The sequence below is a fragment of the Podarcis pityusensis genome (assembly GCF_964106645.2).
Source record: "Podarcis pityusensis genome assembly, chromosome: 1".
Lineage (NCBI taxonomy): Eukaryota > Metazoa > Chordata > Lepidosauria > Squamata > Lacertidae > Podarcis > Podarcis pityusensis.
In genome coordinates, this window is record NC_138028.1 from 99,064,396 (window position 1) to 99,610,093 (window position 545,698).

At 41.8% G+C, this 545,698-nt stretch overlaps 5 protein-coding genes and 2 long non-coding RNA genes across 8 annotated transcripts; 3 read left to right on the top strand and 4 right to left on the bottom strand.

Annotated features, from left to right (window-relative positions):
- Positions 1 to 61,713: 61,713 nt before the first annotated feature.
- Positions 61,714 to 101,561, top strand: SPOPL (speckle type BTB/POZ protein like). Its single transcript, XM_081008644.1, has 11 exons — positions 61,714 to 62,137; positions 84,187 to 84,324; positions 85,414 to 85,535; positions 86,477 to 86,628; positions 88,938 to 89,065; positions 93,402 to 93,579; positions 93,666 to 93,721; positions 94,565 to 94,687; positions 95,391 to 95,533; positions 95,629 to 95,682; positions 96,927 to 101,561. The coding sequence occupies exons 2-11, from the start codon at positions 84,247 to 84,249 to the stop codon at positions 97,069 to 97,071; spliced, it is 1,179 nt and encodes a 392-aa protein (XP_080864770.1). The 5' UTR covers positions 61,714 to 62,137; positions 84,187 to 84,246; the 3' UTR covers positions 97,072 to 101,561.
- A 17,650-nt stretch (positions 101,562 to 119,211) lies between these two features.
- Positions 119,212 to 145,301, bottom strand: NXPH2 (neurexophilin 2). The gene is made up of 2 exons (XM_080976159.1): positions 144,706 to 145,301; positions 119,212 to 121,134 (listed from the first exon to the last, which is right to left on the bottom strand). The coding sequence occupies exons 1-2, from the start codon at positions 144,763 to 144,765 to the stop codon at positions 120,391 to 120,393; spliced, it is 804 nt and encodes a 267-aa protein (XP_080832285.1). The 5' UTR covers positions 144,766 to 145,301; the 3' UTR covers positions 119,212 to 120,390.
- Positions 145,302 to 151,498: 6,197 nt separating this feature from the next.
- On the bottom strand, positions 151,499 to 158,775 carry LOC308460155 (uncharacterized protein). Its single transcript, XM_080976176.1, has 4 exons — positions 158,411 to 158,775; positions 158,113 to 158,199; positions 152,383 to 152,490; positions 151,499 to 151,713 (listed from the first exon to the last, which is right to left on the bottom strand). Exons 1-4 carry the CDS (start codon positions 158,693 to 158,695, stop codon positions 151,549 to 151,551), a joined length of 645 nt encoding a protein of 214 aa, XP_080832302.1. The 5' UTR covers positions 158,696 to 158,775; the 3' UTR covers positions 151,499 to 151,548.
- A 10,127-nt stretch (positions 158,776 to 168,902) lies between these two features.
- On the top strand, positions 168,903 to 284,964 carry LOC308479480. Its single transcript, XR_013987701.1, has 5 exons — positions 168,903 to 169,341; positions 176,558 to 176,763; positions 280,245 to 280,310; positions 281,496 to 281,597; positions 284,536 to 284,964. It is a non-coding gene; the product is annotated as an uncharacterized lncRNA (long non-coding RNA).
- LOC308479061 (basic helix-loop-helix transcription factor scleraxis-like) lies at positions 179,473 to 186,573 on the bottom strand. Of its 2 annotated transcripts, none has more exons than XM_081009434.1 (3): positions 185,957 to 186,573; positions 184,965 to 185,062; positions 179,473 to 183,925 (listed from the first exon to the last, which is right to left on the bottom strand). In XM_081009434.1, exons 1-2 carry the CDS (start codon positions 186,440 to 186,442, stop codon positions 185,030 to 185,032), a joined length of 519 nt encoding a protein of 172 aa, XP_080865560.1. In that variant the 5' UTR covers positions 186,443 to 186,573; the 3' UTR covers positions 179,473 to 183,925; positions 184,965 to 185,029. The 2 variants fall into 2 exon arrangements, with proteins under 2 accessions (XP_080865560.1, XP_080865561.1); XM_081009435.1 differs by having other exon boundaries at positions 184,961 to 185,062.
- Positions 186,305 to 191,733, top strand: LOC308479360. Its single transcript, XR_013987643.1, has 3 exons — positions 186,305 to 186,443; positions 188,878 to 188,977; positions 190,813 to 191,733. It is a non-coding gene; the product is annotated as an uncharacterized lncRNA (long non-coding RNA).
- On the bottom strand, positions 273,113 to 482,825 carry LOC308477018 (von Willebrand factor D and EGF domain-containing protein-like). Its single transcript, XM_081005140.1, has 30 exons — positions 482,602 to 482,825; positions 446,472 to 446,656; positions 432,983 to 433,211; positions 430,701 to 430,766; positions 430,151 to 430,383; positions 421,985 to 422,074; positions 417,415 to 417,550; positions 413,391 to 413,608; positions 410,164 to 410,237; positions 407,738 to 408,014; positions 399,445 to 399,659; positions 392,768 to 393,720; positions 371,860 to 371,996; positions 368,279 to 368,440; positions 362,685 to 362,789; positions 359,260 to 359,374; positions 356,757 to 357,007; positions 354,984 to 355,203; positions 350,831 to 350,968; positions 347,328 to 347,480; positions 340,314 to 340,478; positions 319,976 to 320,845; positions 311,608 to 311,703; positions 310,135 to 310,230; positions 307,858 to 307,953; positions 306,413 to 306,508; positions 293,471 to 293,566; positions 290,546 to 290,641; positions 281,483 to 281,580; positions 273,113 to 275,592 (listed from the first exon to the last, which is right to left on the bottom strand). Exons 1-30 carry the CDS (start codon positions 482,699 to 482,701, stop codon positions 275,578 to 275,580), a joined length of 5,781 nt encoding a protein of 1,926 aa, XP_080861266.1. The 5' UTR covers positions 482,702 to 482,825; the 3' UTR covers positions 273,113 to 275,577.
- Between the last annotated feature and the right edge of the window lie 62,873 nt (positions 482,826 to 545,698).

A 545,698-nucleotide genomic window follows, 5' to 3' on the forward strand; every position in this document is an offset into this window, starting at 1 on the left:
TATGTGTGTGTTTCATTGTTTTTATTTTGTAATTAAGGTGGGGGTTGTGGCAGAGTGAGGAGCCCTCAGATTATTCACCCATCACTCTACACTATAACCCCCCAAGTTTATAAATGTTTGACATGTTAATTATATTGCCTGTGATAATTAAAAAGCCCCAAACAGGGTTGGTATCTTTTGCAATTAGCGTGACATCAAACCATATTATGGCTGGACTAATGGTCTGAACTATACCCTATGATTAGTTTTTAATAATTTTTATTTGTCAGCTGTAGCCCTAAATCCTTCACGTGAGGAGGGACAGCGAGGACATACAGCTTACCAGATCCCCACCACTTCATTGTCCTCCATGAGCTGAAGGGATAATAACTTCAGCAGCAGGAAGAATCTACTCATGCGGATTCCCTGAAATTATTTAGAACCCAAATTTCCTAGGATTCAAAAATGTGCACACATAAATACAGCAGGCTGCCTGCTTCAAAAGTTACTCCTCCAATGCAAGGGGAATGATGGCATGAGGACAGTAGAGCAGAGCTAATATTCTTGTCTCAGCTCTCCTGCATCCCATGAGAAAAGCAGAATGCCTGAATAGTCTGGAGAAATTTTTGAATAACCAGTGTTACCTCTTTTTTAATTTAATGGAGTGCAGCAGGGAAGTGGCCTTTTTTTTTTGGTAAACCTGAAAGTATCTGCCCATTAAAAGATACGCTGTTCTGTTCAAAGACAGCAGCACAGCATAGATCAATGGTCACTTGATCTAATGGGAGGCAGCTCAGCTTGTTATTTACTCAGAATCCAATGCATAGTTAACAAATGCAGAGGGTAAAAAGCTACAGTGTTTTGACTCAGCAGTCTAACAGAAAACCTTGAGTTTTGAGTTCTCCCTTGCACATAGTAAATCTATTTTTCCCCCTCTCTTTCTTCCCCAAGTTTATTAGTTTGGCAAGTTTTCATTGTGGATGGCCTCTCATCGGCCATTTTTTATTTGCTGAAGTTTTAGATCGCTGTCAACTACTTTTTAATAGGCTCCAGTGTTTGTATTTTACCCTCTGATATTATAGATACAACAAATTGCATCTGACAACCAATAAAACTTCCCACAGACTTACAGTCTCACCTCAGTGCTATCTACAGTAGATGTCATTCAGCACCACTGGCAGGCAGCATTAAGAGAGATTGATAACACAAGGGTGCCTATCTGCTGTACATAGGGGCTAAGTTCCAGAACATACTGTCAGGAGCAAGTATCCATCAAGCAACTATCTGGAGTGGAGACGCACATCCTGTCTGTCACTTAGAGTTGACCTGAAACGTCATTTGGAAGTTCTCTGTTCTGCATATTTTGATTTACAGAACAACTACATAGTAAAATAAGTTGAAAGGTACTAACAATAGATGCTGCTGGCTTTGTTCAGAGAGTCAAGCGTAGATGGCCTTTTGATCTTTTCAGCTCCCTGGTTCTTTACATTATCTTTGGGAAGGCTCTAGTTTTAGTTATCATTAAAATAATAAATATTATAACCAGGAAAGTTACACAACACATTTTAGATGCAATTCTTCCTTGTTCCTGAAAGCCGAGAACCGATAAAAAATAAACCCCCAATGAGTGTGTGAAGTAAAAAGAGGAAGGCTAAAGGAAAAGGGACTCTGTTAATTAAGAGATAAGGAGTTTTATCATTCCTTACCAAGATGGAGCTCATTTCTTTTACAGTGGTGCCTCGCAAGACGAAATTAATTCGTTCCGCGAGTTTTTTCGTCTAGCGAATTTTTCGTCTTGCGAAGCACGAAATCCCATAGGAATGCATTGAAATTCAATTAATGCGTTCCTATGGTCAAAAAAAGTCCAAACAAAGCCAAATTTGGTACAACAAGAGTTTATTAAGTGCTCTTTAAAGTCACACATACTGTAAAGAGCATTTCAAAAATTGAAGGAACAATAAATTAAGTTTCTAAACATGACAGAAAAACATTTAAAAATCAACAAAGTGTACAGTACATTTTCTAAGACTCTGGGGGACAACTCGAAGAAGGTTCCTCTTCCACTCTTTGCTTCTTGTTGAAGAACCCCCTCCTCAACTGTTCCCCCAGCCACCCACCACACAGAAATTCAAATCCAGAATTTTTTTAAAAAAACAGCAGAGTGGCCCAATGGTCACAGAAAATCATAAAAATGCAGAAAAAAACCACACAAGCTTCCAGATTCTTGCAAACCCCTCCCCAACACCAAGTCCTTGAATTCCAAACACGCCAACCCAAAATCCAAAACCCCCCCAAAAAGTTTTAAAAGTTTAACTTACCAAATGGCTGCAAAAGAAGTTTTGGAAAAGCTTCAAAAATCACCAGTCTTCAAAAACCTCAAAAAAGGCTACCACACCGCGTTCTATGAGTTGCTCCTCGAAGTCAAGTCGCAACTGTATTAACGGTGTTAAGAAAAAGGACACAAACTTGCAAGACGTTTTCGTTTTTCGTCTTGCGAAGCAAGCCCAGAGGGAAATTCGTCTTGCGAAGCAGCTCAAAAAACGCAAAACCCTTTCGTCTAGCGAGTTTTTTGTCTTGCGAGGCATTCGTCTTGCGGGGCACCACTGTATTTAAAAGTAGAAATCCTTTGTAGCACACTTTGTGAGCCTCTCCAACCACACAACCCCAACTGAAACAAGTTTAAAGTTACCTGTGTCCCACACTGGACTCAGCTGTGCACAACTTTATCAAGTGGAAGGTTTTATCATCAATAGTGTTGATTATTTTGCTCTTCAGTAATAGTAACAAAGTACAGTGATTATCGTGAATTTTACTAGGGGCACATTTTCTCGTATTGAACAGAAAGGAAAAATATCGATGAAAATAGATGTGCCCTTCTTCAAGAAAAGTCTGATAATCAATAATTATTTGGTATCAATACTGTGATATCAGTAGTACCATGCTTTACAATTCCAAATACCCTTTCCTGAAAGTTAAATGTAGCTGGAATCCTTAGCCCACTTACCTAGGAGTAAGCACCACTGTATTCAATGATAAAGGTAAAGGGACCCTTGACCATTAGGTCCAGTCGTGGCCGACTCTGGGGTTGCGGCGCTCATCTCACTTTACTGGCCGAGGGAGCTGGCGTACAGCTTCCGGGTCATGTGGCCAGCATGACTAAGCCGCTTCTGGCGAACCAGAGGAGCACACGGAAACACCGTTTACCTTCCTGCCAGAGCGGTACCTATTTATCTACTTGCACTTTGCGGTGCTTTCGAACTGCTAGGTTGGCAGGAGCAGGGACCGAGCAACGGGAGCTCACCCCGTTGCGGGGATTCGAACACCAACCTTTTGATTGGCAAGTCCTAGGCTCTATGGTTTAACCCACAGCGCCACCCGCTTCCCGTATTCAATGATATTTCTGAATAAATATGGTTAGGGCTGTGCTATAAAATGGTGGCAGGGGGACATTTCAAACTCGTGGAAATAAAATAAAATAAAAAGATTGGGTTTAGGGAATCATTAAGCAAAGTAAAAATGAAATAAAGTATGTGGTTCATAAAACCCATATGAAAAGTCAAGTCATATAGCATAGTCTTTGCCACTGCTGACAAGAGCAAATTCATAATTGCAGAGAGAGGGTGGGGGAAGTGAGGACATTAAAAGAAATGATGAACACCAGAGGTGATTTAGCAGACTATCAAAGCCCACAGCTAGGAACTTCACAGACTTCTTTTCTTCCATGCTGCACCATGTCATAATAATATTTACAGCGCTTACTGTAGCTGGCCAACATGTCTTGATATGCTATAAGGCTTTTTTATTTTTTTACAAAGACTTCCTCTCCATTTACAAGTTCAATTCATAGCGTTTGTGCACTGCTCTTGTGCTCAGATCCTGCTTTCTGGTTTCCCACAGTCAACTGTTCAGCCACTATGAGAACAGGATGCTGGACTAGATGGTCCACTCCATCTATGTTCTTATGTTGGAATGCCAAACTATACTTTCACCTGCTCCATCAGTACACCAGAATTATCCCAAACTTTCCAACCTAAATTATCCTATAGCAGCTTTTGTGGCACTTCCACCTCCCCCCCCCCCCCCATAACAATGTTAGGCTTAACCATCCATAACATGTTAATTGCAAAGAATTTTGTCACATACACAATGTTGGAGCATTATCATGAACTGTTGGAGGCGATGAATTCAAATCGACATGATGTTCCACATGTGGTGGCTGTGTTAATCAAATTGTTATGGGTCCAGGACTGGCCCTTGTATTCCTTTTTCCAGAGTCAGTGAATGGCTTCATATATACGGACCTGATCATTTGTCTCATCACAACAGATGGAAGTTGTCCATCAATGGAAATACTAAATGCACTTAAATATTCAAGGACGGTGGTCTATTGCCCTTACAGAAAAAAAGCTGACCTCAAAATAACATGTTTTGAGGGGTGAAAGTAAATGTGACAAATCTGCAGGTATTTACAATACATATCTGTCCAGGGAGGCATTATAATTCCCCGCAACTACTTTAAAAAAGCCTTTTGGCTGGACATATTACCTATACATCTTCATGATTAAATTATTCTCATGGGCTTTATGTATGGATGTGACCCCGTGGGTGCGATTCCTTACACTTCTTTGAACAATTGATGTGAATCTGGTGTTTCTGTTGTTTTTGTATCCTATATTGTGTACTATGCAACACATTTTAAATTTTTTTGAAAGAAAATCTGAAATCAATTAAAAAAACATATCCCAATAAAAGAAAATTTTTTTAAAGGTATGGATGTTTAAAAATGACCTTTCTCAGCTGGCTGACATGCTATGCTTCTTCAGACGTGTATTTCCTGACTCTCTTCAAGCAAGTACAATGTTTTCAAATAATAATTAGCATTAATATAATACAATTGGAGCGAGCATTTAATTGAGGGACGATATTACAGTACCAACTATCTGAATTAGTTCAATGTTCTTCACTTATATTTAATATAGTCTCCTTCTTCCATATTGAATTTACAATCTTTTACTAAAAGCCTATTATAATAAATATACACAGCTGCTCATTACTTGTTATGCTTAAACTTCAGAATTCCCATAATGAATGGTTGGTACAATATTGCATGACATTTCTAGTAACATGGAAACCAACTTAATTAAGTCATATGAAAGTCAAATTGAAGTGCCTAACACCCTTGATGTTGGGGTGTATAATTTGGTTTAGATTAGCGAAACACACACTGAAATAATATTGCTTGCTAGCTTCCTAACCTGCCTGTTGCGTCCAGGAAACATATTACAAAAATGTTATCACTAGCAGATGTCTGCATGTGTAAAAAATTGTTCCTGCCTAGTCTTAATCCACACCATGTTTCCATCACATAGACAAAAAATATTTGGGCAACTATCTTTCACCAATAAGTACTGGAAATGCCAGATGTAAAAATATTTCATTTTAAGAATTTTCATTACTTCTTGTGGGAGCAAATTCCATAGTTTAACTACTTGCTTTGTGGGAAAGGACATTCCCCCCCCCCCCATCTTTAACCTTCCAACATTGAGCTTCATTAGATGGCCCCAACTTACTTGCTTTTTCTCAAAATTAAAAAGCTCCAAATGTTATAAAAACGCCCCAAATGTTTCCTCATAGGTAAGCTGCTCAATTCCCTTGATCATTTTAGTCACCCTTTTCTAGAGTTACAATATTGTTTTTGAAGTGAGGTGACCAGAACTGTACCCAGTATTCCAATTGTGATTGTATCATGGTCTTTGCTTTTTTAAATAATGGCAATATGATCGCAACAGTTTTATTTTCTATCGCTTTCCTAATGATCCCTAGTAGGGAATTGGCTTTTTTCATAGAGGCCACACAGTGGGTTGACATATTAACCAAGCTTACTTCATTAAGCTTGTTTACTAAAAAAGGAAAAATAAAAAATTACTATTAATATTAATAACTGGACCTTCACTTTCAGCTTGATTCCACATAGAGAAGAAACAGCAGGATCCGCACAGCCCAACATACTGGAATATGGGCCTGTACTGTGAGGTGAACTTCATGTCCCGAGTTCAACATCAAAATGTTCCAGTTTAAAAAGTCTTGAATTTTAAAGTATCAGCATTTAATATCCCACCGCTTTTTGAGGAAGTAATTTCAAGTGTTTTATTTCCAGACATACCTAAATAAGGAAGTCAGTTCCAAGTAGCTCACATATATACACCTAACAAAGCCCTTATAAAATGGTATTGTGAATTGTAGGGCATTAGACTGTATGATGCACAAGTCTCTTCTAATCCCCTGGATCCAGCAAGGGTTAGAATCTAATGGAGGATTCAGTTGTTGAAAGGGCCTTTGTTATACCCTAAGACTGGTAGTGAGAAGGACAATAGGCAGAGTAGTGTGAGAGAGATGCTCTAGGATGAGGCAGAAGCCTGAGCGAGAGTCATGCCTGATTTCTGCTGGAATCTCAGGCTGTGACCATGGGAGAAGCAAGCTGTGAGACCTTCCACTATAGGCTCAGGTTCTATATGTGTGTGTAAATAAACCATAGATCAGAAAGACACCCCAGTCTCCTCTGTCCTTCATTCCAAGGAAACTGAACCTGAGTATGCACCTAGAACTTCTGGAATCTCACACCACTTGGAGATTGGGGTGGCATACAACACTATATTGTTTCCTCCCACCCCTTGTCACTAGGTAATGTTTAGCAGCATTATTCAATGATATTCATAAACTAACGTTCTACACAAGAGATTTAAAGAGCAAGTAGGCGATATCAAATTATTTTATACTCCATGCTAATAGTGTCAGTGGGCTTAATGAGTATGACTAACATTGGACATCAGCCGTTGTTTGTGATACCCCCACAAGCTGTACTTTGAGGGGGAAAGCCTTATCTTACACAACAAATGAGTCATAACTTTGCATTTATTATGTGAGGGGGAAATCATGTGGAAAGGTCCTTAGAAGCCCTTGGTTTCAGGAAGCTTTCTGCTGTTAATGTTGTTTGGCAGAATTCCTGCGAAAATTGCTCTGAGTCTCACACAGGTAAAATACATTTCCCCTCTGTATCAGTGCAGCTGATTAGGAAACATTTGATTCAATACACAAAAGCACTCAAGAAATTGCAATGCACAGCTGCATTTAACAGCAGGCCAGGCCGATTTTATTTATGTTCCAGTGACATATGTTATTTAAATTACATATTCTTCTGATATGTGTAATTTAAATTATGTATTTCCTGGCCACTAAGGCTGTCAATGCAGTTCACAACGCAAACCCATAAAAATGTAACTTAAAAATAGCAAATGTGTGCATGTGTGTTCTCTCTCTCGCATTATAAAACCCATAAAAACAGCAAACAAAAAGAAGTGGACAGCAATGGAGCTGTGAAAAGTCAACTGCTACATCAGCCCCCAAAGACTTAGCAAGCAGGGAAAGTTTTTTACAAGATTTCTAAGTTGTTATACTGATACTGTCCTGGTAAGGATTCTAAAGAGGGAATTTCAAGAGACCCATGATAAATGTCCTACCCCAACATTCTATCCACCAGTCTTAAGATATTTCACTTTCTTTACTCTGTAAGGTAGCCTTAATATTTGATATATAGGCATGGCTTGGAATTACAGATTTGCATGGCAAAGTCTTCGACGCCAATATACTTGAGATTTGTGATCTACAACAAAATGGTGTCATGTATTCCCAGCCCCAAAGAAATCCATACTCCTGTCCAGCCAACCTCGAACAGGAGGCTTGTGGTTCTTATCAGGCCTCATGGAGTTATACCCACCAAGTGTCCCAGTAAAAAAGGGACATCTGGTGCTGTGCTTCCGCCCTGGAAAAAAACACCTTTTCTCGGGCAAGAGAACTTGCCCGAGAGCACGTCCTGGAAGATGCACATCCTGGTTTGGATTTTATTCTGATCCTGATCTGATTTGAGGATGTATTTTAATTGATTGTCTGATTTTATGTTAATGTGTTATACATTTGATGTTAGCCGCTCTAAGCCCGGCTTCAGCTGGGGAGGGCGGGATATAAATAAATAAAAAATTATTATTATTATTATTATTATTATTATTTTGGATCTGCAAAAGTTAGATGATGTGTGGGCTGGGCTGTGGATATCAGGAGAAAGAATAGGAAAATGATACTTCGCCCACCCACTTCCCTTACCCTGAGGCCATCTCCTTCTGTGCTAAAAGGATCATGTACCAGGTGATGTGAATGACGCTTATATGCCTGATATCCTGCAAAGCTGCTGCCAGCGGGCGCAGACAATGCTGTCCTAGATGGACAATTAGTCTGGTGTGGTATAAGGCAGCTTTCAGTGCTCCTGTGCTGGTAAGGCTCAGGATTGGTGTTACTAGCCTTGGATGTGGTCGTTTTATAGATGTAGCCCAGCCTAGAAAGTGGATGGGTGGGCTTGGTCTGATGAGGAAAAGGTGCCATGTTACCTTTTTGTCCTCCTGAAACATCCATGCACAATGAGGGAAATTTCATAACCTCATGGCACATACTCTCCCAACCCTAATCCACTCATGCATAAGCTTTTAGCGGCACTAGAAGCCAATTCTTCATCTTTTCCAGCCTCTGATTGTTGTCCCCACCACCACTTAACTGGCACCACAATATTCTCTACAGCTGGAACGCTAACAGTTATAGGAAAACAAATATTTCTGTATATTTAGAAAGATCCCTCAGTAGAAACCACTGCCTTTGTTTTGTGCTACCAAAGTGATCAGTACCCAACCATCTTGAGTTCACTGTTAGAGGAGGAAACTCTATATATTTCTTAGTACAGAGAGTTACACTTGCTATTATTTAGTGTGGCCTTCAACATGGTGCCCACAGGTGCCAATGTGCTTTCCAGTGCCTTCAGTGGTGCCTCCAAAATGTATTAATAGATATTCTTTCAAAAATCCACAGTGCACAAGTGACAGTTTGCTCTTCCTGCTCAGTTCCTTTTCAAATTGGGGCAGCCTTAATTGGATTGGAAAAGACCCCTTAAACATGCCCACATTTCTTTGAATGCCAGTATTGGACACCCACCCTCCCTCTCTTCCATTCTGAAGAGAAAAGTGTGAGAAGCTTCTCTCTGAGCGAGACTGCCAGTGACTGATGGGGTAGGTGGGCCACATGATTTTGTGGTCCGTTACCTTTTTACACATTTTTAGAAGTTGCAGCCATTTTGTATTATGTCATTAACTCACTGCCTGGCAACCATTTTGTACTACGCCACACTCCCATGGCAGCCATTTTGTGACTTGAACCCATGACACTTTCTCAAAATTCTAAATTTGCCCAGAGGCAAAAAACATGTTCAGCCCCTCACAGCTTTAGATTCATTAATCAGAGAAATCATTGATCCAAGACCTTATAGTCTTAACATTTCTCACCCTTTAAGGCATTTTTTCAAGCTGCCAAGAACAGATGCAGTCTCTCAGGAAATTTTCATGTTTTACAGAAATGCAATTATAGCCTCAGTCAATGACAACCCTAAATAGCTCCTTAGTGTTATACAGGACTTGTCACCGTAGCTCTTCTTCTCAGTATAGTAATCATAGAATCATAATTTTAAGGTAAGGGGGAGGGAATGCACTGAAAATTGTGCAGTAACAATTGCTTGATGAAGAATAATAGAATATTAAAATCATAGAATTGGAAGGGACCCCAAGGGCCAACCCCCTGCAATGCAGAAATCTCAGCTAAAGCATTCATGACAGATGACCATCCAACCTCTACTTAAAAAACCTCCAAGAAAGGAGAGTCCACCACCTTTTGATGGAGTCTGTTCACCTGTTCAACAGCTCTTATCAGAAAGCGCTCCCTGAGGTTTAGCTGGAATCTCCTTTCTTGTAACTTGAAACCATTAGTTCAGGTCCTACCCTCCAGAGCAGGAAGAAACAAGCTTGCTCCATTGCATGGTTTTGTATGTATTGTGGTATTTTACGCACTGTGACTTGCAGTTACTTTTTTATTTATCCTAGTTTAGTAATTATGTATTGTAATTGCTAAGAGTGAATTTCTCTTTAATTATTATTTGCTGATGTTTTAAGAGTTTATTGTGTACTACCCTCTGTGGTGCCACCTATTGTTATAAACTTAAGTTCCCAACCAATAAAATAGTGGATAAACTTCAGGACATAACAATGTTTATTTGGGCACTGCTCACAATTTCATTCATTAAATGCAAGGTGTGCACCTATGAAAAGAAAAAACAGGGCCACAGACACAAAATCAAACAGACATGACTGCAAAAAGACAAAAGGAGTGGGGTAAGAAATGAAAAGAAACTCTGGAGCAGCTGCACATGGGTAGAGGGATATGGCCAGTTTTTAAACTTTAAAGGCACAGTTATTCCAGAACAAGTAGACTAATCTCCATAGTTACAACTTAATGTTCAAGAGACAGAATGCATTTACAACAAAAACTTTGGAACTTAAATTAAACCAAAGGCCTTATATCACTTGGCCAAAAAGATAATTTTGTTTGCATAAGACATCAGTCTGTAGACTCCTTTGCATTTGATTTTTTTTTTAAAAAGTTGTGTATTGCTAATTAGTAATGGAAAATATGGATGCTTTGAAATGAAGAAAATAAGAAAACATGGACATCTGCAGAGGCATGGTTTAATGAACAAAGGCAACTGGAGGCATCTCTCTCCCTAATTCCCATTAAGTTGACAGACAAGGCCTTGAAATCACATTTCTGACAATGCGTCAACAAGAGCTAATCATACCACAGCCCACCCCCCATCCCATTTTTGTGTTAGAAGTATAGAGGTAGATGCCTTTGACATGCAGTTTGTACTTTTTAAACAAGCAGATCATTACCTTGCCTCAAAATGAATATCGTGTCCTCCATCACAGAGAGCACGTGTTGCGGTGAGGTCACCCAAACTGCCCTGCTGTTGCTGGGGCAGGTACGATTGGATGGCCTCAACTCCCGATTGGTCGCCCCTTGGTTGCTGCGGAAGGAATTTGGCTCAGGAAGCTCGTGATTGGCAACCGAGGGACTATTTATATCCCTGCACATGTTCTTGAGCTTCCTCTTTTCGCTGCGTGCACAGGATCACCCATCCTCCCTCCCTATATTTAGGGGCTTATTGACCTTGCTATGTCTGTCATGGGGTTGTCAGCTTTGGAGCAGGGGCCTGGTAGGAATTTTGCCATAGGCTGATTGGCTGGTGCCTTTTGGTTTTTGCCTACTGCGTAGCAAATTGCCACAACTTTGTAAGGTTGGCGGTTAGGCATTGGTTCAGTTGGTTGGTGGAGTGTATGTGGTTGGCTGTGCCTGCCCCTCCAAGTTGCTGCTGCAAGGGTATTCCATTAAAGGAATCCAGGGTCTCGCTTTGCTCTTGTCTGAACCCCTGTCAAGGGGCTAGGGCCACGCCAGAGCCCCGGGAGCAATTGGGATGAGGTTAGAGGTTAGAGACATGTTCAGCTCAGACTTCCCCCAGATTGTTTTCCCTTACTGATGTCTGCCAGAGTCAGGTGCAGCTACTCTGGAACCAATGCCTAAGCAACCACTCACATGCTGTACTCAATAAAGTTGTAGCCAAAATTATGCCCAAAACCTTAAACCATAATTTTGTGTCTATTGTGAATTATTTCAAGGACAGTTTGGGAACTTTAACACACAAACTATAATAGAATTGAAACAAAATGGTAATGTTCTACAGTAACTGAGGTTAAATAGTGTTTACAGTTGTGTCACTCCTCAATTATGGCCACTTCAATCTGTCAATCTTCAGTTTTGGCTATATATTTCTATCATTAAGATTTATACCCAATCTTCAAGCTGGGTAGTTTACAATAAAATATTTGAACCTAATATTAGCACTGCGTCAGTGCCACTGCCTCAATTACTATTTGAATTAACCAAGAGCACTGAAAGTCCCTGATTATTTAGAGTTGGAGCCAGACCAGCAGAACAATCCTATCTATTCAGAAATAATTTCTACAGAATTTGATGAGACTTATTCCCAAATAAGTGGGTTGGGATTGCAGTTTAAATCATTTGAATTAGGTTCCACTGAAATCAGTGAACAAATTAGTTAAGACTTAAGTCTCACTGATTTCAATAGGAAGAAAGTTAAACTTAGTTTGGATTCAACTCATAGATGTTGTTCAGTCTCAATACACACATTAGTCTGAAGATGATAAATGCTTTCTAAAACGATACAATCACTCTAAACACAGTAGAAAAGCTTCACAATGCTTTGATAATACTGAGAGAAGGCAGGTTACCACCAACATGTTAAAGCCAACATGGCTGACACCCAGGAAACCAACTTCAAAACTAAGCTGCAACAGTGTGCACAATGGCCTTTGTCATGTGACTACAGGTAAAAAGCACCACATGATTCCAGACAAGAAAAGATAAATCACCCTCATGGAATGAACGCTAAATAAACTCAACCCATGTATTGCGATAACCTACTGCAGAAATATCCATAGTCTACAAGGGCCGACTACATACTGCAAGTGGTCTATCTTCCTGTGAAGCTAGTTTGGATAGACTACATATTAGTATGAGTCCTGACATTTTGTTGATCTGAGACAGAAAGCATTCAACATAATGCATTGTAACCAGCCTGCATCTAAAATGAACATAGTGTGCATCAGAACCAATAACTTGTTTCTTTAAAATGACAGTCCCCACAACAATGACTTAGACCACTGGATTCCTTTAATTAAGGGAATACCTTTTGCCATTTGACCCACATTTCTAATAAGATTTCAAGGTACCTTGATGCTTTCAAATGTGTACTTCGGTGTGAAGTACACAAATAAATAAAAGCAACACAAATGCAGATGAGGAGACTAAGAAATGAGATTCATGCTATGATTTCCTCATCCCATCTCTCATCAACAGCGAGAATCTAATCTCTGTTCACACATACCATAACACTTTAACTTCAGGGAATTGTTCCTTGAGTCCTTGCAGCGTTCAGCAGGAAGCAAAAGACCTATAACGTGACTTTATCATGCATCGTGCCATCATAAATTTGTTCGCCTTTCAGGTGCAACAATACTCTTTTTTTGTTATTGTGACTTGAATATTTTGAACACGACCTTAGTTCAAAAGGCAACCTACATGTCTTCTCCTGGTGATATTTAGATATTTTCAAAAGAAGAAAAAAGATCCTTGTGTAAACAGAAATGGCACACAGTAACCCTAATTTTGGAAGTCCAAACAGGAACAAGCCAAATGTATAATGTATTGGCACTAGATACAGTTCTAGAAATAACATTGTACACTTGTGCCCCCATAATTCAATGGATTTCCATTTGCTCAAACAAAATGTCCCCTTCTCTCTGAAGCTCCCTATGCACCCCCTCAAGGGTGCTGCCTGGAGCAAATGGGGTGAGAGGAGGGGAGAGAGGAGGCAAGGAAGGGGAAGCCCTATCATGTCCACTGCTACAACTTGTATCTTGCTCCTAAAGTATAGAACCCTTTCTTAGTAGCATGTTCATAATTGTTTTTTCCACAGTTGCTTCAATCATGGATTTGCTTACACTGCTGAGGCGTAAATCTGAAGTGAGAGAAATGAACACTGTCCTGATTAATCAAGAGTTCTTTCCTTGCCTCTGTTTTCACCTCAATGAATTAGTAAGAAAAGAAACAAAACAAAAGCACCTTAAGTAGGCAGAGAGGAAAAGAGGCCACAGAAAACATCTAGCGGTGACCTGCTCGCAAACGAAATAATAACCAGGAGAGGATGGCTAAAACATCATTCCATCCCTGCTCAATTGAACAAAACAGCACGCAATCAGTGACTTCGTAATAGAAACCCACATTAACAACTTTGGAAACAACCTTTGTGTGCCCTTATCCTGTAAAATACAAGGTTGTCTTCTTCAGTTGCTGTTTTTGAATGTTCTGTGATTTGTTTTTGTTGCAGCAGTGAAATTATCACATTCATCAGACCATTCAAAGCCAAAATCATTACAACAGCCTGAATAAAGTTACTATCATGAAATATATATTGCCATTTCTCACCCTGAACATAGGTTTGGAGTAATCATAAAAGATAGACCCATCTAGCATCCAACAGAGCAACACAATAATCTGTATTCCCTGGGATCAAATGGAGGTAGGGGGAAAATCCAATTATTGAAATCCTACAGTGTTGGAGCAGCACATGAGGCATTAAAAATAAAAATGGGAAAAGTAAACTAATGCATTCAGCATGAATGATGGCGAGATAATTAATGACACATAGAAATAGTATGGAGTAATCCTATTTATGCAAAAGTAGGCATAAAAACAATAAATAGGCGTGTTTGATCCATTTGAAATGACATGCTTTTTAAGCTTCTCTTTTTTAAACAAAACAAAACAAAAAAACCACACCAAATTAGTAGCTTCTAATTAAAATAGCCCTCTTATCTTTCTAGATGCCAAATGAACTCTTGGCCTATCATACAAGATCAGCAACAGGGGATGTATAATCCTATTCTTTATTAGCTCTGAAAGAGTCTACTTTACACTTCAAATAAAACAACAAATAGGGATTAAAAAATGGAGCTCAGCTGGCCGTTCTAGGCAAATCAAGCATTTGTGAATTCTAGTGGAGTTCAGAATCAGCATTCAGAATCTATATTTGCACTGCTGTTGTGAGTGCCGGATACAAAGTTCTTATGGCAGTTACAAAACAAGTTTTGTTGGGTTTTTTAAAAATCAGATTAAATGAAAAAGTTAAACAAACAAAACAGAAAACTTTGATCCATTAGGAATGGTTTACTTTTAGAACCTTTTTTAAAACGAGGAGGAGCAATCATTACTTTCTAATTAGCATGACTTCCTTAGAAGCCATTCAGCTTTATTTCAAAATAAAACTGAATGTAATATTGACTGATATTGCCATGTGCTGGGGTGATTTGAAGCAACTTTAGAAGTCCGGGTAAATCAGGAATTGGGAACCTGTGGTGCTCCAGCTATTGTGGGACTCCAACTTCCAACGCTCACCGGTGTGATAGGACTTCAGCCCTGGGACCCAAAGCACAGTGTGGAAGAACTCTCTCTCACTCACCCCCTTCCAGACAAGTGAGGGTTTTCCTTTTACAGCAGCAGTTGCCTCTGCCAGAGACTAATGTTCACTCCTGCTTTTTTCAGAATATCTGATCAGAAATTAGATAAAGGAATAAAGAAAACAATGCTTTCTGCAATGTTTTATGCTCCCAGTGCCATTATCTGCATGCTTTTATTTGCGTTATAATTATTTTATTTCTATGCTCTATTTGGATGCCAGTCATCCTACAAGGTCATGCCGCATGTGTTTTCACCCTTCATCTGGGTATGTCCAAAGGTTGAATTTCATGAATGAACTTAAGAACCCTCCTGCTGGAACAGAACAAATGCCTACCTAGTTCAGCATCCTGTGCCCCACATATGGCCGACTGGATGCCTATGGGAAGCCCACAAATAAGGCATGAGTGCAACAGCATTCCTCTTCCCCATCTCATGTTCCTCAGCAATTGGTATTCAGAGGCATACTACCTCTGATACAGGAGCCGATATAGAGCAATTTCGACTAGTAAAAAGGTAAAGGGACCCCTAACCATTAGGTCCAGTCGCAAACGACTCTGGGGTTGTGGTGCTCATCTCGCTTTATTGGCCGACATACAGCTTCTGGGTCATGTGGCCAGCATGACTAAGCCGCTTCTGGCGAACCAGAGCAGTGTACGGAAACACCGTTTACCTTCCCGCCAGAGCGGTACCTATTTATCTACTTGCACTTTTGGCATGCTTTCGAACTGCTAGGTTGGCAGGAGCTGGGACCGAGCAACAGGAACTCACCCCGTCGCGGAGATTCGAACCGCCAACCTTCTTATCAGCAAGTCCTAGGCACTGTGGTTTAGACCACAGTGCCACCTGTGTCTAGCCACAGTCTTATCCTCCATGAATCATCTACCTTTAAATGTGGTTTAAGATGGTGGCCATCAGCACATCTTGTTGTAGCAAATTCTACAATGTTGTGTGAAAAATGCTTGTATAATAATAATAATTTATTATTTATACCCCGCCCATCTGACTGGGTTTCCCCAGCCACTCTGGGCGGCTTCCAACAAAACAATAACATATTGAACATTAAAAGCTTTCCTAAACAGGGCTGCTCCACATTAACCTTAATTGGAGGACCCCAGGCTCCAGTGTTTTGAGGGAGGAAAACCTCTATGTACTTTCCCCATGCCATGCATAATATTGCCCAGCCCTCGCCCTTTACTTACCTTGAGCTCTTCCACAAATGGAAAGATCCCTTCTGTTCAGAGAAGGGCAAGTCTTGATCCAACATCATGAGATTCTGAACTCCATAACCCTGGGAGAAATTTGGATGAATGGAATTGAAGCAGCATCTTTAACTTCATTGCTTTGTGCTTTGCTACCCCTTTTCACATGGAGTCTAGTTGATTTCCATGAAATAAATGGAGTTATAGATAAAATGCATCCTGACGGGGGAAGGGAGATTTTATGTATTATGCGCTCTTTTTTTTTTTGCTTTTTTTTTTGAGTCTGTGTACTAGAGTAACAACATGCAAGAACCGAAAAGGAAAGGTTTGAAGTATGACATACTTTTTGAAGCGCAGGGGGGGGGGAGAGCCCCCACTGAGGAAATGCCTCAGCTGTACTGACAGCTAAGGAGATTGGTGAGTGAAGCACCTGTGAGATGAAAAGGTTAGTCCTCCCTGTTTATTTATAGTTCATATGTAGTTCTTTGACACCAAAAGGATAAACTTATTTCTCATCCCCTTCCCCTGCACATCTTAATACATATGCATAAAATGTCTTATTAATATTTTGAACCAATGGTTTTTGGAATATATTTTGCCTGAAAGAGATTTCTAAATACCAAATTTTTGGCATTTTTTGTTGTTGAAGAACAAGATTTTGTAATCAAATCCTTGAAACTTTGCTTGAATGCGTGGCAATTAACAAACATTTGTTCTGTAACTAGATGTTTATCTGATACATCATGGCTAATAAGTTCCATGAATACCATTGAATTTAACAGCTTCAAAAATCCAGTCTTTTCAATAAACTAAAACTGACACGGGGACAAATAGAAGAAGACCCCTTCACCCCCGTATGGCTCCCCTTTATCACACACACAGCCCAACAAGACAATGACAAAAATACACCAACAGCATACAAATCAATATGGCTCACCTGATCCAAAACACCCACCCACCCCCACTCACTCATGAAAACAAAGACCACCACAGCCAACCACAAATGAACAACCACACCCTAGGCCAACCCCAACCTCTCTCACCACCAAAGGAACACAAGTGAACAGCAGAGAACCTGCACAAGCAATGCTGACACCAAACCCTACATATATTAAGTAAAATAGAAACATCGCCCTCCGACCCCACCCCCACCATCTCCCCCCCTTCCCCCCTTTTCCTCCTAAAGTCTCAGCAAATGAAACTGATTTGTAAAAATGTTACATGGGGGGGAAATACGAGAGAGACACATTGCACACACTTTTGTAAATCAAGAAACTCTTTAATAAAAATAAATAAATCCAGTCTTTTATTTCAGCATCTTATTCAGAATATATATATATATAGAGAGAGAGAGAGAGGCATAAAATGTACTAGAAATGTTAGCTATTTTTAGTGGCATGAGATTTCCACAACCTCTGACTCAGAACCTCCCACTAAAAGCCTCCTTTCAAAAGGATGAAGAACTCTAAGGTCTGTCTATATTATTTAAACCAGCAATTAGAACCAGATGTTACCGCACTTTATATTTAGATACCAAATTTCAACATCTTAAATGAAGAGAACGGTCTTAAGGAAGGAAGGAATAATTTCAAAAATGCAATTACTGCATATTGTTTTTATCCTCTCTCATTAATTTACCTGATTGCAAAGAAAATTAAGCTAATTTATATTTAAATTTGAAATTGGACCAGTGAGCAATTTAATGTCTTCCTCCATGAATCATGTGTGAAAGAAAACATAGCTTTGACATTCATTTAATATTATATTAATTCAGCCACTTCCCATCAAGCAGAGAAATGCTGCAAACATACATACATTCATATGTCCATTTCATTTCTCATGACATGAAATACAACATCAGCACTAAAAATAACTACTTTGATATTTAGATGCCTATAAGGCACTCATTATACAAACCAGATTAAAATAAGCTTCTTTAAAAGTAATCCTCAAATATTCACGAAATAAGCTTTAAGTGAAATTGGACATGTGAAGTGGGAAGTCATCATTCATCATCATACTAAAATGCAAGATGCACGTACCACACACATCACTGAGCTAGAACTGAAAGCCACTCAGAGGTCTTGGACCAAGGACATTACCAATTCTCAAAAAAATATATAGTTTGCCCAAAAATCTGCCTGCCCCTGTACAGAGCTATAACATCACTTAGATCATCTGGGTAAATTTTACTTGTAGAATCAGACCCTACAGAATATCACAGGGATAACCTGAAAATTGGCATTTTCTGCCATTGCCCTGCGCAGTGGAATGCCCTTCCCACTGCCATACAAAAAACATATTAATAACTTCAGATGTCTTGAGTTGCACACGCTATTTTGTCCAGGTTTTTTTAACCCAGAAGATTGGATTCTGTTATTTCTGAATTCTGTTCAGGTGGGTTCCCCACCCCCATACCCCTTATACATATCTATACTGGTTTTATTATACTCTTGTTGGGTTATGCTGTTTTTCTATATTGCTTAGACATTATTTTAACAAGCATATTAAGCACCTTACAAATGCTTTAAAATAAATAATCAAAATAAATTTATACAGCACCTTTCATCCAAAGATCACAGGGCGGTTCACAACATACGAATACTAAATTAAAGTATAAAATACATAACTAAAACAAACCATGCTGGACTACAACTCCCATCATGCTGGGTGGGGTTGATGGGAGTTGTAGTCCAGCAACAATTGGGCAAAACTGCTGTTTTAAAGTATAAACTTTTTTTAAAGACAATTTTAAAAATAAAAACTTTTCTAGAACAAACATTTGTAATTTAAGTCCATTTATTTTTACAGCTAATTTGGGGATAGGTTTCTTGTTATTTCTATAGTTGCCCTTCATTTGATGCATTCATAGAGAATGAAAATGTGTCTGGATTTGGCACAGGTTTGCCTGTTCCTTAACACTAATCCAGGATATTGCAACTACATATTGGAATTACTGTATTTCATTTCCATTTATTTGGGATTTTCAGTAGCTTAATAAGAACACTAGTTTCATATCTAATTCTGCTGCTATATATGCCAGATAGGAATCAAAGACTGATCATTTTATTTCCGTTTCCTTCTTGGTACACCCTATAGCAAGGGATCTAGAACCAGACTCAGAAATTTCAAGCAGTCCAAAGGCACTTTCTTTTTACAAAGTTGAGAAAATTATGTGCTTGCTCATAATTATTGCTAGGGAATTTCACCACTATTGACTTGGAAATCCTCATTCGCCTAAAATTCTAGACTGTGATCCAAGTACCTGTCTGTTTTACTGCTTATCCTCCTGGTAATTCTCCACCTTGCTTTATATTGTGCTGCACTGAAATTTTATGAATGGTTTCCCAACCCAAATGCCAACATTCCCCCCCTTTCTCATAAATATTACATGTATAGCTATTTCCTCTGGTTTTTAAAAAGCCACTATGATCTGTGCCTAAATCATTAATCTCCTTCACCTGCCAAAACATCTTGTAGATACAGATCAATGAACCAGTGCCCACTACTTTAAAAAAACAAAAACCTGGAAAAGGGCAGACTTTCAAAGTCAAGTTTAAAAAGCCATAGTTGTTCAACATTAATAAATTACAATATTTGTATCTAAACACACACACACAGAGAAAATTATCCTGTAGTTTGATACCAAACCAAAAGAAGCAAGGGAACAATATATCTGCAACTTTTCATATGCGGTTTGCAGCAGAGAACTTTAAAGAACAGAAAGAAAACAATTTGCCCCATTTAACCTCTATCACTGTGCATTGTTTTAAAAGTATGATCCAGTCCCGAGCAGGAATAGGTGTTATGGTGACATTCTGCTTGATTTGCAAAAGATGTCTGATATCTGCAAGGCACTATCCCTTTTCCAGTGTCTAATAGCAACTAGTGTGCTGCCAGTTGTTAAGCATCCTCTAGCAGCTAGAGTCTGTTGTTGTTGTTTAGTCATTTAGTCATGTCCGACTCTTTGTGACCCCATGGACCAGAGCATGCCAGGCACTTCTGTCCTCCACTGCCTCCCGCAGTTTGGTCAAACTCATGCTCGTAGCTTCGAGAACACCATCCAACCATCTTGTCCTCTGTCGTCCCCTTCTCCTTGAGCCCTCCATCTTTCCCAACATCAGGGTCTTTTCCAGGGAGTCTTCTCATGAGGTGGCCAAAGTATTGGAGCCTCAGCTTCACAATCTGTCCTTCCAGTGAGCACTCAGGGCTGATTTCCTTAAGAATGGATAGGTTTGATCTTCTTGCAGTCCATGGGACTCTCAAGAGTCTAGCTTCTCCTTATTCCACAGTGAACACCACTGTAGCACATGTCACAATGCAGGTCACCAAGGTAAGGGTGGAGGAGAAATCTAATTCACTTCATATGTAAAGATGAACTTACCTAATCCATACTTTCTGAAGCAATAATAGAACAAAAACACAGCCATTCTTCAAAACACACATTGCTATTAATTTTGAGGTGCTCTTTTCCAGCCAAGTAATGGGTAGAAAAATGCATGTATTAGGATCAAGTGTGCATATTAAACACATATGTTGCTGGAAAAATGCATGCAAAGTGAACTGTATTAGGGAAACTTGCTTGCAAAAATGTGTATATTTGTCCACACTGCGTTTAGTGTACAAATATTTAATTGAGTGGCAATAGAGGGGGGTAGAGGGGGATGTCACTTGGAAATGGTAAATCTGGGTTAAAGGGGAAGGATACAGACCAGCATGTTAATATCAATGACATCATGTAGGTACTGCAAGAAACATGCATTGATCCCACAATGAACACCTATCTTGAAGCACCTGCCTAGGGTTGATCAACAGCACTATTCCATGTTCAGCTTAATGCAGATCTGCAATGACTTTGTACTGTTAAATCAATCACATCTGGAAGACCCTATTAAGTCACTCTTTTATAACTCTGGTCTTTCTTACATAACAATCCCTCAGTACTTTCAGTTTGCAATGCTCCCTGTTTTATGAGTCAATGTGGAATTCCCAGAATGCTATCTGCTCACCTTCTTTCCTTTCTCACTTCCATTTGTTCTCACAGAGACTGCTATCCAACAGGCAGCACTTATATTCAGTCATCCTGCCTAATTTATATTGCTTGTGAGATCAACGGAAAACAAGACTTGGACATGCTAAGGTTCTTGTAGGAAACATTAATGTTATGATTATCGACAGGTCTGGGATTTTTTTAAAGTTATGGGTGCAAATAAATCTGACAAGCAGATAGCATTCTCTGTCTCTTGATTTTTGTCTTCAGTTTTTGTGCTTCTGCTATACCTGTGAGAAGATACTGTTACCGTTTCCAGACCCGTATATTTGAACTGATACAAAACTGAAATGTAATCTTTTGAAGTGTAATCAAGTGAGAATATGTGTTGTTGTTGTTGTTGTTGTTGTTGTTGTTATCCATTCAAATGAACTCATACATAATCAGATGCTTAGGTAGTCTGTCAATTCCTGATACTACAGAGTTCTTATTCCTCAACAAATAATCCTAATCTGTGGACCAATTGGAAACTTGAATTAGAGAGATCTGTGGCACCTTTTTCTTTTCCCTAGCTAAAATAGACAAGGAATGGTCAGCAGAAATTTTTACATTTTCATATAGGAAACTGTGTTGCATCTTATAGTAGCTTCCAAGAGTATCCCCCCCCCTCCGTGAACATCCCACCCAAAGGACCGCAACAGGAGCACAGCAGAAACTACCTTGTCACTGGTATGACTCACTGAGCTGTCACTTAGAAAACAGGAGAAAAGAGAGAACAAAACATGGATATTTAAGCCCTGCTTTATATAATATCATAGGCACTGTTTAATGGATGCATGCCTAGGGATTAGGGTGGGTAATAATAATAATAATAATTTATTATTTATACCCCGCCCATCTGGCTGGGTTTCCCCAGCCACTCTGGGCTGCTTCCAATAAAATATTAAAATACAATAGTCTGTTAAATATTAAAAGCTTCCCTAAACAGGGCTGCCTTCAGATGTCTTCTAAAAGTCGGGTAGTTTTTCTCTTTGACATCTGGTGGGAGGGCGTTCCACAGGGAGGGTGCCACTACCGAGAAGGCCCTCTGCCAGGTTCCCTGTAACTTGGCTTCTCGCAGTGAGGGAACTGCCAGAAGGCCCTTGGAGCTGGACCTCAGCGTCCGGGCAGAACGATGCTCCTTCAGGTATACTGGACCGAGGCCATTTAGGGCTTTAAAGGTCAGCACCAGCACTTTGAATTGTGCTCGGAAACGTACTGGGAGCCAATGTAGGTCTTTCAAGACCGGTGTTATGTGGTCTCTGCGGCTGCTCCCAGTCACCAGTCTGGTGCTATGCTAATTATTTCAATATTTAGTTATTACATTTATTTGCTGCACTTATATCCCAACTTTTTTCTCCAAGAAGCTCAAGATGCATACATGGTTCTCCCATCTTCATTTAATCCCTACAACAACCCTGTGATGTAGGTTAGGTTGCAAAAAGGAGATTAGACAAATTCATGGAGGATACAGGCATCTGGTTGAACACTGTGGGAAACAGGTTGTTGGACTGGACATACCTTTGGCCTGAACACATGGGGACATTCCTATTTTATAAATGAGAGGAGAGAGACTATTCTTGTTAAAGAAAAAAGAGGGAGGGAGGAAGGGGACATAGGAGCTCAGGCATATCAGGAGTGCTCTGATGGTGTTTCCTGCTTGGCAGGGGGTTAGACTCGATGGTCCTTGTGGTCTCTTCCAACTCTATGATTCTATGATATCAACAGCATCTTGGTTGCCAATTTTGGTAGCCCACACACCCTTTTTTTTTAAAAAAAATGTTTATTAAGACTTCCCATATCAAAGGGGGGGGGGAGTAAAGAAACAATTACTTGGAGCATATAATACACCTATATGTTTGTCAAGAGCAAAACTAGTATACAGCTGAAAAATCTCCCACAAATATCAATCCATAACACACAAACAAATAAAAACCAAGTGAAGCAATCAGGGAACCATCATATAAGTAATGAACTAGTCAAGCATAAAGAGAAGAAGAAATTAACTCAGTCAGCCTAGAATATCACTCCATAAAGCCACAGGAGTTGGAGGAAGGCAATCAGGCTCATTGACCAAAACATATTTAATAAAACAAAACCATTTCACATTAAACATATTTACTCTCTCTCCTTGGGTTCTTCCTTTCCCTCAATTGACACGCAGGCCTTTCCATAAGGCCCACCAACTAAATCTGAGAATACCACTCCTCAGGGTTGGCCCAGGAAATACGCTTACCTTATACATTTTTCTCCTGTGAAATGGTTTAAGGAACGAATTTAACTATGCTATGAAATCTCTTCCCTGTCAGTCTATAGAAGAGTGCTCTCACTTAGATGCCAATTATACTAAACTCATTTTCTGAAATCTTTCAACAAAATAGGTTTTCTGCAAAGAATGGAGGGTACATACAGGGTTGCATGAAACACCTCTTGAGATTCTCTAGGTTCTTCAGTATTGTGGTTTTATAATTTGAGTTATTTTAATACTTCATTACACCAGTGATGCACAGAGATATATTCCTATGGTCCTTATTTCAGGCTTTAGCATATGGGAGTGGACAATGAGCATTATAATGAGAACAAAGTTACAGCAACCATGTTCAGAGCAAGCCTACTCAGCCCCATCTAGTGCCCAGTCGCTGCCATTGATTCAAGACACTGCTTTTTGAACCACTGGATCATAACCATAAAAGTTTTTGCTTTTCTGTCTAATGTCCATGGTTAATTTCTCTGCCTTCAACATTTTTTAAAAGAAAAGAAAAACCCATTATTTGTGGTAAATTTGCAATTCAATTAAATCTGATAGATTTAGATAAACCTAGTTTTTGTAGCTCATTAAAACTAAAGCATTAAACGATGACACTGAAAGGATATGAGCAGGCTGCAATTTTATTTTGCTGCAAAAAAATGTCAAGAGCAGCAGTTTTTTTATGTTTCAAAAATCATATGTTTGCCTCAGTGCCACAAGAGTAATTGTTGATCCTGTGAAAATGATGACTTATCTAGCAATAGACTACTGTTTTAAAAATCCAAAGCCACATTTTGAGCTATACACAGCTGTCCAATACGTACACAGAACCACCCTACACATGTCTACTCAGAAGTAAGCCCCTCTGCATTTAATGGGAACTTGCTTCCAGATTCCTGAACAGGCTTGCATTCTAAGGCAGGCTTATGCTGGCAGGGCAGAAATAAGCTCTACATTCCTTCATCCATTTCAGGGCTGTTGTGTCCTCCCCCCCCCCCCCCGCTTTTTAGCATTTTCAAAAATATGAGAAAAATATGCCCAACAAATGTTCATACTGTAAAGTTGTATAGTATTTGGAATAAAATTTCAACAAGCAGGAAGATTTTAAATGAGACTATGGCCACATTCGGGATGTGGGTGGCGCTGTGGGTTAAACCACAGAGCCTAGGACTTGCCGATCAGAAGGTTGGCGGTTCGAATCCCCTGGACGGGGTGAGCTCCCGTTGCTCGGTCCCTGCTCCTGCCAACCTAGCAGTTCGAAAGCATGTCAAGTGCAAGTAGATCAATAGGTAAGGTAAGATAAACAGCGTTTTCCGTGCGCTGCTCTAGTTCGCCAGAAGCGGCTTAGTCATGCTGGCCACATGACCCAGCAGCTGTACACCGGCTCCCTCGGCCAATAAAGCAAGATGAGCGCCGCAACCCCAGAGTCGGTCACGACTAGGCCTAATAGTCAGGGGTCCCTTTATCTTTACCTATGGCCACATTCACATCATATATTTAAAGCAGCATGATGCCATTTTAATCATGCATTTCTGCCCACAAAGAATCCTGGAACTATAGAGTTTTCAGAAGATTCCCTAACTTCCAGCCTGAGCAGCAATTCCCAGAGTTCCCAGGGAGGGGTTGATTGCTAAACCACTCTGAGAATTGCAGTTCTTGGATGGGAATAGAGGGTCTCCAGTGCCGGATTTACATATAAGCTAAACAAGCTATAACTTAGGGCCCCCCTCTCTTGGGGGCCCCCCAAAAAAATTAAAGGAAAAAACCAACTGGATGTACACTTCCAAAATATAAGATAAAAAACAAATAAAAAAACCTACATACAGCAACAGTGTTTTGTGTTGTGTAGGCTCCTATGATGTAAGTAATGGGCCCCGCCTGCTAGCCTGCTCCCTAAAATATCACTGGTTTGCTCATTTCTATATCCAGTGGTACCTTGGTTCTCAAACTTAATCTGTTCCGGAAGTCTGTTCCAAAACCAAAGATTTCCAAAACCAAGGCGTGCTTTCCCATAGAAAGTAATTCAAAATGGATTAATCCTTTCCAGACTTTTAAAAACAACCCCTAAAACATTGCATTTCACTATTAATATACTTCTTAATTGTATTTCAGTTCAACAATTACTTTGATAAAACACATATTTTGTTATGTGCAAATGGCTTTAGATACCCATTAGGTACATAAATTACCATATAGCATATTTTCAACACAAAAAAAGCGAGAATTTGTTGTTGACAAAGGACAGCTGGACATATAAAGGGCCCCATTACCTTTAGTAGCTTAGGGCCTCACCAAATCCAAATCCGGCCCTAAGGGTCTCCAAATAACTATCAGCACTCTTAAAGTGTAGTATCCGGGATCTTTTGGAGGAAGCCTTGAGTGTTTAAAGTGGTATCATAGTGCTTTAAATGTACCATGCGAATGTGGCCTGTGTTAAATATGACTCTGCTAAAAAAAGGTAGTGGGAAATTAACAATTAGCAGAAAGGGGAATCAGCTTTGAAATATAAAACTAAATGACTAGACATTTTTCTATCTTCTAAATAATGAGATACCAAAGTCATGGCTTCACTTACTCGTTGCTTTTTATTCTGTAGGGCAAAGAAAGCTATCAAGGTTTGTGTATACATGGAGAGTATTTTAAATTACTCAGCTTAATAGTTGTCACAATGTGGTATTGTACCATTAAACACTACACAGAAAAAAAGGTTTTCTCCACACTAACTCAGCCTGAATCAAAGAAGCAATTCAGTTAAACGCGTTGCAAACTCAAAGGGAAAGACGGGACTCCACACCGCCATCTGGTGTCCCAGTGTTATATCGCATATACAACGTATATAAACACTTTTTCTTTACCAATCTAGCTGAGTCCTCAGTCTCTTTTCAGTCATTTGCAGTAGATGCTTCACGATTTACATGAACCACCATCGCACACAAATGAAACTCTGACTGCAGTGGTATAAAGTAAATGTTGAAGTACAGGAGCTCATCATGACGAGGTCAAAAAGTGAGCCCAAAGAATAGCAACCCATAGCATAATAGCCATTTAGGAATGGGGGGGGGGGGGATTCAATTTTGATTTCTTTCAATTTCTCATTTCTCCAATCTCAAATTCAGTTCTCCATATTTCTGCATCAGTTTGATTTTTTAAAAAAAATCAGCATTTTTGTGTGAACTCCCCAATAAATACATTTTTGTATGCAATGTTTTCTGGTACACACAATTTTGCAAAGCAGCTTCCCCTAATATAATGCATTTTTGTGACATCCACTAATATAGGCCTTTTTTTTTTTTTACATGGTATTGCAAAATTTGGAGAAGCACAAATTTCAAAAGATGGTTGTGCTTCAGTTCGCGTATTTTCCCATCGCCCCCTCTGCAGAGACAAAAAGGATGTTAAGGACCAATATTATGAGGTAGAACAATTTTGTTCTGCAATTATATATGTGACTGAAAGCTTGGGAAGCAAATGGAATAGCAGGAAATACTTGGAGGGAGCTCCTGCTAACTCCTTGCTCGCCTTTCTACAAGTGAAACATTGAAAAATCGCTTCCATGAGGCAGCCACAATATGTGCACTGGATCTTCGTTAATCCTTTTTGCTACACTGTATTTCAACACTCCCCCCCCCCAAAAAAAAAACCTCTCTAAAAAAAAATCACTATCTTTTCAAAATGCATCAAAAAATATATTTTCTTTTTTCTTTCGAGGACCCATCAGTCAGAGGGTAGTTAAGGGATTTTCTAAACCTTCCCTTGAATGCTGCTGATTGGGGTTGGCTTTTCCGATACCTTTTCTCATCAATGGCAGGTATTTACATCAAAGGTGAAAGCATAATGATTTTACGGTATTTCAGCTTTGTGATCAGCCTGGAGGCTTCAGGCGCCAGATACATTACAAGATCAGAAGAGCTTGAATATTAATGATTCAGATGCCACTATGCATATAAACAAGTAACACTAACTCAAATCACCCAGTAAATTTGTAGATATTCTCAACAGTTTCTTCCCAGTCCCCTTTCCATGATAAACATTATGCTATGTTCTATCTCCACTGTCAAGGGACGCGAGTGGTGCAGTGGGTTAAACCACAGAGCCTAGGACTTGCCGATCAGATGGTCGGCGGTTCTAATCCCCGCGACAGGGTGAGCTCCCATTGTTCGGTCCCTGTTCCTGCCAACCTAGCAGTTCGAAAGCACTTCAAAGTACAAGTAGATAAATAGGTACCGGTCTGGCGGGAAGGTAAATGGCGTTTCCATGCGCTGCTCTGGTTCACCAGAAGCGGCTTAGTTATGCTGGCCACATGACCCGGAAGCTGTCTGCGGACAAACGCCGGCTCCCTCGGCCAATAAATCGAGATGAGCGCCGCAACCCCAGAGTCGGTCACGACTGGACCTAATGGTCAGGGGTCCCTTTACCTTTTTACCTCCACTGTCAAAGGCCATATGCCTCTGAATACCAGTTGCTGGGAATTGCAAATGGGGTGAGTGCTTCTGTGCTCAGCTTCTGTTTGTGAGCTTCAGATCACTGCTTTGTTTTTGTTTTGTTTTTCATTCATCCAATTCAACTCAGCTGCAAGTCTTTGAGTGATTACATAAAACATACATATACAGCTTGGGGTGATGATACTTGAAGGAGCACCTTATGAACATTTGGTTTTTTATCTCTTGTTAAAGTTATATCCCACCTTTCCTCAATGGAGCTCAAGGTGGCAACCAGGGTTCTCCCCCTCCCTATTTTATCCTTGCAACAGCCCTGTGAGGTAGGTTAGGCTAAGAGATAGTGACTGGCCCAATGAATATGAAATTTTGTGCAGGAGGCTAGTTTCTGCACATGCTCCAACACCCCTCTCTACACAGGCAGGCAAGATACATGGTCAAGAACAGTCAAGGAGGGTATGAAGCAAGGCCAGTGAGGGGAGTGGCCTGGGAGAAAGGGGTGTGGCCTGGTTGAGGAGAGTCCAAGGGCCAGGCACAGAGGCCTGCGGGCTGCATTTGACCTCTCTTACAAATGAGGCTGGCACTTTTATTTTCTGTCACTTTGCATGGAATTCACTTCTTGGGGGACAACGGCACACTGTTTTTAAAGTGGTTTGAGCTGAGGACCTAAAGTGTTGAATACAGACACTATTAATATTAATAAAAAGAACAGTGAAATAAGTAATGACTGGATTTCCTGCCCAATTAATGTCACTCATGAATTGTTGTCTTCTACCTGTTTATAATTTCCGCAATACTACTGTGTGCTACACTTAAAATTCAGCTGCATTTCTCTATGCAAATGTCTAGAGTCACTCAACTCAGTCACAGATTCATCTGGGAACTTATTTTTACTATATGTTTGACACCCGAAATAAGGTAATAACTGGGTTCCCCCCACCCCACCCCACCCCACCAGAGTTATGAACTGTTTTTATAGAGGGAAAGGAAGGAGCAGAATGGGGGATACTCACTGAAATTAGCACTTCTACATCAAAGTGAAGCCTATACTGGTCTGTAAAAATCCTTTTTTTTTAATGATATTTATTAAGGTTTCAAAGAAAAGAATTACATAAATTTAAAAAAGAAGAAAAAGAAAGACAAAAGTAAAAATAAAATACAAAATACAAAATACAAAAAAAGATAAGAAACACTTAAAAAAAATACATCAGTCTTTCCATACCTTACATTCATTTCCTTGTTTCCCTGACCTCCTCACGCCTCCCTTTTTTGTATTCCAATTCAGTTAGTTAATTCAGCAATTTCTTTCCCTCTTTGTTTTTATCTTAGTCCTTTAACATATGGTCTGTAAAAATCCTGCACCATTTTATGTACAATAAACTATCTCAGCAGCAGCTGAGTTTTCAAAACAATAGTACTGGCTTCTGCACATGAGCTAATATGAAACCCATAACACGCAGTTTATCTGCCCTTCATTTTACCTGACCTCTCTTTACCTCCATCTTAATCATCTTAGGTCCATTGTGCCACCATGCAAACCTTTCTCCTTTATTTCCCTTTCTGCACTTTCTTCCAGGTGTAAGACAGCTCCACATTACCTGTTCAACATGCCATTTACCACATCACCTGAAATGGTGGTTCTTAAGCATAGCTTCTCTCACACCACCCTAGCCTTGCTTTCATTCTTATTGAGAGCCACTCAGTGTTGATCTCTTAGATCTGGGGTCACCAACACAATGACCTCCAGATGTTTTTAGACTCCCACCAACCTCAAACAGCATAGCCCGTTGTCAGAAATTATGGAGATTGCTGTCCAAGAGCATCTAGAGAGTCAGTTGTTCACCATCCTTGTACTAAAGGAAGGTTGATAGGTCTAGGCCAGAGGTAGCCAACCCACTTTCCTCCACATGTTGTGGATTACAGCTACCATCATCCCTTACCATTGGCCATGCTGACTGGGGCTGATGGGAGTTGGAGTCCAACAGCATCTGGAGGGCAGCAGGTTGGCTATCTCTGGCCTTGGACAGTTTTCAGACTAGGATGTAGAGATGCATTTAGTAACAGCAAAGTCATCCAGCAAGGAGATGCAGCAGTAGAATACAGCACCATCATCGAGCTGCAGAGAATCTATCTCAAGCACAGTTAGCAGGATAGACCAGATAGCCGGCCCCAGTTAATTATTGCTCTATTTTTAATCTATGGCCAAGACCAAGCATTAGTCCATTAATCACACAGTTTAATTGATCAATGCTTTCAGCACTGATTTTTGCAGCTCAATTTAAATTGAAACACTTATTTGCTCTCCCCTCCCACTCCCCTGGCTAGTTTGCTCTCTCCCTATCAGTTATTTTGCAGAACGCACATCTTTTTGTAACCAGGTGCTTGCAGATATGTAGCGACACCTTTTCCTGCAGCAGTGGGACACGAGATCCTTGAATTAGGCAGAGCATTTGCACACTTCGTTACCTCCAGACAGAAGGACACAATTCTGAACAGATTAATTATAGACTTCAAGATGATTGACTCTCCACCTTATAAAAGTGCAGAGAATGAGCCCCTATTCATTCTCCAGTGTTGCTAAGCATGAAATCAAAGGACTCCTCCCTCTCTCTCTCTCTCTCTCTCTCTCTCTATAGATATATAGTGTATGTGCACACAAGCACACCCACACCCCTATATCTAGCTGGAGTGTAAATAATACCCTATTTTCAAAGCTCATCCTGAATGAATGGTATCATGGAATTCTGAAAATTTCATATGCTTAGGGAGTACTTTTTCTGAGCAGTGCAGCTGTTTCTGCTGCTGCACAAGAATCCAGCTGGTCACAAAAAGTAAAAGCAATTACATTTAAAGTTGTACATGAGTTATACCATAACCAGATAAATGTGGGTTTGGTTGCTTATCTCAACTGCGGCATGTGGAACTTATTCATCCTTTTCATAGCCAGTTTGTTTGTGGACTGAAGTGACTAATATAATTTGTTTTCAGCTTCTAGATTAAAAGGTCTGCATTTTTACCCACCAAAAAAGAGAGCAATTGAAGTACAGAAACATACTTTGAAACTTTTTGCTGCCTCTCTGTCAAATACACATGTAAACATGAACCCGACTATATCCATTTTACTTTGAATGGTTTAAGAGAAGACATACACTAAAGCAGCTTACTTTCCTTGGTGTTGATTTCACATACCAAGGTACCTGACACTGGTGTGTTTGCCTGAACTTCCAAACAAAATTATTTTAGAATGGTATGATCAGTGCAGCAAATGTTTATGTCTTGAACCCATGGCCTACCTGGTGGCAAGTCAGTATGTCCAGTGGCGTAGCGTGGGTTGTCAGCACCCGGGGCAAGGCAAGTAATTTGCGCCCCCTAACCTGTGGATTTGCGCCCCCTAACCCGTGGATTTGCGCCCCCTAACCCTAACCCCCAGAAGTTGCGCCAGGTGCGGCCGGCCCCCCCTGCACCCCCCACGCTACGCCACTGAGTATGTCAAGTCCCCAGTGCAGGGTCACTCCACGTGTCCAAAGTCCAAACCGAAGCACAGTCTTGCAGAGATCCTGGAGCATCGAAGCTGAGGTCCATCAACATGGACAGCTGAGCAGTCATAACATATCAGCTCTGCTTCCCTTTTCTACCTTGCCTGCTGATTGCAGCATCTGGGCTTGATGAGGCATGTGACCCTCACCTGCTCCAAGCCTACTCCAGCTGAGGAATCACACACCTCCTCCCAGAGCGAGCGAGCCCCACCTGGCCAGCTAGGAAGCTGGGCTATGGGCCCTTACTTTCCTCAGCCTTTGGGAGCACCACTCCCACTGCTCCCTACACCTCAGAGTCTGCTATGATCGTGGAGATAGGGGCCCCTCTGGTGGTGATGGGTCCTGCTGCTCTGGTTCCTGTGCCCTGACCCTTAACTCCTTGTCATTCTCAGTCATCCCGTGAGTACTTCCTACATTAACCTCTCCTTCCCCACCCCCAGCTTACCTCAGTGTGTCCCAGTCCCGGCTACACCTCTTCCCAGGATCCTCTTCCCCTCCCCATTGTCCTGCCAGGTCATGACAGTATATTACTGAATAATGTAGTTCTCTAGGGAAATCTGCCACCTTAAGCAATCTCTTCACCTTGCCTCATGGGTGGGCTCTCCCAATCAGAATCACCGTCAAAATGATCAGATCTTTCTGCAAGCTGGCTAAACACTGTCAGCAAAGTTTCCTCTCAACTCACTAGTTCTTTGAAGGTTTCCAGTATTATCACAGAAAGAAAGAAGGAAGTTATCCTGCTCGTACGTTTCAGCTGAGAATAGAATATTTCAAACACAACATGTGGCATCAGTTGCCTATTGTTTCATTCTGGAGGTGCTGGCAAAAAAAGAGTATTTCTTCATATGATTCCAAGAAATATTGTGAACGATTACGCAAAGGCTCCACAGCAGAGCCAATTGACCTACCCTGCCTTAATAACTCCAGAACAAGGCAGATCATGGAAAAGAGAGGCAACAGTAAGCAAGCTACAAAGCCCCCAAGAAATAATATTGGAGAACACAGCCTTGGAAGACCCATTAAACAACATCCAGCTGTCAGCTTTGCTGGATGACATTGAACTCATCTTTGGTCACACTGCAATTGGCAGAAACTTAGAAACTTCTGGAAGAAGCTTGGAAGAGAGCAGAAAAGGGAAGGGGGGGAATGACTCAGTGTAGCTTCTACTACATGCACACACAAATCTGGAGTTAAATGGGATTTATGGAGACATTTGTTCTGAAAAGCTATGTCTTGCAATATTTGCTCTTAATTCTTCTGTTATATTGTGTACCTTTTCCATGTTGTCCACAAGTTGTGTTGATACCCTATGCATTTTGGGGCAAGATAGAATAATTGTACCACTTGACCAATTTGTGGTTATAGCTGTATCAGTAATATGACAGATGTTGAAATTGTTATGATACAACAATAATCACCCAAAATTTCCCATCGTGGGCCACGTTCATCACTCTTTCTTCTTAAAAAATGCCAACCAATCCCCTTGCAGACACAACAGGATATAAATGCCATTTCCCTGCTATTTATCCCTAGCATATTATAGCTGGAGCTGTGCTGTCTGAGCATAGAAGCTATTTTGCAGCTATCGTGTATCGATGGCTAGCAGCCACAGCTACAAATAGATATATTGCCTGTGAATTTACACTGACTTGGACTGAGAGTTGCATGAGCAGAAGTCTGCTTGCTTACCAGACAACTTTCCATTCCCTTCCTCCCCACTCCCTTAGGGAGAAGAGGAGAAATAAGCTTGAAGAACTGTCACCATCTGGCTCCCGACTTCCTCCATACCCTGCAACTGCCACCACAGGGGCATCTGAGGAAACATTTTGCCCTGAGAGGAGAAGAGAAGAAGAATTAGACCCACTGCTGTGCAGTATTGGACAATTTGGCAGGTCTTCAGTACTGCTGGCATGCAGTGACTTTTCAGTGTGATACCAAGTTCAGAACAATTATGGTGGTTTATATGTTGCTTTTATTGAATTTAGCAGCTAAATGAACAAGGTACAGAGTCAAAAAAATTATATCCATGTTAATGTCTGGTTTATGAGGCTCTTCTCCCCTGATCCCTCCTATCCAGACATTGTTTCTCAATGAATTAGAATCAGTTTTGAAAAGAATACAAATAATTTTATTATTTTACTACTAATATTAAGAGGGTGGTGGTGAGAAATGAAAAAATTCTAAAAGATGGAGAGGGGATTTGGGGAGAGATGGGAAAATTCCAGGAGAAGATTAACATACACTTATATTGTTCCCTAAATCCATTCAGCTCTAGTCCATATTAGCTAGGCCTGATATCATCTAAAATTACTATTGCTGGTCAGATGAGACAGTGAAATATCTTAATAGAGTATTTTTTGAGGTTCAGAGGCAGCTAGCATCATTAAGAAGGGCCAGCCTTCTGGAATATACACACTTGCTTCTCATCGTACTAAAATTCTGCTTAATGAAGTGTACCTACCTAGATCCACTGCAAATCTGCAGACGAGTAAAGCTCATCCTTAGGGCTAATGTGTTACACTTTGCCTCAGGTTAACCTAAGCACCTCCTCATCAATACTGCTAGCATCTAATCCACTGCTTTAATGCAGATGTTTGCTGTCTTTTTTTTTTAAGTATCCTTATTTCTAGAGATGACAACCTCTTTTCTTCAGTGTGGGCTGCTGTTAGTAATTCAAAAACTAGTTCCGCTAGCAATGATATTGTTCCCTTGTAAGTTTTTGTGTTGAGTATCTGCTGAGAAGATTGTCATTTTTTAATTTTTTTTTTAAACTACCTTCATTTTTAATTGCAACAGCTACCCCATTCCCTTACTGCTCTTCTTGAGTGGCTTGCGGCTGTGAAGATGCGTCGTATCAATTACAGCTCCCTTATTAGCTAAAATCTGTTAGAAGCATCCTGCAGCACAAGCCATTAAAAACTAAAAAGCACAAAGGAAGTAAATTATTCAGAGATTTGGGCAAGTATGAATAATGATTGTTTATTCACAATAGATGCCAATTATTTTAGTACCTTTGCATCCTATCTTTCTCTACATGCAGGGCCAGCTCTAGAGGGTGGTAAGATGGGGCATTTGCAAAGGTCCCTAGACCTGCTGAGGACCTACTGCTCAATAGCACTACTATTTCCATTCTGTACTAGAGACCAGCTGCAGCCTAGCAGAATTCTCAATTGGCGTGTCCTGATTCTTCCAGGCTATAGGGGCTCACTGAGGGGGCCACGTTTGAGGTCTCCCCAAATCCATGACCCCTAGGGTGCTATGTTGGAGGGGCCCCCCCCCTCTCTCTCTATTCATTCATGCTAGAGATAAACAATCACTATCTATGCAAGAGAATCAGGGGTTGACACTGTCATTGTGAAGGTCCCCTGAAAACCCCCGGAGGGCTCTGACCTTGTTTGTCCTCTCCCTTGCTGCCTATTCATCTAGGAAGTTCTCCTGGTGCCACTATTGTCATCCTTTTGGATGCTTTTATTCTTCCAGTCGTTTGGGCATTAATATCAGGGCTTTTTCCCCCAGCTGGAACTCCCTGGAACTCAGTTCCGGCACCTCTCAGGTGGGCACAATTGCCATTGTAAGAGAACAAGGGAAGCGTTCGTGGTGAGTCCAGGCATCTCTTTTTCTAGAAAAATAGCACTGAATATTATGCTTTTTGTGGCTATTCTGATAGGATCTAGGTTTCATCCTGTTATTAGAAAGGGGAATATATTTTTGTAATTGATTGTGGATGAACATTTTTACAGTGTTGGACTCTCTCATGTCCAGTGAAAGGCTAAGTAACTATCCCATCTGTGCAAGGATTTTCATGTGCGCAGCGAGACTTCCCACCCTCCTCCCCTAAATCTGTTCTGTGGGTCCCCACAACCCTCCAGAGCAGATTTAGAGAGGGTGCTGGGTACATTGTCTAATTATAAATTACTGTGCAGAGGAAGCAGTTGCTTAGCACTACAGTGGATGCAAGTAATTATTTTAAATTGATATGTTTGCTATATATTGAATTTTCTTTTTGTGTTTTATTACTGTTACAAGTAGTAGTAATAATAATAATTTTCTTCAGAGGTAGAGAAGGACAAATAGAATTAATAAAAATAGACACAAGGAGAAGGAACATCAGTCTCAGTGCATCTTGCCTTCTCTCATAGGGAGCAATGCATATTGGGCTCAGAACAACAGGGCAGCAGCAGGAATGCTCCTTTCCCTGACACTTTTAAATATATTTGATCACCAAAATTCAGATGCACCATCTAATGAGATGTTAGCAATGCTATAGTAGCAGGCAGGCAGGTTATAGGAAGAAACAAGGAAGTGGTACACGTTCATTCTGTGGTGAAGAACAAGTGAAACTGGTTCTTTTCAGTCTCAGTTTTCGGTATAAGTGAAATAAAGGCTTCTTTCCACGACTCCGGTGCCTTTTTCCCCTCCAAAATTTCATTACATACTTCCTTCAGTGGTTGTACTAACCATTCCTTCAACGCTTTATAATATCTGGCGGTCAAACCATCTGGTCCTGGAGATTTTCCCAATTGCATCTTCTGAATGGCACCCTCTATTTCTTGTCCTGTTATTTTCTCATTCAAAATCCTTCTGCTTTGCTCTGAAATTTTTGGTAATCCATGTTTCTTAACAAATTCTTCTATTTCCTGTTCGTTAACTGGCCCTTGTGCATATAATTTCCTGAAGTAACTTTGAAAACAATTACTTATCTCGTTTGGTTTGTGGATAATCTTTCCGTCCACTTCTAAACTTGTCACAGTGTTCAGTTTTTGCCTCTTTTTCAATTGCCATGACAGAAGTTTCCCACATTTATCTGCTGATTCAAATGTCTTTTGTCTCATTTGCTTTATTCTCCATTCTATCTCTTGATTCATCAATTCCATATATTGCACCTGATAGTGTTTTATTTCTCTCAGAATCTCATGGGACTTTGGTTTAGACCTCAATTTCTTTTCACCTTCTTTTATTTTTTCCAGAATTTTTTCTTTCTTTTCATTTTGCTTTTTCCTCTTTATGGAGTTCTGTTGTATTAGGAAACCTCGCATCACGGCCTTACTTGCGTCCCAGATTATTCTTTTTTCCACTTCTGTTCTCAAATTTATCTCAAAGTAATCTTTCAGTGTTTTTTGGGCCTTCTTATAAATCTCTTCATCTCTAAATAGGGTGTCATTCATTCTCCATCTAAAGGATCCAGTTGATGTTAGTTTCATCTCCATCTTTACAGCATTATGGTCGGAGCAAGTCTTTGAGCAGATTTCTACCTTTTTAATCCTTGGCGCCATACTGCTAGTTACCCAAATTTGGTCAATTCTTGTCCATGTCATTTTTGCTTCAGAGAAAAAAGTTCCCTCTCTCTCAAGAGGGTTCCTTGTTCTCCAAATGTCAATCAAGTCCATAGTTTCAGTCATTTCAAAAAAAGTCTCTGGTAGTCTCGCTTCCTTGGAAATTACTTGTCTCTGTGCTTTGTCCATATTTGTGGAAACTACACCATTCATGTCTCCCATCATTACTACTCTATAGTCTAGATAGTCCATTAAAGTCTCATGCAACTTCTTGAAGAATTCCGCCTTCCCGTCATTTGCTGCATAAATTCCGACTATCAAGATTTTTTCTCCTTGAACTTGTATTTCAATTGCCAGGTATCTTCCTTGTTCGTCTTTAAATATCATCTTTGGAGCCAATTTTTCTTTTGCATAAATCACCACGCCTCTTTTCTTAACTTTGTCTGATGAAATAAATTCTTGTCCAAGTCTCTTGTTTACCAATAATTTCCTATGTGTCCTGGTCACATGGGTCTCTTGTAGACATATTAGGTCTAATTGTTCTCTTTTCAAAATATGAAAAACTTGGCGTCTTCTTCGGGGAAGGTTCAAACCATTACAATTCCAGCTAAGAAGTTGCAGAGACATTTTGTTATTAAGTACCTGTTCCTCCGACTGCTCCTAACTTTTGTTCGTCTTCAGATGGTGGTATGAGTCCAAATGACAAGTTTGCAATGTCTGTCACTCCTTTTTCTTGTATTGTTGTTTCTACTGTTCCTTTCTGCAAGTCCTCCTGATATCTCTCCAAAAACTGTTCTTTATCTTGAACTGTTCTTATTTTGACCTTCCTTCCTTTGAAGTTAAAAGACAATCCTTGTGGAAACTCCCACCTGAAGGGTATGATGTTTTTCTTCAGCAGGTAGACCAAATCTTTATAGAAGGATCTCACCTCCAAGATGTATTTAGGGATATCTTTAAAAATTTGTACTTGACTATTTTCAATCTCCAATGCCTTTTGGTAATGCAAGTTCAATATTTTATCTCTTTCTCCTTTGGATCTCAATGTGATCAAACAATCCCTTGGCTTCTTACCTTGCCTCCTGCCCAGCCGAAAAGCTGTTGTTATTTCAAGTTCTTCTTCCTGCAGCTCCTCTTGCCAAAATTCCGTAAAGTTCTGTGTGAGGAAGTCCACAAGGCTGTCTCCCTCACTCTCGGGAACCAGTCTCAATTTCAAATTTCTCTCTTTTCTCTGTAATTCCAGCAAAGATAGGGCTGCATCATGTTCATTCACTTTTTTTGTAATCGGCACAAGCTCCTCCCTTGTCTCCTCTGCAGTATTTTTTGCACTTTCAGCAATCTTTCGTGTTTCAGAGCTTTCTTGAATTAATTTATTAATAGATTCTGTATTAGATGTTACACTTGCAGTATTCAAGTCCAATCTTGCTGTCAGTTCTGTCAATTTTTTTGAATTTTCCGTAGATAGCTTTGTCAGTGCTTCTAAAGATTGGTTTATTTTGAGCAGTGCCTGTGTCATTGAATCCATAGATGCTGTTGCCACTTTTTCCTGTGCAGCTGGTGGTATGCCGGGTATTGAGCCCCTTTTCTTTTGTGTCTGTTTTGCTTTGGATCTAGTTGTTATCTCTTCTGCTGGACCACTCATATCCTCAAGGTCGTTCTCACAGGAAAGACTTGCAAGTGGAAAATCCCACTGTTTCTTTTTCACTGTAACAGTTTCTCTTTATACCCTCTAGAGGGAGCATTTAATTGTATCCAAGTGAAAAGAGAAAGAACAAGGAAACATAGAGCAATCAACAAAAAATCCAAGAGTCCACAGTAAAAGTTTCTGTCGCACTTTCTCAGTATTGTCACAAGTTCAACAAAGTAATTCCATTAAAGTCCCGTAACTTTGTCTCAGACAAAACCCCAACTTTGTGTCCAGTCTAAACTGACAGTTCACTTTCCCGGTGCCTTACTCAGGCAGTCCGTCCTGGGGATTTGGCAGTGGAAGATTTTTTTTTCCTCAGTTAATTTCAGGCAGATTAACAGTGTCCAGTTTTCTTCCCCCCTTCTCCTGCTTACTGGGGGGAAGTTTAAGTCAAATGTCAGGTTTGACAGCTCAAAGATAATTTTCTTTCAAATGCAGCTTTACTCTTTCGTTGCTTTAATTGCCATGCAGATCGGGGAGGCAGACTTCCTTAATTTATGCCTTTCCCGTTTTCAGCCAAATTTCAGGATTTAAATTTAAATGTCCCATTCAATCCCTCCGTCTTACTCACGGGGTTTACAGTCAAATTTCTGGTTCAGGAAGGAATCAGCGCTCTCCGTTCATGGCGACGCGGCTTCACTCCACGGGCTGGGTTGCGACTCTCAGCACCGCGCTCACCCCCGATGCCGCTCCGTAGCCTTTAAAAAGGCTCTTTCACAGTACCGGGGGGCGCAAAAGGTGCCCACCGAGTCTCCTTGTTCACAGGCTTCAGCGCCTGTGATTTTAGGGGTCCCCCGCTCGCCGTAGCGGGTCAGACCCAAACTCGCGGAGCAGTCCTCCTCCGGAACTCGAAGCGAGGACCGCCATTAAACGCTGGCGCCGACCGGAAGTCCTCAATCGCCCTATATCATTACTCAATGTGGATTACAAAATTTTTGCAGACATTATGGCAAAAAGACTGAAGAGAGTGTTGGTAGGGGAGATTCATAAGGACCAAACTGGCTTTCTTCCAGGGAGACATATGTCGGACAATGTGAGGAACATTATAGACATTTTGGAACTGTTAGAAGTGGACATCAATAGGAAGGCTGTTTTAATTTTTGTGGACGCGGAGAAAGCCTTTGATAATATTGGTTGGAGCTTTATGAAGAAGAATCTCCAAGGGATGGGGGTAGGTCAAGGGTTTGAAAACGGTATAGGTGCAATATATTCTAAACAAAAAGCGAAGTTAATTGTAAACAATGTGGTTACGGAAGAAATATCTATAGAAAAAGGTACACGACAGGGGTGCCCAATATCCCCTTTACTTTTTATATTAGTCCTGGAGGTTTTGTTAAACATGATTAGAGGAGACCAGTTGGTTAAAGGAGTACAAGTCGGAGCTAGACATTACAAGTTAAGGGCATTTGCAGATGACCTAGTACTGACTTTGCAACAGCCAGATACTAGTACTAAAAGAGTATTAGAACTAATTGAGATATTTGGTCAAGTAGCAGGATTTAAACTGAAGAAACAGAAAACGAAAGTGTTGGACAAAAATTTAACATTGGCTGAAAAAGAGAAGTTTCAGAATGAAACAGGTTTAGTGATAACGAAAAAAGTAAAGTACCTGGGGGTAAACTTAACATCTAAGAATGTGAATTTATTTAAGGACAATTATGACAAATGTTGGACAGAGGTAAAGAAAGATCTAGAAATATGGTCAAGATTGAAACTCTCTTTGTTAGGTCGAATTGCTGTTATCAAGATGAATGTATTGCCTAGAATGTTGTTTTTATTTCAGACATTGCAGATTTTGGACAAGATGGACTGTTTCAAGAAGTGGCAGAAAGATATATCTAAATTTGTCTGGCAGGGCAAAAAGCCCAGAATAAAATTTAAGATTCTAACTGATGCAAAAGATAGAGGGGGGTTTGCCCTGCCGGACTTAAGACTCTACTATGAATCGGCGGCTTTCTGCTGGTTGAAACATTGGCTACTTCTTGAGAATACAGACATTTTGGATCTAGAAGGGTTTGACAATAGATTTGGCTGGCATGCATACATATGGTATGATAAGGTAAAACTGCATAAAGGTTTCAAAAACCATATTGTTAGGAAAGCATTATATAATGTTTGGATGCGGTATAAAGATTTATTGGAAAGTAAAACTCCCAGGTGGTTGTCACCAATGGAAGCTAAGGAGGTGAAAAAACTTAATATGGAGTCTAAATGGCCAAAATATTGTGAAATTTTAGAACAAGATGGGGAAAAAGTTAAATTACAGAGTTATGAGAAATTAAAGTCCAAAGTGCGAGATTGGTTGCACTATCTTCAGATAAACGAGACATTTAAACAGGACAGGAAAATAGGTTTCCAGATGGAGAGGTCAAAATTAGAAACAGAACTGTTAGAACCCAATACTAAGAATCTGTCGAGAATGTATAATCTGCTGTTGAAATGGAACACACAGGACGAAACGGTGAAATCAGCTATGATAAAATGGGCACAAGATATTGGTCATAACATTATGTTTGCTGACTGGGAACAGTTGTGGACCACCGGTATTAAATTTACGGCATGTAATGCCTTAAGAGAAAACATTATGAAAATGATGTATAGGTGGTACATGACCCCAGTCAAGCTTGCAAAAATTTATCATTTGCCCAATAACAAATGTTGGAAATGTAACGAGTCTGAAGGTACTTTTTATCACCTTTGGTGGACCTGCCCGAGGATAAAAGCTTTTTGGGAAATGATCTATAATGAAATTAAGAAGGTTCTTAAATGGACCTTCCCTAAAAAACCTGAGGCTTTTCTCCTGGGCATCGTCGGCCAATTGGTGAGAAGGAAGGACAGGACGTTTTTTATGTATGCGACCACAGCAGCAAGGATTCTTCTAGCAAAGTATTGGAAGACACAACAACTACCCACACTGGAAGAATGGCAGACGAAGGTGATCGACTACATGGGACTGGCGGAGTTGACTGGCAGAATCCGTGACCAGGGGAAAGAGACAGTGGAAGAAGATTGGAAGAAATTCAAAGTTTATCTTAGAATTTGTTGTAAAATTCAGGAATGTTAAAATGTCAAGGGGTTGGGAAACAGAGAATTGCAGCTGTAATTAACAATATTAGAAGAACTTAAAAGAAATTGAATTGAATATTTAGTTGTGAGGAGTTGCTGAAGAAATATAAAACAAGGATGCAGAAAAGGGGAGGTATGGGGAAGTCCGGAAAGTAAGGTTTATGAAAAAATGGCTATGAAATTATACATGTTTATATGTTTGTATGTTGGTGTATTGTGTATTGTTTGTTTGTTTTTTTATTTTGTGTTTGGAAAATTAATAAAAATTTATTTAAATAAAAAAAAAAGAAGAACAAGTGAAACTGGGGGCTCAACATCCGCTTCGCTACAGCTTTCCTGGAAAGACTTCATAGGCTGAGCTGAAACAACGCATTGCTCTCCACATTCTCTTTATGTAGTGTGAAAATAAGAATAACAATACAAAAGGTAGTATTGTATACCAAACCAACCAAACTAAATATGACTTCTATATACTGTGGTACCTTGGAAGTTGAACAGAATCCATTCGACTTCCAAAATGTTTGAAAACCAAGGCGTGGCTTCTGATTGGCTGCAGGAAGCTCCTGCAGCCAATCAGAAGCCACAGAAGTCGTGTTGGACATTTGGGTTCCAAAGAACTTTTGAAAACTGGAACAATCATTTTCGGTTTTCAATCGTTCAGGAGCCAAAACATTCGACTCCCAAGGCGTTTGAATACCATGTTACAACTGTAGAGTATTTTTTACATGTTTCTGTTATATATGGACATTGCTGGGGTTGAACTAGATGACCCTTGGGGTCCCTCCCAACTGTACAATTAAAAAAAAGGATTGAAGAAAGCTTAAAATGAGCACACTGCTACACTACATGCTGAAACTGCAATGTGGGCCATGTGTAGGCTCATTCATTTGTGGTTTCTGAACCATTAAATATGTTATTGACCAGTTTAGTTGAGTTGTATAAGGATCTCTGTACATTCTCCCTCTTCGGTGAAATTATAAACCAGAAGCAATTTTGTGCTGCCATGTTAATAATGTTTCTGCAATTATTGTCAGCACATGAGTATATATAGCACACAAAAAGGCAATTGATCGCTGGATAAAGGTGAATAAGGGGTCTCTTAAGCCTCCAGGATATGACAGGAAAGGAAGGAGCCGACCAGCAGCCAGGCTGAGCCTCTATGTGGCAACATACACCAGAGAGGAGAGGTTTCCTTCCGATCCTCACCTAAACCCCACTCCAATAGCCTTTTGGCTCAGCCAACTGGCTGGGGAAGGGTACATGCATCCCGGCACAACCACCATTGCACAAGTGAAGCATCATCACTCAGTGGTGCTGTGCACAGCAGCCAGGAGTGCATCGATTGGGGGGGTGAAAGTGTGAGCAGATCCTGCAATCGGGCAGCACACTGCACACATGCATTACTAAATTATATAAAGTGAGTCAAATCAGAGGTGGAAGTAAGCCAAGGGAAGTCCATGAAATATAGTTAGGGGTGCCAGAACATGATCATATCACTTTTGGGAGAAAAAGATTTGAGTAGGCATGGCTTCTCCTTGGGCCTATCCTTTGCCACCGAACCCACCTGTTGTGATTTGCAAATGGCCTCGCATCAGAGGAAGGGGGGGAGGGAGAGGCAGGAACACACCTGAGAAAGGAGCACAGCAGAATAGCAATGGTAGGGGACCACATCAAAAAAGTGCAAACCAATGGTTAATTTGTTCTTAGAGTTCGAAAACTGCTAGTAGGTGCAGGAGCAAGGGTCACTCAGGGTGACCTAAGCAGCCTTGGTCCTGTCCAGAGAGACCTGGTTGCAAACTGGGCTCACAAAGGAAGGGATTGCTTGGCAAGTGGGTGGAGCCAATGACGTTTCCTTCAGCCTGCGGCTTTTAGCAAGGCTAGCATGTTCAGTATATGCTAACCTGCAGTACTATTTTCATTCTGTTAGATACATAGGCACCGTCTCCTTGGGGCCGAGGCAGTTTCAGCCCTCCCCCAATGTTCTTTTTGTGAGGGCCAGGCCGCCTCAATGCTCAGAGGGTGTTCGGCTCTGCCCCTTGGCTCCTCACGTCTTCACATGCACACCATCTGGACATTCATGTCAGGCACCCTCACCTAGAAAAGATGGCACCTCTGGTTAGAAGCCTTGCTCAGCTCGCTGTCTGACTAGCTAACTATGCTTGGCACACTTATTTGCAGCAGCTTCACTGCTCCAGTTTTGTTCTGCCTACCTGTTTATAACTCAAGTAAAGTTTGCCAAGCTCCTTCCTTTCTGGAATCAGCCTGCTTTATTTAGCCACTTCTGCTCCCAAGAGAAAGCAGTGACTATCATGTCTCCTATGATGGAAGTAAAAGATATCTAAATATTCCCCAGATTGTGTCCTGGCAACCCTAAAGGAAACCTTTCATATAGGAAGATTTGGTCCAATGGATAAAACAAAGGGGAGCGCTTACCTCCCCCCCCCCAAAAAAGTAGCAAAATATATTTGAAAGTAAATTGCTAATGCCATTATGAGGTAAGCACTGTATGTGATTTGCCAAATGGTAACAGCAGAGATAGGTACTCAAGGCCTTCTCCAGTGCAATTTAGGAGGTCAGAAATAAGCCACAATGCTGTATTAGGCATGTGTATTATTTGGGCGGGTTTTGCTGGCAGCCTAGATTTTTGCATTTTCCAGGTGAGTTATGCAGAGACTGAACTGAGTATGTTCAGAAAATGAGCTGGGCATCATTTCTGCATTAGTCTGATAACTATACAAACAGATCCAGATGCCCACTTTTCATCTCATGCTGGAGGCATGCCTCATTGGTTGATCATTGCATGAAAAACAAAGATAAGCATTAACTATAATTGCAGAGAGGTGTTTACTCTGCTACAATTAAGGGGCTGTCACTGTTTCTATTAACCTTTATGTTGTTTGCATTTTCCATTTGCTCCATCTGTATGGAATAGATGAGAAAGTAGATGAGAAAAATATCCACCACCTAAGGCTGCAATCTGAAATATACTTACTAAGGAGGAAACCTTACTGAACATGGGGCAGGAAAGTTACTTCCAAGTAAGCAAGCAAGTGTATCCCAGAGGGTCTCTTGTCTTGTTGAACCAGAACGAAATACAAGCTGCAAGTAGTTATTTTATAATATTGTGTTTTAACAGTATTTTATAATTTTATGTTTGCGAGCCACCCAGAGAGCAATATTATTGGGTGACTTTATATTAACAAATTAAATATCATTGTATTGATTATTATTTATTTATTTCATTCATTATCCGCTTTCCATACAGCATCCCGAAGCAACTGACAATAGCAATTACATATATAAAAGTGGCTAAAACAACTGCACATATAAAAACAATTGAATGAAATAAAACAATTATTAAAAACAGTTTTAAAAAGCAGCACATACATAAATTAAATTCAGACCCAGGACAGTTTCCAACTGGGATAAAGACTATAGTTGCTGAAAGAGGAATGACTTCAGTAGATGCTGAAAAGACAATGGAGAACACACCAGTCTGATATACAATGAGAGGGAGTTTCAAAAGGGAGGTGCCACCACAGTAAAGGCCTGATTCCAGCACTGTGTGGAATGGACCTCCTGATATCTGCAAGATTCCCTCTCTTGCAGAATGCAGTGATTGGTTAGATAAGTAAGAGATAATGACATTGATAAGTAGAAGATGAAGCAGTCTTTTAGCTATCCTGGCAAGCCATATAGGGTGTTGCGTTCCAATACTAGCACTTACACTTACAGTAAGCTACACTTACTGGTAGCTAATTATTACTGTACATATTGTAGTATGGACATAGGAGCCAACTCCTAGGGGCCAAAGTCCCTTCACCGCCACCCCATAAAACATTAGAGGGGGCTAGGGCCCTAAAGCTGATGAGCATTGCCATTCAAACTGCGTGCGCACACTGTATCATGTGACTGATTGTGCGGGGCAGAGCTTACCTCCCCGCTCCCCCCCCCCCATATTTTATTCAAGTTGGCACCCCTGAGTATGAATGAGGAGAAGATGAATGGAACAAGTCCTTGGCTCGATCCCTGGGATCTCCAGTTGAAAATATCACATAACTGTTGATGGAAACAAACTCTGCCTAAATACCTTGAAATACAGTACTGGACAGTGCTGGTCTGAATAGATGACTAACCTGACCTGGGTTAAGGTAGCTGTTGTATTCTATTAAGCAGAGCCTTCTCTGCTCTTCACTTTCACACTTAAAAGGCTGCCTTCATTTTTTACTTACCTACTTTTAACCCGTCAAATCTCATGCAAGCATTCTATTCAATTACTACCCATCTCTCATTTTCTCTGCCACCACCACCAGCAACCAGAGATAATCAAGAGATGGGGCATTTCTATCAGAGAGCAATATTGTGGAAGGCAAAACAAAGGTAAGCACCAAAAAATGATGTTTGCACATACAGTACTGCCTGCATTTACGGTAATCGTTATAATATTGTTGTGCATTGATGATTTCTGAACACCTACAAACTGAAATGCGTATTTCAGAAGCGGTTAGTGGAAAGTTCCCCACAGAAGTAGAATATCCTATCCCAAGAGAGAATTTCTCACTCTCTCTTAAAAATGAGAGGAGGTGGGGAACTGCCTGTTGTTTCTGCCTCCTATACATATTGCTACTTAGGTGCAATGACAAGAATGAACTCCTGCAGCGATGTAATCAAAAATTCTATTTACTGTGGTGAAATGAGAGACTGACGCTACTATATCCAATGACACAATAAATCCCATCACCTCCAACTGCTTGAAAGAAAAGAAATAAGGGACGATTTATTAAGTAAAGAAAACATTTATTTTATTTTAAAAAATTATAATAGAGTACTGTTGAAACACCACCAAGTCTCGCCGCTCTTCTTGTTACACGATATTAAACATTCAGGGTTGAGTTCTTTTAAAACTTGGAATTGGGGATCAAGTGTCTGATAAGCTGAATGATGCGTTTCCAAACCAATCACATCTCATGTGAAAGACAGTAATGGAGGGTGGGGTGAACAGCGTATGGGGAGGTCATTGTGCCGTTCTAAATGCTGGTGGGGGAAGGAGCAGGTGGGGTTTCAGATGCTCACATGGATGGAAAGTCTAACTAGCACAGTCATGAGCCTATGTGGCGGTGATCAGCTACTTGCAGGGGCTGGAACTCAACAAGGCACTTTTGCCCATCTGAATTATCTTTTCTGTTATTGCATTGATTACATATTTCCCCCACCCTTCCTCCAAGAAGCTCAGGACAGTATACCTGGTTCTCCCCACTCCCACCAATTTCATCCTCACAACAACTGGATGAGCGTGGTCATCCAAGGGTAAGTTTTGTGATGGAGCAAGGATTTGAACCTGGTCCCTGACTGGTCCTAGTCCAACACTCCAACCCTGACACCAGAGCAGAAGCTCTTTCCTTTTTTACAGTATACAGAGAGCCAGTGTGGTGTAGTGGTTAAGAGCGGTAGTCTCGTAGTCTCGTAATCTGGGGAACCGGGTTCGCGTCTCCACTCCTCCACATGCAGCTGCTGGGTGACCTTGGGCCAGTCACACTTCTTTGAAGTCTCTCAGCCCAACTCACCTCACAGAGTGTTTGTTGTGGGGGAGGAAGGGAAAGGAGAATGTTAGCCGCTTTGAGACTCCTTAAAGGGAGTGAAAGGCGGGATATCAAATCCAAACTCTTCTTCTTCTTCTTCTCTTCTTACGTGTGCAGCTTCTTTGCTTGTACTCTAGTTGCCCATTTCTGAGCAACTTCTATATGACATCTAGATCATGCTTTCCTGGACATTAACCAGCCAAAGTTCGGCACTTGTCCCTCTGACGTCAGTGAACAAATGGTGCGTCTGTTAACTCGCTTATGTTGAAATAAAGGGGATTCCACAGTGTTGAACTTTGGCTAGACAATCCTTGTGGTTTTTAGGGCAATCCAACAAGAGGTTCCTTCCAGCGCATGGCTAATACACCATTTCCTTTGAACTGCCTTCCATAGCCTTTTCCAAGCCAACACCCAACACTGTCCCTCCCCCCAGAACCCATATGTGCTATTCCACTTGCTTTCAAATTGATTTTTTTTGTGAGTGTGCAGTACCAGATTGAGGGAATACACATCACACGGCTTGAAATTAATTGAAAATGAAAGGCTTCCAGTTAAAGGCAAATTGTTTAATGAAACAAATTGTTTTAAAAAAGCATAGCTTCTGGGCTGAGACTTTAGATAACAAGTTTCAGCCCAGGGTGAAATTTTATGCCTGAGTTGTAAACCTCTGGAAGGTTTAATGGAGATTCAAACAGACTATTAATTGTAACGGTGCCAATATATTACGGAGAACAAGAAGTGTGGTTTTTTGTTTTTGTTTTTTTAAAAAAGCATTTAAGAGAAGCAACTTCAATTCTTCATGGCTATTTTATAGGGGCTGATACCTTCCCCTGGTGCTTCTGTGTATGCATAAATGAGATAAAATGTACTAATATTAGCATAATCATTATTAGCCCATTTCTGCCATATGTACTTATGCAAAACTAAGTGGCTACACACCCATCCTGGCCCGCCATTTATAAGTCTTTCCCCCTCCATCTTAAGCACATTTTAACTGCATGGGAAAAGCGAGTGTGTGTATCTAGCAGCATACTGTCTCATCAGTCTTACAGATACAGGGTGCGTTTAATGACTGGAGGCATTCAAACAGAGGCGGGACTGCCATCTGTCAAGGATTGTGTCCTGCACTGAGCCGGGGGGGCGGGTTGGACTGGCGTTTCTTTCAAATCCTTTTCAACTCTTAACACATCCACACCATGCATTAAAAGCATATGGTTTTCCCCCAAAGAATTTTGGGAACTGTAGTTTGCAGCTCACAAAGCTACATTTCCCACCACCCATTACAAGCTGCAGCTCTCAGGATTCTTTGGGGAAGCCACTTGCCTTAAATATACGGTACAGATGCAATTCCATGTTGGTAGAGCAGAACTTATTGTAGGGCTCAATTATGGAGCACACTAAATAAGAGTGCTCCTGAGGAGATGCAGAGTGCATTTTCATTATCATTTACTAACTACCAAGTCCCCACACTCCAATGATTGCGGGGAGAAGAGCATTCAGACTGGATGGGTGCTGGTCTTTTCGGATAAATGTTTTGCTGCATGTATTAATATCCTACTTTGAAAGCATGAGAAGTGATGCTACTTCAGGTTTGATGGCGTGCTTAGAAAGTTTGAAAACAAATACTTCTTCCTGTTTGAGCAATGTGTTTCCATTACTGTGTGGAGAAGATTCTATTAGCAGGGTTATAAATTCTCAGATCATACAATCCATTCAAAAGCTTCTCTTTAAGGTATTGGGATCTATTCTTTTTCTATGACATATTGAAAATCTCATGTGCAATTTGTCTTATGAATGTGACCCTGAAAGATGCTGCTTACATTTTTCAAACAAAGCGAATAACACGGCCTTAGCTTTTCCTTTTTACCCCCACTGTGAAGCTAAGAGCATTTTCTTCATATAGTTTTAATGTTTGCCAAGCTACGATTATAATTGCCCGTTCTGTTACATAGCTGTGAGCTATGTCATAACAGAACAGCAACGCAATACTAAAGCCCGCATAACTTTAATACTCCTGTAATCAATTCAGTGCTACTGTAGATAACCCTTATTTTAGTCAGGCACATAGTTACCTAGGGTTGGGCCAAACCACACCATGCTTCCAGGATATCAGCAATCATGGCATCTTGTGAATGGGCAGATTTGCCATTTGGCTAGTCATGTAAAATGGCTAGCAAGATCTGCCACCAAGTTTAATTTCCACATGGATTAGTTCACTTTCTCTACAAGAATGAGTGAAGAGCTGGTTGCGACAAGCCTTTCCGAAGAAGAAGAAGAAGAAGAGTTTGGATTTGATATCCCGCTTTATCACTATCCGAAGGAGTCTCAAAGCGGCTAACATTCTCCTTTCCTTTCCTCCCCCACAACAAACACTCTGTGAGGTGAGTGGGGCTGAGAGACTTCAAAGAAGTGTCACTAGCCCAAGGTCACCCAGCAGCTGCATGTGGAGGAGTGGAGACGCGAACCCGGTTCACCAGTCTACGAGCTGCACCAGTCTACTGCTCTTAACCACTAAACCACACTGGCTCTGCATTAGACAGATAAACCTAATGCGGTATATTGTATGGCTACTGTCAGATCAAGTGGTTTTTAGCACTGGCCAGCAATGAATGGCTTCTTGGGTCTTATGTCTCAGTGAGCCTGGACATGCAAAGATGTTGCTGCTTATCTAGATGCGATTGTGTCTGACATCAGCGTAAACCTGGCAGGGACCAAACCTTGGAGGAAGATTACATTGCCTGTGTAGAAATTGTTTGAATGGTTCCAGATCTATTGAAATGATAGCCAGCCATAGTTTTAGTCCCTTTGAATTCAAGAGTTGTCACTCCAAACAACCCTTATGGATGCACTCTCACAACCAGCCCATGTGTAATGAACACAATTAATGAGGAGTCATACCGAAGGAATATTTTAACTTTTTAAGAGAGAGAAAAATATTAATTTCAGAAGCGCACTCAGCTACTACTTTTAAAAGCTTTAAAACTAGTTCTCCTAATTTGTTTTCCAGGATGGAGGTATTTCTTCTTTTGATCACTGCTTGGATGAAACCTACATAAATCAGAAGTTTTCTATCAAGCACAGTTTGGATTAACAAAACATTTTCTTTCTTTCATGTTAACAGTTTTTAGTTTCATTTCTGTAAGTGTCACTGGCAGTTATGTTTCTCAAAATACATTGCAATTGAAGTGTTTGTAATTGCAGCAGCACTGTAAAGACAGGCCTGTCATCAGCACCTCGCATCCTTGGAGAACTTAGAATCATGGAATTGTAGAGTTGGAAGGGACCCAGAGGGTCATCTAGTCCAACCCCTTGCAATACAGGAATTCTGCCCACAGCTGACCCTGGTTGGGCTCGAACCACCAACCTTCAGGTTAACAGCCAGATGCACTGACCCACTGCGCTCCTGAACCCTTAAAAATGCTTTCCCCCAGCCTTGTATTCTGAGCAGCATCTGGAAGTTGGGTCTGGGCTCCACATTAACTTCCCATAATGCCCCAAACAATGCTACATAAGAGGTATTGGGCTAAATGAAAATAGTGTCCAGGCCCAGCTGACTGGCAGTAAGCCTCCAGGGAACAAGGGTTGTTCACCAGAGACCACTTTGCCCATGACCCCTCTTAAACCTGTATATGGATCCTTCAAACCACCTTATCCACATACCTCCCTTTAAACTATCACTATTCTCTTAGACCTATTCCTGAAATTTGTCTGTGGTGATGGAGTTTGCACATTTTTTAAATGAATCTTGCCTGAATGAACGTATGCGCATAGTTCACACCTAACTGCTGTGAGGGCTAGGCTATGGGCAACAGTTTCAGATGCACTAGGATAAAGCCAGGACTTGAGGACAAAGCATAAATCAAGAGATACTGAGAAGCAAGCTGGGAACAAAGGATACAGGAATACCCAGGAGCTAAGGAAGGGCTTGTTGATCAAGGCAGGCTTCACTGGAACAGGAAGCTCTCTTATCCTTCTTCTCCAGAAGGATATAAAGACCATTGTGGGTAGGTGGGCTCAGCCCAGGCCCTGAAGCTACTAAACGGCCTTTACAGCTGCTGCAATACACAGTACGGTGGGTCACCTCATTGGGCAGGTATAGGTGTAATAGTTTCCAGTTTGAGCCACAGAGGCTCTGGATGGTTGTGCATACAGTTGTATGTGTGAAGAGCCTATTCTCACTTTGTCTGGAGGTTCAGCGATCTGGTTTCCAGGCAGTGGGAATGCAGAGAGTGAAGCAGGTCCTGCCAGCATAATCTTACTACTCCAGTCAGTCAGTGAGAACAGGGCTGTATGTGCTTGTTGTGGCTGCATATCTGTGTACAACTTTGTTAGCCAGAGCACAAAGACAGCAGTGTAGTGTTGAACACATTTTGCCGATCTTTGGTGGTTTGGTAGCATTTCCTGCCTGGCTATTTACACCTGCTCCTACCAGGCTAGAGCTGCATTACAGGTGCAATTTTCATATATTCAGAATATGAATGAGGCAGTTCTGTTGAGTCAATAGGAGAATTATCAAGTACTGCTGCCTCAAGAGCTCCTCAAGAGCCCAGCTGTGAGTCCAACTTTAGAAGGTGGCCAAAACTATAGTTTTTATTGACATCTGGTGAAGGACATAGAAACCTGGGAAAAGTCACTGGAATGGGTCCGCATTCTAAGGTCCTGTAAAAACATCATACAACATCATATTTATACAACATCATATTTTTCAACATTGTAATATCCTTGTTAGGTAAAGGTAAAGGTAAAGGGACCCCTGACCATTAGGTCCAGTCGTGACCGACTCTGAGGTTGCGGCGCTCATCTCGCTTTATTGGCCGAGGGAGCCGGCACACAGCTTCCAGGTCATGTGGCCAGCATGACTAAGCCGCTTCTGGCGAACCAGAGCAGCGCATGGAAACACCGTTTACCTTCCCGCCAGAGCGGTACCTATTTATCTACTTACACTTTGACGTGCTTTCGAACTGCTAGGTTGGCAGGAGCAGGGACCGAGGAACAGGAGCTCACCCCGTCGCAGGGATTCGAACTGCTGACCTTCTGATCGGCAAGTCCTAGGCTCTGTGGTTTAACCCACAGAGCCACCCGCGTCCCTTAACATCCTTGTTAATTCCACTGTAATTTGTTTGGGGGCTTTTTCATTCAGTTTCACTTATTAAATACCCAATCCTTCAAGTGGGTGGGTGGGTGGGTGGGTGGGTGGGTGTGTGGGTGTTTAACAGAACAACAATGCATGTGTGTGCAAACCAGTTTTCAGCTGGTAGAGTCAGAAGGGATCGTAAGGGTCATCTAGTCCAACCACCTGAAATGCAGGAATCGCAACAAAAGAATCCATACCTGATGGCTGGATATGCAATCCTGATTGTCCTATATTATTATTATTATTATTATTATTATTATTATTATTATTATTTTATAAAAGTTTACACATCTTCCAATTCACATCTTAGGCTCAAATTATGCTTCACATTTTTAAGTTCTGACAAACTGAAGCCCGAAAGTGCAGATGGCATAATTTTTTTTATTGCTTTTAGGCAGATGTTACTCTTTCTCCCAAAAAGAAGGATATATACTGTATATGTTAGGGTTGTGTGTGGCCCCCTCTGATCTGGGGCCCAGACCAGGACTTTCAGCCACTTTTGCCCTCTCATTTTTGGTGAGTAGCAGCAATGCATGGCTTTGAGAAGCCAGGTAAGCAATGTTGCCCTCTACAACCACCCTGCCAGCTGCTACTGCACATGCAAGATAAAGTGGGCTTACTTGTTAAAAAGAATACATACAAACCGTACCTACTCCCCCCCACCCCCGACTCGCATTCAAGAAGATCTAGTGCTTTATTATTGCAGGTTTCTTCCCTTCCTCCACATCAGCACTGTTCATGGAAGCTTTCAAAACATTATATTCTCATTATTTATGCCTGTGATTAAAACGCACTTGACATTACTGGAGCACTACAAGATTGAAAGCATGCTGTATAAATTTTCCCCAACTAATTAGCATTAGGAGCATTCAGGAGGTTTGGTGACACACTTGAGAGAAAAATAACTAAAATGAAATCTTCATCTAGTTACACTCTTGCAGAGCTGTCTTGTGGTGGTGGTGGTGAATCTGTGATGGAGCTAACATCACTTCTGAAGCTCTGCCAGCTCACTATGGCCAGGATGGAAGAGAGCTGAGTTCAGTTCTTCCTTCTTTCTTTCCCCGCCTCCTTCCATTGTAGTTAAAGGGAGAGATTGAACTATGCCAAATACACGTGTTTGTCACTATTACTTCTTACTGTATGTTTGTCTTTCATACAGAATGAAACAGAATAAAACTGAATAAAAATAAAGTGCTTTTCTTAAATGTGTATAAGGACTCAGCTATACAGCTGCAAATAAAACGTTTTAAGTGTGTTTTAAGTGCAATATCCAATGTGACACTAGATGTGATGGTGAGCCTTATGGAAAATTCAATGTATTTTTAAAAACGCTTTTTTAAAAAAGCATTTTCAGAACATTTATACATATGTAGATTCCACCCAAGTCTGCCTAATGAAATTATTTCCTTCCCATTAGGGAAGCTATTCTAAAAATGCCTACCTCAGGATTTCACAGATGACCAATGAAAGTGGATTTATGAAACCTTCAATGTTTTTGTAGAAGAAATATGCTCTAGTAATTCCAGATTCAAAACCAGCATGCAGAGAGCCCCTCTGGAGCTCAGTAAAACCCTGTGAGAAATTCTTTGGTGAATATTCTTTATGTCACATCATTTCAAGGAAGCTTTCCTTATAAGTTTCCAGCTCATCCCAACTTTATTGTTAGTCATGGAAATTACACTATTCAGTTTTATATTGAATAATCAATACTTTAAATTACTCCTTCCTCCTCTTGAGCTTTGAATAGTTTCAAATTATGATGATTATTATTTTTTTTAAAAAAAAAACCTCTCTCACAGGAAATAGCATCGACTCTTAGTGGGAACCGAAGGAATTGGAATCTGAAGGGATACTTTCCTAAAAGTTATGCTCATTAGCAGACACAGCTTATACAAAAGTCTGCTGAATCAGATGTGGAAAGTGCCACAATGGAAACGGGATGTCAGCAGTTACAAATGAAAGTCTGTACAGGCACTGAACCTATGAAGCTCCTTCACGTTTAGTGTGGTTTATATGTATTCCTTATCCATTTGACAGGGTTCCTCCCTCCCCCCACCTCCCATAGCTCAGATATGATAATTTATTGCATCTGTTCCTTGCCAAAAGAAAACCAGTCCAGTCCATACAAGTCCACATGGCAAGTGGCCTGTGTAACAGTCCCTTCCTCTCCCAATTTGCAGGCCCTGCCTCTTAGGGCTGAAATTTTCAGCGGTTCAGGGAATCAATGGTGTCGAATGTGCCCCGGAACCTCTTTGTCTTATAATTGCACCCCATAAACTGCATACTGTGAGTTTGCTGTTCAGCAATCCCATGTTTCTCATTGGTTTTGAGATAGTAGATGAAGGTAGTGTCTTCATGGTCACCACAATAAAATAAAGGTGATTCCAGATAACCTGTTTATTGAACATTTGTCCTGATTTGTTTGCTGGGAGGTTAAATGGCATTGTGTTAAAGCGAATGTTATCATGCAACTTTCCAATGCATCTCCCCATCACTTTCCTTATTGCAATAATAATAATAATAATAATAATAATAATCCAATATTTTGGCAAAGTGGGCATGTTTTGCAAGACATCCCAATCAACTAGGATTGTGCAATATGAATTTGCCAGCATGTCACTGAATTCCACTCCGAAACAGCAACAGCCTGGAAGTGTCCTAAATGCCTCCTCTAATAACGGCAAACTGCTTATGTTGATAAGGGCTACAAATCTGTTATTTGAAAGCTGGTGGAGCTGTTGAAATTATGAGTCTTTGCTTCAGCTTTATTTTGATGAGGAAAGGAATCTAGAAATTGGTTAAAGAATCCTCAAGGATTAGAAATTAAAAGAACAGTGTTAAACCATGTTACTGATTTGAGGAAGGAAGCAGAGGGAAACAGTCAAAAAAACTGTGTGGTTTCCCAAAAGTGCGAAAAACAAGAAGCCATAAATGAAAGGAAGAATGAGTCATACGTTAATCACTGAAGATAGAATTCCTAAAGTAAGTGTGTAACAACAGTAATGAAGAAGTGTTTCAAGAGTAGCTTGCAACCTGAGAAAGATACATGCAGCAAATAGCATTCAAAACAGTCTATTTCAGTGCAGTTTTTAGGGTTTATACATACTACACCATAAAAGCACATTCAAAGCACATTCTGTCCCTCAAATAATTCTGGGCACACCAGTTTGTGAAGGGTTGCTGGGAATTCTAACTCTGTGAGGGATAAACTACAGTGCCCAGAATTCTTTGAGGAGACAATTGTGCTTCAAATATGTTTTAAAGGTATACTGTGCATGGGCACCTGCTTTCAACAGTCCAAAAGTACAATATTTTCTTCAGAGCCTGAAAGTGTGATTACAGTGGTACCTCGTGTTATGGACCGGATCTGTTCCGGATCCACAACTTGAAGTGCTGCATCTGCGCAGGTGCGAGTGACAAAACCTGGAAGTAACCCATAATGCAAAAAGACGCAACAAGAAGTGGATGCAACACAAGGTATGACTTTATAAGCCTGCTGAACTTTCCAAATGATGATTTGGCCCCTGGGTCTGGTTCAGAAGCTCCAGCTGGTGCAGAATGCTGCAGTCAGATTGCTGATGGAAGCTTCTGGTCAAGAACATGTGACATCACTGTCAAAGCATCTCCATGGGCTGCCCATCTACTACCAAGCCAGGTTCAATGTTCTTTCATTAATTTACAAGAGCCTTGAGTAACTTAGGTCCAGGAAAACTCAGGGATTGCCTGAACCTTTCTATGTCATCTCTATCACCCTTGAGATAACCTGTAGGAGCGTCTCTGGTTCTTTCTCCAGTTGGGGTGACTCCTTTGATGACTAGGAGAAACAGAGCTTTTAGTGTTCTCGACCCAGTCCTGTGGAGCATCCTGCCAAGAGAGATTCAGCAGGCCCCTTCTGTGCCAACTTTTAAACACCACCTCACACCTTTTCTATTCTGGGCAGGGAGTTAGAGTATACCACACACAATGGCCTAATGGTGTTTGTTTTCAATTCTTTTGCTTTTAATTTGCTTTTAACTTTTTATTATTTTACTGAATGTTTTTACGTTTATATATTGCTGTGGACCGCTGTGATATATTTTTAATGATACAGGTGCATGTAAATATTTTTATAATTAATGTGAAATACTTCTACTTCTAGAAAATAAGCTACCCCACCCTGAAAACTCACGTTAGACACCCTTCGCTCTAATAGAGAGCCAGTGTAGTGTAGGGGTTAGAGTCCTGGACTAGAGCTTGGGAGGAGCAGGAATAAATCTCCTCAGCCAGAAAGCTCACTGGGTGACCTTGGGCCAGTCGCTGTCTCTCAGCCTACCCTACAAGGTTGTGATTAGGATGGGGAAAGGGGAGAATTATATATGCCACTGTGAGCTTCTTGGAAGAAAGGTGGAATGGAAATGTGGACCTAAGTTGCTCAGGGCTCTTGTAAATGTGATTATTATTATTTAAAATGCATCCTCTTGATGTTAAGTACAACTTCTTTCAGCATAAATCTGTCTTGAGATTTCAGACTGAAGGGGGTCCCTTTCACAGAAATATGCACCTGAATGTACATTGGACAGTTTGTGAGATCTGTTCCTCACCCCAGGCCCTATCACAATTAAGTTTTTGTGCTGCAGTCCTTGTATGTTTCTCTCAGGTTATCCTACAGCGCCCTTCACCCTAGTCATTTCTATGGGATTCCTCCTCCACCATCACTTCTCCCAGACCTCCCCACCAACGATTCACTCGTTCTTTCCACCCTATCTCTTGGTCATTTCCTCCTAACTCTGCACAGTCCTAACTTCATTCGAATCTCACGCATATGGTGTTTTCTTCCTTCTTCTGTTTAGCATTTGTTATGGGGTAATGGAGTGTGAAGGTGCGCAGGTGTCTATGCGATACAGCTCAAAAAGAAAAAAGAAGAAGAAATAAAGCTCATAGTCCTGAGAGGAGGAAGCACCTGCGGAGAGGAAATACATCAAGAGGAAACTGACAGTCAAACCAAAGCAAAAGAAAATGGGAAGAAGGAAAGCTCAAGGGTGTTACTGCAGACATAAACAAAGTGCCAGGGAAATTCCCCCAACCCACCCTCCTCGCCTTCTTTTTGCTGGTCTCATATTGTGGTTGGAGTAGCAGCCAGAGCAGCCTTAACTGAAGTCATATGAACACTTATTGGGTAAGTAATGTGTCTTAAGTGATTACTTTGAATTGCCTCTCTTTAACTGGTGTTGCTTCCTTACTTGGTGGGCCATTGTTTAGATAATTATGTGGCTGTAAGTAATAAGTAACTCTCACTGTTTGCAATGGGGCTTACTCCCTAGTTTGTTTTTAAAATTACAGCCTTCAGAGTTTGTGCCATATTTTCAGAGAGCCCAGACGTGGTGAACAGCGAGCACTTAGAGAACCCCTGAAATTGACCAGGGAAGCTGAGATCCCTGCCTCCCAGGGATGCTCACATGAAAGGACTGATGCTTCAATAGCCAAGCCTTGACTACAGCAGCAGTAGAGGAAGAGTTGCACCACGATCTATTTAACCAGCAGAAAAGGCAGCTGCAGAGAGTGCCTGTGGCAGATGACCCTTCCTCCGAAAAGCAAAGTGTGGTCAAAATTAAAAGGTTCAGGAACCCAGACCAGACCAAATTTCATAAAATCATACACAGACTTTACTAAAACAAAACTCTACAAAAGTGAAAAACTCCAAATAATTACACAGATTAAAATAACCCAGAAGGTAAGAAAGCAACAAACACTAACTAATCCAGCTAAATAACACAAAAACTTACACTTAAATCTGAGTAGGCTGAGCAACGGAACAAGATGCTGGCAAAAGAGCTCCTACCAATCCAGGCTATATGGGAACTTAGACCACAGGTGGTTCACCCCTTCCACCCAATTACCTTGAAGTCTTAACAGGAGACTGTTGTATGTGAGCTCATTATTTCTGAGGTTCTAACCTATTCCCATAAACCAGTCTTAAAGGGGTGATATCAGCTAGGTAGTGTCTGTGGTATCACTTGAATCCTGAAATCCTTGCCTTGCCTCATCTTTGACTTACTTTGTCCTGCCTTCCTCTGCCTGCCCAAACGTGAACTCTTACCTTGGGTCAGAACCCCTTTGCTGCAGAAGCAGTGGTTCAAAGCAGAAGAACCCCATGCTGCTGCCCATGAAGGTCAGGCCTAAGATGGGCTACAATTCTCTTGCTTACATGACAAGTTAGGAACCCAGACGGAACTTATTCGCTGCTGTTTTCTTTCTACAAAGTTTACATTTCTCTTTTATAAATTATGCATTTTACAGCTAACTCCTTCTCTGGCTCCCCATTTCCACACAGTATTCAGCTCCACAACCCAGCGTTTCATGTCCCATGCAAACAAATACCCTTAAACTCATGTAAATGCAGGGGAAGGAGAAAATATCATTAACTTACGAAAGCATGGAAAATTGTTTGTGCTTGCAAGACAAAATAGTAATGCCTGTATAAAGCTTGGAAGCTCTTGAGTCCTGTATCCTATCATTTTGAATGACTCCAAGGGAAGAACACGGCAAGGATGTTTCTGCAACCCCCACCCCAGAAGTGATCAGACACGGCATTCAGTTAGGAAAGTTGAAAGCTCATCTATAACTCTGGAAGGATATTGTTGCATGCCACTCCAATCTCCAAGCGGTGTTCCAGGCACTTACCCAGGGTTCGTGTTTCCTTTGAGAATGTAATATATGGTTTATTTACACACACATATATAACTTGAGCCTGCAGTGGAGGGGTTCACAGCATCAGCACCCCCAAAGGGTCTTGTTTCTCCAATAGCCACAGCCTTGGGTTAAAAAAGAAATCAGTCATTGCTCTCTCTCTTTGCCTGGCCAGCCTGCAGCTTTTCTTCCAGCTTCTGGCTCACATAACTCAACTCTCCACTCTGGTCTTTTGTCTTTCTAGCTGAGAGACATTTGAGGGAGGGAGGTCCACACATTTGACATCTGGCACAGAGCCACTTCCTTTGTTACCTTAAAGACCCATACATAGCAGGCTGGCCTGGCTATTCCAGAAATTGATCTAGGAATTAGAATAGGGATGGGGGGGTAGGCTGTATGCCCCAAATTCATAACAATGTCTTCAAAAAGCATATTTAGATATTCAACTAAAATAAAACAACTTTTTAGTTGTTTCTATAAACTGCATTTTCCCCCCTGGAGATGAAAGGAGGGGAAAGGAATGAGAAGGTCTACTTTGGATTTTCACTGCCTTTGATACCATATTTCATCTTACCCCCTAATACAACTGCCATTATAAAGATACTCCACCCCCCATTAAAAAAAACCTATTATGCAGACACTTATGACAGATATGAAAATAATTTGTTCAAGGAAAAAGGATTCTAACCTTCTATTTCTAGGTAGCTTCTTTGGCGATCACTCATACCCGAGTAAAATCGTCTTCCATGAAGACGGTCTTAACAGTGAGTCTGTACGTGACTGTGGAGGCCAATTCTGGAGCCACGCATCCTTCCACAGTGGGGACATAGGTTTCCGGGCAGGAGTTGATCAAGGTGAAGGTTTGCTAAACGTGCCTTCCTCTTAGCGTGTTTCTTCCTTGCGTCCTGAGTTCAAGCATCTTCAAAGTCCTTCAGTAAAGGTTTTTCTTCAGTTGGAGAACTGCAGGCCAATGTTTCCCAATTGTTGGTCTTTATCCTACTTTTTTTAGATTTACCTTGAGAGAGTCTTTAAACCTCTTTTGTTGACCACCAGCATTACGCTTTCCATTTTTAAGTTCGGAATAGAGTAGTTGCTTTGGAAGATGATAATCAGCCATCTGAACAACATGAATAGTCCAAAATAGATGTTGAAGAATCAATGCTTTGACACTGGTGATCTTTGCTTCTTCCAGTACACTGGAATTAGTTTGCCTGTCTTCCCAAGTGATGTGTAAAATTCTTCAGAGACACCGTTGATGGAACCCTTTGACCTTACCACCTTGGGTGACCCTGCTGGGAGTATGAGATTCCTGACAGCTTCGTTCACAAGGGTCATAGGAACGTGCAAGCCCACTCACCATGACAAGGTGATGATCCAGCAAGTGCGTCTCCAGGTAGCATGGTAGATAGGGCTGGACCAGTGAGTTGCAAGGAGCAACCACTATTCTGCCTTTTGCTACCTCCCTCTGCTGGCTGCTGCTAATGGGAGTTGAACTCCCAAACATTTGAAGGGCACCAGGTTGTCAAAGGCTGCTCTACCTGTTCTCTTTGGGTCCAGCAGGCCAGCCAGAATGAGCAGAAGCTGCTACTGCCTGTACTTGGCTGGCCTCTGCCAATCTCTGTGCAGTGCAGAACTGGGCTTGTCTAGGCTTGTATTTAACAAGGGATGGGAACAATTCTGAAAGGCTTGTCGCCAAGTAAAAACATACCTGTTCTATAGGGCCTTTGGAGGAAATGAAGTCATGCAGCCTGCCTAACATTTTTAGGTTTTATTTCTGCACAGCTGTATTTTACTAATGACTTGTTTTAAGTTTCGTATTTCAATGTAATTCTATGTTGAATGTAATTTATCTCGGAAATTGCTCCAAGATCACTATGGGTAATCATGAAGAGTGGTCTACAAATACACCCGTTGCCTGGTAGCAATAGGAATTATATTTAGGTGGGTGGGCTGTTGGTAGACGAAGCATGTTTGATTTCCATGTTGGCTGTGGAGGAAGAAACCCTGTCCCCTCTGCTCAGCCCCTCCCCTACCTGCCAGTTGGTAATGGATTTTACAAGTCTGTGCTTGCCACTATGCTCAGTGTCCATTATTGTGCCAAAAAAAGAGAGTCAGAGATGGCGTTGCACACACTTGCATTGTATACCCTCCTTCCCTCTGCCGGCTGAGCGCTCATGGACAGCTGAGCAACGTGGGACCAAATCTGCCCTTCATGTTGCCCAGGGCAGGATAATTCTGTGATCAGCCACAGTAAAGGTTTGTGAAGCCTAAAAGACTAAATTTTATCATGGCCTAAAAGCATTTGTCAACTAGAGCCCAGTTCATCAGATGAACTATAACTCTCACTTGGTGGTTTGCATATAATAATAATAATAATAATAATATACATATATTCTCTCTGTGTGTATGTGTAAACGTGTAATTTGCGCGTGTTTGTATGTATGTATGTGTATATATATATATATATCTCTAAACACACACATATATGTATGTATATATAGTATGTGATACACACACAGGGCTGTATTTGCTCCCAAAGGCAAGTTCCTATACGGTAATATGGAATTGGGCACGGACTCATACAGGCACCTACGTTCTTCCCTCATAAGAACCGGAGCTTCCCTTGCAAGTACCCGGATGGAGGCGTTCGGGTCATTTTTTAAAAAATTAAAAATATTATAGTACTTTTCTTTTTCTTCAATTAAGCCCTCCTACAGAACAGCGCAGCTCTTTTTGGGGGGAGGGGGGAACCACACACCCCACACACGCGCCAGTGCCCCGGCTGCGTCATGACGTCACACACACGCCGCGTCGCTCCCGGAAGTGAGGAAGCGGCGGCGGCAGCAGTAATAGCAACAAGCAGCTGCCTACGGCCGCCGCCGCCGCCTCTGTGAGGGTTTCTCTCTCTCGCTTGCTCTCTCCCCCCACCCCCGTTTCCCTCCCCCCCCTTTTTCTTCCCTGTGTACGGGAGCCGAGAGGGGCCCCGCGCCCGTGCGCGAAGGTGGGCCGACCGGGCTCCTCGCTTTCGCTTCCCCACCTGAGGGGTGGCCGAGGAGGCTTGTGACGGGAGGAGAGAGAGAGGGGGAAATGCGGCTCCGCCGCCAGCAGCTCTGCCCGGACGCGACGCTTCCGCCACAGCCCCCTCCTCCGCCGTCTCCTCCTCCTCCTCCCTCCTCGCCCTCTTCCCCTCACGCCATCGTCAGCGGGGGCCACGGACTAGCGGAGCCCCCTCTTCCAGTCCCGTCAGTATGAGGCCGGCCGAGACCCCCCGCCAGCGCCGAACTCCGGTAAAAGGATCCAGGGGGGTGATGATTCAGTCTGGGTCGGTTATGGGGCAGCCCTTCTCTCTCCTCTCTGTGGGCCGGGGCTGCATTGGCACTCGGGTAACACACTTCACACACTTAGCGCGCGCTCTCTCTCACACACATACACACAATATGCACACACGCACTTCTCACGGGAGGCTCCTCTTACTTCCTCCCCATGAAATTGTTACTTATGATTCTGCCCCCCCACCCAAAAAAAGAGAGGTTGGTGCCCAAGAGAGGTGGGTGGGTGGGGGGGAGCCCTCTTCTAAGCAGGGCCTCTCGCCTTGCCAACCCCAGGGGCAGCCTGGGATGTTTCTGCACCTTTTCCGGATACTTTTTTTTTGGGGGGGGGGGAATCCCAGATGCCTTTGCATATTTATACACTTTTCTTTTATCGTATGCTTTCTGGTAAACACACACACATATATATCAAAGCTTCCTTCTGATGCAGTGCTGTCATTTTATGTCTAATTCAAACCTCTTTGGAATGTGATTCGTTGGACAAGGGCTTTCTCTACTTGCTACTCTATGAGTCTTCCTCTCAATTTCTGCCTCTGTTTATCTCTCTTTCTCTCACCCGCCAACCTTCTTCCTGTGGTGTTTTGCTCTCCTCTTCATGTTTGTTCAGAAACTAAATATCAGCAGGACTTACTCCCCCTGTAAGATTGCAGCCTTAGAGGCAGGGTCAAGATGTCATTGTAGGTGTTTCGTGGCCGACTTCCGCAGGGTTTTAATTATAGGACAGTCCTAATCATTCTGTTGGAGAAGAGTAGTTGTGAAAAATACCCGGTGATCTTGTGACACCTTAAAGGCTAACAAATGTGCCTTAGCATAATCTTTTGTGGTCTGAGAACATGTGTCAGAAAAATCTAGACCCCAGGTCCTGCAAGAGTCTCATTGGTTAAGGAGTTGAGGCCTACAGATCTCACAGATGACTCCCCCCAAAATCCACACTTTGGCAATGCCTTTATTGGGACCAACCATAATGTTACAAAAGTGTGACAAGTTTTTGAGTTCTCCGGAGCTTGTCATCAGGCAGGATGTTCTGTAGAACTCAAAAACGTGTCATGCTTCTATGAAATTTTGGTTCGTCTCAAAAAAGGTACTGCCCAAATGTGGATTTTGAAGGGTTTTTTTATATTATTTGAAGACATATGCTACAGTATATTTGTCAATCATGAAGGTGCTTTAGGATTATTTGTTCTTTTATATCTTGCCACTCTCCATTCTTGGTACAATATTGGCAGGTATTCTTGGATTTACCAAGGTATTTTGCTGTGAATTTTTACTTGCACTTTATTTCAAATCCTGACTTGTTATAAATTAAAATTCACATTGGTCTCTGGTGTTAATTTTTCGCATTTGTTTCTTTTGAGGTCCAGCCTTCACTTGACCACCCTGTATTTCAGATGGACATGTTTAACTAGTCACTGTGTTTTGACTATTGTGTTTATAAAAGGGAAGTCCCTTAGAATATTGCCTGATACAGTTTTCTTATCATAATTTGAGCACATGCATTAGTCATGCTGGCCACATGACCCGGAAGCTGTACGCCGGCTCCCTCGGCCAATAAAGCGAGATGAGCGGCGCAACCTCAGGGTCAGGTACGACTGGACCTAATGGTCAGGGGTCCCTTTACCTTTATCCATTTTTTGAAGGAAGCTCACCTTGAAAACGTGTGCAGGCAAAGAAGACTTTTTTCCCCATTTGAGGCCTTGGAGAAATCTCCAGTCCCAAAGTACAGTACTAAACACATCAGCCTAGTTTATTCTTCCATAAAGTACTATTGATGTTCTTCTCAATGAGATGGTAGATACACTGATGCTCTGGATGGGTCTCTCTCTCTCTCCCTCTCTTCCACCCTCTCTCCCGCTTTCCCCTCCAGTGTGGTATTGACATTTTTCTGGTAAGTAAGTGGTTAGTTGAACAGGTCTTCTTTTGAACATGTAGGGGGAAAACTGAAAGACCAGTTCCTCACCCATTCCTGCCTTCTGTGTGTGTACTAGTAATTTTACAGTTAGCCAGCTGACAATCTGTATATGTTTTAGTTTCAGGGCCCAGTTGTTTAAAGTACTTAAATAAAAAATTGGCTGCGGTAGTTCAGCTCATAATTCTTTGTTGTGCATATCTCAGGAATATGGGTTTTCTGTACAATGTTCTGATGGCCTCTATTGGTTAGAATCTAATTTAGAATATATGACTTGTAATTTAGTAAACAAAACCCATGCTTTGTTTACACATGCTATACAAATGTCTTGAGGTTTTTCCCCTCGGTAACTAAAATTAAATCAATTAAAATATTTGATTAGAAATAATATATTTCCCTTATTCTGTCCTTGTTTGCATGCAGTGCTTAACCATAGTGTATGAAATAAAAAAATTCCTTCCTGTAGCACCTTAAAGACCAACTAAGTTAGTTCTTGGTATAAGCTTTCGTGTGCATGCACACTTCTTCAGATACCAGGTATCTGAAGATACAGGTATCTGAAGAAGTGTGCATGCACACGAAAGCTTATACCAAGAACTAACTTAGTTGGTCTTTAAGGTGCTACAGGAAGGAATTTTTTTATTTCAACTATGGCAGACCAACACGGCTACCCATCTGTAACTGGAACCATAGTGTATGAACACTTGGCTCTTCCCTTTCTGCTGACTGTCCCCATGTAAGGGATGAAACAAGCCTCATTCTGGCTTGTCATAATGGGCAAAGCTGGCATTTCTACCTTTGTGTTTGTTTGGAGAGAAATAGCCATGAGTACTCATTTGCACAAGCAAACCCTGCTCAAGACAAGCTTGACTCTTTCTTATTTCTCTCCCTTTGCACAACAAAGACAGGAGTAGGGAAGCAAAAGCACTCATACATGTTAACCTATAGTTTATTTGTATTTGAAGTTGTGGTTTCACGGTGTTTACAAATCTGGGAATTATTTACATTTTATGGAAAGTTTTGAAGACTTAAACAGATGGTGTAATACTATTAGCATGCTTAAAGAATGGTACATTATATCTGTTTCTTGAGGGACAGTCAACAAAAAAATGTTAATGGCAACTTTTGAACTTCCTAAATTGTTGTAATAATTTAGTTACTATAAAACTGTTTTTATAATAAATTCCCCAACCCCCATAGATACCTCTCCACCTTACTGGCATTCCTTGCCTTTTCTCATTATCGTTCTTTTAAAAATGCTTGAATTTTTACAGCAGTCTTTTACTCTAGCAAACATTTTAAGCAGTGATCAGGAGACCTTCTCTGACATTAGGCCTGCGTTGAGTTCTGTAGCTCATGCATTTAAGAATAAATAAGAGACTGAGAACAACATTTGAAATAGCCTTTTATTTCGGGGGACTGTTGACTAAATCCGTCAGAATTAAAATGATGCATAAAATAGTTAAGATGAATGCTTGACTTTAAATCAGTTTGGTTCCAGTGATTTCAACAGAATTAAAGGCATGAGGCTGAAACTGCAGCTTTCTATCTGTAAAACTGGTGCACCTTCACTCCCCTACCACTGTGGTGCTACTAATGAAAGTGGGATATTACAGTGCTCCAAGTAAATACAATAATTTTGAAGATAATTTGATCCCAGAATAACACAGGAATACAAAACTGACCTGCTTTTAAAAAATGTGTATCTTCTAGTTATATTAAAATTCAGCTCTAGCTGGTACAAAAATGAAGGGTGATATCTAACTAAGCTTTTCTTAGAGTACACCTATTGAAATTGGTATAAGTCTATTGAAATTGGTAGTCTAGTGAATTCAGTGAGCACAATTTGAGTATGACTAACACCAGATATCAACCAAACAATTTTAGTTATTTTGCACTATTAAAGAGACTTGGTTTGTATGTGAGAGATGCTGTATGTCAGGAATCCCAAACTTCATTTGCAGAGTCTATGTTTAACAGTACAAAATTGTACAGTGCTCAGATACACAGTACTCACACAATACATGGATTGCATTTTGTTAAAAATATTTTCAGACCCTTTTCCTTTTTCATTGCTTTGAAGTGGACTGCTGTGTTTGCTATGTAACTCCTTGAGAGTGGAGTGGGTAGGGCTGTCCCAAGACATTTTGGCACCTGAGGCAAACCACACAATAGTAACCTCCTCCCCACCAGGGAAGAAGTGGTGAATGAAGATCTACATCATGAGCAGGGGGTGGGGTGGGGATAAAGATCTATATTGGGATCTGCTGCCCCTATGGGTCCTGCTGTCAGAGGCAGTTGCTCACCTTGCCTCATGGATGGGCCAGCTTTGACTGTGGGTATGGATTTGGAATGTATTTAACCAGACATTGGGATATGCAGACATTATGTTACTGAGTAGTTTGAAGTAGTCTAATGTCAGTTTTAGCAATTATCTTTAAGCACCCCCAGTCCTAAATGTATTTTTCAGGAAACCAGTTACATTGTTCAGCTGGAACTTCAGTGCAGTTTGTTTGGAACTTGAAACATTATTATTTATTAAATTTATATCTTGCCCTTCCTGTAGTGGAATCCAGCCCAAAGGAAAATGTGTGGCTCAAATTAATCTGCTTTGACCTTCCTCTCCTACACGGGAAATGAATTCCTATTGCTATTGGCTGCTTACACCGCTGTAGTCATGCTGTAGTAAATGAATCACTCTTGTTTACTACAAATTATATGTCTCCACCTTTCTGGCATGGAGGCCTGGATCTCTCAGTGGATTATTCTAATAAATGCTTTTTATATCCACTAAGTATTTCAGATTGCATTGCATTGCTTTGTACTCTCAACATAAAGGGAGTTTGTGTCATTTTGGAAATAAAATTCTCCCTCCAAAATTGGTATGTAAGTATGTAAATACTTAGTGCATCTGCATCTGGCTTTATGTTTGTGAAGGGATTGCCAATTGCCACCTCCTAATGTAGATTGCTTAACAGGTTTCCTTTATTAACAATGTTAACCTTGAAGATGGTTTGGAAGCTGCAACTGACATAGAAAGCCACTACCTGTGTGTTGTCAGGGACAATGTCAGAGAGATATGCCAAGCCGAATTCAAGGGGTTGGTACTAATATATAAAGCCCTAAACAGCTCAAGCTCTAAGTATATAAAGGGTCAATGCCTCCCAGTACCAGCCAACCAGAGTTTAAGATTTGAAGTGGGGAGAGGCTTTGGTACTAGTGCTGTTGATGTGTTCCTGGGGCAACCACATGAAGCAGTGCATTCTCAGTGATTGTACCCTGCTTATGGAAATTTGTCCATTTAGAAATCAGGTTGGTACCTACACTAGTTTTGTTTAGGTATCAGGTAAAAACTTGTTTATTCCTACAGGTCTCCAGCCTTATGATTGAAGACACTTGAAGTTAACACAAAAAAACCCTGAGTAAAGTATTAATCTAGGGACGCGGGTGGCGCTGTGGGTAAAAGCCTCAGCGCCTAGGGCTTGCCAATCGAAAGGTCGGCGGTTTGAATCCCCGCGGCGGGGTGCGCTCCCGTTGCTCGGTCCCAGCGCCTGCCAACCTAGCAGTTCGAAAGCACCCCCGGGTGCAAGTAGATAAATAGGGACCGCTTACTAGCGGGACGGTAAACGGCGTTTCCGTGTGCTGCGCTGGCTCGCCAGATGCAGCTTGTCACGCTGGCCACGTGACCCAGAAGTGTCTCCGGACAGCGCTGGCCCCCGGCCTCTTGAGTGAGATGGGCACACAACCCTAGAGTCTGTCAAGACTGGCCCGTACGGGCAGGGGTACCTTTACCTTTTTAAAGTATTAATCTATAAGCGAAATGGATGTTACCAGCATCACCTGCCTAAATTGCTGTGTTATACCTGTTGCAATATATTCATTGTGTATTTGTAGTTTTAAATGTAATTTTTAAGACATTTTGTTAGCATGGTTTTATTAGAAATGTTAGCCACCCTGGGAACTTTCAGAAGGAAGAACGGCATGTAAGAAAACAACAACAACAATAATAATAAATATGAATGTCTTCATTTAATAAGACATAGCAGCTTAGAGATAAATTTACAGGACTAAAATAAAACCCAAAATTTGGTCAAAAAGGCATAGACATGTATTTCTCTAAAATTTTAGACTAAAACCGTTTACAGCTCATATATTTATTGAAAGGTTTTTGCTATCCAGTCATACCTTGGTTCTCAAACAGAATCTGTTCTGGAAATCTGTTTGACTTCCGAAAACATTCGAAAACCAAGGTGCAGCTTCCGATTGGCTGCAGGAGCTTCCTGCACTCAATTGTAAGCTGCGTTGGAGGTTCAGCTTCCAAAAAACATTTGCAAACAGAAACACTCACTTCCAGGTTTGTGGCATTTGGGAGCCAAAATGTTCAAGTCATAAGGCGTTTGAGAACCAAGGTACAACTGTATACCGCAAAACCTGGAAAGATCGAGCATAGCAGGCGTCATTTGAAGGGAATTTATTACATGAAGGGTGGGGACTGGATCTGGCCAGCGGGCTTGATCCTTATCTATCTTATCCCCCAAATTTGACAGATAGACAAGGCCATCCACCTGTCAGTCACCTGATGTACCAATGGAATTGGGTGACAGTGCTTTGAAGTCCCAAAAATCAGCTGATGGTTTGGAATTCAAAGGAAGGTGCAAAGAAAGCTCATCAAAGGAGAGACCTGCTGCTGATAAAAACTGAGCTCCCTTGAAGACAGCAGCATTCAAAGCAAGGTTTCTCTTGTCCTCAGACTAAGTGGTGGTTCTCATGCTTGATCTGTCTGAATTACCCGTATTTTTCGCTCTATAACATGCACCCGACCATAACACGCACCCGACCATAACACGCACGTAGTTTTAGAGGAGGAAAATCCGTAGGCATGCCACCTGTAGGCATTTCCTCCATAACATGCACAGACATTTCCCCTTACTTTCTAGGAGGAAAAAAGTGAGTGTTATGGTGCAAAAAATACGGTAATTCTGTACTCAGGATTACTTTTTGGTAAACTTCAAGCGTCTTCAGTCATATAATTTTGGGAAGTGCACCTGTATATGCTGCACACACAGGTTTGTCCTATTCATACTTGACATAATCTAAAAGTTATAAGAAGGAAGATAATTAAGTGAATTAGCTGCTACTATGAAAATAAAACTTGATTTGCTTCTCCGTCTCATGGAGTTGGTATAAGGGTCAGATGACAGAAACCCATATAAGCTGCCTTCAGTGTCTGGGAGATACACACACACACACACATATATATATATATATAAAACCTATCTCACCTGAGAATGATATACAAAATCCAGTTTAAAAAAATCTTGTCTAATTTGGTAGCTTGGTACTCTTATCTGCTCAGTTGCTTTGGCACTGTAGCATTTCTCTTTGTTCTGAACACAAACCGAACTGTGGTTTGACTGCCTTGAAGAAACACTCAGGACAATGTATTCTGCACACAGCTGTTTGTTGTACACTCATTAAAGAGAGGAGTAGGCATTGTATTGTAACCCTCAACTCTTTGTAGGAGGTCTCCAGGGCAGCATTTCTGTGAAAGAGGTAGACATTTAGAAGTGCAGTAATCCACTTGTTCTCCCTTTCCTGTATGTGTATTATGATTGCATGGATAAAAAAAGGGAATGCAAACTGCTGAGGTGAGTTTTCTGTTTGTTACATGCAGCACTAGGAGTTCTGTGTAGTTCGGTGATAATCTCAACAGTTTTTATTGGGTTAGATCTAGACATCACCATCCACAAATGGAAGGACTTCTTCCATTCATGGAAGAGGCTGAGATCCAGCAGAGGCTGTTGCTAGAGCAGGGGATGATTTTAACTGATGCCCCTGGCTCTACTTCCTGTAATGTTTTGGAAGCCCCACAGACCCTCACAGAACTGCTTTTATGGAAATGCAGAGGGAATGAGAAGTTGGTATGAATATACCCTTCCTCTCCCCTGCAGGTAGTTTGGTTCCAAGTAATTGTGTGATATGCTCTTATGTGGCATTGAATATAGACCTTTAACCATTGGACGAGGGGGAAAGTACTGTCATGTGACTAAAACAGTATGGCGGTGTCACTTCATTGATCTCAGGGCTCAGTGATATAAATGTTTTCTCAAGGTAATTTTTTTTTAGAGTTTTTTGCTTGCAAGGTTATTCCTTTGTAGTTTGGTGAGGGAATCTGCTTATTAGTACTTCATGTGTGTTGTGTAGTCCTAGTTTACTCCTACAGTTATGAGGAGTTGGAAAAGCACAGCAAACTCCACTACCCAAAAAAGGCCCCTGAGTTAAGTCTGTAAGAAGCTGTGTATGTTAATTCCTAAGCATCTGTAATTTAGCAAGTGCTAAGTCGGGTGAAGCTTTTTCTAGATACTGGTATACCATGGAAGCGCACCATATTATTTTTGTCTTTGGATGATGGATGGCAAAACGCAAATTTGCAATTAAGGTGCATGATGATATCATATTCATCTGGCTAATGCAGCAGCCTTTCTTATTTTGCCTTCCTGGATCCTAAGTTCTTGATGATGCTACAGAGTTATTTCTTACATTGACACCACTCCATAAATTCTTATTGGCCAGCTAAAATTCATTGCCAAAATGTAACTGCATAAAAGCAGTTGCTTTTCAATACTGGATCCGTTCACCTGCAGTGGGGAACTATGGTTTGAATATTCATGTGCAACCTTGGGCTCCTGTGCTTCTTCTCCCTGCCCTGGATGCACCTGTTCCAGCTCTCATTTCCTGGTTTGATCAAAACATAGTTGGCTGTTGTGTCCAAATTAGGCAAAATGTGGCCTCATCAAGTCGGAAAGTGAAAAAGGGAATTTGCCCAGAGAAGGGACAGGGAAGTGCATAAGTTCAAGGCTCTGACATGAATATTTAAATTTTAAAGTGAGAGAATTGAAGGATATGAGGAGGGTGCAAAGTGTAAGCTCAATATTCCAGCACAAACAGCCAAACAATTGTTTTGCATTATGTGTAAAAGGGGGTGTAAAGCCTGCTTGGTTTGATTGTCTAGGGCCAAGGTGCTCTGCCCCCCTTTACAGTGCCATGACCAAATAACCCTTAGAGCTGGGAAAGAGGCAGGGATTGCTCTGCAGCTTCCAGGCTACTTCCCAACCACTGCTGTAGCTTCCAGGTGAGACAGCTGGGGCTCATCACACCTGCCAGAGGTGGCAGTACACTCACCAAGGCAATAAGAATTATGGAAGACAGTTGCTAATGCTGTTTGGTTTTGGTAACTGTGTAAACTTGTGTAATGATGTTTGGTGGCAGTAAACCACTGTCTGGGGGAAAATGGTTTCAGAAAGCAAGATGAACTCTGATTATCAATTTATTTTGTGGTATGTTGATGATGATGATGATGATGACGCAAAAGCAAAAATCCTAAGAAAATAAATATGACTCAAATGTGTAGACCCATTCTTTGACAGATGACTTGAATTTGTACTAACTTCATTTGTCAGTTAGCACCTTTGTGTTTTTTACACCAAGAGATATGTCTGTGTCTCTAGAGTTCATAACCTAGCACAAATCTGAACTTGACTTACTAAAAGCAATCCAACTATGATCCTCTTGGCTTTGGTAAAATCCTAAAGCTAATAAAGTAGAGCTGTTTGTGATTAATACATCTTTTGCTCATACATTTCTGAAACAGACTAAATATTTTAGTTTGATATGCAATTCATAATGCCTTTAAATTGGATTTCATGATCTGTATAATTATGTGCAGTAACTTGCTGTAGTGTTCGTGGAGTTAACTGTGTAAGATGAGGCTTGTAGACTTGGCTAGATCTCTTTATCTGTATTTAAAAGATTGATCTATTGAAGTAGAACGTAAATAAGGTTCAGAAGTTTGTACTGCTCACTCTTTCAATTAAAATAAACATGCCTGTTCCATTTTGCATGTATAAACTTGCAGTTAACCTGTTGGAACAGCTAACCATTAGAAGCGGGTATCATATTTCTCAAGGTATGCACATAAAAGGGTGCAGGTGGAGATCAGTGATCAATATTTAGGACTTTTAAATGATATTTCTTTTAAATGATAACATTTATTATTATTTCTATTTGTAGTGTGCTAGCCTAACAGTTAACCAGTGCCTCCCACCAAATCCAAGAATAAGTACTTGATCATCTGGTTTAGCAGAATGGGAGCGTTAAGTGGCTGCACCATCAGTATTACTCTTACATGTTGCTACTTGTGGTTATTAGATTAGTTCTGGAAATGTGCCCTTGTGATAGGTCTGGGGTGGGAGCAGATGCCCTTGGACTCTTCTCTCCCTTCTTGGAAATTTGGAAGGGTTCTTCTGACAGCTGCTACAAGGCACAGTGATACAGCCAAGTGCTTCCCTCCCAATTCTGTGCATGCAGAAGACTCTACTACTGTATATCTATACCTACAGTTTCCTAATTTTAGAAGTGTGCTAGGGGTTAATGCATTTGTTCCTAGGTTTCAGAAATAGGATAGAATATGGATGAATATCTTATAGACAGATGTTTGGCTAAAGCTGACATTTTGTAAACCAAGTTTAAGATTGTGCTATTGCTTTTATTCTTCCTTGAACCCCTCAAATTGTTCCTTGTGGGCATGAGATGCCTGGAGAAAATGTTGAGTTGAGTATATTAGAAAGGTTTGTTTTTAAGGAAGGTAGCATAATACAATATTAGTGCAAAGGTAAGAAGGAACTAATTTTAGTAGAAGTCCTGGTGATTAATATCATATGAGAAATCTGTGTGCACGCACCCCCTCAGTTTTCCAGCTACAGCTGGTCATCTTGAGCAAACTATTTTCTTGCTAACGAGACTAGATCACTTCATTGCTGAGTGACTGTATCCCAGTTTGGTTTTGCTTGTAGAACAAAGGTTTGGCCTTAATACTAAGGAGTCTTCTTTATTATACAACTAATTACATAATTTAGCAAATGCTGCATCTTTAGCCAGAGCTCTAAAACAATAAAGCTGATTCTTAATTTGTTATTCTTTTTAAATATATTTTAAATAAAGCATTATAATTTTTTTAATCATTAAATGTGTTAAAAGAAGAGCACAATATTTTATATTGGTGTTTAGCAAAATTTAGGAAACAGGATCTGGTGGTAAGATGCTAGCTGCTGTCCTAATGATACTGTTGAGTTTTATGTGCATTTCTGCATCTTTCCACCTGCATTTGTCTGCTTTATCTTGAGCACTGAGATGTTTGCAGCTGTGGGCTTCCAGGGATGCCCATTTGATCAAACTTTACAACAAGTTCCTTCCTGTTCCCAGGGCACCAAATGCATTGAAGTACTTCATTGTAAACATATAAAAAGCGGATGTTATGTACCTCCTCAGATCAGATCTATCTTTAACAGCTTCCCTGTGCTGTCCTGTGAACCATGAAAGAAAGCTTGACAGTAGACAATTGTGAAGTGCTCTGACAGTTATTCATCTTAATCTTACTGTTACCTTGTCTATGTGTTTTGCGCTTCTGGTGTATATTGTCTTTGATCTTGAGTGGAGAAGACGTCAGTCATGTACAACACATAGCACAATGGGACTGCTAAGCATTAATAATGCTAGCACAAATTTAAGAATTAAGGTAAGAGACCACTTGAGGACAATTCAGCTTCATCTTTGAGGCTCTGGGCTGTTTGCTGCAAACAGAAGTGGCTAGATTTATTTTTGTTTTGTGAAATGAGCAAGCCATACTGAACCTATGCTTTAGGAGTTCCACTGATTACATATCTACAATTACTTTTTGATAACTTCTGCAAGCAGAACATTAAAAAGCATAGCCTGTAACTACCAACAGAATTTCCATAGTGATTTTAGATTTCATACACATATTGCCAAAGCTTCAGTTTAAAGCTGTACTCTCTCATTCTTTCTGATAATCCACACTGTCATAAATCCACACTGGGCACAATCCAGCCAAAGTTAAACACTTTTAGATCCCATTTATTTAAATGGAAGATGCTCAATGTGTACTTGAATGCTCCATAGAAATCAGTGAGATTTAAGCTGCAATCATTTATTAGGAGCGAGATCCATGGAATGCAGTGGAACTTTCTGTTGAGTAGACATGTTTAAGAGGATGTTATAAATTGTTTAACTTGGCTGGGTTGTGCCTATTGTATTAAGCTTAAAAAAAATATATTTCTGAAGTAGATGGCACTATTGTTTCTTCATGGGCAAGGATAGAGTAGAAATTATTTTAAAACTAAAATTATTAATGCAAAGGTTATGGTATCTATTTTGCTTGTAACACAATGTAGTGGTTCTAGGGGTTGCTCGTGCGTAAGCCGGTGCAAACACCTGGCTGGGTTGCCTGAGTGAACCTTTTCTGTCCGGACAGCCACTCACCCGTGGCTATCTCAATCACTGGCAGAATCCGTCACTGGGCGTTTCTTAAACTTCTTCCAGCAAAGAAGCTCTTTGACGCCTAGTCTCCTCCTACTCTCTCTGCGCGAAAGCCTTCTGCGCAAGGAGGGCATAGGCAGCGGAGGACCTCTACTCTCCCCGCTGGTCCCCAGCAAGGAGTCATGGGACCGCCTCGCCGCTTCCCCCATCTGCCCCCCTTCTCCACTGGTGCTACGCTGATTCTCTTCCCCAGAAGATGGGCTGCCTCTCCCAATCCCGGGACGCTCTTTGGAATCCCTCTGGATTTTGCTCTCTCCCTCCGGCACTGATGGCAGTTCCCTGACATCCACCTCCTCCTCAGGACCCCCACCCCACCCCTGGCGCAATTTTCCGGTACAACCTCCTCTCTCTCCTCCGTCGACGATGCGGGGAATCCTCTCAAGGAACTGTCATCATCTTCTGAGGATTCAAAACCAGCCTCCCATCCACTCGGATTTCTTCCCGCTGGTTGAACCTCCCAGACTGATCCTTCTCCCTCGGACACCTTCCCTCCCTCCTCTTCAGAGGCAGGAAAACCCACAAAGTCCCCTTCATCGTCTGTGGGTCCAAATTCTTCCTCTCAGAATCTAGCTAATGGTTTGGGCTTATCCGGGAACAAACCGTGGAATTCTTCCACCAGATACCCGTCAGTGATTGATTCAGCAGGGACCCACGTGTTTTTAGACCTAGGTTCCCCCTCCCAGGCTACCAAGTACTCGACCTGGCGACCTCGCCACCTTGAATGGAGTATTTCCGTGGCTTCGTTACAGTGTTCCCTCTCCTCTACCCGCGGGTGGGTGGTAACCCCTCCCGTCCTGGGAATTCCCGCACCTCCCTGTAAGGTGAAAGTAGGGACCTATGGAACACCGGATGTATCTTCATGCTGTCAGGCAACTTGAGTTTAAATGCCACTGGGTTAACCTGCTGTATCACCTCAAAAGGCCCCAGCCGCCTAGGCTGCAACTTCTTGCACCCTCCCTTTAGGGGCAACCCTTGGGATGACAACCACACCCGGTCTCCCACCCGTATGGCCTCCCCCTCCCGACGGTGCCTGTCCGCCTGCCTCTTGTAAACTTCCTTGGCCCGCTCCAAGTTCAGCCTGAGTTGCTGGTGTAAGGCCTCCATTTCCTCCACAAATTGCTCAGCCGCAGGTACACTCCTTTTTTTTTTTTTTTTTTAAATGATATTTATTAGAATTTCCAATAAAAAGAACACATCAATAAAAAAGAATTAAAAAGAAAAAAAGAAAAATACACAGTTCCAAAATACACAATACATAATCCAAAAAACAAAAAAACAAAAAACAAAAGACAAAAAAGAAAACAGTTAAAAACAATGCCACCTTTCCATCACCACTTTTAAATTTACTTGTTTTCTGGACCTCCTCATACCTCCCTCTTTTGTATTCCAGTTCAATTTGTTTGTCCAGCAATTTCTTTCCCTCTTTTTTAATCCCAATCCTTAATCTTAATATAATATAACATTAATTTTTACCTCTTAAAAGCCAAATTTCCATTTCCTTTAACTTTTTTAATCCTATTCCTTAATCTTGATCTATATATAACTTTAAAGCCTGTATAGCTGGAAGCCACTTATTTTCAATCCAACATCACTCTAACATTCTTTAATTTTGCAATGTTTCTGCAAATAATCTTTGAATTTCTTCCAATCTTCTTCCACCGACTCTTCTCCCTGGTCACGGATTCTACCAGTCATTTCCGCCAGTTCCATATAGTCCATCAGTTTCATCTGCCATTCCTCCAGTGTGGGAAGCTCTTGTGTCTTCCAATACTTTGCAATGAGTATTCTTGCTGCTGTTGTTGCGTACATAAAGAAAGTTCTATCCTTTTTTAACACCGTTTGGCCGACTATGCCCAGGAGAAAGGCCTCTGGTTTCTTCAGGAAGGTATATTTAAATACCTTTTTTAATTCATTATATATCATTTCCCAGAAAGCCTTAATCTTTGGGCACATCCACCAAAGGTGAAAAAATGTACCTTTAGTTTCTTTACATTTCCAACATTTATTATCGGGCAAATGATAGATTTTTGCAAGCTTGACTGGGGTTATGTACCACCTGTATATCATTTTCATAATATTCTCTCTTAGGGCATTACATGCCGTAAATTTCAAACCTGTGGTCCATAACTGCTCCCAGTCAGCGAACATAATGTTGTGTCCAACGTCTTGTGCCCATTTAATCATAGCAGATTTCACCGTTTCATCCTGAGTGTTCCATTTCAACAGCAAGTTATACATTTTTGACAAATTCTTAGTTTTGGGTTCTAACAATTCAGTTTCTAATTTTGATTTTTCCACCTGGAAGCCAATTTTCTTGTCCGAATTAAATGTCTCCATTATCTGAAAATAATGGAGCCAGTCTCGCACTTTGTTTTTTAATTTTTCAAAACTCTGCAACAGCCGCAGGTACACTCCATCCTTCCTCCCCCCGCCCCGGGAAGGCCCTGGGGTGACACCCGTAATTGGCCATGAACGGGCTCATTCCTGTGGACACGTGTTCAGCGTTATTGTACGCAAATTCAGCCAAAGCTAATTTCTCTACCCAATCGTTCTGTCTCTCGCTGACATAGCAGCGTAGGTACTGCTGGAGTATACCGTTCACTCTTTCGGCTTGTCCGTTGGTTTCTGGGTGCCTCGCCGTCGAGAAGCTCACCTTGACCTGTAGCAAGCTCATGAGTCTCCGCCAGAACCGGGAAGTGAATTGTTTCCCGCGATCCGAGATTACCCTCAATGGAGACCCATGCAGTCTAAAAATGTGATCCACAAACAGCCTGGCTGTCTCCTCTGCCGTTGCTGCATGTGAGCAAGCTACGAAATGGCACATTTTAGTCAGTAGATCGACCACTACCATGACCGCTGTCTTTCCCCTTGACTTGGGCAGATCTGTCATAAAATCAATGGACACCACCTCCCAGGGCCTTTCCGGTGTAGGTAAGGGTTCCAGTAGCCCCGCGGGGGCAGCCCTTTCCCCCTTTGCCCTCTGGCATCGGTCGCAGCCTCGTACATATTCTCGTACGTCTTCCCTCACCTTTGGCCACCAGAACTGCCTGGTGACAAGTAGCATGGTCTTGTGCTGTCCAAAGTGCCCAGCTGTTGGGTTGTCATGGAGTTGTCTAAGTACCTTCCCCCTCAAAGTCTCCCCTGGTACATACAGCACCCCCTTATAGTACAGTAGCCCTTCCTTTTCCTCAAACCCTCCATTGACTTCCTTTCCATCCCTGAGTTCCCTGATTTTTGTCTGAGCAAACTCATCGTCTCTGGTGAGCCCTGCCAGTTCTCGTTTCCCAACCAACGCTCCCCCACACACCCACCGGTCCTCGGGGAACACGTGCCTGGTCTCTGGTGGCCCCTCTCCTTCCATGTACTCCGGTTTCCCTTACTCTGCCCTTACGTTTTCCTCTCCCGGCACGTATCGGATCTTGAAGAAAAACTTGGCGAACTCCTGGGACCATCTGATCTGTCTCTGGTTGAGCACTCGCGCGGTCCGCCAGTATTCCAAGTTCTTGTGGTCAGTTTGGAGCTGGATCTTGTGCCGCGCCCCTATTAATAGATGTCTCCATTGCCGAAATGCCGCATAGATCGCAAGCAGTTCTCGGTCATACACCGTGTAGTTTTGCTCTGACTTGCTCAGCTTCCTAGAGAAAAAGGCACACGGCCTCCTGTTCTGCTTGGCCCCGGGCTGCAAAAGGACCACTCCAGTCGCACGGTCGGACGCGTCCGTCTCCAGTCTCATGGGCTTCTCCGGATCCACGTGCAGGAGCTGCTCTTCCGAGGTGAATGCCTTCTTCAGTGTTTCAAAGGATTGCTGCGCATCCTCTGTCCACGCGAACTTCTTTTTGCTACTAAGACAATCCGTTATGGGCGCTGTCAAGTGAGCGAAGTTCTTTATGAACTTCCTGTAGAAGTTGCTGAAGCCTAGGAACCTCTGCACATCCTTTCTGTTTTGGGGGGCTTTCCATTCCAGCACTGCCTTCACTTTGCCCGGGTCCATGGCTAGTCCTTTGTCTGACAACCTGTACCCCGGGAACTCGACCTCCCTGGCGTGGAATTGGCATTTTTCCAGCTTGACCCACAACTGATGCTTCTTCAATCTCTGTAGCATCTCCCTGATGTCTCTGACGTGTTGCTTTTCATTGTCCGAATAGATTAAGACGTCATCCAAAAAAGCTACGCAATTCTTGTACAGCAGGGGCCCCAACACATGGTGCATGAAGGCTTGAAAGCAGGCGGACCCCGATTGTAATCCAAATGGCATGACTAAGTACTCAGAAGCCCCCGGGGGGTGAACATGGTCGTTTTCCATTCGTCCCCCTCCCTTATCCTAATCAGATTTTATGCTCCCCTGAGGTCCAGCTTGGTAAAAATCTTCCCCTGCCTCACACGTGTCAAAATATCGTCAATCCTGGGCATTGGGAAAGTCACGGATTCTGACACCAGGTTTAGGGCCCAGTAATCCACGACTAATCTGGGCTGATTTGTCTCTTTTTTGTCCACAAAGAACACTGGACTGCCCCCCACCACCTTTGATTCCCTTATGAAACCTCTCTTCAGGTTCTTGTCAATAGACTGCCGCAACTCCTACATCTCCCAGTCGGCCATGGTATACAGCTTACCCACCGGTAACTGAGCCCCTGGAAGCAGGTTGATTTGGCAGTCAAATGGCCTGTGGGGGGGGGGCAGTCTGTCTGCCTCCCTCTCGCTGAAGACCTCCTTCAAATCAGCATATTGTGTTGGCACCTCCCTTTTTTGCTCCAGGGCCACCCCAGCCACCCTGGCCACAGTCCTTGGTTCCTTCCCTCCCAGACAGTGTTCTAAGCAGTAAGCTGACCCAAAGGTGATCGACCGCTGATGCCATGACACCACTGGGTCATGTATTGCCAGCCAGCTCATTCCCAGTATTATTGGGGGTCCTGCCAGCGTGGCCACGTGAAAGGCAATGTTTTCCGTGTGCCTGGAGACACTCATTCGCATTGGCGGTGTCTGGTGTGTCACTTCCCCTCCCAGGAGTTCCCTGCCATCAATGGTGGTCACCTGCAAAGGAAAATCTAGTGGCAACAGGTGGAGCTGTTGCTGGTGCTCCAGAGCGAAGTCTCTGTTGAAGAAATTACACGAGCTGCCAGAATCTAGCAGCCCCTCCACTTTGACGGGGTGCCCATTTGGGAGTTCTAGCACCACCTCTATGGCTATAGCTGCCTTGGGAGGGTCAGGCTGGGGCACTTCTATTGGTTGCTGGCCTGGCTGCTGCCCCTGCTGGTTGGCAGCCAGGTGTTGTCATTTCCCTGCACCAGCTCTTCCTCCCCCTTATCGTCGTGGCCTGCAGCCCCCATCATGCCTTGTCAGGCTTTTCGTTGAGGGCAGACCTTTGCAAAATGTCCCGGTCGCTGACAGGAAACACTTCTTGGTAGTTTTCCACTCTTTTTTCCGACCTTCACCAGCGTTTGAAACTTCGCGCGCATTCCATCAATTTTCATCGGCTCCACCGCCCGGGAAGGCTCCCTCGGCATCTCCGGAATGCGGTTGTCATGGAAACGTTCCGCCCTTATCTCCCGCTTCTCCTGAGCCCGCGCTTCCTGGCGTACACTGATCGCAAGCACAGTCTTTGTGAGTTCATCCATCGACCGCGGGCGGGGCGCTCGGGACAACTCGTCTTTCACTTCGGGGGCCAAACCCACTTCAAACAACCTTTATACTGGTTCAGAGTCCAGATCCCACCCGCGCTTGTGAACTAACATCGCAAAACGCGACCAGTAGTTTCTGACGGACAGGCTCCCCTGCTTGCACCCCATCAGCTCCCTCCGTGTCACGCTTTGCTCAATCTCGCTGGAGAACATCGCGTCCATTCCCTGGTAGAATTTCTTAAGATCTTTCAAAGCGTCATTCCCCGTTGCCATCAAGGGCCTGATCCATTCGCGCGCCCCATCCTGCAGATGTCCAACAATGTAAGCCACCCTCTCCCCATCATCAGCAAAGTCATTTTTCTGCAGTTCCAAAGCATACTGAATTTCCGTTCGGAAGGCATTGTAGTCTTGGGGCTTTCCACCAAACTTGTGTACCAGCCCCGGGACCTTCCTCCCTATCGGGGTGGCTCAGACCTGTGCATCCTGAGCCCGTCTCTCCTCCAGCCGCGCAGATGGGGTAGTGTCATGCGCCTCCAGGTCTCGGTTCCTCTCGACCAGACCTCGCACCATGGCTTCTTGCTCTGTCTCTCCGGCCGGCCCTGTTTGGCTCATTGTGCTGCCTCTCCGGTGCTGCACACAAGCAACGTCAGAGAAGTTCTTAAACTTCTTCCAGCAAAGAAGCTCTTTGACGCCTAGTCTCCTCCTACTCTCTCTGCGCGAAAGCCTTCTGTGCAAGGAGGGCGTAGGCAGCGGAGGACCTCTACTCTCCCCGCTGGTCCCTGGCAAGGAGTCATGGGACTGCCTTGCCGCTTCCCCCATCTGCCCCCCTTCTCCACTGGTGCTACGCTGATTCTCTTTCCCAGAAGATGGGCTGCCTCTCCCAATCCCGGGACGCTCTCTGGAATCCCTCTGGATTTTGCTCTCTCCCTCCGGCACTGATGGCAGTTCCCTGACACACAAGCTATATGGTTTGCAGCATCATTGGTTTCCAAAATATATAAACAACTAGGAGCCGATGGGCTCAGATTCTCAAAGCACAGATATTTGTATTACTACCAAATTGAATGGCCAAAATTTTGATAATATTTGACACTTAAAAGTTGTCAAAATATGTGCTGCTGTGTATTGTTATAAGTATTGTAGACCTTCCTTAAAAGAGATGGTGACTGGCCCAAAGTTACCCATTGAGCTTCATGGCTGAATGGGGATTTGAACCCTGGTCTCCTAGGTCCTAGTCCTAAACACTACACTACACTACACTACACTACAGACACTTTCTTCCAATGTATTTTGCAGTAGGGTATCCCAAGCAAAGCTATGTGTTGAATCAGGAAAATTACACTTTTTTTCCTAAGCTTCTCTGGATTGATTTTCACTTGAGAAATCACATGTCCATCTTTTTTTAGCCAAGATGTTAATTCATAAACAAAAATTAAGAAACTTGACTGTTTTAAGGAGTATTTTTATATCCCAAGGTGATTGTGAAAAAATGTCCCAAAATAACACTACATTTGGGTTGAGTTTTGTAAGTTTTATTTGCTCTTCTTGGGATGTGTTTTGCTTCAGCTGCTTTTTATTTACAGAAAGAAAACTGTAAATGATAACTGGCTGAAACTTCCATGTAGTTGACAATAAATTAAACTACTTTGTGGGTCTACTTCTATACTCAAAAGTCACCCTGAGTGGGCTACAACCCCATTTTCCACATGGAATATTCATTTATAGGAACAGTAATGATCACAAGGCAGCATGCAGAAATATGGCAAAGACATAGTAAGCAGAGGATAGTGTTTGAAGAAGCAATTATAGGGCTGAGATGCTGTTCATTTCATTTCTGCCTTATTTGATTGATCAACTAACAGTTTCCACTAGATGAAGTCTAGAACACACTTGTATAAATGCCACCAAATCTTTTTATGTGGTTATCTGATAGTAATAGCAGGAGTGGAAGCTTCTTGCTCCCCAGCCCTAGAGGAGTCATGACCTCTTCAGGGAAATTTTATCCTTTCTTCGCATTTAGCTTGGCTTTTAATGAGCATGTGCAGGCGTCTTTGAACAGTAACACAATTTAGGACAACTTGTAAATATGCCCTCAAAAGTTACCAGCCTTTTTTTACTAGTTTGGAAACAAGCTAGTATTTTGTGTTTTCATCCTGGCCACAGAGGAGGCCAACCCCTCTCCTCCAAGCTACTAGCCTCTTAGAAGGCTGTTAAAAAGATCTTCTACTAAGCACATTGGCAGAAAAGGGTTGAGGCAATTTTTCCTTCCTCTGGCAGTCTGCTCACTTGTCTTCATGGAATTTCATATCCTTATATCCATGGAATTCTGGTCTCTTATGACTACCAGGCAAGTTGTTAAATACAAGACTGGTTTAGCAGAATGGAGGAATAAATAACACTGTTGAACATCACAGTAGCCAGGTTACGAGTGCCCAGGAGCCTGAACTAACCAATCATTTGCATTTAATAAGAGGTAGACTCTCCATATTATGTAGTGTGATGTTCTGTAAAGCTTCTTGGAAGGTGTGAAGTCCTAGGAGGCAGCTTTTAAATAATCAAAACAACTGGCTCTTACTATTATTGTAAATTGGGACAGGAAGAATTGTTTTTTTTTTAAAAAAATAATATTTATTAATTTTTAAAGGGTTACAAAAAGAAAAAATTAAAAGACAGCATATTAAAGAGCTACAAAACATCACATCACAATAATAAAAAAAGAAAAAAGAAAAGAAAGAAAAAAAGAAAAGAAAAAAATACAATGAATCTTCCCATAACTTATCTTTCATTTGCTTATTTCCTTGACCTCCTCACACCTCCCTTTTTTGTATTCTAGTTCAATTAGCTATTTCAGCAAGTCCTTTCCATCTTTTCCAATTTTTGTCCTTTATTTTATCTTAATATAATGTAACTTTACTTTCCCTCCTTCACCATTTAGCAATCTATTTTTTCTTAATCCTTTATAGCATTTCTGCTAAAACCACATTACTTCATTCCAACATCCTTCTAACATTCCTTAATTTTACAATGTTTCTGTAAATAAACTTTAAATTTCTTTCAATCTTCTTCCACCGACTCTTCTCCCTGGTCTCGGATTCTGCCAGTCATTTCCGCCAGTTCCATGTAGTCCATCACCTTCATCTGCCATTCTTCCTGGGTGGGTAGATCTTGTGTCTTCCAATACTTCGCGATGAGTATTCTTGCTGCTGTTGTGGCATACATAAAGTTAGTTCTATCCTTTTTTGGCACCAATTGGCCGACCATGCCCAGGAGAAAGGCCTCTGGTTTCTTCAGGAAGGTATATTTAAATACCTTTTTCATTTCATTATAAATCATCTCCCAGAATGTCTTAATCCTTGGGCATGTCCATCAAAGGTGAAAAAATGTACCTTCAGGTTATTCATGAGGAATTGGTAGTACTGGTTGGAGTGTATAGATTTTGCTTTTTTGCTTTAAGACAATAGCAAATTACCTTGCTTTCAATTTGGGATTGTGCCATGTATGGACATGGCAGCCATCCTATAATAAAAAGTAAAGTCAATTTCACATACCAGAGCCTGTGAACTGAAGGGTACTTTTCAGTCAAGGACAGAGTAGAGAAGAACTTTTGGATAGACATAATGCATGAATGACTTCAGGTAGAAATATCTACTCTGATTCAGCTGCTGTAAAAGCCACCTGCTTTTCAAAAGATAGTCTTCACAGAATTTCTAGTTGAGAAGAATAAATTTATTCTTCTATAGCACACATATAACTTAATCAGCCTCCCACTGATTTCACACCCCACCCCCCGAGTAATACAGGTTTACTAATGTTTAGACAATCTCACTTTGACTGTGTCCCATCTGAAAATTGAGGGATGTCCTCCCTGGGGTACTAAAGCACAAAAATCTTTCATTTACATGGGTGAAACACAAACTTTTGTTGGTCTTTGATATCTGGTCAATAGACTTGTCTTAAAATTGCCCTTGATATTTTTTCAGTAATTTATCTAACGTCTACCGTAAGTAGTTAAAGTAATACCTTAATAGTGAGTACTTTGCTGTACTTTTTCTAAATACTAATGCATTGTTTCATCTTAATTTGTGTAGGAAGAATACTGACAATTGAATTGCTGCCTTTATACTGTAAAAAATTGCAATAAAGTGGGGATGTCAAGAGTCTCCACTCCTCCACCACCTGGAGAGATGTCCAGTGGTCCTATAGCTGAAAGCTGGTGTTACACACAGGTAAGCCACATACCTGTATGCATGTGTGTGTCCAGGTATTGTTAATGGCATGTTTAATAGTAGGACACTTTCAGATGTAGCTTCCAACAGTAATGCAATGTGATACCCAGACTTATGGTTCCAAGTAAAAGGAATAAGAAGGCAAAAAAGGTAATATAATAAAGAGAACCAATCAGAAAATGTAAAAAATAAGGTGACGGGTGAGATCAGCAATATAATAGGCAAAAATCAAATACTGAAGGTTGTATCCAGTGAGTGGGAGGATTTGCAAGGGTAAGGACATCCATTGAGAAACATTCATTGTGCAAGCTTCCTTCTATTTGTGCAGCTATTGAATACAACCGAAGGTTGCTGAGATGTAGGACAAATGAATTAACCACCTAAAGTCTACAATAATTCAACCTGTGGCTCTGAAAAAGCCTGCAGTTGCTGGTGGATAACTGATCAAATAAGGGGCCCCTAAGGAATGAATAAGGGGACACGGGTGGCGCTGTGGGTTAAACCACAGAGCCTAGGACTTGCCGATCAGAAGGTCGGCGGTTCGAATCCCCGCTACGGGGTGAGCTCCCGTTGCTTGGTCCCTGCTCCTGCCAACCTAGCAGTTTGAAAGCACGTCAAAGTGCAAGTAGATAAATAGGTACCGCTCTAGCGGGAAGGAAAACGGCGTTTCTGTGCGCTGCTCTGGTTCGCCAGAAGTGGCTTAGTCATGCTGGCCACATGACCCAGAAGCTGTACGCCGGCTCTCTTGGCCAATAAAGCAAGATGAGCGCCGCAACCCCAGAGTCGGCCATGACTGGACCTAATGGTCAGGGTTCCCTTTACCTTTACCTTAAGGAATGAATCTTCCTCAAATGTCATACGTTGGTAGCTTATGGAATTCTACTCTGAAACTGGCTTATGGAATCCTATTCTGAAACAAGTGCACAATATAAGCTGCAGTGACTCCTTAATTCTATGAGATATCCCTCCCCCCAAAAAACCAGTTTAAACTAGTTGAGGTTATTTCTTCAATAACTGCTTAAAAAAAAAATTAAGATGAAGAAAAGTGAATCTGGTGAATTTACGTGATTATCTGCATCTCTTATTCAGGTTAAAGTTGTAAAATTTTCTTATATGTGGACCATTAATAACTTCAGCTTCTGCCGAGAAGAAATGGGGGAAGTTTTAAAGAGTTCTACTTTTTCATCAGGGCCAAATGACAAAATGAAATGGTAGGTATTAGTCACTTGTCAGTGGCTTCTCACTTTCTTTTCTTTAAGCATACGGTCTCTTGAGAATCTGTGAATATGTCATAAATAAAATGACATGTATGGTGGTTTATCCTCCAGTCTTAAAACTGTTTTTATTGTTGAAAGTGGGGCAAACTATCACTGATTTTCTGCTACATTACAGAGATCTGAACAGCTAATGGTTTGAAATACTATATAGTTTGTGGCAAAATAAGGCAAGATGATGTAATGTGTTGGATTAGGGCCAGAGAGACATTGGGTTCAAATCTCCATTTGTGAGGTTACTGAGAGCAATTTGGGCAATTCAGGGGCCCAGTTTGCATGTAATACTAAGCCAAGCCAAGTTCACGGAAGAAAGATTGCTGCAGCTTTGCTGCTCTTTCATTGTGGCTCCTGCCACAGTGCTGTGAGCAAAGCCATCGTAGCCAAGGTTAGCTGAATGACGTGCTGCCTTGTGACTTGTCTGGAGCAAGAAAATTATGGCTCAGCTCACATCCATGTGGCACTAGCAGGGTTCCCTATTTGTAAACTGCCCTGTGATCCTTGGATGAAGGGTGGTCTAGAAATGTAATAAATAATAATAACAATAATCTCATTTTGTTCAAGAGGGCCCCACCCTTCTGGAGAAGCATTTCAGGAGAACACCACTGTATATATGGTCGCTCCTTGGAGTATTAAAAGGTGTGACAGCAGGAGAAGAGCAATAGGGATATATAGATATGAGCAACTGGAGGTCATGGGTGTTGAATACATATGTAAGTTTAAAAAACTGATCTCCGGAACCCAGGGGACTTATTGTGTATGTGTAAAAAATCATATCACAACAGTACTCCAATTTTTAAATATCTTAGCAAGTTAGGCCTTTATGGATTGGAGAACAAGTTGATGTTTTTAAGACTTGCTTCTTATGTTCTTGATTTCAGGTGCCTGAGAGTAAACCCCAAAGGACTGGATGATGAAAGCAAAGATTACCTTTCACTATATTTACTTCTAGTTAGTTGTCCAAAAAGTGAAGTGAGAGCAAAATTTAAATTTTCTCTTTTAAATGCAAAAAGAGAAGAAACGAAAGCAATGGGTAAGTGGATTTTAAAATGCTTCAAGAACAATAGGTAGTTTTCAGTTTAAGGAGTAAAAGGTCTGTCAAATCAGATATTTATTTATTTATTTATTTATTTATTTATTTAAAAGCTTGTAAACTCAGATTTATTATTTTGTGTCTGTACAAGTTCAGTCACAGTGTAATCGCTTCCTCTGGTTTTGGTCAATGGTATAGTTTGGAGAATGGTATAGTTAGCAATTCAGAGGCAATTCAGTTATTTAAATCTAAATGAGATTTGACTGTCTTTTTGTATGCATTTCCTATTCAAATATGATTACATAAGCTTTCCTAATGTTTTGTGGTATATTTATTTATGATATAATTTTTCAAGTTGCCATGACAAATATCCAGCTGTTGCCTGGGGAAAACAGAACAAAGAGGGACTATTCACTGTTTGACAAGTTCTTTAAAAATAAAATCTGCTCCATAGGGTTGGGGGGGGGGCCTGGAGCACATGGAGTGGGGACAAAGGGGAGGAGGAATAATCCAGAATGCTTCCCTCCCCTGTTCTGCTGGTGGATACTTTCTTTCAGAAGGGGGGAATGTCGGATATTACCTTTTATCTACAAATCATGTTTGCATTTTAGCCAGCAGGGGTTAATGAGACTACCAAGTGTGTTTTGTCGTTAAAAATCAGTTGTTCTGTTTTACATATCCTGAATGAAACTGACTTCAGTTTTTCAAATCCCACTTTCTGAAGTTTAATTTTGTCCTAAATTATATCTTGCTAACTTGAACTATTATCACAAGCAAGAGAACAGAACCTGCTGTGCAATTTGGACATTGTGTGTCCGTGTGTGCGTCTTTTCAGCCATACTGAAAAAGAGTATGTATTGGAGCTGGTCTTGCGTGTGTCACCACATCCGGAATGAAACATGTGTCCTCTAGTATATGATGCGGCCTTGAGTATATGATTCCATAATAGACTGGTTCAGATCCTTTTCATTATAAACTTACTGAAGAAAGTGAGGAAATTGGCTGTTGCTTAACTCTGTATCATTCAATTATGGAAAAATATATTCTGCCCTTAATGGGATAAGGTTTGTAAATTGTTCAAAGCACTAAAATGTAACATCAGCAGCTAATTGCAGGAAAAATCCATTGTCTTTAATGGTCCAATTGCTGCTAACATTTGTTTTTAAAAGGTAATACTGCATTAACTTAGAACCAGAATAATGGGGGGTACCCTGTGCTGCCTTAGTGCTATGGGAATTTCACATCCCCACTGTAGCTCCCAGAAAATTTGTGGTAAGTGGGCATAGATGTGAAGTTGGAGGTTGGAATCATGTGGGGAAGGGGGAGAGGGAGGAATAAATGGAATTATATGAACTTAGCCATCTGCAGTGTCTCTGACATCAGTGGTTCCTCTGCTTCATCTGGGCTTATGAGAGATTTTGGGGGTGATTTTTGTACTTCCAGCTGAAACGTGTGGCTAGAATTCTACTCTTGCACTAATCTCCTGTACTAAAAGGCATCTCAGAAAAGAAAGTGGTAATTCCACGAAACTGAACACAGTAGTCAGAATTATTATTATTATTATTATTATTATTATTATTATTATTAATATCCCACCCATTTGGCTGGTTTCCCCAGCCATTCTGGGTGGCTTACAGCATATATAAAACAGTAACATATCAAACATTAAAAAGAATCCCATGAGTTAAATGCATGGGCTCTTGCCCACATGAAGTCCTTGTGCTGTGTCTCAAACCTCTTTTGACTTTCTGAAGTTATGTCTACAGTGCTTTGGGTTCTGAATGTGAACATCATATGCTTAATTTTAAAATATAGAGTTGAATCCAGATGTGCATTCAGTGACATTCCATTTGCACTTAGGAGGTGATTTGTACTGATCCTTCCTACTGCAGTCCCTGAAAACTGCACTGGAGGGTTGGAGGACCCTACAGAATGACATGGGGTGTGCTACCTGGGGATGTGGGGAAAACCTGTACTGGAACTAATTCCATCTCCAAACATAGTGGTGGGGAACCCGTGGCTGTCTAGCTGGTGGTGTGTTCCAATTCCCATCAGCACCAGTCAGCATGGCCAGGGATGATGGAAGCTGCAGTCCATTAACACCTGGAGGACCACCGCTTCCACGCCCAGGTGTAAACAAAATGAGTCTTTCTCTTAATGAAGGTGCTAATCTGGATACAGCTCATATTTTGCATTAGTCTTTAGTGCAATTGTTATCTTATTAGGTTTGATTTGGCTCTTGGATTTCACTTATTGTGTATGTATATTAAAACTGTTTTAATTGAATGTACTTAATCTATTTTACTTAGAAAGCCAAAGAGCATATCGATTTGTTCAAGGCAAAGATTGGGGTTTTAAAAAATTCATTCGAAGAGACTTCTTACTTGATGAAGCTAATGGTCTTTTACCAGATGATAAGCTTACGTTATTTTGTGAGGTAGGTAATTAACCAGTGCTTTTTAAAATAGAATATTGGTTTCCATGGCTATGAATGAAGAATATTTTCAAATGTTATGTTTATCCCTCTGTGTTACAGAAATGCCCTGATAAAATGTTTTAGCATAATGGTTGTTGTTTTGATGCAAGATTTTACTAAAAATAATGTCATCCATTGGGAGAGTTCCTGTTTGGCATGTAGTGAAAGGAAAGCTGTAGAAGGATAAAAACTGCAGTAGTCTTGTTGGGGTGGAAGAAGGTGTAACATATAAGGCAGGGTTGTGGGATCGGTTTCCTAGGTTGGTACTCTATGATGGTCATTGTGGAGCTACAGAGAAGCCACAGTTGGTTTGTATTTGAGAGGAAGTGAACTCCCTCTTCCTATGATTTAAATTAATATTATGTCTGTATTTAAATTGGCCAGTGACAACTGAAGAACAGGATTTTTATGCCCCTGACTGTCAGATGTAGGGCTGAATTTAACATACAAGTGTTAGTAAAATCTGTCATCTGGACATTATTATTATTATTATCAGTAGTAGTAGGAGTAGTAGTAGTATACCACTCTTCATCCAAAGATCGCAAGGAAGTTCACAACATAGAAATATAAAATGAGAACACAAAATGCATAATAAAAATAAAACAAACCAATAACACCCCCCACCTCCTACCACAAACACATTTAAAATGGTATAGGGTGTTAATCAGCCAAAGGCGTTTTTGAAGAGGAACATTTTCACCTTGTTCCTAAAGCTGTATACTGAAGGTGCCAGCCAAAGCTCCCTAGGGAAAGCATTCCTCAAACAGGGAATCACTGCAGAAAAGGCCCGTTCTCATGTTGCTGCCCTTCAGACCTCCCATTGAGAAGGCACATGAAGAACAGCCTCAGATGATGACCTCAGGATCCAGGTTGGTTCATATGGAAAGAGGGGCTCCTTGAGGTATTCCGGTCCTAAGCCATTTAAGGTTTTATAGGTCAAAACCAGCACTTTGAATTAGGCCCAAAAAGTAAATGGCAGCCTCTGCAGTTGAGCCAGGTTTGGTGTAGTATGCTCAAACCATCTTGCCCTGGTGAGGACCCTGGCTGCTGAATTCTGCACCAGCTGAAGTTTCTGAACCATCTTCAGTGGCAGCCCTATGTCTAACCTCGAGGTTACCAGAGCATAGACAACAGTAGTTAGATTCAGGTAGGTAGCCGTGTGGCTCTGATACAGTCAGAATAAATAGAATTTTTTTAAAAAATGTCCAGTAGCACCTTAGAGACCAACTAAGTGTGTTCTGGGTATAAGCTTTCATGTGCATGCACACTTCTTCAGATACAAGTGTGCATGCACACGAAAGCTTCTACCCAGAACAAACTTAGTTGGTCTCTAAGGTGCTACTGGACATCTATCTATCTATCTATCTATCTATCTATCTATCTATCTATCTCTCTATCTCTCTATCTATTTTTATTTCAACAGTAGTTAGGCTATCCCTGTCTGGATAGGGGTGCAGCTGGGCCACCAGCTGAAGCTGATGGAAGGCACTCTGGGCCACTGAGGCCACCTGAGCATCAAGCAACAGTAAAGGATCCAGAAGTACCCCATCAAGTAACTCCATCAAGGGCAGGCAACCTCCCAGCCTTCCAGTCTAGGGAACTGCCCACTAATAGTGCCTCAGTCTTATCTGGATTGAGCTTCAGTTTGTTAGCACTCATCCAGTCTATGACTGAGGTAAGACAATGGTCCATCACATTCACTGCCTCACCTGCAGATGTAAAGGAGAAGTAGAGCTGTGTGCCATCAGCAGATTATTACAATGTATTCCAAACCTCTGGATAACCCCACTCAGTGGTGTCATGTAGATATTAAATAGCATACATAGGGGATAAAATCGAACACGGAAGAACCCCACATTGAAGGTTCCATGGGGCTGAAGAGCACTCTCCAAGCATCCCCCTCTGGAAACGTCCATCCAAGGAGGACGGGAACTACCAGAAAGCAATGTCACCCACCTCTGATTCAGACAGTTGCTCCAGAAGGATACCATGGTTGATGGTATCAAAAGCCACTGAGAGGTTGAGGAGAATTAACAGAGACACATTTCCCCTTTCTTTCTCCCGACAGAGGTCATCATACAGGGCGACCAAAGCAGTTTCTGTGCCAAAACCGGGCCTAAACCCCGATTAAAATGGATCTGGAAAGTCAGTTTCCTCCAAGAGCGCCTGGATTTAGTCTGTGACTACTTGCTCAAGAACCTTGCCCAAGAAGGGGAGACTAGCAACTGCTGGTAGTTACTTAGATTTTCTGAATTCAGGGAGAGTTTTTTGAGGGACCACCTCGCAGGGAGGCATTGATCAAGTCCCTGCCCCAAACAGCTGTCTCCTCCCTGCTAGTTGGGTGTTTTTTTACAGTCAAGAGGGGCAGGGCTCCAGAGTACAAGTGGTTACCCTGAATGATCCAAGCATCTTGTCCACATCCTTGAGCCTTCCTGATTGAAACACATCCAACACAACAGGACTGGGGATTCTTAAAAGCGATTGTAACTTTCCATATAGTGATAAGGTTTCTACAGCAACGATCCCTTGATAGCATTAGATATTTAGAAGCAAATTTATTATGGTACCCTTCAGACTTAAGCCTGTTAAGACAACATTACAAAATATTGGCAACCCCTACTACACATGAGTGTTTAAGCAAGCGCATTTTACTTAGATTAATTGAAAAATCCAGTGGATATAGATTCTCTGGTGGAATAGATCTTTAGCCTCAGGGAGGAATATATGTAAATAGCTATAAATTATGCCGGAAACCTAAACAGTCTTAGTAAAATCCAGTAAGACTGCTTATGATACTTAAAAATGGAAGGTTATGATCCCAGTGCACTGAATGTTAAATATACATTGGCAGGTTATCACTGCTGCCCTGGACTGATTAGTGGCTTAGGAGGATGATAGATGCTCTAACTGCTAATAAGTTTGCTTTGATCTGTGTATTTACAAGAAATGTGTACAAAAAAAACTTGGCAAGATTACAACTTAATTATGTGTCATTATGCTGTGTAGGAAGAATAATTGAAATGTGGCCCCTGAGACTAAATAGTGCAAATATACTGCATCTTATTTTATTTAGATAGACAGGCTAAATTAGCTGTGTGATGAATTTGTTATGAATACAATTATTCAGTTGGTAAGTGGATGTAACACATGTCTAGGTCTGAAAAGGATCCTTACTCCATAAAATATTTCTGGTTCAAATAGTTTTTGCTGTAGATCAAAGTAGTTTTATAAGTGAATATTGACTAAGAGGTCGGGTTTCTGTAAAAGATGAAATATTTTGCATTGCAGTGGTTTGACTTGGGGGGAATCAAACCTTGCCCTTTGTTTTCACAACTTCTTTCAGGGAGTGCTCAGTTACTGCTTTGTAGAGCAAAGCAAGTCTTGAAGCATTAGCTCTGCATATTGGCTTTGAACGCTACCCATCCATGAATTTGCTAAGGCTGATCTTGCTTGCTGGTCAAGAGTTATTACAGGAACACAGGATGTGATCCAATAGTTTCACCTTGTGAAGCCATCATTTTGTTCCCAGCGCAAGAAGGTTGGATACTATCCATATGACGCAGTCTTATTCCAGATCAGGCTATTTGTTGGGCATGTGTTTCACATTCTCTTCTACCTGATTTTTTAAAAAAATGTTAAAAATAAAAGCAAATAAATTGGAATTTCCACGGATTGAACCCTGGCCCTTTTGCAGTCCTTCTCCAATGTGAACTTCAGCCAGGAGAGGTCATTTTCTACATCAGTGCCACTTCCTTCTGACCTTGGTTGGGCCACCTGCATTCTGTGTTGTTTTATTGTTTGTTTGTTTTAAAAAACTTGCTCTATCTCTAAATGGTACTATAAAATGTTAGCTAGCAGAACCTTTTCTGACCTATGAAAGCATTCCTGAGTGTTACAAAATTAATATTCTTCTGCTTAGTTTCTAAAGATATTAGCAGTGCAAACTTTCAAGTCTGCTGTATTCGCCTTCAGGGTAGGAACTATTCGGGGTGCAAGTTGGAACAGTAGTACTGCGTGTTGCTGATTTTGTTGGTGGTGGATTTCAAAGAAATGTCCACCCCTGATTTTTTATTTCTTCTGTGCTGGTTGTATAAAGAACTGTTCCAGTTGAGTGTGAGGTTTTAGGGATAGCTGCTTTTGTGCTTCATTTTCTTCTTCCAGCTTATATTGGGATATCGGAATATCTGAACTGAAATGAACTGTCACTGCTTGAGGACTGAAGAACTATCTATTTGTTTGTATTCTTAAATCTAGGTTGTAACATTATGAAATGCATAAAATTACTGTTTTTTGCTAGGTGAGCGTGGTCCAAGACTCAGTGAATATATCAGGACAGTCCAGTACAAACACACTAAAGGTACCTGAATGCCGGCTAGCAGAAGATCTAGGAAATCTCTGGGAAACAACAAGATTTACAGATTGTAGCTTTTATGTAGGTGGAGAAGAGTTCAAAGCTCATAAATCTGTTCTTGCAGGTACCTCCTCCTTCTGTATTTATAATTTGTTTGATAAAATTATTTCGACCTTGGTATGGTACTAATGCTTTTGTCTCTTGCGACAGCTCGTTCACCTGTTTTTAATGCAATGTTTGAACACGAAATGGAGGAAAGCAAAAAGGTGAGTGAATGTTATCGTCATATGATTTGTAAAGGAGGGTTTGTTTGTTTTTACAGAAAACTGTAAGCTTTTGGTGTAGATCAAGAATGCAGTAGCTGGGTAACTGGGTTAGGTTAACTGATTTTAAAAAAACACCTTACAATTAGCTTAAAAGGTGATTGAGATTTTAATTGAACATTGTTTAAAATGGCAATTATTTATAGTGCAGAAAAACTATGGGCAATAGTTCCACATTAGATGGGGCATTTTGCCTTCATGCTCTCCCGGGGGCATGGGGTGGGCTGCATTTTTAACAAGACTAATGCATGGCACAAGATGGCCTAGCTGCTCCTGATACGGTCATTGTTACCAAACAAATTGAGGGGCAAAGGATATAGTTATGAGGATTTCATATTGAGAAGCATTTAAATAAAACTGGCATTGCATTCAAATTGGACCTTACCCTCAGAAATGGAAATGGAGGGAGTAATTGTATGAGAAGCATAGAATTAACATGCCTGACCCTTAAGATTAGAACAGCTAGACAGATTCCATCCATTTCAGCAAGTGCAGTCTTATGGTTCAGCATGCTCTAGAAACCTGTCTGAAATGTATGTAGAGACCCATGGAACTAAGATGTTAAGAGCTAGAGTCTCCGATTTTTAACTTTCGAGTAGGATTTGAATGTGCCCACCACTTAGAATAGGATTCTAAGCAACTACAGCAGGAGCTAAATATCTCTTGTCACGTTACATCAGGACACTTTGGATATGAAATAGTAAGCTATTAGGAATTACACAGTGTAGATGGATTGTAATATTTTAAGTCGGAACCGTGACAAGTTTTTTCTGTTTCACCTAACAGAATCGTGTAGAAATAAATGATGTAGACCCTGACGTTTTTAAAGAGATGATGAGGTTCATTTATACCGGGAAAGCTCCAAACCTTGACAAAATGGCCGACAGCTTGTTGGCAGCAGCAGACAAAGTAAGTAATTGCCTATACAAGGGCTTTATAGGTCATTTGAATGAAACCCAAAAAGTGTTTCTTTTGGGATATTTTTATATAGTTAAGAAAAGCACAGTAAGGAACTGGATTATTAGCAGTAGAAATGTATTAGAAGACATAAGATCCTATGTAGTTTAGCTAAGTGCTTCCTCTCAGGTGTTCTGGGTGTCTTTAGAAAGAACTTGAGGAACAGCTGCCTTTGTATGCTGTTGTGTGAATTGAATGGATTTGTTTACGAAGAGTAAATATGCAAAGACAAGTGATAGAGGACTAATTCAGGCCTGTTTCCCCTTACGCTGTGTCCAGACATTATCACAGTGTCACTGATACAGAGGGGGAGCTTCAGATGTTGTTTAAAGCTTAAGATGACAGCAGCAGGCTTTTTATAGCTAATAGTGGGCAAATTGTATTTAAGCTGTATATATACATAGGTCCTCTTCAGATACAGCCGCTGGGTAACATAACCAGCCAGCACAGTCCCATTCCACCTCACACAGCCACTGAATGTGTGTTTGAAGGGAGTCTGTGTATTTCCTTACATTAACACAGTTGGCAATTCTTTGAGGGGCCAATTACTTCACAGTTACTAGAAAGTATATACCTATTAGAAATGTCTGCTTTTTAGATTAAGGTAGGAAAGAACAAATGTGAACAACAACGGGCTTTCCCCCTCTTCCTTTAGTATGCACTGGAACGGCTAAAGATCATGTGTGAAGAAGCTCTGTGTAGTAACCTCTCAGTAGAAAATGTTGCAGACATCCTCATCCTCGCAGATTTGCACAGTGCAGAGCAGTTGAAAGCACAAGCAATAGAGTTTATTAACAGGTATGTAATTGACTTCCTTTCTTTAAAAAGAATTTGCATCCCGTGAAGTGAAATCTCCTGAAAAATTAATATCTGGATATTCTCTCATGCCACAGGTGCAGTGTTCTTAGGCAACTTGGTTGTAAAGATGCGAAAAACTGGAACAGCAAGTACGTACTGGCTACGCTTCAAAGCCGTCTGTAAACAGTGTGTGGTATTTGGCACAAGTCCTGTAATCAGAGTAGACCTATCAAAGCTAATAGATGTGACTAAGGGTCATTAATTGGCTATACTCTGAGTAAAACGTGGTTGAATACAACCCAATCAGTTTTTGTTGTCTCGATCTTAAATTCTATCATAGCAGAATAAACAATGTATACCAAAAACAAATAATTAGAATACCAGTGTCCATATAGATTTGTCCCCAACTTCCTCTTGCGAAAGAAATGAAGCCACTTTCTGTTACCAATTTTTTCCTGTATCTCCATTTTCTGTAGACTTAAGCAGAGTTGAAACTGAGACTATGGGTGGAATTCCAGGTCACACTCTTCTGATTGTTCCATCAGCGCAAGCATTTCTGCTTGCCAGATGGAGCAGTCCCTCTTCTCCCCCCCCCCACCCCAAATGTGTTCTTCTGGGGGGTTTTCCTCATTCCCTAGAGCAAATTTGGGGGAGGGGGGGAACCATGTTTCAATAATGGGAGCCCTTCCCCCTGGCTTCTGCTAGCACACTTGAGCTGGTTGAATCCGGGCCAGCAATTCTTTCCTTGTGCATAGGGCACTGAAATTGACAGAGAATATCTTCCACTGTTCTCATACCACAAGTGCAGCATCTTAAGTAACAGAAGATATTCTTGTAATGTCCATCTGGAACAGTATAGGGCCTGTGCTGAAACCTTAAACAAGCTTCCAATGTTGATCCAGGACTTGAAGATCTGAAAGACAGCTTTTGTAGTCATGGTCAAACGTAATCATGTGATTCAGAGAAGGCAATGTTGGACTGACTACAAATTTTTAAATTCTGCTTTGGTAGCAGGGTGGCTGGGGTGACCCAACAGGATGGGTGGGGTACAAATAACAAAAATTTGGCTTAAAATTGAAAAACAAGTTTGCTGCAGATTCTCCAAAAGCTGGATTGTCCTTTGCAGCCAAGTGCACAGCTGAAAAAATTATCCTTAATAATACAATGCTATGCATGTTTACTCAGAAGCAACTCCCATTGAGTTAATGGGGCTTGCTTCCAGAAAAGTATGCACAGTATCACAGGTACTCTTCTAATCCATGGCTTAGATATACCAGCAAGCTGATTTACCTGGGAGCATGTCCCATTGAACTTACTGTAGTAACTTCAAAGTGGACATACATAGGATTGCATTGTCTCCTGAACCTGATTCTTGTAATTCTTTTATTGACAGCCAAGCCACGGACATCATGGAAACGGCCGGCTGGAAGTCAATGATCCACTCCCACCCCCACTTAGTAGCTGAGGCCTTTCGAGCGTTAGCATCTGCACAGTGTCCACAGTTTGGCATTCCACGCAAACGACTAAAACAGTCATGAAATCTTCCATGAACTATAGAGAATATAAGACTCCTCATCCCTGTCCAGAGGGGTTTCCACAGACCATCTGCCAGAATTTGCTACCCCCTGTCCACAGAACAGAAAGCTTTTAAGAGTGGATAGTAATATATGGTTTAATAATCAGCTTTAATTTAGACTGATAACTCTCCAGTTCACTGAAAGGCCTTAACGTCAGTTACTCTAGTTCATTTGTGGTTTTCTTTTTCCTTTTTCTTTTTAAATTGTGCCTCGTCTTTTTGACTCGGCTATGTAGGATTGCACTAGCTCCATAATGCAGTAATGCTGATAAATGAAGACCGTTCTTGAAAGGGATCTTCCTTTTTTTAAAAAAAAACAAAACAGAACCCAAAATGAAGAGTATAATTTGGTCTTGTGGTAACTGGAAGGTTTCAACTAGCCTCTTATTAAAAGCGCTTGAGTTGAGGGGCAGCAAGCACTCCAGTCAAAGTACTGTATTTAGGGTGCATCTGTCTACCTTCACAGGGTGCTGCCAGGCATGCTGTGGCAATATACTACTCTGAATATAATTTATTTTTCATTGGTTCAGGTGAGTGAGAGAAATATGCAATGTCTTGGCCCAGAAATGTATTTTGCTAGAATTTCTAAATGCTTACTCCGTGAGTGTCTCCATCAGATGTTAAAAGAAACACACAGTAACCCTTTTTGGCCTGTGTTCCTTTACGATTCGTTGCTATTTAACATTTACATTGTACTGAACCAGAGCGAAAGCTAGTATGGAGAGAGAACAAGTGATATATGCTGGGGAAGAAGTGGTTATTTCTCACATGGGATACATGGAAGGTCAAGGATGCATAAGAATGACCAAATGTAAATTTCAGAAATGGGCCAAATTATGGATTCTCAGTATGCACTTTTAATGTGTAACTTTTGTATGTTGTGTGGTACATATATATTTTGGTTTTGATAAATATGGTACAGCAATTGTGGCCTAACTTTTGAAATACATTAAGATGCCCACAGCCACATGGGATTTAGTTTTGTTACTGCAAACAAGGAAAGCATGACTTTAGAGATGTTGATTCAAAGTGACTATCTCAAGTGTTCATGTTAGAATCCATTCTATTTTCACACTTTGGGCAGGCTTAGCTATGTTCCTTTAGTGTGTGTATGCACAAGCCTGTTCACACTAGTGGAAGTTGCACAGACACACACTTAACAGGAAGAATAGGAGTCTGAAACGTCAGTATTTATAAGCACTGACTTGCTGTTTTTAGCATTTGCTATTGTACTAGCATTGTGGATGGTATTGAAATTCTGCATAATGTGAAAAGGATATAACAACCTGTAAACTGCTTGTAAAGGGCCAGTTTTTCTATACAAACCTTCGCTTTAATGCCACCACTTCCAGTGTTTTTGCTAGCTTTGTTTACAGTTGGGAAGATTTGTCTGCAGCAGTGCACATTTGTAAACGCTTCTTGAATGATTGACAGTGAATTTTACTTTAAACCTGGTGATGTGCTAGATCTGTTGCGTGGTAAAAGTTGTATTTAACCATAGGAAAAGGGAATTGCTCTGAATTTTTAACTAAATATTTTAATTGACCCGTTTGATTCACATGTGTACTCTATTAAGGTTTGTTTACCTTCTCAAAAAGTGCCTCCTTTCTGTTTTCAGTGAGGAGCATTGACATGTTTAAAGTTCTCGAGCATGTTTATTAATTTGAGTAAACATTTATTAAAGAACAGTTGGGGGCAAGCAGAGTGCTCCCAAGCCAGCACAGTGCTAAAATGTGAAACTTACCCACCTTCTGGCTAAACTCACTCTTTAGGGTGACTTGAATGCAGTATTTGAATTATCATCCGTCAGGCACAGTTAAAGGCCATTTTAATTGCACTCCTGGTGGTTTCAGTGGGCCTCAATATTACTCAGTGAACCAAACCGATAGAGAGATGCATCATAGATTTTAACATTTATTGGCAGTTTCTCCTAATCCAAACTAAGGTCTTGTAGGTGTTTTATCAGGTAAGCTGTGTCCCTCCATTGCAGAGAAACTTCTGCTGCAGTGTAAGAAATTATCATAATGAGCAGCCTCGCAATGTGAAAGTTGCAGCTATAATATACAGAGTGACTTGACTATTTAATACCATAATTGTCCATTTCAGCTTATTCAGAAGCTGCTAGATAGAGCAATCAGATGGAAGATCTTAAGCATTTTGTTTACAAGTTTTTAAAAAGCAGAATAGCACACTTTGTACCAAAAAATAATAATTAAAACACTGTGCTGTAAGAATTTCTACAACTCTATGAAAAGTCCACTTGTCAAATTAACAAATTTATGTCACATGGTACACTTAGCAGCCAATCATGATAACTGATATACACGCAGGTCCCACTATGGAACACTGTTTATCTGGAATTTCAGTTATCTGTACACAAAGAATTATACCCAAACCTCACTACACAAATGGCTGATTCAGATATCGGAACAGCCAGCGTTTACCCACTTCCTTACTTGTTTGTGGTTTGCTGGTCTGCAGCAGCCATTTCAGGCAGACAGGGAGATCAGACAAATCATGGATTAGAAATGTTCCCATAGGAAACATTGGAAACCATCAGCTTGTTATGTGAACACTTGCCTATCAAACGATTTCCTGGAAATGCATTGTGTTCTGAAAGTAGGAGCTGTGTGTATATTGTTCCATACATTTGCTATTAAAAATACACAAAAAGGGTTAAACAAATCCTCATCCTGCCCCCTGCCCCCCTTTAGTGAACCACATGCAGTGTTTTCACTCTTCCGATAGTGCTGGCAAGAACAATTTTCTCTGTCTTGCTGCAGTCTGATTACATTTCCTCTTGTTCCATATGAAAAAATCCTGATTGGAACTAGACTTCTCTTTCCAGAGAAGAGATCTAAAGTCCATTAGAGGTTCTCAGTGGGAAAAGGTGAGAAAGGTGATTTTCACTTCCTTCCTCCTTAAGCCCCAGCGCTCCATCTTCCAGCTGTCCTGCAGGGTCACCTGACCCCATAGAGCAGCTTTGGGGGGGATGCATGGGGCTAGGACCAGGGGAAAATTGGTAGCAATCACCCCTTCCTCCACTGGAGGGCCCTGTTGATTTGGTTCAGCTCATTGATAGCCTTGATCCTCCCCCTAGTGCTGCAGGAGAAAAGGTCTGTTTGCACATGCTTTTTATGGCTGAATACTTGACATTTGGTGAGAATAGTAACAGTCTACTCATTGGGATTTTCAGCACAGTTACCCAAGTGCCATGTTTGGCTTGCCAACTCTGTCCCTTCAATACCCACCAGCCATCACCATCAACCCCCGCCCCCCAAGGGAGCACCCTGCATGTGTTGTGTAATGGTATGTGAGTTTTTAACAAAGATTTATTTTTCAGAAAAACAGGACTCTGTTGCTGTTAAAAGTGGCAGAGGTTTCACTTAATTGAAGTATGAGACAATGTACTTCAGTGAAGGAAACTTCAGTAACCCATCCAGATTTCGACAGTCCATTTACTGCATGCTGAAGTATGAATGCATAGTGCCTTTTTGAAATATAATGGGATGAATTTGTTTTTGAAAATTCTTGGAAAAGGTATAGAGGAGTACTGATGTATGAGGAATACATGAATGCAGAATAGAGTGGGTATATGTACGACAGTTTGTCTATCTTCAGAAGCTACAGATGCAAAATATTTTTCAGACGTCTATTTTCTCTGTGCTCAGTAAACTCTGAATTCTAAAATGAGGTTATTGATAGAAGAAAGGCTTAAGATGATTTGTGTTGGGGTTGTGTGTGTTTTTTGTTGGCATGGTTTCATTATTTAAGTATGGAATTTCAATGAGTTTTTGATGACATCTGCCTTCTAAGAGTAACACAGAGTACAGTATCTGTGTTTGTCCCCTTATGAAGAGGCTGTTCCTTCAAGGTCAAGTCTAAATAATTGTGCTAGTAAAGTTCCTATAGAAATTGCGAGGTTAAACAGTGGGAGATGCTTTGTTTTTAGGCTATAACATATGATTTTTTAAACCAATTGATGTTTGTCCCAAGTTTTAATTCTTATTGGCTGGGTTGATTGGATTTTCTTACCACTTCCTACAAACTGTTAGGTACTGGTTTGTTTTACAACACAAGTACCTTGAATTGCTTGCTTCCTGCTTGCAGCAAATGGACTTCCCCTGAAATGGACACTCATTATTTTTGTCAGTGTTTGCTGTGGTTTGCGTTAATCATACTCTGTAATCTAGTTAATCCTGGATTTTGATATGTCAGAATGAAGGTTTCTCTTTAGTTCTGTTTTAGAATCTAAACATTGGAAGGACTTTAAACCTGGGTCTTAGCTGGGAGTTATTCACATTACCTATCATGTTAAACACTTGCATCAAACCATCCAGCCTTTTATATCCGCCTGATGTTAACAGTGAAATACTTTTTGTACCTTGTTGCTGAAAATATTTTTGCATTTCAGGACATCAAGTTACAATAAAGTTGTTACTTATACAGAAATCTTCTGTGTACCTTGTTGTCTTTGAGACACTGACTTTGCTACGTTTCCCTTGACATATAGCAACGTCAACGATGATCACAACGTTGTTCACTGTCTTGACAATTTTTTTATTCAGAAATCAATAGAAAACAGATCACTTTGTATACACTGGTTTACAACTTCACACACACACACTATATTAATGCTGATTTTAGAGAAGGACATAGGCTGCCACATTGTAGGAAGTGTCATAAAGAATCATATTCAAAATTTGGAGTGGCATCTATGGGTACATCTGCACTGAGAGCTAGGGCACTTACTGCTTCCTACTGAATTTTCACTTGAAGAAACCTTTCATAGCCAATAGAAGGTTATTTCAGATCTCATTTTGGGGGTTACAGTTGGGAAGGGGAGAGTTGTGGCATGTGCGCTGCCCACAGTAATATCTCTGGTCTGTCTGCAATACCTTTTACTAACTAATTTGCCAGTTTGCAAATGTTGGAAGATAAAAACAGGTATTTGTCATCCGTGACGTCCAGATCAGACTACTGTAATGAGCTCCAAAGCACATCCCATTGAAGATGACTTGGAAACTTTAGGTGGTAGAAAATGTTGCTGTCCATCTATGGAATGAAATGAGCTGGTGAGAATATATTACTATGTTTTCAAGCCACCAGCATAGGTTGCCAGTTTGGGGACTGATTTCAAATCCCGACTTTTGATCTACCTAGAGCAGGGCTTTCTCTGTTGTGGCACCTGAGCTACAGAATTCTCTCCCTAGAAAATCATGTTTTGCCTTCTTTTCCTGGCCTCTTTTTAAATACTTTGGCAGGTCTTTGGCGGAAATCACATTTGTTAACTTTGACCATTTTTACACTTGTTGGCAATGAGTTGGAGCCAGACCTGTTATCCTACAAATAGAAGGACTCTTTCTGCTAGCAGAAATGTCTTGAATCTAGCAGAAGCTCCCATGAACTGGGTGCCCCCTCAGGCAGACAAGGAAGTAATATATGCCACACCCCACAACCCATTGAAGCATATTTTTCTTTTTGGGAAGGGAAACAAGGTATTTGCAAGAGTTATTGGAATTCTGTTCTGTGCCACTCTGGATATTAGTCCTTGTATTACTAAGACTTTTTCAGTATTCTTGTTTTAGTTTCACAAAAATGCAAAACGTTTAGTGAGGATTTATAAGTATTGTTTATATCATACTCTGCAGGATCTCTAGGTATTTTCACCACACAAGTACTTTGATTGCTTACTTCCAATTTAAGAGATGCCTTGGCTGTTTAATTGCTTCGTTATTAAAAGCGTCTGCTCCAAACCAATAGTTTAAGAGGCAGATATTCATAACAGAACTATCTGCATTTCAAACTATTGGTTTGAAGCAGATGGTTAGCAATTTGAATTCCAGTCAGCATATTAGCACAAAACTTTTCAGCGACGGTCATCCTGGGGTAGATGGCTTCACCCAGAGTGTAGGCAAAGGACTGAAGAGGGAAGGGAGTATTGTGAAATAATGGCTTGAAAAATAAAACTGCTCCCTTTCCAAAGCAGGCTGGGTTGTGAGGTACTGCAAAGATTGATGCCCAGTTTGGGACTAAGTCCCTCTGCTTCCCAGCAGCACTTCACCCCATATTGTTTAGGAGGCCATATTGTTTAGAAGGTGAGTTTTTGAAAATGTATTTTTATATAACTCTGGATTTCTAGCCATAGTTCACCAAAGGCTTATGTCATGAATCAAGTTATGTATCCAGTTTAAGGGTAATAAGTAATGTCAGTCATGCTGAATAGACATACTGAAATCTGAACTTCAATAAATGGGATAACCCCCAAAGTTTTTCGTAAAACTTCTTTGTCAATAACCTTCAACGCGGGGGGGCGGGAGGGAACACTCTGGTCAGGTCTGGTTAATTTGAAAGCAAAACATTTAAGAGGCCGTAAACTGTACTATTTGTTGGAGGGTGAGGTGGGAAGTGGGTGTGGATAGAAAAAATGCTCTCCAGTCATTTAGATATTAATAGCAGACTCCTACTTTTGACAAGCTGACAGAATTAGAGAATTGAAACTTGATGAATCTTAATGTTTTCTGTCATGTAGCTCAATTTCCCCAAATTATTTCTCCAATTAGTTCTAGTCTTTTGTGAAGAAATGTCTAATGATAATTAATACATTCTTTTCTATTTGCATATTCAAGCTCGAGCATGTCTGAAACATGCAGATTTGTTGTGAGGGCAAGTCAGAATTTCTGCAGAGGTAAAGAAATGTCGTAAATGCACACTACACGGATGAGCCCCCCAGATTTTAAAGTACAACCTTTTCCCCTTCCTAAAGCACAGAATCTTAATTAGCATACTTTAACTAGATCCTGTTAAGTGAGCTAGACATCAGTCTCCATTTCTCTATACAGGCATCCCCCCACTTATGCGGGTTTATGTTCCGGGTGCTGCACACATAAGTGAAATTGTGTAAAAAAAACCCCCACTAAATGCCTATTTTCCCCTGCTCTCCATCTCTCTCCCGCTCTCCAATCCAGACCAAAATATCTAGAGTTGAAGCTCTGGGACCATCTAGAAGCTAACAGAAAGCACCTGCTGCTGCTGTGCTGTCCAGCACGTCAGCTGTTAGGCGGGGAAGCTGAGCAGCCTAAATAAAGTCCCGATGCAGCTCAGATTTCTTTGAGACTTCCTCTGCCCACACTGACATCCTCTTCGGGCTCCGGAGAAGGTCTCCTCACAAACCACAAGGACTCTCCAGCTCTCTTCCACCATTTCCTGGTATGATTCTATTTGTTTCTCGGCACCATGCATAAATGTTGTTTAGTTGTTTAGTCGTGTCCGACTCTTTGTGACCCCATGGACCAGAGCATGCCAGGCACTCGTGTCTTCCACTGCCTCCCGCAGTTTGGTCAAACTCATGCTGGTAGCTTCGAGAACACTGTCCAACCATCTCGTCCTCTGTTGTCTCCTTCTCCTTGTGCCCTCAAGTGATCATGGAGCCCAAGAAAGTAAAATCTCTCACTGCCTCCCCCTATGCACATCAGGGGAACCCGCATAAGCCTGCCCAGCCCCCATTCCTCTAAGTCGAAAAGGACCCATACGTTGGCAGTCACTTATCAATTGGACATGCCTGAAATGGTCGCTGCCTGTAGCAGAATTTGTAGGATCCCTAAAGGGAGCAGTGTTTCTTGACAAGAAGCAGAGCCAAACTTCCTCAGCCAGGCTGAGGTGACGTTCAAGCACTTTTAGAGGTATGATTAAAAGGCAACAGATTGTCAATTACAGAGTTATGTTGTTGTCACTATTAAGGGGTGTTCTTTGGATGGATGGATGGATGGATGGATTATTTATTTATTTATTTATTTTCCTTGGGTGTTTATGATACATATTGCTACCTGGTCCCACCAGCTTCAACAATAGAAGTCTGAAACTTATCACGATGGTAGCATTTTGCCAGTATATACATAATACTTATTTAATTATTTAAATAATTCCTTTATTTATTTATTTATTTATTTATTTATTTATTTATTTATTTCTAAACTCGCAAGCGGTTCACAACCTAATTTAAAGCATTAAATAAAGCTTTACAAAATAAATATTGCATACAAAGGTCAAATATAAATGACATATTTAAAGCAGCACAGTTAACAGTAAAACAAAAATATTATCTTAAATTTAAAAGCATTGCGGGTACAATAAACTCCCCTCAAAACAGCCTCGTTCATGATAAAATAAAATAACAGTGACACAAGCTTCACCCACACTTTCCACATATAGTAGGCTTAAAATCTGCATCCCTTGTTTGCGGCTTTCACAAAGCAATTTACTCCACATCACTGTGAAAAGCTGTTTACTTGTGTGTGTGTGTCATCATTCTAGATGTGCAGCTGCAGGATGTGAAAAGTCCATCACATGGTGATAGTCACTGTATGGGGTGAATTGACACGTGACTATATCACGCAAAACAAGCCCCAGCTTAGCAGGGCCTAGAGTGGGGAACTCCTTTCAACCTTGACCATTGGCTAAGGTGACTGAGGTTGATGGGAATTGAGAATCCAACATCTGGAGGGCTTCAGGTTCTCCTCCTCATTGCACCCTTGACACCTTTTCACTCTGGGCTGTATTGAAATATTCTCAAGTGTTTGAAACACAGTTTGAGAGAGTTCCTTCTTGCCACAGATATCTAATCGGCCCGTGGTACTTTGACTAGGTCTTTTGAACGGAGAAAAAACTTCTCACGCCAGATGTTGGCTTGAAGATGGATAGGCAGCTAATTTTAAAAATAAAAACTTATTCTAGACAAATATTGGAGAGACCTTTATACTCTTGCACTGCATTTATAACACATCCTATTTAATATAGATTTATTACATTTTCTTTTTTATATGGAAGACCAAAAAAAAAGAGAGGATATGGCTTGTGAGGGGACAGGGAAAGTAATAACTTCCATCTGCCCGAAGTGGCCTTTGATTCAGGAATCTGTGCCAACAATAGGAGTGTTATCAGCTTTATTTGGACAGACTTTGCCATTACCTGACAAAGGGAGCAATTATGAGAGCCAATGTGAGCAATTTTGCTAATGCTACCTGACTTCATGCTTCTAAACAGAGCAATAATCAAATTTATTTGTGATGTGTGTTGGGGAGAATGCAAATGGAACACTCCACTGAACACTTGTGAACTGTAAATAGAGCATGAAATCACTTTTGCACAGTAATTCTAAAAAATCAACACTCTACCCCCCCAATCCCTCCCCCCACTTTTTGCAATATGAGTTTTGCTGTGAGAATGTAAAATTAGGTACAGTACAATCTGTGACTGGACTAGGCATTAGGAAATGGGGTGTAAGTTTAACAAGGAGAAAAGATCAAGTAGAAAGTCCTTTTTGCACAAAAATGCCCCAGCTGTGTTCAGCATAGAAAGTTTATTGACCTTAAGTCCTATTGAAACAATGGACTAATAATGCACAAAATAATGGACTAAATAATGACTGAGTTATCTCACTGGTTTCAGTGGGATATACGGTGACCACCTTTTCTATGGAGTGAGGTCCATGGTTTACAGACTGCAGGTTGATGGACATGCATTTTTATTTTGGTGGGAGGGATCATGCTGTGGAAGGTTGCATGTACGCACACACATAATTTTGTATCCCAAAGCTGACCTATAGCAGGCACCCCCAAACTCAGCCCTCTAGATGTTTTGGGACTACAATTCCCATCATCCCTGGCCACTGGTCCTGTTAGCTAGGGATGATGGGAGTTTTAGTCCCAAAACAGCTGAAGGGCCGATTTTGGGGGTGCCTGGTCTACAGCTATTTGTGTTTACAATTATGTGGCTGAAAGCCATGTTGTGTTACAAACCTTGTTATTTGGCATTGTAAATGCAGTAGGGAGACCTCAAACTTCTGAGTTGCCTCATTCTCCCCCCCCCCGCAAATGCCTCTCTCCTCTCCTCACAAGCCTCCCCCCTCTATTTTTTTCTTTTCTAATAAACTAAATCAAACTAAAGGAATTCCCAGCACTCAAGAGGGGATGGGGGTAGAGAGATGGGGGGGGGGAAATCTTTGCAATTTCCCCAGCACTCTCCATTCACAGTGATTTGGGGGGAGGGATGTTGAAGTAAAATAAACAGAGGTGCTCTTTGTATGAGTTGTCATTCTCTTCTGAGTTTTGGTTGTGAAAGCAGTGTGTAAGCAGTGCAATTAGACTCTTGGGGTGGCCTGCTTCTTTCCCAATCTATTCTTTGTCCTAATACACAATTTAAAAACATTGCCCTCTTCCCCTACCTCACAGAGGGTACTTCCATGAAGGTGGAGGGTGGTGGTGAGAAAAAACGTTTTTTGTAACTAAGTTATCTTTTTAATAGGGAAGGTACCCAGGGGCATCTCACTCATGTTCCCATTTTTCAAACTGATAGCCCCTAAAAAGAGGGATTCTGATTTCTATTTTCCAAGAGACCAGTTGTATCTGTCTTTTGGGAAATTGTCACACTTTGCCCCCTCAGAAGAGGCAACCATGCTAGCAACTTGCATCCAATTCTGACAGAAAATAAAAAAGTTAAGGATTTCTTATTGGAAAATTTAGCCTGAAAATTAGTGGGCTTAATCCACTTGAGGGGTTCCTTTGCCTGAAAATTTCATCCACTTGTGAAAAAAGTTGGCCATTTTTAGACTTCACATTATTATCAATGGGTACGAAGCAGAACTTCAGATTTAACACAGATCATATCTGGACCTCAATGTCAATTTAATTGGGATAACGGAGTGGCTCTAAAACAGATTGCTCTGCTTCCAATGGATACAAGGTTAAGATTTTTGTCATTACATACCCCTAGTATATGTCTAAGCCCACCTCTCTCTCTGCCCATTGCTTTTATGAACTCCAGTCAAACAATATTCTCCCATCCCACTTTGTGTGATACCTTTTCTACCATGGAAAATTTTGCTGCTCTTCCGGCAGCCACCATTAAAGCTGAATTTGGCTGAATTTGGTCCCTTTTATTGATTGCAGTGCCTATCAAGTGTCTTTATCTCACAATTTGCTAAGTTATCCAAACCTGTATAAATAATCAGTAGTTTGAATAGCTAATCAAGCATGATAATCACAAAGGTGCAAATGTGTGCTTGGAGGATATTTCTTTCATTTAGTGTGTTCCTTCTGTCGTGAAACGGAATGTATTTTTCCAGTACTCCGTACATTGTGCTTTCATATTCTGCAGCAGATTAAAATGTCAATCATCTTTTCCCTAGTTCATATAGTGTGTCCTCTAAGCCTCAGGGAAGGGGCGCGCATGTCTAGGTTTGCTTCTGCCCCACCAATAAAAAGAGCCGTGTGGAATGAAATATGTGTGAGGCGGCACAGCGAGATGTCAAATTTGTCCCGAAATAATGAGTTAGCGCCAAATGCTAATTAAATATTGATGAAAGTCATACTTTCAATTATCTTCATTATGGCCTGATGTTTTATGTAGACATTAAGGGCTTGGAGTAGGAGCTCATATTGTAATTAGTTGTGCTGTACAGAAGCACAAGGTATTTTTCTTCTGGGACGAACTGAGGGCTGGGCTGAAAGCGAAGAGGCACATTTTGCAATAATGCTCAGCGCTGTCAGATTTCAGCATTTGGTGGCATTTTTAAAAGTTAGTCATAGTCAGATCATTTGTATACCCCATTTTCCACAGATTTGTGCTCAAAGCAGATTACAACACCTAACAATTAAAACTGTTGCAGCACTAACAGTTCAACAATGAACAATTTTCATATATATGTATATGAAAATTAAGGGAGTATGAAGCTTACCAACAGGTCTTTTAATATCCCAATGGAGCCCTAAATCTAGTGAGAGCTTTTTCTCCGTTCAGAAGGAAGACCTAGCCTAACTACCTACCTGATTAGATATCTGTGGCAAGAAGGAACTCTCTCAAACTGTATTTCAAACACTTGATGATATTTCAATACAGCCCATAATCGGGGCGCTTCCAGATGACCTGTTTGTTGAGCATTCCTCCTGATTTGTTTGTAGAGCCATTTGATGATGTTGCGCCAAAGCAAGTATTAACCTACACAGCATTTCTCCATCAAAAATTCCAGTTTGTTGCTCAAGATCTCCCAGTGAACTATAATTGTGCAACCTGAAATTGCTAGCCCATGAGTGAATACCACCCCAAAACCAGCCACAGTCTGGAAGCACCCCTTAGACTCAAAAGTCTGGAACGCATTTCACAGGCATTCTTGCGATTGTTCCCTTATGACAGTTCCTACAGCAAGAGGGAGCCGCCATTTCTCTCACTTTCTCAACCCTGACGAAAGGAGACAAAGGTACTTACCCATTTATAATGAGGCAAACCGAATCCAGGGACACTTTTCTACTCATTCTTGAGCTTGGGAATGTAGCGTAGTGATGTCCGCACATTCAGCACATGGCCTCCAATGGGCTGGGATAAGTATTCCCAGGAAGAACCTCCCACAGTAGTTGCCAAAGCAAGATTGCGGAGATAATGATGACAAACAAGTACTACAGTTATCTTTAAAAATGAAACGGGCAAGCATTTGTCACACGTAACTCTGTTACAAAGACAATGAGACATGTGTTTAAATAGTATGCCCTACTTTGATAGATGAGATCAAGGAGAGTTTGAAAGAAGCCACTCTAGGCTCCAGGGAATCCCATCCTTGGCAGAGGTGAGGAGGCAGGAGACACAAAAGCAAGCATTTTCTGTGGCAGCACCCCATTTTCAGGGAACATGTGGATTTGCCCCCACAGCTGAGTCATTGAAATGACATTGAAGACTTCGTTTTAAACTCAAGCCCTTAAGTTGACAATAGAACCAGCGCTGTGGTCTAAACCACTGAGCCTCTTGGGCTTGCCGATCATAAGGTCAGCAGTTCGAATCCCCGCGATGGAGTGAGCTCCTGTTGCTCTGTCCCAGCTCCTGCCAACCTAGCAGTTCGAAAGCACACCGGTGAAAGTAGATAAATAGGTACCGCTGCGGCTGGAAGGTAAATGGCGTTTCTGTGCACTCTGGTTTCCATCACGGTGATCTGTTGCGCCAGAAGCGGTTTAGTCATGCTGGCCACATAACCCGGAAAGCTGTCTGTGGACAAATGCCAGCTCCCTTGGCTTGAAAGCAAGATGAGCGCAGCAACCCCATAGTCACCTTTGACTGGACTTAACTGACCAGGGGTCCTTTACCTTTACTTTTACCTTTGTTCTATTAAATAATTGTTATGATCTGAACTATTTTAAAGGTTGTACACAATCACATCGTTGCAAGGCATCCTGTGTCCTTAAGGGGGGATGAGTGGGGTAAAAAACTTACAAATAAAGAAAAATAAAACCACTTACAGAAATGGTTCAAAAATATTTTAGGTCCATCCCAGGCTAAGAAGGATTTTTTAGTATGTGAAGATGCCCTGCCTGAATCAGTCCATTATGCCCAGTATCAGTAATAGTGACTCTCTGTGGTTGTGACATTCTTAAGTGGAGCTGCTTTATATCACTTGGAGAATTGCGATAATTATTAGTACTACTTTTTATGCAGAACAATGAAATGTTTGAAGTGACCCTAAGAATAGATACAGTATGGTGCTTGTGGTTAGGTGAAAGAGAAAACGGGATTACAGAATACTACCAGCAATTGTTAGACTCTCAACAGTGGAAGCTCTGAATAGGTTGAGTGAGCGCATCTCATGATGAGTTTGGGTTTCATCCTGCCTCACGGGAGACAAACCTCTGAAGCCCTGATCCCAAAGATTCAATGATCCTAAAAATTAAGGCAAATCAGCTGAAGGGTAATAATACAAAGTAAAAGGGAGGAGGGACTTGAGTGCCAGCTGCTGTGAGGGCAATTTCAACACTCATAATGGTTCCCTGCCCCCTCTTCGCTGTTAAAACTCCAACTTCGGAATTCTGCCATCCCACCAGGGGGAAAGAAAGCCTCAGACTATGAGAAAGGGATCTGAATATCCAGAGGCGAAAGCAGGCGGAATTAATGATAGAATAATATTCCAAGGGCTGTTTAATTAAACCACTTTTGTTAATAATGCAGTGCAGAGGATCTGTGTTATGTAATTAAAGATAGTACATTGGTAAATGATAACTATGCAAATCCAAGTCATAAAATTTAAATGTGATTGGTGTTAAACTTAATGCAAGAGGGAACAGAAAGCCAAGTGAAATGAGATTCTGAGTTATTTCTTCCAACTATAAATATTAATCAAAATTTAGCAACAGGATGTGATGAGTGTTGGTTAAATATCAAGTGTTTTAACTATAATTTAAAATATGAACTTAGTATTAGTTTGCTTTGGTCACCATTTTCTTACACAGAGTCATTGGCTTGCATGTTTCCTGACAGTTGTCAACATTTTGCTGGCTACCACATTTCACGGTAATTCACTGGCAATGAATAGTCTCACCTATCTATATGAGGTTCTTCACTGTGTCTTAATATGCTCCTTTTTAAAGCAGTGTGGAAAGACATTGACAAACCGCATCAGGAGCAACTTTAAAAATAAAAAATAAAGGCTCCCATCTGCACTATGCACTTAAAGCAGTACACCAGCACTTTAAAAAGTCGTTACTTCTCCCCAGGATTTATGGGAATCGTAGTTTATTAAGGCTGCTGAGAATAATTAGGAGACCCCTACTCCCCTAACAGACCTACAATTCTCAGAGTTCCCTGCGAAAAGGGATTGACTGTTAAACCATTCGGATTGTTCTTACTAAAAACATGCCAATGCTGCTTTTGAGTGTGAGGTTCAATGGGGGGAAAATGCATACACAAAATGCATTGAAAATTCTGCGCTGGTGCATAGAGGGTGGAGCAAGCTTATTTTCTCCTGCTCTAGAGACCCAAAGTAATGAATTCAAGTTGTAAGAAAGGAGAGTTCAACCACCAGGAAGAGCTTTCTCACAGTAGTAGCTGTTGGACAGTGGAACGGGCTCCCTTGGAAGGTTTTACTCTCTCCTTCTTTGGAGATTTTTAAGCAGATGTTGGATGGCCATCTGTCACGGATGCTTTAGTTGAGATTCCTGGATTGAAGGGGGTTGGACTAATGACCTTCGGGACCCTTCCAACCTTACAATTCTATGATTCTGTAATTCTATGTTTGCCCTCCTCCTTTCACAATCAGGGGTCTTCCAATGAAGCTGAATGCTGGAAGGTTCAGGACTAACAGAAGGGAGTAGTTCATGCAGGGTATGCTCATGAGATGTTGGCCACCAACTTGGAGAATTTGAGGATTAGGCAAATTCAGGGAGGACAATGCTATCAATTGCTATCAGGATATTGCCTCCAGTATCAAGAGGCAGTATAGAGATCATGAGTGGCAGACTTACTGCTTGTGTGCTTCCCATATGGATGCTGTGAGCAAGGGAGGACTTTGGCAATCTTTTGTAATATGGCGCCCTGTGCGAGGTCAAAATTTGATAACCCAAAATGGATTTCTCGGTCATGAATCTTCTCAATTTTGGGTCCCCTCGGCTCAGCACCTTGTGCAGGGAACTGCTGAACTAGATAGGCCTCCAGTCCGATGTCAAAAAGGGGCAGGGTGGGGGCAGAATGTGGCAAAGGCAGAATGAGGGAATCCTCACTTGTGTGCGTCTTGGTGGTGTGCACAGTGGCCCGGAACAGAACCTCTGTGTAAGTGGGAACTCCCCTGTGTGTACCAGCAGGACTTGTCTTATGTTATGACATATTCTTAGCTGGCCATGAACTCTGAAGCATCTTTTCTTCCAAGACCAGTCAAAACCCAAGTCTGAGAATCTTCTGGAGGAAGAAATGAAATGCAGAAATGTGCTTTCCCTGAAGGTGGCTGTGAAAGTTTTAAATCCAGCAGTGAAAGCGATAAAGAAAGTGCTTGCTGTGTAAACACTCGAATGTACCCTGGTTCTGCAGATCATAATCGCTGACAACTATAGCAAACATAGTCTCAAAGAGGGTTTTCCCTGAGTGCTCGCTAAGCAACTAAGCCAAGGATGGGGATTCTCTCATTCGCTAAGTGTTGTGAGACTCCCGCTCCCATCAGCCCCAGCCAGCATGGCCAATGAATAGGTATGATGGGAATTGTAGTCCAACATTATCAGGAAGGCCACAGGCTACCAATTTTTGTGCTAAATTGTTCTCATTTTAGCATGCTGTCGGTTAATTTCTTTACATGTTTCTCTTCCTCCACACTTCCTGCTTCAAATAAAATCTCAGAGGAACTACAAATAGCCCCCCCCCCCCATCTCTTCTGTTCTAAATACCTGATTTCCAATCTGAAACCAATTACAACATATCACCTTTCAGGGAGATCACCGACTTATGTGGAATTGCTAAGATAAGGTAACCAAAGCTTAATTGCCTTTACTTATGATGAAAGAACGAGTGCTGTCTTGTGGCTAGGAGCGAAGCAAGAGAATGTGTGTGCAGTATAAATTGGATTTGCATCTAAGGTTATCAAATTGGGAGTAAAAACCACAAGGACAAATGAGGAGACTTGAATTGAGGACACAACCATAAATTGATTTGGAGCTTCTGGTGCTACCAACCTGGTTCAGAATGGAGATATGGCAATGTTTTTATTCTGACATAAAAGGAAAGGTATTCATGAGAAAATTTGAAAAACATCAAAGTGCCAAAAGATGTAACTACCTTGCCAGGTCAGATTAAGGTCAGTTTGGACCATGAGTGGCTGATCTGTGGCTCTCCAAGTTACTGTTGCTGGACCAGTGGTGGATTTATGATCTGTGGGATCCTGTGTGCAGCTTTGTGGGGGGGAGGGTGGGTGTTGGCAGTTCACCTAAATAAATGCGGCTGTGTCCAAAAATATAACAGAGCATAAGAATGAGTTAGTTAATAACATGGGTTATCTTTTTCCAACCAGCATATTATTAAACAGTGTACTTTTTGTTTCTAATTACAGTGGTACTGTTATGTACTGAAGTTCTCACCCTGGGCCAGCAGGGGGATACTGTAGATAGTTATGCAAATGAAGGATCGAAAGTGACGTTCAGTGATTGGATAGTTTGTATGCAAATGAAGGGTCAAAAGTGACTTTCAGTGATTGGATAGTTTTAGAAAGTTGCAACAGTTACATTGTTCTGGAGCTCTATATAAGCAGGCTGACTGAGCTCCTCAGTTCAGTTCTGTTCCAGCTTACAAATAAAGAGCTGCTTTGGAAGAATCGCTGTGTCGTCTGATATGTTCGCCCACAACTTAACAGGTACCTCAGGTTACATATGTTTCAGGTTACATACGCTTCAGGTTACAGACTCCGCTAACCCAGAAATAGTGCTTCAGGTTAAGAACTTTGCTTCAGGATGAGAACAGAAATTGCACAGCCGCGCGGCGGCAGCGGGAGGCCCCATTAGCTAAAGTGGTGCTTCAAGTTAAGGACAGTTTCAGGTTAAGTACGGACCTCCGGAACAAATTAAGAACTTAACCCAAGGTACCACTGTAATGATAGAATTGGGGCTAGATGTAATGGAGCACCTCCTCCCAGACTGACATGCATGTGAGTTCAGATCTGTTTCACAGCTGAATGTGATCTACTATGCAGTGCCTCCCTTCTGAAAGGAAGGGGCCCATCTGTAGCATGCCCTTGTTGGTACTGACTCTTTTACCACTAGCTGAAAACATGCCAGTTTGCTCCAGGCATTTGGTGATTAAATGGTGGATTAGCTGTTGATTGCTTTCTTGCTGTATTATCATTGCTGGGATGTTATTATGTTTTTATACTGCTTCACTGTATACACCCTGAGCTTGCAGAAAGGTGGACAAAATATATCCCTTAAAAAAGTTAAATGTTGCCAGCTTTTCAACTCCTGTTAAAAATGGATGCTAAGCTGAGTACAGTAGCACCTCGGCTTACGTTACCCTCGGGTAACATAAACTTTGGGTTGCCAAAGCGGCAAACACGGAAGTATTTTACCGGGTTTTGCCGTGCGCACATACACAGAAGTGGTCCTCCGGTTGTGAAAACCTTGGGATCTGGCCGGACCTCCGGAATGGATCCTGTCCGCAACCAGAGGTACCATCGTACTAAAGGCTGCATCTTAATGTTTTAATGTTGTATTTTAATCTTGTTTTTTAAGTTGTGTTTTAATCAACTTATTTTTATTATTGGTTGTTAGCCGCCCTGAGCCTGGTCTTGGCTGGGGAGGGCGGGGTATAAATAAAATTTATTTATTTATTTAGTCTCTAGAGTGTTATTGAAGGCAGGCGGTATTTCTCAAGCACAGTTTACAGAAAGCAAATAGCAGCTTACAGATTTTAGAGGCCTGGATCTAGCGATTCTTTGCAGATATTTTCATCCTTCTCTTTGCAGCCCCTTTGCAGGTTTGGAGGACTCTCTGGAATAGTGTGGCAGTGGAAGCCTACACTGGATCGATGGGACTTTTTCATGAGCAGCTGGAGCCCTTCGCTTTGCAGAATACCATTTCTGAATGCCAGCCAATTCATAGATAGGATTGTTAACAGTTTAGCACACATATAAACAGTGGTATTCAGTGGCTACCTGGTGAGAAGCTGGGGATGTTGCTGGTAACTCCCCAAACCCCAACCCCAAGATAAAGCATCTCAAAGTCAGTGCTAGGACTTACGTACTGATGACCTTGACAAATTAAGACCATATATTATTAGTATATAAGATGCAACATTTTTGTAAAAATCAATACAGTGCTAAATAGATAGAATGAATCTCCAATAGTAAAGGCAATAATAGGAGTGTCATGCACTAAGGAACTCTGCAGGTTATTTGCACATGGATATGGCTATTGGACAACCAGGTTTCTCGCTGACTGCGTATGTGCTGTAAGCTGCTTTTTGTGCAACCTAAACTCTAGCTAAGGAGGAAATATTTACAAAGTATCTTTATTACAAAAAATAATTAGACAATTATATAGAAGCATTCCAGTAGTAAATGTTTAATAGGTCAAAGATTATATTAAAATAGCCTGGGAAAGTTTTTGATGGTCATTTAAATGAATAATTATTTAGTAAGCCCTGAAGTTAATTTTGAAACTTGGGATTTGTCAGCATAGATTTTTATATGATTGGAATTGGGGATCATGGCAAATGGGTCGTTTATCCAGGACAGTAGTTCACAATGGAAGTTTTAAATGAATTGTTTGGCCCTCTTCCTCTGAAGCTTTGCGTCAAAGCCTATCGTCGAGTCCCACCTGTTTACTTGTGGCTATTTTATTATTATTCTAGAAGCGCTGGACCTCTTAACAGTTATTTTTTTTCACAGTTTTCATCTTATATTAGGATACCGATTAAGACCCTTGGGCTGAAATATGTTTGGCATATATGGAGATGCACTGCACACCATTTGGCCTACTAACGATGCATTATTGCAACATTTGTATACACATTTAACTTGTGTGTATTCAACTTTATGTCCTTGGCAATTTAAAAATAAAAAGGGGTGGAAATGGGACGAGAGTCCAGGAAAAAAACTTTGGCATGCCCACCCACCATTGCACCCAATGTGTTTTGATCATACATAATTTGGGCTTTAGGCGCTATCCCTGGAAAGTAACCCCAGTGTAAGTTGCAGGGTTACTGTATATGAAAATGGTTTTATTGCAATAAATAATTTTCTAACATTTAAGGGCTGGATTCAACCAAGTCCCACTAGAAGAAGCCTGTGCAAGAACTTCTACTAGTGCAACAGGGTTTCCCCCCTTTCCCTCAAATTGGCTAAGGGTGTCAGGTTTGGGAGAACTGCCAGAGCAGTGCATAGGTAGAAGAGAGGAAGGAGAAATCTTTCTGGTAAGCGCAAATGCTTTCAATGACGGACTGATTGATGTCAGAGTGCTATGTTGAATTCCTCCCAAGATATTTTCTTTAACCCTGATCTTCATCACGAGGCTTGTTGTTGTGGAACATTTGCAACTTAGATTACCTAGCTGTGATTTGGACACTGTACACATGTCGCATGTAAGATGCTGTATGTTATGTTTATGTGAATTTCCACACAACTTCATACACTGGAGTGTGTTCCATGAAGGAGCATGGTAACATGAAGATGTCGCAGTGTTGAAATTTCCCTTTCTTGTATCCGCTGCCATTCCTGTTCCAAGTTGGAAATTCCAGTGTGAAAACAAGACTTCCCTGTTATCACTTTTGATGTGCTTCACAGATATAACAATATTGAATGAATTAGTGGACTCACCAGTTAACAGCAGGATAAACCTAACAGACAAAGGCTGTGGATACTATGCTGTTTTGTCTGCGAGTAAGTCCCATTTAACTTAATAGGATTTACTTTAGAGTAGGCATGCATAGTATTGCACTGTGCCAGTAAAATGCCTTATTGAGTTTAATGGGGCATTATTCCAGCTAGGTGGATGTAAGTTGGAGTCCTGATGAATTTTGATAAAGCGTCATCATAAAACATGACATTTCGCTGTTGCGCTGAGAAAAATAAATTTCAAAAGGAAATCTGACCTAACAAATGACAGATTTAACAAACTCTCTTTATTTACATAGAAAGATGTGTACACATGTGTTCTGTACTTGTACACATACATTTCTAAGTATATATACATGTATAATTTCCACGTACTCTACAATAAATAACTTTTAGCTTGTATTTTAAACCGCCTAGACTTGGGTAAAAATACATGTTCAAAAAATAATGGCTTACGACTAAATTACAAAAGCACCCGAAATTGAACTCATAAATCTCAGCAACAAAACCTAGCTTATATACAGCTAAATCTAGGACACACAACACAAATGTGAACTAGAATTTTAGTGGTTCATTATCTTGGTAGAAAGGAACAACTGAAAGGGAACTTAATGCAAGAAACTAGTTTTCAACCGGGGGGGGGGGGCAGTAGCAGGGAACTGCTCAGGTTTATGACCAGCCAAATAAAACCCACATTTCTAAGCTGCTACCTTCTAATAAGTTCTCTTTAATAAAAAGGATTTGGGGGTGGAGATTTTACTACAAGGGAGAAGAGAACGGACAATATGATTTAGATGTATGAGCAGATGTATAGATGACTGGGAGATCCAGTGTATGTGCTGCCTGCCCATTATTTAATCTAAATTGGAGTTTCTCACTGAAAGTCACGGGGGGGGGGTTCTCCACTAGACTAGAACCTCTGTGTGATCATATCTTACATCACAAGATAGGGCTCAGAACCACACTTTGCTCTTTGACCATGGAGCCCCAGTTCATCCCAGGGCAGGGTTGAGGACTATCTATTGCTTCTTCTGACAAATCAATGAATTGCTCCTGGAATTTTCCTTCTGTTGTGCTTTTGCAGCTACTTGTCTTCCCAACAACCTTCCACTTTCCTGTAACTCTCTCTTACAAAGCAGAGACAGCCCCTCCTGCTCAGTCCTTATCTCTGCTTATCCCCTCCTGCCTGCTTTCCAGACAAGAAGTAAGAATGCATTGCTGTCTCCCAAATTCATGAAAATTAGGCAATACACCAGCAGGGCTCATCTCTGCTAACAGCCCCCAGATCATATTCCGGTCAGACGGTAGTCTGATACTGAGGGTTTCATGCCATTTTTGGGTGGGGCCATAAGAAAAGTTGGTGGAGCAGCAAATGTACATTTGACCTTTGTACAGTAGGCTACTTTCTACACACACCTTTTTATCCTTTACCCAGGTAAGCAGGAAGCATTATCTGAGTTCAGGGATACATTCCAATAGGGCAGAACAGTGAATGATGAGTGTGGCCTGGGGAGGGGTGTGTGGCCTCTGAAGAGTCCTGAGGGCTAGATAGAGTGGCCAAAGGGGTCACATTTGCCCTGCCCTGAGGCCCCCCACCCCTGCCCTAGAAGGAGTGTGATTGCATTGTGCTAATGACAGACTGTATGTGTTCGCCTGCTTAAGCACAGCAACCATATTTTAAATATTTTTTGTATTATGTGGCTCTATCGATATACTTCTGTATGTTCTGACCACTGACATGGGAGGCAAGCTCCCTCCATTTCCTGTACTTGGCTGATTTTATTCATTTGTCAAAAGCACTTTTAAACAGCTTCGTCTATACACATGTTGGAGTGGGGGGGGGGGTCTCACATTTTTAATGAACAAAAACGAAACAAGCAGTACAGTACAATGAAATAAACCCATAAAATACGTCAACAGGTAACAGGAGCAGATAAAGCAAGGGCAGACTGAACTAAAACCAATGAACTCACTACACCCTTAAAATGCCTGGGCTAAAAGATAAATTTTAATCTGGCACCAAAAAGATACTAGCCACACATCTGAAGAGGGAGGACACAGCCTAGAGCTGGGCAGTAAACCCAGAACACACTTTTTTTTTTTTTTTTGCTCATTAGTGGGTCTCAGTCACTAACAACTATGAAAATGGAAGGTGTCATTCTAAAACATGGCTTTTAAGCATGGCTTCAGAGGTGAGCAACTGACCCACCCTCACTTGCATTAACTGGGCTCAGTTCTGCTGTATTCAAGCTCAATGGCAAGTCAGTGACAGCTCTTGTGAATGATTCATTCATGAAGACAGTTTATACAAATCTCATAGAAATTCTTTAAAATATTCAATTCCTACAGAACATTTGCCAAAGCTTTAGGCAAAATTCATAGGAACTCTAGTGTTGGACAAGCCCCTCCCTATAATAGTTCTCCCATCCAAATCTTTTGGAAATGTCTGATATCCCTCAAAATTTCTATAGATGCTCATCTTAATGACATCTCTACTTGAACCTAAATGTTTACCCTGACGTGCTTATTGGCAGTTGTGTTATGACTTTCCTCTAACACCAATGAAGTGTGCTCCCTCCATTCTAAATATTAATCTGCTATTGCAGCAACTCCTAGAGAAGACAGATAATGTGTACATTGCTTGCATGGGGTCTGTTGTTTCTGCTTGTACGTATAGTGGCAGTGTCTGGTGTTTCCTCTACAACTGATGGGAACAGACACAATAACAAATGATTATTCATTTTTTGAAATGACATTTTGGTATCTGAATGCCTAAATATGTATGGCAACAGCTTAAACTTAGGGCCAGTTCACATACTCATGAACATCACTTGCTTAGACATTATGTTGAACTTGCAGCAGAAATGTTGAATTGATTTCACTGAAAGACTTCCAAGTGCTATGAAAGTGCCATTTATGGTGTTTGATCTTTGAGGGTGTTCACTGACACATGCAAATTGCCACTTGATGTTGTAGCCATCAAGTGAAGAACATGTACAGGTGAACCAGCCCACCGAGAGAGGATTATTTTCTCTTGGGAGAGAGATTTTTGTTGCTATAACCTGATTAGGAATCCCTGTCCAAAAGAAGCTTAAAGTGGAATTTTAGACAGCTTATCAATACAATGATTTATCAGTCATGGGGGTGGGGAGAGAATGGATTATATCATCCAGATGACAAATACGGTGTTTCACTGTGGTAGTTGTAATCAGGACAGACTTTTTGCACCAGTTTGTAATCAACGCTGTAAAAAGCAATGTAAATACAGATGACTTTAAATGGTTTAGAACACAGCCAGGACACATGGCTTTGTGTCTGCTCTTGGTAGCAGATCTTCGAAGGGTCAAAATTACACAATGCAGTTTTCTTAGCCCTATCCGTTTTCTCGTATTCAATTCGACAGTTGAAAGACTTGGACTCCTTGGTCTCTAGCGTTGACTGTGGTGAGGATTCAAACTCCACCACCTTGGAAGGTGGCACCAAGCTCACAGAAACATTTCCAAGGCCTGTGGAATTGTGCCGGAAATAAACACTGAAGGTTCCATTGCCATGGTCAACAATTTTCCCTGTTATGAGAAGATTCAGCTTCACAGTTTTGATGTTAGAATGGAAGTCACCCCACCCAAACATTTTCTTGAATTTCCCAGTTTTTACAATTGGTCTGCGTTTAGTTCGTGCAAGAGATTCCTGAACCTCAGTGATGTTGGATAACCAATCCCAAAAGTTGTCTATGCTGTCTGAATATGACATCTGTCCATGTTTCAGTGCTGGGGATGGCTTAACAAAGAGGCGTAAAGGGTTGATGATCCTCGAATTGACTACATTATCAACTAGTGTGTCTGCAGGATCTTTGTCTTCCCAGTTTAGTAAGTCTGTGGCATGGATGATCTGCTTAGCATCACAAAAGATCTGTTTCAAGAGAAAGAGAGAGAGAGAGAGAGAAGATGATAAATATTAAAAACTAACATGTGATATTAAATTAAAAGATTCTTGCCCTGACTTTACTGTGAAAACACTCAAGACAGCTTATATCTGTATTGTAATATTGGTAATATTGAGTGACTCTTTTGTTAACTGGGCTCAGTTCTGCTAGGTTCTAGATACATGCTCTGCCCTTTTAGATGTGCCTGAATGAGTGGTGATCACACCTGACTGCATCTGAAGAGAGAGTGGAGACTCCTCTGTAGGGCAAGATTCTGAACCTCCTAAAATCTCCAGTGCCGTAGCCCTGCCATCCTCAGTTACTATTAATGAGAGGCTTCCCAGATGCTTCTGCCCATCTCTCTGATCCTCAAAATAATCACTACCAGCAGGTCCCATCCTTTTCTCTCACAGAAATAGTTTCAGTAGGGCAATGGATTCTTTTGGTCATTCCCCTCCCTTTTTATCTGTAAGGAGCCACAGAGAAATGTGTATTTTTAAAACAACAACAACAACACACTACATTCTAAGTACTTAAAAGAATGGTAAAATAAAATTAGTTAATAACTAGGTTGCAAGTACTTAATGAGCAATAACCTTTTTGAATTATTCACACATGAATATAAAAAGATTAAAATCTTATTCTTAAATACCAGTTTTATGCGGAAAGTGCATTGCAGTTCTTTGCTAATCTTCCTCTTAATATAAATCACTTTGAAAAATCATCTTTAATTATTTCTCTTTTTTTAAAGAAGATTGTATTTGCTTAAAATAGAACTGATACATACTGGACCTTGGGCAGAAAACTCATTCTGTGATAATGGTTTAGCGTTATAAGATATTTATTTCTGTATTTTAGAAAATCTACTTTTTATACAAATCAAATGTGACCTATGAAGTCTATATCCTTCTACTTAACCCCCTGCCAGCAAATGTACCCCAACAAAGCAATCCAAATAAAATACCTGGTAGAAGTTAGTAAGCATGACACCATTTGCATGTAAAACAAAACATGTCTTTACTTAGACCTCCTCCTTTCCAGTATAACAAAATAGTTGCCCGTAAGTTATTGGGGTCAAAAAAATCCCACAATGTAAAGTACAAACATCTTCTCAAATGGTGTGTGAAATCTAAGCCTTTACAAAAAGCATTTAAAACGTTCAGCTACATACATAAAACATAATTATAACAGTTGCACAAATACAACAGTGCAACAATCATGAGTAACAACAACAACAAATATTGCATTTTCTTAATACTAAATTATTGGTGCAGGGAGAGATTAACCCTAATGTTATCCAAGATATGGGGCAGAAGCTTTCACAGAACATTCGTTGCTTTCTCTGTTATGTGGATATCGGGGATATATATCCTAGTTCAAGGTTTTCATCTGCCTTATACTAAGGCAATCACCTGTTCATCTAGCTTGGTATTGTCTACAATGAAAGGCAGTGGCTCTCCAGGGTTTCTGACACAGGTTTTCCCCAATCCTACATGAAGAATCCAGGGCTTGAACATGTCCCCACCCTCAGCTCTGGCTAATGGTCTCCACAGACCCTGGTGCACCCCTGGAATCTCGCACCACTCATGGAGATTGTGGTGGTGAGTAACAATATATTCCCTGGAAATTGCTATTGATTAGTGGCAGGGCACATGCCTTCACATGCAGAAGGGCCCAGGTAATAGTTTAACTAGGATCTCAGGCATTAATGTTAAGAAAGAGAAGTAAAGAAACCATTTAAATCACAACAAAAGGAAAATCTCTTATGCCGCCTCAAATTGGTTAACTACTCCATGGTCTAGACTTCTTTCCTTTTCCTTTTCTTTTTGCTCATATATTGCTTTAACAATACAAACTAACTTGAATGCTAGAACAAAGTAAACGTTTACATAATTCATGACTTGACAAAGCTTACTAATTCTGCAAGTGCATGCACATTAGAGTCATGCAATATCATACAAGTTTTCAGCATCTAACACTCAAGGCTGGCAAGAATAATGAAGTCTCCAACTGTCGTCAATTACTCGAAAAAAATGCAATCCTAAACTGATCACTTTATATTCCATTACAATTCTCTTATTGTAAGAAAATTATAACAGACACTAATAATTCAACATAATAAGCAGGGCCTGGACCTTACTGATAATTAAATGTGCTTTTCCTAAAGGCAAAGGCTGTGATAGGTTTTGTAGCAGCATATGTGATTGCTGTAAGGCGTTAAGGATTTAAGTAGCATGTACTTATTAGCTACACTATACTGAAAATCCATACCATATTCATTTTCTGGAATGTATTTTGTACCTACGCTTGTGGTACTAACCTACAGTTCTAATACCCCCCTAATTCCCCCACCCCCTGTTGCTAAAGCATTTTGCTCATGTTACATTTGCATTGATGCTATGAGGAAGGAGGAAATGGGCTGCTGCACAAGGAGCTGTGAGTGGCAGCTCCAAAACTGCCCTTCATGTGGAACTCTTGTGGTGCTAATCCTTTATCCCTGTCTTGAAACTGCAGTACAGTGGTACCTCCGTTTAAGAACTTCATCTGTTCCAGAAGTCCCATTCTTAAACCAAAACCGTTCTTAAACAGAGGTGCGCTTTCCCTAATGAGGCCTCCCACAGCCAGTGCCATTCCACCATTTGGATTCCATTCCTAGACCAAGGTAAAGTTCTCAAAGCAGGACACTGTTTCCAGTTTTGTGGAGCTTGTAAACTGAATCGTTCTTAAACCGAGGCACCACTGTATTCAACCTTATGCAGCAGAACAGTTCATATGTTTTACAGAATAGGAACAGAGTTAAGTCCTGGTGAAACTATGCCCTTCTGCTAGAAGGACTCATTAGCTGGATCCTGCCCTTGGTTTGCATATTGTTTCAGAAGGGGTGAATGAGATAGGTTTGCCATTAAATGCAAACTAAAACAAATCCCCCCCCCCCATCGCCATCTTCCACTGCAGAATGGTTCCTCCCACACTGTATTTGGAGACTTGTTTGGGGTTTTTTAAGTATCCACATTGTAGTCCAATGTTAACTGTGGATTTCATCTTTACACTTGGATCTTTTTAAATAGCCATCACACAATATGTGACTGTACCTATCCCACCCCCTGCCCTGTCATAGAAGTAATAATTGAAGAGTGAAAAATTTGCAGTTTTAAAATATCATTTGCGTAGCCATCCATTGAGTCAAATCAGCAAAGACGCAGCTTTCAAAGAAAGCTATTGAAGGCCGAACAATGTCTGATCCCCTCTCCGTCCCAATCCCCAGTAGTATATCATAGGGTTAAGTGGAAAACAGGCTTTCACAAACAGTTCTGGGGTGGGACTGGAGATCAGGTTGAGTCGCTATCACATTAGGAATGTACAAATTCTGCTTCCCACCCAAGCAACTGGTAAAGCACCTTCTGTTATTACAGTTTTACTATGTTAATGAAAAGTGGCCAGAATTCCCTTGTTCAATAACATATATAATTGGATTGCTTTAACAATTCTGTCCTGTCTCCTGTAGTTAACTAAAATGACAAGCTGCTTCAGCAGGAAATAATGATTTTATTTTTTAAAAAACCCCTCTCATGATCAAATCTTGCAGCCCATTAAATTTTCTGCTTGTAAATGAATCTTATAAAGAAATGTCCTCCCTATAGAGGTACAAGCACACCAACGTCTCTGCTGACAAAACTGGAAAGCAGATCCAGCTGCACAAAACACGGCTATCCATGATTAGTAGTGCAACTTCCCCCAAAGCCATATCTCTTCTGAATCTTTAGGGAATTGTCAGAGAAGCATAATAGGAAAATGACAGAAAGTAGATGAGGAATGACAGAAGTGAACTATATATCAGAATACTAATTGAAGATATTAATATTTTCCCGTGTAATATATCATTTTCTGAAAAGCTGCTAGTGCTGATAAATACTAATAGAAGCCTGGAACAAAACTCGACAAAGGAAGAAGGGAGATAATTGCAAACTTTTCTTGGCTTGCCCAAAGCTTTAACTTTTTTCTTTTTAAAAAACTTTTTAGAAAATACCACCCAAAACTTGTTCAATTGACAAGAGGGAAAAAACTTGCCACATTCAGCAAGGAAACTCTTTGCCTTGCAAAGAGCGATATCCAACTAAATCATACTTAAGAGTAGAACCTTTGAAACTAATTGGTCTTGCCTGAGCATGGTTTATATTCAACTGCATCCACTTTAACTTAGTTGTAGTTTTGTCCCTGTTATCTAGCACTGCTTGAATAATCTTATTTTGTTGTTGTTATTATATTTATTCATTTATATCCCACCTACTCCCCAGACTGAGACTCAAGGTGGCTAACAGATAAAATGGAAAAAGCTGAAAACATAGGGGAAATATTAAGTTCACACCTCCACATTCTAAATAGTGATGAACTAGCAACTCATGCTAGAGTAATATGTTGGGTAAGAAAGCAGCAGTAACTGCTGCCATCTTGTTTTTGGAGCAGACAGTTTATCATTATCAGAAATCAGTATGTACAGGTTAAAGCTCCTCTGATCTTAACATCTGTTGATTATACAACAGTACAACAGTATTGTTGTACTGTGTATTTTGGGTTTATGCACTGCAATAAAGCTGTGTGTGTGTGTGTTTATCATGAGATGGAGGCGGAATGCCACTGCATGGAATCAACTGTGTGGCACAAAGAGCCTCACTTAGGAGGGAAATTCAAGTACAGTACAGTAGTCTGAAACTGTCTAGGCTCCTGAAGGGATGCTGGACCCTGATTAGTTGCTTTACATGTCTTCCCAGCAGCAATCGTCCACCAGCTTGCTGTCTGCACATTCTAGATTCTGCTACTTAATACTGCAACCACCTGGCTAAATAGTGTCATAACGCTACCTGTGTATGCATGACGAGCAAAAGCACAATTGAAAGTTTTAGTTTGGGAATCTATTTTCAGTTTGTTTGGGGTTTTTTTTTTTTTTTAAAAAAAAAAAAACTTAAATCAAGGGGTAGCTAACTCCCATCAGCCCTAGCCAGCATGGCAAATGATCAGCAATAATGTGAGCTGTAGAACCACTTTGAGGTTTGTTTGTTTGTTTGCAATCGAGGGGTATATAAATTTTATGAAATAAATAAATAGTCCAGCCAAAGATTAGTCACTTTTAAGTTAAATACAGGCAAATATACTAATACATAGTAGAGTCATGTGTACGGAAACTGGGGGAGAGCTTGCTCTTATACAGGGGTCAGCAAACTTTTTCAGCAGGGGACCGGTCCACTGTCCCTCAGACCATGTGGGGGGCCGGACTATATTGGGGGGGGGGAATGAATGAATTCCTATGCCCCACAAATAACCCAGAGATGCGTTTTAAATAAAAGCATACATTCTACTCATGTAAAAACACCAGGCAGGCCCCACAAATAACCCAGAGATGCATTTTAAATAAAAGCACACATTCTACTCATGCAAAAACACGCCGATTCCTGGACTGTCCGCGGGCTGGACTGAGAAGGCAATTGGGCCGGATGTGGCCCCCGGGCCTTAGTTTGCCTACCCATGCTCTCATATGTTGCCCTGAACTCCTAGGATGGCAGATGCGATAAAAATGCAATGCAATTCAGGAAAGGGGCTCCCCAGCTGCTGCTTCCTATCTTTACATTACTGGGGCATCTGCTTCATTCTTCTACAGCAGGGTTGGAGAACCTGTGCCCTCCAGCTGTTACGGCTTCCATCAGCCCTAATCAACACAGCCAATTGTCAGGGATTATGGGAACTGTAGTTCTGCAATATCTGGAGGGCCAGAGGTTCCTCAGCTCTACTCTATAGGTAAAAATGGTGATCGAGGATGGTTATACCTGTGTTCCCCAAAAATGGGAACATAATTTTTGATGTGCATCAACCCTTAGTTAACTGCATGTTAGAGGACATTTTCAATTTACCATTTAAATACTTGCTCCCCAAGAAGTATAAATGATTCCCATTTCCCCAAGAAATTACAATGCACATGCAGATGCTCCAACACCTCTCTGGACAGCACCCAAATTAGTTTTTTGTGGGTTGCTGATTGAAACAAGCACAGTTAGCACTCATTTTCAACAAGCACCTGCTGACCACCCATCTGCTGAACTTTAGAGTTTAATGATTCTCCCCTCCTGCATACTTTTTTTTAATGCCTGGGAGATTTCATTTTACCTTTGCTAAAATCAGTTCATTAAAATACTAATTTCAAACTGTAATTATCTGTTGGTTAGCTCTGCTGGTTGAACAAGCTATAGTGCTGATATACTCCCAACTGCAGAAAAGTTCACAGATGTTCCAGTCCCCAGGAGGCTCCACTGTGCTCAGAGACAGTCTTGAAAGAGATTTAGGAAATGTGCTTTTAAGAGTCAAGCATTTGCACCCCAAGTGAATATATCAGGAAGAGTCAGGGGGGTAGGCAGTGGGAGAGACACAGTAACAAAAGTCAGTGCAATCTTAATAAACTGACCTCTTATGAAAATGCCACCTGGTTTTCCTTTATGCACAACAAACCCTTTACATTTTTTTAAAAAAGCAAGAAGTCTGAACAAACTGTCCTTGCAACTATTCCTTCAAGACTTTTAGAGGTTCATAAATCCTGACCATCTGGCTAAACAACAGGTAACATTACTGATCAAAAAGGACCCTGTTGATAACTTAAACACTTTGGTCAATGTGTTGCTACAGAGAGTTAAAATAGAACATTTATGAGTTTCAAATAAGGTATCAGCACCCCTCTATCCTACCAGCTCCCACCAGCTCCATCTGCTTAAAGAAACTCAAACCTAAGACATTATAGTTGGTGTTGTTGGCTCCTTAGAAACAATCCAAAGGTTACAATAGGGTATATATTTATTAGGATAGAATATTACTAATTGGTGAGCAGGATTTTAGTTTTCCAGAAGGCTTCTTCAAGTTGGACATTAAACCAAATGGGGGAAAGGAGGGAGAGCCAGGCAAGATACTCCAACCCCAAAATATGAAGTTTGCAATAGTACTAACAGAGTCAAGGAGATGCTATTTAGAGTTAGTTGGATTTGCCTCTGCTATGAGCAAAACAGGTTTCATGGTCCATTTCCTTCCAGTATGCACAGCTGGCTGTGATTTTGTTCCTCTCTGCTTTCTCCGAAGTTTGCAAACCAAACTGATCCACAGCAAGTCAATAGGGAAGAGCACAGTTGTAATGACACAATATATTTTTGCAAACGAACACTTGATTTAAGCAAGGCAATGTATTGTTTTGATAAGCCTACAAAGCCTGTAATAAGTATTTAAGATTGATTCTGCATTGTTGCTGTTCATTTTGGATAAGTCATTTTAATACTAATTTGAAATATATTACATATATATTTATATAAGGCTGTGTGATGCTAATTGTAGCATGCAGCTTCTCCTCTTGGCTGTCTACAAAGTTCTGCAGATATACTTCATTTGGGAGACAAGTTCCTTTGCAGAAAAAGGTAATAACTCACCTGTTCAAAATACTGCTTAATACCTGTTCAAAATACTGGGATGGGTGCTTTGCATTTGTATGTCTAAGTTTAGGACAGATTTTTTTAAAAATCCCAAAACTTCTTCACTCAGTGCATAACTAAATTAAAGAATTAACTTCCACAAAAGGCAGCAAGGGGCGACTAGTTTGGGTGGCTATAAAAGATAGCTATACAAAATCATGGAGGACAAGGGTCTTCCTGATTCACCTCCACCACTGAAGGCAGTTGCTGGGAATCGCAAACAGGAAGTATGCTATTGTGCTCAGGTTCTGCTTTGCAGGCTTTTCATGGGAATCTGGCTGGCAACTGCAAGAACAGAGCGCAGGATGAGATGGGCCCTTGTTCTGATCCAGCAGTGGTCTGTTCTTGTGTTTTCAAGGTAAGGTCCAGAAGAGACTCCAACCCCTATCTTTTTTTTTCAAGGGGCGTGCTGCCACATCCAATACTGACTGATAAGAAAAGTCAGTAACAGAGTACATTTTTTCTTAGATCCAAACAATATGTGACAGTCCCTTTTTTTTATATTTTTTTGCATGTGCAGGGGAAGTCAAATTCTTTGCCTTGCTGTGTGTCAGTGTTTGTTTGTTTGAAAAAAATTCCCTGTCTGGCTTGGTTCCAGGATGGGAGGAAATTGGTTGAAGCTATAGGGCAAAGGCAGAGAAGAGGTGAAGATTTCACTCATGTGAGGCACGGGATCCAGGGCTAGGGCCAGTTGGGTCCAAAGGGAGAGAGAGGTAGATGGCATGGTCTAAGATGGGCTGGTGGTTCCAGGGCAAGCACACAATGAGGGTCAAAGTGTGGCATGGCCAGAGGAGTCAGTGAACCTTAAGCTGTTGCCTAGCCAAAGGAGGCTCAGGTATTATAGGACCTAGGGAGTCCTGATTGGCCTGTGGGAGACAGCTGACAGTATAGTACTGAAGTCCAGAGGGAGCCCTTTATGCACAGAGCCTACAGGGTTTGCCAGAGTTCTGCTGGAATAGGCATTTAAAATATCAGTGACTCTAGTCGGAGACCACTTCTTCACTGGAGATTTACATCTCCCATCTCCTGTGCCCTCATGTAAAATAATAATAATTTCAATCTTTGTTTTATATGTGTACAGAACAAGTGTGTGAATAAATAAATAAATGGGGTTGTCTGATATCTGCTCTGCTCCTTCTTCACTGAATACTTCCAATAATTTGAGACAACTCCAGTATAATAATTAATGTCCTGGCTAAGACATGATCTTACTACCACAAATTTGTCACAAAACTACTTTCCATAGCGGGCACAAAGTTCTTACAGCAAATGTTCTTTTTTGTTTCCTACTTTTTTTGTCTGCCTCTCATCTTTTAAGCTAGGGAATAAGAGTTTAGAACTATTTAATTAAAGCTAAAGGTATACCTTATAGCTCTGGTAGACAGGAAGCTGAGTGAATTCCAGAACCTCTATTATTGTAACACATAAGAGATAATTAACAAAGGAAAATATTACAGTTATCTGCACCCTTTGAGAGTGTAACTAATGAACCTCTAACAGCTGCTCCTGAAAAATCAGCAACACTATCACTATCAATTTCTAGACAAAGCGCAGCTGACAGATGCTTGAAGTGATAAATCAGTCTACACTAGGATTAAAATAACAAGCCCCAGAAGACCTCTAAAAGACAAAGGTGTTGTACCAGTCTACTTCTAGGTTCCCTGGATTCTGTTAGAATGCAGATCAAATTGGTTTGCAAAGCACAAACGGTAGTGGGAAAGAAATCCAGCAATCAGTGCACTTGCATCAAACTTGGCAGTTCAAAAAAACCAAACAAAACCCAGTAAAACTATTTTACACACACACACACACACACACACACACACACACACAGAGGAAACAGACTGAATTTCATTTCTGGTGCTATGGATACATGAAGAAAGTGCACTTCATTTCCCATACACATTTTAATTAAGCCTGTTTTAAGTTGGGCAGTTGTTTTAAAATGCAATGAATATCATTACTGAAACAGGGTATATGTTATTTCATTTTCTTTGTAAAAAAAATAAAATAAAAATGGGTGGGGGGCAATCTCATAACACACTGCTAAAAATGACTGATGTGCTGAGAACCCATTCACTCCAATGCTCTATGTGCCAAGTGAGATGGGTGAGAGAGTCAAAAAGTAGCAGAAGTGGCACCTAGGGAACCTTTCGGTCAGGCATGTCAATGACAATGTCAGATATGACAGGCGGGCTGACAATGCTGACACCATGCAGAGTACTGGGTCCATGACATCATGACATCCCAGTGGATACTGAAATACCGTCCTGACTGGGTGCAACGTGGGCCTGCTTTAGCTGTTGCGATTTTTGCTTCTGTATTTATATTGTCCAACGTATTTCTTTTAGCAATAAAATTCTTTTAAAAGCAAAATTATATTGGAAGCTTTGGCCTCATGTAAATTAGTTAAGATATCTTTCCCCTTCAAACTTTCCAACATTTCTTTTATTTATTATTTATAAAAGTATTTGTATACTTGCCACTTCAAATAAAATACTGAGGTGGGGTACAATATAATATGCAGTAAAACAATATGCTGTATATGCTGTAATCTCCTCAGAAATTGACATCACTCAGGGTCAACTAGAAGTGACATTAATACTGAAATAGAGACTTAATGTTGTCTCTGCTGCCATGTTTCTTCTCAGCTTTTTATGTAGATGTATGATCTAGTGTGTTTATATGCATCTATGGGCGGCCTCAAATAAAATATTAAAAATACATTAAAACATCAGTCATTATAAACTTCTCTAAACAGCGCTGCCTTCAGATGTCTTCAAAAAGTCAGATAGTTGTTTATTTCCTTGACATCTGACAGGAGGGTGTTCCACAGGGCAGGTGCCACTACCGAGAAGGCCCTCTGTCTGGTTCCCTGTAACTTTGCTGCTCGCAGTGAGGGAACCACCAGAAGGCCCTCGGTACTGGACCCTCAGTGTCCAAGCTGAAGGATGGGGGTGGAGACGCTTCTTCGCTAACTTTTGATGAATATGATTCTGCCCAAAGATACTCTGGTTCCAGTGGGGAATTTCCTCCCAATGCAAATGCTGTATGAGACAATGGATTTTTCCCAGGACTGCAGCAAGAAAGGAAAGCGTTAATTCCCCTTTCTACCTGCTGTTCATTATTTTAAAAACCTCAAACCATGCATATTAAGGGCTAGATTCAGCTAATCTGGTGGACAAGCAGGACTCTGTGCTTCCCCCAAATCCACTCCAGAGGGTCAGGAGAACCCCCAGAACAGCATACAGGGGAATGAAATAGGAGATCCTTCTATCTGAAAAGCAAAAACGCTTGCATTGACAGAACAACTATAATAGCACCAAGCTGAATCCCGCCCCTCATGCCCAGTTTAGTCCTTCTGAACTCTTGTTCAGAAATACAAACTCAAGGGCCCACGATCTATGGGGGGTAACCAACAGAGGTTATAGAGAAGAAAAACCTGTTTGATGGAAGCAGTTGTTGCCCTGGACATGATACAGAAGGTAAACGCTTGCAATACTGGAGTCCTATGACTAGAATCACAGAAAACACACAATAAACATATACTGAATAAGAAACAATTTGACAAAACTGAAAAGAGTTTGGAAGTGAAGATGATAACACTGTTAACTTGACAGAAATACAACTGAGATTTATTTTTTTAGAAAGCTGTTATACAAACAGGCACTCAATTCAGATCAAAGCTGCAGTGACAGCAAAGGATTAAAGCCCCTTTCAGGCCACAGTCCCAATCCAGATAACCTACACCCCATGCGTGCTATTTGATTAAAATTGTGAATTTCGGGAATGACATGACACCTAGTTTTGTCCTAGAGTCACCATGAACTGGCTTCTCTGTAGATTGGATCAGCAAGTCAGCAATGCTTGTCAGAGCTCCAATATTATAATATTCGCAATGTTCCAGCTACAGAAAGATCAAGATTCAACATTGCTTTACAAAGTTCTTCATCCCGATGCACTCTGGGATGTTTACAAATAGACGGATCAGGATATTTCCCATCCATGTGTACCTCCATAACCAAAAGTACACTCCATTTTATTCCTGCATTATTCTGCAATTCTCTACCCTCACCAGAAAATGTATGGGAATCCAATATTAAATATTTACTTAAATACATAAAGGTAAAGGGACCCCTGACCATTAGGTCCAGTCGTGGCTGACTCTGGGGTTGCGGCACTCATCTCGCCTTGTTGGCCGAGGGAGCCGTTGTACAGCTTCCGGGTCATGTGGCCAGCATGACTAAGCCGCTTTTGGCAAAGCAGAGCAGCGCACGCAAACGCCGTTTACCTTCCTGCCGGAGTGGTACCTATTTATCTACTTGCACTTTGACATGTTTTCGAACTGCTAGGTTGGCAGGAGCTGGGACCGAGCAACAGGAGCTCACCCCCTCGCGGGGATTCAAACTGCCAACCTTCTGATCGGCAAGTCCTAGGCTCTGGTTTAACCCACAGCACCACCCGTGTCCCTGCTTAAATACATATTTTAGTGCAAAATGTTTATTTTAAAAATATGTCTTTTGCCCACATGTTAAAATGTGTTTTGATGTGTGTGTGTTTTGAGCTGAGACCTATTTCATAAGATTCAGAGAAGTGCAAAAAAAAAAATCCTGATCTGTTTATGAATCCAGGAAGTGTGAATTAGGTTGATTCACTTAAAAAGGTGGATTTTAAATAGGTCACTAGGTGGGGTGGAGCTGCTATGCTAGCTTTCCAGCAGGTAGGTCACTGTTGCTTAATGGCAGGGAGATGTGAGGTCAGGGGTGTGCGCAAACATACCAGTGGAGCCAATCCAACACTCCTGCTTGTGTATTTGAACCACCACACCACTCTCCCTTCCAGGAACCTAGAATAGCAGCTCTACCTCACCTGGGAAGCCATGTCTCCCTCCATTCCGATTGCAACTCAAGGTGTGGATACTTTGCGGCAGAGTTTGAAACAATGTGATGAACAAGCCATTAATGGAACAACAATTGAGATATGAGTGCCCTCTTTTAAAGATAGCTTCTTTCTTCTATGGAAGTAAAGGTACTGTTAACCCTATTTGATTCACTTACTAATTCCACTGATAAATATATTTTTCTCCATTTAACTCTAACATGGTTTACAATGTGCAGTTGTACATTGGTTCTTGAACAGAATGTGTTCCAGGAGTCTGTTTGACTCCCAGAACCGTTCGAAAACCAAGAAGCGTCCTGCAGCCAATCAGAAGCCGCAGAAGTCGTGCCGGACGTTTGGCTTCTGAAAATCATTCGAAAACCAGAACACTTACTTCCGGGTTTCAATCGTTCGGGAGCCAAGGTGTTTTAGATCCAAGGTACGCCTGTACTGCTATACAAATATGGTCAGAAATGAGTTCCATTAAGTCTGAAGTAAGTATGTATAGTATTGCAACCTTAGCTGTTTATTCCTAGGTTTCCATTTCATCTGGTGTTGGCGGTTCCCCAAATCTGGTGATTTCAGTGTGAATTCGCATAGCAGAACCCTGCAATTGTACACCTTCAGTGAAGTGAAGCATAACACAGAGGGCTTGTAGTCATCCTCAAATGAATCTGCTAATTAATTTTTTTCTAGTTTGCTCTGGTTTGTTGTATAGCCCAATTAAGTTGCTAAGCCAGTCACATCAGAGTAAATCAACCATACAGTTACATAATTTTTTTCCTAATAAACAGTAGTAATTACATGTACTAGGTTCTAAGGCCGCCAGATGCTCTAAAGCAAAAGCTTTAATTTATTTCATCTAAAAAAATTCAAAGAAACAACCCATTCATGTGTGATAGTTTTTTTAATAAAACCAAATAAGTTAATTCTTATTTCAATGTAATGTAACTCAGGTGCATAAAAGAAAAGTAGAGAGAATAAAGTAGCTATATCCCACTCTCGCTCAGTTCCCTGCCGATTTATTATCACTATATATATATAATTATGCACACACAATGTTAACAACTCAGTCCTGTAAATGTCTCATCAGAAGTCAGGCCCATTTAGCTCAGTGGAACTTACTCCCAGGAACGTATGCACATGATTGCATCCTAAAGACTTCTTATGCTATAAAACTATTATAGCAAACACTGCCTGAGCGCTAAGAGAAACCTGACACAATAAATTCCACTCCAAAAAACACAGCAGTAAAAACTAGAATTCAAAAGTATTCTGAAGAAGTTGGTCTTGCAAGCTGAACAGGGTTCACTTCTGAGCTTGCAGTTGTTAGGCTTGGAATATCACAGCACAAATAGTAATTGCACTTTGGTTTAGAGGGAGGGCAACGTTCTCTGTCAGCTGTGACTCCTCTGCCTGAATAAGCACCAGAATGTCAAGACTGGGGAAGAACTACCATCTGTCAAAACATGGGTCCTTAAAAACTAGCAAGAAGTCACACAGTAAGTAGGAAAATGTAATATAACCTAGATAGTTGTGTAACCAACTTAACGGGGATGCACAAGCACTTCAGATGATTTCAGAAGTCAGCCAGAATGTTTTGGAGCACATAGATGTGCATATATCTGGGGCTTTCAGTATTATGGCAAATAACTCTTGCACCCAAAAGACTGACAGCACAGGACTGTTCTTTTAGAGTTAAATTTTATGGATCAAGCAACATTATTTTTAGAAGTAAAAGGACACAAATGTAGTGAGGCTTCTGCAGCATGCTCTGGGCAAGATGCAGTTAGATCTTGCAGTAAGTTCACAGAGAAGCATAAATTGGAATCTCTTACACTTCTGGGCCTTGGGACTTTTCAGTCCTCCAAAACAGAGGCCAACACAGTCCTCTCCAGAAGTTTCTCGACTACAACTCCCATCATCCCTGAACATTGGCCATGGTGATTTGGTCTGATGGGAATTGTAGTCCAACAATGTGGAGGGTATCACATTGCTTATCCCAGCTCTAAAAGGATCTAGAGGTTGCATAATGCTAGTATTTATATAATTCCACAATATTTACATTCATCTAGGTGGTTCTTACTGCAGAAGAGCCTACCTGCTCTTCACCTGCCTTCACCAAATGTTGTGTGTAGTATGGTTTGCTGTCTGGCTGGGGGCAATGAAGGAAATGAAAAAATATATATATTTGTATGCTAAAATGCTAATAAGCCACAGCAGTGAACATCTAGGTTTTAAAGAAACCTGTTCTGATGGCAAAAGTGAGATTCTGACACACCAACTCTAGGGAGCTGAGGCATTTTTGCCCCCCTAAATGTTGAGGGGGCTGAGGAAGCCGAGCATGGTGCAGTTTCAGTGGCCAGCTCCTCCAGAATGCTTGGCCTCCTTCAGACAACACGATGTTGCATCATGTGTTACGTCTCTCTCACACAATGAAAGCCGGGCCCCCTCAATCTTAGGGGCAACTTGGAGGCTCTGCCTCATGACATATGTAACTCCATCTATAAAATAAGTGCAACCTGAAATAAAATGTTGCAGTACGGAGTGCTCCTGGTCAGGGTTCTAGCCAGTCATAACCATTTCCAGGATACTCTATTCCACTTCCCCTTCCTTATTTTCCTCCTCCTCCAACAGTCAGTCATGCCTACTGAGCATGCTCAGTCCTCAATGAGTGGGGTTGGGTTTTTTTGGGGGGTCCCCCTAAACAATTTTCATACTTATGCAAACCTTGGAGTCATCCCAAACCTGCTGACACGTTTTGCATGTGGGTGGTGCCATATTATTTACTTACTTATTTTAAAGATTTATACCCTACCTGAATTAATCTCAAGGCGGCAAACAACACAATAGGTTATAATAACACATACACACATACCCAAAATAGCTCATGTATGCACACACAGCTTCAAGCTGTTGACTGGTGGGTGGAGCCAGAACATGCTTTGCTTTAGTTCTACAGCCCCAGGGTAGCAAACTGTTGAACCAGAAGATTCTTTATGAAGTTTTTCCTAATGTTTAGCTAAAATGAGTTTCTTTACCATCTCTACACATCAGTTCTAGTCTTGTCCTCTGAAGCAATAGAGAACAGGTCCACCCTATCTTCTTTGTGACAGCCTTTCAGGTATATGAAAGCAGCTCCCATGCTTCCCTATAATCTTCTCCAGGCACAGGACTTGGGTAGCCAACACTTCAGCCTTTCTGGTAGCTCTTGTCTGAACACCATCTAGGTGTAGCGTCCCTAGAGCTACACTCACCTATGGACCTGTAAAATTCTAAGCCTTTTAAGAGTGAGGGGAGATTCATATACAGTGGTACCTTGAGTTACAAACACTGCAGGTTACAAACGCTTCAGGTACCAAACTCCGCTAACCTAGAAGAGTTACCTCAAGTTGAGAACTTTGCCCCAGGATGAGAACAGAAATCGTGTGCTGGCGGCACAGTGGCAGCAAAAGGCCCCATTAGCAAAAGCACGCCTCTAGTTAAGAACAGTTTCAGGTTAAGAACAGAGCTCCGGAATGAATTAAGTTCATAACTAGAGGTACCACTGTATGTTAATTCAGTTATAAATTCTGCATATCAATTCTCGTTTGTGTTCTGGACTGTCTTCCAGTGATACGAGCTTAGACATTTATCACTGTTATACCCAGATATAAAAATTCCTGTCACCACTAGAGCCTTACCAGTAGCTATTTTACCAGTATTATTATTTCCTGTGACACTAGCTATACTTTGTCAATATACAGAGAGAGAGCTTATATCACACCTCAAAAGTCTAGTTAAGTTTTATGCTGTATTACAAATGATCTCCTTCAACAAAGAAACTGAACGCTATAGCTACATTCAAATTTGTGGACACTGGTTACGTGTTTAAAAATGGCATGAGCGTTTATCAGCTTTATTAACTCCAATTAAAAATTAAGTCCCTTTGCTGAATTATAGACAACTCAATCCATCCCACCTCAATTAACATAGCAATCCTGATACACATACAATTTAGCATATTCCTCTTGTTATACAATCACATATTTTATTAAAAACCCCCAAAACCCCAGTCTTATGCTAAAATTACAGTAAAAGTACATCAGTACAACTGACTATAAATTTATCATAAGGGAAAATATAAAGTTTTAAAACAAGCATTTTATATAGAACCTGAGATTCCTCCTTTCAATAATAAAATAAGCCAATAAAATGAGTAATAACTTCTGTAGGAGGAAAATGTTCAATAACAATTCTACTTCTGCTTAAATAAACTATATACAAATTGCAAACTGCCTAAAGTCTTTAAAGAGTAGGCAATGGCTGATATAAATAACTGAAGCACTTATGAACTAAAATGTACTTCTCACAACTAACTATTGCACAAGATTCAAAGGATTAATCTCTCTCCAAATCCTGAAATTATTTATAGAATCAGCGATGCTTGCCAAGTGTCCTAAAACACTGCATACATTGCAGCAATCTAACCTAGAAGTTACGCGAGAATAAATAACAGAAGTTAGGCTATCCCTGTCCAGATAGGGGTGCAGCTGGGCACTCTGCACCACTGAGGCTACTGAGCCTCAAACGATAGCCAGGATAGCCAGGATCCAGCAGTATCACCAAACTATGTACCTGCTCCTTCCATCAAGAGCAGACCGTCTCCCATCCATTCAGTCTAGGGAGCTAACAATGCTTCAGTCTTATCCAGACTGAGCTTCAGTTTGTTGGCTCTCATCCAGTCCGCTACCAAGGCAAGACAATGGCCCAGCACATCCACTGCCATACCTGCAGATGTAAAGGAGAAGAGGAGCTGTGTGTCATCAGCATATTGCTGACAATGGACTCCAAAATTCCAGAGAACCCCACTGAACGGTTTCATGTAGATGTTAAACAGCCCAGGGTTGCTTGAATACCGGAGGGGAGAATGCTTTTGTGCTCAAATTCTGCTTGTAGTTTTCTCACTGGCATCTTGTTGGCCACTGAGAGAACAGGATGTTGGCCTGGATGGGCCAGTAGCCTGATTCAGCCGGCTCTTATTATGTCCTTATGTACACACCATACATTTAAAGTGTATGACTCTCCTCATACTGTAGGCTTCTAGCATCACTTTAACTCACTACTTCATCTTGGAAATCATAGGAATGTTTTTGCTGTATCTACTTCCACATTTTTAAACCAGACTCGCAGTGATTCACTTGTTCATAAGTGGCAATGGCAATAAAAATAGTCCATTGTGCAGGGTTGTGACATCGGTCAATTGGCTGCCTATTATGTGCCTGTGCTAAAATACGGCCCAAACTTCCACAAAGAATGACATCATGTCATAAACGGCAAGGCAAAAATGCAGCTAATTTTTTTTTATTGCCTCAAGGTGTTGATCCCATGGGAGAAAGGGCTCCTTGATTGCCACCTTCCACATAGTTCATTATTAGTAATAAATAATACAGCTGACCTGAATTTAATGTCACTGCCCTCACTTATTGCCATTCGTTTATTTTTGTAATATCTCCCTCTTTTTTGTTCGGGTACTAATCAATTCATGCTTTAAATAATGGAACATTATTTGATAAGAATTGCCTAGTCCAATGTCCAACTCTAGTTGGTTTTTTTTTTAAGGGGGATCTCTGTCTTTCTAGAGCTCCTGTCTCCTTGCTTAGGGAAGACACAAAGGCAGCCCTAGGTGATGCCTCCAGAAAGCAACCCTGTTTTAACATGAGACTGTGTTTTGAACAATGTATTCTCTTTCCTTCCTTCAGATTCCAGAACCTGAAGGAAGAATGACAGAAAAAAGCTCCGTGTGGAGTATCTAGAATGCAGCCTGCTTAAATGTTTCAGTGTTTGCATACAAGATGGAGAACCACGTTTGCTAGCACTGCGGGAAAAGCACTGTGCAATGCTGATGGCTTCTGCCCTCCTGGTTTCCTTCTTGTTATCTGGGAGACCAGGGTAGAATGATATTGAAAGGTGAATCGTGAGGAGAGGAGCAGTGTGTTGTAACAGGGAGATGGGCGTGGGCTCAGAAGGGAGGAGCTGGAGGTAGATAACCACAGTCTGGGTTTTATGTAGAAATCTGGTCAATTTTCACTTTAAACACAGTCACATCCCGTACCTTCAACATTTTACCAAAAATGGTACATCACAAAGATGCCTAGCATTGTGACATAATTTTGCACATATTTAAAGTAGGCTATCCCAGGATGGAGGGGAGCATTATGAATCTCACACTTAAAAAAACCCCACAACTTTGGTTGGAAATAGGAAAAAACTCTTTTATGCAAGACACTTAATTTACTTTAAAAAAATAATAATACTTGTTTTACTGTATAGTCCATGCTTGTATGAGAAGCACCTCACAATCATCAAGAAGTTTATTCTTAATCTATACTGAAAAATAATTCTATTTTAAAAAAGAAAACATCAAGGCAGCTAACTCTGTAATACACACCCACACCCACCCAAAAGCTAAAACACAGATAAGTTTTAACCAAAAGATATCAAATTAAATATAAATAATAGAGGGAAACAAACTGAATACTTAACAAGTTAAAAAAGAAAACTTTATTGCCAGACAATATTGCAAGAGGTTTTTTGTTTTTGTTTTATCTCACCATTTGAATTTAAGGAAAAACCCTTCCCTCATACTATGGAAAAGACTTTTTAACAAAATAGCAGCACATTTGATCAAGTTACAAATAAGCATTAAAGATACATCAGCACTTCTGTTAGCTATAAACATCATCGAGTGCTTTTGAAACCCTTTTCTGTATCCATAGGCAATGCAAAGCTTAATGCACCATTTGCAGAACCAGTTCATAGTCTGAGGACTTCCCTTTATTATAAGCCAGCGCTGTGATTCATTTATTGTATGGATTTAAAATGTGGAGTATAAAACAGCAAAGCACTGCAGCTAGGTTTTGACAACAACACCATACAATTTTTTATTTAAATTTCAGTTGGGTTTTTTTTAACCTTAAATTTTGTTCATTTGAGAGCTGATTCTTAAAAGACTGTTTTGAAATATATATTTGGCATCTTTGGCTTAGTTTTATTTTTCATTTGCAAGCACCACCAATGAAAATTGTAATAGATATCACAAAAATAATATACCAGGATTTGTTTGCTGGAATCTGTTAAATAGGCTTGATTCAGTGTTAACACCAGTGCCTTAGGGAATGGGCTGTAAAATCCTCTTATACAAGGCACTTTTCTACTGCTAGTGCCTAAGATTGCATGGCTCCTCTAACCTAATTATTAACATGACACTGAATAATTTGTAGCAACAAAACAGCTGAATGGCCATTAACATTAGATTTAAAGAAATGGTATGCTGTGACCTTAATACGTACTGGACAAAGCATTTTTTTCCTTTTTACTATTTAGCCAATAACTACCCAGATTATTATTGACTGGAAACAGCAATATTGTTTTACATATATTGACTACCATAATGCTAAACGAATGGTGAATTATGGTGAGTTTAATTATCTTTGATTAGCTACTATCTAGTTTGCAGGGGAAACGGATGGTGTGCAATTTTTCTTACCACCAACAGCACTTTTTACTGTCTACACAACCTGTATTTACTAAAAACACAGTCTTATAAATGTGTGTATAAATAAACAAAATAAATAAATAAACAATGGAAGGAAGCCCCATTGAACACAGTGTAGCTTACCTTTGTGTAGGTATGTCTACAATTAAACATTTAGTTATTAAGTTTTGCCTACACTAAGGCTGCAGTCGTATATACACTTACCTGAGAGTGAGCCCAGTTAAATACAGTGGGACTTACTTTTAAGTAAGTGTTTGCGGGGGCTGCAGCTTGGGGGCGGGGAAATAAGTACAACCTACAAGGTGGTATACCAAGGACATCCTATAAGTTGTAGTAAATGTTTTTCAACAACAGAGAGACTAATTTATTTGTAGTGAAGGAAAACTCATTGAATCATTAGCAAGAGGATGATTTTGTAAAACTTCAACTTAAAATAGCATCTATACAAGGAATCAAAATGAGTACAGCAAAATTAAATAGGCCTTTTGAATTTCTCTGTGCAGAGAGACTTGCCAATTCATTCTAGTTGCCATAAGATACTGCCCCCAATGTTTGTGTTTTTAAAGTTTTGTACTATGCAGTAAATTTCACCACATAAAAAAAGAAGTTCTGGTTATTTTATTTTTTAAAAATGTTTCTTTCTCTCATTGGCAAAAATGCTTGTTACTGTTTATGGATATTGTCCATGTCTATCTTTGATTGTCCATGTCATCTGGCTCTGACTCTACAAATTGTATACCTGGAAGGTACTGGTCATTTAAAAGTACATGTGCACAACTAACTAGTAGACAACATGGTAATACTGTGTGATATGCAACAAAATGTTAAGCACAGCTTTGTATTTGTAATTAGCATATGTTATTGAGTCCCATAGGGCTTACTCCCATCCCAAGGGTTCTATGGGAAGGGGGAGCATGATAGAAATCTAAATAAATAAAATAATAGGGTTGCAGAGTTACTTGGATTATTTTTTTTAACTTTAGGACTACTTCCCTCTTAAGAATTATATGATAAAAGTGTTTCATTACACCACTGATGGAGATTTCTCTAACAGCACAGAAAATGAGCTACTCCCCATGGAATTGTTAGGCTATCAGCTGCGAACAGGTACTCCCTTGTGTGCATTTCCCTCCCCTTACAAGAAAACAGCTTTTGATCCTTTAAAGTAATCAACACAAAGTAATTGTTGTAAAGCCACAGCAAAGAAGTTGACATCATCCAATAAAATGTGGAATAAAACCAATGTCCGTCAGAAGTTTTAATCGGTTCCTTTGATTATCTGGTTGATTTAAAATAACAAAAAATAAAAATGGGTCGGGGTATTTCAATTTACCTCTTTCCTGACCAGCAACTTTGTAATCCATTAACTGCTTTCCATTCACATCCCTAACCCCTGTGTGGTGTTTAGCTGGAAACTCTGCTCTAAGAATATAAACAGCCTTTTATTGTTCAAAAAAGCAAAGCAGTGTGAAAGCAAATATGAGTGTCTTATCGCAGAGCTGCAGCTCCGCACTTCACTGCTATGATAAAGTGCCACAGGAAAAAAAAAGGAAAAAGGAAAAAGGAAAACAGCCCCACAACATTACAAGACAAGCACAATCCAAAACCGGATTAGAATTTGACATAAGCTTCCTCAAAAACTAATCAATCAACTCATGCTGTAATATTAGAATCCAGCTCTTAAGGAGGCTGTCTAATCCCTTCAAGGTTTATTACACATCCCCTTATTGACTGTAGTCACACACACACACAAACTTTCAGCCAGAATGCAGCCATGAGGAGAAAAACAAAACTTTGTATCCTGTTGTGTGCAAACAATTAACATCTTCCTGAAATGGAGTATGATGAAATACGATTGCAATGCTATTTTTGTTTGATTTAGCTCCTTTTGCTGCCTTACTCCATATATTTAATGCCCCAAGTTAGTTATTCAAGTAAGTTTGTTACAACTATTTACAACTGTATTCTCTACACTCTGATTAGTAACAGTGTCTCGCTTGGAGTTCTCCACAACTTCAGCAAACCAGCTTTTGCCATTTGCTTCTGACTGCAATCTTCAGTTTACTCCCATTATATTCTGCAGGGTTTACTGCTAAGTACAGTAAAGGTATTTACAACTGAGCTGTAGTCCACCCCAAAGCCACAAGATACCACAAGAGAATAGACAGCAGTACTGTACTTTTACATCATCTATAGGAGATGTAAAACTAATTTTGAAACTACGAAAAGCAAAGAAATTTAATTTAAGCTGCAACCCTATGCAGTTACATGAAAATCAAGTACCACTGAAAACATTTGCTCCAGAGTAGTAAACATGCACAGGGTCCAGCTGCATGAGCACCAGATAATTGCATAAGTAGTTTATTGTTTGAGTGGCCGTAAACAGTACAAGATTCTTATTTACAGGTAAATATTATCAGATAAAACAAAATAAAATATTAATAAATTAAAATAAACTTATTTGCAAATTGCTTAGGATCAACCAAAGTGGACTCTAGTCCATGAACGCTTGTGCCATAACACATCTGTTAGTCTTCAACATACCACAAGGCTACACAAGGTGATGGTGATGTATCGATGTATTAAATAAGTATGTAAGACTTTTAAGTAAAAAGTTGCTTCACAGTTGCACCACACAACATCCTGTTTAATAACATTGCTTCAGATTCGTACTATTGAGGAAACAAAGCCTGCAAATATATGAGCCACCAAAAAACAAATCTGCTCAACAGACACATGATTTCTTGTAAATTAGAAAACTGTAAGAAGCAACGATGTAACTAAGTTTCTCTAGAGGCACCAGATATGGAGATGATTGTAAAAAGCCAGTTCTTTATTATCCAAGATTTCCAAAGGGCTTATTGCAGTGCAACCCTAGCCATGTCTACTCAGAGGAAAGTCCCTCTGAATTCATGGGACCTACTCCTGCATAGCTGTGTTTAGAGTTGCAGCCTTACTTTGGTTACACTAAGAGCACATAAATGGAAGATCCGAAAACCTTAGTCCAAAGCCGACAATATTCAACATGTTGGACACAGGCCTTTCGGGAATCCCAGTTGAAAACTGAAAAAAAACAAGATGATATTGTTAAGCAATCCCGCCTTGGGCTTTACTGGGCTGTTCTAACTCAATCGAATTCTTCCCCTCCGAAAGCGAACAGTGTTCCCCGTCGAAACGACAGCAGTCGGAAGAGACGCAAGGTGCGCCCAAGAGCTCGTTAGGTTTGTTTGGCTGCTTAAAAAAGGGAAAAGTTTCCACCAAGCATCCGAGCCCAAGCGATCGAATTGAAACGCTCACCCTCGTCCTTCGCAAACCAAAGACTCACTAGCTAGCCGCGCCTGGTGTGAGATCTCGCCATCGAGCCGCGCGAAATGTTGGCGGCAGAGGCAGGTGCGCGCCCCATTCATTCCCTGGCATAGCTGAGATGGATGGTCCACTCCCCCCCCCCCCAAAAAAGAGAGCAAGGGTGGGAGAAGAGATGGAGAAGGGGAGCAAACCCGAAAAAGAGCAAGGCAAGGAAAGACCTCATGCTAAAGCCACCCCGGTTCGTTACGAACTTCTCCAGCGTTTCTAAAGCTTGCAGAGAAATAGGGAGGCAAAGCCTAAGAGCGCACTCCGTTTGCGCCCAGGCAAAGCGGGAGACTTACAAGAGGGAGGAAGCTGTGCATCACCACCAGGAGAGGCAGGGGCTGCCGCAGGTGCGCCATCCTGGCTCGGGAGTCTTAAGAGATGCTCTCCTTTCCTCGGGTCTGGCTCATCTCCACTTTAGGGGGCAGGACTGAGTCCAGGGACATAGCACGGCGAGGCGGCGGCGGCTTCGTCGCCGTCTTCTTCTGCCTCCAGAAACTGCCACACGACAGACATACACGCGCTCGCCGAGAGGCGCGCGCCCGTCACAGCGGACGGGCAGAGAAGAAGAAGAAGAAGAGCCCCCGCGAAGACCCCGAGGCGAATCCTCCGGCGCTCACTCGCGCAGGCGCCGCTTGGGGTCCCCTTTCGCGCAGGGGGCGCCGCTCATGGCTGGCGGCGAGGCGGGAAAGAGCCGCGCAAATGGCCAGAATCAACGGCGGAACGTCGAGGGGTCCCTGGGAGAGGTGGGAGGGGCGGGCGAGAGTGAGGGCATTTTCACACACGCCCCGTGAAGAGATGCGGCGGCGGCGCAGCGCTATGCCAGCCGCGCGCGTCAAGCAACTCGGCGGCGCCTCCTCGGCTGCCTGGAGCGGGCGAGGGAAGAGGAGGAGGGCGCTTTGTTCGCGCTTGGCGGGAAAGCGCTCTGAGGCGATAGAGCGGGGAGGGGCGTGGCTCAGCTCGGGGCGGATTAATGAACGAGGTTGGGAGCGGGGTGGGAAGTGTGTGAGGCGGCGGCGGTTCTTGGTCCGTATGGGGACCCCTTGTGGTAACATGCCTTTGGGCAAGCTCCCTTGCAGAGGGAAGAAAACCTTCCCAGCAAGGGGCAGAGGGATGCCTGAGGTGTGCCAGGTGGGTGGTCCCACCTCGTCTCCACCCAGGAAGGAAAAGAAGGGGGCAGCCAACTCTGCCCGTTTGCCAGCCCAGGGAGGGAGAGAGCGCGGGAGTCAGCTGAAGTGGGCAAGGCAGCAGTTCAGTGGAAGAGTTCCTGCCTGAAACCCTGCAGAGCTTCCGGTCAGTAGGCAATAATGAACCAATGGTGCTGACTCAGCATGAGGCAGCTTCCGGTATTCAGGTGTCGCTTCTTCTCATCACCAGCCTCTTTGGCTCTGGGATGGTCTGCCTGCTGGCTCTCTCTGGGCAACAAAGTTAGGGAGAATTAGATGCAGTTCTCACCACTGCGCCTTCTATGCAGAGGCAGCACTAGTGAGCAAGAGGATGTATCAAGCTTCCCTTTATACGCCTCCTTTTTTCCCTTTGGGCACTGTGCTGGTGGTAGTTGAATGTTACCATCTTGAGAAGGGGTGGATGACCACCAAGGGAACAGAGGCATCTTTCAACCTCTGTCTCTCTGCCTATCCAGGCAATGCCATGGTACCCAGTTCTCCACATGTGGACCCCAGAGGGCGAGAGGAAGAGCAAGCTGATGGAAGTAGCAGTGCTTCTGTAGAGCAACTTTGCTGGCTCCACTTCTCCCCATTATGCCAACCAATGAGGCAGAGGAAGGCGGAAAGAGGTGTGTCTGCCTCTGATGCTGAACTTGCCAGTGAGAAAGCGGAGACATGTCTGACTGCTGTTGCTCTGCAGAAGAAGCTAAGTTCCTCTGTGGAGCTTGAGACATTACTTAGAGTAAACCCACTGGAATAAATGGGCATGACTAACTTCAATCTATTGATTTCAATGGGTCTACTCTGAGAATGAATGAGTTGGGTGCAGTCCAGAATCTGCATAGATTTTCTAGAAAAGTTTCATGAACAGCATATTTGCCAACTCCTATCTAAGCTCAGCATCCTTGTGGATTTTCAATTAGAATCTAACCTTTTCTACATCTGTTTCTCAGAGGAATCATTTTAAATATATATATATCTGTATAGGGCAAGTGAATTGGACCAGTATCTTATCATGTGCTTTCACAGATACCTTATTTATTTTAAGTCTGTTATGTAGAATGAAAAATGTTCCTAGACCAGGGCAGTTCACAAGTTGCCCTGCTTCAATTAGACTCTGGAGATATTCTAAACAAAAAATAGCTGTCACCTAAGGTAAATTATTTGTGTTCTCTCTAATCAAGAATGTATTTTTGGTCTCTAAAGCATTTTTTTCAAGAACACGCAATACCTTTCCAGTGTTGGCACAGACAAGGAGAAAATCAGAGGGAACCATATACACAAATTGTTTCTGCAAGGAAACGTATTACCTCAGTAGAAGACAAGTGAATTAATATGGGACTAGATTAAGCAGGAGTTAGTTTTGCCTTAAGAAGTATGTGCAAGTACATTAATAAAACAAGAAGGCAAGACAACCCTGAACAGAATCTTTAAAGAAAAACGGGATCTGTAAGTTTGCATTGTGATGTGCAGCCACCTGTCAGCACATCAGAGACAAGAAATGATGGGCAAAGAATATGAGTGAGTCTGGTGTAACTGTGCAGAACGTTCATTTGGACAGGACCTTCTTTAAATAGATCAATGTTACGTCTTGCCAACTTAATTACTTGCATCTAGTCTGGTGGCTGCATTGCCTAAAACCAATTGTACATATTTATTCCTCCTAAGTCCTAGTTTACTTGCTTTACCATGTAACCATTAATGCATTTATTAAGTACTAGTAATAAAAGCATCAATGAGTTTTTCCTCATTTAGAATGTTTATGGAGCGTAGGAATCCTTATATAACAGGGGGATATATATATATATATATAATTTTAGATTGTTCAAAAGAATACATATTACTGATGTTGCACTGGTGCAGAAAATAAAGCTTCACACTTAAAATTTAATACCCTTCCCAGATTGCACCATAATCCATCTAGGGCAGCATTCCCCCCCAACTTTGGACAGCCAGCTGCTTCTGGGAAACTTATTTATCTAGAGGAATGTTTAATCCACCATTCAAATAATTTCCATTACTGCTTATAATGCAAGACCAACATTTTTAAAAGCAGCAATCAAAACATAAAAGGCATCTGATTCTAAAAGTAACAGAAAAGCATAACATCATCACCAGAGCTAAAATTAATTCACATTGCAATCGTATGTTTAGGATTGTTCAGTTAGAAGAAATGCCCATTCTGATCAATGGTGCTTACTCCCAAGTAAGTATACATTGGATTGCAGCCTAAATTTAAAGTTAAAATGCATGAGGGGGGAAATTATTTCTTTGCTTGGCAAAAGAAATGACATCAAGGTAGGCACTAGGCAAGTCTCTGTATATGTTTTCTGCAGTACAGCCCTGCTAAGAAGATCACCTTCTTAATAGTCAGCCATTGTATTTCAAATCCCAGAGGATGACCTCTGTTGAATACTTTAGCTGTATATGAGATACATGTAGACAGAGGGGCTGCTTCAGGTAACCTGGCCACGAGCTGTGAAGAGCTTTAAAGGTCAAACTAGCATTTTAATAATAATAATTTATTCATACCCCACCCATCTGGCTAGGTTTCCCCAGCCACTCTGGGCAGTTCCGAACAGATAATAATAATAATAATAATAATAATAATAATAATTAATAAAGTGATAAAACATCAAACATTAAAAACTTCCCTGGATAGGGAATTGAGCTTAGAAATTAACAAGGAGCAAGTGCAGTCAACAAAACACCAATGCAATATGATCATAACTCCTGGTCTCAGTTATCTATTTAACCAATATGGTTTGAATTAAATTGTTTCTAAATCATCTTCAAAAGTATGCACACTTATAACCTGGGCTTTTTTTCAGTGGGAAGTCACCAGAACTAAGCTCCAGAACCTCTCAGGTGGGCGCCATTGCCATTCTAAGAGAATAAATCTGAATACTCATGAGAAGTATTATTATATTATTTTCAGAAGTCATACTTTTTATACATTATTATTTGTAGGATTTATTTCTAAGCTAAAGAGCTTTAGAAAGTGGCTGTAGAGAATGTGTAATGTGGGTGCCAAATATATACAGTGGTACTTCAGGTTACATATGCTTCAGGTTACAGACTCTGCTAATCCGGAAATAGTACCTTGGGTTAAGAACTTTGCTTCAGGATGAGAACAGAAATCATGCAGCAGCAGGAGGCCCCATTAGCTAAAGTGGTACCTCAGGTCAAGAACAGTTTCAGGTTAAGAACAGACCTCCGGAACGAATTAAGTACTTAACCCAAGGTAGCACTGTATATAAGCTAATTATTGGATTAAGGAGAGGCTGCTCTCCACCAGTGGAAAAACCAGTAAGAGTTAATTCACTATGGCAAAATAGATCCTGGTCCAGTGCTGTCACAAAGAGTGTCCCCACTTCTTGCTGTGTATAAGGAGGAAAGTAAACAATATGCACCCCTTTCTTATTACCCTGTCTTTGGCAACATATGCATGCGTCCACATGTGCCTGGAAAACAGTTAAGTCAAAACCAGCAACATATAACTATCTACCACAGTTTAGCAAATCCTCGGAGTACATTATTGGTTTTGTTCATTGGAAAGTGCCTCTGACCAAAGAAACTGTGTACCTGAGTGCTGGCTCAGTGATAAATCATAATTGCCACCGTTGTAGCTCCATAATTAGTGCCAACTCTTATAGCTTCAAATGGCAATCTCGTCAAGTCTGAAAAAAAGTTTGCAAGAATAGAGAAATGGCAACATCTACAATTCTCTTACAATTGATGATCTTAGATTATGTGCATAATCCCTGTGCTTCCAGGGGAAAGAGATCCTAGTCAATGTGTACTGATTTAGGGTAGGATAGCTGTAAATAGACACAGTTGGAAAAAAACAGCATTGATAGTACATATATTTAGGCATGTGGCAAGTAGAAGAAGAAGAAGAGTTTGGATTTGATATCCCGCCTTTCACTCCCTTTAAGGAGTCTCAAAGCGGCTAACATTCTCCTTTCCCTTCCTCCCCCACAACAAACACTCTGTGAGGTGATTGAGGCTGAGAGACTTCAGAGAAGTGTGACTGGCCCAAGGTCACCCAGCAGCTGCATGTGGAGGAGCGGAGACTCAAACCCGGTTCCCCAGATTACGAGACTACCGCTCTTAACCACTACAGAACCTTGACTATGGGTAGTCAAGAGCAGCTGCCCCTTTCCTGTGATCTGAATCATATTATTAATAATTCTTTAGAATAACTATCTGTAGCTGTCTTACTAATTCTGTTTAGTGGGTAGCTATTGTTATAAACAGCTAGGCCTCTGTGTTGGCATGCCTAGGCATTCCAAAGGATATTTCATCTTTCATTTTTTTTAAAAAGTTATTAATTGTACATATTCATTATGGATTTTTTTAATGTTTTGATGGAATTATTTCATTGCATACATATCTTATGTGTTGATATATTTTTAGAATTTATTTCACATTTGTAAACTGCTTAGGAGTCATTTCAGCAAGTAAACAGTATATCAATTAATATAACAAGAACAACAGTATTTGTTTGACCTAAGATGCTGTAATTGTTATGACACATGCAAAAGAAGGCCATAACAAATTATTGTTAAAATACAGCATTGTCTTTCACTTTATTCTTGAATATAGCCAGGAGCAAGGCTTCAAAGCATGCCCAGGATCTTTCCTATACCCAGTGATGTCAGAAATGGCATCCTTAGATCCTTTCTTCTATATTGGTATGTCCCCCTGTTCATGTGCCTCCTTCACTGCTATTATGTCAGGCATTAAAAGAGATATACCTATAGCCCGACACAATACATTCTTTCAGGGCACATTATTTTCACAGAACTCCACTGAACAAATATCATAGGTCCAGCATGAACCTTATATTTGAAATTTTGATCTGCCATTTTTAGTAGCAATTTCCAATGGTTTTGGAAACCACTCACCTTTCATCCTGAAGCTACAAAACACTCCTTAGGGAGTCGGAATCTGTATGTTTGGAACATGGGGAGAGGAATCTAATTCACTTTGGGCCAACCTATGTGCATACAGGCCTTGACTGCATGATTGATTTTTGACTTTTACCTGAGCTATTAATAGCAATGTGAAATTCAAGTTCCCTGATGTATTTTATACATGTAGACCCTAATCAAATGTGGAGGGTTGGGGATGTTGAAGTCTGCTCAAGTGTACTGAAAGCACAGGTTGGGAAGGCATGCTCATGGTCTCCATATATATGGGATAGATGCGATACAGGCATTTATCAACTTGACCTAATGTAGAATAATTTCCCCCCTTTCATTTCCCAGCAAACTTCCAAATTCAAGAAGACAGGGATCCTGTTTGAAACTAATTTAAATGTAGTTCCTCGTTTTATTTTTATTTTATTTGTTTGAGATACCAGTGAATTCTTGAGAGCTACAACTGTCTTGCAAATACCATAAATTGCAGGACTGCAATAAGAATGTCCATCTCCAACAGGAAACTTATGGTAGTTACTCCACAGGCTTCATGTAACTAAGCTGAGGAACACACCATACATGTACTGTTTTCTTTCTTAAACAGAGAAAACACTAAGACTGAATTTCATTTTCATATTCAACTGGTATTTCCCTACATTGTTGTTTTCATTGCAAAGGAAAATAGTAATAATGTGATACATATACATCATGAGATACCTATACCCTTTTACGTAACTCCATTTCTCTTAAGAGCATTGAAGGTTTTTTGTTTTGTTTTTATAAAATAAGAATAAAAATTTGCACAAGGAGGTGGGAAATAATGGAACAGGACAATATGTCATTTCAGCTTTCCCATAGCAGAAGGGATCACTATTTTATGGGCCATTTCATCAAGGTTGAAGCAGAATATGAAGAGATTCAAGTACTGAACCAAGTATGACCATGTTGCTGGGCTACAGCTCCAATCATGCCTGACCATTGACCACACTGGTGATGATGGGAGTTGGGAGTCCAACAACAGGTAGAGCATCACAGATTCCCCACCCCTGTACTAACCATGCCCATTTCTTCCTTGGATGGTGCCAACTGCTTCTTCCCTCCAAATGGATTCCAGCCCTGTTGTCATTCTGGGATATCGGAACCCGTAAGGGGATTCCAATGCATAGTAAAGTATGTCCCTCTTTATGCCTCTGACGTGTTGAAAAATGTTTCTGAACTGAAAATAAAGTGACAGGATATGCAAGACATTTAAAGTATTTCTTATGTTTTGTTCCCACACTTCAGCCCAAAAGGCTCCTAGAGTGGCTTACAAGTGTTAGCATTAAGATAGTCCCTACCCTCAGGCTTACTTACTCAGGAAGCCTGAACTAGATAAAACTTCATGGTGTAATTTCTTTTCCTGTGTTTCAATGCACTGTAGGACAGGAGTACTGACCAGACAGTACTTTAGGGTCATTTCAATAGCGTAACTGAAATGGTTAAATTTATAAATGTGCAATACTACCAAAATCACCCTTTTTTCTTCCCCATAATTCTAGAGGGAGAACAGTTTTATTGCATGTATACATTTAACCTGTTTCCCTTTTTCTTTTAAATAGCTCGCTGATATATTACATGATGTAATACAGTGTGGGAGTATTAATGTACTTATTTGAAATAGATTGTTACAGAACTTATGCATTCTTTTGTCTTTTTTTTTTTTTTTTGTATTTTCAACAGGTGAATAATAAATTGACCAAATTGACCCACTAAGCCTAAATAGGCTTTGTGGTTAGGATTCACACTGTGCAAGCATCATCACACCAAGTGGAGTGAATGTTTACTTGGTTAAAAATGATGCTATCCGAGGAAAGGCTGGCTTCATCCCCTTCAATGTGCTGCCCACCTGACAGTCCAAGACTCTGTGATTCTGCTGATCCTTAGGATGGAGAAATCTGAAGACAGGTGGCATCACCAGCTGTTTCATCACATGGTGGGTAACATCACCATAACCCTGGAACATAGATGCATTTCTCCATAAACTGGAGTCCACAAAACACTATTAATCAATTTCTGAGTTGTAAGAGGGAGGGAAGTTTTGGTTCGGGGGAGATGTTATGGAGTCTTGGATCGTTGGGAAGACATGAGGAGAATTGCTCATGTTGTAGGAGAGAGAGAACAAATACTTAACCGACGGGCAGGTAAATGGGTGCAAGAGTAAATGGTTGATCACCTGACACAGCGGCACAGCTAGAGAGCTAGAAAGAAGATAAATGTGTTTAAAACTGAGATACAGTAATTTCCCTAGCAACCACAAATGAGGAACAACTATAACAAACTTTTCTCCGATCGTTTGGGAGGCAGTGCTTTTTCTTTTGTATTTCTTTTGAAACCTGCACTGGTGTTTTTCAAGTAGGTGATTACAGCAATAGTTTTGGTATATCACCATTGACTTCAAGAATGCTGCATTTAAATCAGGAATTTACAAAAATTCCATATTTGAGAAAGAGAAGTAAGAATGTTGAGAAGCTGTGCATGTACTCACTGGAAGTTTTGTTCACTGAAAGTCTGAGCGTGCATCCAGGACAGAATATAGCCATTTCATCATTTGCATTAACATACACTTTTCATACAACACGGGTGGTGCTGTGGGTTAAACCACAGAGCCTAGGACTTGCTGATCAGAAGGTCGGCGGTTCGAATCCCCGCGACGGGGCGAGCTCCCGTTGCTCGGTCCCTGCTCCTGCCAACCTAGCAATTCGAAACCAGACCTGCAAGAATAATAATCTCTCATGCCAATTTTTATATATTTTTTAAAAAAATAATTTTACATTTTCCGAAAGCTCTACAGTTTGCATAAACTTGTTGCTAGTTACTAGCATATTGAGACTCATAATAGTATGAGACCTTATTGAAATATAGGAATATTTAATTAAATAAAGACTTGGTTCAAAGCTAAAATATAAAAAGATTGCACCAAAATGCTGTTACAAAACAGAGTAACTTTCTAGTGATAAAAACCCTAGTGAGGGTTGAAGGTCTTTGCAAAACTGGAAACAATTATGCTTAACCCAGAAGAAGAAGGAGGAGGAGGAGGAATCTCTCTTTTTTGATACTGAAATAAATTAGTATATAATCTAAAAAAGAAATATATTAGCAGCATGTGATGAATCAGGAACAATAGTTAACACTAGTAAAATGACCAGGTTCGGATAATAGAATCATAGAATTGGGAGGGACCACAAGAGTCATCTAGTCCAACCTCTTGCAATGCAGGAATCTTTTGCCCAATGTGGGGCTCAAACCCACAAACCCGAGATTAAGAGTCTCATGGTCTACCGCCTGAGCTATCACTTCAAAGAACAACAACCCTGGCTTTGTGAGATCAATAAATATTTGTTTTTACACCACCAGAAACAGCAGCTGACGCAAGGGTCAGTGTGGTGTAGTGGTTAGAGCATAGGACTAGAGAGATCCAGGTTCAAATCCCCATCAAACAATGAAACTCAGTAGATGACTTTGAACCAGTCACTATTTCTCAGCCTGATCTACCCCACAGAGTTGTTGTCATAAGAAAAAGTGGGGCAGGAAACATGTATGGCCACTGTTGATGGAGAAAGAGGTGTTGGATTCAGTTGTTTGGATTAAAGGTGGGATAAAAATGTAATAAGAGGGATTGGTATTTAAAATGTAACTCTCCCCACCTTCCCCGTAAAATAGGTAAACTATTTTTGAAACAAAGGGAGGTTACTGAAGCAGTTTGTTTTACTGGAAGAATAAAACTTCCTTCCTAAGCTACATCTCTTTGGATTCCAGACTGCATCTGTTAACTTCATATAGGGAATTTGCAATAACTTTCCTATGTATTTCAAGCATACATGATTCTTGATTTTGCTGTAGCAAAATAATACTTGAATACATGAAAATGATTTGTAACAAAGCAGTTTGGTGATGTACTGCATCCTTGGATCATTGCTAAGTACAAATAGAGATGAATGTGTCTGGTGACATTCATCACAACAGCAGTGATACTGTTCCTTTCCCTGTTTGATAAATACAAACATCTTGAGCGCTCTCTGCTGCACAAAGGCGGTATTACCTAGGAAGACAGAGGGAAAGAAAGCACTAGCCTACTGTAGAGCAGGTTTTATTTCCAAGTAACAGATAAGACAGGAAGCAGGCTGAAACGCATATTATACAATTAGAAAGTGGGTAGGGAGGGGAGAGAGATTACAAAAGCTGCGTTCAGATGATGCATTAAGAGAGAGTTTTTAAAAATTCTAGTCTCAGATGCCATAATTTAAAGGAAAAATGAATTCCCTCCATTGCCTTTTAGAGGAACAATAGGGTTTAAACTAGTTATATCCTATTAAACATGATCATACCCAATTTAAATAGCATTAGATTTGTCACACAGTAGTGATCAAAATTTGGCCTAAAATCATACTTTCTGAGATTAACTAAAATATAATGTTCGTATAAACCCTTTGGAAATATAAGGGGAAAGCATTATGCGCAGACAGTATTCTTGCTATTTCTATTGACCCTAAACAGTGTATTAATAAAAGATGTGCAGTGTAACCCAATACATAACTACTTAGAAGTAAGCCTCACTGAATGCAACAGGACTTGCTCTCAGGTATGTGGGTATAGGAATGCAGACTTAAATTACATTTAAACATAGTAATTCCCTACTATGTTCACCCTTCACCCACAAAAGCCACATAAATAATACCATGCAAATCATGCCAGTCCTAACACCTCTTTCTCCATCAACAGTGGGCATAAATCACATAGTATAATGCATGGATCTCAATTTACTACATTTGAAGTGCAGTGCTTTCCCATTTCCTATGCAAAAGTTATATGGCTATACTGCCCTTGTGGTTTTCCATAAGGAAGAATGCAGGAGCAGAAGTCTGTGTGGTATTGTATAGCATGGAAGTGGATTCAAGTGTGGAGAAAGGCACAGGCAGGTGAAGGAAGGGCATAGAACTGGTTACACCATTATAACCAATAGCCCCAAGTCATAGAGAGCATTGATACTCCAGTGCACTCAGGGAGCTAGTCGTATGAGGAAGGTGCAAAGGAGGCGTATGAGGATGAAGGTGCAAAGGAGGATCAGGGCCATGGTATTTCAACTGTACTTTATATTTCCTCATTCTGTTGACCGAATAAATAATTGCATATGCAATACTTAAAATGGCTCTCTTCCATTGTCTCCCATTGTTTATCCCATGTGAATAACATCTGTGTGCCCAAGAAGTGGAGCCACATCAAGCCAAGGTCAAGTCCCAGCAAGACAAGGGCAGATGAAACAGAGAGGCAATACAGGTGAGGCAAAGCAGAGGTCAAAGATCAAATGGAGCTTAGGCTGTAAGTCAAGTGAGGTTGGCAGGAAGCCACACCAAGTCTCACTTATTCTAAACTGAGTTCATTTTTCCTTTTAGTGTTGTAGACATCTGTTACACATAGAAACATGTTTGCTTTAAAACATCAAAAGCATCCAATTAAAACAGTGCAGAATTCTGTTTCCAAGGGGGAACTGCTTTCCCCTGGTAACAACACCCAGTGGCACATTGCCTGTGTAGTAGCTGGTATTTTAACAATTGATGCAACTTTATAGTGCTGCTAAGAAGACCTTGGGACGCTGATAGTGCTGTGGTCTAAACCACAGAGCCTAGGTCAGCAGAAGGTCAGCGGTTCGAATCCCCGTGACAGGGTGAGCTCCTGTTGCTCGGTCCCAGCTCCTGCCAACCTAGCAGTTCGAAAGCACACCAAAAAGTGCAAATAGATAAATAGGTACTGCTCTGGCAGGAAGGTAAACGGCGTTTCCGTGCGCTGCTCTGGTTTTGCCAGAAGCGGCTTAGTCATGCTGGCCACATGACCTGGAAAAAACTGTGGACAAATGTCAGCTCCCTCGGCCAGTAAAGCGAAATGAGTGCTGCAACCCCAGAGTCATTCGTGACTGGACTTAACTGTCAGGGGTCCTTTACCCTTTTTTTTTAAAAAAAGAAGACTTTTAGGTGAGGTTAGCCCAGGGTGCTGGGAAGTGAACTGCCTGCGAGATGAGAGACTTGGAGGCAAATCAAAGATGTGAGCAGACAAAACTTTATTAGCAAATAAAACCCTTTGAAAACACAGGCTTCCTAACCAGATATGCTGACCAAGCTTTGAACAGAGTGCTTAGAATACGCTCCTAATTAAAAGTGAAATGGATGCAATAATGGTAATCAATGCATTCAAAGCCTTTCTATGAGCATGAAAGGAGAATAAAAAGGGAAATATAGGAAAGGTAATGACCAGTCAGCTGAAGCTTAGTATTGGGGAAACTACTTGAGCAAATAATAAAGAAATTGATTGATCTTGGAGTATTTTAGGACCATCTGATGACCAACATGCAGACTTAGTTTCAAAGGAATAGAATACATCAGTAAGAACTATTACCCTCCTTTAAGACTAATTAACAGGGTCAGAGAGCCTAGCTCAACAGGGTAACATTGTTCATGTTATTTAGGCATATTCCACAGATCCCATGTAGAATCAGAGGTTGACAAAGGAGAGTGTTGCACTGTCTGTATTTGTAGTTTTTCAGGGTCTATCTGATCCTTATTTGGTTATATTCTGTTACGTTTATTTGTTGGTTTTAAAATGCATTGATGTGTTGTGAATTAGTTTTAGTCACAATTTTGTATACTGCTCCAGAATTGGAGAGAAGGCTAATCTTGCCTAATCCAGTGTCAGGGAACTGCCATCAGTACTGGAGGGAGAGCGCGAAAGCCAGAGGGATTCCAGAAGGCGTCCAGGGATCGGGAGAAGCAGCCCATCTTCTGGGGAAGAGAATCAGCGTAGCACCAGTGGAGAAGGGGGACAAGTGGGGAAGTGGCGAGGCGGTCCCATGACTCATTGCCTGGGACCAGCGGGGAGACTAGGGGTCCTCCGTTGTCCACGCCCTCACTGCGCAGAAGGCTTCCGCGCAGAGAGGGTAGGCGGAGACTAGGCGTCAAAGAACTTCTTTGCTGGAAGAAGTTTAAGAAATGCCCACTCACGGATTCTGCCAGCGATTGAGTCAGCCACGGGCGAGTGGCTGTCCGTACAGAGGAGGTTCACTTTGGCAGCCCAGCCAGGTGTTTGCACCCAGCCAGGAAGATAGGCACCTGCTTACGCACGAGCAACCCCCTTAGGAACTATTACATCCAGTGTTGCAAACCTCAACTGGCAAAACAGACTTTGCATGGTTTCAGACAGAAGTGTTCCTCAGTACAGCAAGATGGATGTTCATAGATCCCTATGCTTGCAGAGCATGAGCTGAACCACTGAACAATAATCTTTCAAAAACCAAAGGGCTGTATTGAACTGAATAGTCACACAACTATAGGAGAAAGCACAAGGAATCCTGCTAGCATAACGGGGCTTTCTCTCCTACCCCATGCACCAGGGGGCAATCAGGAGAACACCCAGATCAGTGCATGGGGGGAGAAGAAAGGAGATTGTTGCACCAGACAAGCAGAAATTATTGTGCTGACAGAGGAATCATATTAGTGTGACATTGATTTCCTCCTGAAATGTTGAGACTCAGCCAGGGTTACTGTGGGATTGCATGTGCAGATTTTGCTACATTTAAGATGCAAAGTACCACCATAGTCTTCTTCCTCCATGTATTGCTTCCATAGGCCCAAAGGAAGTTCTGGGATGACTTCTGGCAGAAGTAAACCCTCATCTCCTGTGGAATATTGAAATTGAAATTGAAATACTTTATTGTCACTTGTACAACTTGTATATAGTGAGATTACACGAGCACCCCCCACTCAGTTCTCGTAGTCTTAGTTCCCCTCGTTTACTGACACACACACACCAAACCCGAAAGTCAGTTGCCCTGTTGTTATCTTTTCATTCAGCAGCGTAACAGCCCATGGATAGAAGCTGTTCTTTACCCTGCTGGTGCGACTAATCATGCATCTGTATCTTCTGCCCAAGGGCAGGAGATCAAGAAAGTGCCGGCCAGGATGTGAATCATCCCTGAGAATTTTCCTCACTCTCCTGAGGCAACATTCTTCCGTGATGTCATCCAGTGGATTCACGGGACAGCCCATAATATCTTGTGCTGTATTCACCACCCTCTGTAGGCACTTCCTATCAGTTGATGTCAAACCAGCGTACCACACTGTGATGCAGTATGAAAGGACACTTTCTATTGTGGACCGGTAGAAGGAGATCATCAAATGTTGATTGACATCGTTCTTTCGCAATACTCAGAGGAGATGCAGTCTCTGTTGGGCTTTCTTAACCACCTGGGTTGTATTGATTTCCCAAGTAAGGTCTTCACTGAGATAAACTCCTAGGAATTTAAAGGAAGATACTCTCTCCACACAGTCCTCCCCGATGTACAGCGGGGCTAGTTTTCCTCTCTTCCCCCGAAAGTCCAACACCATCTCCTTTGTCTTGCTGATATTAAGGTGCAAAAATATGCCTATTTTTGTTTCACTCACCATCTTAGGTCCTCCGTATGTTCTCTTTTTTGCACACAAAAATAAGAAGACATTCTTCTCTCCTTATAAAAGACAAAGCCTTCATCCTACTCCTCCTTCTGCTGCAATACTGGAGCCAATTAAGTTTTCATTCACACTAGGAGCAGACAAGCTTGTGAGTTGCAGTTTATCAGCAGGGAAGTAACAAATTACCAGTTTGGCTTGACTATAGAAATGCAGGAGATATCCTAAACTGGCATGCTCTTTACTGGTCCCTGCTGGGCTTACATTTTCCCCTCTCTACATCATTCATCAAAACTAAATCTAAGTGCTTTGATACTATTAAATGGAGAAAATTAATTTATAGAAAAGGTAACAGGCAAACTGGCTTAATTAAAGTACTTGAAAGGTACACTGATACCCTACCGCTAACTCACATCACTGCTTATGCAGCTGCATGAGTTATATATATATATAAGTTTTCTTCAAATTATGTCAATGTAAGAGAAACTTCTTTTAAAAATTTACTGAGTCTTAGCACTTTGGGGAAATTCTTCATTACAAAGGATCCTTTACAGAAACAACCTGGTGAGAAAACCCAGCACAGAACACATTCTGTTCACACATTCTGCCTCTTTCTTTATTTTTAAAGAGAAGCTTAGGTTGTGGTTATCGGGGCAGCTCACCACAAATCAGACCAGTGTGCTCTACTTTTTATGAATTTAATCGTGAATTTATTTATTAAATGAATTTTAAGGCACACATATTTTCCTACCCTGATGCTTTCTTGACTTTTTTTTAAAAAATGTGCCGTATGAAGTGGCTGTAGAAAAAGATAATGTGCATAAACTTATAATAGGAATTTATATGGAAAATAATGTTTGCATGTGTTTGTAAATGGGTACAAGAGAGGAATGGGCATAAACTGATATAAGATAGGGATGGGCAAATGTCAGTTTTGGTTTCTCTCAGTTACACATCTTTCCAGTCTTAAGTTAAGCCCCTCCACATTTCCACATCAAACTGCATATTTTTTTAAGCTAAAAAGAAAAATAATCACATTTTTAATGTGATTTTCTCCTAATATTCATACGTTTGTAAACAATTTTGCCTAATATAATCATTTCCCCCCTTTTTTGTCTTTTTGCAAATGTTTTTGTCGGTTGTTCAAATAGTACCAAAGTGATAGTTCTATTAGTTGAAGCTCTATATGGATTTCTGGCACAGAGTTATTAGAAAACTATATACCAAGTCAGACTATTGGTTCATCTAGCTCAGTAATGTCTACATTGACAGGCAGTGGCCTTCCAGGTTTCAGACACATTTCTGAACCTGGGACCTTCTGTACGCAAAGCATAGGAACACAGGGAGCTGATATGCAGTGGTACCTCGGGTTAAGTACTTAATTCGTTCTGGAGGTCCGTTCTTAACCTGAAACTGTTCTCAACCTGAAGCACCACTTTAGTTAATGGGGCCTCCCGCTGCTGCCCTGCCGCTGGAGCATGATTTCTGTTCTCATCCTGAAGCAAAGTTCTTAACCCGAGGTACTATTTCTGGGTTAGCGGAGTCTGTAACCTGAAGCATATGTAACCTGAAGCGTATGTAACCCGAGGTACCACTGTACACATTAATCCAGCTAGCCAGTATTCTCGACATGGACAGGGACTTCTCTGGAGCTTCAGATGAGAAATTCCCAGCCCCACCTGGAGATACCAGTGATTAGGCCGGGGACATTTTCCATGCAAAGCAGATGCTTTACCACTGAGCTGTACAGCCCTTATTTTACTAGCTGTGTGTGCCTGTTTTCAGCTTTATAACAATTCCTTTTCCTTTCTTCTGCTGCCGTTCTGCTGAACTACAGCAATGGCTTATCCTAGCACGAAAAGAGCAGCAAAGCTTCACTGCAAAATCGTAGCTGACTGCGAGGACAACACAGGAACTGGCTTGTTACTCCTGTGAGCTCTTAGTGGCAACTTGAGCTACAATAAAAAAAAGAAGAAGATCTTTGTTGGGCAGCTCTTATCTGTTGGATAGTCACTAGAACACTGTGATATAGTTGGTGCAATGTGTTCTAGTGATTTCCTATATTTAATGCTAAATATATAAGATGAAAGAATTATAGCCAATAACGCAGGCTTGCAGAGGCTAAATTTGTCAGCAGCTATTAAGGGTTCTAGCCAGTCACTCCCAGAGTGATGTAGATGTTTTCCAATTGATTTCTTCTCACATGACAGAACAAAGTTTAGTTGCACTCAAAACGTCGAAAGCGAACATTATCGTTTCAGGCGACCTGGCAAGTTAAGAACGAGCCATTTAAAATCTCTTAATTGTTCTAATAAGAGGGTTGCATTTGATTTTACGTCTTCAACAATAACTTGCTCTTTACATTGTGTGCCCAGCGAAGGCAGGCAAATTGACATTTTATTGTCTTCTCTCTGATCTAGTAGAGATGTTGGAGCTGTGTGTGTGGCAAGGGAGACACACACACACATTAGTTATTCCTAATTACATCAGAAGGGTAGAGCTTCTTTTGCATGAAGTTAGGAGTACCTGGTGGAGGCAACATACCTTCCCAGGTTCACTGGCAGCTTTTTAAAATGCTAAGCACTGAAAAAGAAGAAGAAGAAACAAACTAGGTGGTCTTGTAGGGCATTCTGAACTTAACGGGTAATGTTTCCAAGTAGGCATGCCTCAGACTGGACTGTTGAATGGTGTAAAAGTCAGTGAGGGGAGTAGACTGGCCTATTCATTAGACTACTGCCTAGTGTGGGCTATGAAGAGGAAAACCCAGATTCATAGGGAATATTAATCAGCTGGCCAGTGTTGTGATGTGGAATGCTTCATAATGTGAAAGAGGGAGCAGGGCCAGGTGGCTCAGAAGTCAATGGTGCTTGCTATTGCAAAGTTTTATTTTTCCCAGTTGAGAGTATGAGTAGTTGCTGTTCACTTCTGTGGAGCAGAGCAACATACATTGAGAGGCTATTAGGGGGGTTGCATGTGTCAGGAAAGAGAAAGATTCATTCCACCCCCGCCCCCACCTGCCAAAGGTTGCTGTAATCCATGGGCCCTTTCCATTTTAATGATCATCGTTTTGCTAGAGTGTGACGTACATCTCTGACCATGTAAAAAATGTTTTCCTTTTTTGATGGATTGAAGGGACAAAGTCAAAACAGGAGGAACTGTATAGCCAAGTAAGTACATAGCTATAAATCAGTCTTAGAGTCCTTTAAGACTGTACGCTCTTTCTGAATCAGAGTCAGTTCCATCTGCCAAGTGCTCACTTGCACAACCTATTTTTCTCTTGCCTTGTCTCTCTCAGCTGCATAAATAAATCCTAGTCATTTACAATGAATATGCATTGCTGCATTTCAGATGGGGTTGTGCCAGATGGTTGACTTTGTCTGAAATCCCACGTACAATTGTTTTAACCTGTTGTGAATTCAAATTCCCTCTATGGAAGAAAAGCGGGCTATAAATGTTAAAACAAATGCATTGAACATTATTCTATTTTCAGGTATTGTATGAAAGGGATGTGTAAGTACTTTTTCTATTCTTTAACGCCATTCATTTTCTTCATTAGTGGGCGCACTAGTTTGATTATCACATCATCCCCCACCTTTACTTCTTTTCATTACTGTTTTGTCACCACCTATAGCAGTGTCATCAATAGAACCAACTTTGGCAGCTACTCAAAAAATGATCTTTCTTCTTCTTCTCCAGACATTTCATTTCATGTCAGGGGGTTGGGGGTCACTGCTAAAAACCCCCTCTCCTTTCCACCCCTGAATGGTATGGAAGCAACAAAACAGTGCCAACTCCTGTTTCTGAGCTTCCCATAGGCATCTGGTTGGTGAATATAAGAACAGAATGCTAGACTAGATAGCATTCTAGTCTGTCTAGATAACACTGACCCAGGAGGGTTCTTCTTAGGTTCTTCTATCCCTTCACACCTCTGTGCAGTTTTGAACAAATTAAAATGAAACCTCATGAGCCCCATTTGCAATTGCTCCAATGTTCTGAAGTGAATGCCCATCCCTATTGTACAACCAAGTAGATTCCCTCCCCCACATCAGCTTTGATTACATATGCATGTTTTCTCCTGGTCTTGTGAACTGTGTAGCTGGAACACAAGTTGTGGTCAGCCTAGATTTTAAAAACAGTTTTCAAAATTAGGCAGTGACCTTGAGATTTTGCCCAAAGTCTGATCCTATTAGTTTCTGTTTCAGGGAGGAGTTCTGAGGATTCATTTAAAGCTCAGAGGCAACTTTCGCATGCTCATCTGCTGCCCATTGGTTTCCCCCATCATTGCTATATTACATACACTGAGATTGCATCCCCAGAGCTATTCCCAGCACTGAAATGACTATGAGAACAGATGAAGTTGTACTATGTACACATCAAAGTCATAGTAAAATGAAAGTGATTGCAATAGCTTAAGTAATTTATAAAATTAACCTATTTATTATCCCAGCTCAAACAGTGGCTAAGTGTGAATGTGTGAGTAGGCACAGCAAAAATAACATGTGCTTCAGTTCTCCTGTTGTTGCTGCACTACCCGGAGGTAAGTCATAGATTGGCTTCGCATTACATGTGAACTGGAAATCATGGTTTGTATCCGCCAGACAAACAGCCAGCAATAAGCCAAGAACAAACCTTGGCTACAGCTCATGGTTTATCTGGAAGAAGATGAAATGCCAGCCTAGGTTCAGATGTAACACTAAGCCAAACCATGGTTTAGCTCCAGGTAGTGCAGCAACAGGATGATTGAGGAAGGAGTAGAGAAGCCACAATTGTTGCCATGAGTACCCACACACTTGCATGTTCATGCTTAGTCATGGTTTGGCTTAGTGATACATGCAAACTGGGCAATTGTGTATTACCATATTACTGTTATAATAATTTGGTAATTTAACTTCGTATTCTCCCTGTGAACTCTTTTGATTGTACTTTAATCTTTTCTGTTTTCTTTGGATAATAACCTATTTTATTATTTAATAATAAATTTTCTTCTAAAAAGAATATGAATCACCATACATTTCTCTTTCAGTTTCATTCATTCATTCATTTTAAGCTTAGTGCTGCGATTAGCTTCTCTTTCTTCTGCTGGCTCATAGGTAGGACTCGGCTCCAAGTTTTACCACAGGTTTATAGCTTCACATTCATTCATGTCTAAATTTGTTCAGGCAGAATGCCATCCTTTACATTTGAAAGCATTCAAAATTAACAAAAAATCATGGATTTTTCTCCATTGAAGTGAGGCTTGTATCTATTGAACTCTGACCAAGAAACAGAAAATATTTAAAAAATAGGAGATGAACTGGGGATCCATTTTAAAGAAAAACCATGTGTTGCATCATTTCAAAGGTTACACTGAGGTAAGACATGTGGTGATAGAAACCTGGCATATACTTCTTTGTGACAGCTGGTAGAGTCTGGCATGCCTCCTTTTGGACTGTTAATAGCAGTTAAACGCACTATTACTCCTGTGCCTGCTGCCACTCCTTTACCTGTCTACTGCTAAATGGGTTCTTTGGAAAGATTCCTCTTCTTTTTTCAGTACTGAAAAAAAAAATCGGAAGAAGACAGCAGTAGGTGAATATGTATACAGGAAGGTGTGGCTAATAGGAAAGAAATCTGGATAGGGTAGTTGAACTGAAGATAGGGATGGGGGATAAATTCAATTTTGTTTGCATTTTAATGAGAGACTACCTAATTTGCACCATTTCATACCAAATGTGCACATAATATGCGAGCCAAAACAACTATCCTTTGAAATTCGCCCTGCTCTGAATTCTGCGATACACTTATCCAAGCAAGCCATGTGTACAAAGATGCATGAAAACGACATATTAAATGCATTATATCAGGAAAAAAACAGCTAGCAAAAATGTGTATATTACTCAAAAACTGAATACAAAAATGTATATATTTGGAGAAACTCACAATGAAACGCTGATGAATTTTCATGAGGATTGTTTTTTTTTTTAATGCAAATTGCTGCAGAAATGTGGAGAACCGAATTTAAGACTAAAAAAAAAAAAAAAATGAGAACTTGAGTGAAGCTGAAAGTGATGGCTTTGTCTGTACCAGCCACACACAAAAAAGATAACAGGAGGTTTAGGAAAATGCCAAGGTTTGCAAGAGTAATAAAGAAATCTTTGAGGGCAGAAACTTCTTGTGGGGGGACCTTTTACCATAGCCCAATGACGACTAAGCCTGCTCAGTGGTCCTGGGATGCTGGCTCACTCTTGAGTAGGCTGGTAGGTGGAGGAGGAAAGACAAATGGCAGAGAGGGAGATAACAGAACATAGAATCTTAGAAGAGGGTATGTCAGCTGCAGAGAAATATTTAGGGCATTGTGAGCGGTGTGGTTGCGCTGGGTGCACAGCTGAGGAGGGCACCTTCTCAAAGGCCAGTAAGTGCTTGTCCAGCCTCAGGAAGGAGGTGTGAGGGCTCTGATAGGGTCCTAGAGTCCTCCTTTCTCCTTCCCAAAGCCAGGCAGGTGCTTACCAGCTTTGGGAAGGAGATACAAGGGCTCTAGGACCCTATCAGAGCATCACACTTCTTTCTCAAAGGTTGGCTTAAGGTGGCACTATGAGGTCTGTGGGGAGGGCATTAAATGGCCTCTCACAGGATGGCATATTACCAAGGTCCGCCACAGTGGCTGGCTGGCAGGCACCGTGAAGAGAAGCATTCCAAACTACAATATTTTGTTGCAGATCCCACTTACTTCATTACTAGAAAACAAGGAAAAGCAATTAAGAGACACCTTTATTTAAAAAACAACAACAACCCCAAACACCTCATATTCCAATTTGACTGTGCAAGTGTGACTTCACTATCCTCCATGCATAAGAGTAATTAAATAATGTCATCAATACTTTCCCACAGTTTTTATTGTGCTTCTGAAAGTTGGCACAAAATGAACTGCAAATTATGGCACTTAGTGGCAAGTTTGGCAATAGTTCTTCATCCCGCGCTAATGTACAAGAATGCTCACTGAAAATGTAAACTCACAGCTTATTGTTCAAGAAGAAAACAGAAAGGCGTTCTGAAAGACTTTAGATATATATGACTACTTTTGTGTGTGTTTCATGCCACTTATATCCAATACCATTGCATTTTCCCACAGCATTTCTTGCTGGCCCATTCCCAATCAATTTTGTCCTTATTTTCAGAAAATGTCGAATAAGTGAAACTGAAGCAAAATACAAATCTGTTTCTTTCATTTGTTTCCTCACTGGATTTGGTCTGTCATGGGCACAGTACCAGCTAAATGGCTTTATACTGCCATCTCCTGGTATTTTATATCACAATTCGTGCAATTTTTTTATTTTTTTAAAAAAAACCCTGCAAAACTTTACAGCATACTTTATTCTGCACATATGAAGACTGGAAAACAATGGAAGTACATTGATTTAGAAAAAAGCAATTTTTTTGCAGTTTGCAGACAGGGAAATTACATCTACACAATTGCTTATGTGTAGATATTATTATTATTAATATTATTATTATTATTTATTATTATTATTTTATTAAATATAACATATAAAATAAATACTGATTGATTTTTTTTAAAAAAACATTTGTTCCCTTTCTAAATAAAAATTCCACCAAGGCAGATTACAGATGAAAATAAGAGTACTGTATATCAACTGAGGTTGAATATAACACCTCCCCTGAAACTCCCAAGGACAATTCAGATAAAATGTTCTATTATCATAGTTCATAAAAACAGCAGTAAAAGATCTCAACAATTGAACAGCACTGTGTATTTAAAGTAGCTATTACTACTACTATTACTAACTACTACTTTTTATGCTACTTTTCTACTATTCTACCTAAGGCAGCTTTCATCACCGATAAAAACAGTACTGTACTATATAACCACAAAAATACACAGATTGGTAAAACATATAATATAATCACCATTAAGTTGTGTACCCATTAGTGTTGTACTTAATGGGACATTTTTCTAGGCATCCCCCACCCCCCACGGTAAAATATCAATAGGCAACTGCCTGGTGACCACTGGTCTACTCCCAGTGTGAACTTTTAATATCCTTATCTTTTTCATTGTATGTCCTTAAACAAAGCTGTGCGGCCATTTCCTTTTCAAATATTCATGTGGTCACATTCCCACATTAATTAATTTGCCAGCTTAGCCAAATGGTTCCTTGCAGATGTTGTTTTACTCCCGCTTCTGTGAGCCCCAGCCAGCATGGCCAGTAGTCATGGATGATGAGAGCTGGAGTCCAGCAGCATCTGAATTGTGAGTGTTATGATGGAAGTTGTAGTCAAACAACTCTGATTACTCTAGGCAGTCCCTCTCAAGTGTATCTGTATAACATTTGTCCACAAGCACTTGCTCGTGGTAATTCCATTTGTACATGATGTTTAAAGCATGGTAAGGGCAAGTCTTAAAAATGTCAAGTATGGTGTGGCCCAGAATCTGCGTATACACCCAATGCAGTGATATCACTGTATCATCGTTCTCTGGAGAGAAAGCCATAAATGGTTATACTAGAATTGGTAGGTTTTTTGTGGGTTTTGTTTTGTAGGGTTTTCTTTTTTCTTTTTAGTCTATGCAGCTGAAATCATTCAACAGTATTCCCCCTTGTAAGATGTTAGAAGGCAGAACTGTTTTACAAACCTGAAACGAAAGGTACGCAGTTAATGGGGAAAGTGTTCCATAAGCAATGCTTAGAGAGGAAAGGAATGAAGGAAGAAATTACACTTGAAATCTCTGGGGCACTATGTGAGTGCACCAGGCACGCAACAAAAATGTTACTGATAACTCTGTCACTCAAAGTAGCTGGAAGCAGGCTCTGAAGACTAGAACAGGGGCTGCTATGCATGCCATCATCCAATCATCATGTGTGCAAAACACTTCAGCTAAAACAGAACTCTATTCCACCCCCCCACCCCCCGCTATTAAGAATACATTCTGTACTTACATTATATTTTTTCAGACAACGTACTTCACTTGAAGTAAAATACATTTCAGGACTCCAGTGTATTGGAGGTTTTTGCAAAACATTTTCAATATTTCTTAGGGCTTCCTAAGCAGAAAACTCTGTATTCCTTGTGTGATTTCACTGCGCTGCTTTAAACAGTCAGTTAACTGATTGCTTTAAAATGTCAAAAACAGGAGGCCTATATTCTCTCAGATAGGCCCTTTCCCCAATTTGGGGGTAGCTTTCATTTTCTCTTTTCCTTCTTCTCATCATGCATTTAAGAGAGCAAGCACAGGGTAATGGTTAGGTTGTAGGATGAGGACCAGAAAGAACACCAAGCTCAAATTGGGACACGCCCCCCTCTCCCATGCACAGCAGGGCTGTTATGAGCATGAAATGTGGGGTGAACCTTTAGGATAATAATGTCCCCTTGAGCTCTTTGGAGGAAAAGCAGGTTGGAAATGTAATAAATAAATAAAGCGAGACTAATATCGAATTCGCTGTGGGTTAAACCACAGAGCCTAGGACTTGCCAATCAGAAGGTTGGTGGTTTGAATCCCCGCGACGGGGTGAGCTCCTGTTGCTCGGTCCCTGCTCCTGCCAACCTAGCAGTTCGAAAGCATGTCAAAGTGCAAGTAGATAAATACTTCCGGCAGGAAGGTAAACGGCGTTTCGGTGCACTGCTCTGGTTTGCCAGAAGCGGCTTAGTCATGCTGGCCACATGACCTGGAAGCTGTACACTGGCTCCCTCGGCCAATAAAGTGAGATGAGCGCCGCAACCCCAGAGTCGGTCACGACTGGACCTAATGGTCAGGGGTCCCTTTACCTTTACTTTAATACTGAATTCTGTTTTGCAAGGAATAATGTAGAAAGTGTTACTTTTTTGCACGAAGACGGACAGCATCATGTAGAACAGGTCAAAGTCAAGTAGTCTGAAGGCTTGGTCCTTATATTTCCCAATAATTATACCTAATGATTCCCTTTAGTTACATTCCACACAGCTCTGGTTATATGTGTAGTAGCTAGAACCCTCTTCAGGGTGATCCTGGGGATGATAGTAGTATCGTATGTGATCTGTCTCTCCTGTTTTTCTATTGCAGGCCCACAACCCTAAGACCACAGAGGCAACCATCACAGGTCAAATTTGCTACTGTACTGTAATCAACCTAGTACCAAACTGGCTACAGCCAAAATAAACCACAATGACCAAGATTCCTGGGGCAGAGTGAAATTCTGTTCTTTTGCTCTCCATTTTGCCCAAGCAAGCCAGGCATGTGCTTCAATCAAGTTCCCGAATACTAAAAGCACAGATTATGTTCTCTGGCAGGAAAACTGAGAAATTCTGATGGCAATTTCCACCGGCAATAACCATCTCTTCCTGTCCACAAAGTAGGGGGTGTCTGCCAGATCCCCAATTCCTGGTCAGGAAAAGAAAACTGGGTAAGAGGAATAGAATGACTATATTCTGAACAGGAGCTGCTAAAACTACAACATTTTGTTGCAGGTCTCATTTGGGGAAGCATTGTTTGAGAAAGCAAGATGAGCTCTTGAACACCTAATCATGACAGCAGCATGGCAAACATATGGTTCTAATTTGGATTGTTACGCTCACAATGTCAAAATGGTATAATCAACCCCCTGTTTATAGAACCCATTACATTCTTCTGCTTCTCTTAAAAACCTAATGCAACATTTATGTAATATGAAGGATCTTATTCTTGTAATGGGCTCAGTTTCCCCCTGAAAGCCTCTATAATCACTTGCCGGAGTTCAGAGATCAAAGTACCCTGGAATATCCACCTCTTAGAGTGAATCATTAACTCAAATATTCTAATAATAGTAATCTGAGTTTTTAAAAATGTCATGATTTATCTGATTATGCAAACAAATTAAAAGACAGTCTCCTGAACCGCAAATCACTTGCTAATGCAAAGTCCTGCTTTCTGCAGAATGAATTAGAATTACCTGCAAATATTTGAAAACATAAGTGCCATTCAAGTTGATGCCTCTCATTTACAATTTAAAAGCCCTGCAAAGATCAAAGGAACTTGTGCAGCTACCTAAAGATTTGCCTTTTAAAACCCTACCTGCATACATTTGCATTTTCCATACTTTATGAGATTTAAAAGTGTCACGGGTCTGGTACCAAAGTATTAACTCATACGAACTGCTGCAACGCTGATGGATATTTTTGTCATGTTGAATTGATTGTCGCTTGCCCAATCAACTTTTTAAATACACATGTGTCTTACAATAAGTTTCTCAAATCCTACTGTGAATGCTATTTTCCAGTGTTTGCTTCCACAAAGGCTATTTTATGTGGGGTTGGTAATGGACAGAATGAGGTTACCTAAACATTTAAAAAGGTTTTTCTGTATTCAAATAACTTAAAGGAATCTGTCCAGTGTGAAAGGCTTTGCAGTTTTCTGAGGTAATTCAGACTGTGCATTTTAAAAGTCACAGTCATTACTAACTCATTTGTGTAGAGGAAAACCACAGGGTAGAAGCAGTGAAAGCTGGGCCATCAGAGCAACCAGGGCTCAGCCCTAGACAGTGATTTTTTTGTCATGTTTCCCTCCAAAATTTGAAAGCCATCCCTTCACAATCCATTTCACTGTAGAAAGAGTCCAGCTAAGTCATGCCTATTGAAATCAATGAATGGAAGTTACTTAAGTTCACTGATTTCAGCAAGTCTACTTGAGTATGATGAACAATGGCTATCTCCTGATCAATTTATTAAATATGAATATAATCAAAACCTCAATATAGGCATCTTTCTGAGATCTTGAAGAAAGTGTAAGATAACTGTAGTGGTTCTAGGGGTTGCTCGTGCGTAAGCCGGTGCAAACATCTGGCTGGGTTGCCTGAGTGAACCTTTTCTGTCTAGAGAGCCACTCACCCGTGGCTGTCTCAATCGCTGGCAGAATCCATCAGTGGGCGTTTCTTAAACTTCTTCCAGCAAAGAAGCTCTTTGACGCCTAGTCTCCTCCTACTCTCTCTGCGCGAAAGCCTTCTGCGCAAGGAGGGCGTAGGCAACGGAGGACCCCTACTCTCCCCGCTGGTCCCAGGCAAGGAGTCATGGGACTGCCTCGCTGCTTCCCCCATCTGCCCCCCTTCTCCACTGGTGCTACGCTGATTCTCTTCCCCAGAAGATGGGCTGCCTCTCCCAATCCCGGGACGCTCTCTGGAATCCCTCTGGATCTTGCTCTCTCCCTCCGGCACTGATGGCAGTTCCCTGACAATAACATACAATTTAATAAACAAAACCTACCACTCACTGTCAGAAAAAATATCTATATTTAATATTTTCCTTTTCATTCCCTGCAATATTTTCGTTTTCATTACATGGCAAAACCAAAGTAGCCTCGAATATTTTTTTTAAGCATTTAACTCTCAGTACCATCAATTCAAATTTGCCCTCACCAATTCACATTGACCCTGAGTAATCAACTAAAGCTTTGATTAAACTACTGATTAAACTTTACAGCCCTAATATTAACCCATTCTTTATGGGTAAACTGTAGCAATTATCTTGTTATTTTCAAGAAAGCTTGTTATATGCTAAAGTGTTTTGCTCTGTATTCCAACTCATGAGCAGTCAGTATAATTTGGCATCTACTGAGCAGCTATATATCTGATTATATGTGATACACAAACTTCAGGCAAATGGGCTTGAAGCACCCAGGTTGTACTGTCAGCCACAAATGTGGACTGTTAAATCTTAGCTTCTCAGATGCATTGAATGATGGTTCGATAAAGGCTATTCTAGTGGGTTTCAGAATTCATTGCTTATTATCTTCTTCTTCTTTCCCCGCTACTAGATTTACTTGGCCTTCTAAGGGCATCCTTTATAAAGCCTTTTTGCTTTCTTGTGTTGCTTCCCTTGGGATACATTCCTGCTTTGGATAAGCATGGAAAGCAGCGGTTTCCGTCTGTTTGATTTCCTCCCACGCTCTTTGCTGCTGCTGGAAGTAGAGAGCTGGCCAGGGAATTCAATATTAAGACAGCAACTCAGATCCTACAACCCGTGTTGATCTGTTGCAGTTAATATTTGCCTCCAGGCTGCCCCAGAATTGCCTGAACACAACTGGACAGGCATACTGTTCAGTTTCTGATGGAGCAGAGCATGCTTTACAAACTTTTAGGATCATCATGCCTGCAAAATCTTGATCAGAAAGTGGACTACAAAGTGAGGAGATAGATTTCACTGTCCAAAAATTCATCATTCTGCCCAGTAACATTCCTCCCCTCCTGTCCCTTGCCATTCTTTCATCTAGCTCTATATAGCTTGCTTGTATGTCTCATTCTTTCTCCCTATTCATCTTAAAGGGTCTTAAGCAATTTCTTGGCAACTGCAGCAAGAGGAGGAAAGGGGAGCTGTATCTCGGTTCATTTGTCCCACAAGAATAAATTTGAAGACATACTTTCTTCTGACCGTAATGCATCTCAGGACCTTCGGCCTGGCAGCAGAATGTAGGCTCATCTTTAAATTCACAATCTGAGTAAGGATGGGGGGTTTTCATCATCATTTTTCTTTCAAGTATGCTCTGCATATTCTCTTTTTCAGAGAAAATGGACTATTTCAGGAAAGAAAAGTGAAATCTAAGCTACGCCCCCCTATAATTCCAAGTGGTTCTGTGATATATGAGGAGCAGGCACAACCTTTATTCCAAGGGTTGCTAACATTACTGGTCTCCGCTGTCATCTCAGATTGGAGACTGTTGATATGGATGATGGAAGGCACTAATACAGCAGAGTCATATAACCTATTCATCCTCGTATAATATATGTGTCCTCTGTTCATGCATGATGCAGGTAAATCACTTTGCTGCAGGGCTCCCCTCCCCTGCCCCAGAACCTCTTTTTCTGGAAAAATAGCACTGCTTTGAAGTCTTATTATTTCTGCTTCTGTTTCTCCATCATTGGCTGAGCAAGATCCAGCTGCTCAGCTCCATTCCCTTGCTTCAGGGAACAGAAGTCCAGCAACTTCATTAGCAAGGGAAAACTTGCCTCCATCTTGAGTTAAGCGAATTCCAGCTGCTCTGTCCTATATCTTTCCCTCAGAGGTTATCAGCAGGCTCTGACCAAGGATAAGAACACGACAAGAGATCTGAACTTGTTGGATAGCAAACATTTGTTCTATCATAGGAATACCATGTTACTCCCGCTGCTGGAACAAGATTTGATTTTTTTTTCTTTTTTTTTACTGTGGGAATCTTCTGTAAGCTGCTTTGAAAGTCTGCTGGGGCTATAAAGTGGTAAAAATAAAGAGAGATAGGCTATTGTCCTCCTTTGGATCTCTATACACCTGGGATTTCAACTGCCCACATCAATTAAAGGTAAAGGGACCCCTGACCATTAGGTCCAGTCGCGGATGACTCTGGGGTTGCGGCGCTCATCTCGCTTTACTGGCTGAGGGAGCTGGCGTACAACTTCCGGGTCATGTGGCCAGCATGACTAAGCCACTTCTGGTGAACCAGAGCAGCACACGGAAATGCTGTTTACCTTCCTGCCAGAGCGGTACCTATTTATCTACTTGCACTTGATGTGTTTTTGAACTGCTAGGTTGGCAGGAGCAGGGACTGAGCAACGGGAGCTCACCCCGTCGTGGGGATTCAAACCGCCAACATTCTGATCAGCAAGCCCTAAACTCTGTGGTTTAGACCACAGCGCCACCCGCATCCCTATACACCTATACACATCTATACACCCGGGATCTCTATACACCTGGGATTTCAACTGCTCACATCAGCTAAACCCCTTTGGAAAAAACCCTAAAAGATAAAATAGGCATGGTTGAAAGTGTGTCAGTAGCAGACGGTCTGCTTCATGCAGATGCTAATCTTCTTAGAACAATGCTTAGGCAGTTTCCTTCTCAAACAGCTACAAATAAGGGATGGTATAAACCTGCTTCAGGCATCTTTACAGGCCCAGAACACTCTTCCTTCGTAAATGTTGTCCTGGCAACCTGAATTTATAATCTCATGCAAATTGTTATCTATAAGACTTGACACAAAATTTAGTTTTAGAATACGTCTGTGATAATTTGAAGTGCTGCATTTTATTTTTTTAATAGCATGATTTATTTTTCAGGTAAGGCTACCCAGTTGAAACCTTGACAACAATTGATTAAAACTTTAGCTACACACTTATTGAATCACAGCACAAAGCAATTTTTAGAGGAACTAAGTATATGAGCTCCCAATGGAAATTATCGTTCAGGACTTTTGTAAAGTTCAAATATCCAGAAATTCTCGATTCCTTTTATTCATATATTGATCAGCTTTTGGTTGAATCAGGCACGAATCTTCTCTGTTTGTAATGACCTTAGAAGGCTAGCACACATCACCTGTTTATATAGAACTATATTTTCACCCTCTATTTATAACTCTCCAGACTTGAACAAAGTATTGGACTACTACTGACCTTTGCTGGGTCACACCTGTGTAGATCTCTGAGCAATATCCAGTTTGGTGCTATAATCCAATAGAGCCTGACCTTTCAGAAAGACCAAACATATAACCCCAATATTAAGAAGCACAGAACCAAAGAAAATATATTATCAGGACCCCGAGTATGGAACCAGAAGACCTCCATGTAATGCATAAGTAACAAAGCAGCATTTCAGTTTTCAGTGTGAATAAATTTAATATTCACTTCCATTCACATTTTTAAATGTCAGAATAGTACTCAAATTAATGGGTTAGACATCTATATTTCCTAACAGAGCTTTCAAAACTTTTCATGTTGGTGTCACACTTCTTATGCATCATTTATCAACGCAATAATTCAGTTTTACTAGCAAAACAGAGGTTAAACTAACCCCTTTCCAGCCCCGGGAGGAGCATAGGTAGCGTTTGCATGGCACACCTACAACATTTCAGCTGACACATTAACATGTCGCGACACACATTTTGGAAAGCTCTGTCTGTGAAGTAGAGGAATTAAAGAGTCCTGCAGGTGCTAGTTGGAGTTAATTGTTAGGTGCCTACAGATTTTAGCTCAAATGCCTGAAGGCTGAATTGATATTCTGGCAAGGAAATGGTCCGACTATCTCCTGCTATTCATTTTATTGTCAATCCATATATGTTATGGAGGGAGGTAGAAATAGTTGCACCTGGAAATAAATGGATGCTAATTCTATAACTCTAAATATGACTGAGTTCAGTGGGGGTGTTGAGTTATATTTTCCTCATTTATATCAACCAGAGTTAAAGTGATTACTTTTTTCTGGGTTGTATTTAAAACTAATATAAGCTGGTGTGTACACACACACACACACACACACATGCATCCATTTATCCACACACACACACACACACACACACCCTGTGTATACTGCAATTTCATCAAAAGTATCAAAGCAGTTTACAACCATTATATATGCAAAATAAAAAGCACAGGTTATTCTTATTTAAACAGATTGCCAATTTACTATTACAGAAAGTGTTTAATCTCACTTGTCTGCATAAGCCTAGATGCAAAGGAAAGTTTTCAGCAAACATTTAAAAGTCAATATTGAAGATGCCTGCTAAATCCCTGCTGGAAGAACATTCCACAGGACTAGACAAATTACACTAAAAGTTTGGTTTTGTGCTGATGCCACATGAGCCTCACTAACCTGGGACACAACCAGCAACACTCCTACAGATAGATGATCCCAATGACTGAGCTAGGATATAAGGGTTCAGGCACTCCCTAAGTGACTTAGACCCGAGTTGTAAATTAATACAAAGACTTTGAACTTGGCTTGGTAGCAGATGGACCGCCAGTCAGGCCCAGGCAGAGGGGGTGGCCAGCTGTGTACACTTGCCCTGGACCTTGGAGGGCTAAACCAGCTGTGGAGTGGGGTGCTGCCAGGGACCGGCTGCTTTTTCTTCTTTGAGCTTATAACTTTACTCTTAAGAAGACTCCTGCCCCAGGCCTCAGACAAGCTCTGCACGGTCCTGCAGCCAGTGCAGATGTTTTAACAATGGTGTCTCACCAGAGCTCAGATGTCCTTTGAACCCAATCACCCCACCAACCATGAAACATTCATGGATCCCCACTTGTGGATTAATTTCCACAGATCTAAATGTACTAATTTCTCCTCTAAGAGAAACACAGCAATGTGGCTTGAAGATGAGCAGATTAAGGATATATCCAGGTAGATGTCTGGGTCTCCTAGAAAAGACAAGAATAAGATAACATTCATGTCGGATATAATGTGTTTTCATGTGTCCTGACACCATGATGATCACCATTTCACTGCCACATGTAATTGGCTGATACCAGCTGGTGAAGAAACACAGAATGCTGTGCTATTTGATATGAGTTACTTCAGTTAAATTATTAGGCACAGGGAAGCAAAACATGGCTATTTTAAATGACACATGTATATTTAGTGTCACTTCTAGCCAACGTAATCATATTTCTTCTGCTGCTGCTTCTTCTTCTAGATTTTCTTTGCTTTCACATTTTTCACAAATGTACTTTTACATTTGCCCTGATGTATTCATGTTCATCGGCAATACGTGTTGCCACTAACACACCTGTCTGACTGGAACGTATTTCATAATGCATGGCTTATTGAAACCCTTTGGGTTTTTTTTTTTATTGGCCGAAAGCCCATTTGAGTTTGCTGTTCTTCATTCTGAACATATTGTTTCTTTGCTAGGAAGGCTCAGCTTCAAAGTACAAAGCCCTCTTTCAGGTGGAGGAGTCCCAGCTGCCTGATCCCATCTAAACCTGACAGCTGTCTGGCCTTTTCCTCAGGCGAAGTTCTTCTTTTGGCATGGTTGCTCTTTGGTCGACAAGTTCAATAACTACTGCATACGTTTGGATGAATGATGTCACTGGGTGCCTTGAAGGATATGTCGACAGGTTTGTAAACAAGAGAATATGCATTAACAGCCAACAGTGGCTTGGATTCTGCTGTGAGAGCAGAAGGTGCTTCTACTAGTACAGAAAGGTAACCAATTCTATTTCCCACCTGCACCTCTCATGCCCTATCAAAACAAGTCCTAGTACAGGAGTGGAGAACCTGTAGCCTTTCCAGATGTTGCTGGATTATAGCTCTCATTGTCCCTGATCATTGGCTATGCTTGGCCAGGGCTGATTGGAGTTGGACTCAAATATGCTGGGAAGACCACAGGTTGTCCACCCTTGCTCTACTAGGTAAGGGCACCTTTCAGATAAGTTTTTCAGGTGTTGCAGAGAGCTGCAGTTTGTGTGTAGAAGGACAGGTTGCACCTGTGAAGTGTGTTTTGCTTGGGTTGCAAAATCATTGGATACCAGCTATCAGCTTTTTGAAATTGTCTTTTCTCCCAAACTCAACTTTGCAAACGTTAATTATGTATCAAAGTGCTTTGTTTTTGTTTTCATGTAAAGGAAATGGATGTCTCTCAACTTAGAAATAAATGTTCTGAATGGCTGTGCTTGCCCAAGACATTGGATTATTTTCTGAACTAATTCGGAAAGATTTATGTAGTGTAGGTCTGTTCTGCAATATTTTTAGCCAGTGAAATAATTTCTCAGACCTTTCAGAAAGCCCTGCTCATTTCAATGGAACTTGCAAATAATGTGTGCTTGATGGGCTACATTGTGGGCCCTAGTTGAGCTTTGTGTGTACACCAGTGTGGTGTAGTGGTTAAGAGCAGTAGACTCGTAATCTGGGGAACCGGGTTCGCGTCTCTGTTCCTCCACATGCAGCTGCTGGGTGACCTTGGGCCAGTCACACTCACCTCACAGAGTGTTTGTTGTGGAGGAGGAAGGGAAAGGAGAATGTTAGCCGCTTTGAGACTCCTTCGGGTAGTGATAAGGCGGGATATCAAATCCAAACTCCTCCTCCTCCTCCTCCTCCTCCTCCTCTTCTTCTTCTTCTTCTTCTTCTTCTTCTTCTTCTTCTTCTTCTTCTTCTTCTTTGTGCTTGTGTTTCTGTGTGACTGCTGTAGCCTTATTCACATCAGATGAATGCATCAAATTCAACAGGTATGTATGAGCATGGCAATGTGCAATTGTATCAGCAACAAACGTTGTTGTTGTTGTTGTTGTTGTTGTTGTTGTTGTTGTTGTTGTTGTTGTGTTGGGACATATTTCTTTAATACCATAAGGATATTGTTGGGAAAAGACACACACACATATATGTGGGTCATACATCTGTTGGTTCTATGGTTTCTTGATGGAAGGGATAGTGTTTGTTGAATGTTTGTGTTGTTCACAAGTACGGCAGCAAGTTTGGTAATAGAAACATAAACATGTTGAGTTGGAAGGAATCCAAAGGGTCATCTGGTCCAACCCTCTGCAGTGATCATCCCCCTTCCCAGTGCGTCCATATAAATGCAAAAAGGCAATGCCACAATAAGGCTTAGGATCTCTACTATCAGTTGCAGCTCAAAGGTCCAGAGACGCCTGGGCCACTTCCAACTATTGAGGCCCCTAGCCATAACAAGAATAAGAATAAAAATGGAAGCAAAACAAGGCACCAAAAAATTATATCACATCTCTCATTTGTTTAAATTAGCCACTCTAAGCTCAGTGAAGGTGTGACACTATAAATTTACCAGTGTGGAAGAAGGCTACTTCATTGAACATCAGTGCTGTGTGGAAAGTGCCATCACAGAGTTTAGACATTTTAAACTCTACACCAGAGCTAGGGAACCTCTAGGCTGCAGACATAATTTGGCCCACAAGGCCATTTCTAGCGAACTCTACCCACTTGTCATTCATATGATGTCATTTGAGGTCACCTGTCAGTCATGTTGATCCACTACTTTCCATGGCTTTCCTTGGATTATGTTTAAAATATTACACAACTTATGTGTACGTGTGTGTGTGTGTGTGTGTAATGTATTTAAATTCGGCGGTTTGAATCCCCGCGATGGGGTGAGCTCCCATTGTTCGGTCCCAGCTCCTGCCAACCTAGCAGTTCGAAAGCAAGTCAAAGTGCAAGTAGATAAATAGGTACCGCTCCGGCGGGAAGGTAAACGGCGTTTCGGTGTGCAGCTCTTGTTCGCCAGAAGTGGCTTAGTCATGCTGGCCACATGACCTGGAAAAACTGTCTGCGGACAAACGTCGGCTCCCTCGGCGTATAAAGCGAGATGAGTGCCACAACCCCAGAGTCATTCGTGACTGGACTTACCGTAACTGTCGGGGGTCCTTTACCTTTACCTTTTAAAGGGGGATTTAAATGTAAAATGTATGCAAAAATATTGCATTTCCCCCCCTGGGTCATGTGGCCAGCATGACTAAGCTGCTTCTGCCTCACCTCTTTTTTGCTTCTATACCTAAAGCAGCCCTCAGAAGGCTACCCAATTTCAAATCCAGCCCTTGGGCTGAAAGTGGTTCCCTTTCTCTGCCAAAAATGTATCTACCTGTTTGACTCTTTGGGTATGCATGCAAATTGGGGGCCAAGCTAGCAGATATGGTCCTCTCCCCGCCTTTTTTTATTGAATATCAGGAGTAGAAGGTGAGAAACAGCTGCTACATCACTCCCCACTCCCCGATGTTTTAGCATAAGCAACCACCGCCTATTGCTTGAGCGTCTTATCTAAGAGATATTTTTCAACAGCAAAATAAAAATACAGAGGAAAATGTATGTTTAGAATTATTTTAATGTTAAATCTGTCTTACAAAAATACACTTTATTTTAGAAGAAATTTTCAGGCTTTTATAAACAAACTTGTCTCTTTTACACAGGCATTGTTACTACTGTTCAGCCCAAACGGCAGTAATAATATTTTTTTTTTAAAAAAAACCCTGGCTGTTCTTATAAGAGCACAAATGGGCATTTTGAACCATTAGTAGTAGTTAGGTGGTATGTTTAAAAGCTTTTGTTAAAAATATGTTAATGATTTTCCTCTTATCAGTAGCATCAGCCTTGCGAATAAGCCTACAAAGTTTAGTAGCCAATATTTATTTTATTTTATTTTTTACAACTCTGACAAGAGGCTATTCCACTATGTTTCCATGCTGGTGATGGAGACATACAACCCTCTTACTTCAAAGTCAACATGGGAATGCAGGGTTCTGGACAGGCTGGAAGAGGAAGGACAGAGCTGATGAATAGGTTCCTTTTTCTCCAACCCAGCACAGAAACCAAGCAGATTGCTGAGGAGGAATGGCAAGACCTACCACCTCCTGCATGGAATTCTGTGCCCTTGGCTTGCATGACATTCCATGTTGCCACACAAGTTGTAAACTGTAAGGCTGAGTAATGCCTAGGATACTACAGTAAGATTTTATTCCTGAGCATTCTGATTTAACCGGCCCTGGTGTGCTTTAGAATGACATTAACTGCCTTACATAGCAGCTGTACATTGAATAAACAGAGATGCTTGGATTTGAAAATTAGCACATTAAGCAACATCAATATAAAGCATACTTTGTTATGTACATTTTCAAGAGAACTAGGCTTTCCACTTCTATTTTCATAGATCTATACAAGGCATCTTAAAAGTGTAAATTCAAGAGATAGCACCCAATTGAACTGAAACATTTTACAGCATAGTCCGTCTGGAGATTCTGCTCCAAAGAATACCCTTTTGCACAGCCCCTCTTCATGACAGTGGGGTTTATTATGCAGGTGAGGGAGTTCCAGCTGTGTGTTGGAGCCTGCATGTCCAGAACAAGCAGTTGGCTTGCAGCAGATAAATGGTACTCACTTCTTCTTTCTACCCATATGGTTAAAAAAAATGCATAAACTATGACAGCATAGTATGTGCACATGTATAGGAACACAGCTACAAGGTTAGTGTGTGGGGTAGTGAACTGCAAATTCAGAGATCCAATGGTGGACACAGAGTCTCAAGGTTAGTATTTGGAAACCCTGACCTCTAAATTGCTGTAGGTGGCCAGTTATCACCAAAATAACATTGAAAGAGCCCCAAATCCCAAAAGTGTAAAGGATCCTGGAGTTGTGGGTGTGAAGCAGATGCAGTCTTGCCAATGCAAAGTTGCAACAACCTTGGCAGAAGGTAAATGGCTGCTTAAGAACAAGTTCATGCGCTTGCGATGCACTTTAGGTCTGCTTCAGGTTGGCTGCTTCCCTCAGCTGCCTGGAGAGGCCTTGGTGTGGGGAAGCATCAGAAGCATAGCTGCTTATGGACTCGGGAGCCTTAGCTAGAACAACTTGAAGATTAAAGTCTTGCCTCACTATACACTGTAGGATATAGTAATCCCTTGAGTCATATTCATTTGATTGCTGACTTTCATGATCTCACAAACCAAACGCTTAACTTCTGTTAGTAGTTATCAGCATAAATATTCATGCAGGGGCCCAGTAGAAAGAACTGTAAAACTACCCAAATGTTCAGGAGGAGCTATTTAAATATTAGGATTAAGGACAGAGGACGACTTCATTTTAACAGAATTTGACTGTTCTGTTCCAATCGAGCTTTGCCCATATTGGATTGTCTCTTCCATTGAGCATCCGGGCTGCTTGTGCTTTTTCTTAAAGCGAAATTATTTGCAAAATGTATGTCCATCATGCATTTCAAGGACTCAAGTCCCATGCGGGACTATATTTCTGCAGCATAATTTCATGATGGCTAAGTATTTTTGTACAGTCATATGCATAGTTCTAGGTCCCTGCTCATGTGCTGGTTACTTAAGGAAACCTGGACTGCACATATATAGATATGACATTATATGTATAATTAAAGGGGGGGAATCAAAAAGACTGGGTGGATGAGCTTAATATATCATCTATCTATATCTATCTACATCTATTTATTTATCTCTATCCCTCTATCTCTATCTATCATCTATCTATCTATCTATCTATCTATCTATCTATCATCTATCTAACTATCTATATGAGGGGGAGTACTTATAATTCAGATGCTATTTACCTGTTTATGAAAGGATAGTGCGGATGAAGTGTACTGTAATGGAATAGTCTACTGTTTCTGGTAAAAAAAATATATAAGAACACCAGACTATATTTATTCCAATTGTAAAAGACTTTTAAAAAATTAAGTAGCATGGGCATCAGCTTCTAAGAAGGAGAAAGCCCTTATGTCCCTTTAAGAGCTCTAAAATAGAAAACATTCAGCAAGGGCATTTTTTCCCAACCATTGCAACAGAATAGTGGGGAAATTGGCCTGTTTGGAACACCTGTTTTCTTTAGAATTGACAAAGGGTCATAATCCAGTCCTCCTTTAGAATATGATTATTCTTTCCAAAGCAATTGAAAGATAATTATTAAAAGTGCATGTAACATTTTGAAAATTACAGGAGTGCAATAGAAAATGAAGGAGGGATGTATGCCCAAAATGTGAACAAAATTCATATGAACCAGTCACTAAATAGGACCTGATGGCTGACGCTTTTCTTGTGCCTATGATGACCACTTTGTTATAAATGGGTCAGCATGAGGCTTGTTAACTTCATGCAGGCCACCTCTACTCAGTCTGAGCTGTGTAGCTTTGTCAGAGGTGTGCAAAATCCCCAAGTCCGCTTAAGGGAAATATGACAGTTGACTTATTATGAGCAAGGAGCTGTCATGGGCACAAGGGGGGAAATGACCATCAAAACAGGGCACTGACCCTCAGACTGTGAGGAAGAAGTGGAATGTGTTTCATATTCTTTCAAACTGCCTATCAACATACCCTAGCTTAGTAGGTTTTTTAATAAAAAAAAATACACTCTGACATGCTGGTTCATTTTGTCTCCAAAACTGGTAGCTGTATTTAAGCTTCCTGTCAGGAAAAGCCACAGAAATTTGGATGGTTGTGAGTAGGACCACAAAAGTTGCTTCACCGAAGGGGAGAGGTTTACTTAGGGTTAAACCAAGCTGCCATATATTCTTCCTTGAAGAGAAGCAAAATTTATGATGAAGGGTTTGTGATAGCTAAGAGCAGGCATCCCCAAACTCGGCCCTGCAGCTGTTTTGGGACTACAACTCTCATCATCCCTAGCTAACAGGACCAGTGGTCAGCGATGATGGGAATTGTAGTCCCAAAACAGCTGGAGAGACAAGTTTGGGGATGCCTGGCTAAGAGAATTAAACATTCATCTACATTGTGAAATGTATGCCACAGAGCATTACTTTCATGTGGCTTAACTCAGGGATTAATATATACGTATTATTATTATTATTTAGGAATGCTGAGGAATCATTATTGGAGCATCGTTAATCTCGACTGATTTTCCCAATTTATGTCTTTTTCCTGATTTTTGTATTTATTTGTTTGTTTGTTTATTTATTACATTTATAACCCAGCTTTCCTCCAAGATGCTCAAGGTGACCTACAGGGTTCTCCTCCAATCCCCAGTTTATTCTCACAACAACCCTGTGAGGTGGGTTAAATTGAGAAATAGTGACTGGCCCAAGGTCACCTAGCGAGCACCCCAGCTGAGTAGGATTAATTACTTTTAGATATGAAAGATGAGGCCATATGTTACGGTGACATACCACATTGCGAAAATGTTTTCACACACGCGCAAGCACACACCTCTTATTCCCGCTCTAAACAATGTATATGTCTACTTAACGAAAGCTTTGTCTGACCATTTCAGAAACCCCTCTACTGTGAACTAATGTTGTTTTGCTTTATAATTCTGCCCATGTTTGGAAAAGTGGCTTAAAAAACCCTCCCAAAACTTGCTCAGCTTAATTCAAAATAAAGATTGCAGGCTTACATGTCGACCAGCCGTCAGATACTGTAGCACCAGTGATAATGTACAGGCACAACTTGCGAGTAACCAAGGAGAGCAGATAAATTTAGAGGGCCCTTGGGAACTTTCCCTGCTCCACACTTCAATGATGAACAAATTTAGAAAGATCCCACACTGTTTCAAGAATTGGCCTGAGTCACTCGACAGCCCTTCTCAAGTTTCAGGCCTAAGTGGAGAACCTCCTCTCAGTTTGGCTGCATCTCCCTCCAGAGCCATTTGGCTAAGCTGATTTGACAGCAGAGCTGTGGTGCAAGTCTGTGGCTACGTTCACATGGCCAAAGATGGGTTTGTTCTGAAGCTGACATCGGGGTGCTTTGCTCATTTCAGTACCATGGGTACAAAGTTACATGACGACTTCCCTCAGCATCTGCAGTAGAGAGACGATAAAATAGACATGCTTAAGCTACCTTGTGAGAGAGGAGAAGCAAGCGGTTGTAGCACAACAGGTTTTTACTTGTCGCTACACTACATTGTCTTTCTCACACACAGCAAAAAGCGATCTGGCCCTGGACTGACTATGATTGAGAGACACAGGATGGATGTTATTTTGATTCATTTTGAGCAAATCTTGACTGGACAGAGGAAATTCCTGCCCTTTCCCCCTGTGACTGTCTGGGGTGGGGAAAAACTAAATGGTACATTAAATGGACATAAGCATTTAATGGGTTTTGTTTTACTTTGAAAGTAAAAGCAGTGCGTGATCATGGTGGTGTATTTTCACCAGGATGGTAGAGCAGAGGGGGGAAATGTCAGTTCTCTCCTGATCTTCCTCACAGCTACTATTTTTTTTTAGAATAAAAACATAATATGCTAAATGCAATTAATTTCTTCTTGTCTGGCCCATGGACTGACAAGAGGAACCACACTGTGTTGATCAAGAAACAAAATGGGTACAACCGCTCTAGCCTTTGGGTATGTGCTTCTCCTGTAATTTGTGTACGATCCTTTAATGCACAATTTTAGTGGAAATCCTTGAATCTGCTAGCAGAGGCCAATGAGGTTTTGGCTGAAAAAGAGAGAGGGCGGTGTGACATGGCTTAGCCGTCCAATGGTAGCTAGAGGCTTTGAGCCTGGTGCATTATGAGAGTCTCCCATTAAGAGGAGACGCCGGGTGTTTGACAGCTCAAGTTCCATCATGTGACATAGGTCTAGGAGGCATCAGTATCAGGGCTTGGCTGCTTAGGTTTAGCATTTCTTGCACGAAAATAGCTGCCACGCCAGGTGCAACTTTCCCCACCGTGTTCAGTTTCAACTGCAAAAATCCCCTTTGAATAAGCCTCTGGCAATGGAAAACAAAGTGCAGATCAGGGTTAGTCCTCCCCCCCCCTTTCCCTTTTTTATGTAATTGCATGATTTCAATGTAAACATTATGATATAAGTGGCAGAGAGAGAGAGAGGTTACCTACAACTGTTCTATAACCAGTCCGGTATTTGTGCAAGCTTCTCTTCTGAATCAATGTCCACAATGCTTTTAAAGAGACAAGTGTTTCTCCCTTTCTCTGTGCTGCAAATAGAATAAAGGCATCCATTATAACGAGGCAGTGCACATAAACCATACATTAAAGTTTTATTTCAGTTCAGTTGTCAGTGGCCATCTCACCCAAATTTTACCTGTTAATATAAAAGGTCCTAGCCACCAAAGCAGAGATAAGCTTCACCTGTGCACTTCACGGTTGGTTGGGGTTTAAACGCCTGAACATTTCAAACACTGACAGTCTCAGTTTTGAAATATGAAATTTATGTATATAAATTCTTTTCAGTGCAAGCTATAAAATAGACCAGGCACAATGAAGCTAAAAGAAAGGAGGGAAATATTCTTTTTTAAAAAAATATTCTACTGAGGAAGAGAAAGAGAAAAATCTTCATACAGTATGGAACAAAATAAAAGGAAAACACACAAAGGCCCCAAATGTAAACAGGATGTTACACTTGGCAAGTGATGATGCAAATCTCCAAAATAAGAGGGAAATGCAAATTATTTTTCCCAGCTACAACACAAAGCAAACTGCAGCTTTTGCACATTTATTCAAGCAATGCTCACATGAAGGGAGTGAGTTTTTGTAAGGAACATGCTTTAAAAAGAAGGAGTGCGCGCGCACACACACATAGTGCCCTAACAGTTTCAGACAAGGATTGTCTGTTCTGTACATATTTTGGTTCCCCAACTGGACGCACTGAGGAAATGAAAGCTCTAGTTCACCTTTCTGATACGTTCCTCAATTTGATGCCAGTTCAGGCGCAGGCTTTAAAGCCGATGACCAGAGCAGAGGGTCACCTTCCTGCAAAATTCTCCCTTGCTACACCTCTGCTGAAAACAACCCCAATCCGTGCAGGCCACAGCTTGCGGTGTATACGTGTGTGGGGTGGGGTGTTACTGAGTGCTAGATGCCAGCCTTACCAGCTTCCTCTGGTTGCTCAGGCAGAAGGTACAGATTGGTCTTGGTGCCGTTGCTGTGCCACCGCCCTGCAGGAGAGGCTGGTATTGCAAGCAGGGCTGCCTCGAAGGCAGCTGTTCCTCCCCCAAGCTCTCGCTCTGTTGCGGTGGCTGCTGCTGCTGCTGCTGCTGTAGGAGCAGCATGTTAGCCAGGTGGGAGATGTAGCTGGAGGCCAGGCGCAAGGTCTCTATCTTGGACAGCTTGCGGTCTGCGGGCTCGGTTGGGATGAGGGTGCGGAGGGTGCTGAAGGCTGTGTTCACGCTGTGGGTTCGGTCCCTCTCCCGGGCATTGGCAGCTTGCCTCTGCTTGCTCAGCCCGCTCAGCCGAGGGCTCTTCCGCTTGCGTTTCCCTTGGGCTCCGGTGGAAGTCAAGGATTTTCCGGAGCTGCTCTCGCTGCTGCCGCTCTCCAGTTCCTCCAGGTCGGATGCAGCACCCCCGCTCGACTTCATGGTGAGCCCAGCAGCCCCTCGGCCCCATCACTTTTATGCACAGCAGCTGCCACATTGCTCCTGTTAGCATCAGCCGCTGCTCTCCCAACTCCCCTCCAGCAGCAGGGTCATTTTTTGAATGGTTGCTCCTTTTAGATCTAGCATATGGTTGCTCTGTAAATAAGGCGAAGGAGGTGGAGCTGCCACCTCAAAGTAGCTGCACAGCTACGCCGGAGCTGTGCACCTGTTTCCCCCTTGTCATGTAAAAATGTGCAAGCTCTCCGGGAAGCTGCAGTGAGCATGTGCAGTGGGGAAATGGAAGCCCTTTCCCCAACCTTTGCCCTCAATTTCAGTAAGTGCTTTATCCTCCCTTCAGGTGCTTGAGCAGGATAGAAAGAGCCCCCCTTGCCTCCCAGAAGCTGCTCCAGTATCTTGCTTCCCAATATTAAGAGAACAGCCACTTGCTAGACATGGAGAATCAAGGTTTTCCTTTCAGACACCATTTTTACAATTCACAGGGACTACATATTTAAAATGTTGAAATACTGTACATAGGAAGCTGCATTATACTGAATCAGACTATACTGAGTCCATATAGCTTGGTACAGTGGTACTTTGGGTTACAAACACTTCGGGTTACAGACTCCGCTAACCCGGAAGCAGTACCTCAGGTTAAGAACTTTACCTCAGGATGAGAACAGAAATCGCGCAGCGGCAGGTGGAGGCCCCATTAGCTAAAGCGGTACCTCAGGTTAAGAACGGTTTCAGGTTAAGAACGGACCTCTGGAACGAATTAAGTTCGTAACCAGAGGTACCACTGTATTACCTATAGTGGCTGACAGGGCCTTTCTCCAGGGTTTCAAGAAGGAATTATTCCCAGCTGTACTCTGAGGACACCAGGAATTGAACCTGGGACTTTTTGCATGGGAAGCAGATGCTCTACCACTAAGCTACAGTTCTTCCCTGGTTTCTACTGTTAGGAAAGACATGCATTTCTGGGACACATTTTTAAAAGTGTAGGTGTTACTTTCACATGCAGGTACATTCATGCCTCCCCAAAATTCATATACCTGCTTCCATCCATTTCCACACACAAATACTCTGTGTATCCACCTGTGTATCCATATGTAACCCAAGGTACCACTGTATAAGGCTTTCAGATTTAAGCAACCTTCTCCTATGCAGCCCTTTGTTGCTGCTGCTTTGATCGCAAAAAGCTCAATCCATGAGAGGGGGAAAGGGCCTTGGTGAGGACAGCTCAGAACAAGCCAAAATTATTCATGAGCTGAACTGCAATTCAGAATGATTTGGGTTCATGCCCTTAATTTCCAAGCTGTGGGGGGTCATTTCTGAATCACCCTCCTTCCGAAAATCTGCAATGTCATACCATGAACTGTTTGCCTCCAGTCTCAAACAACTGGTCCCCAAGATGGGAAGGTGTGTCTTCATGTGCATCATATAGTGCATGCAGCCAGGTCAAGGGTGTCTGGATAAGCACTGGAATGAACTTTTATATAAACACTGACCAACGTGCCAATATAAATGCCTTTCCTGCATGTACATAGACCTCTTATCATTTTGAACTGGACAGATGATGGCTGGAGGAACTTCTATCACTTTTTCTTCCAAGCACCAGTCATGCATACTTAATATGGACCATTTTTGGCCGTTTTCAAAACATGCGTTCCTCAACCATTTACTTATTAAAAGGTTAGCATTTGCACTCATTCATTATGCATGGCTTTTCCATAAAAAATGACAGCGCCATCACACTTTAAAGCCCCAGAAAGGTCACAGTCCAGGTTTTCCCAGCTGAATCATCTGACTGGCACTCAAACTAATTGCCAGAACTAAATAACCATTTTTACGTGACCCCCCTTCAGAAGATTATTGTCATTGTTTGTCTAAATATTGATCAGCTTTTCCACTCTAGTGTTGAGTTACCAGAGATGCCTCCCTCTTATCACAAATGCAAATGCTCCAAAATGGCCAGCTGCTTTGACATTCTTGGCCTAGAGTGTCATCATGCCATCTTGCAAACATTGCTAATGCCTATTTGTGGTTTCGTGACTGCCACACAATAGTCTCACTATTGCTGTGTGATGCAGTCCTTCAGGCTCAGCATTGATGTTTCATGGTTTAAGCAGAGAAATCCACAGAATTGAACATAGCCAGAAAAACACACTCCACAAATTGTGCTTCTTGTGCAATGCATTCATTATTCACTAATATAATCATTGAAATGACATATTGATAATTGATTTTAGCTAGGCTTCATGTGGCTAATTCCAGGAGAGCAAGGAGGGTTTTAGTTTGTGTTTCTTGAACAGTACTACCCAATGCAACATTGGCCACCTTGTACTTTTTGCCTATTGATGGGCAAAATCTCCTTTGCTTAATTTGGAACCAACTGGTACTGAGAAGCTTTTAATGAGGCTTTCATTCTTTTCCAACAGTGTGGAGCGCAGCTGTATAGCTACTAGCCAGAGGAAAGACCCCAAGAGGGAATATAGAAGAAATATACTAGAAGATTATAAGCCAGTATATTTTCTCCAGGTTTGGAATGTTGTTGCATGCACTCTGTACCATGTACAGTGGCGTAGCGTGGAGGATGCAGGGGGGGGCGGCCGCACCGGGCGCAACATCTGGGGGTTAGGGTTAGGGGGCGCAAATCCACGGGTTAGGGGGCGCAAATTACTTGCCTTGCCCTGGGTGCTGACAACCCACACTACGCCACTGACCATGTACATGACCATATTGCTCCCTGGGAGTCACTTTTTAGTTTAAACTGCACTGTGCCAGCCATAGCTGAGAGTCTCCTGGAAATCCATCCAGCAATATTCAGACACATACAGAAAAATAAATCGAAGAACAGTCGACATTTCTTGCCAGATTCCAAGCAATTTCTGTAGTTCTTTATGTATACTTGCAGCATCATGGTCATATCATACCAGTCCTTGTATTTTTGTAGGATTGCCCTTTGCTGTTTGACATCTGAATCCAGGAAAATGGGTATCACTGAATATTTCCCTCTCTCATAACAAAATGAGCCCAACATCAACACATATAGGTTTCAGGGGTTGGTTTTGTGATAGGGAAATTTAATAAACACAAGCCAAAATGGCAAGGTGCCAAATTTTATTCTAGCATTTCATACCCTCCAACATTCCTCAGATGAAAGTAGGGACATTTCTCACTCCCCTCCCCACACAACTGACCCCACCAGTTTTTGTCACCCCCCCCCCAGCATTTCCTATCAGAAGAAGGCTGAGTGCCACCACCACTACAGCAATGGGACACAGCATATACACCCTCCACCGTCCCTTAATCCCAATTTTATTTTTTATTCTTTTCTGACAAAAAGAAAAACACAACAAATCGGCATGGTTAGACATGGATGCACAAAGCATTTTAAAACAAGCAAGCAAGCAAGCAAGCAAGCAAGCAAGCAAACAAACAAACAACTCCAAGACTCCTTGCACTCTGCTCTGCTCCATCTTGCTTCTCATCCAGGGCGGCCCTGCCATCTACCTGCCCCTCAGAATCAGTGCATCCACAGGGCCTCGGCAGCTGGGCCTTGGCAGCTGCAGCCTTCCTTACTCCTTGCCCACTCTCCAGCAGCCACTACAAGCTGCCCAAGGGAGGAGGCCCACATCACTGGCCATGGAGAGGCTCCCTCACAGCCACAGCTGCTGCCGCCACCAGCTCTCAGGACAAGCACTAGCTCACACTCCTCTCTGAGCTTAGCAGCGGTGGCTCTGGAAGAGGAAATAGGTACACTGTGAGATCAAATTAGAAGCTGGGATGGCTTTCATAGTACCAGGACTGTCCCTGGGAAATTGGGACACTTGGAGAGTATGGCATTTTAGGACCTATTTATCATAGAAAGCTTGGAGACCACACCAGCCAGGAAGTTGGACAGAAATTTCATTGTCTCTTTTAAACAGGAACAGCTACAGGAAACCCCTGATTCCACCAAGATACAGCAAATTCCAGCGCCATCTAAGCCCTCTGCAGGACATGACAATGCAGCGTTCAGGAGGGGAATGGGAAACCAGGTGGAGGCAATGTGCTATCTCTGCTCCCCTCCCCCCATAATTCCTATTACCCTCAACTTGTGGAGGGTGACTGTGGAAGGTCCCTGCACATTTTAGAACTCTGATTTTCCATTGTTCTCAAAAGCATAGGGAGCCTCCACAGATACTGGAGGCTGCCCCCTGCAGTCAGCTCCCCACTTCCAAGTTAAAGGTAATGGGTACAATGACAGAGAGGTGTCAGAGCTTGCACGCTCATCCCCACTGCACTCCTCATGTGTTTTCTGACCAACCGGCATAATGGCACTTTCCACACACCCTTCCTGAACCTCTTTACTTCTTTTTTTCTGAATTAAGGAAGGGAAACTTGCGGAAGGACTTGAAAGGAGTGAAGCTTTGCAGCTGATACAACAAAGAGCTGATCCAGTGATTAAGGACAAGAAAAGAGACTTAATGATCCTTGTTTTTAACCCCAAGACTGCTTGAAAGTTCACCAGGAAATGGCTAGAGAACTCAGAGAGGCTTGTAAAACATCCAAAACGTTGGTGGCTTTAATTGCTTCGTTATTGATTGAGATAACATTTAGGAAAGCGCTGTGGGGAATGAATCGCCTTAAGGAAGGTGTAATAGCTCAGAGCTGGCATTGTTGCTTGCAACTAATAATATAGGCAAGACTAAGTCTGTGCAAATCTCTCATCATTTTACAGGCAACATTTTAATACCCAACTGACAAAGTACAGTCATGGAATTAATAGAAAGATCCCAAAATTTAATCCGACTCCATGTCGTAAGGGCTCTTCCATAATAAAACTTGTTTATTCAGTTTTCATTCTGATTCACTTGCACAAAGCTTGCACCACTCTGTGAGGTCTTTATTGAGCATTGGTTCTCATTGGTTTATGGGCCGGTTGTACAACAACAAGCATTTACCCTGCACTCATTCTGATTTGCTTGTTGGGTGTTTACCTGTCGTTTTGGTGTATTTCACCATCACTTTCCTAACCACAAAAGTCTGGGTCTTTTAGACTGGATTTGTCGTGCTATGATGACAAAGCACATTACTCTACTTGAATTTCATAAACCTAAAGTCTGAATCCCTCCTGCAAAATAACGACAGTCTGGAGGTCAATAATAATAATAATAAATTTAATTTATACCCTGCCCTCCTCAGCCAAGACCGGGCTCAGGGCGGCTAACAACCAATAATAAAACAAGTTGATTGAAATACAACTTAAAAAACAAGATTAAAATACAACATTAAAACATTAAAATGCAGCCTCATCAACAGAGCGTTTCACCAGGCCAGAGCCAGTGTTGAAAGGCAAGAACATCAATTCACTAATCAACACAAAATGGCCCCTGCAGATCACTGTGCTCCTTAAGCAGATAGAAGGGGTTTGAAGAGCTGTGTTAAAAGGGGGAAATGGCTTGGGATTCCTTATACCAAGGATGATACAGTGGTGCCTCGCAAGACGAAAAGAATCCGTTCCGCGAGTCTCTTCGTCTTGCGGGTTTTTTCGTCTTGCGAAGCAAGCCCATTAGCGGTTTAGCAGATTAGCGCTACAGTATTAGCGGCATAGCAGGCTTAGCGGATCAGCTGATAAGCGGCTTAGCGATCAGCTGATAAGCGGCTTAGCGATCAGCTGTTAAGCGGCTTAACGATCAGCTGATAAGCGGCTTAACGATCAGCTGATAAGCGGCTTAGCGATCAGCTGTTAAGCGGCTTAGCCGATCAGCTGATAAGCGGTTTAGCGGCTTGGGAAAAAGGGGGGGGGGAAGGAAAAAACCCCCGCAGGAACTCGCAAGACATTTTCGTCTTGCGAAGCAAGCACATAGGAAATTCGTTTTGCGAAGCACCTCCAAAACGGAAAACCCTTTCGTCTAGCGGGTTTTCCGTCTTGCAAGGCATTCGTCTTGCGGGGCACCACTGTAATCCTGTGGCCCTTGTGTTGTTGTGAGGCTATAGCTCAGGCATAGGCAAACTCGGTCCTCCGGATGTTTTGGGACTACAACTCCCATCATCCCTGACCACTGGTCCTGTTAGCTAGGGATGGTGGGAGTTGTAGTCCCAAAATATCTGGAGGGCCGAGTTTGCCTATGCCTGCTATAGCTGCTTTCATCCCTGACCATATTGATGGAAGTTAGCATCCAGCAACAGAAAGCAAGTGATGGATTCCCCAGTTCTGACGTATACTATGAACCCAGAAAACTCTAAGATTTCAAAGGAAGCTTCCTCAAGCCACAGTTTGTGAACCACACAGAGTTAATGACTGGAACAAAAGAAATAACATGTAAAACTAATAATTTCATTTTATGCCTTCATTCAACTGCACCTGAATGCTGAAATTGTGAGTCTGGAGCCTGCACTTTATCAATTTCTTTCACAACACCAACACTTTGGGATCATCTAAGGCTGCATATGCTAAAAGCACATTTACAACATATCACTCTGCCCCCTCAAGAACTGCAGGAGCTGTAGTTTACCACTCACAGGTGGAATCTACACACATATAAAAAAACGCTGTGAAAATGCTTTTTTTTTAAAAAAAAAAAAGTTTTGAAAAATATATTGAATTTGCCATAGCTCATCATCACCATCTAGTGTCACATTTATATATTGCACTTTACAACTTAAAACATTTTATTTGTAGCTGTATAGCCAAGTCCACAGAGAAACAGTTCCTAGGATTTCGTGGGGGGGGGGGAGGGTGCTTTAAATGACCTTCAAATGCCTGGTGCTAACTCACAGATAATTTCCCAGGCACACGGCTTTATCTACATGTGATTCAAGTTACAAGAAAGGAGATTCTGACATCAGGAATAATTTTCTGATGGCGAGAGTTGTTAAGCAGTGGAACAGACTCCCTTGGAAGGTGGCGGATTCTCCTTCCTAGGAGGTTTTAAGCAGAGGTTGGGTGGCCATCTGACTTGGATGCTTATTTGAGATTCCTGAATTGCAGGGGGCTGGACTAGATGGCCTTTGGGATCCCTTCCAACTTTACAATTCTATGATTTGATGTGTAACGTTTACAATTTATGAATGGTTGTGCTCTAGCAATGACCTTTGAATTTTAATAGATTAGTTACTGCTTCAAATACTGTACGGAGAATTTGAAATACTGTACAGTGGTACCTCAGGTTACATACCCGAGGTACCACTCAGGTACAGTGTTACAGACTTCAGGTTACGGACTCCACTAACCCAGAAATATCACCTCGGGTTAAGAACTTTGCTTCAGGATGAGAACAGAAATTGTGCTCTGGTGGCGCAGTGGCAGCAGGAGGCCCCATTAGCTAAAGTGGTGCTTCAAGTTAAGAACAGTTTCAGGTTAAGAACGGACCTCCGGAACAACTTAAGTACTTAACCCGAGGTACCACTGTATATAAATTCTAGAAATGAGGCAACTTATTTTTACTGCCTGTTACTTACTGGATACTCAGAAACTACAAAATGCCAAGCAGAAGTGGTGGCTGTGGTTGTGAATACCTTAAGAATACTGGTTCCTCTTGCCAGTTTTGCACTTGGTTTTCGGGTACTATAAAAGGAAGATCTTCATGCTTTTGATGTATTAAACTGCCCGCTTCCAGAAAACTGGAGTATAGCAAGAGCTTTTATGGATGCACATTTTCAGTGCTCCTTTTCATGTACTTGAAGAGACACTGTGTGAATGCAAAGGAAGCCAATAAAGCATGAAAGAATAATGTAATCCGGTGTATAATTACGAGCCTACTTCTCTTACGCTTGTGCCCAGGGCAGTCTGCACTGCTCCCTTCCTCTCCCCACTGCTTCCTTGAGTGGCCTCTGCAGAGGTACTCAAAAGGGCTGATCTCTTTTAGGTATTCCACCTTGTTCTGCTTTTGCCTTACACTGAAACAGGCTTTTAATCTAGCTAAATGACTGGAACTGTGACCCTGAGCCTTCGTTCTAATTGAGCTTTTCACCGAATTAGGTCTTCGCTACGCTGGATTGAAATCAGCCCAGGGAGGAACTCCCTTGAAGTCTTGTAAAGACATGCCGAATTTTCAACCCCTGTAATTAGAGCGAAGTCAGGAGCTCACCATTTATCACTCCATTACGCTACATAGCTATCCTATTCACGCCAGATACAGGGAGACTGTGAAAGCAGTTATTCCAGCCAGCCATTCTTGCTATCTCTTAAACCCATTGAAGTGGCTACATATGCAGCACACATAAAAAAGGAAGCCTGCTTTTTTTAACTATGAGAATACAACACACTGTTGTTGTAAGGCAATATTACAAAATGTGCAAATTGAAACTATGATGAGTGATCGGACGTGCCTGGTTTAACATTTCAAGTCCATCATACCTTTCCAACGAAGCCTCTCAAAACCTCCAACATTTCTCCAATGAAAATAGGGACATCCTATTCCGTCGTCGTCATCATCATCATCATCTCCTTGGCTCAGGGGTCTCGTAACTCCATACCTTCCAACATTTCTCCAATGAAAATAGGGATGTCCTAAGGAAAAGCAGGGCATTCCAGGATCAAATCAGAAACCAGGCTTCTGTAAATCTGGGATTGTTCCTGGAAAATAGGGGCACTTGGAGGGTCTCAGCTCCTGATTCCCAAGACCTACCCCTGTAACTTAGCTGGTAACTGTTGGGTCTTCCAGGCCCTGCCCCTTTTCTAGGCCACACCCCCTTTCCCAGGCTGCACCTCTCTCCAGCTCTCCTTTGCTCTCTCCTTGAGCACTTTGCCTGGCTGGCATGTGTCCTTGAAATACTTGCCTGGGTAGATGTGAGAGTGACCACACAAATGTAAACGTGACATCTGCTGCTCTGACCGCTTTTGCCTTTGGCTGCACACACTCTTTACCTTTCAACTCTCAACCACCACTGGAAGATTGCCCAGGAGGAAAGCAGCTCTCGATTGAAAACATTTCTCCATTCCTGCTTCACACCAGCTGTCTTTGTTTTAAAAAGGAGATACACTTCAATACGTTGGCTGACATGTGTTGAAATGGAACATGACCAAAGTAAGATGCCCTGTTCATTTCATAATATTGGAAGACAATGTGCTGGTATGCTGGGGGCTATCTGATTACATTTGATTAATGAGCATCTTGGGAGGCTTTTCATATGTTGTTAAAAAACAATGAGGAAAACTTGGAATGAGTGGCCTGAGTAAAAAGGACATGCTCACTCATTGGAAAAAAAATGACCCAGGGCCTATTGGCACATGCTGGTTACTTTTACTGTGCATACCTTCAAATAAACCATAGGTGAATTAATGTGACTTATACAGAAGTGTTCCTACAACACAGCTTATTCCATAAAAAGGCACTGTAAAGACCTCATTTTTAAAAAAATTCAACCTACCCAACTCTATCGTAACAACATTCAATATTCAGCATTATTCCGTATTCAACAGTATTAATCTTCGGCATTAAATCTAGTTATAGCTAATAAGGGTTAATAAAATCTCACCCTCTGAATTTTGCAAGTCCATCTGAAAAGTGAACAGAGCGAAACCTGAAACTGAACCCACAGAGTTATAACACAATAGGGGAAATCTGTGCATTTTTATTTATAGCTGTTGTTGTTTAGTCGTTTAGTCGTGTCTGACTCTTTGTGACCCCATGGACCAGAGCACGCCAGGCACTTCTGTCTTCCACTGCCTCCCGCAGTTTGGTCAAACTCATGTTTGTATCTTTAAGAACACTGTCCAACCATCTCGTCCTCTGTCGTCCCCTTCTCCTTGTGCCCTCCATCTTTCCGAACATCAGGGTCTTTTCCAGGGAGTCTTCTCTTCTCGTGAGGTGGCCAAAGTATTGGAGTCTCAGCTTCAGGATCTGCCAAGAGTTCTTATAAAGTTATTTTACTCCTCTGATTTTCAAAAACTCCCCAAGGATCTTATAAAAGTAAAGTTTTATTTTTGGCAAAGGAAATGTGTAGTTTCATTCTGGAAATGTGCCTTTAACACATTCAGCAACTAAACTGAAGGAGCTCGTATGATTTGGTGCAGGAAATATCTTTCCTGAGAAGCCATTTAAATGAAGTTCTCAACTTGTCTTGATAACTTTTTTGGAGCAAGGGGTAGGCTGCCTTGCATAATTCTTTGCCTGCCAGGCATATCTACATGCTGACCTGCTATATAAGCTGCCTGTCTGAGAGGGGATATACAAAAGGATTATACCTTCCTTTCTGGGCAGACTCGAACAGGTATCTGGTCTGGAACGCATCCCCTTGTTTGATGACCTGCCTCTAAGGCATCTGTCTAGTTATCTTCCTGCTCAGCTTGGAGGTGTGTTACTGGCAGATTGAACTGTTGCCTGCCTGGGGGGTACTCTGACAAAGTACCTACTAGGCAATTCTGAACAATTATTCAGCTCAAATGTATCATCTTTCTGAAAGGTAGCAACTGCGTTGCAGTTTCCATCATTGTATTTTCATATTGCGTCTTCTTCTTGTGCTCAGTCGCTTTCACCTTCACTGCGTATTTACAGTGTATCATCATCATCATCATTTTAATTAGTTGTAGTAGTATGTCCCCATCTGAGTAAAACACACGTCAAAGATACTAGAAGCAAAGAGAGACTTTGGCCTTGAGAAGAAATCTCAAGGAGAGACATGTAATCAGTTATAGTGATACACCTGAGGCATAACATCTGCCTATAATTTGTCACCCCATCCAGGACAGGCGAATTTGGGGTGTCCAATGTCAGGCCACTGCCCAGTTTCAGAGGCCATAATTAAACATCCAGACTGGTTCTGAAGTGGGAGACAAGGACTTACCATGGTGATACTCTTTCTGCTTTCTTCATTTTTAACATAGGGGCAGCAAATCTTATTTAGTCTGAGAGCCTTGTCTGTGGGCAACTTTCCAGGACAAATGTGGGCAGAGCAATGGAAAGAGCTTTGCTCCTCCCCGTATGGTTAAAAAGATTACAACAGAAACAACCTCCACTTCCAGGATGATCTCCTCCTCTGAAAACAGCACAATGAAATCCCAAGACGAGTATGGATTTGGCGATTCCTCTTGGGCTGTATTGACATGTCACCCTGGCTTAGCAGGGACTCAACTGGCCTAACTTATACATTTGTAAGACCCCAAAACTGGGGGTTCTGGGGTGTGACAAGGGCGTGACAGGACAAGAAGAGACTCGTATCTATTCCAAACACCATCATACTCAGTTATATGATGAGGCAACCTGCTCAGCCAGCGAAAAGGGTGGTGTAAGTAAAATTCGTTTGGAATAGGAGTATTTTAAGCTACCATAAGTTAAAGGTAAAGGTAAAGGTACCCCTGCCCGTACGGGCCAGTCGTGACCGACTCTAGGGTTGTGCGCTCATCTCACTTAAGAGGCCGGGAGCCGGCGCCATCCGAAGACACTTCCGGGTCACGTGGCCAGCCTGACGAAGCTGCACTGGTGAGCCAGCACCCGTGCCGCACACGGAAACACCGCTTACCTTCCCGCTATAAAGCGGTACCTATTTATCTACTTGCACTTTGACATGCTTTCGAACTGCTAGGTGGGCAGGAGCTGGGACTGAACGACGGGAGCTAACCCCGCCGCGGGGATTCGAACCGCCGACCTTACGATCAGCAAGTCCTAGGCACTGAGATTTTACCCACAGTGCCACCCACGTCCTACATAAATTGTGCCTGCTTTCTATAGCTATTATTGCTCTGTAAGCTGTATAGGACTTTCATAACTACCTTCGGTATGCTTTGGATTCTGGCACCTGACAGTATTTAACTAAGTTGTTGCATGCATGGCAAGAGGTCCACTTGCACAATGGGAATTCCCTTCTCCTCCCACACCCTGCATCCCATAAACCTGCCCCAGAGGGTTGGGAGAACTCCATACAGGCTTAGGGGGTGCGCAGCAGCAGGAGGGGATGTAATTCCATTGTGTGAGTGGCCCTTGTTCTGTGCATGCACACCTCACTTAGTACCATGTTGAATTCCACCCAATGTGTATTTATGTGGTGAGAGAGAGAGCAAGGAAGAAAACCTTCATACAAAATGTAGCATAGTATTTTAGAACTACTTGTTGCACCACATCTCTCAAGCATGTGACTATACAGCTTGAAATTGATAACATCACTGTCAAACTTGCATTTAAAAAATAGATGCCAGTAAATTGGCATTGCTTTAAAAATTGAGGTAAAGGAAAATAGATGCTGCATGCAGTGTATTCCAGAAGCATATTCAGAAGCATCATCCATAAACAATCCTAAAATATTTATAAAGGGCGGTCTACTGCAACTTTATTTTCCACAAAATAAATGCCATAAACCTGAGATGTGTAATAAAGGTCTGAGATTTATTAGTGGGGAAAATCGAGCAGACACTGCTAAATTATGAATGATACTGGAGTTTTCTTCATATCCTCTAGAGAAAGATGAGATGGGATTAGGGAAGAAACAAGAAACTAGATAATCAAGAACCACATTTTTTTTGTGGGGCGGAGCAGGCACGGTAAGACCATTTCTGATGTCAAACTGTTACTGATCCTAATATCAGATGGCGTCATGGGCCAGGAGTTGGCTTCACCTGCTGAGCAGCAGCCTGAAGGAGCAGAAGGTGGAGTGATCAGCCTTCTTGCTCTTGATGAGAACCAGCTGGCTCCAGCTTTCTTAAACAGGGTTTCCAGCCTCAGTCAGTTGCTGGAAACAACATTTGTTGTTCCTGACCAGATCTTGCTCCTTCTTACTTCTTGTGACCTTGGACCCTCAGATTTCTTGACTCCCAGATAGTCTGACTATGTGAACTGACTACTCCTGACCTTAGGACTGGACTGGAACTTGTATATGGACTCTGCCTCTAGGCAAGTACCCACCCTGAGACTTGGCTGGTTGGCTGGCTTCTCCCTCCACTGACAGGACTATGACAAGCGGTGCTCATTAGCAAATTCATTCTTATTCTAAAGAGGTTCTTCTGTACTATGACTTGTCTACAAATAAGGACAGTTTAGAAGTAGGGGATGGCGTGGTAGGGCTGCACTGCTCACCTGAGCTCTCCCTAATTTAGTTGCCACTACATACCAAGACGGAGAGGTAGAGGAATGAGCTTGTGCAGCACAGGAGTGCGGGATGAGAGCATGCCTGCCCCCCCTCTCTCCATCCTGGTATTCTGCAGCAAGTCAGCTGAACTGAGGTCAAATGAGTGGTTGAACCCCACCATGATCTCTGCTACTGCAATCTAGAAGAAGTTAAGTCACCAAAGGAGCGCAAGTGGAACGCACATGTAGGGGTGTCTCACTCGTAAACAGCAATTCCAAAGTGGAAACCACCATAGCACAGTGATATCTGCGTAGATTGTTTGTGTGTATGACAGGATTATAGGTGTAGGATTGAACATGGCTGGTGTTTTCCTACCCAGCGTCCTCCAGGTATTGTTGCAGGACAATATGTCTGTGTTGATCATTGTCTATGCCAGGTATAGGCAAAATCCGGCCCTCCAGATGTTTGGAACTACAATTCCCACCATCCCTGACCACTGGTCCTGTTAGCTAGGGATGATGGGAATTGTAGTCCCAAACATCTGGAGGGCCGGAGTTTGCCTATGCCTGGTCTATGGTGACTGGGACTGATGGGATGGAGGAGGAATGTGTGCATGCGTGAAGTGGCCCTCAAAATCTTTAACTTCAGTGATCCTGATGAAGGTACTCATTTACCTGAACACAGAGGGGTTTGTTTCCTCTCCACACTCCATGGGTATAATGGATCCCTCTCCTCCTATCACAACTAGAGGCAGGGGAGAGTGACCAAGCAGCCTACAGAGTGATGCAGACTGCTGCAATTCGAGAGACATAAACAGGAGCTCCACTTCATGTGCAGATCAGTCTGTTTCTCTTGCTTCTCTAGACTGAAACTCTTATTTTAGACTAGCTTTTCATTTTTAATGGTGTCAGCCGGTTAATATCTCTGACAGAAATGTTAGCCATCTCTGTTTCATATACAGAAGAATCGTGAAGATACCAACGATTCAGTATAGTGGTGCCTCGCAAGACGAAATTAATTCGTTCCGTGAGTTTTGTCGTCTTGCGATTTTTTTCGTCTTGCGAAGCACGGTGTCGGGAAAGTTTTGGAAAAGCTTCAAAAATCACCAAAGTCTTTAAAAACCTCAAAAAAGGCTACCACACCGCGTTCTATGAGTTGCTCCTCGAAGTCAAGTTGCAACTGTATTAACGGTGTTAAGAAAAAGGAAACAAACTTGCAAGACGTTTCCGTCTTGCGAAGCAAGCCCATAGGGAAAATCGTCTTGCGAAGCAGCTCAAAAAACAAAAAACCCTTTCGTCTAGGGAGTTTTTCGTCTTGCGAGGCATTCGTCTTGCGGGGCACCACTGTACTGCTCAGCCAGAAAATGGGAGTCTTCTCAATTCTGCAACATTCCCTTCATCTTCCTGTAGGATTGTGGCAGTACCTGTCAAGGTGAAGTGGCTGTTCAGGACCATGTCTAACTTTAAGGTAGTCCGTGAAGCCAAGATGCTGGCCCAACCCAATTCTTAATTTATGTCATGCACAGGAAATCTGGATGAGAAGTGATTAAGGATTTTGGGGGAAAGCGAGCAGTATGTTATATCCTATATGGGCCTCCTTACTGGTGTAGATCAACTGCAGGAATCTTGTCCTGGGGCCCAGGTTTTGGATCTGGCCCTTTTTGAGATCACATGTTGCAATATACCAAATACATGGTCAAACACACTCCAAAAGGATAAGCTGATTTGTTTGAAGATACCTTTTTAAAAAGAGGCTAACTCGTATATCTTCACTTTGAGGGTTAACAGAAAGAGTACAGCTCACAGGAGAACTGAAAGCATGTACAACCACCAGCTGCAGCACAGAGTAATGGCCAAGTATTGTTGATCAGATGTAACTCTAATGGAAATAAATGGTGTCCTCTTGGCTTACTCTTTCGATATATCACCTCCTGTTTCCCAAAATGGTTTCACTCTATGAGGAAATAAGACATCAGCAGGACAAACAATTTTCCATGTAAGAGGCCTATAGAGAGTCAATGCCTGTGATTTCCCAAAGTGTCAGTTGTGATTGGGATCTCTGAAGAAAGGAGTAGACTAGCAAGAGTCTAGCTGATGCAAGCCCAGGTATCCGGGTTGGAGGCAAACTGCTTATACCAATAGGAAGTATATGTCACATTCAAGTAACCGAGGCACATTGAAAGCACATGACTTTCCCCAAAGAAAACTGGGAACTGTAGTTCACCTTCCACAGCGCTACAACTCCCAGACCCTTTAGAAATCTACAGTTCCCAAGATTTTTTGGAGGAAGCCATCTGCTTTAAATATAAGCTGTTGATAGCTTTTAAGATGATACAAATGATTTGGTATGAAAATGTGTATGTGCAATGCTTGGGGTCCAGTGACAGTAGTTTTGGGATGTGCTTTATTGGTTGTATCAAGATAAGGATGCTGATGCAATGACCCTTTCTCATTCCCTCCTCTTCATTGCATTCCCCAAAAAGCTCCTCTTGAGGGTCCGTAGTCCCCCTAGAATGCTGTGCAATGGGATGTGGCGTGGCTGCAGTGGGTGGGGGAAACTGGTTGCTGATTTTCTGCCTTTTGTGGCAGCCCCGCGTAGCTCATCTTGCATCATTCTGGACCTCACCATTGTCCTTTTGGGCAGTATAGAAAGCTGCAGTGAGGCAACAGGACAGGGAAGTCCACCTTCTCACGTTCCTTTGGAGATCACCCATTGTGTTCCCACTGTGAGGTAGATAACTATTAGTCCCATTATTTGTAGGAGACTCAGCTGTATCAAATGACCAGGAGGTCATGTGGCAATGTCTTCTTGTGTTTTATCATCTTACGTGGAAGATCATTGTATTGAAAGTGTGTCCCAATAAAAAAACTTGCCATCGTGTGGCATGTTTTGCCAACTTCCTTTACATATAATTTTGCCAACGTCCTTTACTTATAATCCCCACCCCTGACATAAGCTCTCCATTTGGACTATCATCTGAGAAAACTGTACCACATGAGATGATGCACACACATTTGAGTCAACTCAAAGGTTGAGATTCTTACCATACTTGCGCATAAGTTAAGTTGAAGCCTGTGAGAGGCATAAAATGTTTTCAGTCCAAACATTTCAGTTTAACTAGTTTGCTGAACTACCAGATCATAGCAGGCCACTTTGCAAAAACCACACCAGTGAGTCAGAATATACATCTAGACAGTGCTTTTTTTCTGCATACTCCTAAACATTTTGTGAATCTAAGTTTGGCCTCATCGAGGGGCAGTATTTCAATATGAGTAGGAAAATGACAGTACCCGTAGAAAAAAAGCACAGCATCTAGATCTAAATATAATATATTTAAAGAATTTATGTAGCACCCTAAAAGAGTCTCTGCTGTCCAATAATATAAAACAGGTTACATAAAAGAGGAGTAACTCCTCTGGTAGACCCCACCTATTCTCTGTCACCCCCTCAAGAAATGGTAAAGGGATCAGATTCCCAGAAAGAACAGGTTAAAGGAGGAACAAATTACAGTTAGAGGATTTTCAGGGCCCCCAGTGGCTTTAGGGCTTGGCATTTTTATATTGCCTAGCAGGTCTGTCCATTCTGGCCATTCTAACTCCTCAAACCGGCCAACCTAAAGCTTCTTAGCTATGGCTTTTTTTCCTGCCCAATTTGTGCTGTGGAGGAGTGTGTGTGTTATTGTAATTGCCAGACGCTTCAAGTTGGCTTTGAACCCTATGAGAACAGGAGAAAAGCAGGTGTCATGAATCTGCCTACTCACTAGGAAGATGCCAAGCCAAAATGCCTAGAAGCCTAGCCATTTCCATACTCCAAATTTTTCATTTATCACAACTATTTATTACTCACTTTTGCCTTATATGCGCTGTATATGCAATATAACACTGTGATACTAGATGGCGCTGTGAGGTCCCACCTTTCCCAACTGGATTTCCCTGTGTCACTGAATTGCTTCTTTGATCTGAAACTGTGAATGTGCCAATTCTATCCCCAAAGGAGATGAATTTGTGTTTGGTTTTCACCAGCACTCAGAATCACAATTAACACGTTAGCAGTTTGTGTGCGCATGGCTCTCTGTGTGTGTGTGTGTGTGTGTGTGTGTGTGTGTGAGAGAGAGAGAGAGAGAGAGAGAGAGAGAGAATGTGTGTATTTCTTTGTGCAGGGGGGTACCTGTAGATTTTTCAAAAATCATTTGTTCCTCAAGCACTTGGTAGAATATACCACATTCCACAAGATGGCAGTAACTTCCTTCTTTTAAAAATGACTTTAACTTTCTTTTAACCTTGTTCTAAGTAAAGTATTTCATCAGTAGAATTTCTTCCGAACAAAGATTACATTTCCCCTCTATACCTAAATTGTTCAGAACGTTATTTTAAACAAGACCTAGAGAAGAAATGGAGTAAGCTTTTGTTTTTAAAAACTCTACCATTGGTATTTCCTAAATTCATTGTCTCCTATTGACTGTGAGCCCCCATTTTCATTTTCTTTTTTACGTTATATAGACAGAGAAAGGCATTGTTATGGAATTTTTATACCATTCATACTAATGGAATTTGCATTGCAATCTTCAGATGGTTATAATTGTTAAAATCCCTTTCTTTTACATTGTATACTTTACTATCTTTATCGGTCCTTCTGTTTCCCCTATTTTCTCATGTTCTTGAAATCACAATGGAGTACAAAATTCTGACGGGGATCTAGAGAGAGCTATAATACTGTGCAGGCACAGTGTGTGTTTCCATCAGATCAAGAACATGTTGGATTGCTGGCGTTTAACAGTGCTTTTATAAATATTAGATTACATGACCGTAAAGTCAGTTTACAAAGACCTGTTTGTAAAAAGTGTGCTTTTAATTCTCTCCATGAAATGCCTGGAGAGTAATGTGGGAATAAATTTACAGTGAAGAAATTAAACTGTGCTACAGCTGCAGCCTTCCCGTGACTTATTTTGCAGGAGCTCTGTTGAATTCAGTTAGCACTCCTTAGAACCAATTCATGTGGACTGATTTTGACATGGGCCTGTACAACCTCATAATGCATTGGAGGAATTACTTGTTTATAGGGTTGCTACCTCACAACCCATTTCATTTCCATCTAAAGCAGGGAACGAGGCAGCTGTTGTGCCATTTCCCTTCACAGTCACGTCATTTCTTCATTCCCCTGTCAAGAGCAAGTGCAAAGGTCTGCTGCACAGCCGGTGAAAGAGGTAGCAAATGAAAGGACCTCAGAGGGAATGGGCAAGGGGATGCTGCCAGCTGCCTGGCTTCCTGGCTTCCTGGCTTCCTCATAACTCAGGTTATGAGTCAGCAACCCAACTGGGTTTGAAATACTGTACCCATCAGTGTGGAATGTTTTACATATTAGTCGAAAGCCACTAGTTTAGCCTTCAGCCTACAGGTGTTTTCCATGTGGGGAAATACTTTTCCATGAAAGCCAAGGAAACAGTTTTTCCAAGTGCATTCTTATGTGGTAGGGGGGCAGGAGAGTCCTGTAAGGTGTGCATGGCTGCGTAATAATTGACTATGCCCACAAGTGTATTTCTTTTCCCCACGGGGCTGATTTAATGCATTCTTAAATTGCAGCCTTGGAGACTTGCACTATTTCTTTAAATTTGGACACCAGCAGACTTCCTGCTTGTTCCTTGCCCATCCAATCCACTCTTCCTTTCCTCTTATGTAGGATACTCAAAGTCTAGTTCATTACAGCAACTGGAAAGGGCAAATGCCACTGAAAGCAGGCTGCCACACATCTTTGCTCACTCTAGCCTCACTATGGCACTACATAAATAGAGAGGGCACTGCAGACTAGAACACACTCAGTACTCTCTTCAACTTTCAATTGCAGGGGAAGATTAGTAAGAGTGGACCAGTTTATTTCTGTAGCTATTCTCCTTCTCCTCATTGAAGAATCTTTGATAAGCTTCAAAGGGACTTCAAGGTTCCCAGTGATCCTAGGACTCAGCTACACAGCTGCAAATAAAACGTTCTAAATGTGTCGTAAAGTGCAATATACAAATGCAGCACCAGATGGGGACAGTGAGCTATGCAAAATTCAATGTATTTTTCAAAACCTCTTCTTTTCTTTTTTTTAAAGAAAAAACATTTTCACAGTGTTTTTTAATGTGTGTGTAGATTCCACCCTAGTCTCTGAAAGCCACTTGGAAATTGCACTTTTCAGGGCACTTATCCACATGAATCTACATAGCTGGCTGAAAAAGCGTTGCAGCCAGAGGTGCCAGCTTGTGAGGGTGGGGTGGAGGGACAACATCATGTGTGTGATGTCAGGACATTAGGAGGAACTGGGGGCAGAGCTGAACGTGGTAGCTGTGCAACTTCAATGGCGGCGGGCTCCTTCAACCCTTCTTCCCCTCTGTGGCAGGAAGAGGAGGAGAAGGAGCTGGCCACTGGAATCACACCGTGGTCAGCTTCACACTTGTCCTCCGTGCTTTTGGGATGTTGAGGTGCTTGATCCCCACTCCCAAAATTTAGGGGAGACAAAAGGGTTTGACCCCCCAGGAGCTGGCGCCCTTGCTTGCAGCCTACATGGTACTGGATGGAAAGCATGCATTACCCTGCTCCCCCCTTTTTAAATAGAGACCTCAACTTTTCCTTCTAGTTTAGCATATGCTTGCAGAACTGGGGGTTAGTGTGACAGCTGCAGCCCACTTGGCCTTGTTCTTTCTTCTTTTTTTTTAAATATAATTTTTATTAACAGGCCAATCAAATCGCATTAATTCCAAATCACATTAATTCCAAATTATACAGCCAAATTTTTAAATTTTTGTTGGGGGTACCCATACATCAAGCTCCGAAAGGGGTCCAAACATCACTCATGTTGCTGCTTTAATTAAACAGTTCTATCCAGTTCTGTCCAGATAGTCTCTTTGTTACTTTCCTCATCTTCTTCTTGTTATCATATATTCCTTTCTTTGCGATCTCTGATAATCTTCACAAGCGGGTTGAAAACAAACGTGCTCTGTGTGGGTTTTACACTCTCCAAAAATCATATCACATGAAGAACAGACGCCATTTCCACACCTCCGTAAAGAACATTCCCTCCGTCTGTCCGTTGATTTCCCCAGGCTTGCCAAACATATCTCAGGGGGCATTGCCAGGTCAAGATCACATTCCGATAACCATACATTCACATTCCGATGACCTGGTCCTCCTCCCCCTCGTCTTTCTATAGGCAAGCCTGTCTTAGCGAAACACCATTTGTAACTGCGTCATAAAACTTTCCATACCAGTCCACCCCGATGTTTCTACCAGTTCATTTCCACATAGTTCTTGATCTCCTGCTTGTGATTAATAATTTGCAACAATTCTTCTCTCTGGAAGGGAGGGTTATTGACACTCACATAAGATAAAAGAAAAGTTTTTTCCTCCCCCCCCTTTCCGCTTCACTCCAATGTACCAGTCTCTTAATGATGATTCTTCACTTGATTTATTGTTCAGCCCGTCGCTCCGCTCACAGAGATCCATTAATTAGCAGTCTTTACTCCCGATGTTCACTTGATGTATATGCATTAGCTTCTTTCCAATTATATATTTCCAATTATATATTTTGAGCTAATGCGAACCAGTGCGTGAATTAGAGACAGCGTCCGGGAGAGCCGGCCTCACTCGAGGGCTTCGTGCCAAGTGCCCCCACCCCCTTCTTTCGAATCCGGGGGTGAATTATGGACACAGCTGGCAAGGCAGTCCCCCCCCCCATTCCCTTGGGGGGGGGGTAAGGGAGGCTTCATACTCCCATATCAGCCTCTTAATTACCTTGTGTGGGTCGGAGAGATGTTATTGTCGGCCATCTTCTAATACGCCCCCTGGTGGCCCCCCCTTGGCCTTGTTCTTTCATGCATATTGAAAACATGCTGGTTACGTTTAATCTGGTGGGGTTGAAATTGTGATGGTTTATCCGTTCCTCAAAAAACAGAAACCCTGCAGTTTTAATGTCATCTTTGCTCCTCATGTGGGTTTGCATTCTTATAAGAAGAGGAACTGAAGGAGTAAAGGAATGGAAACTAGTTCAAAAACAATTTCCTGGAGGTTGACAGCTATATACAAACCTTATTAATTTATCTCACAGTCAGCGCTGGGGATTCGGAAAGGAATGAATGCGGAAAGGTGTGCTGCTGAGGGAGTTGGTGGGGTGTGTGTGTGGAGGCATGATGTGTGACTGTAGGTATTTATGAAAGGTATGGCTTCTTGCCTCTTGTTTACACACAACTGGGTAGGCAACTCTTCTTGATTTGCAAAATGAATTTTAGTCAGAGGTAGGCTAAAAGCTTCATTCATTCCGATTAAAGCTCCCTGAAACTATCAGGTTTGCAGCCATTTGTTACACTTTAAGTAGCAGTGCATAAATGCCTTTGCTGTTGGTATACAATTTAATCCCTGCTGACAGCAGCTCCATTTCCGAGAGTTTCAAGCACATCACTTTTATTCGCCTTTTCAAAACTTCTCTGTAAGCCACCAAACCTTGCTGATTATTTTATTCCGCTGGGTTCTGGTGGCAGGAAGGCGGCAGGAGCCTTGCATCCCAGCTCAGACAAGTTGTCAGCGTGAATTGGTCTTCCCGTACTAATGTGAGCAATATGTGTGAGGGCTGTGCACAGGGGCTGGCATTTATACTTGGGCTTTATGTTCCCCAATAGTATCTGTATTTGTTATAATAATCTTTCTCTGCTGGCCTGCTGTAAGGGAGATGGGCAGTTATTGGCCTTGTTCTTTGACCTTGGAGAATACTTGCTCTTTGACAGCTTTCCTGGATCTAAGCTTACTGCTTAACTAGAAAACTGCAAATCCTAGGAAGCCCATCGTGCCACAGAAGGACCAATCCTTTGTACATACGCCTCAGATCTGAGACCCACTGAAGTCTAATTCTTCCTTGTGAGTAAGCCTCAGATCTGAGGCCCAAAGCAGCCCAAATTAGATTACTAAAGGCATATCCTGATTCTTCCTTTGTGATCTTATAGCATGCTATAGGAAGTCAGGGCAGCTTCAATCAAAGGAATTGTGGTTTTGTAAGGCTGCAGCACTACACATACCTAGAAGTCCCATTTGGGGTTTGCTTCTGAATAAGACATGTATAGGATTGCACTGTAAGTGGGGGGGTGTTAAACATTTTATGAGGGACATCTAAGACCTATATAGAAATGATTTCTGTTTAAATGTGACCCCACACATCCTGCCAAGTCATTTCCCCAGGAAGAGCAGGAGATGGTGCTTGGTGGGTCAGGACTCAGAACCCATAGAAAACATTTTTTTTTAATGTGCTTGCAAGTCCCCAGCCACCTAGTAGTAACATATCTCTATTATATGAAGTGCCCACAGATCAACCCAACCCAAACTACAACTGTCTCAAAATCAGTAAGGAAATAACCTGCATACAGAGAAAATATCTTCATAAAGTGAGCCAATCCTCAACATACAGGTCAGGCCACACAGATGTGCATTATATGAACAAGGAACAAGGTGTATAAAAATATTTGGGGGTTGGGGGGGAAGAGGATGTGCCCATTTTAGAGATAAGAATGCAACTTCACATGATTACTTCTCCCTCCCTCCCTCTCTCTCTCTCTCTCCCATACACACACGCGCGCGCACACACACACACACACACACATACATACAGATTACACATAGCTTAGTCCAGCCTCAAAGATAACACTGTGAATCAGAGCAAATAATTTGGGCTGCATTTGGATATAGTTCTTGGAAAGCAGAAGCTCTGGCTTTTAAGTAGTTACCAGAGGAACTTGTCCCTGCTCCATGTGCTACTGGTACAATTGCTGATCTTTATGCAGTGGAGGAGTGGCAGCACCCTACCCCAGTGCCACATGGATCATGTAAAAATAACAATAACACATGAGCTTCATGCAAACACCCAGTTGCATGAAGTCTTGCTCAGGTGCTCACTCTGCCCCTCCACCATTTGAAAGTTAGTGTGTTGTGGCCAGGCCATAATTTGGGCTCACGTCATCTGGAGGCATGTTTTGCGTTCCATCATGTGAAGAAGAGTCCTTCCTTGGACGGCCATCTGTCATGGATGTTTTAGTTGAGATTCCTGCATTGCAAGGGGGTTGGCCTAGCTGACCCTCAGAGTCCCTTCCAACTTTACAATTCTATGATTCTAATGTATAGGCCAGAGCCTAGCCCCTGCTGTTATATGCTACTGTTCTCTGCAGTCAAGTCATTCACTCCTACAGTCGCCTCCAAGAGACATTGAATTCTTCTCACGGTGTCATTTTGTAATATACATAGGAAAAGACAAGGCTTCCCAAGTAGGCAGTGCACTGGACAGGTTCAAACTCAACGAATGCCCAGCTTTATAGAAACAGAACCTATCCTCCATGTTGCACTGAAGCCACACCACTGCCAAAACACACAAGTAGCTCATCAGGGTTGATGAGGAAGTGTCAACCCCTGAGTGAAGGAGCAGTTTAGTAGAAATGTTCTGTGAATAAATGGGTGCATCAGGCAGATGAACAGCAGCAACAGAGGGAACAGAGGTGAGATTGGAATTTGGAGGTTGGAGCTGCCAAGTTGACAGCAGTAAAGATCTAAGAGAAGGAGGGAGATACAGATTGAGAGGGAGAGCAATTGCATTCAAATCCTTTATCTGTGGCACTCTCTGAGGCCATTTCCTCTGCAGTCTTCTCTGGCATAGCAGTTAATTTTTAGGATAGGGATGGGGAACCTGTGGTCAGGCTCTCAACTCTCATCTGCCTCAGACAGCCTGGCCCAATGGTCAGGGGAACTCTTTGTCCAACAATATCAATTAATAAATGGTAAAAGGAAGTGAATAAATTGGGTTGTCTCCAAAGCAGAGCTACATGAACTTCTCATCAGGATTTCAGCTTGTACAACAGAACACTCATCCCTTCCCATGAATCCATTCTATGAGTTTTCCCAAATCTCTGGAGTGGATTTGGGGAGAATACAGGGCAGTGGATTTGGGCCAGGGTAGGGAGGTCCTGTTGTTCAAGAGGAAATGATTGGACTGATGTGAAGAGTTAGTTGAAGATAGTTTCATTGTCCATTGCTATAAAAAGTTGCCAGAGCTAGACCCTTTGAAAATAACCTTGATCTTCCTTAAAATACTGCAAAGAAACCAGAAAGTGATTCATTCCCAAAATGACCTTGGAGCTAATTGATTCACATGATCAATATGAAACCTTCTAGAATTCCCCCCCCCCCCCAATAGTCCACTATACTCTTTTGTAATTACAGTTGTTTACTACTTGTTTTCTGAGTATGGGCACATCCATTCCATCTTGGAATTCAAGAACAATTGCTGTCCTGTTGTCAAACTGATTGCATCTGATTCTCCCAAAATTAGAAATGTTATTGGTGTAGTACAGGTTGCTCTCATTAGCATGCGCTACACAAATCGCTACCTAATCTAGCTTTTCACTGGACTGTCCATAACAAAATATGGTTAGGTAAAGGAGAGAAATGTTCTGTAGACAAAATAGGAAATGAAATCCTCCCCTTTGAACCAGCTACAACTTACAACATACCTTGTGGCTTTATGATGTGCTTCCTTTGTTAACAAGTGCAGCCCATAACTGAAGGGGATGTTTCTGGCCTTTGGCCTCATGCCTGTCATCCTGACACTTGATTCTGCCTTAAATGGGCAAACATGCCTTTGAGATTAAGTGGCAAATTCACATCACCGTCCAAAGCCTGCTAATCAATATCACTAATCCATCAAAGATTACTAGAAGGAAACACGTGACTTTGTTCCCTGTTCCTGGCGTGAACTGCAGAGTGAAATAGAAAAGAATGATAACCTATTAGCTAGCGACCCACAGCTGAACTTTTGGGAAGGAGCTGCAGATACAGTGATTGCTAGGTAGAATCCGCTCCTTGTGTAACCTGAATAGAGCGAAGGCAGAGGGACAAATGTGGTGGATACATATTTTTAAAAAGCAGTTAGTATAGAAACGGCCACTCTAACTTCATTGAGGAAGATTGCCTTTGACACTACAGGCATTTCGTTATATAAGGCAATAGCCGCACGTGCTCCCTAAGGTGTTTCTGCTTAGAGGGCATCTGGGCATCTTCATCTCACAGTTGTTGCTGTGAAGATTGGACCTAGCAGGGAAGAACTGAACTTTTAGCCCCGGGAAGCTTGGTTTGGCTAAGTGAAAAATTCATAAACAGCACAATAATTACTTTGTCGATTGAATAGACATATTCTCTCTAGTGTATGTGGATTGTTATTTAAAAAAAATAAAAATAAAAATAAGAGTTTCTCCTCCTTTCACATCTTATTTCTCCTTGTGCCAGCACTTTGAGAAACAGCAGTTAATTGCATTTCTCTGGCCTCATTAGGAGAGGCATGGATGGAGAGTAACGGTAGTTAACATACCTTGCCACTGATACCAAAAGAGGAGTAACTGAGTATCAGGGCATTTTGAAATGTTACGTCAAATAATGCTGCATTTTTTTAAAAAAATAATAATCTTTGTGTTATTCACATTGTGTCTTCCTTCTTTATTAAACCTCCTACTCAATCAATTAAATATTGATTGAGAATATATTTATAAAGGAATGTATGGGTTAGGAGATTATATATATATATATATATATATATATATATATATATTCATATATATTTTCTCCCTTTACAGTTTTGTGCCTTTTTTTCCTTTTCTCTCTTTTTTGGGGGTATCACTTTATTGCTTTATAATTGAAAAAAATTCAATAAAATATCAATAAAAAAGAGAGAATTTATGTGTGTACATTTGGCTGAATTGCCTCTGAATCTGCTTCCTCCTTCTCCTTGTTTGAATAATAAGGAAAGTAGAAGTTCAGATTTGTTTTTTTTAATAATCTTTATTGCTTTTAAAACTTACAAGAAAAGAAGAAAGAAGAAAATAGGCGAAAGAAAAAGACAAGATAGAGCAGAGAAGAAAAAAGAAAGAAAGAAAATACAATACAATACAATACAATAAACAATACAAAACACAACCTTAACACACTATACTAAACAAAGCCAAAAAAACCAACAATTTAAAAACATATATCATACCATTTCATTACTCTATCTTTCATTCCCTTATTTCATCGACCTCCTCTCACCTCCCTTTTTGTATTCCACTTCTATTACTTGTTTCAGCAATTCCTTTCCACCTTTCTCTATTTTTATCATTATGAATATCTTAACATATTTTGTACCTTATTTTCCATTAATACTGAAATACTTATTTATACCTAACTCCTTATAACATTTCTGCTAAAGCCATAAAATTTCATTCCAACAATTTTCTAACGCTCATTAAATTTACAATATTTCTATATATAAACTTTAAACTTTCCCAATCTTCTACCTGGTCTCGGATTCTGCCAGTCATTTCCGTCCATTCCATATAGTTCATCAACCTGGAGATCTTCTGTCCGAGGCTCTTAAATCTTTTCCAAGTCCCTTCTGCAGTTTTTCTTCATATTCTTTGATGCTGAGGGTACTGAAGCGCAGGTCTTGGGGGGGCCCCGACCCAACCATGCCCCCATTCCCTCTCGACAGACCAACCAACTCTCCACAGCTAAAACCAGTGTCCATACAATGTCTCAAATCATGTTTCAAGGCTCCCCCAGATCCAAAGGCCCACACAACTCCAATCACCTCCTGACCCCGATTCAGGACCCAAAGGTCAGTAAATCTCTGCATGAAAGAGTCTATCCAACCCTCCTTCTTCAATCCAAACAGGGCTCCAATCTTCAAATTCTTACTTTTTCTATATTCATTCATAAAAGGCCTCCACTTATAGTCCTCAGTTTGCCTCTGTAAAACTGGGGCTTCCACTTGTATTATTTTAGGTTTAATAACACCAACATTCTCCTTTGTCTTCTCCCCAGTTTGTCCTGTCAAGGTAGGTTCCTGTGTCAAATCCTGAACAATTTCTGTATTAATAGTCACTTTTTGTTCCAAACTAGTCACTTTTTGTCCCAAGTTCTCAAGTTTGGTATTCATAGCATCCGTCTTCTTGTGGAGCTGTTCCAGCGAATAGCTTATCTTACATAATACAGTCACTAAGGCTCCTTCTGTCAACATTCTTAAAATCCAAGGTCGATCTCTATTTCACACAGTTCTTATCTTGCAACTGGAAAAACCCCAGCTCCACTCTTGTAACTGTTTCAAAAGCTCCCTCTAGAGGGAAACAGTCTCCACTTGTGTCAATCTTTTCAAACACAGTTTAAACTATAAAGATAGTTTCTTTTCCTACTTTTTAAACGCAGATGAGTACAATGGAAACAATATATTTCTCTTATTGCTAGCTGTCAAAAAACGTCACTCTTTCTGGCAGCCCGTTTCCAGGTTCGGAGCAGTGGTAATTTGGTTTTTCACTCTCTCCTGCAGGCTCACTAGGTCCAAAATTTTTCCCCTCTTCTCCTGCTTCCAAGGGGGGTTTAATAGTTTTAATCGATGGAGATTTAATCCTTTAAAAAAATAAACTTTCCAAGGCTTTAACTTGCAACTTCTTTGCTTCAATCTGTTTACAAAAAAGGAAGGCGGACTTCCTGTTTAGAACCTTCCCATTTCAATACCAAATTAATGAATTTAAGGATCTAATTTTCTGTTCTACTCACGGGTAGTTGTTTAAAATCCAATTGTCCACAGGAAAAAGTCAGCGCTCTCCGGCAACAGTGATGCGGCTTCACTCCGTGAAAGAAGCAGTCAGTTCGAAGCACCGCGCCACTCACCCCACTTCGCTCCGGATCCCCAAATCAGGGTTTCCCCACGAGTAGGGGAGGCGCAAAGGGTGCCAGCCGAATCCCAAGTTCACAGGCTTCTCCCGCCTGTGATTTCAGTAGGTCTCCGCCTTCGCCGTGGCGGTCAGACCCTAATTTCCGCGGAGCAAATTCCTCCCGATCGGAGGAACTCCGCCATTGCCTGGAGGCGCCAACCCGGAAGTCCTCAGAAGTTCAGATGTTTTGAGTCAATTCTTCTGAGGAACTCTGATAAAAAATATGTGAAGGGAAGGAGAAACGTAAGAGGACTGTAGAACAAGGACAAGCCACATTTGCTCCTCGGACACAGGTCTAGAAATCAGTTTTACTAAGTCCTCTTCAAGTATAAAAGTAAACTATTGCGGGTGGATTCAGTTTCTGTTGCTTTTCAATTTCTGGGAGGTGATATTCTGTGCTGGGGAGCATTTTGTAGCTGTTGGTATCCCCTGCATTTTAGAACCCTGTATAACTGGGGTTATAAAACACGCGGGGAGCCGTCACAGATACAGGCAATCATCTCCTAAGACAACACAAGACAACAGAAACAGTGACAGAGAGGGGGCAGAACCAGTGTGTTCATCCCTGCTTATGTCCTTCTCCTCCCAGGCTTACTTTAACACCTGGAGAGGCTTCTCATTTCTCCATTAGCTAGCACTTGCTGGTGCTAGTGGAAGATGCTACACTCTGGTCATCCATTCTGTTGTACTGAGCACAAGTGAGGCTCAGATAGTGTGGATGATCACAAAGTTTGAATGCTCAGAGAGTCCAGAACTTATACAGGAAGAAACCTAAACTGAAACCTTTCTCACTGGGCAGGGAATTTTGTTCACTTAATGGAAGCATTCCGCCATTGCAATCGGGTATGTTCTTGGTGCCTATATATTCTTCTGGCCCTCCAAACATTCTTGTACTACAACTCCCATCACCCCGACCATTGGCCATGATGACTGGGATGGGTTGGAGTTGGAGTTCAACAACGTCTGGCTGACCCAAGGTTTGTGTCCATTTTGAAAGGCGGTTCATAAAATGAATCAACAATGGACAATAAAGAGGTAGTCCTTTGGAACCCCAAGACACAATGACCAAGGGATCACATTTAACACATTAGAGCTATGCGTTAAAATTAATATGGACTATTTCGCTCAACTTCAATGGAGATTCGTCATGAGCCAATATGTATTTTCTCTGCTTCACATATTTGTCTGCAATAATATACTTTCACTCCTCAGTGCTTTGAGATTCTTTTGCATGAGGTGTCAAGGCTGAGGCAGACAGGGATGAAACTTCAAAAATTAGCATAAGTACTGTCAACATGCTGTCTTGTGATTTAGTGCCTCTTTCTTGAAATTTCATTTTATTACTGTCAATGTTTTCTTCTGATTCTCACCACCATGGCATTATTTTCTCACACAAGACTAACTCCATATAAACACAAATGTTCTGTGATGTTAATGATGAAGGGCTCGTGTGGTAACTACCCTTTCGCTAGCAAGTTATTTTCTTAAGCTTCATTTTCTTTGTATTTGTTCACATTTTCTTCCTACCTCCCAATACAAAATAAAGGGATTGTTTTTCTGTTGTGTTCTGCAATGATCCAGGAAGTTACCCAGCCAATTTACACACAAAAATTGCACAGAACTGGATGGTGGCCTGAGATAGGAGAATTCTGTACACTCAGACTTAAGGTACCGTTAACTATAACAAACCCATAAAGAACCTTCTCGTGTCTAAGACTGCCTGTTTGTTACAGCCAGCAGGTGAGGCTCTCTAGGTCAGGCACCCCCCAAACTCGGCCCTCCAGATGTTTTGGGACTACAACTCCCATCATCCCTAGCCAACAGAACCAGCGGTCAGGGATGATTGGAATTGTAGTCCCAAAACATTTGGAGGGCCAAGTTTGGGGGTGCCTGCTCTAGATGGTCCATGTGGTAGAAACGTCTGCAAGAAACACTGGTCACTGCTATTGCCTTTCAGTCTCAACAGTGAGCATATTTCTTTGCCCTTGTCAGCTTGAAATGTGGAGAACTGGAAGCAGGAAATGACAGCCTGCACTTGAAGTTATTCATATTCACGTTCTAAAAAACCCAGTGGATTTCAGTAGCATATATTGCAAGCTTGGCAAGATTCATAAGAACTAGAATGATGTTTTAACACGGGTCAAACTGACACCCTTTTCTGAACAAGGGATTTGTCTCTCTAGCATGGATCCCTTCTATCTAGACTTATTTCATGGTTTATAATAGTCACCCTGTGTGTACAGAACCATGGAATTGTAGAGTTGGCAGGCACTCCCAAGGGCCATTTAGTCCAACCTGCTTGAACCCTTTTCACTGTGCAGGGAATTTGTTCACTTAATGGTGGAAGCATCCAGTCATTGCTGTTGTGTATGTTCTTGGTGCCTGTATATTATTCTGCAGTGTTACCATTGTAGTGGAGTATTCATCTGGATCAGTGATGAGAAACCCATGGTCTGTCAGATGTTGCTGGACTACACCCATCATCCCTGATCATTGGCCATGCTGGCTGTGGATGCTGGGAACTGGAGTCTAACAGCATCTGGAGAACCATCGTTTCCCTGGTGCTTGTCTATGGAGGATTGGGGGAGAAACTTGTTGAATCCAGAGCTGGGCAAAAGTTTGACTCTCAACAGAAAAAGTTCTCCATACCACTCTGTATACTAATATTGACCCAGTTGTAGGAATTTAATGTTAAAATTTAATTAACAGCAAATAGATTGTATTCAACTAGTTGTGTTAGCCAGAGCTAGTACAAAAAGCCCTGCTACCGCTAATGCAACAGGGCTAGGGCTTTCCTCCTCCCTCCTCCCTCCTGCCCCTGCAACCCCCACCAAATCAGCTCTGGGGGATTAGGAGAACCCCTCAAAAAGTGTGCAGGGGAATATTGTTCCATCTGGCAATCAGAAATGTTTGTGTTGATGGAACAATTACATGAACGCAACATTGAATTCCACCCAAAGTCTCTATAATTGCTATCTCTTTCTACCAAGAAAGTTCCAAGGAAACCACTGTTGCTTTGTGCTGAAATCAACCATCCATGTTGGCCAACATCTGAAAATGCTGATCAAAACTTGATACACTTTTTTGAGTAGAACACCATTGTTGAGAAGTCTAATTGCTTCCTATTACATCTTGCAGGGGACGATTAAGGAATGCAACCTAAACAGTTTATTTACTCTTTTTTTGTAACCATGTCACATTGCTGACTCGTTACCTTTGATTAGGTGGCGGAATTGAGTTAAGCACCTGCAAATCGTCCTTTGCACACTGATTAAACTTTGCAGCATAGAGAAGCATGTATGTAGCAAATCATAATTCACATAGTGTTTGACTTAAATACCACCCCCCAAAAAAAAGTTCAGGCAAAAGTGTGTTGCACTGTTGCATAAGGAGCTATTTCAAAGCATCAAAGTGAATAATTGTTGCCTCCTGCGAATTTCAGTGTTAGTAATATTGATGATGTATTTTGCAAGTTACCTAGATTATTCTTCATCGCTAGAGAAAACAACATTACTTTAACATTTTCTGAGGCTTTTGCTGCTTTTTGTAAGAAGCACCTTGGGAGCTTATTAAATTCATTAAAATCCTGAAGATGTTTAACAGCATGTCTAAGTGTCTCCTTGCCTGCTCTCCTTTCCCAATAACTTTTCTTGGTCTGAAAGAGAAACTAAGAAGGGACATGCAGAGATTCATTGCTACTTGAGAAAAATATTTATATCCACATAGGGTTTTCCGTTATGAAATGTTGAGACCGACTCTGAAGATTGAAAGGAAACCTGGCGATATTTCCCTTTGCTGGTCTCCTTTTTTAAATTTTTTACTGGAGATCAAAAGATGCTAATCAGCAATTTATGCAAATAAAAAGATTTTCCTTCTTCGATTTCGGCAAAAGCTTGCAGTGATCAGTCATGGCCGTGGTGGTGAAGATGGAGAGACTTTGGGGGAAGCAAAATACCAGGTGGAAAGGGGAATGGAATGGAGTACGATGAAAAGGACTGCTTAACTAGAGCAGTAACAGGAGTCCTCCATGCTGCAACATGGTGACTTGTATACAGCCATTTATGGGTTATTCCCAGATAAAGTGTGTAAGGAATCATTGTGAAGTGGGTGCTTCTTGGGCTTTGTAAATTCTTCTCATGCAAGCTTAAAACCCACCACTGAGAAACCTTTCATCTCTTTTGCCTATGGGTAGCAGAGAATATAGTGAATCACATTTCCCTCCCAACCTTTCTTTTCTGTTTCATTATTCTTTGAACATCAAGCAATCATCCCCTCCTTTAAACCTGTAGGTTAGGAACAGAGATAAGATGGTAGCTACTGAGATCATGAATGAAACACCTTATGAGACAAGTGCTTTATTAGTAACGAGGGTGATTCCTGTTGTTGAAACAAATGTGCCTTTTTGGATAATGGAACACTTCTTCTAATTTTGTAACTTTCGTGGCTTTGTGAACTTTTTGAATTCTTGATGGCTCTTTCTTCTTATTACCCTTTGGCACCTTGGAAATTAACACATTTTAAATCCGTGTTTGTAGGTTGCATGTCAACAGGAAGCACGACTCATTTGCCCTTCCTCTTTTAGTACTTCCTAGTGCAGAGGCAGATTTAGGGCAGTGTGAGCGGTGTGGTTGCAGCCAAAGAAGGCACCTTCTCAAAGCCCAGTAAGCACTTGCTCAGCTTTGAGAAGGTGTGAGGGCCCTGACAGGGTCCTAGAGTCCTCCTTCCTCCTTCCCAAAGCCAGCCAAGCACTTAAAGGTCTTTTGGAAGGAGGTCAGAGGACTCTAGGACTTTTTCATGCTTCCTTCCCAAAGCCCACTTTAAGCAGGCACTTCAAGGGCTTTGGGGAGGGGGTCACATGGCCTTGCACAGGCTCTGCCCCTGCCTAGTAAGTCTTCCATATTTGCCAGATATTCAGGTGTTATACCAACTGGACCACCCTAACTGGGTTTTCTCTGTTAGTACACTATTGAATAGCACTGGTTGGCAGTAAGTGGACTTGGTTGAACTACAGTGGTACCTCGGGTTAAGAACTTAATTCGTTCTGGAGGTCTATTCTTAACCTGAAACTGTTCTTAACCTGAAGCACCACTTTAGCTAATGGGGCCTTCTGCTGCCACTGCACAGCCACTGCACGATTTCTGTTCTCATCCTGAAGCAAAATTCTTAACCCGAGGTAATATTTCTGGGATAGTTGAGTCTGTAACCTGAAGCGTATGTAACCTGAAGCGTATGTAACCTGAGGTTTACCACTGTAATGCCCTTTGAATGCAATCCAACAACATTCCATAGTACAGTTTTTGCTATAGCTTGTGCACAAATGGGCTTTTGAACAAAGTATCCTTCATGTTCGTGGGTGGACAAATTGTGGGGGACTCTTTCATTGAATTTGTCTGCTCAGCAGCTCCCCCCCATCTTTCCACCCTCACCTTTACATCTTTGGTATTGGCAAAATGGTCGCTATGTTTTTTCTTTTCCACAATGCCCCAAACTTAGCATCATTGCACAGTGAAAATGATGGAATTAGGAAAAGAGCATTTTAAGAAGCTTTGACTCAGCTCCAGTAATTTCCATGAGCCTGAAGCATACCTTTTAAAAATGAAGGCCTTATCTCGGAAGCATTCATCATACTATGGCCACTTCTTGCAAGTCAGGGAGTGAAGAAGTACTGTTTTATCAATAACCTTTTGCAAATCATGTAGCGTGCCATCTGAACTATAAAGAGCTGTTTCAAAACAAATAGTTAATTAAAGCTTGAGCATATGTGAGGTTTTTTTATATAATATTCACAGATATTCTATGGCATCTGTTTAAGCCAGTAAACCTGCAGCTTATAGATTCATTTTCCAAAGCTCTGAAAGTCTGGTTTGAAAAACAAAAGGACAAGCTCAACCTATTGTGCAAGTAGTTTATTGATCTGGTGTCTCTTGTTAGTAGAATTCTGGAGATTCTTTGGAGATTGTGAAAAAAACATGCCCTTCATCCAGAAAAAAACTAAGAATCTTGAAGACAATTATGCGTGCCTGTCTTGCTAATCAATAGAACACATGCATATATAAGAGCATAAAGGAATAGGGTTATTCTCCAGCAAGCTTATTAGTTTTTGATTTTTTTTAAAAAAGATTGCGTAGGCTTTGATCCACTGTCTTAGGAAGTTGTTTATAATATCCTGTACACCAGAGTTGTAGACTGAAGTATTTGCTTATTATCCCCCCCCAACTCATCTATAAATAACTTATTTCTCCAGTGAAGGGATATACTTACTCGAAACCTGATTTTAAAAGTGCCTTTGTGATAATTATTCCTCCATCAATATTGGTCATAGAATTTCTCTAATATAAACTATACCTTTGCTAGAAAGCTGTAGCATTTATCCCTACAACGTTACCCCATCCAAATGGGATACTCTGTGTGAATAGTTTGGTATAATGGGATAACTTCAAAGCACATGTGGAGTATCTTTAGAGTCGAGAAATTCCAATACAAATTAGAAGGAAAGAAACAGATAAATAGTGGAGTATAGGAAGAGGGTAGAAGAAAGACACTGAAGAATAAGGTGTATGGAGTGTCCAGTAGAAGAGATCAGTACATATACTTTATAATATCTAACAGTTAGTGTGGCATTCTAGTGAAGGCACAAGCAACTTGCATAGCAACTTGTGTACAGATATGAAAATGAACGGTAAAATTATGGCTGCCTTTTCTTTTCCAGCTCATATTGACAAGAAATAGCCAAGCCCAAGGACAACTAGCCTAGCTTGGATCACAAGATTCTCACCTGCCTTAGCAGGGAAAGTTATCAACTGCGATTTGCATTTAACACACAGTAAGCAGTCTCTTGCTAACCTTAGTTGCAGATATTTATAGCCATCCGTATGCAACCTCATTGGGAACACAGAGGTCTCAGAGCCGGTCAAGTGCACCTCCTGGAGTGCTTAAATTCCCATTGTAGTCAGTGTTATTTAATGCTAGAATAGCGGAGAAGAATATTCTAATTGCCAGCAGAGCTTTAAATAATGAGTTAGAAAACTTGGCATTGAAAATCCAAGACGGGCCACAACATGGTCTTTGTCTGTGTTCCAGCTGCTCTCAATAAATCTCCTTTCATTTATAATTTACTGTTTTATAGGACTTTGCGCCTCTAAGAGGCTAAAGTACCCATATTAACTTTAACTGGAGAAAGATCACCAATTCATTCTACATGCATTAGGTCACTAATCACTATTTGTGCCTTTCCTCACTGTGGCACAAAGCATTCTGGTGTGCAGTACAAACACTGTCTTTCCAGTAATTGCATTTCAGTTTGCTGCTTTGGTTAATGGGGTGGAGTATGATCCCAGCACTAACTACAGGAGTTCAATCAACTGTTGGCTTTTTAAACATCACCTACAGCAGAAAAGAGTGATGGATTTAATGGTGTTGACATTTTTATGGACTACAGTCGCAGCAGTACCCAAAGCATTTTTGTAGTCCAGTGCTCCCAAATCAGCCATACCTTGTAGATCAGCTGAAGTGTCTGGAAAGCTTGAGGGTTCCATTCCCTTCTGGACAATCTTCTGAGGTCCGCATACCAGTGGCGGGCAGGTTTCAGAGGCAAAAGTGGGCAGAGGAAAAATGTTCATGTTACCTTTGTACAGCGTGCTAGTTTCTACATGTACTCTTCTGTCTTCCACCCAGACCAGCAAGAGGCATGATCAAGGACACATTCCAGTCAGGCCAAAACTATTCGGGGTGCAAAGCAGGGCCATCAATGGGTGTGGCCTGAGGAGAGAAGGTGTGGCCCAAGGGCCAGTTAGAGGTCCCAGACCTGAGGTTCTCCATCCATGCCTAAGGGGATCTGCATATGCAATGAAAGCATTTACTTCATGAGGTTGGAGCTGCCGTTTTATAAAGTACTCAACTATGTTGTTACCATCATCCAATACACTAACAGCTGGGATGAGAGAGTTTGGAATCAGTGGATTTGAGGATTTCCCAGCCCAGCTGGGCCTTTGCAAGCATATTCTCCTCACCCCAACTCAGCCAAAAATATGGTGGCATAAGTCCCTCACCATATTTTAAGCCAGTATAATTTCCACCTCTGTAAGTCCCCCAAAAGAAGCATCCCAGGGTTGTGGAACATGGGTGGCGCTGTGGGTTAAACCACAGAGGCTAGGACTTGCCTATCAGAAGGTTGGCGGTTCAAATCCCCGTGACGGGGTGAGCTCCCGTTGCTCAGTCCCTGCTCCTGCCAACCTAGCAGTTTGAAAGCACGTCAAAGTGCAAGTAGATAAATACGTACCGCTCCGGTGGGAAGGTAAACGGCGTTTCTGTGCGCTGCTCTGGTTCACCAGAAGCAGCTTAGTCATGCTGGCCACATGACCCGGAAGCTGTATGCCGGCTCCCTCGGCCAATAAAGCGAGATGAGTGCCGCAACCCCAGAGTCGGTCACAACTGGACCTAATGGTCAGGGGTCACTTTACCCCTTTACCTTTTTTAAGACCCCCAAATGAAGCATCCCAGGGTTGTGGAAGGGGCAGGATGGGGGCAAGAAGAGACCACTTACTATTCTTAATCCCTTTCGTCATGTTACCTAGCAACCCAGTGGAATTCAGACAGCAAGAAGGGCAGCGTAAGGCAAATTCCTCCACATTCCTACAGAACTGAGTTTGGGATAGGGGTAACTTGTGCCAGTGTAATTTACCCTTTCTGTTGTTAGGATTGCTCTGTAATTCTCTGTGTGGATCATCATGTAGCAAAAAACTGCACAAGTATCCACACACAAGGGGACAATAGCAGTAGGTTTACAGAAAATATTGAGGGCCCCTTTAAAAATAACCTGAGGTCTGAGGAATTTTGTCTAATTGGGGTAATGAACAGAAGAGGTGTTTGGTTGATGAATATTAGTAGTTTATATTGTGACACAATCTCTCAAAGTCATGTCCCCTCACTACTACAGCAGTTTAATGCAAAGACTGGCGACATGATATGCATATATATTTGATATACTGGCATGGATTCTCTGTCGTCTCCCCCTCCCCATATTTTTTAAAAAATCCATAAAATAAAGCTTATCATTTTACAGCACTTAACAAATAATAATAATAGCAGTAACACCTGCAGAGAGATTATTTATTATTTTGAATAAATTTATTCTGCCAGCCATAATGGCTGCATTCAGTTGAGTTCAAAATTTATTGGGCCATTTTGTAAATAGTTAAATAAATGGAATGCAGTATGATTCATAAGCCTTGAGAAAAGGACTCTTTTATTTAGTTTCACTAATTTTTGCAATTTATAAATTCACCAGCAATTCAGTGTGTACATATGTCTCTCTGTGTGAATGTGAATGCACACATACATATACACACAGAACTATGCAAGTAATTGCTACCAAATTCAATGAAAGTTATTTTCAAGCAAATGTGCATAGTATTGCAGGCTTAGCAGTACTAAAATTGTGACCCAGAGATGGTGAAGCTCAAGAGATTGCTGAAACTTGCCAAGCAAATCTTTCATTTTCCTAATTTTAACTATTGATATTGCAGTCTCAGACCAAATATTTTATTGTATATCCAAACTTCAGCAGTGGTTTGTTTTGGGGGTTTTTTTGAGGCAGGAAATTAAAGGTGATGAGATAAGACTTCAGAAATGTTGACTGCATGTTCTGCAAAGAGCTGTGATAACGTGGGGGCTCTGTTTTTCATCAAAACATGTTTAAGCAATGAGACACAATGGGTGGTGTTGTTAGAGTAAGATAATCACACCCCCGAGGTGTACCAAGACACAGTTCGGCTGATTACCTCTAATCCCCAAGGGATGTAATTATTTCCCGATAACTACACTTGGAGCTGCCTTATTGCTGTTATCATATTTCTTTTAGCTTTAAACCCAAACACATTAAACAATGACTTTGTCAACTATGAGGTCCATTGAGATTAATCTACCTTTTCACAGCATTTAACTGGCAGCTGGAGTACTTATTGAAGCCTGTTCTTTCCCCCCAAGATCCCTGCAGGAACTGCTTCTTGAAGTCAGAACAAAGGAAAATAGCTGAGAATTCCAGTGGCATCCAAATGAAGCTGAAGTATACAAACATGCATTTAAAAAACATTTACAAAGAAGCTCCATGCAGCGCTCCTCACAATCAGCTAAGCTGAGTGTCACCTGGCATTAACATCTTCAAGCATAATGGTCTCTCAGGAGGGAAGGACCACAGCTCTTTACCCATAGAGAGGGAATTCGTAAATATCCACAAAATGATCAGGTTCTGAATCCCCCGGAAACAGTCGAAAGCCACCAATGTCTGTGCCAAGCTCCAGAACTGCAGCTTTTCTCCACAAAGGGTGAGGGCTACCAATGGAAAAGTTGATGCTCACCAGACTTCTTGTCACACACCTTCCTCCAAGGACAGATGCTCACATCCTTCCTTGGGAAAGCATTTGATGGCATCATTACTTGACTACTGAAAGCTTTGGAAGTACAGTACTGCCTACATATGGAGATGTGTGAAAACTCTGACCAAAGTGCAGACACATTTCAGTTTGCTGTATCAACCAAATTGTTCATATTCCTACCTATACATGAAGGTCACTGGGCAACCTTGCACCAGCCAAATATCTCTCACCCTAAAAGTGTTGTGAGAATAAAATTGACCTGGAGGATCCCAGAGGAGGAAAGGTGGGATATTGATGAATGGATGATGGAAATATCTGGATAAAAGGTTGTTTTTGTTTTTGGCTTGTTTGTTTACTTGCAAAAGGAGGGCACACATGGATTCTTATGTGTGGCTTACCTTGGATATACTGTAATGAAAGTTTATGGCCACATGGTCTGATAAGCCTTTTTAAAAAAATAAAATAGTCTTTTTATTCTTGCCTTTTGGCATCTACATATATCAGTGCAAACCTCACTGAATTTTGTAGACACTGAATAAAGCAATTTCTTTTTCTAAATTCCCCAAAGAGGACATCTGTCTTTCATAAAGAAATGCACTCCAAGATTGAGTCCTGTTTTGTAATTCACAAAAGTAATGCTTGCTTGTGTTGTGCCATGAATAAATTGATGTCCAATTATGCAAAGAACACGTTTGGTCTTAATCTAATAATTTCATCCAGATTATTTAACCAGTAGTAAAACTGTTAAATGAGATTTTCATAGCGCCAGCTAACATTAACAAAGGAATCCCCTGAACGGTAGATAACAAAAAAACCCCAACAAAAACAAGTCAGAATGCAGCAGAGTATGGATCGGAATAGTCAATTAGCATGTACGTATCAGGTTTTCAGTAATGAGTAGGTAAAGTGATAATTGAGTCGCTCAATGAACTTCAGTTTAAAGGAGATTTTAATTGACAAGGATCTCTTTGTATGTGGAGACCCTGCAAGATAACATTATGGAATCCAGTGCTTTGGGAATTTTTAACCTTATGCTCAAGCCACAGGGCTGGTTTCAATAATGCTTATATTTGTTGTTGTTGTTATTGTTGTTGTTGTTGTTTTACCTCTTCTCCCTGCCCACCTTTGTAAACTTGACATTGAATTTGAATATTCAGGTGTTTAGTATAAGAAAAAGTCATGTTTCATATTAAAGTATGAGAAGAAAACAAGATGTTATCTCTTCTCTGGCTGAGACCATTAGGTCTTCCATTTAGCACAGACTGGACTGCTCTTTCCCTTGAGAAGAGCTGCTGGTCTGAGGGTCAGACATCCTTTGCAATGAGTATGATTTCAACCTTTCATTAGGAGGAGGGGGCTTTCAACCACAGTGAGAATGCAGGTAAGAAAGCAGCTCAGGCAAGTTGAGCACCATGCTTCCAGGCAAGAAGTCATAGCACTAAGAGCTACTTCACTCGGCAATCCCCTTGCAGTCTTGCAGCAGCTCACCTTGGACAAGGAAGCAATTTGGGAAGGGGAAAACTACCAGGTTCTCTAACACCTAGTTTTAACAATGAGCATAAAGAATTCATTCTGTACTGCTAACACAGGGAATCTCAGGCTCAGGGGCCCAATGTGGCCCTCCAAGCATTCCTATCTGGCCCTCAGCCCTCCCCATGCAACACACCAGGCTACCCTCTTCACTGGCTGTGCTTTGCATCCTTCTGGAGTGTTGATGCTAGACTAAAATGTGTCTTTGAATTCCTAATGATGCCTCTTGCTAGCCTGAAAGGAGGATAGAGAGAATGTGTGCAGAAACTAGACTGCTGCACAAAGGTCAATGTTACATTCATTGCTCTACCCACTCTTGTCGAATAAATGTGGCCTCTAGGCTGAAAGGGGCTCCCTAATCCCTGTGCTAAAACTCTGTCATGGATCTCAGCTTTGAAACAAAAGAGTGAGAAAAACGCTAGTCTCACATACACCCTCTGGGCCTGAAAAAAGTAGAGTGCTCTGAGCACTTTACAACTAGGCAGGGGGTTATAGTTGCACCGAGCACTAGTTTTTACTGATTCATTTAATTTATGTCAATGATTTGTGTACTATACAATGAAAGGATGTGATTGCCCCAAAGAATCCTGGGAACTGTAGTTAAGGTTGTTGGGGATGGCAGCTCTGCAAAGAGGAAGCCACAGTTCCCAGGATGCTTTGGGAGGGGGAGCCATGTTCTTCAAATGTGTGTTGAATGTGCTTTAAATGTATAGTGTAGCTCTGCACTTAATTGCAATCGTCATAAGCAGTGTACGGGAGACTCAATATAATGAAACTAGAAATGAGTTAAAATGTTAACTCTGTGTGTGTGAAGCACAGCCACATAACAGCACAGCAAATTGCCCACAAAAATGTGTGCAAGAGAAACAACCCCCTTTTAAAACATAACATATATGTTATGGTGTGCACAAGCACTACACAGTACATACTTTAATGTATTTTCTCAATAGTCACCCATCCACACCATCAAGGATGAAACACTTTCTGCAACCATAGTGCAAACTGAGAATTTTTATTTTTAAAAAAGCCTCAAACTGTTTTTCATTCATCGCAACTCCCTGGCTCCTGCTGCTGCCCTTCTGAATTGCTGAAGGGAACTTACCTAGAGGCACTGGCTTGACACGGCTAATGTTCATACAAATTGCCCACAAAACAACAGGGTGCTCATGCACAAAATACCCTGTGCCTGCGTCTGAAATTTGGTAGGCTGCACTCTCCCAGAAGGGACTATTATGCCTGCAAATTTAATCCAGTTCTGTCACAACATAAAAAGGCTGTGGCTGTTTGTTAGTTTCCTCATTATAGCCCAAAGGAAGATATCTGAAGCTTTGGATTTTCGGAAGCAATGCTCCACTTTGGATCCAGGCCAGAGCAGGTATTTGCCAAATTGATCTAGGGTTTTGTGCTGGGCTGAGTTCTAATGCGAATCTTTAGCATAATGTTATGGACGCAGTCTAGCCTAAGCTACACACATAAGATCGGTGAATGTAAATTCTTAATTTAGCTAGATACTTTGCCCATAACCCTTCCAGAAAGACGCTATACTGTGTGGGATGCAGGTCCTTGACAATCAGCACACTCATACAGCTAACGAAATAAATTAGACCTTGATCATAGATGGGGTGTCTCAGAGAATTTTGGATATTCTCACCCCTCCATATGGCAGATGTTCAGTGCAGCCATTCATCCTGATTGCACTGGCATCCTTGTAGATTGGTCCCAATAGTAAAATTTGTCACCATGGTACCCACACCTTTTCTAATTGGTTGATGGCTATATTCTGGGTCCACAGTTGAAGGCAGTAACGTGTCTGAATACCAGTCGCTGGAAACCACAGGTTGGGAGGGTACACCTGTGCTTGAAAGCTGCTTCCAGGTTTCCCGCAGGTATCTGTTTTGCAATTGAGAACAAGATGCTGAACTAGATGGGTCACTGGCAAACTCTTCTTATATCCTTAGTTAGTAGTAGCATTAGGTCTCATAGGACTCAGCTACATTAGGGGTTTTTTAAGCGTTTTAAATGCGTTATAACACCAGATGGTGCTGTGGAGTTCCATCTTTCAGCAACACGATTTCCCATTATGAGGTTTACTACACGTTTTCCTGAAACTTTTTTTTGATGTGTCTAGATCCAGCCATGAAGAGGGGCATGTAGTGGAAGACAATGCAGCAGTATGATTGGTCCGCAGAAGCCACCTAATCCAGCTCCAGATGGAAGTGAATCCACAACCTGATTGGCCTACAGGAGAATCCCGGAATTAGCCAATCACGTGCAGCCCATTGTGTAAATAATGTATATAAAGCAGACACTGTGGGGGAACATTCATTCCTCCTCACCACCATGAGCTGAATAAAGAGCATGAAATCTGCTCTCGACTCCGAGTATATTTCACTATTATATGAACAACAACTGTTTACAGAGCCAGTTTTAAGCCACCTTCATGCAGCATTCATAATGTGTGAAGTGGCCCTGGGAAAAACTTCCCAGAGTGGTTTCTGCTACTGAAGATACGGTCGCTGTTCATTTCTCGAAGTGCATTGTCTCTTTGGCAGAGGAAACTGTTGTCACTTGCTTGCATGGCTCCGCTATTCCCTTGGTACATATAGGCCTTTGGAGCTCAGCCCAAGCCTTGACTGATTAAAGAAGCAGACCAAATCTCTGGAAATTTTGGAAAGAGGTTCTCTGAGCACCCACTTTTAGAAAGCAAATCATTACAGGTATTGGAGTTGACAACAATATGTGTTTGGTTGCTTTCTGCAATAATGATGGCTTGAAATGTCACAGCCATTATGCAGCACATTTTCTGCTATTTGTACAATGCCCTTAAGCAGTATGTCTTACTAAATAGAACTGCAAATTACCGGACGTGGATAATCTTCCTTCAGCAGCTTGGTATTTCTGCTTTTAATTGTCAAAGCAATCACTGGTTGGTGGAGGGGGGATGGGTTCTTCTACAACTGCTTGTATCGGGGGTTTTTTGTGTGGGAGGGGGCTGCTGGATGAAATTATTATTATTAGGTTTTTAAAAGTTAAGAGGCCCGACACAATCAAAGTAATTCATCAGCTTATAATATGGGATACTTTGATGGTTGACTGGGAGAATGAATTAATTTTATTGTAGAAGGCTGGCTATTAATTTACCAACATTCCCATAAAGCCCGAGGAATCTAAACTAATTGGAGAGAGCTGTGAGGAAATTGTAAAGGCAATAGCAAATTTATCATCCTTGGCTGAAAAGTATTTTCAGTGAATTTTCATAAACAGGGTCAATGTCGGATTATGAATGTGTCAATGTGATCTTTTCTTTTTCTTTTTTGCAATTGGGTAAGGCTGCTACTGTATACAGTCTTACCTGGGACTCAGTAAGGCTTATGCCTGCACAAAATTGCCCTGAGAGGATTCTTTCCCTCCCTCTTGAGTTTCTTCTCCTCAAAGTCCACAGATACCCTCTGCTAGTGAGTGATCATTTATGCTGATGTAAACAAGTAGCTATTTAGACCACAGAGCTAACTCTTCCAAATAAAAAAGTTATTGATGCCTTAGGATAGTAAATTATCGCTGGTCGGTTAATATTTTAAATCTAAAACTTATTTATTTATTTATTGATATAAAACCTCAAAAAAGAAACCATAGTGCAGGTAGCAAAAACAGTGACCAAGCAAGCTAAACACAGCTCATGGGTTATGTATCACAATCTGCCAGGCATTGGCAAACCCTCCCCCTGCTAACAACTGTCATATTTGCAGGCCGAGACAGACCAAAAAAAGAAGTCAAGGGATTTACCAAGCCATTGGAGAGCTGTCATGCATGAATGGTGGTCTGCGTTTGGCTTATGGGATCAACATGGTATGAGCAGGGTATGAGGCAACGTTTTCTGTGTATATGGATTCTTAGATCTGCTTTGTCAGTGCATGATCCAATAGTTGTAGCTTTAGAATCATCTTTGAAAACACTGCTACAACCCCTGTTCCAGGAGTCCGTTCAACTCCAGAGAAGGTTTGAAAACCAAGGTGCAGCTTCCGATTGGCTGCAGGAGCTTCCTGTACTCAATCGGAAGCAGTGGAAGCTGCATTGAACATTTGGCTACCGAAAAACACTCACAAACTGGAACACTCACTTCCGGGTTTGCGGCATTCGGGAGCCAAAATGTCCAAGTATGAAGGCATTTGAGAACCAAGGTATGACTGTATATACCAGTGATCCCGATGTGTAGCTCATGGGATGCAACAGATAACTGGTTCCTCTCTCCTGAGCCACCATTTGGATCTGGTCCTCAACCACTGTTTTCAACTGACTCTGGTTTAGTGGAGCTCTGGGTTCCGGTAATTATTTATTTTATTTATACATTTCAGTATTGATACCCCACCTTACTATGGCAAGCATTCTAGGATGCAGACAACAGAATCAAATTTAAATGATGTGATAGAATTAAACTAAAAGTGGCAGTAAAACTTAGTAGAAAAGCTCCAGTAGTCAGGATATTATTTTAACTAACAGAATTTACAAAATGTCTTACCTGGCTGTCCAGGTAGACTTCTTTTGGGAGGGTGCTCTGTTCTGCTGGAGATGGTGCCACTATGAAAAAGATGACTGCTGATTTTCTGGAAGCAGACCCAAATCCTTGGAATGTTTGGTTCTGCACTATGTTATCCTAGATAAAAGACCTTAACACACACACACACACACACACACACACACACACACAGTGGTACCTCGGGTTAAGAACTTAATTTGTTCTGGAGGTTTGTTCTTAACCTGAAACTGTTCTGAGGTACCACTTTAGCTAATGGGGCCTCCTGCTGCCGCCGCGCCACCATTGCACGATTTGTTCTCATCTTGAAGCAAAGTTCTTAACCTGAGGTACTATTTCTGGGTTAGTGGAGTCTGTAACCTGAAGCGTCTATAACCCGAGGTACCACTGTGTGTGTGTGTGTGTGTGTGTACATATATACATATTCCCTGAGAGACTTACAAACCTCACAAAGAATTTTTTTTAAGGCAATAAAAATAAAAAAACAAAAAAGCAGTAAGAGAAGGAGCAAGGGGAACTTTTCTTGCAGCAGGGATAACATAAACAGTTTACAGCCTGCCTTTAAACACAATTAAAAAGCCCGGGTGAATACAAACGTCTTCACCTGGCACTGAAAAGAGCACAGAGAAGGTAGCTGGGGTGCCACTATCAACAAGACCATGTCCTTGGTAGGACCTACCCTTACTCGGTGAGGGCCCTACAAACAAAATCTTAAGGTGTGGGAAGCCACCTTTCAGCAGAGGTGATATTTCAGGTAAGACGGCTCCACGCTATGGATGTAAGGGTTTATAAGTTAAGCAAGTACTGTCATGGATGCTTTAGCTGAGATTCCTGCATTGCAGGGGGTTAGACTAGATGACCTTCCAATCCCTTCCAACTCTAAGATTCTTTTATTCTACTTTAGATTGGCCTCAGAAATGGATTAATATAAGGGAAATGTACGAGGGAAATTCTGTGGAGGAATTGAGGGGAGGGCAATGGGTCTACCTCCTCTTCCCTGAAGCCAGGTCAATTTCTTTATGCCCCCCCTTTGTTATAACTGGGGACAATCAACTCCTCAAACTCTATTTGGGGACTGGGACAGTTGTTCCTCCCAATTCACATTATAACACTCATGATGGACAGCATTTTTTATTATTTTTTTGGAGATATGCCTCTGTGGAAAATCTTTCCATTGCAGATGTTTATGTAATAAAACTGCAGCAAAATGTTTTTTAATAGCATGTTCCTCTAAGTGAGCCATTTAAAGTTAAGTGTTTAAATTAACTGAGCTGAACAACAAACTTTAGAATGCCTCAGGCAGCGTATAGATTCCTTTTTCCTTTCCAAGTTGCCATCTCTCTAGTGTGTGCGTCTTGCGAGGGAGGGGTGGGGAATGATCCTGATTAATCTCTGGCATAGTTTTCCTTGAATTTGGACCAATGCATTAAAAAAAAAAAGATATTCTCACTCCCATTGTGATTTTCATATAAGTAGTGGCATCGTATTACTTTTGTGTGAGAGATTGCAAAGCTTGCCGTTTTAATTGATTTCCATTTAATTGCTCAGATTGTAACCAAATTTTGACAAACACCTCTGGGCTCTCATTCTACCATGAGGATCAGGAAGAAAATTGTATTGCAGAGCTCAGAACAGGGCCTATTCAGAAGGAAAGCAACGTCACTCTCTTTACTTTTTATCACAGTCCTAAGCACATTTCATTTGGGCTTTTTCATTCATTCAGCCTGATGACTTCATGCTGCCATGGAGGCCACATGCAGCCATCTGTCAAGCATTTGATGGGTGACTGATGTTCTCTAAATGGTATAAATGCATCATAGGGTACATATATGTCTGGAGTGTGTTTTCTTTGCATTGAAGCTTATGTTTTTTGTCATCTAGAGCCATCTGCTATGGGCAGTATTCAGCTACCACATCCTGCCAGCACAAGGATTTCCACTTGTGCAATGTGACTTTCCACACCTCTAGAACAGATTGAAGGTGTTAGGGGGAGCAGAGAGGGATAACATTCTGTTGCACAAACAGTTCAATCCCTATTTAGTTGGGTGGGGCCATAGCTCCGTGCTAGAACACCTGTGTTGCATGCAGAAGACCCCAAATTCAATCCCTGACATATCCTGTTAAAATGAATCAGGAAGAATCAGATGCACAAATATAAGATGAGAGGACACCTGGATTGCCAGTAGTACATGTGAAAAGGATCTAGGAGTCCTAGTAGACCACAAGTTTAACATGAGTCAACAGTGTGATTCAGCAGCAGCAGCAGCAGCAGCAGCAGCTAATAATAATAATAATAATAATAATAATGCTATTTTAGGCTGCATCAAATGAAGTATAGTGTCCCAATCAAAGGAAGTAATAGTCCCACTCTATTTTGCTTTGGTCAGACCACACCTGGAATACCATGTCCATTTTTGGACACCACAATTTAAGAAGGATGTTGACAAGCTGGAACATGTACAGAGGAAGGTGGCCAAGATGATAAAGGGACTGGAAACCAAGCCTTATGAGGAACAGTTGAAGGAGTTGGGTTGGTTTAGCCTGGAAAAGAGGAAACATGAGAGGATATATGATAGCCATCTTGAAACCCTTGGGGTCCCTCTCAACTGTACAATTCTATAACCAGTTAGCAGGTGACAGGAAAGATCTCTGCCTGGAACCCTAGAGAGCCAATTCTAGTCAAACGTAAACAATGCAAGGCTAGATGGACCAGCAGTCTAATTTAGGAGTCACATTCGCATGCACAGGAGCATCCTTGTTTTCATTGGTGAACTCTTGGAAGGTACACTTCTCTCCTGACTCACTCTCTTTCCATCTCGACTGGTGTTTCCCCCTCCCCTGTCCCCCTGGGCTCCAGTAGTAAAACTGTGCTGTGGCACAAAGGCAATTTGATAACTTATTAATTCATATATGATATGCAGGTGCACAATGTAGATGTTTAAATGGAGATGCTCTTTGGGATAAAAGTGCATTTGGTAATGATAACATTGTTGCAATCCACTTGGGCACATGTTTTATTTTACAGACAACAGACCATCTTTCTGTGTTATATGGTCCAGAGCAAATGTAATTAATAGCTAATCATGTTAAATGAGATGGTGGTATTTATTGTACCTGTCTGTTAGATAACTCATTTACTTCTAAAATGACTGATAGTAATTGTCTACAATACATTAATTTGAGAGAGTGTAGGCAGCAGTTGTGGTAGGGTATTCATATGACATTATTTCCAACATGTCAGCCTGTTCCCTTCAACTGCTAAGGCTCTGACCTGGATTGTGTTGTGCGCCAATCACCAAATGATTAATAGCCTGAGATGGCTGATAGGAGGGATTTCTTAAAACACCCACCCCACAGTCCTTGCACTCCCTATTTCATGCTATATTATAGGTTAAGCAGACCCAGGTTGCCACCTCAAGTCTTATATGAAGCCAGATATACCACCGGTGGGGTATATTTCCCCCCATAACATGTTTATTTTTCTGCTTATGTTCTTTGCTTCCACTGTTAGGATCTAAATAACTTAAATGCTGGCTGCAGAAGCCTTGTGGGAAAGAGAAACATTTGACCAAAATCCAGAAACAAGTGTCCAGATTTAGTCCTTTTTCTCCAAACAGAAGTGGTCACTGCTATAAGAGCTAAAATAGATGGTCATTTGTTAAGCACATAATCCAGTATGCATGCTGAATGCAATATGCTTCACCTAGAGCTGGGGTTCCAAAAACTATGCCCACAGACATCCCTCTTGGTGCCCACCAAAGCCCATGCTTCTCTCATTTTAATTTTTAAAAGTTAAGGTTTTAAAAGTTGGGTTTTTTTCTGGGTTATTTGGTTGACTAGGGTTGGTGAGTGGGTTGCCTGCTTTCTGAACGATTATCGCCTTTTGGTCCATATTGTTGCGTTTTATCAGTATCTTTCCAGCTTTTGGTAGGATTCTGAGCCTCACTCATTTTGCCAAGTCCCAACAGCAGACAATGGACAATGGCAGAACCAACCAGCAGGTTTTTCTTCTCTTTACCCTGACAAGAAGAGAAGCACTTCTAATGTGAAAAGGCGTTCTTTTTTAAATACTGCTTTGGGTTCACTTCAGGTGGCGTATACATAAGCTTGCTCCCCACCCCAGTTTGTGCACACAGGTGCACACCCAGACACTACACTGCCACACTATAAATGGAAAGTTGGTGCAGGCCATACATATTCTGATCAAGCCCAGCTCCTCATTTAGGTCACGGAACATGACCTCCCAGCCTTTAATGTGGCCAAATGCTGTCATTGCCTGTTGCACATACAACCTCACTACCGTAGAAATGCGGTGCCGCATTATCAAAGCAATTATGAGTACTGTGTGCCACACGATCATGCTTTCATAGAAGTTTGTCTGCAGCTGTTACAAACAAACAAACAAACAAACAAACAAACAAACAAGTGTGCATTTGTGGCTGATATGTGTATTGCAAGAGAATTTCAAGGGTTTTATTTCAGGGTAGGGGAAGGGGTTACACCAGGGCAAATGACTTCACTTTTCAATATCTTATCAGCAAACAACATTTTAATTAAAAATTACCAATCAATGCCTGCTCCCTTGCCCTTTATTCCTCTCAGGCAGAGTTCCCATGGAGACTAACACCTGACAGTAAGAATCTCTAAATGCCAAATGCTGTACTTATATTTAGCACTCTACTTCCTTCGGCATGTGTATACCAAGCCCCCACTTTTTCCTCTGTAATGGACATTATGAACGATTTATACATTATTAATGATTATAGATGTTTTCAAATGCTTGGGAAATGAAGTATTCCGCCCCTCCCCATTCTAGCTTTATTTAGAAGTAGTTTTTGTTCTAAATCACATCCTTCCCTCGCCCCCGCCCCCCCACCTAAGATGCCTTCTGTGTTTTAATCCACTTTCCACCCATGAACATTTCTCTAAAGGTTACTTCCTTCAAAACAAGTGAATCATGCCAACTCTGCCAGACAAAGTTTTAGGGGATGTTTTAACAATTCCCTTGCTAAGGGAAGATCCGCCAGTTTCACAAGTCCTTTATTTGCTTAGGAAGGAGCCAGATGTACTCTCCAGAGTGGGGAATTTGGAAGACCACACTTCCATTATTACAGGATATGCACCAAGAACTTTGTGAGACACATCTCTAGTAGAAAAAGGGATCCTGGATATCTCAAAGTGCTGGCTTCCTTCATTATCTCACAGGGTGGTGCCTCCAAAGGTGTTTATACGATGGGTGGAGGGAGACATCGGTTCCCTTTATGGCTGAAACTAAGGTCCCATTTGCACTATACATTTAGTCATGCTGTCCGCATGACCCAGAAGCTGTCTGCGGACAAACGCCGGCTCCCTCGGCCTATAGAGCGAGATGAGCGTGCAACCCCAGAGTCGTCTGCGACTGGACCTAACGGTCAGGGGTACCTTTACCTTTTTATATCATTTTAAACGGTCATAGTTTTCCCCAATGAATCCCAAGAACTGTAGCTTGCTACGGGTGCTGAAAGTTGTTAGGGGACCCCTTCTCCCCTCATAGAGTTACAGCGATCTGCCTTAATATGTTATATTGCTTTATAAAAACTGCTTAAAGGCTTTTTTTTTTGTTGGGGTGCTTTTTATTATTAGAAAGCATACATTGAATCACATGGCAGAACATAAATAGATGAGAGGACTTATGAGGCATATATATTGGCTTGAAAGGAGATCATGAGGTGTCTCCTTCCCTATATCTTCCTGTCAGGTGAGAGTCACATAATTTCACGAAAACATTTCATAAAACCAACAGGTTTTGACAGATTTATAGATGGATAAAAGTTATGCTCTTGACCTTTCTCTGTTTCCATTAGCAACAGGTGTTACAAATGTCAAATTTACACAACTTCTTCTGTGAGGGTGATGTGTGGGATCTTGCTTTTTTTGGGGAAAAATGTCATTCCTCTATGGAAACTAAATCATGCCGCATTGCCTGGTGCTCCCAGCTTAATACATATTAAAATAGGAAGCTTTAAATCCTATTATGCTTCTTGCTTTCATTATAGAATACAAAAATGTTTAAAACATATAGGCATTTACAACGTCGGAGGCGAGGCTAATGCCCTTCAGACTTTAGGTAAAGGGAAATGTCTAAGTGTATTCACTGTGCATTTCAAGAAAAGTTCATGGTAATAAGAAAATGGTATTCACTTTTAGTTCCTATCAATTTTCAATTAAAATCACAACTCTTTAGAGTGGCTACATTTTCTTTCTCGGGAACTGAAAACTTGTGGGCCTGTGTGGGCCGATTCTTTTCTTAGCATCCTTTACTGAAGAAATCAAGCACCAGCTACCTTCATTCTGTTGTTCAGTAGCTGTGGGCAAGATGTATAGGGAACATATGAACTCGAAACCTAACCTGACACAGCACAGCTGAGTTCTGCTATGTTGTTTTGGACCTCCCCATAAAGTACTAATGTGAATGAGGCCCAACATTAAAAATACGCCCACAGGTTGTCTTGTATGTGAGCAGCTCATGGTTAGTGAGGAAGCATGCAGTTTCCTGGGGTATCCTGCTGCATGCTGTTGAAATGGGATCTAACAAATATCCCACTTCCCACAATGTGGAAAGTGTATTTTATTTTTATACACTTAGTGTGCGCCAAACATCTGCTATCTTAGGATGTCAAATGGCAGCCATCTTAGGAGCTGTGGAGCCCAATCAAATGCAGCAACATCTGCATGCTTTTCATGGGAAATCCTACATCCACATGGCTGGCCCTCAGTTCAAATAGCTGAAGCAGTGGGGAATGTCAGCTAATTACCAAGGCAGCGTAGTTATGCCTGATATCCCAGCTGTGAACTACAGTTCGAACAATTAAGTTTCAATTTGGCACACACCAGCAGCTGATATACATGGTGAGAAAGCAGAGAGCAAATCTGTTAAATTGGTACAGGTGGGGAGACGATGAACTCTGGCAGTGGACAAATGCATACATTTATCGGTCACATCAAAGCCTCCTTATTTAGAATGCCTAGGTAGGATTTGTGTTTGCTGGTACAACCATCAACAATAAATAGTGTTCAGAATAGATGTGCAGTCAGCACCTTATTCCTTAAGGCTTTTGCGGTATTGTATGTGTCAGGAATGGAAAGGGAACAATTCTTCCCCTCTCTTCACCCTTACACGCAAAACAAGTTATGGGGTGGGGGAATGCTTTCCTCCTATACGGATAGAACAACATGTAAATAGGATTTTTGTTGCTTTGTTGATTTTAATCTACATATTTGCAAGTCGATGTGAATTATGTTAAATGTTCAGGATAATCAAACAACACCTGCATTTTACAAATTTGAACAGAGATGTAAGGTAAACATATCCAGAGGCATAAACAGCTGCTGAACCAGATTTTCCCACAACAAAAGCGCAATTCCAATTACATGCTTTTATTATTTTTTTGAAGAAAAGGCAGAAGATAACTATTTAAACATAGCACTAGGCAATATTTAGATATTAGACATAATTAAAACTACAGCAAGTACTATCATAACATCATATGGGAAAGATGCAAGGCTGTGCAAGTAACATAAATGTGAGGTAGAATTTTAAATATGAATTCACTTTTTCTCAGCTTAGTAGGCTTTTGGGATAAACCACCTGCAAATGCATAAGCAATTTAACCTTGCTCATACTAAGGACTGATTAGATGCCATATTGTAAACTTGTATACTACTTCCCTCCCTGCCTGCCTATTTACTTTTTGTACTCCTAGGACTAGCTTCTGAGGCCCTGTAGAGAAGACCTAGGCAGTAGAGGCATGGTTGGTTGAAGGGAAGTTTTCCTTTCTGCAGTTCTCCTACTGCACATAACTGTGGCATTTTGGGAAAGTCTTGCTTTTAGCACTATTGCTTCTTTTCTCTCTTACATTCTGGGAAGTTTTTGCCTCTGCACAAGAGTCTGAGAATGTTCTGAACAGTTCCCATTGAGTTCATGAAACAGTGTATCCTGACCTGTTCTTAATGCATTGCTGACCACATTTACGGGACGTGATTGTTGTATTCCTTCATGTTATGTTCTCTCAATATCAATCTTTAGTTATAATTTAATTAGGAGGATTCATGCCTGTCTAGTTCCAGCTCCGTTCCCAGTCTTTGAACTATCAGTGATTAATGTAATATGTTATTCCCGCCTTGTACCTATGTTAACCAATCAGCAACAAGATGCTTTGTGTTTGTATCAACCAATCAGCCACAAGCACACCTGTGGCAATGTTTGTAATATTCAATAAAAGAGAGTTCCCAGGGCTTGCCCCGGCAGACGCCTCTCCTTTGACACCCACCACTCGTCTGTCGTGATTTCAACCCAACAGTTGGTGACCTAGGTTATAACAGTGTCCACTGAAGAAGTTGTAGACTTAGGGCTGGTACACAGCTTCATGTTCACATCATAACTGCAGCAGGGTGATCTGCATTTGTGAATGAGCCATCACTGATCAAACACCTTCAAATAGAACTGCTGGTTCTATTTCTTGGGACTGTTTTGTTAACTTTTAATGCTTGCATCATGTTGCAGTAGGTATTCAGGGTTAAACTGTGATGTAAAAGAGCCATTAACAGAATCTCTTCCATTTGATAGCAAGCAGGCAAGCAAGCAAACAAGCAAGCAAGCAAACAAACAAACAAACAAACAAACAAACAAACAAACATGAAGAGGGCAGTTTAACCCTTTCCTCCTGTTATTCCCCAACGTGCTATTTGTTCTTTGGATATATCATACCGTCCAACTTTTTCTATCCCAAATCCGGAACCTCTCCATGCTTCCATGCCCATGCCCAACCCCCCCTAGGCCACCTCAGGCCTCCTCAGCCCACCGCCGCCACCTCACTGCCCTCCCAGACCCACTGCCACTGCCACACACCGTCCACAAGTGTGCCCAGGCTTCCTTGGCCCGCCACCCGCCGCCTGCTGCCTTACCTTCACTGGCTCAGCAGTGCATTTCCGGAAGTGCAGCCATGCTTCCCGCAGCATGCCAGCAGTCTGGGCAGGCATTGGTGGAAGCCTTGCTGCAGCAGCAGCAGCAGCAGCAGAACCCTCAGCCTCAACATGGTGGAGGCAGTGGGGCATCTGGGATTGACATCAGAAGCCAGGGTGGCTTCAGTCAATCCAGCATGTCCCACTCAAAGCAGGATGATTGGCAGGTACGAGATATGAGCACCCCTCCCACAGTTAGATTGTCCTCATCTGAATTTTCCCCCTTCTCCCATGGCTCTTTTTTAAAGAGTGGCATGTGAAATTTGGATCTCTCACATGCATCACATGCTATAACTATGTATGCATAGAGGTGAAAAGAAGGAAGCTGAGGGAATGTCTCCAATGAAAAGCTAGAGGATACGTGAGAGTACCTTTCTGGAGCTGATCATTCTAGATCCTTGATGCAGAAAATGACAGGGAAAAATAGCTCTTTTATAAGAGATTTTTAGAAAGTAACCACTGTGTTTTTGAGAGAGGGGGAGGGAGAGGGAGAGGGAGAGAGAACATTTGTGTATTTGTTGTACAGTTTTGCCATGGCTGGTGTAAATCCTCTAGGGTGTAGATAGTATTTATTTTCTTTTATAGCCACTCTTTCCCAAGAACTCATGACAATTAATTATGTAACAAAATATGAAAATATTCTGGCTAAAACCTAAAGCATTTTAAACAAGACAAAGCTGCCTCTTGGTTCTTTCAAAGTTAAATCTACACTGTCTTAAAATTTAACCATCTCTATTTAATCATCGCTATCCTGCATTCTGTAGTCCACCTTCTCACAACATGCCAAACAGAAATGAGTCAAATATTTACCAAATTCACTCCCAAACTTCCCTTTCATAGATGGATACCTTTAAAAACTGTTCAATTGTCCCTCTCCACTGATGCCCAAATTCTAAAGGTTCTTACCTTCCCTCATCTAGCTCATGTCCTCTTAATAATCTCAAAATGGGTTTTCTTTGTCCATTAACATCTGGCCAAATCTAGTCATTTTCCCCATATGCCTTCCCAAATCTAGTCACTTTTCCTATACATCATAGGTCACTTTTCCTAGGTAATTCCCCATAGTAAGCTTCCTTATGGACATGCGTGATAAGACATCTCAGCACCAGCATACTTTGTCTTTGCTCTTACTGTGATAGGACATTTAAGATAGCACTACTTTCCTTCTATCCCTGTAGGGCAGGTGAGAAATGAAGTGCAAGGTGTCTTATGTATGCAAAGTTTAGAAAGGCCATGAAAGTTTCACCTGAAGAAAATATTTCAACCCCATTTGGGAGGGAGGTAGAGTAGAGGGAGGAAATGGAACCAAGAGTAGAGCACTGTGGAGATACTTTACTTTTCTGTGACAGAACTAGTCACCTTGTTTATCATGCTGTGCTGAGGATCAATGTCTTGTCTTCTTCACAGAGGCAGAAAGAAAGCTTAAAACTAAATTTGCCACCTATTATGGGCAGTTAATGTGGATGAGGCAAAGATAAACCTTTTGTAAAGTGAACTGAGGAGGATTGACAAAATAGTAATGTGATATGCTCAATTTCTATGCTTGCACAATTCTATGCTGAGCACAATTTATGTCAAAGTTCTCTTGGGCAAGCCCTGCTGAAACGAATGGTATCAATGAAAGAGCAGGGTATTACTTTCTGTGGGAAATTTTCCAGAAGGATTGTGTCCACACTACAACTCCCAGTGACATATAAAGTTCTTTCATATTGCCATGAATATAGTCAAACTGCTCATTAAAATATTATTGTATGAAACTTCCTTCTGGAAGTGTATCCTGGGGAAGCGATTGACCTTGGATTACCTAGCTCCACAGAGATAGCTTTCTGGGGTCACTCTCTGGTCAATGAGGTGCTAAGTACTGAGGAGTCTGGAGAGTGACTTTCCTAGAATAGAGCTGCAAAAAGCCTTTAAGTGTGGAGGAGCAAAGGTCAGAAGGATACTTCCTTCTGTGATGGTTTTTATGGCCATTAAAAACTGGGGAAGTGTGAAAAGGAGCAAAGTTGTGCATTCCAAATAGATGTTATTAAAATAGTCTGTTGTTTTTTTTTTAAAAAAATTATCCTAGTAAGGCTGTTGTAGCGCTAGGTGGGTAAGCTGGAAAGGACAGACCCCTCAGCAAGGAGATGGCCTGGGAAGTAAGCCTGTTACGGAGCAGAGTGAGGAAGGAGGCAAGGTCTGGAAAAGCACCAGAGGGGCTCACTTAGCCATTTGAGTGTTTTTGTTTTCTAAAACAAAACTCTTGCCTCATATAGCTCTGTAGCACTGAATATTGGATTAAGCCAGAATACCAGTTTTGCTGTCATAACAAACCATGGTTAGCACAAACCAAGATTTACAACCTGACAAAACCATGTTTTCAGATAATGATTTGTGGGCCACAAACAAACCAGAGTGGGTTCAGATGTACAAACAAGCAACAGTTTAAACTGGCTTAGTATTATGGCTGAATGTGGGCTTTGATCCTAACAACCATGAGTAGAATTACGCTCATGAAATTGAGCTCTCCTGTCTCCTGTTTTCAGTGCTTTTTTCAGCCAAAGTATGCCAGGATGCAGTTCTGGTACCTCTCAGGTGGGTGCCATTGCGGGCTGGCACTCCTCCGGCCTGCTTCTTGCCTTTGCATACTTCTGAGAAGCTCCAAATGAACATTTCAAGTCAAAACAGAAGATGGCCAATATGTGCAAGTCTACACTTTTAATATATATATATCTATGACTCCACCTAGCCACTCTTAGCCATGATTGGTTTATATTTCCATATCATGTGTTGTAGTGGTGGGCTTGAAGCTTTCCAGCTAGACCTCTACCGTTGCATGCATGCGCTTTCATGTGAGAGCCCTTCTGAGCTGCCCAACCAAACAGCTGATTCTAAGAGAATAAGGGAGGCAGGGGCGCATTTATTTGACCTGCAGCAGAACCAGGGGTGACCCCCCAAACCAGCTAGGGAGACAGCTTGCCGTAGTTTTAGCACCTCCTCAGGCGATGAATGCAGATGTTGTTAAACCGGCATCTGTTGAGGGCTGCCCCAACTTACTGTAACAACTTCACAGCCAGCACCTATTTTTCTCGGAAATAGCACTGCCTGTTTCCTGCTACAGTTCTGAAAGAGGACCAGTGTAGTATGTGGAAGAAGCTGGAGATGAAAATTGGCAGAAATTGGGCAATCACCCTTAGTATGCACAGAAGTGCTTTGCATTCATGCAAGGTTATCCTTGGATCCAAGCCAAAGATTCTGATTTCAACATTATGGAAACTTTTTGGCATATCTGATCAGGCTGTTACTGATCAGCCACAACCTAAGCTTTGCTCCCTCTCTGCATAATGACTTCAGAACAGATATGAGGCTCTTTTACTGAGCTACATTTCCAAATGAACTTAGATCCACATTGATGTACCAGAATGAACCCAGGAATTAGGGGAGGGGGGAGGTGAGCCAAACGGAAAATCTTTTATTTCATTGAACCAAGTCACACTATTGTCAAAGTGAAAACAGCATTATGGTTTTGAAGGTAGGGTTAGCAAGCTCCATTTTCATGAATATTCAGTGCCTTTCATATTACGGCTCTGCTCATTGATCATGCATATGGAACACTAATGGCATACTGGGTGCTGAATTAAACTCTGTCTTCATAATTTGCAATTCTGCTCACTTTGGAGGTCACTGAGTGGCAACGTTGCCTCTGCTTTAAAAGCACTGTACACACATTCACACTCAGCTGTTGCTTCAAGCCAACACTCGCAAGAGCATTACTAAGAGTGAGACCTCATATCAAGTAAATTAATTCCAGTGTGAAGAAAACTCCAGAATTTTTTAAAACTGATCACTAAAAACAAAAGAAAACTAGTTGAATGAGGTACATAGCATCAACCTGTGGTTCCAAAATCTTCTTTTTTTTAATTGTTTGGGGTGATCTCCATACTGTGATCTGGAGACCATTCTGTCTACTGTCTCATTGCCTTGCCTTGCTCTACAAGGGAAGCAGTGGTGGCTGGTAAATTTTTGACTTGGTAGAACATTCGTTTTCATGTGAATAGGACTCAGACAGCACTTATATAAGAAAGCTACACATGTGTCTCCTCATTAATAACCCCCCCATCAATTGTTCCCTGTGCATCCCTAGACAGGAGGAGAGTTTCCATGTAAGAGTCAGACCAGACTGACTCTGTATTTCTTATTTAGAAATTAATCCATACTACATGTCGTAAGATTTTGGATCTATGCACTGATTACACACCTCCACCTCAATTGTGGAAAAAACTAAACAAACACATAAAGCCTTTTAAAATATAAGGAACACTTGCTTTAAAAAGCAGCTGTTAACAAAGTTAAGTAAATGACCTACTTTAAATAAGCATATAGACAACCATTGACATCTGCTTATATTTTTTTAAAAGCCTATTCTATTTTGTTTTTAATTTTATATTTTTGCTATTTTATTCCATGCTTATCCACATCTACTGGCAGGTAACTGAAGACGAAGATTAATGGTATGGAGAAACATGGTGGCATGGTAACAAAAGGAGAAATAAAATAAGTAATGGGACATAGGAAGGAAAACTAATGTGTGAGATGCCATTCCAAAATAATAAATAAAGGGGTATCAGAGGGCCTTTCTACAAGCACTGCTACTACCTAACCTTTGGGAAATGTCCCATACATTTAAACAAGTTTTTCCCCCTTTGCATATAAATATTATTTATTTACATAGTTCTGTTAGTGTGATGTATGCATTGAAGTTGGTTCCAGGGCCCACCCCATGTATTATTATTTTTTTGGGTGGGGGAGAGAGTACAGACAGTGTCAGAGGAAAGTGGGGGGGGGGGTAGGTATCCCTTCCTGCACCACCCAACATTTATCCAGAAAAAATAAGTTTTTTGGGGGGGAGGGGGGCAAAGGAGACATTATTATTCACCAGGTGGGGAAAATGCACTTTTGTCAGCACTTGGAAATTCCAACTCAAAATTCAAATAAAATAAGCAGTGGTAAGTAAAGCATGCCTGCCTTAAATTTAACTCCATCAAAATCAATTGGACTTGCAAAAATCAATGGGACTTATTCAGAGAAAATAAGATTAGGATGAGATTCTTAATGTGAAATAGAAAGCTTTTTTTGTTCAAAATCTAATGTGGCATAAAGTCTCCCTCCCAACAGGGACACACAAAATGTGCCTTGCCCTTCTGTATCCCCCTATATTTTTTCTTTGTGTTGCCATTCATGCATGTGAATGCACACATATGAACGCAAAATGCTATTGCTTTCTTCACATTGTGCCACCGCTGAGCATATTTGAGTATTTCTGCGCATATCTGAATTACTACCATTCTTCATGTGCAACCAGTTACATTGTGGGATTAAACGTTATAGCCAGCATTCTTAATTTTTTATTTTTTAATGCTACTTTGAGTTTACTAATGTGCCCTGTTTCAAATGCCCTTGCAAGGCAGGCTGCCGTGGAGTCACAGAACACAACATAAAACAGCAGAGCAATATGCTTCCGCAAAGCGTGTTCTCCTTCATAGAGAACACCTGTTGTGGTGGGGTCTGACAGGCCACCCCTCTGTTGCTGGGCGGGCTAGTATGGATGACCATCCACAGTGATTGGGCAGTTGGGTTAATGGGCAAATTTTGGTGTTGCCATTTAGGGGGACGGACCAAAGGTTATAAAATCAAGTCACGCAGCACTGACTCGGCACTTTTGCTGCGTGCATCAGATCACCCACCCTCCCTAATCTAGGCTATTGTGTTGACCTTGCTATGCCTGTCATGGGGTCGTCTGCTTTTGGGGCAGGGGTCTGGTAGGAATTTTGTCCATTTGGTTGATTGGCTGGTGTCATTTGGTTTTTGCCTACTGCGTAGCAAGTCATCACAACTTGTAAGGTTACTGTTAGGCATTGGTTAAAAAATTGGTTGGTGGAGGGGTAAAGGATTGGCAGTGCCTGCCCTTCCAATGCCGCTGCTGCTGCAAGGGAATTCCATTAAAGGAATCCAGGGACTTGCCATTCTTTCGTCCGTACCCCTGAATGGGGCTTGGGCCGCGCAAGCCGCTGGGAGCATGCGGGGGGGGGGTGAGGGTCTGGTGCCCGGCTCCATGCTCTCCCCAATATTGTTTTCTCTTACTGGCTGTCGCTGGAATCCAGAAGTCAGTTTTGTCCCGGGGCGGGGGACAGATAGTTGGAACCAATGCCTAAGCAACCACTCATATTTATGCATTTTAATAAAGTTGTGGCCAAAATTATGCCCAAAACCATAAACAAAAATTATGTGTGAATTGTGAATTATTTAGGGGTGGCTTGGGGCACCTCGACACGCAATGGGAAAAAGCACACAGACAGTAATTCCTGGTGTGAACAGGGGTGCAACAAATATACAAATGTGCTATTTTCTCTTTGTCTGTGATGAAATCTTGAAAGGTATGTCCATTTCAGAGAGGGGTTCAGTAAACCACCCTAGTGTGTTGTAATGGTTAGAGTGTTGGACTAAGACTCAGAAGACCAGGGTTCAAATCCCCCACTCAGCCATGGAGCGCACTGGGTGACCTTGGGCCAGTCAGCACCTGTCAGCCTAACCCACACCACGGGGTTGTTGTGAGAATGAAATGAGGAGGAGGGAAACGATATACACCACCACATCAAGCTGCTTGGAGGCATAGGTGGTATGCATATGTAGCAAGCAAACAACTATATAGACAAAAAGATAAGCAATTGGATTGCTGTTCTCCATCATAAGCAAGGGGACCCTCCACATTTTATCACATGTTTCCAGCTGTGCTATAGATCTCCGATTTTTATTTTTTAGTTAGCAGGAAAGAGATGTGTCACAGTTCCCTAATTAGAATTTGCTGGAGTGTTGCGGAAAGCAAACTGTAGCCAAAGGGCTCTGACAGAGGCATAAAGTACAAAGCCTCAGGTTATGATTGTGGCATTTTCGTTTATTCCTTATTGACATTTGTGTCTGTCCTCTCCTTTTCTCCATTCCTTTCAAAGCTATCTTGGTATTTATGTGGCAAGATAATTAGTAAGATGAAATAGTAAGGCAGGTGTTAAGTGATAACCAGACTTCTTCCTCTTGGTATTATGAAGCATCCGACACAATTCTGAGACTGCTATTGTTCAGTAGCTCAAGACCATAATTGTCTGATTATAATCACGGTTTCTGCTGTCCCTGGAATTAGACTGCCGCCCTTTGCACACGTACTGTATCTGGACGAAGCCCTATTGAAAACAGTCAAACTCACTTCAAAGCAAACATGCATAGGATATTGCTTAATTCCCCCCCAGATCCCTAATGGTGCTATAATGATTATGATGATGAACTTGCTGGTAGTTAAAAAAACAAAGGGCAGAGGAGACAGCTGAGAGATGTGAGCTAGAAGCTACAAGTCGGAAGCAGCAGGCTGGGAAGCCAGAGAGACAGAGCAACGCTTGATTTCTGTTTGAATCCAAGGCTATGGCTATGGGTGAAGCAATATCCTTTTAGAGTTTTAATGCCGTGAACCCCTCCCTCATAGGCTCAGGGGCTGTACATATGTGTAAATAAAGCATATGTCATAAAAGCACCACAATCTGCGCTGTCCCTCACTCTGAAGCACAAACCCTGAGTAAGAGCCAGGAAGCCCTGGAATCTTGCACAGCTCAGAGATGGGGCTGTCATGCAACAATTTGTTAGTGGTTGATGGTATCGATGCTCCTGACTTGGCAACTCTAATTTTGACCATGGATTTAATATTTTAGAGCAGAACTAATTAAATATCATTTTGGAAACGTCATTTGCCATTGGATGTGGTGCCCCCTCCTCGATAAGACAAGCAAAGTATTTTATTACCTGTAAATGACTCACCTGTCCAGAAAATAGGGATGTTAAAGTAACTGGTGAAGTTATCAGATTATTTATTTGAAAAATGTAGTCTGAAGGAGTCATCATTCTATGCTGTAGCATGAAAAGTGAATGCAGATTACTTCCTCTCATTTGTCATAGCTATTCTTGTTATTCCTGCATGAGCAATGAAGATTTGGTGCGTGGTCACAGGCAGGAAAGTCAGTGAGACTGTGTCACTTTTATATAGCCTGCAGATAAAAGAGATTACCTTCTAAAACTATCTTCGTAACTTCAATAAAGAGGAGAGGAAGCAGAAACCAAAAATTGGGGTGGAGTATGCATTTGAAAGCCATGCTAAATTTATCTGAAGTTGTACAGTGGTACTTCGGGTTACATACACTTCAGGTTACATACACGTCAGGTTACAGACTCCGCTAACCCAGAAATAGTGCTTCAGGTTAAGAACTTTGCTTCAGGATGAGAACAGAAATCGTGCTCCGGCAGCACGGCGGCAGTGGGAGGCCCCATTAGCTAAAGTGGTGCTTCAGGTTAAGAACAGTTTCAGGTTAAGAACAGACCTCCAGAACGAATTAAGTTCTTAACCTGAGGTACCACTGTACTCATAAAGTGATGTATGTGCATGTATGAGATAGCACGAACCAGAGGACACTTGGGCAAGAGCCCCTCCAACCTGGGGCAATCAGCTAATGGACTCAAGTGTACAGCGATTAAGTGTAAAGAAAAGTAACCCTGATGTAGATCCATATTTGAACCAGGCCGAGGCACTACTGAAAGTGTGTATGTGTGTGTGTGTGGGGGGGAGAATTTACCCTTTTGCTCATTACTCATCACAGCAGTTGTGAGAATGAATTATTTGAATTCTCTCTAAAGTGGTTGTTTGTGAGGTTTACAAGGAGGAGAGGTGATATAATATTTGAACAGACAAACATTTTTGTTCGTTTAACATTTAAACAGTGGAGTTTGCTCACTGCCCCACCAGTCTCAGTCTACCCTCAGCTAGCCTTTACCTGTCTGCCTTCGTACCTACAAGTACTCCAGGGGCTGGCACCATTGGCTTCCTTCGCCTTTGCATCATTGCATCATTGTTGTCCTCATAGAACTTGGCAGAGGATGGGGATGAAACTAGAATTAGTTGGCACCTGTTGTTGGTTCCCATGCTTCATGCCCTACCATTCCCAATGGGCACCAGCTAGCACTGCATTTAAATTAGATTGGGATGCATGTATGGAGTTCTTCAGGAATCAGCTTGTAGGGGAGGCAGGAAAGGATTCAAGGTTAGAAAACCTAAGGAACAATTTCTCTTTTTAAAAGAAAGATATTTGTGTTTTGTTCTCTTTCACTACAACCCCCATGGCCATTTGTCCCTTAAAACTATTATGCTTTGGTACAACTCCCATTCATTCAATTTCACTTATGCAGGGGGCCTTCCCAACAGTTTGTGCCCCAAGACTGTATGCTTTATTTTGGACACACTAATTGCTGTGTAAATACTGTGAGCCTGCTGTTTAATCCATTTGCAAGAGTGGAGTGGAATTTCTCATTATGGCTTGTTTCCCAAGGAATTGAATCAATCAAAGACTTGCTGAACCTAGAGGTCTGCTCAAGGATCCGTGTCACCCTCACGGCTGCGTAACATGGGGAGGATGAGTAGAACTCTGATAGTATTTTTCAACCCTAACAGCCTACGGTTTCTTTTGAGATTGGTTCTTTCCCTCTCTAATACTCCGGCTCGCTCAACATAATGAATGAGCTATGGGACATGTGAGACTTTCAGTACCATTTGTTTCTTATCCTTAAGGAAAAAAAATGAAACCTTCTGTCAGCGAGGACTATGCATAAAAATAAGAACTTTCTGTAAAACAAGTGTTGAAGGTGACCTACACTAGTAATTGATGCAACCATTTTTTATCATTATTTTGGTGTGGGGCGGGAGGGAGCGGAACATTCCCCCTGGATATGTATTCATTTCTGCATTATACTCTTTTAAATTTAATTGCTCTAACCCCACCTTAAAGATGTGCCTCAGCTTGGGGACAAGACTGCGTGAGCCTCAGAGGATTTTCATCTTTAATGGGGCACGGCTTGAAAATGTAATTAATTAATTACATAATTAAAGCCCCCGCCCCCCAGTATAAATGTTTTGAGGATCATGCTGCCACAATAAATTGCACTGAAATGTCTGATCATTATCCTTACAGAAAGCTGAAAACTTCTGCCACAAGGTGCAGCGCTCATCTCACTCTATAGGCCAAGGGATCCAGTGTTTGTCCACAGACAGCTTCTGGGTCATGTGGCCAGCATGACTAAGCCACTTCTGGCGAACCAGAGCAGCGCACGGAAACACTGTTTACTTTCCTGTTGGAGTGGTACCTATTTATCTACTTGCACTGTGACGTGCTTTCGAACTGCTAGGTTGGCAGGGACCGAGGAACGGGAGCTCACCCCGTCGCGGGGATTCAAACCACCAACCTTCTGATCTGGAAGCCCTAGGCTCTGTGGTATAGACCACAGCGCCACTCGCGTCCCATAGTAATATAATATAATATAATATAATATAATATAATATAATATAATAATATAATATTTCAATTAGCTTCCTTAATTCATCATTTCTGGTTTACGTTCCAGTATGTGATATTATAAATTAAAAGTATTTTGAAATACTAGGTTCATTGTGCTTCATTTTTAAAATTCTCTGGGCATAAAGATCTTTTCTGCCATAAATCAATGTGAACAGAATATAGTAGACAGCTAGAAATGCCATATTCAATATATGTGCATGAGCCCTTTACTTGGCTATGCGCCCTCACCTGGCTCCCCACTTTTAAATTTGTTTTTCTCCTAGCATAGCTCTCAGACTGGTTGTAACCACCACTGGGAGGGGACAGAGGACAGAGAAAGGAATGGCATAAGTTTTATGCTGTTAAAGGAGAAGTTGAGACTGATAATTTTGAAAACTTCCTCTGTGTGTGTGAGAGAGAAGGTTGTCCCAAGGGTAGATGCTGACATCTCATCATCACTCATATTGTTCTCTAGAGTATTGTTTTAGGTGAATGTCTTTTTGTGACAAGATGATGAAGCTACATGGCCTAGTATGTCTGTCCTATGTCTGTGAGTCACTTGATGCTAGAAGCTCATTCTAATATGGTAGCAAAAATAGTATTTCCATTTTGGGGTGTAAGGATGATAAAACACACAAGAAGTTTGCAAGGTGCAAAGGACACCACCTGCACCGTCCTGTATATTTTGCATGCATAAACAACCTTTATCATTGCCTAACTCGCATGCTTGAATGCCATAAGAATGTCACAGGAATAAGTAGCATGGAGTTAATCTTATTTAAATCCTATTAATTTCAACCTGGAACAAACATAGTTCTACTATTTCAATGGAAGAGGATGGCCAAGGTTCATAGTAAGATTCAGTTGTCTAGTCTTGCATAGATTGAAGAGTAAGTTGTCGTGGAAGCTACTGTGTGTTAAAGTATTTATTATGGTTATTAACTGGGACCCTCCTTTTGCAGCCCCTGTGGTGCTGAGGCTGGAGGATGGAGTGATGCGCCATCTTGGAGTAAACATGTCAGTATGGGCAGTAGCATGCCAGTTTCCCCAGGAAACTTGGCTCCTGGGGAGGTGTGGGCCAGAAGGAAAACTGGCCTTCCTCTAAGCTACTTGTGGTTTATAAAAGGAGGCCTGTCCCCAGACTCCCACCACCACTTCATCCACGCTCTTCTAAATTACATTGAGTGACCAATTTTGCCGTTCTAGGCCTTTCCTTGCTTATGCTCTGAGTTTACTGCCGTCCTATGAATGATTATCAGTCACTGTTTATTCAAGGCTAGGAAGGAATTTTACCCATAGGCCTGGTCCTGGGTGGGGGGGGGGGGTTGCCTTCCTAATCGCAAAAAGTTTTCTTTCATTTTCACAATCTTCTTTGTCACAGGTTTTGGTAGGAATTGAGCTGAAGGTGGTGGAAGACGGGATGGGGATCCCTGTAATGGACTGCAGACCCCAGCTCTGGGGATAAATTGGGTGGAGGAGCTCCTGGGTGGCCTAAGGGTCTACCAGCCTTGATCTATGCCAAGGTGGGATTCTGACCTCAGGCAACCCCCTATGGTTGTCCCCCACCCCAGCACACTGGCGGGGTAGCAGGGGGTATTCAGAAGACGGGCTTCATGATGCCATGCCAAACCTTAAAGGTAAAGCTCATGGTAACCAATAATGCTGTGGCTTTGTTCAACCCAGGAAAGCCTCTGTGTCATGTTATTTCTCCCAGGTGATGCTGCAAATCACTTTCTAAGGCCAGTTTACTTATTTTAGTCATCGTGCATGCATGCCTATCATTACTTTTCATCATGCAGGCCACAATTTTATGAATCTATTTGTGTGTAAGACCCATGGGTGTTGCCAGGATTGAAGTCCTGAGTGAAATTGGTTAAGGTTGAACTATTACAGTAGTTAAAGTTGAAACATCAGTTACTGGATGTTTCTACCTTTCACATGGTGGCTGCTCCCATAATTTTGAGAAGCGTGTTTTTGTCAAGCCCTTTGAAGCATTCAAGTAAGCAGTGTCAACATGCTTTAAACATGACAGCATGATGCATATCTAAATTTGCACCAAAGCAGACATTCTGGCACTAGACACGCATAGCTGTGCATGACTGGAACAGGACCAGGGCAAGTGTTCTTGCAAAACAGAGGAAGGAAGAAACGTTGTTTCCTCCAAGGAGGCATGCCATCTTAATAAGTCTTATCTTCAAGGCAAGAGAAAAAAAATATGTGCTTTTCAAATCCTACATGCATTATAAACCGCCACTTACAAAACCTTTGTTCTAAAGTGCTGGCAATTTTTACCTGGGGCAGACGTTTTACTGCATTTAAAAGGTCTCCACAGGATACCAGTAAATCTAAGGTGAACTTTCAAGCCCGATGGATATAATGAAATCTAAAGTTTTGTTTTTCCAAGTTTTGTTAGGCTCCTCTCTTGGGCATTATGATGTAGCTTCCATTTTGCGGGCCTAACTTCAGTGCATACTTGGCAGATATTGCTCAAAGAAAAATAGCTAGGGTAGCTGATAAACTCTTCTTCCACTGGCATGTGGTTTGCATCAGAAAAATAGCTGAAATTTAGTGCTAAGTCTGTTAAAAACTGAAGAAAACTCACACTGAAGCATCATTTTGGGGGCACAGACTAAAGGACATCTAGTATTGCCTGTGATATAACAGTGACATATGCCTCTTAAAAGATAATGTTTAGATGATTCTAGAACAGTAAAAATAAATGAGGGTATTAATGAATTTTAATCTCAAACCTTTGGGGAAGGGCTGTAGCTAATGCAATATTATATAATCAGCTACTTTAAAAGGTAATTATAACAACAATGTTAACTGTCTGTGGGGTAACCACACAGAGTTAACGGAAGTTAATGAAATGAATTGCAAATCATGGGATTTGCTCAGAAAAATCAAAAGTAATATTGACATAAATAAAGAAAAACAACAACTATTTCTTACAAAACAGAAACAAGTGCTACAAATGCCACTACTAATATTATTTGATCATGTATCTGTGACATGGAAATGAAGGAAGATGTTCTGCTTTAGCATCCTCCTCAGGCTCCATTACACAAAGAGAGTGGAGATTTGGGGATTTAGGTGGTGAAGATTGGTTTCCGGATCTGTACTGATAGTTTCTAGCCCAAGCTTTGAGTGACAGGCTCTTTTCCCCCTCTCCTAATGCAGATATTAATTATCTTTGCAGTCCTCTCCAGGTTTAAGGTTCCAATCTCTTTTTGCTTTAGAGTTTGATGCCATTAGTGAGAAATCCTCGAAAAGCAAATCAAAATGGACAGTATTGAGCTATGTAGACCAGTGGCCTGTCCGCAGCGGTTTCATATATTAATGTGAACCTAGAAGTTTTCATGCCTGCAGAAACTTTATGAATTATAGAATATGACTTTTTCAACACACAAGACAATGTTTCAAACAGAATGTTTAGATTTGTGGCTCACTTATAGAAAACTGAAGGTTCCAAGATATTGGCCGCAGAGGAAAAAGCTTAAGAATTCTCGCACAGTACCATTTATGGGATAAGAGAAGCCTAAATTTCTCTTGGTTTTGAATTATTTCAGAGAGCTCATGCGCCAGCCTCCCCACTGCTATGTGTTTATTGTCTTTCAAATCTTCACCATCTATAACCTATTCTTTTACAGAGTGTCTTTTGAATGCTCCCAGTATTAGGTTCTTAAAAGAATGAAAGTGTCAGACCTGCAAAGACCTGGGCTCAGAATTCCACTCAAACAGAGAGCTTCCTGGGTGACCTTGGACCAGTCTCTCAGCCTACTTTGCAAGGTTGTTGTGAGTATGTGATGGGGAAGAGAGGGTAGATAATCAGGTATGCTCCTTGGAGGAAAAGCAAGAGGAAAACATAACAAGCTATGGTGACAAATGATAGCCCCACAATCTCCTTCCTCAAAGAGTAACTTTTTAAAAAATGCACACACCCCTTTTCAACCACTTTCCAAAGAGCATGGTATATAGTAATAGCTTTTAATATGTAATATTGCATTATAAAAATCTAATCCAGTCTTAATGCAAGGTTAAGAATCTTGCTTTAAACCTACCAAGGTCAGGTAAGTCAGCATTAAAATTAGCAAAGCAATTTGTTATATAAAGCCCACTTTTACAACTATGTAAGGTAATGTAGAAATATCTGTCACAACAGTATGAAAAATGTGGTTATAATGAGTTAACGGGCTCTCTTGGTGATCAATAGGCAGAACAAAATCAATACAAAATTCAGGCAGACCCACGCAATATGGAAGGTGCTGTTCCTCGAGGCTAGAAAAAAAGAGTGATGTTTCCTCACAAAATCTCTCCATTTGACTTCCCCAAAAGTCTGAACTTAATAGAAGCTACATTGACAACACTGAAAATACGCCTTAAAATAGAAATGCTTCATTTCCCATGTAGGAGGGATTGGGTAGGGTGCTTTTTAACAAACAGTGTGGTTATTAGTTCCTGCCTTTAGGCCACAGCTTTCTGCAGGGATTTTCTGTAAAATCACAAACAAAATAATTCCAGAACTACCATTTGTGGCAAAACTTGCAAACAGAGTCCAGGGCGAAGGATAAGAGGGCTGGCTTATGTTATGCAGTATTTATAAGAAAGCTAACAAAGCACAGAGTAATAGGGAAGGAGACACCAAGCCCTAGCCTGTGGGAGCCCTAATTACATCTGGTTTGAGCTGTCACTTTGCAGCCATATTCAGTTATTCTGGATGTGATGCCAATGTTATCCGTCTGATAGACTGGATCTTACTTATCTGATGGTTCCCTGGGTGACAGTGAATTATTGTGTTACCTTCATATGGAAGCCTAATTGCATTACACCCATGTTTCATCTCTCTACATGCAATTTCAAAAGACAGAGACATTGAAGAGTGCGAAATGCATGAGCAGGTGGGAATAGTACATGCTTTTTCCATATTTAAATAGGGGTTTATTCCACATGGATACACACACACACACACACACACACAGAGTATATATGTGTGTGTGTGTGTGTGTGTGTGTGTGTCACACGTTTTTCTTTCTGATAGTTGATATGTAGAGCTGCCCTACCACTGAACATGGAGGTTCAATTTAGCCATTATGCTTGATAGCCATTGAGAGATTTATCTGCCATAAATGTGTTCCATCCCTCTTGAAAACCATCTAAACCTGTGGCTGCTACTGCAATCTAATGGCAGTGCTATCCAAAAATTAACTGTGCAAAGTGTACTTTGTTGTGTCAGAAGCAGTTTAGTCATGCTGGCCACAGGACCCGGGAAGCTGTCTGTGGCTCCCTTGGCCTGAAGCGAGATGAGCGCCGCACCCCGTAATCAGGTTTGACTGGACTTAAACATCCAGAGGTCCTTTACTTTTTAGTTTTTTTACTTTGTTTCTGTAACCTGACTCTACTGCCAATAAATTCATTGAGTCAATAAGTTTATAAACATCAATCATATTACTTCTTAACCATCTTTTCCTTCCCCTCCAAATTAAAAAGAATTTTATTTATTTTTTAAAAAAATATTTCTAGCCTGCCCTTCATAATATGTGTCCAGTACAGGGTACAGCATAAAATAAATAACCTACAGAGATAACCAACAACAATGAAATAACAATTGAGCACATCAAAAACAAACAGACAACAACAACAGTCCACTCAGTGTGGAACAACTAAGATGCGTGGGAAAACAAATAACTTTTAACTTGGCATTGAAGTAATAACACCATTGGCCACTGCCATTGTAAAGGCAGGGCATTCCACAAGCTAGGTGCCACCACCAAAAATATTACACCCTGGGTCATCATATAGGAAGCTTTCCCTAACAGTGGGGCATGATGGACTGTTTTATCCAAAACATTTAAGGCATGGGCTTAAAGACTGCCTGGAAGAGGCAGTCTTCCAGATATTTGGCTCCCAATCTGTTTAGGTTGAAAAGGTATTCACTAGCATCTTGAATTCAAGTCAGAAGATAATAGGCAGCCTAGGGTGTGGTTGTTTGTGATTGGCTGTGGTGATCTTTGTTTTCATGTGTGAGTGGGATGGGTGGGTGTTTTGGATCAGGTTAGCCATATTGATTTGTATGCTGTTGGTGGATTTTTGTCATTGTCTTGTTGGGCTGTGTACCACCCCCGCTCACCTTTCCCCCCTCTACCTCTTTCCCCCTTTTCTTCCTAATGTCTCAACAAATGAAACTGATTTGTAAAAAATGTTACCTGGAAAAAAGAAGAAGAGAGACATTGTACATACTTTTGTAAACCAATGAAATCTTTATTAAAAATACATTTAAAAAGAAGATAATAGGCAGCCAATGTAATTCAATGCATTATATGTCTTGTCTATGCTCCAGCTTTACAGAGACAACAAAAAAGCCAAGATGATTTAAATCTTAAACACAATTTTCATTAAAAATCAAGGGCGGGATTCAGCAGAATAAATTATTTTTTGAAAAGGATCTTTTGGGCACAGAGTCATTTTTGTTACTGGAGGTAGTTACATTATTCAAATCTCTGCACAGAAGGCCAAACAGAATAATGCATCACACTTAGAAGAGTATTTCACAAGAGACAGCTTACTTCAGCGGAGTTTTGAGAGCCTGATCTCTCAAAAATAAATGGTTATTAAAGTGAAATATTGGGCTGCATGTAATATCACTTAGCTTGTTGCATAAGAATGCTGAAACGATGTTATTGGTGATGTTAGTGACCGCAGTAAAGAGAAAAATTAATATAGCAGCCAAGAAGATATGACAGCTTATGGTAAATCCATTTATTAGTTTAAAGGGCTTTTTCATAATTGTTACAGCTTTCCCCACTGTGGTTGGAGGAAATGTTGTAGCCTATCCCCCCCCCCCCTTAAGTTGCAGCAGCTATAATGTGTTTTCATAGCCGGTTTGTCTTTGAAACCTCAGACTCTCTAATGACTTAGTAAAATTGAGTTTATTTGCCTTTTCCTGCTTATTCATTTGTACTAAGAATTCATGTTTCTAAAAATTAGAAATAAAGAGGAAGGAAGCCATGCATATGTCTTATAAATTGTATTAACGATGATGAGGCTGCCTGGCAACACTGTTCCATTAACACATCTTAGCCTAGCTTACAGGCTATAAGTAGAGCTAAGTACCCTCAGATGTCAAGGCCACAATAAACACCCCAGTGCCTCTCTCCTTTATGTGTTGCATACTCATTTGGACAAACAACCATAATCAATTTTAGTATCATGCAATGAAGCGGTGACATTTTTAGATCAGGGAAGAGATCATTACTTTCACTCTGTTAGTGTTTCGTCAGGCAGAAACCTTCAAATTTCTCTAACATAACCTCCAAGATATGTGTGCTTTGGGGTGAAAGGAGGAGGAAGTTGAACAAATGTATCAAGAAAATGACTGTTTGCTCTCTCACAAGGCCATTTTTCCTTGGTACCCTATCAGCTACGGAGAGAATGAGGCCAAGAGATGTAAGGGGAGCGAATGTCCTGAACTTTATAGACACCACATTTAACCCACTTTGAAAAATGGAACAATTTAAAGTCTTCTTAGTGAGGATCGTCAACAGAAGACTACTTGAAGCAGTAACTTTAATATAGAGAGCATTTGTAGGTGCTAAGATAGCCAAGAAGTAAGATGGGATTGTAATAGTCAAGGATATAGCTGAAATACTTTCCCTTTTCTTTTAGGACACTTTAATAGTTTGGGCTCAAAATATATTGAACCTATCTACAAAATATTCTGCACCAACAGGATAATGTTTCTGACAAGGCCCCAGGCATCCAATATAAGTCAAATTTCTGTCGGCATAGGAGTCGTAACTTATTGTCTATTCTGAAAATTTGGCGTTCTTAATGTGCTTTATGTAGATATTCAGAAAGATGGTCTTGTGGGAATTTAACCCACCACAGACAGGTGAGGTAAAAAATACACTTCCAAACACATAATGAAACTGAGGTCAGTGGTGGTTTTTTTTTTTTTTTAAAGGTTGCTTGCTTAAATGCCAATATTATTTGCATACTCAACAACTTGCAGTGGAAAGACTACAACGAAGATGTTCCTGCCTAACAGATCAGTGTCTAGAGTTGCAGTTGTGAAATATGGCGATGGTACTGGTAACTTGTGATACTGCTGGAAGGTTTGTGAGATTAGCTATTGCTAATAAATAGCAATTTATGATAATTGCACTATTTTTCTTACATAACTTTTATATATTTATATAGATAAAATACAAAAGCAGCCTCCCAGCTGTTTACAAGAATAACTAATGTGAAATGTATATTTGAAAGAGAGAGAGAGACTGAAAAACTAAAACAATAAAATCCCATCCAGAACAAAATCATAGTAGCACATTCTTAAAACTTCTTAATACTCATACCCTCTTCACTCTTCTTTTTGCCAGTGCATATCCTGACTCATAGTATGCAACACCCAGCCTGCTAGCAAATACACACCTCACGCAAATTCTGTCTTACATCTACACAAATCATACTGTAGCCATTGCCTATCCAACATCACTCATCTCAGTCTACTCCTGGACTTCACACACATCCACCAACACTCCATCCTCCCAATCACTTCAATATATCCCGCTCCACCACCAGACTACTATCACTCATCACTCCTTCTGCTCTTCTAAAAATGTGCCGCAAAAACACCAGGAGACCTTGAAGATTGCCATCAATCAATCACACAGAAATACCATTCTAGACAGCAATCTGGTTCTCACCTGTGTATATTAAAGACACCATATATTGTCTTGTGCTTTTAAAAACTGTAGACCCCGCACAACATTTTTGTACATGTATGCACTTTAATTGTGGGGTTATTGCTGACGCTAGTGACTTATTGCTTTGATTGTAAGCTGCCCTGAGCTCCCTTGCAGAAGGAAGGCTGGGGCAGAAGAATGACAAAACAAACAATGAGCAACTACATTGTTTTACTGGAAAAGGAGAGCATGGTTTTTAAAAACTTGCAAATGGTGTCATGCTAATATTTAATTTATATGGCATTCTTGGGGTATATTGGCCCAATTGCTACAGCCAAATGTATCAACGGAGGGTTAAATTAGGGGCTGTCATAGAGCCAGACATAGCAACCTCCAGACACAGACGGGTGGTCTGAGAAGATGATCCATTTGATAATTTTGATGCAGATTGGTTTCTCTTCTTTGAATAAATCCACAGGGAAGAATATTCCCATATCTCTCCAGTTTATAGCAGGGGTATTTAAATACCATCTGATATTCCGTGAAGCAAGATTGTAATTTGGTATACTGGTTTGCTGTTACGATTTTATAGTGCAACTGTATTACATGTTCTCAGTGGTGATGATGATGATAAACTGAGGAGATTGTTATTGCTCCCTCTCTGCTCATCAGATGATCTTGCAGCAAAACGTTCTTGATGGGTCTGATCAGGTCCCAGAACTAGGGGTCAGCCCCCTCTGGTCTATGGTCAGGCCATGTGGCTGATTTCTTCTGATACTGTCAAAATTCAACATGCTCCCTTTTGAAAGAAAGAGATGTGAGGCCTGGAATATTTATCAAGTTCTCATCTTTGGTACCAGTTTTCCCAGGCACCACCTGAATGTTTTGACCTAAGTTAGTTAAGAGTGAGATTTTGAATATAAGCAGGCTTGCACTCCAATCCCATCTACATATTCACACCATGAGAAGCAGAGTAATTAGGCTTTTATGAGTAAGAGCAGGCAGAGGTTAGAATCAATAGACAGGCAGTGTCAAAATAAAAAGGAAACATATATAACAAGCTGTATTCAGCTAATGATACACTGCAGATATAAACTTAAGTACACTTACTAGGGAGCAACCGAGAGTGAGTAATATGCATAGGTTTGCTCTGCACATCACTTGTCCTTGTGTTGCATCCTACACTTATCATTTCTGCAAAAAAATAGATTTTACAGCATATTTGTGATGATCCCACATTTGTTATGGTTGAGGCTGAATACCTCATACCAGAAACAAAGAAGGTTTGGTCAGATGAACCCAATGAGGGAGTGTAGAAATTAACCTGTGGTACATAGGTAAAATTTACATTCCTTGGTCCTCCCACTTTTGCCTCTGGAATGCCTCTGGCATGTGGCCTTTGAATGTTGCCCAGAAGGAAACACAGCCTCACCTGATAAATGTTCCCCGGCCCTGTTCTAGCTCTGTTTAGGTGTGGGCATATATATAAAGTTATTGTTAGTTTGTGTCCCTTTCCTGTGTACACGTATAAAGCATAGCTGAAGTGAAGTAACCACTCACCAAGTTTGTTGTATAGGATTTGAATAAAAGCATTCTGTTGTTTTACACAGGGCTTGCCTAACTTTATATACCATAAACAAAGATCCCTTGTGGGTCAGTTCTGTGAAACTGGGCTCTCTACATTTTGAGGGAGTTCTGCGGGAAGAAGAAGAAGAAAAACAGTTTGGATTTGATATTCTGCTTTATCACTACCCGAAGGAGTCTCAAAGTGGCTAACATTCTCCTTTCCCTTCCTCCCCAACAAACACTCTGTGAGGTGAGTAAGGCTGAGAGACTTCAGAGAAGTGTGACTAGCCCAAGGTCACCCAGCAGCTGCATGTGGAGGAGTGGAGACACGAAGCCAGTTCACTAGATTATGAGTCTACCACTGTTAACCACCACACCACACTGGAAATCATAACAAGAGAAAGATGCCTGGTACTGGGTCTGGTACTGGGTCTATCTTGTTTTGTATTGTCTACACTACCTACATCCCTAGGTCTACCTGGAGATCCAAGGGATTGAACCTGAGATCTTTTGCATTCAAAGCAGCTTCTGCATCACTGAATTGTCCTACCTTCAATGCCATGTTTTTTATACAGTGGAGAGGAGACACCCATTAAAAGAGACAGATCTGATACCATGACATCTAGTTTGGTCCTGTGTTAAGTTCCTTCAGTTTCAGGACTCTGAATCAGCCACCAGAGGGTAGTGACACACAAACACTCCACATTAAGCTACAGCTGTAATATGGCAGGTGCTTCATGTCATCCAGAAAGATCACTAGAAAATATCCCATCTCTCTCTGAGATGAAGGTAGTGCATTTCTTGCAGCTGGAATTCATGTTTACTAAATGTTAACAGCCATCTTAGGAAATATATACTTCAGTGGGCTGACTTATACAATACACAGTGGGATGGGAAGTAAGTTATGAAATATGAATATGTCAGTATTCTTCTTTTACAATATATACTTCTCTCAGAAATCACTGCACTTGATTTTACTGCCTCTTCTGTGCATCCACAACTAAATGACAGCAGCTGCATTTCCCCATTGAATTATGGGACTCTACCCTGTACATTATTTCCATTCCCTGCAATTGTATGTCCAGAGAGAACCTAAATGGCTCAGAACAGCAATCTGTGGTAAGGAACAAAGTGCTTTCCCAGGTTGGAGAACTGGAAAAAAATTGAACAAGTGATATAACTGGCAGTGACATATTACCAGATGTAAGAACTTGAGTAGGCCTCCACAACTTCCAACAGATCATGCTGAATGTATATGGTCATATGGCTGAACAGGGCTCCATGAATGCCCTGCTTTTGCTGCCTACCTGGGTCAGTAAAAACTGGCCCATTATGCAGAGCTTAGATGGCTACATTTGGCTTGGTGTATCTCACAAATTGTGACATTGCCACTCTGTATGACTGAGGGAAATTAAACCACTAGTGAAGTTGGTCTCTGTATCTAGGGCTTTTTTTATTTTATAAAGTGCCAATATTAGTAACGCAATTGGTATGAAACATATGTATTCACATATAGTAGTAAATTCCAAATATGTTAAAATTCAACCAGGTGTGATGTTTCAAATTCTGTCAAGGTAACATTTTTACCATATGTTACTTGCTTAAATACAAATGTACAAGTTGTCATTTCAAACATAGTAGAATAACCTACTGTTTGGGATTCTCTTTGCTTCTGGCAATTGGCACTAGCAGTTATAAAACTGATGCTTTATTTTGAAATGTGTCTAGCATCCTAGCTAATTGAAATGCCACACTTGTTGTAGCAACATACTTTCAAAGCATTCAAGATTGAATATGATCTCTAAATCCAGCTGAAAACTAATGGATTCCTTTTTTAAGTTGCAGGTAGGGTTCAAAAGGCATTGAGTTCACTGCAGTAAGATGAAATGCAAAATTAAAGAAAGAGAAGTCTTAAGAAAATAAGAGGAGGGATGTATAAATGTAAGAGAGAGGGTAAAGGCCCAACTCAGTCTTTCCACAAAGGAACGGGAGCAGTTCAAATGATGCCACCGTTTGCAGTGGCCAAGAAATAACTTGGCAAGAAGATGGGTGCTTGCCCTTCGGAGCATGTGCCTTGAAGGTTGGGTTTTAATCTCTCACCTGGGTGAGAGGGGTTTTAATCTCTCACCCATTTGCCTCACTCTAGAAGGTTCCAAATTTTGCTCTGGGCAGGGGCAGAACCCAATCTTTGGGGTATCAGAGGATAAGAGAAGTTTGTGCATTTATATTTTGCATTTTCAGTGCTTTGTTGGCACTGGCTTGGTTCCTATGGTGCAGTGGGGACATCTAAAGTACTGCATGGTTTGTAGCAGCAAACTCCCACCCCCCCGACACTTATTCGACTTATTCCCACTGCCTTATTCGACTTAAAGAGTGGCATGTGGTGGACACCTGCATCTTCTGTCAGAAATTTATGAGGCAGTGTGGTGTAGTGGTTGAGAGCGGTGGACTCATAATCTGGTGAACTGGGTTCGCGTCCACGCTCCTCCACATGCAGCTGCTGGGTGACCTTGAGCCAGTCACACGTCTCTGAAGTCTCTCAGCCTCACTGACCTCACAGAGTGTTTGTTGTGGGGGAGGAAGGGAAAGGAGATTGTTAGCTGCTTTGAGACTCCTTAAGAGGAATGAAAAGCAGGATATCAAGTCCAAACTCCTCCTCCTCCTCCCCCCTCCTCCTTCTCTTCTTCTTCTTCTTCTTCTTCTTCTTCTTCTTCTTCTTCTTCTTCTTCTTCGCAGAATAGGTTCTTAGGAGCAGACTATTCTGGTGGTAAATGTTGTGGCCCAAATCACTCTAGGTTCCAGAAGACTAGTTATTTATCTTGGCTCCACTTGATTGAGCTTGCCAAAAGAAATGCTTATAAGAAAATGTGAATGAAGGCTTCTGCCATGAAAACCAGTGAGTTGTGTTTGAGGTAGAGAAAGAGGGAGAAACAATTGACTATACCTAGGATGAAAGAAGGAGAAGAACAATATGAAGCAGTTTCGGTCACCATGGGTGTACTTTCTACAGGGTTATAAAAATATTATAGGGAAATTCCTAGATGGTTTTTTAAAGATTAAATAGCACCATAGCTACATTCTACCATTTACTACTTAGTATAATTTGCATGGAAGGAACACAGAGCTGGTTTACACATACAGTGGACGCTCGGGTTGCAAACGTGATCCGTGCTGGATGCACATTCACAACCCGCAGCATTTGCAACCCACAGTGGCATGTCTGCGCATGCGCAGGCTGTGATTTGGCACTTCTGTGCATGCGCGACCGCTGAAACCCGGAAGTAACCTGTTCAGGTACTTCCGTGTTTCGGCAGGTCCGTAACCCGAAAAAACGCAACCTGAAGCGTCTGTAACCCGAGTTATGACTGTACATCCAAGCCCAGTGTTACCATAAAAAAGCCCTTAGCTGTGCTGGTAATTCACCTTCAGCGATAAGAAGTATTTGAACTATTCTGCTTGTGTACTCATTCAGCCATGATCAGTGCTAGTAATGTACTTTTTAATATTTATACGAAGCTACTGAGACAGTTAATCTATAAGTTTTGACTGATTCTTGCTAATGTTGGTATCGCTTACCAGCTTATACCTATTGCCTATGTGGTGAATCAGCCATCTTGCCATAAGCCATGTTTGCTGGCAAGTGGTGAGAATAGCTTTGATAGGAGTATGTGATGATATACAACATATTCACAAGATGCTCAGAATCTCTTTAATGGCAGAGCTTTAAATGTCCAGCAAAATCCTTCTGATTTACACTAGCCTCCACATTTAATAGATTGCTTGTCTTGAGAATGATGCCACAGTAGTGTAGATAGAGAGTCTCATCATCCTTTCCTTTAATGTTCCTTGCAAGATTTCAGGCCATTTCTTTGATCTCCTGCAGAGTTGAGTAACCAGAAGCCATTTCCTTGGAAAATTATGTTCTGCTGCCAAATGAAATAGCAAAGTGCCTTAATGAGACTATGCTGTTAGACAATTTTCCTTAACTTGTGTCCCTGCGATATTTGAAAGTGCTGGACTCTGCAGACATATAAAGTGTACCATTTGTGGAATCCCTGTTCAGTCCAAATAATGAAATATTTCAGGCTGCTCAAATGTATCCGAAGGCATTTTGTACTTGGTGGTAGTGTACTAAAAGGAAATATGCAATGTAAAGAATCCCTGTCCATACAAAAAAATAAGTAAAAAAATAACTGGTTTATCCAGATGTATCCAAAAAAGTATTTTATACACTATATAAAGAAGTAGCCAATGTGCGGAATCTCTTTCCATATGTCACCATTTATTTATTTCAAAAAACCAGTCTTCCCAAATTTATCACAATGTATTTTATACTAATATTCATGTACAGACATTGTTGCTTTATAGAAAATTTAAATACAGTGGTACCTCTGGTTACGAACTTAATTCGTTCCAGAGGTCTGTTCTTAATCTAAAACCATTCTTAACCGGAGGTACCACTTTAGCTAATGGGGCTTCCCGCTGCCGCCGCACGATTTCTATTCTCATCCTGAGGTAAAGTTCTTAACCCGACGTACTACTTCCGGGTTAGCGGAGTCTGTAACCCGAAGTGTTTGTAACCCGAGGTGTTTGTAACCCGAGGTACCACTGTAATGTATTAATGTTAAGGGCCATAGATCTTCCTGAAAATTACAAAGTGTTGGTGACGACTTTTAAAGCCCAATCTTTAAGATACCCTTCTCCCATAGCAGCCTGCCTATGCCCTAAGATCTGGTGGAGAGCCCCTTCTCTATGTCCTGATTATGGTGGTGGCTCAGCTGAGAGACAGGCCCTTCTCTGTGTCTGCCTCTAAAGTGGGGGATCCTTTCACCTGTGAGGCTGAGTTGCCTCCTCATCATACGGCAAAAAACTTTCCGTGCAGGTTAGAAGATATTTTTTTTAATTGTTTCCCTCTGTTTTATCTGCTGCACCTGTCTCTGCTTTTATTAGATCATATTTTTGGGATATCGTACTTTATAGTTTGTTTCGATCATCGCAAGTCACACTGAGCAGTTTGTAAGCACTAGAAAGGCAGAGGAGAAATCTTGTTATCAATAAAAATAAACAGAATTACACATTATAGACTCAACTGACAAATGAGCTTCTAGAGCTCTCTTCCCTCTCCACCACCCCCATGCCACAGAAACATTTTATATAAATTTTCTATTTTGCTGGCCTACCCTCAACTTGAGTGCTAGGATGGGCTAAAAGGCTCTCATGATGACTTCAGCGGCAGTATTCAAGTCAGTAGCTCCCATGCTGACTTCAGTGCAGATACTTCTCCAGAATGAAATGCTTAAAAACTGCAATAACAACCCATAGAAATATACACTTCTTTATGCGCACATAAAGGCAAACATGTGCTTGTTGAATGCCCCCTAATTATCTCTCTCTGAGAAGAAATCTTTGTCAGTCCTTTTGTGTCAAACACTCGATTCAGCCCACAGAATGCTTGTGCCACTCATATTGTTTCTTGCATTGTAAGCGCCAGCACTAGTTAATCTCGGTTCTTTAGCGCTTGGCTGAATGAATCACAGCATTAACCCCAGTGGTCACTCCTCTCTGTGTAATGAGAGTGCTTCCAGGGAGACCTTCATGTGCTGTTGTTCTCCTTTGGAAAGGAACACTCTTGAGCTGTCTTCAGATTTAAAGGCGTTTTTGAGGCAATAAGAAAATTTAAAGGAATTAAATTACATATATCAGTATGTTGCTAGTACGAGGGAAACATGTTATATACTTCAGGAGTGGAAGGAACAGGAGATGTGAATGTTCCAGGACAGAATATTATGTGGATTAGATACAGTGTTATTTTTCTTGGGCTTCAATTCAGCAAATTTAAACATTTTCATCTATAACTATTGTCTGGTGACAAACAGCCATCCAGATGGTTGAAAGTTTCTCCACATGGAGTGACTCCAGCAACATGGAGGAGGAAATGTTTGAGCTGGCCTTTATCTGGCTACACTAACAGTTCTTCCTGGTGGAGACTTGTGTGACCACAGTGACTGAAAAAGTGCCATCATGTGAATCACTGCTGGGAAGGAGCAGCTGAAACGGGTTAGTGTTATGTTCTCCATACAGCTGCAGTTAGAACTGCCATCTGAGTGCAATGCTGGCCCAATACATTTTGCCTGAAGCAGAGCCCGTGCCTCCTTCCCATAGGGCAAACGTTTAGTCTTTAGACACCAATCCCTACTGTCATCTATCTTCCCCATGGTGCTACCTGAGGCAAGTTGCTTCATCCCACACCCTGGCAGGTCTTGCCTTGCTTGGATGGCCAACATAACAATCATTGTATCAACTACTGTAAAATCAGGGAGGCCTCCTTTGATGAATTATCCCTATATAATTATAATATATATATAGAATATTATATATATAATATAATTTGCTCATGTTGTGCTGTGACTGCGGCTCTGTGCAAGGACTCCCCAACCAGAATGTCTTCTCTTGTCCTTGATGGGTTAATCAAGAGGTCAGTGTTGGGGGAAGCAAGGAAGTTAATGGCTCCTTAGGTGAGATGTCGAGTCAGGACAGACAAAATTGTGAATTTCAGTTTCTTATTTTTCCAATATTTTTCAGTTCTCCACATTTCCACATCAGCTTGTGGGTTTTTTTAAAAAAAAAGAAAGAAAAAGGGGCCTTATGAAAATTAATCAGCATTTTTGGGTTAATTTTATTTTACATTTTAAGCTTACTTTGCACTGTGTTGATTTTATGCAAGACGTCTTATGTGTGTGCTTATTATTATTATTGAAAACATTATTATTATTATTCTTACTACTACTACTACTGCTACAACTAGTATTATCATCCAGATATGTTGGTCCCTTCCAGGAATAACAATCAACAATCTTGTGGCACCTTAAACACTAACAGAAATTTATTCATGGCATATGCTTTCATAGATCAGATACATCATCACCACTACCACCACCACACAATGATGTTGATAAAGTGGGTTGCCAATGTGATGGCAGCTGGCCTTGGGAATCTCCCCCCCTTTAGCTTATTTTTCTCTGCTTGCCTACCAGTCACTCCCCCTCCACCAGTTCTTTTTCCAGAAAGAAAAATCATTGAAATGTTTTTCTTTCTTTCTATCTGTTGTATGTAAGATATATGGTACCAGCCGCTATCTCTGCTTTTTACTTGTTTAAATACAGACATTTTGTCTTACTTTACAACCAACAAAAACATATCCTTTAACATATGCTGCGTTTATCTGGGTAACTAATCATCCTGTGCCACAGGCCTTCTCAATTCATAGCCACAGTTTTCAAAAAAGCCGTATCCACTTATCAATAGCTCTCATCATTATGGTATCCATATGCCTCTCAAGTATTTATATTTCAGCTGAAGTAGTGACAGCAATAACAATCTTTCTTCCTCTTCAAATGGTAGCAACAGCAGCTTAATTATTTCATAGTTATTGTTTCTTTTCTTGGCTGGGTAAAGAAATGTCGAATAGAAAGCAATTCAGAGGGAGGTAAAGCCAGGACTCTTCTGAAATACCAGCCTATACTGAAATAAGGTTAGTTGCCTTCTCAGCTGATGAGAGAATGATGTGGTCTTTGTGCAGCTGTGGGTTCGAGCCTCTGGTAGGACTCTTCTTGCCAGGGGCGGAGGAAGGAGGGTGCGGTGGGGGCGGGCCGCCCCGGGTGTCACCACTGAGGGGGGTGACAAATTGCCGGGTGGCACTCACCATGAGGCCTGGCTGCAGCGCGCCCGAGCCACGCATCTCTCCTGGGAGCGACGTGGTGGCTTGGGCTTCCGCAGGCTCCGCTCTGCTCCAAACGGTCCGCCCGCTAACTCCCCCTCAGCTGTAGGGCAGCTGAGTGGGAGGAGGCAGGCAGACTCCAGAGGCCCCGCAGTGCGCTCCACCCCTATGGGTGGCTTGCCCCACCCCCACCGTGGCTTGTCCCGCCCCTGGGTGTGCCGACCCAGGCACCCGAGCGGCTTCCTCTGCCACTGCTTCTTGTGAGGGGAAAGGGAGACTGTACTTTTTTTGTAGGCAAGGGTCATAGATCATTGGTAGATCACATGCTCTACCTGGCATTGAATACTTGGCAGTTCTAAATAGGGGTAGGGAAGACTCCAGGATCCTATCACCAGCAGGTGAAGACTGTTTTATTCCTGCAAGCTTTTGTTTTATTCCTGCATTTAAGGAAAGGGATTTTAACAGTGCTGTGTTGTTTTTACTACCCGTATTTTAATATATCTGTTTTTATATCATTTTAATTCTATTGTAGCTTAATTAATTTGTAACAATGATATTTTATCTGTTTTTTAGTTTTCTGTGTTTTGTTCGTGTTTGTTTCAATTTTTGTGAGCTGCCTTGACCTCTGGTTCTGGAAAACAGACAGGCTATAAATAAAATAAATTAGTAATAGTAATAGATGCCAAGGATAGAATGCCACATAGAACATGTGCTGTGCCAATGAACTGCTTGTCAGTTAGTGTAAGCCAAGGATTGGCGGAAGGTAGATTATGATCTAATGATCTTTGATTTGCAGTATATTGATAAAGGTTTCTGACTCCTAGGAACGGGGAAGAAATTCAATTCAGTTGACATTGAAAGGTGAATCTACCTAATTCATACTTTCCAAAACAATGTGCAACTGAAACACAGCCACCCTTCATAAATTCACACTACTCTGAATTTTGCAGCATCCAGCCAAGTAATATGCACAAAAATGAATCTACTAGGGTAAAGTGTGTCTAGAAATGCATATATTAGTGAAAGGAACTTACAAAATATGGTATATCAGTGAGAATTGCTTTGCAAAAATGTTATATTAGGGAAACTTGCATGCAAAAATGTGCATAGTTGGAGAAATTTGGGGTCATCAGCAAACTTGACTGCCTTGATTTTTTTGTACTGCACTTAGAATACCAGGTACAGTTATGGTCACCTCATCTGAGAAAGTGTCTTATAGAAGCGAAAGAGGTTCAGAAAATGGCAATCAAAATGATCAAAGGGGTAGACCAAATAAAGAAGTACTACAACATCTGGGCCTTTTTAGTTTGAGAGAAAAGGAAAGTAAGAGAAGACATGGAGGTTATAAAACTAGCTGTGGAGAAAGCAGTAAATGACAGCTACCAACATGGTGATCAAGGATAATGGGAGTGGTAGTCCATTTGGAAGCAATAGTCCACCAACCATTTCCCTGATGTTTACTTCTTTTGTGCTAAACAGAGCTGAGCTGCCCTCAGTAAAGAAACATCCATTAGTTTGGCTCTGAGATAAGCGAATTTCCTGGCAAATTCAGGTGGGGAACTGGCAAAGAGGCAGAAGCTGTTTGGTAGGTCTCGTGTTTGAATTAAGCCCAAATTGATTATCTTTTCATTATATTATCCTGCAGCTTAGTTTTCAGTGGACCCAGTGGAGTAGATTTTAAGCAGGAAGCCAAATACTGAATGGCCATGATGACTGGATTAACCTTCTTACCACTGCAGGTGTTAGAGCAAGATTAGTTCTCTGGACTGGACTGTTGCTTCCCAGGTTATACTTTTCAATGCAGATAAGAAGGGAGATTTCTTTTCCAAGTGTGTCCATAGATCATTTCCTTGTTGCATTGTTCATTTAGTTTTGCAACATCCAGATGCTTGATTTGAATTCCTAGCTCTTTCTCCAGGGAGGACATGTCCTTTGTATTGCACATTCTGAATTTGTGAAAGGCTTCAATTACATGGCAATTATGAACAATGATTTATTCTAATGTAAATTTCCATTCGCTTGGTTGCATTCTTATGACTTTCATGTGAAATATGGAAGTTGTTTCCCTCCCCGATGTTGGCTTTTATGCATTTCTCAGAAACTCTCTTGGATAGTTTGGTTCTTTACCTTCTGGAATATATGATATCAAAGGTGAGAAGAACAAGGACAGTCTCTTCCTTTCTCCCTCTCTCTCTTTTTGTTTTCAGGTACTACAAGGCAAGTGACCATGGCTGATTTTGTTGCAGTTGTGCCACACCTAGTTCCCTTTTTGTTCTCTTGCCATGGAGTCAAGATGTTCTATTAACACCTCCATGCAATGCTTTTGTCGCTATTTCCTTCTTTACTTGATGATTTACTCTGTTCTCACTGTCTCAGGAGTTAATTTATATTCATAGTAGTGTGGTTTGCATTGGCTTCCAAATATATACATGTGGTGTTTTAAATAAAACATTAGTTGAGGGAAAGCTGGTATCCTTGTACACATTTTTGTGTGGGTTTTAAAGAAAAATAAACTATAGCTAGCTATGCTCATTGAAAATCTTACTCTGTCATGAAGTTCATTGAGGGTAAAGATCAACTGCATTTGGCTTTTGTGAGGGTATATGAGAAGGACAGTAAAACATAGCATTATTATATCTAAAGAAGAAAGAGGTTTGTACATAGTTGGACCATCAGACTTTTGAATATATGGGCAACATAGAATAAGCAATGAAGATAGTTAGATGCATTCGTCACCAAGATTAAAATGGCACCAGCTGATAATAATAATTCAGCGTTTTCACACGGCTAAATCAGAAAACTAAGGCATATTATATATTGTTGCGTTATTTTGGGAATTGCTGTAAAGTATTGCTGAGATGTAAAATAAAATATTTTCAGCATAGGTATCACTTATTTACAGCTCCAAAGGCTAAAAGAATTGCTTACTGCCTAATCTGGATATAATAGACCTGAGGTGAAAATGATAAGCAAATGGAGAAGAGGGCAGGAGGTTTTCACAGCAAAAGGGCATCTGCAGGAGGAATATAATGATAAGTGTACAAAAGATATGTCACTGCTGACAGTCTCAACACTGAGATGTAGTCTATATGCCTAGATATGTCCTTTCTTAGATTTGTAGAGCTGTGAAGCTGGTTTTTTTTTAATCCAGCAACAATCTTTGGTTACGTATGTTCAGCTTTGAAATCCTGGCACAGAAAAGAAAATCCCAGCACTAGTTTATGTCTTCAAATCTGCTTTCCCTCTGAAACATAGTGAAGGGGGAATTATTTTAAAGGGAGAAGTGGCAGTAATAGGAAAGGGTACCAAGTCCTTCCCCTTCCAACGACTTTTCTCCCATGCCTCCCTGTTCCCTACTGGAACCCCAAACCCATGTTTCTGTCCAGGGTACAGGTACGGGATCGCAGCTTACAAAACCAGCTTGAGGCAAGGGCTATTCTGGAAAGAAAGCAGTAGGTGGGAAAAGAATATCTTGTCTTCTCTGCTGCCTCTCTCCTGGAAATCAGCCCCCCCCCCTGGTTTTATTATACAGAAGAGAAGCAGAACCTGGGGTCTCAAGGCACAGACTGGTGGCATAGCATGCAATAAGGCATTTTCTGTGGTGGTATCCCAACTGCAGAACAGCATCCCCTCTGAAGCTTTCGGTGAAAACATTGGCATAGCTGTAGTTATTTCCAACTGCCACAGAATGTTGTTGTGAGGATATATGATAAGAACAGTGAAGTATAGTAATATTCTACTTAAAGAAGAAAGGGAAGTGTACCGATATGCACAGTCAGGCTGTGGTACCTTGGGTTAAGTGGTACCTTGGGTTAAGAACTTAATTTGTTCTGGAGGTCCGTTCTTAACCTGAAACTGTTCTTAGCCTGAAGGACCACCTTAGCTAATGGGGCCTCCCGCTGCCGCTGCACCACTGCTGCGCGATTTCTGTTCTCATCCTGAAGCAAAGTTCTTAACCCGAGGTACTATTTCTGGGTTAGCGGATTCTGTAACCTGAAGAGTCTGTAACCCGAGGTACCACTGTACATAAGCAACACAGATTCTGCACAGTGGACACATACACTGAAGTTTTTTTGATGCTACTCACACATAGCTCAGTGGTTGCTCTGAGCTATGTAACCAGACCATCGGACCTTGCAGCATTCTGCTGGTATCTTTTGTCTGTTTGGGTGATTTCTCTTAACTGCTTCTACCAGTCACTTTGGGGAGTTACCATCCCTCATCAAGATCTAAAACCTGCTTTAACCTTGTGTTTTATTGGCAGAGGTGAATGTGTGCTTGACTTTCCAAGTTTTTTCTCTGCCAAAGGTGGTGGCGTGAACTACAGCTTCCCAAGAGCAATACGATAAGGCAAATTTGTGCAGTGCCATCAGTACATTACAAGCTTCTATAAGTTTGGAAGTCAACGTTTGGCCTGTTCCTTGGCAGTCTCTCCCATCCTTCCTTTATGATCTCTCTCTGTCCAGCCCATCTCCAGCAGAGATTAAATTTTGCTATATTAAAATACAAACAATGAGGCACATTAACTTAACTAGTGAGATGTACTGTGGGAATGAAATCTACTTTAGGTCCCAAATCCAAGCTTGGCAAGGACTTCCTATTCATCAACACTGCCCATCATGGGCATAATGGAAGCAAGGTAATATAGCTTCTTTTTTTATTGATTCTCCCTGTAGTTGAAGAAAGACATAATTGCTACCATCAATTTAATCTTGCAACACTCATCTGTTGCCAACCTTCTGCTCTAGTGCCTTCCTGGAAGCGTTGAATTGAAGTTTCAAACTCAGTTCCAAACTCACCATCTCCCAGTTTTGGACAACCCACAGAAGTGTAATTCTCCTTCGGTAAAAGGTCCTCTCTTCATGTAGCATGGATGGGAGGTCAGTGAGGCTAGAATAACAATTGTATTTCTATGTGCACATCACAGATTTATCTAGAATAACATTCTCTAATATGCTGGTGCCATGAGTTTCTTTGTGTTTCATATTTCCCTCTGCACAATTTTGTAGAGATGACAAGAATTCATGAAAATAGAAGAGAACAAAGAAAGAACTGGGGAGGGGTGGCAAGTTGAGGGACAAAAATAATTTTATTCAAAGAAAAGAGTACAATTACATAAAACATTTTAGTCTTTGCAAAAGTAGTACAAAACAAACATTGTTCTCATATTGAAAAGGCAGGTGGCAATATGCAAAGAAATATACTTAACAGCTACAGGAACTGAAACACTTTAAGTAGAAAATAATCTGCATTAATGATTATAAATTTCTTAGCATTAAAAGGACACATTCTCATGCATTTTCTGCAAAGATTCTGTATCTTCTGATCCAAAGCACTGTTGGAATGTCTGCTCAGCTGGTGTGAAGCAACCCAGCCTATCACAAAAATGCCACAGCATCTTGGCATCAGTTCCATAGATCACTTGTGATTAAACAGCACACTGCTGCATCCATAGAAGCTGCTGTTGTGAGGTTACTCATGAAAAGCATTGTTCACACATTATGGTTCTATTTGTGACTGCCCCAAAACACATTGGCTGGATTCAACTAATGGGTCCCATTAGTGTAAGCCCATGCAAGGACTTCTGCTAGCGCAACTCCCCCCCCCCCCCACTGTGCCTCTCAAAATTGACTCAGGGGATTAGGAGAGCCCACAGAAGAGTGCAGGGAGGAAGAGAGGGGAGATTGGTCCACCAGGCCAGCACTGCACCCATGCCATGCCAAGCAAGAAAGTCAACAGTCCAAGACAATGTGGGGGTTCTTTTTAGTTTTTAAATAAGAGTTTTTTTATATTTATATTGAGTCCACGCTGAACTTAGTTTGCCCCTGCTTTCAGTTCCTTCATATATGTTTTCTCCCTTGGTATTGCTACTGTGCATGTGTGCCATTGATAAAACACAGCAAAAAAAGCAAGGCTGATGTGCTTGTTCTAGTGTGTTAAAGATACACATAAGTCCTGTTTAGATGTTTGCCTGAATTCACATGGGTTTAATCTGTACACACAGGCTCCACTCACTCCAATGTCCCAAGGCATGCAGGTCTTTCTTTAGATCATAATGTATTTGGCATTTAGTGGAATGTGCTTACAAACCTCCTGCAATAGCAGGTACATCCCATCACCATCCTTGGTTTAAGCCTGAGTGGGTTCAGGCAAATGCCTGAATGGAGCCACAAACATACCAATCCCTGTGCCTCAGTAAAACAGTGCGGGGGGGGGGGGGAGTTGCAAGCATACATATGCTCAAATAAAGACTGCTCTTCTTTGGTAGTGTTTTATCATTGCACACCTGCATATTGATAATTTATGTTTTATGTGTGGGAAAGCAACTGATGGAACTGAGCAGAGATAAACTGCAGCCATATTCAAGCATTCTTAAGAGTGTGTGAGGACTCAAACTCTGCAGGGAGCAATGGAAACTATACAGTCCCAACCCCTTTCCTTTTAACCGTGGTCTGCAGTTAAATTCAGTTAAATGTGGTTAGACTGCTCCCATCATCCAGGAACCCTGATAGTTTAGAGAATTTAATTGCAGAGAGGATTCCAGCCACATTCCTTACTGGTGGGAATGGAAGAGTCTGTCAGTTTTGATTATCTCAGTTTCTCATTTGTCAAATCTTAAATTCAGTTCTGCACAGCCATCTGTGATTTCCTTACCAAAAATTCTCTGTGAGAATTCATCAGCATTTTAGTGCAAAGTTCTCCTAATAAACACCTTTCCATATGCAGTTTTGACTTAATGTACATATTTTTTTAGCAAGCAATTTCCCGATATAATGCATTTTTGTATGTTATTTTCACGAAAAGCTTCACTTTTTGCACACTTTCTCCTAAAATATGCATTTTTGTAAACATTGTTTGGTAGGAGAACTGCATTGCAAAGTTCAGATAAGTGTGAATTTTAAGGGTACCTGTGCTTCAGGTCCCATATTGGTTTGGAAAATGTGAATTTGGTGGAGTCGGTTTTAAATGCAAAGTGATTTGAATTTCTTCCCCATCCCTCCCCACTGGTGTTTGTGGGGATACTGGAGATGGGGCCTACATGTGTGTCTCCTACTCACTTCAATCTCACCTGCTTTCTTTTGTAAAACTGAAGAGAATTGGTGCGTGCTCTTGTTCTGGAGTTAATTGTAGAAATTTTACAGGTAAAACTGGAATTCAGGAGGTGTGCAATGCAGGCCAGAGCAAACAAGAAGAACAAGAAAAATGGATTAGGGTACACCCCAACATCCTCAATGTTGGCTTCTCTATAGAACCCAAAGTTAGCAGAAAGCGACAGCCTTTCTAAAACACTCTGCAAGTCACAGTTGAAATAGGCACTTGCAGTCAGTGAGTAACTGAGGTATTGGCACTATGCTGCAATATATATATATATTGAGATTGAGAATAGTGTCACCTAATGTGACACAGGCAACTAGCTAAAGCTGTTCGAGTATGTTCTGGAATCAGTAATTTCTCAACATGACTTAATGCTTGCCATGAGTGGAGGCAGGAGGGAGACATTTAGCTATGTTTCTATAGTGCATTGTCTGCCAACTCTAAAAGAAAGGAGGGAGTCTTAGCATTTCGGCATCAAAATGAATGTCTTCATTGTCCTTCTGCTGTTTTCTTCATCCTATGGGGAGCTGTGAAACAGAAATGAGGATTCAGCTACTGAAGGGATTAGGTGACAAACAGGCCTACACCCACATTGTCACAAAACAAGTATGAAATATTCTAATGTAGTAATGGCATGGCTTCTGTCTGGTTTTTTCTTAACCCCCCTTTTTTCTCTTTAATTATGACCACACTGCAACTACTCCACATTTCAAAATTTGATCCAAGCAGGCAACTAACAAGTGTTATAATTGTCCAATAATTTCACCTGGAGTGGCTGTCTTTATTGTGGAACAATGTGACAGATCTGCTTCCAAAACACGCGCCCACGAGGGTATCATGTAGCAACGGCTGATTTCTCCTCCATCATTCCAACAGAGGAAAATAACTATATTGCTGAAATGGTTTGGCTTTGACTCTGTTATTTGCAGTGGGGTTGACAGTTCTGAAGCTGGAATTAAATTTCTTTCCTCTAAAGCAGGAGTGTCTACAAAACCAATTTGCTATTTTCCATATGACACAGTGAGACTGTTGACACCTTGCCTATATGAGTTTGAATGTGCTCAGCCCATTTCTACGCTGTGGAGGTTTGTCAGTAAAAAGTATCTTAGTTTAAGGGTGGAAGTAAATCTTCTCAGTCCCCCAAACATGATATTAGGTGACAGAAAGAGCTTTTGTCTTGCAGGACTACAAGAGACCTAGAAATCCACTAAATGTGCAGGACAAAAGAGTCGGAGGATTATTCATCTCTAAGAGAAGAGGACTGCTGGATCTCTCTGCATCTGACATGACATACATATACTCCATATTTGATACTATAAAGTGTAGTATTTTGGTATCAAACCTGGATATATAATATTTGATGGTGCAGAATGTTTTCCTGTGATTTAATATAAAGAATATTAAATATTCATATTAAATATTTAATATAAAGATCACTTAATGTTTGTATGTGGTTTTCAAGCATTCAACATGCTACACATACATTTTCTAGTTATAATTCTTACAATAATTCTGTAAAGCAGGGATATTCACCGGAAGTTGTCTAACTGCAATTCCATCATCCTGTCCCATGATGGAATGGGGACTAATGGGAGTCGGTGCCCAACTAAAACTCGGGGAGGGCACAGAGGTTCCCCAGCCCCAGGTGGGATAAGTCAATATTATTATCCTTTATATTGCAGATGGGAGGAGCTGATGTGGAGAGGGAGAGGGAGGGAGGGAGACAGGCTTGCCAAAGGCCACCTAGTGAGTAAACTGGACTTGCTGCCGCCAGTGCAACTCTTACATTGGATTTGGCCCAATACATTTTCTAGAGAAGAATGTGAGAGAACATAAAAGCTCATGCATGGCTTTGTAGAATGTCTACCTTCAGCTGCAAAGTGCTGCAAATTTCAAGAAAGCTTCCAGGTACAAACACTGCATAAATCAGTTGTGTTTGATTAAATTTCTGTATTCCATCTGACTTTTTGCTAATGATTGCAAAAGCAGTATTATTACCCACAAAACAGCTATGTTCTTAGCTTGTTAGCGTTTTCTTCTTCTTTCATGAGCAAGTCTTTCTGTCTATCAGTTTTGATTTTTAGAAGCTAGCAAGGGCATTTGTCTTCATGTTTACCTCAAAATTGCTAAATTATCAGAATCTTGCAAGGACTGTCTTATTGCAGTTTGGCATACTATTACAAATTCTTTATCCTCCAACATATATCCTAGTACCACTGCCACACATTGTCATGTCTGTAATATGTAATTCAATTGATTATATCTCGTCAAATGGAAATATGTGAAGGGGGGGGGCAAAGGAAAGCAAAGAAATAAGAGTTTTATAGAACCCCCCCTTCTTTCCTGAGTGAAAAAAATGAAACTTACATAAAATGTTAAAAATAAAAATGACACTTCTGCCCTAACAAATGAATAACTGAAGCAAGCCATCCTTCTTTCTCTAGGATGGATGAAGATGTCCATTTTGGTATTTCTCAGCTTCTCATTTTTCTAGCCTTTGGCTCAGTTTGACACACCATCATCATATTAGTGTGCATTTCTCTAATGCACACATTTCAAAAGCCATACTGGATTTTTGTCTTATATTTACTAATATATACATTTTTATGCACACTTTTCCTAAATACATTATTCAGTTAGAGAACTGCATTGCAATTTTCAGATAAGTGAAAACATTGAAGAATAGTTGCATTCCAGTTCATACATATAATTTTGGGGAGTGCAAATTAGGTAGCTTCTCATTAAAATGTGAACTAATTTTTTTCATCATCCCTGTCTCCTGTAGTTTATTAGCCAGTATTTGGCAGAGACCTAAACACTGTGTTTGTGTGTGTGTATGTTTTAGTGCTACTAACTGGACAATGAAACCAGAGGTTTGTTTCAGGTGAAGGAAGTCAATCTTCTAACCTGTCTATCCAGTGATTACTTTTCCCTTTCTAGGCTAAAATGAGAAGAGGGACAGGGATTCACTTAGGTGCCAAGATGCAATTACACATGCCCTTGTCCTTCAGCCAATTCAGTGTAAAAAGAACATTTCTTGCCGCAAATTCCCATTCAGCCCTGCTTTCTGGAGGCCATTATAAATCCTTGGGGAAATTTCCTCCCTCTTGGGACAGAGGTCAGGGCCAAAACTCTAGATTGGCTATTTCCCATTGTGGGGGCTCTCTGCTTTTCTAATCCAGATTGAAGGAGTTGAACACCTGTACCCCATTCAATCCAAAAGCTGCAAAGGAATGAACAATACCAATGCAGCAGCACTAACTTCAACCAACTTAAACTGAACAAAAGCAGAAGGCTAGGACAACTCCATGACTCCTTAACTATCTATCACAGATAGGCTTCTGGAAATATCCCCCTCAAACTGAATATGAAATTGTTCCATGCCATCAATTAGCAACAAGCAGGAATATACCAGTTGTATATGAAATATTTTCTACTCTGTCAGGCTTCACATTTTCTACCTCCTTAATGACATGAAGCAATTGAATCAAGCCAAATTCTCGGTGAGTCTCTCTTCATTGAGGGAAGGGAAACAGATATTCTTAGGGTCACATTCTCCTCTACAAAAACAAAGAAACCTTGCCTTTGGTGGTGGATAGGCATTATGAGGATTGAGATAATTGACATACTCTACTAAGATGGTGTCATGCTGAATCTCATGCTAGGCTCTCCACCATCCCAGGGTGTGCACCAAGACCGCGTAGTCCCATGTCATTTAAATACTCTCCCCCTTAGGGAAGGAGGCTAAGAGAGGAGACAAGAGCTCATGATTGCACTATTGTCAGGCACTCCACTGTCATGCTGTGTTTACAGTCTGGAAGGAAAGGCCTAGATGAAGGCAGGCTGTGATTATTGATTTATCCCTGCCATTTGGTAGTGGGAGAGAGTTGGGAAGAGTCTTGGTGTTTTCCATGGGCTCTTCTGTTCCACTGCCAGGCACATCCCTAACCTGATTACAAGGCTTGGCTGTGGGGACTTCAGTAATATGAAATTCCTCACACTCAACTTGTAAGGGACCATGCTAAAAGATATCAAGAGAAGGAGAGAGAAAGAGAAAAGAAAAGAAAAGTAAAGTAAACAATGAAGTACTAAAATCAAGCTCTGAGAGGATGCTGACTAGGTAGGGTTGGTACATAAAGGAGATAAATTAGATGAGAAATGTGGTTGGCTGGCCAGTGGCTGATGGTTTTAGGAGTTGTAGTCCAACAACAACTGATGAAGGGTCACAGGTTCCCCACCCATGTCTAGACTTTTGGCTCTGCTTTCTGACCCAGGTTGAAGGGGTGTTTCAAAAAATCAAGCTTTTCAGAAGCCAGGGAGAATTCCAGGGAAGCTCAGTCAAAATCTTGCTTTAAAGAGAACTTGCTTGCTTCTCCTATCACATCTAGATTTTTTTTCTGAGACTTATAAGAAAAATATAACACAACATAAAGACAGACCTCTATTTGTGTAGTCTTTCTTGAACCTAATAGTATTCTATTATTGAAAGATCAGTATAAACAATGGCTCCAATACAGCTAAAATTAGTTATGACTAAATGTCATCAAAGCAAAGAACAAGTTGCTGATCAGTTAAGTCCCATTGCTTTCAAAGAGCATTTTAGGAGCATGATCTTAAGCATGTTTACTGAGAAATCATCAAGTTCAATGTACTTTCTATGCGAAGGTGAATATAAATTGCATCTAATTGCAGCTGGATTTAGAAAGTGTTGAACAATTCAAAGATATATGTTACCTACTTGCTCCTTGTCTCAAAAGTGCATGACCAAGGTGCTGAATTTTGTTTCCTCACAAATTTATCCAACACATGAACTGGGAACTGGTGTTATACCAATTAGCCCCAGACTCTAGCATCTACAGATACAGTGTGAATGTCTGCAGGGAGGAAGCCTTTGAACATTATAGTTACATACAAGGGTTCCAGGTCAGATGGAAGCTTTCACACATACATTTGTAAGCAAAAAGGCCCTCCTTGTAGACAGCCATGTTGAAAGTGTGGCTTCACCAATGCCCCCTCTCACGCTGGATGAATTTGGGAATAAAATGCCTGATCAGGGCATTGAACACAGAGTTTTTGTGTATGTGACAAACTGCTAAATCCCAAGTGGTCAGAAGCTAGCATTAATATTAGGATTTAGGTGGATTATAATACCTGCTGTTATTTTTACTTTTCGTTTTAGATGCCAATCCTGAACATGCTTACGAGGAAGATAATCTCACTGAAATTCAGCTGGACTTTGTTCAAAGTAAACTGTGCTTAGGAATGGGCTGTAATCTTCTTTCTGGAACTGACTTCTGTTGATGACAAGATAAACTGAGCTAGTGACCACTGCAGTGACCCAGTAGCATGGCATTTCTCATATTCTAAAGCTTCTGCTAAAGCTTCTCCAAATTCTATTTACTGTGCAATGGTTCACTGATAGGAAAAATGGATGCTCAGCATTTGATTTGATATTTTATACAAAGTACAGCACAGTTCCACTTCATTTGTGAACTGACAGATCTCATACTGCACATTTGCAATCATAGCAATGGTTTCGAAAACAAACCTGATAATTTTGGTTTTGATATAACAGAAAGGTCAGTTCTCACTGTACCATGAAAAAAACTATATATAAAAACTTTTGAATTTAAACACGCACAGACAATCAATCGCTTCAGTTTATCTCACTGAAATCTAGGGTGTCAAAATAGGATATAAAATAGAGCACTTCAGAAAATGCAAGGTATATTTTCCCCGCTGGCTACAGTTGACCAGTTTAAATAGTTTTTGTGCAGTCTGAAAATTACAATGAGTCTTGCTTCATCTTATCTGCATCTGCTGCATGCCAATGTCAATATAGAAGTTTTATTTTCCTGGGAGAATGTCACTGTCAATGAAATGCATCAATAACTGTAATTCTGAGTTTAAAGATGTGACTTCAGTTCCAGAATATTGAATGTGAAAAGGCTGTCATAGTGTATCGTACTACATTATCCAAACATAGTAGAAAACACTATGATTCTCTGCCCTGATGCTGAACGTATAGTCAAGCTTGATTCAGGAGATTTCATGTTATTGAAAGAGGCACACAAAGCCTGACTGGTTAAAATAAAAAATATTAAGAAGAAAAAACATGTAGGGAAACATGAAGGGTAGTATCCAGGGAAGTAGTTCTGCTAGTGCAAAGACTTCTGGATGAACAGTGGAATGCCCCCCTCCCCTCCCTGTGCACACCCTAAATCTGTTCCAGGGTTTTCCCACATCCTTCACAGGAGATCTGTGGAGGCTGAGGTGTGTGTGCCATTGCACACACATAAATCCTCATGCTAATGGAACTACAATGCTGGATACCATCCAAAATGTTTTGTTCATTCTGCAATAGTTCTTTCCCCATGTTATGAATAGGGGATCAACATTACAGAAGTACTACTGTACCTTCTTTCCACAGTTTGAACCACCATGCCCACTTCTACAGGCACAAACATTTGGCTTGACACATCTCCCTCCAAACTGGCATTTCGGCTCGCAAACAGCTGCAACAAAACAACTTGTAAGTATCATTTCTATTTAAACAACAGCAATTATATTAAACTATTCAGTTACATCAGATTTTGCATCATATTTCCTTCAGTTGCATCAGATTCGAAGTGGTTCCCGCCCTCCACCCCCCATTTCACAGTTCTTTCAACCCTCGGAAGTCATCCACATGCTAACTCAGTGTGGATCAGATTTGGGGGCTTGATTGCACCTTTCAAATTTCAGGCAGTTGGAACTGGATGGTAAAAGCCGCCAATCCATGCTGTGTTCATCCAGTGATGTTGGTTTTCATATCACCAGCCCAGAGTCAGGCAGCCTGATCCAAGAACAACAGCTGCCATGGGCTGGAGGAGTTTTGTGAAGAAGCTCCAAAAACCTATTAACATACTAAATCTGTACATAACTCTTTAGAGTGGTCTGTTTGAGTGGGCATTGTAAGGATAAAAAACTGAACCCCTCTAAGAACAAGTCCCTTGTTCTGATGACATGAGCATACCATTCACTGAAAAGAAGGGGCAATCTCATTACAATTGGCTCTTCTAACATTGCACTGTTCACGTGAGTGGATTACTTGCACGAGCAGTTCTCTGCATGAGTTAGCCAACTGTGCAGCAAGGTCTGAGTGACTAATGATTCTGCTCCTATAATAACTTTTTATTAAGGAGAGAGAACAATAACTTCTGTGAATGGGAGCTCTTCATTCCAAAGCCATTACATGCTTGCTTCTCATTGTCCTTGCTTATTATCTTGAACTAACAGAGAAAGTCAGAAGACTCTAATTTCTCCTCTTTAATAAATACGTAAGTATGGGGTTTGAGTTCCATTGGTGAATGGGCCCAGAGTGATATTTTCAGTTCCAACAAAATAACACGGACACTTTAAGATAACCTACCTTGAAGAACTAACAACGACTTCTGTTTATAATACATTACCTTACAATGGAAGAGGAATTTCAAAACCCATTAATATAGATTATGCAGATGATGACAATGGCCCCATATTGTAAATCTGAACCGTGCCCCTGCAACTACAGCAGCTGTGATCCTTGAAAAACTGGGCTCACCTAAATTCCATTAGTAGTATCAGTGGAAATTAAGCACTTCATTCTGTGCTTAACTCCAGAACTTTTTCAATGGGACTCTGAAACACCTTGGTTCTTCTGACTTAAACACTGTGCCTCATTGACCTGCCATGTTGCCAGAAAGCACCAGCTCACCTCCATGTCAAGGTCCTTCACAATCGCATTGGCTCAATGTTTTGCTTGTAAATGTTAACCTGCAAGGTCTAACAAGGTGTGCAATCACCTTCTGTTGAGATGAACAAAGGAGTGCCCCACTCATTATACATTGGCTAATGCTTAATCTCTTCCATTTTCCTAAATCATAACCACATATAGATGACACAGCACAGTGAAGAGGGATGCAGGGTCATGCATTCAGTCCTGCCTTCAAACTTCCACTGCCCCTCCCACCCACCTTGTTGCCATGTCTGCAGCACAATGCCTGCACCAAAGAGACTTTTCTAGGCAGAGAAGTTCCCTGGGCAATATAGAGCCCTGGGCAAACAACAATGTTGGGGACAGAAGGAACAGCAGAACCTTTGGAGCAGAGCTAAACATGCTGTATTTAGTTCCTTTCAGCATGCTTGTCCCTTACATTGGCTCCCCCCCCCAAAAAAAAACCTCAACAACTTTGGTTAATCTAATGGGTAGATCACTGCCAGTTTTTTTTATAGTGGGAGTAGATCACATTCTCTTGGGAGTTGGACATGCCTGCATTAGAGCAATGAGGCAGGAAGGCCCAAAATCCTAGAATGACCTCTCAAGTATTACTGCATCACACCCACCTAGATTGAAGACTCCCCCTTCTGTCAAGAAGAAAATGACAATCAATGGCTGATGGGCCATGTTTGGATAGAAGATCACAAGCAAATATGGATTAGATTGGGTTACACCCCTGGCACAAATCTGTAAACTATCTGCATAATCCCCTGAATTCTATAGACAGATGATTAGGAAAGAGCACTGCAGCATACAATCCACCTTCTATACAGGATGAAATGAGTTTGCTTTAGTTCATCTAGTCTAATGTGATAAATAACCTTTCAAAATATCACCACTTTGTAAAAATAAATAAACAGGATTATGAAGTGTTTATAAGTAATATAGTTCACCATTTCAAGCTTGTCTGGACATATAATTTATTTTCTAATGTTGGCAAGCTATTTTATTAATCTAAAAGATATATCAGTTCATTAAAGTTATGCATCATATCACTTGTGTGACTGACCCCTGCTTCTGTTTGAGTGGTATTCCGCTAAAACCCAGCTATGTTTCCCGCCTTCATAAAAGTTAAGGCAACAGGACTGCTGATTTCAAGCCAGTTTTCTCCTCTCCTAATTAGCAGTGTGTGCTCCTATGACATTGTTTTGGCAGAGAAAAAAGAGAACAGCCAATTCATAAGGCACTAGTCCAAGAACACACATGTCATGTTATTATTTTAATTAGATCTCAGGAGCTGAAATTTCTGTAATTTCTTTTTAAACAACAAAATCTTTCCTAGCAGCGAACTTATACTGATTATAGCCAATGTTGTTTTGATACAATGTTATTTGAATTGCCTGTCTGTGTGGCAAAGATACCAGAAGTCACTAGCAAAATACTGTCTCTCTCTCTCTCTCTTAAATTGTGTGGTACAATAAAGTTATAGATTTGATACTGGCTCTGTATTCACACACCAGTTTATTCCCTTTCCCCAACCTTTTTCAGCTGTTAATTTCCACATGATAGTTGAGTTTTCACACAATGTAAAAACCATGTTTGGAAATACAGTGCAAGTTTAGCACTAATTTCTATGTTATTTGCAGGTGCATTTTTTTCTGGAAGCAAATAACGTGGAAATGGGCACTAAATTTGAGCTATATTCCCCATGCCTCCTCCCCCTCCCTTTCAGGAATTGGCAGTGATACCTCAGAAGGCAGGTGAGCAAAGATACCCTACCTGTACCACCAGAACCAACCGCTGCTGCTGAAAGGTGACCAACTTCTACCATTGTGTGCCACTGAATAGGAAAAGTGGAATTCAAGGTCATTACCAGAATGTGTCATGAACCAGAGATAGCCTTCCAGGGAACAACTGCACAAGCCACTGGTGTGCGGAACTGAGGCGTATTTGCAGTTCTCATCCAAATGAGCAGGGCAGAGGAAAATCTTACACAACCTTGCAAGTTGCTTAGCCAAGATGGCATTATCCTTATCCATATATCCATCCTATTCTGCTAGCTATCACTACTTATCTTGCGATGATCATTGTCTGGAATCCAAAGAATTGCTTTAGCCCCTGTAGGAGCTTTCATTACTTTCTTGCTTGGACAGCTGAACCTAGTGCCCTATCACAAACTGCTTTTCAACATCCTCTCAGCTCCAACAGTTTGTGATTCAAGGACCCGCCCCCCCCCTCCGCGCTTGGGGATAAGAAAGACACAAGGACACAGTATATTAGGTTAATGGGCTAGAAAAGGCCACAACTTTATTGATTACAGCATGTGAGAGGTATTGGCTTAGGCACTGGATAAACAGCAGAGCTTGACTCCACCCCCTCAGGGAGGGGTGAGTGTAACAAGGGTTAACCACCAGTCGGGGGAGCCTGTTGATGCAAATATAACTGTAATCTCTCCCCTGATGTCACTGGGGGTCGTGCCATGGTCCCCAGCCACTAGCAGGGCATCGGACAGGATCCACAACCACCGGATACCTTTAACAGAATACCCATAAAGTGAAGGGGTAGGCGACGGCCACACCCTGCCCTTCCGTACACCAACAACACATTCCAATGCCAACCGCCACCTGAGCCAAAGAGGCTTGCCGCCAATACCCTCACAGCTGCAACCAATCCCTAAGGCTTCTGATGATGTCGGCCAGCCATATATCATTGCCATGATCTGAAAGATGAACACCGTCATCCCAGCAATGGCGTGGCAGCAATGACGGCAAGCAGGGCCGGAACACCCCCTGCGAAGCACGGGAACGGCTCCAGATCACAACCCCTCCCCTCCAGGAGGAGGAGAGGCTTTGTCGTGTAGCATAAGTTTCTACCTGAAAAATGCAAGTCTCAAGCTGCCTTTGGTGTATGGAACTAACTCCATAGACAGTTGATTCCTAGTCATTATGCTACTGTACATGTTTGTTTGTTTTTTAAATAGTAATGTTTATGAACATCAGCGGTATAAAAGACTGTTGCTAAAAATAGAATTTTTGTTCACACAGAGATAAGAAAGCCTTTCCCCACCACACCTGAACTTGTACATTTTCCAGCAGCATATGGCTGGTTACTCTTGTGCCCAGAATGATAGACTACATAAACGTTTGGTCTCATACAGCATTTCTTGAGCTCTGATTAGAATTTGCTGGTTTGTACACAGATGGATACCTTGCACCTGCGATAAGCCTTCTGTTTCTTAAGAGCTCAGAGAAAGGCAGAAGACCACAGGTGCAACTTGGACCACTGCAGTGATGCAATAACAGGGAAAATAAATCACCAGTCCATTTAAGAGTTCTAAGGGATACAGAAGCTCTATGCCAGATGGAATATGTCAACCTGGTTGTATAGAATTAGATGCTTACAGGGAGCGGAGCTGTTTATCGTATTACAGAAGTAATGTAATAGAATTCTGAGATGTAAGACATTGGATGCACAAAAACGGACCAGGAGAAACTCCACTGCCTAGAATATGTAATAAAACAATAGGCATTACATTATATCAAAGAACTATCTTGCACATGAGGTGAGGAAATTAAATGAGCTAATGGGGCACAGTATGTTAAAGGGAAGAATAACTAGCAAAAAAATAATAATTCAGTTCTCAAGTAGAACACACTCCCATTCTACCCCACGTATTATTGCAAGGAGAGTTAAAACATTTCAGAAGAAAATTGGAATGGAAATCAGAAGATAATAACATAGCTGGGGTTTAAATGAATATTTCATAAATGCATTTACAAGGAACATCAAACCACTAACCACTAACAATGACACAGGCATTATCCTCTATCGTCTTGGCAAGGAGTGCTGTTTAATAAGCCAAGTTTGTGCTGAAATTATAATCAATAAATGCACCATACTATATAAAAAAAGTTTCCCTGTGTGCTAAAAAGAACAGAGCAGTAATTTTCATGCAAATAACAACCTTTGTTGAGAATGTTACCTTCCTTGTATAAATGGAATAGAAAATCTGGAAGCAAGAGTATAAAAGTGATAGAGACAGCAAAAGGTTCATAAAATCATGAAGCTGCTGATTTGACATGCGAATGGAAGGAAACTGTTCCTGAAGGGCAAATGAGAAAGCTAGTGTGTGTTCAATAATATTATATTAGAACAGATGATAACCAGCATAAATGACAGGGAGGTCAGTGAAGAGGATTTCCCCATTATTTCAGCTTCATTCATTTTTCTAATTAATTCCTAGGATGTTTCCAAACACAGCAGTTTGCAGTGTCAGACACAGCGAATGAGTGCCCTCAGCAGCGGCATACCGAATGAGGACCCCCTTGCTGATATTTGCCAGTCCAAAGGGAATGGAATCATTACTGGCAACACAGCCATGGCAGTGTCATGTCAGCCACTGCTGTGCCAAACCCCTTTCATTAAAAAAAAAAAAAAGCCTCTTTGGAAATTGGAAAATGAACTGTGAACTGCAGCAAGTGGAAGATGTAGCTGTTGATTTTAGAAGAGGAGGGTCTTAACCTGACATTGGAAAGAATCAATGGATTACATGAAGAGCTCCCACACGTCCACCTCCATAATCTGAACACTTGTCCAGGCAAGCCTCAAAGGCCAGGCTTCCAAGATGAATACCAGCCTGGCAAACCTAGATACTTCATACTGCTTGCCAGTTACGGAAGCTGATGTGTATACAACTCCCAATGAAGAAGGCTCCAAGCCTCTTGATTTCACACACAGCATACTAGACACTGCACATTCAGCGTCTCACCACAGTGAATCCCATACTTAGGTAATGGAATTCCTGGTTTAAGTTCTGGAATCCTTAACTCCCATTGAATCAGTCCACATGGCTTGGTGGCCCATAGGACCTCATGTGGTTTGTAAATGTTGCACTAAGAAGTGATGGAGTAGATGCTAAATATCTAAGCAACTAGATAGTCTTTTTTCTCAGGCATCCCCCTATGGACACTTTGTTCAACATTTGAGGCCTTTACCATACGAAGCTTAGTGGACATATATTAGGAAATCTTGGTGCCCACTCTGTGGAAAACCTTCTAAAGAGGTGCATCAGAATCCAGCACTTTTATCCTTTTAGATATTTGGCAAAACCTTGGCTCTTTCAGAAAGCCTCTGATGGCTTCATCTCTGCATTTACCTCTTAACCTGATACTTCGTACTGCTAGCATACTGCTCTGTTGTGACGTTCTGCTTCCATAAGTAAAATGATTATTTTATTGATTTTAATATGTGTTTCGCTTTGTCTTTAGATACAGAAAAGTAGGATTACTGTTATTTATTACTGTAAGTGAATAAATAAAAACAATAAAATAGAATCTTAAAACATATTGTTTAATCTTAAAGAGAAATGATTTATACCCCCAAAATGCTTTATTTCTAATTTGTCTTTGTAGATTTTTAAACACTCTGTACCCATTTAGTGAACATTTGGACCAACATATATTTCTTCTTTCCTCTTCAGTGTTTTAGTTTTCTTAATTTTATATAGTCAGATTTGGAGTCTTTTTAATAATAAATAAAAGATGCAAAGTGAGGATCTTTACTGGTGGTGCCCCCTGTGAAATGATTTACACTGCTCAAAGAGTAGTACATCAGGTGAAATAGCTAGGTTGGCTTTCACCTATTCAAAACTATTTTTAAAAAACTGAATGATCTCGTATTGGACAAAACAGTTTTCAGAATAAGAAAGTATAATAAGCCAACTTGCTGTGATTAGAACTTTTGCAGAATTAATAGAGGAACCAAAATAATATTTTGCTCTCTCTCTCTCTCTTAAGTGTGCATGCTGCATACTGTCAGACAACAGGAGGAAACATTAAAGCAAAATCAATCAAAACATGGGGAACCAGCAGGTGGTCATAAGTGTTTGTATTGCTATTAGCAATCTGCCATTTATTTTCAAGTGAAGCATTAAGGGGGGGAGCCCTATAGATGCTCATTATTTCCTCCATGTAAGTACTTTATGCATGAAATGATAACGTGAATACATTCCCCCAACCCGTTCAACATGAAAAACTGCAAGTTTGTTTTACTTAATTTGACTTCTATGCAGAAAGACAGAGACAGTGTTTGAGGATGAAAGAAATGTGCTTTTCCAATTTATACTTAGCCACCAAGAAGATTTCTGTCATACCAGGAAAGCTGCAAGAGCAGGCACGCTTACCTGGGAGTAAGCTTCCTGAATTTAGCATCACCAATTTCTGGGCACCTGGAGAAGGAACTGGCAAACCACTCCAGTATTTTGCCAAGAAAACTCCATGGACATAAAAAAAGGAGAAGCTTTGAGAAGAAAGTGAGCATTTCCAAGGCATGCACTAAGACGACTAAACAACAAAATTTGTGGGCAAATGTGCATATGATAAGCTGCATCCCCTACAGCAATGATAGTTTGTGTGTATAGGCTTTGCCATTTGCTCTGCAGATCTAACAAAGACTAAAAACGGTCTATTTAATTGTGTGCATTTGAAGGGCAGGGCAAGGGGAAGAGAAATTGAAAGACACAGCTTGGACTGAAGATTCCAGTGCAATCCTTTCTTAGGATTCCTTTTCTTGTGTGGGGGGTGTGTGTATTAAATTTGGAACAAATAATTCAGTATTATGAAATAAATCAGATATTTCTTGTTTTTACAATCATAGTTTGCATACATTTCAAAGTTCATGCTCTCCATTCTGAAATGTGACTGGTGCTGACATAACTTTTCAGCACCAGCCTCTTTAACCAGGGATTGAATTTACCTGGCCAGCTACACATATATCTGTAATTAATCTACTGCTCTGTTAAAGTATGAGTTGTACTTTAAATAATGTTTTGGGTTAGTGGAGGATAAAGCTACCAGTGGCTGCTATTCTGGTTGGCTGTGCTCTGCCTCCATTGTTAGACACAGTATGTTTCTAGATACCAGCTTCTAGATACCAGCTTCTGAGAGCTCTTGTGCTTGGGTCCTGCTTGCATCCTTTCCATAGCCATCTGATTGGCTACAGTAAGAACAGGATGCTGGACAAGATGGACCATTGGCCTGATCCAGCAGAATGTTATGACATTATTATGTTAGTGTGTGTGGGTTGTTGTTGTTTTTACCATAGTCTACCATAGTTGTGGGACGCGGGTGGCACTGTGGGTTAAACCACGGAGCCTAGGACTTGCCGATCAGAAGGTTGGCAGTTCAAATCCCCACGACACGGTGAGCTCCCGTTGCTCGGTCCTTGCTCCTGCCAACCTAGCAGTTTGAAAGCACGTCAAAGTGCAAGTAGATAAATAGGTACCACTCCAGCGGGAAGGTAAACGGCGTTTCCGTGCGCTGCTCTGGTTCGCCAGAAGTGGCTTAGTCATGCTGGCCACATGACCTGAAAGCCAATAAAGCGAGATGAGCGCCACAACCCCAGAGTCGGTCATGACTGGACCTCATGGTCAGGGGTCCCTTTACCTTTACTTTACCATAGTTGCATTGTAGCCTACCCTGGGATCATCACCAAATATGCAGATGGGAAAACTATAGTTTGGAGAAGCTAGGGATTGACATGAACATGGTTCCCACATTGTCAAATCAATCCACTCTCCTCATTATTAGCATTTTCAAAGTCTGTGCTGTTTACCACATTTTCTAGTTACTTTAATTAACAGCGTGCTTCTTTTCCCAACTGAAAGCATATCATATTCTTCAGGCCAGGGGCAAAGGCAAGCAAACAGAAAACATAACTATGACCAAAGCGCAACAAGTACTTACGAATCTGGCACAGGAGACCCACCCATCCTGCCGCGCACTGGCAGACATTAGGTCCGATACATTCCCCACCATTTGAGCAGCTGGGCAAGCAAACAGCTGAACAGAAGAAAAAGGTGAAAAGAGGCAAATGAGAGGATCTGCAGGATGCCCCCATTGTTCATAAGTGAATGGCATGTGTTAGCTTCCCTCAATTATTTTCAAAATGGTCGAATCTCAAAAGAGCTTAATGAGCATTCTTCACGAGGCAATTAGCATTCTGAAATTTCCATGATTAGAAAGTTCTCCTTAATCTCTGTTAGTCTGACTGCTAGTTTCATCACAGATTTGTTCCAAAGGCAGATTCCCTGGCCATTAAAATTTCATTTCCTATTAGGGCTTGAAGCCTTAATTGATTGATTGGTGTGATTAGTTGAGTAATCCATTAATTTCAGTCTAAACTTGTGGGTATTAAATGAGATTTTAACCAGATCAGTCCCCTTTAAAGGGTGCTGAGGGGCAGTATCTTTGCTGTAAACAATCTGCATGCATCAATCAGGCCAGCGCAATTGCTTAGGATTTCCCAGTCAATATTCACATAAGCAGTGCTAGTGGTTATATGGAAACTTGCCTCTGTGCAACCAATGATTTTGCCCCTTATCTGGGCTGAGATAACATCAAGAATTCACTATCAGGCAAGTAGCCATGGCTGTACACAGGGTCCTATCCGTGATCTGCTTAAAGGCATGGGGCATAGGTCAGGGGAAAACTTGCACAAGCAGATCCCATAGACCCAGCCTCATGAATCAGCTTGAATACGAAAAAGGACTCCTGGGTTGAGAGGAAGACAGAATGAATAGCATGCAGACCATGCCAAGGGGGGAGGCCAGCCATAGTAGGAATTTATGAGTTTCTTGTAGTAGTAGTTGGTTGTGAATGTGCTTCACATTTTAACTATTATTATTTAGTTATGTTTTTGCATCACCTTTCAATGTAGCTTTCTAAACTGATACACACAAAAACCTAGAAAACAACTGATCAATAATACATTATATATTACGAAACAACACAAATCCATGCAATATAAAATAGTTAGCAAGCATTAACTATAAGCTGCCCTGCATTTAAACATACTATCACCTACTTGCTCGGTGCTTCTTCTCCTGGAACTGTGTGGTGTGATGGCTTTGGCCTCAAGTCTGAAGAGATGCTGCCTTCCCTTGACTGTCTTATGTGGGACTTCTGAGCCCCATCCCCTTCAATATTCAACAAAGACCAAGTATAGGCTTGCCTCTTGAGGTGCTACCTTGATCCTGGACTACGGGTGATAACCAATGAAGTAATACTCAGAGCATAGAAATCAATTAGCTTAAGTTGAGGAAGGGGCATAGGTCAATGGTAGAGCATCTTCTCTTTATATAGAAGGTCCCAGGCTTGGCATCTCCAAGTAGAGCTGGGAGAGACCTCTGAAACCTAGAGAGCCACTGCCAGTCATAGCTGTCAACTTTCCATTTTCTTGCGAGGAATCCTATTTGGAATAAGGGAATTTCCCTTAAAAAAGGGAAAATGTTGACAGCTATGCTGCCAGTCACAGACCCTCCAACTGTCCCTATTTTACAGGGATAGTCCCAGATTTACAGAAGCCATCCTGGTTTCTGATTTGATCCCACTTTTCCTTAGGACGTCCCTATTTTCATTGGAGAAATGTTAGAGGGTATGGTAGGATGTCCCCATTTTCAATGGAGAAATGTTGGAGGGTATAGAGTTATCCACCCCCCCCCCCCGCCCCAGGCCATCTGAAGGCAGCCCTGTATGGGGAAATTTTATAATGTTTAATATTTTATTATGTTTTCATACATGTTGGAAGCCACCCAGAGTGGCTAGGGCAACCCAGTCAGATGAGCAGGGTTCAAGTAGTAAAATTATTATTACGGAATAGGATATCCCTGTTTTCCTTGACAAAATGTTGGAGGATATGCAGTCAGTGTAGAAAATACTGAGTTAGATGAGCCAGTGGTCTGACTTGGATGTCAGATCCCCATGTTCTTCATAAATTACTTAAATCCTAGGTTGCTTGATTCCATTGTGTCTACTCTGAGTATAGCTAACACTGGATAACACCCTATGTTTTTGAGTGATGAGGTTACTAACTGGCTGTCTGGGGCACAGTTAATATTTGAAAACCTCAGGAATAGCAGGTGTTGTGCCTTAGCAATAATGATAGAATGAAACCCAGTGCTGAATCTTGAAATGTTTTATCAGCAAGACAGATACGATGTGTCAAGCTAGTATATTAATAAGTCTTCTGTACAGTTTGTTATCTTCATTTAAAATTTATTCAGCTTATCTGCCAGCATCATAATAATGAATAACCATGTAAGGGGGTGGAAGTTATTTCCCCAAACATTTTCAGATCAGATGACTTATTTGACTTATATTTTTTATGTAAACTGCAGTCAAATGTGGTTAGGCTTAACAGTGTAAATTATGCACTGAATGAATGTGCTTGTGATGACCTTGAGAATATATCGGCACAGAAAGGCTTTTACTACAGGCTTTAAATAGTTCTGGATTTGAAATATATGTCATTTCTCCATAAAATGTAACAAAATATGTGTGGCTGCTAAAACAGAAAATCAATACTTCACATTTAATACTACAAAAACTGAATTTCTGTAAAGAAAAATCTGCATAGCAGATAGACAGCTGCATAAGACAGGGGAAGGGTGTGTTTTTTTCTTTTTAATCTTTCTATTCGGAAGCATAAAATGTTTATATCAATTTGTATTGCCAATATATAAAACTGTTTTCTCCACAAAGTCCTGAAGCAGCAAAACTAGATCATTTGCTATATGGCATCCTAGCATTTAAAAGAGATTACAATTCATGCTGGCAGGCCTGAGTGATAAACAAATAGTGTCTTTTTGTATGGGAAGGAGCTCGACTCACGTTTACTGCAGCGCTTTCCTTTCCAGCCAGATGGGCAGTCGCAAATGTCGGGGCTGATGCATCTTCCTCCATTCATACACATAGGATCACAGACACCTGCAGTGTGGCATAGTTAAACAAGGGGAATGACTGAGGAATATTCAAGTCTCCCCCTGTCCAAAAAAAAGTAGTTTTGTTTCGGTTTTGTTGCAAGTTTTTGTGATGGCAAAGTTTTGTGTAATTAAAGACAAAAAGTAATTTGGAAGTGAAGAAGTCTTAAACTTTGGGATTTGAAAGCTTTAGTAAATCCTTCTAGAAATCTGCTGAGGTCCACTGCGTGCGAGAGACATTTCAAGGAGCCTTCAATAAGAGCTGCTTCGCCAGAGAAATGAGGGAGACATTAATTACAATGATTCTTGAAAAAGTAAACAAGAAATCTTCAGTGGCAGATGTAGGCAGACCAATACCACTTATTACTGCTGATTGCCAAATTCTTGTTAAAGCCATTCCCCTCCTGATTGGAAAACATATTCTCAGGCATTCATCTGGATCAGCAAGAGCTGGTGGAGAATTGATTAGTTTCACACAATTTCAGGAATGCGTTTGCATTTTATCTATCAAGGATAACAGACAAGATAAGGCTGGAATTGCTGGTAGTTAGAAGAAAGATAGGAAAAAATGGCTAAGCAAACACTATTTCAAACATTTATTTCAAAGTCCTTTGGCTCAAGTTGGCCAGTTTCTGTGGCTTGGGGAGATAATAAGGGTGGCCACAGCCAGCTGTCTCAAACATCTGCAGCCCAATGTACCAGGAACCAAATTACAAATGAGTAAACTGGAGAAAGCTACTTAGTGATAGACTTATCCATTTGATCTTATCCTTGCTTACTCAGAAGAATGTCCCAGTGACTACAATGAGAGTTGCTCCCAAATACATGTGCACAGGACTCCAGCTTTACAGCACAATGCAATGCATGCTTGCTCAAAAGTAATTCCCATTGGCTGACTCACAAGATTGCATCATTCGTTTCCAGTAGCAGAACTCTGCCTGGGACTCTGGAGTGCACCTGCCAGTCAAAATATTATGTATTCTTATTTTCTGCATTTAGTAAGGACTGTGCTAAATGCACTCCTGATCTGATCCAGGAGTTTTATATTACAATACATAGAGATTGATACTCAGTTGCAGTCCATGGATTGGCTTGGAGATATTGTCAGGGGACTGTCAGTGACTCCCGGCTGTTGCCCAGGAAACTATAAAGACAGTGGAAGATTTCTTATTGTCCTTTTTATTCAGTATTTGCAGAGAGAGGCTATACAACCCAGCCTCTTGGATAATGGCATTGTCCCGAGTAAATTTCCACCCCTCCGTCTCTCCCACTTCCTCATTTGTCACTTCTACGGGTGCTGATAAGTGCCCTGTGTCTTCGAGCTCTTTGCTCTCCTACTTTCAAGGCTCACCAGGTTCTGGGAGAGGGTGGGTCTGGAATGCTTTCTAATGACATGTTAACCAGGTGCTGCTCTGTCTCTCCCATGATTTCCCAACTTTCCCTCTCATTTGCCTGTGAGCTGTGACCTCCCATATACCCCTGCTGTAAATCTATACTGTCTTCCTCCTCCTCCTCCTCCTCCTTGGAAGGTTCAGGAGAAGGGGGATGGTCTTCACCATTCCTCCTCTGCCCAGTCCCTGACAGATATGGAGACATGCTTCCGACATTGGTCTCACCATACTTTACCTGGACGGGGCAGGGTGGTAGTGGGAAGTTTGGGGCTATATATTGGATCCACATTGGTGGTTCCAATCTGGTACTCCCAGCAGTATGCTAACACAGTCCTAACCTCACCACCCCCTGCCCCAGCCCATTTCTATCCAAATAGGCTACAGTAATGCTGGTATCAGGTGAGAAGGTCTGTGGCGCCATCCCACTACGTAGCCTCAGAATTTTTGGCCTCAGAATTTTGATCACAAACCATGACCCTCTATGCTTTATTACAGACTTTCAGCAGCCTAGAACTCAGCTAGATTGGTAAAGAAAAGGCGTTTTATATGTGCTGTATATGCATTATAACACTGTGGCACCAGGTGGCGCTGTGGAGTTTTGTTTGTGCCAATGCGATTTGTCATACAAAGTTTGCAAAGCGTTTAACTGAAATGCTTCTTTGATGTTTCTAGATCCAGCCTTATTCTGCACCCCAGATCTATCATAGTAGAATACCACCATACCAGTACATTTGGGAAATGAAAGTTAGCAACTCTTTTTCAGATATGGAGAGGAGGAGGGATAGATGGACTAAAGGCTAGTACTCCAGAATCTAGCTTTGTAAGAGACAATGAGTTATTTTATCCTTCCCCAGTTAAAAAACAACAATCATAGTATACTTGGACTTTCTAAAAGCTTTTGACAAAGTATTTCACCAAAGACTCCTAAGTAAGCTTAGCAGTCAATGAATAAGAGGAGAGGTCCCTGCCTTTTTTTGTTTCTGATGTATTGTTGGGGCTTAGATAACCCCCTTTCTCACTGTATAAATTAGGGGGGGGGGAACGCTCCTTGAATTTGTGTCAATATCTTACTGGAGAGTCTGTAACCTGAAGTGTTTGTAACCTGAGGTACCAGTGGTACCTTGGGTTACAGACGCTTCAGGTTACAAACGCTTCAGGTTACAGATGCCGCTAACCCAGAAATAGTACCTTGGGTTAAGAACTTTACCTCAGAATGAGAACAGAAATCAACTGGAGGTGGCGGCAGCAGGAGGCCCCATTAGCTAAAGTGGTGCTTCAGGTTAAGAACAGTTTTAGGTTAAGAATGGACCTCCAGAACAAATTAAGTTCTTAACCCAAGGTACCACTGTACTAGAAGATTCTTGCTATGTAAAGTCAGTTTACAGTGAGCCATCAATGCAGATAAATGCAGTATTTTCTCCCTTGTTTCCTTTTGCTAACACTATTGCCTCATTCTCCCATTTCTTAATTTTCTTTAAATACAATTCCATTTTCAATACCCACAAGGCAGCCTTCAACATTTGTCGGTGATAACTAGCTCCAATCTAGATCCCACTTTAGGCCTCGGTGGAAAAACTCCAATTTTAAAATAGCAAACAAAATGTTACAGGCTCTCATTGGGAAACTAAATAAATTATCAGACATTGCAAACAAACTGAATTATCCTAATCCTCCCAGGAGCAAGCATGACTTTGAAAAAGATTCAGGATTTCTTTCCTGCAGAAATGCATCACATACTGACCCCACAGATCATGAAAATTCATTTCCCCCCCCTACCTACCAGAGGGGAAAATCTTATATAAAAGCAATCCATTGAGTAATTGCCACAGGAAATGGAGAGTTCCATTTTAAAATTCTTTTCCATTTTTAAAAATAATTTGTTGTTGATAATGAGGGAAAATAACCTTTAGCAGAAAAAAAGAATTGCTAACTAGAAAAGTATTAAGCAGAATAGGTGGTATAGATAAAGTTTCCAATAAATTGTTTTGTTTAATTTCTGCTTAAGAGCAAAAGCACAATTGTCAGAACTTCTTGGTACATTGTTGTTAGGACTGAAACAAATGTCCAGGCTGAATTACTGCTTTCCAGGGGCTGAACTAATACCCCAATTCTCCCCTTTCTTTTTCCATGTTGATTCCTGTTGTCTCCTAATGTGTCACTTTTTGCTAGTGCTTTGGTGATATAGTTTGGATCTTCCTGTTCCTGAGAACAGTGACATCTCAGCCAATCTCAGCCAAGTGGTAAACATGCTGCAATCACAAAGCCATAAATCCAATCAGATTTGACTATAGCCACAATCTCACCATACATTTAAAGCACTATGATACCACTTTGAACAGTCATGGCTTCCCCCAAATAGTTTGTTAACTCCAAGAGTTCTGTTTGTAGAGGGGCTGATTATGAAGCCACTCTGGGAATTATAAGTTTGTGGGGTTCTGTATGATGATCTCTATCAAAACAGAGACAGGGAAAATGTGTCCTTGTCAATTCTCCTCAACCACTCAGTGGTTTGTTTGTTTGTTTTGATACCATCAACTATAGTATCATTCTGGAGTGCCTGAGTTAGGGGTGGGTGGCACTGCTTTGCGGTGCTTCTGGTGCTACTTGGATGGTCATTTCCAGAGGGTGATGCTTGGGGAGTGCTCTTCAGCCTTGTGGAGCTTTCAGTGGTGGGGGGTGCCTCATAGTTCAATTTTATCCCCCTTGTGTTTAACATCTACATCAGGGGTGGCCAACTTCAAAGAGACTGCAATCTACTCACAGAGTTAAAAACTGGCAGTGATGTACCCCCTTTTTGGGGCTTCAGATCAAAGTTGTTGGGCTTCTTTAGGGAGGAGGAAAGTGACAGTGATCTACCACAGACAGTGATCTACCACAGACATCCAGTGATCTACTGGGAGATCACGATCTACCTCCTGGACATGCCTGATCTACATGAAACCTCTGAGTGGGGGTCACCCAGAGTTTTCAAGTACATTGTCAGCAAAATGCTGATAGCACATAGCTCTGCTTCTCCTCTACAACTGCAGCTATGGCAGCAGATGTGCTGGACCATTTTCTTGCCCCAGTAATGGACTTCTGCCGGCTGTCATTTGTGGGTGGAAGGGGGAGTGCCTCCATCTAATCCATCCCCTGCCCTCAGTCCAGCATAAGGGATGTTTGGATTGGTCTGTTATTCATTGAAAATTCATAACTGATATCCACATAATACATTGAAGTTGCCCATTCCAGATAAGGTGGATCATCATGTAGTATCTATCTAACTTTCTATGGTATCAAAGTAGGGGCACGGGTGGCGCTGTGGTCTAAACCACTGAGCCTCTTGGGCTTGCCGATCAGAAGGTTGGCGGTTTGGATCCGTGTGACAGGGTGAGCTCCTGTTGCTTTGTCCCAGCTTCTGTCAACCTAGCAGTTTAAAAGCATATCATCGCAAGTAGATAAATAGGTACCGCTGTGGCAGGAAGGTAAACAGCATTTTTATACGCTCTGGCTTCCTTCACAGTATCCTGTGGCGTCAGAAGCGGTTTAGTCTTGCTGGCCACATGACCCGGAAAGCTGTCTGTGGACAAACGTCGGCTCCCTCAGCCTGTAGCGAGATGAGCACCGCAACCCCATAGTCACCTTTGACTGGCCTTAACTGTCCGGGGTCCTTTACCTTACCTATGGTATTAATGGTCTGTTAGGTTGGCAATGGCAATGCAAGTTTTGCCATTTGATCTAACTGGCACTGGAAATAGGTAGACAAAGAACTGAACACCATTAATGCTGAGTTTTACACAGTATGCTAAGAATGTCGTGATTCATCTCTCTTGCATACTGCAACATCTCATATCTTTTAATAAGATTACCCTTTCCATTAGACCATAATTTAGCACAAAGGGACAGGGTTTTTCACTTTAATACCTCTCATTTTAGCTATAAGAAACAAAATGAGGAATCCTATGTAGGGAGAATATTAACTCAGTTTCCTGGTGTCAGTTACAAGCCCTTTCCCTTTGTCTGGACCCTTTCAGAAGAACTGAAAGTCCATGTACCTAACTAATCTTTCCTGAAACTATAATTTAGATTCTGTTTAGCCCCAGGACAATAATTACCTGTCATCACATAGCCTGAGCAATACTGGAGATAAGGGGAGAACAGGACTATGCTGCAGTGCTGACTAGGAAGATACAGTTTTAGAAACATTGGATTTCTTTGCCCCGAGAGGCTGGTAAATTGACCTCAACAATCTATCCCACCTCAGTGAAAGGCAAGAGAGTACCTCCTAGCGATATGTTCTTAACCAGCCAAACAATCAAATGTATCAGATACAGCTGCTAGGTGGTAATGCCAAAAAATAATGATAAATGATTAATAGTAGGATAGGACAGCATGTATTCTTGATGCATTTTCAATGGGAAAGTGTTATAAACTGCAATGGTCAGATTAGGTCAGCAGAGAATCATATGAAAAATACATCATTAGTAAAGGGATCCATAGCTAAGGTACATACCTTTTTCAACATACCTTATTTAGTTTATATTAAATATGACCAGCCATTAACCATAACTGGTGAAAATAATATACCATTCTTTGATATCATTTATCAGAAGATGTGTTACTAAAGTGATTGAGGTACACTGTATAAAAGAAAGAGAGGTACCAAAATTCTTAACTAACAGCTGATTGACACCTCCCCAAAGGACCTCATGCAGTATGTGAACAGATATTAGGAATGTTCAGAACCACAAAGCCCCCAAAAATTGTGAGACAAGTCGTTCAATGGTATTGTGGTGCACTTGATTTGCTATTTTCGCTACTGAGCTGTTATGAAATACAATCATCCAAATGTCAAGTTATTATTATTTATGGGTTGTTGTTTTTTAAGGCTAATGAGTTCACTACTTCTTTTTTAGGCTTCAATGTTGGCTTTTTCAAGATTCTACCATACCCTTCATTGAGGGATTATTTTTTCAAAGTGCAAAAAAACTGTCTTCAGGTATCAGCCAAAATGATGCACAACAAAGGGGACTCTTAACAGTATCCAGCTGTACTCTCCACATCCTCTAAGTCAGGCGCCGGGAATCTACGGCCCTCCAGATATTGCTGGAGAACTGCCCCCATAACCTCTATTTGCCACACTGGCTGGGGCTCATGAGAATTGGGTCCAACAATACAGGAAGGGCCACAGCTTCCTCATTTCTGACCTAAGATATTTTGCCATCAAAGTGTTTTCCCATACTGTATTACTTAGGGTGACAGTGGCAGCAGAATCACTAAAGCCTCATCCTAAAAGGAGGACAATCTCTCATTCAGATGCAGAATTAATTGCCCAAATGTTTCCCCTGCATGCACCATGGAGGCTTATTCCCATCTACACCCTGCAGTGTGAATGGGCATTCCATCAGGTGTCCTGTGGATATGTAGCTCTGTCAAGCTTCCAATGTACATCGAGGTACATCAAGGTGTCCAGGTAGATTGGCTGCAGATAAATGTCTGCTCATGAGGAAATGAATCTTCTAAAGTAGGTAAGATCTGGTCAGGAGGAAATATAGATAGACTAATATATCATTGTGCTGGAATCTTCTAGAACAGGCATAGGCAAACTCGGTCCTCTAGATGTTTTGGGACTACAACTTCCACCATCCCTAGCTAACAGGACCAGTGGTCAGGGATGTTGGGAATTGTAGCCTCAGAACATCTGGAGGGTCGAGTTTGCCTATGCCTATTCTAGAATCTAAGTGGCTTAGGTAACACATCAACTGCATACTCCAGCTTCTATGAATTAATATCAACTTTAGAGGTCTAGCTGTTGGTGCCACCTAAAGTATCCACTGAATGAGCAAAAGAGATACAGCTTTTTCTGTAGTGGTACCACAGCTCTGGAGAGCTCTTCCTATCCAAAATTGCTTTTTTCCATCAGAGATTTTCAGCTCATTTTTAATGTATAACAACTTTCAGTTTGATTGTTGCTAGGTTTTTTTTTTTAATATGTGAAACATCATTTAGCCTCACTACTGTTAGTTTTCTACTGCTGATTATATTATGTTTTAATAATCTGTGTTGTCTGAACATTAATGGCTATGTTGTAATCGTTCTCATGGATTGTTGCTATGGTTGATGATAGGGATGATGATAAGTGTTTAGTTCTTGGGTTGCGGCTAACACCCTTACTCAATATTCAGCACCAAACGTTCAATGAAAACAATGTCACACAGTAAAGATGGCTAACACAGTTGTTACAGGAAAGCACTGATATCAGTGTTTCTACAAATTATTTTCAAGATTTGTCACCAATACCATCAGGGCCAGCTGCAGAGATTTTGCTGCAGAATAGTGCTTCCCCCATTCCATGTAGAAAAGCTTAGCAGAGTGACAGTTGGGTAGGGTCCTTCACCACATGCAAGGTCAGCAATCTGGTTTAGGGAGTGCAGAACAGGCTGCATGACAAAATGACAGCGTGGACTCTACACTACTAAGCATCTGCCACCAGAGGCAGCCTCATCACTTTGCTGAATGGTAGGGATGGCCCTGAATAGCACATTAGACAAGAGTCGTCAAGAACAAATGTGTTCAGAAAGGCATGGTTTTCCTGATACTTTCCAATGAAGATTATCACTCAGAGGCACAAGTACAGTTTCAATGCCATACTGAAGTTAGATCTAAGCTAGGCACAGGATCAGACAACAGTTGCGTTTGAAGCTTCAGAACAACCTTCACCACAAAAGGAAGATTAAACACATGCCAGTAGCAGGCTGAGGAACCAACACCTATGGACCAAGTTCTCATATAGCTGAGCTAATTCCATTACTTGCTGTTCATGAGAGAATGGCTGATAATCCCAATAGGACCAACATCATCTACCGGGACCTAAGCAACTCCTGATGATGGCCCTGGGTAGTCATGTGAAACTAGCAGCCACGTTGCACTGGATTGATGCTATGATCTAGTTGAGATGCCTGCAGTGCAGGGGGTGGGACCAGTTGACCCTCAGACTACCTTGCAACTCTACAAGTCTATGCTGGAACTGTACACTAGGAAATGTAGGGAATTTAAAATAGTGAGCACTAATGTAGGGTGGGGCTCACCTTGCAAAACTTCCCCTCATACATTTCTCTGAATCCCAACCAGAAATTACCAATTTTCCTCCAACTAGCTTACTTTAGATGGAGTGATTTGTGAAACTAGTGACTCACATCCTTAATGTATTAATGTATTAAGGATGTTAAAAAAAAAAATCCCTTCTCTGATATTTCTGCAGATAATTCTTCATTAAAAATTATTCAACAACCATATTTGCAAAAGAAGACATTCCATTTTGGAGGTTTTTTTAAAAATTAAGAATATATATTTCAAAAGGTTGTATGGTTATTACTTCACGTCTCAGCATATTATGGGTTGTCATACTCAGAGCATACCCCTTAAAATAAGTGGACTGAAGTTAGTCATACATCCATTTATTTTAGTAGGCCTACTCTGACGTATAACTAAGCTGGAAAGAAGTCTTTGAATCGTTTGAATCATTGAATCATAGAACCGTAGAGTTGGAAGGGACCATGAGGGCTATCTAGTCCAACCCCTGCAATACAGGAATCTTTTGCCCAACATGGGGCTTGAACCCATGACTCTGAGATTAAGAGTCTCACGCTCAACTGACTGAGCTAGCAAGTCATGGGTTCCTAACTGAAAAGTACAGAGCTATGTCATAACTGTGCATTACTTCGACTTAAGAAATGTCTGTTTAGCTTATGCTAGTCTTCATTTTTTAAAATGCAAGACTTTATAAGAAGGATAAGCATTGTAAAGCCTATATGCCATGTTTCTCCAACCTACGCCAAAAGTATTGTGTATGTTTTCCTCTTTAAAAAACAACCCACAGCTTCACATTGCGGGGGGCGGGGAGAGAAAAGCCCATAGGCTAGAGAAAAAGCCTTATGCTGCTGACCCCTGCTTTAAGAGGGTAATAAATCAATGTTCAAGTAGTGTTATTTCTTTAAAATTGAAGTATGGCTAAATATTGTTCTGATATATAATTTGCCATGAAAGGCATTTTCTTTAAGAGAGCTTTTGTTGTTTGGCCCGGTGTGGATGCTGAATAATGGAATTCTCAGCAAGCAGAATATAGGGAGCCTGTACAGTAACTGATGCATAATCATACATTTTGCTGTCAGCTCTGGCATCCTCTTCATTTTGCTTGCAAGAGTCTGGATAGCATAATCACAGTGTGGTTATTTGTCAGCAAGCATAAAGTGTTGAAATCTCTGCACTTCAGCTGCCAGCCAATCCAAGATGTGTGATTTACATAACATCCCCCCACCACCACCCTGCTACAGTGCTATATTTGTTTACACCAACAATCAACATCCACTTTCAACCTGAATGCATTTTATTTAAAATTAAAGACATAGCAAAACAACGATAGAACAAGACTGAATGACAAGAGACATGGTGAAGAATATGTTCTGCCTTGCGCAATGGCAGCTGCCGGAAAAGGTTCCATACAAAGCTAAAACAAACAAATAAGCTTTGGAAGGAAGGAAACGCGGCCATAAGCGGAGCACTTCCACAAACGCATAAGTGAATGAAGGCTGATTGTCACCTCTCACGGTTGTGCCCTCCTTGTGCTTAAAGTTCTTTCAATTTAAGGTGATAATAAGAAATTTATTGGTCATCATTTCAAGCTCACTTGGTTTTAAAAAAATTACAAAGAAAGGATAATACAGAATACAACAGTGCATTAAAAGTTAGAATAGGGGTCACAGAATCAGAATTGTGGAGTTGGAAGGGACTCCTAGGATCATCTAGCGAACCTCCCTGCAATGCAGGAATGTGCAGCTGTCCCATACAGGGATAAAACTGTTAGAATTCCTGCTCCATGATTGCAGTCATGGGATTTTTGTCACATGATGGTATATGTTTTGACTCCACAGAATGGGAAGTGACAGAGACAGGATGTTTGTGTTACTGTGTTCCGTGAAGAGGGACTATTGTTCTTTGTTCTTTTTCTTTTTGCTGTCTGATGCTAGAGAGAGAGGGAGTCATGTTGCAGTGCTCCGTGTGTGTTTATATGTAAATACAGTAGATTAGCCAAAATGCTGAGTTGTTGTGGTCTGTCATGCATGATGTGCAAACTCTACAAATCCCTAAGTGTGCCGGTGTCGGTTGGCATAGGTCGTTGTGATGTTCAGGCTGAAGAAAGCTTATGAAGTACCCAAACAATCGACCAGGAGGGAGGGAACATGCCAGTCGGGCATGTGTCTCTGCCAGAGTCCTACTCGAGCGTAGGCTGAACTCCTGACAAAAACTTGCAATCTTGGCATTATCAGCAGCATGCTCTAACCAGCTGAGCTGTAGTTGCTTGGCAGGGGAGTCAGCTTTCCACAAGTGACTTCCATTCATCTTAGGCAGGGATGGTCTGTGTGTCCTTCTTGGCTTGCCAGGCTTCCCCATTTGGCCCACAAAGCCATACTCATGCACCTTACACCTGGTAAGGGTGGAGCTTGCCCAAAGATCACTTTGTGCAGCTTCCAAAGTGCCTGACAACCAGCTGGCTCTTGGGAACTTTTGCAGTGTTGCACAAAGCAAGGGCCCAGCACTAAGCAGGATCACTCCCCCTTCACGTCAGCCTCCAAACGATTTGCATCCTTGTGGAGTATCAAATGCATATTTGTGAAGGCAAATATACCCGTGGAAACAAGAATAGAAGCTACAGGGGACGGGACAGAAAGCAGGACAAGGGTTAAGTGCTCCTCCCCCTAACATTTAGCCCTTCCAAGTTACCGCTTGCTGAAGTATCCATTGGATGCTCGCACCAGTGTTTCCAACTCATGTGTAGTTTTAGCCTTCATCTAGGCATGCATGCCAAACACACTTCATTACTGAGCAGCCACAAACCATTTCTGTATTGGTTTATTAGACACAGAAATAATTTGATGAGTGTCTATTCTAAATCGGTACTATTCTGAACTAATGAACTTTCTATCTCAAAAATATTTCTACAGAAAATGAAAGGAAAATATTCAGTAAATGTGTTGTATTCAAAGAATCATGGAATTGCAGAGTTGGAAGGATCTACAAGGGTCATCTAGTCGAACACCCTTCAATGCAGGAATCTTTCATCCAATGTGGGGCTCAAACCCACAACCTTGAGATTGAGTCTACCAGCTGAGCTATCCTATTCAGCTAAGTTTTCCTCAGAGTCAACCCACTAAAATTGCAGAAGATGACTAAATTAGGTCCATTACCTTCGTTAGGTCTTCTCTGAGGAAAACTTGGTTGACTACCATTCAATATCCTGAAAGCAGTGTAAACTGAGAGAAGCAATAATGTTTAAGTAGGTACAGTTAGCTAAAAGAGAGGGAAACATCTCAGCATTTCACGTTTCTTCAGAGCTGTTGACTGAGAAACCTCCCATGTAAGCAGGCAGAAGTGCAACAATACTGCCCGGTCTGCTTTGAGAAATGGAAGCAATATATTTTAAAGGTAGAAACAGCACTTTTTTAATGTACCCTGACCTTAAAAGCTAGATGTCGAACTTAAGGCATTATCTATCTATCTCTCCCCTCCCCACCATTTCTACCTTCTAGGTTCTTCCAGCCATGGGCTTCTATTTAGTTGTGTATTTTTGCAACAAAGCAAGGATGGTGCTTCATTGTTCTCTCAGCTGAAGGGATAATCAATGCAATATGGGGAATAAGGCAGCTTGCATGGCTGGAGGGGGATTCTGAACTGCTTTTTTCTTTGTCTGAAAGTTAAAAGTCCTTTGGTTGCTTCACAGTTCCCTCCTTGCCACTTTCAAGCTGGTTTATGTGTGTGTCAAGAGAAGTTCGGGAGAATGAATTTTCGCCTGTCTTAAATTCCCTGTATGACAGACATAGGAAGTTGCTGTGGAATTTGTACAACTGCCAAAATAACAAATCTCCCATAGGACTACGGGAATCAAATGCGAATAGATATGCTAAGGTGTAGAGAGAATTATGACTGATAGGAAGAAAGAAGTAAAGCAAAAATCTTATTAGCTAACTGTATTAATTAGGCGAGAAAGATAGCACAGTGACATTTTAGATGGTCTTAGTCAGAGGCTGTGGATTGGGCTTTAATAATTTTCCTCACTAAGTTTAATGCCATCTAATTAGCTCATTTCACCCTGCAGATTTGCTCAGTTCACTTGAAATGAATTTAAACATATACATAGACAAGATCAGAACAAAATAGGCTTAAGCGCTTCCCTTTCTTTGATGCCATGATAGCGCCATTAATACACTGGGACATGGTCTAAGCAAACCTCTGGTAATGGGATGTACCGCCTTTTGTAGTGAGGCTGCCAATATACGTGCCACGATATAAAAATTGAAGATTAGTACATTAATCCAAGCTAAATGTCCTATTTAACGTGCTTGGTAATAAGAAACTTCCTTAGGTGAAAATGCATTTCTAAGGCAGGATATATTTGAAAAGTTAAAGAGAAGTGAAAACAACCTTACTTTTCTGACACCTTCTTCCAACATAACCTTCCATGCAGGAGCACACATTGTTTCTCATACACTGTCCATTGTTTTTACAAGGAGGATTGCAGAAAGCTAATTTGAAAAAGCAAAGAAAGAAAGTAAATGCTTTACTACTAATGTGACTGGGAATTGCAGCATAATCTCTAGGCAGCATGATGGTATGGAATGTAGTACTAGCAAGGCAGTGCCTAGAATAATATCCAAGACTCCAGAGTGGTGTAGCTCACATTTCCACAGCTGCTTGTTTCTAGCCATAAGAGTTGCTGTGGCATTGGGGGAGAGGGAAATTATCATGTTTTCACACTGAATTGAGGTGCTGTGGTTGATATGACCTGGACACAAAGGGCTAAAGCCCCTCTCCTCCATGCCATATTCCCAATCCATCTTCCCTCCTCCAAACTGACTTGGTGAAAAAGACAGAAAGAAAAACCCTATGAGGGAAAACTCCATCGCAAATCATTCGTTCATGGTTTTCCAAACTTGGATCGCCAGCCATTTTTGAACTACAACTCCCATCATCCCTAGCTAGCAGGACCAATGGTCAGGGATGATGGGAATTGTAGTCCAAAAGAGCTGGAGACTCAAGTTTGGGAAATCCTGCCTTAGTCAATAACACCACATGAAGATTGTTTTTGGCAGTGTTCTACAAATGTACAAAACAAAACAGGACAGAATAGTATATATCATAAATTGTATAGTAACTAAAACATCTGTGACAGAAAAAAAACCTATTCACTGCTCTCACACATTAGCAGGGAGGAGTAAAGTGGGAACCATGTTTCCTGTGACATGCAAACACAGTCTTTTTGTGATTAGATTAGGTTAAGATTAGGAAAATATGCATGCATTTGTAACCAAAAGTTTATATCAGATGCCTCCGCTCCCCACCCCCATAAGAGAAGAAAAGACCCAGCTAGACTGTTTCTATGGGTGTCAAAGCAACTCAGTTAGTGAAAGTTCAGCCCCTGATAAAGAAGAAAAGAAGAGAAGTAGTTTATAGTCTGTCCTTCTCATTTACACTGAATTTAGATTAATGTGGGTAAATATCAGGCTATTTCCTATAATTGTGAACATACTGGGATGTGGAATAATAAAATGCTGTCTTCTACACTGTGTAACATTTTGCCAACGTATACTTTGAAGTTCAGTTAATTACACATTGCAAATCCGTTTGCAATGGTACATTCAATATATTTTTCACACATTCCACTCTGTTGCAAAAAAGAAAGTATAGAATGTATCACACAGCTTTCAGTTGAGACATTATTCTACACATCCTCTAAACAATATGCCGGCTACACGGTAGGTGGCTTGTTCTGGATAAAACTGTGATGCAAGTGGATGTAGCAAATAATTGATGAAGATGGTAAAGTAGAGGAAAGGTATATTTTCACCAGTGGGATTCTATTTTTCCACCTTACCGAATTGACACTGAGGTCCAAAGAAACCATGAGGACAAGCACATGTATTCGGCCGAATGCAGGTCCCACCATTTAGGCAAACCGGATTGCAAACAGCTGCATACAATTGAGAAGAAATTCATTGGTTAGTACACAACCATACTTTTTTATTCCTGGTTTTTCATAAACAATAAAGAATCCTTCTTTTAAACAAGGGTCTCGATCCAAAGTAGCACCTAAAACAATGCTTCACTGTGATCAAGACATCCCCCCTCCCCATACCAGCAGTGTGTTTTATTTCATAACTGCTTTGTAATCTTTCTCTTAGGTGGGCTTGTATTCCTGAGGCATAATGTGCTCCTCTTTGGGCAGTTTTGGATGGCTGATCAGTGGTTTTGGGGGTGGAGTGGGGAAGGGGGATCAACGTAAGCAAGTTAGGCTTTCCCAGCTTGTTGGAAATGTGGTGCTATTGAGATCTTCCATACGCTGACATAACTTCCATTTGTTCATAGCACATAAGAGGTGTGGATTGCATTTTTAGCATTTCTGTAAAGGATTTGAGGAGTCTGTCAAGAAAATCTATAAACCACTTAAACCGGCATTTGTGTGCACAAATCATCTTGGTCTCCTATTGGGCAAAAACACCTTAAGGGAACCCAGGCTTGTTTTATTGGTTTGTGGATCAAATGAGAGGGTTTATAAACATGCATATCAAGATTTGTCATTTGCTCCAAACAAACCATCTTGCGACAGGCTTAGTAGTTTATATGAATAAGATAATCATTTCAGCATGCATAATCCTCCCCTGAAATCCATGAGCATTATATGTGGGGCAAAAACAATGCAGGACAGCACTCAATGGGCACAATCTAGAGAAAGTAAAGTTCACTTAATTGCCATTGAAACTAATTGTGTCCAAGTACTTTAATAAAAATGTGTTTCTCTTTTATCCCTAAATGCACACATATTGCAGAAAAGATTTGCAGGGGCTGAAAAAGACAGCAATCTAACAGTCCCAGAGATTTTCTGAAACCAATCAACAGTATAACAGCAGGAATGTACGGGGCAGGGGGACAATGCTGTGCTGCCACCTTCCTGACAGCTGCATTGCTACTGCTTACTGGGACAGGGAGAGAGTAGTGGCAAGATCAGGACTGAATGGGAACACTGGCAGGTGCACCAGATTCACACTGCTGCTGCTTCTGTGCAGTCTCAGCCTTTCCACCATGCCTGCCCCATATTGTCTCAGCAAGCAGCAGCAACGTCACAGCTGGGAGGCTGGTAGTACAACACTGTCCCACTGCACCAGACACTCCTGCAAATTTATTTATTTATTTCTTTATTTATTCATTCATACATACAAGTATTTACATACCACTGTATCCAGGTGGCATACAATGTTAAAACACAAATCACTGTTTGAAAAATAATAATAATCAGATAATCCTTAAAGTGACTGGTTAATAAGTACAGATAGGGTGAACTTACAGAATCAGCTGTTTGCCACAACCAGCCCTTTAGAACTTTCTTCTCCATTATAACCACTTACTTTTAAGGAAAGGCCTGGTGCGGTAATGTTTTTATTGTATGTGATCTTTCAGGTTTGTGTGTATTTGTGTGTGTGTGTGTGTGTGTGTGTGTGTGTAAAAACCTCAAGTGACTGGTTAATCAAAAATAAAATTCAATAGCTGAAAATCATCCCTGTGAGCTAAAGAAGAAGAAGAAGAAGAATGGCTTCAGGAGATACCTAAAAGTCAAAAGTGTGGACACCTTCCAAATATCTTCTGGAAGGCCTTTGTAATACAGGGAACAACTAACAGTGCTCCTCTGGATGATCTCAACCATAGAACTGGGATTTATGGCAGAAAGAGCCAACAGACTGTGACATTCAACTAGTGGCCAGTGGGAGTGGCACAAGTCCCATAATAGTCAAGGGCATCTGAGATCCTGGAGCAAGAGCAAGAACTACTGATAGGATAGATGTCACCAGATCAGAGGGACAGGAAACAGTGTCTAAAGGGACTTTTGTCCCTCACTCACAATAAATATACCCACATGCGATATACTGTCAAATCTGGCTATAAATATAAATTAGGCAGTCAGAACCATAAGGAGACTGAACAGTGGAGCTTAAACGATGCCAATTAGCCCTCTGATTTTTCAAAACAGATGACACAGAAGGAGAGAGGGACTCTGCTAGAAGTACATGCTGGACCTAGACAAATGATGGATGGGCATTGCCTCCAAGTGAGGGTGTTGCACCCTTAAGCTATAAAGGATTCTGCTGTACATCTTTACCTGTCTCACACAAAGGGCTGCTCCATCCAGGTTTGCATTCACATTCATCCGGTGCAATGCATTTCCCACCATTGTGACAATGCCTATTACATACCACTAAAAAAACAAATTAGTCCAAGGTTATTTGAGCAAAGTACAAAGTACTGATTTGTGTTTTTTTGCTTCAAATTGTGCTGATCAAAATCCAGAGCAGCTATGGAAATTTTCTCAGCCCATTTGCTACTAAAACTGAAATGAGAATGATATGTCACTTCCTTTTGTTTCCTGTTGAACTATAGACTATGAAAGTATTTATACAGAGGCACTTTTTAAATATTCCAGTAATATAAGTGCATATATATATATCCATCCTGGGTAACCTAGTGTTCAAACATGGAGCAAAGAGTGCTATTCCAACACTATAATACACATTTGTGGTTTAAAGGTAATATAGACAGCTTTAGCTCTAAGGCAGATTATTTTGCTAACCACCTTTAACAATAGTTTGAACCTTAATGGCAAAGTTTGCTACTTTTTATTTTCTCTGAATATTTTTGCATTTGCTTGCATAGCCTTGAATTCCATAAGCATTATTGCACACAAGGCTTTTTCTATTATCAGTGCTCATGCACAGCAAGGTGGGCAGACTTCTTATATAATTGTAATGTGCTTTAGGAAAGCACCGCACAGGGGTGATATTCAGACTTAAATATATTTGTAGACTGTAGTTGCTACTCAGCTGTGTACTGAACGTACTGAACGTACTGAAGTACGTTTCCGAGCACGATTCAAAGTGTTGGTGCTGACCTTTAAAGCCCTAAATGGCCTCGGTCCAGTATATCTGAAGGAGCGTCTCCACCCCCATCGTTCTACCCGGACACTGAGGTCCAGCACTGAGGGCCTTCTGGCGGTTCCCTCACTGCGAGAAGCCAAGTTACAGGGAACCCGCCATGTGGAACGCCCTCCCACCAGATGTCAAAGAGAACAACAACTACCAGACTTTTAGACGACATCTGAAGGCAGCTCTGTTTAGGGAAGCTTTTAATGTTTGATGCATTACTGTAAGCCGCCCAGAGTGGCTGGGGAAACCCAGCCAGATGAGTGGGGTATAAATAGTAAATTATTATTATTATTATTATTATTATTATTATTATTGAAGAGGCCTCTGTTCAGTCATCTTGCTGTTGCTCACCAGGCACTGGTGAGACTGACACAGGGCAAATGTACCAGCAGAGCCAATATGCCACTCCTGCTGGTGTGTTTGCACAAGTCCAACCTTACCATCACCACCACTTCCTCTCTAACTTCCAGTAAGCAGCAGTGATGTAATCAAGCAGAGGTCAGATGAACAGCATGGCCTTACCAAAGTGTCCACTACTACTTATGAAAACTAAACGTAGGCTGCATTCTAGGATAATGTGTTGAAAATACAGGGATGTCAACAAAGAAAATAATTACATTCAAGAAAGGCAAAATAAAAACAGATGCACATACATGTTTCACATCTAGGACCCACAAATCCATAAACACAGGAACAGATATTTGGAGTGATGCATGTTCCTCCATTCTCACATGAGGGATCACAAAATGCTACATTAAAATACAGAAAGCAGATAATTAGAGATTTGACACGGTATAACAGGTTAGCTACAATCAGGAGCCCCAGTGACCTGCACTCTGTTATTCTCACATAGCATTTTTCTATATTCCACGACTGCAAAATATGAACCTTCAAGATTTGCAGTAACAGCACAAGTCAATGATTAGAAGAGAGGGCATCAATAGCTGTGTCAGCACCACCTCCTAGCATCTGAAGGTTACACCAGTATTTCAGAAACATTACGAGAGTGCTAATTGCCCATATTTATTTGTTTGTGATATTCGACGTCTGCCTACTCAAGAGTTCCAGGCGAGGAGAAAACAATAACATTAAAATCACAATTGACAATAAATCAATCAGCACCATAAAATTAAGGCCAAACACCAATAAAACAGATGGCAGAAGCAAAAATGAAACATCCCCAAACCACCCCCCCCACCCAAAAATTGAGCAGAGATGTGCATCTTTACATATCATGTTTGCCCAATCTGAAATAGCTTTTGAGGCGGCGTCTTAGAAATGAAGGGAACAATTCAGCATGACGTTAAGGCAATTGTTCAACCATGGGAAGCATTTCAGCTTGCTAGATGGAACAATTCCTCCTTTCCTCACCCAACACACTGTCCCAGGGGTTCTATTGGGAACCCCATATGTACTAGGAAGCAGAAGAATTATGAAAGGGTGGGGCGTTACTGTGAGAGAGGGGGTTATTTTGAGAGGGGGTTATTGGTTTTTGTATTAATTATTTATTTGTGTTTTTATCTTGTGAACTGCCATGATATCTGAAGAAGAAGAAGAAGAAGAAGAAGAAGAAGAAGAAGAAGAAGAAGAAGAAGAAGGGGTGTCTGGCTTCCACCTACCTTGAAAGCCTCAGAAAGACCTGCAGCTTAATCAATTTATGTTTAAGGCATAAACTGGGCTGGTGAAATTCAGCTCCTTCTCAAGTTTCAGGTGCCTGTACTGTGATATATGGGATCCTCCTTAATGAGGGTCCTGGTTGCGCGCGGGCCCCAAAGGCATCCCCGCTGGAAGAGTTGTTGCTGGGCGTGGCCCAAGCCTTAACCATTGGGCCCCAGGGTCATGCCAGGCTGTTTGGGCCAATCAGGGCGGTTGGCGGTTCCTGGGGCCTATAAAAGTGGCAGCGCGGCATAACTGTGGGAACTTTCATTGTGCTGCCGAACGCCCACCCTCCCTCCCTAATTTTAGGTGCTGCTGCTTTGGCCTTGCTTTGGATTGGGTCGTCTGCTTTGGAGCAGGTGCTGGGTAGGATTTTTTTCCATTTGGCAGATTGGATGTAGCCACTTGGTTTTCGCCTCCCCCCCTTAGCAATCGCCACAACTTTGTAAGGTTTGGTGGTTAGGCATTGGCTTATTGAAGTGTGTGGGTCTGGAGGTGCGGCCATCACCTGCCCCTCCATGAATAAGGGTATTCCGGTAAAGGAATCTGGGGGCCCTGGATCTTGCCTGAAGTCCGCTTGAGGGGCTAGGGCCATGTCAGGACCACAGGAACCCCGGGGTGAGCTTCGTTGTTCTTTATTGATGTTGCTCCCTCGTTTGGTATTTACTCTTTCAGACTTCCAGCCAGAGAGTCAGTTATAGTCTGTTGCCAATGCCTAAGCCAACACCACTCACTTAGCTGTAATCAATAAAGTTGTGGCCTAAATTTTGCCCAGTAACTTAAACTAAAATTATGTGTCAGTGTGAAGTTTTCACACTGTTTTCAGGGGAAGGGCTGGGGGCCTCGAAGCGCAACCATTTGCAAGGTCCTTTAAGTCATTAATATTTTGGTGGACCCATCTTACAAAGCATACTACTACTATCTTTTAAGGTACAAACCCAGTTGAGAAGCCATCCCCTCTTTGTAACAGTATTTGGCTTCTGTGTATTGATCAGCATAATTAGACAGTTCTGTGTTTCTGAATGAATTAGTACAAATTTTAGAAAATTGGAATTGCAATGTTCAGTGAAATCCACCTACAGCTTTCCTAAAACAGTTGCAACAAATTCGGCATTTTTACCATTAAATGAAAAGAAGATGAGCATTTTATATAATGATGCAAATAAGTAACCATCCAAATAATATCATAGTATATGCTCAAAGCTGCTATTGTTTTATGAAGTGATACAATCAGTTATATTGGGGTGGGGATGTTCCTGAAAATTGTTAGCTGTTTTAACAACTACTGTCACATTGTCCCTGTAAGGCATAAATTTCACCAAGTGTTATGTATTTCTTTTCTCTTTGTGAGTCATCTTTCTCTTTTCATCGTATCTTAAATTGTGAAGGGCACTGTATTTTTTCACTTCCCATGCCAAATCACTTCACCTATTATTTCACACATTTATACAGAATATGAAATTAAAAGAAATCTGCTGCTTGTTAGGAAGCCAGAGTTGAAAAGTGAACATCCTGGTTAGAGAAAACATAAGAAAGATATATAAAGTATAACTAGCAAGCTGTCACCAATAATAAAAAAATTTTTTTAGTACTAAATGGCTTTCCAAAGCCTGCTCATGTCTCTTATGTGACAATTTTCTTCCCATCCTACAAACTCTCCACAACTTATTTTTTTTAAATAAAATGACCCATTTTTGCTCACATTTTCTTATGCTGGCAGAAAATAGTAATAAGGAGAACATTATTTCAGCAAATTGACAATTTTATTGCAAAAAATATATATTGAAGTAAAGCTTTTTCCAATCTATTTCCACCATATAAGGATTCGATGTTTTTTGGTTTCAGTGGCCTTTAAAATATCAGGGAGTGATGATATGGTCACCACAATGTTTGATTTCCCATTTTTAATGTGAGAACACGGAAACTGCTGAGTGAATGGGGAGGCATCTCTTGTGAGCCTAAGGAGATTCCTGTTTAATACAAAAAATGCAAGTTACAGGGGTGAAAGGGGGGGGGAGGGTTTGAAGGGGAGAAGATATGAAACAAAAGTGATGTCAGCTAAAATGGCACAGAATAGAGGAAATCTCACTCCTCTGTTCACCTCTTGATACCTCCGCTCAATTTTCAGATCACCCCTAATTGATCATTCTAGATTGGGAAAGCAGCTAAGGCTCATTTAGATTTCCAGCCCAAAGTTTTCCATGCAAAACTCCCCACAAGTTACCACAATGGTCAATCTACATACAATCTAATAACATACATAGAATCATAGAGTTGGAAGAGACCACAAGGGCCATCGAGTCCAACCCCCTGCCAAGCAGGAAACACCATCAGAGCACTCCTGACATATGGTTGTCAAGCCTCTGCTTAAAGACCTCCAAAGAAGGAGACTCCACCACACTCCTTGGCAGCAAATTCCACTGTCAAACAGCTCTTACTGTCAGGAAGTTCTTCCTAATGTTTAGGTGGAATCTTCTTTCTTGTAGTTTGGATCTATTGCTCCGTGTCCGCTTCTCTGGAGCAGCAGAAAACAACCTTTCTCCCTCCTCTATGTGACATCCTTTTATATATTTGAACATGGCTATCATATCACCCCTTAACCTCCTCTTCTCCAGGCTAAACATGCCCAGCTCCCTTAGCCGTTCCTCATAAGGCATCGTTTCCAGGCCTTTGACCATTTTGGTTGCCCTCCTCTGGGCACGTTCCAGTTTGTCAGTGTCCTTCTTGAACTGTGGTGCCCAGAACTGGACACAGTACTCCAGGTGAGGTCTGACCAGAGCAGAATACAGTGGCACTATTACTTCCCTTGATCTAGATGCTATACTCCTATTGATGCAGCCCAGAATTGCATTGGCTTAACGACAACAGCACATTCATAGAATGAATTGAAATCCAAAACATATACCAACTGGGATAAACATTTTAGAAGGCTTCTTGAAAAAGGAATGTGTTTAACAGGCACTGGAAAAGCAATAGAGCATGTAGGTATTAGTGAGTAAAAAAAAAGTTTAAGGATCTAAAATAAATGCATCACATTTTCCATATTATACAAGAACAAAGAAAGTGCGGAAGCTCCTGTCTATACTGCTGACTTTTGTTTCTGGATGGACACACTACAACCCAAGCACAGCTATGCTGAAATCATGGAACTGCCCATTGTTTTGGTTGGGAAGGTGGGGGGGGGGGGGGAGAAAAGAAACAAATAAATTCTATATCCAGATGGAGATGGGAGTGGGAAGTTACTGTAGCATTTCTTATCTTTATCTGCTCAACTGCGAACAACATTCACAAGACCTGGAAGTTCCAAGATCTTTTCTAGACTTCAGGGTTTTTTAATTTTAAAAAAATCATTTTCATTTAACTCTTTAATTCACCGTCTTCTTTGTATCTAGTGAGTATCCCAAACATGTTGAAACCACTACCTTATTTTTGAGTGGCTCAGTTCACTTCCACCCAATTTCTCTATTAGATGATGTGATAAGAATCATCATGTTAGTCCTGTAAAACTATAAATGCAATGTGCTCAAGGACTCAGATAGTGGAATTCACTGAACTAAGTGTAATTTACATCAAAATAAACTTGCAGATCTTTAAAAATCACTTTTATTTTTAAAAAATAAAACACCAGGCCATATTTGCAGGCCTCTCCTACATAGCATCTGGGATACTCACAAAAATCAGTGCTGTGTGGTTGCACTTATTTTGGCATTCAGAAATACAAACAGCTTATGTAAAATAAAATAAAAATTAACGGTAGATTTATTACTGAAACTATGATTAGCATAAATGAAACAGCCTATGCAACATTCATCTTGTTACTCTGGATGCGTTCTGATGAAGGTGAAGCTGCATTCGGTTTTTTACTTCACCTAATTAAACAATTAAGGGAGATACAACCTGTTCAAAACAGACCACAGACGTCATTAGAGAGTTTCATGTAATTACTGATCACAGTCCCATCAAGTGCTGTTGCTGTGCAATCACTATTTAAAATGGATGTACATGAACAAGAGTGGTGCCTGGCGGATAATAGCCGTAGTAAATTATTTATCAACATCTAGAATAATTACATGATAAAATAAAGCCTGATGTCTGGGGCCTGCGGACAAGCCCAGTGATTCTCAACATTTAACTACATATGATATGATTGAAGGAGGTACACTCTAGATTATGTGGTTTATGGACTGCGGCCTATAATAAAAGCTAACACAACTGTGGCAAATCGATGGCAGCCTTTGTCCAATAGAGGTTGCTGTTTCTAATAAGCTTGAGTAAAGCGTACCACAATATTTTAAGAACCATATTAGGCAATGTAAACTTTGAGGCATGGCAGCTCAAAGCTGTCATGAATACAGATGAGAGGTATGAGGCCCATTTGATTAAGACATTTGAATTTATTACTGAAATTTAAACTAGTAAAATACTAGCATTAACATTTTATCTCAGCCATGAAAAGTTGCCTCATTTTAATCTTCCTTTGGGCAACAAAGCCACAGTCATAATCTTTGTACATCTATCTGGATATTCCATTGTAAATATGCCACTGGTATAAATCTCAGGGGAGAGGAATTACATACAAAATACAATTATTTCTTGCATGTATTCATAATGATGAAAAGTTAATTTTGTCAGGCACAAGTGGTACTCAATGTTTAGCATTCTTATCCTCAATTTATCCCCCCCACAAGACATTTATTTACTGTATTCTACAGTTCTCTGAAGGCCTCATTTGTCAAGAATATGACTGTAGGATTTTGCATTACTTTATTGTTTTAACCCTCTAACTACCTCAGTACCCTGGCTCTCACCACCAGGAGTTAGGAACTACTAATACTACTATTACTATCCTTAAAGATTAGCTTGTTCTAGCAGACACAACAAAATATCCAGTCTAAAATATTCTGCAAACCTAATTTTTAATATTCACATTTTGCCATGCGAAAGCAACAGACTCCACCCCGAGCTATCACAAAGTCTGCCACCTGGTACCTCAAAGAAGAAATGTCTGTCCATGTCCTTGTAATAAACTGTGCTTAAATGCAGTGCCTGAAGTGGGTTTAAAAAATGGAAATGGGATTGCTAGGCCAGACTCAGTTCTATCAGCCTGAAAGAAGTGGAATGGTACCCAACTATAATCACCACTTAAAATAAGGCTTGTTTGATATTTTGTTTGGTTCTTTGAGAAGCATAGATACACACAAGCACTTCATGCCATAAAGAAAGAAAGAAAACGGCAAGAGCCTTTTCCTATTTTTTATTCAGTGCAGCACATATTCTGGTGCACTGCGCTGTATTTCAGAAGCACTACAGATATCTCACTTGCAGATCCTGCATAGGTAGAATATTCATGACTCCTTACGCCCTAAATCAATGGCAGCTACCCAAGATATGACACGAGTGATACAATTAGTAACTGTGTAAATGCTTTTTAAAAGAGAGAATAGCAGGCACAGAACAGAGCCCTAGCTGGGGTGTGTGTGTGTGTGTGTGTGTGTGTGTTGGTTTTTTCCCCTGTAGCAATTCTATAAAATTCCACTATCTCATGATTTGGGAAAAATGCTTCTGTAATTCTGGAAGCACAAAACAGGGGGGAACAGGAAAGGAGGAGAGAGAAGTGAAGGGATGTGGTGGCATGGGAGAACGAAGAAGGGTCAGATAAGAGTAATGTATCTGTGGAGGCAGTTGCTAGCACAGAAGGATGAAGGAAGGTGGGAAAAGGAAATTTTGAAACAGGGAGTTTCGTTTTTGTTACCAGATTAATTTATCTGAGCCCACAGACCAGAAGATCAAGTGCCACATCAGGGAAATGTTTGAATGTACAGTATGTGGCATGATTAGGGTCTGGTGTTATTTTTCTTCATTTCTGTAAACTTTGAGCTTTTAGAAACCAGTGAAAGGTTTTAATTGTGTGGAAGGCTTCTAGTGTGGGTGGATGATGGATTGTCTTTATTTTAAAGGAGTAGACTTTTGTGCAATTGGGAATATAGTTTGGAGACTAAGGATTTCACACTGTATGGAAAATCAATGGCTAAATTTGGGGAGCAAAAAATAGTGCATGTGTATATGTCTGTCTGTCTATATAATTTTACTAGATGTCGCTGTGTTGGTTTTGACACTGATTTTGTTTCTTGTATGAATGCTGAGTGTCTAGGGGGAAGGAACTGGTCCATTATTTTCCTGCAGTAATTTAACAAACAATAAATAACCCTCATGGTCACTCTTAAAATAAATAAAAAAACAATCTGTATTAATTCAAAAGGGAAAATCAGCATATGCTGATTGAAAAAACCTGTCACACAGTTTTTTAAAAAATGCTGAACTGTATTTTGTAAACTAAAATATTAACTATGAATGAAAAAGTACATCACAAACTACAGTGTAATTTGTTTTAATAGAACAAGGTATCAGAGATTAAGTAGTTAATAACCAAATATACAAAGTAACCTATTAGCACTTGCTATGGCCATGAATAACTAGCATCTGACTTACAAGCATCTATTTTCAGGTGCATATATGAAAACTTGAGATAGGCAGTGGTAAACCTGCCTAATATATGGGGTTAGACAAGTCCTAGGAACAGCAGGTGAAGAAGCTACATTTCTTGGGCAAATAGATTTTCATGCATATGGAAATTTAATTAGATTAATAGCACAGGTTATTTAATAATAAAATGATGAATTTAATTTGCAAGAAGAATTTCGAAAGAGGAATATACCCAGTCTTCCGTAATTGTGTATAACATTATTTCACTGTGCTCCTTTAAATTGTCTAATTAATGTGCTAATTTAAGCAGGAAAGTTAATCATCTTTTTCATAATGCAACACAGTGATTATATCTCTGGAGACATGTATATCAGGTCATAGGACAATTATCCCCTCCTCACCTCCAGACTACTAGTGGAAGATTTTAAAAGTAAAGTTATAATTTGGTACAATATAGGTTGTGAGTAATTGTATAGTTAATAGACATATGGTACATTCTGTTAGTTTCATTTATGCCTGTTTTAACGTTACAGACGACAACAGATGTTTTCCCATTTTTTCATTCAAGCAATTTGGTCATAAATTTCAGTGGTCAACTTGTTGAAGAAAGTAGACTCTACTTCTAAATGTTGTGAATTCAGACATTTCTCCCTCTATCTCTCATACCAAATAGTTGTTCCTAGTAGTTGCTCCTAAGTGAGTGTACTGTCTAGCAGTTGCTAGTATATCAGCACATGATCTGTGATTCTGGAAAATCAAAAACAGCCAGATATGATGTTGGAGCCATTGGATGTTGGACCCAGACATGCCCTTTGTCAAATGGAAGGGCTCCTTCCATTCATGGAATATTAACACAGGCACTACTTTCTTCCTGTCTCTTACCTTGACATTCAATTCCATCACCGCTGTATCCAAATGGACAGGGTCCACATCTGAATTCTCTGTCCTTTGTTGGCTCACAAAGCACACCACTGAAACATGGTGTATCTGCACAGGTGACTTTCTTCTCAAGTAGCAACTTATCAATTGGTGTGGAAAGGCCCAAATGATTGGCTGGGGAGGCATGAGGATTTCTGCCCCAAGATGTCCATACTGGAATCCTTGTTTTTGTAGAAGCTCCTGCTGGGCGGATGGGGCCTTGTGGGGTTATACCAGAAAAAGTAGCTTTCAAATGGGATGAGGAGGCCAATGGTGTTGCTAAAACAGAAGTACCTGGGCGGCCTGCTTTAAAACCAAGAGCAGATCTAGTGTGTGAAGTCCCAAGAGACTTTTTCCCAAAAGACTGTCCATCAAATGAGTTATGAGTCTGCAAATCAGCATGTGGCCTTGTATTTAATTTCTGTTGAGTGGAAACATTTCTTCTGGCAAGTGACTGGGCATGACTCTTATAGTGTGATAAGATTTGGGCTGCCCCTTGGTGAGTTGTTTCATGGTGCAGAAGAAGGCTCTGGGTGCTATTTTTCGCTTCATCTAATGAAATGCGTCTGTGAAATTGTTTGGAATTCAAAAGCAGCTTCTTCACAGATGATGCCAGAGGCCAAGGTTCCACTCTTTCACTGGCTAGTGGTTGAATATCAACAGTGATAGGATATCGAGCTGTAAGGAAAGTTGTTTCTGGTTTGGAGATGTGGACTTGTGAGAGCCTCGAATCAGTATTATTTGATTTCTTTAAGTCATCTTGAGTGGAAGAAACCTTAACATCCCCGGTGACTTTCATTGGTACGTCTGTCACACTTTGGGTGGGCCTTGACACTAAAAAGAAAGAAATACGGATCAGGAAGTATTTAACATTTGCTAGTGGCATGGACAGCCTTGACATGGCATGGGAGATATGTGGTCAGGATCTCTTGTGGGTTTGATTAAGGAAGTGGTGCTGTGGAGAGATTGTAACCCTTTCCTCTTTTGCCTATCAAAATCCTTCCTGAAGCTGCTGCAGTTGGTTTTGAGGGGGAAATACAGTCATACCTCGGGTTGAATACGCTTCGAGTTGAGCGCGTTCAAGTTGTGCTCCTCGGGAACCCAGAAGTAACGGAGCGCGTTACTTCTGGGTTTCGTGGCTTGCACATGCGCAAACACTCAAAATGACATCACGCACATGCGCAGAAGCACCGAAAAGCGACGCGCGTGTGCAAACGCGCCATCGCTAGTTACGTTTAATTCTAGATACAAATGGGGTGTGTGTGATACAGGCTCTTTCTTGTATGTCATCCCTTTCAATGTAACTTAATAGCATCTTGGGAAGGGGGAGAATTTCTATCAGGAAAACAACTGCTTTCTCAGTATGCCTTTCCCCCTTTTCTATAATACACATGTGAGTGTTAATTAGTAAAATAAAAACTTGAGTGGAAGAAGGTGGTCTATTTTAAGGGTGAACCTCAGCAAAATGATTTGAGAAAGATACTAGAAAGCACCTTCCAGCTTTGCATACCAGTTCAAATGATCACAATTATATAAATACACTGTAGAGGATGTTGTCAGGATGATCTTTTACACAGGACCATAGGAATCTAAGTGAGAACATTGTAGTCCAATATTGTCAACACTGAATGGAATCATCTCTCTAGTATTCAGACAGGAGTCTTTCTCAGCCCTTCCTGGAGATGGTGGGGACTGAACCCATCAGCTTGCATGCAGATGCTCTATCACTGGGCTATGACTTTACCAGATTTTGATGTGTTTGCAAAAATAGTGCATATGATAAACACCTTTTTGAGACCTAGAAATGCATGCTATTTCTTAATATACTCTTACTGTCACCCCTCTCCATGGGAGAGGCCTTTTTCCATCAATACCACCCCTGCCCTCCCTTTCTGAATAAGGCTATAGACTTTCAAGACTGGAAGAGCCTTATAAAATCAAGCTGCCATTCAAAAGCAGGCTTATTCATGCACCAGCTCTCTTCTGCATAGTACTTTCCCCGATTTAATGCATAGAATCGCCACCACAGTGAGCCAGTAGCACATCATGAAGAAATCAAGGACAATGGAGGTCCCAGTGCCACAATGGATTCAGAAAGAAATTTTCTCCTACATCAATGTTACTGACAGCATGCAGTAGCAGTTGAATTTCTGTCCTGATTCCTTACCAAAGTCTTTGTATGTTATTTTGTTTTAAACATCTACTCTATACGTTTCCCTATAACCATAGGGGGCAGCTTATAGCATTAATGCACCACAAAATGGAGTTGTTTGGGAATATCCATAGTGCAGTTGGGTCTTCACCACTGTGTGCACGATAGAGATTTTGAACTGATGAATAAAATGCAATGGGAACCATAACATGGGGATGTCTGTTGAAAACTGCTAGTGTTGGAATAAATTTCCCGTTTCCTCTTCCATTTAATTCTGAACTGTACTTTTGCCGGCAGGATAATCACATTATTTCTCATTTGAAGCACTACATAATTTACCAACCCCTGAGAAGAAAGTAGGTTTCGTTAATAGAAATTAGAATCAGGGCAGCATTTTTTATTTATTTCTTAAAGTGGCACTTTTTGTCTAACAAAAAAAGGTTGAAACTGCAAGGTTTGTCTAAGGTTATGGTTCATATCTTCAAATCGTTTTTCATGCAATCAATCAATACTTTTAAATCTATATACCATAAATCTATATGCAGAGGTGGAGCTGGTTAGACCTATTCATTTTGCTTATTTAACCTACCAAGTAATTAAATATTGGATTGGATGGGGGGAAATACCAATGACAGTGTTCAAGGTCAAAGTTGACGTTATATTCCCCTCCACAAAGTGTTTTGCAAATGCAGTACCAAACTGGATTTCTTTCTTTCTTTCTTTCCTTCCTTCCTTCCTTCCTTCCTTCCTTCCTTCCTTCCTTAAGTGTCACGCATCTTTGGAAATATGTAAGCAGAATGAGCTACAGCTGGAGTGACTTCCTTCTAATACGAGTATTTGCCAAGTTGCATGCTTGGTATTATGGGGAACGTCAATGTCTTTGTAGCTTAAAAAAAATCAAAGGGAAGGGCCATGACCACATTGTTTATTACTTATGGCAAGTGTGCTGCAGAAAAGGCCTTTGGCTAGTACTTAAACAATTTAAATTTGGGTGTGTGTGTATTGTTTTGTTTGGTATTATATTATGTATCTTTGTGTTTTTATATTGCATTTTATATTTATATTTATACTATGATCCTCAGATGAACGGCAGTATAGAAAAGAAAGAAAGAAAGAAAGAAAGAAAGAAAGAAAGAAAGAAAGAAAGAAAGAAAGAAAGAAAGTGTGCTTATTAAAGAGTAGCATTTAGTGCTGGGGGATCTACCTGCAAATATTCCTTTGAAACATTGACTTGGCTATAATTGTAAATTGGGGTTGTATTACTCATGTTATCTTCTTGCAAGGAATCCCAAACCTGCTTTTCTTCCTATCTTAGTTTTCAGCATCACTGGGTCTGAAAACTGTAGATCAGGAAAGCAGCCAGAGTGCTTCTATATGACTGGAAACATTATTACATGCTTTGGTGACAACCAGGCTAAATTATTGCAACAGGCTTGACACAAGTCTGCCTTTGAAAAGTGTTTGGAAATCACAGTTGGAACAAAATCCTGCAACCAGAATTTGAGCTGGGGTGTGTTTACTGGAGCATGTGACTCCACTATTGGACATTATTTATCGGCTCCCTCCTTGTGTTCCCTTTGAGAACACAATTTGAAGCATTGGTTTTTACCTTTGAAGCCACAAATCGTTTAGGGAACACCCCTATCCCTTGCCTATCCATGTAAATTTGGCTATCCTTCCACTGGGTGGTAGGCGTGAATGGTGTGATTGACAGCTGATGTCTGATCAAATTGATGCCAGTGGAGAATAAACCAGTGGGTACCAAATGACTGAAGAGGGTTTTTATTGCACTTCTACCCATGAGAGTTAGAAACTCTCTCAATTCCTCTCCTTTAAATAAATATTTAGCTATCGATATAATGAAATGCCTCAATAGATAGATGCGTTAGCAGTCCTGTTCACAATTAAACCTGTGTTACTTCCACCTGGGCATTTACCCACCACTGGATCATTATGAGCCGCTCTGACTGGCCGTGCTGAATATTTCCCTCACTTGGCTTCCTATTTTCTTGTCACAGCTTTACAATGTACTCTATAATTTTAAGAATGCATCTCATTATTAAGACAATTCAATAAATTTTCAATTTGTATAGCTTTAGTATCGTTAACATTCAGTAGCACATTCTGAATAGCTCATCCTTCATTTAGAAAAATGACTGCAAAGAAACATTTCTCTGACGTATTGTGCTCTGAGGTTCATTACTTTAAACTAGAAACATACACCACCAACACCACATATGCCTTATCTAAATTGTCGGGAGAGTATAGAAAAATTATATTAGTCTAAGGAGTCTTGCTACAAGAGTGTAAGATATCGTCCCATCTTTCCATTTATCTCTCTTCGCCTCTTTATTAACCGCTTCTCTGGGTTTCCCCTCTGAATTTCTTTTGTGACACAGAGAATCTATAACCTAACCAGGCTTTTAAAAAAATAATAGGGGGAAACCAAGAAGACTGAATAAGTCAACAAAATTATCAAAGAGACAATGACATGGTATGGGCACTCAACAATGTCAGAAGCCATGTTTTTATATGCACTGGTGCTCAACACTCCACATACTGTGTGTGTGTGTGTGTGTGTGTGTGTGTGTGTGTAGTGCATCCTTCTAGTCAAGTATAACTATATGCTAAAATTTAATAGGTTTCTACTAGGGCTGGGCGATAACTGGTTTTCAGTAGTGTGGCATATCACCAGCTAAACATCGTCATATATCAATATATCACGATATCTGAAATAAGGAAGGAACTACACAGAAATGAACAGGACAATGTCCTGGCAGCTGCTACTGCTTAAGCGTCTAAAACAGGTAAATGATGATAATATTAATCACCTCAATGTACTACTCAAATTCACCAGACAAACTTTGCACGTACATGTGTATACATGACATCTATTTAAAAGGTGGCTTCCAATGTGACTGTGATCATGTCAACTAATTCACTCAGTCTCCTCAAATGATTCACAGATCATTCAGATTCTGTGTTCAGATTCTGTGTCAATAAGGAAATTCAGAGGAAGGAATTAAGTCCGTATAGTTAGAGCTATTGTTTTCCCAGTAGTGATGTGTGGAAGTGAGAGCTGGACCATAAAGAAGGCTGAACGCCAAAGAATTGATGCTTTTGAATTATGGTGCTGGAGGAGACTCTTGAGAGTCCCATGGACTGCAAGAAGATCAAACCTATCCATTCTTAAGGAAATCAGCCCTGAGTGCTCACTGGAAGGACAGATTGTGAAGCTGAGGCTCCAGTACTTTGGCCACCTCATGAGAAGAGAAGACTTCCTGGAAAAGACCCTGATGTTGGGAAAGATGGAGGGCACAAGGAGAAATTATATGAATCAGGCAGACATGGATTAGGGTGCAGTTGCAATCCTAATGACATCCAGAATTCGTTTCTAGTCAATTAATGGGATTTAATTCCAAGTAACTCTAGTTAAAAATGGACATATATTTGTTCTCCAAATCTCAAAGATTTCTCAGCACATCTCCATGTAGAGTGTGTGTGTGTGTGTGTGTGTGTGTGTGTGTGTGTGTGTAAGCATTCACTGGTAGTTTACCAGTGAGATGTTTTTAAAAGTTTAGTTGGAATAAAAACGGTGGCAAACATTGTTGCAAAGGCTTCATTGCTGCCAAGTGAGTGGTGCTAAAATCTTGAGTTATTTTATAGCAAAAGAGGTTGTATTAAGTGAGAGCAATCTATTTACTCATGTCATATTAAAGGACTTATTTATTTGTCTCAGAGTCCAGATCATTCCTTGGTTTTCAAATGAAAATCTTTCAGAACAGTGTAATTGACATTTAAATCCATTTATTGCTGCATTTGAATAAAATGAGATCGAAGAATTTGAAAGCTTCAATCATTAAAGCAAACACAGTCCTGGCATGCAGCAATGATGAGGTGGAGTGCAAGTCAGAGGATATTTTTCTGAACTGTATAAGATGTGAGAGGAAATAGCATTTAATTCTAGTTAATCCATTTAATGCTTAAGATATTCCCCAAATGCTGCACTAGATATATCCCTCTCCGTGCCAGCTACTTCATTATGAAAAGGGCAACATAAAGCTACAGAGAGCATTTAGCAGGAGGAAGCAATCAGAATTCAGGGCTATGGTGAGTGTAACATTGCACTGAAAAGCAGCAGAATATGCTGAACCTAAAGGAACTATGAAGAATTGGGTAGGACACCAAATCCCACTCTTCTCCCCTCATGTCCCCTACATGAGTAGGCGAAAAATGCTGGAAGGCCTATTGGCCCTCATGTACTTGGAATTACATTACATCACGAATGCACATTGTCAACTGGAAAACAATCAGTAAAAAGAGGAAAGCAATGATTATTTTTGGACACCTGTCAAATTCACAATGAAGTAATCCATTTTCATGGATCATTTCTGAATCAGATGTGGAGAGTGCTGGCTTGCCTATCATTAAATTCAGAGGATATTAAGTACATTTATGTCCCAGTAGAAAATTAAATGTTCTTTGGTTATTCATGCTAGTTAAATAATGTTTAGAGTAGTAGCAGTAAAAACTGCCAATGTTGAAATAGCAATGGTGGTGATTATGTTTGTTGACCATGCACATGCCAGCCATTAGACCTGTTCCCTTACTACTGCTGTGGTATCCTTCATTTATGTAAACACGCCAGATGGGAGTTAATAACAGCAGGGGGCATACCCTGAGTATTCCAATTTCTGACAAAATACGTGATATATATGGGTCTTTGCAGCTGTCTACTCTTCACACATTGACTTGTCCTAAAATGTCCATCCCGTGAATGGTGCCATAAAACTACTTATGCATAAGTATTTGGAGGATGCTGCTGGGACATCATTAGCTCTTCTTCATTCCTACAAACCAGACCAAATATAATATTAGCCAGATGAAAGAAAGGATTGTGCCCCCCCCATATCCAATCTTTTAGATAAGAAAGTTGACACGTTTCCTCATGCAACCTCCCGGGTATGTCTTTCCAGCTTTCTGCAGCACCTGAAATTAGCATGAAAGTTTGGGAGGCAGTTTGAGGGAAGGGTGGGAGAAACTGAGTACAGTGGTACCTCGAGTTACAAACGCCTCGGGTTACAAATGCTTCAGGTTACAAACTCCGCTAACCTGGAAGTGTTACCTCGAGTTGAGAACTTTGCCCCAGGATGAGAACGGAAATTGTGTGCCGGTGGCACAGTGGCAGCAAGAGGCTCCATTAACAAAAGCACGCCTCTAGTTAAGAACAGTTTCAGGTTAAGAACGGACCTCCGGAACGAATTAAGTTCATAACTAGAGGTACCACTGTATGTCAATTTTAAACAAAAAGGGGAAAACCTCCATATTTGGAACAGCCAAAATTATTATTTTTTAAGCAGTGGAATGCTGTACCACTGAGAATCCCCCCCATACAGTGGTACCTTGGGTTACATACGCTTCAGGTTACATACGCTTCAGGTTACATACGCTTCAGGTTACAGACTCCGCTAACCCAGAAATAGTGCTTCAGGTTAAGAACTTTGCTTCAGGATGAGTACAGAAATCGTGCTCCGGTGGCACAGCGGCAGCAGGAGGCCCCATTAGCTAAAGTGTTGCTTCAGGTTAAGAACAGTTTCAGGTTAAGAACGGACATCTGGAACGAATTAAGTACTTAACCCGAGGTACCACTGTACTCTATTGAAGCCTAAAGTGAAGCTTTCTTTGCATAACCTTTGCTTTGTGCATTCTATCTCTTTTATCATCCCAATCTCTATATTTACTAATAGTGCAATACTAAGAATGTCTGCTCAGAACTACGCTCCACTGAGTTCAATGCTGCTGCTTTCCAAGTCAGTGTAGGCTCCATGTAAATGGGGATGAGCAGTTTTCGTACAGTTTCCTTAAGATGGGATGCAAGTTTAAAATTAAAAAAATAAATAAAACTGGTTTCTTTCTAAATCATACCAGTCTTATAACTCCCGAACTGACCTGCTAAATCAGATAGATGGAGATGTACCCTTGAGGTTCTTCTGGAAAGTCCATCTATTTATATACTCCTAAACACAACCTAGAGGGACGCAGGTAGTGCTGTGGGTTAAACCACAGAGCCTAGGACTTGCCAATCAGAAGGTTGGCGGTTCAAATCCCCGCAACAGGGTGAGCTCCTGTTGCTCGGTTCTTGCTCCTGCCAACCTAGCAGTTCAAAAGCACATCAAAGTGCAAGTAGATAAATAGGTACCACTCCGGCGGGAAGGTAAACGGCATTTCTGTGCGCTGCTCTGGTTCGCCAGAAGCGGCTTAGTCATGCTGGCCACATGACCCGGAAGCTGTACGCTGGCTCCCTCGGCCAATAAAGCGAGATGAGTGCTGCAACCCCAGAGTCCGGCACAACTGGACCTAATGGTCAGGGGTCCCTTTACCCTTTACTTTTAAACACAACCTGCACACCATGTGACCAAGCTGACAGTGAATCCAATGGTTCATGGTCAGAAGCGCGTTGTAGGAGCAGAGGAATGGGAGGTCCCATTCTCTGAGCAGAAGTCCACTTACATAGCACTGGATTTCACCCTGAATATAGCCCACTGGGCCTACTAGTCAGATGAGCTGTCATACAGGTCTGTTGGGCTATGTTGGACTTTGGTTGGCCACAAGTTATGCAGTTGATTGGTATTTTACAGTTTTTGAGAGCTGACATGGGATGAAAAGGCATTCGGTATTTTATCATTGGCCCATAGTAATTAATATTTGACTGTTCTTGACAGCTGACATTCAGCGGTATTTAGTATTTCACAGTGGACAGCTTATGAGATTTCATGTCTGATGCCTGCCAGAATCAAAAATGTAAATATTTGTTTCAACTCTAATTAGAAGATAATATTCGTTTGTGAAATATGTGATGACAGCACAGAACTACATACATTCATGACTTTAATAGAAATAGTGCCAGCAGTGAAAGTACCAGTTACTCATTTAAGGTGAGACTGCAAGGTAACAAAGGAAAATAAAACAAGTATATGATGCAATAGAATTTTAGGATATAGAATACTAAGATTATTATTGCTAATATATTTCAAGGATGCATCAGTGATAATTAAAACTGAAAAAATGATTCGATTCTTATGGCCAGGATGTGAAACTATGGAAAGAATAGCTATGGAAATCTGTAAGAGATGTCAGAGAGCACTAGCTTCCAGTAAATTTATATGTGAATTTATGAATCAGGATTGTACCTACTGTCCTCTTTCCCAAACACCACGTGCTCATTCTTCAGAATCTCTGAACAGGAGGTTGGATCCAGAAAAACCTCCACACCACCCTCCTAGTAGCTCACACAGCTGCACAAAAAGGCTCCCTTGAGGGTCAAAAGACCTCAATGAATGGGGGTGGGGACTGTGACATAGATTGCTACAAGGGAAGGGAATACCTCAAAACTGGCTACAGGCAACCTGTGCAGGTGGAGTTTCTGAATATCAGTGTTACTTTCTTACTATTTTCTGGGATCCCCGCTTTCCTCTCTGTCCTCCTCATAGTCCCATGATCTTTAGGAGAGCCTGTGCAATGGGCTGAGAGTCTGCTGGGGTGTAGAGGACAGTGAAGTCAGTTTCGCCCAGCTTCCTTACACATCTGTTTCCCAAGATCCATGTCCAAGGCTAAACACACACAAATGTACCTAACCTGTTCAGTTCCTAATCACACTGGAAGCCAACATGCAAACAACTTGCAGAAACATTGAAATGTTTGGACGCTGGGAATGAGGATAATTGACACAGCCTTGCTCATATTAAAGTGTTTCCATAGTATCCTGAACACTATTTTTCACATTAAGGAAAAAATAGCTGTGAACTGCCTTTTTATGACAGCATAAGTAGAATATTGGACTTTTTACAGATAAATGCACATACACATATATATGTTACATTAAAGGTACAACAGGTAGATAATGTTCCCATTATCTGGATAATTATGAAATTACTCAGAAGGGTGTTCTCTAAAGACAGAGCAATCCATCAAAATTATTTTCATTTTGAATTTCATTACCTTAATGCACACAGTAGCCAGCTAGCTTTCAAAATCACTAGCCAGATAAAGTGGGAAGAAAGCCAGGGCATTCAGGTCTTTAGCAATATTATTTTTTTCATACATTTGTAAACATATAAATTAGGCGCATTTGGCAAGGGACTGATTGGGTGTATTGAGAAGAAACAGATCAGTTTAGTCCTGCAAGGCATTATTCTATACATGAAATTAAGACAGCATGGAAAGGGAACTGGACCATAAAAGCTCCCACAAAAGGTAGGGATGGTCAAATTTGTAAAAGATAAGGCTATCAATTGCTACTAGCTATGATGGCTATGTTTTGTTGTTGTGCATATCCTCCAGCACGCTGCAGAGGAAACTGGGATGCTCATCTTTAGGGGCTGTGCTCCTGGAGTTTTGTCAGCACGCCGAGAGAGAGGGGGTGGGGGACAGACAGCAGTGCACTGATTGGTGGATGTGGGGCAAGTGGAGACATAAATATGGGGAAAGGTGTAGAGTGACAATACAACCTAAACTTCTGGTAAACAATTGAAGACTCTGAATCTCTACGGCATGGAAAGGCGCAGTTCTGGCTCTTAGGCACTCAGCAATGAACCCCTGCTCCCTTCTCTGATGCACAGTTTTCCACTGAGAGTGTGTGTTGAACCAAAGCGGAATTGCTCTGGAAGCCCTGCAAATGCCATCTTGGTAGTCAAGATAACCCCACAATTAATTGCTAGTTGTTGTAATCATGAGCACATATATGTTTAATATTCAGTTGTTTGATATAAGTTAATTGGCTTGTTTATGATACTATCCTTATCCGTGGGCTTGGGGTGCTGCCACCTATGACCTCATCTGGTCAGATGAAGCGATAGGAAGTCCTGGCCAAGGAAGTCCTGCTGCTTTGGGTGTAAAGAATATATGCTCCTTTGCTTGGGTGCCGACAAGCCATCTCCTTGCTGCAGTGTCCATCCCGTGTTTGCTGTAAGTCTACACCTTTCGTTAATAAAGCATTCAAACTGACCACTGTCATTTTTGACATCCTTGTTTGGTATCTCTGCACCCACCAGCCCTCCTTTGGGCCAGTGAATCAGGACAGAGAGCAGAAAGCCAATTTTTCAATTGGAGACTGAAAGTGCTAGGAGAAGTTTGCTCTACATTCTTCCACATCTCTACACTGGAGGAGGAAGAGCCAGAAGTAGCACTTGGAGTGTTTTGGGATGGGCAAGCATCAGGGAGAAGCAGGCAGGCAGGCAAGCAGAGGCATCTGCGCTGTTGGTACCGCTGTTGCAGCTCCAGCCACAGCTGCTGTGGGGAGGCAATAAAGAAAGGCATGAAGGAGCCAGCACAATCTGCGCCAGTGACTCTGTTGGGGACTGCATTCTCTCAGGAGCCCAAAGAGAACATCCTGGGATCCGAAGCTGGTATGGCTTCCATAATTCCGGAATGTCCCAATCAAATTGAGACTATTGATAAATATGCAAGTGGGGAGTGCACTGTGGCGCACTGCTCTTGCTAGAAGGCTTCCCATGGGTTGACACAGCATGAGAACATGATGCTGGACTAGTTGGGTCTTTGGTCTGATCCAGAAGAACAGTTCTTATTCATTAGTGATCTCACTCCCACTCTCCATGTGCTGTAGGATTGCCTGGAAATGAGAAGTCTGCTTGACTATGTATAGTAAACCATACAGGGTGGGGCAAGTGCTCCACAATACAAGGGGGCGGGGCTTATGCATCACTGCTATCTCTCTAGATTTATTGTATGGATTTTTGGGACCTACCATACCGGCATATTTGCTTCTCAAGAAATAGGATCCTAATAGTGTGTTTTATTAAAGTATTTCGGGCATGCTCCCCTTCCAATACTCCCAACAAAGAAAGAGAAAAAATGCCATTGTTATCTGATGACTCTAGGACTGTCACTGACTTTTCCTCATGGCTGAAACTGTGCAATATTGGTATATGTGGATGAGCTACAACTAGCGAGGTCTGATCTAGTTCGCTGAGCTACATGAGAATATTAAGATGTATAAGAACAGACGGCAGAAGAAATTCATAATATTTTTTTCAAAAGAAAACCCATGCCATTTCTTCAAAGGAAAAACGGCTCAAATTTAAATATTTTGCAAATAATTCTGTCTTTTATTTAACTCCCAAGCAGTAAATGGCCTAAAATTGCAACCACATTATTTCCAGCTTTAAATACATAAAAGTGACATTTACTTAACATGTGATGAAAATCAGGATTTCTTTTCCTAAATTGCAATTGCTTCAAAAGAAATAATAGATGCCTTTTAATATTACATAAGTATATGTAAATGCCCCCCAAGAACACTTTTCTTTAGGCAATTCTGCATGATTTCACAGTTATTTTCAAATGATTAGATCTCTCTCTCTCTCTCTCTCTCTGTGTGTGTGTGTGTGTGTGTGTGTATGAGCAGTTTAGGAATATAGGAGGTTTCCTTATAACAGGACATGCTTCCTTATGGCAGGCAGGACTATTTACCAATCTAGCCCAGTGTTATCTTACTTTGTTAGTACTTTTCCAGGATCTCTAGCAAATATCTTTTACATAGCCCACTACCTGATTCTTCTAACAGGAGACACCAAGAACTGAACTTGGTATCTTCTGCATTCAAAACATGTCACTGAGCTATAATCTTGTAATGTCCCCTAGGTATATTTATATTGGTTAAACAGCTCACTAAATTTAGTACTGTACTGGATGTTGATGTTTTTTATAGACTGGTGACTTTTAGTGATTGTTTGTTGATCTTCTGTTCTAAACAACAAGCAGAAGTCTTCTACGGTGTATTTTGGAACACAACCAAAATAATGTAAGAAAGATTTTAGTCATTGTTAATACCTGACATTTGTATAGCACTACCACGTGTTCAGAGCACTGCACACACATTGTTCCATGGTCACTAAGTACCATGGAACTAGCACTGTGTGCAGTGTATAGTATAGAGAATTAAAGTCTGAGGTAAAACATTGTTAACACGCTATGTAGATTTTTTAAAAAATGTGTATTGTCGTGATTATGAACTGGTAAACAGTGAGAGGTTAAAATCTTGCATTTACAGAAAGCCCAACTGTTTACTTTGTATACTAAACTTATTGTGGGCTGTTGTAATTGTCATTTATGTTGCTAAACAAGTCACGAAAGAAGCTGTCATAGGTCTTAGTGCTTCACAGTTAGGTCTGTCAGTTTATAAACGGGGCAGGAGAACATAAAAGCTTAGGTTTTGAGAGGCCAGTTAGCCACTGGTCAGTGGTTTGTGTTATGCAGTATTATTCATGATGTACTAAGCAGATTGTTTTGTGAAAGAAATTGTGGTGGCAATAATTTTTTTAGGGATATGTAACAAAAGTATATTTAGAACATATTTTGAGCAAATATTGGTAAGTCAGATCTTCTACATTTGAGGTGGTTTGGCAGAATAGAAAGATAACCAAATATCCATAGCTGGCTGGAACTGTTGGGACAAAGCCCCATAAACTTCACAGATGGACATAATCCAAAATGTCATCCATGGGGGGTGGGGACTATTAACTTAAATTTCAGCAACAACTCCGGTTCTCAGGGGCCTGAATAGTAGGCCAAACCAAGCATTTGGACAGAATGTCCAATGTGAATTAGTCTAATCCCATTTTAAAACCATCTAAGGTTGGCTGCCATCAGTACATCTTGTGGTGTTCAAGAAAAGCATTCAACAAAGCTGGAAAGAATATCTAAGCTTTGTCCTGTGGCTGCCACCAAACTAGCATTCATTGTCACTGCTGTGAAAAGGCTGCTTTCTTTATTTTGAATGCATAGTTACATAGAAATGTAATCACCCGAACACCTACATTTAAATGATTACAAAATCCTCTCACAATTACACACAAAGCCATTTTCCTCTGTTTAGATACTTAGTAGTTGAGTTGTTAGTCTTTTCTATTAAAACTCAGGAAGGAAGTGCAATTGCTTAAGTGGAGTTGGGGGGAGGGGAAAATAGCAGGGCCTTGTTAGAAAAGGGATGTAATCTGCGGTAGATGTTGTGATTGAATGCAAATATTATTCATGGCTTGTAACATGGGCCTCTCCCTAGTGGTTTTATAGCTTGGGATTCATGGGTCTTCTGTTGCTGAGCTACATTGCTTGCTAAATATATCATCCGGATTTGGAGTGCTTAACATATTCTAGATTGATGGAATGTATGGATCAGCAAGGCTGGAAATCATTTATCTTTTAAATTATCTAAAATATTCTTCCCATCGTGTCTACCTTTGGGTGTTATATCTAGGTCACTGAGTACTCCGTAGAAAACTTCCCTGTAGTATTTTCCCCCCTTAAGTGTCTAGATTTTTAGTAGCTATTGCCTAGGCAAGATAAATTATTGTAGAAAACTCATTTTTCCCTGAGAGGTAGGATGACTCCTAGCAGCAGTTCCAGTAACATCTACTGGGTACTACTGGATTTATTTTGCATCCCAGAAGCAAAAAGCTATTACTTCCCTGGGTCCACAGTAATTTTCACAGCACATCTGAATAGTTTGCCGCCTACCACCACTGAATGTATAACGCAACACTCTGACACGATGACATCCTTTTCCTCTTCTTTCGATATGCCCTTTATTTTTACAACACAACAAGACATTGTTTTGCTTAGATTTTTCCTAGCTATCCCTGAAAGAAATCTCAGCAGGTTTCAGATCAAATCCCATTTTCTTTAATTGCACCATCCCTCCTCTTTATTTGTAGTCTGCATTTATCCCTTGTGGATGGAGTGGAAAAGCTGAATTGTACATGCAAGCCAACTGCTACCCCCCCCCCCCCCGCAAAGTTTAATCTCTCCCTACACTCCCTGGGAAAGATGGAACTCCTGTGGAGAAATGCACATAGGAACCAGGCTGGATGAGGCTATAGACAGCATCACTAATACCTAGCACCTGATCCAGAGAATTTTGTGACTAACTGAACTCCATAGAATCTCTCTCTCTCTCTCTCTCTCTCTCTCTCTCTCTCTCTGTGTGTGTGTGTGCTTAAACAGCAACCCCTTCTCACAACATTGAAAAGGGCAGGACAAAAACCCTCAATCATATTTATATTATTGTTACTGCTTACATGAAAGAAAATATATTAGGCCCTCAACTAGTTGATATCTTTTTTAATGCATTTTGTTAAACAAAAAACAAAAACAAAACTGGCAAATATCAAGGTATAAGCCTCAAAGTTATGTGCTTGGGAATAACCAGGGCTAAACTTATATGGGCCCTCACTATCCGTTGCCCACTGCCAATCATCTTGGTGCTCACCACTTGGCAGCACTGCATATACTCCCACCCTAGATTGGCATATGCTGCAATAGGATGGTAGCCGAGTAACCAATCAGCTCTGGTGAGCAACAGGAAGTAGCCTTGCTTTATCTCCCACAATGCAAGGATTTGGCACCCAGCACTGAATGCTGGGCATTGCATCCCTTCCCAAGCGACACTGCCCAAATCCAGGGTGCCATCTTCTGGGCCTGTACCCCTGTGTGAGTTACGTGACCTGTTTGAGATTGTGGGGCCCCCAACAGCACTTTTTCTCAGGCACAGCACCCCAAAATGCATGTGTTGGCATGCCATGTCTAAAAAAAGTACAGCCTGAAATAACACATCCATTTTGGCCACTGTCTTCTTGCAGGTCAGTTGGCGAGTATGACAATGTATTGTGGGAGATAAAACATTATGGCTACCCAACTGCTAGTAAGAACCAAGTAGCTGATTTGCTCCCATCACATATTACAGTGCAGTCATTGGTTAAACCCATCCAGGCAGGGAGAGGCTGGTTGTCAACTAGCAGGTGCAGTGAGTGCTACCATGGCCAACAGCCCTGCAGCTGGGTGATCAAATACAAGCAGCCACTAGCTGCAGTGCCAGGGAAGGACAGCAGTGGAGGCCCCCTGGGCTGTTTTGACAGTGGAACACACAGCCTCCGTTTCATTAGAAATTGCAAAGCAAGTGGCCACCCAAGCTCTATTAAGCATGCTTTACTAGCGGGGTCCCTACAAATTGTGTCCTCCTCCCAGAGAGCACGCGTTGTGGTGAGATCATCAAGCCTGACCTCACTCCTGCTGTGGGTGGGAGTGATTGGTAGCCACAAGAACCTGATTGGTGATCCCTTGGTGGCTGGGGTAAAGCTGGCCAATGGAACTGTTTCATGCATTAACCGAGGGACCCATATATACCGCTGGACGCTGCGTTGAGCTTCCTCTTTTCGCCTCGTGCATCGGATCACCCTCCCACGCTCCCTATATTTAGGGTCTTGCTATGACCTTGCTATGCCGTCGTGGATCGTCTGTTCTTGGGACAGGGGCCCGGTAGGAATTTTCCCATTTGGCTGATTGGCTGGTGCCACTTGGGTTTCACCTGCCGTGTAGCAAATCGTCACAACTTTGTAAGGTTTGGTGGTTAGGCATTGGTTCAAGGTGTGGTCGAGGGGAGGTTGTCACACCTGCCCCCCCCCATGTGCAAAAGGGTATTCAGTTAAAGAAATCCAGGGGCTTGTCTTGCTTTTGTCCGATCCCCTTCTAGGGGTTAGGGCCACGCCAGAGCCCCTGGGAGCATTTGAGGTGAGCTTGAGTCTGAACCTGGTCCAATGCTCCCCCAGGATGTTTTCCCCTACTGATGTCAGCCGGAGTCCAGGCGTCAGTGCTGCCCTGCCAAGGTCAGGTGCAGCTAGTCGGGAACCAATGCCTAAGCAAACCACTCACGATCTGTAATCAATAAAGTTGTGGCCAAAATTATGTCAATAACCTTAAACTAAATTCCGTGTCAATTGTGTCTTTATTTATTGGGGGAGGTCCTGGGATCGTAACACGCAACTGTAGGGACTTGCACTAGACAACCTTGGAAATCCCAGTTCCGACTATAAGGCTTGAGTTGATTAGAAGCTGCTGCTCAGTAATGGCAGGTGCAAACCTGAGAGTAACTTCACCCAAAGTATTGCTTTGCAGCACTAACAAATAGTGTGCTAAGCTTCTCTCTCATAGCTAATAAGCCTTTATGCAATTTTCACTGTTGTCATATTTGAAAGAGAAAATACAGTTCAGCAATAAAATCTACAAGTGAAACAAGAGAAAAGCTCTACTTTTCTCTTTACCAGAATAAGAAAATGCATCTCAGAAGCTGATGTATGGAACAGGGGCAATAATTGGAGCTCACAAATAGCACTAGATTTCACTCCTATCCCTAAGTAGTAGTCAGTTACAATAAAGCACTTGGTGACAATAAATTAGAATGTTTTTTTCTTCCCAGGTGCTGTCTTGAAAAATAATTTCCTGTTTGCAAAAAGAAAAGAAAAAGCTTATTTTTCTTCCCCCATGAGTACAAAAACACTTTGGTAAAGATGGGCAATTTTGCAATTTTTGTATGAATAAATGCTTATCTCTTAATCCTTAAATCATGACTATTGAATCAAAACCATCTGATAAGACAGAAAAATGTGTGAGCCACCGAGAAGCTCCTTTCGTTTAAATATTTTAAATGTCACTTGGAATCTTACTAGTCAGAGGAGATCTTTGTTTAGGAACTGGAAGAGTGTTCTTTGGCAGATCGAAACTATTATTCAAATAATCATAATTCTTCATGCATGTAAATTTAATTTATCTACTCTTCCATTTCATCCACTTTAATCATCAGGTTATATAAAGTACTTGAGCCTATCCTGTACACATGGAGGTGCAGCCACACAACTGGAACCTTGAGCTTTTGCTCCACACATGGAAAAGCCTTTAAAAGGCTTAGTAAGAACATGTTAATAATAATCTATTTTGCTAAACAAAGAACAATGAAGCAATGACTAAAGACTGCACCTATACTTTCACACTTCATTTTTTTTACGTTAGCACAAATTTAGGAAATCCTCACTTGTACTACTTCACAAGTTGGTTATCTGTATCTCTCAAGGATGAGAGATGCAAATCCAAATGACCATCTATAAGTTCTACTTGTGGTCTTTTTTCTCAATTAGGATTACACCTTTCTTCAACACAGAAAGAGGAATGGCATGACTGATGTTTCTTTCTGCTCAAATAAATAAGTCTGCTCCTAGAGTCTGCTCATTATAGGAAACTGTCCATTCAGGAGGCCCCATTTAAAGAGAATTGCGTGTATAACTAATGATTAACTGAAGTTTTGCAGTCCATCATGATAACTGAAAAGTCTCATACTGAAAAACCATCAAACTATTGAATGGAAGCCCTTTTTCGCCAAAGCCCATAGGCTTCAGTTCAGTCAAATTTGTTTTTCAGTTGTGCCACTCTTGGAATTTGGTATTAAATTAAAATTATATTAAAAATGGTGCAACAGGTGAGTGCTAGCTTTGCAGAACGGTCATATCATAAGAAATATAAATAGGAACTCTCACTTAAATAATTAAATAAAACCCTCCTCAGAATTCTAAATGAACAGTTGACAAGCTTTTTGATGAAGTTTCAGGCACCATTTAGCAGACAAGGATAATTTATCCTGTTTGTCCTTCCAGAGACTATGAAGAATTGGGAGAATTAAAAAAAAGAAGAAAAGAAATCTGGTTGGTTGATAGCCAAAATCTTGAATTCATTTTTGTGGCCATGTGCCTTGTTTCTGCCATGTCCCTAAGACCTGGGGGTCACCTCTTTCTCTATCATCACAGCACTCTTCATAACCCAAATACAGAAATTAATAAAATAATCAGTGTTTGAAAACTAGAGCTAGACCATGTGCAACACACTACTGAGAGATCATAGAATCATAGAATCATAGGGTTGGAAGAGACCACAAGGGCCATTGAGTCCAACCCCCTGCCAAGCAGTCTGAACATTTTTATTATCAAATACCCCCTGTCATTGATGCTGTTTCTAAATGGGTAATGTTGAAATAGGTAAAGGTAAAGGGACCCCTGACCATTAGGTCCAGTCGTGGCCAACTCTGGGGTTGTGGCGCTCATCTCACTTTACTGGCCGAGGGAGCCAGCGTACAGCTTGACATGTGGACAGCATGACTAAGCCGCTTCTGGCGAACCAGAGCAGTGCACGGAAACGCCATTTACCTTCCCGCAGGAGCGATACCTATTTATCTACTTGCACTTTGACATGCTTTTGAACTGCTAAGTTGGCAGGAGCAGGGACCGAACAACAGGAGCTCACCTCGTCGCGGGGATTCGAACTGCAGACCTTCTGATCACAGTCAACAAGGAAAGTAGGTATAGTTGACCAATGACATTGTAGTATTAAACTATTGACTAGCTTGTGGATGCTATAAACTGGGAGCTGCTTTCAGCTGCCATTTCAAAAAGATGGTTTGATTTAGAGCACAATTGCTGCGATGAAGTCACAATAGCTTGGTGGTAGAGCACATGAAGGGACACAGGTGGTGCTGTGGGTTAAACCACAGAGCCTAGGACTTGCTGATCGGAAGGTTGGCAGTTCAAATCCCCGCAACGGGGTGAGCTCCCGTTGTTCAGTCCCTGCTCCTGCCAACCTAGCAGTTCAAAAGCACGACAAAGTGCAAGTAGATAAATAGGTACCGCTCCGGCGGGAAGGTAAACGGCATTTCTGTGTGCTGCTCTGGTTCACCAGAAGCAGCTAAGTCATGCTGGCCACATGACACGGAAGCTATACGCTGGCTCCCTCGGCCAATAAAGCGAGATGAGCGCCGCAACCCCAGAGTCGGTCACGACTGGACCTAATGGTCAGGGGTCCCTTTACCTTTACCTAGAGCACATGAACTGCATGTATAAGGTTCCAGGTTCAATCCCCAGCAGCTTCAGTTAAAAGGGTCAAGTTCCCAAGAGCCTCTTTTTGTGAAAATCCTGGGCTGGTTGGACAAATAGTATGACCTGGCATTCTGATGCTCCTTTTCTTTTACTGATTGAGTAAAATGCTAACATTGAAATATAATGCTACAATGTATATAAAAAGTCTATCACCCAATATCCAACTTATCTAGACTAATGCTAGACTAATGGTTGCCATTAATTTGATTCTGAATTAATTTTAGAATGAATTGATTTTAGAATGCTATGTTTACTTTTACTGTTGTTAGCCACTCTGAGCCCAGCTTTGGCTGGGGAGGGCGGGATATAAATAAAATTATTATCACCACCACCACCACCACCACCACCACCATCATATTTAACTTCCCAAACGAAAGGCAGGTACCTGGTCTTGATGCTCTTGTACAGATCCGTCCATTTCCAGATAAACCTGTTGGACATCGGCCACAGAGGTATCCAATATCTGGAGGTTTACGGTCAATGCAGACAACTCCAGGAAAGCAAGGTCTGTTGGCACAGTTAGTAATGGGTGGCAGAACTGCTCCATGACCTGAAACAGTATCCAAGAGCCATTTCTCAATATTAAACTATTAACGGGAAAGTTAATTAAAAAGTTAAGCAGGGAGCTAATATGAGCTTTGGCCAAGGCTTTCCATTATTTTTACTCTTTTAAAATATAATTAATGTTGAATGTCCCAAAACTGTGTGCCAAGCATAAGAAAACCCTGAAGGCACAACATATCAAGCCAGCTGTTTCTCATTAAGGCAAGATTTATTAGCCTTCTAATTACATGTTTTAAAGTTTACTATTCAAAGGTGCTTGGCATTTATCAGGAGTGAAATAGAAATGGTAATTTTTCAGTGCTGGGGAACAATTACGTAAGCGAAGAAGCTGCATTAGTAGGAGGCAAACAACGTATATTTCACCACAAGCAAATCTATGGAAGCCCTAGAGGCCCTCTTTCCTTTGCAGAGCATCTGTTGGAGAGGGTGCTTTGAAATGGAAAGGACCAATGGAGAAGCGAGTGCTCCACCCTCCTGCTTAAAGCCTGATTCCCCTTGAAACATCCCCCCAAATCTCATTTTAGTTTGCAAACATGGGTCTGGAACCTTAACGTCACCACCTATTTCCTCTAGGGCTGGGTGCAACGTTGCCTCCCCTCACACTTGCTTGTATGGAAAAAGTGGTATTTCACATTACTTAGGGAAATAAAAAAAACCACATTGACCCTGCTCCTGTGCCTTTAACAGTAGCTTGGCATGGCAATTTAGCAGATGTAGTTTTCCTGTCATTTATTAACTCTGCTGTTGCCTGATCTGCACCTTTCAGAATAATGTGCAGAACAGAATTTAACAATCTACTGGATTTTCATGGCAGCTGGAAGCAGTTTAAAGTCATCAAAACGCACGTTTAGATATTTTGGGGGGAAACTGCATGTTTAAATTCCATCATCATCCTTCTATTCTGTTTCTGCAATGAACAGTGAATGGGTTGTGGTGGCAGTGGTTGCATTTGGAAGGGAGTAACAAAAACAACAACAACCCAATTCTTGGTTCAATGCAGAAATGGAATAACATGAATATTTTTTTTAAAAAACTGCCAAAGAACGCAGACTAGGAACAGAAAGATCAATCAGCCCCTACTTTATAGAGGATTTGTGGAGGATAGGGTCCTTCAATGGCTGTCATTTACAATGGTTAAATGGAACCTCCATGTTCAGAAACAGTGCCCCATTGAATTCCAGTTGCTGGGAAGGAGCAGGAGGATAATAAGGGCTTTGTAGACTTCCCAGAGACACCCTGTTGTCTATTATGGGAAGAATGATGCTGGGCTAGATACAATTCTTTTTATGTACTTTTGAAACCACATGTGCATTGGGCAGAATTAACTTTTCTATGCATGCTTTATATTATTTATCTTTTATTTCCTGTTATGTACTGAGTTGAATAGGATCCAAACTGTAGCAGTCTGATTGGTCCTAGAACAATAGGATCCAAAAGGCAGCAGTCTGATTGGTCCTAGAACAATAGGATTCAGAATGCAGCAGTCTGATTGGTCCTAGAACAATGCAGCAGTATGATTGGTTGACAGGAACCACCCAATCCTGCTCCAGATAGAAGTGAATCCACAACCTGATTGGCTTACAGTAGAATTCCAGAATTAGCCAATCATGTGCAGCCCATTGTGTAAATAATGTATATAACGCAGATACTGTGAGGGGACATTTATTCATTCCTCCTCACCACTATGAGCTGAATAAAGAGCATGAAATCACCTTGCGACTCTGAGTATATTTCACTGGCGACGAGGATGGGATCCCGCTGAGCTGACTGCCACACACAGCACCACAGCACCGCCAACTGCCGCACCGCTGCCTCGCACCGTGTATCCAGGCTTCAGCTCCGGGGCACAAGGAACTCAGAATGGCAGCCAACAGCAGCTTCTCGCCATTCAACCCAGCATCTGGAGACTGGGAAGCGTACGCCTCCCGTTTCACCTTCCTCCTAGAAGCCAAAGGGGTCACCGACGAAGAAGACGCCAAGAAGAGGGCGATATTCTTCAGCGTCTGCGGAGAGGAGACGTTTGAAATCGCCCGGGCTCTCCTTGCGCCTGAAGACGTCGCTACTGTTCCATACAAAACAATAATGGAACAGCTGAAGGGGCACTTTTCGCCGCAGCCCTCAGTGGTGGCTCGTCGAAATGCCTTCTACGCAAAGCGGCAAGCCCCTGGGGAAACCATAACTGGGTTTGTGACCTCTCTCCGCCAAGCCGCCCGGTTCTGCAACTTCTCAGAGCTGGAGAACATGCTTCGTGACCGCCTCGTCGGTGGCCTGAAGGATGAGAAGCTGCAACGACGCCTCTACGCTAAGAAGGACCTAACGTTCCAGGTCGCTCTGGAGGAGGCCCTGGCAACAGAAGCTGCCGAGAGGTCGACCCAAGAGGCACGGCCGAGCCTGCCATCCCAACCGAGGGTCCACCATGAAGACCTCACCGACGACTCAGGATCCGACAGGGAGGAGGTGCACCGAGTACAGCAGCGCACTCAAGCAGCGCACAGACCACAGCTGCCTCGACGAGAAGGAGGGAACTGCGCAAGCTGCGGGGAGAGTCACGAGAGGAGGACCTGCCGTTTCCGCAACGCAGAGTGCAGGCAGTGCAGAAAATCGGGACACATCGCCCGGGTGTGTCGGGCTCGGCCCACCCGACACCAGGCATCAGATGACCAATCCAAGAGCCCCAGGTCCCGGGGCCCAACGCACCAAGGCAACTCGACGGAGCTCACGGACTTCCAGGTATACCAGTTGCCCCACCCCAACGTAGAGAAAATTTATGTAGAGGTACAGATAGAGGGGGCCCCATGCCGCATGGAGCTTGACACGGGTTCAACTCTATCCATAATCTCGGCAAGGACCTTAAGGAAACTGTGTCCCACTGGGGGTCCCAAACTCAGGCCGGCCCCATTCACCCTCCGGGACTTCCAGAAACGTAAGGTCCCCACAATGGGGGTGGGGACCTTCAGGGTGCAATACCGAGGGCGGACGCGGCAACTGGACTTGCTTGTGGTCAAGGGCCCCTACATTAGCTTACTGGGATTGGCATGGTTTGGACCACTGGGGCTAGCTGTCACCGGGGTGAACCACACTAGCTTACAAGTGGACGTGGACGCCATATGCAAGGAATTTCCAGGGGTTTTCGATGGGAAATTGGGACAGTATACGGGCCCCCCCATTGCGCTACAGCTTGACCCCGCAGTACGACCGGTCAGGCTCAAGGCCCGCCGGGTCCCGTTCGCCTTGAAACCCCGTATAGACGAGGAATTGGACCGACTCGTAGAGCAAGGAGTGCTGGAGCCGGTGCCTAATGCTCCCTGGGAAACCCCAATCGTCACACCCGTCAAGCCTAATGGTTCGGTCCGCATCTGCGCAGACTACAAATGTACCATAAACAAGGCCCTCACGGCCCACGCATACCCAGTACCAGTGGTCAGCCATGTCCTTGCCACCCTGGCTGGGTCGAAAATTTTTGGCAAGCTGGACTTGGCCCAAGCATATCAACAGCTGCCAGTAGATGAGGCCACAGCAGAGGCACAGACGATTGTGACGCACAGAGGAGCGTTCAGGGTAAAGCGGCTGCAATTCGGTGTCAGCGTGGCACCAGGCATATTCCAGAATATAATGGACTCTCTCCTTAAAGGGATTCCTGGCGTCACCCCCTTCTTCGATGATGTGTTGATTGCCGGCCCCACACCAGAGGAGTTTGAGGACCGCCTCCGCACCGTTCTGCACCGTTTCCAGACAGCGGGTCTCAAGGTGAAGCGGGAAAAATGTCTACTAGGAGTGCCTCAGGTGGACTTTCTGGGATTTATGGTGGACGCAGAAGGGGTCCACCCGACTGGGGACAAGGTACGGGCCATTTGTGATGCCCCAGCGCCCAAGAGCAAGACTGAACTTCAGGCCTTCTTGGGGCTATTGAACTTTTACCATTCCTTCCTTCCCCACAAGGCGGCGGTAGCGGAGCCCCTACACAGACTCCTGGACAAGCGGGCCCCTTGGGTGTGGGGCCAGCGCCAGGAGGCCGCATTCCAGGCAGTCAAGGACTTGCTTGTCTCAAACTCGGTCTTGGCACACTTCGACGAGAGGCTGCCGGTGGTGCTAGCATGCGACGCCTCACCCTATGGCATTGGAGCTGTCCTGGGGCACCAACTCCCGGATGGAAGAGAGGTACCGGTGGCGTACTTTTCCCAGACACTCAACACAACCGAGCGGAACTACTCGCAAATCGACAAGGAGGGTCTGGCAATCGTAAAGGGAGTAAAAAAATTCCATGATTTCTTGTACGGGCGGCCCTTCACCGTGGTGACTGACCACAAGCCGTTGCTTGGCTTGTTTGCCCCCGAAAAGCAGACCCCCCAAGTGCTGTCTCCTCGCGTCCTCAGGTGGTCAATTTTCCTTGCCAGCTACCAGTATGCACTGATTCACCGACCTGGGAAGGCGATGGGCCATGCGGACGCCCTCAGCAGGCTACCACTACCGGAAACAGGCCCTGACCCAGCACCTGCACAAGAGGTTATGAGCCTGGAGCTGCTTCCCGACCGCCCCATTCAGGCACAAGAAGTTGCACACCATTCCAAGAAAGATAGGGTCATCTCCCGGGTCCTGGACTGGGTGTGGAGGGGATGGCCCAGCAGCAGCCCCGGGCCAGAATTCGCCGGCTACACAACCCGCAAACATGAACTGTCGGCCCACAAGGGGTGCCTGTTATGGGGAAGCAGAGTCGTTGTTCCCCAGCCCCTCTGCAAAAGGGTCCTCACAGCCCTACACGAGACACATCCAGGGGTAGTAAGAATGAAGGCCCTTGCCAGGAGTTATGTGTGGTGGCCGGGGATCGATGGAGAGATAGAGGCCTGGGTCAAACACTGCCAGGCCTGCCAAGAATCCCGCCCAGATCCCCCAAGGGCCCCAGTCCAGTCCTGGGAGTCCGCCCGAGCACCATGGTCACGCCTGCATGTGGATTTCGCTGGCCCCTTTCAGGGGAAAACATTCTTCATAGTGGTGGACTCCTACACCAAATGGCTGGAAGTCGCACTGGTACCGTCCACTTCCACGTCCGCAGCCATCCGGGTACTACGCAGGCTGTTTGCAACCCACGGGCTCCCTGACACTCTCGTCTCAGACAACGGGACTGCATTTACGTCAGGAGAATTCCAAACCTTCACAGCGCAGAACGCCATCCGCCACATCCGTTCGGCGCCGTTCCACCCTGCCACCAATGGCCAAGCAGAACGCATGGTGCGGACCACCAAGGACACCCTTCGCCGCATGACGCAAGGGGACTGGGAGTACCGCCTTGCCACATTCCTTCTAGCACAGCACAGCACCCCCAGCTCAACGACTGGCCGGAGCCCCGCTGAACTACTAATGGGTCGGCGCCTTGCAATCAGATTGGACCGCCTTCACCCCGATAGAGCTCAGGATGAGATAGTGGTGGGGGAAGGCAGGAACCCCCGGACCTTCGAGGCCCAGGACCCAGTGTACGCAAAGAATTTTGGGGCAGGCCCAGCATGGGTACCCGCCACAATCACCAGGGTCACTGGCCCCGTGTCGTACGAGGTGCTAACGGATGGGGGGCAATGCTGGCGCCGCCACTGCGACCAGATACGGCGACGATTCCCGGGAGAAAACCAGGAGGAGGACAGGTCAGAGGAGTCCCAAGGGAACAGCGGGGCAGTGAGGCCCATAGAGCAGGAGGGGCCAGCAGGAGAGGCAGAATCAGTAAATACAGAGAGGACCCGTGAGGCCGAAAGGACACCGGAACCAGAACCACGACTGAGCGAGCCGGTTGCACCAGACCAAACAGCCGCATCACAGCCAGCATCCTTGGAACACGAGCCAGAACCCGGAGCCCGGACCAGGGAACACCCCAGGCCACAACGCACACGTAGGCCGCCGGCATACCTTGAGGACTATGAATGCGACCTCCCGGGCAGGACTGGAACTTAGAGGGGAGGGGTGTTATGTACTGAGTTGAATAGGATCCAAACTGTAGCAGTCTGATTGGTCCTAGAACAATAGGATCCAAAAGGCAGCAGTCTGATTGGTCCTAGAACAATAGGATTCAGAATGCAGCAGTCTGATTGGTCCTAGAACAATGCAGCAGTATGATTGGTTGACAGGAACCACCCAATCCTGCTCCAGATAGAAGTGAATCCACAACCTGATTGGCTTACAGTAGAATTCCAGAATTAGCCAATCATGTGCAGCCCATTGTGTAAATAATGTATATAAAGCAGATACTGTGAGGGGACATTTATTCATTCCTCCTCACCACTATGAGCTGAATAAAGAGCATGAAATCACCTTGCGACTCTGAGTATATTTCATTTCCTTAGTAGATAGGGTCAACCCCCCAGTCTTGGCTAGACAGGAATCTGCTGTTCTAAAGCAGGAAGGCAGGAACTTCCTTCTCTCATAGCAGCAACATTGTGTCCCTAAAACAGGGATAAGGAACCTTTCAACCTCCAGATATTGCTAGACTCCAGCTTTCATCATCCATTCCTATTGGCCATACTGGTTGATGCTGATAGGAAGTCCAACAACTTATTGGAAGGTCACACCTGGAAAGTTGCCCATCCATGCTTTATTGGGCCCAATCCCATAATTTAAGAAGCACAGGCAGTCACCCAGTCTTCTTATCAATCATAATTAATATCCCTGCCAACACACTGAAGAGCTAATGTTATTTAAAAGTGATTTGTGAGCTTTTTCAATCCATATGTTTAAGCTTTTATGCAAAGACTGTTTAGGAGACTATTTCTGTGCAACCAGTGACAGCTATGTACATACACAACAAAGTCTGAAAAGAAACCTTTTGACACTCATCTAATCACACTTCACTTACCATGAACATCAGTAATATTAACATACTTAATTGCAGACAACGTCTTCGCTTCTAGAGGTATGACTGACTGTTTACCTTCACTCTTTTTCCATTCACCTTTAGGATTATGATTATCATTAATGAAAGCTTCTGTCATGTCAGCACTGTCCTCAACTGTAATAAAAAAGAGCAGAGGTGAAAGAAGCACTGCCTTAGTTTTTGCTGTGATTAATGATGGAAATGAAGACTTAACATCAAATCAGATAACCCTCCAGGATGTTATCCCAGAAGCCAACTGGGGAACAAAGGCGGTCAAATGAGTCAGCATCTGGAGTCTCATCAAAACAAGATATAATTTAGCATCCACATCTAATGGAGGGCGTGCAAAGAGAAGTTTGCTACCCAAACGACCTTTGATAAGGTAACAGACTTTGCTGGAGGGACTAAAATGACACATTACCTTGGCCAATTAAAAACAAAATCATGCTGGCCTTACTCCAGCTCTAGCCTGCATTTATACAAAATGGATCGTTGCCAAACTACACTGTGACGTCTCCAAGCAGCAGCTGGCTCAAGAGCCGTACTTTGGACACTCTTGCTTAAAGTGCTCAAGGAAGTAAATCAAGTAAATTGTCCATCGGAGACTATTTAAAATATTAATTTCCTCCAATAAGTTAGAGACTGAATATTCCACTTGGAGCCATGTTTCAAAGCAATTAGCTACTGGCTAGCTTCACTGAGAAGGCAAGTGTGAATATTTTCCATCAAATGTTGGGGAGCCATTACTCACGGTGGCGCTTTAGGCACAGGTTAGCATAGTCCACCTACTGCACACAACATATAGCTGAAACTTTTCCAAGGCATGAGGATTTGTGGGACTTTGTGTGGTGCCGGGATGAGCGTAGGCGTTAGCGTTGGAGACCCAGCTGAGGATAAGGCATTGATTACAAAAGAGGAGCCGCCATGATACATGCTAATGAAGGAATGCTGTTGTGATGAATAAAGCAAAATATAACAAAAAAGCCCTCAAGGCTGACTTAATGGCCCATATCTTGGTAATAAGCCACGGATGTGCCTCAGATGCAACGCATGGGAGGCTTTTAAAATATGGGCTTTAGGAGACAGCTAGCAGCTTCTTGCATCATATTCTTGCATCCGCCAGAGTGGGCTATGTCTCTCCATTAACTAGTGTCACCAACAGAGATAAAACAATACTTTCATTATTGTCATACAACAATGGTGGTGTAACATCCAACTTGTATGACCTTGGCTAGCATTGGGGCTGTGGAACTCTTTCTACCCCCATTCCATTCCCACATGTCTTCAGATATTCTGCTGCATAAGGCGAGGAGGATTAAAACACTGTCCCTCAGCACGGCTGCTCTAATCAAATTTGGAGGTCTCTGCAGCTGCTTTTACATGCCAATGGGTTTTTGTTTTTTTGGAAAGCCAGGCAATTCAGTTATTGAATCAGATTTGTTTCAGCTCTCAGAACAGTAACTCTTCTTATATCTTGGAATGTCATTCCAAGCCAAGTTGGCAAGGCAGTAGAAAATCTTCCATGAAAAAGGAATTTGCAAGCAATAACTGTTTTCATTACTTCAGTGAAGTTGCTTATTTAGGCTTGGTACAACTGTTATGTCAAAGAAAGCTTTTAAAAAGCTTGGCTGTGTGCAAATAAGCAACTACATTTTGGCTAAGGGCAGGATTTTGCTTAGACTTTAATTGAATCTTCCTTTCTCCAGTCACACTTAATCGAATTAACCCACACAAAACACAGATGCACTTCAAGGCAGCCACAAAATGCCCTGAACTCAAGCAAAGGACTAGAAAGCTGTTTATATCAGGCTAAATTGTAAATTTAAGCAAGGAAAGATTTAATCAACTTTACAATAGATGGTACATTGATTCTAGGATTCCTCAGTTGTAAGCTATTGTTATCCTCACACGCTCTCTCCCTCTCCCACACACACAGTGCTGTTTTCTTTTATAATCAACAAAATAGTGAAGCTCTTGGCCATTCCCTCTTTAGTTCATTTAATTTGTTTCTTCTCCACACTGAAGGTTAATAGACAAGTATACACAAACAGAAAAATCAAGAAGGCAGGTGGCTAGATCCTCAGGAGTGTTCATAAATTATTTTATGCATAATGAAGTGAATGATTCATTAAACACCCTCTCTAATACCAGCTCAGGGAATTCTGAGCATCACACGCTTTTCTTGAAGTCAGGGTTAAAACACACACGCACAGCGCTCACCCACTGACATATTTTTGTAACTAGATTTTTATTGATTTTTAAGTAAATAAAATGTATCTCTTGTGTGAGGAGGCTACAACAAAAAGAAATAAAGGTTTGGGTGAGCATAACCTCTAAACCAATCAAGTTTATAAAGTCTGAAGAGTGAGGGCACTAGAAGAAATTCAAAATTTTGAGTACGGCCAAATCATCAGAGATATGTTATGGTTTAACAAACAAAAATACAGAGGTGCAATATAAAAAAGTCATCATAAATCAGTTGACCTGAGTTGAAAAATAAGCTGCTAAATGATGAAAACTAAAACCGAATTAGTCTAGTATATAAGCGACATTTCACATTGATGAGGCCTGTTATGATGAACTGGAATCCTGTTAGGTAACAGGATTTCAAAGATGGACTTTTCCATTTGTCAGAGTTTGAAGTCAATAAGTAAGTTCCTCCATCCCAGATCTTTGAATGCAGCTGGGCAAGAAATGGAGAATTTGGCTCATTCTGTTGTGTTTAAACAGTCATCCTAGCAGCTACCAAGAAATATAGAATATGTGGATGGGAATAATGCTCCTTCTGTATTAACCAATTTAAAATATGGCTTTAATTAGTTAAAAAAAACTTACTATTTTTGTGATTGTACTTTTTATATTTAAGTTTTTAATAAAACTCCCCCTGCACTTCCAGACCTAATGCAACACTTGCAGCATCTCTGGTTACCTGTGCTCATTCTCAGATATTCTGAACTAAGCATGCATGAGCTGCAAGACTCAAAAAAACAGAATCTAGCCCCTTCAAGCATCATGCCTCAAATGACAAAAACCCTTGAGGAGGGATTGATGCTTGATCCATCACTTGAAGGGGCTGGTTCTATGTATAGTGGTGAGTCAGGTAGGCTTCTCAGAAGCCATGTAAAGAACTTCTAGTGGCCAGGACACCAAGCATCAGGGCTCAGTCTTAATCCTGTTTACTTTCTAAACCAAAGCTGATAATACTGTGCAAAAAAGAAGACGGCATGTTCCAGATGTTGCATGGGTTACTCAGCTTGAAGCATCCAGCCTACTCTGATGCGGAATTTGGGGTTTGTGTGTGTGTGTGTGTGTGTAGTATTTTTATTTCTACACCTTTTCACATGCAACAGTTTTTGTAGACAAGCACCAGAATGTATGCAGGATGGGATACCTATATATATTGCTTAATCATATACATACATACACACACACACACACACACGAAATGATATAAAAATAAATACAAACAGACAAAGAATACTCACATTTGCAGCTTCTACCATCACCCTGCATCCCATTGGGGCAGTTGCCACATGTGTAAGATCCGACTGTGTTTGTGCAAGAGACACCAGGAAAACAAAGTTCCTCTTCACATTCATTTGTATCCTCCTGACAAGTAAGCCCTGTGCCAGGAAAAACACAGTGGAGGTTAATAAACAGAAAAGCCTCTGATTAATCCTAAGCTTAAACTTTCATGCATACTAGGCAGGTGTCTCAGCTGTAAACTCATTGAAGAATATGTCATTCATTTGCCACCCAAACTCCCCACTGGTTCATTTCATCCTGCTGCTTCTTCACTGTTCATTACTGTCAGCTTATTGCTATCAAAAATGTGGAATCTTGAGAGTTATGGTGAAAAGCATTAGCTACCCACAGGAAATGAATAACCCCCTTTTCTCAAATTGCGGCTCATGCTTTTCTTGTTTTCCTTTTATCCCGGCAATGTTATCATATAATTTGAAATCTAGGGTCACTATTTGGGCCTTTGGGTTTGCTAACCAAAGCTGATTATACTGTGCAAAAAAGTTTTTTTGCTGACCAGCTGGAAGAAAAAACAATCTGAGCTGTCTCCATGATTTGGATAGAAATTTGATACAAAGAAACCAGCAGGTGAAACTGTGTCTGTGTGTGAGAGAGATGGACCTAAATAGGATAATCAGTGAATTGCTGCAGTTCAATCTGCTATTAAGAAATGGGTTGCAGAGAGTGGTTGGAAATCTGATCATGCATTTTGGAAGGTCAGCACAGATTGTTAACCAGGTGCTTTTCTTTAATCAACATGGGGTTCATTAAGTGACAATGATAATCTTAGCTACACAAAATATTTGAAGCTTTGTATAGCTCTTCTGCTATAGTAGATAAAGTAAGCGTCACCAGTTGGTTTAGGGAAGGTTGTTTGTTCCCATATACGTAAATTACATGATGCTTTAAATTACTAATTACCCCCCTCTCCTACAGAACCCAAATTTTTCAGATATCTTTGGTTTCGGGGATCTGCTGCTTGTAAGTTTCTCATAAGATCAATATTTTATATATGAATGGCTTTGGCCATATCTTTGTTATCAAATTAATCATTCTGATTGTATTATTAATCTCTTGGTTCAGGAACCCAAAAACCATTTTAAAATTAGGAAATAAACATTATGGTTTCTGCTGATATGGGTTTTCCCAGAGGGAGAAAAAGCAATGGTGATGTTAGGATCACTTTCTTGAAAACAGGAAGAAGATTATGGACAGGTCATGTGGTGCTAGGAAAACCATAAAAGAGCACAGACCTTGTGGTACTGATAATGAATTAGTGGATGAGTGTTCTACTGATTACATTAGGACACATGCAGGGAGGTTTGGCATTTGCATGTATCAGAATTCTTCAGCCCATGACACTTAGGGGTTAGGACACACTGTTTTTCATTTTGATAGGTGGTAGGGGCTAGCCTGGTCAATCCAGCATCCTTGTTTCTGGTTGATAGTCCTTGCCATCTTAGCAACCCAAGGTAGACAACATGGTAGGTGAGAGGCAAAATGTAAATGTGGAAACAAAATGGAGGCAATCTGAGAGCGGGAAAATATTTGGGTGTGCCAGTGTAGTGCAGTCACAATGGGAAGACAATTTGATGCATAGCATCCACAGTCCTGATGGAAGCATTCCTTGTTTCTCTGTATGTTGGTTTCATTGGAGAGTAATGTGACAAGCCTGGGACTGAATCCGCATCCAAATGCAGGTGTTGTCTGTCCAGGTCCACATCTCTCCAAAGGTCCATTCTAATGTGCACCCTCAACAGCCTTTTGGAGCATCTACTCACACATGACTAGAGCTCTCCCAACTTGGCAAAAGGGGCATTTCTCTCCCTAACTGTGAAAATCTTCACACTCTTTTACACAAGGACACTGCAAAGGGAAGGCAGGAAAGGGTGTGCTTTCCCTTGTGAATTATGCCCCTCCCCACTTATTTTTTAACTTGTCGATATCTGTGCTCCTCACTGTGCTCTTTATGTACAGAAAATGGTGGCAATGAGCATCAGCACCAAACCCTTTAAATATCTGTCAATGCGTTTAGATGTCCCAGTGGGAAGGTATCGAATGGAAGTTTAAAATTACTGTGAATGAACTCTGGGCCCACATTCTACACAGGCATTCCCATGGCTCTTGCTCATTTTTAAAAATCTTTAGCCCTCTACCTGTTCCCCTGGCATGCATCCAAAATTAATGTTGCCTTATCAATGACAGCAGAGAGGAATTAAGATTGCCCTTGTATTTCTGTATGCATAACAATGCTTCCTGCACTCTCCACGAGTTGCTTCTCCAGAGATGATACTTAAGGTGCTCTCTAAAGAGTTCGTGTCTTTGTTCCTACTATCTGTTTGCTATCATTTGTAAAGAAGTGACGCTGAAACAGTCTTGTCACTTGAGCAGTACAGCAAGCCTTCTCATTAGATTATTGATGGCTTTCTGGGGAATTGAGACATAAACACAACATCAAGGATAAGCTTTTATTGCTGTAATGGAACCTGCCCTGAAGTGAAATCATCTACCTTCCCAGCTGGCTTTCTGCTGCACTTGCATATAATTTTTCACCTGCCATTAAAACAGGTGAGAGATATTCCTATTTCACTCAATCATTTGTTTATTTGGTTTCCCCTCCCCAAGCCTACTTGCTACAGGAAAATAATGGCAAAAACAGTGAATATTTTATTTACATGAACCTGAAGGAAAAGGGGGTAACTGAAGCAGATCACTTTCCCTATGATTATTGATAAATGGAGGGAAGGGCCCCCATTGTTCACAGTGTATTTGCTACTGTCAGGACAAGCTTAAAAGATTACTATATTCCCCTGTTATCTTACAATCTAAAGAACTGAGATCCCCCCTTTTGCTTGGTGGTTAGCATCATCTGTTGCACACCTTCTTTTGTATTAAATCATTGTACATATTGGCCTTAAACCCTTTTGCAGAGAAATTAATTCTCTCCAGAAATTAACATGGGATCATATTCTTAGAAAGCCTTGATTACTTAAATCACGGCTTCACTGGAAAGGTGACTATTTTGCTTGCTGAAGATGTCCGCTTGGAAATGGAGATCTGTTTAAGCTCCAAGATAAGGGATTGAATTTAATATATTAGTGGTAATGAATAGCTTCTGACTTATAGACTGAATAGCCTATCAAATAAATAATTAAAGCCCCACCCCCACCCCAGGGGAAGAGAAACTGACATTGTGGTAATTCAGAGTGGCTACTCAGGGAGCAAATAAGTCTGTTTATAATCTCCCAGCTAGGAACAAGAGGAAGCAACTAAATGGTCTGAACTAGCAACCAAGATGCTTTCAATTAGCATTTGCTGAAAGCAACTTTGGTGAATTTGATTGACTTGAAGAAAGATATTAGAAAGACATTGACCAGAAAAATGATATTGCTAGGTAATAAATGGGGTATATTTGCTGCTTTGTGGAATCTGTATTTGTATTTTGTGCTAATAGGAGAAAAGCAATGTCTCAGATGTACTAAAGGGCCTTAGTGTGGAAATACTCCAAAGTTCCTCAACCTGTGTTTTGATTATCCTGAGGTGTCAGTTCAGGCACAAGTGTCAGATGTCAGAATCATTCGTGTTACCTAATCTGCAACAATTAAGCAACGAAGTACAGTAGTGGGGAATGGTGGTCAGATGCCTGTGTCCCAGAGTTAGTAAGTAGAAAATGACTGATTCTGTCTCCTTGCTTCAAAGGAGTGGGAGAGAAATTTGGTTTGGTTAACAATTAAATGCAAAACTATATAAGTTTTACCCTCCCAAAACAATATATGGACCAATATCCATTTGCACCTCTCCAAATTTTACCTGGCAGTTTACCAACCAAAGGAATGCTGATGAATTTTTGTGAAGATTTTTAAAGAAAAAAATCACAGTGTAGTGAACTAAACTTAAAACTGGGAAAATGAGGGATTGAAATTGACAGATTAGTCCATCCTTAGGTTCTATGCATTAATCCCGCCATGTGGAAAAGATGATATTCAGATACTGCTTCAGTGTGCCAGACACTACTTCCACATACCAGGAGTAGTATATAGACTGCCTCTAAATTTGACCAGAAAACAGTAAGGAGACTCCAAAAAAAAAATTAAAAAAATGCAAAGCTCTGCTTACCTTTCCAACCTGCTGGACATTTACAAATGTAACTATCTTTTCCATTGATACAGGAGCCAATCCCACATGGGTTTGATTGGCAGTCATTACGGCTGTTCTGGCAAAGTTCCTGTTCAAATCCACTGGGACATATGCAGAGATATTCACCAACACCCGGAGGGAAGTTGATGTTTGTGATACATGTTCCACCATTTAAGCAGCCACATGGTTTCACTGCAATCTAAAAGAGGAAAGCACTGGGATGATGTTTCTTCATTCTCTTGCACTGCATTGCAATGGAGGATCTACCTACCTTTTCTAAAAAGGGAGGGTTCAGTATCCAGCCTCCTAAAACTTTCTTTCAGTAAAACAGCTATTTCAAGATCTAGTCATTTAGAATTCTATGTAACCATGGTTTGTAGCTCCAAATATGAAATTATAAATACAAAGAAATATTGTCTGAAATGTAGCTGAGACATACTGAGGGCCAAATTATTGTTATTCATCATCTTATACCGCAAGAGATCTCAAAATGGCTTGCATCAAAAAATGCAATACAGATATAAAATTACATAAAAATTAAGCACCAGAGAGAGTTTCTAAAAGTAATCCTACAATAAACTGCAGGAAAACACACAACATCAGCATGGTCAGCATTAAAATACCAACCAGCAGCAAATCACACCAAACAATAGAAAGAGAATCAGATATGGTCAGTACTTGGTGAACTTCGCTGGGGAGAGCATCCCACTACTGAAAAGGACCTCTCTATTGTTGCCACTCTTGTTGCATGTCTACTAGAAGCAGCACTTACATGGGGCACTTAATGCAACATGAGAAATATGGAATAGCCACTGAAAACTGAAGGTATGCATCGCCTCCCAGCACCTTTGTAATAGCTGGCAAAACTTGCTCATCTCCTAATGCCACAACATCCTGCATTTCCCCACTGCTGCGCCACATCATTGGCTGCTGGCATGGACTAAATAAAGATGAACTATCAGGACACAGTTAGCATTGCAGAGAGGAAGGGGAAAGTTAGTCACACACTTGCCATTTTCAGTGGCAGCTGTGGATTTGGCATAACATCTCATTTGGCCTTATACAGACTATGAATCTAATCTTTGATTTATTTATTTTTCACGCATTTCCAGGTAAGTCTGGGTGCGGTACCATGTAAATTCTGTATCAAGTGTTGTGGGTTAATATTTATCCTGCACTTATCTCGTTCCAGGCTCCTCGCTCCATTGTGAGCGAGACACTTCTGGTTGTAAGTTTCCTCCTATGCATTTACCTCATTAGCCCACCCTATTGAAGGATTAATGGAACACCTTGCAATAAAGACAAAGCAGAAGAGAAGCACTGCCAGGGAGCCGAGGCTCTGGAGTAACGACATAAGAGCATGGGAACCTCTAAAAATATCATTGCAAATGAATTATGTTCTCCCCTTTATGGCAAAAACCTGGTCTTTTATGTTGTTATGTGCTTTTCTTCAAAGATCCAAATGCACACAGTGAATTTTAAAGCAGATTAATGAACCATTAAGAGGCTCGGCAAAAGTGTTCTTTCAGACAGCAATCGATAGTACCCTCTCTTGTTCGTTGTATATATGGGTTTTACGTTCTCCAAGTTATTTATTAGATTAATTGATCATTACTGTCATGTTGGATAATATGCACTTACTTGAAAATAGCTGAAGTCTTAGCTTTTTAAAGACAGTAACAAATTATTAGCTATAATGGAAGCAATGGATAGTGTGATAAACCAGTTTTCTGAAGGGTTCCCTATTCCTACCTGAACCGAGTGCCTGCTTTGTGCATTGCATTCATCAGACACGGTGAATTCAAAGCTCTCTGATTCGGCAGAGCTGACTTTCCAAATGAGAAGGCCAGCAGGAGAGAGGGTGGCTTCTGGAGGTCCGCCTTCTAAGATGAACAGCATGGCTGATCCCTCAGGATCCACTGCTAGCAGTTGGTACACAAAATTCTCTCCTGCAAACGTCAGAAGCTGGCTGGTTGGGGCTTGGAACACAGGCGGCTGGTTATCTAAGCAAAATAGCAAGATGCAATAATGTATAATGTATGGAATGTTCTAATTCCCTAAGACAGCGGTTTTCAAACTACATCTACCACCTGGACCACCAGAAAATACATCACCGGTCACAGTCTTCTTGGTTGTTGGTACATTCACACCATACATTTAAAGCGCATGGCTTCCACCAAAGAATCCTGGGAACTGTAGTTTGTCAAAGGTGTTAGGAATAGTAGCTCTGTGAGGGGGAATCAGTTCCCATGATTCCTTGGGGAAAGCCATGACTGTTAAAGTAGTAGGAGCAGGAGCATCATTGGTCAACCCAAGGCTGGTGAGGCTCATCTGACAGTGGCCTGAAACCAAGCCTTTAGTGTTCTTGGCCCAGTCCTGGGAAAGGCTCTTCCAAGAAAGATTCAGCAGGTGCCTTTTTTCACTTTTTGAACATCTGCTGAAAGCTTTTTTATGCTGCTAAGCTTATGCAGGCAATCAAAAAAATATATTTCAGTAATAGGTAGTTGATGAGGTTTTTATTGTATTTGATTGTACGGCTGTTGTAAACTGCTTGGATTATTTTTAATGAAGAGCAGATTAAAATATTTTCATAAATAAATGCACTTTTAATGTATGGTGTGGATGTCTCTCTGCCATGTTTCTCCCTCTTTCTGGGCAGCAAGGGCACACATTTTATCATTTTAGTGGCATACACTTAACATTTGAGGTTGATTGTGGTGGCTATGGTTAATGTTACACAGCAGTTGACAAAGACGATAAAATCCCTCTAGAACATTTTAGTCAAAAACAGTTACCAGCAAGTTTGAGAAACTTGAGCAATGCATTCAGGAAAGCTTTTATTTATTTTACATTAAACTTTATACTGTGCATTCCAATTGAAAATAGTCATCATGTCTCACAGTCAATAAAAACCTAGATACAATAAAAAATACTCTCAATAAAAACATCAAAGTAATATAACCATGCTCTTAAAATAGATTAAGTATCATAAAATGGATTAAGGAATGCCTTGACCTAACTCTTAAATACAGGAAGCAATGTGTAGTGATATCCTTCAGTGGATGTATATAATCAGTGGTGGACTTGAGGACAGTGAATAAACTCTGTCTTGATAAGACAGAGTTAATGATTGCAGGGAACTCAGTAGTCAGGCTGACTTGGCATATTTGTTTTGGGTGGAGTCACCCCACTGTAAGAACCACTGTTTGGTTTCAGGGATACTGTTGGACCCAGCATTACTGCCATGTGGTAGCTATGGCCCAAAGTACCATTTACTGGTTTTGCTTGCTGATGGAAAATAAGTCACCTGATCACTGTAGTTCATCTTTCCAGATTAGACTATTCTGTCTTCAAAGGATGTGAAAATTTATTCATTCATAATTTTATTTGCATGCTGCTTTCACACATAGAGACACCATTCTCAAAGCAGCTTGCAACAAAGAAAACAGGAATGCGTTTCAAAATCAAGCGGTACGAAACAATTTCATAACATAATAAAACAACATCACAATGGCAAATCTAACATACCAAAAAAGCCAGTATAAATATAAAAAGATTGCATAAACAATACTGAACAGCAAAAATAACAAAGAAGCTTGACAGTTTCACCTTGGTCCTAGAAAAACATTCCCCATGATGTTGCTCAGAAATATCTAAGCACACACTTGGAACCTCTGCATAATCATTAGGGTCCAAAATGTACATATTCCTATTAATGAGAATCTGCTTTCTCCAAAGAAAGTACAGTGGTACCTTGATTGTCGAACTTAATCCATTCTGGGAGTCTCTTTGACTCCCAGAACCATTCGAAAACCAAGGCACGGCTTCCGATTGGCTGCAGGAGCTTCCTGCACTCAATCAGAAGCCACGTCGGATGTTCGGCTTCCAAAAAGCATTTGCAAACTGGAACACTCAATTCTGGATTTGCGGCATTCGGGAGCTGATTTGTTTGGAAGCCAAGCCATTCGAGAACCAAGGTACCACTGTAGATTACATCCTACAGAAACTTGGGCAATCTGGGGTCATCCAGATATTCTGAACAAATACCTATCAGCCACAGCCTAGACAGCACAGATGTGAATTGTCATCCAGAACATCAGGATGACATCAGCTTAATAAATGCTGGCTTAGAGAAATGTCAGAAATGTACACAATATACAGGTCCAGAGAAAGAATATCCCTCTCTCTAAAACACCGGATGGGTTTTGCAACAAAACCGAATACCATAGAAACATTTTATGCATTTTAGGCTTACTTTCATTGATAGACCAGGTGAATTTGGAAATATCTGGTTCACAGAGAAGACAAGGACTCGTAAGGCTTGAATCACCTTTTGCATAACATAATCCATCTATATTGCAAGCGTTTTCCTGCAAGTAAGAGGAAGAAAGATAAATTAGCAGCAAGTAATTGCTTGAAATATTTTGCTGTAGGAATAATGAAATGACAGCAATTTAAATGCTAGCACTCTGTTGCCTTGGGGAAGAATACAAGTGTATTCTTAAAAATTGCTGTAATGACACAGGCTTTGCCAGCTTCATTGTGAGATTTTTGTAGTTGTGAATGGCTTATCTCAGGCTGCCGGATAATGCCACTGTAACAAAAAATCATATGAAAATCACTAACATGTTGTACAAGATCATTAATCCCAGACACCTGTTATCAGAGTGATTAATTATCTGGTCCTGCTGAAATTGGGCTCCACTCTAAGGGTATAATAGCTAAAATTCTGTATGACAGAACTCTATGACTACAGTTATGAGGAAACTCTGCTTTATGACCCAGTACAAAAAGTGAAACTGTTTGCTCAGAGATCCTAAAATTCTCCTTTCATTCACATACAATTAAAATTGCCAATCTGCTCGGAAGCCATTTGTAAAGGGGAAAATGCCACATATCCCCATTCAATAGCACAAATCCTTGGTTATAATGGGATGCAACAACGTGCTTCAGTCATTTCCATTTGTGTGTGTGATGGCCTCAGGACTAGCAAGCCTTCTTGCCTGTCTTAACTTAAGAACCATGACTTTCCCTATGCCTAGAGCCATGCTGCTTCTCTGGGGACAAGGCATACTAAAAGAAGACATACATGAAAAGGTCATATTGAACAACAGTCCCAAAACAAAGCAGTTCTCTCTCCCAGGCACATTCTAGTCCTCCCTCTATATGGGCTTGCTGATGTTACACAATGAACATTGTGCAATAATTGAGTCCTTATGCAGAGCCAGCAGCAGATGGCTTGGTGGGGTGGCAGCACTCACTGACTGATGTTGCTTACTGGGAAAAAGAAGGGAGAGGCAGTGGAAAACTCGGTGTGGTGCAATCTGGTGCTCCTGCTGGTGAATTTCCACTGTGCTGGCCTCCCCACTTGCCTCACCCTTCCCCATAAGGAACAGCAACTAAAGCTGTATGGAGGTCAGGTGAACACCACCATGCCACAATGCCATCCACTACCATATAGAGTTTAGCATGTATCTAGGCATGTGGGCAAATCATATAAAATCCCAGCCTTCTCTACATACTTCCCCCCTTTTTTTTATTTCAAAGGGCCTCCAAACAGATAGCTGCAGTGGCATAAAACCACCCCTGAGCTGAGCATTCTCTACTAGGTTGCAAGCTCCATCACCCACCCAAATTGCTGCCCTCTAGAAAATAAACAAAGACTGAGTGATGGGATAAACAGTGGCTTGCAAAATAACACTTAAAGTGGCATATTGGAGCTCTATCCCACTTGGTTACATTCACCAGCTGCACTCACACTAGGTGGGTGGAGCTAGGCTGAGAATCTTCAAGATTAGCCAATGTGGTACCCATCAGATGTTGTTGTGCTCCCCTCACCCCTAGTCAGCATGGCCAATAGCCAGGTAGTGTGGGAGCTGGTGATTTAGTGCATAGCTGCCTGAAACTTGTAACTTCAAAACTTACAAAGATCAACCCCTTGTTCCCACTTAATGAGGGGATAATGGTTGTAAATTTTGAATTACATGCTTCATGTAATGCTGCATATTATTCGCCTCTGCTAAGCTAAAAGACAGACTCGTCTGAATGAACAGTGATCTAGAATCTAATCTGTCGATTCTTTACCATTCTTAAGTATGATGTTCCGGTGTATATTGGCAGTCAATGCAGATTTTGAACTGTATTAACATGGCTCCAGCTAGTTGCTCCACTCAAAAGCTAAACTACTACATCTGAATTAGTTGCAATTTCAAAGTGGTCTGCAAGAGTTGCCCTGTGCACTAAAGTTATCCAGCTGGGAGCTTATCAGAGCATGAATTACTATGGCAAGGCCATCCCTGTATAGGAACAGCCATAACTGGCCAACCAGCTGGGAGCTAAGAAAAAGCCCTCTATGTCACTTGGCTCTCCAGTGACAGAGAAGAATCAGCAAGTACTACAAGGGGAGCGCAGCCCCATAGAGAACTGGCCATATGCTTATCTCCCAAGCTCAAGAAGTGCTGAGTCATAGCACCTTGATCTAATTCCACCACGACTAGCCTTCATCCAGTCCATTACAGTGGCTGAGCACCAGCGCAGAATCTGCGTAGCCACATATGATTCAGACAGCAAGAAGAAATAGGAATTGAATGTCAACAGCGTATGGATGGAACACAACTCCAGCTGTCAAGGCAGCATATTAGTTAGAATGATATTATATGCTTCTTTTTCAATAAAACCTCCTGAATAAGTCATTCTTTTGCTTTTAAAAAGTATTTTTTGTTCTTTAATCTGCTTCATAATATCTCTTTATTTGATCCTGGGATGCTCATTTCTAAATAATAAATAACGTAATAAGTAATGTAAGTAACAACAACAAGAATGATAACTAAACCAAAAAGCTTTGCATAACCCTTAAAAATACATTGCTTCACATAATGCAAATGGGACAGAGCCAACAGGTGGGAAAGTTACAAAATTAATGAATTTATGGCATAGAACCATGTAGCTAGTTTGCTGACTAGGCTGCATCAGGGTGTAAAGGGTCAAATAGTGAACTTAGCAGGGTGTAAATAAAATAAAATGCTGCTAGAAGTACCTATCAGAGTTGGGTCTGAAATCAAACTACAGTAGACCTTGTCCTCATGTTAAAAGGTCGCTACAGAGCAGTTTTGAGCCTGTGTAGTTGTTGAGAGTTGTTTCTCAGCTGTGGCAATCACATCTATACTTGAAGATAACAGGCCCAGAGGTAATAGGATTGGTTGTTGCAATACCCCCAATAAATCTGAGAGGACTGGTAAGAATTTGACACCATGTCTTACAAAGAAATGTTGCTTGTGGAGACTGAGAGCAATGTCGTCCCAGCAAAGGCTCTCTGTAAACCGGAATCTTCTGAGTGTGAAAGATGCCTTATTTGAGATAATTACAGAACCTCTGCTGTTTCCAAGTTTCATTTACTTACATGAACATTTCCAGCATGGAGGTGCTAAATTCTTTGTGAATATAAAATGTTAATTTGGAAGAAATGTTTTTTTATGTACAATGTGTTGGCTTCCTGACGATTGATATAAAAAGGGCATAATTTACAAGTGAATGGAAGAAAATATATTTAGCTTCCCAGCTGATCAATAAACACATTTTCTTCTCCAACACTTGTCAAGCTACACAGGCAATCCAGGGAAACTGGAGGGTTAAGGAAAAGATGGATGTTCTGTATTAAACCTCTAAGTGCTTTGAAATTACCTTTAATTTACAAAGCCCATTTTGATGGAATTTGCAATCCTGGCAGACTCCGTCATACAAGGTCAGGACTTTTGAATTACTGTACTGGAAACCATCATTAGAAATCTAAAATATACAAAAAATATATCATATCATTTTATGTGATCATGTTCCATACAGATACTGTCTGCACATTCTAAAGCACATGCCCAATACACCCCTGAACTAAATGTCTGCCAAGAAGATAAATTAAACCACTTGCAAGTTACTTTCCTGCAAGCTAACAAATCACTTGATGCTGCAAACTGAAAAGCCATTCATTTATTACCAAAATATCTTTTCACTCGGATAAAATCTGGAGTTTCTGATAACTGCCGTGCTCTGTTTAACCTCTTCCTGTAAATTTCTTACTCAAGTTGACACAATTTTGAACAATAAATCCTGCTTCAGACATTTTGATTGCAATCCATAAAACATTTACTCTAGAGGAATCTCATAGATGTCAACAAGATTTTATTGAGCCTGCTTCAAAGGAAGATGATTCTGTATGGCAGCCTTTGCCCTTGACTCCCCCTAAGATGGATTTCCATACTCAGTGCAGCTATTCATTCATAAGATGTAATGCCTGAAGTGTTCAATCTAAGGGGAAATGAGCAGAAAATCAGGGCTGATACTGCCCCCACTGCTGCCATATGTATTTCCTGTAGGCACAGAAGCCATGCAGTTTAACTGGTGATAGAATAGTGGAACAAACAAACAAACAAAGTGGGCCCTACATTTTGGCACATCATAACCAGTTTTACTTTTCACATAATATCTGAATGCACATGACTGGCGTGATGTTGGTGGCATCTGGATATAGCTGCTAAGCATTCAGTTGGACAAGATAGTGTAAGAATTTATCTGCCCTCCTGCTCTATGTTAGAGAAAAATCCTTTATGTTCATTGTTCAAGAATTTGGAAAGCCAGTTCTGGTTTATGGGGTTTTAACATAGATTCTCAGTTTTCTGATTTTTGTAAGAGGTGCTATTCAAGGGCCAGGACTCAGTGGCAGAGGAGATGCCTGCAGAAGTCCTCAGTTGAATCTCCATGTAGGGTTGGAAGATACCCTTGCCTGAAGTCCTGGATAACTGGTTGCTCTGACTTGGTTTAAGATTAAGAGGTCCATTTGTCCTGAGTGTTTATACCCAGTGGTGTAGCGTGGGCAGGGCCACAGGGGTACAAAATTTCAAAAGCGTGCCTTCCCCCTCACACAGAAAATATCCCAATGTTCATGTGGGCAGACTGAGGAGTGGATTTGAGCAATGGCTGATTGCCAGGGCATCCCTGCATGGGCTTTAAAAATACAGTGGTACCTCGGGTTAAGAACTTAATTCGTTTTGGTGGTCCGTTCTTAACCAGAAACTGTTCTTAACCTGAAGCACCACTTTAGCTAATGGGGCCTCCTGCTGCTGCCGTGCCGCCGGAGCACGATTTCTGTTCTCATCCTGAAGCAAAGTTCTTAACCCGAGGTACTATTTCTGGGTTAGCGGAGTCTGTAACCTGAAGCGTCTGTAACCTGATGCGTCTGTAACCCGGGGTTCCACTGTATACTCACTCCCGACCAATCCCTCATCCTGCTCTCCACCGTACTTGACACTCATGGGTGCTGCAGCTGCCTCTTGTGTAGGTCGCCAAGCTATCGTTCCAACCTATTGGTGGGCAGTGCCAAGGATCTTCACCCCATGCCACTGATCCCTTGCCAGCTGGTGCTGCTGCTGGTGGTGACAACATGGAATAGGAGGACAAGTAAGTCATAGACCAATCATCAGAGAGAGTCAGGGCAAGGGAGTGGTGCCAAGGGAGAATAAGAGTCCCACCACCACCCAGGAGTAAGTGTGATGGCTGGTGCGGCAAATGTCTCAAATGTGCACATTAAAGATACAGGTACGGTAAAGGTAAAGGTAAAGGTAAAGGTAAAGTTAAAGGTAAAGGTAAAGGTAAAGGTGAAGGACCTCTGGACGGTTAAGTCCTGTCAAAGGCAACTATGGGTTGTGGTGCTCATCTCACTTTTCATGCTGAGGGAGCCGGCATTTGTCCACAGATAGCTTTCCGGGTCATGTGGCCAGTATGACTAAATCACTTCTGGCATAACGGGACACCATGACGGAAGCCAGAGTGAGCATGGAAACACCGTTTACCTTCCCACTGCAACGGTACCTATTTATCTAATTGCACTGGTATGGTTTCAAACTGCTAGGTTGGCAAAAGCTGGGGCAGAGCAACAGGAGTTCACCCCATCGCACAGATTTGAACTGCTGGCCTTCCAATCAGCAACGCCCAAGACATTCAGTGGTTTCAACCACAGCACCACCCGCGTCCCCCATGGTAGAGTATTTCATTGACTTTATCAATATTGGACTGGTGGAAAGGACTCAGGGAGTGCTAATGGTCCCCTGGTTAGCAGGTGCAATACCCTGGGTGCTGGCAACCCATGTTACACCACTTTTGCTATCCCTTTAGAAACATCAGAGCAGATGGAAGCACTGAATCTGCCTACTTAGCCTGGGTACGAGAAGACACGAAAGAAAGAGATATCAGCATCACCACCAAAACTGAAGAGGTTGCCACTGCTTCCTACATCCCCACAAATGAAAGTAGTGGAGGAAAGACTACCACCCTATGATCCTCTTTCAACTCAGTGTTGCTGAATGTTTTGTTGCCATCATCATCATTATTATTAATCTACTCTGAGCAAAATTTACTTGAATAACTGTGTGTGTATTTTTTTGTATCTCATAACTGTCATCGTGGCATATAGCTTAGTTAGGTACTAAATATTTGTAAAAATGCAATTCTTCACAGTATCTTTTCAAGAGAGAAAGAGATGGGGAGAAACCCATGCCAGTTTGGCCACACTCCGGTGTCTCCACTGGCCATGCACCCATCACCTCCTTGACACCCTAGTAGGTCTAGTGGGTAACAACAGCCACGGCATTGAACAGATGGAAGGCATCATTGTGAGGTGCAGAAAAGGGTGAGAAGAAAAAAGGAGAGGCAAAAATCACAAACAACAGAAAGAAAACTCATGTAAAGCTAAACACACACAAATGATATTTCCTGGTGAACAGAGAATGGGACACGCCACAAAAAATCAGCATTAAGTGAACTGTTCCAGAAACATTATATTATTTTAAACTGATAAAATACTACCTGTTCCACTCAGGTGTGAACAGGTGATACTGAGGTATGTGAGGATATAGCAGTGCCTAGCATTTGCAATTCAAAGGAAGGAAATAAGTTTACAATCTATTCAGAGAATTTGAAACTGAATTAGCATAACTTAACATGATTTAAAGAATGAACTCAATTCTCTCAGTATTTGATTTAGAAGAGGGGCTCCCTAGCCACATTCTTCATAGACAAGCCATCTTAATAAGGCAGGAAAACCATTTCAAGGGTCTCTAGCTAGGGTTTAATCTGCAAAGTGTGTGGTCTGCAGCTCAAATCTGAAATGGAAAGCCATGCTTCTATTTGGGACTGGATGTAGCTATTTGATGGGGTGGGTCAATGTACTCTGCACTCAATCAGACCCAGTCTTCGCATGAGCTAGCATATATAGAAATAAAGGTCCCAGATAATGTTAGTGTAGGAGATGATACAACTGATACAAACTCCTGGTGCTGAAAATGGATTCTAGGCCTAAGCGAATCAAGCTCTGAGGCGGAAAGAAGGATTAGTTTAGCATCCTGCCATTTTGCAGGCAAAAGCACTACCTCATCTGTATAAACTGATCACTCTTAATGCAATTTTAACCTTAATTTCTTTCCTTTACTAAAGCCCTCAAGATGTTCATTTTCTGAGCACAGCACTAATGATCAAACAGATGAACATTAATAATGATTAGGACTTTAGCAGCCTCTAATAAGATATTCAAATAAACCCCATTCATTTGCTTGCTGTGCTTTGGTTAAAACAAAAATAAACATTGATCTCCTCTTCAAAAGTTAATAAGCTACTGCAAAAAAATAAATAAAAATAAAATGTACATAAATCATCCCAACTATTCTGTTGTGCTTTGGAGGAGCACGGGCAGATCAAAGTCTCCTATAAAGCAGCAAGGGTAGATTATTAGGCATCTTCTTGCCTGCCTGTCTAGAAAATTGTGAAACAAATATGTTGAGGTCTACCAGTGATGAACTTTGGTAATTTCTGACTCCATAGGTCTATTTTGGGTGTGGGTGTGTGATGCGGCTATCTTTAGAGTGCAATATGTCTTACTTCACTTCATATTACTTTACTTTGCCCCACATGTGCCCACTCAACCACTTCAAAATGTGGAATTGGTGCTACTGCAGGTGCCACATAATGCCTGTTACACATTTGTAAGAACTCAATCCTTTAGTGTGGCAGCAGATGCACTTTGGAACTCCTTGCCTATTGAGATCAAGCAGGCAGCTTAACTGCACGGCGCCTGCTAAAAAATTCAAACCCATGTGCTTAGAAAGTTGAGGTAACTAATACGTTTTGGTATTTCAATGTTGTAAAGTATGAATGTGATTTTTTTCTCAATTTTATTGTTTCATCATTTGGTTAGACTGCTTTGTGGTGAATCGAGTGGTGCATAAATTTTATGAAACAAGTAAGTAAATAAATAAGCCAGCACTTCTACATTTGGGGGCCTGAAAGTCCTGCGCTTGTGGCACCATTATCCTATCTGGCTGTTCACAATAGCAGTTCACAGCTAGCATCGCAACAACCCTTTTAGCTAGGTTTTCTGTCTTAATTTCCGATCGGTGACATGTTTGCTCCTTTATTAGACTTGGTGTTTTTCTATTTGAATGACACGCTCTCCACAACTGTGGTTAATGCTTGGTGTGTTGTGCTTAATAACATCACTGAAGACCACTCCCCCCCCCCCATGACACCAGAGGCTACCCTTAGATCTCAGGGTCTGGAGTGCTCTTGACCTGGGTAGGTTTCAACCACTGAATCAGCAAGCTGAAGTGCATTCTGGGTGTGCCACATGCACACATGTCAATTCTGTGGGAAAGGATGGTAAGTTTGGCTTACATCCATGTGGCTGGGCCACACAAATATTACCACCCCCGTGCAGAAGCAGCTCACAGAAAAGCCACTTGTGCTCAGCTACAGTACAACTGAAGATCCCCAGGTATTCAGCATCATTCTCTGCCATCTCTTTGAGTAGGGCTGTCCTGTACAACAATTTCAAAATGGAGGATGTGAGCCGGAGAGGCCCCCAACAGGCAGCAGTATGAAGCTGAAGTCATTTTGCACTTGTGACCTAATCAAGAATTTCAGCCGTGTCTCTTGAAATGAAATGCAGATGATTAAGAATTGATTCACCCACTATATCAGCTCAGGGTGATTACTAGGAACAGTGATTGTAATTTGCACCTTAAGACTACTTATTAAAATGCCCACAATGCCTGTAATTTCTGCTATTTCTTTGTTTTCTTATTTATTATGAGGCAATACTAAAGATCTCTTGCTCTCGTGTGCACTCCTATTCACAGTGATTAGCAGGAAGAAATCCGTAATCTCCCATTTTATCATCATGCTGCTTGAGAAATGTCTTTTGAAATTGTTTTGCTAGTAGCACAAGAAATTCCTACTTTCACTTGCCATCTTGCATAAGGCTCAGCATCCATCATGAAACGAACAGCTCCTGCTCCTGTATTGTTCAGAGGTGGGATCTGACAGTCCACCGTTGTCAGATTCAGAAACGTTGCTTTGGTGTTTTCATGTTCTCTGGATACCCATTCACCATTGTGATACTGCAGGAAACAGAGCAGGAAGATGTGTGTGACTTACTGCAGGTCTACATGTGCTTACTGTAGATTTCAAGTGATGTACATGGATATATAAAAATTTCTTTATGGAAGATTTTGAACAGATGTGCTGCTGTGTTAAGTGGATTAACACAGCAGACACAATAGAACTCCAGAGGAAAACAAAGGAATTCCATATGTTCAAATCTGATTGGTATAAGTACAATGGGATGGGGTGTATAGTCCAACAGATACTATAATGCTTCAGAGATTATGCCAATTTTGCAAACTTTATTGCCGAGACCATATAACACCGGTCCTGAAAGACCTACAACTGGCTTCCAGTACATTTCCAAGCACAATTCAAAGTGTTGGTGCTGACCTTTAAAGCCCTAAACGGCCTCGACCTGGTATACCTGAAGGAGAGTCTCCACCCCCATCATTTAGCCCGGATACTGAGGTCCAGTGCCAAGGGCCTTCTGGCAGTTCCCTCACTGCAAGCTTACGGGGAACCCAGCAGAGGGCCTTCTTGGTAGTGGCACCCACCCTGTGGAATGCCCTCCCATCAGATATCAAGGAAATAAACAACTATCTGACTTTTAGAAGACATCTGAAGGCAGCTCTGTTTAGTTTTTAATGTGTGAAGTTTTATACTGTTTTTAATGTTCTGTTGAAAGTCGCTCAGAGTGGCTGGGGAAACCTAGCCAGATGGGCGGGATAGAATTATTATTATTATTATTATTATTATTATTATTATTATTATTACCCCTCCCCAGCTGATGAGCAATGATGAATCTCCTACTTGCACCACTTTCACAATTTGATCCCTGGTTCAAATTGTCCTCTGTAGCTGCTGTTGTGTCTACAAAGGAAAACATGCACACAGCTACATATTTTGCAGATCAACCCCTTCTGTATGACTCTTCCTGACAATTAAGGTTGATCAAGACAAGCTCTCTGCCTGCCCTTTTCAGAAGCATTTCCTGTCCAATGTGCTTCATGGTACAGAGGCTTCATTAAGGAACCATCCTGAATGATGAGCTTGGATGAGTTTCCTTTCGGTGGATATCTCAGGCTTCCTTTTAGAACATCCAACCTGGATGTCCATTTTGTGATATCTCCTCTCAAAAGCACCACTACATGAAACCTCTCTTTAACATATAGTCTACATAGTTACACAGGAAGCTGCCTTATACAAAGTTAAACCATAGCTAGCTCAGTATTGTTGTCACAGACTGACAGCAGCTCTTCAGGGTTTCAGACAGGAAACACATTCGCAGCTCTATCTGGAGATTGAACCTGGAAGTTTATGCATACAAAGCAGATATTCTATCCCTGAGCCGAAGTCCTTCTCCTCTCTAGGTAGCTGGAGGGAAGCAAGGAAGCTATACTAACCCTAAGCTTACTCTGTTAAATAATAATCATAATAGGAGTCAAATCTGCCTCTAAGATTTGCTGGTGTTGTAATGTAATTATGCATAAAACAAACACCAGTGGCAGACCTTGGTGTCTCAAACTTCAGTGGCCTCCTGGTGATGCCCAAATCTGCCCGCCCATCTCTCACATTCCATTGGGAGTCATAGTTGTGGTGCCCCAGAAGCTCCACGCCTGGTGTGACCGAACCGATCATGCTCCCCTAGATCTGCCTTTGCAAACACCCTGCTGATTGCACTATTCTGTCAGTGACTTTAGAAACAGTGCCCTTCAGAATTCAATAGCAAAAGCTTCAAAACCTAAACATGCAATGTCAAGTCTTCAGGGGGAAATGCATTTTAAGTGGGGGGGGGGGACAACTGTAATATTTGAAGTCTCGGTTTTATGTTTTCAAGTTTTCCCCCCTACTTTGGTGAGAGCTGGAAAATTGCTTTTTTTAATATAAAACTGAAGCAGAGCAACTTGAGGTCCTCATGGTATTGGGAACTGGATTTTAAAATGGATGGATCAGACCTTCGCAGCTCAGTTATCTTGGCTGATGGCAGTATTATTATTATATTATTATTATTATTATTATTATTATTATTATTATTATTATTATACCCCACCCAACTGGCAAGGTGTCCTCAGCCACTCTGGGTGGCTCGCAACAGAATATTAAAAACACACTAAAACATGAAACATTAAAAACTTCCCCATGTCAAAACTGGAAATGTTATTTCAATTCCTGAATCCTATCTTTTGTGGCAAGTGCCATTTCCACATTCCCATAGCTGGAACAACCTCGTGTAACAACATCTGAAGGAATGTAATTTGTGGGACAAACTGATTGTGTCATCCTATCAGTAGTATTCCTGACGGATGCTGGATTTGGTAGTATTTGTGTGATTCTGTATTTCAAATGCATGGGATCTAGACATGCCCTTCATGAAACTTATGGCTCACGACACACTCTATTTGTACATAAATATTCTATGTGGATCTCTAGGATTGTAGGATACATCCTGTCACATAGAAGTCTACTTTCTACAAACAATTTCAGAAAGTTCTGTATCTTTCTGCTTCACTGGGAAAGACTTTTTTGTAATGAATCCAATTTTGAAACACTCTGATGGAGGACCCCTCTCATCCCAATAATTCTTAACCATACATTCTTTTATATGCAGCCTTATAAAGCTATCATATTACATGATTAAGATGTAGAATAATAATCTTAATAGTCCACCATTCAGCTGTAGACTACAGCTGTGTATCCGGAAGCTTGGATAGTTAGCTATGATACTTAAAATTCAAATGCATTTAGAAATACAACCAAGCGTATAGATTCCAGATGCACCAAATTGAGAAATAATAATACTGTGATTTCAAGCATCAGTGAACTAGGGTAAAACTGGGATAAAAGCTCGCAGAGAAATGGAAGAGATTGCATGGTTTTGATTCACTTATGGACCAATCTTGAGGTGATGTGACACCAATTGTATAAAGTGTACATGCCAGAAAGAAAACTTATCACTTCCAGTCCCAATAATAACAGGCAATATACACATATAAATAGACTAAGAGAATCAAACCACTAGATGCAGGCCAGTAAACAAGAAATAGGACCAGCTGAGATTCATGTTATCTCTCCAGCTTCACAGTATTAGAGCCATGCCGGCTTAGACTCAGGCTGCTTCAGACATGGGGTTTATTGCATGCGTTTTAGTGATGATATTTGTAGTACTTCTGTCCTGATGTCTAATATTCCTTTCACACTGCAGTATAACATTATAGAACTGTGGCTTTTTGTGGGAAAAACCGAGTGATAAGCTTGTGCGTGCATATGTGGGTTTGTTTTCAGAAATGTACTATGGACATGCCACTATCTCCTAATGCGATGTTTTTTGCCACTGAATACTATGGCAAACATTGCTGTCTGTGCTCAATAAATTATAGACCTAGAGAATACATAAAGGTTCCTGACGAAGAGAGCCCCTTTCCGTATTGCTTACAGTCAACCGGGTGACCTCACAATGAAGATCAGAAGAATCTCTGAAGTTGTGTCCAAACACGTGGATTCTGCTACAGTCAGACGTCCGGACGTCACAGAAACCCCCATTCATTAGATCTGTGATCTCCACTGGATGCTCTATAAGGGAAACAAACATGTAGCAGTGGGACTATGGTACATGAGCATGCACATAATTTTTTATATTGTTTTTATTACTTCTCTTTAGCTTTACCTGCAGGCACATGTCCTTTGGAATCACACTTTGAGCATTCATATGTCACCAAGCTGACGTTCTAAATACAGGAACTTTTGAGTAAAGGCGGGGAGCATTAAGGAATGAGGAAGCCTATATAGGAATGGCTGGGTGGGCTTTACTTGTTATATATATATACATACAGTGGTACGTCAGGTGAATTAATAACTTAATTCATCCTGGAGGTCCGTTCTTAACCTGAAGCACCACTTTAGCTAATGGGGCCTCCTGCTGCCGCCACTGCGCGATTTCTGTTCTCATCCTGAAGTAAACTTCTTAACCCAAGGTACTACTTCCGGGTTAGCGGAGTCTGTAACCTGAAGCATTTGTAGCCCAAAGCATTTGTAACCCAAGGTACCACTGTATATGTACACACACACACACACACACACACACACACACACACAAACAGCAACTGCAAGCACTTATCTGTCACCCTGTCACAAAATTGCTCCACGCTGCAGTTATTGCTTTTAAACTCCATACACTCATCCTACATAGCTGACGCTGAAGGCTGATCAGGGATTTCTGAAAATACCCTTAATCCAACATAATATTTGGTAATCTCATATATGTGGCACTTGAAGTGATCCCATAAGTGTGTATGTGTGGAATAAATATGTCAAGAAAAGGTGTTCCTCTGAGGACTTGGATCTGAGCAGGATCAAAGATTCCTGTTGAATGTTGCTCAAGGGGATGTTCATCGGAAGCTATTTGATAAGCCATCCATTGATTGTCATTTCGACGGTTCAAGAATTACTACAGATCATCCTTATAATAGCAAAAGCCATAGGATATGCGACAATTCCCCCAAGCAATAATATTCCATTCCGTGTGTGGACTACATTAGCCATACTGGTTCTGCAGTTTCAACAGTCTGTAGTAGGGACAGAGGTAGCATTTTAAAGCAGACCAGCCTAATTCACCAATCCAGGAGTTATACGCGAATAGGAATGCAAGTGCTATCAGCTGAATTTTGTAATGTCGTTTCAGTTCAAAGAACGTGCATAAGATTGCACATTTTTACTGAAAAAATGTGAACAAATATGCATATTTCAGGGGAGAATGCATTAAAAAGCACACAAAATGTTATTTTAGAGGAAGAATGTGCATAAAATGCATATAAGGAGAGAGGTAAGAGGGGGCAGAACTTCTACCTGCACATTCCTCCTTACTGACCTTGAAGCCCATGGGTATTTTCAAAAGCAAGAACAAGAGAGAAACACCAGCTGTGGGTTACTGCTACCTTCCTGCTCTTTTGCTCTGTTGCTATTATGCAAAGGGAGTGGGGGTTCTTTCTGTGCATGTAGGTAAGAGTCTGGGTGGGTTGGAGAGTGGAGGCGAAAGGTTTTACTTTGTTCAGAAGCTGCAAAGTGAAAGTCTGTTGGCACAGAGTGGACCCCTCTTTGTATGAAACAGAGGGGTGGGCTCACATAGGTGAGAGATGGAATGGGGTTGTCATTGAGACCATTTCGTTGAGTGTTGAATGTTCTTTTGACTTTACCCAAGAATTTGGTTAAACTGGGAATTCTAATGGTAGTTTAGCTCTGTTTGCCTTATGATGCAGCTGTTAATTTCTTTTTATGTAATGGGTCTTTTTACAATTTTGTAATTTTTATATATTGTAATTTTTCTATATATGTTTTATTGTTTTGATTTACTGCTCCCCAGTCTGGGTTTGAAAATATTGAATGAAGAGTGGAATATATGTGTTGTGCTTTAAACAAAGAAACAAAGACCATATAGAAACCAGGTACAATTTAAATGTGATTATTTTTGTTCTTTTTTTTATCCTGTTGTATATATTTTCACTCCTGCCAACCTAGCAGTTCGAAAGCACGTCAGAGTGCAAGTAGATAAATAGGTACCGCTCCAGCGGGAAGGTAAATGGCGTTTCCGTATGCCGCTCTGGTTCGCCAGAAGCAGTGTAGTCATGCTGGCCACATGACCCGGAAGCTGTACGCCGGCTCCCTCGGCCAATAAAGCGAGATGGGTGCCGCAACCCCAGAGTCGGTCACGACTGGACCTAATGGTCAGGGGTCCCTTTACCTTTACTATATATTTTCACAGGAGTGCAACCAGCACAGATCTTGGGGTATGCTTTAAATAAAAAGAAAATGAATTTTTCTTTTTTTAAATCAACATTGTGACTATTGCAGAACTATTATAACAATTATTCAAGTAATTCCTATACGGAGTTTCCCTTCTACTTTAACACCTTGTCTATAAACATATTACACATTCAAACTGTTATCAAAATCAAATGATACACGGATGTGATTGCTTAAAGTCTTTATCACTTTCTGGTGGTTGATTTATTATATATGAATTAGCTGGATATTGAGGCTTTTATGCAATATAGTCCTATACTTAGAAGTAAGCCCTTGCCGACTGCACCGGGCCTCGCCTCCAGGTAAGTGTGTGTAGGATTGCGACTTTAATGTTGTGAATTTAGTAGGAGCCCTTTCATAACCTGTCACCCTAACAAAATGCATTGCTCCTCTGCCTTCTGTAACTGTTGTAATTTTGATGGGAAGCTGCTTGAGCCTTCCAGGTTTTGGCAAAGGTCATTCTAGCAGCTACTAATAAATTCAAAACGAAGTCTTGCAGGACTGCACACACACACAAAAATTTCATACTGCAAAATAAAATAAGTGATACTGCATATCTGCTTTGTGGTATTTGTGAAGGCAGGATTTTCTCATTTCTTCTTTCTCATCGGGATGTATGGGATGTTAGAGGAAAGCTTGTACCCCTGGTGGGGGACTTGTTGTCCTCCTTCGGGGTAGTTTGTCTACCTTTGGTCCCCACCCTGCACTCAACTCTCACCTGTGGCTCCTAGAAGCTGTCAGCATGTGGCAGAGGCCACATCCCGGGAAATGGCTTAGACTGACCAGCTGAACCAGGTGAGGGTAGCTGATGGGTCTCAAAACCCTCTGTGAGTTAGAGACTTTCCCTGCATGCAAGGACAGACCAGCAGATTGAGTGGATGCAATTTCATTGACTGTGCAATCCTATTATTTCAGAAAGATATACATTGTTGAATGTGCTAATTTATTAGTATGTCGAGGACTACAATCTAAATCATCGATATATTCAAAGCACGTATGTATACCTTCCTTCCCTTGTAAAAACAAACAAACAAACAAACAAACAAACAAACAAACAAACAGATGAATGATTGTGTCTTTGAGCATCTCTAAATGTCTACTCAGAAGTAAATCTGATGGAGTTCAGTGGGGCTTACTGCCAGCTAGTGGTGGAGAAGAAATTCGGCTTGGAGCAGATTTAAACTGAATGTGCACTTTCCAAAACAATATTCAAACTGAAACACAGCAATCCTCAGTAATCCACACTTGTCAGAATTTTGCAATGCAATTTGTCAACCAAACAATGTTTTGAAAAAAATGCATGTATTAGGGAAAAGTTTTCATAAAAAAAGAAGATACTGGTAAAAATTAACATACAAACATTAATTATATTAGGGAAATCTGCTTGCAAAGGTAGTACTAAATCAAAACATCATACGAAAATTAGGAGAAATTCACCCAAAAAATGCCGAGGGTTTTTTGAAGAATGCAAATTGCTGTAAACTGTGAAGAACAAAGAGTTGAAAAATGAGAAACAGAACACCAACATTGGCAGATCCTTCCATCCGTATTCCCAGGTAAGTTGGTCTAGGATTGATGCCTTAAACATTTAATAGTACCCCTTTTGCAAGTACTAGCTGCTTCCTAGATGTCCTCTCATTCCCTCTTGTAAGCCCACCTGACTGGCTAGTCATCTTAATGAAGGAGTAAGAATTCCCCACATGGGCTAAATAGATCCAAGAAGCAACATCAATGTGCTCTACCACTGCAAAGCACTTCTTTTGTTTCCCTTGTTTTCTGCTGTTGTTTTTTAAGAGCCATCAGTAGTATTAACAGCATCATTAAACAACAATATTGTATTTACAAAGAGCCAGTTTCCTGCTTATCAGCATTCATCAGCTAGTTCAGTAGTCGTGTAATACACAACACTATTAGGAAGGCAGGATGAGCAGTTTTGATAAATGATGGGTAGCGCATAAAAATAAAGGCTTCATTATGTTTTTCATGAGGTTTTAATAGCACTGCCTACTATTCCCTCTAGAATTTCCAAGTTTTTGGAATTTACAAATCACAGTCAGCCACAGCTTGTAGTGTTAGGTCCCACTGAGTTATTTCTGCAAAGCGTGATGAACTACTATTGGCTGGTTGCAAACATCCCCTTCCTAGACAATGTGTTTGAGTGGGTGGTAGTTGTTACCCTGCTGATCCTGTTGAGCCTTTCAGCAGTTTTTAGTACCTAAATAGGTTGTCTGGGTTAGGCTTTGGAGGTATTGCATTACAATGGTACCTCGGGTTACATACGCTTCAGGTTACATACGCTTCAGGTTACTTAACCCGAGGTACCACTGTACATTGGTTCTGCTCTCACCTGGGTAGTCAATTCCAGACACCGGTGCTTAAAAAGGCACAATTTTTTAAATCAACATTAAAATCTCATGGTTAACACTCCACTTGGCAGTTATATACCACCCTGCTTCCCGTATACACTCTGTTTAAATGGATTGTCTTCAGATGCATACAGGGAAACCATGGATACCCCTTGGTGTTTATGATACTGTATATGATTCGTCAAGGCTCTATTCCATCTTCCATGCTAGCCAACATCTACACAAAGCTGCTGGAGGAAGTCAGCTAGGGATGTGGGCTGGGGTTTGATTGGTATGCAGATGACACCCAACTCCACACCTCCTTTTCATCTGATCAAGGAAAAACAGTGGGCATTCTAAACCAGTGGACTGGATGAAGGTCAATAAGCTAAGATGTAGTCCAGACAATACAAAAACACTGTTGGCAGGAGGGGTTTGTTTGACAGGAAGTGGTCCTAGATTTAGCATTGTCAGTTGAAATTGAGGTCTAAGTGACTTTTAAGCAGCTCAGGATGGTCAATCAAATACACCCATATCTTGACAGAAATAGTCTTCTGATAGTTATCCATGTTCCGGTGACTTCCTCCATTAATTATTTCAATGGCCTATGAATGAGGCTATCTTTGAACCCTGTCCAGAAACTTCAGCTGCTGGTCCAAAATATAACAACTAAATTATTAATAAGGGCCAGTGCTATGTTGGCTTCCAATTCATTACTAGGCCAAACTCAAAAGGTTGGCCATACCTTTAAAGCCCTAAATAAGTTGTGACTATTTTGCCTGAAAGTTGCTTTCTGCCACATGTACCTGCACCTAATGGAATGAGAAAGATGGTGATCAGGGAAAGGGTCGTTTCAGAGACCCTTAAATAATGTCCTCCCTGGAAAAGATTATCTTAGCATCTTGATGAATGCCTTTAGGTGCCAGACAAAAACCTTTTTATTCTTTCAGGCCTTTCAATTTATAAAGACTGCATTGCAGCAGCATCATAGTCTGTGTTGCTGTGTAAAGGTTTGCTGGGGCCTTCCTGCAAAGTTTCAGGTTCATATTTTGCTTAAATTTCTTACATCAGAGACCCCTCTTTTTGTTCTGTTTTATCCCAGTGCTGACACTGTTTTTATGTTACTGTGTTTTCAGCAGCAGAGCATATGCCCCTGCCACCTGGGTTCGGCGTGCAGGGTGTGCCCTGAGGGTGGCTGGGCACAGAGGGAGCCCGCTGGGCCCACAAGAATGCTGCCTTGGCAACATCCTCACATAGTGCTGCCCAGCCAAGGAGAGGGGCAACCCCCCAGGTCCCCCACGCTACGCCCCTGTGTGCTTGTACTGGGTTTCATGTGCTTTTATATTTGTATTGTTTATTCTATATTTCTACTGCCTATGTCATATCTGATACAATATATTTATATATGTATGCATATATATTTTTAGTAGGCCATACAAATACGTAAAATATTTCAGCTATCAAGGCCGGAGCAACAAATCTATTCTACCAGTACTGTGGTGCGCATGGAAGGCATCCTGCAGTAATAAGTACAGACTGAATACGTATCAACAGGTGTTTCCAACTTAAATTGGAACCTGGTGGATTTCTGCACTCTGGTCAAAAGTGATGAATGCAGACACCTTGGTATCAGCTGAATGCTAAAATGCAGCCTTCACACTCTCTGCTCCAATGGTTTCTTCAGAAACCAGAAAAGCATGTTCTAGTGGGATGTGACCCTGCTACATCTTGGAGTCTATAAAGCTTTTCCTAACAAATTAGGGGAGCATCTTTAGCCTGTGAGTGCACTGCAGAACTGGAGCTTCAATAAAACATTTTCTACATACTGTGACAGTAGGGTCTGTTTAAGAGTTCTTGCAATTGCTCTGGTAGCCTGTTGAGACTGGTTGGGGTCAACAGTGTAAGAGTGATGCCTGCTTGTATAATGAACCCTCATGCCAGTTGGATCCTTCTGAAACCTGTGCTTTGCAGCCTTCACAGTCTCAGGGATGTTGCCCTCTGTAATGACCTTCTCCCATTGTTCTAGGGAATATGATTATTTTCAAGCACAGGCATTGCCATATGTGAAGTGCACTAGAAATGCACCAGGTCCCTACTTTTCATTCCTAGCAGTGTTTTCAACATGTATTGAAATGGTCACAATGTACAATTAATTGAGAATTGTTGTTGTTAGTGTAGTGGAAAGCAGAGCTGTACAGAACACCCCATCCCATGCCTATTTGGAACAGCTTCTGCTGATAAGCATTGTTTTGTGAAAAACACACCCATTGTTTTTAAAAACCGTTCTGACATTTGGACTCCACCTACAACCTGTTTCCTCTATTCCATGGGTGGGGAAGTTCAGGCCCAGGTGCCAAATGCAGCTCTCTGGGCCCTTAGAACTCTCTGCAGATCAACAGGTCATGTTTTGCACCCTCCTAGAGTGTTTGCAATGTGTCCTTGCTCCGTCATAATACCTCTCACTTTCCCTGATGGAGAGGTGAGTGGGTGGGTGTGTATAAACCACTGACTTTTGTATGGGCGAAATGTACTCTACTGTGTAAAAAAAAAGAAAGAAAAAGGTATGAATCACACCCATTGCTCCACCCATCTTTGTGTCTATTCCACCCACCACTTGCATGTGGACCCTGGAAGGTTGACTGTGAGAGAATGCAGCCCTTGAGCTGAAGAAGGTTCCCCACCCATGTCCCAGATGTTCATCTGAATCTTATTCTGCTCATGGACCAGAGGTATCTGCATAATTACAACTATGTACCTGAGAAATCAGAGAAATGAACTATAGATGCTTAGGATGGCAAGGGAGGAGAGAGCTCCAGCTGTGCATAAGAAGGAATATCACTCATCTAGCTTCCTTCCCATGTGTACTCTGTGCCTACCAACTTTTCCTCACCCACACAATTTTTAAGGAGATGTGAACCTTCCATTCCATGCTTCTAACCACCCTATAGGTGTCTTTTAAAGACTGCACCAACAGGAAAGGAAAATCAGCTATGGCTGGACTTGTAGTGTAATGTACTGTAAGCAAATCTGGCATAGTATTTAAGTTAATGTTCTAATTGCTACATTACAGGGTGGGCAGGGAGTACTGAACTCTGTTGTTTCAGGTCACACTACCCAGTTGTCCCAGGAACAGTGCTTGACCTTAAGTGTGTTGATGGCATTCCCCCCCCCCCCTTAAATGTGGATAGATAAATTTGAGGTTCCTCAACTTTCATGTCATCTTTAATGAAACGGTGCAGAATTTTCTTGACACATTAATGTGTATAATCACATTAAAAGGACAAATAGCAATTAAAGTGTGTGTAAAAAAAGAAAAGAAAAAGAGTGTGCAAAAGGGAATGCCTTGCTTGCTGCTTATTATGCATGGTCCCCTTAGCAGCAGAGACGGCAGCTCAGGAATACTATTAGGAATATTTAAAATGGAGTGAGAGCCTATGAAGCAGGGGGTGGGGAATCTAGGGTTTACTAGATGCTTCTGTATTACAACTCCCATAATCCCTGATCAGTGACCATGATGGGTCTGATGGTGTCTGACGGCATTTGGAGGGCTATGGGTTTCCCATTCCTGCTGTTTACATAACAGAGTCCTGCTTCCATTCCCTTCCCACTGTGGAATGCAAGTACTCACCCACTGCGACTGGCTGTTTAAAGGGATGGAAGGCCTCCATTATCCTTGGCCAGTCAACCCCTCTCTGCTCTGTCAAGGAATTCAAATTGAAGGGGCATGCCCAGCAAGGTGGAAGAGGACAAGGAACAGAACTCTGTTATGTCCTACAAGGATCATTCCTCACATACCAGCTGTGTGGATTTGATTGAGCCTTTGGTATTCACATGATGCTTTACTTCCTAAGAGCTCAAAGCAGTTTATATCTCAGCAGTCCTAATTCTAACAATGCAATATATGACAGCATGATCACAGTATATATTTCAGAAATGGTTTGGGGTCAATTCAGCAGATGCCAACCCTGGCAAAAACAAACAAACAAACAAACAACCCAGCCAAGATTCTCTGCTAGAAAAAGAAAGAGGAGACTGTGATGAAAGGAAAAATAGAATATACCGTATTTTTCGCCCTATAGGACGCACCGGCCCATAGGATGCACCTAATTTTTTTGGGGGGGGAAATAACCCAGCCCCCAGAACATGTAGCTCTCTGCAAGCGTGGGAGCCCAGCGCCGGGCTCCCACGGCTTGCGGAGAGCTGCGCGAAGCTAAGCCTGGGTGCGCTGCACCTCCGCGCTGTCCCCCGAGCTTGCGGGGCTGGCGGCAGGGAGAAGCGGGCTTCTCCCCGCCGCTAGCTTCCAAACCACGTTGGGAGACAGCGGGATGGCACACTGCGCCTCCCCGCTGTCCCCCCAGCTTACGGGGCTGGCGGTGGGGCTCTCCTGAAGCCTGGAGAGCGAGGGGGTCGGTGCGCACCGACCCCTCTCACTCTCCAGGCTTCAGCGAAAGCCTGCATTCGCCCCATAGGACGCACACACATTTCTCCTTCATTTTTGGAGGGGAAAAAGTGCGTCCTATAGGGCGAAAAATACGGTACTGCCCTGCTGAAGCAGCTGTTTCCTCTGGGACAGATCAATGACAGTGTCTGGTTTCTACTCTAGTGTCCCCACCAGCAGCTGTCACAAGGTTTATTTCCTTTTCTTTCCCAGAAGCCTTTTAGACTCCTGGACTCTGCATTCTAATCCCACAATCATTGACTGGAGGCAAATCTCCAGGAGCTTCACTTGGCTTTCGGCCTGGTATACTTAGCATGGCTGTGGTGGTTGGGGCTGATGGGAGTTGTAGTCCTAAATACCCAGAAGGCACCAGGCTAGCAAAGGCTGCTCCAGTCTCCACTCCAGGTCCCTTAGAGCTGGGTAGACTATAAGGCCAGAATTACAAGGGGGTTTCCTCCTTTCCCGGGATGTGGGTGGCCCTGTGGTCTAAACCACAGAGCCTAGGGCTTGCTGATCAGAAGGTCGGCAGTTCTAATCCCCGCAACGGGGTGAGCTCCCGTTGCTTGGTCCCAGCTTCTGCCAACCTAGCAGTTCAAAAACACATCAAATGCAAGTAGATAAAAAGGTAAGGTAGGAAGGTAAACGGCATTTCTGTGCACTGCTCTGGTTCGTCAGAAGCGGCTTAGTCATGCTGGCCACATGACCCGGAAGCAGTCTGTGGACAAACGCTGCCTCCCTTGGCCTGCAGAGCGAGATGAGCGCGCAACCCCAAAGTCGTCCACAACTGGACCTAATGGTCAGGGGTACCTTTACCTTTTCCTCCTTTCACAATGACCCAGAAAGATGGCTTTGGCATAATCTATAAGGAAACTTACTTGTTTCAAGATGTGTACTTGACTCTCTTTCTCTAATTCTACAGCTGACAACTGAAAATTAATCTTCTGCATCTTGGTTCCTATGTATGCATTTCTACCTGGCCTTTTCAAAGTGCATCCCCTGCTACTCTTGGATCAACTCATTCACTATGCTCTTTAATGCCTTTAATGCCACGGTGGTGCTAGCAAAGTTGGCATCATGCCGTTCTTTATCTCTTGATGTCAAAAGAACTTCCCATGGTGCACAAATCAGAGGCTACACCTGCAAATTCATCATTATGATAAGCTGTCTTGGCAAGCCATTTACAGTTGAAAAACAACTTTATGTTTGGTAAATTCATCCCATGGAGTGCTTCAAACTGGCACTTTGTACTCTATTTATGTTCTTTGCTGCCCATAAAGCTGCCCTGTTACAGGTAGTGCATCAAAACCCTTGACCCGAAATTCTGGCTGAGCTGCCTTATTCGTACACTTGCCGTTCAGATTGCATCTGCCCCGTCTGTAACATACTGTTAACAGCCATTCAACAGATTAACTGCTGAAGTCTTGAGTTTCAAAACTTCAGCTCTCTTCCTGGTTTCATTTTCCTTCTTGTGTCCTCTTAAATGGCTTTGCTATATGAAACGTCGAAGGAGCATTTTGGTTCCTTCCCACTGCTACTACTTCCTGCTTCTATTTTTACAGTATAGCCATTTTCAGACTTTCTGTCTTCAGGGGATACTTTCTAAAGTGCTTGGGAGTCTCCCGCCCCTTGAAGATTGCAGTGACATTGAGTTTAAAAGGAAAGGCAGGGAGATTTCTTTTGGGAACAGGGTGATACAGCTTAAGCAGGATTAAAGGCTGTCCCCTAGCCCATTGGCTGACATCACCAGTGACATCAGCTGATAGACAGGTGGATGTAGTTTTAGGGAAACAAACTGGATGCCCAGGCAGTCAAAGATGCCTGCAGGCCAGATGTTCCCCGCCTCTGTAGTAAATGGTGGGGACATGAGAATTCTGAAATTAATGCTTTGCAAAACAGGTTATCTCTGTTGCATATTGAACCTTGATTATTCATAGCTGTTGGTAAAGCAATATGTTTAATAAACAGGGTTGTATACGGCTCCGTAGCTGGGCTCCAAGAAAAGACCTGCAACAGGCCAAGGCAAGAGAGGCGTTAGGAAAATCTGGAGGCTGAGTAGACAGGTGACAGTTGATTTACTATGCCTGACTAGAAGACAGTGTGGTGCTTTAAGAAAAACATGATCATGGATAATTGCCAGTGTATGAACCAACAGGAAAAACTCCCTGCACTAAAGAACCCATGTTTAGTTCCTGTCACTTTAAGCTACTTAAGGGAATTATTATTTACATGCAGGGACTGTGTGTGCACACTGATGCAGGACAAATGGCTTACTGTGAATAATTTAAAACACAAATGATCTCATTATCTACAAACAAATATTTATTATGAATAGTTGCTGTTTTGAAATTGTTTGGGCAGGTAATGTATTTATGTTTTAAAAGGACGATTTTGAATTGCAGGGGGTGGAGAGGAGGATGTTCCCTTTACAGTGTTTTCAGCCCACTAGGTTTGAATTCCTTTTTCATGCCTGCACATAGTATTTTTTAGAGAATGGTTTTGCCACTTAAAATCAGAGCACGTTCTTTTGTGAAGCCATGTGTTAGTTAATCCTAGATGCCTTAAAAATAAGACTTTTTTCCCAACTGCTTGTTTCACAGAATTGTTTTCACTGCTTTGCATTAAAGCAAATAAACTAATCACCAAAAGGACTAATCTCCCTTATTTGATTTGCAGTGGTACAATATAGATCAACAGCCATGCAGCCTCCCAGGTCCCTTATGATAAAGATTTGATATCCTTTCTAAATTTAGTTTCTATTGACTTTTGTATCTATCAAGCTAATAGACCTGCTACAATCCAGCCAGATTTGTGCTTTGGATGGAAAGTAATGGAAGCTAAAACAACAGAAACTAGGGCACTATTGATGTTTTTCTTTGTTTTTCAAAATGTTCACGTTTCGCCAGCTCTAGGAACAGAGGCAGATGTCTATAATCACAGACCAAACAATGGGGACTACAAACTCCTGCTTTTAATGCTATATGCAGTACTGGTATGGTATACACTGGTACCTTGGGTTAAGTACTTAATTCATTCCGGAGGTCCGTTCTTAACCTGAAACTGTACTTAACCTGAAGCACCACTTTAGCTAATAGTGCTTCCTGCTGCTGCCATGCCTCTGGAGCACGATTTCTGTTCTCATCCTGAAGCAAAGTTCTTAACCCGAGGTACTATTTCTGGGTTAGCGGAGTCTGTAACCTGAAGTGCCTGTAACCTGAAGCATATTTAACCTGAGGTACCATTGTACAATACACAAAATATTTAGGATGGGAATTCACTGTAACATTGTAGGTCCCACTGCCGTGCTGCATTTATGTCTGATACATTATTTGACCACAATGCAGCATGGGAGTTTTACAGCGTGCAAAGTGGCTCCAAGTCATTTCTGTATATAGCATAGCACACCACTATGTCTGTCTATGTTTTTTTAATATTATTAGTAGCAACACATTCCTGAATGTTCACTTTCCCCCCAACCTTTAACTACTATATCCCCTGCAACCCACCCCTATACTCATAATCCCTTGCACGCCAATAACTGAAAAGTGAGTGGTTGGTTCTTTAAGGGGGTGGGGGAGCAAAAAGGGGAAAAACAAAGAGAAAAAAACAAAAATGTATATGAATAAATAAGCAAAACAAATCAAGGAAAAGGGCATCCCATTGCCTTACATAATGTAGGGTACTCAGACTGGTATTAGCATTGGTTAGTTTCATTCCACAAAGAGCTTAATTTCTGTGTGTACATATGTATGTACGTATGAAGTGCATATCCATGTATGTATATATGTATGTATAAATAATGAGAGGAAATATGGATAAAATAATGGGAGGAAATATGCATAAAATATATTTTCATAGGCAGTCAATATCAGGTGAGACCTTGGGCGCAATTATCAAGGTGGTTCTGTCTACCTGCCAAATTCCCAATGCCAACTCTATGTCCTGCATGGGTATGCACATCTATCTTTGAGTGACTTTTCCAGGATCGTGATTGTTCTTATCTTGCCTTGCTTCTATAAGGTGTTATCACTTAATGACTCCACAGAACATAGGTGGCAAAGCAACAGTACATGATTTTAAGAATCTGTCTTGTTCAATTCAGGATGAACTGATGTTCCCGATCCCTTCTGCCTAAGTATTAACAATAAAGATCCCTTCTGCCTAAGTATTAACGCTGCCTAAGTATTAACAATAAACACACCTTTCATTCATCACTGATGGGTCAAACCTACATTTGGCCCTGGCCCATTCTCCAAGTCGCATTGCACATGGCTCTCATTGTAAGTTTTGTTTTATTTTGTTAAATTCTCCCCTATCCACATCCTGAGAAGAGAAAGCAATCTTCCTTCAGTCTTGTCTACCATCTGTTTTATGATTGTACATAAAGCCTTCAGTCCAAACTTTCTGCATGTCTGTGGTGCTAGCTGAATCCAATGGGATTATGAAACATGCTATCCTGACAAGATCTATTCAAAAGAAAGCTCCATTCAGTTCAGTGGGCCTTATTCTCAGGTAAGTGTGTATAGGATTGCAGCCTTAATGTTTTTACTTGTTTTAAATTAATATCCTCTAATCTAAGATGCAGTATAAGAACTGAATCCAGTCTGATGTTAGAAGGATAACATGGAAAATGGTTAATATTCTTTTTAAAGCACAACTCATATAACTACTGCTAGAGGGGATATGGTTTGGCTCCAAAATATGTACATTCAGTTGGATATATATTTTCCAAGTATAGAAATAGTAAATTTATGGATATATTTGCATTCCAAGTAGGGGAAGATTTCACTAATATAGATTTGAGAACTAAGTAGCCCAAGGAAAAGTAATGTATCAAAGTAAGAAAAGGATGCAAATGAAACATTTAATAACTCCGACTTTTTTTTCCCTCCCCCCCCTTTTTTTTTTTGCCTGTGATGCCTCTTCTTTCCTGGACATTCCACAGTGGAATTGAAATTCACACCCAGAAAGCTCTTAAACTGTCATTACCATAGTGAAACTAATTTGTCCTTATTACTCCTCATTACCTTTTATTTTGCGATTGCTCCCCAGAGTATTACAGAAGCTCTATATAACTTCCTAAGTTGTGCTTGTTGGTTATGATTAAAAAAAAAACAAAAAACTACCATGGTCAGTGTACACAAATTGCAGGCCAGCCTGATTTGTTATCCATGATAATTGAATTCTCCATTTAATTACAGTAGGTAATGACATTTTAAGCACCTTCTACAGGTGTTGGGAGTTTTTTTTTCTTTTAATGACACTAGAAAGAAGCATTAAAGGGTGACATTTTCCTGGAGTATTGCCAAAATTTGTAACTGCTTTTTGTCTCTAAATTTCCATATCAGTTTGATGATAATTATAAATCTGGCCACCTGGACAATTTTGCATTGGGTTGTGAGTATTTAAGGGTTGGTACAATCTACATTTTAGTACTAGAGCATTCAGATGTGATTACGGGCCCATCCACATTTTTGTTTGTCCAAGTTACGGGTCCAAAAAGATTTTTAAATTGTTGTTGTCCCACTGCTTTCCTCGGGGAAACCCGCTGTTCTGTTTAAATTAATAGGTCTTGCTTTGACATAAAATGTGGATCTAATAATAATAATAATAATAATAATAATAAATTTTATTTATATCCCACCCTCCCCAGCCGAAGCCGGGCTCAGGGCGGCTAACAACAATAAAACAGTACAAAAGTACAGCACAAACAGCACTCTAAAATCATTCATTATAAAATTAATGAATTCAAGCCACTGGCAACCATTGGGCCAGAGCTCCGCGAAGATTGCCGAGGGAGGGAGTCAGGCTGTGCCCTGGCCAAAGGCCTGGTGGAACAGCTCTGTCTTGCAGGCCCTGTGGAAAGATGTCAAGTCCCACAGGGCCCTGGTCTCTTGTGACAGAGTGTTCCACCAGATCGGAGCCACGGCCGAAAAAGCCCTGGCTCTAGTTGAGGCCAGCCTAACTTCTCTGTGGCCTGGGACCTTCAAGATGTTTTTATTTGAAGACCGTAAGTTTCTTTGTGGGGCATACCAGGAGAGGCGGTCCCGTAGGTACGAGGGTCCTAGGCCGTATAGGGCTTTAAAGGTTGAAACCAGCACCTTAAACCTGATCCTGTACTCCACCGGGAGCCAGTGCAGCTGGTATAGCACCGGGTGAATGTGATCTCACAGCGAAGACCCTGTAAGGAGTCTCGCTGCAGCATTCTGCACCCGCTGGAGTTTCTGGGTCAGTCTCAAGGGCAGCCCCACGTAGAGCGAGTTACAATAATCCAGTCTGGAGGTGACCGTCGCGTGGATCACAGTGGCTAGGTCAGGGCGAGAGAGGTAAGGAGCCAACTGCTTAGCTTGGCGGAGATGGAAAAATGCCGCCTTTGTTGTAGCTGCAATCTGCGCCTCCATGGAAAGGGAGGTGCCGAAGATTACACCCAAACTCTTAACGGACGGTGCTGGCACTAATTGCGCCCCCGCAAGAGATGGGAGTTGCCCCCCCAATCCCATATCGTCCCGGCCCAGCCACAGGACCTCTGTCTTCGAAGGATTTAGCTTCAACCGGCTCCCACGTAACCATCCAGCCACAGCTTCCAAACATCTGATCAGTGTGTCTGGGGCAGAGTCAGGATGGCCATCCATCAACAGATAGAGTTGGGTGTCATCAGCATACTGATGGCAACCCAGCCCAAAACTCCGGACAAGCTGGGCGAGGGGGCGCATAAAGATGTTGAAATCTATTTATTTCTATTCTCATGGGTTTGGAAACAAGAAATTATATCATTAAACAAAAAACAAAAAAACCTAGAAAACCAACCTCTGATTTCTCTCAACTGTACCACCAGCAAATGAAAGAGTTTCAAATACTGGGTATATTTATGAATCACCCAGTAAAGCTGATATTAGAAAACACCTAGGCTGCAGAAGCATACTAGTCCTGATCATAAGCTATTCATGTGGACCAGGTACATGTGGATAAAGGGAAGTAGGACCACGCTGCTAGCACTTCCCCTTCATTTCACATGCCACTGACCCTACTCCCTCAGTGTCCACTTGTTCACTACACATGTCTACAACAAGGTGCCTATTTGTGTTTGGCTGAACCTTGAACACAAGGAAGATGAATGAAGGAACCTAACGGCACAACCACATCCTCCTCAGATTTACTTGAATGTCCTTAAGTGCTATCTGACTATTGTCAACTAAATATGTGACACCCATAAATAAGGTGTTCCTTAAAATCAGGGGCATTGAACAACCAGCTCTCGGGGGGGGGGGGGGCTATTTAATCCACACTGCTAGCACCTTTGGACAAACAACCAGGTGACTTTGCCTAGGTAAAGACATGTCGCTTTGCCTAACAAATGTGCATCTTGCTGCACTCTGGGGACCATGCATTATAATATTCCAGGTTTTCTTTTGGTCGTAGTGTTTTCGTAACTTTTTCAGAAATGTGTAATTATAGAATAACCATTAGTCCCCATTTGTGCATCTTGCCCTGAACCTGTCAACCCTGACTGAATTCACCACCAAAAGATCTTGTGGTGGCAGCTAGCATCAATAGCTTTTAAAAGGAGCAGTATAAAAATAAACAGAAAAGAAAATATGATAATATAGTATTAGATCTGTCTACAAGTTACAGTGGTACCTCTAGTTGTGGATATGATCTGTTCCAGGGTGCTGTTTGCACCCTGAAAAGTCCACAACTAGAGTGGTGCTTCTGTGCAAGTGCGGAGAGCTTCTGCGCATGTGCGAAGAGTGTAGAACACTTCTGCGCGTGCAGCGAAACCCGGAAGTATACACTTCCGGGTTTGCCGGGTTTGCAAGATGAAAAGACGCAACACGAACCTAATGCAACACAAGGTATGACTGTACTCAGAGTTTTGACAGAAGGACAGCCTCCACATTTACAGATGTACTTCCTTCAAGTACACCCTGGGGATAAGCTACAGGGGTTTCTGTCACCATCTCCCATCTCTCCCTGTTTATGGATCTCCCTACATCATTGCTGAGGAACCTCTGGTCCTCCAGATGTTGATAGAGTCCAATTCCCATCTATCCTGCCAGCAAGACCAGTGCTCTGGAATTATGGAAGTTGTAGTCCAGCAACCTCTGGAGGGCTGTAAGTTCTCCATCCATGTCCTGGACCATCTGTTCAGCCACAGTCGAAGGAGTAAGTCTGATCTAGATAAACCACCAGTCTCATCTAAGAAGACAGTTCTTATGTAACCCCTATTTTTTTTTCTTGAAGAAATTCATTGAAATACACAAAACTGTTTTTCTTCTATATTTTAAGCAGAAAGATACATTGGAACTAGAAAACTATCTCAACTCAGATGATACTTTGGGGCATCCCATAGGCATCAGGCTGGCCACTCTGAGAACAGGATTCTGCACTAGATAGGTCACCGGGCCTGATCCAGCAGAGCTCTTCTTATGTTCTGATGAAACTCTTTCTTTTTTTACTATGTTATAGACAATACATTTAAACCTGCTATTTTATACAATTCACTGGAATGGCTTTTTACAAAATGCCAGAGAGCAAACATAATTCAATACCAATTCAAGCTTGCTTTTCTTGCCTGTGCTCATCAAATGCAGGTGCCAAGGCTATGTTTCACGTTGTCTCTGCAATCCTTATTTGCAATGTCTTCACCTTTCTGTTTCTTGATAGGTTCACTGGAGGATTACTTTGTTCCCTATAGCACAAGTATCAAGGTATACATTCCTCAACAGAAGGCATAATTATGCACACTTGACATACAAGTCAAGGAAACTATCGTTCTGTTAGTACATTGTTTTGTTGCATGTTTTTGTAGTGTTATTACATAAAAGAGCGTTTTTGTGTGTGTGTGTGTTTTCAGAGGGTTAAGCTGGTTGTTGGGGGGGGGGGGAGTTTTGTCTGTGAACAAACACAGAGATAATGCTAATAGGCTCCATTCAAAGAGACCTGAGCTGTTGTTGTTTTTAAAAATGTAGGTTTAAACATAACAAATTTGTTGGTGCTATTCTGTTTGGAAGAGATGGTCCCAGTTTTCACTCTCATCCTGCAGTTTCCAGTAACTGGTACAATAAAATCAGCAATAAAATGGTTATAAAATGCATTTTCCCCAACAATTATCTCAGGGGTGCCAGGAGCAATGATTTTAAATTCAACCTGAAGGTCAAGAATGAGGGAGACAGACACACCTGACCAAGGAGGGCATTCTACAAATGGGACATGCTCACTAAGAAGCAGCACCATTACTGAGACCACAGATCATAGGGTCAGAGATTATTGATATTGGGGAAGGTGCACTTTTAGGTACTTGGGTTCCAGGCCATTTAGCTGCAAAGGTGACAAGGAAAGGCTAGTCTGGGCAGAATACCCTGGTGGCCTTAGCTCACTCTGGACAAGTAACCTGCTACACAGGCCAGTCCTTCAGAGAAGGAAGGTGGACAAAGGGACTCATAAAGTAGCAATTTTTAATTCTGTATCTCCAGTCCCCTGATCCTGCACTTTCATTTGGAAGTGTGTATGTAGCGTAAGTGAGTTAAGAGTGAGTGTGAGAAAGGGTGGTGTTCAGTTAACTTTTACTCAGAGTAGAGACATTGAAAGTAATGAGCATGATTAAAATTCAGTAACTTCAATGAGCTTCAGTAACACTTGAACATCACCCATAGTATATGTTTATATGCAGTGCTGTTTTTTCTAGAAAAAGGTGCTGGACACCTCACCATGGACACCTCTCTTGTTCTCTTATATTGACAATAGTGCCCACCTGACAGGTGCTGAAAAAAGCTCTGTTTATATGTATGCATATGTATTTCTCAGTTATTATCTGCCACTTAAAGTTTACCTGGGCCTAGGTAACCCACAGATGGCTTTACTGGCAGCAACATCTCTTCCCATGATACCTCTACCACAGCTTAAAAGGGAGTACAATAATATTATTTGTCATAAGTTCAGGCTATCACTCTAATAAGCACAACTGTTTATTATTTCCTTATCTCTGTTGTAGTACCCAAGTGGTTAATATGTATCTGGAGGACTGTGTATGAAGTGGGTGAGTGATCTTTAAGATGAAGCTTCCTTTTATGAGAAAACAACACGCAATCTCAGGTGTATTATGGAAAACTGAAAAAGCAAATGTTAAAGGTTTCCCAGGTCCATCAGCCTCACCTTTTGGAATGCCTGCTGTGCATTACCTTGACATTGTTTGTTGGAGATTTTGCCATCACTTTATAAATGAAATGGTGGGCGGGGAAGGGAGAGAGACTCCCTTTGGCAGTCTCCTCTGATTTTGCAGTCTGATTCTCAGCTACTAGTCTCCATCTCATGTAAGTGCTCAGGCTACAACCACAAATAGCAATGTGGAAGCAAGTTATATTGGTATCAGTGGGATTTTCTCCTAAAAATGTGTGTTTAAGATTGAAGGGTTAGTTGGTCATTTTGTAATATAATGTCAGAAAGTTAAAATATCAGGAAACAATTAAAAGAAGAAGAAGAAGGGATGAGAATCAAAGTTCCCTACAAAACTGAACTATTTTTAAAAAGAAAAGAATACTGATTTTCATCTGTGGGATAATGTAAACATTTTTTTTAAATCAATCAGAATTGGTTGTCATACAAGTTAATTTGATTTGAAGCCAAACTTATAAAGGACTTTGTGTGTGTAGCATAGGAGCCAACTCCTAGGGGCTGAGGTCCCTTCGGTCTCGCCCAATAAAATATTTGAGGGGGTCGTCCCCCTCCAAAGTTGATGGGCATTGCCATTCAAATAGTGTGTGCATGCTGCGTCTTGTGATTGATTATGTGGGGCAGGGCTTACCTGCCCCCTCAATATTTTATTCAAGTTGGCACCCCTGGTGTGTAGTGACTGTAGGTGTCACATGTTCCAACTGCCTGGCACCTGACATTTTGCACCAGTTGATGTTTCTAACCACCTTTAAAGGTAGCCCCACATAGAGTGCATTAGATTAATCCAGCCTGGATGTCACTAGTGCATGGATAACTGAGGTGAGAGCCATCCTCTGCAGGTAAAGTTGCAATTGACAACTCTGAGCTGGTTAGAAAATAAATAGCTTGAGCTTGTAAAAAGGAGGAGTCCAATTGGTTATGGATCAGTTGCAAACCTCCTCTAGAATAGGTGGTTTCCCTACCCTCAACATCCTTATCTTGTCTGGCTGCTGCTGCAATTTCTTTGTCCTGATCCAGCTCAAATTTGCCTCCACACATCAGTTCATTCAACAGCCTCCATGGAATGAGTAGATGGGGAAGAAAGGTAGAACAGTGTCGTCTGTGTACTGATGACATCACAGTCCACACCTCCAGATAGTCACCCCCAATATTGTGATACAGATGTTAAAAAGTTGTGGGGAGAATGAAGCCTCAAGGCACCCCCACACCCACTCCTGCAACTGAGCCTTCTGAAATTAGTATAACATCTGTGTTGGGGACTCTCTCTCTCTTTTTTTAGGAGTTTGTTTTTGTAGCATGGGGATGATAAGAAAGAAAATCACTTCTCTCAAACCAGTTTGTTTAAGGGAATTGTCAAATCCATTTTTGCAAGTTTACCAAGGTAAACTTGCGTGCACAAACCCACACGCCTCCAGAGCAGCCAGCCAGGTATTGTGATCAGCTTGTCAAGGTCAAAACCTGATTATTAATTCATCATAGGTCTTAACTAGTGAAGCTGTTTGAAGAGCAAATTGCTCTCTGCAGATGTTCCATTAAGTCAAATGCTACAAGAAGATACACAGGTTACGAACAAACATAATTCTTTTCTTACTCACTTTTGGCGGTTGTACAGTCATGGGAAGCGTATCCTTCAAAGCACTGGCATCCCCACATACTGCACTGCCCATGTCCATTACAGAGATTGGGGCACCTGAGAGCTCTGATTATTTCTTTATGTGCAGTAGGTAGCTCACTTGTTGAATCGAACCACATAGTTATGTTTTCCAGCACCTTTTTTTCACAGGAATTTTCCAGAAACGCAATCATTGATGCTCCCCATGTGAGGTCATCCTTGCTTTGTACATCCAAAAGGCACATTTCAATAGCCACATCCAGCTGGGTACCCAAAAGCCCTTTACAAGCCAAGCCAATGGGAGAGGTTCCAAGAACCTTCTGACAGCTTGCTAAGGCTTTTGCTGAGGTTAGGCCACTTGCAGTAGGCCATGTGACCTGAACTTTAGGCCGCCTCCCTTCAAAATAATCTTCTGGGAAAAAGTAGGTGAAACTTTCCAAGTCAGCCTGACTCAAGCTTTGAGAAGAGGAAGCAGATAAGGATTCCCAGTAAGCTTCTTGCCTTTTTTCTCTCGATAGCTCCTTCCAATGATCAGAAGAGTCAAAATATGTTTCATTTCCTGATTTTTTCAATGAGATGTTTTGACCAATTGGGTTTAAAAGGCCATTGGGGCTGTCTTTCGTTTTGGTTGCCTGAGGCAAATGCAACTGCTCAAGAGATCTAGGTGATAATATTCCATCAGCTAGGAATGCAGAATCAGTGTCCAAGTTAGTAGGATGTTCTGATGTGACATCTAGATATGGGATTACAGAATTGTAATCCACACGCTCATAAAAACAACCTGGAGATTCTGGGGGAGAATGCTGAAAAGTGTGTAGAGCATTTGCTGACTGTAAATACAGTGAAAGCTCCTTCTGACACAGACAGTAATGTGTCCTCTTCTTCCATTCTGACAGTGGTGGAGTCTTGTCAAACAAACTCATCCCTGGAGCTATTCTGATAAAATAAAGAGAAGCAGGTCAGAAAGTTAAAAAGGCTTGGTGTTCTCTCACTGATCAAACTTTCATAGTTATTTATCTCTATAATAAAAATGTAAGTATTTCATCACACAGCCTCTGTTGGAGGATTTGTAGTGCCAAGTCACAATTCTGGATTGGCATGACATCAGGGTGGGATAGGGAACCAAAAGTGAAGGCAGGCTGCACAGTACCCATGTCTGTTGCATGGGAGAAAAGGCAAGGGACACTGAGAGGGGAGAAGTGGTAGCTTAAAGCAGCAGACTATTGAGTAAAGCAGAGCTGGAGGGAACTAAGAGGAAAATGGCAGTTTCAAACCATGGCAGAGATTTAAGTAAACTACTCTGGAATATTTGAGGGCTCCACATCCTTTGTCTCCCACACATGTTGAAGGGGCATATTACAATATATAATTGTATTGTCATTATCCCAAAAGGGGAGGCTTTTACACCAACCAGAAGGACATGCTTAAATGTTACAGTAAAATGGGCCTCTCTTTGGAATGTCTAGCTTAAGGCAGTAAAGATAAGAGCAAGGTTGAATGGGCCCCAGTCGGGGGGAGACTGAAGACAAGGAGGAGGGTAATGCAGGAGACAAAGCCCCATTTTATTGCTACTAACATAAATCACATGTTTTACATTTGAACACGTGTCGAGGTTCATGGCGTGGAGAGGCTGGTGCAGGAAGGAAAGGGGGGGGCAAGCCCATGTAAGGACATAGGAAGTTGCCATAACTTTCCATTTCCCAGAAATCAGGTGGTTTACAAGAAATCAGGTGACTTACAAGAGATCAGGTGGCATTCTATTCTGCAAATCTATATAAAGGGGGCACACCCTGATTGGGTGTGCAGGTTGCGTACTTATCGCCCTGTACCTTTGTTATGCATATGCACTTCAAATAAAATCCTGTTAATAACCTGCAAGGACGTTCTGCCGCTTTGTGTGAATCTGTGCTTCAGGGACCCAATAGCAGATATGTGTGGTGCTTCAATGTGGCAGCTGAAGAACTGAAGGAGAAGTTTGAGTAGAGTAAGAAGAGAGGGGATGGTGGCCTCACAATCTCGTGGCCGATGAAAAGGGTGTTTAGCAGTTGCAATGTGTGGAAGGAGGAAGATGCAAGTGGTTACTGGGGGGGGGGGTCTGTGTGCAAGAGGTGTGTGCAAAAGGAGAAGGAGAAGGCATGGGCATGGGGGTGAAGGTGAAAATGTGTGCAAAGCAGGGCAGCAGAAAAAGAGAGAGAAGTGGCTTCTGAAATGGAGTTGGGAAGGTGAAAAGTGAGTTTAGTAGTTGCATGGGATGGGAAAGGGAAACTCTATAGGGTTAACTTGGGGGGAATAGCAGGGGGTTGGTGAGTGCAGCAAAGAGGGTCTCAGCCCCTAGCATCCTCCATTTTTATCTTGTAATATCCAGAAAATACACTGAAATACAATCAGTATGAATACAAAATTCCACATTTTTAAATTAAATAATAATAATCTGTGGCAGGTTTGTGCAGCCTGTAACATGCCAAGCCAAATGCAACCCAGCATGCAGGTAACACTGAGGAGCCAATGAAACTTCATTTCATTGAACTTTCCACTGTAGCTGCTTGTTTCTTCAGCAATGCTGAAATGGCTGTGTTAAAACTTCAAAGAAAACTCCAGCTGCATGTACACTTCTCAAATGGCTTGCATTTTAAGTAGTCTCTCTCAGTAGAAATGTTTGAACTGAGAAAACATCTCATTGATGCAGAATGCCTGCTAACACAGCCTCTGTGCTACCTAAGAATTCTTCCTCCTCTTCACATTGTACATCTCCCCCACCGCCCCCCAGTTTTTGGTCGTAGCTTATCTTGCCTAGGGAGCAAGAAGGAGTTGCATTTTAATCTGAAAATATTTCAAGTTGTCTCCCCCATGACAGCTATAATATGAAAAACACAGAGCCCCAATATTCTGCAGTATAACCAATGATCTCTAGTTTAAGAAAATGAACCCTTCTTTTCCCACACATTTCCTTCCTGAATGGGTGAATACAATTGAACATTGCACATGATCATATACTCCACACATGTGCATCAGTACACCCAATCAATATTCCACATTTTTAGGACTTCAATCCATTTATTTCACCACAGGAACAGTCATTTGCACAAACATCTGCACATGTGTATGGCATAATGCATAAGCTTCCCTAGAGTGATAACCTAAGAACACATGAGTACTTAGCATCCTGCCGAAAGCTGAGCAGAAATGTACCGTCCATCCATCTATCAGTAGATATGTATACATACAGCTGTAAAGTACATTGTCTTCCTTCTGTGCTATCTCTAGTATATAAATAAACTTACAGAACAAAATTATTTTTTAAAAGGGGTTGGGGTGCTGAAAGAGGATGGAGCTAAACAACAACAACAACAAACCACTGTGCTTTAAAAACTGCCCACGCTGTCTGCTTAATGTGTAGGTATGGACACTTGCAAAGAGATGTCTACAAAGTGCTTTTGGAAAACTCCAAAGCACATCACTTCATAGGCTGAAGTGTGTACATACTGCACACCTGGTCAGAAACAAGGAGAGTTTTACAATTCTCCTTAGCACTTAATAGGACATTATAGATGAGATTACTGCTTTACATAATGGTTACATCATAAATGATTACTCGGCAAAGGTCATCAGCATTTATCCTTTGGATTAAAAAGCTACAAGGAAATAATTGGAGTTTGAGTCCACATGCAAAGCACTTTTTAAAGAAGGTGAAATAACATCAATCAGAGAAGGAAAGTGGTCTCCCCTCCACTTGCAGCTGAAGCAAAAAGAGAGGGGGAGGGGTTGTATCACTGGATTCAATCCCAAGACTCCATACTAAACAAATGGTCAGTGGAATAGCGGCTTTTTAAAAAGGGGCATGTGCCTACAACCTCCATTGCTGGATTGGGCTGTGGAATTGTGCATGTAGCACATGTAGTTTTTTTACCCGGCTAGGGATAAATGCAAGAAAGCTTCCTTCAACATGTATATGGCCCCTAGCTGTATAAGGTAATAGAAGTATTCAAAATAATGCCCTTGAACACTTATTTACTCCAGTAGCTAACAGGAAAAAGCATGAATTCCTCTGCTTGGATCTTAACGTATGAACATGTATTGCTGAGATGAAGATAACAAACTGTTATCAGCAGGGTTGTGGCAACAATCTTAGAATTCCGCTGGAACTTATTATTATTTTGCTAACCTTCAGAAGAAAGTGAGCAGGAAAAAATATTAATAATAATAACATATTTACTTGGAGTGAAATGCAATAATGTGGTTGTATCACTCCAATCTGACTTTCGGGATTTAAGTATGTATATCTGCTTAAAAGCAAAAATAACTATGATAAGAAAAGGCAAGTCTTGTGGCACCTTAAAGACTCATTTATTAGAGCACATGTACATTTATAGGTTTTCATGGACTACGGTCACCTTCCTTAGTTGCATGAAGCAATATCCTGAGTTGCAGGTTAAAAAGGAGTTTAGAACTTTTAACAGTGCTTGCAGAGTGCGTCTGATGGGTCTTGCTCCTAATTAAGTGTTGATACGATTGCAACTCTAAACTCTTTTTTTATTTTTTCAGGAAGTATATAGTACTTTAAACAGCTATGGGACACCCTCAGTTTTACAGCTGCAACAAGCAATGGCTGTGGGAATAAGAGAACAGAACTACCAGCAGGCAAACTCTCCAACTGGTCCCTGGTGATTGGAGGTGCTGAAGTTCCAAGTGCTTGAAGGCAGCTAATTGAAAATGCTTTACTAGCTTCCATCTCCATTTCTTCTACCTGATTTCATAAACATGCTAGCAGTTTTGAAAATCTGGAGAGCTTCATTATTTATATGAACAACATTGCTGTGTTTTCTCAGTGATTTTCACAAATGACACCTAAATCATCTGTTTCATTTCCCACATCTGTAGTTCAGATGTAAAACCTATATTGAACACAACATAAATCCCTGAATTAACAACATCCACAAACAGTGTGTCCTGGGCTAGTAGATATGACTTTGGGGTCTTAAGCTGGGTTCCAGACCCTTTTAATGCCTGCATCCAGCAAGTGTTATAATTTAATCAAGGCTTCTAATTCCTAGAATATCCAAGCTATGAAGGTGAAAGCCTGGGTGATGAGCCATTAAGGGGGATTAAGGGGCTCATTGTGAGACAGTGAATGGGTTGGGGGGGCCCTCCTTCAATAGATAAAGCCAGAGTTTAGAGTAGACAGTTTTGGAGCAGTAACGCAATCTGGAAGGAAAGCAGCAAGCTGGAGAGAGAACTAGAGCAACATTTGAGAGCAATGTTTGATTTCTATTTTTATCCAAGGTTGCGGCTATGAGGAAAACAAGACCCTTTTTGGGGTGTTGATGCTGTGAACCCCTCCATAATAGGTTCAGGTTGTAGAAAGTGCCCTAAGGAAAGTTGAACCTAGAATGGCCTGGCATGTGCTGCAAATCCATGTTGTACAAATCAGTCCTAATGAGGGAGTGTTGATATTGAAGGACAGGTACAGGTTGGTTCATGAAGACTTTGGCTCAAAGCATAAATGACTGAGTGTGTGCTGCTCCTGTCCACCACACACCTCCCACAATGTGTGATGTGAAAGCTTTGCACAGAGGTCCGAAAACGTGATGAGAGTAAGTCATTACTTGCTGCACTCAGAAAAAGGAGGGCAGGTAATGATTTATGTTCTGAGCCTTGTCATATAACTGTGAAACCCGTAGGTCGCACATTGTGAAAGGCACATAGAGGCGGTAAGGGGCAGAGGTCCACTATTCCACCATAGAAATGATTCTGTAGGGGTGCTGAATTCTGCAGCATTTCGGAGGAAAGCAGAAAGAAACAATTCTGCTCCGTCAAAACTCCTGACTGCAGAAGCCAGAATTGCTTCTGCAAGTTGCTGCATGTGTTCACCTTAATAGTCACATTCTTCCTGCATTATATTGGACTGTGGAGCTTTAATACTTCCCAAGTGCTTGGTCACAGCTAAAGATGCTTCAGAAGATGCGTGGGAAACCTCTGGCCCTCTAGTTGTTGCTGAACTACAACTCCCAGGCCATACAAGCTGGGGCTGCTTAGAATTATAGTTCAGTGACATCAGGAGGGTTAAAGATGCCCCACACTTGCTTTAGAAGAAGAATGGAGGTGTTTGGAATCCACTTTTGGAAGTTCTCTGAAATGGAAAGTGCCTATACTCAGTCCTCCAGCTGGCATTTGAACAGCCATATCAGATGGTTTTTAAACGTCCTATTTATTTAACAGAATAGGCTTCTTAAATATTAACATTTCATTCTACGCACTTTGCCACATCTTGTCAAAATCTGTCTTTGAATTCCACAGCCATGTACTTGGCATCAGCGTTCAGAAATTAAAGAACAGAGGAAATATCAAAGCCTTCGATTTCTGCCTTCTGTCCCTATTTTACATTTTCCTGGATGGCTGGGAACTGTCCTTTGTCACAGCTCAGAAGGATCTCAGGGCAGTTGGCAATGTGACGTCATTTGTGAATATGAAACTTCTCTCTAACAGTAGCTGAAAATGTGTATTATTTGAGGGGTCTTGAAGGCCAGTGCATTTTCTTTTGTCACTGCAGCTCTGTGCCGGATCATTAAACGAACACTTTTTGAACAGCTTGTATAGAACACTCTTATAATGGCGATTCATTTTTCGGCGCATCCCTTACCATTGAAAATCTCCTTTCCTTACCTCCAAGCTTTTATGAAGTCCTCCTCAGACGTGTTATTCTGGCGAGAAAGTAAAGGGCTCCCATCAGGCCCATGGAAGTCATTCTGACTGTTTCTGTCAAAGATGCCACATAAACCTCTGGTGCTATTAAAATCAATGCTTGGTGCCCTTACTGTCAAACTCATTCCCCAGTCGCTCACATCAGCTCGAACAAATGCTCCTGAAGGGAATGAGATCTGGAGAAGGAGCAAATCTGGTGAATATGAACTCCATCAGCAAGTGTGTGTGTGTGTGTGTGTGTGTGCGCGCGCGCGCACGTGCGCACCAGCCAGTGCTTGAATTTTGGGAAAACAGTAGAGAAGCCTTAATGAAAGCTACAAGCCATGCAAACTGAGTCCCCCTCCCACATTTTTAGCCAAATCTTTCCCGATGTAACCTTTAAGCAGCAGCTAAGAGGATCCATATAAAAAGCTGGGGGCAGGCTGCCTCTGCCCTCCCCCATAAATTAAGCATCAAAGCAGAGACATGCACACACAATAACATGTCATACGCACAATAAAAAATAAGTTGAGACCTGCAATTGGCATCAGTAATCCACAGTGCAATATATCTCAGAAGAAAGCTCCATTGAGTTCAAGAAGTCTTACTCCCAGGTAACCTGCATGTCACTTTCAGGTTACAATCCTGTGCTCCACTGAACTCAAGGTACTTACGTCTGAGTAGACCTTCATATTCTTGCTCTCTTATTTATACTGAACATGATTGTTCAAAAATGTATTTACCATTAGGATCTCTTTTTCTTGATGCTGATAGAGGGAGAAGTACAGTGGTACAGTTTACGAACTTAATCTGTTCCAGAAGTCCATTCTTAAACCAAAACCGTTCTTAAACCGAGGTGCACTTTCCCTATTGAGGCCTCCCGCCACCACCCTTCCACCATTCAGATTCTTTTCTTAGACCGAGGTAAAGTTCGCAAACCAGGATACTATTTCTGGTTTTGCGGAGTTCGTAAACCAAATAGTTCTTAAACAGGGCTGTTCTTAAACCGAGGTACCACTGTAAATCCCTTCAGGTAATTATCATTTCAAATTAGTGTTTATATCATTTTCAAACCAGTAATAGTTGACTAGTGGAAACTGCCAACATGACAATAAGATCACCTCTGTAGTTTTCCTTGGGAAATGGTCTCATTCATATATATATATATATATATATACATGGCCAATACTTTTAGAATATTCCTTGTAAGACCAATTCACATAGGAAATGATTGTATTTTAAACTGAACAGAACAGTTGTCTCATTATAGAGATGGCTTAGGTTGTTCCTTTGAAAGTGGAGAAAATCATATTCAGATCAAGGTGGGAAATGGGCCAGCTTTTTGTTCTGAAAACATTGAGTTAGTTTTGATCATGTGAGGACTTAAGCCTGATGGAAATTCCTCACAGTTGTAAGATGCACACACCCCACACATTTAAAGCACATTATTACCCCAAAGAATCCCAGGAACTGCAGGGTGACAATTCGCAGCACCCATGGCAAACTGCCATACCCATAATTTTTTCCAGGGAAATAATGTTCTTTAAATGTATGGTGTGTACACAGCCATAATATCACATGTTTCTCTAGGTTTGTGTTTCATTTTATAGCCTGCCTTTCTTCCGGGATTCAAGGTAGTGCCCTCTTCATCTTAGGAGCTGTCAGGGAACTGCCATCGGAAGGAAGGGAAGTGAAAGGGCTCACACAGGTTGGGAGAGACTCAGCAGCTGAAGAGGGAACCAGTAGGGGGAGAGGAGCTGGGCTGAGGGAAAGGGAGCTGGAGGGATGGCTCAGAGACACTTCCAGCGAAAACAGTGGGGAGGTTTCAGGACCTCCTGTAGGGACACCCACTCCTCGCCGGAAACTGTCACGCAGAGAGTCCAGAAGACGTGTTTCCGTTAAGGAGCTTTTATGTTGGAAGCGATTCCGAAAGCAACCACTGTCGGAATCTGCCAGCGACTGACGGAGCCATGTTTAAGGGGCTCCGTTACAGACAGAGGTTTGCAAACTTGACCAAACTCTGAGGGACTAGGATTTTACACACAAGCAGCTCATCGTCCCATCACAGCATTCCGACAGTCTTCGTGAGCAGCTTGTGCAGGAGAAGGCATCATGAGCAACCCAGCCGGAACCGGAGAAGCAGGAGCTGGAGCGGGTCCAAGCCTGGAAGAAAGGTACCGGGTGTTGGAGGTCCAGCTAGCGCTGCAGACGGCGAGGCTTGAGGAGAGGAGGGCTCAGGATGCAGACAAAAAGGGGAAAGACACCCAGCTCGTCAGAAAGGTACCAGGATTGGTGCAGAAGTTTGGGGGGGAGCCCAAAGACTATCATGGCTTTCGGACAGAGATGCAATATGCCCTCAATCTGCAGTTTGATGAATTCCCTGACGAGGAATCAAGAGTGGCTTTCGTGATTGGGCATCTTGAAAAGGGGGCGAGAGACTGGGTTAGACCCCTGATGGCAGCGAATAGTGACGTCCTAAAGGACACGATGAAGTTCTTTCGCGCCATGGATCTGATGTTTTCCAGCGATATTGAACAGGGAGTGGTCCGCAGACAGTTAATGGCTTGCAAACAGGGGAGCCGATCTGTCCGTGAGTACTGGACTGAATTCACCATGTTGATCCATAAATTGGGGTGGGATCTATCGGCGGAACCCATTCAAATGCTTTTTGAAGAAGGGCTTTCTTCGGCTGTGAAAGACGAACTTTCCCGGGCGCCCAGGGCGGAGTCTATGGACCAGCTGACCAAATCAGCGCTGACCATAGGAGCGCGCCAGGAGGCGAGAGCATTGGAGAGGCGGGAAGGGAAGGGGGAACGTTGGAAGGAGTTCCGCATTCCAGACATTCCAGAGCCAACTTTCCCGCCGGCAGAGCCGATGGAAATCGGAACAGCGCGCGCGCGCGCAGTTTCAAAGCCCAGTGAGGGGGGAAAGAAGGAGGGAAAAGGCGCCCGGAAATGCCATCTCTGCCAACAGCCAGGTCACTTTGCCAGAGTCTGCCCCCAGAGGAAGGAATGGCAAGGGATGGTAGGAGCTGTGGAGGGAAGAGAGGAAGAAATACCGAAGCAAGTAAAAGCCAACGCCTGGCTGCCACCGTCGGGGCACAGCAGTCAGGCCAAAGAGCAGTGAAAGTGCCCACGCCAGAACCTCCTAAACCCGCCCTAGTGATAGAAGTGGCGCTAGAGCTGCCAAACGGACACCCTCTAAAGATAAAGGCGCTGTTGGACTCAGGCAGCTCCTGCAATTTCATGAGCAAAGAGTTTGCAGCTGAACACCAGATACAGACGATCCCTTTAAGCAACCCCCTGCAGGTGACCACGATCGATGGCAGGGAGCTGTTGGGAGGAGAAGTCAGCTTGCAGACCGTCCCAATGATAATGAAGGTGGCAAGGCACACCGAACTGATAGCGTTTAATGTGGCCACCTTGGGAGGAGCTCCCATTATATTGGGGATGAGCTGGCTAGCGTTACATGATCCGCTGGTGGGCTGGCATCAGAGAGTGGTTTCTTTTGGTTCAGCACATTGCTTAGAACACTGCAAAGAGGGAAAGGGTTTGGCAGGGGCCCAAGCCACCCTAGCAGGGACTGAAGTAACGGAGAACGTGAAGGTACCACGACAATACGCAGATCTCCGCGACGTCTTCAGCGAAAGGGAAGCTGACCAATTACCCCCGCATAGACCCTTTGACTGTCAAATCAATTTACTCCCTGGGGCACAGCTCCCTGTAGGCAAGCTGTACGCCATGTCAGACAGAGAGATGCAGGAGCTAAGAGAGTTCATTGACAAGAACCTGAAGAGAGGGTTCATCAGAGAGTCCAGGGCGGTGGGGGGCAGCCCAGTGTTTTTTGTGGATAAAAAAAACACGAACAAGCCGAGGCTTGTGTGTGACTTCAGGGCCTTAAATGCAGTGTCAGAACCAGTGGCTTTCCCTATGCCCAGGATTGACGACATTTTGACAAGGGTCAGGAAGGGAAAGATTTTTACTAAACTGGACCTAAGGGGGGCGTACAACCTGATACGAATAAGGAAGGGGGATGAATGGAAAACCACCATGTTCACCCCTTTGGGGGCATTTGAATATTTAGTTATGCCCTTCGGCCTACAAGGAGGCTCCGCGTGCTTTCAATCGTTTATGAACCACGTCCTGGGGCCTTTGCTTTACAAGAATTGTGTGGCCTTCTTAGACGACGTGTTGGTGTATTCTGAGAATGAGGAGCAGCATGTGAGAGACGTCAGAGAAGTGTTGAGCAGGCTGCAAGCCAACCAGCTGTGGGTGAAACTGGAGAAGTGTCAGTTTCATACCAAGGAGGTGGAATTCCTGGGGTATCGCCTGTCAGACAAGGGATTGGCCATGGATCCCGGCAAGGTCCAGGCGGTGCTGGAATGGAAAACACCCAAAACAAGGAAGGATGTGCAGAGGTTCCTAGGATTTGGGAACTTCTATCGTAAGTTCATCCGAAACTTTGCCCACCTGACGGCGCCCATTACGGACTGTCTCAGCAGTAAGAAGAAGTTCGTTTGGACTGAGGAGGCGGAGCGAGCATTTGAGGAACTAAAAAGGGCCTTCGCCTCGGAACAACAACTCCTGCATGTGGATTTACAAAAACCGATGAGAGTGGAAACTGACGCATCAGACAGAGCGATTGGGGCGGTGCTTCTGCAGCCAGGGAAGGAGGAGTCAGAGTGGAGACCGTGTGCCTTTTTTTCGCGAAAGCTGAACAAATCCGAGAGGAACTACACGGTGTATGACCGAGAACTACTAGCCATTCATGAGGCGTTCCGGAGATGGAGGCACCTGCTAATTGGCGCACAACATAAGGTGCAAGTGTGCACTGACCACAAGAACCTAGAGTATTGGAGGACGGCACGAGTGCTCAACCAACGGCAAGTGAGATGGGCCCAGGAGTTCTCCAAATTTAACTTTGAGATTTGTTACGTGCCAGGCCCAGAGAACATTAGGGCGGACGCTCTCTCACGCAAACCTGAATATTTGGAGGAGGAGGGAGCACCCGAAGAGAGACATGTCATTCCAGAGGACCGCTGGGTGTGTGGGGCGGCATTGGTGGGACAAAGAGAACTGGTAGAGGAAACAGAGAATGATGAATACGCCCAGAATAAGCTCAGAGGTCTTAGGGGTGAGGGAGAGGAACCAGGGGGTTTCGAGGAAAGAAATGGAGCTTTGTATTACAAAGGGGCACTGTATATCCCTGAAGGAGACTTAAGGGGGAGGGTACTCAAGCAGTTGCACGACAGCCCCACGGCGGGGCATTTTGGACAACACAAAACCATGTGGTTGGTCACCAGGGAATTTTGGTGGCCTAAGGTGAGGGAAGATGTACGGGAGTATGTAAGAGGGTGTGAGCAATGCCAGCGAGCCAAAGGGGAGAGGCGGGCACCGGCGGGGCTATTAGAACCCTTACCAACCCCAGAACGACCTTGGGAGGCAGTGTCGATAGATTTTATGACTGATCTGCCGAAGTCCAAGGGGAAAACAGCCATCATGGTGGTGGTAGACCTACTAACAAAGATGTGCCACTTTGTAGCCTGCTCGCATGCAGTCACGGCGGAAGAGACAGCGAAGTTATTTGTAGAACACATTTTTAGGTTGCACGGGGTGCCATTGAGGGTGGTCTCAGACCGAGGAAAACAATTTACGTCCAGGTTCTGGAGGAAGCTCATGAGCTTACTGCAGGTGGAGGTCAACTTTTCGACTGCCCGGCACCCTGAAACCAACGGGCAGGCGGAAAGAGCAAACGGGGTCCTCCAGCAATACCTGAGGTGTTATGTCAATGACAGAGAGAATGACTGGGTAGAAAAGTTGGCGCTGGCGGAATTTGCCTACAACAATGCCGAGAATGTGTCCACAGGGATGAGCCCCTTCTTGGCTAATTATGGGTGCCATCCCAGGGCTTTCCCAGGGGGAGAAGGGGAGAGATGGGGTGTCCCGGCAGCCGAGCATTTTGTAGAAGAAATGGAAGCAATCCATCGTCAGCTCCAACTCAACTTAGAAAGGGCGAAGGAAGAATACAAGAGGCAGGCAGACAAGAACCGAAGGGAAGGTGAAACCATAAGGGTGGGAGATAGGGTGTGGCTGTCAACCCAAGGGTTGCCGTTCAAAGGAGGTTGTAAGAAATTAAGACCCAGGAGATTGGGTCCCTTTGAGGTCATTCAACAGGTCAACCCAGTGGCTTTCAGGCTCCGGTTACCCAACCACATGAAACTGCACCCAGTATTTCACAGGTCGTTACTGTCACCGTATGAGGGGGGACGAGAAGGGATGGCCACTCGGGGACCGGTCATAGAAGAAAGGGAATGCAGCAGCCATGTGGCAGAAATCCTCGACGCCAGATGGAAGGGGGATCAGGTGGAGTATTTGGTAGCGTGGGAAGGAGAACCGGAGTCAGAAAACACTTGGGTAATGGCAGAAGATATCAATGACGAGGTATTGATAGAAACGTTCCATCAAAGGTTCCCAAGGAAACCTCAGCCTGTGGAGAGGTTCCGGAGGGAATACTTTGGGACCACCGATGAGGAGGAGGAGTTGGAAGGATTCTCGGAATCGGAAGGGGAAGGGGAGATGGACTCTGAGGAGGAGGAGTACTTCGAGACCAGGAACCGCAACAGGTGGAGAGAAGTGTTCGGGACATCGGAAGATGAAGGAAGTTCATTCCGGGGTTTTGCCTACTCACCGCCCGTAGAGGAGGGGGCGAGAGGGGATGAAGGGGGCCCTGGAGGGGAGGTGGATGTCAGGGAACTGCCATCGGAAGGAAGGGAAGTGAAAGGGCTCACACAGGTTGGGAGAGACTCAGCAGCTGAAGAGGGAACCAGTAGGGGGAGAGGAGCTGGGCTGAGGGAAAGGGAGCTGGAGGGATGGCTCAGAGACACTTCCAGCGAAAACAGTGGGGAGGTTTCAGGACCTCCTGTAGGGACACCCACTCCTCGCCGGAAACTGTCACGCAGAGAGTCCAGAAGACGTGTTTCCGTTAAGGAGCTTTTATGTTGGAAGCGATTCCGAAAGCAACCACTGTCGGAATCTGCCAGCGACTGACGGAGCCATGTTTAAGGGGCTCCGTTACAGACAGAGGTTTGCAAACTTGACCAAACTCTGAGGGACTAGGATTTTACACACAAGCAGCTCATCGTCCCATCACAGGAGCCAAAGTTTCTTCAGTGCATTAGTATGTCAACGATACGCCTTTTAGACTGTGAGGCAATGCCTATGATAGTGTTGTCTTGTGGCACCCTCCTCCTTCTGAAATTAAGCCATTTCTGTATGTGCACTGGCAAGGAACCCATCGGAAACCTAGGCTTAAAAATTATCTCTCTTGTATCACTAATCACTGCCCAGGATATTTCTCCTGTTGTGGGGATGTTGAGACAAGCCCCGCCCCCATCAGCATAGGCAAGCTGATATAGAGAGAAGTGTTCCTCTATATACCCATAGCCCAACCTATTTAGGTCAACACTAGCACCTTGATCAGTGTTCAGGATCAGTGTTATGTGACCTGCATTATTTATGAACCAGGTAGCAGTCCCCAGTGAGAGTTTTTTGTTTTGTTAAGTGTTCTTAGATAATTAATCATATTTACTGTTGGTCATTTGGTTCTTTATTTTATGATTCTATAATATATTAAAGGTTTTACTTGGTGTTGGTTGTACATCACCACTATATATATATATATTCTTTTGAATTAGTGCTGTATAAATAGTCTTATAATGAATGAATGAATGAATGTGGGGGGAATAGCAGGATGTTGGCTTCCATATCAGCAATGCCGTGGATCAATGATTCTTCCTAGTCTGACATGGATTTAAAACTTACTTGTGCTCACCTATAATTGGTCAGGCACCAATCCCTTCTAATCACTCTTTCCATTAGCTTGGCTGGACACAAACCCTACTGTAATCAGTAAATCAGCCAAGTCAGAGAAATCCTTTGCTTTATCAAAGACCATAGTGGCTGCTCTGTAAAAAAAGGCAAGCCTCTTGTAATGAGACAGAATGTGACTTGCTCAGTGCCACCATTGAGCTTGTGGCTAAGTCAGGGCTTGAACTCCTGCTATGATGTTTTATGGGCAGTATTCTGTCCATTGGAAGACACTTCTTAGCCTTACACTGAGTGGAATTTACCTCAGCTAGGACAGCCTAATACACACCAGTGGTTGGCCATTCAACTTAGCAAGGGATACTCGATCTTTCGCACTGCTTTGTTACAAAAGTAATCTCTCTCGTTGGTAATTATCAAAACCAAAACCCAAATAAATTTGAGATACGTACAGTAATTTTTCTCCCTCCGTAGGACTCCATGATTCTGACATTTGGTTGTGACGAAGCTTTGATGCTTTTGATTGCCAGTTGAGGTTTGGTTTCCAGAAAGTGCCCATTGCACATATCAAAGATGACGATATCATTATCTTCCCATGCGGCAACACCACAGTTACAAGCAAAGGCAAGATGGTGGTTGCTGCAATGCCACTGACGCACATGCACCTCAAACACTCGGTTCAGGCTTCTGTACAGTACAAAAGTTCCAGTCATGTAGCTGTCGTAACGCCTAAGCAATCAAGAGAACAACATAAGGAAGGATTTACTCACAGTTTGTTAGCTGCTCATTTTTACTCTAGCCAACAAGGCTCCCTAATTAGACTAGTTTGGTGGCTGGCCTCAGAGGGAAAAGAAAATAAACTCTTGGTGAAGAAACACTTTTTCATCAACATAAGCAAACTAATACCACCAGAGTTATTAGCTGGGAGTGCATAAGAATTCATGTGAGGAGCTCATAGCTGCCTGAGAGCCGCTGCCATGGCAACAGGCATGGATAAGGAGGATAAACATTTGATAAAAGTAAATAGGAAAATATCTCTGCCTCCGGGCCTTAATAAATATGTTTTAGTTGTAACTGGATGCTTTACAGCATGATGTTCTTCAAAGCAAAACCAGCGCTCAAATAATATCTTCTGTGACTAATCACCCACTTCGACAAGGTTGACTATGACTAGGTGAACATTTCAAATGAAAAATTAGGGCTCTGCCAGAATCGCATTAAAATGAAGTCATATTTCCCCCCCTTTAGAACATCTTGGCTGTAAACGTAAGTTTTACTCTTAACTGGATTCTCAGCTGGCAAATGGCCACGTCTGGAACAATTTGTCAGTTTTACTCTTCACTGTTGCATGAGCTCAAGTCTACTAGGGTTCACTGAGAAGCTGATGGTGTTCTTGCTCTGGAACGCATGCCAACATGGTGGCTGCAGCACACTCTGCATTTAGCTATGGATGACATAAGCTGAGGTGGTTACATGAGTGTTGATTCCATGCAAAATGCTCACAGAAGATTGGCTTTTTCCATATGGCTGAACAAGATGCTTTTCAAAAGCAACTGATACAGAAGGCTCTTATTCCTGTGGCAGTCTAACCTAATAACAACCACTTGGAAATTTCATTGAAATTAATGGAACATTTTGGAGCAAACATGCTAAGGATCACAGTTTCCTAGATTTCAGTGTTATGGCATAATCCTATGAACAGCCATATTGTGGGATGGGATGAGACAAAAGGGTCAACATGATCGTCTGTCAAAACTTGCTATGAACCAAGCAAAATGTATTGAATAAAATTCTAGCCATCGTTCATACTTACATTAGGCTTAATTCTAATAAATTGTTATCCCTTTGCTTTGAATATATTCAAGAAAAATGTCCTGCTTCTATAATGTCATTCCCACACTTCAGTGGAGGCGCATTTGCCACCCTCTTCCCTTCTTAAAAAATGACTCAAGAGGTGCAAGTAGATAAATAGGTACCACTCTGATGGGAAGGCAAACGGCGTTTCCATGCGCTGCTCTGGTTTGCCAGAAGCGGCTTAGTCATGCTGGCCACATGACCCGGAAACTGTCTGCAGACAAACGTCTGCTCCCTCGGCCAGTAAAGCGAGATGAGTGCCACAACCCCAGAGTCGTCTGCAACTGGGTCAGGGGTCCCTTTACCTTTATCTTACCTACTTCCAAAAGGCCACAGATAGTTAAAGGCCAAATACCTGGTTATAGAGGAAAGTTTTTGCCTTGCATCTAAATATATGTATTGAAGGTGCCAGGCAAGTCTCCCAGGGGAGAGCATCCACAAACAGGAAGCCACCGCAGAAAAGGCCAATTCTCATGTTCCCACCCTCCGGACCTCTTGTGGAGGGGGCACACAAAACCAATTTATATGTCCAGGAGTGTGCACACTATACCTTTAAAAGTACATCTGAAGAACAATATTTCCACCAAAGAATTCGGGGCACTGTAGTTAACCCCGCACAGAGTTGGAATTCCTAGCAGCTCTTAAGAAATTGCACCACCTATAGCTCTTTGAGGTGGAAAATATGCTTCAAATGTGATTTAAAGGTATAGCGTACACACAGCCGTAATTAAATCCTCATTTGCAGAAGCTATTGGAATTTAGTTAATCTGGTTAATTGGTTTGTTGTTATAGTTTAATAGCTATAACTATCATCCTATTTTCTGGTCTCACAAGTATTTCTGGGTGTGACAGCAAATGCTAGAAATTTGGAAGGCATTTTTTTTCATGTGTGTGTTTAACGTCCCTTGGATTCTGCACTACAGCATTTACTGTAAACTCATAAAATAGCATCCTAGATAGCTGAACAGAATACTAAAGCATATCATTATTGTGAAGCCAAATAGCTTCATGAAAGAATACTCACCATCCATCAAATGTGATGATGTGTGGATCAGTCAAAGAGTAGCAGTTCTCTGTGGGGAGGTCTTGAACTGTGACCTAGTTAAAATGAGATGTGTAATGCATACAGTCTCTGAGGCAGAGCTCCATTTTTTATTTTATTTTTTACTCATAAAACATTATGGGCTGCATTTGACTTTTATGGGTGAATGAAACAAAATGTGACTTTTAAAGTGTGTTACAGGATCAGTATTTCCTGTGTTTTACTTATTATCATTACTTATTTTATATGCACCCAGCAAGTATATAAAGGCTATATAATTTATTTCTTCTAGGTAAACATCAGCAAAAAAACAAGTCTCTTCCTGCCCATCCAAAAAAAGTTTACAATAAAAAAGTTTTTAACTGGAAGTGTGTGAAATCTAGAATCCTGAAAAGCAAAGTAGGGATCAGTGAATCAATCTATTTCTGATCCATGTCATTTTTGCATGTGCTTACTAATAAGTCATTAGTTTCTGCATTAATCTGAGAGTTCTGAAAAGCCACAAGAAAATTCACATGTAAGTATGATGGTTGCATCTAATTAAATACTCAGAAATTAATGGATTTAACATATTCATGTTCATTCATTTCAGTAGGTCTGTTCTGAGTGTGACTACTGTCAGCTACTACCCTGGTGAAGGACAAATTTTCAGATGATATAAAACTGGAAGGTGTAACTGATACCTCAGAAGACAGAATCAGTATTGAAGATGCTCTTAACAGATTGCAGAGCCAAAAGTAGCAAAATGAATTTCAACAGGGACAGACATAAGGTTCTACACTTATGCAGGAACAATCAGATGCACAAATATAGGATGGATGACATTGGCAACTGTACATGTGAAAAGGATCTAGGGGTCATAGTAGACCATAAACTCAGCATGAGTCAACAGTGTGATTCACCAAGTGGGTGGGAAGCTAATGCCATTCTAAGTTGACTCAACAGATGTATAATGTCCAGAAAAGAAGGAATAGTGCTACCTTATCCAGTCTTGGTCAGAGCCAACCTGGAGTACTGTGTCCAGTTCTGGACACCAGAGTTTAATAAGGATATTGACAAGCTGGAACATGTGCAAAGGAGGATGACCAAGATGGTAAAGGGTCTGTAAACCAAGCCTTGTGAGAAATGGTTGAGGGAGTTGGGTATATTTAGCCTGGAGAAGAGAAGACAGAAAGGTGATATGATGGCCATCTACAAATATGTGAAGGGGAGTCACATCACTGTTGGAGCAAGCTTGTTTCAGGAGCAGATTTAGTGCCATTTAAGCAATGCACAAGCACTGGGCACTGAGCCGAGGGGCCACTGTCTCAAGCAAGGTAAGCAAGGAAATGGGCTTTGGAAAAGAGGAGTGAGGCTCTGATAGAGTCCTGGAATCCTCCTGTCTCCTTCTCAAAGCCGAATTAGCACTTTTTCAGCTTTAGGAAGGAGGTGGAAGGGCTCCAGGATCCTCTCAAATCCCTTGTGCTTCCTTCCCAAAGCTGGGCACCTCCTTACCTGCACTTGGGAAGGCAGAGCATGGGCTGGAGGGGAGTTGCCAAATTTTGGCTTTGCACAGGGTGCCATATTACCCAAGTCTGCTACTCCAAAGGGTGGGACCAGAACCAAGGGATTCAAATTCCAGATAAACATTAGGAAGAAGTTTCTGATGGCAAGAGCTGCTCAACAGTGAAATGGACTATCTCAGAAGGTGGTGCACTTATCTGGAGGTTATTAAACAGGTTGGATAGCCATCTGTTGGGGATTCTTTAGCTGTGATTCCTGCATTGCAGGGGGTTGGACTAGATGGCCCTTGGGATCCCTTCTGACTCTACACTTCTATGATTCTTTGATATTTTAAAAGTAGGTTCTTCCAAACAAAATTCTCAGAAAATACACATTTTAAAAACAAGTTTTTTTACGTTTTTGGAGCCAATAATTGTGTCTGAAGCTTCAAGAATGAGAACAGAGATAAATACTAAGTTCTGATCAGATCTGCACATCAATCCAAGATCTGGTCTGTTCATATCAGAATTCACAAAGATCAAATTTGTCAAGCAAAACCTTATATAATGAGTTGCTTTGTTAGCGTGGCAATGTGAAACTTTCCCCATAACGCAAGAAGGAGATATCTGACTGAAATTAAAGCACTTGTTTAAATAAAACCAGTTTCAAAACCAGAAGTATAACATAGGGTATATTGAAACAGTAGTTCATTATCATATTTAGAAGCAAGCAATTCTTGGCTCTTTTGACCTTTACATGTTATAGTATGTAGTTTGAATTAAATGACTTAGTGAAGATTTTTAACTAGACCCTGATCTTGGCTTCATTGTTGTAAGCTTTTAATATAATCAAATCAACCATATATCAGAACCTTGTTAGCAGATGAAACAAATATTTTTATTAGAACAACAAATTTGAGATTCAGTGTCAATGTCTACAAAGTGATACCACAGAGAGTTAAACATTGACACAGAATCTCAAGACACTTATTAGGATTTACCCCAGTAATTCCATTGATTCCTTTCAATTGTGGTTCTGCAATCTTAGCTTTCTTGCTGGTCATAAGCATTTACCGTATTTTTCGCTCCATAAGATGCACTTTTTCCCTCCTAAAAAGTAAGGGGAAATGTGTGTGCATCTTATGGAGCGAATGCAGGCGGGAGGCTCTGAAAAGGAGCGCTGACCAGAGCCTGGGATGCATACAGGCTCTGATCAGCGCTCCCTTTAAAGAATATTTTTTTCTTGCATTCCCCCTCTAAAAACTAGGTGCGTCTTATGGAGCGAAAAATACGGTAGTCATATGTAAATCCTATCAGGCAATGATACTTACTTTCAAATACATGTGTTTACGATCATTGCCTTTGTCTGCATTCAAGCAGACTTAAGATTGCTTCACACACATTTTTAGGTGCAGTGTGTTTATAACTTTATAGCTCCAAATGGGACACAATGGGATAAACATGTACTGTATTTGAAAATAAAAATATAAAAAAGTTACACTCACTAGAGAGACATGATTAGCTGCAGTTCTCTGGCCTTATTCAGATTATCAAATGTGAAATTACTTGGGGTGGTTGGAGGGGAGAACATGATACAAGGGTACACATAAAGTGGATAGGGGGGATTTTCTCTGGGACAGAAAAGTGAATTACAAATACAAAAATAAATAGGACAGCAATGCTTTGGTTAGAATGCTCTTATCAAACTCATTATTTGTTTTAACCCACTTTGACATCCATTGGTGTATAATCCCGCCAAAGCGGATTGCTCGTTTGGACAGGCTCCACTCTGATATAGCTGGTGAGGTTTCCATCCTCGGCAAAGTCATTCACAGCCCTTACAGTTACCGAAGCTCTTGCACAGCTACCTTCCTCGCAGGGCATGTGTTCCAGAGCCACCTGGCATGCTGAGAGAACGATGTCTGGGGACCTCCTTCCCAGATCATCTAAAATGCAAATATATTGGAATTCATAACTCTGTTGAGAAGTTAATAGCTAGGTTTTCTTTTTAATCAAAGGAAGATGGATGGTTTTCCATCTGTGATCAGAATAATTGTTGCTATTACAACAGCCAGACATGAGCTCAAACAGAACCATTATATGCAAAAAATGACAGCAAGAAAAATACACACTTCTCTCTCTCTATTTTAAATCTCATATACCACCTCTCTCTCTCTCTCTCTCTCTCTCTCTCTCTCTCTCTCTCTCTCCCCCCCTTCCAAGAAAAGAAAAGAAAAGGGTTTCAGTACTCCATACTGGTAAGTACTAGCACAAAAAGGCCATATAAAAATATTATATATAGCTCTATAGCTATAGAGAAAGAGAGGAGAAGAGAGAGAGAGAAGGATGGAATACACGCGTTCAATACACGAAAACAGCAATACTTTGGCTGCAATCTTGTACTTGCTTACCTGGGAGTAAGCCCCATCTTGGGTAGGCATGTATATGATTGCAATGTTAACAACAGCAGAAGACCAGATCAAATTAGTGACAGTGATATCAGTGTTAGGATATTTCCGTTCCACCTTAAAAGGGAGCAGGCTTTGTGAGTCACAGAGTCTGTGTATTTCCTGTTCACAGGAAGTTTATGTTGTGTCTATGCTTTCGTTTTCTCTCTGTGTCTGAGACACTGAAGCTGGCAGTCATGTTTTCTTTGTTCTGACCAACGCTGAATAAACTTGTAAATAATGATCTCCTGCGTGCATCTTTTGCTGTGTATTATCTGCTGATAGAGCGTGCATGAGCTCTGGAATGTGGCAAGCTATTTCTGGAAGCTTGTGTCACTAATTGAATGATACTGCATGTCTACGGGAGATCAATGGACGTCCGGAGGCGGCTTGGGGGCCATGATGGACTTTGTCTCCCTGGCAGTATCCCAACAATCAGAAGCCAACATCCCTCACAAACAGCTCAATTCCCTGGGGAATAAAATAGTCTTTCTTTTCTTTCTAGAAACTTAAAGAACTTGATGAGTTTGCCTGTGGTTGGAGTTCACCAGAATATGCATCACAGCAGAAAACAAATCAAAACAAAAATCTCCTGTTTTACAGAATTCATCATGGGATTGCTTGAATTTGGAGATCTCTTTCTGCATTTGTGAATGACCAATATTCACTATGCTTTTCAGTGCTGATATTTTACCTTTGCTAGATGTGAAATAATAATAATAATAATAATAATAATAATAATAATAATAATAACAACTTATTTATATCCCACCCATCTGGCTGGGTTTCCCCAGCCACTCTGGGCGGCTTCCAACAAAATATTAAAATACAGTAGTCTGTTAAACATTAAAAGCTTCCCTAAACAGGGCTGCCTTCAGTTGTCTTCTAAAAGTCTAGTAGTTGTTTTTCTCTTTAACATCTGGTGGGAAGGCGTTCCACAGGGCAGGTGCCACTACCGAGAAGGCCCTCTGCCTGGTTCCTGTAAGTTGGCTTCTCACAGCAAGGGAACCGCCAGAAGGCCCTCGGCACTGGACCTCAGTGTCTGGGCTGAACGATGGGGGTGGAGACGCTCCTTCAGGTATACTGGACCAAGGCCATTTAGGGCTTCAAAGGTCAGCACCAATACTTTGAATTGTGCTCGGAAACGTACTGGCAGCCAATGTAGGTCTTTCAATTTCAAATATGTCATTTAATCGATTTAAATCCGTGTTATATATTTTACATCCAGCAGCCTCAAACATGAGCTGATTTTTTTTTAAAGTATTTAAAAACCTATTCTATAGGTTTGGTTTCTTCACATATTGCTTTCTGGCAGAAGTCATCTTCACTTTGGCATGGGGGGGGGAGCCTTGTCATAGGTGATGGATTGAGAAAATGTCTTTCTGCATAAGGACTCTTATATCAGCTTCCCAGCAGCAGTACCTCATGCAAAAAAAAAAAGACATTTGTGTCACTCTTCATACATTAAACACAATACTGACAATCTCTGTGTCAGATAAGGTAAAATGTGAAATGGCCTTTAGATCAAGGATCAGTTAAATAACACAAATATATCAATACTCATGAAATGTTTAGCTGTAAATGCATACTAATATAAAATGTATCGTATTTTATATCACTGAAACAATCTTCTTCAACACCATTGAAATAATCACAACCCTACATATATGTGTATACTAAGAACTAAGTCCTATTAAATTTGATGGAACTTACTCTCAGGTAGGCATTTTATTAATTTGTTTGTTTGTTTTGTATACCACCCTATACCTTCAGGTCTCAGGGAGGTTCGCAGGATAAAATAAACCATTACACTGCAAGCCTTAGGATAGAGAATCATCACAGCTCATAGTCATCTATTATGTGCACATCTATACATTTGAAGCACATTCTTTTCATCAAAGAATTCTGGGCACCAGGCACACCGAGTTGGTAGGACTGTCGTGTGTGTGTGACATCACATTCATGACGCTCCCCCCCCCATCTGGCCACACCTGCTTGGACGTGGGGGTGTCTACCGGGATGCTCTGTCTATTGCAGAGGGCAGCACGGAGGGTGAAAATCGGCCTCCCAGCCTCCCACTTGCCACACTGGCACACACCCAGGGACAGTGGGGGATGGTAGCCCCCTCAATATTAGGGGGGCTGCACCCCCCTGCCTCAAAATATTGAGGGGGTTTAGGCCTCTTTTGCCCCATATACCCAGCGCGGCTGCTGGACATTGTAGTTTGACCCTCACCGTTGGTTGAAATGTTACATGCAAGATCCAGTGTTGCACTAGCAAAGGCAGTGGGGCTTCCCCTTTCTTCCCTCCCCTCTGTATATCCCCCATTTTAGAAGTACATGGGGGATGCAGGGGGAGGAGAAGAAGGGGAAGTTTGCACAAGCAGGAGTCTGTTGCACAAATAGGCGTGTGTGTGTAGCTCCCTATTTATTGGGGGCTTTTCTGGATTGTGTGCACTGCGTGTTGCTTCATTTATAATTTCAGCCTGCATCAGATGTTTCTTCTGAAGCATCAGTAGTAAAATGTAGAACAGATTTACAACAGTGCATTCCTTTGGATGTTGGTGTCTTTCTGCTGTGTTCAGTTGTTAGTGTGTTTAGAATTGCAGCCTAAGAGCTTTCATTGATAAGGAGAAGTAGTTCCCGATAAGAAGAACCACCCATTATTTTTTAACCATCTAAGTAACATTGCAACCTGATCCTAATATTTATTGCACTAGTTAGTTATGAGTACACAGGATATGACATCTGCTACAGTGGCCCAACTTCTCAAAGCAATGATATTTTTAAGCCATCACCAGGCTTCCAAAGAAATTACCCTAGTGGCCAGCAACATAACAGGGTCAGATATTTAGAATCCTGGTTCCAATGTCCTATTATTATTATTATTATTATTATTATTATTATATCATTTTCTTCCATACAAATAGGTTCAAATCTTACAAATAAGAAACTAGGATTGAGAGGAAGTGATTGATCTAGCTAGTGAGTTTATTGCAGTAAACACACACAAACATACACACGTGTGTACACACCTTTGTGTACGTGACTATAAGTAATACCGTTATTAGTCAAATTAGCCTAAAACATTAAGCCAAATAGTTTAATGCACTGACCACAAGCTTTAAGTACTTTCCCCCATCTCTCTGGTTTTATAGCCAATCACTTTGTTTGTCTTATGAAGCCCTCTAGCAGTAAATGATGGCGGTTCTCCTACCTATGCTATGCTCTTAGATTCATTACAGAGATTTCAGGGAAAGTCAGCAAAAGTGCTTGATCAAATGCTCACTGACATAAGACTCTTACCAGAATCCCCGGTAGTCAGCTGCAAAGTAATTTTACAGATGTCATCCTGGCCCAGACAGGTAATAGGGATGGTACTTAGGATTGTCAAAATATGCTCTTCACTATCTTCTGCAATTTGTATGGATTCTGGCACAAACTGGAAATAGAGACAGATGATCAGTCTTACACTGCACTCATATTAAGCCTTGGCCTGTTTTGATGGCAAATGGCCTCTGATTTAAGGCACAAGTGAATTTTCAGTTATTGCATCAGAAGTTTCCCTTTCAAGAAGGAGGAACATTTTTCCTGAAAAAGCAGGCAATATATAGATTTTTAAAAACATTTTTAAGGCTAATTTGGAGAGGGAGAATGAAGAGCAGTTTCCAAGTTTTGAATCTCTGAAGGAAAGATATTCAAAACTTGCCCTTCCTGCCACTGCGCCCCCAACTTTTGCTAAACTTGTCAGCAGCCGGGGCACTTCCTCAAAATGTTGCTGCTTGGCTTCTCCAATCTGGGGAGTGGGACTCAATCAGCAATGTGTCACACGGAAATGCCCTGGCTTTGCCAAACTTGGTTGGAGCTGGGGTGCACCTCAAAATGTAGCTGCTCGTCTTCTCCACCCGGGGACAGGGAAGACAAGCGCCAATGGCACATGCCAGAATGCCTTCCTTCAGGCAGGAGAAGTGATGGGGCAGGCAGAGCATGGCCTCTTGCACTTCCACTGCCTGAGGCAGGTGTTTCCTCCGCACCTCATAGGCAAGCCAGCTCTGCGGGATGGGATCCTGTTTGCACCAGGGAAGACCTCTGTAGGTGCAGGTGTGGCCGCAGGTGCTATGTTGGTGACATATGGGCAATGTCTTGAGAAGTCAAAGCTCCGTGGTATAGCATGTAGTTTTGCATGCAGAAGAGTCAGTGCCAAACTTTAACCCTATTTAAAGACCCTCAGAGATAGCAGAGCTGGGAAAGACCTGGATCGAAAGCTTTGGAGAGCTGCTGTGAGTGAGAATGCACAATAATGGGCTTGATGGGCAGACTCAGGATAAGGCAGCTTCTTGTGTTCATAACGGGAAAGGGGGGGAGGAGGCAGCCTCAAGTTGCTTTAGAGACGAATTATTTGCACCTATTGCTGTGCTTTTGTTTTGTTGAAACCAGTCACTAAGGAAGGGTTTTCACATGGTGTCTTATTCAGCTTTTGCCTTCCTTATTCTCTCTCACGACTTTGATAGCACGTTAAGAAGATCTGAGCTTGCTGCTACTCCGAGATAAGGTGAAATTGCTATTTTGGTGGCTTGCCGAGGTTTCTGCTTAGCTCTCAAACATTCTGCCAAATTAGCCACCGTAATTGCTTATTAAGTAAAAATTGCCTTAATTTCCTAATGTTACCTTTTGCTTTTGAACATCTTCAGTAATTACAAAATCATTTTCAGGAATAGCAGGGTAATTGTTTCTTATTTCTGATGCAGGAGAAAAAATCCTTTTGAAAAATCCTAATAACTAACAGCATGGAACCGATTTGCTCAGTGCAGAGCTACTAGTAAAAAAAAAAAAAAAGTTAATTAAAATGTGCTGGGCTGTATATTAGGACAATTAGCTGGTCATATGGCTTGCACATTACTCTACTTTCTATGTGTAAGGTAAAGGGGGGGACGACTAATTTATGCTAATGCATATGCTTTATGCAGAGTCCAGGACCAACCTGAGACATTTTGTTGCCTGAAGTGAAAGGCAAGATGACACCTCCCTGTTCCATGTACAAGAGCCAGGTGGGCAGACAGCTGAATCTTATTTCATGACTAGCAGTAGGACAGCAGCCTCCATTGCACTCCGTGGCTGCCTTGTGTAGACAGCACAGAGGCAGACAAGACACACATCTCTATCTTTCAACACCTCCCTACTAATCCTCACCCTCAAGCAGCTACGTACTACCTCAAGCAGCTCCCTCACTCAACCTAATGGTAGGGTTGAGTGTGCAGAGTTTGGCCATTTGTTTCTCCATCTTGTTTAGTACTGGTTACACTCCTGGCAGAAGCTCTCTGGGGCTTAAGGTAGGGTCCCCCCCCCCAGTACCTGCTACTTTTGAATGTCCAGTTGGAGATGCTAGGGGTTGAAACAGAAACCTTTTAGATCATCCTTCCCCAACCTGGTGCCTTCCAGATATTTTGGACTCCAACTCCCATTATCCCTGGGCATGGGCCATGCTGCTTGGGGCTGATGGGAGTTGTAGTCCAACAGTACCTTGAGGGCATTACCTTGGAGACAGAAGAACAGCTGTTATAGATACCGAGTATATGCTATAATGAGGGACGCAGGTGGCGCTGTGGGTTAAACCACAGAGCCTAGGACTTGCCGATCAGAAGGTCAATGGTTCGAATCCCCACGACGGGGTGAGCTCCTGCCAACCTAGCAGTTCGCAAGCACGTCAAAGTGCAAGTAGATAAATAGGTACCGCTCCGGCGGGAAGGTAAATGGCATTTCCGTGTGCTGCTCTGGTTCGCCAGAAGCGGCTTAGTCATGCTGGCCACATGACCCGGAAGCTGTACGCTGGCTACCTCAGCCAATAAAGCCAGATGAGCGCCACAACCCCAGAGTCGGCTATGACTGGACCTAATGGCCAGGGGTCCCTTTACCTTTTTTATATGCTCTAATACAGAGTCACTCCTGCCAGGGGCGTAGCGTGGGTTGTCAGGACCCGGGGCAAGGCAAGTAATTTGCACCCCCTAACCCGTGGATTTGCACCCCCTAACCCTAACCCCCAGATGTTGCGCCCGGTGCGGCCGGCCCCCCCTGCACCCCCCACGCTACGCCACTGACTCCTGCCCCTGAGTCCCCTCATTTCTTAACAGTTTCCTCATTTTGTTCCAAATGAAAAACAGTACATAACTGGTTTACATTATCATGACATCACTATCATTTTCACATTGAAATGGCTCTGGTGGCTTTCCTGTTAGAGAATACAAGATGCAGAGTTTACTCTTGCTACCCGTTCCCTTCCCTGATGGTTACATATAAACAAGTGCCATGCAATAGTTACTTATGCATCTGAAGATAAAGATGGACAAACCATAACTGGAAATGATTGTGCCACATACAACAACCCACTCAAAAAAAAAAAAAAAAAAAAAAAAAAAGGTTTCTGCAGAGCCCATCACATCTTACCATTCTGTCTAACCCTAAGTGAAATGACAGAATGATAATGGAGGGATAACAGATAGATTCTGTCTTCTCCCAGGTTTGCTGCCAAAGCAAAATAATAATAATTTTTAACAATGCAGTGAAAAAGAAGACACAGTCCCTGTATTCTAGTTTCTGGAGCAAGGGCAGATTTTGTCTTGTTTTGGTTTCTTTTGGCCCAGGTGATTCCTTCCCTCTCAGAGAACCATCTGAGGACTGCAAGCCAAGCGGTGGGTGGAGACAGATACAAAAGTGGTCAGAGTATTGAGTGTGACTTTAACCTTTGTTCAACAAATTGGCTACATTCCAGCCACACGAAGTTGTAGCTGTACACACATCTCTCTCCACCCACCCTCCAGGCAAGCAAGAGGCATTAGCACAGTTCAAGGAGTTATGCCAGACAAACAAAAACACTTGAATGCACAGAATGGGGCCTGGAGAGAATTGTAGCCTGTGGAAGGGACATGGGCTAGGGAGATATTGAGAGCCAGATATCTACTTCTCACCTCTCACCCTGCTCTGGAGTCTGTATCTCTGTGGTTTCTGCAGTCTATGGTGTCAGTCTATGGAGTTTTCAAAAGAGAGAGATGTCACATTACCCAAAGATGGGAATTGTGCTGTTAGGTCTCCCATCAAAGGCACTAGGCATGAATCAAAGTGAAGTCTGCCCCATAAATAATGTATTGTCCCATAAATAATAATGGCAGACTTAGCATGCAGGTCCTTGTTTTTATAGGCTCAGCTTTTGAAAACTAATCTGTACTACAGCCTCCTTAATGGAATGACATTATTTTTTTTTGCCAGTTATTTATATTGCATTCCAGAAAAAGCTAACAAAGGGGGAAAGAAAGGCTCTTTTATGAAATATCTGCTACTGAATGGCCAGCCAAGGTCAGAAAATGTTTCAGTCTGCTAAAATTCTCCATTAACATAATGGGGGGTTGCCCCCAGAGTTTTATGAATGGGAGAGCGCAGCATTCAAAGGATGCAGACGCTAAATGCCAGTCTTCGCAAAAGCTGTCCATTTAAAGACGTCCCAACTTTTATTTCACATTGTGTGAGAGGCAAGCGCAAGTGCTCAGGCATTATGACCAAATCACTCTGAATTTGCAGAACTGTGCCTATCTACTTAAGGTTGCATATAATCACCTCTCGGAAGGTGAATGAACATGAAACGCTTTCACAATACATTTCTAGATGCTGTAGCTGTTAGTGCCTTTAGAAAGTCTGATAGAATGATTGATAGAATGGCAGGCAATTTTTGGAGACATTTTCTCCTTGGGCACCTAAGAAGTACACTGTTTATAATCACCAAAGCCAATTTTACAGTGTGTTGTCTTGCGGAGCAAGGTGGTTAATATAGAAATCTCCATTGAGGATATGCTAGAGAAGTTTGTTAAATGAGGTCTTTTGCTGTTACCTTAATCCCAGCATAGAATCCATCGCTTTCTTCAGGGAAAGACTGTTGATCAGGAGAGTCCCACCTAAAAGCTGTGACAGTGCAAAAGACCTGCAATAAATAAATTGTCCATTTTACAACTTTTTTCTTTTCTTTTTAAATTAAGAGCTTATGAAGAGTGATTGAAGGTGTTGTAAAGGTTTGGCTGAGATATTCTACCCTATGAAGACTGATTTTGCTGTTTTGCCTTTCCCTTTGCTGGCTGCAAAGCCAATGCATTCGCCAAGTGGGAAACACATGGGGGGCAGCCATCCTCCCATATCTTGAAATGGAAAATTCCATGTACTTATAGATATCCATAGGTGCCTTCTATAGCATTTAAAAGCTGATCCCTCATTCTGGGTAGCTAAGTATGGAAGGCTTGGATCAGTTAGTTTTGATGTTCAGAAATAATTCTAGCTGGAGCTAGGGCATCTGGTTATTAATCAGTACAGTGGTACCTCAGGTTAAGAACTTAATTCATTCTGGAGGTCTGTTCTTAACCTGAAACTGTTCTTAACCTGAAGCACCACTTTAGCTAATGGGGCCTCCCGCTGCCACCACACGATTTCTGTTCTCATCCTGAAGCAAAGTTCTTAACCTGAGGTACTATTTCTGGGTTAGTGGAGTCTGTAACCTGAAGTGTCTGTAACCCGAGGTACCACTGTAGAACAATAAAACTGATTTGTGGTGATTGTGTAGTGATTTCTGCAGCTGTATTTGTTCTACCCCACAATTTTCAGGCATAAATACATTTTAAAAAACCATTAATGGCAGACATGCCTCTCAAAACACCCAGGGGCAATTTTTATCTTTCTGAAATGGTTAATCAGGCATTCATGTTCCAGGGACACACATGCAAGCCTTGCCTTCAACATCCATCAGCACTCAAGCTGCTCTTTAGATCTTTGCATGGATTTCTGAAGGTTGCATTGTATTTAAAGTGTATTTGATTGAATGTGCTTAGAAACTGTCCCCACTACTAGAAACCTTGACAAGCCAGAGTTTTCACTTGTGAGGAAGTTCAGCTGAAAATGCAAGTTCAGCTGAAAATGTTTTCAAAACCCTTTAGAGACCTTTTGTGCTAATCACATGGTCGGACGACCAGGCAACATGGCCAGGGACATGGGGGGCAGGGATTGTGCATGTTCCCTTATCTCTATTCTAAACTGTTAACTTGTTCAAACAGGGCTTTGATGACACACATATCTCTCCTTCAAAGGTTGCATGCTTACTGTGAGAAGCAGTGGCGTAGCGTGGGGGGTGCCAGGGGGGCCGGCCGCACTGGGCGCAACATGGGCGGGGGGCGCGCTCGCACTAGCAGCTCTCTGCCCCTACTAAAATCCACGGGTTAGGGAACCCGCGCTCGCTCGGCTTGGCGAGGAGGTCGCGGAAGGGGGAGAGCGAAGCCTTCTGCCGCAGGCAAAAAAAGGAGAGGAAGCCGGGTGGGCGGGCGGGCGGGCTGGCTGGCGGGGGTCTGGCTGCGCCTGCTGCTGCCGGTGCAGGGCAAGGCAAGCAGAGCGAGGAGGAGAGAGAGGGGAAGGGGGGGGAAGCAGCTAGGAAACGCTGCGGTGTGGAGGAGGAATCAATTAAGGAGAGAAAGCGAAAAGCCTTGGAGAAAGGGAAAAAAGGAAAGAAAAGAGGCAGCTCCAGGAGAGTGCGGGGGAAAGAGAAGCCTCGCTGCTGCTGCTGCTTAGGAGAGTAAATTACTGTACTTGCCTTGCCCCGGGTTAGGGGGCGCAAATTACTTGCCTTGCCCCGGGTGCTGATAACCCACGCTACGCCGCTGGTGAGAAGTACAATTGTAACCCTCAGGCCACACATCAGTGCATGCACCTACCTTCATAGCTGGCTTTAAGAGGGTGTGTGCAAGAGTTTAGTGATGCTTAGCAGAGTGTTGTCCAGGTCCTGGAGAGAGGTAGTCCTCTCTACCGCCATAGTTTCAGCTGCCACTTTACTTTCTTGCCTGAAATCCTGTTTCTAGCATATTATGGTTTTAAAAAGGGTGGCCAAGATGGGGGGAGGTCATTGCAAAGTGGCCACCAGGTTTTTGTGGTGGCTATGTTTTATTTTGTTTGGTTTTATCAAAGTTGAAACTTCAGGAAAATAAAGATGATTGGCATAACTGCCATGTTAAGGACACCATAGTGCAGGGCTCAGTTTGGGTGGGCTCACACAAGTGTCACCAGTGGGATAAGCCCTGGCATTTAAAGAAAGGTTGTGTCCCAATGGCAGTGCATTGGGTGTGGGTCAATGAATTGGAGATTGTGCGAAAACTCGAAAGAACTGTTGAGCTAGTTCTACATGCTTAACTTCTCTTTGGAATATGTTTCTTGGACAACATCCTTTGACAGCAGATGACAAAAGACTGAGAAAATGAGGGGCTTTTGAAATCATTTTGTGGTATGATATGAAGCCTGCTGCTCAAAGAAAAATGCAAAATAAAAAACCTCACAGAGGGAAGATCAGCTGTTGAGTTCAGCTAACGTAGCTTTTGGGTCACAGCCTAATTTACCAGGAAAGAGGGAGGCCTGTGCATTTGCATCGTACTATCCAAATTCTATCCAACAACCTAAGTATAGCTCCCATACAGAAACTCACTGCCTGCTTTCTTAGGCTGTGTTCACGGGACAAGGCTTTGCACTAGTTTAGGTTAAAATAAATCCTTTCTAAAAAGACAGAGATACCTTCTATATCATATGTTGAGCTTCGGTTTTGAGAAGCCATTTCCTCGCTTTTACCCAGTGTACAAACACTGTCCAAAGGACAGCAAAGCCTATTTTTCAGAAAATGCAAGAGTTCTGGCCAATTATGTTTGCTCATACAGTAGCGATACAATTGTTATCTCCACTGAGGCAACACACAATCTACTATATTAATGGGGTTCTTTCACCCTAGTAAACTTTCCCCCCTTTCCTTTTCCAAGGCTAAACCAGCAAGTACTGTACCTTGAACAAAAATCTGTATCATGTGAAGTGGTCCTTATACCAGAACTTTTCATTTTTGTTTTAAAAAAAAAAAGGATGCAAAAAAAAAAAAAGGATGAGTGTTGAGCACGCCAGGCACTCCTGTCTTTCACTGCCTCCCGCAGTTTGGTCAAACTCATGCTGGTAGCTTCGAGAACACTGTCCAACCATCTCATCCTCTGTCGTCCCCTTCTCCTTGTGCCCTCAATCTTTCCCAACATCAGGGTCTTTTCCAGGGAGTCTTCTCTTCTCATGAGGTGGCCAACGTTAATGCATTTACCCCTTTACAAAATGAATATGCAATCCAAATCCATAGTTCCCACTGAAATTTGGGGAAGAGCCATAGCTTAGCGGCACAGAATCTGCTTTGCAGGTGGGATGCCCCAGGTTCATTCCCCACCACCTGCAGGTGGGACTGGGAAGGAACCCCTGCACAAAATTCTGATGAGCTGATCCCAGTCTGTAGAGACAACACTGAGCTAAGATAGACCACTAGTCTAACTTGGTTAATTCACCAACATAGGTCTAGGATAAATTGTTCATATTGTAGTTTTCTGGAAGACCTGGAAGAAATTTGTAAATTCCACATGGTTCCCTTTAAAACATTGGAAATGAATCATATATGTAGGGTACATGCATTGCATGAAGAAAGTCCCAGGTCCCTGGCTTCTCCAGCCACGGGAATCTTTAGTAAAAGACGAAAGATTTATATGATCTGAAGAGAAACCAGAGTATAGGGATGAGACAGACTCCTGCCTGAAAACCTTGAAAATCACTGCCAGTCAGTGTAAACAATACTGACCTGGGTGGGCCATTCATCTGACTCAATATTAAGACGCTTCCAAGGGGAAATCTGAAAAATCTAGTCTCACGTGTATTGCACTGTGTGTGATTTTGAATGCAATCCAGGAGAATCAAGAAGGGAAGTGCAATATTTGCATTGGAAAAGTACTGCACATTCCGTACCCATTATACTATGTGCACAGTTCCTTCCTTTTTGAGGATGAATTCTTCTTCTTCTACAACTCAGGTGTGAACTTCTCATAATCAGATAAGCGCATTGGTCACTGATCTACAGACTTGACAGTTTGTCACATAATTATTAAGATAGCTTTCCTTAGGAGTTTCTTGCCTCCAGCTGAATATTGGCTTCTACTCTGTAACTCTGCTATCAGAGACTTTCCCCCTCCTTTTATCATTTTATCATTTCAAGGGACGGGGGAGGAGAATGAAAAAGGCACCCTGCAGGCAGTATGAATGCAACACTGACTGACTACTCTGTGGTTGGGTACTCCCCCCCTCAAGCTTTTCAGTAAAATAAAATCCTACTGTCAGTGTTTTTAAAACACTTGCAATATATAAAAAAGAGACTGGCATATTCAGCCTAAACGCAGTAATGAGATCCAGGAACTTGAGCAGGCATAATAACAGCAGATAGAGTTTTGCAAATGCAAGTGGGGAAGAGGATGGCCTTGCTGATGACCAGTTTTGATGTGCTTCAGATGGAGCTTATGCCCATTTAAATTTATTTGTGCCCAATCATCTGGGGCAAATTTTCAAACTTTTCCAGCTTCTGAGAGATATTTCATTGTGTATCTCCAGGTGAACCCTGGTGAAGCCTCGTTATACTTGTCGAATTCAGTCTGAGTCTCTAAACAAAAGGACCTGACCCACACCCCTCAGACTAACATGCAAACCACAACTTGGCTTTCCTTCCAGGTTTTCTGCTTCTCTGAATGTTGCGACACAGTTCTTGGAAGTTTCAATGTATCAAAATGTGCATTTAAAACTTATATGCGTATTAGAGGAGCACATTTATATACCTGTTTTAAGTTTTGTGTGGTTCTTTTTTAAAGAACTACAGATTAATATGCAAATGAAACTGAATTATGTATAAAAATATGTAAAAGTGACACAGAGTGGAGAACAAAAACCCATCCACCCCTCACGCAATGCTATGCATTCTGGATTCCTAACGTGAGGCTGTGAATGGTTGAAAATTCAGGCACCGTTTATGAAGAATGCTAGTAAGCACAGCTTACTTTCATTCAGTCGTGACCAATGGGGTGGTGCAATCAGGGCTGAGTTACTGACCTGGCTTCCAGACACCATGTGTCACTGGCAGTTACAGAGGGGCGGGGAGCCAAGGCAGCAGAGAGTTTGCTGTGGTGCTGGTGCAGTGGTGGGAGCATCAGATTGGCTCTGTATCCACACCATGCTGAGCTCCTTGCTGCCTTGGCCTTCCCCCTCTCAGAATACATTGTGTTGGGAAGCCAGGTCAGCAATGCAGACCCACCAATGATACCCTGCTGGCCGCTGATGGAGTTTCAGGGTTGTTTCGTTGTCTAGTGAGTGTTGATACACCTAGGCCTAGGTGGCAATGGTGCCTTTTGGGAAGGTCTTGATCATTGGGTGAAGGCACAGCATCACATGTGCCTGGCTCCCAGGGTCCATGAGCCCTGTGTATACAAGTGAAGACCTCTGCTTTGCATCATCCTGCATTCAAACAGGAGGCTAACACATGCTCCATATTACTTCTTTCCTAAAGGACCATAAAATGCACTGAATTTCTTGGCATTTTCAGCACAATGCGCTTTTCTCTGAGTTATCCACAAAGATTACATTAAAGTCAAAGACATTTGTAATGGAGATTATGCTAAATTCAGATAGGGTTGCTCTGTGTTTTGTTTTTATTCATAATGAAACTGTCAACCAAAGCAAATCCGTGCGTATTGAAATATGGAATCTCAATGTGAAAATTCATTCCAAAACATCAGAAACCTTCCTATTAGCGGTGATTATTTTTTTAAAAAAGAATGTATGTAGAGTTATTGTTGTGAAAGGCTGTAATTAAAGAAAAAACTTCTCTCCTTTTCCTTTCATGGTGGAAGCTAAGCGGCTCTCTTTCTAATCTTAATGCAGAGATAAATCAGTTTATAAGCTTGTATATGGAGCTGAATTTATTTTATTTTATTGCTGTTGCATTTGCAAACAGTGTAACCTATCAGCAAGATGGCCACTGCTACTGGCAAACTTTTTTTTAAAAAAGTGATTCTGCATAAGCCTTTTAAAAAATGTATGCCATCTCACCGCATGAACTTTCAAATTGCTGTGCAGAGCAAAACCTGGCCAGTTCCTTTGGCACATCCTGCTTCCTTAGCATTACCCATTGCACACACTGTGCCTGCTGTAATTTACAGATGGCTGTACCTCCAGGTATGGAATGACCTCTGTCAATATAATCTAAATTGGGCTTAGGAACTGCTACAATTTCAAATCAGATGGAATGGGCTATGCTGAGTGTTTACGAGGCGGGAGGGAGGGGGAGCATTGGATTATAGATTTATTTATTAAACTGCAGTAGTTTTGCAAACATTTCTCTGCCGACACAGTTTCCAGAATGGCCTGATTGGGACCTAAAGTATGGGGAAATGCTCTTATAAGCATTATGAAGAAATGGCCTTAGCAATTTCATCTAAAGAGATGCTAATAAAAGTTCAAACTCCATTGGACCAGTAAAGCTCAATGACTCTATTAAAAGCTATGATATGAACAACATCTTGAAGGAAATTTTGTATTATGCTTGAATGATATCGCTGAGAGACTTTGAAATGTGTGGAAAGTAGCGTAGATGGATATCAGTCAACTGGAAGGAGAGCTTTAACATTTTTTCCTCTCCTTTTGACTCACAACCATGCAGCAGCTTTCAGAAAAATAAGTTGATAGGGAGATGAGTGCAGGTTCCTGAAGATTGCACTGCCAAAGGACAGAAGAACGGGTTGATTCTGCCACTAAACCGAATAGATGCTTCAGTTTACATCACGATCAGAAAATACGCATGCAGAACACTGGATGGGTGTTAAGGTCAGTTTACAACTTCAGAGGATCAAATGAGGTCTCATAAACAAAAGGAACAGCGGGTAGCAATTCCTCAAATGAAGTCTCACATACCACAAATCACACACACCGTGTGTGTGTGTTCCTTTTAAAAGAGCAGCCATGGAAGATCAGGATTACTTGTCCTTGTTAGTGCTATTTGATGCCTTGTCTTGTTTTGTCCTAAATTGTTGTTAATTTGCTGCAATCTAGCCCTTTGCCTGGCTTTAGACCACTTCACCAAAGATAGCTTACATGCCACAGGAGCCAACTCCTAGGGGTCGAGGTCCCTTCGCCCCCCCCAATCAAATATTGGAGAGGGCCAAGCCCCCAAACAATTAATGGGCATTGCCATTCAAATGGTGTGTATGTGTGCGCCACATTATGTGATTAATTATGCAGGTGGGGCTTACCTGCTCACACACATATACCATTTTTCTTTCAAGTTGGCACCCCTGCTATCTGCATCTAAAGCATAACAGGATTTTTTGAGTTTTATTCTTCTGAACTGTTGTGTCCTCAAAAAGCCTTCAAGGGCCTATCAAATGCCCCACCCCATCAGATGTCAAGGAGATTAGTAACTTTAGAAGACATCTGAAAGCAGCCCTATATAGGGAAGATTTTTTAAGGTCTAATGTTTTGTTATGTTTTTATATATGTTGGAAGCTTCCCAGAGCGGCTGGGGCGAGCTGGTCAGATACAAATAATGAATTATTTGTTATTATTAGGTCATTTACTCATTTCAGACCAAGTTGCTCTTTGTCTAGAGTTAAGGGTTTTCTCTAACCCTGAAATACTTTTCTATTTATGAGAAAATGAAGGAAACCCAGAAGAGGAGTTATGATGCTGCTAAGATGAGAAAATGCCAGGTTTGGACACACGAATTGGTTTGTGAAAGTAAGGCTAGTGCTGTAAGTCCTTTGATCAGACTGACCAAACCTGTTTGTCATTACAGCAGTGCCATGACATGATACAGATATCCTTAATCAGTGACATTTTTAGGCGTAAGTTGTAAAAGAAGCAATGCTATGATATGTAACAACAACAAAAGTTCTGATAAATAAATTGGATACCGTAAGTGTACTTCATCTAATGCACTGGAATGCTCAGGGTTCTAAACTTGATAAATAGCATTTAATAACATTATATTAAAATGTACTCCCACTTGGGGACTGTCTTTTACATTCAGGCCAAATTCAGATTCAAGAGAACAGTTAATAAGAGCTAAAAACAAACCAACAAACAAATAAATGCAGAGAGATTCAGCTCCTCTGAACGCTTGACCTTGTTTTCAAGAAAGCATTACCGTATCTCCCAATCTGAAATTAACTCCATCCATCTCCACATAGGAGAATGTCTGCAGCGTTGTGTCATGATGAAGCTGTTCTTTCGCTCTGGATTTGGAAAGGCGTGACCAGACCACCGCATAACCTATAGACGGATCTGAAGTTGGAGTGCTGAAAGTGCATTTGAGGTAGACGTGGCCTCCCAAAAGCTCAGGGGTGACAAGTGGTTGTAAAGGTGGGAGTTGAGATGCCCCTGTGTACAAAGAAAAACAGTGGGGGCATGATGCACTTGAGTGGGGTAATAGTTTAGCCAAGAAATCATTATAATTGAGATAGTACTAGAAAATATAGACTGGTTTCACCAGCAGTAGCTGGTGTAGTAGGGCAAAGCTGTCCTTCCAAAAGTGGTGTTGCTGCAGCTCAGCTGAATAGGTGTGGGATGGGGCAAGCTGCAACTGCGCTATAAAAGCACAGATGTGAATGTGGAACATTTTTCATGGCCTTTTGGATCCCAGCTATTCTGTTCCAATAAATAACAACACATATTTGATGCTAACACTAATAAATTACCTTGAAAGTTGATGTCTGCTCCAGTTCCTCTGGGACCAAAATAGTTAAATTGTGGTTCTTTAACAGCTAAAGAAATAAAATGAGATTAGTATGGCCCCGTGAAGTGATAAAACTAATGTTTAGAGGTGTGTTGTTGCTTAATTGGACTCATTGGTCTGAAAAACTTCCAAACTTCTCATTCATTCCAAATACAAAATTTATAGTAGCATGCCTATTGTGAAAGGCATATGTGAATTTAAATGTTCTGCTTCTGTTGCAATAATCAAAGAACTGGACATCTTGAAACGATTGTCCTTAGTTTTGTATATATTTCAGGGAAACCCAGGCATTCCTAAGTAAGTGTGCCATTTACAATGAATGTGCCAAATACATCCATACTCAGGTGCAAACAGTAAAATGCAGAGAGCACTCTTGTCTTCTGCTGTTGAACCCAGCCAGATGGGCAGGGTATAAATAATAAAACTGTTGTTGTTGTTGTTGGAAGTGTGCATAGTATGAAATGCACAATCCAGCCAAGGTCAACCACTGTAAAGTCACACTGATTTCAATAGGAGAGATTTAAGAATGTTTATTTTAATTATTACATTTATATCCCACTTCCCGCCCCCCACCCCAGATGCTCAAAGTGGCATGACTAATTCTGCCCTCTGCATTTTATCCTCAGGGCAACTATGTAATGTTGGTCGGGTTGGGAAACCATAACTGTCCCAAAGTCACCCAAGCTTCATGGTAGAATGGGGATTTGAACCATAGTCTCCCAGCTCTTAGTTCAATACACTAACTTGCTAACTACTACACCAGACAAGCTCTCATTTGGCAAGTGAATATACTTACCTTTCATTGACATAAAGGAAAAATTATTGTAATTATTTAATATAGTGCTGCCTATCTGCATGATGCTGTACAAAGTACCAGAGGAAAGCTCCCTGCATTTAGTAGCTTATAATATATGAGGATGTGGAATTCAACTTTGCACTAAGGCAATTGTTTCATCAGGGCAAGCATTTCATCTGGCCAAAAGGAATAATCTCCCTCTATCCCCCACTGTTCTGGGGGTTCTCTCAACTCTCAACCACTACCACAATTGAGCCAATCTTAGGGAGGGGCATGAGGAGAAGGAGCGGAAACAAGTAGAAGTTCTTGCACAGGGCTACCACTGATGTGACACATTAGTTCAACCCAATCCTAAAATCTGAACCAGGGGAAACAACAGAAGAAGGGAAAGGAAGTAAAGGTGGGAGTAAACATTGATAGGCTGAGTTTTAGTAGGGAATGAGAACTAGGAGGTTGTGCAACAACCTTCATTTAAAAAAGGAAGGTTTTGAGGAGAGTTATGGATAAAAAATGGAATTAGCATCACACAGGTGTTCAGGGAAGCAGTTCCAAGCATACAGGACAGTCTTTTGAGAAACAGAAGTCCAATCACAAATTAATATTTCAGTGTTCCTTTCCATTCAAACTAAGACATGACGGAATGGCAGAAAAGTTCACCTAAACAGCTATGGTTAGTGACTTGCAGAAGGTATGGAAACAGGATTTTGAAAAGCTGATAGCTCTAGTCTTCTTTGTGTTGAATCCATGAGATCCAATTTGTACAATAAGATTCAGGTCCCAAAGGCAAATACAGAAGAATAATGATCTGTGCCTTTGTGAGTCTCTTAAGGGAGAATCATTTCTAGCAATCTATATGCACTTGAAGACTCTGAGTTCAGAAGGTGTAACAGAGTGAGGAATTGCTATCTGCCATTCCTTTTGTTTTTGAAATATAGAGGCTAGAACTCTTCTGGTGGTTTGGCAATTATTTTTGACAAAAGTAATTATAAAGAAAAAAGTCAACAAAAAGCTGTTTTCTAATTCCCTCCCTGGCATCCTTTCAAGGGCTTTCAAATCATCATTTTATCTCTCATAGATCATTTCAGTATTAGATGCCACTCTGTGATGTAAACAAACAGTAATAAACATGCTCAACCAGTTAGCTTTGCTTTTTAAACCAAATGTGGACGCAAAAGGCTGCAATAAAGGTTACGTAGGAAGTGTAACCAAGCTAAGCATACCTTGGTAACATGCTGTAGATTAAATTCTGCCAAAGTAATAACAGCTATTCCTCAGAAACACCCTGGGCTGTTGCTGATTGATTAGCTACATTGTCTGCATCTTACTGGGAGCAATGCTTGACTTGCAAGGTCACTGGGATGTGCAGAGCAATAACGCAACCTTTGAGCACGTAGGAAGAGAGGTGCATATACAATCTGGGTGACAAATATGGACTGTACGAAACCCACCTTCTGCGCAGTAGCCCATGCACCCCTGAGTTGGTTGCAAGAGATAAACAAAGAACTCTCCACAATGTCTGACCGATATGGGTATCCGGAACAGACAACAGTCTTTGATGCTTCCGAAAAAGAACTGCCAGGTAGCACAGGCGGTGAGCTGCTTTCTCTCACCAGGCTGCGGGAGGGAGTCAGGCTCAAGCGACAGCCAGACTGGAGCTTGTGTCCCACATTTGTTCATCTGTGGAAATATATAAACCAAATCAATCAAATGGCTGCATTTCTGCTTGGCTTTTTTCCTTGAATATAATTCTTTCCCCTGGAGCGGGGGGTGCAACAGTGATGTTATCAGCTATATTTTGTCCTCTGTTGAGGTGAAGGGCAGGGTATAAATAGGCTTAATAAATAACATAATAAATACATCAGTGCAGGACTTAGGGACAGGTGTCTAGGGGTCCTCACAGCAGAAGGAGCAGGAGAGCCCCTAAATACAACAGGAATGTTTTGAAGTAAGTGGGGTAACACCTAAAAACCTTTCTCCATACAACCAACAAGTCCTGAGTCTTAAATGGCCAGCTCCACCCACCTCATGAGGTGTCGTGAACTGGCAGGACAGAAGAGGAGAGAAGAGGGAGAAGGAAGAGGAGGGAAAGGAGTGTATGTGAGACTGTGACACACTAGTGCAAGCTGGGGGTGGGGAAGGAAAAGTTGGTGTAGGAAGTACTCACAGGGTGACTAAGGATGGCAAGGGGATGGGGGGGGGAGGTCAGTGCACAGAAACCAGAACAGCTGGACCCTTCACCAGAGCCAGGGAGACCCCTGTCTCCACAAACACAGTGGGCTCTGAGGCATAGGAAACAGCAGGAGGGGTGCTCCAGGAGGCTGAGGCAGGCAAAGGCCCACAGCCCGGCTTCCTAGCTGGCCAGGTGGGGCTTATTAGCTCTGGGAGGAGGTGTGTGATTCCTCAGCTGGAGTAGGCTTGGAACAGGTGAGGGTCACATGCCTCATCAAGCCCAGATGCTGCAATCAGATTGCAAGCTATAAAAGGGCAGCAGAGCTGAGGGCTGTGGCTGCAGTTGCTCATACTGATGGATTTCAGCTTGGATGAGCCAGGATCTCTGCAGGACTTTGGACATGCCAATTGATCCTGGACTGAGGACTTGGCAAACTCACTTGCTGCCAGGTAGGCCAGGGGTTCAGCTTCTGTGGACTATAAACACCAGTAGCCCTTCTCAAGGTTGGCTCCTCAATCAATGTTTAGCCCTGAGACTCAGGCCTGTGCAGAATAGGGGAGGGGGGCAGATACACATTCCCCAGGATTGTGGGTGGGGCGGCTAAGCTGCCCAGGGCCCCCGCCAGGGACTGGCTGCTGTTTGGTTTAAGTTTATAACTTTGTTCTAACAAGACTCTCGCTCAGAGCCTCAGACAAGCTCTGCATGGCCCTACTGAGACCATCCCAGAAGTGGGTTGGGTTCTTGAAGTTCTAAGGAATATGGAAGTCACTCCTAACATAGCCTGCCCTCATACTGGAACAGGTAGGGCTTTAGGGTGGCCAGGAATTATAAGGAATGTTGCCCAATCTTCTTCAACCACCTGGTGGTATTTTGTATATGTGTGCACAGTAGCAGTTTGCCTATGAGAACCATGTGAGGGAAACTGGCTGGTCTGATCTTTCTGGTGAAAAGTAATCGGGTGCCTTACGCTACTGAGGACTAAAGAGTGTGGAAGAACTTGAAGGAAATGTTAAAGGGACTGAAGGCCCAATGGGCATTGGTATGTGCCTCATCTTTTCAACAATTCTTGTTCCATGTGGCAACACTGACTGCCCTTGTGGGGGGTGGGGGGAGTTGCATGTTGGAGATCTGATGGCAGCCTCTAGGGCTGACAGCTCATGCACTGCTTTAGAATTGGTGGATCTTGCCTTCAATGGGTGTGTGTGTGTGTGTGTTTGTGTGTGTGTGTTGTACTCGGTTGGATTCACCAATCTAAAACATATTGGCTTCAGAAGCAGCAGTTTGTTTGTTCTTTGTCTACTTTTCTGTGGTGTGACTTTGCTCTGCAGTGGCTTTCCAGGAATTTTTCAGGATCTGGGTTTTTTTTTGTGCTCAGGGGGGTTTCCCTATGACCTGGGATTGCCTCCTGCCAACTTTGCTTTGAGTCTGGCCATGTTTTGCAGCCTGTACAAGTCTTTGTGTTACACTTGGGAGACAATGATTTGGAGGTTATTGACAAGTAAGGAGCCTTATCTTTCTGGCCTGTATGGACTTTGTGATTATTTGGCAACAGTGCTTGGGGTGGCCAACTTTTGGTTGGGTATGTTTCTCTGAATGCTATGGGGAGGCTGCCCTAGGGGTTTAATCAGGGTGGTCTGCAAGGTAAATGGGGAGCTGCAGCCTCTTTATTCCTGAGTCTATTCACAAAACTCAAGAGGCCAGTGCTGCAGCAAAAATATTTCAAGCACACTGACAGCCACACTGATGGAAGCGTGACATTAATCTGCTATGATTGTATTTTTGCCCTTTTGTGTATTTCTAATGAACCTCTGTGGTGCAGGTCATGTTATTCATATTTGTGGTCCTCAACACTGTAGCCATTGGAAGAATATTAATTGCCTTGTATCATTATTATTCGTCACTGGTTTGTTGTTGTTGCTGTTGTTTTAAAGTGGCAGTTTACAGATGAGACCATCCTAGACATGCTTATATCTGGAATAAGAGATATAACATATTTTCTGCTTCAGAGCTTCAAAGGAATGCATCTTCCTTTGAATTCTGCACATTTGTTTGAGCAAACCATAAAGTAAACAAGAATTTCAAGTGTCTGGAGAAAGTGGGAAGATCTAAAAACTAAACAGTTTTTCCTCCCATCTGGGAAGCTGTTTGGTTTCTCATTGATACTGAAGGAGCTTTAGTAGCTGAGGTATAAGCAGAAGCTTACTATGGAACAACTAAAACAATATTCAGCAAGTGGAATTGAGGCATAAGTGTGTTTTAAAAGTCCCATTAAAAGCCTTCCAGTAGTAATTGTAAGCTTTTTTTGTTAAGATTCCTTAAAAGAAAACATTTTTATGTACATAAAATGTGAAGAAATGAGCACAGAGATTGCATGGTGACACACCTGCCTGCATAGGCGTCAGGACTAGGGAGCTCTGGGTGCCAGGGCACCCATAAAAAAATGTGGGTGCTTAGCACCCACAACACGGGGCTCAGAAGTCATGTTGGAGCACCGAAGCAACCTTCCAGACCACGTCAAAGGCCTCCAAACATGACTTTTGGTAGAAAGAAAGGGAGGGAGCTGGGACTCCCATGTGAGCAATGGAACCAGACATGCCTGAAAGAAGGGAAGGCCGTCCAGCTTGCCCATCTCATTCATCCTTATCTCCCTCATTGTCTTCCTCCAAATTCTGCCATTCCAGGTCTAAGCCCCTGGTGTTGTAGGTTTCATGACAGGCACCGGGGAACATTTTGGGACAATACTGGCCTGTGCCATAAGAGTGAGCACCACTTGAGCCATTAAGGAACCAGACTGCTGGTATTTGAAATCAAAAAGGCGTGAGAGCAGCTTTTAAGGTGGTTGCTGGTGGGGAAAGTGGGCAGGAGCTTGGAGCCTCCAGTTCAGGACAAATAATCCAGGAGGAGGAGGAGGAGGAGGAGGAGGAGGAGTTTGGATTTGATATCCCTCCTTTCACTCCCTTTAAGGAGTCTCAAAGCGGCTAACAATCTCCTTTCCCTTCCTCCCCCACAACAAACACTCTGTCTTAGAAATTTTTATTGGCTTTTCACCTTTTATAAAGACAAATACACACAAAAAAGACAGAGACAAAAACATGTATAGTTTCAGAAAATCCCACTTCCTTAACCTTGCTCCCAGACTTCCCCCCACCCCCCTTCATGCATCCCACTTCCCAAAATTGTGTCAGCAAATTGGTATTTCTCTTCTTAATCATCTTAAAATTTATAAATACAAATAAAGTAATTTTTCCTAAGTTGGATTCAAATTCTCTTCCATTGATTTCCCAATTTGTCTTAAATAAAAATCATGTTAACCAAACCCAAAAGTCTTGAGTGCTTTTAGAATTCTATTCTTCCCTCCCTCCCATCCCCGGTTTTCGTCCCTTCCCAATACATGTCCAAAATATCAGTTCTCAGCCTGGGTTCCTCACGTCCGAGGCTTTCAAGTCTCTTTCCGTCCCTCTCCGCCGGTCTTGTTGGTAATCCTTTATGTCGGCCCTCGAATCTCGAAAGAATTCTGTCACCATCCAACCATTTTCTCTTCTCACCAGAATATTTGAAAGCAACTGCTGGAAAATTTCCACAAAATCTGCATCTTCAAAATCAAAATCAAATTGGAGGCCCCCCTCATATTTCTTTATATTAAGTTCCTGTATTCCATAAGCTCCCGGGTCCTCCTTCTTCATCTTTTGCATCTTTCGCAGATTTGTGGTAAATGAAATCCAAAGGTCTCCTTGTTTATATTCCACAGATGCCAACTCCTGGTTGGTGCTTTCCAACTTTACTTTCTCTTCTTCTTGTTTAGTCTCTTCCACTTCTTTAGTTATCATTTCCAATACGGCTGTGGATTCTTTCTCATCCAGGTCCTCAATACATTCAGCAGAGCTGCTTATTCCAGAAGTCAAGGTCATAAGTTGTTTATTCATAGCTAATCTCTGCTCTTGTAAGATTCCCACCAAATGAAACATTCTTTCGATTTCCACCAGTAACTTTCCATCCACAGCCATTGTAATTTCACAGACTTCCCCCTAGATGGACTCTGGTTACTTAGTAATCTCTCCAACAATCCTCCAACTTATTGTTATTACTTTGTTTCCAACAATTTTAACTCAATTGTAACTCATTTTTAACCAGAGGGATCTTGAATAGCAGTTTTTCCACTTAAACTGTCCGTTTGACAGCTTTGACAGCTGTCAAACTCCGCACCTCTTCCCCAAGCTCAAAGGCAGGACGCTCCCGGGCCCGGGGGGGGGGGTTGTTTACCACAAAAAGAAATCTTTCGACACTCCACTCTCCAGCTCAAAGTTACTTTTTACCAAATCTTGGAAGTTGATGTCTTTTTCAACTCACCCCACAAAGGGTAGACACTCCAGCTTAGATCTTATTTCGTTGCTTTAAATCGTCTGCAAGAAGGGGGGGTGCGGACTCCCTTTTAGTACACCCCCCGGTCGTCTCAAATTCACGGGATAATATTCATAAAGTCCAATTTCCTTTTACTCACGGGTTATTCTTTTCAGTCCGAATTTCAAGGAAGGGAATCAGCGCTCTCCAGTCATGGCTCGCGGCTGCACTCAACCAAGGTAGCGATCGACTCTCAGCACCACGCCAGCCTCCGTATCCCCTCCGCAGCCTTTAAAAAGGCTCTTCGCGAATCGGGGGGGCGCTTAAGGTGCCCGCCGAGTCTTCAGTCCGCAGGCTTCAGCACCTGCGGTTTTTGGGGGTCCCCGCGTCGCCGGCGCGGCAAGACCCGTCCTCAGTTGAGCCGATTCCCTCCGCAACTCGGAGGGAATCCGCCATTTCCAGATCGCGCCAACCCGGAAGTCCCACAACAAACACTCTGTGAGGTGAGCGGGGCTGAGAGACTTCAAAGAAGTGTGACTGGCCCAAGGTCACCCAGCAGCTGCATGTGGAGGAGCGGGGACGCGAACCCGGTTCCCCAGATTACGAGACTACCGCTCTTAACCACTACACCACACTGGCTCAGGGCAAAAATGTTTGATTGTGAAATGGGAGAGGGTAGAACCAGGCAATGTAAATGTGAGGGGACACGATAGAAGTGCAAAGGAGCCCAAGAGCCAAGAAGGGAAACCACACGGGCCAGAGACATTTAGAGAGACACCAGGAAAGGTGTACTAACAATGGTCTCGCTCTGTCTATAAGGGGGAGGAAACCCTTTTCAGCCCAAGGATGACTTTCCTTTCTGGCCAACCTTCCAAAGGCTGCGTGTCAGTGGCGAGTGCAAAAAGAGACAAAAGGGAGTGGATCAATGAATGCAATCTTTACTTTTTGTACAATAGGCTAGTTTCTACACACACACACACACCCACACACCCACACACACACACACCTCTGTTTCCCATCTAGACAAGCACAAGGCATTATCATACTTCAGGGACACATTCCAGCCAGACCAAAGCTCTCAGGCCAGTGAGGGGTGTGACTTGGGGAGAGAGGCATGGCCTGAAGAGGCTTCCAAGGGCCAGAAAGAGAGGCACCCACCCTGGGCCTGAGGCTCACCATCCCAGCAGTCAAAGAGGACATGGAATCTGGCAAGCTATAAATCATAAAAGGGGAGGGTTCCTTCAAATATTCCTTCACATATATGGGTAGCAATACCAGGCCCCAAGAGCAATTAAGTGCCATACTATCTCAGCCTCAACTAAAATACTCTGTGCGATCCTGAAATCGGGAATGAATTCAATGAGACATCCCAAGGAGGAAATGTTCTAACAATGGGTGGGTGGTTTTAATTATCCTCATTTGGACTGGTTAAATGTGTATTATAGTCACGACAAAATAACAGCATCCTAAAACAGCTGGTCATGGAACAGTGGGCAGGTGACCCTGGCCGGGCCAAGGGACTGGTGAGAGATGTGTCATTGATCTGACTGGGGATAGTGACTGCCTTGCTTTCTCATTCTACATATATGTAAGCAAACAATTGCCAAGCAAGTCCAATGCACTCACATTTGATGTCGAAAGAGAAAACTTCCCAACAATGGGACGATTGGTAAAGAGGAGGTTGAGAAGGAAAGAGGGGGAGGGTCAGGCCTCCCCAGGATCTTGGTAAGTTGTTTAAAATCACAAGCTTGGTTAGAATAGCCCAGCTTATCGTATTTATTCAAGCTTCCATAGATGCTGCCGTGTTGGTTGTTTTAATGTACTTGATTTTAATGAATTTTATATTGGGGTGAGCTGCCTTGAAATGTTTAATGAAGGGTGGCGTAATAAATAAAAGCCTGAAAAGCGCTTGTAAGAATTGCACAATGAATAAAGGAAGAAATAATTATCACAAAATGGAACACTTATAAGCTTATACCGCCAAAATATACACCTGCAAATAGGTGCAAGAAGACTTGGCTTATTTGCTGCTTTTAAAAAAATAAATAAAAATTGGCTGTCATTATTTTTTTTTAAGAGTTTAACAGTTACCCTTTGCAAAGAGGTGAGCACTTTCAAATTGTGCACTATTCTGCCTCAATTTTGGAGCTACGTGAAATAGTGTCGTGCTAAAATGAGACTGGTAAATCTGAGCATTATGTTAGGCTTGGGGGGGTGGAGAGAGACTTTAAAAGAGTGGGTAAGTCCCCCCCCCCCCCCGCTTTAGTGTAGCCCTGCTGGATTCCTTAAGCAGCAGCAGTAGCAGAAGCTCTTTTGTAGCACACACAAAAAATGGATCGTGTATGACAGCAGGGTGAGAGTGGAGGTCACAGTATAAGTTATGCTGGCTTTATTGTAGTTCTGTCAGCTGAATTTTACCTGGCAGCCCCAAGGCTAAAAGACACAGGGGAAACTGAAAGCCTGCCTGGGCTTTGAGAATAAAATGGTGGGAATGATAAATTAATATCTAGCATTTGCCAAAGCATATTTAATTTGTTTGTTATTGCCTTGTTTGAAAGGCTATTATTATTTTATTTTATTATTTTCTCTGATGGGAAAAGATTACTTGGGGTTTTTATTGAATTCATAAGATTCATAGGAAGTTATCACAGGACGGATTTAGGCTATAAAGCACAAATCCTTGCCCAGAGCTATGATTCTTCATGCCTCAGCCCTCTTCTCCTCTTTTTCCCTGTCCTTTCTCAGTGCTCGGCAGATTAAATGGCAGGCATCTAGCTACTGTGTGCCATAAGCAAAGCACACCACACCGATTTCTGCTTCTAACTCAAGGCTTCTGCTTATGACTGATATCCAGGTACTAAAGAGGAAGTTAAGCAAAGTACCCACTGTATTCAAATACTGAGTTAAAAGCAAGCATGACAAACCTTGTAGGGAAATTAAAGAAATAAGTGTACCTCTATCAAGAGAAAATTAGAAGGTGGAACATGCATGCATGCACACATTTGTATCCACATATATATTTTCACCCTTTGTTGCGTGCTGAGGTCCCCAAAAACCCTTACTCCAATAACTCACACATCACACATAAATTTTTGTTTAAGGTTTTTGGCATAATTTTGGCCACAACTTTATTAACATACAAATTGTGAGTGGTTGCTTAGGCATTGGTCAAGACTAGCTGTCCCCCCCCCCCCCCCCGCCTTGGGGGACAGCACTGACTCCCGGATTCCAGCGAGAGCCAGTGTGGAGGAGCAAGATCAGAGATAACTGGAGCTGCGACACAGACCCTCAGCTACTCCCCGCATGCTCCCAGGAGCTTACGCGGCCCGCACCCTGCACCAAGGGTTTGGACGAGAGGATGGTAAGCCCCTGAATTCCTTTAACGGAATTCCCGTGCAGCAGCAGCATTGGAGGGGCAGGCACAGCCAATCCATACCCCTCCACCAACCAATTTAACCAATGCCTAACCGCCAACCTTACAAGTTGTGACGATTTGCTACGCAGTAGGCAAAACCCAATTGGCACACACTAATCAGCCAAAAGGAAAAATTCCTACCAGGCCCCCGCACCAATGCGGACGACCCCATGACAGGCATAGCAAGGTCAAAGCACAAGCCCAAACAAGGGAGGGCGGGCGGGTGATCCGGTGTCCACAGCGAAAGAGAAAGGAACATGCTGTGGACCTTGTTTAAATAACCTCTGATCCCACCCCTAAATTGGCAACATCAAATTTACCCCAGCAACACCAACCACCAATCTGATCCAAGCCCCTTGAATCTATCCTGCCTGGCAACCGTGGGTGTTTAGCTTGGCCCCATCTGCAACACGTGCTCTACTTTAATGAGAACACGCTTTGGCATTCCCACTGAATTCCAATGGGCTAGGGCGGTGGTACTTGATTTCCGAATGAATAAATGCACATGTGCATGTGTTAGAATCAATCTAAAATTAAAGTTGCAATGTTAGAAGAGAGAGAAATAAAATATGCAGGAAGTATAAACATGGGAGTCTGGGATACAGAAGCATGTTCAAGAATGTCCCATACCTTCTGCAGTATTGGGAACGTATTTTCAGTCATTGTTTTGAACACCTTAACAGAATGGACTTTTTTTGTTGTTAACTCGGTCATCAGTTGCCCTGTAACAATCAGTGATGTTGAATGTGATATTTTGGACAAATAAACACTCCTTCATAATGGTTTCTTAAATATAAAACAAGTAAAGTTTTATACATAGCTAGTTTTAATGCATGTGCTTAGGAGAGTGATACAGGCAAAGAGGCACTTAGTATAATAGAATTATATAATTACAGAGTTGGAAGGGAGTCATCTAGTCCAACCCCCTGCAATGCAGGAATCGTTTGCCCAGTGTGGGGCTCAAACCCACAACCCTGAGATTCTCTTACTGTACCAATTGAGCTATCTGCTTCTATTGAACTCGGTGGGGAGTGAGCATTCAGATTTTTCACACTGAAATAAGGAGTCTTCTGTTTGCTTAACTTCAGCTAGATTGTGGCCAAGATTTTTGTTATGTGCATGCCTGATCAAGATGCAGGAAGTGGTTGTATGTCTAACGCCACTGGCAGCCAAGGACATGATCTGGCCATATTGATACCTGATTGATTTTTCATTGAGGTATTTAAATACGCACTTGAGTCTCTCCTACTGAAATTAATGGGAATGAAAAGTGTTCAGGTTTGTTGGATGCTGTTCAAAACATCCTCTTGGTGTGGAACACTGAAACATCTGGAGTTTGGGGTGGGAAGCAAAGATATGTTGACACTGTTCAGTAGCACAGGATGGAGATCTCTTGCAGACTCCTTGCTGCTCATCTTTTGATAAAACCCTCCACCCAAAAAACCTCAATACGTTATCTGCTCTTCAGTTAGGAAGAGTGATATGATCAAGCACCCTTCTCCAAAGCAGACTCAGAGAAGATAATATGCAGTTTTAGAGGAAAGTAGTTTTTGGCATTAATGCAATCAGATGCTGATCTCTACCTGGCACCTACTGAGCACTCCTTGAAGGGGTTCAGCTTCAAAGTGGGAATCTGAATGCTCACTTCCTACCATATTTTGTCACTTTTCATTAAAGCATACTGTACTGACATTTCTTAATTAATCCATGCAGCGCCACTGCAAGATAGGTATGTATGTCTTAAATATTATTCATTCCTGGCTAAGCAGCCACTAATCCATCAAATTATTCAACTTAGAATCGACACATAAAAAAGTGGACAAGCTGCCCATTTCAAGTAAATGGAAAACACACTGGAATTACTGCTGCACCCTGGGATGTCTTATTCCACTTATTCGGGATTTAGATATTCAAAGTGATTTGATTGATTGAACATTCCCAGGTTATATGCAATTGCAAAGTTGTTGTTTTTTTAAAAAATCAAGCTGTTGGACCTATCATTTGGGGTTTGCATAGAAATTATGGTATTAAAAATAAGTAGGAGCTTATAAGAAAAAATGCTGCTGATGTTTAAGTGATAGAGCAGCTTCTTCAGCGTTTTGCTGGCTGTTGGTTACTGGTCTTGCTGATCAGTGCTTGAGATATTACAAGCTGCTTCATGGAATGCTGCACTTTGTTAATTGGTTTTTTTTAAAAAGAATAATCATATGGAAATTAAATGCTCTATTTAATTTCATCCAAAAACAATTAATTTCTCAGTGAACTGAGTCTTGATGTCACATGTTCTGAGCACATGATATTATTCAACCAATCAATTAATATGTATTTTGATACATTTCATTCAACTGTTTTCTCCGTTTGGTGTTCGGTCAATATTTTTATCAGTAAATGTTTGTGCGAGCTTAGGTTGCAAAGCTTGGAAAATCACGGTAGATTTCACATCTTGAGTAGGCTGATTAATATAATTTAAATGAGATGGTTATTAACTCTGCTGCATGTATTTGGTTCAGCTCTAATGGGCTTACTCTTACTTGACTTAGCAGCAATTAGCATCTGGAAAATCTAGTATGTAGTTGTAATGCAGAAAGCCTAATGCCAAGGCAGTGGAAGATGTTTTAAATGAACAGTTCCAGTGGTCCTGAAATAGACAAACATAATGTGACGGGGGGTGTGTGATCAGAAACATGGAACAATTTCACACACTTAGCAGACATGGGGTGCATACGTCTGGTGGGGGAAATGGGCATGTGTGCATGTTCCCACCATACAAAGAAGATAATATGTGCCATAGGTGACATGAGTGTACACCTACAAATTTCAATTTGTAATCAAAATACTGCTAAGTAGGTCCCTGCACAAGCAGAATGACTTCCCCTTGTGTAACCAGGTTTTTTCCTGCTTCCCCCTCCCCCATGTGCATTCCTAAATCTCTTCTGAGGTTTCTCCCAGCCCTTTCAAGCAGATTTGGGGATGATGTGGAGCGTGTATGGTTGGAGGAGACGGGGCGGGGGAGCCCCATTACACAAGCATAAGTCTTGATGCTTGTACAGTTATTTAGTTGAATGCTACCAATATTTTTCTTACTCAAAGGTGGACAAAAATCACCCAAACCAGCTGTACAATCACTGTGTCATGTGATGTCTTCTATATTTGATGTGGGATGGGCACACACACAGGATCCATGCTTGGTGAGTGTGTGACCCAGCCCCAACAAGTTGGGTGACTCTGGTGAAGCTTTGAAGCCATTTTAATCACAGGAATAGCAGCTGGTTCATTATATCTTTGGTTGCACACTTTATGCATTATGCGAATTGATGGTTCTGGCTGCTCAAATGGCAAATAAGGGGTGGGGGTGGGGAATGATGTGAGCCAAACTCAAGACTTAGGCAAACATGGATTAGACTGAACATCTGTTTCCATGTGAACATTGTTTGATGTTTTAATTGAGGGGGGAAAGAGTGTCTGCTTAGACTGGAGAAGAATCTATGGTTGGTTTCAATAAGAATGATTTTTTTTTTTTTGAAATTTGGATATCATTGGACCTATCACACAACCAGCTTCCAAGATGATTGCTGATCAGCTTGGAAAATGCTGATCACCTGCTTGCGGAGTCCTGAATCTAGGTCTAATCCCTTTCCTACAACTGTTGTCCATTACGGTTAAAGCCAAGAACACTGACTAACTGGTCTTGGAGATTCTGGATGGGGACCTATGTCCCTTTGAAGGTCATTCAGTGGACTTTCTAGTACTGTGCTGGATAATTTTTTTTACATGATCAAGTATGTAGCTGCTGGAGCATCAAATCTTAAATTCAACGTATATAATTACAGCACAGTTTTACATGTGACTACTTAGAAGTAAGTGCCATTGAGTTTAGACAGTGACAATTTAGACCAAATGAACCACCAAGAAAGGGAATGCTAAGTTTTGTATTCATTTGCTTAAAATCCAATATATCCCGCTGGTTCGGGGAGTTTTTTGGTACAGTGTTAAATTACGATTCCCCCCCCCCCCCTTCTCATTTCAGTTCAAATCCCATTTCACTTCGGCTGATATTAAATGAAGCCAGCTTTTAGCTGAGCTGCTGCTTGGAATTATGAGTTTATGAATTTATTATTTCATTTGAATTATGAAGTTATCCACAGAAGAAACCAAATAATCTATTATTTAATTTGAATCAAAAAGTCATCCATAGAAGAAGCAAAACCTCAAAGGAGCTGTAGCTTTAAGTAGTTGATTAGAGGGATTGAAGATGTTTAGAAATGCCCAACACACTGGGAGTCACCCACTTCCCCTGGGACAGCTGGAACATTATCTGTGCGCTTCCTGAGAACACCACAAAAGCCCGGCATATTCATGGGTTGCTTCACAATATGCCAACTTCTCAACCCACATTTTGCATGCAAAGCAGCGGATGTCAGAAAGATGGCTTGGAGCTGTGAACCAGGAAAAGTGTGTTGACTTGTAAATGCTATTTTCAACATGTCAGTGGAATTGTCAAGGTATGAACAATGCAAGAGAGAATTTCATTTGCCTATTGAATGAAGAAATTCACACTCATCTGTTTGCCTCTATGTACACATCTCCAGCTGCTCCTGGGGCAGGGAAGAAAGAAGTCAGGACTTCCAGGAGAAAAAACTCACCAATAGCTTGAGTCAGATACGCCACACAATACAACCAATACAGTAAAATCTGGGTGATCTTGCCCAGGCATAGGCAAACTCAGCCCTCCTGATGTTTTGGGACTACAATTCCCATCATCCCTGACCACTGGTCCTGTTAGCTAGGGATGATGGGAGTTGTAGTCCGAGTTTGCCTATGCCTGATCTAGCCAATGCAATATGGAGGGGGACATTTCTTCCAGATCCTAACCATGCATATATCCATGGTAACATAGGAGGCTAGAATATTACTGAGGAATATATCAGAGGTGAGTTGCAGAAGATTATATCAGAGGTGAGCTGGAATCACACAAATACTGGGGGAAATTTTTTTTTAAAAAAATGGTACGAACCTCTATACACTTGGTTGGCATTTCTGCAGGCTTGTTGTCAATCATGAAGCGGTACCATCCTTGAGGAAGGGAATGATCGCAGACCATGTCCTGAATGGCAGTTTCCTGCAATTCCAGGGAATCAAAAGTGATGCTGCGATAAGCATTGTGCAGAACACGATGTCCTTCTGGCAAGCATTCTGGAGCTAACGATAAGAAAAAAGACATCTATTTTGCTGTGTCTTTTCTAGTAATAATAATCAATAAATCATTTGTGTCCTGAGTTTTACACTAAAATTACTGAATTCTAGTAGTTAAGTGAAATGTCAGAACTCATATGGTCACCTCTCTGGTAGTATTTTGAGACTTTTCTTATCTACCCAACTTCCAAGGAATTCTGAGATTTCTCATCATGAAATTAGGTGCCAATCCTGAGCGATCCAAACCCAGTGGAACCATTCCATCAACATGGGGCTTGTGGAAAGATGAACTGATCCTGGGACCCAATGCTATGCCAAACCTTGCCCTGCCTCCTGCTGTCAATAAAGATTTGGCCTGATTTTGTCCCATCACCTTTCTACAGTCTGGTTATTTTGCTGCTCTCATGGGTCACATAATGCACCTGCCTGGGCAACAGCTTCATGGTGAGTCCCGGCACCTGTTTTTCTCTCCTAAAAATAAAGCCCTGGTCCTTTGATTCCCCACATTAATTCTATAGATCTTTTTGAAACTTACCATAAGAAGATCTGACCATTGTAACCATACTATGTATTTAGAAGAAAAGATATTGAAAAACAAAACAATAAAACAAGCTCTTACTTATTGACTTTGTCTTCTTCCTTTCCTTGTAGAGCAAAGCAAATTACTCTTATAAAGCACCAAAAGAGCCAAAGCAGCTGTGGAAGAATGCACTAGTTTCATCTTCCTCATTCATCATCAAAAGAACTGTCAGTTAATTTCACACTGTGGGATCTTTATTACTGGTGGTGATGTAAGAAGTAGGAAAAAATAATACTGCTTTCCCCCCACTACCTAAGATTACATATGCAAAGATATCACTTAGAGCCACCATCTTTTTTTGACTTGTAAATTAGGAATACTTTATGTTAAATCACTGGCATGAAGAAAATCTGAGGCCATATTTCAACTGTCATTTCCCAAATTGATTCTGACCCTCCTCCTAGTACTCCAAATGTGCTGAAGTAAGAGGACTGGGAATTTGTGGAGCTGTTTTACCAGTGACATGATGATGATCATGTATCATTTTTGATCATTTGGTCTATGGGCATGATACAGAGAAGATTGACATCCGTTGTTTTGATCTAGGTTGGTCATTATCATGGCAATAGTGACAAGATCAATCCAGACAAAAATGTAACGAATCAGAATAACTATCATATCTTTGTTGGAGATGTTGTAATAACATAAGAGTATTAGACAGTGCTTTTTTCTGGGGGCACTCAAGGGTATGCAGTACCAGCACCCCCCCAAGTGTTAAAAGTTTGGCACGTACTGTGATAACTTCGTGGTGAGTAGAGACACTTTTTAAAATTATTAAGAAGCACTGGTAGCAGGTATTACTTTTGCTTATAAAAGTATTCACAAGGTGAATTCCTATACAAGTCTACTTGGAGATAATCTCCATTGAGTTCAATGGGACTTAAGTGAAAGCCTTATTTCTCTTCACCAGGGACAGCACATCACTGTATTTTGTTTTAATGGTTTATTTTATTTTATAAATTACAACTGTCCTTTATCAGAGAAGCGCTAGATCTTTTTCGCAGAAACCAGAGAAAATTGCTGTGGAAAACACTTTGTTTCAATGGCCACCTCCTCAGAACCAAGGTTTGCCTTTGGCTGACCTAATATAGTGTCAAGAAAGTGCTGATTTATATACCATAGGTATTCCATAAATATGCAACATGAAAGCCACAAGGAATTTTCTTGACACTTAATACAAAACAAATCAATGGTTGTGAAAAGAATGCATGCGGTAAATGTATTTTGTTAAGTGAAACCAGGTTAGAAAAACTACATCAGGGTCTCACAGAACACGATCCTTAATCTGAATTCTGCTTACCTCAGCAGATGGTGTGGATGAAGGCTGAATGGAAGAGGGACAACAGAATCATAGAGGTTTATGGGTAGGAGAACCACAGGTGCCTTGTCTTATGCTTTAGCAGATTTCTGCTGCAATCCTGTGCACACTGACCTGAGAGTCCTATTGAACTAAATGAGGCTTACTTCTGAACATGTACAGGATTGCACCAGGATTATCCGTGGTGTGGGGCTTGAGAAGTGGCATCCCAGTACTGTGTCAGTACTGGTTGTGAACTTGACAGACTCCATCAGACTGAATAGGTGAAATATCTGTGGCTTGAAAGTGGTTATGCAAGAGGCAGGATGAATGCTCAAACTGAAATTATGCACCAGGACACAATAATTACCATTCCGTTGGTGTGTTTTTTAAACAACAACAACAAAAAACCCTGTCTTTATGGTTAGTCTAAACTGTTAGCATGTACCTTGCCTTTTCAAGCGAAATGCTACACTAAGGGAACTGCTGAAACGATATTTAACTAGGATGCAATAGAATTATTGTTCTATTTCAAATATATAACTGTAGATTTCATATCCTTGTATACTCTTGTATAAACTATTTAGTGCAATGGGCATTGTGATTCCTTTTTTCCCCCCTGAGGAAGCTGTAAAAATTGTTTCTTATTATAAGCAGAACTGCTTAAACAAATTGCACAAATATGTACACTTATATTCAGTATGTCACTGAGAAGATTCAGACATCTGAAAGGGACACCAACAGTGCTGGAAGTAATCTTAAGACGCATGAAAGTTGGTTGTGACAAGTTGAATTAATAAACCTGGGCCCAGATAATTCCACTTCATAATGCAGGTAGGGGCACACTTTGCTGAATGCTTCTCCATGCAGAATTCCCTCCACATGCAACCACAGAAGTTGGTGAGAAGGGCCTAGCCCTGAACTTGACATGCTCTACTTCACAAGCACAAAATACCTGAGTGTTTAGCTGTGAGCATAGGTGCTAAGGCAGTTTCACCCCTCAATGTATTTTGTGAGGGGGCCCAGCCCCCCTCAATGTTCAAAGGTTTTTCAGCTCTGTCCCCTAGCTCCTTGCAACATCACATGTGTGACATCATGACGTCGCACTGGGCCCCCTCAATCAACAGAGAAGATGATGCCTCACACTGTGAAGCAAAGCAGAACATGAAGTTCGAAAGGTGGACTTGCTTGCCCTCCATGCATTCATTCTACATGTAGAGGGCCATGTTTCTACAATGGTACCTCGGGTTACAGGTGCTTCAGGTTACAGACTCCACTAACCCAGAAATAGTACCTTGGGTTAAGAACTTTGCTTCAGGATGAGAACAGAAATCGCGCAGTGGCAGTGGGAGGCCCCATTAGCTAAAGTGGTACCTCAGGTTAAGAACAGTTTCAGGTTAAGAACGGACCTCCAGAATGAATTAAGTTCTTAACCTGAGGTACCACTGTACATGTACAGTACTCATGTTTCCAAAAAGCCAAACCCAAACCACTTCCTTTAGCTACTTTTGGTCAGCCTCTTTAATATTCCTATCTCCTCCTGCTTTCTGCCTCCCCGGATATTGGCCCTGAAACCATGCTCTGTGCGGTTTCTACAAAACCTCACTCTGCTGAGACCTTTCCCTCAATTTGGAGAGTATGCCAACCCTTTCCCGCAATTAGGTTTTTTGGGGGGCAGAGGGGAAGTTCCGGTTGACATTTATGGAGTTAATCCTACATTTATGATTTACTTGTTGGTACTTGTTACCATAGTATTACAAAGTATCCAACACCATAAGCATTTCTAATAGTATTTGCAGTAGGAGAAAATGGGTGGTGGGAAGAAAAAGAATTTTTTATTTTAGAAATATGGGTCCCTACTGAAATACCTAATCAATTTATTCAAACTTATTATCTAAGTAGTTATAGCTGAATCTGTAAATGATTTCTTATGGTGCCTGAATAAGTACTCTTTCTTTCTTTCTTTCTTTCTTTCTTTCTTTCTTTCTTTCTTTCTTGTATAAAAATGTTTCTCTGGAACAGTCAGAAAGCAGCATTTGACTTGCATAAAACATTAAAGTACAATTTGCCTGGGAGGAAGGTCACTTATCATCCAGGGTCTTCCATGAAGTAATGAACATGCTGTTGCCAAAACACTGGACAGCTGTGCTCTCTGTTTAGTTGCCGAGAAAACAATTACCTTTTCATACGCTGGTCTGTTAGCTGGAGTTTAATATCTGTTCCTCATGTGTAGATTAGGAATGATTGCATTGAGGATATGAAACATCTATTATAGTCAGACTTTCCCGAGAGTATTTACCAAAAACAAAAAAAGCAAAAAAACCCCACATACTGTAGTTTGCAGCCAGATGCAGAAGAATATAGCAAACCATTTTTCCTCACAGATGTTCAGTTCTTCTTGGAAGAGGCTAAGAGACATGAATACTGGAAAAATGTATTAAGCAAATAGGCCTGGGATATCTGTATGTACATGTGCATGAAATCAAGTGATTCTGAAGGTGGAAAGATTCTGAATTCCATAAATTACAATCCCTCTTACACAACACTTGAAAATGGAAAGAGTGGAGTAATTTGACTCCATGGGACTGACCAGGCAAGAAAACTGGTACAGTGACAGAGGAACAAGACTGTATATGGTATATTTTCTCACAAAGGGGGTAATTCCTGAATCTGCCCGATGGCTTCAGAGTATGACCATATTCATCAACATCAAATTGACACAAGGCAAAATGGTGGAAGAAAAAGGTTAACAAACAATTCTGGAAAATGTATCTTAATTGAAATGATTTTGGCCTGACAAGCCAAACTATATTAATGTCTGCATTAGATTTTATTGGCTTTCTAACCTGCATAGATTTAGCAGCTTTCCGTGCTGCTATGATGATAATGAAAAATTGTCATAGTGTCATTTCTTGTGATGTCAAGCCAAAGAAACAGTGAGCATTGTTTTCGGCTACCACTCGTCCTGTGGCCAGCTAGAAAATGCCACTGTCTTAGTTACTAATTCTAGCTCTTTTACTGACTAAAACCTGTAAGAACTTGAAAATAGAAATGCTATTGCTTTGTTGAGGATTTTTAGTTCTGTAAATTTGCACACTGACTTTAAATTAATGAAGGTGCCTTTAAAGACTTCTGAGCAATCAATGAAGAAAATTATAATTATAGTTATTGATTGGCTCCCCCCCATCTCTGAGAATGAAGAAATGTGGCAAAATTAACAGGTTCCTGCATCCTAATCTCAGCCAAACACACCTTGCAAATGCTGCTTTCCTAAAGAACACAAATAAAATGAACAAATATGCCTTGATTTTTAGAATCCAAGGGTTTGTATTCAGATGGAAATTTGATTTTCATTCTTTCCCCCTTTGAGAATCACTTATTTCCATACAGAGGCCATAATGCAGTCTAATTATAATTCAGGAATCAAAATATTTTTCTCACACTGCTCCCATAGTGGACCGGTAACTGAATTTTGACAATATTCCTCTCATTGTATTCACACTGTAACTCATCCAATCTCATTTCTACCTATAATCAGGAGAAAGGCTTGGACTCAGATATGCTATATTTTTGGACTGGCTACAAATCCACACACTAGCAGTGCCACAATGCCATAAAAATAGTGATTCTGCTTTAAAATGAGGAAACAGAGTGGAACCGCAATTGGGGGTGGGGAAAGTTGTTTAACTGTCCTCCCACCATTTCTCCCTCAAGCAGGTTTCATCCTTCACTGTGGTTTCAAATGTGTGTTTATCTCTAGCTGTGCAAATGTACTTTATTCTGCTATAGCTAAAGCTCCATATTTTGGGGGTTTATACCAGTGATCCAGGCTTTTTGCTTATTCCTAAGTAGCCTATTGCATAGCACTCTGCCACACCAAGGCCATGTGTTGCTGTGTGATATGTGGGCAGTGCTTGCCAGCTCATTTCTGGTCCCTGCTGAAGATGCTCACATTAGTACTTAAAGCCCTAAATGACTTGGGTCACAAACCACTTTCATCCCTTCTGATCTTCTTTGGGTGTTAAGATTGGCAGAGCAAGGAATCCCTGGCAGTTCTCCTGCTCTCAGAAGTGTGGGAAAAGGTAGTCCAGGGAAGGGCTTTCTCTGTAGCAGTCTTTGAGTTGTAGTGCTATTTTCACTATGCTGAAGATTCATTATTATTTTTTGAACCTTGCTCTTTGTCAGCTAAGGTATTTTGCTGTGCACTGCCAACCTCTTTTATTGAATATACACTCTTCTGCATGAAATGGTTTTGTTTCATCATTATAACCATTTAATCTGGGGGTTTTTTAAATAGAGGAGCATCATATTGTTAAAACTGATCCAATAATTTTATATTACCTTGTTGTAACCTGCCTTGGGACCTTATTGTGAAGGGCGGGTAAGAAATCTTACAAATCTTAGTCTAACAGACTATTGCGTTATTCTTTGGCAGCCCGTATTGAGACATTCCATTACGAAATAGATTTATTCATGAACTGTGTGTGTCTGTGTTAATGGGGGGGGCTTTTAGGAGCTGGCCAAGTGCAGATGCTCCAGGTAACAGGAATGTTTCCCCCAAAGAATGTGAGCCTTCTAGCAGCATGTGATACTTTATTGAAACATAGACAGCCAGTGGTTTGCATGCTGGATGGTCTGCCTTGTTCTTAACAATAAAGTAGGCCAGGAGTTCAGCTTTCATTGTGGCCTGCTCTCTTTTCTGTCATTGGGATAAAACTAAAAGGAATATTTGGTTTGCAATACAATGCGAACTTTGTACTTAAGCGTATTATGTACTGAGAGTCCCAACAATAATAGATGATGTGGTTCTGGTTGGACAAAGATATATTCCTCTCATCCTCTGCTCCCCAGACATCCTCAGGCAAAATCTAACAGCCAAAGTTCAGGCCAGTTCACATTACAAATGGAACTATTTGTAATTTACCCCCAAAGCTAAATGCTTTTTAGAAGCATGTTTAGATTCAGTCCCAAGTAATTCCACTTCCTTTTCCATTGCTTGAAAATTCAACAATTTTTTGCATAGCTTCCAGGACTGGAAGCACTCAGTAAGCTTGCCTGGCCAGCCTGATAAGATAAAAGTTCATGCTCCCAAGTCTGGAATTAAAGCATTAATTCTCCAGTCTCTGTTGTCCCTTGTTTTGATCAACAGCTATCTGTGTTTGCTTTCTTTCAGCACTTGTAAGCAGTAATTTCTGAAAACATATCTGAAACAATTTAAATGCTAAAATATATGAGCTTCCAACATTATATAAAGCATGAATTAATTCTGTAAAGTGTGAGGGGAATGCAATTTAATTTAGCGCTCTGGGCTGGGAGCAAGGGGTACTTGAACTATAATGACATGTCCCAGGAGCTTTGCAAGAACCTCTTCTTAAACTCTCTTCTGATCCTTATGTCATTACTAAAGTACATGCCTCTCTTGAACCCATTTAACAGCAGCTTTCTTATAAACACAGTTTCAAAAAGTGAGTTGGGAAAAGTACCATTTTTAAGCAGCCCGTAGTCTGCTTATATATATTTTTTCAGTGTGCAAGTGATGAGCTCCATAGAAAGTTATTATAACCTGACTTTGAAGAAGGTATCTTACCTGCTCTTACAGCTATCGGGGCCATGAAAGTACAGGTATTGTGAATAGCAACTGTGTTTTCCTGAAACTTCATACACTCCAATATTTCTCTCATAGGGACATCCTAATAATAATAATAATAATAATAATAATAGCAATAGTAATAATAATTATCCCACCCATCTGACTGGGTTGCCCCAGCTACTCTGGGTGGCTTCCAACATATATTAAAACATAATAAAACATTAAACATTTTTTAAAACCCTTCCTTATACAGGGCTGCCCAGATGTCTTCTAAAGGTTGTAAAGTTACTTATATCCTTGGCTTGAGGATCACACAACTCCATGCCATCCATTATTTATCCAATGAAAATAGGGATGTTCTAAGGAAAAGCAGGACATTCCTGGATCAAATCAGAAACCAGGACGGCTTCTGTAAATCCAACATTGTCTTTGGAAAATAGGGACATTTGGAGGGTCTGATACTAACATTTTACTTTCATTCCTGGAATTCTACCCCATTACAGCAATGTTTTTAGTTTTATTTTACTTTTTAAACAATGTTAACTTTTCCTCTGCGTGTATCCATATGATATGTGCATTAGGCTGCAATCCTATACACTTAGCTGGGAGTAAGTTTCACTGAATTCACTGGGACTTATTCCTAAGTGGGCATGCATCGTATTGTGTTTCCAATTACTGTATAATAACCTTCTGATGATTTGCTAGAAGTAGCAGAAAGATATCAGACTTCCAACAACCTACTTAAGACTTCAGATGGAAGCCAGTTAGTGATCATCAAAGGCATTCCAATGCAGCTGGTTTCAGCTAAAGTCCTTGTTACACTTCCAACTGTCTGTCATGGTCTCTTCCAACTCTATGATTCTATGATTCTTTCATTCAGTCGTTTCCATAATAATGAAAACACTCTATTAAATGCCCAGAGAAGGGTATCAAAAGCCAGGTGTACAGTGCATGGAAGAAGACGTCAGTGTCACAGATAGAAAGAAATGCTATATTTTGCCCCATTTTCTGTATGTTAAAAGTAGAATTTGTTACAGAATGTACAGAAAATGAATGTAAGACAAGCTGTTCTTCAGTTGAGTAACTAATATAAATGCCACATTTATGAGTGTGTTGATATTATTAACACATGGGCAAACAAAATTTTAAAATATACAATATTAAAACAAGTATGGATCAAATGTCCCCTCACAAGATTTAGCTATAAGAGAAGAGGAGGAGGAGTTTGGATTTGATATCTTGCTTTATCACTACCCTAAGGAGTCTCAAAGCGGCTAACAATCTCCTTTCTCTTCCTCCCCCACAACAAACACTCTGTGAGGTGAGTGAGGCTGAGAGACTTCAGAGAAGTGTGACTAGCCCAAGGTCACCCAGCAGCTGCATTTGGAGGTGCGGGGAAGTGAACCCGGTTTACCAGATTACGAGACTACCGCTCTTAACCACTATACCACACTGGCACAAAAGTAGAGAGCCCTGTTAGTTCAGGCCAAAGGCCAATCTACATAGATTAGTGTCCTCTTAACAGTGGACAACCAGAAAGCCTATTAGAAACCAGAAAGCAGGATCTGCATGCAACACCACACTGCCCACTTCTGATTCTCAGCTACTGGTACACAAAGACATGCCGCATCCCTCAGTGGAGGCAGAACATAGCCATCAATGCTAGTAACTTCATGGAAGGACTATCAATGGCTATCTAACCTTCTTTCATTCTGACAACTGAATGAATAATGGAATAATAATAATAAACACTTGAAGAAATTGCCAAATGGTGGAATTAAACCAGACTCCCCACTAGGCCAACTATTGGCTAATTTCATCATACACTATAATTGTTTCACTGTAATATACAATAGGCCCAATCTACTACTGTTCTTTGAAACATACTGTGAACTTTCAAAACATGAATTTTGAAAACTGGCTTAATAAAGGCAAACTTTCATCTTCATACCTGCAGGCTAAACAACATGTTGTTGTTTTTGAAAAACAAGGCCAGGTTTTAATCATAGTTGATACCTGGAGTTTATTACAGGCTTTCCATTTGCAATTTGTGTTTTTTAAAAACAAACTCTAAACAAGCAATTTACATGTAAAAAGCTGTAAGGAAAATGAGTACACAAAGAAAACAACAGGCAATAAATTTGCATTTCAGTCTTTGTTCATTAGTCAGTGGTTGTCTCTGCAAACCTGCTGTTTCGAAGTTGTGTTGTGGATGATACAAAATTTGTTCAGTTTAGAATGTCCATGTAGAGCTTTATATGTAGAGCAGGAGTTAACCAAACTCTGGTCTGCAGACCACTAGTGGTTCACAAGCTTCATTCGGGTGGTCTACAGCATGTCTGTATTTGTGGTTGAAGACAGGAGATGGCACATCCATTGTGCTACATATTCATATCCATGTTTAACTGTATTTGTATTGCTTCTTTTATTTCTTACATTGTGTTTTATTGTGTTATAGCTCACACTCTATGGAATTAATACAAATTGTACAATTTGGAAGAAATAAAGGAAATAGTAAAAATACAACTGAAAATTATATCATCCAGCATAGTGTTACAATTGTTACAACAGGCAAAAAAACTCATTAAGTGGTCAGCCAAGATCCTCAGCAATTTTCAAGCGGTGAAGGAGTTTGGGAACCACTGATGTTTTAGAATATAAAAATGGAGCTTTTCTTACAAGTCTCTTCTTTTCTATCAACCCTGAAGGCACATGAGGCTGCCACCTCACTGAAACTAAACAGATTTCTTTCTAGTTAATGCCCAGATGGGTGAATGCCTGAGAATAGCATGTAATCTGCCTTGCATTCCATGATAGAAGACAGGTGGGCTATAAATGTAAAAACATAAATCAATAACGTATACTAGAGTCTCCATTGTTTCCCAGAGTGAGGCAATTCACTCCCATTGAATATAGTGCTGGTCACAAACTTGGATATCTTTTCAGATTAGACAAATTCAGATTAGAGGGCTATTGTTCCCTCTGATAGTGAACTCTACTGTTAAGTGCCAACAGTATTAAAGTCGAAATGGGGTTGCTGAAAAAGCATGACAGAGATATCAGCAGGCTCAGGGTACCCCTAACACTTGCAGAAGTACAAAATAATCTTCAGGGAGAAAATATAAGAGTGCGCAAAAGTTCAGCCCAATGAGGTCTGAACAAAATTGTACATCTATCTTCGGTGATAGTTGCACTGCTCTGAATACCAGGTGCTGGGGATAAACAAATGGTTGTGCTGGTACTGTTATTCTTGTAGGTATCTGCTGGTGATGGTTAGAAACAAGATACTGGACTATATAGACCTCATACTGATAGCAGAGTTCATCTTACGTTCTTACGTGTTCTCAGTTTAGAGCACTGAATGATACAGTTTTCTAAGCAAGCACGAACAATAGCAATGCACAAAATATTTTATGAGCCGGTGTACCTGCTACTCATACATATCTTTCATATACATATATTACTGCACAGACATCTGTTGTAAGCATCACATCAGTTCATTCCAACACAATTTCTCATTCTGTGTGATTAGTGATACCCATGGTTGAAATATTAGGAACACCTCTTGGAATACATAGTATTCAGTTGACACCATACATGCCTAGAATAGAAATCTCTTCATTCTGGGTGAAGAAGAAGCAGCAAAAGAAGAGTTTCTTTAAAATAACACTAAGTTTACCTCGCCTGAACTAAAATTCTTCAAAACAGAGGGCATATCCAGCCTTATGTGAGGAATGCATTTCATGTTTTGCCTTTCAACATGTGCAAATAAGAATTTCATTAACCTTTACTTCAGCCTAGGTGTCAAACTGAGCTGTATAAATGGTATCTGGAGATAATTAGAGGATTGTGGCTGAAGTTACTTTGCCTATGATGCTAAAGCTTCTTGTGAAATCAACAGGGATTACTTAAGAAGAGATTTTTTCTAAAGAATCATTATGTTCTTAAGATTCACTTTGCTTCTTTGAGAAGAGGTGCTGAAAATACCCTATGATAATTGGGTAACAGGGCTTGTTCTCAAAAGCTGCCGTCCCTGGATCTATAAAAAGCTATTGTCCTCACACACCCTTTTCTCAATTCCACATTTCTGAACTTGTTCTGTGTTTTGGTTTATATCAGTTCCACTGCAACATGGTGTGAAGAAATGAAGGATAATCACATGATTAATGTGTTACTCCTGAGGAATTTGCAACCCTGATGCAGTGAGGATTTACAATCCCCTTGCAATGTTAGAAAGAAACACAAATATTATCTTTAACCAAATGGAATTTAGTTTGAAATCTGTCATTCCACTAAACTGAAACGATGTTCCAAAACCGTTGGGAGATTCAGTAAAAATTATCACTGAATACACCACTTGTTCATTCATCAATAAACATCTCATCAACAAACATTCCAGATGCTAGGATTCATCTAACCCAGCGTGCTAGCACGAGGGCTCCCACTAACACAATGGCCTTTTGCCCCTGTCCTCACCCTCTGCAGGCCCTGTGCCTCCCCCAAATCTGCTTTGGAGGGGTAGGAGAACCTCCAGAACAATGAATGGGAGAGCAAGCAGGGATTGTTCTGTCTGGCAATAAAATATGTTTGTGACAATGGGAAGAGTGTGATATTGAATTCCTCCCATATTGTTCAAAACAGTACAGTGGTACCTCAGGTTACATACACTTCAGGTTACAGACTCCGCTAACCCAGAAATATTACCTCAGGTTAAGAACTTTGCTTCAAGATAAGAACAGAAATCGTGCTCCAGCGGCACAGCAGCAGCAAGACGCCCCATTAGCTAAAGTGGTGCTTCAGGTTAAGAACAGTTTCAGGTTAAGAACAGACCTCCAGAACGAATTAAGTTCTTAACCTGAGGTACCACTATATCATTATCCAATGCTCTGTGTGCAAAGCCGCACAGGCCCAACAGAATTTCCATCTTGTCTCCTCCCCTAAAAAAGGTAAAGGTAAAGGGACCCCTGACCGTTAAGTCCACTCGCAGATGACTCTGGGGTTGCAGCACTCATCTCGCTTTAAAGGCTGAGGGAGCCTGTGTTGGTCTGCTTCTGCAGACAGTTTTGCAGGTCATGTGGCCAGCATGACTAAGCCGCTTCTGGTGAACCAGAGCAGCGCACGGAAATGCCGTTTACCTTCCTGTTGGAGTGGAACCTATTTATCAACTTGCACTTGATGTGCTTTCGAACTGCTAGGTTGTCAGGAGCAGGGACCGAACAATGAAATGCTGTCAAATAAAGCCTCCCACCCTCTGGACTTCATTGGAAGGGTGTGTGGTGGACTGTGGAGTGAGCGTGCTCTGTAGTTTGCATGGAAGTCTCTTGCACCAGCGGCGCTTCAGCATTGGCTGCATATTATTTAGTGCAACTCTGAGTGAAGCACACATGCACACAGAAGGTCACAGTTCCAATCCCTGGCCAAAAGGATTGTGTAGCTGGTAATAGGAAAGCCCTCTGCCTTGGAAAGCTGACAATAATTGGCAGAGCTTAGATGGACCAGCATTTGACTCAGTTTAAGGCAGTTGGAAATGAGCAATAATATGCAGCCTGCAGCCCCTGTAAAACATAGGACAGTGTCACTATGAACAAATCATGCATGCATGATAAGCAAACTCCAAACTGTCTGGATTTTGAAAGAAAGGGTGGCTGCTCCATAGAATTCTGCTGCCACCGACTGAAATAAATGAATTCATATCAATAAAATACCCTGCCCTAGGATTCACTGAGATGAAGGGCAAGCTATAGATAGCCAAATAATGGGGGGGGGGGGGCTTTTTTCTGTAAGTTTTGCACACTGCTTCTTTCAACACATATGAACCACACAGTGCTTTTTTTTCCGGGGGTACTCAACATTTCATCATTAACATTTTCAAATGTTAAAAGTGTGGCACTTACTATAACAACTTCATGGTGAGTACCGGCACCTTTTTTCTTAGAAGAAGAAGAAAAAGAAGAAGAAGAACTGGAAACACACATTTTTTGGAAAGTGTATCAAGAAATCAACTAAACCAGCATATGTAAATGTGAGGACAAATTCAGCAGCCCCCTCAGCACTCAAGAGCAGCTTTTCATGATGTACAGGGGTTGCAATAGGGGGGGATTCATGGAAATTGGGTGCCGTGTCCTGAGCACAGGGAAGTTTAGCTTAAAATGAGCACTGGATACAGACCTTAATACGTATATTTTTATGTACAGTGCTCCGGAAATTATATTGACTTCAGACAAATGGAAAGTGAGAAGAACACAGACAAGGGTCTCTGGTCATCACTGAGACCAGTCAATTGGGTTTCCCAAACTGATTTTTCCCCTCTTTCACGGAGTGATAAGTGACGTGCTTCTGACTTTTGATATGAACAAAACTCAGCCCCTCTTCCAGAAATCCTAACATCTGTTAGCAAAAGTTAACAGGCAGTGCAAATGGTGTTATGAGGACTCCTGCCAAGGACTCTGCTTTCCCAGAGTTTGTCTCAAACATATCTATGCCTTCTGCTAGTTCAGTGGAGTGTTAGTTTTGGTTAGATTATCTTTCAATGGGCAAAATGATTCTGTAACAATTTGTGTTTGTCATGTCATGTCTTGGTCTCTGCAGTCCTAAAAAATTAACTTCCATCAATAAAGGTATCTGGCACAGTGCTCACTGCCTCTTAACTTGACTGTGTGTCATAGACCACAGTACATTTCTTCTTGACGGGGCTGCAGTACTGAACCTTGGATTGCCAGGATGTGAACCATATCAGGAATATAGTCAATGCAGTTAACAAACCTCTTATTCCATCTTTCAGTTTTTTCTTCATTATTTTCTCTCTCTCTCAAAAAAGGGACAATTACCTTGCCGATCACTCTCATAATACGCTTTGTTTTCAAATGGGTTGCTTTGGATGACATTTCCCCTAGGAATTCATCTTGAAAACATCTGCTAAGTCTTGTTTAAAGTACAATGCTGGAGTCTAAAACTAAACCCAAGATTATTATTAGAGTATAACAATGCGACAAAGTGCTGCAGGTCACAACACCTTGCTGTAGACCAGGGTTAAGTAACCTTTGGCCCTCCATATATTTTTGGGACTATAAATCTCACTATCCTTAAACATTAATCATTCTGGTTGGGGCTGATGGGAAGTGGAGTCCAACAAAGGCCTGGCAAGCCAAAAATGTCCCACCCCTGCCTCAGGCCACAATAGCCATGATTTCCCATAATTTCTCACACTGTTCAACACTATGTAAAGAACAAACATGCAGTTTGTCTAAACTGTCTTTATCCCAGTAGCCTTTCTGAATCTGTAATAAACTTTCCCCATGTACTAAGAAAGCTATTTTGAAAATATAGAAAAGAGGGGAGGGGGGAGATTCATGTCTAAGTATACCCCACAGCCCCCACATGGTAACCAGGCCCTTGACATTAAAGTAATTTTGCTTCCCTTGTTTACTATTACCACTGCAATCCTTTTTAAAAACAAACAACAACAGCAACATACGGTTTCAGGATAATTTCATTACAGTGCATATTGATTCATCAGTTGACTCATTAATATTAATGACATTCAAATGGCTGAATTTCTGTAAGCTGGGATAACAGTTTCCTCAGAGGAATCCTAACTCCCAGAGATGAATTAAACTAAATACACTTCTTCACACAGATAGGGGACCACATTATGCTACAAATTACGTGGTGTAAATGCGGAAAGACTGAGCTGCTTACAGACATGCTGCCTTTCCCCGGATTTAGTCCAAATGCTTATGTGTATTTGTGTTATCAACGGATTATTAAGTCTAGCTAATAATTTGCTGGTTTACTTCTGTTACATTAATATGAATTAATTTAATTTCTGTCCTTTAGAACAGTGGGGGGGGGGTCCAAAGTAAAATCAAGTGTCCATGCAGCTTAATCCTGGGAATCGGCATTGGCAGTTACATCCCTGTGCATTGGGAAGAACTGTCATTCACTAGCAGAGAATAAGCTATGCACATATTCAGTTCCCAGTATCTGCACATAAGCCAGGAAATAGCAGTAGCAGTTGGTGGGGCAGGGCTTTGCTCGTTACCTGGTTTCTCAGTGTCCTGTAGTAGATTATTCCTATGGGTGGCATTAAATGCTAGTCAAAGTAAACCCATTGAATTTAGCAGATATCATTGACAGGAGCAAGCTGGTAGTAATTCACACTGGAGTTAACTGTTCGCGGGAACATGATCTGCACAGACTTGGCGGGGTGTCAGGTCTAATGAGCACAGGAACTTATCCTCGGTAGGTCTTGCCCCTAGAGTAAAGGTCCCCACCTCCCCACAACTGTCTATGTCTCTTCGTCCTCCTCCTCCAAGGTTCCCCCCACCCAAGCAATCAGTGACAGCACCTGCATGTCTGTCTTTGCTCTTCCCACTTCAGGCCTCTTCTGATTCTGGGAGACCAGCACGGAGGGAAGCTTGTCGCAGTGGAAGGGGGAGACCCCAGTGACTCTTCACCAGCCTCACTCATCTCTCGCTCTCTCCTCCCACCCTCCTGCTTCAGCTTCTGCCTATGATTCTGGATGGACTTATCCCAGCCACAGACTGTCCCAGCTCACTAAGGCATTACGCCTTCAGCTTCCGACACCTCCTCTTCCCAGTCTTTTCCCTCTTCTCCCTCTGACCACTCAGCCTCACCCCACCACCACTTCCTGAGCTCTGAGCCTTCTTCCCTTGGTGGTTCCCCACCTGGTTCCTCCCACTGGTTCCTCTGCACCCAGTCAGACCATGACAATAACTAACTTTACCATTTTAATTGGTCTGCTCTGCAGAGGGCTTAGCTGAATGCAACCCTATGTGTTTGGCCTTGCTGGTCTGTTTATTTCCACTATATTTTCCGCTGAGGTAAATTTTTAAGCAGTGAGCCCTCTCTCTGTCTAGTCTGATCACAGCATCTGGGAACAAATCATAGGATACTGCAGATTCACCCTTCTGCAATCTGTGCCTACCGAGCAGAAGGTGTTTGTGTTGAGTAGGTGGTCTGCAATTATAAACCTTCTGATTGTTATCACAGAAACCTTCACTGACTGCTCTGGTTGTATTGATACCAGCAAGAAAGGGGCATTATTTGGAAAGATTGAAGAATCTGGATACAAAGTTATACCTGCTTTCCTAACGCATCCTCAGAATGGAAGGGAAATGTGTCAGCTCTGGAACTGCTGCAATTATGTTTCATCCCATTGAGAGCAATAGGCTATATTGTAAAAATGGGTCAGAAAAGACAAATGGAAAAAACAGGACATTCCACTTTAGCCTAAGAGAGCTTTGTATTTGGTGGTTTCTCCCTGCTCCCCCTCCCACCCCTCCACAGGATTATTCTGCCGGTCTGTTTTGTGTCTCAGAAAAGAAATTGTCTCTACATGGAGTGAGCAACATCTTCAAGTTTTCTTTGTAAATTTCATTAATATGGTTTGTAATCATATTAAAAATACATATTGCAAATGGTTTGTAATATAGTTTGATACTGAGAGTGCCTCTGAGGAAAAACGTCATTCAAAATGCAGTGGGCTCAATAATAGTGTCCTGTGCAGTGAGTGTATAGGACTCATATCCCCCAACTGCCTTGATTAAATTGGGACATCCTGCTTTTGGGCTCCGTGCTCTCACAGAGGCCAGCACTGTGTGAAGAAGAGATGATAAATAAAGAATCTGTTTCTTTGAACTGAATCACACTGTCTTCTCTGGAAGTAACCTGCCTGGCTGAACTGCTGGAGTAGGTCATACAATAGTAGTACTAACAGTGACAATTACTGCCAACAACAATGTTCTTGTGCACGTGGATACTTCTTCCTTATTTTCCCTGCCTGTATAAGAAATGCTACTAGCTTTCAACAGCATTGCTAATATGTGACTTTTCTATTAACAGAATTAATGAGAAGTTACTAGGTAACACAAAGCATGGAGGGCTTATTGGGCTGTTGTTTTATTTTGATTATATATTTTGTGGTTTTATATACTGATTTTTTTCTGTCAATCGCCCTGAGACCTCCGGGTATAGGGAAGTATATAAATTCAATTAACAACAACAGTTTTCAATTTACCCTCCTTATTGCCTCATTGCTGTTATGCATGATTAAATCAATTCCTTTAAAGCTAAATTTTAATTTATTTTTACTACATTTAAACACTTTGCATTGTAGCTAAAAAAAACAACAAACATTTTCTGTCCCTCTCAAAACACAGTATGATTCATATAAGAAAAGTATTGGGTCCAATCCTACCCTGTCAAGTCCATTGCTTTCTTTGGGTCTACTCTATGTAAGACTAACATAGAATATCACCTACTACCGACAATTAATCACTAAATCATTTCAAATCTGAAATATTCATCATTATATTTTTAAAATTCACATGCCTTGAAATTCATAAAAAGAAACTAATATCTCCTAAAGGAGTCAGATAAAGGTGTTTCTCCAAGAAAAAGCCATTCTTTGCTCTCTATGCTTTTCTGTTGTTCAGACACATATTTCTGGCATCTGTGAATAGGGCGCAGCATACAGATATTCATGAATTTGGATTTGCTCGTGCTATTATTCTCTCTGTGGTTGGTTTATATGCGCTCGATTTAAGTTACTGTCTACTAAGAATTTGACTCTCAATACCTGAATTCACTGTATCTCTTGGAGATAACCTTACATTAATTCCCAAAGCGCTACTCAGCTGATAAAAATGAGAAGAGTAAGCACTTTGTAAGATGACAGTGAATAAATAAATATATTATGGCATTAGCATAGAAAGCATTGAGAATTTCTGACTTTGTTTATTAGGGTTTTTTTTGTTGTTGTTGTTGTTTACTTCAAGCAAAACGAACGAGTCCATCCTAAGAATGGTAGGATTTATTATTATTTTTTTAACACTATTTTTGGAAAATGTTAAATCTAGCATATTCTAATGCAAACCAGCATGAAATGAAGTTTGCATACCAAATGGTTCTCTTTCCCTGAGCATTTGTGATTCCTGGGAGAATTCTAAATGCCAATAGTTTGCAGCCTTTCCCTGCCTCTTTTTGGGGGTTTCCCCTATTACTTTCTAATAGGGGTGCACAAGGGCAATTCAGCAAGCCTTAGCTCAGTTAGTGCTAGCAGCTGTCACATGACGGCCCAGTGTGCATACCCTCCTCCCTACACATCAAAAGGTATGCAAGTTGGGACCTCCACAATGATTCCTGATTTTGTAATGGGCCCTCTACATTTGCTCTGTGTTCTGAAGGAAGAGACTTCATTTGTTCAGGAGTTGGCATGGAAGCTTATGTGTTCTCTGAGGTGCATTTTAGAGAGGTATACATGTCCAGTCCACCCCTTTGAAAGGACCACTTTTGCAGCTGGTCATGTATGAAGCAAAGCTGCCCTAGAGTAGAAAAGAAATTGGTCTCGCCTGGCCGAAATCCACGCACCCCTCAGAAAGATGAAGCAATTTGATGTAGTGTAAAAGTTATTTACAATGTACTGGGTGATCGTTGTCATTTTGTGATTATAACCTTGCATGTGGTTGCAAAATTGTGTGTAAATTACACTTTAAGATATAATGAGCAATTTAATGGGCCCTTACACCAACTGCATTATCGAAATGCCTGCTAAAGGATAATAAAGGATCTAGGTATGTATATGTGTGTATGCCTTTTTTCTGGAGAAAGTTAAGCATCAGGAACATCCCTTTTGTGATCTGTTTCTGATCTTCAGCTATGACATCACTTTTTACTCTTCAGGGAGGTGGCGGAGAAATGAAATCTCTGGAATGCTGTGCAAGAAGGGCAAGCTTGTGTAACAATTCAATCATAGTTCTGCTAACTTTTATCAGCTGGGAAACAGGCCTGTGTACATCTGGCTGCCTATCTCTGGAAGATTTCACTAAGAATCAAATGGCTAGCAAGAAAGTGAGATCATCAGAAATATCAAGTATCTAGACATTCTTAACACTGTTTCTCGGTGTGTGGGTTTTTCCTTCTTCCTCTTCTTCCCAGAATTAATCTGCCAAGACTGCTGCTTGAAGAAATATTTCTTTTAGTAGTATACATTGGCCCATTATACACATCCCCCACGCTAATCGCCACCCTGGGAAACTCAAGCTCTATACAAGGCGCGGAAATTGCTTTCTGTAATCACCCAGCATTATTTTACATTTGATTGCTTGAAGGCTCTGGGAGCAAATATTATGCTTGATTACAGTTCTAATGTGTTTAAAGCAAGGGGCACTCATAAATGGAGAAGAGGCAATGGGAAATACATCTAACATTTGCACTACCTCAGTCCAAGAGGCTCCGAAGGTCAGAGTGCCCTTTTCACCTAAGTCACTGTTGCTTCAAGAAGCCACTTGTGACTATATTTATTTGTTGCATTTAATGCATTAATAAAGCTGTAATAGCTGTGGGGGCAACTTCCTTAACTGGACCTGCCATTTTAAACCTTTCCTAGTAATCTTACTGTGCATTTAATTTGCTTCCTGTCCTTATTAGCTCCTGTCAAACAAGGCAAGGCTATTGTGTCTTGTCTTGCTCATTTTAATTTAGTCATTGTTCCTGTAAAGAAAAGAGAAAGTGCATAAATAATTTCGTCCCAGAAGATGAATGGAAGGGGAAAGGGAAGATGCCCAGCTGAGCTAGTTTAAGAATGTATTACTTTAATCTTGAGGTAAATTTCTCTGTCTTTCTATGAAGAAAGGCAGAGAAATTTACCTAAGATTGCTTTCCCAATTCTTCCCATGCTACAAGATCCAGGAAATGCCCTGCCTTGCTAGCTAGTTGGGTGGCATGATGAAAAAACGACAACAGAGTTCCAGAACAGAAAATTTCAGCTTGCATGACAAGCTGCACCTGCTGAAATTCCCTCTTCTAAACAACAATGATGTGAAACTGCATTTGGCTTGGTAGATCAGTGAGGGATAAGGAGTAGGATTAAATGAGGGATATTGGTGACCATCCCAAAACACCACTTGGCACAAACAGTGAAAGTTTCCCCTCTCAGGAAGAGCTTTCTATACATGGAAGTTCACGGGTTGGAATTTGGCTGTCTTGGCTGCTCAGGCCAAATCAAGATACAGAACTTCATTTTCTCTCTCCTAAGTTTAGTTACCACCGAATGCACTCTATGTACTTGCATTATATACTGCATCTTGCTAACCATTATTATCTATTTTGCCATATTAACATGAGTAAGTGGACTGTTCTTAGCATATTTGTTCATGTTCCCTAGCCATCTGACAATAAATACCATAGTAACTTTAAAATGTCTGATTTGTAGACCCTTTCTGTGAATAAATTAAACTGGATTTATAGTTGCTTCTCTGCAGTTCTGTAGAGGTCATTGTGAATGTGGACTCACAGTGCTCTGTTTTATTCTGTTGTATTCCCAAGTGTACTGTAGATATTTATTATTTGCAAATAGTTTTTTTCAGAGTTGCATCCAGACACACTTGTGCTTAGAGTAGATCTGTTGTAATCCATAGGACTCAGATTAGTCAAGGCTGACTGAAGTTCCATTGCTGTCAATGGGTCTACTCTAAGCAGGACTAACAATGCAATCCTAAAGCACAGATACAGAGTCCTACCTTATCACCTGACTTATCTGGGGAGGTAGGTTGTGGGCCCCCCTCCATGCATAAAATGATCAGTTTGATGATTTGGGAAATGCAAATAGCATCCACATTAGTAGGCAAGGCTCTGCCTGAGCACGGTGCTCTACCTACATCATCCGTATAACTATTATTTTGCCACCACAGCCAGAATCAGTGGGGTTTTGGGAAGCCAGGTAAGATCCCCAGAACTAGGGTTTAGTCTCCTCTGCTCAAGTATCGAGGATATTCTTCAGACTTGATTGCTACTAAATCCAAAAGAAAGCTGACTAAATCCATGTACAGCTTTCCTTAAATTCTGTGGCCAAAACTGGAAACTTATCAGCATGCTGTGTAACTACAAGTGCATAACCATTCTATTTTTAAAGTATTCCATTTTTTCCTACTTCAGAGCTGAACCACAAAATTTAAAATCACAAAAGATCAGAGAGAGAGAGAGAGAGAGAGAGAGAAGAACTAACTAACATTCGTGCCGAAGGCCTTACTAAACAAAACAAAAAATGTGTGTACATAATCTTTCAGCATGGGAATATAGTATAAAGTAGCTTTCTGTGGTCTAAATCAGATCATTGGTTCATCTGGCTGCCTATTTTGTTATTTTAAATCTCTGCTTGGGTTGCCTCACCTAAGAGTAATTGCCCCAAACTTGGATCTTGACAGGAATTCTCCTTTTATACCTATTTTTTCCTTGCAACTAATGCTGAGTACATTGACTAGCAATGGCTGTGCAGCCCTACCTGGGGACTGAACCTGGGATCTTCTGCATGCAAAGCACATGCTCTACCATTGAGCCATAGCTTCCCCTCCCACCTTCAGTGATCTTAACCAGACAGGCTTATGTCAGTCTTGGATATAACTTTCCCCCCTTGCTCCCCCTGTTTTGCAGTGTCAGAGTGGTAGTGTTATTTATTTATGTATTATGTTTCTTAAGAGAAATGTAGTCCAATGAACAAATGATGGATCACTTCAGAGTTATATAAATTATACAGAAAGCTTGCAATTGAGGGCATGTTTTCCTCAAATAAATAAATAAATAAATGTTAGGCTTCCTTTAAAAAACAACAGCACATAATTAAAACAACTCTGTGGTAGCTTTCATTGTCACGAATGAATGCAGAGTTCAAGTGCAATATATTTTGTTCAACAGAAGCTATAACAAAAAGCCAAGGAATTGACATTAGTTGACAAATAACTTATTCTTGTCATTTTTATTAATCTTGATATATGAGCCATATTATAGATTTGTCTCTGGTGTGTGTGTGTGTGAGAGAGAGAGAGAGAGAGAGAGAGAGAGGGGGGGGGTCTAAATTACACAAGACTGCAATATTAGTTTGTGCAGTGAAAATGACTGCACAGCATGAACAACTGGCTAAAAAATACGTTCATTTGCTCATTATTACTCTTTACGCTTTTAGATTTTCTCCCAAATAAATGGTAATTCTTGAAAACAGAAGAAAAATATTTGTCTGCTAATGGTGATATTGTGGTGATGAAAGGTAGCTCCACAACATTTTTTTAATGCCAAAATATCTTAGTTGTCATTGGACAGAAAGTGGGTGTTTTAATAATTCAGGGAAGTTTTTGAATTAAATTGAATTTTTATGTAATAGACCTTAAGCCAGGACCTTTGCTTCCTATAATACACGGCAAATTTATTTCACATATCCATTTTATTAAAACAAATCAGATAGTAATAGGGTAATTTGATAATTCAGTGAAGTCAAAAAGGAGACTTCAACCAAACACTTCAAATATATTTTAATAATGGAGAAAGAATAAAAATAGGTCTGTCTCTGTGTTCACCATCAAAAGAAATTACAACTTAAAAAAATACAGACTTTGACTGTACCATCAAGCAGTGGTTACCACACTTGTTCAGCGCATACGCCTGAACCTATTTTTCATGTTTGAGGAATAAAGTACAAGGGATGACCGAAGAATTTAGTCTGGTGTTAGGGAGACTTATTCCCTTAGCAACCCCTGATTCCATTCCCACCAGAAGACAAGTTGTTATCAGTCTAGTATAGCTGGGCCAGAAACTAGCACAAGATGCCAAATTTATAGGAGTATAGGTAATTTAGGACACTTGGTCTAGATAATAGAGCATTCTGAGGAAAATTGAAGTGAGTGAGCTGAGAGAACAAGAAGAGAATTAATAGAGAACTTTACCTATTCTCAGTCTGCTGCTATGAATGGACAAGTGGATAGTGGAGGTTCAATCATTAGGTTGAACAAGGAATTGCCCAACCAACTCGCCTGCCTTCTTACTTACAATCCAGCTCAGGGAGTGACACTGGCTGTTGGCTTCCTCCTTCTTAGTTTCAGTGTTGCCATTGTAAAACTCAGCAAGGAGGATAGGGACAAAACTAGAATTAGGTGTCTTTGCCAATCATTAGCTCCAGCTCCCCTACTGTTGGCCTCCCTGTCTTTCACCCAACCATTCCAATGGTACCCATTACCATTGGTGGAAGAGGAATTCTCAGCAGTAGATTAAGTCCTAGATGACAGAGGAATCCAGCAGATTGAGCATCCCCCATACCCCAAAAACCTGATGTTGAGGGATCAAACAGCCCTCCATGATACCGGGTGGCGGGAGGGGAGGTTTGTACATAGGATTATACAGGAAAGGAGATATGTGAAAATCACTTCTCTATCTTCCACCTGCAGGAGCATCCAGTTAGTGGGGTGAAAGGCTCCACAGGATCAGAGTCCTATCCATGGACAGAAAGAGACCTTCTCTTTAGAGGAGGATGTTTGGAGACAGACTACAGCTCAGTGGTGGAGTATCTGATTTGCAGGGAGAAGATCCCTTGTCATCTCCAGGTAGGGGATGGAGAGATCGCTGTCTGAACACCTGGAGAATCCTTGTCAGTCAGTGTAGACAATACTTAGCTATTGGTTGGTATAAGGCAGCTTCCCATGCAACTCGTGGTTTTGGTGCCATTACTGCCTTTCTGATTTTCATTTTAAATTCTCAACATGATTTAAAATCCAAGGTTACACCCTTTGACTCTACTGCTATTGATGCAGACCACCACCAAATTGGCCACATCCCTTTCCCCTTTCCAGGTGCTCCATCACACACAACATGTGGTGTGAATAGGTTTCATTTCTCGGTGACATTATTGTATTGTATTTAATTCCAACTACAGATTTCAGTTTCTCCACCATAAGCAAGGCAGGTGGCCCTGCGCCTTTCAGAATCAAATTCTATGGACAGGAAAGAATTATTTATTACTGAAAACAGTATTATAGGAGATGAATGGAAAAGCATTGAAATTAGGTGCTTTGGGGTGTTGCATCTCAGACTCATTACATCATGCTGTTAAATTGGTATAATGATTTGAGATTTTTGCCCAAGGAAATGGGGAACTATTTAGCACTTTTTGATTCAACAATAATTATTAGAACATCTGCTGTTGAATAAATTTCAATCTGTGAATTTTCATTTTCTAGCTGGGGCAACTAGGGAAGGCTTAAACGTTTCCTGAGAAAACACTGAGCACTTGAATACAGTATAAATTATGGAATGATATATTATATTTACCCCAAGTGTATTCCTGATTTCTTCCTGCTGGGTTTATTAAAAACAACATTTTTATACAAGTTGGTAAAAAATGAATTAGACGATGTGGAAAAAAAGTAACTAAACATGCATATTGATACACTTGAAGAACACAGGACAAGCTCTCCCCCTGCATATATATGTACTACACCTGCAGAGCTTGTGATCCAGCAAGTCTATCACTGCCAAGCATTGGGGAGGGGAAGTTGTGCCTTGTCCAGTGACTAACAACCCACCTCTTTGTGTAGTTCCAGGCAAGTGGCCAAAGTAGGAAATCCATTGAGCTTGATTGGCTATCACACAATGCTCTGAAATGGCATTTGGCTTGGTATGTCTTGGTAGAGCCATTGTGGTGTACTGTTGTGGTTAGGTTCAGGTAGGCAGCCGTGTTGGTCTGACACAGTCGAAATAAAAAAATAGTCCAATAGCACCTTAGGTAAAGGTAAAGGGATCCCTGACCATTAGGTCCAGTTGTGACTGACTCTGGGGTTGCGGCGCTCATCTCGCTTTACTGGCTGAGGGAGCCGGCATACAGCTTCTGGGTCATGTGGCCAGCATGACAAAGCAGCTTCTGGCGAACCAGAGCAGCACACGGAAATGCCGTTTACCTTCCCGCCGGAGCGGTACCTATTTATCTGCTTGCACTTTGACACGCTTTCGAACTGCTAGGTTGGCAGGAGCAGGGACCGAGCAACGGGAGCTCACCCCGTCGTGGGGATTCGAACCGCCGACCTTCTGATCGGCAAGTCCTAGGCTCTGTTGTTTAACCCACAGTGCCACCCGCATCCCTAAGTAGCACCTTAGAGACCCACTAAGTTTGTTCTGGGTATAAGCTTTCATTTGCATGCACATAAGTACTAGGAGAGCAGCTCAGCCACAAATCTCACTGGGCGATCTTGGGCCAGTCATAGTCTCTCAGCCTACCCTAACTCACAGGGTTGTTGGGAGGATAAAATGGGGAGAATCGCATCTGCTGCCTTCAGCACCTTGGGCAAATGGTGGGATTTTAAGGTAATAATAACAAATTAAGATTATTGTAGTGTAATAAAGCAGGTATGACTTAGTCCTTAATAATGTGTTGTCGTTTGAATATTTTATGGATTTTGTATTGTCAGAGTTTTTAAATTTTTCTCTGATTGTGTTGTCAAGTCACATATATTTTTTACTGTAAAAAGCAACTGATAAATGAAATATATAATAATAACAATATATAAGTTGTGCAGGCTGTACCCATTCATGCTGATCCAGAGACTCGGCAACATAGGAAATCAGACCAATGGTCCTTTCAGCTTAGATGGTCTGCAGTGACTGGCTGTGGTTCAGCAGGTTTTCAGAGAGTGGTGTCTCTCAGTCTGACTTGGAAGTTGTGGTGTACTGAACCCGGCAACTTTTGTAGGCATTGCATATGTTTTACTACTGAACTACAGCTCTTTCTTTGTGGCAATGGGGATCTGATACATGCATGTGCTTTGACATTCATTTCAGTATCAGGGACAGCCCTTCGTCAGCATTAATTTGTGAATGTACAGCTGCCCCTTTCACTGAAATCAGTAAGGTGGCCCAAGCATGCGTTACTTCTGTTGTGCTTAACATCACAGTCTTCACACAGCCCTCAGCTAGAGCGACTAGCTCCATTATGGACGCAAGGAAACATCCAGAAAAAGAAAGGAGAAACAGAGGCTCATCCTTTCTCAACCCTATTACAAATATTATGAATTAAGTCATGAAAATACATAGTTAAATTATCTCTCAGTACCTCAGGGGCAATGAAACAATGTTTTTACAGTGATGATTTGTCATGACTAATGTGATCCAGAATATCAATAGGTTTGGCTTTGGGGCTGAATTATAGTTAGGGAAGAGAAATGTCCCCTTTCTCTCTAAGATTAGCTACTTTGAAAGTACCTAAAGGCTTGGCTGCATGAGCTGGCATTCTACTGGCAGAATGCCTGGAACTGGGTTTTAAAGATTCAAAATTTGTTTCAAGGATACAATTTTTGACCTTCTGCCCTAGTTCCATCACAGAAAACACTGGGGAGTGGGGGCACACAACCCATACTCCTGAAAAGCTCTCAAGTTCAAAAAGCCATTTGGAGAACTGTTAAAAGAAGTGTCATTCGTGTCTATGTGTTATATCCTCCTGATTGCCCTCCCCCCTCTGAACACAAATAGACAGTTGCAGATATGGAAGTCAAAGTCAAGGCCTGAGGGTGGCAATGGAAGTCTCCCCACAATTCTAGGCTTAACTTTGAACTGAGAACAATCACCAGATGCCACCGAAATAAACAAGAAGTCTCCACTGACCTCCCTGGGGCACAAAATGTGTTGGTGTTTTTTCAAAAAAAATTAACATTCAGGGTTTGTTAAAAACACCACCGCCACCACTCTACAGCCATATTCTTTCTCATATATATTCAAAAGTTTGGAGGAGTTTCTTCTTTGTCCCACCCTCCCCTCTGGGAAACTGACATTGTGGTTATTTAGGGAGATGTTGAACATTCTCTGTGCAAGTTCAGCCCTCAGGCAGGGAGAGTAGAGGTGCTTTGAAACAAAGAAGATTAATACTGTACTATTGTTTGAAGTGTTAATGAACTGAAGTGCCCACATGCTCATGCAAATGAGAGTAATAAGTAAACAAGAGCAAGATATGCTAATTGACAATGGATATTGTGATGGGATATGGATAGGCATAATTTAAGCTTGCAGAGAATCCCCTCCCAGCCCACAATAAAACTATTTAAATCAGTATATGAGAGGTTTGTTTATATAAGCAGCTGATGTGTGAAGACACATTATTCACATATCCCAGTCTGATCTTGCGCTCTCAGAATACACACACACACACACAAATATATATGTGGGATATAGATAGGCATAATCCCTCAGGCAGAATTTTTGGGGTGCCCTCATGTCCCCTTGACTTCCTGGTCTCCATTACACATTTCCACCCACATCTATTCTCTAGGAAGTGCTGCATTAGATATGGGAACAGATTGCTCCTTCTGGCCGGGCATGGATGTGGAAGATTTTATCCTGGCAACATCACACACACCCAGCAACTGCCGCTTTGCCAGGACATGCTCTCCCAAGGCCCTCTCATTCATTCAAATCCATGTTGGCTTTGTCTGACTGCGAGGATTTTGAATGGAGTTGTCTGAAGAGACTGCACCTCTCTCAACCAGTAATTACAACCATTCTGCATTCCTTCCACACAATGTCTATACCAGGCAAGCTGGAAAACTTCTGAAGTGGTCCTCAGGCAGGGCTATGGCAGTGTGCAAGCTGACAGTTCCTGACATACTTGCCTTTCTACAGAAAAGCCCCAGCAAAGGACTTTGACCCAACACATTGAACCACCAGGCAGCAACTCTATCATCTATTCTTTCACTATCAGGTGCTGAAGTGCTTTCCTCATGGTGCAGTCCTAGAGTGTCCACTTGGTAACCCACCGTTTTCCTTCCTAAGAACTATTTTCTCAGCTCTGCAGAAGCCTCTCTTTGAACCCTTGGGCAAAATGTCACTTAGACACTCATCCTTTAAAATTCTCTTTCTAATTGCTGTTACATCTGCTCATAGAGTGCCAGAGTTGGGGGCTCTATCTGTAGCAAAGCATATCTGTATTTTCCATACAGATTCCATGGTGGTTTTGAGAACTGACCTCTCCTTTCTACCCAAAGTTTTGTTGAGATTCCATGTTCAGCAAGAGTCAATTCTCTTCACGTCTTGTCCCAACTCTTCTCATTGAAAAAGGCTTGGCACACATTAGATGTGAAGTGTGCACTCGAGATGTACTTAGCCAGGACTAAAGAGTGTAGATTAACTGACTTCTTATTTGTTTCCTTTCATCCCACTTCGTTGGGCAAAAAGCTTAGCTCCTCCACCTTATCTAGGTGGCTTATAGCTTCTATTGTGATGGTATATGGAGGTTTGAGGCTTCCCCATCACTTTCTATTACAGGTCATTCTATTAATCCGGCAGCTACTTCAGCAGCTCTCTGCCAATGCCCCTTTGATGTCTGTCTATTGGGCTGCCACTTGGGTACCCCAACTCCATTCACAACACACTACAAGTTGGAGGCTTAATGCACGTTCTTCCTCCTTAGTACTGGGTCATTCCATAACAAATGATCCAACTTTTTTACCTATGTCATCCAATTTTCTCAATAGTCTGTACCCTTGTTGAATGATCAAAACTAAGTTTAAATCTGAAATGGTCGCTTTTTCTCTCATCCCTTTTTTATCTCACTTCCCTGAAGAGTTTTTTCCTACCACCTTGTCATCAAGGCTGAACCCCAAGCTCAACCTGATAGCCCAGCGAAATCCCCCTAAATCTACCATTCAGGCAGGTACCAACTGTACTCTTTCTGTCCCCTCTTCCTTTCACCCATTGTCTTTGGGAAACAGCCAATTAAAATAGTGTTTTGACAGATCACTGCAAATATGGTACAGCACACAAAACTGGGAAGATGCCACCATTTCAGAATAAACTTTGAACTTTGATCTATAAGCAGTGACACTATGTATTCCAAATTTTGTAGGACTTTTAAAAATGTCCTAACAAAGTTGTGAGTGTTTGCTACATCATGAGAAGAACAGTAGGTTTTTGAGAGTCACTGAACTGATGAGATGTTAACATTACCTAAGGGATCATGCATTGGGATTGCCAACAAATGAAGCTGTCAAGAGGCTATCATGATATAAATGCACCTGCCAGCATGTAAGATGCATCATATCAGTGAAGCCTACAGATAATTTGCTGTCCAATCCAGAGAAGCTGCCCTCTGTACCTAACAAGGGAGTAGAATATACTTACCTGCCAATCAATGAATAAACATAAAAACAGCAAGAAAAGTCATACTTTCCTACAATTCTGTTGATATTGTATTAGGCAATCCATTCTGTTTCTGCCATTTTAGGACTATTCCCCCCATGATTCTCAGAAGATGTCACAGAGCAATCAAAGTAATGGAAGTTGGACTAGTCAAAGAGCTATGCGTCAGAAGTAGGTTTACCTTAAACAAAATCACATGGAATCATAGAACTATAAAGGTGGAAGCTACCCCAAGGGTCATCTAGTCCAATCCCCTGTGATGCAGGAATTCCAACTAAATCATACATGAGAGCTCAGTATGTGTAACTCCTTTCAGAATAGAACGTGCATTTGTCCGTTGCTTAGAATTATATGCTTTTTAATCATGTAATGAATTCATCAATATTGAGTAGACAAGAGGCTGCTGGTGGCCCATTGACAATTCTGTCAAGGAGCATTGTGGGCAGAAACCAAAGTAGCAGCTCTGTGCATGCAATAAAGCTTTGGAGTTGTGTTTGCAAAAGACCAGCTCTCACCACTACTGCCTATAAGGGTTGCCCATGCTTGAGTGGGGAACCTTTTTCAGCCGGAGGCCACATTCCCTGCTGGGCAACCCTCTCGGGGTCAGATAATAGTGCTGGGTACAGCAACGCATGTGACTCTTCATACAATTCAGCCATGGAAAATTCAGATGTTTTATTCATTCACAAAAAACACCATTATCACCACCCAGGCAGGTAAATACATTGTGTTCAAGAACACCTTCCAGCCAGGCAAATGTACTTATGAAGGGCATGGTGAGAGGTGTGGCTTGGGGAGATTAACACTGGCCAGATAGGGAAGTCTGCAGAGCAACGTTCAGCCTCTGGCCTGAGGTTCCTCAGCCCTGCTTGTGAGTAGAGTCCGACATCCTCTGATTCCCCTCTCCTCTTCAACTAAGAGAAACCTTGCTGCAGGCCTATATTTCAGAAACCCGCCAAGGGCATATAATCCTATTATGAAAGCTGTTCCATTATCAGTAGTGGTATGCAGCCTGAATCAGTTGGCAAGGTTCAACTAACAATGCAACAATACATTTTAAACCCGTACTGCTTCTTAAAATTACAACTTCCACTGAGGAATCCAAAAGGTGCATCTGTCTTTCAGGACATCTTCCTGGTTCCAATTATCTCACAAAGATATGAAAATACAGTTTTGGAAAGAATATAAAGATATGTCGTTCTTAAGGTTAACAATAACATACGGTTTCCTATCTTTCTTTTTTTAAAAAAATGAGAAAAAGAAAGAATGCCACTGAATTCCTATTAAAAGAAGAAGCCACACTTAAATCCAATATATATATAAAGTTTTACAACATTCAGCCAAAACAGAAACTATTAAAAGATCAGAAAACAAGAAAATACTGATTTAATTGTACAATTGAGTTTTTAAAATTTGAAGAAGGAAATGGGTGTGTTTCTGGTATTTAGCTTCAAGTTATTTGCACAACATATAGCCTGAAGATCTTTTAAATGAGAGTATCCTGAACAGCAGTGTGGTCATATGGTAATGGAGCTATCAGCTTTCCATTTGTATATTAGCCTCTTTATAATAAAAATGTAAGAATGTCATCAAGCAACACCTATTGGAAGATTTGTAGTGTCACATCACAATCCTGGATTTACATGAAGTCAGGTTGGGACAGGGCAGCAAAAATGAAGGCAGGTTGAACAACTGCCGTGGCATGGCAGGGAGAAGGGGGTGAGACTGAGAGGAAAATGGCAGTTCTAAACAATGGCAGAGGTTTGAGTAAAGTAGCTTCACTGTATGTACTGTAGAATATTTGAGGGCTCTGCATCCTTTATCTCCCTCACATTAGCTGAAGAATGGAAGAAGGATAAGTTTGAGCACACCAAGAAGGGAGAGACACTGAAAGCGGAGATAGTGGCTTTTGTCTTTACACAAATATACTCCTGCAAACGTGTCTTGGAAGGTTCATTGACAGCGAATAGAACGTTCGGTGACAGCTCGCATAAGAGAGATACATTGTTTCCATTGTCTTCGTCTGCACTTAAAAAGGAGTAAAAGTAACGGAAAATTGAAACAACTTTATTGAACTTTATTAAAAAAGGAGGAAAGTAACTGAAAATTGAAACTAACTTTGGATTATTGAAACTGTGTTTAAAAGAGGACATACTGACTGATACAAATACAACTCGCTTTCCCCTAGTGGAAGCTTTTGAAATTGGTTACTTGATAGGAGCTGGGCTAGGGGAATTTCCAGCTGCAGATAAAAAAAGTGTGAGACTTTGGAATTGACCTTGAATCTCTTAAGTGTTATGGCAAACGGAAAGGAAAAAACAGATGGGATGTCGACAGAGGAGGCCTTAGTGGCTGCATTACTGAAAATAAACGATTCGCTGGAACAACTCCACAAGAAAACAGATGCGATAAATGTGAAATTGGATGTTGCAAATATTGAAATTGATTCAACTGTAGAAAGTTTAAATAACTTGGGACAAAAGGTGAATATCAATTCAGAAACCACCCAGAAACTGACACAGGAATCTACTTTGATATGGCAAACTGCAGATGAAGTCAGGGGAAAAACCCTTGCTGCTGAATTTAAAGTAATACAACTGGAGAGGAGAGTCCCATCCATACAAAGACAACTTGACGAACATAAGTTGACATTTGTTATGACTGAACTTAAAAAAGAACGGATGAATTTGAGGACCAGAGCCCTATCTGAATTGGAAAAGGAAAGCTTGACAGATTTTCAGGAGGCGATACTAACATTGGTTGAGAAAGAGAGGTATTTGGGGGTTACTATGACCGCCAAAAATGTGAATCTGCTTAAAGATAACTCTGAAGGATGGTGGATTGAAGAGAAGGGGGATTTGGAAATATGGACAAATCAGAAGTTGTTACTGTTGGGTCGAGCTATTGTGGTGGGGATGAGGGCTGCTGTGTTGCTGGGGATGTTGCTTTTGTTTCAAACATTGCAAGTTTTGGATGGGATGGAGGGTTTCAGGAGGTGGCAGAGGGATGCTCCTAGAGTTGTTTGGCAGGGCAGGAAGCCTCGAACAAAACTTAAGATATTGATGGATGCCAAAGAAGGAGGTGGACCTGCCCTGCCAGACCTTTAAACTTTGCTGTGAACCATCTGCTTTTTGCTGGTTGAGAGAATGGTTGCTTTTTGAAAACACTAAAGCGTTGGACAATGGTAGATGAAGTTGATGGACTATATGGAATTGGCGGAAATGACTGGCAAGATCCGAGACCAGGGTGAAGAGTTGGTGGAAGAAGATTGGGAAAAGTTTAAAGACTATTTATAGAAATATTGTAAAATTAAGGAATGTTAGAAAAATGTTGGAATGAAATTATATGACTTTAGCAGAAATGTCATAAGGAATTAAGTATAAATAGATTAATAGAAAATTAAAGGGAAAGTATGGCAAGAATGTGTTAAGATAATTATAGAACAGAAAACAGAGTAAGATGGAAAGGAATTGCTGAAACAAATAATAGAAGTGGAATACAAAAAGGGAGGTGGGAGGAGGTCGCTGGAAATAAGTGAATGAAATATAAGATATTGAAAATGTTTGAGGTGTTTTTAAATTGTTTTTGCTTGTTTTTGTTTGTTTTGTTAGTCCATGTAGCGTTTTTGTATTGTATTTGCATGGTTTTTTCTTTTTTTTCTTTTTTCTTTTTTTGTTTGCAGTGTTGTGTTGGAAATGTTAAAAAAGTAATAAATATCATTTTTTTAAAAACACACACACACACAATTGAATTAAATGGTCAAAACATTATCTTTATGTCATTTATCTGTCATTTATCTGTTTATTGCAGGGGACTGGAATACTACTGCCCACCCCAATCATGCCACACAAAATACTGCAGAAATTTCTCTACTCTTGTATGAGGAGGAATTTCCAAACTCACTTTGAATTTAGGAAAAATCTGTTGGCAGCAATCACCAACACTAATATTATGCTTAATTACAAGGCAACCTACCCCCAAATTGTATGTTATGTTAATCATATTTTTCTTTCACTTGTAGCCAGCATTGGGGGGGGGGGCAATATTAGTACTGGGATTCTGACATGGGAAAAAAAATTTTTTTTTTCATCCTTTGTCCCTGTTTTGATTTAGACTGGACCATGCTCCTTGGACGGAGGCTAAAGCTAAGGAGCTTTGTTCCCTTGCAAATAGCAGGTGTGAGAGGGGTAATGGACTAAATCTCTCCCCTGCTCCTTGCCAGGGTCATTATCCTGACTAGGGCCTCCAAAATGGCTATTGAGTGAGGAAATTTTGCACTTAGTGGCAAACCATGTGATTAACATAACATGTAGTTTTTCCCTTAGAGCTGGTAGGAAAGGAAGGGAAATTCAGAATGAGGGGAAGACAGACACTGATCCCACATTCTCCTGTTAATTGCTTACTTGTGGCTCAGCAGTCAGAAGTGGGCCAAAGGCATTTGTGGTGTGTGTGCATGTGTGCATGCGCACACTGACCTGCATGCTTGGTTTAGTGTACTTTGGTTCTGCCTAGAGTCACATCTCCAACCTACACATAAGAATCACCAGTACCTTTTATTATTGTGTTGTGCATAGTGCTTAATTCAAGTAATAACTACAGAAAGCAGCTACTGCTGGTAACCCTTTCATGTTTCTTCTTGCACAAGGAAACATGAAAGTGCGAATATAATGAGAGTTTCATTAATCATTACTCAGTCCTCGCCTTGTAAATGTTGATGGAGAAAATCACAAAGAAAATGTTATTTCCTACTCCTTAAGATTTTTCTCTTCTCCTTAATGAGGCATCTGCAGACAGCTACTTGGTTGCTTTTCCCCTATCCACAGTGGAATTAGCAGATTTGTTATCGCCAGAATATAAAAGCAAACAGCATATGGTTTTGTTAATATCATTGTAATGTCACAGCGCAATCTGTCACAATGCAAACTCCTTCCAAGCAATTTCATTTGAGTGGAATACTCAGCAAGAAATGAAAAAAGGAAGGCAATCACCAGTTTCATAACTCTTTCATAATGCTCACCTCTCCCATCATTTGCATCTGTCCCAGTGTCTATAAATATTACTTCCATTGGCTATAACCCCTGCAACGGAAATCAGTTGCCTCCAGGAATTAAAAAGTCATTTCCCTTTGGTGCAAAGTCTTTTCTATCAGATAAGTAACCACTTATACTCTGGCAACCCTTCAAAGAGGTTTAGAAATTAGAGACACTGTTTGAAGATCAAGAAGATAAGGTGGTTTGCCTTGTTTTTAGCCCTGGAAACCTTCCTGGGTGACCCTTTGAAATTCAAATGAAGGATGCTTTAGATAGCTCTTTCACTATACAGTATATGCCAAATGAATGCTGCCCATTGATCACTTTTGAAATCAACAGAAGGTCCAGCGCTTGCAACTTATTTTCTGAAATACTGCAGTATATATTTGGCAATAAGGAGATTTGCTTAGGGTACCCCATTCCAACTGTGGGCGCACATAGCCTTTTATGCTTCGATTTCACTGATCAGCTGCTTTGCTGAGATAGAAGACTGCACAGAGTCCTCTCTACTCCCATCCCTGAACACCTGCTCTGTGCTAAGGGCCTTTAACTATCAGGTTAACTATTCAGCACTGGCAGCTGAATAACGGCAGAGAATTATGCGTGCACAATGATCCATCCAGCTAATGATGCACATGTGAATTGCCTGCAAGCACATACATGTGACCTCCAGCAATGTGACCTTTTTAAATGCCATGCCCTCTCTATGATTGGAAGTGTTTTTTCACCTTCTGGCTGTCCTTGCAGCATGCAACTGTTAAACAGATGCTCTCAAAGTATCACGGTTAGCTTATGCATTCTACTCTGTTTTGTTGTCTGCCCATTATATCAATACTTCTGAACAGCAGCATCTTTTCTGTGCATTTAAAATCTGTATCCAGTTATTGGATAATTAGGTATTTCATTTACGAATGCTCCCACCACCACCACAAAAAATACTTTCCTGTCTTGAAATTTTATATTGCTAAGTGAGCCATTAAGACATCTACATTTTTTTAAAAGAACCAAAACATTTCTTCTTACAGGACCTGTTTAAAAGGGGTTTTTATTTACTCAGTTTAAGTACTTTCCTGTATTTAACTCCCCACCCCACCTCTAACAAGCGTATCTCAAAGATTTCTGTTTTGTTTTATTTATATGATTTCAAGGAGAAATAACAAGATATACTAATACTTCAAGCTTAACAACTCTTGGAAGAAAATTCCACTGAAACGAGCAGGACTGATACTTATGTAAAAAGCATCAGAACGAAGTTACAGTGGTGAGCAGATGACATGCATCCCTCAGAATCTACAGTATTACATTTAACTCTACTTCCAACTTACTTGGGATCAGAAATGTGCTGTTGTTGTTTTGCATAATTTCTGAGTTTGGGTGTAAATCCCACACAATAGGCAAACCCTTTATTCTTCCCAGTTCATTCCTCTTTGAGCCTACCACCAGCCTTCCCCACACCCCAGAAAGGACCAACTGTTAAAAGCTCAGGATCCTTACCTAGTTCAGCTGCCCCAGGACCAAAGCTCAAGAAGGAACTCCAAGCAAGAGCTGAAGCAGCTAAGAATTGCAGGTGGAGGCAGAAGGGCTGCTGCTGCATGTTGTCCCAAGGGTATTGTAGCCATACGTCTGCAGTTAAGAATTAACTTTTTTAGAAGTCTTGGAGCATTGCAGGAAGACGCATCAGCTCTCCTTTGTGCTTGTGCTCATTTTTCTTTAACTTTATGTTCTAGGTAGGACTGACTGTTTTGCCAGTTTCCACTTTTCCAATAGGAATCCCCCTTCTCCAGTTATAAGCACACACCCTGATCAGCAAAGAATGCAATCCCCAGTCCAGCTGCAAGCAGTCCAGCTGCTACAATTTACACACCCTTCAGCAAACACACACATACACAAATGGAGCAGTTGTTGCCATGTTCCCCGATACTCACATTTTCAACAAATCCACTGGCAAATTCAATAAAAGTAGGGTTGTCAGCCAAGTGCTCCTAATCAGGCCAAAATAGTGTGTGTGTGTGCTTTAAAAGACCGAAACTGTATATTTCGCTTGTACCCAGTATTTAGAGTAGGTTCATTCAGGAATGACCCACATTTATTTGTAGTGTTAGTGTCACTACTCAGGGCAATGTAACTTCTTTTGTGATTTGCTACAACTACAATAATTTCAAAAGAAAGCCATAGGGCCACACTAGGTAAATGAGCATTTTCCATTCTCCTATGACTGTCTCTTCACAAACTGGCTGATGAATTATTACAAGGAAATATTACATTGGAGTTGCTGTCTTGTAATGGAAACAAAATGCTGATCTTGATGCATTAGGAAGATATTATTAAAATGATTCACTAAGATCATTTTAAAATAATTAGAAGGATGTGCTGCTTAAATACAAGTGACAGCTCTCTCTCTCTCTCTCTCTCTCTCTCTCTCTCTCTCTGTGTGTGTGTGTGTGTGTGTCTCTCTCTCTCTCTCTGTGTGTGTGTGTGTTTCACGTATACAGTATTTTCATGAGGTCTGAATTGGCAGTGACTGACCAGGAATGAACCGTTGGGATCATTAGGAAAGGAACTGAAAACTGCTGAAATTATAATGCTGTTGTACAAATCTAAGGCACGTACAGCCAGCCCAAGTTATTTTGGCACTGGAGGCAAACCACCAAATAGTGACCCCCTCCCCACCAGGGACCAAGGAGTGAGTAAACATTTACAAGAAGAACAAGGGAAGAATAAAGATGTACATCAAGATTGGCTGTTCCTGTGGATCCTGTCCCCTGAGGCACTCACCTCACCTTGCCTCATGGAGGGCCGACCCTGATGACCACAACTGCAGTTGGAATATTCTGGTTGCCTGACCTCCAAAAACGATATTGTGGAGTTGACAAAGGTTCAGAGAAGGGCAAGCAAAATGATTGAGGGGATAGAGAAACTAAAGGGATGCTAATACTCTAGAATGGGGATCATTAAACACTCTAAACCAGGGGTGCCAACTTCAATAAAATGTCCCCATAATCACATGATGCAGTGCACACACACCGTTTGAATGACAATGCTCATTAACTTGGGGGGAGATGACCCCCTCAAATATTTTATTATGGGGGCCGAAGCCCCCACAGCCCCTAAGAGTTGGCTCCTATGATCTGGGGCAGGGTTTGCTAACACCCTATTAAGGGTCTTATCTGAACTCTCAATACATTTTTTATTATCTCCCCAAGACCCTACCAATTTTTGCTGCAGAGGGGGGATTGTGTTCCTCTATATTTGTCTGCCACGGTGTGTGTGCGCGCACACACCCTCTGTATATGCACGTGCAACTGCATGTGAGGGTGAATGCAGCTGTCAGTCCCCCTGCCATTCTAGAGATAGGTAATACCCGCATAGGATACATTTTGCTGTATGCAGCCTAGCAACAGCTTCAGATGTCTACCAGGCTGCTTGCAGATGTCAACTTATCGTCTTCAGCTACAGATGTGGCTAGATGAAACAGCTTCCCTTCTGCTGCCTGACAGGCTGAAGTGTTTACGCTACAGATTAATAGGCGTTCTTGTCACTAAACTCAGGTGGTAACAAGATACTGTATTTTATGACGTATTCTATCCATCTCTCAAATATCAAGCTTGAAAGCAACGGCTGTGCAGAGAAAACTATTTGAGAGTGCTTAAAATTAATTGCATTTGCAATTTATGTGAAATGGAATGATGTGCATTCCTGATACTGTATTATTTTTACATTTTTGCAAGAATTAGCGAGTTTAAAAGGCTGGAAATAAGAAACAAGTCTTCCTCATAAATATCACATCCACAGGACTTGCTTCTGTGCAAACCTGCATAGGCTTGCTCAGTCTGTATTTTGTTTTGTTTTTAATGAGCATTTGTTCAATTACCAAGCAGTCTGGTACACACTGTTGTTACTCTATTGGTCCCAGTGAGACAATGAGGCATGCTTAAGTGATAGGGTGCTGCTTGTGCTTGCCAACTCTTGGTTTGGGATTATGGACTCTTTGGATCAAAATCCCTTATCCGACAGCTGCCAAACCAATTCCCTTCCCCATTCACCCTTAACATAGAATTGCAGAGTAGAAGCGTAACACTGGTAGAAACAGAAGCTTCTCCTTGCCCTCCCATTCCAAAGCTTTCAAAACCTCTTGCAAGGCCTGGTCTCTAAATGCTGCTAGGTAAGCCACTCTGCTGGTCCACTGAGTTCAGATCTCCTCCAAAATAAGCTGTTGCCACCACCTACTGATTTACAGACAGCAGTTGGAGTGTCCTTTTATATTGTTGCATGCCACCCCAATCTCCAAGTGGTACAAGATTCCACAGGTTCTAGGCCTTTACCCAGGGTTCATGTTTACTTTAGGAAATGAAACACAGTGAAGACTGTGATGTCTTCACATTTTTGCTGTGGCGGCCAGCCTGAGCACCAGAGGTAAGGCAGTGGGCAGTGAGTGGCATGCAGAGGCGGCGGGCAGCAGCTGTGGCAGGGGGGCAGCACGTGGAGGCGGAGTCAGGCTGCAGGCAGATGTCATTATGGTGCGGCACAGTGTGCACCAATATTGGGCACCCGCGGTGTGGGCCCCAAGTCTGTGCCCCTGGACGACTTTATGATATATGGTTTATTTACACATAGATCCAACTTGGGCTTATGATGGAGGGGTCTACAGCATTAACACCCCAAAAGCTTCTCCCATAGCTGCAGCCTTTGATTCAAGCAGAAATCACATACAGTGGTACCTCGGGTTACAGACGCTTCAGGTTACAGACTCCACTAACCCAGTACCTTAGGTTAAGAACTTTGCTTCAGGATGAGAGCAGAAATTGCGCAGCAGCGGCACGGCAGCAGCAGGAGGCCCCATTAGCTAAAGTGGTGCTTCAGGTTAAGAACAGTTTCAGGTTATGAATGGACCTCCAGAAAAAATTAAGTTCTTAACCCGAGGTAGCACTGTCTTGTGCTCTGCTTCTCTAGCCTGCAGCCTTTTTCATGCAGCTTCTAACTTACATAACTCCATGTCTAACCTCCCTACTCCAAACTCTAGCTTTAGCTGTTGAGAGAGGGGGTCCTCACCCATTTGCCATCTCACACTGAGCCACCTTGATGTTTTTTCCCCTCTTAATGGCCCATCACATAGGTGATCACCTCAACACAAAAATTTAGCCCCATTGCTCGGTCCCTGCTCCTGCCAACCTAGCAGTTCGAAAGCACATCAAAATGCAAGTAGATAAATAAGTACCACTCCAGCGGGAAGGTAAACGGCATTTCCATGCACTGCTCTAGTTTGCCAGAAGCGACTTAGTCATGCTGGCCACATGACCCAGAAGCTGTACGCCGGCTCCCTCGGCCAGTAAAGCGAGATGAGCACCACAACCCCAGAGTCGGTCACAACTGGACCTAATAGTTAGGGGTCCCCTTTACCATTTACCTAATTTGCTTTTAACACTTGCTGGATCAAAGGGTTAGAAGTCTGGCACCCAGTTTGAAACCCCAATTCTAACACTTACTGGATCCAGGGATTTAGAGAGGTCTAACAACTCACGACTGGACCTAATGGTCAGGGGTCCCTTTCCCTTTCCCTTTAACAACTCGTAACAATATACTCAGCATGCGGGGTGAGATCTCCTAAGCTATTATTCCCTAGAGCATAACATATCCATGCATTTAAAAATCACTATAATACCAAATAATAGTGTTAATAGCTTAACCTGCTCCCACTATATTAGCTGCCATAACTTCCAGCTATTTTCCTATATCTTCACTTTCCCTGATCTCATTTGTTTCTTCAAGCTGCAGCTCTCTGTGCAGCCGTCTCTCAACTCATCCCTTCTAACTGTCACTTCTCGGCCCAGCTGCCCATCTGTCATTTTCTCCCAACCTGCCCATCATAATCCCCTGCTGTCAATCATTTTTTCACTCATCTTTTTATTACACCTCTTTCATAGTGAGGTACAGGTGGTGAAGACTGGAAAATAGGGAAGAGCAGACAGTTTTTAGGAATGGGCTGGCAGTTGTAATTAGTAATGAGACAAAGAATCACGAAGGCAATATTTTAACATGAATTCTGTGGCATGTGATGCATGCAATACCCCCTAAACTCTCCCCCAAATGTACAACTTCTGTGACTGCAAAAGAAGTAAGGCAGCAGAAGTAACACATTTCCCTGTCTTCTGTCATCCCTGTCTTCTCCATGGCTCCCAATCCAAAGCTTAAAGTTAAGCAGCTCTTTATTGTTTTGGTGACTGGGCACCACTCCCCATCCTCCAAGCAATGTGCAGCACATCAATAGTGGTTGGTGGTCCAGCAGTGTTTGCATGACCTCCTATCATCGGCGTCACTGTGGTGTACCAGGAGTGGGAGAGGCTTGGGAAAAGGGCTTTCAATTAGCTCCAAGAATGTCATAGGTTTAAGGAGCAGTGCAGGGAGGTTACAAAGGATTTTTAAACATTCCCAAGCTGCTCTTTAAACTTCTAGTTTTTGGAGGTTTAAGGAAGAGCACTAGCACCAGGATGATTTTACAAAGGGCTTTCACAGCTAGGTAACTCTTTCTCATCTGGTTTGATCTTCCATGTGATTCCCATGATGTCTGATCTCATGCTGCTGTTATGAAATGTGGGAGGGAAGGTTTAAAACTTCTCCCTGCCTGCAACCAACCAAGCACTGCTCAGCTGACTGGGGAAGAGCTGAGAATGGTGAAAAGGGGGCTGGACTCAGGAAAAGGAAACCTGAGTCAACATGTGCACATTCCCCAAGGCCTTTGGGGGTTTATGCATATTGGCTGGAGGGTGTACAGAATTCAGCTGGTTGTTATGCACAATAACTACTCAACTCCACATTTTCCTTTGTAGAGTACATGGAAATGTAAGGCTGTCGCCACCCATTTCATGCAGGAGCATGAAAAGGTCTGAAGAACAGGGTAGTCTGATGGCTTTATAATTGGGTGGAAGGTGAGAATGGTGCTTAGTTGTTGCAATGTGTGGGAAAGGAAGATGCAGGGAGTTACCACAGGTGTGGTTTGCAAGGGGGTAGGCACAAGAGGAGGGGAGAGGCATGGGCATGTGGATGAAGGTGAAAACAAGGGCACAAAGCAGACTGGCAGAAATAGATGAAAGAAATGGGGTTGGGATGGTGAAAGGGGGCTTGAGGTGGGAAGTGGAAGCCCCAGGGGGTTAATGTGGGGGAATGGCAGAGGGATTGGGAACGTTAATGAACATTTTGGTTTTCAAACGCCGTAAACCCGGAAGTAAATGCTTTGATTTTCGAACACGCCTTGGAAGTCAAACATGCCATGTGGCTTCTGCTGAGTGCAAGATCTGGAGGCCTAGCTGTTGGCTGGTGAGTTTTTGGTTTTCAAACATTTCAGAACTCTCACAGTCTTCTGGAATGGATTACGTTCAAAAACTAAGCTACCTACCTCTCTCTCTCTCTCTCTCTCTCTCTCTGTGTGTGTGTGTGTGTATGTGAGAGAGAAAGAGAGAGAGAGAGATCAAATTTATTTGGTGGATAGCCAGCTGTAGAATATGTGGCCTGATTTTCAGGCAACTGGGGAGAAATACCTATCTGCTGTGATGGTATCTGATCAGCACGGGATAAAACAAGATACTGAAAATCCTGCTGCCTGGAGTGGTTTATGGTAGAAATAAGCTGGTGTGTGTGTTTTTTATATAAAACTCTGTTGAAAGCTCATTGCAGCCCCCTCTGTGCTACACAGAGGAGCAAAAGACACAAATTTATCTTAAAACATTTTTCTTCGTTTTATAGCTCTACTGATGATTTTAAATGTTTATGCTATTGGTGCTTATATGCAGTAAATCATAAATGATATATTGCAACAACCCTTTGAAGTGAATTGCTTTTCTTACCTTTATTTTTTAAAATGTGAATTTAGTGTCTGTGAAGAGTAACAGATTGACAATACCAGTACATTAAGTCCCTCATTTATCTTCAGCAAAAGTATAACCGTGGACAAGAACAATATACTTCCCGCACCCCTCCTCCCCTCACGACACCGCTTGACTCCCATGGCAAGTCACCCAAGCAAGAAGATTCCTCAACTTTGTTAATTTTTCTCACTTAATCTGTCTTCTCCAGGCTTGCAAATATAATCCTAGGTTTGTCATTTGCTTATCATAATTGTGATTTCAAATAGAAAAGCAGTGGAAAAGAATATCTATTGCATTTCCAGCACTCCAAATCATCACATTTCACTGGCATTTTGTTTTAATTTCTTATCCATCCTTACCCTAAAAGCTATCAGTCAGTAAGTGCTTTTTTAAAACAGATGGCAAAATAGTAAATTAAGATAAATACTTGAGTATTCAGTCTCTTCCAACATGTACATATAGTGTACATTACATTAGAAATGTACATTGGAAAGATAGGAAGTTGCCATGGTCCAACAAGCTCAGTGCTGATTACGCTGATGGCAATTGCTCTCCAGGGGACCTTTCTACCTGGAGATGCCAGAAACTGAACCTGGGACAAAGCAGGTACTCTATAACTGACAGTGGCAGCTGGTAACATTTTTACTTGATAGAGCTAAAAAAAGTTAACCTTGATGTTTTCGTCACAATGGAACTTGTACAGCACTTATTTAGGAAAGTGTGCCATTACCCATGAGTAAAGCAGCAATTAGGGGACATTAACGGTTTTCTAAAAACAGTTTTAGCTAGCAAAAATAGCAGAGGCAGCCTTTCCCCCCCCCTCTCAGTATTCCAACAAGCCAGTGTGGTGTAGTGGTTAAGAGCGGTAGACTCGTAATCTGGTGAACCGGGTTTGATTCCCCACTCCTCCACATGCAACTGCCAGGTGACCTTGGGCTAGTCACACTTCTCTGAAGTCTCTCAGCCTCACTCGCCTCACAGAGTGTTTGTTGTGGGGGAGGAAGGGAAAGGAGAATGTTAGCCGCTTTGAGACTCCTTCGGTTAGTGATAAAGCAGGATATCAAATCCAAACTCCTCCTCCTCCTCCTCTTCTTTGTCTTCTTCTTTGCTCAAACCTCTGCTGTTATTGAAAACTGCAACTTTCCTCTCAGCGATTCTCCATCCATGCTTTACTCAAACCTCTGCTATTGTTTTAAACCACCACTTTCCCCTTCACAGTTTCTGTCTCTTCTCACTCCCGTGTCATCACTTCTGCTGTTGTGCAACCTGCCTTCATTTATTCCCTCCAGTACCTTGCCCTGACTTAATGCAAATCCAGGATTGTGATGCGGCACTAAAGATCCTCCAATGGCAGCTGTACAATGACAGCATTACATTTTTATTATATGGAGAGGCAAGACACATGACTACATAGGTATCTGCACTAAATAATGATGCGCTCTTGCTATGTTGAACAGAGCTCTGCAGATTTGCAAATCAAATTCAAGTAGTGGTTTCCCTTGGCCTAATACTTAAATATGCACCCTTGGAGAGTTACCACATCAAATCATTCTCTTTGGCTACCTAGCCATCATTTAATTTGCTGCAGCAACCTCCAATTTGTTTAATCTAATTTTGAAACATTGACTGAAAATGAACTAGACACTTTGTTTCCACATCTGTAACAAATGAGATGCAAAGGCTAATATCATAAACCAGCCATTCTGGAGAATTTCTGTAAAGATCAGCGAAGGAAATTGGTTTATGACTGTGTCCACATTCAACACAAAGGATCAAAGTATTCCACAGGTATTACAATTCAGTAGTTTGCATTTTTTTCTATTCTGTAAACTGTCACAGTATAAAGACTGGAAATAAACCTGGGAATACAATAGTAGTAACAGCAGTAGTATTAGAAGTAAGTAATGTAGTCGTTATAGAAGCAGTAGTAATGCAATATAATGGCCTGACATTGTAGTTTATGGTGCTTTAAAATAAGCAAGAAACCCAACAACACTAATCCCATAAACAAAAGAGAGTTGAATGCCTCCAAAGAGTGTACAATCTAAATTGCTACAGTAGAAGAGAAAACAAAGAAAAGGGACTGCAAATTTGGCCAAACATCTAAGGAAGAATAAGTCAGAGGTTCATATGTAGTAGATAGCACTAGCCCCCCCCCCCAAAAAAAAGTCCCAATGGTTTTAATGAAGATGCTCTGCGTCTGCTTAAAATCAGCTGAAATCAGCTGGTCTCAAAAGTGCTTAACATTGGCACAACAATAAATTGACAAGATATGGGGCTGGCTTGTAAGAAGTAAGGAAATGTGTAAGATTCAGCAGATACAGAGCCTAAAAATGCTAATCTCTTTTTTAAAAAAATAAATTTTCATTAATTTTCCAATACATTTATACATTTTTAACCAAATTGTAACAAAACATCTCTTTTGGACTTCCTTCAGCTTCCCTGGCAATCATCCATGTTTATCTCTTAATTACGCATTCCCTTTACACATATTGCCCTTTGTCTTCCCTCTCCCTTCTATTTCTTTTTTGACAATATCTCTCAGTTTTTACAGCGCCTCTCGAAACCCCACTAGCGTTGTTTGTATATCGCATACATTTTTCAGACACTCTACAAACTTTTCCCAGTCTTCGATGAACCTTTGGTCTCGGGCATATCTGATTTTCCCAGTTAGTTTGTCCAATTCCGCATAGTCTGTCAATTTCAATCTCCATTCTTCTATTGTCGGTAATTCCTCTTGTTTCCATTTTTGAGCCAATAAAATCCTTGCCGCTGTAACTGCATACTGAAAGAGTTTACAGTCTTTTCTTCTTATTTCTTTTCCTGTAATTCCTAAAAGAAAGGCTTCTGGTTTCTTCACAAAAGTAAATTTTAACATCTTTTTCAATTCATTGTAAATTGCATCCCAGAAACCTTTCACCTTCTTACTTCCCACCACATTTGGTAAAATGTTCCTTCTTTTTCTTTACATTTTCAACACTTATTACATGTCTTATACATTTTTGCTAATTTTACCGGTGTGATATACCATCTGTAAAACATTTTCATAACATTTTCCTTCAACGCAGTACATGCAGTAAATTTCAGATTTTCTTTCCACAATTTTTCCCAATCGTCAAATTGTATATTATAACCGAAGTCTTTGGCCCATTGTATCATTACTGATTTAACCTCTTCATCTTTCATGTTCCATTCCAACAGTATTTTATACATCTTTGACAGAATTTTACATTCATTATTTATTATATCTACTTGAAACTTTGAATCTTTTTCTCCATATCTACATTCTTTTATGTCTTTTTTAAACATTTCATTAACCTGTAAATAATGCAACCAATCATATACATGTTCTTTAATTTGTTCATATGGCTTTAACTTCCATTTTCCCTCCTCTTTAATCACCATTTCACCATATGTAATCCAATTGCCTCTCATATTAATTTTCTTTACACTCATAACTTCTAATGGAGATAGCCAGTGTGGAACTTTTGGTTCCAATAAATTTTTGTACCTGTCCCATACCTCTATCAACGAATTCCTGAAGATGTGGTTCCCAAAACCTTTATGAATTTTCTTCTTATCACACCATAGGTATGCATGCCATCCAAATCTGTTATCAAAACCTTCAAGGTCTAATAATTCCTTATTGTCTAATTTTATCCATTCTTTTAACCAGCAAAGACATGCTGCTTCATAATATAGTTTCATATCTGGCAGGGCGAAGCCTCCTCTTTCTTTTACATCTGTTAATAACTTATATTTTATTCTTGGCTTCTTGCCCTGCCAGATATACCTTGAAATCACTTTTTGCCACTCTTTGAAAATCCTTATCTCCTTTATAATGGGGATTTTCTGAAATAAAAATAACATCTTTGGAAGCACACTCATCTTTATCATGGAAATTCTGCCCCAAAAGGACAGTTTCATTCTGCCCCACACCTCTAGATCTTTCCTTATTTCCTTCCAAACCGGTACATAATTATTCTGGAACAGGTCAATATTTTTGGGTGTTAACCAAATCCCCAAATATTTTACTTTTTTCACAACCTCTATCTCTGTCTGTTGTTGCATTATTTCTATCTTATTTTGTTCCATATTTTTAGCAATTATTTTGGTCTTTTTCTTATTCAATCTAAATCCTGCCATTTTTCCAAATTGTTCTATTTCCTCCAAAACTTCTTTTACACTTTCCAGTGGTTCTTCAATTGTTTTAATCAGATCATCGGCAAAGGCTTTCACTTTATATTCATTCTGCCCCACTGTTACCCCTTTAATTGATTTGTTTTGTCTAATCGCACTTAAAAGACCTGTAGGACCGTTATAAATAATAATGGCGAGAGCGGACAACCCTGTCTTGTTCCTTTTGATATTTTTATATCCTCTGTAATTACATTATTGACTAGCAGTTTAGCTCTCTGTTCTGTGTATATTGCCTTAATTCCATTGAAGAACTCTTTCCCCACATTCATACACTCTAAATTTTTCAGCATAAAATCCCATACTATATTGTCAAAGGCCTTTTCTGCATCCACAAACATTAATATCACTTGTTTCTCATTCCTGGCAGTCAGATATTCCAAAATATTAATTATATTCCTTATATTGTCTTTCATTTGTCTGCCTGGAAGGAAACCTGCTTGATCTTTATGGATGATTTTCAACAGTATCTTTTTCATTCTCTTCGCTAAAATCCCTGCAAATATTTTGTAATCCGTATTCAATAATGAAATAGGCCTATAGTTTTTGACTTGTGTTAAATCCGAATCTTGTTTTGGAATCAAAGTAATAAATGCTTCTTTCCATGTATCTGGGATCTCTCTTTCTTTTAAAATATTATTCATAACTTCTTTCAATGGTGTCAACAATACATCTCTCATTTCTTTGTAATAACCTGATGTAAATCCATCTGGTCCCGGGGCCTTTCCTCTCTTCAATTATTTTATAGCCTCCTTTATCTCGCCCATTTCTATTGGGGCATTCAGCTGGTCTTTTTGTTCTGTCGGGATCTTCTGCATCTTTTTTTCTTTTAAAAATCTTTCTATTTTCTTTATATTGTTCCTTTCTTTATTTTTATATAATTGTCTATAAAAGTCCAAGAATCCTTTTCTGATTTCTTTCGGATTAACTATCTTTTCACCATTTACAATGATTTTATTAATTGTGTTTTGTTCCTTTCTCTTTTTAATTTGCCATGCTAACCATTTGCCTGATTTGTTAGAAAATTCGAAGTTTTTCTGTCTCAGCCTTTTTATATTCCATTCCACTTCTTTGTTTATTATCATTGCAAACTGAGTTTGTAAGATCTTGATTTCTTGTTTAATTTTTAGGTTATTTGGTTTTCTAATTAGTTTTTGTTCATTGTCCATAATCTGCTTCAAAATTTCTTTTTTTCCTTTTTCTCTATTTTTATTCCTCAATGAGTTCTGCTGAATGAAAAAGCCTCTCATAACTGCTTTGCTTGCGTCCCAGACCACATTCATCTTTGTCCCTTTGTTGATATTATCCACAAAATATTCCGTTACTTTCATGCTTTTTCTAAAGTTTGCTGATCATCTAATAAGTATTCATTTATTCTCCATCTATAAGTCCTTTCCTCAAAACCTTTTAATTCCATTTTTATTGGATTATGATCCGAGATTACTTTAGGTTGTATTTCAATTTGTTGGATTCTTGGAGTAAGTTCATTCGAAACCCATATTTGATCTATTCTTGACATTGACTGATTTGGTTCTGAATAATAAGTGAATTGCTTCTCCAATGGGTGTCTGAGTCTCCAAATGTTGATCAAACCACAGTTTTTAAACTGCGGTTTAAAAATGCTAATCTCCACTTAATTCTAAAGAGACAAAAATATAACTTTTAAACTTAGGCAGAGTGAGGTGACAGTCTCAGGCAGCATATGCTAAGGAGCAGAGAGTGATCAGTTCTCTGTGTGCCACACAGCCTGTGTTGCATCCAGTGTGCTCAGGGGACTCTCTCCCGTCACCAGCAAAAAAATCACTTGCTGGTCTTGTTGGCTTTTGTACATGAAATGGAGGAAGCACCACCTTCTCCTTCACCTTGCAGGCATCAAAAAGTCTTGGGCTGGCCTTAAGTTGATCAACGGGAAGGAAATGCCTGCTTTGTAGACAGCGCAGGAAAGGAATGAGTGTAGGTTCCACAAATACAGCAATAGGATGTTGCCTTTTGTCTTAAATCTTCCCTGCGTATGTATGTGTGTATGTCTGCATGCATTTATACAAATGGTTATCCTGCCTTCCCATCTTTGATTCCTGGGGTGTCTAAAATAAATTAAAATATCTCAAAAGGCAAAGGAGATTCAAAACAGGAGCTGTTTAAAAGTTGAAAACCATAACACAATGAGACAAAGCAGCAGTGTGGGGAGAGGGAGAGGCAACGTGGCAGGCCCAAAGCCTGCCAAAACAGGAGGGTCAGCAATGAGGGGACAAGATATCTCTCTCTGGAATATGGGACCAAGAAGCCTTGGTCCCACATTTCTACACAATGCTGTTTAGATGCCATCAGATGTGGAAGGAAGCCATTGCTACAGTAGAGAACTTAATAGATGAGCATATGCAGGAGGGATATGTGGATGTTGAGAAGTCATTTTCACGTGCAGAGGGATTCATTCACATATGGAAACTTGTTTCTGTAGTGCTGAGTAGGGGAAACGATCCCAAGTTCTCATTCTTAAGTGGCAAGTTGTATAATGACAAGAAGTGGTTTCCACCCACCCGCACTGCAGATGATTTATCATTTTCTATTTATCAGCATGGTGTTGTTTGCCATTTTGTACCCGTTCCCTTCCCCTGGGGCTCTGTGCTGTAGTATACTCTGTCATTTTCAGCAGCTTACTTCAGACTTAACTGCCTTTAAAAGTTTGTCATCGTCTGCTAATTTGCCTGACACTTCACTCTTTGCATCACTTTTCTGGGTTATTAATCAAAAGGAGAAAAATAAGGTCTGATTTTGAACTTGGAGGACGCTAGACTTTGACCTGCTCTTAAACAATTCTCTCAAGGCAGTCATTTTTCAGCTCTGAAGAGAATCAAGCCACTGATTCTTTATTGTCTCCACATTTATTTATTTTTTTGGACAAACTTTCCTTGACCTCACATGAGTAGCATCTTTTATTGCAAGCTTTCCCCAATAAAAACACTTTAAAAATGAATAAAAACACAAACCCAGGATTCTTACATTTAACAATCCTAACTGTTCCCTGAATCCAGGTGTTCTAATGATTTCTGTTTTTCCCTCATTGCTTTGAACCATTTGTGCTATTATTGTCATCTGCCAAGGGCTGCCATTCATCACTGAGGAATTCTCAAGTGAGTGAATTTGATGAATTCCAGGTATAAATGTTTCTACATTGGAAGAAGAGTTGATATTTTAAATGACAGGGGGCTTCTGTCTTTCTGTCATGTTCCAGTGAAATGCTGTACACTGGCAAAAATCTAGTTAGATATCAAGACCTTTTTATTAGAATTTTTATGACTTTTCTTCATATGCATTCTTCTTTGTTGAGTTTTTATATAGATAGATTTTACAGCCTCAGTCCTACGCTAGCAAGGAATCGTGTGTTCATTTTAAGATCCCTGTTGAAGAATTTCATTTGGAACAAATCAGTTTTACACAGCAGAGTAAACATAAAAAGCTACAAAATGAAGCTCATTCCATCATAAACTACAATAAATAAATAATATTAAATAATATTAATTTTTATGTTTACATTAAATTATTCTCAATAAGGCATAAAAAGCATAGGCTTCCGCTGTATTAATACTAATTATTTTAAGCCATCTTGCGGATTCATTTAATGCTGAGGCCCAAATGCAAGTATATTAATTCCAGAGTCTGAATACAGTGGGACATAATTCCAAGTGTTGTATCTAACTAAGTCATCTTGTTACTGCAAGGACTTCCATTTGTGCAAAGAAAGTTGCCCCTCTCCCCTTTGCCTGCCCTGATCTGCTCTAGGTTTTCCTCCAACCGCCAGCAACAGATTTGGAAGTTTCAGAAGTTCGTGATGAGAGACAAGGAAAGTGAAGTTTTATTGAACAAGTGGAAGTGCTTACAGTAATGGGACTATCCTGTGAATACAATTCATCTTTGAATTTTGTTCTAGACTGCAACCATGAGGCAATAAACTCTGTTGAAAACAATGGGATTTTCTACCATATAATGGGTGGTACTGTCCAAAGAACAATGGCTTAATGACATTAACAACAACAACAAATGTTAGGGGCACCTAAACCTCATTGAACAGGATCCCAGAAGTCTAACCGATTTAAGCAGGATATGTAAGCAGGTGGTTAATTTCTTACATTATAATCAATGAGATATGGTTACCTTTGTTTAGACTACCTACTGAAATAAATGAGACTTGAGTACATAGTAAGGAACAGTACCATTGATTATTAAGGGTCATAAGCTGTGACCAGGATAGTGCTCTTTTCACATTTCATTTCATTTCATTACAGTTTTATTATTTGCTATCCCAGCAATTAATTCCACATATTTCATTTTCATGTGTTCTACCTCTTCTCAGATTTTTTTTTTTACATCTGAATTGTAAAACCACTGAATTTTCCCCAATGTATCATTGAACCTATACACTCCAATAAATTAAACACAGTGAGATTATGCAAGGAGGATGGACAGCAAAATGTGATAGTGAAGGGCCTGACCAACTACTATGACTGACTGAAAATAAATCAGCAGAAAAAAGGAAAAGCTAATATGATTCCCTTCTCCCATCCACCAATGAACAGGGGCAGTAGGTCCAAAACCTCTTCTCCCCCTTCCTAAACTTTTTTTTAAAAAATAAACTGTACTTATAGGGTGACACTATAAGTACAGGTGGGAGCCCAGCTACCCATCACAGGTAGGTGGGAGCCCAGCTACCCATCACAGGTAGATAGGTAAGTAGGTATATATAAATATATTCTTTAAGTACCTAACAGCACGCCACATAATGAAATCCATGGAAAGGAACAATGACTTAGAAGAAGCAGAAAAGAAGATCTATGATCTTTAACAAGAAATAGGTTTTTCTATGAGGAAATCCAGAATATAAGCACAAAGTAAAGAGCAAAAGCGTTGCCTAGCAGTAGACAAAGTTATCAATCTTTGTTCATAGGCTTCTGTGAAAATGTGGGGTACTGAATTTAAGGGTAGAAAAATTAGAAACTGACAAAAATTGAAATTAAGAAGTCCTCATGGGCATTCATAAGCATTTTAGTGTAGATGTCTCATAAAGCATACATTTTCTATGAAATTTTGCCTAATACAGTGGTACCTCGGGTTACATACGCTTCAGGTTACAGACTCTGCTAACCCAGAAATAGTGCTTCAGGTTAAGAACTTTGCTTCAGGATGAGAACAGAAATCTTGCTCTGGAGGCACAGCGGCAGCGGGCGGCCCCATTAGCTAAAGTGGTGCTTCAGGTTAAGAACAGTTTCAGGTTAAGAACAGACCTCCAAAACGAATTAAGTTCTTAACCCAAGGTACCACTGTATTCACATTTTTGCAAAGCAGTTTTTCCTCATATAATGCACTTTTGTTTAACTTTCACCAATACACACATTTTTGTGTGCATACCTTACCCTAGTATATAACAGGGACGTGGGTGGCGCTGTGGGTAAAACCTCAGTGCCTAGGACTTGCCGATCGTATGGTCGGCGGTTCGAATCCCCACGGCGGGGTGAGCTCCCGTCGTTCGGTCCCAGCTCCTGCCCACCTAGCAGTTCGAAAGCACCCTTAAGTGCAAGTAGATAAATAGGTACCGCTTTATAGCGGGAAGGTAAACAGCGTTTCCGTGCACTGCGCTGGTGCTGGCTTGCCAGAGCAGCTTCGTCACGCTGGCCACGTGACCCGGAAGTGTCTTCGGACAGCGCTGGCTCCCGGCCTCTTAAGCGAGATGAACACGCAACCCCAGAGTCGGTCACGACTGGCCCGTTCAGGCAGGGGGTACCTTTACCTTTACCTTTACCCTAGTATATACATTTTGTACACAAGAATTGGTTGGAGAATTGCATTGCAAAATTCAGAGAAATGCGAATTTTGAAGGATGGCTGGTTTGGATTGTGTCTTGTTTCAAAAAGTAAAAGTTAGGTATCTTTGTCTTTTAAGGCAAACTAAATAAAATTTCTCCTCCATCCAAACCTTTGCTTTCTTATTTCAAAAGACCACCAGCAGTTATTTGTCTCTCCTCCTTTCCACCTATCTATGCCAATCCAGACACATGCCAACATATCTCCTCCTCACTCAGTCGAATTGACAACTCTGTTTCAGAATCACTGAAACAGAGCAATAATTACTGAGTGAACACTAAATTACAGCAAGTGTATGCTTTGGGTGTAAGAGTTCTATTAAAATGTGTATGGCGTTCCCTGAATTGTTTTTTGTTTAGAAGCAGCATATTTAGCTTGATGACCAAAATAATGGCCAACTTGTGGAAAAGTCAAAATTAGAAACAGAACTGCTAGAACCCAAAACTAAGAATCTGTCAAGAATGTATAACTTGCTGTTGAAATGGAATACTCAGGATGAAACGGTGAAATCTGCTATGATTAAATGGGCACAAGATGTTGGACATAATATTATGTTTGCTGACTGGGAACAGTTATGGACCACAGGTATGAAGTTCACGGCATGTAATGCCTTAAGAGAGAATATTATGAAAATGATATACAGGTGGTACATGACCCCAGTCAAGCTTGCAAAAATCTATCATTTGCCCGATAATAAATGCTGGAAATGTAAAGAAACTGAAGGTACATTCTTTCACCTTTGGTGGACGTGCCCAAAGATTAAGGCTTTCTGGGAAATGATATATAATGAATTGAAAAAGGTATTTAAATATACCTTTTTGAAGAAACCAGAGGCCTTTCTCCTGGGCATTGTCGGCCAATTGGTGCCAAAGAAGGACAGAACTTTTTTTATGTATGCTACAACAGCAGCAAGAATACTCATTGCAAAGTATTGGAAGACACAAGATCTACCCACTCTGGAAGAATGGCAGATGAAGGTGATTGACTACATGGAATTGGCAGAAATGACTGGCAGAATCTGAGACCAGGGAGAAGAGTCGGTGAAAGAAGACTGGAAGAAATTTAAAGACTATTTACAGAAATATTGTAAAATTAATGAATCTTAGAAGGATGTTGGATAGAAACTAAGTGGTTTCCAACTGTAATGTTTTAAGAGATATGAAAAAAGGTTTACAAATGGGTAAAAGCTTAATGGTAAGGATTTGCTGAACTAACAAACTGAACTGGAATACAAAAAAGGGAGGTATGAGGAGGTCCGGGGAAATAAGGTTAAGGAAGTTATACTATGGAAAGTTAATCTGTTTTTAACTGTTTTTATCTTGTATGTTTTTCTTTATTTTATTTTATTTTTTGTTATATTTTAAAATTTTTATTCTTTTTTCTGTATTTTGTACTTTCTTGTATTTTTATTTTTTGTTTTTGTATTCTTTGAAACATTAATAAATATCATTAAAAAACAAAACAAAATAATGGCCAACTTACAGAAGGTGGCTTTCATAACTAGTATGTCGCGAATGTATTATACGTTTGCTGCACAGGCAAAACTGTATGAGCCTATTCAGACATGGCTTTTCCACTGCCTTGGGGAAAGCTTCTCCATGAAAAGTCTGGCAATGGACCTTGGGCTTGTACACTCCCTTACTTGTTCTTCTCATAGAAAGGAATGAATCTTTTAAAGGAGAACTTCATCTCTCACAGTCATGGGAAAGGCTGAGATTGAATGGATGCCCACATTTCCTCAAGGGGAGGAGAGGGTCAGACTAGGAGCAAGGAATGAATACATGAGATGGCATGGCCTACTCCCAAACTCTCCATGGGGAAAATACCTCATAAGGCAAGTGGCACCTAAATAATCCAGAACCATCCCTGCCTGGTGCAAATAATAAAATGGCACCCCCCCCCCCATTCCATACACAAAAGCTAGCAGCTGAATCTGACCTTGACACTGACAACAGGACAGCTGGCTATTTTAGGGAGTGTAGGGCAGGTCACATGGAACACACAGCTCCATCAATTTAGCATTTTCCATCTGAGGCGGCTGCTTCACTCTGCCTCACAGTAGGACTGGCCCTGGAATTGGCTCTGTGTGAGCCTACTAATCATTAGAGAATATGCGATGCCACACGCTTCTCATGCTGCCACTTTCCCTAAGGATGAGGCAGGCTTAATAAAGTGAAAGGGACATAAAATCCCAATTGTACTGGACAGCAAAACACTGCTGTGTAGAAGTGTGGTACTTGCATTGTTTGGCCTTCCTTTATTTTGTTATATAGCCTATGTCTTCCACCAAACAACTAAGGTTTACAGTAAGAATAACTGATTTGTAACCCCATTTTAAAAGTGTCCTGCTTTTGTTGTATGCTCTCTGATGCATTATAGCCTGGGTATTACTCTAAGCTGGTTTGTGTCGAATTATGCCACTACTTGGCCTCAAGTCGAAAGTAATAAATGTTTTGTTAAATAATTGATCTAAGACTATAGAATGAAGCAATTTATCACTGAGTCATGATTTTGTGCCTGTTTCCAGTAAATTGTTACAGTATAATTTCCTCCAGTCATTCATCTTAGAAGACTTCTAATGCTTAACAGCACCACACAATACTGAATTTGCCATGTTTAGAAAGAGGATTAGGCATTTATGCGAGCATCAAGAATATCTGTATTTGCCCCCAATGCAAAAATAAAATAATAATGTGCATTATCTTTTTAGTTAATTGACCTACGAGGTGAAATTTCAGTTGCATGCAGACTGCGACAAAATCATAACGCTTAATGACAAAACTTGTTGGATAATTGGATGAAAATGCAGGTGGAGAAAGGAGTAAAGTGGAATGTGTTGGTAACCATGTCTAACATGCCCCTTCTGTTATGGAAAGGCAGCTACAGTAATGACTTTTCAACATCTCTTAAAAATGTATAAGCTTATCCAAGCTTCCCTGGACTCTATTAATTTTTAATCTTTTTTGCTTTGGGCTCAACTCAGTTTTATTTGTGATATGCAGCTGTACTTTGCTCTCAGCTTGTTTTTAGGAAATTTTCTTGAATTCTGTTGTGTATTTATTGTTTTTATGTAAACCACTTACAGATTTTATGATATTAGGCGGTATAAAATTTTAATAAATAAATAAAATTCTAGGACTCAGCACTGATATTTTATTAAAGACACTCCACAGTTTATTCCTGGTGATTTGTTGAATGAATGAAGCCCTGGGTAGATCAACATTTTATCCAACAGCTGGTAGTATGGTGGGTGACAGTGGTTGCCTGGTCTCCCGAGAACTGATTTGCTACTGAAGGGAATGGTGGGGAGGTCAGTGTGAAGCAAACACACTGGCAGTAATGCCAGATTATCTCTGCCATGTACCAGCCTTTCCATTGCCTCACCCCTCTGCCTCCCACTGCTCTCTCCCAGCAGTGACTTGGTGGTTAGGAGGGCAGATGAGAGCTACCTGCTTGCCAAGCCATCTGCAACTGATTTTATCAGTGTTTTGCATGTAGCTAGTGAGCTAGCTAGGATGACAATAATAATAATAATAATAATAATAATAATAATAATAATAAAAAATTTTATTTATATCCCGCCCTCCCCAGCCGAAGCCGGGCTCAGGGCGGCTAACAACAATCAGATAATTCAACATTCTAAAAACATTTCATTATAAAAATTAATTAAAAAATATATGTGTGTATATGAGTCCCTTATTTCCTTGGGAACCCAATAATCTGGATAAGGGGAAGTGAATTTTGCATATTGATTGGAAAGCAAAACCTGCCATATATTGTCACTGCCACACATCCAATAACTCCCCCCCCCCCATTATTGCAGTCAAGGGAGGAAAAAACAGAGCTTCGTGAAGACCTTACTGGTGGCCTCATGCGGCTGGTGAGACTGTATTCTCTCCATAGAAGGTTTCAAGTTGCTTTTACTAACTTTGGAGCTTCTCGTACTAGAGACAAGTTCGCTTTTTCCAAGGATGATCTTTGTGATGAGCTGTCAGGCTGCAGTGAGCTTTGGGAGAAAGATTTGTTCTGCAGATACTCAACTAGAATCAAGAAGTCTTAACTGAATCAGGCCAAAGGCATGTCTGCACTAGAATGTTGCAGCCTCCTCCATCTTGCCAGCCAACCAGGCTCCTTCTGGATGGCTGGCAAGATGGAGGCGGCTGCAACACTCCTCCACTAGCTGCTAGGCAGCCAGCTGTTCCTTCCTCAGATTCCCCCCCCCCCCATTTTGCTAATAATTCTCATTGCAGGTGAAATATACTTGGAGTCGAATGTGAATTTCATGCTCTTTCTTCAGCTCATAGTAGCAATGAATGAAACTTTCCCCAAAACGTCTAGCTATATATACATTATTTACACAATGGGTCCTGCGTGATTGGCTAATTCCGGGCTGCTCCTGTAGGCCAATCAGGTTGCAGATTCACCTCCTCCAGAAGCCTGGTTGGCTGCTCCTGCGGGCCAATCAGGTTGCAGATTCATTTCCACCTGGAGCTGGATTGGGTGGCTCCTGCAGACTAATCAGACTGCTGCATTCTGGATCCTATTGTTCTAGGATTCAGCTCAGTACATAACACCAGGAAAATATATCAGGGTGATGGAGGAGAGCAGAACTCTTCCCATTTCTACCCACAACACTAAGGACTTTTAAGGGATGAGATCTTCAGTCTGAGAAAGTCCAAAGAGATGAGGGAGGGAGTGGAAAGAGCATTACCAGCTCTTCTGTTTCTCCACTCGCTGTTCTGTTTTCAGCTTCCAAAGCAGATTTGGGGAGGGTGTGGTCCACACAGGGAAGACAGTGGTTAAAGTCCCATTGTGCTTATGGTAATCTTTGCACCGATGGGGCATGTAGTAAAATACTGTTCTATGAGGGTTAAACAAGATAGGCCTTTTCATTTTAGAGTCCATTGAAAAATTGTCACCAGTTCCCAGGCATATGGATCAAGCTCTGTACATACCTGTGCTGTGTACCTTACTGCTATGTCTAGATATCTATACAAATCAGTCTGAAATTACCTACTTGCACCACTGTGCTCTGTTGCTCTGTGTTTTCTAATTTAATTATTATTTTTAACTAGCTGTTGTTGTTATCTGCTAAAATCTGATTTTACATTCATATTGCTTATTTGCTTATGAATTTGATTATTGTGGATTTTATTGCCATTAGTTGCGTGTTGAGTCCCACAATTGCCACCCCCAAAAAATTCACACTTCACACATCAAATTTTTGTTTAGGTTTTTGGCATAATTTTGGCCACAACTTTATTTAAATACAAAAAATGTGAGTGGTTGCTTAGGCATTGGTTATGACTATCTGTCCATGCCCTCAGGGACAGAGCTGGCATTCCGGACACCAACGGAAGCCAGTGTGGGAAACAAGTATTGGGTGAGAAAGTGAAGTCGGGCATCAATCTCCCACTACTCACCCTCATGTTCCTGTGGGGCTTGCACGGCCCAAGTCCATCTCCATGAACAAGGACGAAAGAATGGCAAGCCCCTGGATTCCTTTAACGGAATTCCCATCGCATCATTTGGAGGGGTAGGCACTTACCCCTCCAAGCACCAATTTAACCAATGCCTAACCGCCAACCTTACAAGTTGTGACGATTTGCTACGCAGTAGGCGAAAACCAAATGGCACCAGCCAATCAGCCAGATGGCAAAATTCCTACCGGGCCCCCGCACCAAGGCGGACGACCCCATGACAGGCATAGCAAGGTCAAGCGAACCGTAGAACCACCCCATTAAGGGGAGGGAGGGCGGGTGATCCGATGCAAAACGGCCAAGAGGACGTCTAACGTCTGGCCCCTGTATTTAAAGACTTTAACCCCTCCTCCAAATTTGGCAACAATCAATCTGCCCCAGCAACCCAATCTTAACCCTTTAGGAGGCTTGGGTCTCTCACAAATCTGCCTAGTCATGGCAAGGTGGCTTGTTACCCCAACCGCAACACGTGCTCTCTGTTAGGGAGAACACGCTTTGCGTGTTGAGTCCCACAATTGCCACCCCCAAAAAATTCACACTTCACACATCAAATTTTTGTTTAGGTTTTTGGCATAATTTTGGCCACAACTTTATTTAAATACAAAAAATGTGAGTGGTTGCTTAGGCATTGGTTATGACTATCTGTCCATGCCCTCAGGGACAGAGCTGGCATTCCGGACACCAACGGAAGCCAGTGTGGGAAACAAGTATTGGGTGAGAAAGTGAAGTCGGGCATCAATCTCCCACTACTCACCCTCATGTTCCTGTGGGGCTTGCACGGCCCAAGTCCATCTCCATGAACAAGGACGAAAGAATGGCAAGCCCCTGGATTCCTTTAACGGAATTCCCATCGCATCATTTGGAGGGGTAGGCACTTACCCCTCCAAGCACCAATTTAACCAATGCCTAACCGCCAAGGAGCCCACAGCTCACCGCCAAACCACTCACAACCCCAACCAAGCTCTCAGCTTGGCCACCACTGCACCCAGCCAAGCCTCATTCCCTGAGGCCGAAAGATGCACACCATCATCTCTGAAAAGGGGTACAGCCTGAAAACGAATCAAAGGATGGGAAATTACGTCTCCACCCAAATCAACAACCTTTTTTGCCACTGTTTTATTGATACGTTTTCTGGCCCTCTCTGTGGCTACTGGGCAGCGACTGCCCATCCAAATGCGTCGGTGCAGTAGCTTGGACCAAAATATTTTTGCTGTCGGCACCCATGCCTGCAGCGTTTCCAAGTCGCCCAAAATTGCAGTACGAAGTGAAAGACAGTCCATGGATACCAAGTCGTTCTCGCCCAGCTGCACCACTATAGCCGTAGGTGGCCCTTCCAAGAGCAACTGCCTTCGGATCCGCGGCAGGAGCTCTGACCAGCGCATTCCCCGTCTGGCCAACCACGACAGCTGCACATGCGGAGGGAAGCCGAGGCCTGGACCCAGACCGGACTGCCTTGCTGCGACACTAGCCCAATGGACGATACTGTGCCCCACCAACCAGATACGGACGGCCGCTAGACCTGAGGTAAACAAAGCAAAACAATGTAAGGAACCAAAATCATCAGCGCACGTAACCTCGAAACGCATTCGACTTCCAGCGACCCAAATCCTTTATTCTATCGGCCGACAAACCCCAGTGAGCAGCCGTCGTTGCAGCCCCAATCCTGAAGGAATGAGGGGCAAAACCATCGGCCGTGCCATCGCAAGCCACAATCGCCTTTCGCATCACCTGTGCAAACTGGCGTCTTGTTAGGGGCAACCCATTTTCATGCTTGAGTAGAGGCCCATTGCCTGAGGGGCGCACCGCTAAATACTTGCTGACATCCTTTACAGGGCAAGGGCCTGCCTCCCCAGTAGCAGGAAGACGAATGACAGCACCCCTACCCTTCTGATCTGTCTTCGAATTCCTGACTGAGATTCTCAGCTCTGCAGGGGCTAACTGCACATCCCGGAGCAAAAGGCCTCTAGAGCGACCATCACTGTGCTCTTCCAACACGAGCTCACCCACTCTCAAAGCTCCGAAGAAGGCAATAGAAAAGGCAGCCGAAAAAAGGCGAGCCTCATAGCCCGACCAGCACACCACCCGTAGACTTTTGCGCATCCTGCTCAGCAATTCAAAAGAAATTGGGCGCCGTGACACTGGCTGAGGAGGACGAAGTCTGCCCCAGCCTTCTAGGGCCTTGTGCACGATAAACTTCCCACAAGGGTCTTTATCATAAAATGTTTTACAGAAAAATGCTATAGCAGCAGCATGAATCCTAATCGTCTTAGCTGCACGCCCCAACTGAAATAAATGCGCCAAGTAACTTAACACCTGTGAAGAGGTGGGTGGGACGCTTTTTAAATTGCAAGCTGCCTGCCGCATAAATACCAAAAAATCAGACCAAGCTTTAGTGTAAGAACTAAGGGTAGAAGGGGAAACAGATGCCGCTACTCCCTGCAAAACTAATTGCTGCCAAGGTTCCAGAGATGATCCGGGAAATATTCCGGACGTATCCGTGCCTCTGGAACCAGGAGTCTGAACCGCTCCATCTGAAAACGGGACAGAGCATCAGCAATTTCGTTAGACACCCCGGGAATAAAACGTGCAGAAAACACTATATTATAACGTAAACAATGCAACACAAAGGCCCGCAATAAGGCCGACACCCTGGGTGAACGTGACGATAGCTTTGCCAGCACGGACACCACCGCCTGGTTATCGGTCCAGAAGCAGACACGACGGTTCCTGAATTCCTCGACCCACAAATGCACCGCCACTGCAATGGGAAAAAACTCGAGAAATGTTAGGTCCCGTGTAATCTCTCCTCCCTGCCACGCAGGCGGCCACTGCTTAGCGCACCATCGCCCCTTCCAGTAAAGTCCAAAACCCAGGGAACCTGCCGCATCCGATTGAACCTGAAAGTCATTATGCAAGTTCAACGTGTCTTGCCATAATGACACCCCATTGAATTCCTCCAGGAATTCCAACCACATGGAAAGATCAGCCCTCACCTCACTAGAAAGACGCACTCGATGATGTGGGGCCCTCAGCCCCACAGTGAGACGAGCCAGGCGTGAACAGAAAGGGCGCCCCGGCGCCACCACCCTACACGCGAAGTTCAGGTGTCCTAACAAAGATTGGATTTGTTTCAGGGATACTTTCCTCAAAGGGAGCAGTTCCTCTATGACCTTCTTCAAGGCTACTAGCTTATCACCTGGCAAGCTAGAAGTCTGGGAAACCGTATCTAATAGGATACCCAAATAAGTAAGCTGAGTTGATGGGCCCTCCGTCTTTTCCGCTGCAAGCGGAACCCCCAGCTCCTGCGTAAGGTCAGAAAAGGCTTGCAACAACACCGAGCAGTCGCCAGTGTCATGAGCCGAGGCCAGTAAAAAATCATCGAGATAATGCGTGACCCCGCCCAGCCCTGTTTTGAATTTGAGGGCCCATTCCAAAAAGGTGCTAAAGGATTCGAAAGCAGCACACGCTATTGAACAGCCCATCGGCATGGCCTTGTCAAAATAAAATTTGCCCTCGAATTGGAAACCCAGTAGCCAAAAATCATCCGGATGAATCGGGAGAAGGCGAAATGCCGACTCAATATCACATTTTGCCAATAGGGCAGCACGGCCAAACTTCCGAATCATCTTGATCGCCTGATCAAGAGATGCATACCTTACGGAGCAAAGCTCCGGAGGGATAACATCATTGACTGAGGTACCCCTGGGATGTGACAAATTATGAATTAAACGAAATTCACCTGGCGCCTTCTTTGGCACGATACCCAAAGGGGATATGTGCAAATTATGAAAAGGAGGGGCACCAAAAGGACCAGCCATCCGATGCATGGCCAGCTCTTTTGCAATTTTCTTGCGGGCGACCCCCGGTAGCTCACGAACTGATTTTTGGTTAGCAGGATTCCGTGCCACGGGAGGCATGGCTACTGGAATCCGAAAACCAACAGAAAACCCATCACTCAAATAACCTGCAGCGTCCCTGTTAGGATAAGATTGCAACCAGCGCTGCAGAGCTGGCAAATGAACAGGGGTATGAGCCATGGAGGTCAAAACCTCATTTTCCTGTGCCTGACGTAGAAGGGAGAGAGGTGTTTTGTTTGGGGGGTTGCTGAGAGCCCCCCTTTCCTCCACGAAAGGGCCGCCGATACCCAAAACAAGAGGAAGCCGAATGCGAACCATTGCATTTCTCACATATGTGTGCGTACTTGCACCCTTGACGCTGACAGGAACCCTTATTAAAATCCCAACATGGTAGGCGACGGCTAGGCCTGAACGCCAGAGTCTTCGACTTTTGTTGCTCAGGCACCTTCTTATCAATGAGTGGAGCTACATGGGTGGTCCACACATCGAGATCCTTACTATCCCATCGAGCTGAGGGGATCCTGGCGGCGCGGCGCCTGAAGTTCTCATCATATTTTATCGCAGCTTTTTCACCAGCTTTGGTGAAAGCAGAGCGAACAATAGATAAGTAAACTATCAAATGAAGTGATCTCCGTGGGTAAGCCGCCACCACTACGCCAGCAAAGACCTGGAAACAATCGAGCCAATGCTCGAAAGTTCTGTCTGTAACCGGGGCGCCCTGGCGTCTTTTTGACGAAGTCCCTTTCTCATGGTCCTCCGAAGGAGGGGCCAGTTTGAAAATGTCCACATAACGGCCATTCAGTATCCTAGAGCGCAGTTTTGTTGACAAGTGCGCACCTGGGATGATGTCTCTGGCGGAATTGGTAGAGACTTTAACGTCAGGTACCAACACGCCGTCCCTGCACTCTTGAACAGCCCCATACCTTGCCCGGTGCGTGTTGGCCCTCCGATCCCAAGCCCACCGAGGCAGCCCCGAAGCCGATTCTCCAAAACCCCAATAGAGTTCCCTTGAAGCGCCAGTCTCATCATCAGAACTGGAAGATGACGTACCAGAATAAGAGGAAGATGATTCACCCCTCCTCCGCTTGGCATGTTTCCGGGAAGACCTCCTGCGGCGACGTTTTCCACCAGAAGACTTCCTTGCAGGGACTGGCAAACTGTCCTCAACGGATGACTCAGAATCAGGGCTCAGGTGCGATGTACCTGGAGCTGATTGAGGAGAAACAACAAGTGATAGGCCAGAACCCGATGCCACCTCATCCGAAGATTGGGTGCGCACACCTCGGCGGGTGGAAGGAGCCAAAGGGTTTTGCCTTCCTGCGGCCCTCCCAGAGGAACGGCGTGGCCTCCGTGAACGGCCGCGAGGAGCAGGTAAGTCACGGGGCCGGGCTAGCTGGGAATCGGCTACCAAACCCCTAGATGATGAGCCATCTCTCCCTTCATCACTAGATGACGGTGACGCTGGAGAAGATGCCACTACTGGACAAGGACGCCTTCCAGACGTGGAAGGCTGGGCAGAGCAGTGTTGCAGGAAACCATCCATTTCGGCTGCGAAGCGAGACAATGCTGCTGGATTGCCGGCCATACTTTCCACCAAGGATTGGACCCGTCCCACCGGTTGACTTGGGGTGGGAGAGCGAAGCGCCTGCGATGGGCCTCTGATAGGCCGTTTTGCGCCAGAGGCCGAGCCGGGACGAGCGGCAACTTTCTTCGGAGGCATACCTGCTATTGGATCAAAATGAGAATTAACGATTACCGCAGCCAGGTGTCACTGCTGGACACAGATAATGAAGTTACAGAAGTAAGGAAAACTCCAATCGCTGGCAGATAAATTAAAACAAAATAAATGCACAAATTAAATGACCAATAAATGTGTTGATACCAGGGGTCCACACAATCTATCTATCTCTTAATCTATCTCTTTATTTATTTATTTATTTATTTATTATATCTCTTGTATTTATTTTTATTTTATTTTATTTAGTTATTTATTTATTATTTAATAATTATTTAGCTGCTTAAATCAGTAAATGCGCTTGAAAAAACCAAAAGGGGGTGCACTTCCTCCGTTCGGCCAGCAGAGGGCGCTTGATAGCCCCTAGCCCACTTGGGAGAAGGTGCACCGCAGCACTGAGCCACCAGGGGGAGTTCCCAGGCAGATGACCCAGCTGCACAGGCCTTACTTGGCCACAAGGGGGAGTCTGTCCGGAAAAACAAGCAGCAACCGCTGGCAATTCTCCTCACAGTGAAACGCCACCGGAGGCGTCCAAAATGGCGGGCGCAAGGACGGGCTGCCGCTCCCGATCCCAGGGAAGCGGTCCCGCTAAATTAACGAGATGGGGGGGTAGGGGGAAGCCAGGCGAAGAAAGAGGCCTGGCCCCCCAGCGCTACTGCACTGTCTCCCACGCTGCCGCCGGAGCACGCCGCCCGGTACAAAATTAGGCCGCTCGTTCCCTCACGCCGCTCATCCAAGCGGCCAAACAGCGGGGAAGTAATTTTTTCTTTTCTTTTCTTTTCTTTTTTACACAGCGCCTCCCGCGCCGCCCGAAGGCCAAAAGGATACCCCCCCCAAGGGCGGGCTCCGCCGCGGCCCTGGGAGAGGCCGAGGAACAACCGCGGCCTTCTACAGCGCCCGGAAGGCGCAGAAAAGGTAAGGGGGGAGGGGGCCCTTAAACACAGCGGGACTCAGTGAGCCCCAGGCGGCTCACCACGAGGTCCTACCGCTGTCCTCCGAGCTCCAGGCCCCAGCAAAGCACAACCACCCGCAGGGGGGGTTAAATTAAGGGCCTGGCGACAGCCCGCAACGGGGCGCCCCAAATTGGGGTAAAACAAAAAAAACCCGGAGCCTAGCCCAGGGGCAGGCCCCGGAAGGCCGGGGGGGGGAACCCACCCTCAAGCCTGTGGATTAGATTATAAAGAAAAGCCAAATTAAGGGATAATTAGGGTATATTTTAAATGAGAGGGTGGGAAGGGAACGGGAAAATGGAAAGGAATAAATCAATTAAGACAAGGGTAAGGACGAGGGCGGCTCTAAAAAAAAAATTTTTTAGGTAGGCCCAATGAAATCAAAAGCGAAAGCCAGATACAACCGTCTCAGTGCAGCCGCAGCTCCTGATCCGATGCAAAACGGCCAAGAGGACGTCTAACGTCTGGCCCCTGTATTTAAAGACTTTAACCCCTCCTCCAAATTTGGCAACAATCAATCTGCCCCAGCAACCCAATCTTAACCCTTTAGGAGGCTTGGGTCTCTCACAAATCTGCCTAGTCATGGCAAGGTGGCTTGTTACCCCAACCGCAACACGTGCTCTCTGTTAGGGAGAACACGCTTTGCCTTACACATTTTTTCAATGGAAAGCCGGGGGGTGGGGGTGGGAGAGAGATAAATTAATAAACAAACAAAAAATGGAAGTAGTTGAAGGATGCAAATCAGTCCTACATTTTTTTCAAATAAGTCAACTGAGAGAGGTTGGCCTATGCTAAAAGTTTGCACTGTTCATTCAAAAATGAATGAAACGAATACTTTAGTGCAGTGTTCCCCAACCCCCAGGCCGCGGCCCGGTGCCGGTCCGTGGATCAATCGGCACCGGGCCGCCCGAGGAACTTCAAATCATTTCACTGTGGCGGCCGGCCGAGGCGCAGAGCATTGCGCCCTCTCAAGCCCGCCCATTGTGTGACAATAGTGAATGAAAATTCGCTATTGTTACACTGATGCTCCTCCTGGCCAATCAGGGAGCAGGTCCTCCCGCTTCCTGATTGGCCGAAAGGCAAACCTCACGCCATTGGCCGAGGAGGAGGCGCCACGGGAGGACTGAGGACTCGAGGTCGGAGACGCGGGGACTGAAGAGAAGCTGCTGTGAGGTAAGTGCATGGAGGGGGGGGGGGGACTCAGCTCAAAACAAGTGGGCCACAGAAAAATTATCAAACATTTACCGGTCTGTGGCGATAAAAAGGTTAGGGAGCACTGCTTTAGTGGAATGTATGAAAAAGGATATAAAGTAAAGCTGCGTGAAAAAAACCATGACAATAGAAACAGTATAATGAGAACGACGAAGTTTTATGCAGAAATTTTTATTTGATGGATATGATTTTGGACAAAGTTTCGGTTCTTTTTCTTCCTTTTTCCTTTTCTTTTTTTCTTTTCTTTATTGTCTTTTTTAAAAAAATTCTTACTTTTATGACTTGATGTTTTCTCTTTTTTGTAACTTTTCTATACTTACCTTCGTTGTACGTTTGTATTTTAAACCAATAAAGATTTACTATGAAAAAAATAAAAAATAAAAGTTTGCACTGTTCTGAGAGAAATAATTCTGAATAATTGCCCCAAGTGATAGTAGGAGACAGGTGAGAGAACATCTTGCACCCAAAGTGTTGGTACAGACATATCCTGCCAGTGAACTGAGACAATAATACTATGCTCACTTGGCTTGTGACATAAGTCAAGACACCGTTCCTGTCACATGGGAGTGGTTCCTTTTAGAGTGCAGCTAATTTCCAACTCAGTTATAGCTCAATTTGAAATACTCCTGCAAACACATCAAAGGTGCAGATAATATACACCTTACTTTATTCAGTACAAAAATAATTTATCACAAAAACTGCTTTAAACACACACACACACACACACACACGAGAGAGAGAGAGAGAGAGAGGCAGAATGAAAGAAGTTATCTCTAAAGCATTTTTCCTTGCTTTTAAATGTATAGCTGTTGTTCTTGCAATTTAGATCTTAAAAACATTCTGGGTTTTTTTGGGGAGGTGTGAGGTGGGAATACAAACAGCATCATTGTTGGTATTTTTACCAGCATTTGGGGAACAAAATTTATATTGCTTTTCTGGAAACTGACTTCACTTTGTTATTTATTTTCATACCTTGAGGGACCATCTTTCTCTCCTCACAGAATACACGACAGCATACATGTGGTTCTCAAATGGTCACCCATCCTAGCATTGGCCAGACCCTGAACCACCATTCAGGAGAGGGAGCAGGGTTGGGCTGAGGTAAAGCTATCCTAGCTCTCCCACTGCATAGAACAGGCATAGGCAAACTCGGCCCTCCAGATATTTTGGGACTACAACTCCCATCATCCCTGACCACTGGTCCTGTTAGCTAGGGGTGATGGGAGTTGTAGTCCCAAAACATCTGGAGGGCCAAGTTTGCCTATGCCTGGCATATAACAAGCTGGAAAGTAATGGTGTGATGTTGCAGCTAAATCAGAAATGGGATGGGATGGAATGGGGAATGCCAGAATGACTGGGTGGAGATTCCGCATGCTGTCCCTCCTCTTGACTTCCGTGTATACTGTGTAATTCTTCATATGTGTATGTGATGATACACGTGTAGAGCTTTCTCCGAGCAATCAGGAAGCCCAGAAAAGTAGTGTGGAAAGAGCACTACAGATACACTCTTCTGTGCATATGGGATTGAGGCCTTCAGATGAAACTTTGGAGGTAAGGAAAAGACACAGGAAACACAACTATTCTTCCCTTCCTCACTTTTTAAAAAAAATAATGTAATCTGTAATCTTCGAAAAGGCTTATCGATGTATAGATGTGCAACTCCATCTGCTACTTTTCCTAAAGGGAGTAAACATATTCATGGCAGTTTCAGAACACAACACAGAGCTGGGAATTGCTACTGTACCTGTGGTGCTGCACTATTGGTGACAATTTGTAAATGCCATTTCTTGATAGGCTGCAAATAATTAACGACTGAATGGCTAAACAGATTGCTTGGAAAGAAAGCCATTGTGAGCTTTGATCACTGAAAATTATTTTCTTTTTTTTAAAAAGCAAAAAAACCTGCTGCTAACAGTAGGTAAAAAGTTAATGAGAAACATGTAAATGAGATACATGTAAATAATTAATATATCCTTCAGTTCTGAGAAAGATTTGTTGGTGCTGCTGCTTAATAATCAGTTAGTTCATTGTGTTTTTAATCCTTGACAATAAGGGTTGGACTGTTCTTTTCATACTTTTTAAAAAAAGAGTTAAATTGTTGTACTAATTACCTGGCAAATTGTGGCTTTTCATGTGTCTACCGCCCAAACATCGTATTGGGATGCCTAGGGCAAATCACTTGGTAATATTATGCAAGAAGGAACATGATACCAGGGCATTATAAACAGAAAAGAGCACATCAATTTGCTAAAAAGAAGTGTCAACGGCATGGCTGTAATTGCACAAATGTTGCTGCTGCTGCTATTAGCTATGGCAGCTGGGGTGAATCAGCTAATGTTGAAGGCACCCTTGAGGCCAGAAATGAGATTTTTTGTTGGTACTTTGTGCTGCTCTTATCTTCTTGAGCCTTGATGCAGCAGTTATAGACATGATGCTATTGGGAAACATCAGCCGTTACTTTGACCTAGTTTGGTGCACTTGTTTCATTAAATTCTTACATCCTTAATGTAAGACATGAACTGTTACGTGATTAAGAAGGCTCATACATTCTTCCACCATCACCTGGTATGGGATGTTGCAGCTGGGTATCTTTGTCTGTTTTTTCATTAGTTATTAATTGAGCTCATAATGAGCTGTCCCAGCATGGAAATAATCCAGGTCATTTGAACTGTGAGTTTCAAGTTTTGACATCAAAATTTGCAAGTTTGATGAGGAAGAGCCTTTCTTCAATCCATTGAACAAACCACAGAAAAGTTTTTCTCTGCTTTTCATCAAAATTCTTTATACCAATCACACCTTACAGCTGTGCAAAAGCTCCCAGAGGTAAATCTTTAATTCTCCAGCGAACTGTGTACACTCCCTGAACTGACCAACAGGGTACAACACAATGAACCTTCTGAGCTCTAGGAGCAAAAAATGTTGACAATGCCTTAGTAGTCTGTCCAACTATTCACAAGCTCTCCAGTCAAACTAAATGAAAGCTTAGGCAGAGTCGTTTTACATATTTTCTCATAAGCACTCCTGCCAGCCAATATAATTGTAGCCAATACTGGGTAACTAGCTAGAACGGGGCAGTCACCAGTCATATGAGGTGAGGCATCAACTTCAAGAGATTTTGTGAAGGAACCTTCTAAGCACTAACTTGGATCATCGACTTTTCCTGAACTTGGTTTGTCATGGTTAAGGAGTGAACTGGACATTTCTTCCCGAAGTTTAGGCACATGAACGATGAGTTTCGAGATTCAGCAGGAAAAGAAGAGAAAATCCAGTCTTTATTACCTTTAACTTTGCTCTGTTGTGCAAGCTGATATTGTACACAGTATGAAAGCTCAGCCAATGACCTCATTGCTAAAAACGTCCAAGAGCACAGTTTTCTTGATGTGACATCTTGCCACAATTTGGAGCATAGGATTCCACATCTTTGTTTGGATTACACTTCCTAGTTATCCTGCCTAGCAAGTGATATTTCTAAATCCAGGCCTCTCAGCAAAATTCCTCCTAAGAAATTTTACAAGAAAGTTATGATTGATAAGGGTTGATTTGTGTTTTAACTTTGCAAATTCGCAATATTATCAGCCTTAACATCACAATATGAAGAAATGTCTCCTATATTTGGATTCCTCAGTCAAATTCCAAAATGAAAGAAGCTAAAACCAGCTGCAAATATACATACTCCTTTTCCTTTTCTTTCCTTTCCTTTCCTTTCCTTTCCTTTTCTCTCTCTCTCTCTGAATCGGATGAGGACAATATCTAAATGAGGACAATACAACTTTCTCCTCTTTCTGTCAATATCAGGCTTGTGCAACTGTTAGCATGGGACAGCCCAAGAGAAAAGTATCTGGCTTTTCTCATCTTGCTTCCTATGCTTCCATTTGGTGTCATTGCCAGGAAACCAACCAGGAATACAATAAGGTGTGGGAAGAGCTAGTACGAATTCAGGTTACCTTTTGCAGCTGCTGTGGCAGGCGGTTCCAGTGCTATGGAATATCTCACATGTATTATCACAGGGCTGTCTGGTAGACTGCTGTTCTGAATCTTATCACAGAGTAGTGCCCAGTAAGACTGGATGAGAAAAAGGGTCGTCCAGCAACATACCTCATGGGTTCATCAGATGATTTTTTATCAAGGACTTGTGCTTTTTATCTGGCTATCAGGGTACAGAAAATGTAGAATGCAAACACAAGTCTAGATAGATAAGTTGTAAAAGGAGTGACAAGGTCGAATCAGATAGCTATTCAGGAATGTAATTAAATTGCTAGAATATTTTACAACATTTTCATTCATATATTTTTAGTATGTTCATAATGCTTACACATTGTCCAGTAGATGGTGGTATTATTTCAGCAACTCTTTCACTCTTATCTCAGAACTGGTGACCCAGGATATCTCTCTCTCTCTCTCTCTCTCTCTCTCTCTCTCTCTCTCTCTCTAGCAACACTTGGGGTTCATAGAATCATAGAATTGGAAGGGACCCCAAGGGTCATCTAGTCCAACCACCTGCAATGCAGGAATCTCAACTAAAGCATCCATGACAAATGGCCATCCAACCTCTGCTTTAAAACTTCCAAGGAAGGAGAGTCCACCACCTACTGTTGAACAGCTTTTATTTCCAGAAAGCTCTTTCTGATGTTTAGTCAGTATCTCCTTTCTTGTAACTTGAATCCCTTGGTTTGGGTCAGAGCAGGAGAATACAAGTTGAGAGGTCACGGGGGGATCTTGGAACATGTTGAAAATAAATGTTTATAAACCTGCCCCGAGATTTACTGATGGCAGTTATGAAAAGTACCTGTGTGAGATTTATGAAAGCTTCCGTTTTTGTAAGTACAAGAGAAGCACAGTCCAAAGTGGGCTCTGCTACAATTTTTGGTTCTTGGTTTTTACTGTTTCTTCATAATTCTGAAAATGAAGACGTGAGAGATGCACATTTTAGTTTTACAGTGGTACCTCGGGTTAAGAACTTAATTCGTTCTGGAGGTCCATTCTTAACCTGAAACTGTTCTTAACCTGAAGCACCACTTTAGCTAATGGGGCCTCCCGCTGCCGCCGCATGATTTCTGTTCTCATCCTGAAGCAAAGTTCTTAACCCAAGGTACTATTTCTGGGTTAGCGGAGCCTGTAACCTGAAGCGTCTGTAACCTGAGGTACCACTGTACTTGGTTGCTAGGCTTGTGTTTTGGGCAGGATAAACACGCTTCTCATGAAGGAAGGTCTTGCTCAGAAATCTCACTAATTAGTAAGCATTCATGGACCACATGACTCTTTGGATATCATCTGTAGGTAGGGCTGCCATATGTCCTGCCAATCAGGCAAATGTACTGGGAAACTGGCAACAGGGGTTAAATCGTGCCTAAAAAGCTCCTGGTTTTTACTTTTTGAAATATGGCAACCCTATCTATAAGTGCTATACAAAAACAAAAACAACATCAAGTCCCTCCCCACAGACTTTTATTCTAAATTAGCATATCTAAATAATCCAATGTAAATGAACTGAGTTGTAAAATGGTCTATTATTGTGCTGCAGGCCTTTCTTATTTTACAGATAGCCTGGCCATGGTAATGGAGTGCATAAGGGCCAATGAACTGAAAATCAATCCAGACAAGATGGAGGTACTGTTTGTGGGTGGTTTATCCCCCTGGATTAGTAGTGTGCAACCTATTTCAAGGAGAGTTGCACTCCCAATACCCATGTTCATAGTTAGGGTTGCTCATTGATCAATCTTCTGTCAGTATTGGCTGATACACCAACTGTGACTCTAGCTACACACAGGTAACCCTTGCTTCAGTGATCCATGTCCTGGTAACCTCCTGTTTGGATTACTGCAATGGATTGTATGTCCAGTATATGGCTGAAAGATTGTTAAATTGGAGCTAGGAAACACAAACATATTACAGCAGTGCTTTGACACATCCAGTGATTTCCAGACCTGATTCAAAGTGTTTTTCTAAAGGCACTTCACAGCTTGAGACTAGAGCATTTGAAGGATTGCTTCTCCCCTACCCAGACTTTGAGAGCTTTGTCAGAGGCTCTTCCCAAGATATTTCCACTGGCAGCTAACTAGTGCGAAAGAGCCTTTTCGGTAATGGCACCTTGTTTTTTGAATTCCTCCCACAGACAGGGAGGCACTTACTCTGTTTTGGTACCATGCAAGTATCTTCCTATTAACCCAAGCCTTTTACATTCGTTCTGTCTATTTTAGTCCACTTTTGTTCACCGCATCCTATTTATTTACAGGTTGTCATATGACAAAAATGCAAACCAAAATCAAACCACCCCAAATTGAGTATAAATCAGCATCCTGTTATTCAATGTCACATCTGCAAGAACAGATGGATGTGCCAATAGTGCTGACATACAGAGCACAGGAGGTGTAACACAGATGGAACAGAAGCAGGATGGGACATGATACATACCAAAATATGCTCAAGGTTTTCATTATAGTGGCACAAACCTATGTGCCTAATGGTTAGAAGTAAAGCAAGGTGTTCAGCTATTGCTAGGCTCCCAACAGGTCCAGGGCTAGGAAAGAACAAGTTGCTTAAATGAAGTTCACTAAATGAGTTCAGTAATCTCTAAACTGCCAGGTGAACTAAAGGGGATTTAGGTGTTGTGATCACCAGTTTATCCCATTTATAAAGGGGAAAGTGCTTGCTTTGCCCTGCATAGGTAGGGTTGTGCAAAAGTAATAATAATAATAATAATAATAATAATAATAATAATAATATATTTATACACCATCCATCTGGCTGGGCTTCCCCAGCCACTTTGGGTGGCTCCCAACATAATATTAATAATATCTAAGAGCACACAATCACAGTGTGACCTTATGACCCTTGACAGCTTCACCCTTGTCAATTATCCCAGTGACCTGAAATGTTTTATACTGGGATGCCAATAAAGGTATTGTATTTGATTTGAATAATAATAAAGCAATAAAACACCAAACATTAAAAACTTCCCTAAACATAAAATAAAAGTCCCTTTTATTTATCCCACATATATATCTCAATATTCACTTTAGGTGGAATTTGGTAGCAGCTCTATCAGGAATTACCAACTTTCCCTTCTGAGTGGAGAGGTATTTTTTTGCTGTGGACTCCCCACAGAGGAAAGGGACGTGGGTGGCGCTGTGGTCTAAACCACAGAGCCTATGGCTTGTTGATCAGAAGGTCGTGGTTCGAATCCCTGTGATGGGGTGAGCTCCCGTTGCTCGGTCCCTGCTCCTTACAACCTAGCAGTTCGAAAACACATCAAAGTGCAAGTAGATCCTGCTCCGGCGGGAAGGTAAACAGCATTTCCGTGCGCTGCTCTGGTTCGCCAGAAGCGGCTTAGTCATGCTGGCCACATGACCCAGAAGCTGTACACAAGCTCCCTCGGCCAGTAAAGCGAGAGGAGCACCGCAACCCCAGAGTCGTCCGCAACTGGACCTAACCGTCAGGGGTCCCTTTACCTTTACCCTTACCCCACAGAGGAGACAGAATGTGACAGCCATAGTCCATCTTGACTATTACAAAACAACAACAACTACTACTACTTTTAAGAACATTTATTTGGTGCTAAACTGTTCTGAGAAATGTCACTGCTTTTAGAAGCTTATTTTCCCCACCCTGCCTCAACATTTGTTGAATATTTTAGCTGAGCAGGAGCAGATAAATTTCCCTCAGACTTTAACTAGGCAAAATTTAGTGGCAGCTCTAAATGGGGCATCTGACAATGGATGAAAATGCCACATCTTGCACTATAAGTGGCAGCAGCACAGAGAATCCATTCCACACAAAGAGCCACTACAAGCACAAAAACAAACAAAAGCAATTCACATTCAGCCTTTAATGCAAGGGAACGTATTAAAATGGAAAGCACATGCGCATAAGGCTGCCTTAGAAATACAGACATGCTTCCCCTGCCCAACCCCAGTAATATAAAGCAATTTATATGTAAAGCATCTGTAATCGCAAAAAGTGCCTTAAATACAATATTCACATTCCAGCAATAAGAGCTCCTATATCTGACAATGATAAATCAACATATTAAAAGGCAGGCTGCTCTCTGCAGCAGATGCTATTTGGAAGGAAAACAACAAGTGAGGTTTGTAATGCGGAGTGAAAATAGTGACAGCACAAAGGGAGAGGAGTAGCTGTAGGCCAGAATACACACACCTTCAGCTGCAACTGCAGGCACACAAGGGGAAGAATGAAAAAGATGCAGTGTCTTTGGGATGCCTCTCTGGCTGGAAGAAAAGAGCCAATGACTTGAAGGTTGGGATTCTACCACTTCTGAATCCTGACTGTTCTTTTGGAATCTCGCATTGGCTTATCATCCCACATTATTATTTTGTGTCACTATATTGTTGTCAGCTAGTCTGTAAGCAAGTAGAGATATGTGGATGTATTTTAAAAATAATAAGAATCCTGCTTTCAACAAATCCACTTGTTAGTCAGAGTTGCAGGGATCTCGAGAAACAAGCTCACAGAGTCCTGTATTCTCACACGCTATGTAACCTTTTTGCATCAGACCATCCTCATTTTGACAGCTTTCTCACAATATTATAAACCATGCATGCCAATAAATATTGACATCCTGGTCATCAGTGAACTAAAATGGATGGGAATGGGTGAATTCAGTTCAGATGACCATTATATCTACTGCTGTGGGCAAGAATCCTGTAGAAGAAATGGAGTGGCCCTCATAGTCAACAGAAGACAAGAGTGTCTGGTGTGCTCTGGTCCATGGGGTCATGAAGAGTCAGATGTCGGACATGACTAAACAACTAAACAACAACAAACAATGCATGCCAAACTAGGGAGACGCCACATCATACATTTAAAGCACCATAATATGGCTTTGAACACTCATAGAATCATAGTTGGAAAGGACCCTGAGGATGGCGTCCCCCAAAGAATTTTGGGAGTTGTAGATTGCTAAGGTTGCTGGGGGTTGCTAGGAAACTCTAATTCTGCTTCCAGAGCTACAATTCTCAGCATGGTTTAACAATCAATCCCTTTTCCCGGGAAACTCTGGGAATCATAGTTCTGCGATGGGAATACAGGATTCCTAAGAACTACCAGCACCCTTAACAAACTGCAGCTATCAGAATTCCTTGTGAGAAGCCAAGACTATTTCAAATTGTATCACTGTGCTTGCTTTAAATGTATCATGTGAATGTGGTCAGAGTCTGGAAAGGAAGGAGAACATTGTCCTGAAGCTCAGCATTGTCTCCACTGACTGGTAGCAGCTCTCCAGGGTTTCAGGCAAGGCTCTCTCCTAGCCCTGCTTGGAGATGCCGGGATTTGAATCAAGGACCATCCAAGACAGAAGTGCTGTTTTTGGGGGATAGGGGGCGGGCTTGTGTGGGGGACTCCCTGGTCCTGAATGGGGTAACTGTGCCCCTGAAAGACCAGGTGCACAGCCTGGGAGTCATTTTGGACTCACAGCTGTCCATGGAGGCGCAGGTCAATTCTGTGTCCAGGGCAGCTGTCTACCAGCTCCATCTGGTACGCAGGCTAAGACCCTATGCCCGCGGACAGCCTTGCCAGAGTGGCGCCTGCTCTGGTTATCTCCCGCTTGGACTACTGCAACGTGCTCTATGTGGGGCTACCTTTGAAGGTGACCCAGAAACTACAACTAATCCAGAATGCGGCAGCTAGACTGGTGACTGGGAGCGGCCACCAAGACCACATAACACCGGTCTTGAAAGACCTACATTGGCTCCCAGTACGTTTCTGAGCACAATTCAAAGTGCTGGTGTTGACCTTTAAAGCCCTAAATGGCCTTGGCCCAGTATACCTGAAGGAGCGTCTCCACCCCCATCATTCTGCCCAGACGCTGAGGTCCAGCACCGAGGGCCTTCTGGCGGTTCCCTAATTGCGAGAAGCAAAGCTACAGGGAACTAGGCAGAGGGCCTTCTCAGTAGTGGCGCCCGCCCTGTGGAATGCACTCCCATCAGGTGTCAAAGCGATAAACAACTACCTGACATTCAGAAGACATCTTAAGGCAGCCCTGTTCAGGGAAGTTTTTAATGTGTCACATTTTAGTGTATTTTGGGTCTCTGTGGAAGCCGCCCAGAGTGGCTGGGGAAACCCAGCCAGATGGGCGGGGTACAAATAATAAATTATTATTATTATTATTATTATTATTATTATTATTATCCGCATGCAAAGCAGATGCTCTACGCATGAGCTACAAACCTGGTTTTGATTAGTGTGAAGCAGCTGGCAAATTTTGTAGTTTTGCAACATCTCATTCTGTCAGGAGAAGCATTTCAGCTTGCCAGATGGAACCCCCCCCCTCTTGTTTTCCTGCATGCTATTTCAGGGGTTCTCCTGACTCCCCCAGAACTAATACCAGTTGGGAGAGAAATCCCAATGCACAAGTTCAGGGCTTCTGCTGATGGGACTCATTAGTTGAATCCCATCCCATGTCTCCATTTTACCTTCATATGTGTGCCACCACAGTAGTATCATAATTCCATTCATAATTTGTTGATCTCAGGCTCCACACATGGCCACCTGTTTGTTGCACAAAATGTAGTAGTTCTAAATCCAGAATCATTTATGTTCATCCTCAACATGCTGCTTTCAATCTAGACTGATTCTAAATTCTGTTGTCCAGGAGGGAGGGTGTGATTACTTGATATGCATTTGAAAACCCTCCCCTTGATTAGGTTATCCACACCTTATCCTTCCTGCACATGCCCTGGATGAATGAAGAAGGAAGTAAGAATTACGATCTTGGTCTACGTCATCCCACTTTATGGTGCACTGATGAGGCCACCTACGTCTATTTTCAAATGGACACATTGAGGAGTAATGCAGAACCAATCTGCAATGAGATTTTATTTTTTGAAATAAAACCAGTTTCCCAAGAAGCACTTTTCAGGGACAAGAAAATATGCAGCAGATCTAGTTTGTGCATGGACTACATAGAATAAACAACTCCTTAGTCTCCATTAATTCTAGAATAAATTATTGTGTATGCATAGCCAAATCTGGGAAAGGGACTGCGTGTGGGATTGTGCTGGTCTGCTTCAAAAAAGAAAAGAAAAAGAAAATATGCGACTGTTTCCATGAGGATCCCAGATGTATTTTGTCTGAATCTCCACCACAAAACTGACTGCAGCAGAATGAATTCATGGTCAGAATACAGAAATCCTCTATGGAAACTATAACTACCAGCTATTATGAGAGTAATATTTCCATCAGTAAAACAAATCCCCTGGAGATTTTGTTTTGTTTTGTCTGGGGATACTTTATGCATTAGAAAAGATGATGTGATGTTTGCCACATTAATTACTTTCAGCAAAAATCAGAACACAAATTACAAACTTTGCATGCATGAGGTACTTGAAGTGCAGGTGCAGGCTCTGGCCTTTTCAGAAAATGCCAGCATTTGCACCTGTGGAATGAAACCAGCTCTTTGCAGCCTGAGATCTCAGAATCACATCCAGTCTCTCCCAGACTTAGAACTGACTTTGGCACATGATGCAGAAAAAGAACAAACTTATGCTTGGCCTATATTCTGCTTCAGTGGCAACAAAACAAAACAAAACAAAACAAAAGTTTGACTAGGCGGATGGGCTTTTGAACAATCCTAGTGGGGACATGAAAATCCAGATGGTCACCATCTTCTTCTCTCTTTTTTGTAATTCTTCTTATTTGATTCTCAAAAATATAAACATACAACAAAAAACAATTCAGAATCCAGCTACAGTGGACCCTTGGGTTACGTACCTCTCTGGATACGTAATCTTCGGGTTGCGTAAGCGGCAAACCGGAAGTATGATGTGAAATGAAACTACTCAATTCTCCCTGATCATGTGATACTGCTCACTATTTCATCCTGCTTGTAGAACAGTTTTTTAAAAGATAATTAGCAAATGTGCAGGAAGCTGCAGAGGTGGTCAGAATCATAAATCCTTTATAATCCAGAATCACCAAGATTAGCTTAGTTTAGATTATTTTAGTGGCTACTAAGCTAAGTTCAAGGTGCTAGTGCAGGTGAACAAAACCCTATATAGCCTGGGACCAGGATAAGTTCATGTCACCCTTTATATACCCAATCCATCAGCAGAAGGTCAGATCCATGCTGTACTTGGAACAGGGCCTTTAGTGGGGAAGAACCTACCATTTGACATTCCCTCCTGGTACATGTTAAACTGGCACTATCTCCATTGGCTTTTTAGCCCCTATGGAAGACCTTCCTTTTTCAACAAGCCTTTTACACTAATATCTTTATCCCAGTCTGCATCTGTTCTGGAACTATCTTAAACTGTTTTTATATATGGAAGTGTTTTTAATGGTTTTTACACCTTTCTCATTTTGGGGTTGCAACAGTTTTATTTGTTTTATAATTGCATATTTTATCACTGTAAGCCACACCGGGACTTTATGGTAAAGGATGGGTAAGAAATCTAATAAATTACTATCATCACCATTTATTTATATGCTGCCTTTCCACAGAAAACTACTCTCAAGGTGGCTCGCAATAAATGACCTCTCATCTGTCTCTTCAGGTTGCTTGGTATGTTTTGTTTGTTTATTTGTTTGTTTTTGTCCAACAGTAAGTACACTATGAGCACAAAACAGAGGCAAACAACTACTTGCAGCTTAGCGCACACTAAGGATGGAGGGAGAATTCATTAGAATTGCTTGTCACAACAGACCCAGTGAATTCAACAGTTCCAAAGTTGCCTGCAAATCAGAACACAACTCCCAGTCACACTACACATTTCTCCAGTTTTTGCAATACATTTTCAGTGTCCCAAAAATGCATGTAAGACATATATTTTACAGGGGGGAAAGGAATATAAGGTGAATATTTTACAGAAAAACACATTGAAAAGCATTGAAATAAATGTGTATTTTGTGGGAAGGCATACAAAAGTGTATACATTTCACATATTCTTTCAAACACTCCATGCAATTTGGGATGGAAAAGACCAGACAAAAATGAAATCTGATGCGGTTAGCCTGATCTGTCCATCCATAGTGTAAATTAAAAAGAGAGATTCAGCCTGTTATGTCTCTCAGACTTATAGCCAGATAACTGTTTGCAAACACAGTATCATGGAGCTATGCAGTGCTAAAGAAAAATCACAATTATGGTGATATTAGACCCCCCCCCCAAAAAAGGCAAAGCTGTGCTTTGTTTGTCTTCTGGTGCAACTGTGATAGTAAAAGCTTGGAAATTCTCTTTGTGTTCAAAGCTGCCAACCTTGTCACCAAGGTTAATAGCATCTTTGCCTTGGGCTCGTTCACACAGGCAATGAATTCCAAAGTGTTTTCACCCACTAATCTGAGTCATTCTTAGTTCAAGGTGTGTTCCTGTGAAATACACACAATGCCCACCTCTGCCTAAGAGGGTACTATTACTCTGCCCGTGATGCTGACTATAAGTTCAGTTATACTGAAGTGAGACAATGGCGAGAAATTATCCAGGGGACTTTCTTCTCATTTTAAAACTGCCATCTTGGATTTACAGCTTGATAATGCACATCTCAGGATAAGTGATCAGACCTGCAGTAGCAGCAAGATGCAGTACCTCCCCTAGGACTCTCAGTTAGCTCCCATCGCTAGCGGCCATTACAAGGGAAGGTAAAATTCTAAGTTCCAGAAATAACAGTGTTAGCGCCTTGGAATGAACTTGGCTCAGTGATACTCAGAGCAGTATGTCACAAAGCAAACCCACCTCCTTCAGAATATAACAAACATACAAAGCAAAATCATAGGCAATCGCACTATCATTTTCTATAATGGCTCTGCAGAGAAGTATAAATTTTACCGAGATTGATTGGTCTGCTAGATAAAGCCCATATCAGGTGAGCATCAAGCTGTGCTGTGAGATAGCTGTGCAATGCGGGGCATGGAACATGAAACCTGGGGGAAGCGTAAAACCTGGGCAGAGCATCCAGTTACTGCCACATCATAAGTAGATTAACACACACAAACTCACATGCTTTGGTTCAGCTTTCTAATATCCAAGGCTATATTCAACTTTCAAATGGGTAAGCAAAAACTCCTCATCCCCGACAGTGTGCTGTAAATTCAGGAGGCATAGCTATATCTAAGGTGAAAGCAATAAGCTTAACCTAGCCTTGACTTGCTGTTTGTCCTCCAAAGTTTTGGCTCTTTATTTTGTATTACTAGCCTCCCACATAATTCACAGTAATGAAATGCAAGTAGAACATTATATATATATTTATAATCCTTGGTTCACATTATTAGGAGTCTTAAAATAGCTATTTTGTAGCAATCCATAAAGTTTAATGTAGAGGCTGAATCCAGCATAAAAGAACTCTCTTCAATTTCTTTTGCATAGGGTTACGACCTTATTCATATGTGGCTTCTTTATTAGATTCAGAATGTGCCAAACTTTTTTATATGTATAGAAAAACACAGCAGGAACTAAAGTGACACTTCTGGCTCCTTGTGCACCTTGTGCTTTCATGATTCTGCTGGGAAGTGGAGAAACTTGAGGACCCTACAACTTTTGTAGTATTATGCAACACGAAAGGGCTTGCCATTAGATTTTTTAACACCATGTTTTCATTCGTTTTCTAGCAAGCAGTAAAAATAACATTGCAAGTAACAAAAGCAATGCTGCAGTGAGTAGACAGATGCAGAGCAATCAAAGAGCAATGGCCAATCAGAATATATATATACATATTTGAACTGAAAATGCATTAGAGCCCTATCTAAATTCAGTGATATGAGAAGTAGGCTCTCCATTGTGAGACTTGAGGTGCTAGTAGATGGTATGTTGTGCTGAATTTTTTAATCTATTTATTGCACTGATATCCCACCTGTTTCTCCAAGGATCTCAAAGTGGTGTGTGTGGTTCTCCCCATCCACATTTAATGTCAACAACTATGAGGTAGGTTAAGCAGAGAAGAAGTGACTGGCCCAAGGTCACCCAGTGAGCTTCATGGCCAAGTGGGGATTCAAACCCTCATCTCCCACTCTAACCTTTACACCATACTTTTGCTAATAAAGCTTATAAATGGAAATAATGCTATATTGAATTTGTTGTGCTTCACTGTTCTTTTAATTAACCTGTAAGAAAGGGCCTGTTTACAGGAGGTAATAGCCCCTGGACTTTCTTCAACTGTGATTTTTTTAAAATCTAGACTCCAGCTGTGGTCTGTGGCACATTCAAAGCGAGAGAAACTCAGAAAGAAACATCTTGCTATCTATCTCAATACAGGCGGGTTTTTCATGGAAACAATGGCTAGGTTTTCGCAATGCTGCCTTGGGATACCCATTCCAGAGGGTGGCAACACGAGAAGGGGCCTTCTCTGCAGTGGCTCCCCATCTGTGGAATGCTCTCTCCAGGGTGCCTTCATTATAAACCTTTAGGCGCTAGGCAAAAACGTTTCTTTTTAACCAGGAATTCGGATGTTTTTGTTTTTATTATGTATTTTGTGGTTTTATATCTTGATTTTATTCTGTGAAGTGGTATGTAAACTCAAATAATAATTCAGAAATTACAGCTTTAGTCAATCAGGCTCTTGACTGAGGGACCAGGGTGGAGTGAAAGTGGCTTTGAATATGAGATAACAGCTGTATAATTTTTGTATGCAATGATAAACCATGGTTTGTCATTATGTAAACTATGGTTTATCATTAAGTAAGCAAGCCTCAGGCTCTTCAGCTTTCCCTCTCCTTCTCTTTTCCTGATGTGGCTGCATTTGCTTTTGTTTTTAACTAACCACAACACTATGCCCAAGCCCAGACAAATTGTGGTCCGTTTTAAGCAGTGCTTTATTTCTAAAAAAAAATGTTTAGGGGTACTCTCATTTTCCTACTCATATTGAAATACTGCCCCTCAATGAGGCCAAACTTAGATTCACAAAATGTTTAGGAGTATGCATACCCCTATGTCCCCCCCCCCCAAAAAAAAGCACTGGTTTTAAGTATGGTACTTAAAGTATGGTACCTTACATTAGCAAGCCAACTTCAGTTCATTCTTTCTTTTTAAAAAAATATTTTTTATTTAAGATTTTCCTTCGTTACAAAAGTACATGCTTTGTCTCTTTTTTCCCAGGTCGTAGAGTCTTTTCAGGATGATTCAGACGTAACATGAAACTGTGGTTAATTGGAAAAAAGGAAGCAAAGGTTCTGATCTTCATAGCCATGCCAGAAAGGTGAGCACACAAGCCTAAGTCTTGTTCATGTAATGACAGCATGTCTGAATGAAGCCAGTGTCTTTGGTAAGCGGTAAAGATTACAAGCATTTAAATTATTATCACTCCTGTCTATCCCATGGTGAGACATGCAACTCACCTGCTCCTCCTTTTTGAAATTTCCTATGATGGGGAAGATGTCTGCTCTTTAGTTTAGATGTTATGCTGCATGCATAAGCAAAGGGAGTTCGACTCCCTTAGCTTGCCAGTGTGTTTTGTGACACCTACCAGCATCCTTGGCCACCTGATGGAAAAGGAGAAAAGAATGATAGAAGCAAAGTAGGGGGTGGAGCTTTTAATTTTTCAAAAGCTTCACCAGCTATTGTATGTATCAAACATTTTCCAATACAGCTATTGTATGCATCAAACATTTTCCCTTGGCTGGCAGAAATTTTATTTCTTTGTTGTTTTCCTTATTATTCTGAATGCTATTTAAACTGACAGTGTCTGAACACTGTGCCATGCACTGGCGTCAGCTATTTTATTATTATTTTTAATAGCTGTGCACCAGTGCATACCATTAGAAATTCCAAACACTCTCTCAAATTATAGGGGGAAAGTGGGAATTTATCTACATGCATGTGCACACACACACACACAGTCTGAGGACAAAATACTTGATTGCCTACCCTTAACACAGAATAAGGATTACTCCAGTCATAGATGATTATCTTTAGAAGAGAGGCACAATAGAGCTACTTGCTATCCCAAGAAGGATTCTCTGATTAACATGGGCTGATAGTCAGAGGTTTATTTACCAGCAATTATTCGCAACTTTCCATTTTGACTTGCCCTTGACCGTCTGCAAGCAAATGGAAAAATTAACAAAAAGGTGGCGGAAGGACAGACACCAGAGCAAAACATAATTGTCTCTTACACTGTGCTGAAAACCACACCATTTGAATACAATATCACATGACATGGTTCAAATAATTCTGATTAGCAAACTCTATTAGAGAACACAAATTTGTTATCACGCAGAGGGAAATGCAAAAGCTACAGTCCCTCAGCTCCCGCAAATCAGTTCGTTGAAGCAAATGGTGCTGCGCTGATTTACAACTGTTGGGGATGCGGCCCATTAGGTTTTGTGGAATCCTCTTTTTAGCAATTCTGCAATTTGATGTCTATTACAAGGTCCATGGAGTTGGCTTTAGGCATTGAAAGAAATGAGAAATACCTTGCCTATAGAGGCAGGTTTCTGGGGGTATGGGAATTGGAAGAGGAAAGATTGTTCATTTCTGCTTCAGATCTGAGAGGAATATAACTACATTTCTAAGAAGACGAGAAATGCATTATATGTTCTTAGGTCTCTTCTGCTGTATCCATTCACCTATGCTCCATTTGATAAGTAATCTTGCTGACCGCTGCTAATGGGAACATAATAGTGGACCAGATGGACTTTGGTTTTTCTCTACCTATGAGAATGGTGTCAACACATCTTTCTCCAGAATATTGTTTTATCTGATCAAACCATTACCAAGAGAGATATGTCAAATCCTACCTGCTTTATTGTATGCAGAGATTTAGTACATCTCCACTATAGCAAAACCTGCACCACTTGTTTACTCTGCTGAACTGTGAATGCCGGAACACAGGACCCCTGACAGAGAAAGGAGATGAAGTAAGCTTTGGAGTCAGCTGGGGTTGCCGCAGTGCATTTTACTTCAACCTTCTCTCACAGCTGGAGTTATCTTTCCACCTACTTGAAGCAATTCAAACCACATAATGCAAGGAGAAATTTGTGCACCCAAGATAAATTGGATTGACAAAACTATCAGGGATGAGGAACTTGTCATTATATGAAAATGACTTTGGGTTTCATTTTGTTGTCTGGAGATAAGTTTGTATAGGGCAGCCCCCATGGTCCTGTTCCAGTCCTGCAGAGGAACGCTTGGAGAAAGGCAGTTGTCACAACACCATGGACAGCTCCTAGCAAACAACAAGCGGAATGAGGCTCTGCCCCTACTCCTTAGGGAACTAGAATCACTTATAGGAGCAACCCTCTGGACTGAAGATTGCCTTCACTCTTTGGCTTCCTGCCTGGTGTGCTCTTTGTGCTGTTCAACCGGCAAGGCAAAGTGGGAGGCACTCAGTTCTTCAGGGGAAAGTGCCAATGAGGTTTCCTCAGGCTCTGATAATGTTCAGTGAGCTCCTGCTTGCCAGGCATGGAGGTGAGCCAATGAACTTCATGTTACAGCCTCCATATATATAGTTTAGTATCCTCAGACCCTGAACTGACCTCACTTTCCCTAGCTGGCTATTGATTCCCCCCCCCCCCATTCCAGTTATGCATTGCTTGAGCAACAGGGTCTTCATGAGCACTCTAAGGAGTTCAACGTGGTGTACATGGCTTTCTTCTCCTTGTTTTATGCTCACAACAACCCTGTGAGGTAGATTAGCTTGAGATACAATGACTAGTCCAAGTTCACACAATGAGCTTTTATTCAATTCAACCCAGGTCATAATCTAACACTAATCATTACATTACACTGGGATTTTTTGTCTTCTTTGAATAAAAAAAAATGAATATAACTTGACTGTTGTTACATTCCTCTCTTAAAGTTGACTTCTTATTTCTCTCTATCTAGGCCACTTGAATTTTAAAGAGACTGAGCTCTCCCAAGCCCCCTTTGTGAGAACTGTTGCAAATAAATGCATGGAACACTGAAATCATATGCACAGAATTGAATGTTGTGGGGGGGAGGTCATGTGACCTTAAATAGTTTGGATGCTTCCACAATATCTGAAGCTCAGGCAACCTTAATTGTTACTGTTTTAGTTGACTATCAATCTTTAATCAAAACTTACTGAGGTTGTATTTTGAGAGTAACACATAAAATTCTTTCTTTAAAGAAAGAGTTTCAGATAGTCATGTGTCCTTCAATATGGGTCAGACTATAAAAAGAGGTGCTAAATGAAACTCGATCATGTCTTTTAAATCACTTGTCCGTTTTCTGTAACTGTTCTATGGCTTGGTGCTGACCAAACAGGCCTCCCCCCGCCCCCACTGCTTCTGCTTGGCAAACATCCTTTCCAGAGGAAAGGCAATGCACAGCAAGCTTTATGGATATCAGCTTGTGAAAAAAGAAGTTTACAATGGATTTGCTGACAGACCTTCAACTATTATAGACCTAGTCAACCAGCTATAATAAAGGGATTTATCTTGGATTAGAGTCCCTGGAATTAATCATTAATTGGATTAATGAACAGCAATTCATCATGCATGCCAAGCTTTGCCTTCTTCTGACTTCTTGCTCCAATCCCCTTGTAAAAATTTATCAAGGGGAACCCCTCTGCTTGCATAAAGTTCATGAACAAGTCTAAGAGATCTGTAATTTTGTCTTCAGTGGAAATGCCCAAAGTGATTACAATTCCTTCTGTTTCCTTTGATTCCCCCTCCCCCCGGCCCATGGTTATCTTATTATAATTTCCTTTTACTTACATTGGCTGATTACTCTTATTTCAAAAAGGGAAGTTTCAAAATTATCTTCATTATTACATTTTCCAAAGTACAAAACGAGGGTGATTGGATTGTGGATAATTTTAATGTGTTTTTTAAATAGGAAACTTGGTCATATGTTTAAAAATGCTAAGTCAGGAGTGGGGATGCCAGGGGCCAAATGCATACGTCTAAGTGGGTGGCGCTGTGGTTTAAACCACTGTGCTGCTTGGGCTTGCTGATCATAAGGTCAGCGGTTCGAATCCCTACAATGGGGTGAGCTCCCGTTGTTTGGTCCTGGCTCCTACCAACTTAGCAGTTCAAAAGCACGCAGTGCAAGAAGATAAATAGGTACCGCTGCGGCGGGAAGGTAAACGGTGTTTCCGTGCACTGCTCTGACTTCGCCAGAAGTGGCTTAGTCATGCTGGCCACATGACCTTGAAAAACTGCCTGTGGACAAACACTGGCTCTCTCAGCCTGTAAAGTGAGATGAGCGCCGCAACCCCAGGGGGTGTGCTGAGTCCCCCACATCACTGGGGAGTCCCGGCATGCGTCATGACAGCAGTCAGCCAATCCGGCTGGCTGGGGGGCATGGCTAGCTGCATTTAAGTGGCCGCATGACTGGGAGCTCTGTCTTCTGCTCCCAGCTTCCACAGATCTCCCGCCCTCCCGTCCTTTCTTCTTGCGTCTATCACCTGACCTTGTTATGGACTTTGGTTGGTTGCCTGTTGAAGGGGCCTGGTAGGAATTTTTCCACTTGGCAGATTGGCACCAGCCACTTGGTTTTCGCCTACCTCATAGCAAATTGTCACAACTTTGTAAGGTTTGGCGGTTAGGCATTGGAAAAGCTTGGTTTATGTGAGGAGAGGTTGTGGCCATCACCTACCCCTCACCTTTAAGAGTATTCTGTTAAAGGAAACTGGGGGTCATGGTTCCTGTCTGAAGCCCAGGTGGAGGCTAGGCTAGGGCCATGGCACAACCTGTCTGGTGACCTTGGGGGGGGGGGGGAGATCTGAGTTGATGTACATCAACAGGGCTACCCTTACAGGTGGTTAACCCTTGTGATACTTCCTGCATGGCGGGCAGGAGTCAGATATAGTCAGTTCGGGTCCAATGCCTAAAGCCAATACCACTCACATTCTGTAACCAATAAAAGCTATGGCCTTTTCCCAGCCCATTAACCTAAAATAGTTGTGTCCACGTGTTTTATTCATCAAGTGAGGGGGTGTGGGGCCTTGACACACAATTTAAACTGGCTGCTGTGTTTTGGTTCTTGTATTATTTTAGGAAGTCCAAATTAGGCAGGTTTGCCTTTAAATGTGAACTGAATCTAATTTATTCCTGGATAGCTCAGCAGGTGCTGCCAAGGTTGCAGGTTTGATCCCTGTATGGGACAGCTGCATATTCCTGCATTGCAGTGGGTTGGGCTAGATTATACTCAGGGCCCTTCCAACTCTACAATTCTATGATTCTACCCCCCATTCTTAATCCTTGCTTAGGGCAAAGACATGCTTTTAACAGATCTCCTTCACTAGATATGGGCAAAGGCACCCATAGTCTCTATTAAGTTTGTTTTTTTTAAAAAAAAACAACTGCTATACATCCAGGTTGGAACTTTTGATGAGGAGGTTACTGTGGAAAGAAGTTTGTCTCCAGGTCGACTGAGGAATGGAGATATCTAGCAAAGCTCCAGCAAGAGCTTATTGGCTGTGTGAGCAGTCTTGTTTTCTAAACAGTCTTTCCTTAACTCTTTCTACCCAGCTAGCTGGGTAGGTGGGAAAGGCAGAGGAATGCAACCAGTTAGCATTAAGTCAGAAAACCAAATTCAAACATAATAGCAAACTCAAGCCAAGATCAACTTCAAATCATGTTTTCAGTTTGATGGCCCAAAAGAAACAAGTTAGTTGGCTGGGGCAGCTTTAGACACACAGACAATTCAGAGTTAAACTAAACAAACCATGTTTTTGCATTGCATCTGAACCTAGTCAATATGTGTTAAAAATATTGGTGCAATCTAGCTAAGAGACCACAGCTTTCAAGTCCTTTCAGTTTCAATGGTGCTCCAAAGTGTTTCTGTTTGGTTGGAACATGCCCTGGGTAATTAGCATTGATAACCCCTAATAAGAAAATACATCTTACACTTCAGGGTCCCTTCCAACTCTACAATTCTATGATTCAATACAGTTTTAATTCTCTTGCCATAGCTTGCTGAAGATGATACATGATAAGAAATAATACAAGAATTGTTTGCAACTTTTCCCTTGGTTAAGCAATTTACACCTTCGAAGGGAGCCATTCGCTGACTATGAAACTGTCAAATGAAGGGAATCCAAAATAGCACCAATGGTGCTGTTTAGCTTTTCGAAGGCTGAAAAATAAAATTGCAGGAAGTTTAATCCTTCTAGAGTTGCTAATCATTTTCTTTCAATACCCATAGCAGTTAGAAATGCTTATAATGCCTCCGTTAACAGCAGGTCAGAATTAGAAAGGCAAATAATGTCTAAAACTTCAAAGTTACTTCATTGTAGATCTTCCTAATGCATATGCACAGGGTTTCAACTTGAAATCAAAGAAGATGTTAGCATGAAAAACTATGTAAATCATTAAGGCTGCAATCCTGCACATAGGCTGCTTAAATCCCATTCACTTTAATGGTACTTAAGCTGGCTAAATATGTGTAGGTTTGTAGCCTAAATCCTCTTTCTCTCCTAAAAGAAGATTAAAAGGAAAATGCATAAACTAGTATTTCCAGGGGAGACAGACAGTCCCATCAAAGTAAGCACACCTTACTAGGTCAGCATTATTTATCTGTGTTTATCTTTGGTTCATTTTCCTTCGCTTTTGAACCACATTACGCCCATAATACAATTCTGTGATGTCACAAAATGCCTAAAGGACAATTATAATCCATATAGTTGTGTGTTGAATGCCTCCATTCCTAGGAAGTTAAGAGGAACCCTGCTGAAGCAGGGCCCTTCTAGTCCACTGTCCTCTTTCTCATAGTCACCAGCCCCATGCAAGGATGGCTGGACCACGCAGCACTGGGATTCAGGTCAAGGCATCTTTGCATTTGCCCTATCTTAGTTGCATAGACATCTCAGAACAACTAAAAAAGCTGAACAATGTGTGGATAGCCCAGTATAAACTCACCACTAATAACATATGATTACGTCAATGTCATGCTGCAGAATACACCTGCCTCCTCATCAGTGTGGAGGGGCCCGATTTAATTTTGGAGGGCAGGAGTGTTGCATACCCTTATGTTATCAAATTCTGCCAAAAGTCACAGCTGGAGTTGCTGCTTAGGTATAATATGAAGAATGTTGAAAGAAGAAAAAGAATTTATAGAGTTAGCCAGGGGCATTCACATGGAGGGGACCGAGATATGTTATATGTCATCCTATGCCTGCACAGTCATTGCGATTCAAAAAAAGGGGGATGGTTAACAGTAGGTGGGGCTACCATGAGGGTCAATCTGGCCTAAAGCTCTACCCCCCCCCCCCCGCAATCCAAAGACAATGCTATGAGGAAAAGGCGAAGAACTTGGACTTGAGAATGAAACAAGATTAGTAGGCTAGTGTCAGGGAACTGCCATCGGAAGGAAGGGAAGTGAAAGGGCTCACACAGGTTGGGAGAGACTCAGCAGCTGAAGAGGGAACCAGTAGGGGGAGAGGAGCTGAGCTGAGGGAAAGGGAGCTGGAGGGATGGCTCAGAGACACTTCCAGCGAAAACAGTGGGGAGGTTTCAGGACCTCCTGTAGGGACACCCACTCCTCGCCGGAAACTGTCACGCAGAGAGTCCAGAAGACGTGTTTCCGTTAAGGAGCTTTTATGTTGGAAGCGATTCCGAAAGCAACCACTGTCGGAATCTGCCAGCGACTGACGGAGCCATGTTTAAGGGGCTCCGTTACAGACAGAGGTTTGCAAACTTGACCAAACTCTGAGGGACTAGGATTTTACACACAAGCAGCTCATCGTCCCATCACAGCATTCCGACAGTCTTCGTGAGCAGCTTGTGCAGGAGAAGGCATCATGAGCAACCCAGCCGGAACCGGAGAAGCAGGAGCTGGAGCGGGTCCAAGCCTGGAAGAAAGGTACCGGGTGTTGGAGGTCCAGCTAGCGCTGCAGACGGCGAGGCTTGAGGAGAGGAGGGCTCAGGATGCAGACAAAAAGGGGAAAGACACCCAGCTCGTCAGAAAGGTACCAGGATTGGTGCAGAAGTTTGGGGGGGAGCCCAAAGACTATCATGGCTTTCGGACAGAGATGCAATATGCCCTCAATCTGCAGTTTGATGAATTCCCTGACGAGGAATCACGAGTGGCTTTCGTGATTGGGCATCTTGAAAAGGGGGCGAGAGACTGGGTTAGACCCCTGATGGCAGCGAATAGTGACGTCCTAAAGGACACGATGAAGTTCTTTCGCGCCATGGATCTGATGTTTTCCAGCGATATTGAACAGGGAGTGGTCCGCAGACAGTTAATGGCTTGCAAACAGGGGAGCCGATCTGTCCGTGAGTACTGGACTGAGTTCACCATGTTGATCCATAAATTGGGGTGGGATCTATCGGCGGAACCCATTCAAATGCTCTTTGAAGAAGGGCTTTCTTCGGCTGTGAAAGACGAACTTTCCCGGGCGCCCAGGGCGGAGTCTATGGACCAGCTGACCAAATCAGCGCTGACCATAGGAGCGCGCCAGGAGGCGAGAGCATTGGAGAGGCGGGAAGGGAAGGGGGAACGTTGGAAGGAGTTCCGCATTCCAGACATTCCAGAGCCAACTTTCCCGCCGGCAGAGCCGATGGAAATCGGAACAGCGCGCGCGCGCGCAGTTTCAAAGCCCAGTGAGGAGGGAAAAGGCGCCCGGAAATGCTATCTCTGCCAACAGCCAGGTCACTTTGCCAGAGTCTGCCCCCAGAGGAAGGAATGGCAAGGGATGGTAGGAGCTGTGGAGGGAAGAGAGGAAGAAATACCGAAGCAAGTAAAAGCCAACGCCTGGCTGCCACCGTCGGGGCACAGCAGCCAGGCCAAAGAGCAGTGAAAGTGCCCACGCCAGAACCTCCTAAACCCGCCCTAGTGATAGAAGTGGCGCTAGAGCTGCCAAACGGACACCCTCTAAAGATAAAGGCGCTGTTGGACTCAGGCAGCTCCTGCAATTTCATGAGCAAAGAGTTTGCAGCTGAACACCAGATACAGACGATCCCTTTAAGCAACCCCCTGCAGGTGACCACGATCGATGGCAGGGAGCTGTTGGGAGGAGAAGTCAGCTTGCAGACCGTCCCAATGATAATGAAGGTGGCAAGGCACACCGAACTGATAGCGTTTAATGTGGCCACCTTGGGAGGAGCTCCCATTATATTGGGGATGAGCTGGCTAGCGTTACATGATCCGCTGGTGGGCTGGCATCAGAGAGTGGTTTCTTTTGGTTCAGCACATTGCTTAGAACACTGCAAAGAGGGAAAGGGTTTGGCAGGGGCCCAAGCCACCCTAGCAGGGACTGAAGTAACGGAGAACGTGAAGGTACCACGACAATACGCAGATCTCCGCGACGTCTTCAGCGAAAGGGAAGCTGACCAACTACCCCCGCATAGACCCTTTGACTGTCAAATCAATTTACTCCCTGGGGCACAGCTCCCTGTAGGCAAGCTGTACGCCATGTCAGACAGAGAGATGCAGGAGCTAAGAGAGTTCATTGACAAGAACCTGAAGAGAGGGTTCATCAGAGAGTCCAGGGCGGTGGGGGGCAGCCCAGTGTTTTTTGTGGATAAAAAAAACACGAACAAGCCGAGGCTTGTGTGTGACTTCAGGGCCTTAAATGCAGTGTCAGAACCAGTGGCTTTCCCTATGCCCAGGATTGACGACATTTTGACAAGGGTCAGGAAGGGAAAGATTTTTACTAAACTGGACCTAAGGGGGGCGTACAACCTGATACGAATAAGGAAGGGGGATGAATGGAAAACCACCATGTTCACCCCTTTGGGGGCATTTGAATATTTAGTTATGCCCTTCGGCCTACAAGGAGGCTCCGCGTGCTTTCAATCGTTTATGAACCACGTCCTGGGGCCTTTGCTTTACAAGAATTGTGTGGCCTTCTTAGACGACGTGTTGGTGTATTCTGAGAATGAGGAGCAGCATGTGAGAGACGTCAGAGAAGTGTTGAGCAGGCTGCAAGCCAACCAGCTGTGGGTGAAACTGGAGAAGTGTCAGTTTCATACCAAGGAGGTGGAATTCCTGGGGTATCGCCTGTCAGACAAGGGATTGGCCATGGATCCCGGCAAGGTCCAGGCGGTGCTGGAATGGAAAACACCCAAAACAAGGAAGGATGTGCAGAGGTTCCTAGGATTTGGGAACTTCTATCGTAAGTTCATCCGAAACTTTGCCCACCTGACGGCGCCCATTACGGACTGTCTCAGCAGTAAGAAGAAGTTCGTTTGGACTGAGGAGGCGGAGCGAGCATTTGAGGAACTAAAAAGGGCCTTCGCCTCGGAACAACAACTCCTGCATGTGGATTTACAAAAACCGATGAGAGTGGAAACTGACGCATCAGACAGAGCTATTGGGGCGGTGCTTCTGCAGCCAGGGAAGGAGGAGTCAGAGTGGAGACCGTGTGCCTTTTTTTCGCGAAAGCTGAACAAATCCGAGAGGAACTACACGGTGTATGACCGAGAACTACTAGCCATTCATGAGGCGTTCCGGAGATGGAGGCACCTGCTAATTGGCGCACAACATAAGGTGCAAGTGTGCACTGACCACAAGAACCTAGAGTATTGGAGGACGGCACGAGTGCTCAACCAACGGCAAGTGAGATGGGCCCAGGAGTTCTCCAAATTTAACTTTGAGATTTGTTACGTGCCAGGCCCAGAGAACATTAGGGCGGACGCTCTCTCACGCAAACCTGAATATTTGGAGGGGGAGGGAGCACCCGAAGAGAGACATGTCATTCCAGAGGACCGCTGGGTGTGTGGGGCGGCATTGGTGGGACAAAGAGAACTGGTAGAGGAAACAGAGAATGATGAATACGCCCAGAATAAGCTCAGAGGTCTTAGGGGTGAGGGAGAGGAACCAGGGGGTTTCGAGGAAAGAAATGGAGCTTTGTATTACAAAGGGGCACTGTATATCCCTGAAGGAGACTTAAGGGGGAGGGTACTCAAGCAGTTGCACGACAGCCCCACGGCGGGGCATTTTGGACAACACAAAACCATGTGGTTGGTCACCAGGGAATTTTGGTGGCCTAAGGTGAGGGAAGATGTACGGGAGTATGTAAGAGGGTGTGAGCAATGCCAGCGAGCCAAAGGGGAGAGGCGGGCACCGGCGGGGCTATTAGAACCCTTACCAACCCCAGAACGACCTTGGGAGGCAGTGTCGATAGATTTTATGACTGATCTGCCGAAGTCCAAGGGGAAAACAGCCATCATGGTGGTGGTAGACCTACTAACAAAGATGTGCCACTTTGTAGCCTGCTCGCATGCAGTCACGGCGGAAGAGACAGCGAAGTTATTTGTAGAACACATTTTTAGGTTGCACGGGGTGCCATTGAGGGTGGTCTCAGACCGAGGAAAACAATTTACTTCCAGGTTCTGGAGGAAGCTCATGAGCTTACTGCAGGTGGAGGTCAACTTTTCGACTGCCCGGCACCCTGAAACCAACGGGCAGGCGGAAAGAGCAAACGGGGTCCTCCAGCAATACCTGAGGTGTTATGTCAATGACAGAGAGAATGACTGGGTAGAAAAGTTGGCGCTGGCGGAATTTGCCTACAACAATGCCGAGAATGTGTCCACAGGGATGAGCCCCTTCTTGGCTAATTATGGGTGTCATCCCAGGGCTTTCCCAGGGGGAGAAGGGGAGAGATGGGGTGTCCCGGCAGCCGAGCATTTTGTAGAAGAAATGGAAGCAATCCATCGTCAGCTCCAACTCAACTTAGAAAGGGCGAAGGAAGAATACAAGAGGCAGGCAGACAAGAACCGAAGGGAAGGTGAAACCATAAGGGTGGGAGATAGGGTGTGGCTGTCAACCCAAGGGTTGCCGTTCAAAGGAGGTTGTAAGAAATTAAGACCCAGGAGATTGGGTCCCTTTGAGGTCATTCAACAGGTCAACCCAGTGGCTTTCAGGCTCCGGTTACCCAACCACATGAAACTGCACCCAGTATTTCACAGGTCGTTACTGTCACCGTATGAGGGGGGACGAGAAGGGATGGCCACTCGGGGACCGGTCATAGAAGAAAGGGAATGCAGCAGCCATGTGGCAGAAATCCTCGACGCCAGATGGAAGGGGGATCAGGTGGAGTATTTGGTAGCGTGGGAAGGAGAACCGGAGTCAGAAAACACTTGGGTAATGGCAGAAGATATCAATGACGAGGTATTGATAGAAACGTTCCATCAAAGGTTCCCAAGGAAACCTCAGCCTGTGGAGAGGTTCCGGAGGGAATACTTTGGGACCACCGATGAGGAGGAGGAGTTGGAAGGATTCTCGGAATCGGAAGGGGAAGGGGAGATGGACTCTGAGGAGGAGGAGTACTTCGAGACCAGGAACCGCAACAGGTGGAGAGAAGTGTTCGGGACATCGGAAGATGAAGGAAGTTCATTCCGGGGTTTTGCCTCCTCACCGCCCGTAGAGGAGGGGGCGAGAGGGGATGAAGGGGGCCCTGGAGGGGAGGTGGATGTCAGGGAACTGCCATCGGAAGGAAGGGAAGTGAAAGGGCTCACACAGGTTGGGAGAGACTCAGCAGCTGAAGAGGGAACCAGTAGGGGGAGAGGAGCTGAGCTGAGGGAAAGGGAGCTGGAGGGATGGCTCAGAGACACTTCCAGCGAAAACAGTGGGGAGGTTTCAGGACCTCCTGTAGGGACACCCACTCCTCGCCGGAAACTGTCACGCAGAGAGTCCAGAAGACGTGTTTCCGTTAAGGAGCTTTTATGTTGGAAGCGATTCCGAAAGCAACCACTGTCGGAATCTGCCAGCGACTGACGGAGCCATGTTTAAGGGGCTCCGTTACAGACAGAGGTTTGCAAACTTGACCAAACTCTGAGGGACTAGGATTTTACACACAAGCAGCTCATCGTCCCATCACAGCTAGTAAATGAGTCAAGGAGTTGCCGAGCATTAGAGTACATGGATGCAATACTCAGGACCTATTGTGTGTTGAGGTGTCAGGTAGAATACTCAAAGAAACTCTAGACTCCAAGCTAGGGCCAGTAGCTCTATGGGGTATCTAACTACAGGCATACCTCAGAGATATTACAGATTCAGTTCCAGACCACTGCAATCAAGTGAATATTGCAATAAAGTGAGTCACACATTTTTATTTTTATTTTGTTTCCCAGTGCGTATAAGAGTTATGTTTACACTATACTGTAGTTTATTATGCCAGGCCACTCTGGCTGCAGGGGTGGGAGGGGAAAAACCCGGATCCTGCCTTAGCCCACTCCAGAAGAGAGGCAGTGGCCAGAGTGGGGCCTTCCTTTCCCTCGAGGCAGCTGGGCTGCCTGCAGTTGCACCCATGTCCATGTAAGAAGCAATACCTGTAAAGCTCAATAAAGTGAGGTGCAAGTCTTCCCACTCTTCTACCAGTGAATGCTCTGCACTGTCGCCAAATCTGTGAGGCTTGGGGGGGGGGACCCAGAACAGATTGGGAGGGCACAGCAGGAGAGGGGATAAGTCCTATTGCACAAGCGGAAGTTGTTCTGCCCATGCAATGAGTTACTTGGCACTGTTGCCAATTGCCATGGATGCGGTCTGAGGTGTTTATGTTCTGGATGATGATACCCTGTGGTTTGGGCAATCATAAAGCGAAAGAGGCAGTGTTGTGTGTTCCAGAGCCATATGATCACTACAGCTCTAGACAGTTTTAGAAACCCTCAGGAATGAGTTCACAGGATCGGTTCCATATAACTGCTTCTACTATATTAATGGCTATGTTTAAAGTAGATTTTGATTTTATTTTCCCCTTCCTTGCATTACCATCGACATTAGCAGAGGCAAAGTTAGGCCAGTGCTGAGCACTTCTGCAAATCCCTTAAGCTTCTTAGCTGAACCATTGTAGAGCTCTCTTTTAACACTGCTCATGCTAATGTGAGTTAGATGTGTTTTCCTGGTCCCTGTGGAGGCATCAGACTGTCTTTAATTGAGTTTAGAAAACCATGTTTTCTATCCTGGGCATGGCCCCCAAAAGCTCTGCCCAGATAAAATGGAACAGAATGAATTTCGAAACAACTCAGATGGAATGGTTAAAGAAACATTTATTGAGGTGGACAAAAGCCATATCATCCATCAGAAACAACACATAGCTTTGGCGAGTGCATTTGCTGAATAGTGTACTCACCATTTAACAATGGAAGCACCTTACCCCAGGGAATTATTTCTGCACAATTGTGTGGCTCAGGTAGAGATTCTCTGGCTGTGATTCCTCAACAAGATAAATAATGGCATGTGCTTCGCGGAACTGTGAATGCAATGGCAGTAAAGAAAGAAAAGTTTATTACATATAATTGCTTGCTCTGTTTATGCGACTTCCATAGAAGTTGGACAAGCAATTTAGTTTACAGAGATTTATAGTGGTTTTCATGAAGATGTATGAAACTAAAAAGCTGTGAGCTTTTCCCAACCACCTATAAATCATTTTACACATTTAATTTCTCCTGGTTGTGTGTTTATATATGTATATATATAAAAAATTAAGGCTGGCTTTCTGAACTGGCAGATACTTTGGGATTTCTTTCCCCCACTCTGCATAAGTACAGCCTCCCTTCATTCAAATCGTAATATACATTACAACTGTTTAATGCAGGGTTAATGGATGTTATCATTATATTTATTGAAAACACCCCCCCCCCGAAAATAATATATTACAGGTAGGTGCACAGAGGCATTATATATTTAGCTGCTAAGCTGAATAATAGTAATCATTATAAAAGAAAAATAAAACCAGCAACTACATAATGATACATAAACAGGGTTCCCTGTGTCTCCTAAGTAGCCCCAGAACTCCTCTAATGATCTGGGTCAATTTCCTATCTTCTAGCATTACCCAACTGAAAACAGGGACACTTTTATGTATGGTTTGCCACTAAGCCCCTATCCTATTTCTCTGCATCTGCTGCTGCTGAAGGGAACAAAAACAAAGAAATGTACTGCTAGCTGACAGCGGGGAGGCCAGCATTAGGAAAACATGCCATGCAGAGTCCAGTGCAGGTGGTCATTGACAGTTGCACTCTGTGACTTCTGTTTTTGAGGCATGCTTGGGAATCTTCATGGGGGTCTTTCCGAGAACTCAAAGAGCATCAGTGGTGCGTCCTATTGGAAAAGGTAAAGAGCAAGGGAATCTGGTTGCCTTCTCAGTCGCTGCCTCAAGGTGCCTGGAGCATCTTAAAAGTGGTGGTTCCAATGGCTCTCCTCATCCCTTGTCCTTCCCATCACAACAGGAAGGATAAGAGGCCATGTAAGCTGGCTCTTTGCTCCTACTCATCTGCATCATCAGATTTGGGTGGCTGTTGTGGGGAGGAAAATTTTAAGCATTCCCTCCTGGCCCCCTTCTCTGCTCTCCTGCTGCAGTGGACAGGGATGTGTGGCTCCTGTGTTTGTGGTTTATTTGAGAGTTCTTGGGTATTGTCAGTGTACAGTTCTCTGAAGCATTTGTATTCAGGCTCAAACTGAATGCCCGTCATGAAGTGCTATGCATGGTGTTGCCAAGGTGAGTGAGTCTGTTGTACCCCATTGGTTATGCGCAAATTGCTTTTTCTGTTACTGATAATTTGGACTGCATTTTACAAAAGACTTCACACATCCTGGGTTAGTTGGTACTGAGAATGTAGCAAAGGAAAATTTGAAAGTGTTTTCTTAGCTGAAAAAAGAAAGGAAGAACTCATTCTGAACCAATGTCACTAGTATACAGTTGTGGTGGATTAGCAATATTGCATTATGGATCTGTGAGTGAGTAAGTATGTGTGTGCGCGTGCATGTGTACATAATCTTTTTGGCCCCTATAGTGCCATTGAAATTCTGTCAGTGAAAGATGTAAAGAGGGATAGGAGAGCTAGCAGATTTCTGGGCTGTGCATTTCACAGCTAGCTGTACTTATAAGCATTGCACTTTCCAACATAAAAACAGTCAAGTACAATATTACTCATTCAAATAGTCTAGAGTGGGTGGGGGAAGAGAACAAACTATTTAGGCTTTGTACATATGAACAAAGGCAAAACAGCAGCACATCATTATAGACTATTTGGGCAGTGGTGGGAAAGTGGCTGCTGATTGGGTAGCCAGACTTTGGAGCGGACGTTGGAGAAAGCTGTACCTGCTTTTTCAGAAGCTGTAGGAAAAGCAACAAAGGAACTTGTGGTGCCTCGACAAGTAACACATTTATTATGGCACAATTTTTTATGGTCTAGAATTCACTGAATCAGACGCATGGTGTGTCTGCTAAATTGGAAGGTATACACACACACACACACACACACACACACACACACACGGTTGAAGAGGGGTAATTTAGAGAAGTCGGGTTAAAGTAAAACACAATGAAGAAACAAACAAAAAACCAGTCAGTAATAAAGACATAGAACTTACTGAGGGTGGAGACGGGGAGAGTACGGGATGGTGAAAGTTTGGATACAATATTCCAGAGCATATATAGATTTGTGCCTGGGGAACAGTGTTAGGTGCTGTGAAGTTCCTGTCAGGGCCTTCTTAGCTATCTCCACCCTATCCTTTGGGCTGAACAAGGAAGGGTCAGTGGGTAAGCAAGAGGCTTTTCCTGACTGACAGATGCAGGTCATGAGAAGTCAGGTCGGCGGAACTGCTTTCATCCCTCTACCCTGCTAATTTAGTCCTCTTACCTTGCACTAGTCCCATCCTAAGTCTCCATCCCAAATCCTGTTTATTAGGCAGCAGTGCAGTCAGTTAAAGGCCAGTTAAGCCCAACAAGCATAAGGATGGGCCCCTCCCTTTCCTTTTCCCTTGTACATGGATCCTACATTCCCTCCAACATTCCACATGACACCCACACCATACAATTAAAGCACTCTTACACCACTGTAAGACTCATGACTTCCCTCAAAGAATCCTGGGAACTGTAGTTTGTTAATGGTACTTGAAATATACTCGGAGTTGAAAGTGGATTTCATGCTCTTTATTCAGCTCATAGTGGTGAGGAGGAATGGAAGTTCCCCCAGTTCCCCTTTATATACATTATTTACACAATGGGCCCCACGTGATTGGCTAATTCCGGGATTCTCCTGTAGGCCAATCAGGTTGTGGATTCACTTCCACCTGGAGCTGGATTGGGTGGCTACTGTGGACCAATCAGACTGCTGCATTCTGGATCCTATTGTTTTGGGACCAATCAGACTGCTGCATTTTGGATCCTATTCGACTTAGTACATAACAGGGCTAATAGTTTAAAGGAGGTGCTTAACAAACTACAGTTCCCATGATTCATTGGAGAAAGCTTTGACTCTTCCTTAAGGTGGCATAAGAATGCTTTTAAATGTGTGGTGTGGGTGTGAAATTTATTTGATCTGTCCTCATGTTGTTTTCTGGGCAGAAATAATAGCAATTAGGATGGTGAATAAGTAACATGCATTTCCAAGCTCTGGTTGTAATTAATTTGAAGGAGTGTTTATATAGGTAGAAGATTGTGCACATTGTCCTCCATGTCAGACGCACACAGATTAATTAATTAAACAGTGTCTTTAAAAAAAAATCTCTTCTGTTTGTGAGAGTTTGTCTGTATTTTGGTCCAGAACTTTTATACTTAAATTGGACAATTTTGCTTCTTTGCATTTTGTTTGGTAATTAGGAAGAGCATTGTAGCTTGAGCTTTTCAGTGACCTCTCTTTAAGATTCTGTT

Excerpts from the sequence above, each read along its gene's own strand:
- SPOPL (XM_081008644.1), top strand. The coding sequence starts at position 84,247 with ATGTCAAGAGTCTCCACTCCTCCACCACCTGGAGAGATGTCCAGTGGT. Across the intron at positions 86,629-88,937 it reads AGAAGAAACGAAAGCAATGG|AAAGCCAAAGAGCATATCGA; the intron begins GTAAGTGGATTT and ends TATTTTACTTAG. Across the intron at positions 89,066-93,401 it reads AGCTTACGTTATTTTGTGAG|GTGAGCGTGGTCCAAGACTC; the intron begins GTAGGTAATTAA and ends GTTTTTTGCTAG.
- NXPH2 (XM_080976159.1), bottom strand. The coding sequence starts at position 144,765 with ATGGCGCACCTGCGGCAGCCCCTGCCTCTCCTGGTGGTGATGCACAGC. Across the intron at positions 121,135-144,705 it reads TGCACAGCTTCCTCCCTCTT|ATCTTTTGTGATGCTAAGCA; the intron begins GTAAGTCTCCCG and ends CTCTTGAAACAG.
- LOC308460155 (XM_080976176.1), bottom strand. The coding sequence starts at position 158,695 with ATGATCTCCTTCTACCGGTCCACAATAGAAAGTGTCCTTTCATACTGC. Across the intron at positions 158,200-158,410 it reads TGATTAGTCGCACCAGCAGG|GAGATGAGGGTTTACTTCTG; the intron begins GTAAAGAACAGC and ends AATATTCCACAG. Across the intron at positions 151,714-152,382 it reads ACAGAGTCTTGGACTGTCAG|TTCAGAAACATTTTTCAACA; the intron begins GTGGGCAGCACA and ends CTTTATTTTCAG.
- LOC308479061 (XM_081009434.1), bottom strand. The coding sequence starts at position 186,442 with ATGAAGTCGAGCGGGGGTGCTGCATCCGACCTGGAGGAACTGGAGAGC. Across the intron at positions 185,063-185,956 it reads TGAGCAACCAGAGGAAGCTG|CACAGAGAAAGGGAGAAACA; the intron begins GTAAGGCTGGCA and ends TTCTATTTGCAG.
- LOC308477018 (XM_081005140.1), bottom strand. The coding sequence starts at position 482,701 with ATGCAGCAGCAGCCCTTCTGCCTCCACCTGCAATTCTTAGCTGCTTCA. Across the intron at positions 417,551-421,984 it reads GATTCTATGCTGGGATTAAG|TTTGTGCCAGAATCCATACA; the intron begins GTAACAGCAAAA and ends CTCTATTTCCAG. Across the intron at positions 399,660-407,737 it reads ACGGAGGGAGAAAAATTACT|ATCTCATTCCCTTCAGGAGC; the intron begins GTACGTATCTCA and ends CTCCTTCTCCAG.